The 576716-nt window shown below is 43.6% G+C and overlaps 6 protein-coding genes across 13 annotated transcripts; 4 read left to right on the forward strand and 2 right to left on the reverse strand.

Annotated features, from left to right (window-relative positions):
* The first annotated feature begins 12073 nt into the window (after positions 1–12073).
* ppp1r7 (protein phosphatase 1, regulatory (inhibitor) subunit 7) lies at positions 12074–100695 on the forward strand. 2 transcript variants are annotated; one of them, XM_059950898.1, is made up of 10 exons: positions 12074–12205; positions 14483–14584; positions 79099–79154; positions 80397–80462; positions 83574–83704; positions 84313–84475; positions 92715–92831; positions 93569–93673; positions 96664–96750; positions 100215–100695. In XM_059950898.1, the coding sequence occupies exons 1-10, from the start codon at positions 12169–12171 to the stop codon at positions 100389–100391; spliced, it is 1041 nt and encodes a 346-aa protein (XP_059806881.1). In that variant the 5' UTR covers positions 12074–12168; the 3' UTR covers positions 100392–100695. The 2 variants fall into 2 exon arrangements, with proteins under 2 accessions (XP_059806881.1, XP_059806890.1); XM_059950907.1 differs by having other exon boundaries at positions 12149–12240.
* A 32024-nt stretch (positions 100696–132719) lies between these two features.
* Positions 132720–329250, forward strand: LOC132381492 (anoctamin-7-like). 2 transcript variants are annotated; one of them, XM_059950934.1, is made up of 24 exons: positions 132720–132949; positions 176018–176214; positions 178745–178829; positions 179748–179929; positions 216738–216845; positions 222478–222614; positions 223297–223354; positions 229893–230003; positions 234590–234755; positions 235566–235656; positions 239922–240018; positions 248015–248158; positions 252314–252451; positions 258499–258597; positions 260539–260641; positions 261101–261212; positions 269604–269658; positions 275909–276006; positions 277446–277582; positions 280047–280252; positions 280469–280611; positions 283860–283950; positions 297820–297939; positions 315292–329250. In XM_059950934.1, exons 2-24 carry the CDS (start codon positions 176068–176070, stop codon positions 315406–315408), a joined length of 2745 nt encoding a protein of 914 aa, XP_059806917.1. In that variant the 5' UTR covers positions 132720–132949; positions 176018–176067; the 3' UTR covers positions 315409–329250. The 2 variants fall into 2 exon arrangements, with proteins under 2 accessions (XP_059806917.1, XP_059806926.1); XM_059950943.1 differs by having other exon boundaries at positions 229893–229943.
* On the reverse strand, positions 327480–378914 carry hdlbpa (high density lipoprotein binding protein a). 2 transcript variants are annotated; one of them, XM_059950928.1, is made up of 29 exons: positions 378807–378898; positions 365409–365597; positions 363899–363974; positions 361840–361952; positions 360664–360818; positions 359707–359922; positions 359041–359247; positions 358057–358272; positions 357169–357375; positions 355258–355365; positions 354847–354951; positions 352730–352808; positions 351953–352092; positions 351068–351172; positions 350552–350665; positions 349978–350064; positions 346916–347047; positions 345891–346109; positions 345270–345491; positions 344385–344603; positions 343321–343459; positions 341571–341710; positions 339847–339951; positions 339114–339248; positions 337570–337713; positions 334825–335004; positions 334036–334152; positions 332674–332802; positions 327480–330498 (listed from the first exon to the last, which is right to left on the reverse strand). In XM_059950928.1, exons 4-29 carry the CDS (start codon positions 361913–361915, stop codon positions 330409–330411), a joined length of 3786 nt encoding a protein of 1261 aa, XP_059806911.1. In that variant the 5' UTR covers positions 361916–361952; positions 363899–363974; positions 365409–365597; positions 378807–378898; the 3' UTR covers positions 327480–330408. The 2 variants fall into 2 exon arrangements, with proteins under 2 accessions (XP_059806911.1, XP_059806902.1); XM_059950919.1 differs by lacking the exon at positions 365409–365597 and having other exon boundaries at positions 378807–378914.
* Positions 378915–411781: 32867 nt separating this feature from the next.
* On the forward strand, positions 411782–504042 carry septin2 (septin 2). The gene is made up of 13 exons (XM_059950946.1): positions 411782–411854; positions 420661–420705; positions 446574–446739; positions 449003–449089; positions 467539–467662; positions 468736–468870; positions 474291–474408; positions 481766–481867; positions 483542–483687; positions 485943–486026; positions 496067–496124; positions 498098–498204; positions 499298–504042. The coding sequence occupies exons 2-12, from the start codon at positions 420679–420681 to the stop codon at positions 498194–498196; spliced, it is 1146 nt and encodes a 381-aa protein (XP_059806929.1). The 5' UTR covers positions 411782–411854; positions 420661–420678; the 3' UTR covers positions 498197–498204; positions 499298–504042.
* Positions 504043–513583: 9541 nt separating this feature from the next.
* On the reverse strand, positions 513584–519099 carry cep19 (centrosomal protein 19). 2 transcript variants are annotated; one of them, XM_059951005.1, is made up of 4 exons: positions 518969–519099; positions 518085–518347; positions 515445–515673; positions 513584–514032 (listed from the first exon to the last, which is right to left on the reverse strand). In XM_059951005.1, exons 3-4 carry the CDS (start codon positions 515572–515574, stop codon positions 513668–513670), a joined length of 495 nt encoding a protein of 164 aa, XP_059806988.1. In that variant the 5' UTR covers positions 515575–515673; positions 518085–518347; positions 518969–519099; the 3' UTR covers positions 513584–513667. The 2 variants fall into 2 exon arrangements, with proteins under 2 accessions (XP_059806988.1, XP_059806980.1); XM_059950997.1 differs by lacking the exon at positions 518969–519099 and adding an exon at positions 518450–518587.
* On the forward strand, positions 518444–542464 carry pigx (phosphatidylinositol glycan anchor biosynthesis, class X). 4 transcript variants are annotated; one of them, XM_059950965.1, is made up of 7 exons: positions 518533–518766; positions 519019–519152; positions 526381–526459; positions 528654–528789; positions 534065–534278; positions 537574–537674; positions 538438–542464. In XM_059950965.1, the coding sequence occupies exons 1-7, from the start codon at positions 518684–518686 to the stop codon at positions 538579–538581; spliced, it is 891 nt and encodes a 296-aa protein (XP_059806948.1). In that variant the 5' UTR covers positions 518533–518683; the 3' UTR covers positions 538582–542464. The 4 variants fall into 4 exon arrangements, with proteins under 4 accessions (XP_059806968.1, XP_059806948.1, XP_059806939.1 ...); XM_059950976.1 differs by having other exon boundaries at positions 518658–518869; XM_059950985.1 differs by lacking the exon at positions 519019–519152 and having other exon boundaries at positions 518444–518574.
* The last annotated feature ends 34252 nt before the right edge of the window (positions 542465–576716 follow it).

The following is a 576716-nucleotide window of genomic DNA, read 5'->3' on the forward strand; positions in this document are numbered from 1 at the left end:
CAGTGTCATTGTGGAGGCTGCCAGAGTGAAGCTGTAAACAACGTCAGTCTGCTTAGGATTCCAGCTCCAGATTTCTTCCTCAGGGTTCCCGAAGCCTTTCCCATGGGTGGATATTGCCACAAGGCAGCAGAGGTTTAAAATCAGAGTTTCTTTCTCCTAGGCGACCTGGCATACAGGCCTGACGAGCCCCACCTGCCCAAAGCAACTGGTTTTGAGGCGCCAGTTGTCTGCCTTTGCCCCTTTGTCAGTAGAAACAGTTCTGCCTTGCAGCTAAGCCATATGTGAAGGCCAAGAGTTGGAGTTGGTTGTCAGAGGCTATTAGAGTCACACACGATTTAGAGCACTTTATAGATAGTGGAAGCTTATTCCCAACTACCATGCCTTACATCTGTCCCATATCATAGACTAATATAACATGTTTTGTCAAACTCAGTATGCTGACCACAATACCCACCAGCCTAGTCTCATTAGTCTGTTTGGTCTATATCCCTCTAAACTCCTCCTATCTATGGACTTAACAAAATGCCTTTTAAATGCTATTAATAGAAGAATGAGCTACAATAACTAATTTTCAAAATAAATCAAAATGCTGGAAATAGTCAGCAATTCAGGCCACATTACGGGAAGAGAAACAGAGCTCCAGAATGTGCTTGATAAGGTGGGAAGTAATGGCACAAATTTTAATTGGACAATGGATTGTCTCTCTAATGGTAAATAACAACATCCAAATTAATCAATTTCTACATAAGACTAAACTGAAAATACCAGAAATTCTGTACCAAACGTCTGGCGTTTTTCAGTGTAAACACCACCTGTGTTGGAACTCTCGAGCAAACTTACAACTCATAAGCTCATAGTCAATATATTACTTGGATTTTATCAATTCTCTTCCAACAATAATGAGGTGCAGCAGCGGCTGACAAATTTGCTAAAGTTCCTCAGCACTTACAAGGTTCATCAGGATTTTGTTTGCTGAAGCTGGTCATAGTTAAAAACATAGTTAAAAATTCAATCAGTTCCTTGGACAGGAATGGTTGCAAAGAACAAAATTAAGTATTAATTAATTTACATTATTTTCTATTGTGTTTAATTAAATGGTTTTAATGTAATTTTTATTTTTCTTTATTTTCAGTTGCTCACAGATGGCTTTACATGTTTCTGAATCCCATTCTATTATGCAGCTCTTGTCATTCTATCCAGCCATAATGCCATGTATCATCAGGTACAAGCTCTTCACCTCCCTTTGCAAAAACACCAACTCATTACATGAAAACTGTTGTGGTCTTTAGTTGCATTTTACCTTTTGCTGCTTTCAGGGCTGCAACAAAAGACAGTTTTTCCTCCCTATCAACATCTAAATCAAACTTAACAGCCCTTGAATTCCAATACTCTTCGACATTTTTTGTCCCTATTATTTTCCTCTTTTCCCCAATTACACTGCCTAGCATATTTAGAGTATACTTTTTATTTTATTTTCTCTGATCCTGAATGCTCAGTCCTCACAGGTGCCTCATTTTCATTCACTTCCTTCCATATTTTAATGAATTCTGAAACTAAGTTGTGAGGATAATGGGGTTGCCAGAGTAGCGGATTTTTAACTTTCCTGATGTAGACTGAGACTGCCGTACTGCTGAGGGTTTAGATAGGCTGGAGTGCATTCCTCAGACAAAGTATAGAAGTATAGAGGACAGAACTTGACTAACCCTTGGGAAATAGGGTAGAACAAGTGACTGCAGTGTCAGTAGGGGAGCACTTCGGGATTAGTGACCACAGTTAAAGTTAGTTATGGAAAGGAATACATCTTGTCCACAAGTTAAAGTTCTAAATTGGAGTAAGGCAAATGTTAACAGTAATTTGCAAATGATAATAGGAGTAAGTTATTTATGGGCAAAGGGATGTCTGGCAAGTGAGAGACTTCTAAAAGTGAGATAAGGATTTGAGATCTTGTTTGTGTTAGAGTGAAGGGCAAGTCTGACAGGACTAGGACTTGGATGCTGAGGGATGTTGAAATTCTGGTCAGGAAAAAGAAGGAGCCATGGGTCAGCTACAGTTAGCTAGCGTCAAGGACATGAAAACTTCCAAACTTGAGATTGTTAATGAGGATTTCTTGGGAATAGTCCACATTACAGCAGAGGAAGTGCTGGATATCTTAAAACAGTATGTAGGAAGATAAATCTCTGCATGCAAAAACACTGGGAAGTTAGAAAAGAAACTGCGGAAGCTCTGGCGACTATGATCTATAGTGGCAGCAGAAGTGCTGGAAGACTGGATGGGAGTTAATGTTGTGTTGAAAGTAAAACCATTGGAGTCTTCCTTGTCTGTCACTAGTCAGGGGCTGGAAGACTGGAAGGTGGTAAATATTGTGCCTTTACTTAAGAAGGGCTGCAAAGAAAAACCTGGGAGTTCTCGACCAATAAGCCTGGCATCTGTGGTAGGTAAACTAGGGGAGAGGATTCTGAAGGATAAGATATATACACATCTGGAAAGGCTGGCTGATTGGGGATACTCATCACAGCTTTGTATGTGGTGGTCATGTCTCATGAACTTGATTTGAGTTTTTTTTTGAAAAAGTAATTGATAAGGACAATGAAGAATGAGGGGTAGATGTAGTCTATATGGACTTGAGTAAGACTTGAGCATGGGATCACGGGATAACCAACTGATTGGTCACACAGTTGACTAAAGCTAGGAGACATAGGATGATGGTAAAAGGTTGTTTTTCATACTGGAGGCCTTTGACTACTTGTGTACCCCAGGGGTCAGTGCTTGTCATCTATATCAATGATTTGGATGAGAATGCACTAGGTGTGATTAATAAGTTTACAATTGAGATTAAAATAGGTGGTGTTGTAAATAGTGAAGATGGTTATCAAGATTTTGATCAGCTGGGCAAGTGGAATGGAATGGCAAATAGAGTTTAATCAGGTAAATATGAGGTGTTGCATTCTGTGAAGACAAATCTGGGTAGGACTTCAATCACAAACAAGAGAAAATCTGCAGATGCTGGAAATCCAAGCAATACACAGAAAATGCTGGAGGAACTCTGCAGTATCTATGGAGGAGAGTACAGTTGACAGTTTGGGCCGAGACCCTGCAGACTGAACGGTGATTAGGTTAGGGTTAATGGAGGTTGCCACGGGTGGCTCGATGGGCTGGAAGGACCTCCTCAGCTATGTATCACTGAATAAGTAAATAGGCTGGGGCTTTATTCATTGAAACTAATTAACACAACCAACTCTGACTTATTTAACAAACTCCATCCCATTCTCTCAGTTGCTCTGCCTCTGACACACTTGCTCTAATGATGACACTTTCCTCTCAGGTAACTCTGCAATGGCTTTGTTGTTTGAACAATGGTTTCACCTCTACCCTAATTCACAGAACCCTTGACTGTAGTTCATGTACTTCCTGCAGCGCAGCTCTCAATTCTTCCTCCTAAAAAGAGCTCTCCTGGTCTTCACCTTCCACCCCACAGCCTTTGCATTCATCCTTCACAATTTACAGTAAATCCAAGAAGATTCTACCACCAGGCATAACTTCTGTTTTTCTACCCCATCAGGATGCTCAAGAGACCATTGCCTTCCCCTTTCAGGATTTGAAGAGATTGTATTCTTTGCATCTCACAGATCCAGGTAAAGGGAATGGTCTCTTCAATAAGTGTAGCACTTTTCCATGCAGCCACAGGAGATACAACGCCTGTCATTTCACTACTACCCTTCCCACTATACAGTGATCCAAAGCGTCCTGTCTAGTTTACAGAGTTGCAATCTTGCTGGCTCGCCATCCAACCTTGGATCACCTGGACAAGAGCAATACCTACGTCAGGCTGAAGTTTAGTAATTATATCTCAGTGTTCAAGACCCATCTTATTGATGCACCATCAAAAACTTTTGGAGACGTGAGTTGAGATAGGCTTTTATTAGCTGGAAGAAAGCACCGTCAGCAGCAAGGGACCATCACACAACATCCTGGAGACTGAGAGAGGAGCAGTGCCTCCAATCGCCTTTATACAGGGGTCTGTGGGAGGAGCCACAGGAGCAGTCAGCGGGGGTGAGGTTCCTGTCCAGACAGGTATATGTTCATTCACCCCCCCCCCCTTTGTTTTAAAAGAGAGTCCCCATGGGGCAAAGTTTCTTACAAGTATATTTACAGGTTAAGTCTATCAGATGGTCGAATCTGTCGCTGCGATCTACGTAGCACCGGCTGTGATTGCACAGGTGCCGGTGGTGATTGCACCAGAGATGGTGGTTGTGCTGGTTCCGGCCTGACTTGAGGTGTCAGCTCATTAGGCGTCAGTGATCCCTCATGCATGTGCTTGGCACCTGGTATGGGAGCGTCGTGAGGAGTCTGTGTAGGGCTTGGTGTGCGCGGTGTCAGGTGGGTATATACCTCGGTGGGTACAGGGTTCATAGTTACTGAGGACTGTTCGGGGTAGTGGTCTGCTGCTCCTGCGGGCGCCAGGTCGCAGACGGAGACTGTGTCCTCCCGCCCATCAGGTAAGACCATGTAGGCATACTGGGGGTTCGCATGAAGTAGGTGAACCCTCTCGACCAGCGGGGAGTATTTATTGCTCCTCGCATGTTTCCGGAGCAGCACTGGCCCTGGGGGACATCAGCCAAGCAGGTAGGGTGGTCCCAGTGGCAGACTTCCTGGGAAAAGAAAAACGGTGCTCATGAGGGGTGGCATTGGTGGACGTACATAACAGGGAGCGGATAGAGTGGTGCCTCGGGGAGGACCTCCTGTCATCGAGAGACCGACAACCCCTTTGACTTAAGGGCTAAAAGTGTGGCCTTCCACACTGTGGCATTCTCCCTCTCCACCTGTCCATTTCCCCGGGGATTATAGCTCGTGGTCCTACTAGTAGCAATGCCCCTAGCCAGCAGGTACTGGCGCAGCTTGTCACTCATAAAGGAGGACCCTCTATCACTGTGGATATAGCAGGGATATCCGAACAGAGTGAAGAGCTGGCACAGGGCTTTTATGACGGACGTGGTAGTGGTGTCGGGGCAGGGGATGGCAAAGTGGAACCGCGAGTACTCGTCGATAATGTTGAGAAAGTAGACATTGCGGTCGGTGGAGGGAAAGGGGCCCTTAAAGTCAACACTCAGTCGCTCAAAGAGGCAGGTGGCCTTGATAAGTTGCGCCTTTTCAGGACGGTAGAAGTGCAGTTTGCACTCAGCGCAGACTTGGCAGTCCCTGGTCATCGTCCTGATTTCCTCAAGGGAGTAAGGCAGGTTCCAGGCTTTAACGAGATGGTAAAATCGGGTGACCCCCGGGTGGCAAAGATCTGCATGGAGGGTGTATAGCTGGCCGAGCTGCACGCTGGCACACGCTCCCCAGGATAGGGCATCAGGGGGCTCATTAAGCCTTCCAGGCCGGTACAGGATGTCATAGTTGTAGGTGGAGAGTTCTATTCTCCACCGCAACATTTTATCATTTTTGATTTTGCCCCGCTGTTGGTTGCTGAACATGAATGCAACTGAGCGCTGGTCGGTCAGCAAGGTGAACCTTTTGCTGGCGAGATATTGCCTCCAGTGCCTAATAGCTTCCACTATGGCCTGGGCTTCTTTCTCCACCATGGAGTGCCGAATTTCAGGGCCTTGAAGGGTACGAGAGAAGAATGCTACTGGCCTGCCTGCCTGATTGAGGGTAGCAGCCAGCACAAAGTCAGAGGCATCACTCTGTACTTGGAAGGGAGTGGTCTTGTCCACCGCATGCATCATTGCTTTGACAATGTCCCCTTTAATGCAGCTGAAGGCCGTGCGGGCCTTGGCTGAGAGGGGAAATGTGGTGGACTTGACCAGGGGGCGGGCCTTGTCTGCGTAATGAGGGACCCATTGGACGTAATAGGAAAAGAAGCCCAGGCACCGTCCAAAGGCTCTGAGGGTGGTGGGAAGAGGGAGTTCTAACAGACATACCCAAGGATAGCGAGTCGGGTGGTTCCGAACACTCACTTGTCCCTGTTATAGGTAAGGTTCAGAGCTTTGGCCACTTGGAAAAATTGTTAGAGGTTGGTGTTGTGATCCGACCAGTCATGACCACAGATGGTGATGTTATCCAGATATGGAAATATGGCCTTCAGTTGGCACTGGTCCACCATCCGGTCCATTTCCCTCTGGAAGACAGAGACACCATTCGTGACACCGAGGGGGACGCGCAGGAAGTGATAGAGGCTGCTGCCCGCCTCGAAGGTGGTGTAGAGGCGGTCCTCCGGGCAGATGGGGAGCTGGTGTAAGCGGATTTCAGATCTATGGTCGAGTACACCTTGTACTGAGCTATCTGGTTGACCATATCTGCGATGTGGGGTAGGGGGTACGTGTCAAGCTGCGTGAACCTATTGATGGTCGTGGCTGTAGTCCACGACCATCCTATTTTTCTGCCCGGTTCGAACAACAACCACCTGGGCCCTCCAAGGACTTGTGCTTGGCTCAATGATCCCCTCCCTGAGCAGCTGCTGCACCTCCGACTGAAATGAAGGCCCTGTCCCCCGCACTGTACCTCCTGCTTTTAGTTGCCACAGGTTTACAGTCGGGGACAGGTTGGCGAACAGCGATGGGGGAGGGATCTTGAGGGTGGAGAGGCTGCAAGTGGTGTCAGTAACGCAGCTGTCGGCATGGTGCTGGGTGGGATGTGCGGGTCGGTGTGTGTGTGTGTGTGTGTGTGTGTGTGTGTGGTCACTAGCGAGGTATATGACGAAGTCCCATAAAACTGAGGATTCCTGACAGTGAGTGGTGGGAGGGGCCCATCATACGCCATTGTCACACTTTTCAGGTGGCTCTGGAAGTTGAGCCCCAATGGTACAGGCGCACACAGTTGAGGCATGACCAGTAGCGCAAAGTCCCGATATTCTGTGCCCTGCACCACCAGTGTCACTACACAACCCCCCCAGATGTCTGTGGAATGCGACCCAGAAGCCATGGTGACCCTCTGACTTACCGGCTGTGTCACAAGTCCGCAGCGTTGCACTATGTCCAGGTGAATAAAACTCTCAGTGCTGCCCATGTCAAACAGGCAGCTAGTCCTGTGCTCCTCCACCAGGATGTCCATCATTGACCTTGCAAGCTGGTGTGGGTTTGGTGGAGGGTTACGAAGGCCAGAGTTGAATCGCTGTCTTGGTGCCCGGTAAGCACCCGTGGGTTGGAGGCGGGGTGAGGGGTGCCGACAAAGATGGCGGCCCCCATGCCTCGCACGTGGCGCTGCTCAACCCCACTCGTGGTTAGAGACTTACAGACCTTGGCGAAATGGCCCTTCTTTCCACAGCTGGAGCAGGTAGCTTCTCGGGCCGGACAGCGTTTTCGGGAGTGCTTTTCGTGTCTGCAAAAGAAAAGCTGCGCAGACTTGCGACTGGCAGCAGCAGTGGTCGATTGCAGGGAGTGCACGGACTCGCGAGTGGCAGCAGCTGAGGTCAATTGGCCGGGTGGCGGGGTCTGCGGCGTCCACAGGGCCGGCGGGAGATTGTGTGGCTGGACAGCATCAGCGTTGTGCAGAGCAGCCTCCAGTGTGTTGGCCAGCTCAATCGCCGAGCATAAGGTAAGATCAGAGTTTTCCAGCAGCCGCTGGCGCACGTACGCTGACCTGATCCCCGTAACGAAGACGTCTCATACCAGGAGCTCCGCATGCTGTTCCACCATCAGTCCCCTGCAGTTGCAGGCCCGCACGAGTGTCTGTAGGGCTCGGACAAACTCAGCGCTCGACTCTCCGGCCTGCTGCCACGGCGTTGCTGAGCGATGTCTTGAGTAGACAGTGTTCACCGGCCGCAGGTACTGTGTTTTGAGAGCGTCCAGTGCCCCTTGGTAAGTTGGCAGGTGCCTGATAAGGGAGTATACCTTCAGACTGACTTTGGAGAGGAGGATTTTGTGCATGATAGCAGGCTCAGTCACGGGAATCTCTTCCAGTTATGATTGGAAGCATGCAAGCCAGAGTTCAAAGGCAATAGCTGCTTCTGGGGCTTGAGGATCAATGTCCAATTTTTCCGGACGTAAAATACTTTCCATGTTTTAAAATTCCAGCTAATAAAATTGATGCACCATCAATAACTCTCGGAGACTTGAGTCGAGATAGGCTTTTATTAGCTGGAAGAAAGCACTGTCAGCAGCAAGAGACAATCACACAACATCCTGGAGACTGAGAGAGGAGCAGTGCCTCCAATCGCCTTTATACAGGGGTCTGTGGGAGGAGCCACAGGAGCAGTCAGCGAGTGGGGGGGGGGGTTCCTGTCCAGACAGGCACACGTAGTTCACCACACATACACTCAGTACTAATCAACAAGCTCCAAAACATTGGTCTCTGAACCTCCCTTCGGAATTGGATCGTTGACTTCCTCATCAAGAAATCAAAATCAGTGCAGGTCAGAAATGACATCTCCTCCTCACTGACAATCAACATTAGCATACCTCAAGGATGCATGCTTAGTTCACTGCTCTACACTATAGTTAGAAACAGCTCAAATGTCATCTGTAAATCTGCTGATGACACAACTATTGACAGATTTCAGATGGTGACGAGGAGGTACAGGTGTGAGGTTGATCTGCTGGTTGAGTGGTGTTGTAGCAACAACCTTGCACTCAATGTTGGTAAAACTAAGGAATTGATTGTAGGCTTTAGGAAGGAGAAATCAAAGGAACACATACCAGGCCCCATCAAGGGATCAGCAGTGGAAAGTGGAAAGATGAGTAGTTTCAAATTCCTGGGTGTCAAAATCTCCGTAGATCTATCTTGAATGCAGCATACTGATGCATTACAAAGAAGACATGACATTATTTGGAGTTTGTGGAGACTTGGTATGTCACCAAAGACTCTTGCAAATTTCTGCAGATATACTATGAAGAGAATTCTGACTGGTTGCATCACCGTCTGGTATGGAGGGGGTGACTGCAAGGATCGAAAAAAGCTGCAGAAAGTTGCAAACTCAGTTAGCTCCATCACGGGCACCAACCTCCCCAGCATCGACAGCATCTTCAGAAGGTGATGCCTCACAGAGTTGGCATCCATCATTAAGGATGCCCATTACACAGGACATGCCCTCTCCTCATTGCTACCATAAAGAAAGAGGTACAGGAGCCTGAAGAAGCACTTAATGATTTAGGAACTCTGCCATTAGGTTATGAAGGAGCAATGAACCCATGTACACTAACTCACTTTTTTTTGCTCTCTTTTTGCACTAATTATTTAATTTAGTTTTTTATTCATATATTTCTTATTGTAATTTAAAATAATGTTTATTATTATTTTTCATAATTTACTACTTCTGCTGCAAATTTCATGACATTTGGCACTGATTTTAAACCTGATTCTTACTTTGAATCCCTCTAAGTGAAGCAGTGTTCACTTGTTTCTTTTGGTCTGATGTCCCTCATTCACTGCTCACAATGGTCATCACTATATTGGACAGAATTGATGAATGCAGTCCGTCTGCAAGGCTTATCCTGAATTTGCTATTACCTAGCCCACTTTTTCCCATTCTGACATGTCTGGCTGCTTGCTCTTTCATAACAAGTTTGAGGAATGGCAGCTCATTTTCTTTCTGCAGCCTCCAGGACTCATTATTGCTCTCAACATCTTTAGTTAACTTGTTTTCCTGTTTAGATCGAAACTGGGGAGTAGTAATTAGATTATCCATCTGTAATAATGGCTCAATTTTTCCCTCTCCATTTGCCTGCCTAGCAGAGTCTACATTCCCTACGGTCTGTATTCACAGCTTGAACAGGCCTTCCTTCATATTTTCTCTCTCACAATCTTCACCTCCCAGCTCTCATTTCTTTGTATGTGTTCTCTCTAAATTCCCCAATCAATCTGTCAACCAGATCATGTCATCAACAGGTTATCCCCACAATAACCTTGACAGCACTGGATCAGAGACATTCCAATTATCCCTTTCCCGCATTCTCTCCAGTGTTCGAGTTCCAACAAATGGTTTTCAAATGGAAATGTTAACTTTGTCAATCTACTGATAGTTTCTAACCTGATACTTTCACACATTCAACATCTTAGGAAGAGCTTCTCCCCCTCAGCCGCCAGATTTCTGAACAGACAATAAACTCAACCTCACTATTTTTTTAAATTTAATTACATATCTATTTTTGTATTGTAGTTTATAGGATTTTTAATGTATTGCAATGTACTGCTGCCACAAAAATATTTCGTGACATATGCCAGTGATATTAAATCTGATTTTGGAGTGTTCCTCACATTTTTTGTTTTATTTCAGGTTCGCTGCATCTACATTTTTTTAAAATTAGGGATTAGCTCATTTCAGCAGCATGTTGACACAGATGAGTTGGACAGAAAAGCCTGTTTCTATGCTGTATAATTTTTTGACTCTGACTCCATTTACCCTTGTTGTTCAAGACTACGGCACTTAGCTGGAGATTCCCAGTGGCATACCTTGGACTCGTATCAGTAGAGAGCATGACCTACTTGCTATAGAAAGAGGTCAGTTAGTAAGGATGTGTCGAGGGTTTGAAGGAAGATTCATGAGAAGGTTGTCAAAGCTGAATATTTTAGCTATGTCATGAAATTGGCCAGACTGTGCCATTTGGAAACATGGAGATAAAAGGCAGATTTGACTGAGATATCTAAGCGATGAGGTCAGAGTGAAAAGTAAGGATGCGTTTCTCTATGCAGAGGTATTAACTATTTTAATAAAGTAGTGGAACAGATACAGAATGTTAAATGAGCAGTAGTTACTGCAGTTCACGTTGGCTTTGGGAGGACTCAGCCAAACCAGTGAACCTTGAAAGCCTTTTCTTTTGAGCCTCATAGCACAGAAAATACTGTGAAGATGCAACAAGCCAGTTTGATCACCTCCACAATTTATGTCCTTATTGTGTAAGGAAAGACATTTGTGAAGAATATGAAAATATTTTGGTCCATGGCACCGTGCTGATGAACCGCTGTAGAGCTGGAATATTTGACTTCCAGCAACCAGAGTCATCTCCTATGTGCAAGATATGTAGCTCAATGCCCAAAACCTTTGTGCCCCATCTGCAAGGCGGATGTCAAGTGGAGATTTCCCTCTCCTCTGTCAGCTTCCTTTTCTTGCCACACCTTTAAGCCTGCAATGGAAGAGATTTCAATTTGTTTGTCAGCTTTATTTTCTCTCTTTTTAAACTCTTGTGCTGGAGATTCCAGCTCTTTTGCTAAACGTGGCTGTGTCATTTTCTTAGAACATGCAACACTGAAATATGAAAGGGCTTTAGAAGGCAAAGAGAATGCTGAATTAATTCTGCCAAGTAAAAATAAAGACATTCATATATATCTTATAAGTACATAATGCAAAGAGGACAACAAAGAGAGAAGAATCTGATGTTTGTAAATGAATAATTTCAACAACCTTCATTGGAGGAGGAAGGTACAGCTATTTAGGAGGAAGAGTAAAATGATTGAATACAATGAACATAAAGAGGCAAAGATGTTCCACATAATTAAATATGGATAAATTGTGAAGTGCAAATAAATATATCTAGTATTTTAAGCTAGGGCAGCTTTGAACATAAGAATGACATGCTAGAACTCTTAAAAATATAAAAGATCCAAGGGAATTTTGTCAGAGATATAAATTTTATTTATGACAAGAAATTGGCGAGACTTGTTTGGAACAATGGAGACAAAGAGGTGGTTTACAAAATTATGGCCAATATGACCCTGCAGACTGCCTTCTCCCGATTTCCTGTTTTAATTGGCGGTTCACTGACTGGAGGCAGAAACCTTTGTCACATTTAAAAGAAACATTGATAGGTGTTTCAACAACGATAATCTTTAGGGGCGACGAGATGTGTGCTAGATAAGTCAAAAGAGCCATTTTTGTCTGATTTGGATACAACTTGTCAGAATGGCCTCACTATATAGTTCAGCGATTCTATGATTCTCTCTGAACAACGAATATACAACAAATTTCAATTGTTACATAAATTCAGAAATGAAGTCGAATCAGGATGGAAGTCCATGCCCTGGAAGAATGCGATTTATTGCATCCATTGGGCTTCTCGAAGTGCACTCCGCAGCAAACCCCGGCTCCGTGCACAATACGCAGTGTCTATCCCAGGCAGGACATCGGACCCACCTTCACCTTGTTTTCATTGGTCTAGGCGAACCCCATCTAACATTTCATTGGACAGAATAAACCATCAAGGCGAAGAACACTTCCGGTGTTTAGGGGCGGAGTAAAGAATGGCGGAGAACGGAGCGGAGCAGCAGGCCATGGAGAGTGAGTGATGAGGAGAACGAGGGAGGATGGAATGGGTGAGAGGGAAGGGGGATAAAGACAGAGGGAGCGTTTGTGCAAGATGAATGTGCGAGGTGCTGGACTGAGTATACAGGATGGAAAAAGAGTGGGTGGTGATTGTAGGGAGGGAATAGGTAGTATGAGTTGTGCAGGGACAGTTACTGGATGCATTAGGATTAGCAGGTGAGGTGCTAAGGAGAGGGGTGATGCGACAAAATCGGTACAAAGAAGGGTGCTCAATTTTGATGTTGGTTGACAGCGTTGGGTAAGATGGAGGAATACGGTTTTGAGAGACAATGGTACGAGGGAAGGTGGTGAGAAAGTAGGATTGAGGTGATGGGGGCGTATGTATGGCTGACTGATCCGCAGGGAGATTTGTGGAGTTAGAATGGAAAGCTACTGGTGGGATTCGGGTGAGAGTGTGGTCATTGTCAAAGACATTTTTTATCAAAGTATGTATATGATAACATATACTACCTTAAGATTAATTTTCTTCTAGGCATTTACTGGAAAATACAGACCAGTTGTGAGACCAACAAGACCAGTTGCAACGAGTTCTTGAAAATTAGTTTACAGGTTGTGGAATCAGCTTAGAATTGTGATGAATCAGATTTAATATCACCAAAATATGTTGTGAAGTTTGTTAAACTTTATAGCAACAGTGCAATGAAATACATGATAAATATAGAGGATAAAAATGAGTTACATTAAGTGTATATGTCTTTTAAATAGTTAAGTTAAAATAAGTAATGTAAAACAACAGGAATAATAAGGCAGTCAGGTAGTGTTTGTGGGTTCTCTGTTCAGAAGTTGGATGGCAGAGGGGAAGAAATTGTCCCTGAATTGCTGAATGAAAATATTCACAATGGCTCAGGAGCCCAATAGCTGTAGAGTAATAACTCTTCCTGAACCTGGTGGCGTGGACTTAAAACTCCTATATTCTATCTGGTATGGAGCGATCACTGTACAGCATTGGGAAAAGCTGCAGAGAGTTGTAAACTTAGCCAGCTCCATCACGGGCTAGCCTCCCCAGCATCCAGGACACCTTTTACAGGTGATGCCTCAAGAAAGGGGCATCCATCACCCAGGACGTGCCCTCTTCTCATTGCTACCAACAAGGAGGATGTAGAGGAGCCTGAAAGCACACACTCAGCCTTTCAGGGACAGCTCGTCCCCTCTGCCATCCGATTCCTGAATGAACAGTGAACCCATCAACATTACCTCAGTATTTTCCCTTCACTTTTTGTCCTATTTAGTTTTTTTTGTGAACACTTATTGTAATTTGTAGTTATATATTGCAATGTACATCTACTGCAAAATATAACAAATTTAATGACATGGGCAGTGATATTAAACCTGATTCTGAACCTTCTGCCCAATAGTAGTACTGTAGTAAAAAGAAAGCATGGCCTGGGTAGTGGGAGTCCTCGATGATGGATGCTACCTTCTTGAGGCAGCACTCCTTGTAATGTGCTGAACGGAGGGGAGGGCTTTGATGTGATGAACTGGGCTGCATCCACCGCCTTCTGCAGTCTTTTCCATTCCTGGGCATTGATGTTCCCATACAGGCTGTGATGAAGCCAGTTGGGATACTCTCTGCTGTGCACTTGTAGAAGATGTATTGGTATAGGAAAAGTAGGCGTGAAGCATTGCTGGTGAGAGCTGGTGATCAGGGGGATGCAGGGAAAGCAGAGGTGGGCGTGGAAGGGAGTGACAATGTGGAGGAGAAGAGAATGTGCCCCATTGTTCAGTGGGATGAAGGGTTGAGTGTGAACCTAGAGAGGATTGCTCGTGAGAGCTGAGGAAGTAAGTAGTGGGAGAGTGTGGGTCCAAGGGAGAAAGGGATAGGGTCAATGGGGTGGGTGATTATCAGGGTGTCAGGGACAGCTGGTGAATGGGTGAAGTGTTGGTGAACGTAGGGGCAGTAGGACAAAGATGGAACATTTGAGGTGCAGAGTGATGCCTGAGAAAACATAAGTGCACGTGCCCCAGAATTGTGAAGCTAGATTTGTGACAGTTTGTGCTGTGGGTGCAGGGGTGGAGGTAGTGTGTGCCTTCAGAGGAGCAGAATTGAGTAAGGGTGTTGGGAGGGTATGGAGAACTGAAGAGTGATGGAAGGTTATCAGGAGAGATTGATTTGATTAGGTTGTGGGCATATGAAATAGCTTTTGCCTGAGGTAGAGGGCTAGACGCAGCAGACTAATGAAAGTGTACAGGATGACTTCTAAGTGGATACAGTAATTATGTTGTGTTGGACAGTTGACCGACGAGTGGAATCTGAAGAATCCGGGGATGAAGAGGGCCGCAAAAAAGGAAACATTGTTGAGTTGTCTCAGAATACAAGATTGAGTGGAACTCAAGGTAATCCATCATGTACTGAATTACATTGCCTATTAGTATGTTTTTATTGGAGTGCTTTTGATAGCTATGGATTTTTTTTATTTTCTATCTTTTTTTTGTTCTCAAAACACTTGACCTTTCAGATATGTCCAGACATGGCCTCCTCTACTGCCATGATGAGGCCAAACTCAGGTTGGAGGAGCAACACCTCACATACCGTCTGGGTAGTCTCCAGCCCCTTGGCATGAACACTGAATTCTCCAACTTCCAGTAATTCCCTCCCTTCCCGCATCCCAGTTTCACTCTGCCTTCTCCTCCAGCTGCCTATTACCTTTCTCATGATTCTGCCTTCTTCTACCACCCATAGTGCTTTCCGCTTACATTCCTTCTTCACCTTTCCTGCCTATCCCCTCCCTGCTTCCTTTCCCCACCCCTTGATCTTTCCTCTTATTGGTTTTTCACCTGGCACCCACCAGCCTTCTCCTTCCCACCCTTCCCCCACCTTCTTTATAGGGCCCCTGCCCTTCCCTCTTCAGTCCTGACGAAGGGTCTCAGCCCAAAACGTTGACTGCTCGTTGCCACGGATGCTGCCCGACCTGCTGAGTTCCTCCAGCTTGTACGTGTTACCTGATCATGATGTTTTTTTAAAATGTCAGTTAGTTTCACTTCTATGACAACAAGCAAAGTGCCTTGCTTTTGACTGCTTTCTTCCATCAGCACACCCCTACTCCCCTGAATGCTGTGAACTCAGTTTTGTATTACTGTTACGATATTAGATTAACATTTTGTCAATTCCACCTCCCTGCATGCAGCCTGGCAGTTGTATGTGGGCTTTGTATCCCTGCATTGTTCCTTCAGCATACAACATCAGCATGTTACTCAAGGGCACGTTAATGTCCGCACTGGAAACATGATAAGAGTCCAGCAACCTATGGCATAAATATTGCCCCTCACAATATCATTTGGTGTTAGCCATCATTTGTAGGATCTACAGTGTTCAGTGCCATTGCTGTCAACAAGTAGGATGGCCAAAATTTAATAAGACAGCAAACCAGCAATTATAAACACAAAGTAACAAAATATTTTAAATCATCAAAATATAGTTGAAGGTAAGATAGCTGAAGTACTGTGAATTTTTTGTATAACTTTAATAGAGCTTCAAAATTGTAATGAGGGAGTAAATGCATATTTTTAATGGTCTTATTGATCCTAAATATGTATTTGCATGTCAGAAAATCTTCAATTGCCCTTTGAGCAGCAAATTACAGTATTTCCTGGGGTCCTCCTGCCATCGGATGGATTTGTTTGTGATATCTACGTGTGAATAATCTAGCTTATTTTTATTGTTCCTCCTGTTTTGTCCGTTCAGCTTGTTGCTAGCCGCTGGCAACCACCTAGATTTCTGTGTTTGACTGAAAATGACATACCCTGCTTGCACTAAATGTTGACCTGCAGAGGTGATGATGTGTCTAGCTCTTCACCTTTTCGATAAACTTTGAAATTGCATGTAAAGCCACAGTTGGATAATATCAGCTGAGTGAGATGCTTGGATCTATCCCTGTAAACCAGACAATTTGGGGGAGTGTGGCATGGCTTGTGATACTGGAAGGATGAGTTTGTGGGAGAAAAATTGGGATTGAGTGGCCTTCGGATCGTAATCCCAGTAGGGGTTGTGGTTGAGTGACTGTCAGACAGTAATCCCAGTAAGGGTTGCTGTTCAGTGACTCTCAGAGCGTAATCCCAGTAAGGGTTGCTGTTCAGTGACTCTCAGACAGTAATCCCAGTAAAGGTAGGGGTTGAATGGCCATTGGACAGTAATCCCAGTAAGTGTTGGGGTTGAGTGGCCATTGGACAGTAATCCCAGTAAGGGTTGGGTTTGAGTGGCTCTCAGACAGTAATCCCAGTAAGGGTTGGGTTTGAGTGGCCATTGGACAGGAATCCCAGTAAGGGTTGGGTTTGAGTGGCTCTCAGACAGTAATCCCAGTAAGGGTTGGGTTTGAGTGGCCATTGGACAGTAATCCCAGTAAGGGTTGGGTTTGAGTGGCCTTTGGACAGTAATCTCAGTAAGGGTTGGGTTTGAGTGGCTCTCAGACAGTAATCCCAGTAAGGGTTGGGGTTGAGTGGCCATTGGACAGTAATCCCAGTATGGGTTGGGGTTGAGTGACTTTCAGACAGTAATCCCAGTAAGGGTTGGGTTTGAGTGGCTCTCAGACAGTAATCCCAGTAAGTGTTGGGGTTGAGTGGCCATTGGACAGTAATCCCAGTAAGGGTTGGGTTTGAGTGGCTCTCAGACAGTAATCCCAGTAAGGGTTGGGGTTGAGTGGCCATTGGACAGTAATCCCAGTATGGGTTGGGGTTGAGTGACTTTCAGACAGTAATCCCAGTAAGGGTTGGGTTTGAGTGGCCATTGGACAGTAATCCCAGTAAGGGTTGGGTTTGAGTGGCCTTTGGACAGTAATCTCAGTAAGGGTTGGGTTTGAGTGGCTCTCAGACAGTAATCCCAGTAAGGGTTGGGGTTGAGTGGCCATTGGACAGTAATCCCAGTATGGGTTGGGGTTGAGTGACTTTCAGACAGTAATCCCAGTAAGGGTTGGGTTTGAGTGGCTCTCAGACAGTAATCCCAGTAAGTGTTGGAGTTGAGTGGCCATTGGACAGTAATCCCAGTAAGGGTTGGGTTTGAGTGGCTCTCAGACAGTAATCCCAGTAAGGGTTGGGTTTGAGTGGCCATTGGACAGTAATCCCAGTAAGGGTTGGGTTTGAGTGGCTCTCAGACAGTAATCCCAGTAAGGGTTGGGTTTGAGTGGCCATTGGACAGTAATCCCAGTAAGGGTTGGGTTTGAGTGGCCTTTGGACAGTAATCTCAGTAAGGGTTGGGTTTGAGTGGCTCTCAGACAGTAATCCCAGTAAGGGTTGGGGTTGAGTGGCCATTGGACAGTAATCCCAGTATGGGTTGGGGTTGAGTGACTTTCAGACAGTAATCCCAGTAAGGGTTGGGTTTAAGTGGCTCTCAGACAGTAATCCCAATAAGGGTTGGGTTTGAGTGGCCATTGGGCAGTAATCCCAGAAAGGGTTGGGTTTGAGTGGCCATTGGACAGTAATCCCAGTAAGGGTTGGGGTTGAGTGGCTCTCAGACAGTAATCCCAGTAAGGGTTGGGTTTGAGTGGCCATTGGACAGTAATCCCAGTAAGGCATGGGGTTGAGTGACTCTCAGACAGTAATCCCAGTAAGGGTTGGGTTTGAGTGGCCATTGGGCAGTTATCCCAGAAAGGGTTGAGGTTGAGTGGCCATTGGGCAGTAATCCCAGTAAGGGTTGGGGTTGAGTGGCTCTCAGACAGTAATCCCAGTAAGGGTTGGGTTTGAGTGGCCATTGGACAGTAATCCCAGTAAGGGTTAGGTTTGAGTGGCTCTCAGACAGTAATCCCAGTAAAGGTTGGGGTTGAGTGGCCATTGGACAGTAATACCAGTAAGGGTTGGGTTCAAATGGCCATTGGACAGTAATCCCAGTAAGGTATGGGGTTGAGTGGCCGTTGGACAGTAATCCCAGAAAGGGTTGGGTTCGAGTGGCCATTGGACAGTAATCCCAGTAAGGGTTGGGTTTGAGAGGCCATTGGACAGTAATCCCAGTAAGGCATGGGTTTGAGTGGCCATTGGACAGTAATCCCAGTAAGGCATGGGGTTGAGTGGCCGTTGGACAGTAATCCCAGTAAGGGTTGGGGTTGAGTGACTCTCAGACAGTAATCCCAATAAGGGTTGGGGATGAGTGGCCATTGGGCAGTAATCCCAGTAAGGGTTGGGGTTGAGTGGCTCTCAGACAGTAATCCCAGTAAGGGTTGGGTTTGAGTGGCCATTGGACAGTAATCCCAGTATGGGTTGGGGTTGAGTGACTTTCAGACAGTAATCCCAGTAAGGGTTGCGTTTGAGTGGCTCTCAGACAGTAATCCCAGTAAGGGTTGGGTTTGAGTGGCCATTGGGCAGTATTCCCAGAAAGGGTTGGGTTTGAGTGGCCATTGGACAGTAATCCCAGTAAGGGTTGGGTTTGAGTGGCTCTCAGACAGTAATCCCAGGAAGGGTTGGGTTTGAGTGGCCATTGGACAGTAATCCCAGTAAGGGTTGGGTTTGACTGGCTCTCAGACAGTAATCCCAGGAAGGGTTGGGTTTGAGTGGCCATTGGACTGTAATCCCAGTAAGGATTGGGTTTGACTGGCTCTCAAACAGTAATCCCAGTAAGGGTTGGGTGTGAGTGGCCATTGGACAGTAATCCCAGTAAGGGTTGGGTTTGAGTGGCCATTGGACAGTAATCCCAGTAAGGGTTGGGTTCAAGTGGCCATTGGACAGTAATCCCAGTAAGGCATGGGTTTGAGTGGCCATTGGACAGTAAGCCCAGTAAGGCATGGGGTTGAGTGGCCGTTGGACAGTAATCCTAGTAAGAGTTGGGGTTGAGTGACTCTCGGACAGTAATCCCAGTAAGGGTTGGGGTTGAGTGGCCATTGGACAGTAATCCCAGTAAGGGTTCGGTGTGAGTGGCTCTCAGTAATCCCAGTAAGGGTTGGGTTTGTGTGGCCATTGGGCAATAATCCCAGTAAGGGTTGGGGTTGTGGCCATTGGACAGTAATCCCAGTAAGGGTTGGGGTTGAGTGACTTTCAGACAGTAATCCCAGTAAGGGTTGGGTTTGACTGGCTCTCAGACAGTAATCCCAGTAAGGGTTGGGTTTGAGTGGCCATTGGGCAGTAATCCCAGAAAGGGTTGGGGTTGAGTGGCTCTCAGACAGTAATCCCAGTAAGGGTTGGGTTTGAGTGGCCATTGGGCAGTAATCCCAGTAAGGGTTGGGTATGAGTGGCCATTGGACTGTAATCCCAGTAAGGGTTGGGGTTGAGTGGCCATTGGACAGTAACCCCAGTAAGGGTTGGGTATGAGTGGCTCTCAGACAGTAATCCCAGTAAGGGTTGGGTTTGAGTGGCCATTGGGCAATAATCCCAGTAAGGGTTGGGGTTGTGGCCATTGGACAGTAATCCCAGTAAGGGTTGGGTTTGAGTGGCCATTGGGCAGTAATCCCAGAAAGGGTTGGGGTTGAGTGGCTCTCAGACAGTAATCCCAGTAAGGGTTGGGTTTGAGTGGCCATTGGGCAGTAATCCCAGTAAGGGTTGGGTATGAGTGGCCATTGGACTGTAATCCCAGTAAGGGTTGGGGTTGAGTGGCCATTGGACAGTAACCCCAGTAAGGGTTGGGTATGAGTGGCTCTCAGACAGTAATCCCAGTAAGGGTTGGGTTTGAGTGGCCATTGGGCAATAATCCCAGTAAGGGTTGGGGTTGTGGCCATTGGACAGTAATCCCAGTAAGGGTTGGGGTTGAGTGACTTTCAGACAGTAATCCCAGTAAGGGTTGGGTTTGTCTGGCTCTCAGTCAGTAATCCCAGTAAGGGTTGGGTTTGAGTGGCCATTGGACAGTAATCCCAGTAAGGCATGGGGTTGAGTGGCCGTTGGACAGTAATCCCAGTAAGGGTTGGGTTTGAGTGGCTCTCAGACAGTAATCCCAGTAAGGGTTGGGGTTGAGTGGCTCTCAGACAGTAATCCCAGTAAGGGTTGGGTTTGAGTGGCCATTGGGCAGTAATCCCAGAAAGGGTTGGTGTTGAGTGGCTCTCAGACAGTAATCCCAGTAAGGGTTGGGTTTGAGTGGCCATTGAGCAGTAATCCCAGAAAGGGTGGGGTTTGAGTGGCCATTGGACAGTAATCCCAGAAAGGGTTGGGTTTGAGTGGCCATTGGACAGTAATCCCAGTAAGGGTTGGGTTTGAGTGGCTCTCAGACAGTGATCCCTATAAGGGTTGGGGATGAGTGGCCTTTGGGCAGTAATCCCAGTAAGGGTTGGGGTTGAGTGGCTCTCAGACAGTAATCCCAGTAAGGGTTGGTATTGAGTGGCCATTGGACAGCAATACCAGTAAGGGTTGGGTTCAAATGGCTATTGGACAGTAATCCCAGTAAGGTATGGGGTTGAGTGGCTGTTGGACAGTAATCCCAGAAAGGGTTGGGTTTGAGTGGCCATTGGACAGTAATCCCAGTAAGGGTTGGGTTCGAGTGGCCGTTGGACAGTAATCCCAGAAAGGGTTGGGTTTGACTGGCTCTCAGACAGTAATCCCAGTAAGGGTTGGGTTTGAGTGGCCATTGGGCAATAATCCCAGTAAGGGTTGGGGTTGTGGTAATTGGACAGTAATCCCAGTAAGGGTTGGGGTTGAGTGACTTTCAGACAGTAATCCCAGTAAGGGTTGGGTTTGAGTGGCCATTGGGCAGTAATCCCAGTAAGTGTTGGGGTTGAGTGGCTCTCAGACAGTAATCCCAGTAAGGGTTTGGTTTGAGCGGCCATTGGACAGTAATCCCAGTATGGGTTGGGGTTGAGTGACTTTCAGACAGTAATCCCAGTAAGGGTTGGGTTTGAGTGGCACTCAGACAGTAATCCCAGTAAGGGTTGGGGTTGAGTGGCCATTGGACTGTAATCCCAGTAAGGGTTGGTACTGAGTGGCCATTGGATAGTAATCCCAGAAAGGGTTGGTACTGAGTGGCCATTGGATAGTAATCCCAGTAAGGGTTGTGGTTGAGTGACTCTCAGAGTGTAATCCCGGTAAGGGTCGGTATTGAGTGGCCATTGGACAGTAATACCAGTAAGGGTTGGGTTCAAATGGCCATTGGACAGTAATCCCAGTAAGGTATGGGGTTGAGTGGCTGTTGGACAGTAATCCCAGAAAGGGTTGGGTTTGAGTGGCCATTGGATAGTAATCCCAGTAAGGGTTGGGTTCGAGTGGCCGTTGGACAGTAATCCCAGTAAGGGTTGGGGTTGAGTGACTCTCAGACAGTAATCCCAGTAAGGGTTGGGGTTGAGTGGCTCTCAGACAGTAATCCCAGTAAGGGTTTGGTTTGAGTGGCCATTGGACAGTAATCCCAGTATGGATTGGGGTTGAGTGACTTTCAGACTGTAATCCCAGTAAGGGTTGGGTTTGAGTGGCTCTCAGACAGTAATCCCAGTAAGGGTTGGGTTTGAGTGGCCATTGGGTAGTAATCCCAGTAAGGGTTGGGTTTGAGTGGCTCTCAGACAGTAATCCCAGTAAGGGTTGGGTTTGAGTGGCCATTGGGCAGTAATCCCAGTAAGGGTTGGGTTTGAGTGGCTCTCGGACAGTAATCCCAGTAAGGGTTGGGGTTGAGTGGCCATTGGTTAGTAATCTCAGTAAGTGTTTGGGTTGAGTGGTGATTGGATAGTAATCCCAGTATGGGTTGGGGTTGAGTGGCCATTGGGCAATAATCCCAGTAAGGGTTGGGGTTGTGGCCATTGGACAGTAATCCCAGTAAGGGTTGGGGTTGAGTGACTTTCAGACAGTAATCCCAGTAAGGGTTGTGGTTGAGTGGCTCTCAGACAGTAATCCCAGTAAGGGTTGGTACTGAGTGGCCATTGGATAGTAATCCCAGTAAGGGTTGGGTTTGAGTGGCCATTGGACTGTAATCCCCGTAAGGGTTGGGGTTGAGTGGCCATTGGATAGTAATCCCAGAAAGGGTTGGGTTTGAGTGGCCATTGGACAGTAATCCCAGTAAGGGTTGGGTTTGAGTGGCTCTCAGACAGTAATCCCAGTAAGGGTTGGGTTTGAGTGGCTCTCAGACAGTAATCCCTGTAAGGGTTGGGTTTGAGTGGCCATTGGGCAGTATTCCCAGTAAGGGTTGTGTTTGAGTGGCCATTGGACAGTAATCCCAGTAAGGGTTGGGTTTGAGTGGCCATTGGGCAGTAATCCCAGTAAGGGTTGGGTTTGAGTGGCCATTGGGCAGTAATCCCAGTAAGGGTTGGGTTTGAGTGGCCATTGGATAGTAATCCCAGAAAGGGTTGGGTTTGAGTGGCCATTGGGCAGTAATCCCAGGAAGGGTTGGGGTTGAGTGGCTCTCAGACAGTAATCCCAGTAAGGGTTGGGTTTGAGTGGCCATTGGACAGTAATCCCAGTAAGGGTTGGGTTTGAGTGGCTCTCAGTCAGTAATCCCAGTAAGGGTTGGGTTTGAGTGGCCATTGGACTGTAATCCCAGTAAGGGTTGGGTTTGAGGGGCCATTGGACTGTAATCCCAGTAAGGGTTGGGGTTGAGTGGCCATTGGATAGTAATCCCAGTAAGGGTTGGGGTTGAGTGGCCATTGGACAGTAATCCCAGTAAGGGTTGGGGTTGAGTGGCCATTGGACAGTAATCCCTGTAAAGGTTGGGGTCGAGACTCTCAGACAGTAATCCCAATAAGGGTTGGGGATGAGTGGCCATTGGACAGTAATCCCAGTAAAGGTTGGGGTCGAGTGACTCTCAGACAGTACTCCCAATAAGGGTTGGGGATGAGTGGCCATTGGACAGTAATCCCAGTAAAGGTTGGGGTCGAGTGACTCTCAGACAGTACTCCCAATAAGGGTTGGGGATGAGTGGCCACTGGCAGTAATCCCAGTGAAGGTTGGGGTTGAGTGGCTCTCAGACAGTAATCCCAGTAAGGGTTGGGGTTGAGTGGCCATTGGATAGTAATCTCAGTAAGGGTTTGGGTTGAGTGGTCATTGGACAGTAATCCCAGTAAGGTTTGGAGTTGAGTGGCCATTGGACAGTAATCCCAGTAAGGGTTGGGTTTGAGTGGCCATTGGACAGTAATCCCAGTAAGGTTTGGGTTTGACTGGCTGTCAGACAGTAATCCCAGTAAGGGTTGGGTTTGAGTGGCCATTGGGCAATAATCCCAGTAAGGGTTGGGGTTGTGGCAATTGGACAGTAATCCCAGTAAGGGTTGGGGTTGAGTGACTTTCAGACAGTAATCCCAGTAAGGGTTGGGTTAGAGTGGCCATTGGGCAGTAATCCCAGTAAGGGTTGGGGTTGAGTGGCTCTCAGACAGTAATCCCAGTAAGGGTTTGGTTTGAGCGGCCATTGGACAGTAATCCCAGTATGGGTTGGGGTTGAGTGACTTTCAGACAGTAATCCCAGTAAGGGTTGGGTTTGAGTGGCACTCAGACAGTAATCCCAGTAAGGGTTGGTACTGAGTGGCCATTGGATAGTAATCCCAGTAAGGGTTGGTACTGAGTGGCCATTGGATAGTAATCCCAGAAAGGGTTGGGTTTGAGTGGCCATTGGACAGTAATCCCAGTAAGGGTTGGGTTCGAGTGGCCGTTGGACAGTAATCCCAGTAAGGGTTGGGTTCGAGTGGCCGTTGGACAGTAATCCCAGTAAGGGTTGGGGTTGAGTGACTCTCAGACAGTAATCCCAGTAAGGGTTGGGTTTGAGTGGCCATTGGGCAGTAATCCCAGTAAGGGTTGGGGTTGAGTGGCTCTCAGACAGTAATCCCAGTAAGGGTTTGGTTTGAGTGGCCATTGGACAGTAATCCCAGTATGGATTGGGGTTGAGTGACTTTCAGACAGTAATCCCAGTAAGGGTTGGGTTTGAGTGGCTCTCAGACAGTAATCCCAGTAAGGGTTGGGTTTGAGTGGCCATTGGGTAGTAATCCCAGTAAGTATTGGGTTTGAGTGGCTCTCAGACAGTAATCCCAGTAAGGGTTGGGTTTGAGTGGCCATTGGGCAGTAATCCCAGTAAGGGTTGGGTTTGAGTGGCTCTCAGACAGTAATCCCAGTAAGGGTTGGGTTTGAGTGGCCATTGGACAGTAATCCCAGTAAGGGTTGGGTTTGAGTGGCTCTCGGACAGTAATCCCAGTAAGGGTTGGGGTTGAGTGGCCATTGGTTAGTAATCTCAGTAAGTGTTTGGGTTGAGTGGTGATTGGATAGTAATCCCAGTATGGGTTGGGGTTGAGTGGCCATTGGACAGTAATCCCAGTAAGGGTTGGGTTTGAGTGGCCATTGGGCAATAATCCCAGTAAGGGTTGGGGTTGTGGCCATTGGACAGTAATCCCAGTAAGGGTTGGGGTTGAGTGACTTTCAGACAGTAATCCCAGTAAGGGTTGGGTTTGACTGCCTCTCAGACAGTAATCCCAGTAAGGGTTGGGTTTGAGTGGCCATTGGGCAGTAATCCCAGTAAGGGTTGGGGTTGAGTGGCTCTCAGACAGTAATCCCAGTAAGGGTTGGTACTGAGTGGCCATTGGATAGTAATCCCAGTAAGGGTTGGGGTTGAGTGACTCTCAGACAGTACTCCCAATAAGGGTTGGGGATGAGTGGCCACTGGCAGTAATCCCAGTGAAGGTTGGGGTTGAGTGGCTCTCAGACAGTAATCCCAGAAAGGGTTGGGGTTGAGTGGCCATTGGATAGTAATACCAGTAAGGGTTGGGTTCAAATGGCCATTGGACAGTAATCCCAGTAAGGTATGGGGTTGAGTGGCCGTTGGACAGTAATCCCAGAAAGGGTTGGGTTCAAGTGGCCATTGGACAGTAATCCCAGTAAGGGTTGGGTTTGAGTGGCCATTGGACAGTAATCCCAGTAAGGCATGGGGTTGAGTGGCCGTTGGACAGTAATCTCAGTAAGGGTTTGGGTTGAGTGGTCATTGGACAGTAATCCCAGTAAGGGTTGGGGTTGAGTGACTCTCAGACAGTAATACCAGTAAGGGTTGGGGTTGAGTGTGCATTGGACCGTAATCCCAGTAAGGGTTGAGATTGAGTTGCTCTCAGACATTAATCCCAATAACGGTTGGGTTTGATTGGCCATTGGGCAGTAATCCCAATAAGGGTTGGGGTTGAGTGCCATTGGACAGTAATCCCAGTAAGGGTTGAGATTGAGTGGCTCTCAGACAGTAATCCCAGTAAGGGTTGGGGTTGAGTGGCCATTGGACAGTAATCCCAGTAAAGGTTGGGGTCGAGACTCTCAGACAGTACTCCCAATAAGTGTTGGGGATGAGTGGCCATTGGACAGTAATCCCATTAAAGGTTGGGGTCGAGTGACTCTCAGACAGTACTCCCAATAAGGGTTGGGGATGAGTGGCCATTGGACAGTAATCCCAGTAAGGGTTGGGGTTGAGTGGCCATTGGACAGTAATCCCAGTAAAGGTTGGGGTCGAGACTCTCAGACAGTACTCCCAATAAGGGTTGGGGATGAGTGGCCATTGGACAGTAATCCCAGTAAAGGTTGGGGTTGAGTGGCTCTCAGACAGTAATCCCAGTAAGGGTTGGGTTTGAGTGGCCATTGGGCAGTAATCCCAGAAAGGGTTGGGTATGAGTGGCTCTCAGACAGTAATCCCAGTAAGGGTTGGGTTTGAGTGGCCATTGGACAGTAATCCCGGTAAGGCATGGTGTTGAGTGGCCGTTGGACAGTAATCCCATTAAGGGTTGGGGTTGAGTGACTCTCAGACAGTAATCCCAATAAGGGTTGGGGATGAGTGGCCATTGGGCAGTAATCCCAGTAAGGGTTGGGGTTGAGTGGCTCTCAGACAGTAATCCCAGTAAGGGTTGGGTTTGAGTGGCCATTGAGCAGTAATCCCAGAAAGGGTGGGGTTTGAGTGGCCATTGGACAGTAATCCCAGAAAGGGTTGGGTTTGAGTGGCCATTGGACAGTAATCCCAGTAAGGGTTGGGTTTGAGTGGCTCTCAGACAGTGATCCCTATAAGGGTTGGGGATGAGTGGCCATTGGGCAGTAATCCCAGTAAGGGTTGGGGTTGAGTGGCTCTCAGACAGTAATCCCAGTAAGGGTTGGGTTTGAGTGGCCATTGGACAGTAATCCCAGTAAGGGTTGGGGTTGAGTGACTCTCAGAGTGTAATTCAGGTAAGGGTTGGTATTGAGTGGCCATTGGATAGCAATACCAGTAAGGGTTGGGTTCAAATGGCTATTGGACAGTAATCCCAGTAAGTTATGGGGTTGAGTGGCTGTTGGACAGTAATCCCAGAAAGGGTTGGGTTTGAGTGGCCATTGGACAGTAATCCCAGTAAGGGTTGGGTTCGAGTGGCCGTTGGACAGTAATCCCAGAAAGGGTTGGGTTTGACTGGCTCTCAGACAGTAATCCCAGTAAGGGTTGGGTTTGAGTGGCCATTGGGCAATAATCCCAGTAAGGGTTGGGGTTGTGGCAATTGGACAGTAATCCCAGTAAGGGTTGGGGTTGAGTGACTTTCAGACAGTAATCCCAGTAAGGGTTGGGTTTGAGTGGCCATTGGGCAGTAATCCCAGTAAGGGTTGGGGTTGAGTGGCTCTCAGACAGTAATCCCAGTAAGGGTTTGGTTTGAGCGGCCATTGGACAGTAATCCCAGTATGGTTGGGGTTGAGTGACTTTCAGACAGTAATCCCAGTAAGGGTTGGGTTTGAGTGGCACTCAGACAGTAATCCCAGTAAGGGTTGGGGTTGAGTGGCCATTGGACTGTAATCCCAGTAAGGGTTGGTACTGAGTGGCCATTGGATAGTAATCCCAGAAAGGGTTGGTACTGAGTGGCCATTGGATAGTAATCCCAGTAAGGGTTGGGGTTGAGTGACTCTCAGAGTGTAATCCCGGTAAGGGTCGGTATTGAGTGGCCATTGGACAGTAATACCAGTAAGGGTTGGGTTCAAATGGCCATTGGACAGTAATCCCAGTAAGGTATGGGGTTGAGTGGCTGTTGGACAGTAATCCCAGAAAGGGTTGGGTTTGAGTGGCCATTGGATAGTAATCCCAGTAAGGGTTGGGTTCGAGTGGCCGTTGGACAGTAATCCCAGTAAGGGTTGGGGTTGAGTGACTCTCAGACAGTAATCCCAGTAAGGGTTGGGTTTGAGTGGCCATTGGGCAGTAATCCCAGTAAGGGTTGGGGTTGAGTGGCTCTCAGACAGTAATCCCAGTAAGGGTTTGGTTTGAGTGGCCATTGGACAGTAATCCCAGTATGGATTGGGGTTGAGTGACTTTCAGACAGTAATCCCAGTAAGAGTTGGGTTTGAGTGGCTCTCAGACAGTAATCCCAGTAAGGGTTGGGTTTGAGTGGCCATTGGGTAGTAATCCCAGTAAGGGTTGGGTTTGAGTGGCTCTCAGACAGTAATCCCAGTAAGGGTTGGGTTTGAGTGGCCATTGGGCAGTAATCCCAGTAAGGGTTGGGTTTGAGTGGCTCTCGGACAGTAATCCCAGTAAGGGTTGGGGTTGAGTGGCCATTGGTTAGTAATCTCTGTAAGTGTTTGGGTTGAGTGGTGATTGGATAGTAATCCCAGTATGGGTTGGGGTTGAGTGGCCATTGGACAGTAATCCCAGTAAGGGTTGGGTTTGAGTGGCCATTGGGCAATAATCCCAGTAAGGGTTGGGGTTGTGGCCATTGGACAGTAATCCCAGTAAGGGTTGGGGTTGAGTGACTTTCAGACAGTAATCCCAGTAAGGGTTGGGTTTGACTGCCTCTCAGACAGTAATCCCAGTAAGGGTTGGGTTTGAGTGGCCATTGGGCAGTAATCCCAGTAAGGGTTGGGGTTGAGTGGCTCTCAGACAGTAATCCCAGTAAGGGTTGGTACTGAGTGGCCATTGGATAGTAATCCCAGTAAGGGTTGGGTTTGAGTGGCCATTGGACTGTAATCCCCGTAAGGGTTGGGGTTGAGTGGCCATTGGATAGTAATCCCAGAAAGGGTTGGGTTTGAGTGGCCATTGGACAGTAATCCCAGTAAGGGTTGGGTTTGAGTGGCTCTCAGACAGTAATCCCAGTAAGGGTTGGGGTTGAGTGGCCATTGGATAGTAATCTCAGTAAGTGTTTGGGTTGAGTGGTGATTGGACAGCAATCCCAGTAAGGGTTGGGGTTGAGTGGCCATTGGACAGTAATCCCAGTAAGGGTTGGGTTTGAGTGGCTATTGGGCAATAATCCCAGTAAGGGTTGGGGTTGTGGCCATTGGACAGCAATCACAGTAAGGGTTGGGGTTGAGTGACTTTCAGACAGTAATCCCAGTAAGGGTTGGGGTTGAGTGGCTCTCAGACAGTAATCCCAGTAAGGGTTGGGTTTGAGTGGCCATTGGACAGTAATCCCAGTATGGGTTGGGGTTGAGTGACTTTCAGACAGTAATCCCAGTAAGGGTTGGGTTTGAGTGGCTCTCAGACAGTAATCCCAGTAAGGGTTGGGTTTGAGTGGCCATTGGGCAGTAATCCCAGTAAGGGTTGGGTTTGAGTGGCTCTCAGACAGTAATCCCTGTAAGGGTTGGGTTTGAGTGGCCATTGGGCAGTAATCCCAGTAAGGGTTGTGTTTGAGTGGCCATTGGACAGTAATCCCAGTAAGGGTTGGGTTTGTGTGGCCATTGGGCAATAATCCCAGTAAGGGTTGGGTTTGAGTGGCCATTGGGCAGTAATCCCAGGAAGGGTTGGGGTTGAGTGGCTCTCAGACAGTAATCCCAGTAAGGGTTGGGTTTGAGTGGCCATTGGACAGTAATCCCAGTAAGTGTTGGGTTTGAGTGGCTCTCAGTCAGTAATCCCAGTAAGGGTTGGGTTTGAGTGGCCATTGGACTGTAATCCCAGTAAGGGTTGGGTTTGAGTGGCCATTGGACTGTAATCCCAGTAAGGGTTGGGGTTGAGTGGCCATTGGATAGTAATCCCAGTAAGGGTTGGGGTTGAGTGGCCATTGGACAGTAATCCCAGTAAGGGTTGGGGTTGAGTGGCCATTGGACAGTAATCCCTGTAAAGGTTGGGGTCGAGTGACTCTCAGACAGTACTCCCAATAAGGGTTGGGGATGAGTGGCCATTGGACAGTAATCCCAGAAAGGGTTGGGTTTGAGTGGCCATTGGACAGTAATCCCAGTAAGGGTTGGGTTCGAGTGGCCGTTGGACAGTAATCCCAGTAAGGGTTGGGGTTGAGTGACTCTCAGACAGTAATCCCAGTAAGGGTTGGGTTTGAGTGGCCATTGGGCAGTAATCCCAGTAAGGGTTGGGGTTGAGTGGCTCTCAGACAGTAATCCCAGTAAGGGTTTGGTTTGAGTGGCCATTGGACAGTAATCCCAGTATGGATTGGGGTTGAGTGACTTTCAGACAGTAATCCCAGTAAGGGTTGGGTTTGAGTGGCTCTCAGACAGTAATCCCAGTAAGGGTTGGGGTTGAGTGGCCATTGGGTAGTAATCCCAGTAAGTATTGGGTTTGAGTGGCTCTCAGACAGTAATCCCAGTAAGGGTTGGGTTTGAGTGGCCATTGGGCAGTAATCCCAGTAAGGGTTGGGTTTGAGTGGCTCTCAGACAGTAATCCCAGTAAGGGTTGGGTTTGAGTGGCCATTGGACAGTAATCCCAGTAAGGGTTGGGTTTGAGTGGCTCTCGGACAGTAATCCCAGTAAGGGTTGGGGTTGAGTGGCCATTGGTTAGTAATCTCAGTAAGTGTTTGGGTTGAGTGGTGATTGGATAGTAATCCCAGTATGGGTTGGGGTTGAGTGGCCATTGGACAGTAATCCCAGTAAGGGTTGGGTTTGAGTGGCCATTGGGCAATAATCCCAGTAAGGGTTGGGGTTGTGGCCATTGGACAGTAATCCCAGTAAGGGTTGGGGTTGAGTGACTTTCAGACAGTAATCCCAGTAAGGGTTGGGTTTGACTGCCTCTCAGACAGTAATCCCAGTAAGGGTTGGGTTTGAGTGGCCATTGGGCAGTAATCCCAGTAAGGGTTGGGGTTGAGTGGCTCTCAGACAGTAATCCCAGTAAGGGTTGGTACTGAGTGGCCATTGGATAGTAATCCCAGTAAGGGTTGGGGTTGAGTGACTCTCAGAGTGTAATCCCGGTAAGGGTTGGTATTGAGTGGTTATTGGACAGTAATACCAGTAAGGGTTGGGTTCAAATGGCCATTGGACAGTAATCCCAGTAAGGTATGGGGTTGAGTGGCCGTTGGACAGTAATCCCAGAAAGGGTTGGGTTCAAGTGGCCATTGGACAGTAATCCCAGTAAGGGTTGGGTTTGAGTGGCCATTGGACAGTAATCCCAGTAAGGCATGGGGTTGAGTGGCCGTTGGACAGTAATCTCAGTAAGGGCTTGGGTTGAGTGGTCATTGGACAGTAATCCCAGTAAGGGTTGGGGTTGAGTGACTCTCAGACAGTAATCCCAGTAAGGGTTGGGGTTGAGTGTGCATTGGACAGTAATCCCAGTAAGGGTTGGGGTTGAGTGGCCATTGGACAGTAATCCCAGTAAAGGTTGGGGTCGAGACTCTCAGACAGTACTCCCAATAAGGGTTGGGGATGAGTGGCCATTGGACAGTAATCCCAGTAAAGGTTGGGGTCAAGTGACTCTCAGACAGTACTCCCAATAAGGGTTGGGGATGAGTGGCCATTGGCAGTAATCCCAGTAAAGTTTGGGGTTGAGTGGCTCTCAGACAGTAATCCCAGTAAGGGTTGGGGTTGAGTGGCCATTGGACAGTAATCCCAGTAAGGGTTGGGGTTGTGTGGCCATTGGACAGTAATCCCAGTAAAGGTTGGGGTCGAGACTCTCAGACAGTACTCCCAATAAGGATTGGGGATGAGTGGCCATTGGACAGTAATCCCAGTAAAGGTTGGGGTTGAGTGACTCTCAGACAGTACTCCCAATAAGGGTTGGGGATGAGTGGCCATTGGCAATAATCCCAGTAAGGGTTGGGGTTGAGTGGCCATTGGGCAATAATCCCAGTAAGGGTTGGGGTTGTGGCCATTGGACAGTAATCCCAGTAAGGGTTGGGGTTGAGTGACTTTCAGACAGTAATCCCAGTAAGGGTTGGGTTTGACTGCCTCTCAGACAGTAATCCCAGTAAGGGTTGGGTTTGAGTGGCCATTGGGCAGTAATCCCAGTAAGGGTTGGGGTTGAGTGGCTCTCAGACAGTAATCCCAGTAAGGGTTGGTACTGAGTGGCCATTGGATAGTAATCCCAGTAAGGGTTGGGGTTGAGTGACTCTCAGAGTGTAATCCCGGTAAGGGTTGGTATTGAGTGGTCATTGGACAGTAATACCAGTAAGGGTTGGGTTCAAATGGCCATTGGACAGTAATCCCAGTAAGGTATGGGGTTGAGTGGCCGTTGGACAGTAATCCCAGAAAGGGTTGGGTTCAAGTGGCCATTGGACAGTAATCCCAGTAAGGGTTGGGTTTGAGTGGCCATTGGACAGTAATCCCAGTAAGGCATGGGGTTGAGTGGCCGTTGGACAGTAATCTCAGTAAGGGTTGGGGTTGAGTGGCCATTGGATAGTAATCCCAGTAAGGGTTGGTGTTGAGTGGCCATTGGACAGTAATCCCAGTAAAGGTTGGGGTCGAGTGACTCTCATACAGTAATCCCAATAAGGGTTGAGGATGAGTGGCCATTGGACAGTAATCCCAGTAAAGGTTGGGGTTGAGTGGCTCTCAGACATTAATCACAATAAGGGTTGGGGATGAGTGGCCATTGGACAGTAAACCCAGTAAGGGTTGGTACTGAGTGGCCATTGGATAGTAATCCCAGTAAGGGTTGGTACTGAGTGGCCATTGGATAGTAATCCCAGAAAGGGTTGGGTTTGAGTGGCCATTGGACAGTAATCCCAGTAAGGGTTGGGTTCGAGTGGCCGTTGGACAGTAATCCCAGTAAGGGTTGGGGTTGAGTGACTCTCAGACAGTAATCCCAGTAAGGGTTGGGTTTGAGTGGCCATTGGGCAGTAATCCCAGTAAGGGTTGGGGTTGAGTGGCTCTCAGACAGTAATCCCAGTAAGGGTTTGGTTTGAGTGGCCATTGGACAGTAATCCCAGTATGGATTGGGGTTGAGTGACTTTCAGACAGTAATCCCAGTAAGGGTTGGGTTTGAGTGGCTCTCAGACAGTAATCCCAGTAAGGGTTGGGTTTGAGTGGCCATTGGGTAGTAATCCCAGTAAGTATTGGGTTTGAGTGGCTCTCAGACAGTAATCCCCGTAAGGGTTGGGTTTGAGTGGCCATTGGGCAGTAATCCCAGTAAGGGTTGGGTTTGAGTGGCTCTCAGACAGTAATCCCAGTAAGGGTTGGGTTTGAGTGGCCATTGGACAGTAATCCCAGTAAGGGTTGGGTTTGAGTGGCTCTCGGACAGTAATCCCAGTAAGGGTTGGGGTTGAGTGGCCATTGGTTAGTAATCTCAGTAAGTGTTTGGGTTGAGTGGTGATTGGATAGTAATCCCAGTATGGGTTGGGGTTGAGTGGCCATTGGACAGTAATCCCAGTAAGGGTTGGGTTTGAGTGGCCATTGGGCAATAATCCCAGTAAGGGTTGGGGTTGTGGCCATTGGACAGTAATCCCAGTAAGGGTTGGGGTTGAGTGACTTTCAGACAGTAATCCCAGTAAGGGTTGGGTTTGACTGCCTCTCAGACAGTAATCCCAGTAAGGGTTGGGTTTGAGTGGCCATTGGGCAGTAATCCCAGTAAGGGTTGGGGTTGAGTGGCTCTCAGACAGTAATCCCAGTAAGGGTTGGTACTGAGTGGCCATTGGATAGTAATCCCAGTAAGGGTTGGGGTTGAGTGACTCTCAGAGTGTAATCCCGGTAAGGGTTGGTATTGAGTGGTCATTGGACTGTAATACCAGTAAGGGTTGGGTTCAAATGGCCATTGGACAGTAATCCCAGTAAGGTATGGGGTTGAGTGGCCGTTGGACAGTAATCCCAGAAAGGGTTGGGTTCAAGTGGCCATTGGACAGTAATCCCAGTAAGGGTTGGGTTTGAGTGGCCATTGGACAGTAATCCCAGTAAGGCATGGGGTTGAGTGGCCATTGGATAGTAATCCCAGTAAGGGTTGGTGTTGAGTGGCCATTGGACAGTAATCCCAGTAAAGGTTGGGGTCGAGTGACTCTCATACAGTAATCCCAATAAGGGTTGAGGATGAGTGGCCATTGGACAGTAATCCCAGTAAAGGTTGGGGTTGAGTGGCTCTCAGACATTAATCACAATAAGGGTTGGGGATGAGTGGCCATTGGACAGTAAACCCAGTAAGGGTTGGTACTGAGTGGCCATTGGATAGTAATCCCAGTAAGGGTTGGTACTGAGTGGCCATTGGATAGTAATCCCAGAAAGGGTTGGGTTTGAGTGGCCATTGGACAGTAATCCCAGTAAGGGTTGGGTTCGAGTGGCCGTTGGACAGTAATCCCAGTAAGGGTTGGGGTTGAGTGACTCTCAGACAGTAATCCCAGTAAGGGTTGGGTTTGAGTGGCCATTGGGCAGTAATCCCAGTAAGGGTTGGGGTTGAGTGGCTCTCAGACAGTAATCCCAGTAAGGGTTTGGTTTGAGTGGCCATTGGACAGTAATCCCAGTATGGATTGGGGTTGAGTGACTTTCAGACAGTAATCCCAGTAAGGGTTGGGTTTGAGTGGCTCTCAGACAGTAATCCCAGTAAGGGTTGGGTTTGAGTGGCCATTGGGTAGTAATCCCAGTAAGTATTGGGTTTGAGTGGCTCTCAGACAGTAATCCCCGTAAGGGTTGGGTTTGAGTGGCCATTGGGCAGTAATCCCAGTAAGGGTTGGGTTTGAGTGGCTCTCAGACAGTAATCCCAGTAAGGGTTGGGTTTGAGTGGCCATTGGACAGTAATCCCAGTAAGGGTTGGGTTTGAGTGGCTCTCGGACAGTAATCCCAGTAAGGGTTGGGGTTGAGTGGCCATTGGTTAGTAATCTCAGTAAGTGTTTGGGTTGAGTGGTGATTGGATAGTAATCCCAGTATGGGTTGGGGTTGAGTGGCCATTGGACAGTAATCCCAGTAAGGGTTGGGTTTGAGTGGCCATTGGGCAATAATCCCAGTAAGGGTTGGGGTTGTGGCCATTGGACAGTAATCCCAGTAAGGGTTGGGGTTGAGTGACTTTCAGACAGTAATCCCAGTAAGGGTTGGGTTTGACTGCCTCTCAGACAGTAATCCCAGTAAGGGTTGGGTTTGAGTGGCCATTGGGCAGTAATCCCAGTAAGGGTTGGGGTTGAGTGGCTCTCAGACAGTAATCCCAGTAAGGGTTGGTACTGAGTGGCCATTGGATAGTAATCCCAGTAAGGGTTGGGGTTGAGTGACTCTCAGAGTGTAATCCCGGTAAGGGTTGGTATTGAGTGGTCATTGGACTGTAATACCAGTAAGGGTTGGGTTCAAATGGCCATTGGACAGTAATCCCAGTAAGGTATGGGGTTGAGTGGCCGTTGGACAGTAATCCCAGAAAGGGTTGGGTTCAAGTGGCCATTGGACAGTAATCCCAGTAAGGGTTGGGTTTGAGTGGCCATTGGACAGTAATCCCAGTAAGGCATGGGGTTGAGTGGCCGTTGGATAGTAATCTCAGTAAGGGTTTGGGTTGAGTGGTCATTGGATAGTAATCCCAGTAAGGGTTGGGGTTGAGTGACTCTCAGACAGTAATACCAGTAAGGGTTGGGGTTGAGTGTGCATTGGACCGTAATCCCAGTAAGGGTTGAGATTGAGTTGCTCTCAGACATTAATGCCAATAACGGTTGGGTTTGATTGGCCATTGGGCAGTAATCCCAATAAGGGTTGGGGTTGAGTGCCATTGGACAGTAATCCCAGTAAGGGTTGAGATTGAGTGGCTCTCAGACAGTAATCCCAGTAAGGGTTGGGGTTGAGTGGCCATTGGACAGTAATCCCAGTAAAGGTTGGGGTCGAGACTCTCAGACAGTACTCCCAATAAGGGTTGGGGATGAGTGGCCATTGGACAGTAATCCCAGTAAAGGTTGGGGTCGAGTGACTCTCAGACAGTACTCCCAATAAGGGTTGGGGATGAGTGGCCATTGGCAGTAATCCCAGTAAAGTTTGGGGTTGAGTGGCTCTCAGACAGTAATCCCAGTAAGGGTTGGGGTTGAGTGGCCGTTGGACAGTAATCCCAGTAAGGGTTGGGGTTGAGTGGCCATTGGACAGTAATCCCAGTAAAGGTTGGGGTCGAGACTCTCAGACAGTACTCCCAATAAGGGTTGGGGATGAGTGGCCATTGGACAGTAATCCCAGAAAAGGTTGGGGTTGAGTGGCTCTCAGACAGTAATCCCAGTAAGGGTTGGGTTTGAGTGGCCATTGGGCAGTAATCCCAGAAAGGGTTGGGTATGAGTGGCTCTCAGACAGTAATCCCAGTAAGGGTTGGGTTTGAGTGGCCATTGGACAGTAATCCCGGTAAGGCATGGGGTTGAGTGGCCGTTGGACAGTAATCCCATTAAGGGTTGGGGTTGAGTGACTCTCAGACAGTAATCCCAATAAGGGTTGGGGATGAGTGGCCATTGGGCAGTAATCCCAGTAAGGGTTGGGGTTGAGTGGCTCTCAGACAGTAATCCCAGTAAGGGTTGGGTTTGAGTGGCCATTGAGCAGTAATCCCAGAAAGGTTGGGGTTTGAGTGGCCATTGGACAGTAATCCCAGAAAGGGTTGGGTTTGAGTGGCCATTGGACAGTAATCCCAGTAAGGGTTGGGTTTGAGTGGCTCTCAGACAGTGATCCCTATAAGGGTTGGGGATGAGTGGCCATTGGGCAGTAATCCCAGTAAGGGTTGGGGTTGAGTGGCTCTCAGACAGTAATCCCAGTAAGGGTTGGGTTTGAGTGGCCATTGGACAGTAATCCCAGTAAGGGTTGGGGTTGAGTGACTCTCAGAGTGTAATTCAGGTAAGGGTTGGTATTGAGTGGCCATTGGACAGCAATACCAGTAAGGGTTGGGTTCAAATGGCTATTGGACAGTAATCCCAGTAAGTTATGGGGTTGAGTGGCTGTTGGACAGTAATCCCAGAAAGGGTTGGGTTTGAGTGGCCATTGGACAGTAATCCCAGTAAGGGTTGGGTTCGAGTGGCCGTTGGACAGTAATCCCAGAAAGGGTTGGGTTTGACTGGCTCTCAGACAGTAATCCCAGTAAGGGTTGGGTTTGAGTGGCCATTGGGCAATAATCCCAGTAAGGGTTGGGGTTGTGGCAATTGGACAGTAATCCCAGTAAGGGTTGGGGTTGAGTGACTTTCAGACAGTAATCCCAGTAAGGGTTGGGTTTGAGTGGCCATTGGGCAGTAATCCCAGTAAGGGTTGGGGTTGAGTGGCTCTCAGACAGTAATCCCAGTAAGGGTTTGGTTTGAGCGGCCATTGGACAGTAATCCCAGTATGGGTTGGGGTTGAGTGACTTTCAGACAGTAATCCCAGTAAGGGTTGGGTTTGAGTGGCACTCAGACAGTAATCCCAGTAAGGGTTGGGGTTGAGTGGCCATTGGACTGTAATCCCAGTAAGGGTTGGTACTGAGTGGCCATTGGATAGTAATCCCAGAAAGGGTTGGTACTGAGTGGCCATTGGATAGTAATCCCAGTAAGGGTTGGGGTTGAGTGACTCTCAGAGTGTAATCCCGGTAAGGGTCGGTATTGAGTGGCCATTGGACAGTAATACCAGTAAGGGTTGGGTTCAAATGGCCATTGGACAGTAATCCCAGTAAGGTATGGGGTTGAGTGGCTGTTGGACAGTAATCCCAGAAAGGGTTGGGTTTGAGTGGCCATTGGATAGTAATCCCAGTAAGGGTTGGGTTCGAGTGGCCGTTGGACAGTAATCCCAGTAAGGGTTGGGGTTGAGTGACTCTCAGACAGTAATCCCAGTAAGGGTTGGGTTTGAGTGGCCATTGGGCAGTAATCCCAGTAAGGGTTGGGGTTGAGTGGCACTCAGACAGTAATCCCAGTAAGGGTTTGGTTTGAGTGGCCATTGGACAGTAATCCCAGTATGGATTGGGGTTGAGTGACTTTCAGACAGTAATCCCAGTAAGAGTTGGGTTTGAGTGGCTCTCAGACAGTAATCCCAGTAAGGGTTGGGTTTGAGTGGCCATTGGGTAGTAATCCCAGTAAGGGTTGGGTTTGAGTGGCTCTCAGACAGTAATCCCAGTAAGGGTTGGGTTTGAGTGGCCATTGGGCAGTAATCCCAGTAAGGGTTGGGTTTGAGTGGCTCTCGGACAGTAATCCCACTAAGGGTTGGGGTTGAGTGGCCATTGGTTAGTAATCTCAGTAAGTGTTTGGGTTGAGTGGTGATTGGATAGTAATCCCAGTATGGGTTGGGTTTGAGTGGCCATTGGGCAGTAATCCCAGTAAGGGTTGGGGTTGAGTGGCTCTCAGACAGTAATCCCAGTAAGGGTTGGTACTGAGTGGCCATTGGATAGTAATCCCAGTAAGGGTTGGGTTTGAGTGGCCATTGGACTGTAATCCCCGTAAGGGTTGGGGTTGAGTGGCCATTGGATAGTAATCCCAGAAAGGGTTGGGTTTGAGTGGCCATTGGACAGTAATCCCAGTAAGGGTTGGGTTTGAGTGGCTCTCAGACAGTAATCCCAGTAAGGGTTGGGGTTGAGTGGCCATTGGATAGTAATCTCAGTAAGTGTTTGGGTTGAGTGGTGATTGGACAGCAATCCCAGTAAGGGTTGGGGTTGAGTGGCCATTGGACAGTAATCCCAGTAAGGGTTGGGTTTGAGTGGCTATTGGGCAATAATCCCAGTAAGGGTTGGGGTTGTGGCCATTGGACAGCAATCACAGTAAGGGTTGGGGTTGAGTGACTTTCAGACAGTAATCCCAGTAAGGGTTGGGGTTGAGTGGCTCTCAGACAGTAATCCCAGTAAGGGTTGGGTTTGAGTGGCCATTGGACAGTAATCCCAGTATGGGTTGGGGTTGAGTGACTTTCAGACAGTAATCCCAGTAAGGGTTGGGTTTGAGTGGCTCTCAGACAGTAATCCCAGTAAGGGTTGGGTTTGAGTGGCCAGTGGGCAGTAATCCCAGTAAGGGTTGGGTTTGAGTGGCTCTCAGACAGTAATCCCTGTAAGGGTTGGGTTTGAGTGGCCATTGGGCAGTAATCCCAGTAAGGGTTGTGTTTGAGTGGCCATTGGACAGTAATCCCAGTAAGGGTTGGGTTTGTGTGGCCATTGGGCAATAATCCCAGTAAGGGTTGGGTTTGAGTGGCCATTGGGCAGTAATCCCAGGAAGGGTTGGGGTTGAGTGGCTCTCAGACAGTAATCCCAGTAAGGGTTGGGTTTGAGTGGCCATTGGACAGTAATCCCAGTAAGGGTTGGGTTTGAGTGGCTCTCAGTCAGTAATCCCAGTAAGGGTTGGGTTTGAGTGGCCATTGGACTGTAATCCCAGTAAGGGTTGGGTTTGAGTGGCCATTGGACTGTAATCCCAGTAAGGGTTGGGGTTGAGTGGCCATTGGATAGTAATCCCAGTAAGGGTTGGGGTTGAGTGGCCATTGGACAGTAATCCCAGTAAGGGTTGGGGTTGAGTGGCCATTGGACAGTAATCCCTGTAAAGGTTGGGGTCGAGACTCTCAGACAGTAATCCCAATAAGGGTTGGGGATGAGTGGCCATTGGACAGTAATCCCAGTAAAGGTTGGGGTCGAGTGACTCTCAGACAGTACTCCCAATAAGGGTTGGGGATGAGTGGCCATTGGACAGTAATCCCAGTAAAGGTTGGGGTCGAGTGACTCTCAGACAGTACTCCCAATAAGGGTTGGGGATGAGTGGCCACTGGCAGTAATCCCAGTAAAGGTTGGGGTTGAGTGGCTCTCAGACAGTAATCCCAGTAAGGGTTGGGGTTGAGTGGCCATTGGATAGTAATCTCAGTAAGGGTTTGGGTTGAGTGGTCATTGGACAGTAATCCCAGTAAGGGTTGGAGTTGAGTGGCCATTGGACAGTAATCCCAGTATGGGTTGGGTTTGAGTGGCCATTGGACAGTAATCCCAGTAAGGTTTGGGTTTGACTGGCTCTCAGACAGTAATCCCAGTAAGGGTTGGGTTTGAGTGGCCATTGGGCAATAATCCCAGTAAGGGTTGGGGTTGTGGCAATTGGACAGTAATCCCAGTAAGGGTTGGGGTTGAGTGACTTTCAGACAGTAATCCCAGTAAGGGTTGGGTTTGAGTGGCCATTGGGCAGTAATCCCAGTAAGGGTTGGGGTTGAGTGGCTCTCAGACAGTAATCCCAGTAAGGGTTTGGTTTGAGCGGCCATTGGACAGTAATCCCAGTATGGGTTGGGGTTGAGTGACTTTCAGACAGTAATCCCAGTAAGGGTTGGGTTTGAGTGGCACTCAGACAGTAATCCCAGTAAGGGTTGGTACTGAGTGGCCATTGGATAGTAATCCCAGTAAGGGTTGGTACTGAGTGGCCATTGGATAGTAATCCCAGTAAGGGTTGGGGTTGAGTGACTCTCAGAGTGTAATCCTGGTTAGGGTCGGTATTGAGTGGCCATTGGACAGTAATCCCAGAAAGGGTTGGGTTTGAGTGGCCATTGGACAGTAATCCCAGTAAGGGTTGGGTTCGAGTGGCCGTTGGACAGTAATCCCAGTAAGGGTTGGGGTTGAGTGACTCTCAGACAGTAATCCCAGTAAGGGTTGGGTTTGAGTGGCCATTGGGCAGTAATCCCAGTAAGAGTTGGGGTTGAGTGGCTCTCAGACAGTAATCCCAGTAAGGGTTTGGTTTGAGTGGCCATTGGACAGTAATCCCAGTATGGATTGTGGTTGAGTGACTTTCAGACAGTAATCCCAGTAAGGGTTGGGTTTGAGTGGCTCTCAGACAGTAATCCCAGTAAGGGTTGGGTTTGAGTGGCCATTGGGCAGTAATCCCAGTAAGGGTTGGGTTTGAGTGGCTCTCAGACAGTAATCCCAGTAAGGGTTGGGTTTGAGTGGCCATTGGACAGTAATCCCAGTAAGGGTTGGGTTTGAGTGGCTCTCGGACAGTAATCCCAGTAAGGGTTGGGGTTGAGTGGCCATTGGTTAGTAATCTCAGTAAGTGTTTGGGTTGAGTGGTGATTGGATAGTAATCCCAGTATGGGTTGGGGTTGAGTGGCCATTGGACAGTAATCCCAGTAAGGGTTGGGTTTGAGTGGCCATTGGGCAATAATCCCAGTAAGGGTTGGGGTTGTGGCCATTGGACAGTAATCCCAGTAAGGGTTGGGGTTGAGTGACTTTCAGACAGTAATCCCAGTAAGGGTTGGGTTTGACTGCCTCTCAGACAGTAATCCCAGTAAGGGTTGGGTTTGAGTGGCCATTGGGCAGTAATCCCAGTAAGGGTTGGGGTTGAGTGGCTCTCAGACAGTAATCCCAGTAAGGGTTGGTACTGAGTGGCCATTGGATAGTAATCCCCGTAAGGGTTGGGGTTGAGTGGCTCTCAGAGTGTAATCCCGGTAAGGGTTGGTATTGAGTGGTCATTGGACAGTAATACCAGTAAGGGTTGGGTTCAAATGGCCATTGGACAGTAATCCCAGTAAGGTATGGGGTTAAGTGGCCGTTGGACAGTAATCCCAGAAAGGGTTGGGTTCAAGTGGCCATTGGACAGTAATCCCAGTAAGGGTTGGGTTTGAGTGGCCATTGGACAGTAATCCCAGTAAGGCATGGGGTTGAGTGGCCATTGGACAGTAATCTCAGTAAGGGTTTGGGTTGAGTGGTCATTGGACAGTAATCCCAGTAAGGGTTGGGGTTGAGTGACTCTCAGACAGTAATACCAGTAAGGGTTGGGGTTGAGTGTGCATTGGACCGTAATCCCAGTAAGGGTTGAGATTGAGTTGCTCTCAGACATTAATGCCAATAGCGGTTGGGTTTGATTGGCCATTGGGCAGTAATCCCAATAAGGGTTGGGGTTGAGTGCCATTGGACAGTAATCCCAGTAAGGGTTGAGATTGAGTGGCTCTCAGACAGTAATCCCAGTAAGGGTTGGGGTTGAGTGGCCATTGGACAGTAATCCCAGTAAGGGTTGGGGTTGAGTGGCCATTGGACAGTAATCCCAGTAAAGGTTGGGGTCGAGACTCTCAGACAGTACTCCCAATAAGGGTTGGGGATGAGTGGCCATTGGACAGTAATCCCAGTAAAGGTTGGGGTCAAGTGACTCTCAGACAGTACTCCCAATAAGGGTTGGGGATGAGTGGCCATTGGCAGTAATCCCAGTAAAGTTTGGGGTTGAGTGGCTCTCAGACAGTAATCCTAGTAAGGGTTGGGGTTGAGTGGCCATTGGACAGTAATCCCAGTAAGGGTTGGGGTTGAGTGGCCATTGGACAGTAATCCCAGTAAAGGTTGGGGTCGAGACTCTCAGACAGTACTCCCAATAAGGGTTGGGGATGAGTGGCCATTGGACAGTAATCCCAGTAAAGGTTGGGGTTGAGTGACTCTCAGACAGTACTCCCAATAAGGGTTGGGGATGAGTGGCCATTGGCAATAATCCCAGTAAGGGTTGGGGTTGAGTGGCCATTGGGCAATAATCCCAGTAAGGGTTGGGGTTGTGGCCATTGGACAGTAATCCCAGTAAGGGTTGGGGTTGAGTGACTTTCAGACAGTAATCTCAGTAAGGGTTGGGTTTGACTGCCTCTCAGACAGTAATCCCAGTAAGGGTTGGGTTTGAGTGGCCATTGGGCAGTAATCCCAGTAAGGGTTGGGGTTGAGTGGCTCTCAGACAGTAATCCCAGTAAGGGTTGGTACTGAGTGGCCATTGGATAGTAATCCCAGTAAGGGTTGGGGTTGAGTGACTCTCAGAGTGTAATCCCGGTAAGGGTTGGTATTGAGTGGTCATTGGACAGTAATACCAGTAAGGGTTGGGTTCAAATGGCCATTGGACAGTAATCCCAGTAAGGTATGGGGTTGAGTGGCCGTTGGACAGTAATCCCAGAAAGGGTTGGGTTCAAGTGGCCATTGGACAGTAATCCCAGTAAGGGTTGGGTTTGAGTGGCCATTGGACAGTAATCCCAGTAAGGCATGGGGTTGAGTGGCCGTTGGACAGTAATCTCAGTAAGGGTTGGGGTTGAGTGGCCATTGGATAGTAATCCCAGTAAGGGTTGGTGTTGAGTGGCCATTGGACAGTAATCCCAGTAAAGGTTGGGGTCGAGTGACTCTCATACAGTAATCCCAATAAGGGTTGAGGATGAGTGGCCATTGGACAGTAATCCCAGTAAAGGTTGGGGTTGAGTGGCTCTCAGACATTAATCACAATAAGGGTTGGGGATGAGTGGCCATTGGACAGTAATCCCAGTAAAGGTTGGGGTCGAGTGACTCTCAGACAGTACTCGCAATAAGGGTTGGGGATGAGTGGCCATTGGCAGTAATCCCAGTAAAGGTTGGGGTCGAGTGACTCTCAGACAGTAATCCCAATAAGGGTTGGGGATGAGTGGCCATTGGACAGTAATCCCAGTAAAGGTTGGGGTCGAGTGACTCTCAGACAGTAATCCCAGTAAGGGTTGGGATTTAGTGGCCATTGGACAGTAATCCCAGTAAGGGTTGGGTTTGAGTGGCTCTCAGACAGTAATCCCAGTAAGGGTTGGGTTTGAGTGGCCATTGGGCAGTAATCCCAGTAAGGGTTGGGTTTGAGTGGCCATTGGACAGTAATCCCAGTAAGGGTTGGGTTTGAGTGGCCATTGGGCAGTAATCCCAGTAAGGGTTGGGTTTGAGTGGTCATTGGACAGTAATCCCAGTAAGGGTTGGGGTTGAGTGGCCATTGGACAGTAACCCCAGTAAGGGTTGGGTATGAGTGGCTCTCAGACAGTAATCCCAGTAAGGGCTGTGTTTGAGTGGCCATTGGGCAATAATCCCAGTAAGGGTTGGGGTTGTGGCCATTGGACAGTAATCCCAGTAAGGGTTGGGGTTGAGTGACTTTCAGACAGTAATCCCAGTAAGGGTTGGGTTTGAGTGGCCATTGGACAGTAATCCCAGTAAGGCATGGGGTTGAGTGGCCGTTGGACAGTAATCCCAGTAAGGGTTGGGTTTGAGTGGCTCTCAGACAGTAATCCCAGTAAGGGTTGGGGTTGAGTGGCTCTCAGACAGTAATCCCAGTAAGGGTTGGGTTTGAGTGGCCATTGGGCAGTAATCCCAGAAAGGGTTGGGTATGAGTGGCTCTCAGACAGTAATCCCAGTAAGGGTTGGGTTTGAGTGGCCATTGGACAGTAATCCCCGTAAGGCATGGGGTTGAGTGGCCGTTGGGCAGTAATCCCAGTAAGGGTTGGGGTTGAGTGGCCATTGAGCTGTAATCCCAGAAAGGGTGGGGTTTGAGTGGCCATTGGACAGTAATCCCAGAAAGGGTTGGGTTTGAGTGGCCATTGGACAGTAATCCCAGTAAGGGTTGGGTTTGAGTGGCTCTCAGACAGTGATCCCTATAAGGGTTGGGGATGAGTGGCCATTGGGCAGTAATCCCAGTAAGGGTTGGGGTTGAGTGGCTGTCAGACAGTAATCCCAGTAAGGGTTTGGTTTGAGTGGCCATTGGACAGTAATCCCAGTAAGGGTTGGGGTTGAGTGACTCTCAGACAGTAATCCCAGTAAGGGTTGGTATTGAGTGGCCATTGGACAGTAATCCCAGTAAGGGTTGGGGTTGAGTGGCCATTGGACAGTAATCCTAGTAAGGGTTGGTACTGAGTGGCCATTGGATAGTAATCCCTGTAAGGGTTGGGGTTGAGTGACTCTCAGAGTGTAATCCCGGTAAGGGTTGGTATTGAGTGGTCATTGGACAGTAATACCAGTAAGGGTTGGGTTCAAATGGCCATTGGACAGTAATCCCAGGAAGGTATGGGGTTGAGTGGCCGTTGGACAGTAATCCCAAAAAGGGTTGGGTTCAAGTGGCCATTGGACAGTAATCCCAGTAAGGGTTGGGTTTGAGTGGCCATTGGACAGTAATCCCAGTAAGGCATGGGTTTGAGTGGCCATTGGACAGTAATCTCAGTAAGGCATGGGGTTGAGTGGCCGTTGGACAGTAATCCCAGTAAGGGTTGGGGTTGAGTGACTCTCAGACAGTAATCCCAATAAGGGTTGGGGTTGAGTGGCCGTTGGACAGTAATCCCAGGAAGGGTTATGGTTGAGTGGCTCTCAGACAGTAATCCCAGTAAGGGTTGGGTTTGAGTTGCCATTGGACAGTAATCCCAGTAAGGGTTGGGTTTGAGTGGCTCTCAGTCAGTAATCCCAGTAAGGGTTGGGTTTGAGTGGCCATTGGACTGTAATCCCAGTAAGGATTGGGGTTGAGTGGCCATTGGATAGTAATCCCAGTAAGGGTTGGGGTTGAGTGGCCATTGGAGAGTAATCCCAGTAAGGGTTGGGGTTGAGTGGCCATTGGACAGTAATCCCAGTAAAGGTTGGGGTTAAGTGACTCTCATACAGTAATCCCAATAAGGGTTGAGGATGAGTGGCCATTGGTCAGTAATCCCAGTAAAGGTTGGGGTTGAGTGGCTCTCAGACATCTATCCCAATAAGAGTTGGGGATGAGTGGCCATTGGACAGTAATCCCAGTAAAGGTTGGGGTTGAGTGACTCTCAGACAGTACTCGCAATAAGGGTTGAGGATGAGTGGCCATTGGACAGTAATCCCAGTAAAGGTTGGGGTCGAGTGACTCTCAGACAGTAATCCCAATAAGGGTTGGGGATGAGTGGTCTTTGGACAGTAATCCCAGTAAAGGTTGGGGTCGAGTGACTCTCAGACAGTAATCCCAGTAAGGGTTGGTGTTGAGTGGCCATTGGCAGTAATCCCAGTAAGGGTTGGGATTTAGTGGCCATTGGACAGTAATCCCAGTAAGGGTTGGGATTGAGAGACTCTCAGACAGTAATCCCAGTAAGGGTTGGGGTTGAGTGGCCATTGGACAGTAACCCCAGTAAGGGTTGGGTATGAGTGGCTCTCAGACAGTAATCCCAGTAAGGGTTGGGTTTGAGTGGCCATTGGGCAATAATCCCAGTAAGGGTTGGGGTTGTGGCCATTGGACAGTAATCCCAGTAAGGGTTGGGGTTGAGTGACTTTCAGACAGTAATCCCAGTAAGGGTTGGGTTTGAGTGGCCATTGGACAGTAATCCCAGTAAGGCATGGGGTTGAGTGGCCGTTGGACAGTAATCCCAGTAAGGGTTGGGTTTGAGTGGCTCTCAGACAGTAATCCCAGTAAGGGTTGGGGTTGAGTGGCTCTCAGACAGTAATCCCAGTAAGGGTTGGGTTTGAGTGGCCATTGGGCAGTAATCCCAGAAAGGGTTGGGTATGAGTGGCTCTCAGACAGTAATCCTAGTAAGGGTTGGGTTTGAGTGGCCATTGGACAGTAATCCCGGTAAGGCATGGGGTTGAGTGGCCGTTGGACAGTAATCCCATTAAGGGTTGGGGTTGAGTGACTCTCAGACAGTAATCCCAATAAGGGTTGGGGATGAGTGGCCATTGGGCAGTAATCCCAGTAAGGGTTGGGTTTGAGTGGCTCTCAGACAGTAATCCCAGTAAGGGTTGGGTTTGAGTGGCCATTGAGCAGTAATCCCAGAAAGGGTGGGGTTTGAGTGGCCATTGGACAGTAATCCCAGAAAGGGTTGGGTTTGAGTGGCCATTGGACAGTAATCCCAGTAAGGGTTGGGTTTGAGTGGCTCTCAGACAGTGATCCCTATAAGGGTTGGGGATGAGTGGCCATTGGGCAATAATCCCAGTAAGGGTTGGGGTTGTGGCCATTGGACAATAATCCCAGTAAGGGTTGGGGTTGAGTGACTTTCAGACAGTAATCCCAGTAAGGGTTGGGTTTGAGTGGCCATTGGACAGTAATCCCAGTAAGGCATGGGGTTGAGTGGCCGTTGGACAGTAATCCCAGTAAGGGTTGGGTTTGAGTGGCTCTCAGACAGTAATCCCAGTAAGGGATGGGGTTGAGTGGCTCTCAGACAGTAATCCCAGTAAGGGTTGGGTTTGAGTGGCCATTGGGCAGTAATCCCAGAAAGGGTTGGGTATGAGTGGCTCTCAGACAGTAATCCCAGTAAGGGTTGGGTTTGAGTGGCCATTGGACAGTAATCCCGGTAAGGCATGGGGTTGAGTGGCCGTTGGACAGTAATCCCATTAAGGGTTGGGGTTGAGTGACTCTCAGACAGTAATCCCAATAAGGGTTGGGGATGAGTGGCCATTGGGCAGTAATCCCAGTAAGGGTTGGGGTTGAGTGGCTCTCAGACAGTAATCCCAGTAAGGGTTGGGTTTGAGTGGCCATTGAGCAGTAATCCCAGAAAGGGTGGGGTTTGAGTGGCCATTGGACAGTAATCCCAGAAAGGGTTGGGTTTGAGTGGCCATTGGACAGTAATCCCAGTAAGGGTTGGGTTTGAGTGGCTCTCAGACAGTGATCCCTATAAGGGTTGGGGATGAGTGGCCATTGGGCAGTAATCCCAGTAAGGGTTGGGGTTGAGTGGCTGTCAGACAGTAATCCCAGTAAGGGTTTGGTTTGAGTGGCCATTGGACAGTTATCCCAGTAAGGGTTGGGGTTGAGTGACTCTCAGACAGTAATCCCAGTAAGGGTTGGTATTGAGTGGCCATTGGACAGTAATCCCAGTAAGGGTTGGGGTTGAGTGGCCATTGGACAGTAATCCTAGTAAGGGTTGGTACTGAGTGGCCATTGGATAGTAATCCCTGTAAGGGTTGGGGTTGAGTGACTCTCAGAGTGTAATCCCGGTAAGGGTTGGTATTGAGTGGTCATTGGACAGTAATACCAGTAAGGGTTGGGTTCAAATGGCCATTGGACAGTAATCCCAGGAAGGTATGGGGTTGAGTGGCCGTTGGACAGTAATCCCAAAAAGGGTTGGGTTCAAGTGGCCATTGGACAGTAATCCCAGTAAGGGTTGGGTTTGAGTGGCCATTGGACAGTAATCCCAGTAAGGCATGGGTTTGAGTGGCCATTGGACAGTAATCTCAGTAAGGCATGGGGTTGAGTGGCCGTTGGACAGTAATCCCAGTAAGGGTTGGGGTTGAGTGACTCTCAGACAGTAATCCCAATAAGGGTTGGGGTTGAGTGGCCGTTGGACAGTAATCCCAGTAAAGGTTGGGGTCAAGTGACTCTCATACAGTAATCCCAATAAGGGTTGAGGATGAGTGGCCATTGGTCAGTAATCCCAGTAAAGGTTGGGGTTGAGTGGCTCTCAGACATCTATCCCAATAAGGGTTGGGGATGAGTGGCCATTGGACAGTAATCCCAGTAAAGGTTGGGGTCGAGTGACTCTCAGACAGTACTCGCAATAAGGGTTGAGGATGAGTGGCCATTGGACAGTAATCCCAGTAAAGGTTGGGGTCGAGTGACTCTCAGACAGTAATCCCAATAAGGGTTGGGGATGAGTGGTCTTTGGACAGTAATCCCAGTAAAGGTTGGGGTTGAGTGGCCATTGGATAGTAATCCCAGTAAGGGTTGGGGTTGAGTGGCCATTGGAGAGTAATCCCAGTAAGGGTTGGGGTTGAGTGGCCATTGGACAGTAATCCCAGTAAAGGTTGGGGTCAAGTGACTCTCATACAGTAATCCCAATAAGGGTTGAGGATGAGTGGCCATTGGTCAGTAATCCCAGTAAAGGTTGGGGTTGAGTGGCCGTTGGACAGTAATCCCAGAAAGGGTTGGGTTCAAGTGGCCATTGGACAGTAATCCCAGTAAGGGTTGGGTTTGAGTGGCCATTGGACAGTAATCCCAGTAAGGCATGGGGTTGAGTGGCCATTGGACAGTAATCTCAGTAAGGGTTTGGGTTGAGTGGTCATTGGACAGTAATCCCAGTAAGGGTTGGGGTTGAGTGACTCTCAGACAGTAATACCAGTAAGGGTTGGGGTTGAGTGTGCATTGGACCGTAATCCCAGTAAGGGTTGAGATTGAGTTGCTCTCAGACATTAATGCCAATAGCGGTTGGGTTTGATTGGCCATTGGGCAGTAATCCCAATAAGGGTTGGGGTTGAGTGCCATTGGACAGTAATCCCAGTAAGGGTTGAGATTGAGTGGCTCTCAGACAGTAATCCCAGTAAGGGTTGGGGTTGAGTGGCCATTGGACAGTAATCCCAGTAAGGGTTGGGGTTGAGTGGCCATTGGACAGTAATCCCAGTAAAGGTTGGGGTCGAGACTCTCAGACAGTACTCCCAATAAGGGTTGGGGATGAGTGGCCATTGGACAGTAATCCCAGTAAAGGTTGGGGTCAAGTGACTCTCAGACAGTACTCCCAATAAGGGTTGGGGATGAGTGGCCATTGGCAGTAATCCCAGTAAAGTTTGGGGTTGAGTGGCTCTCAGACAGTAATCCTAGTAAGGGTTGGGGTTGAGTGGCCATTGGACAGTAATCCCAGTAAGGGTTGGGGTTGAGTGGCCATTGGACAGTAATCCCAGTAAAGGTTGGGGTCGAGACTCTCAGACAGTACTCCCAATAAGGGTTGGGGATGAGTGGCCATTGGACAGTAATCCCAGTAAAGGTTGGGGTTGAGTGACTCTCAGACAGTACTCCCAATAAGGGTTGGGGATGAGTGGCCATTGGCAATAATCCCAGTAAGGGTTGGGGTTGAGTGGCCATTGGGCAATAATCCCAGTAAGGGTTGGGGTTGTGGCCATTGGACAGTAATCCCAGTAAGGGTTGGGGTTGAGTGACTTTCAGACAGTAATCTCAGTAAGGGTTGGGTTTGACTGCCTCTCAGACAGTAATCCCAGTAAGGGTTGGGTTTGAGTGGCCATTGGGCAGTAATCCCAGTAAGGGTTGGGGTTGAGTGGCTCTCAGACAGTAATCCCAGTAAGGGTTGGTACTGAGTGGCCATTGGATAGTAATCCCAGTAAGGGTTGGGGTTGAGTGACTCTCAGAGTGTAATCCCGGTAAGGGTTGGTATTGAGTGGTCATTGGACAGTAATACCAGTAAGGGTTGGGTTCAAATGGCCATTGGACAGTAATCCCAGTAAGGTATGGGGTTGAGTGGCCGTTGGACAGTAATCCCAGAAAGGGTTGGGTTCAAGTGGCCCTTGGACAGTAATCCCAGTAAGGGTTGGGTTTGAGTGGCCATTGGACAGTAATCCCAGTAAGGCATGGGGTTGAGTGGCCGTTGGACAGTAATCTCAGTAAGGGTTGGGGTTGAGTGGCCATTGGATAGTAATCCCAGTAAGGGTTGGTGTTGAGTGGCCATTGGACAGTAATCCCAGTAAAGGTTGGGGTCGAGTGACTCTCATACAGTAATCCCAATAAGGGTTGAGGATGAGTGGCCATTGGACAGTAATCCCAGTAAAGGTTGGGGTTGAGTGGCTCTCAGACATTAATCACAATAAGGGTTGGGGATGAGTGGCCATTGGACAGTAATCCCAGTAAAGGTTGGGGTCGAGTGACTCTCAGACAGTACTCGCAATAAGGGTTGGGGATGAGTGGCCATTGGCAGTAATCCCAGTAAAGGTTGGGGTCGAGTGACTCTCAGACAGTAATCCCAATAAGGGTTGGGGATGAGTGGCCATTGGACAGTAATCCCAGTAAAGGTTGGGGTCGAGTGACTCTCAGACAGTAATCCCAGTAAGGGTTGGGATTTAGTGGCCATTGGACAGTAATCCCAGTAAGGGTTGGGTTTGAGTGGCTCTCAGACAGTAATCCCAGTAAGGGTTGGGTTTGAGTGGCCATTGGGCAGTAATCCCAGTAAGGGTTGGGTTTGAGTGGCCATTGGACAGTAATCCCAGTAAGGGTTGGGTTTGAGTGGCCATTGGGCAGTAATCCCAGTAAGGGTTGGGTTTGAGTGGTCATTGGACAGTAATCCCAGTAAGGGTTGGGGTTGAGTGGCCATTGGACAGTAACCCCAGTAAGGGTTGGGTATGAGTGGCTCTCAGACAGTAATCCCAGTAAGGGCTGTGTTTGAGTGGCCATTGGGCAATAATCCCAGTAAGGGTTGGGGTTGTGGCCATTGGACAGTAATCCCAGTAAGGGTTGGGGTTGAGTGACTTTCAGACAGTAATCCCAGTAAGGGTTGGGTTTGAGTGGCCATTGGACAGTAATCCCAGTAAGGCATGGGGTTGAGTGGCCGTTGGACAGTAATCCCAGTAAGGGTTGGGTTTGAGTGGCTCTCAGACAGTAATCCCAGTAAGGGTTGGGGTTGAGTGGCTCTCAGACAGTAATCCCAGTAAGGGTTGGGTTTGAGTGGCCATTGGGCAGTAATCCCAGAAAGGGTTGGGTATGAGTGGCTCTCAGACAGTAATCCCAGTAAGGGTTGGGTTTGAGTGGCCATTGGACAGTAATCCCCGTAAGGCATGGGGTTGAGTGGCCGTTGGACAGTAATCCCATTAAGGGTTGCGGTTGAGTGACTCTCAGACAGTAATCCCAATAAGGGTTGGGGATGAGTGGCCATTGGGCAGTAATCCCAGTAAGGGTTGGGGTTGAGTGGCTCTCAGACAGTAATCCCAGTAAGGGTTGGGTTTGAGTGGCCATTGAGCTGTAATCCCAGAAAGGGTGGGGTTTGAGTGGCCATTGGACAGTAATCCCAGAAAGGGTTGGGTTTGAGTGGCCATTGGACAGTAATCCCAGTAAGGGTTGGGTTTGAGTGGCTCTCAGACAGTGATCCCTATAAGGGTTGGGGATGAGTGGCCATTGGGCAGTAATCCCAGTAAGGGTTGGGGTTGAGTGGCTGTCAGACAGTAATCCCAGTAAGGGTTTGGTTTGAGTGGCCATTGGACAGTAATCCCAGTAAGGGTTGGGGTTGAGTGACTCTCAGACAGTAATCCCAGTAAGGGTTGGTATTGAGTGGCCATTGGACAGTAATCCCAGTAAGGGTTGGGGTTGAGTGGCCATTGGACAGTAATCCTAGTAAGGGTTGGTACTGAGTGGCCATTGGATAGTAATCCCTGTAAGGGTTGGGGTTGAGTGACTCTCAGTCAGTAATCCCAGTAAGGGTTGGGTTTGAGTGGCCATTGGACAGTAATCCCAGTAAGGGTTGGGGTTGAGTGACTCTCAGACAGTAATCCCAATAAGGGTTGGGGTTGAGTGGCCGTTGGACAGTAATCCCAGGAAGGGTTATGGTTGAGTGGCTCTCAGACAGTAATCCCAGTAAGGGTTGGGTTTGAGTTGCCATTGGACAGTAATCCCAGTAAGGGTTGGGTTTGAGTGGCTCTCAGTCAGTAATCCCAGTAAGGGTTGGGTTTGAGTGGCCATTGGACTGTAATCCCAGTAAGGATTGGGGTTGAGTGGCCATTGGATAGTAATCCCAGTAAGGGTTGGGGTTGAGTGGCCATTGGAGAGTAATCCCAGTAAGGGTTGGGGTTGAGTGGCCATTGGACAGTAATCCCAGTAAAGGTTGGGGTTAAGTGACTCTCATACAGTAATCCCAATAAGGGTTGAGGATGAGTGGCCATTGGTCAGTAATCCCAGTAAAGGTTGGGGTTGAGTGGCTCTCAGACATCTATCCCAATAAGAGTTGGGGATGAGTGGCCATTGGACAGTAATCCCAGTAAAGGTTGGGGTTGAGTGACTCTCAGACAGTACTCGCAATAAGGGTTGAGGATGAGTGGCCATTGGACAGTAATCCCAGTAAAGGTTGGGGTCGAGTGACTCTCAGACAGTAATCCCAATAAGGGTTGGGGATGAGTGGTCTTTGGACAGTAATCCCAGTAAAGGTTGGGGTCGAGTGACTCTCAGACAGTAATCCCAGTAAGGGTTGGTGTTGAGTGGCCATTGGCAGTAATCCCAGTAAGGGTTGGGATTTAGTGGCCATTGGACAGTAATCCCAGTAAGGGTTGGGATTGAGAGACTCTCAGACAGTAATCCCAGTAAGGGTTGGGGTTGAGTGGCCATTGGACAGTAATCCCAGTAAGGGTTGGGTGTGAGTGGTCATTGGACAGTAATCCCAGTAAGGGTTGGTGTTGAGTGGCCATTGGACAGTAACCCCAGTAAGGGTTGGGTATGAGTGGCTCTCAGACAGTAATCCCAGTAAGGGTTGGGTTTGAGTGGCCATTGGGCAATAATCCCAGTAAGGGTTGGGGTTGTGGCCATTGGACAGTAATCCCAGTAAGGGTTGGGGTTGAGTGACTTTCAGACAGTAATCCCAGTAAGGGTTGGGTTTGAGTGGCCATTGGACAGTAATCCCAGTAAGGCATGGGGTTGAGTGGCCGTTGGACAGTAATCCCAGTAAGGGTTGGGTTTGAGTGGCTCTCAGACAGTAATCCCAGTAAGGGTTGGGGTTGAGTGGCTCTCAGACAGTAATCCCAGTAAGGGTTGGGTTTGAGTGGCCATTGGGCAGTAATCCCAGAAAGGGTTGGGTATGAGTGGCTCTCAGACAGTAATCCTAGTAAGGGTTGGGTTTGAGTGACCATTGGACAGTAATCCCGGTAAGGCATGGGGTTGAGTGGCCGTTGGACAGTAATCCCATTAAGGGTTGGGGTTGAGTGACTCTCAGACAGTAATCCCAATAAGGGTTGGGGATGAGTGGCCATTGGGCAGTAATCCCAGTAAGGGTTGGGTTTGAGTGGCTCTCAGACAGTAATCCCAGTTATTGTTGGGTTTGAGTGGCCATTGAGCAGTAATCCCAGAAAGGGTGGGGTTTGAGTGGCCATTGGACAGTAATCCCAGAAAGGGTTGGGTTTGAGTGGCCATTGGACAGTAATCCCAGTAAGGGTTGGGTTTGAGTGGCTCTCAGACAGTGATCCCTATAAGGGTTGGGGATGAGTGGCCATTGGGCAATAATCCCAGTAAGGGTTGGGGTTGTGGCCATTGGACAATAATCCCAGTAAGGGTTGGGGTTGAGTGACTTTCAGACAGTAATCCCAGTAAGGGTTGGGTTTGAGTGGCCATTGGACAGTAATCCCAGTAAGGCATGGGGTTGAGTGGCCGTTGGACAGTAATCCCAGTAAGGGTTGGGTTTGAGTGGCTCTCAGACAGTAATCCCAGTAAGGGATGGGGTTGAGTGGCTCTCAGACAGTAATCCCAGTAAGGGTTGGGTTTGAGTGGCCATTGGGCAGTAATCCCAGAAAGGGTTGGGTATGAGTGGCTCTCAGACAGTAATCCCAGTAAGGGTTGGGTTTGAGTGGCCATTGGACAGTAATCCCGGTAAGGCATGGGGTTGAGTGGCCGTTGGACAGTAATCCCATTAAGGGTTGGGGTTGAGTGACTCTCAGACAGTAATCCCAATAAGGGTTGGGGATGAGTGGCCATTGGGCAGTAATCCCAGTAAGGGTTGGGGTTGAGTGGCTCTCAGACAGTAATCCCAGTAAGGGTTGGGTTTGAGTGGCCATTGAGCAGTAATCCCAGAAAGGGTGGGGTTTGAGTGGCCATTGGACAGTAATCCCAGAAAGGGTTGGGTTTGAGTGGCCATTGGACAGTAATCCCAGTAAGGGTTGGGTTTGAGTGGCTCTCAGACAGTGATCCCTATAAGGGTTGGGGATGAGTGGCCATTGGGCAGTAATCCCAGTAAGGGTTGGGGTTGAGTGGCTGTCAGACAGTAATCCCAGTAAGGGTTTGGTTTGAGTGGCCATTGGACAGTTATCCCAGTAAGGGTTGGGGTTGAGTGACTCTCAGACAGTAATCCCAGTAAGGGTTGGTATTGAGTGGCCATTGGACAGTAATCCCAGTAAGGGTTGGGGTTGAGTGGCCATTGGACAGTAATCCTAGTAAGGGTTGGTACTGAGTGGCCATTGGATAGTAATCCCTGTAAGGGTTGGGGTTGAGTGACTCTCAGAGTGTAATCCCGGTAAGGGTTGGTATTGAGTGGTCATTGGACAGTAATACCAGTAAGGGTTGGGTTCAAATGGCCATTGGACAGTAATCCCAGGAAGGTATGGGGTTGAGTGGCCGTTGGACAGTAATCCCAAAAAGGGTTGGGTTCAAGTGGCCATTGGACAGTAATCCCAGTAAGGGTTGGGTTTGAGTGGCCATTGGACAGTAATCCCAGTAAGGCATGGGTTTGAGTGGCCATTGGACAGTAATCTCAGTAAGGCATGGGGTTGAGTGGCCGTTGGACAGTAATCCCAGTAAGGGTTGGGGTTGAGTGACTCTCAGACAGTAATCCCAATAAGGGTTGGGGTTGAGTGGCCGTTGGACAGTAATCCCAGTAAAGGTTGGGGTCAAGTGACTCTCATACAGTAATCCCAATAAGGGTTGAGGATGAGTGGCCATTGGTCAGTAATCCCAGTAAAGGTTGGGGTTGAGTGGCTCTCAGACATCTATCCCAATAAGGGTTGGGGATGAGTGGCCATTGGACAGTAATCCCAGTAAAGGTTGGGGTCGAGTGACTCTCAGACAGTACTCGCAATAAGGGTTGAGGATGAGTGGCCATTGGACAGTAATCCCAGTAAAGGTTGGGGTCGAGTGACTCTCAGACAGTAATCCCAATAAGGGTTGGGGATGAGTGGTCTTTGGACAGTAATCCCAGTAAAGGTTGGGGTTGAGTGGCCATTGGATAGTAATCCCAGTAAGGGTTGGGGTTGAGTGGCCATTGGAGAGTAATCCCAGTAAGGGTTGGGGTTGAGTGGCCATTGGACAGTAATCCCAGTAAAGGTTGGGGTCAAGTGACTCTCATACAGTAATCCCAATAAGGGTTGAGGATGAGTGGCCATTGGTCAGTAATCCCAGTAAAGGTTGGGGTTGAGTGGCTCTCAGACATCTATCCCAATAAGGGTTGGGGATGAGTGGCCATTGGACAGTAATCCCAGTAAAGGTTGGGGTCGAGTGACTCTCAGACAGTACTCGCAATAAGGGTTGAGGATGAGTGGCCATTGGACAGTAATCCCAGTAAAGGTTGGGGTCGAGTGACTCTCAGACAGTAATCCCAATAAGGGTTGGGGATGAGTGGTCTTTGGACAGTAATCCCAGTAAAGGTTGGGGTCGAGTGACTCTCAGACAGTAATCCCAGTAAGGGTTGGTGTTGAGTGGCCATTGGCAGTAATCCCAGTAAGGGTTGGGATTTAGTGGCCATTGGACAGTAATCCCAGTAAGGGTTGGGATTGAGAGACTCTCAGACAGTAATCCCAGTAAGGGTTGGGGTTGAGTGGCCATTGGACAGTAATCCCAGTAAGGGTTGGGTGTGAGTGGCTCTCAGACAGTAATCCCAGTAAGGGTTGGGGTTGAGTGGCCATTGGACAGTAATCCCAGTAAGGGTTGGGTTTGAGTGGCCATTGGACAGTAATCCCAGTAAGGGTTGGGTTTGAGTGGCTCTCAGACAGTAATCCCAGTAAGGGTTGGGTGTGAGTGGGTCTCAGACAGTAATCCCAGTAAGGGTTGGGTTTGAGCGACTCTCAGACAGTAATCCCAGTAAGGGTTGGGTTTGAGTGGCCATTGGACAGTAATCCCAGTAAGGGTTGGGTTTGAGTGGCTCTCAGACAGTAATCCCAGTAAGGGTTGGGTTTGAGCGACTCTCAGACAGTAATCCCAGAAAGGGTTGGGGTTGAGTGGCCATTGGACAGTAATCCCAGTAAGCGTTGGGGTTGAGTGGCTCTCAAACAGTAATCCCAGTAAGGGTTTGGGGTGAGTGGCCATTGTTCAGAAATCCCAGTAATGGTTGAGATTGAGTGGCTTCCAGACTGTAATCCCAGTAAGGGTTGGGTTTGAGTGGGTTGAGAGGAAAGGTCTGCGAGGAAGATAATGTGAAAGGAGCAAGCTGAGACATGGAATGCTGACAGAAATGTTATTGCCAGATTTTGTTGGGGGAATTGTGGACTGAAGAAGGGCAAGTGTAAAGGTAGGACATGCCCCAAGAGGGTTTGAGGATGAAAGTGTGGGAAAGGGCTTGCATGTGTTTGATATGCATACACTTATTATGTATGAGAACCTCTCTGAGTGCACTGTATCATCGCATCAGTACTTGCTCTCTAAATAGATTTGGATTACTTGCTATTGTGCAGAGACAATACTGTGGCTGAACCACAATAAATTAAATAAGCTGCAGTGATTTTCTCTTTCTCAGAACTGGAGTGCACACAAGTCGTCCTTGATCCCAAGATTATGACTAAGAATAATAATTTTGGTAATATGTCCTCTATTATAATGGCTGATAGTATCACTTGAGGTAAGGTGGCGCCAGGATATAAGATGGTTCCATTAAGTGGTGACTGGTTGTGTGCAGTTCCAATTGAAATGTACAAATATTCCCACTTCGTATGGTTACAGTTGAAATCCAGAGTCATGGGTTCTTCAATAAGCAGCATCTTCTTAAATTGTTAAAGTTGTTTAAGAAGTTCTATCGATAATTAAAATAGACAAACCTCGGATGGCAGACTTGAGTCACAAGTGCAGTTCCCTTTAAGAAAACGGAAGCGGGGATGCTGTGCCAGTCTACAGATGTGATTTAAATGCAGAGGCTTGAAACTGTGCACCATGATGCCTACCCTACAATTGCAGGAGTCTTCAATCAGGCCAGCTTGAAGAAATCTCTGAACGACAAATCACCTGTGGAACCAGAGGAGCCAACACACTTGACCACTGGTATACCAACATCAAGAACGCTTGCCATACCATCTAACATCCATACTTTGTAAAGTCTGATCACCCGATTCTAATCGCAGCATATCGGCAAAGATTAAAGACCGAAGCACCTGTGGTGAAGACCAAGAAGGTATGGTCAAGGGAAGTGGAGGAGTGCTTTGATTGGTGGACTGGACAATATTCAGGGATTCATCTTTGCATCTGAATGAATATGCCACATATGTCATTGACTTCATCAAGACCTGTGTGGATGAGTGTCTGCCCTCAAGAACATACTGGACGTACTCAAACCAAAACCCATGGATGAACCTGGGATTTATAGTCTGCTGAGAGCGAGATCCGTGGCAGTCAAGACAAGTGATCCAGAGCCATACAAGAAGTCCAGCTATGGCCTATGGAAAGCTATTTTAAGGGGAAACAAACAATTCTGATTGAAGTTAGTGAGAATTTGATGCACGTTAGCTCTGGCAGGGTTTGCAAGCCAATACTTCCTACAAAGCGAAACCTAACATCATGAAAAGCTGTGATCCTTTACTCCCAGACAAGCTCAACAGCTTTTATGCAGGCTTTAAAAGAAAGAATAAAACTTCATTCATACAGATCTCTGCAGCATCTGGTGACCCTGTGATCTCTGTCTTGGAGGCCAACGTCAAAGCTTCTTTCAAGAGAGTGACCCCTCGCAAGGTGACAAGCGCTGGTGGTGTACCTGGCAGGGTTCTGAAAATCTGTGCCAACCAGCTGACCAGAGTGTTCAGGGCACCTTAAATCTTACATCTGCTTCAAAAGGGCAACAATCATACTCGTGCCCAAGATGTGCAGGGTGAGTTGCCTCAATGACTGGCACCCTATTGCACTCACATCTACTGTGATGAAGTCTTTTGAGAGGTTGGTCATGGCCAGAATCAACTCCTGCCCCAGCAAGTAGGATCCACTGCAATTGCACTGCTGCCTCTACCACCACCATGAGGCCACTCTCAAATTGGAGGAGCAACACTTCATATTTACTTATTGATTGATTGCAGTACAGAATAGACCTATCTGGACCTTTGAGCAGCATCGCCCAGTAATTCTCTGATTTATTCCCAGCCTAATCACAGGACAATTTACAATGACCAATTAACCTATCTGCCTGGATTGCCTACAACCTGATTTGAATTTGTATTTACTTAAATATTGCATCCATCCCACAAAGTGAGGGAGTAAAAAGCTTTGCCTTATGACTCTGTCGCAATGTACAGACATGTGAATTTATAAGTCTAATGGCTTGTAGAAACATGCTGTCCCGTAGCCCATTGGTCCTGGCTTTCATGCTGTGTGCCAGACGGAAACAGTGGAAACCGTTTATGGTTGGGGTGACTGGTGTCTCCGATGATCTTCCAGGCCTTCTTTCTGTACTTGCAGCTGTAAGTGTCCTCAATGGGGGGAAGTTCACATCCACAGATGCACTGGGCTGTCTGTACCACTCTCTGCAGTGCCCAGTGATCAAGGTTGGTGCAGTTCCCGTACCAGGCGGTGATGCAGCCAGTCAGGGTTCTCTCAGTGGTGCCCCTGTAGAAGGTTTTGAGGATTTGGAGGTCCATGCCGAACTTCTTCAGTCACCTGAGGTGGAAGAGACGCTGTTGAATTGAATTGAATGATCTTTATTGTCATTGTACATAGGTACAATGAAACTCTGTTTGGCTTCCTCTCAGGCAATCAAACAAAGCGGTAGATAAAAACAAGACAGTAATAGAAACAGTATTAAATAGATAAGTAGCAGAAAATAAGTTACAGCAGCACCAGAATATCATAGTAATGCACAAAGTGCCATTAGTGCAAGTATTTGAGTCCTTGCGTGTGCTCACAGTTTCAGTCATTGTTCTGTGCGAGTGGTGTGATGGAGGCCACAGCTCTGGGGTAGAAGCTGCTCCTCAGTCTGGCTTTTAGTGTCCTGAACCTTTTGCTGGACAGCAGTGGGTCAAACAGGGAGTGGCCGGGGTGTGTGGTGTCTCTGGTTATGCTGATTGCTTTCCTCCTGAGTCTGCTGGATTAGATAGTGTCCAGTCCTGGGACACCATCCTTCATTTGCCACACACCCGGTGTGTACAGTCCAGGTGAGATCTTCATTGATGTGTATGCAGAAGAACTTGAAACTCTCACCCTCTCAACTGCAGACCCATTGAGCCTTCTCCATTCCTCCTGTAATCCACAAATAGCTCTTTTGTTTTTTGGACGTTGAGGGAAAGGTTGTTATCCTGGCACCATTGTGTCAGGGTGTCAACCTCTCCTCTGTCGGCTGCCTCATCACTGCTAGAAATAAGGCTGATCAAGGTCATGTCATCTGTAAATTTGACCAGCGGGTTGGAGCTGTGTGTGGCAGCGCAGTCATGGGAGTAAAAGGAAGTAGAGGAGGGGACTTGGGACACAACCCTGGGGGCATCTGTGTTGAGGGTCAGAGGGGCAGAGGTGAGGGAACCCAGCCTTACCACCTGTCAGCAATCCGATAGGAAGTCTAGGATCCAGCTGCACAAGTTGGGGTGCAGGCCGAGGTCAAGCATCTTGTCAAGTCTGGGGGGATTTATGGTGTTGAATGCTGAACTGTAGTTCATGAACAGCATTCTAACATACGCATCCCTCTTCTCCAGATGAGTGAATGTGTAGTGCTGTGGCGTCACTAGTAGACCAATTCTGTTGGTAGGCAAATTGTAGGTGGTCCATTGTGGGTAGTAACATGCTGCAGAGGCTTTAACCAGCCTCTCAAGGCATTTGCTTATAATTGAGGTGAGTGTGACAGGGTGCCAATTGTTCAGGCTTGCTGATTTGGTTTTCTTAGGTACAGAGATAAAGATGGACAATTTGAAACAGGAGGAGAGGGAGAGATTAAAGATGTCTGTATCCAGCTATTACTTACACACGCACACATACGCACACGCACACACACACGCACACACACACACACGCACACACACACACACACACACACACACACACACACACCCCACCCTCTCCCCCCCCCCCCCCCCGGATGCCTTCCGGCTGTCTCTTAAAAGACCCTACTGTATCCGCTTCCACCACTCTCGCCAGCAGCCCGTTCCACGCACTCGCCACTCTGCATATGGAAAAAAAACCAAACTTAGCCCTGATATCTCCTCTGTACCTACTACTTCCAAGCACCTTAAAACTGTGCCCTCTCGTGCTAGCCATTTCAGCCCTGGGAAAAAGCCTCTGACTATCCACACGATCAATGCCTCTCATCATCTTATACACCTCTATCAGGTCATCGCTCATCCTCCGTCGCTCCAAGGATGAAAGGCCGAGTTCACTCAACCTATTCTCATAAGGCATGCTCCCCAATCCAGGCAACATCCTTGTAAATCTCCTCTGAACCCTTTCTATGGTTTCCACATCCTTCCTATAGTGAGGTGACCAGAACTGTGCGCAGTACTCCAAGTCCTATATAGCTGCAACATTACCTCTCAGCTCTTAAACTCAGTCCCCGATTGATGAAGTCCAATGCACCATTTGCCTTCTTAACCACATGGTCAACCTGCGCAGTAGCTTTGACTGTCCTATGGACTTGGACTCCAAGATCCCTCTGATCCTCTACACTGCCAAGAGTCTTACCATTAATACTATATTCTGCCATCATATTTGACCTACCAAAATGAACTACCTTACATTGTCTCCATTCAATCTAGGGATTGATTAGCAACAAACTTAAAACCTTGGGACTCTCATGGCCCTCTCGGCTCTTCTTCCTGCCATCCTACCTACCTTGAGGATTTCATTTTGTTCTTCTGTCCCTGTTGATCAGACTTCCAGCACGTTATTTCTGAAAATCCTTTTGTAATTCTTGAGCCACAGTTTCCTTTCTGCCTTAGTTAACAGATCCCTTGAACATACATGTTTCACATATTTCTGATCTTTTCCTAGATGGAACAAAGATAGAGTTTGCTTGGTCCTCACTTTCACCTTCACAATTTCTGCAGTCATTAATGAGCTTCCATCACCAGTCACATGTTCCCCAATCCTCTGCTTTCAACATTCCAAAGTGATTTTACTTTGAGACTTTTATGTCTGAATGGTAAACTTCCATTTAAGATGGCATTACCGAATGTATGCAACAGCTTCCTGGTAGTCAAAAAGCTAAGAAATCTGACTAAAACCATCACTCAAAATACCTTTCCTGAAGTAAATTGTGTTAAATTATCGGTGCAAATAGTGAAGCGGTGAGGGATGTTGAGGTGCGTCCAAGGGATGAATCAGTGCAGATGAAGTTCTAGCACCCATGCAGCTGGCCCAAGAGCAAGGTTGGGTGCTGTAAGGAGAAGTCAAGGCCCAGGCAGAGGAAATTCGATTTCGATGCTCGTACAATTGGCACAGGTGTGAGGTTGGATTGCTTCGAGTGCCGAGCTGACTTGAAGAGCTTGAGAGCAGCTTTGGACTGGACAATGAAATCTGGGTCCAGGGTGAGTCACTGGACAGCATGGCCCAGACTTGGAGCCTTTCGTGGCGGTGGTACCTGGGTCTTAGTGCAGGAGTACAGTGTGCTGTTTAGACAGTTTAAATGCCAGCCCCGAGCAGAGGCAAGAGCTGATTTTGCTGGCTCTCCGGAATCTTCACTCCCCTCTCTAGGGAGCCAGAGTATTTTGCTGTTCTGTTGGGTCAATTTAAACACCACCCCAGATAGACTGAAAAGACAGGGTATTGGTCGGGATGAAAACCAATTTCACTCGCTCTCAGCAGTAGTCGTTCCTTCCTTCATGTGCTGAGGCTATGAAGACTGCCACAGCTGCTGCGCTGCGTGCCCACGTATGATGAACTGATAAGTGAGGCTTTGGGCCTACCCCGGGCTGCTCTGGGGTTCAAATCTGAGGACTCATTATTGGTTCGGCATGCTGCTGTTCACTTCAATTGTTTGCATGACTTGTATTTTTTTTCTTTTGCCTATTGAATTTTGGTCTTCTCCATCTTCCTTCATCCTCTCTGTGACCAAAAACTAATGTCTTGTAACTCTTCCAATTTCCCTCTGTTAACTCCATCTCTGTCCACAAATACTTCCTGACCTATTAATTCCAATATTTTTTGATTTCCATCATTTGCAATTTTAAAAAATCTCAACTTCTCACTTTACAGTTCAGTAAAGCTAACTACAGAGGCATGTGAGTGGAGCTGGCCAAAATTAAGTAGACAAAACCACTAGCAGGGATGACAGAGCAGAAATCAAGAGCATCAAAACACCAAAGTAAATTTGTCAAAGTACACATATGTCACCGTACACAACCCTCAGATTCATTTTCTTGCGGGCGTACTTAATAAATCCATAATAGAATAACCATAATAGAATCAATGAAAAACTGCACCAACTTGGGTGTTCAACAGTGTGCAAAAGTCAACAATTTTTCAAATACAAGAAAGATGAAATAATAATAATAAATAAGCAATAAATATTGAGAACATGAGATGAAGAGTCCTTGAAAGTGAGGCCATAGGTTGTGGGAGCATTTCAATGCTGACACAAGTGAAGTTGAGTAAAGTTATTCCCTTTGGTTCCAGAGCCTGCCTGATAACTGTTCCTGAACCTGGTAGTGAGAATCCTGAGGCTCCAGTTCCTCCTCCTTGATATGGAATCTGTTTTTTGTTGTGTGACTATGTTTTGTGTAGATGCAGTTAGTGGTGGACTGGGCTTTACACTTGATGGACTGGGCCCTATCTACTACTTTTTGTAGGATTTTCTATTCACAAGCATTGGTATTTCCATAATGCAGCCAGTCAATATACTCCCTGCTGCATATGCTGGTCAAAATTTCAGATGTCATGCCAAGTCTCCACAAACTCTTAAGGAACTGGAGGCACTGCCTTGCTTTCATTGTAATTGCATTTGTGTGCTGGGCCCAGGATAGGTCCTTGAGATAACACCGAGGAAGTTTCTGATCCTCTCCACCTTTGTTCCTCCAGTGACAACCTGCTCATGGACCTCTGCTTTCCTCCTCCTGAAATCAATAACAGCTCCTTGGTCTTGCTGACATTAAGAGGTTGTTATTATGACACCTCTCAGCCAGATTTTCAATCTCCCTCCTATATGCTGGTTCATCACCACCTTTGATTCAGCCTACAACAGTGGTGTCGTCAGCAAACGAATATGGCATTGGAGCTGTACTTAGCCACGTGGTCATAAATGTAAAGTGAGTAGAGCAGGTTTGTAAGCACACAGGCTTGTGGTGCACCTGTGCTGATGGAGATTATGGAGGAGATGTTGCTAATCTAAACTTCAAGTGAGGAATTTGAGGATCCAATTTCACAAGGAGGTATTGAGGCCAAGGTCTTGAATTGCTGGAGTTTCTGGGAATAATTTGGAAGACAAAGAACCTGTTCATCCCAAAGAGGAAGAAGCATTCTAAAGGGAATATGAGGCAATTGTGGCTGACAAAGACAGCATAAAAGCAAAAGAGAGGGCATACAATATAGTTAAAATTTGTGTGAAACTATAAGATTGGAAAGCTTTTAAAAATTAACAGAAAACAACTTAAAAGAAAAAAAGCAATAATGAATAAAAGATGAATATAAAAGTGTGGTGGCATCTGTTAGTCTCACGAGACCACGGACCTGCACCTGGAATGGTTTCCAGGGTGCAGGCCTGGGCAAGGTTGTATGGAAGACTGACAGTTGCCCATGCAGCAAGCCTCCCCTCTCCATGACACCAATGTTGTCCAAGGGAAGGGCAAGGACTGATACAACTTGGCACCAGTGTGGTCATAGGAGTTGCCAGAGCGAGGTTGAAGGCAACGTCGGACTGCCTTAGGGACTGCAGCTCCGGGTCTGTACTCAGGGTTTATTCCCGAAGCCTTTCCCTCGAGTGGGTATGGCCGCAAGGCAGCGGAGGTTTGAAATCAGAGTTTTCCCTCCTTATATGGACTGCCTTCCCAGGTTGACAAGCTCCATCTACCCGAAATATAAAGGTAAGCTAGGCATTCATATAAAAGAAAAGACCAGAAGTTTTTTTTTAGATATATAAAGGATAAAAGAGAAGCAAGAGTGAACTTTGGACTGCTGGAGAAGTAGTAATAGAGAGCAAGGGAATAGTGGATGAGTTGAATCATTATTTTGCATCATTCTTCACAGTGGAAGACACCAGCATTGTGCTAGAAATTCAAGAGTGTCAAGGGTCAGAAGTGAGTTTAGTTGCTATTACCAATGTGAATGTCCTTGGGAAGCTGAAAGCTCTGAAGGTCGATAAGTCATCTGGACCAGGTGGACTACACACTCAAGGATTCTGAATGAGGTTGCTATTGGCATTAGAAATGATCTTTCAGAATCACTAGATTCTGGAATATTTCCAGAGGGCTGGAAAATTGCTAATGCTACTCTACTGTTTAAGAGGGAGTAAGGCAAATTATAGGCCAAGTAGCCTGACTGCAGTGGTTGGGGGAAAAAGTTAAAAGTTAAGAGTACATTATTGCGAATGAGGACTGGGGCGGGAGGGAGTACTTGGAGGCACATGATGGTGTAGGGTGAAGTCAGCATGGTTGTGATAAGGGAAATTCGTACCTAACAAATCTGTTGGAATTCTTTGAGGAAATAACAGAATAGACAAAGTAGAGTCAGTGGATGCTTCTTACTTGGATTTTTAGAGATGTTTGACAAGGTGCCATACAGATGCTGCAAAACTAGATAAGACCCCGTGGTATTACAGGATAAGATACTAGCAAGGACAGAAGATTTGCTGACTGGCAGAAGGCACAGAGTGGGGAGAAAAAGAGTTTTTCTGGTTGGCTACTGCTGAATAGTTGTGTTCCACAGTGGTCAGTGTTGGGTTTGCCACTGTTCACTTTTAATGTTGATGAATAGGCTGACAGAAATGATGGCTTTGTGGCCGAGTTCGTAGAGGATGCAAAGGTAGGTGGAGGGGCAGGTAGTGTTGAGGAAGCAGGGAGTCTGCAGAAGGACGTGGACAGATCAGGAGAATGGGCAAAGAAGTGGCAAAATAAATAGTGTAGGGAGGCGCATGGTCATGTACTTTGGTGGAAGGAATAAGGGTGCAGACTGTTTCCTAATCGGAGCGTATTCCGAACTCGGCATTGCAGAGACTTGGGAGTCCGTGTGCAGGATTCTCTAAAGGTTAATTTGTAGGTTGAGTCAGTGGTAAGGAAGAGAATTGCAATGGTAGCTTTCGAGAGGACTAAAATATAAAAGGCAAGGTGAAATGCTGAGGCTTTATAAGGCATTGGTCAAACCACATTTGTAGTAATATGAGTAGTTTTGGGCCTCAAATCTTAGGAAGGATGTGCTGGCATTGGAGAGGGCCCAGAGGATGTTTACAAGAATGATCCTGAAAATTAAAAGGTGAAGTGTGAAGGGCATTTGATAGCTTTGTGCCTCTATTTGCTAAAGTTTAGAAGAATGGGGGTGGGGTTGGAATCTTATTGAAACCTAATGAACATTGATCGTGTGGGCGTGAATAAGCTATTTCCAATAGTGGGAGAGTCTAGGACCAAAGGGCACAGGCTCAGAACTGAAGGACAGAGATGAGGAATTTCTTTAGCCAGAAGTTGGTGGATGTGTGGAATTCATTGCCACAGATGGCTGTGGAGGCCATGTTCATATCAAGCGGAGGTTGATAGGTGCTTGATCGGTAAGGATGTCAAAGGTTATGGGGAGAAGGCAGAATAGGGTTGAGGGGGGAAATAAATCAGCCATGATCAAATGGCGGAGCAGATTAAATAGGCTGATTGGCCTGATCCTGCTCCGATGTCGTATGGTTTTGACTGCAACATTTTGCTACTCTGCCTTCATACCCTTTAAGTTGGTGTTTAAAATGTCTGTCAGTCAGCACAAGGGGTCCACTTCCACACTTCTCTGACTGGAGTATCCAGAGACTTATGGCTCTCTCAGAAGAAATTCTTCCTCATCTGAAATGAAATGGATTAATGCTTATGACATGCGACCTCCAAATTCTGGACACCTCCACGAAGTGAAGCATCCTTTCAGTCTTGTGTTTAAGGTCACTTCTCTTTCTTCCTTACTACATTGAATTAAAATCGCAGAAATCATCTTCATTGACTTTTTCAGCACAACTTCTGATGCAATTATATCCTTAAGTATAGAGATGATTTCTCATTAGCTGTGGTCTTAGCCGGATCTTGTGTGCCTGTGACAAAACTTCCCTGTTTTTTATATTCTACAGAACTAAATGTTGGATAGATTGGAGGACATGTTGGTGCCCAAGACCTGGAAAAATTTGATCAGAACAAGTGCCCAAAAGCTTTTGCAAATTTAACCCTTCAGAAGCTTCAAACCAACCTGGCCATTCTGATCCCATTGCTGATACATGAAGAGATAGCCCTTTGATGAATAATTTTTTTTGTGTGGTTCATAAGCTTGCATTCTGTCCTTCATAAAATTTTATAGTAAAATTAATACTACAAAAAGGTGCAGAGCTGCAACTGCCATTGAGTTGCAACTCAGATTTAGATGTTTAGTTTTTAAAAGTTGTTTAGGTTCTTAAGAATGGTTTGGGCTACAGAGAGGGGATTTAGAGGTCAGATTAGAGTTTTAGGAAAAAAGATTTGGGGACCTCATAGGTCAGGTCAGTGTCTTAAGTCTCCATTCCATGCTCAAAGGACAGTGATGTGGATGTGGAACGTCCATGGTCAGATGTCGGATCAGCAGAGAATGAATGTTTCAATGTACACTTGACAAATAAACTTTAATCTTGAATTTTAATAGGATGGGAGGTAGATAATGAGAAGCTGAAGAAATGTTTTTCCACTGATTTATTAGTATCTTCAGTCAGAGTAATACATAAAACGACAGTGTTGTTGCTGCATACCTCCAGGGACCCAGGTTCAATTCTGTCATTGGACAGTATCAGTGCAGTTTTTGCATTTATTCTGTGCCACTGTGTTTCCTCCATTTGCTTCAGTTTCCTCTTTTAGATGTACTAGCAATAAGTTGGCTAATTAAATAAGCTTTCAGAGCAAATGGCAAAAAAGTATCAAAGGGGCGTTCAAGTACTTCGAGAGGGAGAATGTTGCAAGTGTATTGGGAACAGAGAGGGGGAATGTCACTAATGGCTTTGTTCCCCAGGAGCTGGCGTGGGCCCAACAGCTTTCTGCGTCTTTAGAAGAGATTTGTAAAACAGGTCAGGGCTAGGGTAGAAAAGGTTTAACTATATAGAATTTGCAGCACAAGAACAGATCATTTGACCCAATTTGTTTTGTGTACTATATGCGCTTAATTCAGTCTTCATCTAATCTTTTCACTTGTTACAAATATGGATATTAAGAAGCTGGAGGACATGTATTTTTTCCTCTGATTTGTTAGTATCTTTAGTCAGAGTAATGCATAACACAACAGTTAGTGCTGTTCCTCAGGAAGACAGTATCCATCATTAAGGACCCCCGTCACTCAGCCTTTTTCTTACTGTTACCGTCAGGAAGGAGGTACAGGAGTTTGATGGCACCCACTTGGCGATTCAAGAATGGCTTCTTCCCCTCTGCCTCCTGATTTCTGAATGGACATCGAACCCATGAACACAACCTCACTACTTTAAAAAAAAATTATTTCAGCTTTTGCACTACTTTTAACTATTCTGTATACATACAGGTGACCCCTGTTTTTCAAACATTTGCTTTATGACAGCTTGCTGTTACAAAAGACCTACATTAGTACCTGTTTTCGCTAACCAAAGAGGATTTTCGCTTTTACAAAAAACAGATGGCCGCTTTGTATGTGTGTTTACCCCGAGAAAGACTATCATGACCATGAAGTCTTGTGCGGGTAGTTGTGTGCATATGCATGTATATGCTGATTTTTTTTTCTCCAAATCGATTTTGGCTTGTCGTCTTCCTGATCTGATAAGTGAAACTACACTGCACATTCAATATTTCTACTTTATATAGGCTGTATATTTATCCTATCATTCCTGCTTTTACTATATGGTTGTGTTATTTGCTTTGATTTGGTAGGTTATTTTTTGGGGTCTGGGAATGCTCAAAAATTTTTCCCGTATAAATTAATGGTAATTGCTTCTTCGCTTTATGACATTTCGGCTTACAAAAGGTGGCATAGGAACGCTGTACCTTCGGATAGCAGGGGAAACCTGTATTGTATTTATACTTACAGTAATTTAGTTTTTTTTCTCTGTATTTATCATGTATTGCATTGTACTGCTACCATAAAGTTTACAAATTTCATGGCATATACTGGTGATATTAAACTTGATTCTGAAATACAATATTGCTTTCTATGATAATTGTGTCAACTATTGCAAGTGGAAACAAATGCAAGATCCTTGTCATTCTGTCTGAGATTCTTTAATGAATTATTAGATGCTCTTTCATTTATGATTCCTTGTTTTAGACTTTCCCACAAATGGAAATAACATTTCTAATTTTCAGCAATTTGATAAAACATTTGAAGGAGACTTATCTTGAGGTGTAATCTGTTGTACGAAGGTTGTGCAAGAAAGCTAAATTGGCAGATTACTTTATTAATGTCACATGTAATGAGGTGCAGTAGAAAAATTTGTTTTGTATGGCCAATTGTATGGCCAGGTAATTTCATCCCATCAGCACGTACAGGTTGTTCAAGGGAAAAGCAATAACAGAATATAGAGTAAAATTACAGTTTCAGAGAAAGTGCAGGCAGACAATAATGTGCAATGTAGATTGTGAGGTCAAGCATCTAAATTATCATACAAAGGAACTGTTGAAGAGCCTTATAATGAGGGGTGGGATATACTTTCAGGGTGGAGTTTCAAGATGGCGACGTAAACATCTGCCTTTTAAGCGCTCTTCATTTTTTCAACTATAATCACCCTTTAATCAAATCTTTTCAAACTTAATCATATGAGTTGATACTTTTGATTAACTTTTTTTTTCCTAAAACAATATTTGATTTAATCTTGTCAAACTTAAAATGGCTACAAGCAAGAAATCGTCTAAGGATCCTTTATCTATCGACGCAATTTCTCATCTTCTGGATGCTAAACTTGCAAGTTTGGAAAGCAGGCTAGAAAGTAAATTGGAAAGTAAACTGGCGAGTTTGGAAAACAAGCTTACCACGAAAATATCTGAACTTGAAGGAGTTGTTAGATCGCTTGATACTAAGCTTCAATCGCAGGCATCAGATATTCAGCGGCATGAAGATAAGATCACGACTCTTGAAAAATTAATTTGTGAAAAAGTACGTACAATTGAAGCGCTGGAGAAGAAGGTACATTCGACTGCTAAAACAATAGATCAGTATAAGTTTAAAATTACTGATCTCGAAAACCGATCTCGCAGACAGAATTTGCGAATTATCGGGTTCCCGGAAAAAGTTGAGTCCGGTGATTTAACTGAATTTTTCTCTAAATTATTGTGGGAAATTTTCGGTGGTGAAGGTTTGCATCGACCGCGCTCACAGAGTTGCGAGATTTTTGGCTGCGAGTGGCAAACCATGAGCTGTGATTGTTCGCCTTCATTATCCTCGGGAGAAAGAGCTTTTAATTAGATTAGCTCGTAAAAAAGGTATGATTTCCCACAATAGCAACACATTTCGAATTGTTGAGGATTATTCATTCGAAGTAATGAGAGCGAGAATCGCTTTTAAACTAGTGATGGCAGAGATTCATTCGATTGGACTTAAACAAGCTTTAAGATATCCAGCGAATCTTAGAATTACGTTGAACGACAACAGTCAGCAATTTTTTAACACTCCGGAAGAAGCGAAGAAATTCGTTGAAGAATATCGATCTTCTAGTGCAAGTTGAACTATGTGTTATGCTGAAGATTTTTTGGAGAGAAGATGCCATTTCATTTTAAGTTTTAACCTATGAAGCTGGGTTATAACTTCTTATCCTGATCTACGGGTCTGGTTTCTTTTTTTTTTACTATCATCATCGTTTATAGATGCTCTTTTAATTTTTTATAATATCTTTTTTATTCTTTTTTCTGTTTTGGATACACACGTTTATATTTTGTAATAAGGATTTACTTTTTTTAAGATGTCGTTTCTTCTTCCCATAAGACTTTGCTTTCTGTAAGCATTTATTTGTTTGCCTGCACTTGGAAATGGGACGAATGTTTTGGATTTTTTGGTCTTTATATATTGTAGTGTCTATTAAATCTTTTTTTAATCCTATTTTGATAACTTTTTTTATTAAATTTTTTAATAGATTGCTGAACTTACATTTATATTTTGTAATATGGCTTTTTCAAAATGTCATTTCTTCTTCCCATAAGTCTTTGCTTTTGAAACGTCATTTTTCTTGTATTTGAATATGGAATTTTTTTTAAAGGTATATTACAGTTCCAAATTTTAATGTTTATACTTTTTTTATTAATGATCATTTGTTTTATTATATATTTTTTTCATTCTGATTGATATATATATTCTCTCTTTGCAACCCTATATTTAAATCTGGGTGTTATATAGTTTTTTTTTAATCTTTTTATGGAGCTGCCATCTTGAAATGGGGGTAATATTAGTGTTAGTTTATGCACCTGTCGCTTGGCTTTCTTTCAAGGGGTGGGGGGAGGGGGTAGGGATCTTTTTTCATGCTTTTGCTTTTTATTTTTTTGCTTTTAGTTCATGGGCCGACTTCAAATTATTAATATTGGTGAGGTGTCATGTTCTCCGGTTGCTCCTGTATCATTTCTCCTTCTTCCTGAATTATGGGTTATGTGTTTTTTTTAACCTTTCATGATATATACAATTAATATTAGCATGATGGATAAGTCTATTAATTTTATTTCTTGGAATACTAATGGTTTAAATCATCCGATTAAATGTAAAAAAAATTTAAAGTATTCCATAGACTAAATGCTAATATTATCTTTGTACAGGAGACCCATATTAGGAGGGAGGATAATCAACGCTTTTTTAGATTCTGGAAGGGTCAACAATTTCATTCGAATTGTACTGCCAAAATTAGGGGTGTGTCTATTTTTATAGACCCCTCAATTTCGTTTATACATCATGAAATTATATCTGATCCACAGGGCAGATTTTTGTTGATTACTGGTTCACTTTTTAACCGAAAAGTGGCTTTAGTTAATATTTACGCTCCAAATTTTGACTGCCCTGATTTTTTTAAACGTTTATTTACTGCCCTTCCTAATCTAAATGAATATATGTTGATAATGGGTAGAGATTTCAATTGTTGTTTGAACCCTTTGATGGATAGATCTAAACCTATTCGAACTCTTCCGAATAGATCAGCTTTACTTATTAACTCTTTTATGGTTGATTCGGGAATTACTGAAATATGGCGATTTTTGAACCCTAAAGATAAAGAATTATCGTTTTTTTCACATGTATATCATAGTTATTCTAGAATTGATAATTTTCTTATCGATCTTCGTTTATTAGCAGATGTTATTGATTGTAAATATGATTCTATTGCTATTTCGGATCATGCACCTTTGAAGTTATCTATCAAGATTTCGGACTCTTTCATTAATACTAGATCTTGGAGACTCAACGCTACTTTGCTTCAAGATCCAGAATTTATTACCTTCATAAAACAGCAAATTGACTTATTTTTTTCAACAAACTATACTGAAGAGATTGACAGAGGAATACTTTGGGACTCTTTTAAGGCTTTTATTCGTGGACAAATTATCTCATATTCTGCTGGTAAAAGAAAACAAAGATATTTAGATATAGCTTTATTGGTGGATAAAATTAAAGAAATTGATAAGATTTATTCCGTTACTCCTACCAGGGAACTTTATAAGAAGAGAGTTGAACTGCAAATGGAACATAGCTTACTGTTATCTTCTTCAGTTGAGAATCAATTAATTAAGACCAGGGCTCAATTTTATATCCATAGTGATCGAACTGGTAAATTGTTAGCTAATCAATTAAAAGCTATTTCGACTAAGGGACAGATTATTAAAATTCGTAAACAAGACGGTAATCTGACTACTGATCATAAAGAAATTAATAATACTTTCCAAGATTTTTATAAATCTTTATATCAATCAGAATTTGATGGTGATCTGTCTATGATGGATAATTTTTTTAACAATTTGAATATTCCCAAACTGACAGATGAAGATCGAAGTTTATTTGATGCTCCTATTTCTATGGCTGAGGTAGGAGAGGCTATTTCATCGATGAATTCAGGAAAAGCTCCTGGCCCTGATGGTTATATTATAGAATTTTTTAAAACTTTTTCTTCTTTGCTTTCCCCTTGGCTATGTGAAATCTTTAATGATGCATTTATTAAGAAGAGACTACCCCAGTCTTTTTATGAAGCTACTATTTCTTTAATTCTTAAAAAAGATAAAGATCCTACTTTATGTGCATCTTATCACCCTATATCGTTACTAAATGTAGACTCTAACAAAAATTTTAGCTATTAGGTTAGAAAAGGTACTATCACAGATTATTTCAGGAGATCAAACTGGTTTCATTAGGAACCGATATTCCTTTTTTAATGTTAGAAAATTGATTAATATAATTTACACTTCCTCACCCACAACCCCAGAATGTGTTATTTCATTAGATGCTGAAAAAGCTTTTGATAGAGTTGAATGGACGTACTTATTTAATGCCTTGAAAAATTTTAATTTTAGTTTTAATTTTATATCATGGATTAAATTAATATATTATAAACCTGTTGCTTCTGTTCTTACAAATAATTATAGATCCTCTTTTTTTCAATTATCTCGTGGAACGAGACAAGGTTGTCCCTTAAGTCCTTTATTATTTAATATTGCATTAGAACCTTTAGCCATTGCTATTCGTGAACCCCCTAATATTTTTGGTATTACCCGTAATGAGAAATTATACAAGTTATCGCTCTATGCTGATGACTTGTTGTTATATATTTCTGATCCTGATAATTCTATTCCCGCTATTCTATCCTTGTTGGTTCAATTTGGTAGTTTTTCTGGTTACAAGTTAAATTTGGATAAGAGTGAACTCTTCCCTTTAAATGCACAAACTTTACTGAATGACAGGATACCATTTAAAATTGTTACTGATAATTTTATTTATTTAGGTATAAAAATTACCAAGAAATATAAAGATTTATTCAGATTGAATTTTTTACCTATGCTTCATCAAATTCAACAACTTACTACCAGATGGTCTCCTTTATCCTTATCATTGGTTGGTCGGATCAATGCTGTTAAAATGATGATTTTACCGAAATTTTTATATTTATTTCAAGCCTTACCAACTTTTATTCCTAAGTCTTTTTTTGATAGCATTGATTCAAAAATTTCCTCATTTGTGTGGCAAAATAAAAACCCCAGATTAAGTAAAAGACAGTTACAGAAATCTAAAACAGATGGTGGTTTAGCTTTACCCAATTTTAGATTTTACTATTGGGCGAATAATATTCAGAATTTATTATACTGAAATTAGATTTAGATTTACCATTGTGCCCACAGTGGGTAAATTTAGAATGTAATGATACACAAGGATATTCTCTATTTTCTGTTCTTGGTTCTTCTCTCCCTGTTGATTTAGTTAAACTTAATAAACAGATATCTAACCCTATTGTCAAACATACATTACGAATTTGGTTTCAATTTCGTAAATTTTTTACTCTAAAAAACTTCGTTCTTGATAGCCCTATCTTACTTAATTTTTTCTTTAAACCCTCTTTAACAGATCAAGCTTTTAGTATATGGAAAAGGAAAGGTATAATATGTTTTCGCGATCTTTTTTCTGAATTACCTAAATCTAATTTTTTTAGATATTTACAAATTAGGAACTTTTTGTATAAAGTTTTACCATCCTTTCCTAATTCAACTTTGATAGATTTTTCAGATATGATTTTTACTTTAAATCCCTGTCAGAAGAGATTAGTGGCTCTTATTTATAATATGATTATGAAGATACAACCAGAGATATCAGGTAGAATTAAACAGGAATGGGAAAAAGAACTTCAATACAACATTTCAACGGAAAAATGGGAAAAAATTTTACAAATGGTTAATTCTTCTTCTATATGTGCTAAACATGCTTTAATACAATTTAAGGTTGTACATAGAGCTCATATGTCTAAAGATAAGCTTGCTCGGTTTTATTCTCATGTTAATCCTCAATGTGACAGATGTCATTTAGATGTGGCTTCACTGACCCACATGTTTTGGTCATGTCCTACTTTACATAATTATTGGAAGGACATATTTGCTACCATTTCCTCAATTTGGAATATCGATTTACAACCTCATTTTATCACTGCAATTTTTGGTATACCAAATGAAGATGATAGTCGATTCTCCCCTTCAATTAGACGAATGATTGCCTTTGTAACATTAATGGCCAGGAGATCTATATTACAAAATTGGAAAGAAGTAAATCCTCCTACCACATTTCAGTGGTTCTCTCAAACTATTTCTTGTTTAAGTTTAGAAAAAATTAGAAGTACTATTTTTGATTCATCAATTAAATTTGAAGAAACTTGGGGACCGTTCATTCGACACTTTCATATGAATTAATTTGACTTCTTCCAGACCTTTACTCTTATTATTCTTGTTCTGGTATGGCGTTTCGGAGTTTTTGACACTATCATATACATATAAACTATTATTATTGCCCATGTTAGTTTAGGTTTATTTTTTTTTATTATTTCCTTAAATATACATTTTTTCTTATATTTTATACTTTTTTTTCTTTTGATGATTATTTTTAATCTTTTCATGTATAATCAATATAGATTAGATTGATTATTGTAAGATCCTTTTTTGCTGATAGTTTAATAAGATATTGTTATCTTGTTACTAATTTAATTTCAAATCTATTGTATTCATAACCTATTTAATATAATATGTTATGTTATGTTTTTTTTTAAAAACTAATAAAAAGATTGAAAAAGAAAAGGGATATACTTTCATGCTTCTGTACCTTCTACCTGATGGGAAGGGGAGAAGAGAGAATTTTGGAGTTGGGTGGGTGCCCTTGATTATGTTGGCTGCTTTACAGAGAAATGTACTGAGAAATATTGACAGTGTATGTGGAGGATAAGTGAGATTTCATGATGTGCTGAGTTGTGTCCTCAGCTCTCTATTGCTGTTGGTGGTTTTGACTGATCATTTGCTGTACAAAGCCATAATGCAACCAATGTCAATGGGTACATGAAAAAAGGAATATTTTCTGAAATTTGTAGTGCTATTTTTTAAAAAATTTGTGTGCTTGTAGTTTAGGATTACGTAACAAAGAAATGGCAAAAGAGAAAGTGGCTTGCCAAATGAGCTAATCGGTTAGGTGGCCAGACATTGTAAATGGTAAGTTACACAGTGGGAGAAGAAATGCAGGCATTGAGAACAGTCAGATAGGCATACAAAATGAAAGTGAGCTATTTAGGATGTATAAGCAATAATATACACTGGCTCAATGTGATTCATGATTCTAAGTGCTTCATATAAAAACAAGGTTTCTTTATAGTTTAAAAAATGTTAAAGTGAGCATTGTCTTCTATAAAATGACCCTGGCACATTAGTAATGTAAAACAAGGAAATAATACATCACTTCAGGGAGATATAGCATCCCAGAATTAACTATCAGTTGGGTGTTGAATTTGGGAAAAATTGCACTTGTAAGGGTAGTGGTACTGATAGATTGTTAGAGTTGCCGACGGACAATTCTCCAGATTGTGATGGACTTCGACCCAAGGTCTTACTGATAGTTGGTGTGTGTGCTGTTTTAGTTTTTCACATTTCCCAGATTTAGAGGCAATGTCACTGGATTCAAAAATAGCAAATGCAACACATTTTCAAAAGGAAGGGAGTTAGAAATAGTTGATTACAGCAGAGTTAGCTCAACATCCATCATTGGGGAAATGTTAGAAACTTTTGCAATTTCAGGGCTGTAACAGGCACTTAAAATATCAGAGTCAACATGTATTTGAATATCCAAGGTAATTTGCAGAGTCATTGTGAATTTAAGAATGGGAAATTGTAGTTGACCAATTTTTTTGGAGTTATTTGAAGAATCCACATAGGGTATGATAAAAATAAACCTTTTAATTTCTACAGTAGTTAAATTTCCCATTGGCATCCGATAAGGTGTTGTATCAATGGTTACTGCACAATTTAGAAGGTCATGACAATGGCATGACTGTAAGATCGGCATAAATGGGCTGTCATTTGGCAGGTGGAATGAGTGTTGTACTACAAAGTTCAAAGGTTCATTTATTGTCAAAGTATTTATGTACAATGCAACCTATTGGTTTTCTCCATCAGGGTATAAAAATGTAAAAATATAAGGAACTTACAAAGGGATATAGACACTTTGGGTGTGAAAATATCTAACAAATGTAGTATAATATGGGAAAATGTGAAATGTTCCCTTTTTGGAAGAAAAGCATTGTGTTACATAGTTAATGAGAGGTTACAGAACTCAGACGTAGAGAGATCTTTGACCTAGTGCATGATTAATAAAGGACAGTGTGCAAGTACAGCAAGTAAAGCTATTAGACTGTTATTACTTATGAGAGGAAAATTGAATATGAAGAAAGGAAGCCGATGCTTCAGATATTTAGATCAGTGGTGAGATCACATTCAGAGCACTGGCAAACTGGAAGCAGTTCTGAAAAAGTGAACTGAATTAAGTATCTAAATGGGAATTGTTCTGTCAGAAATGGTTAGACAATCCAGATTTACTTACTGGAGTATGTAAAGTACAGAGACTTGATTGAAAAATGAGATACTGACAATTCTTGACAGGGTAGATGTAGACCATAAGACGTAGAAACAGAATTAGGCTGTTTGGCCCATTGAGTCTGCCCCGCCATTCCATCATGGCTGATTTATTACTCCTCTGAACCCCATTCTCCTGTCATTTCCCTATAGCCTTTGGCACCTTGACTAATCAAACTCTACCTTAAGTATGCCCACTGACTTGTCCTGCACATTTGTCTATGGCAATGAATTCCACAGATTCTCCAGCCTCTGTTGTAAATGGATGTCCCTCTATTCTGAGGCTGTGTGCTCCTTGGTCCTGGACCCCCCCCCCCCCCCCATTCTAGGAAACATTCTCTCCATGTCCACTCTATCTTGTCTTTTCAATATTCAATAGGTTTCAATGAGATTACCCCTCATTCTTCTGAACTGCAGCAAGTACAGGCCTGGAACCATCAAAAACTTCACTTATGTTAACCCTTTCATTCCTGGGTTCATTCCTTGTGCATCTTTTGAACCTCCTTGAATGCCAGGATATTCTTTCTGAGACAAGGCGCCGAAAACTGCTCACAATACACCAAGTAAGGTCTAGTCAATGCCTTTTAAGCCTCGGGCTTACATCTTTGCTTTAGTAATTAGTTGTCTTGAAATGAATGCTAACATTTGCCTTCCTTACCACTGACTCAACCTGCAAGTTAATCTTTTGGGAATCTTGCCCGAGGACTCCCAAGACCCTTTGCACCTCTGATTTTTGAAATTTCTCTCTGTTCATGCCTTATACCTTCTTCAAAAGTGCATGACCATATACTTCCCAACCCAATATTCCATCTGCCACTTCTTAGCTCAATCTCCCAATCCAAGTCCTCCTTCTTCAACTGTACCTCCCCCTCCATGTATCTTTGTATCATATGCAAACATGGCCACAAAGCCATCAACTCCTTCATCCAAATCGTTGATGTATAAATTGAAAAGAAGCAGTCCTAAAACCAACCCCTGCAGCATGCCACTAGTCACCATTAACCAACCAGAAAAGGCCCCCTTTATTTCCACTCTTTGCCTCCTGTCAGTCAGCCAATCTTTTATGCATGCTGGTATCTTTCCTTTAATACCATAGGCTCTTATTTTGTTACATAACCTTATGTGTGGCACCTTGTTAAAGGGCTCTGAAAATCCAAATAAACAACAGACTTTGACTCTCTTTTGTTTACCCTGACTCTTATTTCCACAAAGAAATTTATCTGGCAAGATTTCCCCTTAAGGAAAACCATGCTGACTTTGGCCTATTTTGTCTTGTGCCCCCAGGTAACCTGAAATGCAGAGAGAATGTTTCTTTGTCTGAGAAAATCAAGACTTGTAAGCGGTCGGCTGTTGAATGGATGAGTTGAACATTTTCCGAAAAATGTCTAGTTCCTTTGTAACTCTCCTCCTCAAAGGACAGTGGAATGTTTTTGAAACAGATACTGTAGGTGGGATTAAGAATGTAATGTTACTGTGGGTAGGCTGGAATGTATTAAAATTTCAATCAGATCAGCCATGATCATATTAAATGGCACAATATCCATGAAGAATTGAATGTCCTACTCCTAACTCAATACTTAAGATACTATGAAACAAAATTTGACAAATAGTCTTGTAAGCCAGTACAAGAGGCAAAGAAATTTGATTTTAAAAAAAGAGATGTGCTTTTATTTGTATACAGTTGGCCCTCCTTATTCAACCAGCCGTGGATCGGGAAATCCCGGATGTTCTCTCTCCAGCACTCGTTGCTTGAGCATGTACAGACTATTTTTTCTTGTCATTATTCCCTAAACAATACAGTATAACAACTATTTACATAGCATTTACATTGTATTAGGTATTATAAGTAATTTAGAAATGACTTAAAAGCACAGTCCCCAGGTTATGAATGAGTTCCATTCCTGAGTCCATCTTTAAGTTGGATTTGAAGTTGGAACAGGTACATCCGATATTATTTAGCGTCAGTTAGTCAAGCGTTTTTCTTAGTGTATACAGTGCATATTTTACCTTTCTATGCATATAAAACACTTAAGAAACATATGTATTTCAATCATTTAACCACTGCATTGTTTAGTAATAATTGTAGCTTCCACCGGGGCAGGGCCTTTCGCATTCTCCATAAAAATTATTCTGATCGTTGACCGACTGTAGCCTAACGCTTTTCCAATGACTGATGGCGTTTCACCTCTTTCCGATCGCTTTATTACTTCCACCTTATTTTCAAACGTGATCGTGATTATTTTCGTGAACAGAAACACTGCGGATTTAGAGCTGTGCTGCCGGGTCCTAACGCCAACCACACGGAGACATGTTAAGTGAAGTCCAGGGTTCCACTGGGTCCTAAAGACCACCGCACTGAACCAGGTTAAATAAGGGACTTGAGCATCCACGAATTTTGGTATCTGCGACGGGTCCCGGAACCAATCCCCAGTGGATAAAGAGGGCTGACTGTAATGGAATTTGCTGCTGCCCCTAGCATGTACCAAAACACTTTATTCAATAAAATACTATTGAATATAGTCAATGTTGCATATGCTTGCACTTCTGATGCTCAAGTCATGTTTTTAAAATTGGCATTGTATGAGTGATAGATATAGCTCCCATTCTTTTTGAGTTTGGTGTTTCATCTGGAAGAAGACATCGTACAATGGACACTCCTTCAGTGTCGCACTGCAATGCCACCCTAGATTGGTAGGACGAGAATTTAAAAGCTTAGGCTCTTGATGACTGAAAAGTATGCAAGTCAATATGGCAGTGGTGTTTCTCATTGCAAACGATGGAATGTGGGAGGCTGGCCAGAGATGCAATTGAATGGTCAAGTCTAGAAGATCTAAATTATGGATGAGGATTTCAACAGCAGAGGAGATTTGCCAAGAATTGAAGCCAAGTGGAAGGATCTAAATGATGGAGTAGATAAGTGGTTAGAAGCTCATCTCTTGGCTAAATGTGGGACCAATACGGTGAACATTCTGGTTCAGTACCCTCTCATAAGCTTTATTTGAAGGGGATTTCACTGCCTTTAGGCTTGTATTTCAGAATAGTTATAATAGTAAATATTGATCTGTGTGGTTTAAAATTTTCATATTAATTTCTATTTCAGGAGAACCAAACACTCCAGTTGATATTGACACCATTATTTTAGATCCAGAAGCAGAGGTAAGGGACTTGAAGTTTCAATTTGCCAAGGACCAAAACTAAAAGTTGCAATTGCATACAGTCTCAGAGGTATTAGAGTTTCAGTGTACATAAAATAGAATAAAAATTTTCCTCAGTTCTGATGAACATCAACTGTTTATTGCCTTCCAGCCTGACCCGCTGAGTTCAGCATTTTGTGTGTGTTGTAAATCGTTCTTTATATGTGCAGAAAAGCATTTTAGCTTTGCTTCTGTGGACCTTGATCGTAAAGTTAACTGTTCCCCTCTTAATTTATTTGAACTCTGACAAACTTAACAGCATATGGCCATTTCTGTCCTGTTAAGTCACTTACAGAATCAAATCCCTTGAACCTCATGCTTAAGTTATATCAGTTATGTTATCTTGCTTGTTTTGATGTTTTGTAGAATACATTAACATTTGATCTATCTTCACAAGTTCAATCGTTAGATTGCTATTCCTTTCAAAGTAATATTTTCTGGGTAGGTAGTTTTGGTTCTAACTTGAGCCGTACAAAGCTATCTATGTCTGTAGCAAGAGTCAGTCTCCCAAAGTGAAAAATTGACCTTCTTCAAGCTTAAAGCCCATACTTGAAGATGCCTTGTTCATAAAACTTTGCCCATGACTTTGAAGCAGACTGACAGGCTTTTAGGCTTTAATGTATTGTAAATTCCAAGACCATGTAACTCTTGTCCATTACCTAGAATTACTCTGTTCTGTTCAGTGTGTCAAGTGAACTGATTAAGCAGGGACTTAGCTATTTTTGTCTGCACAAAAATACATCATTAGCTTTTGCACCATGTCCCTTCTCAATACTGCACTACATCTCAAAAGCAATAGTCAGTTATCTAATTAATGTAATTTAGCAATTTATTTCTGTTCAATTAGGATACATTGATACAGGTAATTTTCAAGTATCAGCTGTAAGATAACTGGGTAAGTGATTATTTAAAATGTATAATTTTTTAAAATACTGTAGGTCTTAGAAGTATTTTAGTTTCAAGTATTATTCAGACCACAACTCAAAAATCCAGCTTCATGCCATTTTGAAACCTGATTTGAATGGATTCTGGATTCTGCATTCTGGCCCATTTCAGGCTTTGACCTCTTCTGTTGCCAGACTTGAGTAAAGCATGATTTGAAGTTGGTCTTTATTTTATCTTATGTTTTATGAGTAGTTTGGGATTGGCTTTGATTTATGAACAACGTTGTTCCATTTAATGTATTAATTTTGTGGTTTTCTAGGATGTTGATCTTAACCACTGCAGAATTGGGAAAATAGAAGGATTTGAGGTACTGAAGAAAGTGAAGGTGAGATTAGCTGACGTATTCGTGGAAGTATAGATGTCAATGATTCTTTTGTCATTTGTGTGAATTTTTAACTATCAAGCATCCTGTGGGTGCTGCTTCATGATGCAATGCAAAAGATTCTCATGACTTCTGGTCATAAAATCTCCAAATTGGTGTGCTTGACTTTGATGCCTGTTCTGGGATTATTCTCATCTTTATATTTCCTCCCTCAGCCTTTTTATTCTGGCACCTTCCCCCTTCCTTCTCAGTCCTGAGGAGGGGCCTCGGCCCAAAACATTGACTGACTGACATTTGCACAGATGCTCTCTGACCTGTGGAATTCCTCTAGTGTGGATCTTTATGCTCATGTTTTCTCCCCCATCCAATATCTGCTTCGTGTCTTCCCCCACAGAATTCCATTTGCAGAGCAGCTTTGCCTGTGCGAAATGGTTAGGAATTGGCAGGACAGGAATTGCACCCTGGCTGCGAATAATTTCCTACTGAGGAGTCAGAGGAGCAAATGCCTGTTGCCAGTGATATTTCAACCACAGCTCTCTGAGTCACCTGATCTTTATTTTCTCTGAGGCACTTAGTAAAAAGGTTGAAGTGTTCTTAAATCCATGTTTTTCCTTAAAACATGACCTTAAAATGTGCCATTGCCTTCCAACACTCAGGGTTTTGATCTGTCTGCAAAAAGGAAACAACAGTTCATCTCAGGTTTTATTTAATAAGAAAATTCCCTCTACCTGCACTTTGGAGTTTATTGCCATTTCTTTGTGACCTGATCCATTTCTGTGTATGTGTATTTGTTCCTTTGGGTATGTATTTGAAAATTTTTTTTTTACAAAATTTATTGAGGTTATTCTATAACTGAGTTTCTTGCCTGCTGCAATCTTTCTACAGTGCTGTGTCTTTGACTATTGATAGATTTCTGTAAATCTCTCTGGTTACAATCAAAATTTAACTCTAATGCTGTGTGAGCATTTCACTGAACTGTGCTTTTTAATGTATACCATTGACATCCTTTTTCACTGTGTATATGTTACACATCACTGGTCCAGGAATGGGTTCCAAATTTGGATCTGTTGCTGTCTGCTTTGTTTGAACAGGTCAACGCTCAGGAGTGCTGCTTTAAACCTTGATGGTTCAATAGCCAGAAGCTGAAGTCGGCTCGAGTCCAATAAAAAAAAACACTCTGGAAAATTTTCCACGCAACAAGAATAAGGCGGAAATTTTATGTATAATTCAAGAAACAAATGTCATTCTTTTTGCACCCCAAAATAGATATAGTTACAAGGCCTACCAAACAAAGGTTTATTTAAAAAAATTGTAATTTTAAGTGTTGAACTTGCAATACAATTAAGATATTGTATAGCACATCTTGTGATATCTTTGAGTCATCTTGGAATATTAAAGTTTAATACATCCTTGAAGCTTGACAGAGAATTCTCCAAGTCTTATTGGGTGTTTTTAAATATCCTGAGAAGAAAGCATGGCTTGTCTTGTGCTTTTAAAATGAAGTGTTATTAATAGACATTACTGGCAAGGGAAATGTGCAGCTCAAGATTCCATAATGAATAACAAAGAATTAGTTTAAAGGCATTGTTATTAAAGGTATAGAAAGGCTAAATATCCAAAATGAAATACTGGAAATATTCAACAGGTCGGGCAATATCTGAAAAAGAGAACTGCCAATTGTTCAGATCTTTGGGGGTTAAGATGTCACTATATATTGATAAAAAAACAACTTGGATGTGAAGCAGATAGTTGTAGAATAGACTATCTTCAGGGATTGATAATAACATGAGACTTGGGCATCCTGTATCTTTTGTACACCAAATGTGAAATATGAAAGGAAATGGTTATTATTTGAAGAGGGCACCTATAAGGTACAGAATCTGAAAAACTATTTGCTGCTAATTGAGCTTGATCACTCATATTAAGCATCAATAAAATCTATTCTAGGATACTTGGCCATCAAACTTCCATGCATTCTTGAAATATAATGCCTAGCTTTCTTTGTAATCCATGATTTGCTGTGTGAATGTTACCTTATTTGATGATATGTTGCTCTCATTCTACCCTTCAAGCATTTCAGAAAGATGATACATTGGAAGGCTTTGTACAACATTTTTCTGATGTGTACATTTCCACTGATTCATTTTACTTGCAAAGACCACATCCTTAAAATTAATCACAAGAAGCAATACTGGATGAGTTGCAGAATTGCAAAGATATTCTCTTCAGACTCATCAAAACTGAGAAATCTGCCAATAGAAATATCTTCAGTCTTCCATAGAATGATGATTGGGGTGTTAGCTATTGAAGTTTCTCTGGACAGTTAGAGAGGCAGTGATGGAATAAGGTATGAGAGTTTAGGAGAAAGTTAGCATTCTCAGAAGTGCTTCAGAAAGAAGTGAAAATGCATATATTGCGCAATCAAAGGCAGGCTCATGGAATTTTGGAATGTTTCAATAAACACAGTTTTTACCAATACATTTTTGTGAATCTTAAAAGTTGTTCAGTTGCTGGAAGTCTGGGCTTTAAATCAGAAGTTCACAGGTCCCAAGTCCCACTCTGGAAATTTGACTACAAAAGCTAGGGTGCTACTGACGAAGCATGACATAATTGGAGACACTGTTTAAGATTGAATTATAAACTGAACCCTCTCTACAAGCAGATGGACACAAAAGATACCTTTGCATTGCATTGAAAAATGTGCTGGGAAGTTATTGCCAACTCAACAATGACTCATTCTTGCAAATGCAATCAATATTAGGAAAATAAATGTTCATTATCACGTTGACATTGGCATGTAGGAGATTACTGTGGAGAAGTGGCTGTTTGGTTCCTTCATTACAAAATTGACACCCTTCAATGTATTTCATTAGACTTCGGGATGATTCAAGAGTGTGAGAGGTACAATTAAATACAGAAGTATTGTATTTCTTTTCTGCTGCTCCATCTCTTGCTTTCTATCGATCATGTCATTTGTCTGTTGCATCCAACATTGCACTTTAGTTCGCATGCAGTGGACAGAAGTGATCTCTAGTAGATAATAGTTGTAATTTTGACATTGAACAGTCTAATGTTTGGAATGTCTGAAGTTCCTGGTTTTTCGACTTATTCTAGGTGCTGTGCCTTCGTCAAAATCTTATTAAGACAATTGAGAACCTTGACCAGCTGGTAATGCTTCGAGAACTGGATCTATATGACAATCAAATCAAACAATTAGAAAATCTTCAAGCATTGAAGGACCTTGAGTGAGTACTAGAAAGATTTAGTTAACATTTAGTCCAGTTCTCTGATAAGAATTCAAGAATCACTAATTGTAGGAGTTGCTACTTTGTCATTGATTTGAAAGCCATGAATAGCCGTGTGGGTTGATGACTAATTTCCGTGGTTCATTTTAGGGACAACCACACTAACTCCACATCCTCTTTCTCAGCTGGCAGTAAGCTGTGATATGAATTCAGAAAAATAGTGTTCTGTATCGGTAGTGAGTATTCATCAACATCTATCATTTTGATCAGAATAAGATTTATTATCAGTGACTAGAAAGATGTGAAATTTGTTGTTTTGACTCATTATAATGCAAAGATATAAAATTATTATAAATTACAAAGTTAGATGTGCAAATAATAAGCTGGAGCTCATGGGCCATTCAGAATTGTGGAGGAAAAGAAGCTGTTTCTGAATATTGAATGTGGGTCCTTAGACTCCTGTACTTCCTCTCCCATGGTAGTAATGTGAAGAGGACATGTCCTGGGTGGTGAGGGTCCTTGTGATGGATGACTTCTTGAAGCACTGCCTCTTGCAGACGTCCTCTTCTGAAAACTGAAGTTGCATGGTTCCTTTTATTTCCATGCAGGGTTTTGGATCTCTCCTTCAATATTGTGAGGAAAATTGAGGCTCTTGACTCCCTGATCAGGCTGAAGAAACTCTTCTTTGTGAACAACAAAATTACAAAAATAGAGAACATTAGTCATCTGGATCAGTTAGAAACATTAGAGCTGGGCTCAAATCGCATTCGGGTAAGTCAATGTTGGAATGGTCATTAGCATACTCTAAACCCCTAGTGTTCGAGGGTATTTGATAAAGGTGTGTAAGATCATCACTGGTGTTTAGATGGGGTAGACTGAAGGTGTTTCTCTTAGTACCTAGGACCAGTGGTACACCTACTACTTTGTACTACTTCCTCCCATCCTCCCAGCTTCTTACTGAAACCCTCTGGTTTCCTTGGCTGCGTAAGTCTAGGGAAAACACTCTCCAGTCCCATCAAACTCATGAGACTGAGACAGCTCTTCCGCTCCAAACCCCGGTTTGTGTGGATGCTGTGTAATTTGTGACCCTCTTACAAATTAGTGCCACAAAATAACACTGTATACGATTAAAGGAATTACAGTGCCATGCAAGAGTTTGGGCACCCCGGTCAAAATTTCTGTTACTGTGAATAAGCGAGTAAAAGATGATCTGATTTCCAAAAGGCATAAAGTTAAAGATGACACATTTCTTTAATATTTTAAGTTAGATTACTTTTTTATTTCTATCTTTTACAGTTTCAAAATAACAAAAAAGGAAAAGGGCCTGAAGCAAAAGTTTGGGCACCCTGCATGGTCAATGCTTAGTAACACCCTCTTTGGCAAGTATCACAGCTTGTAAATGCTTTCTGTGGCCAGCTAAGAGTCTTTCAATTCTTGTTTGGGGGATTTTCGCCCATTCTTCCTTGCAAAAAGGCTTTTAGTTCTGTGACATTCTTGGGCAGTTTTGCATTTGGCCATCTTGCATCTTTTGAGGTCTATCCATAGATTTTCGATGATGTTTAGGTTGGGGGACTGTGAGGGTCATGGCAAAACCTTCAGCTTGCGCCTGTTGAGGTAGTCCATTGTGGATTTTGAGATGTTTAGGATCATTATCCTGTTGTAGAAGCCATCCTCTTTTCATCTTCAGCTTTTTTACAGACGGTGTGATGTCTGCTTCCAGAATTTGCTAGTATTTAATTGAATTCATTCTTCCCTCTACCAGTGAAATGTTCTCTATGTCACTGGCTGCAACACAAGCCCAAAGCATGATTGATCCACCCCTGTGATTAACAGTTGGAGAGGTTTTCTTTTCATGAAATTCTGCACCCTTTTTTCTCCAAACATACCTTTGCTCATTGTGGCCAAAAAATTATATTTTAACTTCATCAGTCTACAGGACTTGTTTCCAAAATGCATCAGAATTGTTTAGATGGTCCTTTGCAAACTTCTGACGCTGATTTTTGTGGTGAGGACGCAGGAAAGGTTTTCTTCTGATGACTGTTCTATGAAGGTCATATTTGTGAAGGTGTTGCTGCACAGTAGAACAGTGTACCACCACTCCAGAATCTGCTAAATCTTCCTGGAAGTCTTTTGCAGTCAAATGGGGGTTTTGATTTGCCTTTCTAGCAATCCTATGAGCAGTTCTCTTGGAAAGTTTTCTTGGTCTTCCAGACCTCAACTTGACCTCCACCATTCCTGTTAACTGCCATTTCTTAATTACGTTACAAACTGAGGAAACAGCTACCTGAAAACGCTTTGCTACCTTCTTACAGCCTTCTCTTGCTTTGTGGGCATCATTTATTTTAATTTTCAGAGTGCTAGGCAGCTGCTGATTGTTGGGACAAGGTTTGAGGAGGCAGGGTATTTATAAAGCTTTGAAATTTGCATCATCTGGCCTTTCCTAACAATGACCGTGAACAAGCCATAGCCCTGACAAGCTAATTAAGGTCTGAGACCTTGGTAGAAGTTCTCTGAGAGCTCAAATCTCCTTGGGTGCCTGAACTTCTGCATGGTGCTCCTTTCCTTTTTTCACTCTAAAATTGTACAAAACAAAAACAATACACTAATCTTGCTTAAAATGTTGAAAAGAGTGTTTCATCTTGTTACGTAATCCCGTAACTGGATCACTTACCAGCAAAGATAGAGAGGTCCATTGAAGTCTGATGGTACTATTTTTAAAAGTATTTATTGATAAAGGGGCACAAAAATAAGATTAATGCAAACATACAGATAATATACGTCGTCAATACTAAATCTAAAGCGCAGGTATGATCATAACCAATAAAACGTAACACTATCGTTGTCTAGCGGATAATGTATTGTCCGATGGAAATATAAAAGTCATTAGCTTGTTCAGGCTGCAGCGTTTTGGGTTTAAGAGAGGGAAGTGTTTGAACTTGCCCAAGTCTTTTATGATGCCAATCCATTGAGTCAGGGGAGCGGGTTTCCCCGTTGTTAGCTAAAAAGCCGTTTTCCGTGGTTACAGCCACCAATTCCAGCCACGGAATTGAACGTACGTGGCTTGGTTTCCGATGACCGTCTGCTGTTACGTGGTCGCTTAACGTTTCTTCTGGTGCATCTGAGGGGTTGTTCCTACAGCCTCTCTTTTATTCTGACTCGCAGGGTCGTAGATGTCAGTCAGGTTGGGGGTGATGCAATCTCTCCCTCAACCAGCCCACTTTGCCCGAGGGCATTCACGTAGCAGAGCATCTCAATCCACAAATCTGTCTCCAAGAGACAATGGCCATGTCCTGTAGCTTTACATCGCTATGGGGGGGGGGGGGGGGAGAAACGTGACATCCTGCACGTCTCCCCCTCATGTCTTGGGCCCCCTTCTGACTCAACCCAACAGTGATCTGGCGATTCTCACAAAGGACGGGGCTACGGACATAACATCCCCTTTCTTCAACGTGTTTTTTACCATCAGGAAAAACGAAATAATACCGAGTCTTACAGGGGGTTAGAATCCAACACAACACCAAAGAGTAATACAGTTATACAGTCAATTCAGTATCTAAACAGTTAACGATTTCAGTGTCACTTTCTTTAATATCTTAACATCTTGTATCGTACTAACGTCTTGTAGCATCAGACTTCAATTTAATAACCACCTATTATTTTTTTTTCAGCAACAAAACTGAGGAGGTGTGCTCTTAGCTTACATGCATCTACAAAAGTTTATGTAAATACTAGTCTTTCGGTCGTTTTCAAACTGAACAGGCAGGCTTCCAAGGGGGTTGTCTTTATTATTCACAGGCTTTGTCGAAATCCTGTACAACCGGCTTTGCTATTTAAAAATGGCGTCCTCATTAACTGTCGCCTCTTTTCCGGGGAATTTGAATAAGGTGGCGAGATAAACCCTCGCCCGCCTGTTCCATAGGAATTAATTTATCAACACCATGTCCCAAACTTAGCCCATCTTCTGAATTTCCACCCCCCTCTGTAATTTTACACAGGTGGCTAACCCTCTCGTCAGGCCCCTTCAGACTATGTGGTTTCAGTTCGACTTCCTTGCTCAAGCAGCATTTCAAATTCTGCCCTTTTACACCACACGCTGGAATAACAATAGCGTGGGGGGCCCTGTCATATTCCGGCTTAATCCGTAAGCGATCTGCAGGGCTTAAAATTTCTTCATTGGATTTGGGAACTACAGATTTCCCGTTTCCTTCAATTCCTTCTTATCTCCCCATTCTTAAACTCTGCGTTAACTTTGAACACACCTTCGAGCACAAACACCTGGGAACTCTCACTTCCCACTGTTACCAAGGTTAACCCTTTTTTCACTGAACCAAGTCTATCTGACCCACAAGGACGGCCGTCCCGTTCCACTGAATCAAATACCTCAGACTTTTTCTGAGCTCCGTTACTAGGTTCAGTACCACATGCATCCCCATCTTGGACACACTCAAACGGGACATTGGCCTCTTCCAGGCTTTAAATACCTGTACCCTTTTCAAATTCTAAGTTCTCCCGATCCTCCCAGGTACTCTCTGGGCAACTCCCTTCTGGAGTAAACTCAACCCCGCGGGCTGAAGCAACCTCATCTACCGACCCAGCAGACCTCTTCGAGGTAATGGCATCCTTTTCCTTTAGGACTGCCCTCATTTCATTATCGGGAACACCTTTAGAATTTTCAACTTCTTCAAGCAGTTCTGCCAAACCAGACAGATCATCCTTGTCCAACTCTGGACCTCTTAACCACTCTAGCGGTTCCTCATCTTTATTTCTGGCCTCTAGAACCTTTCTCCTCGCTAAGGGCAGATCTACCTCCGCTTCCTTACCCTCTTTTACTTTACTACTCTTCGTTTTACCACCCTCTAAATCCTCATGGTACAAGGTCGGTAGAAACGTCTCGGCCAAATCAAAACTGGCCGGATTTAAACTGCTCTCGTTCTCAGCTGCCTCTCTCGACAGGCTGCGAGTGATCGCGCATGCGGGGTAGATCTTGGAATCTAGGGGCAGGGCCACAGCACTCACCGGCCGGCTTGTCATCGTCATTGCTGCCCAAACCTTACCACCTGCTAAATCGTTACCGAGAAGGATGTCCGCGTCCTTCCTCGGGAATTCTGATCGCACCCCTATTTCAACTGGTCCAGATACCAGCTCACAATCCATAATGACCTTATGTAAGGACACCATTTCTGTCCCTTTACTTATTCCCTTTACAGCTACCATTCTCGTCTTTCGACCAAGCTCTAGTACCTTACTGCTGATCAACGACAGCTCAGCCCCCGTGTCTCTTCAGATCCATACGGGAACTGGTGTGTCTCCCTCCCTCACAGACACGGTTCCGTGTGACAGACAAGTCTCAGACCCTTCTCGTACTCTGTCTACCCGGGGCTCTCTTGTTGATCTACTGATTACCACGGCACATCCGATAGGGACTGCTGCTTTCCCCTTTCCTGTTTCTTTCCTCGGAGCAAAGCACTGCGATGCAATATGTCCCACTTTTCCACAATTAAAACAGGTCAAGCCTGGAAATCTCTGGCTGTCTGGCCTTTCCCCCTCGACCTTACCTCCAGCTCCCGGCAGGACCTCTGCCTCAGCCGGTGGACTTTCTGGATCGTTCCCACAGTCTCTCTGGGTACCTTTATTCGAGGAAAACTTTGTCTTGTGGGTTAAGGCATATTCATCTGGGAACCTAGCAAATTCTGAGATGGACTTATCCGGCTTCTCATTCAGATACGTCCGGATATCCTCCGAAACACACCCTTTAAATTCCTCAATCAGAATTAACTCCCTGAGACGCCCATAATCTTCTCCCACTCTCTCTGCTGTGCACCACCGGTCCAAGAGCACACCTTTCTCATAGGCAAACTCGGTATGCGTCTGATTCCACCCTTTCTTTAAACTTCTAAACTTTTGTCTATAAGCCTCAGGTGCTAGCTCATTACCCTGGAGAATGGCCGCCTTTACTTAGTCATAACTCTCCTCCTCTCCCTCCTCCATGGCCAACGCCATATATGCCCGCTGTGCCTTCCCCTTTAACACACTCTGTAATAGCGCCACCCACTGACCTCTGGGCCACTTCTGATTCAAGGCCACCTTTTCAAAAAGCAAGAAATAACTATCCACATCCGTCTCCTCGAACGGAGTTACTAGCCTCAACTCTCGACTAACATTGAACCGCTCCTCTCGGTCTGACCCCGGAACTCGTGGCTCTTGCCGTAACTTCTCCATCTCCAAGTCATGTTTCCTCTGTTTCTCTGCCTCCCTCTCCTTCTCAGCTCTCTCTTTCTTAGCTGCTTCCAGCTGTTTTAACCGAAGTTCATGCTCTCTCTCTCTCTCGGCCCTTTCCCTCGCTTGCTCTCTCTCTCTCTCTCTCTCTCTCGGCTGCCTCCAGCTGCTTTAACTTAATTGCATGTTCCAACTTTAATTTCTCCAACTCTAACTGAGCCGTCCCACTAGTGGGTGCCTCTTCAGGGATATTTTCCAATACCTCATCTGTAAACACACTCTTCCCAATATAATACTGAGTTATTGCCCTTCGCACCTACCGCTTTTTCATTGACAACCTCACCCCTGCGAGGTTTAACTCCTTCGCCAATTTTATCAAGTCCGATTTGGAGGCCACCTCCAGTGCCTCCAGAGTCGGGTTTTCTATAAATTCACCCACGTCCATCTTTGCTGGTTTCCCGTCTGGCTACCCGCGTAACCAGATCCAAGTTTTGGACCTACAAGCTCGATTCACTGGCCCTCCAATTTGGTGTCAAATCCCGAGACGAGAACCCCAACTGTTACGTAATCCCGTAACTGGATCACTTACCAGCAAAGATAGAGAGGTCCGTTGAAGTCTGATGGTACTATTTTTAAAAGTATTTATTGATAAAGGGGCACAAAAATAAGATTAATGCAAACATACAGATAATATACGTCGTCAATACTAAATCTAAAGCGCAGGTATGGTCATAACCAATAAAACATAACTATATGTTGTCTAGGGGATAATGTATTGTCCGATGGAAATATAAAAGTCATTAGCTTGTTCAGGCTGCAGCGTTTTGGGTTTAAGAGAGGGAAGTGTTTGAACTTGCCCAAGTCTTTTATGATGCCAATCCATTGAGTCAGGGGAGCGGGTTTCCCCGTTGTTAGCTAAAAAGCCGTTTTCTGTGGTTACAGCCACCAATTCCAGCCACGGAATTGAACGCACGTGGCTTGGTTTCCGATGACCGTCTGCTGTTACGTGGTCGCTTAACGTTTCTTCTGGTGCATCTGAGGGGTTGTTCCTGCAGCCCCTCTTTTATTCTGACTCGCAGGGTCGTAGATGTCAGTCAGGTTGGGGGTGATGCAATCTCTCCCTCAACCAGCCCACTTTGCCCGAGGGCATTCACGTAGCAGAGCATCTCAATCCACAAATCTGTCTCCAAGAGACAATGGCCATGTCCTGTAGCTTTACATCGCTATGGGGGGGGGGGGGAGAAACGTGACATCCTGCACGTCTCCCCCTCATGTCTTGGGCCCCCTTCTGATTCAACCCAACAGTGATCTGGCGATTCTCACAAAGGAGGGGGCAACGGACGTAACAATCTTTAACTTTGACTTTTGGAGATCAGTTCATCTTCTACTCACTTAACTATTCACAGTAACAGAAATTTTGACCGGGGTGCCCAAGCTTTTGCACGCCACTGTATATTTATGAACCTTAACTAAAGGGTTAGTAAAGAAAAACCAATAGAAAAGGACCCATTCTAATTAAACAGTCAAATGTGCATGTAAGTTGGAGCTCATCTTGAACTCCTCTGTCACTCACACACTGGGCCTTGGTCAGCGTGAAAGCACACTCCACCTTCTGAACGTCGCTCACAATCCATCCCAAACAAATGGGTCTCCCACCGGATCGCATGCTACGACCAGTTCTCCCCAGTGTCTTCCCTCTTCATCTCCCCCGAACCAAAAAAAAAAATCCCAAGATCTGCTTGAATGTCCCTCACAAGAAAACCTCCCCCTAATTCTACCATCCTATTTGGATGGCACACTATCTCTTATCTTCAACTGTAACCCAAACAGGCTGACAGCAGAACAGATTGCTCTTACAGAGCTGCTAAAGGAAATACATACAGCATAACAGTAAAAATATGAACCAGGGCATTACATTACTCCGACTTCCTGTATTTTTTTCCAGTCCAGATGAAGGGTCTTGGCCCGAAACATCAACTGTTTATTCCTTTCCATAGATGCTGCCTGACTTGATGAGTTTCTCCAGCATTGTGCGTGTGTTGCTGGATTTCCAGCATCTGCAGATTTTCTTGCGTTTCACCCCCCTCACTCTATGGTTTTTGTAATTACTGTGGAATAGGAAAGATTATCTTCAGTTGATTTGTCCTGTTTTCTCAGGGTCGTGGACCTGCAATAGTAACTTTTTTCCCCTCTACTGCTGCTGCCTGACCTGAATGTTTCTTGTATTTTCTGTTTACATTTCATATTTCCAATATCTGCAACTTTATTTTCATCGGTTGCTTCTAGTCTTTGATCTCTTTCCCTGAAGCTGAAGTAGTAAAATTTAGCATTGTGTTTATTCCTGATCACTGATACCTTGGTCAAAAGGGGTTTTCACACGGTTTTCCTTTTAATGGTCTGGCCATCAATGGCTGTAGTTAAACTAATGAATTAATAGCCTTTCCACAAAAATATTGGATGGTAATTGAAGATTACTGGAGCCTTCTAGTACCATCTCTTAACCTTAATAAGAAATTCTGAGAGATCCTGTTGCATTTCAGTGATTCTTTGAAATCACTGAAAGGAGATTTCCAAAAGCATTGCACCTTCTCTCTGATTGCAGTAAAGTGGTGATCGTGTAAAGTGTACTTTTAAAATTCAGTTACTTGTAGAGTTCTGGATGGAGGGGTTTGTGTGGAACTATAAACGCTTTACCCAAGGATTGAGTATGGCAAGAAAAGGGACAGTATTCATAGTGACATCAATGTGATTGACAAAGAAATTGGTGAGATTTTTAAACATCTTGTTTTGACAGGTTATAGAGAATATGGAAAATCTGAAGAAACTTAACTGTTTATTTTTGGGTAAAAACAAAATCACCAAATTACAGAACTTGGATGGGTTAACGAATCTCACTGTCCTCAGTATACAGGTAACATTGTTCTTAATACTGCAACACAATTCAGTTTGAAGGTCTTTAGTCTAATCTGAGCAGCTAGATAATACTCAGGCTGTGATTGTTATTGGGATTCAACTTGTTATGATTGTGGAGGTGTGGTTGGGTTCTTTTTACTCAATTCTCATAAATTTCAGAACAATTGCTACATTCAGCGGTGCCAGCTCACTCAACCAGTGAAGAAGTTTCCTGGTGTTTGAAAATTTCATTGTTCCATTTACTCAGAATCTTGCTCTGTGGTTGAACACTTCTGATAGCTTATCAAGTGGGGAAGTGAAATAACAGTTTTAAGTTTGTGTTCAAATTTTCTACTGCTGAATAGTGGGTAACCAGATGAAACAAAAGATTTGGATTCATTTATTCATCTCTTGGACATCAAAGCATATAGTGAAATGTGTCATTTGCAGTAACAACCTAAGGATACGCTGGAGGTAGCATGCAAGTGTCGGCAGACAGTCCAGAGCAAGCAGCACGCCCACAATGTTCAGTGGAGCAACACAACCAAGAACAGCAACGAAACAACAGCCCCTTGCTTGACAAAGATTCCAAGGCACCTGAATGGAAAACTAAGCATTTTCATTCGAGAAGCCTCTTGAGTGGTTTACTTGTGTCAGACACAAGCTGACTAGAAATGAAATTTTAGTGGCTGTCCCATTGTACATTTATTGATATAACCATGTTGATGTTTGGTTTTGATGTACCTTTTCCTACAGAGCAATCGGCTGACAAAGATAGAAGGGATGCAAGGCCTGGTCAATTTACAAGAGCTTTACTTGAGTCACAATGGCATCGAGGTGATAGAGGGCTTGGAGAACAATGTGAGTCTTCGCACCAAATTTTCACCATTGGTGTCCCTTTTGAAGTTTGCTTATATCCTCCATCGTGTATGGAACTAAAGTGATTTTACTTCTTGCTAAGAGACATAGTGCAGTGAGTTATAGTTTATTCCATTATACACGTCATTAGAATATGTAATGGTAAATTGTGATGTAAAATGGCAGCCATTGTGTCCACACTGTGTCATTCAATATTGAATATTTTTTCCAATACGATCTACAAAAACAGGAGCTAAGAATGAAGACAGGTAGTAGGACTGACTCACAACTCCAGTGATCTGGGTCCAGTCCTCTGTGTGGAGTTAACTTGTTTCTGTGTGGGGTTCCCGTTAACTTGTTTCTCCCAAGTACTGCATTTTCCTTCAATGTCCAAAAGGTCTGCTGGCTGATAGGTTGTATGTTGCCTAGGTTGTACATGGTTGGGTAGGAGGAGAATCGTGGGGAGAATTGATGGACATGTACAAGACTGATTTACAATGAAGTAAATGGAAACTGAGATGGATGTGATTACTCTTGGACTCGTTGTGAGCTGAATGGTCTCCTGTGGCATAAGGAAATCGGAAAATGGAATATGTGAAAATATAAATTTATTCGCACTAACTTGAATGTTCAATGTACTAAATTTAACATGTAATGTAGATGCTATTGGGACTAGGTTATTAGTTCAATCTGTAATTAATTTAGTTCAGTTGATTGAGTTTTAAGATTTTTTGCAGCGGTGTACCTGGACTTTCAGAAAACCTTTGATAAGGTCCCACATAGGAGATTAGTGGGCAAAATTAGAGCACATGGTGTTGGGGGTAGGATACTAACATGGATAGAAAATTGGTTGGCAGACAGGAAACAGAGAGTAGGGATTAACGGGTTCCTTTCAGAATGGCAGGCAGTGACTAGTGGGGTACTGCGAGGCTCGGTGCTGGGACCGCAGATATTTACAATATACATTAATGATTTAGATGAAGGGATTAAAAGTAACATAAGCAAATTTGTAGATGACACAAAGCTGGGTGGCAGTGTGAAATGTGAGGAGGAGGTTATGAGAATGCAGGGTGACTGGACAGGTTGGGTGAGTAGGCAGATGCATGGCAGATTAAGTTTAATGTGGATAAATTTATCCACATTGGTGGCAAGAACAGGAAGGCAGATTACTACCTGAATGGTGTCAAATTAAGAAAAGGGGAAGTACAACGAGATCTAGGTGTCCTTGTTCATCAGTCACTAAAAGTAAGCATGCAGGTATGGCAGGCAGTGAAGAAAGCTAATGGCATGTTGGCCTTCATAACAAGGGGAGCTGAGTATAGGAGCAAAGATGTCCTTCTGCAGTTGTACAGGGCCCTGGTGAGACCACACCTGGAATATTGTGTGCAGTTTTGGTCTCCAAATTTGAGGAAGGACATTCTTGCTATTGAGGGAGTGCAGCGTAGGTTCACGAGGTTAATTCCCAGGATGGCGGGACTGTCATATGTTGAAAGATTGGAGCGACTGGGCTTGTATACACTGGAATTTAGAAGGATGAGAGGGGATCTGATTGAAACATATAAGATTATCAAGGGAGGCAGGAAACATGTTCCCAACATGTTGGGGGAGTCCAGAACCAGACGCCACAGTTTAAGAATAAGGGGTAGGCCATTTTGAACGGAGTTGAGGATAAACTTTTTCACCCAAAGAGTTGTGAATCTGTGGAATGCTCTGCCTCAGAAGTCAGTGGAAGCAAATTCTCTGGATGCTTTCAAGAAAGAGTTAGATAGAGCTCTTAAAGATAGCAGAGTCAAGGGATATGGGGAGAAAGCAGGAACGGGGTATTGATTGCGGATGATCAGCCATGATCACATTGAATGGCGGTGCAGGCTCGAAGGGCCGAATGGTCTACTCCTGCACTTATTGTCTATTGTCAAAGCAAGAATTTGTGCAAAACACAAAATACTGGAGGAACTTATCAGGTCAGGCAGTGTCTATGAAATGAATAAACAGTTGATGTTTCAGGCCAAGACCTTTCTTCAGAATTTGTGCAATTGTGTACAGAACTCTGGTATTTGAAATTCACTGTAGTACTGTAATTGATCAACCCAGTAATGAGAATTAAAGGAGTGGAATTCTTCTGATTTGGCCCTATAAAACTTATAAGCCTATGCCCTCTGTGATAATTGGGAAAACATGGATTGATTTCATTCCAGTAGAATTCTTGCACATTTGTATAGCTATAACCCTTTTTCCTGACAACAGAAACCCATCATGCAAGGGCATATGGAGTATGTTTCCATATAAGACAATATCTCCAGTAAATTAGTTAGTGGACTTATGAGGAGCAAGATTTATAAGTTTCCTGTACAGCTATCTTGCCAAAGAAATCCTATGTATACTATGCTGAACACTGATAATCTCATCAGACCTATATTAATTCACACTTGGTGAGCATTGTAAGTCGGGTAGTCAACAAACTTTCAAGCACTATGTAGCTATTTAATTCCAAAAAGTAATCTGCCATGAAGTTACCACTATTGGATCACATCCATTAGCAAGATTGAAACCAGGAAGAAGCACTCTTGATACAACGGAAGAGAGAGCATTTTGACTGACTCACTGTGGGTGCAAGCTTAACTGAAACTCAGGTTGTGAAATTAAGCTAGTTACTTTTGGATTGCCACAGTTCTATAGGATGTCATATTGTTTGTTAAATGAGTTGTTATCACAAGGTTCTTTAGTGCACGTTTATTTTTTTTACCTCAGACAAACATGGAATAATCATTACCTTTAAAACATTTTCATGGCATAGTGACACACAGTGTGGTACATATTCGTTACCTTTTTTAAGGTAATGAAAACAACTGGTTTTACTACTTTGTTGTAACACCATCTGCATATTATGCTCTCTGTGAGAACTAATAACCAAGCCCACATTGTGGAATTTGTTAACTTTAGTCTCTGAAGCTCAACTGCTGTTCTTGTTTAATCTTTTATGACCTGCATTTCAGAAAAAATTAACAACGCTGGATATAGCAAACAATCGGGTCAAGAAAATTGAAAATGTCAGTCACCTGACAGAACTTCAGGAGTTCTGGGTAGGTATATTAAAACAAACTTGTAACAACAAATGAGGTCTTCATGGGTATCTGTGCAGTTCATTTTCCAATTCTCGAGGAACTGATCTGTCATTGAAATCAATTTTCAAACAATAGCCCCATTTCAAATGGGGTGAAAAATCAGTTACAATGTTTTTATATATGTATGTGTTCAGTAACTTTGTAAATCAGGCAATGATAGAAACATCCAAGAACAAGTAAAATTAAATTTCTATGGCAAGACAAATATGCTTCATGGAAAATGCAGTTATTGGCGTAGGACACTGATAATTGGTCGGGGTCAACTGTGGATGTTGCGTCCTAGCTGTCTACATTCAGTTCATACGTATGCAGGGCAAATGGGACTCTGAATATTTTTTAAAAAATATCTTGAGGTATTCAGAAAACAGCAACTTGCAATTAACAGTACTAATGCTTAAAATTTAAAAAAAAAGTTGCTTTGTTAAAATATGTTGGATAAATGGACACAATTGTCTGGAGAGGTGATTAAAATACAGAGTCAATTGGAGATCTGCCAAAACATGAATGCTGAAATGGACACTTGTGGTTATAATTCTGATCATCAGGAAAGGCTTTTGAAGAAGACTGGAGCAAACAGGATGAGGCTCAGCAAATGTAGAGTGAAAATAGTGTAGGAGTGCAAACTTACAGGAGGGAATACAAGACTGGAGGAGATCTTTAAGATGAAGAAAGCTATGGAAGTATTTGAAAAGTAATGGTGTTGATCTTACTAAAATGTGTGTGTGTGTTGTTTGGTACACAACAGAATAAATGTCCTGATGGAGGCCATTCCAGGTAAAGAGTCTCAACCTGAGATGTTGACTGTTGATTTACCTCCAAGCATCTATGACCTTATGAGCATCTTGTGTTGCTCCAGATTCCAACATCTATATGGTCTCTTGCATCTCCAGTAAAATTGTCTTTGTTCTGACTATTTTGTAGTATAATCAGAGATTGGAAAGAAGAACTTGTGTTCACTTTCGGGATGAATAAAAACACGGCTAGAACAATTTTAGTAGCAGCAGAGCAGGTCAGAGTTAGTGATGTTGATGTTGCTGCTGGATATTAGCTACTGATTGAACAGGATACCACTATTTCATGGTTAAGTTTAACGTGGCTATTACAGAAGAGTAAGGTCCTGAGGAAGGATCTTCAGGGAAATGATATGATAAGTGTACATTTGGAGATGTTTAACTGTATTTAGTTGGAATAGGAATGGAATGATAGTCTGTCAGATATTAACATTTGAAAGCTGGTACATTAGAGAGCATCAAGTACTGGAAACAAGGCTAAGGCTGGTTAATGCACTAAGAGCACTGTGAAGCTGGGGGTCTGCACCTATGGTCTGCACCAGAGGAACTTGAGCAATGAGTTTTGGTTGCATTGACTGAGTTGGTAGGGAAGGTGCTGAATGATAGGAGAGGATACTGTGATCGAGTGGAAGTAGGGTCTTTAGTGTCTTTCAGACCTTAATCCTTTTTAAGTGACATCATCAACAAATGGACATGAGAAGTCAGATTGAAATGCATGGCTACTGGGAGAACCTGCCTTTTGCAGTGGACAGAGTGAAGGCCTTGACAAAACAAACCCCAATCTGCATTAAGTCTCACCCATGTAGAGAAAGCTGCACTGTGAGCACCCAGCTACCTTCTTCCTCACCTGATGTCACCTATGACGTACCAGCTTGTACACCTTTCCTACCCTCACTTTCTCATTCTGGCTTCTGCCCCTTTCCTTTCCAGTTCTGCTGAAGTATCTCAGTCTGAAATGTCAGCTTACTTATTTACCTCCATAGATGCAGCCTGACCTGCGGTGTTTCTCTAGCGTTTTGTGTGTGTGCTCAAGATTTCCAGCATTTGCAGAATCTCTTCATAAACTTGACATTGCCCCAAAGTCATTCGTAAATTTTCTTCACAAGTATTCCAGTTTTTTAAATTAACATTATGACTTGCATCAGTTATGTGTAGATGAGAGCTCTAGATAACTTTTGCTTGAAAAGGATGTTTTAATTTCTCTGCTGAAAAATTGGCTTTAATTTTTTGACATTGGCCTGACCAATTAAAATAGCTTATCAGCAACAACCCTTTAATGAGTTGCAGAAACCTCTCTGCTCTGCCCTTCTCGTCCTTCCTGTTAATAAACATGTTGAATAATTGTTTTGTGGACCTCCTTGGGGACACTGCCAATCACTTCCTGACAACTTGAGTTCCAGTTCTTCAGTGTCCCATGTTGATCAGCTAATTTCTCAACAAGCTCAATCTTTCTTCAATTCTCTGGTTTCTGAAAATCCCTCAAATACATCTTGAATACTCTTCTGTCCAGTGACCAAACCATTAAAAAAAAATTCAGTCAGATTCGTCAACCATAACTTCTTTTAAATCCGTGCTGGCTGTTACTGATCAGCTGAACACTTTATCCTTGGGTATACACTCCTCTGTTTTCTCAGTGTTGAGATGAGTGCTTTGCATTTTGAGGCTATATGCCCACTCATTTTTGTTGGACACCTGATGTAGATTGGGAGACCGCTTTGCTCCATATGGCAGAACAAACGGGATCTCCCGGTGGTCACCCATTTTAATTCCACGTCCCATTCCCTTTCTGACATGTCAGTCCGTAGCCACATCTACTGCTGCAAAGAAGCCACACTCAGAGTAACACCTCATATTTTGTCTGGGTCGCCTCCAGTCTAATGACATGAATATAGGTTTATTGGACTTCTGGTAATGCCCCCCCTCCCCCCCACCGCATCACCATTCACCAACCCCCTTTCCAGTTTCTCTCTTGCTCTCCCTCCTACATCCTTACTTGCTCATCACCTCCTTCTGGTACTCCTCCTCCTCCTTCCCTTTCTTCCATGATCTTTTGCCCTGTCTTATCAGATTCCCTCTCCTCCATCCCATTACCTCTCACCAACTTCCCAGTTCTTTACTTCAGCCCTCCCCTTTCCCGGTTTCAGCTATGTCTTGCCACCACCTTGCTCTGACTTATATTTTTTTCTAAGGGTCTCGGCCCAAAATGTCAGCTGTTTATTCCTTTCCATAGATGCTGCCCGATCTGTTGAATTCCTCCAGCATTTTGTGTGTTTTGTATTTTGACCAGACACCTTAACCTATCCTGCTTTAAAGCTTTTCACATTTGTGTTTCCTATGATATTTAAATGTAGTGCCTTGTGCAAAATTTCTGACTGATTAGTTTGCATTTTAGGATTTTTTTTCTTCAGTCGCAAATGGACCATGGAACGTGGTTTTAAATGACGGGGAGGTAGTGCCTGAGGATAGGGAGCCATCTGTGGTTCCCATGGCTGCCTTCCATGATAACTTTAAAATCATGAAGGGAACAGGATAAATTCATAATGAATCTTCAGACTATTTTAAAACTAAAATTGTTACCTAAGATTGTTTGCCTGCCTTGTGTTGAAAAGTTCCCATCCCTTGAATTTTCAGATGAATGATAATTTAATTGATCACTGGAGTGACCTCGATGAGCTGAAGAATGCCAAAGATCTACAGACGATCTATCTTGAGGGTAACCCGCTGCAAAAGGACCCACATTATCGACGCAAAGTAATCTTGTCCCTTCCCTCTGTGCGACAGATCGATGCAACCTTTATCCGATTCTGAAACTGGAGCACCTTCTCATTCCTGACTCATTTCAGGAAAGCTCCACATGTTATATTTGACTGATACTCTTAAGGTATTTGATAAAAAGATACTAAGTTATAGCTAAACAATCAAATGCATGATTTTGTTATTGACTCCTTTCTGATAAACAGGCTCCTGTTTTAATTGATTCATCTTGTATGCTGCAGTCTTGCACAGTGTCTCACTTGATCCGTAACGCCATCCTTTGCTTGTGAGGACAAAATGTGTCTGTGTTTGACCTATTCTTTTTGTAAGGAATGAACATTAAAAGTACTGAAATGCATGGACTTTACTAATTGTCTGCAATTCCATAAAAATTAGAGTGGAAGTCCACCCCTCAATGTGATTTTACTGGTTTGTTTTAATGCATTGTGTAATTGTTTCAAATGGGACTTTATTTGAATGCTTTGCAAAATAGACAGAGATTCACACTATAGTAGATTGCCAGTGATGTGCTACCAAGCTACAAAAACTACTGGGACTACATGAGTCATTTCAGAGGATCAATGGACAACACATCCAGACAGAACCCCACAAAGTCCTGTCACATGCATTTGTGAAGATTGATCGACAAACAACTAAGCCGAGAAAGTTCTATGAACATTCCCATTCTCAGTCGTGAATCTAAGTGTAAAAGACCAATCTGAAACGTTGGCTACAATCTCCAGGTGAATTATCCGTCATGTTCTCCTGAAGGATATGCCGTCTGAGAAGTTGCTTTTTGGCAAATTTAATTTGTTGAATATGATGTTAAGAAATGGCTAAGCACTCTAATTATCACAAAGGCTATTGGCCTTGATGACATCCTGGCCATAGTGCTGAAGATCTGTGCTTTAAAGCTAGCTGTCCTGTAACAAAGCCTTTCAGAATATCTACAACATTGGCATCTAATTCAAGAAGTGTAAAACTACCCAGATATATGCTGTTCACAAAACACAGGATAAATTCAATTAACTCTAGCTGATTTTTGCCCAAGTCTACTCTCAGACAAAAGGTAAAGTAGAAGCTTTTCAACAGTATTATGTGGCACTTGCCAATTGTCAAGTGGGTTCTCTCAGCAGCATTTGGTTCCCGATTTCATTAACCCGAGTATGGTCAAGACGACTGTGTTCCAGAGGTGTGCAAGAGTGGTCACCCTTGGAGTGGAGGCAACATTACATCTTGTCACCTTTTGTAATATTGGTGTCATTGAGAACAATGCCTGGTGTATTTAAAACAAAAGAAGATGGTTGTAACACACCCAGAATGCTGGAGAAACTCATCAGGCCAGGCAGCATCTATGGAATCTATGGAGTTTTTGGGCTGAGAGGGTCAACTGTACTCTTTCCCATAGATGCTGCCGGACCTGCTGAGTTCCTCCAGCATTCTGTGTGTGTTGCTTGGATTTCCAGCATCTGCAAATTTTTTCTTGTTTGTGGGAAAATGGTTGTAGTTTTTGGAGTCAATTGGATTAGGCCCTGGGCAATATCTTAAGTGGAACCATCTTCAGATGTTCCATGAATAACCTTTCATCCTTTATAGGGCCAAATTAGATGTTCACTGATCACACAGCATTTAGTTCAATTCCTCAGTTAAGGAAAAATGTATTCCTTTGCAACGAGTCTTCGACAATACTCCTGCAATGTTACCATATGCACACTGTTAAAAACAGGACCAGGGCTTTTTTTCTTTTTTGGAAACACTTCTAAACTTGTATAAGTGAATAGTGTGCAATATCAAGCTTAACACAGTATTTTTCTTCTTCCCACATTAGACATTTCAAGCAAATTATTAAGTGGATGTGATGGGTGACTGCTGCATTTTTACACAAAGGAAAACAAGTACATTACCAGTGTGGCCCTTTTAATCACTTGACCTTGTCCTTTTGACATCTAAGCATTTTATTGACATATAAATTTATTATATTAGACCTTGTAAGTGAGCACGCATGCATATTGAAAAATCAGTGTGCTGTGCAGTGGTTTGGAAATTGGTTCATTTGTTCCAGAGATTTCATTCAGGCTCGTAGATAAGTGGCATGTAACTCGCATCATGCAAGCAAGATATTAACCATCTACTTTGACAGAAAATCTAATTGGTCTCCAGGATTTTCAATTACATGATCATCAAATGTTCTCACCTCTTTCTTTCCTTGCACCACAAATGTCATAATCAATATTCTGTACGTGATGTCATTTCAGTGATGTGGTCAAATTGCTCTGAAAATTAATTGGTTTAGCTGGGGTTGCAGATCTTAAAAATGATGAGAGCAAAGAATTGCAATCAAATATTCTACAGAGGCTGAAAATCTGAAACAAAAACAAGCTGCTGCAAGGCCTGCTGAAGGGTCTTGGCCCCAAACGTCGACTGTACTCTTTTCCATAGATGTTGCCTGGCCTGCTGAGTCCCACCAGTATATTGAGTCTGTGGCTTGGATTTCCAGCATCTGCCAATTTTCTGTCATTTGTCCTGCAAGTATTCAGCAGCTTTGACAGTATCTGAAGAAAGAAACACAGTGATTCTGGTTGAAGCTATTCTGTCAGAAGCGAGAAAGTGAAAGCGCAAGTCTAAGATGGAGAGCGAGAGTGAGATAGGACAAAGAGAACCCCTCTGATGGGGTGAGACCATGCCTGCCATCGCTAGGCTTTTGGAAAAGTTAAATGATTGATGCATTAGTGAGGGGAGGTAAAACAAGGGAGAGCACAAAGGCATGTAAAAGCTGTGAAATGCAAAGCTGTGGGAAATCCTTAAATTGTTAGGCCTTGCAAAGGAGAGGAAAAATTGAGCCGACATTACAGGCAGGTAACTTAGCACAGAACTGGCTAGTGCTGATACAGCAGAGAAAACAAGACACTCTGTTGCATTTGATTGAATCTAGAATGCTAGAGTAAAGACAGAGAGAATCCAGAGGAGTTTCAGGAGGATGATTTGGGAATGAAGGGGTTAACATAGGAGGAGTATTTTTGGCAGCTTTGGGCCTGTAATTGGCCCAAATTCACTGGAATTTAGAAGAATGCAGGGGGATCTCACTGAAACCTACCGAATGTTGAAAGGACCAGATAGGGTAGATGTGGAGAGGGTGTTTCTTATAGAACTATAGAACATTACAGCACAGAAACAGGCCTTTTGGTCTTTCTTGGCTATGCCAAACCATTTTTCTGCCTAGTCCCACTGACCTGCACCTGGACCATATCCCTCCATACCCCTCTCATCCATGTACCTGTCCAAGTTTTTCTTAAATGTTAAAAGTGAGCCCACATTTACCACTTCCATCTGGCAGCTTATTCCACATTCCCACCACTCTCTGTGTGAAGAAGCCCCCCCTAATGTTCCCTTTAAACTTTTCCCCCTTCACTCTTAACCCATGTCTGGTTTTTCTTCTCCCCTAGCCTCAGTGGAAAAAGCCTGCTTGCATTCACCCTATCTATACCCATCATAATTTTATATACCTCTATCAAATCTCCCCTCATTCTTCCACACTCCAGGGAATAAAGTCCTAACCTATTCAACCTTTCTCTGTAACTCAGTTTCTCAAGTCCCGGCAACATCCTTGTAAACCTTCCCTGCACTCTTTCAACCTTATTAATATTCTTCCTGTAATTTGGTGACCAAAACTGCACACAATGAGGGTATGGTGAAGGTATCCAGCACCAGAGGGCACAGCCTCAAAATTGAGGGGCAACCTTTTAGAACAGAGGTAAGGAGGAATTTTTTTTAACCAGAGAGTAGTGAATCTGTGGAATGCTCTTCCATAGAGTGCAGTGGAGGCCAAGTCTCTGTGCGAATATTTAAGGCGGAAGTTGATCCATTTCCTGATCGGTCAGGGCATCAAAGGATGTGGCGAGAAGGCAGGAGTGTGGGGTTGAGTGGGATCCGGGATCAGCCATGATGGAATGGCAGAGCAGACTCAATGGGTTCAATGACCTAATTCTGCTCCTCTGTCTTGTGGTCCTGTGGACTTGATGCTGTTCCTCAAGCGTGCATTGAGTCAGTGCAGATAGATTAGAGTAAGATGGAGAATTGAAGTGGTAGGCAACTCGTAGCTTGGGCCACCCCTGCTACCTGAAATCAGGAGTTCTACGGAGTGGTCAGTCTGTCTGCATCTGGTTTCTCCGATGCAGACCAGACCACAAGGAGCAATACATGTCTTGCTCTAAATCGGTTGAAGTAAATTACTGCTTCTTCTGGAAGGGCTGTTCCTTTTTAAATTGGGGGGGGGGAGGGGAAGCATAAATCTAGAACTTTTGAACTTTTCTAATAAATCAAAACTGAAGTGAAAACAGCAACTATCATATGAATGGGAACGTTTTACTTAGTATGAATCTAAAACAGTCTCAGTCCAATTCTGAGGAAAGCTGGAATGCAGAATATTGCAACAGATTTCCGGAACTCATGAAGACGTATCAATAGAGAATCAACAGGAAAGGAGGTTATTCATCATGGCAGACCCACACTGGCTCTTTCCAAAGGTAGTTAATTTCACAGTACCCTTCTCTGGTCTAAGCATTCTGTTTTCTCTTTCAGGTGTTTCCTTGGTTCCTGTTCAGAAGATCACATTTAAATCTCTACCCATCACCCTTTTTGTGTAACAAGTAGTTTTAGTCTTGCTAATCGCCTTAAGATGTATTAAGAACAAGCAATCTGTTAGAGGAATGACAGATGCTGCTGAGTTCCTCCAGCAGATCGCTTGCTGCTGCATATTCCAGCGTCTGCAGTCTCTTGCCTCTATTTTAAAAGATCTTGTTCTTTGAGATTACGTTGGGCCTCACTGGCAGCAGGGGAGGCAGCACATAGAATGGAATGGTATTGAGAATTATAGTGTCTGTGCAGATGTTCCATAAACCAATTATCCAATCTGCATTTGGCTAGTTCAGTGAAGAGGAAGCCTCCTTGTGAACACCAAGTGCAATATACCAGAGGCACCAGAATGAAACCAACATAACTGAAGCTGAGATGGAGATGAAATATCTAGGGGGAAAGGAATGGTGTCATTAGGTGAGAGGATTTCTGACAAGGTAGCTATGAAAGCCCATGGACTTGAAATAGATATTTTCATTCTATCTTCTGAGATAAAGACTAAAAGATCTAGAATGGAAAGGAAGCGTTAAGAGGTGGAGCATGTGAATGTGAGTGCAGGATGTGTCACTGATGCAGTCATTAATGTATCAAAAAAAAGGTTGGGTGCAGTAGCCTGGAACAAGGAATGGTTCACATGGCTATGCCTTCATTCTGGAGAAAACTAATAGAATCAAAGTCATTGAACACAAAGATGAGTTCTGTATATCAAATTAGTATGTTGATGGAGACAATCAGGCTTCATTCAAGAACAAATGGAAAGTCCTCAGACCTTCCTGAAGTGGGCTGGAGGTTTAAAGGGTTTGAAGGTCTAGAGTATTAGTGATCATCACCATAAAAATGAGAAAGGACTGAACCGGAAAGATAAATAATATTTTCCCATTATCCAGAGGCCCAGAAGTGGGGAGCAATTACTGGAATTTAGAGAATGTTCATGCCATCAGGTTGGAGACTACCAAAACAGGATATGAGGTGTTGTGTCTCCAAACTGTGTCTGGCTTCATCATGGCAGTGGAGGAGGCCGTGAATAGATGTATCAGTGTAGGAACTGGACGTTGAATTAAAATGCCACTATTTAATTTGTAAACCCACTCTCGTCCCAATTTGTCTGCACTTCTACTACCACAGTGAAGCCCACTGTAAACTAGAAGAATGTTTATTGTCTGTGTAGGGATCTTGCAACCCCCTGGATTGAATGTTGAATTTCTAGCCAGGTAAACTTCCTTTCCTGAATCATGCTGATGTCTATTTCTCATCTTATTTATTTAATGTCTTGCTATAGTTAATATTCATCCCTATCACTTGATCTACTCCCATATAGGCTTTTGATTTGCACCTCTCTCCTGTTTCAACAGTACAGGCAGCGAGAGTGGAAATGTTTGGATACTTCCATAGTCAATCAAGCTTGGTGGTACAAGTCAAGTATCCCTTATCTGTATTTCCAAAATCTGAAATCTGATTTTTTTTTGTTTTGAGCATTGACATGACATCACAAATGGAAAATTATACATTGCACTGGGAAGGTTTCCAGGTGAAGTGCAGATCTCTGTGCACCACAGGCAGTTCTGAGAAGTGACCTCACATGTATCAATGAAACATAGAAAACTGCTGTATAAAGCAAAAAAATGAAGATCTCAATCATGTATTGAAAGAGTAGATTCAACTCCATCAGAGTGAATATAAGCTACTTACTGGTCAGCTGATCATGAAACACAAAGATATATCACAACAAACTGAAAGTTGAAGGTAATTGTGAACATCAGCAGGCTGGTTGCAGAAATTTAAGAAAAAGCACAGCATTAAATTTTTGAAGATTGTAGCAATAGAGTCTGCTGATCACGAAGCAGCAGAGAAATTAATTGAGACACAAAATTCTGGAGAAACTCAGCAGGCCAGGCAGCATTTATGGAAAAAAAATACAGTCGATGTCTTGGGCTGAAATGTTGACTGTACTTTTTTACCATAGATGCTCTGCCTGCTGAGTTCCTCCAGTATTTTGTGTGTTGCTCAGATTTCCAGCATCTGCAGATCATCTCTTGTTTGAGAAATTCATTGAGTTTGCCAAGATCATCACTGATGAATATCTAACGCTGAACAGCTGCATTAGTCCATATGTGTGATGAACAAGTGTAAGACAAAGACTGCTTACCAATAGTACATCACTTAAGAGTCTGAAATGATGGTGACCTGAAGCTATCTCATTATATATGCTGTAATTCCTGTTTAATCTGCCTACTGAGGAAGTTGACTGTACAATAGATTGTTTTCTTTGAGACTTATTTCCAGGATGATCTCTACTTCATACAGGCACACCACAACCTCATTCCCCTATCCCACCATTGATCTTCACTGCCCAATGTTCATACGTTTTTCTAATCCTGCCCAAATTCTCAGACAACCACCATCTTCCCTGAAATGTCTGAGATCCTTTCTGTTCTGGAATGCAATTTTTCTCTCCAAATCTCTCCCCTCCTCCTTACTCCCTCGTCTTACTCTACACTCTCCTTCCTCCAGACCTCCAAACCATTGGCTTCCCCTCTGTCATAGACGTTGGGGAACGTCTATGGAGTCTTCCTTCATTTCCCACATAATCTGCTCTCACCCACTCCAGGCAGAACAACAATTCAGCAGATTGTCCTGATAAAGGGTCTTGGCTCAAAATGATTTATTCCTCTCCGTAGATGCTGCCTGACTTGCTGAGTTTCTCATTTTGTGTGTGTGGCTCAATATTTTCAGCATCTGCAGAGTCTCTTGCATTTGTTGAGATCCCTTGCTCCCACCATCTGTCTATGTCTACCGGCTGTACCACTGGTCACATTTTCCCTCCCATTCCCTACTATCTCTCTATGTCTACCGGTTGTACCACCAGTCGCATTTTCCCTCCCATTCCCCACTATCTCTCCAAGTCTACCGGTTGTACCACCAGTCGCATTTTCCCTCCCATTCCCCACTATCTCTCCAAGTCTACCAGTTGTACCACCAGTCGCATTTTCCCTCCCATTCCCCACTATCTCTCCAAGTCTACCGGCTGTACCACCAGTCACATTTTCCCTCCCATTCCCCACTATCTCTCTATGTCTACCGGTTGTACCACCAGTCGCATTTTCCCTCCCATTCCCCACTATCTCTCTATGTCTACCGGCTGTACCACTGGTCACATTTTCCCTCCCATTCCCCACTATCTCTCTATGTCTACCGGTTGTACCACCAGTCGCATTTTCCCTCCCATTCCCCACTATCTCTCTATGTCTACCGGCTGTACCACCAGTCGCATTTTCCCTCCCATTCCACACTATCTCTCTATGTCTACCGGCTGTACCACCAGTCGCATTTTCCCTCCCATTCCCCACTATCTCTCCAAGTCTACCGGCTGTACCACCGGTCACATTTTCCCTCCCATTCCCCACTATCTCCAAGTCTACCGGTTGTACCACCAATCGCATTTTCCCTCCCATTCCCCACTATCTCTCCAAGTCTACCGGCTGTACCACCAGTCGCATTTTCCCTCCCATTCCCCACTATCTCTCCAAGTCTACCGGCTGTACCACCAGTCACATTTTCCCTCCCATTCCCCACTATCTCTCCAAGTCTACCGGCTGTACCACCAGTCACATTTTCCCTCCCATTCCCCAATATCTCTCCAAGACTACCGGCTGTACCACCAGTCACATTTTCCCTCCCATTCCCCACTATCTCTCTATGTCTACCGGCTGTACCACTGGTCACATTTTCCCTCCCATTCCCCACTATCTCTCTATGTCTACCGGTTGTACCACTGGTCACATTTTCCCACCCATTCCCCATTATCTCTCTATGTCTACCGGCTGTACCACTGGTCACATTTTCCCTCCCATTTCCCACTATCTCTCCAAGTCTACCGGTTGTACCACTGGTCACATTTTCCCTCCCATTCCCCACTATCTCTCTATGTCTACCGGTTGTACCACCAGTCACATTTTCCCTCCCATTCCCCACTATCTCTCTATGTCTACCGGCTGTACCACTGGTCACATTTTCCCTCCCATTCCCCATTATCTCTCCAAGTCTACCAGCTGTACCACCAGTCACATTTTCCCTCCCATTCCCCACTATCTCTCCAAGTCTACCGGTTGTACCACCAGTCGCATTTTCCCTCCCATTCCCCACTATCTCTCTATGTCTACCGGTTGTACCACCAGTCACATTTTCCCTCCCATTCCCCACTATCTCTCTAAGTCTACTGGTTGTACCACCAGTCACATTTTCCCTCCCATTCCCCACTATCTCTCCAAGTCTACTGGTTGTACCACCAGTCACATTTTCCCTCCCATTCCCCAATATCTCTCCAAGTCTACCGGCTGTACCACCAGTCGCATTTTCCCTCCCATTCCCCACTATCTCTCCAAGTCTACCGGCTGTACCACTGGTCACATTTTCCCTCCCATTCCCCACTATCTCTCTATGTCTACCGGCTGTACCACTGGTCACATTTTCCCACCCATTCCCCATTATCTCTCTATGTCTACCGGCTGTACCACTGGTCACATTTTCCCTCCCATTCCCCACTATCTCTCTATGTCTACCGGCTGTACCACCAGTCGCATTTTCCCTCCCATTCCCCAATATCTCTCTATGTCTACCGGTTGTACCACCAGTCACATTTTCCCTCCCATTCCCCACTATCTCTCTAAGTCTACCAGCTGTACCACCAGTCACATTTTCCCTCCAATTCCCCACTATCTCTCCAAGTCTACTGGTTGTACCACCAGTCACATTTTCCCTCCCATTCCCCACTATCTCTCCAAGTCTACCTGCTGTACCACTGGTCACATTTTCCCTCCCATTCCCCACTATCTCTCCAAGTCTACCGGCTGTACCACCAGTCACATTTTCCCTCCCAATCCCCACTATCTCTCTATGTCTACCAGTTGTACCACCAGTCGCATTTTCCCTCCCATTCCCCACTATCTCTCTATGTCTACCGGCTGCACCACCAGTCACATTTTCCCTCCCATTCCCCACTATCTCTCCAAGTCTACTGGTTGTACCACCAGTCGCATTTTCCCTCCCATTCCCGACTATCTCTCTATGTCTACCGGTTGTACCACTGGTCACATTTTCCCTCCCATTCCCCACTATCTCTCTATGTCTACCGGTTGTACCACCAGTCGCATTTTCCCTCCCATTCCCCACTATCTCTCTATGTCTACCGGCTGTACCACCAGTCACATTTTCCCTCCCATTCCCCACTATCTCTCCAAGTCTACTGGTTGTACCACTGGTCACATTTTCCCTCCCATTCCCCACTATCTCTCCAAGTCTACCGGCTGTACCACCAGTCGCATTTTCCCTCCCATTCCCCAATATCTCTCCAAGACTACCGGCTGTACCACCAGTCGCATTTTCCCTCCCATTCCCCAATATCTCTCTATGTCTACCGGTTGTACCACCAGTCACATTTTCCCTCCCATTCCCCACTATCTCTCTAAGTCTACCAGCTGTACCACCAGTCACATTTTCCCTCCAATTCCCCACTATCTCTCCAAGTCTACTGGTTGTACCACCAGTCACATTTTCCCTCCCATTCCCCACTATCTCTCCAAGTCTACCTGCTGTACCACTGGTCACATTTTCCCTCCCATTCCCCACTATCTCTCCAAGTCTACCGGCTGTACCACCAGTCACATTTTCCCTCCCATTCCCCACTATCTCTCTATGTCTACCAGTTGTACCACCAGTCGCATTTTCCCTCCCATTCCCCACTATCTCTCTATGTCTACCGGCTGTACCACCAGTCACATTTTCCCTCCCATTCCCCACTATCTCTCCAAGTCTACTGGTTGTACCACTGGTCACATTTTCCCTCCCATTCCCCACTATCTCTCCAAGTCTACCGGCTGTACCACCAGTCGCATTTTCCCTCCCATTCCCCAATATCTCTCCAAGACTACCGGCTGTACCACCAGTCGCATTTTCCCTCCCATTCCCCACTATCTCTCCAAGTCTACCGGCTGTACCACCAGTAGCATTTTCCCTCCCATTCCCCACTATCTCTCTATGTCTACCGGCTGTACCACTGGTCACATTTTCCCTCCTATTCCCCACTATCTCTCTATGTCTACCGGCTGTACCACCAGTCACATTTTCCCTCCCATTCCCCACTATCTCTCCAAGTCTACCGGCTGTACCACCAGTCACATTTTCCCTCCCATTCCCCACTATCTCTCTATGTCTACCGGTTGTACCACCAGTCGCATTTTCCCTCCCATTCCCCACTATCTCTCTATGTCTACCGGCTGTACCACTGGTCACATTTTCCCTCCCATTCCCCACTATCTCTCTATGTCTACCGGCTGTACCACCAGTCACATTTTCCCTCCCATTCCCCACTATCTCTCCAAGTCTACTGGTTGTACCACCAGTCGCATTTTCCCTCCCATTCCCGACTATCTCTCCAAGTCTACTGGTTGTACCACCAGTCACATTTTCCCTCCCATTCCCCACTATCTCTCCAAGTCTATCAGCTGTACCACCAGTCACATTTTCCCTCCAATTCCCGACTATCTCTCCAAGTCTACTGGTTGTACCACCGGTCACATTTTCCCTCCCATTCCCCACTATCTCTCCAAGTCTACTGGTTGTACCACTGGTCACATTTTCCCTCCCATTCCCCACTATCTCTCTATGTCTACCGGTTGTACCACCAGTCGCATTTTCCCTCCCATTCCCCACTATCTCTCCAAGTCTACCGGCTGTACCACCGGTCACATTTTCCCTCCCATTCCCCACTATCTCTCTATGTCTACCAGTTGTACCACCAGTCACATTTTCCCTCCCACTCCCTACTATCTCTCTATGTCTACCGGTTGTACCACCAGTCACATTTTCCCTCCCATTCCCCACTATCTCTCTATGTCTACCGGCTGTACCACCAGTCACATTTTCCCTCCCATTCCCCACTATCTCTCCAAGTCTACCAGCTGTACCACCAGTCACATTTTCCCTCCCATTCCCCACTATCTCTCTATGTCTACCGGTTGTACCACCAGTCACATTTTCCCTCCCATTCCCCACTATCTCTCTATGTCTACCGGCTGTACCACCAGTCACATTTTCCCTCCCATTCCCCACTATCTCTCCAAGTCTACTGGTTGTACCACCAGTCACATTTTCCCTCCCATTCCCCACTATCTCTCCAAGTCTACTGGTTGTACCACCAGTCACATTTTCCCTCCCATTCCCCACTATCTCTCCAAGTCTACTGGTTGTACCACCAGTCACATTTTCCCTCCCATTCCCCAATATCTCTCCAAGTCTACTGGTTGTACCACCAGTCGCATTTTCCCTCCCATTCCCCAATATCTCTCCAAGTCTACCGGCTGTACCACTGGTCACATTTTCCCTCCCATTCCCCACTATCTCTCTATGTCTACCGGCTGTACCACTGGTCACATTTTCCCACCCATTCCCCATTATCTCTCTATGTCTACCGGCTGTACCACTGGTCACATTTTCCCTCCCATTCCCCACTATCTCTCTATGTCTACCGGCTGTACCACTGGTCACATTTTCCCTCCCATTCCCCACTATCTCTCTATGTCTACCGGTTGTACCACCGGTCACATTTTCCCTCCCATTCCCCACTATCTCTCTATGTCTACCGGCTGTACCACTGGTCACATTTTCCTTCCCATTCCCCACTATCTCTCTATGTCTACCGGTTGTACCACCAGTCACATTTTCCCTCCCATTCCCCACTATCTCTCTATGTCTACCGGCTGTACCACCAGTCACATTTTCCCTCCCATTCCCCACTATCTCTCCAAGTCTACCAGCTGTACCACCAGTCACATTTTCCCTCCCATTCCCCACTATCTCTCCAAGTCTACTGGTTGTACCACCAGTCACATTTTCCCTCCCATTCCCCACTATCTCTCTATGTCTACCGGTTGTACCACCAGTCGCATTTTCCCTCCCATTCCCCACTATCTCTCTCTAAGTCTACCGGCTGTACCACCAGTCGCATTTTCCCTCCCATTCCCCAATATCTCTCCAAGTCTACCGGCTGTACCACCAGTCGCATTTTCCCTCCCATTCCCCACTATCTCTCCAAGTCTACCGGCTGTACCACTGGTCACATTTTCCCTCCCATTCCCCACTATCTCTCTATGTCTACCGGCTGTACCACTGGTCACATTTTCCCACCCATTCCCCATTATCTCTCTATGTCTACCGGCTGTACCACTGGTCACATTTTCCCTCCCATTCCCCACTATCTCTCTATGTCTACCGGCTGTACCACTGGTCACATTTTCCCACCCATTCCCCACTATCTCTCTATGTCTACCGGCTGTACCACTGGTCACATTTTCCCTCCCATTCCCCACTATCTCTCTATGTCTACCGGTTGTACCACCAGTCGCATTTTCCCTCCCATTCCCCACTATCTCTCCAAGTCTACCGGCTGTACCACCAGTCACATTTTCCCTCCCATTCCCCACTATCTCTCTATGTCTACCGGTTGTACCACCAGTCGCATTTTCCCTCCCATTCCACACTATCTCTCCAAGTCTACCGGCTGTACCACCAGTCACATTTTCCCTCCCATTCCCCACTATCTCTCTATGTCTACCGGCTGTACCACCAGTCACATTTTCCCTCCCATTCCCCACTATCTCTCCAAGTTTACTGGTTGTACCACCAGTCGCATTTTCCCTCCCATTCCCGACTATCTCTCCATGTCTACCGGCTGTACCACCAGTCACATTTTCCCTCCCATTCCCCACTATCTCTCCAAGTCTACTGGTTGTACCACTGGTCACATTTTCCCTCCCATTCCCCACTATCTCTATATGTGTCTACCGGTTGTACCACCAGTCGCATTTTCCCTCCCATTCCCCACTATCTCTCTATGTCTACCGGTTGTACCACCAGTCGCATTTTCCCTCCCATTCCCCACTATCTCTCTATGTCTACCGGCTGTACCACCAGTCACATTTTCCCTCCCATTCCCCACTATCTCTCCAAGTCTACTGGTTGTACCACTGGTCACATTTTCCCTCCCATTCCCCACTATCTCTCTATGTCTACCGGCTGTACCACCAGTCACATTTTCCCTCCCATTCCCCACTATCTCTCCAAGTCTACTGGTTGTACCACCAGTCACATTTTCCCTCCCATTCCCCACTATCTCTCCAAGTCTACTGGTTGTACCACCAGTCACATTTTCCCTCCCATTCCCCACTATCTCTCCAAGTCTACTGGTTGTACCACCAGTCACATTTTCCCTCCCATTCCCCACTATCTCTCTATGTCTACCGGTTGTACCACCAGTCACATTTTCCCTCCCATTCCCCACTATCTCTCCAAGTCTACCGGCTGTACCACCAGTCACATTTTCCCTCCCATTCCCCACTATCTCTCCAAGTCTACCGGCTGTACCACTGGTCACATTTTCCCTCCCATTCCCCACTATCTCTCCAAGTCTACCGGCTGTACCACTGGTCACATTTTCCCTCCCATTCCCCACTATCTCTCTATGTCTACCGGCTGTACCACTGGTCACATTTTCCCACCCATTCCCCATTATCTCTCTATGTCTACCGGCTGTACCACTGGTCACATTTTCCCTCCCATTCCCCACTATCTCTCTATGTCTACCGGCTGTACCACTGGTCACATTTTCCCTCCCATTCCCCACTATCTCTCCAAGTCTACTGGTTGTACCACCAGTCACATTTTCCCTCCCATTCCCCACTATCTCTCCAAGTCTACTGGTTGTACCACTGGTCACATTTTCCCTCCCATTCCCCACTATCTCTCTATGTGTTTACCGGTTGTACCACCAGTTGCATTTTCCCTCCCATTCCCCACTATCTCTCTATGTCTACCGGCTGTACCACTGGTCACATTTTCCCTCCCATTCCCCACTATCTCTCTATGTCTACCGGTTGTACCACCAGTCACATTTTCCCTCCCATTCCCCACTATCTCTCCAAGTCTACTGGTTGTACCACCAGTCACATTTTCCCTCCCATTCCCCACTATCTCTCCAAGTCTACTGGTTGTACCACCAGTCACATTTTCCCTCCCATTCCCCACTATCTCTCCAAGTCTACTGGTTGTACCACCAGTCACATTTTCCCTCCCATTCCCCACTATCTCTCTATGTCTACCGGTTGTACCACCAGTCACATTTTCCCTCCCATTCCCCAATATCTCTCCAAGTCTACCGGCTGTACCACCAGTCGCATTTTCCCTCCCATTCCCCACTATCTCTCCAAGTCTACCGGCTGTACCACTGGTCACATTTTCCCTCCCATTCCCCACTATCTCTCTATGTCTACCGGCTGAACCACTGGTCACATTTTCCCACCCATTCCCCATTATCTCTCTATGTCTACCGGCTGTACCACTGGTCACATTTTCCCTCCCATTCCCCACTATCTCTCTATGTCTACCGGCTGTACCACTGGTCACATTTTCCCTCCCATTCCCCACTATCTCTCTATGTCTACCGGTTGTACCACCAGTCGCATTTTCCCTCCCATTCCCCACTATCTCTCCAAGTCTACCGGCTGTACCACCGGTCACATTTTCCCTCCCATTCCCCACTATCTCTCTATGTCTACCAGTTGTACCACCAGTCACATTTTCCCTCCCATTCCCCACTATCTCTCTATGTCTACCGGCTGTACCACCAGTCACATTTTCCCTCCCATTCCCCACTATCTCTCCAAGTCTACCAGCTGTACCACCAGTCACATTTTCCCTCCCATTCCCCACTATCTCTCCAAGTCTACTGGTTGTACCACCAGTCACATTTTCCCTCCCATTCCCCACTATCTCTCTATGTCTACCGGTTGTACCACCAGTCGCATTTTCCCTCCCATTCCCCACTATCTCTCTCTAAGTCTACCGGCTGTACCACTGGTCACATTTTCCCTCCCATTCCCCACTATCTCTCTATGTCTACCGGTTGTACCACCAGTCGCATTTTCCCTCCCATTCCCCACTATCTCTCTATGTCTACCGGCTGTACCACCGGTCACATTTTCCCTCCCATTCCCCACTATCTCTCCAAGTCTACTGGTTGTACCACCAGTCACATTTTCCCTCCCATTCCCCACTATCTCTCCAAGTCTACTGGTTGTACCACCAGTCACATTTTCCCTCCCATTCCCCACTATCTCTCCAAGTCTACTGGTTGTACCACCAGTCGCATTTTCCCTCCCATTCCCCACTATCTCTCCAAGTCTACCGGCTGTACCACCAGTCACATTTTCCCTCCCATTCCCCACTATCTCTCTATGTCTACCGGTTGTACCACTGGTCACATTTTCCCTCCCATTCCCCCACTATCTCTCTATGTCTACCGGTTGTACCACCAGTCGCATTTTCCCTCCCATTCCCCACTATCTCTCTATGTCTACCGGCTGTACCACCAGTCACATTTTCCCTCCCATTCCCCACTATCTCTCTATGTCTACCGGCTGTACCACCAGTCACATTTTCCCTCCCATTCCCTACTATCTCTCCAAGTCTACTGGTTGTACCACCAGTCGCATTTTCCCTCCCATTCCCGACTATCTCTCCAAGTCTACTGGTTGTACCACTGGTCACATTTTCCCTCCCATTCCCCACTATCTCTCCAAGTCTACTGGTTGTACCACTGGTCACATTTTCCCTCCCATTCCCCACTATCTCTCCAAGTCTACTGGTTGTACCACTGGTCACATTTTCCCTCCCATTCCCCACTATCTCTCCAAGTCTACTGGTTGTACCACTGGTCACATTTTCCCTCCCATTCCCCATTATCTCTCTATGTCTACCGGTTGTACCACCAGTCACATTTTCCCTCCCATTCCCGACTATCTCTCCAAGTCTACTGGTTGTACCACCGGTCACATTTTCCCTCCCATTCCCCACTATCTCTCCAAGTCTACTGGTTGTACCACTGGTCACATTTTCCCTCCCATTCCCCACTATCTCTCCAAGTCTACCGGCTGTACCACTGGTCACATTTTCCCTCCCATTCCCCACTATCTCTCCAAGTCTACCGGCTGTACCACCGGTCACATTTTCCCTCCCATTCCCCACTATCTCTCTATGTCTACCAGTTGTACCACCAGTCACATTTTCCCTCCCATTCCCCACTATCTCTCTATGTCTACCGGCTGTACCACTGGTCACATTTTCCTTCCCATTCCCCACTATCTCTCTATGTCTACCGGCTGTACCACTGGTCACATTTTCCCTCCCATTCCCCACTATCTCTCCAAGTCTACCGGCTGTACCACCGGTCACATTTTCCCTCCCATTCCCCACTATCTCTCTATGTCTACCGGCTGTACCACTGGTCACATTTTCCCTCCCATTCCCCACTATCTCTCTATGTCTACCGGCTGTACCACTGGTCACATTTTCCCTCCCATTCCCCACTATCTCTCTATGTCTACCGGTTGTACCACCAGTCGCATTTTCCCTCCCATTCCCCACTATCTCTCCAAGTCTACTGGTTGTACCACCAGTCACATTTTCCCTCCCATTCCCCACTATCTCTCTATGTCTACCGGCTGTACCACTGGTCACATTTTCCCTCCCATTCCCCACTATCTCTCTATGTCTACCGGTTGTACCACCAGTCGCATTTTCCCTCCCATTTCCCACTATCTCTCTATGTCTACCGGCTGTACCACCAGTCACATTTTCCCTCCCATTCCCCCACTATCTCTCTATGTCTACCGGCTGTACCACTGGTCACATGTTCCCTCCCATTCCCCACTATCTCTCTATGTCTACCGGTTGTACCACCAGTCGCATTTTCCCTCCCATTCCCCACTATCTCTCCAAGTCTACCAGCTGTACCACCAGTCGCATTTTCCCTCCCATTCCCCACTATCTCTCCAAGTCTACCGGTTGTACCACCAGTCGCATTTTCCCTCCCATTCCCCACTATCTCTCTATGTCTACCGGTTGTACCACCAGTCGCATTTTCCCTCCCATTCCCCACTATCTCTCCAAGTCTACCGGCTGTACCACCAGTCACATTTTCCCTCCCATTCCCCACTATCTCTCTATGTCTACCGGCTGTACCACTGGTCACATTTTCCCTCCCATTCCCCACTATCTCTCTATGTCTACCGGCTGTACCACTGGTCACATTTTCCCTCCCATTCCCCACTATCTCTCCAAGTCTACAGGCTGTACCACCAGTCACATTTTCCCTCCCATTCCCCACCATTACTCCTGCTTTCCACAGGCATTCCTCTGTGATTCCCTGGCCCCATTCCTCTGTGATTCCTGGCCCCATTCCTCTGTGATTCCCTGGCCCCATTCCTCTGTGATTCCCTGGCCCCATTCCTCTGTGATTCCCTGGCCCCATTCCTCTGTGATTCCCTGGCCCCATTCCTCTGTGATTCCCTGGCCCCATTCCTCTGTGATTCCCTGGCCCCATTCCTCTGTGATTCACTGGCCCCATTCCTCTGTGATTCCCTGGCCCCATTCCTCTGTGGCACTTTCTCTTGCAATCATAGGCGATGTAATATCTGTCCCTTCGCCATCATCCAGGGACCTCAGCAGCTTTTCCACGTGAGTTATGGATTCATCTGCACCTCTTCCAACATTTATTGCTCATGATGCAGCCTTCTTTGCACTGGTAAAGCCAAGCATTGACTACCTGACTGTTTTGTGTCACATCTATGCTTTGTCCGCAAAGTCTGTCTGAGCTTCCAACTGCATTTTAATTCTCCTTCCCACTTCCACACTGACCTGTCTGCCCTTTGCCACCTTCATTGCTATGGGGAGGCTAACTGTAAACTGGATGAGCAATGTCTGATATTCCACTTAGAAAGCTTACAACCCAATGGTATCAACATTTGTTTTCAGTTTTGGGTAACCCACACTCCTAATAACCTTTCCTCTTACCCCCACTCACCTGTCGAGCTAAGTTGTTCTCCCTTTGGTCACCTTCCCCATCCTTTCCCCACCTGGTTCATGTACCGATCTCTGTCCCAGTTTTCCCTTGTGATGATATATACTGGCAAACTCTCCTCTTCCCTCTAAGTCCTGATGCAGGGCCTCAACCTAATATGTTGCCACACACCTGCCTCTGCCAGTGCTTTGCTCCAGATTCCAGCATCCATGCATCTGTCTGCTCCGCTGTCTCTGGCTTGCTGCCGCAGATCAATGCTAAACTTCTTGTCTTGGATGTCATCAGCTTTCAGTACAGTAGGTTCTGCCTGTGTTCTTTGATTCAGGAGATCAAGCACTGGGAGTCTGAGGGTGAGGCAAAGAAGGATTGGATATCCAAGAACACAGTGTGTGGCAGAGCAGGAGGATGGGGGAACATGACTGATCAAGGCAATGTTGAGATGACGGGAAAGTCTGAGGCAATCTGCCCAGTGTAGTCCCTTACTGCTTTGATTGCTGTATTCCTGCCGATTCAGCTCCACTCCAGCTGACTCGACAATGTGACCGTAAGTGGTGATCCCAAGAGTGCCTGCCCAGTAAAGTGATGCAAGTCAATACGCTATGTCTACATACTGTACCAGACAACTGGGGAAAAAACAGTTTAGTTTCTCATCTGCCATCTGGACAAAGCCAAAAAGACTGCACAAGTGAAAAATGTACAGGGCCTTTTATATGGGAGTGGAGAGCCTTGGCTGTGGGTCTGCTTCAGCTCAAGGCCAATTGCATGTCGTTCACAGCTGAGGTCAATGTCCTGTAGCATAGATACTGTGCTTTTCTGCAGTTCTGTTGGATTGTATTACTGCAATGGCAGTACCCGGTCCCCTGGTATACTGCTGATTGTGAACCAGTGCAGCTAATCTCCTAATAGCAAAGCTGATATAATGTATATGTGCAGATGATTAAACACTTCCTTTAATTCTTTTCGCTCCTTATGGAGCACAGGGTCTCAACAAAAGTCCTCCACTTTCTGCGATCTCTAACATGTTTTGCAGTCTCCCAAGTTTGGCCGGCGGCTTTCAGTCCATCCAAAAGCCTACGCCTCCAGGTTTGCTTTGGGCGACCTCTTCTTCTCTTCCCTTGTGGGTTCCATTCGAGTGATTGTCGAGTGACATCCGACTGGCTCTTCCTCAAGGTGTGGCTGACCCATCTCCAGTTCCTCCTCCTTATCTGGAATACAATGGGCTCTTGGTTTGCTCCCTTCCATAGGTCTAGGTTTGACACTCTGTCGTACCACTTGAGGCGGAGGATCTGCCGGAGGCATTTGTTGAGAAAGGTCTGGATCTTGCTGCAGTTGGTGTTAGTGATTCTCCATGTTTCGGATCCATATAGCAGGATGGCTTTCACATTGGAGCTGAATATACAGAGCTTAGTTTTGACAGAGATGGCCGTAGATCTCCAAACAGGTCTCAGGGTTGTGAAGGCATGTTGGGCTTTTCTGATCCTTGCTCTGATGTCCTCATCTGTACCTCTTGATTTACTGATTTTGCTTCCGAGGTAGGTGAATTTGTCTACATCTTCAACTATTTGTCCTTCAATCCGTAATGGCTCCTCTTGTTTGTTATTAATGCATAGAACTTTGGTCTTCTCCTGACTGATCTTAAGGCCTACTGGCTGTGAGGTCTCTCCCAAGGAATCTACTTTCTTCTGCATATCTTGAAGCCGGTGTGAGAGAAGAGCAAGATCATCTGCAAATGCCAGGTCTTCCAATTTCCCTGTTAATGTACACTGGATGCCTCTCTCTGAGCCAGCATAGACTGTTCTTGTAGCCCAGTCGAGTACCACAAGAAAAAGTAGAGGTGACAGCAGGCATCCCTGTCTGACTCCAGTAGTGACCAGGAACTCTTCGGACAGTCTCCCATTGTGGATGACCCTGCATGAGAAGCCATCATAAAGCTGCCTGATGATATTCACCATCTCTTTCAGTACGCCATAGTGTTGTAAGATGCTCCACATCAACTTTCTGTCCAGGCTGTCAAATGCCTTCTCAAAATCAATAAAACACACAAATAGTGGAGTTTGCCATTCTATTGTCTGCTCCACAATGACTCTAAGTGTAGCTATCTGGTCAATGCATGATCTCTCTTTCCTGAACCCTGCCTGCTCATCTCTAAGTCTCTAGTCAATGGTTTCTTTCATCTGCTCCAAGATGACCCTGGTGAGAACTTTGCTAGGAATGGACAACAAGGTGATCCCCCTCCACTTGCTACACAGTGAAAGACCTCCAGATTTTGGCAGCTTCACAAGGAGGCCCTTCTTCCAATCTGATGGGATCTCTCCTGTTCTCCATATCAAATTCAGCAGTATATGCAAATGTCCCACCATAACCTCTCCACCCTCTTTCAGTGCTTCTACAGGAACGTTGTCTTCTCCAGCAGCCTTGCCGTTCTTCAGGCTTTTAAGGGCTTTTCAAATTTCTTGCTTGGTGATTTCACCTATATTGATGTTGAGTGGGTCTCCAGGCTCCAGGTCAGGTGGGTTCTGTGGTGGTGGTCTATTCAAAACTTCCCGGAAGTGTTCCTTCCATCTCACCAGCTGATCTTCAACCGAAGTGAGCAGATGGCCTGTCTTGTCTCTAACAGGTCTGTTGAAATTGCTTTTCTTCCCTCTCAAAAGTTTAGTTGTCATGTAGAGTGCCTTGAGGTCCCCTTTACTGACCGCTGTTTCTGCTTGCTCTGCTGTTTCATTGAAGTATGACCTCTTGTCCTTTCTGAGCTGTTTCTACCCCTCCTTGGCCATCACGCTGTACCTGTTGGTGGCGATTTGTTTCTGTTGCTGGGTTCTGGCCTGATTCAACTCCTGTTTGAGCTTTTTCCTCTCCTCCACTTTCTGTCATGTCTCGTCCCTGATCCAAGGTTTATTGTTGACTGGTGGTCTTCCCAGTACTTCGCAGGCTCCTACAGTGGCCTGCTTGAAGGTAGTCCAGGCGTGTTCCACTGTTCTCTCATCTTGTTCCTCTATTTGAAGAACCCCAAAGTGGTTTTGCAAGGCGATGTGGAAATCTTTCTTGTTCTCTTCCGTCTGTAGTTTTCTAACATCAATCTTTATTCGTGTGTTCTGTTGCTTCTTCTTGGCTGACAGTTTCATCTTCAGCTTTGCAACGACCAATATCTGCCAAGATCTGGTCAGATCCAATATCTGCTCCTCTTTTGGCTCTCACATCTTGCAATGAACTTCTCCAGCGCTGGCGGACTATGACGTGATCAATCTGGTTCTCTGTTTGATGGTCAGGCGAGACCCAGGTTATCTTGTGGCAGCATCGGTGGGGAAAGAGGGTACCTCCAATGGTCAGTTCGTTGAAGGCACAGAAGTCGGTAAGGAGTTCTTCATTTTCATTCATATTCCCCAAACCATTCTGGCCCATCTCTCTCTCCTGCCAGTATTATCGCTGCCTACTTTGGCATTCAGATCTCCCATGACGATCAACATATCTTGCTTAGGTACCTTTCCAACTACTGCTTGAAGCTGGGTGTAGAAGAGATGTATGAATTGTTTATGGAGGTTTTGGACAAAAAATTTGATCAACTATAACAATTTTTTAAAGAAGATATAAAGGCTTTTCAAGAGTACATGGTTAAGACGGATTCAGTAATTAACCAGCAACAAGCTCTTATCGCGTCTCTGCAAGAAGATGCTCGGAAGCAAGATTTGACTATTGAAAAACTGCAACAGGATTTAATTTCGACCATTAAGCTGATGGAAGCCCTTAAAGCCAAGAGTGACGATTTTGAGAATCGGTCCAGAAGACAGAACCTACATATACTGGGGCTTCCAGACGGCATAGAAAAAGATGACCCTTCGAAATATTTTGCTCAACTTTTAAAAGAAGCGTTTCCGACGATTTTCCCGAATAACCCTCCTTTATTGGATCGGGCACATAGATTCGGCGTAGATCACCGAGTGCTACAGACAAACCTTCAGTTGTAATTGTCCGGTTCCATTATGTACACGATAAAGAACAACTTATACGTGCAGCTCATTGGGCAAGAATGGTTAAATTCCGAGATTACTGCTTCCGCCTGGTTGAAGACTTTAGTCCTGACCTTTTAAAAAAAAAGGCTTCTTTTTAAACAGTTGATGGCTGAATGTTATGAGAAAAATCTGAAACCTGCGCTCCTATACCCTGCAAAGCTTCGAATATCTCCGTCAAATGCTGCACGCCAGGTTTTCCTTTCAACTTCAGAAACGAGAAATTATCTGGAGAAGAACTTCCGTACTGCTACAGACACCAGTCTCTAATAAATGAACGATCCTGATCGTGTAAGATGGTTCTCGATTTCTTAAACCAGAATTAACCTCTAGTTATTGGTGTGGGTTCATCCTGTACTTTATACTTAAGTTAAAGCGTGTTTTTGTTATATCAATTGTTTTGCCTTATACACTTTAACTATTATACTACGTGCTTGTCCATTAACTTTGTTCCTTCGAAGGTATATTTTTAATTCTTTGTAGGTGAATTTTTTTTGATTAAGATGGTGGTTTTTTGAAAAAGATTTTTGGTTTTGCTTAAGATGGTGTTATTTTTTTCTTTCTTTCGTCTTCTTCCTACAATGCATCACTTATCATAGCTTAAATATTTTTTGTTTTGTCTGGGCAAGAGCCCGATTTATAAGTTTTTTTTTGTGACTATATTCTTATTTTTTTACAACTAACTATACCAGAAATATGGTTTTTATTATAGCGATTTTAATTTTTAAAGTTGGGGTGATTCTTTCATATATATCCTTTATATATGGAGTGTTCTTCCGCTGACATGGGGGTAGAATTAGTCTTATTCCTTCCTTTTTTTAAGTCATATTTTGGCTTTTTCTCTTTTTCTTGGGGGGTGGGGGGGATGGTCTATTTCCCAATTCTATTTTTTTTGCATCAGTTTGTGTTAGTTTTTTCATTTGGGCTGTTTTTGAACTTCAAATATGTCTGTGTTGTCGTCACTTCCGGGTCCTATCTTTACTTTTGTTCCTCTTCCAGGTGCATGAGTTTACAAGTTGGTTAACCCTTTCTATACCAAAGGGTTGATTTTAGAATTATGGCTCAGACCATTAATTTTGTGTCTTGGAATACTAATGGTTTAAATCATCCAATTAAACAAAAGAAGATTTTCAAAGTATTCCAAAGACTTAATGCTCATATCATTTTTGTACAAGAAACTCATGTGAGGAAGGAGGCCAAATTTTGTTTTTTTTTAGATTTTGGCGGGGTCAACAGTATCACGCAAATTCGAACGCTAAAGTAAAAGGAGTTTCAATTTTTATTGACTGCTCTATTCCATTTGTTCAACATGATATTTTTTCGGATCTGACTGGTAGATTTTTGTTAATTATGGGTTAACTTTGTAATAAAAAGGTTGCTTTGGTTAATGTTTATGCTCCAAATGTGGATTGTCCTGACTTTTTTAAGTCCTTATTTACCTCTTTACCCAATCTAAATGAATATAAGTTAATAATGGGTGGTGACTTTAATTGCTGTTTAAATCCTTTGATGGATAAATCTTTATCTATTCAGACTTTACCTAATAAGTCGGCCACTTGTATTAATTCTTTTTTGACTGACAATGGAGTTTTTGATATTTGGAGATTTCGGCATCCTAATGACAAAGAGTTTTCTTTTTTCTCACATGTTTATCACTCATATTTGAGAATTGATTATTTTTTGTAGACTCTTGTTTTATTCCATTGGTAATCGGTTGTAACTATGATATTATAGCTATCTCTGATCATGCTCCATTATTACTTTCTATGAAATTTACGGATCCAGCTTCTAATGCCAGACAATGGCGATTTGACTCTACCTTATTGCAAGACTCGGACTTTATAAAATTTATGAAGGAGCAGATCGACTTCTTTTCAACTAATTCTACAGATGATATCTCCTGCGCAACACTTTGGGACACTTTTAAAGCGTATATACGTGGACAGATTATTTCTTATTCTGTTGGTTGATAAAATTAAAGAGATTGATAAGAAATATTCGATTGCTCCTAGTAAGGAGCTTTACAAACAAAGGGTTGAACTTCAAATGGAACATAGTTTATTACTTACATCCTCGATTGAAAATCAATTAATGAAAACTAAATCTGATTTTTATATTCATAGTGATAAATCTGGTAAACTGTTAGCTAGTCAATTGAAGAATGCTTTGGTTAAACGTCAGATCACTAAGATTGGTCAGCAGAATGGGAATTTGACAGTTAATCATGATGAGATAAATAAGGCATTTCAAGACTTCTATACCTCCCTGTATCAATCTGAATTTCCTCAAGATCATAATACCATGTCTGATTTTCTTGGGAAATTAAATTTTCCAAGATTATCATCTGATGATCTTTCAATATTGGATACTCCTATTACGGATGTAGAAATTAAAGCGGCTATTTCCTCAATGAATTCTGGGATAGCACCGGGTCCAGATGGTTATACAGTTGAATTTTAAAATTTTTTTCCGCTACTCTTTCCCCTCGGTTATGTAAGGTTTTTGAGGAAGCCATTAGATTGGGGAATTTGCCACAATCTTTTTATAGAGCTTCCATTTCTCTAATATTGAAGAAAGATAAAGACCCTACTAATTGTGCTTCCTATAGACCAATATCGTTATTGAATGTAGACTCCAAGATTTTTTCCAAGTTACTGGCATCTAGATTGGAGAAGGTATTACCCAAAATTATTTCAGAAGATCAAACTGGTTTTATTAAAAATCGCTATTCTTTTTTTAACATTAGGAGATTATTGAATATTGTTTATACTCCCTCACATGACACTTCAGAATGCGTGATTTCATTAGATGCGGAGAAAGCATTTGATAGAGTTGAATGGCCTTACTTATTTAATGTGTTGGAGAAGTTTAATTTTAGTCCGATATTCATATCATGGATTAAATTGATTTATCATACTCCAGTAGCCTCAGTGTTTACCAATAATCAAAGATCTCCCTTTTTTGCACCTATTTCGGGGCACTAGTCAAGGATGTCCTCTTAGTCCATTACTATTTAACGTTGCCTTAGAACCTTTGGCAATTGCCATCAGACAATCACAGGATATTTTGGGTATTAATCGTGGGACAGACATTCATAAGTTATCTTTGTATGCAGATGATTTATTACAATTCATTTCTAACCCGGAGAAATCTATCCCAGCAGTTTTATCATTATTGGCTCAATTTAGTGAGTTTTCTGGGTATAAGTTAAATCTTAATAAAAGTGAATTGTTTCCTTTGAATAGACAGGTCCCAATTTATGGAAATTTACCTTTTAAATTAGTTAATGATTCTTTTATTTATTTAGGGATCAAAATCACAAAAAACCATAAAGATTTATTTAGATTTAATTTTTTACCCTTAATTGATCAGATTAAAGGTTTGTTTACTAAGTGGTCACCATTATCTTTATCCCTAATAGGTAGGATTAATGCTATTAAGATGGTTATTTTACCTAAGTTTTTATATATTTTTCAAGCGATACCAATTTTTATTCTGAAATCTTTTTTTACTAATGTTGATTCAAAAATTTCTTCATATATATGGCAGAATAAAAATCCCAGGTTAGGTAAAATATATTTACAGAAGACAAAAAAGGAAGGCGGGTTAGCATTACCTAATTTCAGATTTTATTATTGGGCAGTTAATATTAGATACTTGTTATGCTGGTTGAAAGATTGGGGTGGATCTTTCGGCCCTCGTTGGGTGAGTTTAGAAATTAAATCTGTATCAGCTTATGCTCTGGGTTCTATTTTAGGGACTTCTCTCCCTTTTGCTCTTTCTAAATTGCCGAAATGAATTGACAACCCGATAGTTAAACATACTTTGCGTATATGGTTTCAATTTCAGAGATTTTTTGGGTTGACTCAATTCGTTTTAAATAGTCCTATTGTATCTAATTGTTTTTTCCACCCATTATAGATCAAGCTTATTCGGCTTGGAAAACTAAGGGATTACTAAGATTTTCTGATTTATTTTTGGGCAATTGTTTTATGTCTTTTGAGCAATTATCCAACAAATATAACTTGCCTAGATTTCATTTTTTTAGATATTTCAGATTAGACATTTTTTAAGTTCTGTACTCCCTACATTTCCAAATTTTGTGCCTTCAGATATTTTGGAGAGTTTGTTTCAATTAGACCCTTTTCAAAAAGGGCTTATTTCAAAACTTTATAATATAATTATGAAGATACGTTCAGAACCCCTTTATAAGACCAAAAAGGATTGGGAAAGAGAGCTTAACCTTATTATTTCTAGTGAGAATTGGGATAGAATTATTCAATTAGTTAATACATCATCGATATGTGCCAAACATTCATTAATACAATTTAAGGTTGTACATAGGGCCCATATGTCCAAGGATAAATTAGCTCATTTTTACTCTCATATTAGTCCTATCTGTGATAGTTGTCAGTCTGAAATTGCATCTTTAACTCATATGTTTTGGTCTTGTTAATTTTTGGAAAAATATTGGAAAGATATTTTTGATATTATTTCTGCGGTTTTGAATATTGATTTACAACCTCATCCTATTACCGCAATTTTTGGTTTACCAATGTCAGACTCACTGCATTTATCTTCTTCTGCCCGTCGAATGATTGCATTTCTAACTCTGATGGCTAGAAGATCTATATTGTTGAATTGGAAAGAAATTAATCCTCCCACTGTATTTAATTGGTTCTCTCAAACTATGTTATGTTTAAATTTAGAAAAAATTAGAAGTGGTGTTTTTGAGACTTCTATTAAATTTGAAAAGTTATGGAGACCATTTATTCAACATTTTCATATGATGTAATATGACCCCGTTCCAAGTTCATTTGATTTCCCAGCTTTTAGCTTATGTATGTTGAGAGGGCCAGAAGTGACGGCATTGGTGAATACTTATTCTTGTGAGATATTATAAACAGCCCCCTTTTTTTTCTCTTTTTTTCTTTTTTTTTGCTTCTTTTTTCTTCTATATTAGTTATTAATTAGATTAGATTAGCTAGTTTGGCATTATATATTTTTTAATTTTTTTCTTTCTTTTTTTCTGTTTTTTTAATATCATATATTATGAAATATTTAGACTTACCATGTTCATACATATGTTGTATGGTTTACATCTTGGTAAACTCATTTATATTGTAACTATTGTTTATTTTTTTTTTCATCTGTAATGGAATTTGTATGTTTGTAATTTCTCTATTAATATATCATTTGTATTCTGTCCATATTACTACTAATAATAAAAAGATTTAGAAAGAAAGAAAGAAAGAGATCTTGTTCTTCTTCCTCTGCGTTGTTAGTTGGGGCGTAGCACAGGATAATGGATACCTTCTGGAATCTGGACTCGAACCTGGCTGTGATGATACGGTCGGACACTGGTTCCCATTCTATCAAACTTCTGGCTGCTTCTTTGGACAACATCAGGGCCACACCAGCCTCATGTGGGTCTTCCTTTTTTACTTTGCTGGAATAGAGCAGAGTTTCTCCCGTCTGCAGTTTGGTCTCACCAAAAGTATTCCACCTTGCTTCGCACATGCCCAGGAGTGTGAGGTGGTATCGGTTCATTTCCTTCACTGCCGGTGCACACCTACCGATCTCCCAAAGCGATCCCACATTCCATGTTCCGATTAGGATAGATTTCTTCTGTGAGAGCAGCTTTGGAACCTCCATTATGGTTTTCCTCGGGTGAAGGAGGGTTGTCAGCCCTGCAGCTTCCTGACGGGTTTGGATGCAGCGTGTCATCAGCCTCCTGAATGGGGCCCTGCTTTTCCCGAGATCTGGGTTAGTGGTTGACAATCTGTTGACAGTTTCTGTAACAATTGCTTGTTTTACATGAACGGGTTGTTAGCCCATTGCACAACCCCCAACCTGGAGGACCAGGGGTTTTCTGTCGGGGTCACCTTCCCCTAGGCCAGGGGTCAGCAACCTTTACCACTGAAAGAGCCACTTGGACCCGTTTCCCACAGAAAAGAAAACACTGGGAGCCGCAAAACCCGTTTGACATTTAAAATGAAATAACACTGCATACAACGTTTTTTTTGCCTTTATGCTATGTATAAACAAACTATAATGTGTTGCATTTATGAAATTGATGAACTCCTGCAGAGAAAACGAAATTACATTTCTGCATGCAACAAAAACATTTTGAACTCCGAAAAAAAGACGTTGGGTTGAAAGTTACTTTTAAGTAAAATATTCAATGTCTATTTGAGTCCTTCTTGTATTTATGAAAAACGCCGAACTTAAATTTTCCGCCAGCAGCAAACCAAAAATAACGTCAGCCAGCTGTCATCCTGAAAAATGAAAGGACTATTTCACTGAACAATGAAAAAATATGAATATGAGTAAAATAATAGGCAATTAAAATATTTATCATACTTGGTTAATGGGATTTCTGCTCCTGGACCTCAGCGCACAGCGTCTGCACATCAGGGCTGTATGATGTCACCTTCATCTTTACACAGGATCGCAAGCTGTCATCTGTGAGGTTTTCAATATCACTCCATTTGTGTTTCTGAGCAAGAACGGCCTTCTGACGGGCAACATCTTCAAGGTCTGCTGTCAAGCGTCTAAACTTGGACACCCATATGTCTTTGTCGGCTATGTCGGCCAGTTCCATCTCAAGATCAGGTTGACTCACACCTGCCAATGCAGTCGTATTCAGTAGGGAAGGATCGATGCTTAAGGGAGTGACCGGGAAGGATAATGTGTTTTTTTCCTCTCTGAACTCACAGAAGCGTTTCCCAAACGATGTTTGCATTGCGATGATTGCAGAATGTAAATACTCCGAAATTATCATGTCGTGACCTTGTTTGAACTCTCTCAAATTGGGGAAGTGAGACAAAGTGCCTTTCTGTAAATCTCTGGCAAGCACTGTCAACTTGCGCTCGAATGCCAAAACATCCTCCAACATGTGCAGGGCTGTACGTCCTTTCCCCTGAAGAGCTGTGTTCAGCGTGTTCAGGTGCGCTGTCATGTCTACCATGAAGTGTAGCTTTTCCAGCCACTCTGGCTGTTCCAGCTCAGGAAAGGTGAGCCCTTTGCTGCCCAGGAAAGTTTTCACTTCTTCCAGACACGCGACAAAGCGTTTCAGCACCTTCCGTCTGGACAGCCAGCGATAAAAACACGTTGTAGCGGTGTCAGTAAACTGCAGTCAAAGATAGCTTTATTCGAACTAAACAGCCTTGCTTTTCAGCTTCCCTCAACCCAGCCCCCATGGACGCAGATGCTGCAAAAGACGCGTACTCACAAACCCCCGTAGGCTATCTCCCTTAGCCGGAATGCTGGCTAATTGTGAGCCGTTTTATGATGTGGCAGGAAATGTGTCGCTACACTTAGGTTGTACAAGATCACCATAATTACATTTCAAAAGCTAACAAACTAACATAAAATACATTTTAATTAAATACTGACCAATTATTTCCCAAAGCCACAGGGAGCCGCAGCACAGAGGTGAAAGAGCCACAAATGGCTCGGGAGCCGCAGGTTGCCGACCCCCGCCCTAGGCGATGGTATTTCCATGCTAACGAGCTCCACCTGCCCGGGTTTGAAATCAGAGTTTACCCTCTCCTAGATAGGCTGCCATCCAAGGCTAACGAGTTCTATCTACCCGGGTTTGGAATCGGAGTTCCTTCTCCTAGGCTATGTAGGTTCGCGGCACCTTCTTCCATATTATCCGGTGCACCCCTCACACGAAGGATCCCCCATCCACCACCCAGGGGACGCGCCTCAATGCCGTATAGCCCCAGCGCGAGGAGATGATTAAACACAGACCTCAACTAATATCGAAGCTGATAATAATGTATATGTGCAGACAATTAAACACAGATCTCAACTCCTAGTGTCTAAGAGTGAATGGGAGTGCTCCAGTCTGAAACTGTTCAATACTTTCTGAACAGTGAAGAACTGGTAAAGTGCAAGAGATTAACCACATTAGTAGTATAAAGCGGCTGCAGGAATGAAGAGACAGAAATAGAGGACTATAGTAGTTTATGTCGATAACTCTGAAGTTGGAAAGACTTGCAAATTATCAAGACCATAAGGCTATTCAAGTCTGCTCTCCTATTAGTTCATGGCTGATTTATTTTCCCCCTCAACCCCATTCTCCTGCCTTCTCCCCACAACCTTTGCTGCCCTTACTATCAACAACCTATCAACTCCCACTTGAAATATACCCAATGTCTTGGTCTCCACAGCTGTCTGTGGCAATGAAATATGCAGATTCACCACCCACAAGCTAAAGAAATTAATCCTAGTCTGTCTTCAAGGATGTGCCCTGTAGTCCTGGACTCTCTCATTTTTGAAAACATCCTCTCCATGTCCACTCTATCTCGGCCTTTCAATAGTTGATAGGTATGATCTACCTTTCAACTTTTAAAAAGTGCGTGGAGCTTGTTAGAAACTAATGCCATATTTCACTGGCAGTATTGTGTTTGCCACTGCACAGTACTTTGGGAAGGATGCCAAGGCCTTGAGAAGGGTGTGGAGGAGATGTACTGGAATGGTAACAGGGCCACAGACCAATTATGTGGAGAGAGATGGCAGATGTAATTGTTTTCTGAGAGATTCTGAGGAGATTTGTTTCAGTTCAAGCTGAATAATTTTGATCGGGTAAGTACAGAAAAACTTTCTAGTGATAGAAGAGTAACTAGAGGTCAAGGCAAATGCAGAAGTGGTGTTGTGGGAAATGTTTAATACTCTGAGTTGTTGTGATTTGGGATCCTCTGCCTATGATTCCTATAGAAGAAGCATTTCCATGATGACATTCCGTCTCCTGACCTGCTCCGTTTCCACTACTGGTTGCTTTCATCTCTGTGACGTCACCTGTGTCTTCATCAGCTCACCTGCTATTGAAATCATCACCCATGCCAGAATCAGCAAGTCATGGTGGCTGGCAGTCAGAACAAAGCTATTACAGCTCAGTGTGTATGAGTTCAGAGTTCAATTCCAATGGCAGCTGTAAGGAATATTGTACGTTCTCCCTGTGACCACTGGCTTTCCTCCCACAGTCCAAAAATCTACTCTTAGTAGGTCAATTGGTCAATGAAACTTATCCTGTGTTTAGGCTAGTACTAAATAGGTGGGTTGCTGGGCAGCACACCACGTTTGGCCAGAAGGACCTGTTCTGCACTGTATCTCTAAAAGCTGACACTGCATGTAAAACTCTGCCGTTTGAATCCTGATTTGCACTGTCCTGTTCACATAGAACCTCCAATCAATTTTGGCTCTCCTTCCAGCAATGCCTAATTTTTTTTAAATTCATCTTCTGACCTTCTAATCTCTAATTTCTGTCAGCCCTACAAATGTCCCGCAGTTCAATCATTCTAAAGGTTGATGATTATGGTTCATTCCCTAAATCTTTCTCCCCCCAAGTACCTTCAAGTCCACCGCCACGGCCAAGTTTCTGTTCTACTGTACTGGTATCTTCTGATGCAGCATGGTATTAAATTTTGCACAATGTCAAAGTCTCTAGGCAAATATCATGCTCCTGAATTGAATTTCAATTAGGTAATTTTTTACCCATGTTTTCACCTTGTTCCACTTCCAAGTTTCTCACAGCTTTTGTTTAACAAAGTAGTTCACAGCATCGCCTCTGAACAGTTTAAAGTGCCTCATGTTTTGCTGTGTGCTGCCAGAGGAAATAGTTTCTCAGTATCCACCCCTTCAAGTCACCAAAACACTTCAATTAGATCACAGCTTAATTGTCTGCACTGAGGGTCTGAATTCAGAGTTGCATAGTAACTGGAATATGGAGAAGAAATGGTGATATTGACATTCCTTCAAAGTGTATTACTGCTCTCTCTTCATCCTTTGTCTGTGCAATTAGTGCAACTGTTGTCAGTGATTACACACCAGGAGGGTGCACTGTTGTTGAACAAGAAGAATCCAGTCAGTCCTGTTGATAAACTCTTGCAAACTGACACTTCCTCACAATGTGCATGAGACTCATTTTCAGCCAACTGCTCATCTTGTTAAGCTAACTGCCGATGTTCTCAGTGGGAGGTGGATTCTGAATACCGTGTTAACTTTTGCTCAGCAGGGGAGGAAGCAGCTGTAACTGTTTACAGCAAGAATTTGTCAAGGTAAGATCTTTACTAACATTTCTATCAACAAACATGCCACCTGTGATTCTGAGTTTTAGTAATGTGGTGCAAAATAAAGTTTAAGTGAACTAAAAATTAGTTTGAGCATTTTAAATATTGATACACATACTGAACATTTCACTGGTAATGAGTAAAGTGGTGTTCAGTTTTTATGCGACTAATCTGTACTGCTCCTTGCACCAAACTGAGCAGTCTTGTCTCTAAATGTAGCTCTAAATCTCATAAATTGAACTTTTAGTTGAAACTTAAGTCATTAGTAAATTAAAGTAGGATATGGGCTGGACTGTCTTCAGAAGGTCGAACAAAATATGGATTATTGTATTTGCAGAGTAAATAGAATTAGTGGAGCCATAAACTGTTCCGTGTAGATTGGAGGTGGTTGTAGGAAAATTACAGGGAATGGAGGATATTAAAATGTTACAGCTAAAGAGCTCTGGCTGGTTTGGACGGTGCCTTCTACCAAAACAATGAGCTCCAATACTCAACAGTGGGTGCCTATGTATGTTGGAATATTATTGCATTGTAGTAGGATGGATGCACATAAAATGTTGACCATTTAGTTCCCTCCACGTGACCCACTAGGTTCCCCCAATGTTTTGTTTGTTGCCACTGTAGCAGTTGGTTGTTCAGTTCTATCTAAATATTACTTTCGGGTAGCCCCAAATAAAAGCATCACTGCGAGTCGGTGAGTTGCAGTGGGTGTTGTTCAGATTCACAAAAATTATTCCAGAACTAAAAGGAACTTTAAGTATTGAGGATAGGTTATGGTAAGAATTGTATTCTCTGAAGTGGAAGAGATTATTTTGTGATGTAATCTCTTGATGGAGTTGATTAGGCAAAGTGATAGAGGAGATAACTTCCCCTGATCTTCCTCTGGAAACCAGAGCAAGTAACCGTAACAAAATTAGAGCAGAACCCATCAGAAGTGTCAGAAATGATTTGTTCACACCAAGGCTGGCTGATATTTGTAACTCTACCCCCTACCCCCCCCCCCCCATTGCCCATCTTGCCTTTCAGTAAGGCGGGTGAGGGTTTTGAGGGTGTTAGAACTGTGGAAATGAGGTGTGGAATCCATTTAAATAATTGAACAAGCTTGGCGGATGAATGGCCTACTCGTGTAGCATACTGTTTTTATTGGATCCAGGTCCCAGCATCCCATGTTGCAGAGCTATTGTTTCATCAAAATTTAAAGGCATTGCAGAGTTCTGGCTTCCAGAATGGATGTAAGGAAAACGGACCAAAGAATAGTGGACAGAGATTGAAGAGGCAGCATGACAGACATGGAACCATCTGATACAACAGAAATGTTAAATTGCAGGAGAATCCAGACAGAGAGCCATAGGTATAGGACTGTCACTAATAAAGGCAGATGTTTTTTAAGCTAGCATGGTGGGATTTATGCTTATGTTTTTAAAAATAATGAATCAGAACTGTAAAAGTAGAAAGTACACGAAGCAGTCAATGTGTCAGATAGCAATTGTGATAAGAGAAGCAATTAATGTTTTGTGTCTGAGATCCTACATCGGATCTGGGAAGGAGAGTATCTGGGGAAAGGATGGGGAGAACCATGAGAATATCTGTCATATGGTGAGGGCAGATGAGTTAATTCAGTTCTGCCGAAGAATTTTGGCCTGAAACGTCGACTGTACTTCTTTCCAAGGATGCTGCCTGGCCTGCTGAGCTCCTCCAGCATTTTGTGTGTGTGTGTGTACTCGAATTCCTAGCATCTGCAGATTTTCTCTTCTTTTTGAAAGTTGTGGGACATGTCTAGCAGGCCAGACTATTAAATGGAAAGGAGAGAACTGAGGTAAAATGATCTCAGGCGGAAATTATGCAGACAGAAAGGAGGAGTAAATTATCTAATAATTTGATATTAAATGCAAAATATTGCTGTGTAAAGATGAGGTTATGTAAAAGTATAGGAGGTCACAAATAACAAAAGTCAAAGTGGGATGGAGAATTAAAGTGGAAGGGGAAAATGGAAGTTTAAGATTAGTCCTGCAGTATGAATGCAGCTACATTACTGAGTGATAATCCAACCTGCCTTCGTTTTGCGCTATTTCAAATATTCTGCCCTCTGTTACCAAAAACTAACTTGGTTTTCCTCTTTCCAAGTTCTGAAAAAGTGTCTTGGACCTAAAACTTGAGCTATTTATCTTTCCACAGATGTTACCTGACCTGTTGAGTGTATCTAGCATTTCTGTTTATATTTCTGATATATAACAGTAACATTTAAAAAGAAATTGAACCTTGGCTGCTAATCCAAGAAGTTAACCACTATTACCCTGACCTATTATGTACTATACACCAGTAAGAAATTCAGGTAATGCATGACAGAGGAGTTTAGATAACTGCAAAGAAGAAAGGTAAAGAAGGATATGCAGATTAGGTAGGTTGGATGGGTGATGTTTAACACGTGAGCAGTACCATCTGCCAAATGAGCTGAAAGTTTCTCACTCTGCTCTAAATGTTATATAGTAATTAAAACAATAAATGACTCATGGAAAAAGCCACAACTGTTTCATTGAATATCTAATGTGGTTTACGATAGTTATGAAGAAAAGTTTAAGTAGTGCTTTTTTCTTTTGAATAAAAGAAGATGAAAAAAAAGCTGTAATATGGCTTTTCAGAATTAGACCTTGTGGGTCATTCGACGTGTATTGTAAGAAGTGGCTCTTTAGTAGCAAACTTTACAAGAGAACCATTGATTATTTACATCAGCCAGAGGGAGAACTGTATAGCAACAGGCATTCTATATGGCCACCAGTGTGTTGTAGGTCGCCTCGGCAAATTCTGGACGAAGGTCTCGTGGTAGAGGAATGATGTCTGTTTAATGGATATGCCTAAATAAGTTTCAAATAATGAGGTGCCAATAGGCCCTCCAGACTGTTGTTTAGCACTTTCCCTGGAGAAGATGTCCAGTCTTAGTTAGAAATGACCCCAGCTAAATATCAAAAATCAGGAAAAGGCGTGACTGACTCCAATTTGCAAACCGCTTCTGAGGAATGTATCTTATCACAGAAAAATCTAGGAGCTCTTTTCAGTTCCTGTTGACAATGGATCTATCAATGACTGTGTCTAAAAGCAATGCTTTCTGTCGGCATCAGTTCCTGCTGCAGGATGTTCTTCTCCGCCCATGTCTCAAAGCCTGCATGTTTTTCCTTGTAAAGCTTACTCCTTGCACGCAATCTTATGTTCTGCTGATGTAATGGCCCAGCATATGATGTGCAGTAAATGGATATGATCCAGTAGGTTTTATGTCAATTTCCAAATCCTGCATCTTGTTGGGATTTATGGGGGTTGAAAAGTTCAGGAGGGCATGGCATCCACAGGTCTGACTCCTGTATCTCAACTACTTGAGATCCAATTGTCCTTAACTTTTTCTTCCTGATGTCTCTAAACCTCTGTCTGGTGGTTGATACCACTAACACTATCTGTGGTGAAATATGCTGAAACTGCATAAACTGCATAACTGCAGAAACTGCACTTTTCACTTTTTTTGTCTTCACAAAAGTGCATCAATTCCATCAAAGGAATAGATTTGGCCACCAAAGAGTAGTGGAATTTACCCTTAGAAAGATTGAGTCCAAGTTGAGAATTGAGGGCACAGAAAAATGGCCAGCTGCTCATTTGGCCAATCAGTTTGCTGAACTGGTTTCCGTGTCCAGGTAGGGGTGGCACTGCAATGCCAGAGGAATGTGGAGCTGAGTTTGACGATTGGCCTTTGTGGGACTGAACTTGTCTGATTGGGTCATGACTGCTTGTCTCTTGGGTTGATTAGGAATTGTAGGTTCATCTGCAAAATTCTGAGTGAAGGAAAATGATGGAGATGTTAACAAAATAATTCGACAGTCAGAGAACACTCAGCACAGAAACAGGCCCTTCAGCCCATCTAGTCTGTGCTGATTTGTTATTCTGCCTATTGTCATCAACCTGCACCAGCACAATAGCTCTCCATCCAACCTTCTCTGAAATATTACAGCGAACCTGCATTCACCACTTCTGCCGGTAGCTCATTCCACAATAACAATACCCTCTAACCGAAGAAGATCCCCCTTTCACCCCAAAACTGTGATCTCTAGATCTAGTCTCACCCAACCTGAGGGGGAAAAGCCTGTAAGTATTCCCCCTATCTATACTCTCATAATTTTATATACCTCTATAAGATCTCTCATTCTCCTATGCTTCAGGGAATAAAGTTCTGACCTATTTAACTTTCCCCTATAACTCAGGTTCTCAAGTACAGGCAAATTTTCTCTTTACTCTTTCAATCTTGTTGATACCTTTCCTGTCGGTATGTGACCAGAACTAAACACAATGTTCCACATTCAGCATCGTCATCAGCTTGTACACCTCAGGGTGACATTCCAACTCCTGCACTCGATGGCCTTTATACATCAGATCAATCAGCCATAAGCTCTCTTTATGACCCTATCTACCCATGACACCATGTTCAAGGAATTATGGATCTGTTTTCCCAGATCTCTTTGTTCTACCAAGCACTTCAGTGTAAGTCCTGCTCTAGTTTGTCCTGCCATACTGTAACATCTCCCATTTGTCCGCACTAAATTCCATCAGCTATTTTTCAACCCATTTTTCCAGCTGCTGCTACCTTTGATAGCCCTCCTTGTCCCAAAACTTGCTGTCATCTTCAAATTTGATGATCTAGTTTACTACTTTATCATCTAAATCATTAGTATGCTGTCGATGATAAACAACAGGAGACCCAGCACTGATCCCTGAGGCACATTACTAATCACAGGCCTCCAGTCAAAGGGACAACCATCTATCTTCTCCCACTAGGCCAATGTGGAATCCAATTTACTACTTCATCCTGAATGCCACTTGGACCAGATTCCCATGCAGGACTTTATCATAGACCTCTCTGAGGTCCATGTAGACAACACCCAACACTTTTCCGTCATTAACCTTCTCACAACCTTTTTCAAAAAAGCTCTAAAGGCACAACCTATCATGCACAAAGTCATGCTGACAAAGCCTAATCAGGCCCTACCTAACCTATCCCTTAGAATTCCTTCCAATAATTTACCCATTTTTGATGTCAGTTTCTAGAAGAATTGTACAGCGAAGCAACAGGTCCTTTGGCCTGCCCTGTCTATGCCAACCAATATATCTATCTATACTAATCCCAATTATCGGCACTTGATCCATAGTTTCCTTTGCCTTGGTGATTCCTTTTGAAACGTCTGTCTCCACTACCCTTTCAAGTAGTGCATTTAAGATTCCAATCATTCTTTGAACAAAATCTTCCTATTATTCATTTTAAAATAGTTTTGGAAAAGTTAGGACTTCCCCACATGTTAAAATCCCAAATTGGGACAAAGCTAATTTGGATGACATTAGATATAAATTTGAAAAGCTTGATTGGGCAAGGCTGTTTGCAGATAAAAGGATGTCTGGCAAGTGGGAGGGGGGCTCTTGAAAATTAGATAGCGATAATTCATGTGTAGAGTGAGGGGGAAGACTGGCAGGATTAGAGACCCCTGGTTCACAAGGGATGGCAGAACTCTCATAATGAAAAGGAGGAGGCATATGACAGGAAGAGGCAGCAGAGATCTCAGCTGAGGATATAGGAATGATTTAAGAGAAAAATCTTGGTAGTGTAGTGGCTAGCATAATGTTTTACAGTGCCAGTAATTGGAGTTCAGTTCCCACCGCTGTCTGTAAGGAGTTTGTACATTCTCCCCATGACTGCGTAGGTCCAGCTCCCTCCCATGTTCCAAAGACACACGGGATAGTGAGGATTAATAGGTTGAGACATGCAATTATAATACCCTGGTTTAAAATCATGCTGTATTGTATTAATATAGTTATGCTGTTGTGTATTTTTATTTTGTGCAGATTTTCTCAAAATGGAATGCATTCTTTTAATTACATTATATAATTGGGTGTTTTTTTTTGCTGTTAAAATAGTAATTCATTTGATTAAGTTAAACTTGTGTAAGAGCCAATAGGATTTGTTTTGTTAACATTTCGTCCAATAGGATGTTGCAGAACATTCTAGAGGGACTGAGGGTAGCTATTTTCTGGAGAGTGTGCAGGAGCTTTGAGGGAAGAAGGAGAAAGAAGGAAAATGGAAACTGACAACAAACAGAGCAGAAGAACACAAGCTTATTTGGACAGACAAATACTGCCGTTGGAAAATCCTCTCACAAACTTTGGTCTCACAAAGAATGTGCAGATAACTTTTAGTTAGCTAGTTATCACAGACAGACATACTTTATTGATCTCGAGGGAAATTGGATTTTGTTACAGTCGCACCAACCAAGAATAGTGTAGAAGTATAGCAATATAAAACCATAAATAAATAATAATAAATAAATTATTCCAAGTGGAAATTAGTCCAGGACCAGCCTATTAGCACAGCGTGTCTGACACTCCGAGGGAAGAGTTGTAAAGTTTGATGGCCACAGGTAGGAATGACTTCCTATGATACTCAGTGTTGCATCTCGGTGGAATGAGTCCCTGGCTGAATGTACTCCTGTGCCTAACCAGTACATTATGGAGTGGATGGGAGTCATTGTCCAAGATGGCATGCAACTTGGACAGCATCCTCTTTTCAGACACCACTGTCAGAGTCCAGTTCCACCCCAACAACATCACTGGCCTTACGAATGAGTTTGTTGATTCTGTTGGTGTCTGCTACCCTCAGCCTGCTGCCCCAGCACACAACAGCAAACATGATAGCACTGGCCACCACAGACTTGGTGACCTTGGAGTAAGTTTGATGCTTTGTCCTTGGATGTTTTGTAGATATTTATTAATGTTTCACTTGGACTGTGTCTTCAGATAGAATTGTTCAATACCATGAGAAAGCAAAGCAAAGAAAATCAGATTGATTACGCAATAATGAGCAATGATTATGCCCACACTATAGGCTAATAGATATGTAAAGGTCCTTTTCTTTATTTTGTTTGTTTTAGTTTGAAGTATTTTGTCAATACAATTTCAATTTAAGTTTATACTAGTGTGAGTTAAACTCTTTGCTTCCTGGTGAACTGTAAATTTGCATGGGTGTGTCAGTGTTCATACAGGTAACAGTCCTACTTAAAGGAACATTCAAACTGTATGTTTTCTGTTTACCCTTGCCCTAGTCATGTTTATTTATTGGAAGTGGCCTTTTCATCATTATTCCCCATGCATTGTAGAGTTATGTTACTGTTAGTTTGCATTCACAGTTCTAGTTAACTCATTACGAACCTGTGAGCAGATTATACATTTTGGGGTTCATCTGGGATGGGTGCTTTTATGATCTAATGCTGTATGAATGCTGTACTATGGCTGTATAATAATTGAATAGCCTGCTTATTTGTTCTCAAGCCAGTATTACACTAATGTTTTTGTGCAATTTAAGGTGTGTCATATTTGAGGTACTATGATATGGATGCTGTGGAGATTAAGGCTTGGTATAATAAAAAGAGACTATTCACTCGCAATGCTTGTGAACTGAGAAATGTTTCTGTTGATGTTAGTAATGACACTTTAGTTAAAGTCTTGGATCTAGGAAAAGTTACATTAATTGATCAGTGTATGAATAAATCAGTTGGCTAATATTTTATACTAGTCCAGACCTCCAGTGATGTGACTGAACTCACTCTGCTTGATGTGATGGGGATAGCTGGCGAGGCAGGGACACGGCCAGTTCATGTGTTTAGAGTTGCACAGAATACAACTGCAGATGCTGCCAAGGGTAAAGATTTTCACTTTAAATTGCTTTTTTTCTGAGGAATGAAGGAAAACTGACTAATGTTAAAAATCTACTAAGTCCTCCAGCTGTTGATCTAAATTCTGAGCTTGTTTCTGCTATCCCATCTCTGGTCAAAAAGTGTCAAAATGTACCTGCTGAAATCCAAGGTTATTTTGAGCTGTGAGTGAAATCTGGAGTCAAGCCCACACCCAGTGGAGAAGAAGAATATGAGGCCTGGGCTGAGCATACATCTCATTTACTAGATGAATGACAGTGCTTAGACAATATAAAGAAGCAGATACTGATTGAGAGTTTAAAGAGTCCTGTTGCTGATATGGTAAGTTTCCTAAAGGCAGAAAGTCCTTTATCTACATCAGTAAACTACATGCAGACTCTGGAAAACATTTTTGGCACTTTTGAAAGTTTAGCTGATCTTACGGTGAAGTTCAGACATTCATTTCAAGAAGAAAAGCAGCTTTCTGCCTACCTTCAGGTTAGATAAATTGCTGCATTGTTTATTCTGCAAAGGGGGCATTTGTTGTCTGAGATAAATTGCTTAAGAGTGGAGCGAGTTGTGAGGGGCATATTGCCACAAGACAAGGTTGCTCTACTTATTTGAATAAACACTACAGAAATCTTCGGCTGTCTAATCTAACAGGGTAAGTGATTGTCAGGTAGAGATGTTACCCTCAGAAGTGGCATGCAGATTTCACATGTCGTTCCTGTGGTGGTAGTTTCTAGTCTTCCGGTAAAGAAAAAGGAAAAGAAACTGTTTCCCATATCGGAAAAGTTGACATCAAAATCATTCAACTTTGACTCACCAGTACCAGAGGAATGGGAAGAGTCTAACTGATCAGTTGTTGGAACACAAAGATGCCATTTCTACTGATGAGTTTGATGTTGGTCACTTCGAGAGTAATCACCACGCTATCAGAGTGACAGAGGACTCATCTTTCCAAGACAGGTCTCACTGGTTACAACTAGTGGAGGTTGAAGGTGTTGAGCAGCACCTGCTGAAACTTAAGAAAGCTATTATTATCACTGAGTTGAGGAGTTAGTTGTTGCCTATAGTTGTTGTGAGCAAAAAGAATTGAAAGGTACGAATGTGTGTTGATTATTAAACACTGAACAGACCTACAATCCCAGACCAATATACTGTTTCACGGATTGAGGGAGCTCTGGTCTGCTTAAGTGGAAACAAATGATTGTGTATTGGATCTAAGAAATGGCTAATACCAAATACTAATGAGTGAATCTGGTAAAGGAAAGACAACATTCATTTGTCCTCTTGGATTTTTTTCATTTCAAAAGTTGCCTCAGGGTATATCAGAAGCACCAGCTACTTTCCAACGAGTCATGGAACAGACTGTTGGAATCTGCTTGAAGTACTTAGAAACATAGAAAACCTACAGCACAATACAGGCCCTTTGGTCCACAAAGCTGTGCTGAACATGTCCTTACCTGAGAAATTATCTCAAGTAACCCATAGCCCTCTATTTTTCTGAGCTCCATGTACCTGTCCAGGAATCTCTTAAAAAATCCTATCATATCTGCCTCCACCACCGTCACTGGCAGCCCATTCCACACACTCACCACTCTCTGCATAAAAAAACTTACCCCTGACATCTCCTCTGTACCTACTTCCAAGCACCTTAAAACTGTGCCCTCTCATGCTAGTCATTTCCACCTTGGGAAAAAGCCTCTGACTATCCACATGATCAATGCCTCTCATCATCTTATACACCTCTATCAGGCCACCTCTCATCCTCCGTCACTCCAAGGAGAAAAGACCAAGTATACTCAACCTATTCTCATAAGGCATGCTCCCCAATCCAGGCAACATCTTGGAAATCTCCTCTGCATCCTTCCTACAGTGAGGCGGCCAGAACTGAGCACAGTACTCCAAGTGGAGTCTGACCAGGATCCTATATAACTGCAATATTACCTCTCAGCTCTTAAACTCAATTCCACGATTAATGAAGGCCAATGCACCGTATGCTTTCTTAACCACAGAGTCAACCTGTGCAGCAGCCTTGAGTGTCCTATGGACTCGGACCCCAAGTTCTTTATGATCCTCCAAACTGCCAAGAGTCTTACCATTCTATACTATACTCTGTCATCATATTTGACCTACCAAAATAAACCACCTCACACTTATCTGGGTTGAATTCCATCTGCCACTTCTCAGCCCAGTTTTGCATCCTATCAATGCCCAGCTGTAACCTCTGACAGCCCTCCACACTATCCACAAGACCTCCAACATTTGTGTCATCAGCAAATTTACTAACCCATCCCTCCACTTCTTCATCCAGGTCATTTATAAAAATCACGATGAGTAGGGGTCCCAGAACAGATCCCTGAGGCACTCCACCGGTCACCAACCTCCATGCAGAATAAGACCCATCTACAACCAGTCTTTGCCTTCAGTGGGCAAGCCAGTTTTGGATCCACAAAGCAATATCCTCTTGGATCCTGTTTTTGGATTACTTTCTCAATAAACCTTGCATGGGGTACCTTGTCAAATGCCTTGCTGAAATCCGTATATACTACATCTGGATTTCTTGTGTACTTGGATGATCTCATAGTGTTTGGGTCAACTCTAGAGCAGCATGAGACAAGACTACTGAAGGTGCTGGACTGTATAAAACCTCAAGACATAGGAGCAGAATTAGGCTACCTGGCCCATTGAGTCTGCTCCGGCATTCAATCATGGTTGATTCTTTTTTCTTTTTCTCCTCAACCCCAGTTCCTGGCCTTCTCCCCGTAACCTTTAATGCCATGTGCAATTAAGAACCTATCAATCTCTGCCTTAAGAACACCCAATGACCTGGCCTCCACAGCTGCATGTGGCAACAGATTCCACAAATTCACAGCTCTTTGGCTAATGAAATTTCTCCGCATCTTTGTTTTGAAAGGGCGCCCCTCTATCCTGAGACTGTGCCCTCTTGTCCTTTCCACATCCACTCTGTCTAGGGCTTTCAACATTTGAAAGATTTCAATGAGATCCCCCTCATTCTTCTGAATTCCAGCGAGTTACCCAGATCCATCAAATATTCTTTGTATGATATCCCTTTCATTCCTGGAATCATCCTTGTGAACATTCTCTGGGCCCTCTCCAATGCCAGTACATCTTTTCTAAGATGAGGCAACCAAAAGTTGTTCACAATTCTCAGGGTGAGGCACATCACTGCTCTTGTATTCTAGACCTCTTGAAATGAATGCTAACATGTCACTTGCCTTCCTCACCACCGACTCAACCTACAAGTTAACTTTTAGAGTGTTCTGCACAAGGACACCCAGGTCCTTTTGCATTTCAGATTTTTGAATTTTCTCCGTTTAGGAAATAGTCCACATATTTATTTCTACTACCAAAGTGCATGACCATGCATTTTCCAACATTGTATTTAATTTGCCACTTTCTTGCCCATTCTCCTAATCCGTCCAACCCCTTCTTCATCCTGTCTGTTTCCTCAACACTATCTGCCCCTCCACCAGTCTTCATATCATCTGCAAACTTGGCAGTAAATCATCAATTTCATCATCTAAATCATTTATATACAGCATAAAAAGAAGCGGTCCCAACACCAAACCCTGTGGAACACCACTATTCACTGGCAGCCAACCAGGAAAGGATCCTTTTATTCCCACTTGCTGCCTCCTACCAATCAGCCAATCCTCTAACCATGTTAGCAATTTTCCTGTAATACCATGGGCTCTTAACTTGGTAAGCAGCCTCATGTGTGGCACCTTGTCAAAGGCCTTCTGGAAGTCCAAATATACAACATCCACTGCATCCCCTTTATCTATCCCACTTGTAATCTCCTCAAAGAATTCCAACAGGTTCATCAGGCAGGATTTTCCCTAAAGGAAACAATATTGACTTTGTACTATCTTGTCCTGTGTCACCAAGTACTCCATAACCTCACCCTTAACAAATGATTCTAACACCTTCCCAACCACTAAGGTCAGGCTAACTGGTCTTTAATTTCCTTTCTGCTGCCTTCCTCCTTTCTTAAAGAGTGGAGTGACATTTGCAATTTTCCAGTCTTCTGGCACTATGCCAGAGTCCAATGATTTTTTGAAAGATCATTTCTAATGCTACCTCCTTCAGAACTCTAGGGTGCAGTTCATCTGGTCCGAATGATGTACCTTTAGGTCTTTCAGCTTTTTGAGCACCTTCTCTCTTGCGCGCATTTCTCTTCCTTCACACACTGCAACATCTGGCACACTGCTAGTGTCTTCCACAGTGAAGACTGATACAAAATACTCTAGTTCATCTGCCATCTCCTTGTCCCCTGTCATAATTTCTCCTCATTTTCTAGTGGTCCTATATCCACTCTCATTTCTCTTTTATTTTTAACAACTTGAAATAACTTTTACTTTCCACTTTGATATTATTTGCTAGCTTGCTTTCATATTTCATCGTTTCCTTTCTAATGTTTTTTTTTTTAGCTGCTGTCTGTAGGTTTTTAAAAGCTTCCCAATCGTCAGTCTTCCCTCTAATTTTTGCTTTGTTGTATGCCCTTTCTTTAGCTTTTACAATAACTTTGACTTCCCTTGTCAGCCATGGTTGTACTATTTTACCATTTGAGTATTTCTTCATTTTTGGAATACATTATGTCCTGCACCTTCCTCATTTTTCCCAGAAACTCACACTATTGCTGCTCTGCTGACATCCTTGCCAGTATCACCTTCCAATTTACTTTGGCCAACTCCTCTCTCATGCCACTGTAATTTCCCTTACTCCACTGAAACTCTGCTACATCAGACTTCACGTTCTCCCCATCAAATTGCAAGTCAAACTCATTCATATTGTGATCATTGGTCTCTAAGGGATCTTTTACCTTAAACTCCCTAGTCACCTCCAGTTCACTACATAACACCCAGTCCGGTATAGTTGATGCCCTAGTAGGCTCAACGACAAACTGCTCTAAAATCCCATCCCTTAGGCATTCAACAAACTCGCTCCCTTGAGATCCATTATTTTCCCAATCAACCTGCATATTAAAATCTCCCATGACTACCATAACATTGCCTTTTTGATTTCCTGTTATAACCTGCAGTTCACCTCCCAGTCACTGTTGGGAGGCCTGTATATAAATGCCATTGAAGTTCTTTTACCCTTGCAGTTTCTTTACTCAACCCACAAGGATTCAACATCTTCCAATCCTATGTCACTTTTTTCTACTGATTTGATGCCATTCTTTACCAGTAGAGCCACACCAAGCCCTCTGTCTACCTTTGTATCCCTCCAATATAATGAGTAACCTTGGATATTTAGCTCCCAACTACAACCATCCTTCAGGCATGATTCAGTGATGGCTGCAACATTATACCTGGTAATCTTAAAGCTGAGAGTTTAAAACTGTCACTGGATAAATGCCAGTTCTGTAAAACATCAGTCAACTATGACAGACACATAATCTCTCAGAGGTCCTTCTAAAACAGAGGTAGTAACAACCTGGCCAAGACCCAGGGTTATGAGTACTCTGTGCTCATTCCCTAGATTTTGTGGGTACTACTCCAGGGAAAGCCACCTTTTGAATCAATCCCTGTATGGTTATCTTCCCTCAGTGAAGAAAGGGAGGGAGTCTAATGGAGAAGAAGCCAAGGCTTATCTTGATGCTTTGGAGCCCTTTGGGGAAAGATAGGATTCTAAGTGAGAATAGGCATTTCAAACACTTACAGTTACTGACTGAAGCACCTGTGTTTTCCTTTGCAAACCCCCATTCCCGTATGTATTTCTCAAGAATGCTAGACGTGAAGAGTTAGGCAGTGTTTTCTGTCAAGACCAAGGTGAAAGCCTGAGATCTGTTGCTCTTACTAGCTGGAGTTTGTCACCATATGAATGGAACTATCTTGCTCACAAACTGGAGTTTCTGGCATTGAAAGACAAACTCAGTAACTATCTACATGGTGCCCAGTTCGAGATAAGAACTGACAACAACCCACTAACTTGTATTGTGACCTCAGAAAAGTTGGGTGCCACAGATCATCGCTGGGTGGCGGCGTTATCTGTCTATAATTTCAGCCTTAAATACTGGCTGGGAAGTCAGAACATTGATCAGGACGTGTTATCACAGTGCTCTTATGAGATGCCAGTAAATGATGATGAGAGGGAAGTCATTCCTGTCTCAGGTGTTAAAGCTATGTGCCAGTTTTCCACAGTTGGCAAATCAGAACAATGACTCTGACCCAATAGAGCTGTTGATCATTTAGATGTTTATAGTCATGCAATTCTACAAGTATAATGCTAACTGATCATGCTGAATACGAAGCTGTCTCCTGCCTTGAGCCGCCCTGCTGAATTGCCAGTAGCACAGCAAGATGAGCCTTGTATAGGTGAACTCTGGTCAGCCATTTTCAAGTGAGATTTTTCAAAAGTTGAGAAGACAAAACATACCAGTATAGCGCTACCTATGAGAGAATGGGGAAAACTGGAGTTGAGGAGCAAAGTCTTATACAGGTCTACCTCTCCTCCAAACAGAACAATGTTTTCTGTTGATTTTTGCCTGAGGTCACTTCACGATGCCTCAGGTCATCTGGGATTTGACAAGATATATGGACTAGTCAGAGATAATTTCTATTAGCTACAAATGAAGCCTGAAGTTGAAGATGACTATAAATCATGCATTCATTGTATTCAGAGAAAGATGCACCTTAAAGAGCTGCTCCATTGTCTGACATGCAAAGCAGAGGCCCACCTCACCTCGTGTGTATGGATTAGAGATAGTCAGCATGCCTTTGAGCATGGAGCAATTCGTGTTTCGCAGGTGTGAAGGAGTGCCAAGACGATTGCTGAGAGCAGGGTTGTAATTGTTGCCTGTATGGGCTTTGACAAGGTCCTGCATTGTACGCTGGTCTGGAAAGTTAGATCAAATGAGTGAGTTAGCCAATTAAGTATAAAAATAGCTTGGTATTAGGAGTCAGTGGGTGGGAGTGGAGGATTGTGTTACAGACTAGAAGTTTGTGACCAGTGGTATGCCATAGGGATCAGTGCTGGGTCCACTGTTATTTGGTGTCTATATTAGTGAATTGAATGCTTATTGAATGAGAATGTAGTTGGCATGGTTAGTAATTTTTTACATGACTCCAAAATTGGTGGAATTGTGAACAGTGAAGGAGGTTACTGAACAATTTCTACTTAAACAGGTGAACTAGGCTTGTGGGCCAAGGAATGTCAGATGAAATTAACAATGCCAAGTACAAGAGCAGGACTTGCACAGTAAATGGCAGGGTTCTGGAGAATTGGTATACAGGTTAAAGAAGAAGGTGTTTGACATGCTTGCCTTTATCAGTAAGTGCATTAACTACAAGAGTTGGGGTGATCATTACAACCCAAAGTTCAAAGTACATGTACAAGTTATCCTCTCTGGTTCAAGAACCCAATAGTTGAGGGGTAATAACTATTCCTGAACCTGTTGGTGTGGGTCTGACGCTCCTATACCTTCTTCCTAATGGTCGCAATGAGAAGAGAGTGTGGCCTGGTTGGTGAGGGGGACCTTGAAGATGGATGCTGCTTTCTTGTGACAACACTCCTTGTATATGTGATCAGAGATGGGGAGGGCTTTTATCCATGATGGACTGGGCATCATTTTTGTAGGCTTTTCTGTTCAAGGGCATTGGTGTTTCCATACCAGGCCATGATGCAACCAGTCAGTATACTCTTCACCACACATCTACAGCACTGTGCGAGTCTTAGGCATCCTAGATTTTTTATGTGTGTTCCGATGGCATGGCCTTCGAAGAGCTCTGATCTCAACATCATCGTGGCTGTCTTGGATTACTTGGAGAATCAGATGCAAGCGAGGCAGCCGAAGTCTGCAGAAGAACTGTGGCAAGTTCTCCAAGATGATTGGAACAACCAACCAGCCAATTTTCTTATAAAACTACACTGCAGTAGCAAAGAGAATTGATGCAGATTTAAAGGCAGAGTGGTCACACCAAATTTTGATTTCATTCAGCTTTTTACTGCTTACAGCTCTTTATAGTAATTTTTTTTGATATTGAGAAATTTTCACTATTTTTGAAAGCATCTTTGCTTTACAGAATTTTTTTTACGTGTTTATGGTTACATTACTGTTTTTAAGTTTATCAAAGTTTTAGATGATATGCCAAATCTTTGCAAACTCATAAGAAAGTAGAGCTGCTTCTTTATAATGCCATTTATGTGCTGAACCCTAGACAGATCCTTTGAAATGATAACACCAAGGAATTTAAAGCTGCTGACCATCTCTGCCTCTAATCCCCCAACAGGTTCATGGACCTCTAGTTTCCTCCTCCTGTAATCAATAGTAATGGACAGTGAATTTTTTTGAAAGTGTTGCTTCCTTAGAATTTTATTGTGGTTGAAGCTGAACACAATTTCAGACTACCTACTTGTATCATGTAGGAATTCGGGGAAACAAGTAATTAGCTTTTATTGAATATCATGCATTTAATTGCATAACAGTACTGATGATTTGCCATAGTTCAACTGAATTAAAAATGATGATTTTCATTTGTACTCAGTGCCTGAGGCTTCTTGCTTGTGTTCAACAATAATCAGCCAGCATTGATGGATTCCAGTTGTGATACTGTTTCTCCATGACTGCAATGTCCTGGTGAAAACTTACACCGTGCTTGTCACTCTCAGCACCAAGATTTGCAGGGAAGAAGTCTAAATGGGAATGTAGAAAATGAATCTTTAGTGACATGTTGCACTTCCTGGTTTTGTATACTTGAAACATCAGTCAACCAGCTACATGTAGTTTGGTGCTCTATTGTTTACCAAGAAAAATTTCACCAACATCCATGAATGCCTTCCATGTGATTTTCTCTGGTCCCATGAGTAGTTATTTGAATTGCTCGTCATTGATGCCTTGTTTGATTTGTGGACCAACAAAACACCTGCCTTAATCTTGGCATCAGTTAGTCTGGGAAACACCTGACTCAAATATCGAAATTCTTCATGGATATTTTTGTGCCTGTTGACATCTTTACAGTCTTGAGCCAAGCAACTCTGCTTTTGCCTTTGACAAAACCAGGTGTCTGACCAGGTCATTTAATTCAGATTGAGTTATCAGATGAGGCTTGACATAAAGGGTTCAAAATCTGTATCAGTATCAGTGTCATTTTCCATCCTTGGCTCGTGCACCATAGCATATTCGTCTGCCTCCTCTAGACTCCATGTCTCTATTGGCTTCAATACTGGAAGGCTATCATTATGTGGCACAGGTGTCATGGCTGAAGGGAGATTGGGGTATTCAAAGGATTTCTTGTTTTTAGCAAAGAAACCAGATACACTAGTCAGACAGAAGTAGCAGTCTGTCACATAATCCTGCTCTCGCCATATAATGAATGGCTTTGACTTCCAAGCCCCTCTGAGCCAAGCTCCAAGGTCAACAGCACATGTTGTGTAACAAATGTGAGGATCCCAGGCTTTGTCTTGGTCACCAATTTTACACCCAAAGTAGAGCTCGTAGGCTTTCATAAGAAGAGGAATCAAGAGTCGTAGTCATAAAGAAGTACGGCACAGCAGACCCTTCAGCCCATCTAATCCATGCCAAAAACATTGAAGCTGCCTACACCCATTGACCTGTTCCAGGACCATAGCCCTCCATACCCACACCACCCATGTACCTATCCAAACATCTCAAACGTTGAAATCGAGCTTGCATGCACCACTTGTGCTGGCAGCTCATTCCACATGCTCACAACCCTCTGAGTGAAAAAGTTTCCCCTCATGTTCCCCTTAAACTTTGCACCTTTCATCCTTAACCTATGACCTCGGGTTGTAGTCCCACCCAACCTCAGGGCGAAAAAGCCTGCTTGCATTTACCCTATCTATACCCAACATAATTTTGTATACCTCAATCAAATCTCTCAAGCTTCTACATTCTAAGGAATAATGTCCAAACCTATTCAATCTTTCCTTACAACTCAGGTCCTCAGACCTGGCAACATCCTTGTAAATTTTCTCTGCCCTCTTTCAACCTTATTTACATCCTTCCTCTGTCATGCTCTGTCTTAGAGATTCAAGTGTGTACTCACCACAACTACGATAGAAAATACTATGACTGTAGCAACATTGGCAGCACATTTTGCTGTTACAAATACTCTTGAAAATTTGATTAATTTATTATGAGTATGCACAATATGCTATGCGTGCATCAAGGTGATTGCAAACTGATATACATGTAAATGCAATGCATAGAACAGAAACGTGCATGATGCCTTTCTGAAACCTGTACTGCCATGCAGAATCTGCCCTGCCTGAGCACGCCCAGGCCTGAACGAGATAGAAAACTTCTCAGCTTACATTGTCAGCAGTATTTTAATCAACTTGAATTATGAATTAAAATAACAAATATTGGCAATTAAAAAAAAGGTTAATGATTGGAATATTTCATGGTGATTTTCATGATCAGCAGTCCAAAATCTATAAGATACACCCAAAAGTATTTAGGGAGCAAAATCTTGCTTGTCCAGTGTAATCATCTCCTTGGTCTTGCTGACACTGAGTGCGAGGTCATTGTTGTGACACCACTCAGCCAGGTTTTCAGTCTCCCTCCGATTCTTCACCATGTTAACTTGCCCAATGACAGTGGCGTTGTCAGCAAACTGAATTATGGCATTGGAGCTGTAGGCTCATAGTCATAAGTAATATGTGAGTAGAACGGGGGGCTAAACGCACAGCCTTGTGCTGAACCTCTGCTGATGGAGATTGTGGAGGAGCTGTTGTTGCCAGTCCAAACTGACTGGGGTCTGCAAGAGAGGAAATCGAGGATCCAGTTCCATAAGGATGTATTGAGGCCTACATCTTGGAGGTCATTGATTAGTTTTGAGGGGATGATGGTATGCAGCGCTCTAGTCAATGGGGAGCAGCCTGATGTATGCAAATTTACTGTACTGGTGCTCCAGGGTTGAGTGAAGTGCCAGGGAAATAACAGCTGCTGTTTACCTGTTGTGACAGAAGGCAAATTGAAACGGACCCAAGTCACTTCTCAGTTGGAGTTGATGTGTGTTTCATCACCAACCTCTCAAAACACCTCATCGCAGTGGATGTAAGTGCTCCTGGACGATAATCATTGAGACAGGTTCCCATGTTCTTCCTGAGCACTAGTATAATTGAAGCCTGCTTGAAGCAAGTGGGTACCTCAGACTGCAAAAGCAAGAAGTTAAGGATCTCAGTGAACACTCCAGCCAATTGCTCAGCACAGATCTTCATACTTGGCTAGTTACCCTGCCGGGGCCAGATACTTTCCATGGTTCACCCTCCTGTAATCACAGGGTCATCAGGGGCTATGGGAATTCATGAAGTTGCCTCCTTGTTTTGTCAGTTAAAGCCAGCATAAAAAAGGATTGAGCTCATCTGGGAGTGAAACCTTGTTGTCTCATGTCACTTGGTTTTACTTTGTAGGAGATGATGGTGTTCCAGCCCAGTCACGGCTGTTGAGCATCCTTCTGCAATTCCAATTTGGTCCAGGTTTGCTACTTTGTGTGGAAGGTGGCTTTCTGGTGGTTGTATCTGGATCTCTTGTACCTTACTTGCTCACCAGACTTAAACACCACTGATTCGGCCATCAGCAGATCTCTTGGTTCATCCAGGGCTTCTGGTTGGGGAAGACTGAATGGTTTTGTGGACACACTTGTCCATGACTGTCTTTATGAAGTCTGCGATGACTGTTCATGTTTGTTTCGATCCTCTGAGTCCTTGAACATGGCCCAGTCCAGTGACCCAAAGCAGTCCTGTAACCGCTCCTCTGCCTCCCTTGACCACCTCTTTGTTGTCCTTACTTCCCGAGCCTTGTTCTTTAGCAAGAGGACAGCCAAATAATCAGATTTCCTGAAGTATGGTCTAGGGATGGAAAGGTAGGCATTCCTAATTATAATATAACTGTGGTTGAGTTTGTTGGGACCCTTTGTGCTCCAGGCGGTATTTTGATGATAAATGGGTAGAGATTTCTTTAACTAAGCTTGATGAAGTCCCTGGCAATAATTTGAAGGGCATTGGGTCGGCTGTTTCTTGTTTTGATTATCACTGCACTTAATACTCGTGCTTGCTTAACATTGACCTTTTGATAAAAACGCTGGTTAGGTCATGGGGAAGAACTCTCTTGATAAGTCAAATCATCGGCACTTAATTATTAGATGTTCCAGGTCGGGGGAACAAGAGTGTGACAAGACTGCCACATCGGAACACCATGAGGACTTTATCAGAGTCATGTCCTGAGTGAGCCAAGTCTCTGTGAAACACAGAATGCAGCAATTCCTCATTTCCCTCCAATACAGCAATTTTGTACTTGGGTCCTCAGTCTTTTTCTCTGACAACTATAAATTTGCTAACAAGCTGCTAGATAGAGGAAATTTTACACCAAAGCTTTTTAGTTTGGCTTGAAGTCCTCCCCTCCTCTGTCTTCATCCGCTGGAAGGTGCTCTACCTGCATCCCAGAGAGCCCAGTCTGCCAAGTTCTTCATCAAATCATAAAATTGCTAGTTCATTAAGACAGTTTAAAAGTATGTTATTTAAAGGGAAAATACAGGCTGCAGATTGCAACGATTGTAGTTCAGAAGAGGTATATCTAGAGGTTTTGTGTGCAGCCAGCAAAACGTCCCTATGTTGCCAATGTCATCTTGATCATCAAAATATTGGTAAGACCAGGCATGGGCAAACTACAGCCCGGGGGCCATATGCGGCCCGTTAAGCTTTTTAATCCGGCCCGCAGAACTTGATGAAATTATATTAATAAACCTTGTTAACGTTTTTTCCCCGCAATTCTGGCGTTTTCCCAATAGATGACGCACTCTATATACATTGACCTTTGTTGAGGTGCAGTGTATTACTCCACATTTGCGCTTTACTCTTTGTTCGGCTCGACCTATTTGTGTGAACAGGCGTTCAGCGTCATGAACATCAACAAAGCCAGCCACAGATCCAAGTTAACTGACCAACACCTCAGATCCATCCTGAGAATCGCCACAACAAAACTAAATCCAGACTTTGAAGCGCTGGCTAAAAAGGGAGACCAACAACACTGTTCCCACTGAAATTAAAAATAAGTTTCTTCGTTGTGTTATGTAAAAAATGCATTTGAAAATATTTTTTTCAATAAGCCTTACATGTTACATGTCATTTCTGTTAAGTGATGGACATGAGTCGTGTGCAGGTGCACGTACGTTCTCAAAATAAAAAATGCGCTCCAGATCAAATAACGCGCTCCGCATACTGGCGCGCTGTCACTGTTCTGTCCTTGTGCTGGTCGTTGTTGAGTTTTGGCACAGGGGACAATTGAATAAAAAGGAGCAGGACAAGTAGACCTGCATCTCCTACAGTTTTTGAAATAAAGACAGTCAGGAGGAGAGTGATGATGATAATATCTTGAAGGATAACAGAATTTTCAGTGCTTTAAAATAATAACTGTTACTATTAAAAAAAGCTGTATTTTATTCATTTAATTTTCAGTGTTTTAAAAGTCATTTCAATAAATAGCTAAATACCATGGAACTTCAAAGACAGATATTTTGTTGTAATGCATTTGTTCATTTTCAATTGAAATTAAAGCACATGTTTTCTACATATCCATGATATTTTATTTTCTCTTATGAGGTGTATTACCAAAACACTCCGTCCATCTGCTCCTGGTCCGGCCCCCCTGTCAAATTTTAGAACCCTTTGTGGCCCACAAGTCAAAAAGTTTGCCTTTTTTGACACAGTACAGTACATAGTAAAAACGAATCAACGTTCCTCCAGGACCCTGGTGCTACAACATAAAACTACATTAGACTATGTGAGACAGCACAAGGCACACTAGACACGTAAAACAAAATAAAAACTGCACTAGACCACAGAGCTGCACAGGACTACATAAAGTGCACAAAACAGTGCAGGGCAGTACAATAATTAATAAACAGGACAATAGGCACAGTAGAGGACAAATTACAATATAATAATAAATGATATGGATGTCAGTCCAGACTCTGAGTATTGAAGAGTCTGATGGCTTGGGGGAAGAATCTGTTGCACAGTCTGGTTGTGAGAGCCCGAATGCTTCAGTACCTTTTGCCAGATGGCAGGAGGGAGAAGAGTTTGTGTGAGGGGTGCGAGGGGTCCTTCACAATACTGTTAGCTTTGCGGGCACAGCGTGTGGTGTAAATGCCTGTAATGGCGGGAAGAGAGACCCCGATGATCATCTCAGCTGACCTCACTATCTGCTGCAGGGTCTTGAGAACCGAGATGGTGCAAATCCCGAACCAGGCAGTGATGCAGCTGCTCAGGATGGTCTCAATACATCCCCTGTAGAATGTGATGAGGATGGCGGTTGGGAGATGGACTTTTCTCAGCCTTCACAGAAAATAGAGGCACTGCTGGGCTTTCTTTGCTATGGAGCTGGTGTTGAGGGACCAGGTGAGATTCTCCACTAGGTGAACACCAAGAAATTTGGTGCTCTTAATGATCTACAGCTGATCTATACTTAGTGGCCACTTTAGCATGCACAATGCGATTCTCTGCTATTGTAGCCCATCCACTTCATTTGACGTTTTGTGCTTTCTGCACACCACTAGTGTAATGTGTGGTTATTTGATTTACTTTTGCCTTCATGTCAGCTTGAACCAGTCTGGCCATTCTCCTCTGACCCATCTCATTAACAAGGTGTTTTTGCCCACAGAGCTGCTACTCACTTAATGTGCAAACACGAGGAAATCTGCAGATGCTGGAAATTCAAACAACACACACAAAATGCTGGTGGAACACAGCAGGCCAGGCAGCCTCTATAGGGAGAAGCACTGTCAACGTTTTGGGCCTTCGTCAGGACTAACTGAAGAGAAAGATACTGAGATTTGAAAGTAGTGGGGAGAGGGGGAAATGCAAAATGATAGGAGAAGACCGGAGGGGGTGGGATGAAGCTAAGAGCTGGAAAGGTGATTGGCGAAAGCGATACAGAGCTGGAGAAGAGAAAGGATCATGGGACGGGAGGCCTCGGGAGAAATGGGGGGGGGGGAGCACCAGAGGGAGATGGAGAACAGGCAAACAACTAAATATGTCAGGGATGGGGTAGGAAGGGCAGGAGGGGCACTAACGGAAGTTAGAGAGGTCAATGTTCATGCCATCAGGTTGGAGGCTACCCAGACGGAATATAAGGTGTTGTTCCTCCAACCTGAGTATGGATTCATCTTGACAGTAGAGGAGGCCATGGATAGACATATCAGAATGGGAATGGGATGTGGAACTAAAATGTGTGGCCACTGGGAGATCCAGCTTTCTCTGGCGGACGGAGCGTAGGTGTTCAGCGAAACGGTCTCCCAGTCTGCGTCGGGTCTCACCAATATATAAAAGGCCACACCGGGAGCACCGGACACAGTATACCACACCAGCCAACTCACAGGTGAAGTGTCGCCTCACCTGGAAGGACTGTCTGGGACCCTGAATGGTGGTGAGGGAGGAAGTGTAAGGGCAGGTGTAGCACTTGTTACGCTTACAAGGATAAGTGCCAGGAGGGAGATCGGTGGGAAGGGATGGGGGGGATGAGTGGACAAGGGAGTCGCGTAGGGAGTGATCCCTGCGGAAAGCAGAAAGAGGGGGGAGGGGAAGATGTGCTTGGTAGTGGGATCCCATTGGAGGTGGCGGAAGTTACAGAGAATTATACTTTGGACCTGGAGGCTGGTGAGGTGGTAGGTGAGGACAAGGGGTGGCGGGCAGATGGGGTGAGGGCAGATGTGCGGGAAATGGGAAAGATTGAGAGTAGTGTTTGAGAGTAGAGTTGAAGCCCCTTTGTTTAAAAACGGAAGACATCTCCTTTGTCCTGGAATGAAAAGCCTCATCCTGCGAGCAGATGCGGTGGAGATAGATGAATGATGAGAAGGGGATAGCATTTTTGCAAGAGACAGTGTCCAACTTCCAATCAGCCTCCAACCTGATGGCATGAACATTGACCTCTAACTTTGTTAATGCCCCTCCTCCCCTTCTTACCCCATCCCTGACATATTTAGTTGTTTGCCTGTTCTCCATCTCCCTCTGGTGCTTCCCCACCACCTTTCTTTCTCCCGAGGCCTCCCGTCCCATGATCCTTTCCCCTCTCCAGCTCTGTATCACTTTTGCCAATCACCTTTCCAGCTCTTAGCTTCATCCCACCCCCTCCGGTCTTCTCCTATCATTTCGCATTTCCCCCTCCCCCCTCTATTTTCAAATCTCTTACTATCTTTCCTTTCAGTTAGTCCTGATGAAGGGTCTCGGCCCGAAATGTCGACAGTGCTTCTCCCTATAGAGGCTGCCTGGCCCGCTGTGTTCCACCAGCATTTTGTGTGTGTTGCTCACTTAGTGTGTTTTTTTTTCTAGTTTTTTGCAACATTCTCTGTAAACTGTAGAGATTATTGTGCATGGAAATCGAAGGAGATCAGCAGTTTCTGAGATACTCAAACCACCCCATCTGGCACCAACATGTAAATCACACTTCCCCATTCTGAGGTTTGGTCTGAACAACAACTGAACCTCATGGCTATGTCTATGAGCTTTTATGCATTGAGTTTCTGTCACGTAATTGGCTGATTAGATATTTGCATTAATGAGCAGGTGTACAGGTGTACCTGAGAAAGCAGCTTCTGAGAGTAAATGCCATTATATTCTTTGGCAGTCTTCTACAACACCACCAACCTTTATATTGCCTGTAAACGTACCAACCTACCTGTCCAGTTTGTTATACATATATCACAAACAGCAGAGGTCCTAGTCTAGATTCTTGTGGAACAGCCTCAATCTATTGGCAAGCCAGTTCTGAATCCAAAACCGCTAATTCACTATGGATCCCACACGTTAATCTTCTGGATGAGCCTCCCATGAGGGACCTTCTCAAACACCTTAGTAAAATCCATGTAGACAACATTCATAGCCGTACCTTCATCAGTGATCTTTATCAACACCTCAGAAAAATCAATCAAGTTAGTAAGACATGACTGGCCCCACACAAAGCCATGCTGACCGTCCATAATTAGGCCATGGTTTTCCACATGCTCCTAAATCTTTGACTAAGAATCCTCTCCAGGAACTTGCCCACCACTGATGTGAGACCCGCTGGTTTCCAGGATTATCCCTATTTGTCTTGTCGAATACTGGAACAACATTGGCAACTTACCAGTCCTCCCAGACCTCACCTGCGGTTAGAGACGATGCAGGGATGTTAATAAAGGCCTCAGCAAATCTCATTTCTTGCATCTCTCAATAACCTGGGATGTATCCCAGCAGGCCCTGGGGAATCCTCCACCTTTCTGTTGTTTAAGAGACTCCATACTTCTCCCCTTTTTGTCTCAAATGTCCTAGCATATTAGCATGCTCCACACTGATCTTCCTATCCTCCATATCCTTTTCCTTGATAACTATTGATGCAAACTACTCATTTAGGATTTTACCCACATCCTCTTCATCCAAAAGTGGTTCTACCTGTTTCCTCTTGTTATTTACTCCAATTTGCCAAAGACTTTTCATGACCCTTCCTGGCATTCCTAATTCCGTTCTTGAATTCTTCTCTGGCTTCTTTAAAATCCTTAACTTTGATTTTAGCTTCCTAAGCCTTACATATGACTTTCTTCTTCTTGACTAAATTCAGCTCCTCTCTTGACATCCAAGGTTCCCTTCCACCAATAGTTGGCAAGCTTCCTCCACAGCAAATAGGCAATGCCCCTTGACTGATAGTTAGCAAGTTTCCTTGATAGCAGGAGACATGATGCTTGTTTGGCTGTTCCAGGGCCCCTGGGCAAGATCCATTTGATGATTGTTGGTGAGGTTTGCCTGATGTCAGTACCTCACCATTTATTTTGTTAGCACCCTGATTTTGCTATTACCTGATCAGGATTCTCTGTTGTTACATAGATTTCTCAGCTGGAAGTTGTGGAAATTCCTTTGTCAAGTATTAGCAAAGACATCAATTGTTAGAGGTTGGCAATATTCCACAACTTCCAGCTGGAAGGTACCATCTATACTGGTTAGAGTCAAAGAGCACTACAGCACAGAAACAGGTTTATCAGCCCACCTATTCTGCCTCATCCCATTGACCCATACCCAAACTATAGTCCTCTATGTCTCCCTCATCCACAAAACAGGTCAAACTTCTCTCAAATGTTACAATTGAACCCACATCTACCAGTTCCACATTCATATCACCCTCTGAGTGAAGTTCTTCCTCATGTTCCCTTTAACTATTTTGTCTCTCATCCAAAATCTATGATCTCCAGTTCTAGTATCACGCAGTCTGAAGAGTAAAACCCTGCATGCACACCCCTCATAATTTTGTACACCTCTATACCATATCTCCCCTCATTCTCCTACTTACTCAACCTTTCCCTATAACTTAATTCCTCAACTCCCAACAATACTCTTGTAAATTTTCTGTGTAATCTTTCAATCTTATTGATATATTTCTTGTGGACAGGTGATTAGGACTGCAAACAATACTCCAAATTTGGCTTTTTCAACATCTTATACAACTTCAATGTAACATCCTAACCCCCGGATTCAAAGCTCTCAAAGACTTATCAAGAACAAAAACTATCTACAACGCGATTTACCTGTGACACCACTTTCAAGGAATTATGAATCCATTTTCCTAGATCCCTTTGTTCTAACGCACACTTCAGTGCCCGACCATTCACTGTGCAAGTTCACCTGGTTTGTCCTACTACAGCTCAAATTCTATCTGGTGTTCTTCATCCAGTGTTCCCAGCTGGTCCAGATCCCAATGCAAGCTTTGATAGCCTTTATTACTGTCCACTGCAGATGGCTTGATCTGCAAATTCACTAATCCAGTTTACTATATTAACATCAAAATCATTAATATAAAGGACAAAAACAATGGACTCTGCACCTGTACCTGTGGCTCACCACTAGTCACAGGCCTCCAGTCAGAGAGACAACCATCTACTACCACTGTCTGTCTTCTCCCTATAAGCCAGGGGTTCCCAACCATTTTCTGATCCATGAACCAAACTCTTGAGCAAGGGGTCTCTGGACCCCTGGTTGGGACCCGCAGCTCTAAGCCAATGCTGAATTCAATTTACTACTTCACCCTGATTGCCAAGCGATTGAATCTTTTAGACCAGCCTCCTATGTGGGATATTGTCAAAGGCCTTGCTAAAGTCCATGGACTTCATCTTTACTGGGCATCTCCTCGAAAAACTCTGTAATTATTGATTAGACATTAACAAAGCCATGTTGGCCATCCCAAATCAGACCCTAACTCTCCAATTGCTTATATACTTATAAATTATTCACTCCCCTTCCCCCGGAAGTTTTCATCTTTTATGTTTTACAATATTGAATCACATTTGACTCTTTTGTGTCAAAGTGCAATCAAATTTCTACAAATTGCCTAAAGTTATTACAATTATTAAACAAACTAATTGATCGCGTAATTACTGACCTCCTTCAAGTCAGTATTTAGTAGATGCACCTTTGACAGCAATTACAGCCAATCTGTGTAGATAAGTCTCTATCAGCTTTGCAAATCTGGTACTGCAATTTTTCATCATTCTTCTTTACAAAACTGCTCAAGCTCTGTCAGATCGCATGAGGATCATGAATGAACAGCCTTTTCAAATCCAACCACAAATTCTTAATTGGATTGAGGTCTGGACTCTGACTGGGCCACTCCAGGACATTAACTTTGTTGTTTTTAAGCCATTCTTGTATAGTTTTGGCTTTATGCTTGGGGTCATTGTCAGCTGGAAAACAAATCTTCTCCCAAGTCACAGTTCTCTTGCAGACTGCATCGGGTTTTCCTCCAGGATTTCCCTGTATTTTGCTGCATTTATTTTACCCTCTACCTTCACAACCTTCCAGGGCCTGTTGTAGTGAAGCATCCCCACAGCACGATGCAGCCACCACCGTGCTTCACGGTAGGGATGGTGTGTTTTTAATGATGTGCAGTGTTTGTTTTATGCCAAACGTAACATTTAGTCTCAATCGTGTAAGTTTTTTTTATCAGCAGGGGTTTTCTTTTTGCGGCTGTCCCATCTCCAAGCGGTGAAGCAGTTGTTGTGTGACAAGTCTCTCCCGTCTCCAAGCGGTGAAGCAGTTGTTGTGTGTGCAGTCTCTCCCATCTCCAAGTGGTGAAGCAGTTGTTGTGTGTGCAGTCTCTCCCATCTCCAAGCGGTGAAGCAGTTGTTGTGTGACAAGTCTCTCCCATCTCCAAGCAGTGAAGCAGTTGTTGTGTGACAAGTCTCTCCCATCTCCAAGCGGTGAAGCAGTTGTTGTGTGCAGTCTCTCCCATCTCCAAGCGGTGAAGCAGTTGTTGTGTGTGCAGTCTCTCCCATCTCCAAGCGGTGAAGCAGTTGTTGTGTGTGCAGTCTCTCCCATCTCCAAGCGGTGAAGCAGTTGTTGTGTGTGCAGTCTCTCCCATCTCCAAGCGGTGAAGCAGTTGTTGTGTGTGACAAGTCTCTCCCATCTCCAAGCGGTGAAGCAGTTGTTGTGTGTGCAGTCTCTCCCATCTCCAAGCGGTGAAGCAGTTGTTGTGTGTGCAGTCTCTCCCATCTCCAAGCGGTGAAGCAGTTGTTGTGTGTGCAGTCTCTCCCATCTCCAAGTGGTGAAGCAGTTGTTGTGTGTGCAGTCTCTCCCATCTCCAAGCGGTGAAGCAGTTGTTGTGTGACAAGTCTCTCCCATCTCAGCCACAGAAGCTTGTAACTCCTCCAGAGTTGTCAAAGGTCTCTTGGTGGCCTCCCTCACTAGTCCCCTTCTTGCACAGTCACTCAGTCTTTGCTTTAGGCAGATTTACAGCTGTGCCATATTCTTTCCATTTCTTAATTATTGACTTACCCTTGGAAATGTTCTTGTATCCATCTCCTGACTTGTGCTTTACAATAGCCTTTTCATGGAGTTGCTTGGTGTGTTCTCTTGTCTTCATGGTGTAGTTTTTGTCAGGAAACTGACTCACCAGCAGTTGGACCTTCCAAATCCAGCTGTATTTTTATGACGACCATTTTTATTTATATTTTTATGACTTTGGCTGCACACGGTGATCTTCATTTAACTAATTATGTGACGTCTAAAGCCAACTGGCTGCACCAGTGGTGATTTGGTGCATCATATTAAAGGGAGTGAATACTAATACAATTGATTATTTTGTGTTTTATATTTAGATCACTTTGAAGAGATCCATTTTCACTTTGACATGAAAGAGTCTATTTCTGTTGATCAGTGTCAAAAAAGCAAAATTAAATCCACTGTGATTCAATGTTGTAAAACAATAAAACATGAAAACATCCATGTTTGGGGGGTGGTGGTAAATACTTTTTATCGGCACTGTATCTTGTCTCTTAGAATACTTTTCAAAAATATACCCACTACTGAGATCAGGCACTTTTGCCTATAATTTCCTGGCTTATTCTTGGAGACTTTCTCGAATCTTGAAACAATATTAACTATCTTCTAGTCGTCTGGCACTATCAAAGGGGAGGTGGAAAAGAGTGAAGCATAGCACTACTCATCAGGGAAAATGTCATGGCAGTACTCGGACAGGACAGACTGGAGGACTCACCTACTGAGGTTATAAAGGTGGAACTTGGGAATAAGAGAGGGATAACCACATTAATGGGATAATATTATAAACCTACCAAAAGTCAGCAGGATTTAGAGGAGCAAATTTGAAGAGAGATTGCAGACATTTGCAAGAAAAATAAGTTTTTTTAGTGGGTGATTTTGACTTTGCACGTATTGACTTAACACTTACTTTTCCCACAACCGATCCCAATAGCTGCCCTAGCATTCAGGTTCCTGTCCCTTTACAATTCTAGCTTAAATCTGTCCAGAGCAGCAGGTGTAAACCTTCCTTCAAGGAATTTTGTCCCCCTTCATTTCTGGTGCAAACCATCCTATTTGTACAGGTCCAACCTTTACTGTAAGAGAGCCCAATGATCCAAAACTCTGAAGCCCACTCTCCTTCTCCATCTCCTTAGCTATATGTTAAGCTGTCTTTCTGCTTTAAGCCTCAGTAGCCAATGACATGGACAGATATCCTGTCATCACCATTCTGGAGGTCCTGTCCTTCAACTTAGCGCCTGATGCACCATCAATAATTCTCGGAGATGGGAGGTGAACGATAGGCTTTTACTAGCAGCAAAAGAGACCACGACATCCTTGAGACTGAGGGAGGAGCAGTGCCTCCAATCACCTTTATACAGGGGTCTGTGGGAGGAGCCACAGGAGCAGTAGGCAGAGGGGCGTGTCCAGACAGGTATACACATAGTTTACCCCATTCATCCCCCCCCCCTTTGTTTTAAAAGAGAGTCCCCACGGGGCAAAGTTTCATACAAATATATTTACAGGTTAAGTCTATCAGGCGGTCGAATCTGTTGCTGCGATCTACGTAGCACCGGTGGTGATTGCACTGGTGCCGGAGGTGATTGCACCAGTGACGGTGGTTGTGCTGGCTCTGGCCTGACTTGAGGTGCCAGCCCGTTAGGCATCAGTAATTCCCCATGCGTGTGTGTGGTGCCCGGTATGGGAGTGTCGTGAGGAGTCTGTGTAGGGCTTGGTGTGCGCGGTGTCTCGTGGGTATATACATCGGTGGGTACGGGGTTCATAGTCACTGTGGAGTGTTTGGGGTAGGGGTCTGGTGCTCCTGTAGGCACCAGGTCACGGACGGAGACTGTGTCCGCCCGCCCATCAGGTAAGACCATGTAGGCATACTGGGGGTTCGCATGAAGTAGGTGAACCCTCTCAACCATCGGGGAGTACTTATTGCTCCTCGCATGTTTCCGGAGCAGCACTGGCCCTGGGGACGTCAGCCAAGCTGGTAGGGTGGTCCCAGTGGCAGACTTCCTGGGAAAAGAAAAACGGTGCTCATGAGGGGTGGCATTGGTGGACGTACATAACAGGGAGCGGATAGAGTGGTGCCTCGGGGAGGACCTCCTGCCATCGAGAGACCGGCAACCCCTTTGACCTAAGGGCTAAAAGTGTGGCCTTCCACACTGTGGCATTCTCCCTCTCCATCTGTCCATTTCCCCGGGGATTATAACTCGTGGTCCGACTAGTAGCAATGCCCCTAGCCAGCAGGTACTGGCACAGCTTGTCACTCATAAAGGAGGACCCTCTATTACTGTGGATATAGCAGGGATATCCGAACAGAGTGAAGAGCTGGCGCAGGGCTTTTATGACGGACGTGGCAGTGGTATCGAGGCAGGGGATGGCAAAGGGGAACCGCGAGTACTCGTCAATTAAGTTGAGAAAGTAGACATTGCGGTTGGTGGAGGGAAGGGAGCCCTTAAAGTCAACACTCAGTCGCTCAAAGGGGCAGGTGGCCTTGATAAGTTGCGTCTTTTCAGGACGGTAGAAGTGCAGTTTGCACTCAGCGCAGACTTGGCAGTCCCTGGTCATCGTCCTGATTTCCTCAAGGGAGTAAGGCAGGTTCCGGGCTTTCACGAGATGGTAAAATCGGGTGACCCCCGGGTGGCAAAGATCTGCATGGAGGGCGTATAGCTGGTCGAGCTGTGCTCTGGCACACAATCCCCGGGATAGGGCATCGGGGGCTCATTGAGCCTTCCAGGCTGGTACAGAATATCATAGTTGTAGGTGGAGAGTTCTATTCTCCACCTCAGAATTTTATCATTTTTGATTTTGCCCCGCTGTTGGTTGCTGAACATGAATGCAACTGAGCGCTGGTCGGTCAGCAAGGTGAACCTTTTGCTGGCGAGATATTGCCTCCAGTGCCTAATAGCTTCCACTATGGCCTGGGCTTCTTTCTCCACCGCGGAGTGCTGAATTTCAGGGCCTTGAAGGTTACGAGAGAAGAATGCTACTGGCCTGCCTGCCTGATTGAGGGTAGCAGCCAGCGCGAAATCGGAGGTGTCACTCTCTACTTGGAAGGGAATGGTCTTGTCCACCGCATGCATCGTTGCTTTGGCAATGTCCCCTTTAATGCGGCTGAAGGCCATGCGGGCCTTGGCTGAGAGGGAAAATGCAGTGGACTGGACCAGGGGGCGGGCCTTGTCTGCGTAGTGAGGGACCCATTGGGTGTAATAAGAAAAGAAGTCCAGACACCGTTTGAAGGCTCTGAGGGTGGTGGGAAGAGGGAGTTCTAACAGGGGGCGCATACGGTCGGGGTCAGGGCCAATGACCCCGTTCTCCACGACATACCCAAGGATAGCGAGTCGGGTGGTTCCGAACACACACTTGTCCCTGTTATAGGTAAGGTTAAGAGCTTTGGCCGCTTGGAAAAATCGTTGGAGGTTGGCGTAGTGATCCGACCAGTCATAACCACAGATGGTGATGTTAAACAGATATGGGAACGTGGCCTTCAGTTGGCCCTGGTCCACCATCCGGTCCATTTCCCTCTGGAAGACAGAGACACCATTCATGACACCGAAGGGGATGCACAGGAAGTGATAAAGCCTGCCGCCCGCCTCGAAGGCGGTGTAGGGGCGGTCCTCCGGGCGGATGGGGAGCTGATGGTCAGCGGATTTCAGATCTATGGTCGAGTATACCTTGTACTGAGCTATCTGGTTGACCTGTGGTGAACTATGTGCCTGTCGGGACACGCCCCTGCTGACTGCTCCTGTGGCTCCTCCCACAGGCCCCTGTATAAAGGAGACCTGCGGCCTGACGCTCGGCCTCAGTCTCCAAGACCTTGTATGATAGACACTCACTCCTGGTTCCTTCTTCCAGTCAATAAAAGCCGATATCTCGCCTACGTCTCAGTGTGAGTTATTGATGGTGCATCAATTTTATTGACTGGAAGTTTTAAAACATGGAACCCGTTTTGCGTCCGGACCGGTTGGATTTGGACCCTCAAGACCCTGACGCAGCTCTCGCTTTTGAACACTGGCTTGCATGCTTCCAATCGTACTTGGCGGAGCTTCGTGCGACTGAACCCGCCGTTATGCACAGAATCCTACTCTCGAGGGTCTCCTCCAAAGTTTACTCCTTTATCCAGGACCTGCCGACCTACGATGGGGCACTGGACGCCCTCAAACGACAGTACCTGCGGCCGGTGAACACCGTCTACGAAAGACATCGTTTAGCTACCCGGCAACAGTGGCCTGGCGAATCGTGCGCTGAGTTTCTCCGAGCATTACAGACACTCGTCCGACCTTGCGACTGCAAGACGCTCACGGCAGAACAGCATGCGGAGCTGCTGGTGCGAGACGCTTTTGTGACGGGACTGAGGTCAGTGTACATGCGCCAGCGACTGCTGGAAAATGCCGACCTTACCTTACGCTCGGCGATCGAGACGGCCAACGCTCTGGAAGCTGCTCGGCACAACGCCGGCGCTGTCCAGTCACGCGATTCCCCGCCGGTTCCGTGGACGCCTCAGACCCCACCACCGCCGGCTCCCACGAGCGAATTCGCCAACGCCGCCGCCAGTCGCGATTCCACGCGCTCCCTGACCCAGACCACGGCTGTGGCCCGTCAGAAACTCGTGCTTTGTTATTTCTGTGGCCAAAAGAAACATCCTCGACAACGCTGTCCAGCGCGAGAAGCGACCTGCTCCAGCTGCGGAAAGCGGGGCCACTTTGCCAAGGTCTGTAAGTCTCAACCTCGAGCGGAGTGCAGCGCTGCGGGTGAAACGTGGGGGCCGCCATCTTGCATGCCTGGATGTGAGCGGCCATCTTTGTCGGCGTCAGCACGTCCCGCCCCCGACCCTCCGATGCTTACCGGGTACCCCGGATGTGGACGGCCAACTTTGTCGGTGTCAGCACACCCCGCCCCCGACCCTCCGATGCTTACCGGGTACCCCGGATGTGAGCGGCCATCTTTGTCGACGTCAGCACGTCCCGCCCCCGACCCTCCGATGCTTACCGGGTACCCTGACGGCTCAACTCTGGCCACTGTAACTCTCGACCAAAGCGCCCCACACCCGCTCGCAGGGTCCATGATGGACATCCAGGTGGAGGGGCACTGGGCTGGATGCCTGTTTGACACGGGCAGCACTGGGAGTTTTATTCACCTGGACACAGTGCAACGCTGCGGACTCGCAACGCGGCCGGTCAGTCGGAGGTTCCATTTGGTCTCTGGGTCGCAGTCCACAGACATCCGGGCGGGTTGTGTAGCGACATTGGTGGTGCAAGGCACAAAATATCGGGACTTTGAGCTGCTGGTCATGCCTAATCTGTGCGCACCTGTGCTATTGGGGCTGGACTTCCAGAGCCATCTCGAAAGTGTGACCATGGTATACGACGGGCCCCTCCCACCACTCACTGTCAAGAATCCTCAGTTTTGTGGGACTTCTTCTCATACCCCGCTACTGACCACACACACATCCCATCCAGAACCAGGCCGACAGCTGTGCTACCGACACTTGCAGCCTCTCCACTCTCAAGGTCCCTCCCCCACCGCTGTTCACCAACCTGACCCCCGACTGTAAACCTGTGGCAACCAAAAGCAGGAGGTACAGCGCGGGGGACAGGGCCTTCATTCAGTCAGAGGTGCAGCGGCTACTCAGGGAGGGGATCATTGAGCCAAGCTCAAGCCCTTGGAGGGCCCAGGTAGTTGTTGTTCGGACTGGGCAGAAAGATAGGATGGTGGTGGACTATAGTCAAACCATCAATAGGTTTACGCAGCTTGACGCATACCCCCTACCCCGCATCGCGGATATGGTCAACCAGATTGCTCAGTATAAGGTGTACTCGACAATAGATCTGAAATCCGCTTATCACCAGCTCCCCATCTGCCCAGAGGACCGCCCCTACACCGCCTTCGAGGCGGGTGGCAGGCTCTATCACTTCTTGCGCGTCCCTTTCGGTGTCACGAAAGGTGTCTCTGTCTTCCAGAGGGAAATGGACTGGATGGTGGACCAGTACCAACTGCAGGCCACATTTCCCTATCTGGATAACATCACCATCTGTGGTCACGACAGGCCAGATCACGACGCCAACCTCCAACGATTTCTCCAAGTGGCCGCAGCTCTGAACCTTACTTATAACAGGGACAAGTGTGTTTTTGGTACCACCCGCCTTGCTATACTTGGGTATGTCGTGGAAAACGGGGTTATTGGGCCTGATCCCGAACGTATGCGCCCCCTGTTAGAGCTCCCTCTTCCCACCACTCTCAAGGCCCTCAGACGGTGCCTGGGTTTTTTTTCCTATTACGCCCAATGGGTCCCCCATTACGCAGACAAGGCTCGCCCCCTGGTCAAGTCTACCTCGTTTCCCCTCTCTGCTGAGGCCTGCGCGGCCTTCAACTGCATTAAAGCGGACATTGCCAAAGCTACGATGCATGCCGTGGACGAGACCGCTCCCTTCCAAGTGGAGTGTGATGCCTCCGATTTTGCTCTGGCTGCTACCCTCAATCAGGAAGGCAGACCAGTAGCATTCTTTTCTCGCACCCTCCAAGGCTCCGAAATTCGGCACTCCGCGGTGGAGAAAGAAGCCCAGGCCATAGTGGAGGCTGTTAGGCACTGGAGGCACTATCTTGCTGGCAAAAGGTTCACCTTGCTGACCGACCAGTGCTCGGTTGCGTTCCTGTTCAGCAACCAACAGCGGGGCAAGATCAAAAATGATAAGATTTTGCGGTGGAGGATAGAACTCTCCACCTACACCTATGATATCCTGTACCGGCCTGGCAGACTCAATGAGCCCCCTGATGCCCTATCTCGGGGAACATGTGCTAGCACACAGCTCGACCAGCTGTACGCCCTTCATGCACAACTTTGCCATCCGGGGGTCACCCGATTTTACCATTTTGTGAAAGCTCGGAACCTGCCGTACTCCCTGGAGGACATCAGGACGATGACCAGGGACTGCCAAATTTGCGCCGAGTGCAAACCGCACTTCTACCGTCCTGACACGGCGCAACTTGTCAAGGCCACCCGCCCTTTTGAACGCCTGAGTGTTGACTTTAAGGGCCCCCTTCCCTCCACTGACCGCAATGTCTATTTTCTCAGTGTTATAGACGAGTTCTCACGGTTCCCCTTTGCCATCCCCTGCCCCGACACCACTGCCACGTCCGTCATAAAAGCCCTGCGCCAGCTCTTCACTCTGTTCGGGTATCCCTGCTATATCCACAGTGATAGAGGGTCCTCCTTTATGAGTGAGGAGCTGCGCCAATACCTGCTGGCTAGGGGCATTGCTACCAGTCGGACCACGAGTTATAATCCCCGGGGTAATGGCCAGGTGGAGCGGGAGAATGCCACAGTGTGGAAGGCCACACTTTTAGCCCTTAAGTCAAAAGGGTTGCCGGTCTCTCGATGGCAGGAGGTCCTCCCTGAGGCACTGCACTCTATCCGCTCTCTGTTATGTACGTCCACCAATGCCACCCCTCACGAACGCCTATTCTCTTTTCCCAGGAAGTCTGTCACTGGGACCACCCTACCAGTTTGGCTGACGTCCCCGGGGCCAGTGCTGCTCCGGAAGCATGTGAGGAGCAATAAATACTCCCCGCTGGTGGAGAGGGTTCACCTTCTACATGCGAACCCCCAGTATGCTTACGTGGTCTTACCTGATGGGCGGGAGGACACGGTCTCCATCCGCGACCTGGCACCCGCAGGTGCAGCAGACCACTACCCTGAAGGCTCTCCGGTGACTGTGAACCCTGCACCAGAGTTGACACCGTGCTCACCAGGCCCTACACAGACTCCTCACGACACTTGTATACCGGGCGATTCGTACGCATTTATACCAGGCGCCTCGCACATGCATGAGGGATCACCGGCGCCTAGTGGGCAAGAACACGCGCAACCCCCGTCCCCTGTGCAATCACCGATGTTGCCGGCATCTATGTGGTCACAGCCGGTGCTACGTAGATCGCAGCGACAGATTCGACCGCCTGATCGGCTTGACTTGTAAGAACCTTCGCCACATGAGGACTTTTTCAAACGAAGGGGGGGGTGAATGTGGTGAACTATGTGCCTGTCGGGACACGCCCCTGCTGACTGCTCCTGTGGCTCCTCCCACAAGCCCCTGTATAAAGGAGACCTGCGGCCTGACGCTCGGCCTCAGTCTCCAAGACCTTGTATGATAGACACTCACTCCTGGTTCCTTCTTCCAGTCAATAAAAGCCGATATCTCGCCTACGTCTCAGTGTGAGTTATTGATGGTGCATCATGACCATATCCACGATGCGGGGTAGGGGGTACGCGTCAAGCTGCGTGAACCTATTGATGGTCTGGCTATAGTCCACGACCATCCTATTTTTCTGCCCGGTCTGAACAATGACCACCTGGGCCCTCCAAGGACTTGTGCCTGGCTCAATGATCCCCTCCATGAGCAGCCGCTGCACCTCTGACTGAATGAAGGCCCTGTCCCCCACGCTGTACTTCCTGCTTTTAATTGCCACAGGTTTACAGTCGGGGGTCATGTTGGCGAACAGCGGTGGGGGAGGGATTTTGAGGGTGGAGATGCTGCAAGTGGTGTCCGTAGTGTGGTTGTTGGTATGGTGTTGGGTGGGATGTGCGGGTCGGTGTGTGTGCATGGTCAGTAGCGGGATATGTGACGAAGTCCCACAAAACTGAGGGTTTCTGACAGTGAGTGGTGGGAGGGGCCCGTCATACTCCATTGTCACACTTTTCAGGTGGCTCTGGAAGTTGAGCCCCAATAGCACAGGGGCACACAGGTGAGGCATGACCAGTAACGCAAAGTCCTGATATTCTGTGCCCTGCGCCACCAGTGTCACTACACAACCCCCCACCCCCCAAGATGTCCATGGAATGCGACCCAGAAGCCATGGTGACCCTCTGGCTTACCGGCTGTGTCACGAGTCCGCAGCGTTGCACCGTGTCCGGGTGAGTAAAACTCTCAGTGCTGCCCGTGTCAAACAGGCAGCTAGTCCTGTGCCCCTCCACCAGGATGTCCATCACTGACCTTGCGAGCTGGTGTGGAGCACTTTGGCCGAGGGTCACAGAGGCCAGAGTTGAATCGCTGTCTTTGTGCCCGGTAAGCACCCGTGGGTCAGAGGCAGGGCAAGGCGGCGCCGACAAAGATGGCCGCCCCAATGCCTCGCACGCGGCGGGCAGGCAAGATGGCAGCAACGAAGATGACAACCCCCATGCCTCGCATGTGGCACTGTTCGACCCCGCTTGTGGTTTGGACTTACAGGCCTTGGCGAAGTGGCCCTTCTTTCCGCACCTGGAGCAGGTAGCTTCTCAGGCCGGGCAGCGTTTTCGGGGATGCTTTTCGAGTCCGCAGAAATAACACCGCGTGGTCAACTCACCAGCGAGTTGTGGGGACTTCACGGACTCGCTACTGGCAGCAGCCGAGGTTGATTCGCCGGCGGGTTGCGGGGTTTGCAGCGTCCATGGGGCCGGTGGGAGATCACGTGCCTGGACAGCGTCAGCGTTGTGCAGAGCGGCCTCCAGTATATTGGCCAGCTTGATCGCCGAATGTAAGGTAAGATCGGTGTGTTCCAGCAGCCGCTGGTGCACGTACACTGACCTGATCTCCATAACAAAGGCGTCTCGTACCAGGAGCTCCGCATGCTGTTCCGTCGTCAGTCCCTTGCAGTCGCAGGCCCGCACGAGTGTCTGTCGGGCTCGGACAAACTCAGTGCTCGACTCTCCGGCCCGCTGCCACCGTGTCACTAAGCGATGTCTTGTGTAGACGGTGTTCACTGGCCTCCGGTATTGTCTTTTGAGGGCATCCATCGCACCCTGGTAGTCTGTTTGGTCTCTGATCATGGAGTAGACCCTTGCACTGACCCTGGAGAGGAGAACCCTGTGCTTTGTGGCAGGATCGGATACCTGAATCTCCTCCAGGTACGATTCGAAGCGTGCTAGCCAGAGTTTGAAAGCGTCGCTGGCTTCCTGGGATTGAGGGTCGAGATCCAATCTGTCAGGTCGTAAAATGCTCTCCATGTTTTAAAATTGCTGCTAATAAAATTGATGCACCATTAATAACTCTCGGAGACGGGAGGTGAACGATAGGCTTTTATTAGCAGCAAAAGGGAGTACGGCATCTCGGAGACTGAGGGAGGAGCAGTGCCTCCAATCACCTTTATACAGGGTCTGTGGGAGGAGCCACAGGAGCAGTCAGCAGGGGGCGTGTCCAGACAGGTATATGTAGTTCACCACAGTGCCTAACTCTTTCTTTTTTTTGTAATTTATTTTTTTTAATTGAAGTTCATCATCAAACAAACATTTCCATAAGATGTATTTCGGACATTGTACACATATATCATATAATCGTATATATCACAAATCTTCACAAAGTATTTATCTGAGATATACACTTATGGAAAAGAGTGGAAAGAAAAACCGAGCAAAAGGAAAGAACTAATTACAAGTAGGGAGTGATCTTTTTTTTACAACAGGTTCATTGATTTGTGAGAATAAAATCAGGCCTATGAGGCATTATGTAGTTAAACCATTTTTCCCCAGTATGAATCGAATTGTTCCAGTTTATGGTTAACAGATGCTGTTATCTTCTCCATTTTGTAAATGTCCATTGTAATTTTCATCCATGTATTTACAGTTGGGCTCTCCTGTGATAACCATTTCCTAGTAAGAGTCTTTTTGACAGCCACTAACAGTATATTCATTAAATATTTAACTCCTTTCAATCATTCTTGAGGTATATATCCAAAATATATGGTCTTACTCTCTAAGGGTATTTCACATTTAAAGATGTCTTGTAGGGCATTGTGTATCCCCCTCCAATAGTTTTTGATAACAGGACAGTCCCAAAAAATATGATAATGATTTGCATTTTGATTTCCACAATTTCTCCAGCAAACAGGGAGGTTACTATCATAATGGGATTTCTGAGAGGGTGTAATAAAATTTCTTATCAAGTTTTTCCAACCAAACTCCCTCCATTTCTGTGAACTGGTACACTTCCATTGATATCTCCATATTGTTGTCCATTCTTCCTCAGATATAATTATCCCTCCTTCCTTCTCCCATTTTGTTTTAATGTATGAAGTCGAATGTGTTTTAAGATTTGACAACCCCTTATACATGCTTGAAATGATTCTACTACCATTATCTGAATTATATGCTTTTCTAAAGAGCTCTATCAAACATGTACTTGCCTTGGTTACATTTTTAAGCGTCTTATTAACATATTGTTGCATCTGCAAATACTGATAAAAATCTTGTTTTTCTAATAAGTATTTTTCTTTAAGCATTTCAAAGCTGAACAGTGTTCCTTCTTTCATTATGTTGCAAAGAACTGTTATTCCTTTAGCTGTCCAGTCCTTAAATCTAGCATCCAATTTATTTGGTGTAATATGCACACCATTTAAGAATTGCAATATCTCCCTCTAGATTATATTCTTTTATAGTAGTTTTCCATATTTTAAGAGTCAATTTCACCCCTGGGTTATCAATAGTATTTATGTACCTTTGCAGGTTGTTATCAGCCAAAATTGCCTGTATAGGGATGGGAAGTACCCGCTCCTCAATGTTTTTCCATTGAGCGTCATATGATGGGTTACACCAACATATCACAGCTCTCAATTGTGCTGCAAAATAATAATCTCTAAGAGAAGGTAGGCCCCATCCCCCCTTTTCCTTTGCTAATTGCAAAGTTTTGAGACGAACTCTAGGCCTTTTACCCTGCCAAATATACCTTGATAGCATCTTGTTCCATTCATTGAATTGATTTTGATTAATCTCTATTAGTAGGGTCTGAAAGAGATATTACAGTCTGGGCAGTATATTCATTTTAATAGACTCAATCCTTGAACTGAGACTGAAAAAAGGAATCAGGTTCCATCTTGCCACATCTTCCTTAAATTTTTTATATAAAGGCTGACAATTACATTCTGATAATTTTGCCAAATCTTTTGGTATAATGATGCCCAAATATTTGAAAGACTCTGTGTGCCATGCCCAGGGGTATCGACTTTCAATTTCTCTTGGTGGGCTATAGTAATATGAAAGTAATTGGGTTTTATCTATGTTGATCTTGTATCCTGATAATTGACCATATTGTTCAAAGGATTGCATCAATTTAGGCAAAGAGTATGTTGGCTGCCCTAGATAGATCAAGATGTCATCCGCATAACAAGCCAATTTATGCTCTGCTTTAATAGTAATTCCCCTGATATCTTCATTCTGTCTGATGTGTTGAGCTAATGGTTCCAGATATAACGCGAAGAGTAGTGGTGACCATGCACAACCCTGTCTCGTGACCCTTTCTAGGGTAAGACTATTTGATAAATATCCATTGATTTTAATCCTAGCAGTAGGATTGTCATATAATGTCTATATAGTTTTAATAATTGTGTCTTGGTGATGTGAACCAGTACAAGAAACACAGATATAAACAACAAGACCTCAGCTTATAGGCACAAAATAAACAACACAAGGGCCTAGGCACAAGCCAAAAATCAGCCACATCAGGAGGATTCAGACGCTAGTGAATAAAGGTAAGTTTTGAGCTTAGACTTAAAAGAGTTAATGGAGGGGGCAGATCTGATAGGGAGGGGAATGCTGTTCCACAGTCTAGGGGCTGCAACAGCAAAGGCACGGTCACCCCGAACTTACATTTAGATAACGGGACAGCCAGAAGCCCCAAGTCAACCGTCCTGAGGGACCTGGGAGTAGAATAAGGGGTTAGAAGCTCTGTGATATAGGAGGGGGCCAGCCCATTTTGGGCTTTATAAATGAACAGGAGAACCTTAAACTCAATTCTAAACTATACTGGTAGCCAGTGGAGAGAGGCCAGGATTGGATTAATATGGTCCCTCTTCTGGGCACCTGTCAGGATCCTGGCTGTGGCATTCTGGACCATTTGCAGGTGGGACAGGGAAAAGAATGGGACCTAGGATGGAACCTGTGGGACGCCACTGGAGAAGCTACAGACAGACATACTTTATTGATCCCAAGGGAAATAGGGGCCTAGCTGGGGAAGAGGAAGATTTGCCTATGTTGATGGAGAAGCTTCTATTTTTGAGGAAGGATGTGAACTAGTTCAAGGCAGTACCATCAACACCAACCCCGTACTGGAGGCGGTCTATTCAAATGGCATGATCCACAGTATTGAATGCTGTGCTGAGGTCAAGAAGAATTAGAATGGCAGAGTCGGTAAAGAGGAGCAGGTCATCGTACACTTTCAGCAGGGCAAACTCTGTGCTATGATAAGCCTTAAAACCTGACTGAAATCTTTCCAAGATGTTGTTTTGGTGTAGGTAAGGCAGCAATTGACTGAGAATAACCTTTTCGAGAACCTTTGACAGGAATGGAAGTTTAGAAGTAGGTCTGTAGTTATTAGGTAAGGTAGGGTAGGGTCCAAGTTGTTTTTTTCTCAGCAGGGGCTGGACCACGGCACACTTGAAGCAGGTTGGAACGGTACCAGTGGCCAGGGAGCTGTTGGTAACAGAGAGGATGCTGGGACTGGCTATGTCAAAGACATCCTTCAAGAGGGCAGCGGGGATAATGTCAAGGGGGCAGATTGCAGGTTTCATGGTGGACACAATCTTTGTAAGGGAGGGTAGCGTGATGGGTTGGAACAGTCCAGTGAGACAGCTGGGTCATGGATGGGGTGGGGGGGGGGGGGGGAATGCTCATTCTAATGTCTTCAACTTTGCTAATGAAGAATTTAAAAAATTCTTCACAGCAGGGGACACATCAAAACTAATACTGGGGGCAGGACAGATGATGGAATTTATAGTACTCAATAAGACCTTGGGATTATGAGAGTTGTTAGAAATTAAGTCAGAAAAGTATTTTGCTCTTGCAGCCTTAACTGCCTCTTGATATTTGTGAAGATTGTTTCTAAAAATTTCAAAGGAAATTTGAAGCTTATCACACTTCCACTTTAGTTCAGATATTCTGCACTTCCTCCTCAGGGCACTCACTGGTGGTGTCGTTAAGCCAGGGCAGACCTTTAGGCTAAGGGTTTTTGAATTTAAGGGGAGCAACAGTATTCAGAATAGAAGAGCAGGTGGTATTAAATAAGAAAGTGAGTTCCTCAGTACTGAGATGGGGAGGAGCAACCTCAATGGTGCAGGTATTAGGAGCAGCTATGAGAGCCTCAGAGAACTTATTGGCAGTCAAAGAGTTAATGTAACGAGAGCAACGTACAGGAAGATGAAATTTAGTAGGGGAAGAAGGCAGAGATGCATCAAACATAACAGCAGTATGATCTGACAGACAAGCATCAATCGTTTCCACATTGCAGACTGGAAAAACAGACAATAAGACCAGGTCAAAAGAGATGAAGATATATACTTAAAATATCATCTGAAGCAGATAGATAAAGTTTAATTTTGTTGTGTGTACAAGTGTAAGTAACTGCATTTAAATGTGTTAACCTGTACATAATTGTCTAATGTGTGAAAGTTATAAATGTGTGTGTGAGTTAAGTGTGTTAAGTACATCTTTGAGAAAATCTATTGCTTAATTCGTTGGTATGTCTCCCTGTGTTAAGACCAGAGAGAAGAGAAGAACTCCATGACCACAAAGAAATCTCTTTATAATTGATATTTATTTTGTTCCCAACAGGGCCATTGCCAGGTATAAATTTCTAAAAGTTATCTGAATTCTAAAACACTATGTTGAAGCAGGGAGGCAAGAAGGAGGGTGATACCATGAATCTCATCACACCCGATGAGCTGAAGTTTGAGAATTACGGTAGTTTGGACAATGACTATGATGATGAGGACGATGCTGAAGATGAAACCTTTGTGGAATTGCAGGAGGTGAGCAACATTTATTCTAATTTATCTCCATTCAGACACCGGTTGTCCTTGATAGATGTATTTTTAGTTTATCATTGAGCCCTGGAATATATTGCAGAGAATGAACGTAGTACAGTAGAGCAGGCACTTTGTCTCAAGATGTCTGTGCCAAATGCAATGTTGCATTAAACTAAATCTCTTCTACTTGTACCTGTCCATATTCTTCCATTCCCTGTGTATACATGTGTTTCTTAAACACCACTAAAATATCTGTTTCCACTACTGCACTTGGCAGTGTGTTCCAAGCACGTACCACTTACTGTGTTTTAAAAAAAAACAGGAAAACATGTCCTGCACATCACTAAATTTTTCTCCTCTTGCTTTAAACACAAGTCCTGTAGTACTTGACATTCCTACCCTGGGCAAAAGACCCTGACTATTAACCCTAGCTCTGTCTCTTATAATTTAATAAACTTTTTATTAGGTCACCTCTCAGCTTCTGACACTGTAGAAAAAACAACCTGAATCCTCTAGCTCATACCCTTTAATCCATGCAGCATCCTGAAAAAAACTATTTTTGCACCTTTCCAAAACCTCAACATCCTTCCTTTAGTAAGGTGACACACAATACTCCAATTGTGGCTTAACTACATTTTATATAGCTGTAGCAATAATTATATTTGTTTCTGACTATGGATTTGTTGCATTATCTGTGTCATCAAAAAGTAGATTTGAACTGTAATTAGGACTTCTTTGTCTCAAACTTCTCTGGTATATATCTGCGAGTTGGCTTGTTTAGCCAATGCTCACTGAATACTTTCAGATAAACTCCATGTGTGAGACTTGACAATGAGTCTTCTCACATAGAGGGTTCTAGAGCAGAAACTTATTTTCATCCTAGCTTTCAACTGTGGGATATTAGACTTAGCAGACTGGGTTCATTTTCCTTGGAATGGGAGGTGATTGAGGGCTGAACTAATAAAAATGTACAAAATTATGAAAGGCACGGACAGAGTAGATTGTAGGAAACCTTTACCCATGGTGGAGGGCTCCAAAACTAGAGGGCATAGATTTGTGATCAAGGCTCAGAGTTTTAGAGGGATCTGGGTGAGGTTTTATTTACTCAGAGGGTGGTTGAGATCTGGAACACATTGTCTGAGTAAGTAGTTAAAGCAGGTGCAACCACAGCGCTTAAGAAGTATCTAGATAAGTGATTGCTGAAACACAGAAGGTGATGAGTGAAGTGTTGGTGAATGGAATTGATGGATGGCATTGATATGGTGGGCTGAAACCCAGAGTATGCTGTCTCTCCTCCGAACTGAAACATTTAATCCCAGGCAATGTCCTGGTGAATCTCTTCCACACCAACTCCAGTTTATTCATGTCCTTTGTACTGTTTCATGATCAAAAATAGATGTGGCCTATTGAATGTTTTGTAAACTTTGCCATAACCTTGCTCCTGTTATATTCTTAACCTGACTAATAAGGATACTACCCCACATGCTTTCTTCACAGTCTTATCTACCTGTGCTACCACCTTCAATAATCCTTGTTTTAGTACACAAAATGACTCTGTTCTTCAATGCTCACTAGTACCCTACCATTCTTTTTTATTATCCCCTCCTTAATAGATTTGACGTTGTCTGGAAAAACTCGGTAGAAAATCATGCTAATATTAATACAATTACCCACCTAGATTCTAGTCACCAGCAGCATTCATAGGAACTGGTGTTGGAAATGTAACTCTTCACTATATATTAGTCATATATGTTGGCAGGATGTTTTGTAAATGTTTTAAATTAATGTGTGTAATTGATGCTCTCCTTTTTTCATCAGTTGTACATTTGGATTAATAGCTGGCAAATTATGTTTAATTTATTTAAGTGGATTCCAAACATGCTCAGTGTTAAGAAAATGTTAAAAAGGCAACATGAGATTGAGAAGTTCTGGCTCAAAGATATGAGTAACTATGTAGAGTGAAAAGCAAGTAGGGTATTTGTTTATAGGAGAATTTATAAGGAAGGGTAAACTTTAAAAAAAATGTCCTTTGTCAGGTCTTAGTTGGAAAGCTATGCCCAGTTGGTGTCCTTAAGTAGGCTGTCACAGGTTTAGACTTTGGGAAGGTTGACGAGGAGCCTGCCAAACTATTATATTACGGTATGTGAAGCCTCTTATTTATCAAGATGAGCTATAAGACTGGGATTCTTCCTTTCTCAAAAAACAAACCAGGAGGCAATCTCACCAGTCCCATTGCATGTCTTACTAAATCTGTAAGTGACATCTTGTATGTCAGCTCTCATTCCTTGTTCTTCTGAACTACTTGTGCTTTTTGATACAGCTTATCTCCTCCAATACTCATTCTCCAGGCAAGGCTATTCTTATTCTTATTTGTCTGATCATAACCAAAGAATAAACTCTAACAGCTTTACTCCCACACCGGTACTGTTGCACTTTACACTCTGCGGTCCATGAAGAAATAGTGCACTGACTATAAGGTAGTTCCTTGTGGTATTGCACTGGTAATATACTGAACTTTCACTCCTCTGTATAGGTCGACATTGAACATAAAGTAACTACATCAAGTGTAAAGGAAGAAGAGAAAATTAACTTTTTCCATGATGGGAAGACCAGAGTTGGTAAGTTTTATGTCTCCATCTACATCATGTTCACTTTGTCAGAACATCATTTCGTTTTCTGCTATTTTATTTTACAGCAATTTTGAAGAATAAAATGTGAACTTGATTTGTTCTGCATTGTTTCCACATGGATTCAGTGCTTGTACTTGCATATGTGTAGCTTGTCCATCAAATGCTCTCAGATAAAGTATTACAGCCAAGAGCAAATGAAACTTTCTGCCATTCTGCAGCAAGATGATTCGTAATTGTATTCTCAGATAAATATTCCATAGTTTTACTTTCAAAACTGTGGGCTCAGCACGATTGAGAGTTAGTGTCAAATGTCGTCAATTTTATGTGATGAGCTGCTGACTGTCCCAAAATATATGACTTGTAGCCTTAAGAGAGATGAGTCTTATCTCTCTTAAGATAACTAGGAAAGTTGTTTCCATTGGTAGGTGAGACTAGGACTAGGGGACATTGCCTCAAGATTCAGGGGAGAAGATTTAGGACGGAGATGAGGAGAAAGTGTTTTTCCCAGAGAGTGGAGAATCTGTGGAATTCTCTGCCCAGGGAAGCAGTTGAGGCTTCTTCACTAAACGTAATTAAGATACAGTTAGATAGGTTTTTACACACTAGGGGAATTAAGGGTTATGCGGAAAAGGCAGGTAGATGGAGCTGAGTTTATGGACAGATCAGCCATGATCTTATTGAATGGCGGGGCAGGCTCGATGGGCCAGATGGCCTTCTCCTGCTCCTATTTCTTATGTTCTTATGTTCTAACTATATAACCCGTCAGAGTTAACTCTGCACTTAGCATCCCAGCTATTAAATAACACCCATATTTCTTGAGTATTCACTTGCAAAGACTTGAAAAACAGATCCTGATCCATCCCAGAGAACAAATGCATTAATACTATTCAGTTTTGTTGTATACAGATTTTGTCCTTGTTTGGGAAGAGGAATTACCAAAGCAGTATGAAAAACCAAGAGCTGAAACTACGAGAAGCAGCAGTAAAAAGGCCTGGGAGTCAAAATTTACAAAACAGAAGGAGCAGATCACAAAATGGAGAAAGAAGTTTGTGAAGAACCTTGAGAAGAGTGGCCTGGTCATGGAAACGGTAGGTTGGGGAAACAAAGAGTCTGATGATGTGGATGTGTGGCCATGGGGGTTGGCGCAGCAAGGCGTCAGTGTCAAAGCAGTTGAGTGAGTGAGCTAGATAGAGTGTTTCAGAGGAGTGGGTGAGAGGCGTATATTTTAGGAGGAAGTATATACTAAAAAATAGTTTGAGGATCTTCCAAAATGGAGGGCTGTGTTTGCAGAGTCTGTGTTGGGCAAATAGGTTGAAGGCTGTATGTGTTAGGGAAGTATTTGTGTTTGAGAATGTATGGGGATCTCGGTAGGAATGTCAGGGAAAATAAAATCAGATTAATGTAGAATTAGTATAAACGTAACCGGGTGGTCAATCAGCTTAGATGGGCTGAAGGGCCTACTTCACTGTCATATGACCATGTGATTCTAATACAACAAGTATCTATGATTCTGAGAGGACATGACAGAGTAAGAGATGAAAAATTCATCTCCCTGGTTTAGAACTGAAAAGAGGCTAGCAGTTTCAGAAACAAAGATAATCCACTTAAATTGGAAGTGAGGAGGTATTTCTCATCTCAGGAATCATGAAACTTTGGAATTTTCTACCCAAGACAGCTGTGGCTGCTGAGATATTGAACATATTCAAGGCCCAATAGTGAGTTAAGGCTGTGGGAAAAGGCAGAGAAGTGGTGCTGAGCCCAAAGCAGATCTCATTGGCTAGTGGAGCAGGCTTGAAAAGTCACATGGCTTCCTGCTCCTTTTCCATAAATTCATTTTTAAAAAAATGAGCTTTGTCCACATCCACGCTGAGATGTTTAAGAGTTGGGAGGTTATGTTGCAACGTTATAAAATACTGGGTTAGCAACACTTGCAGGATTACACATAGTTCTCATTGCCACACTGTAGACTTGTGCCAGAGATTGTCCTCCAGGATTGGAGGATTTTAATTAAGGGCAGATTGGATAGGCTGGGCTTTTTTTCCCTAGAGCAGAGGACCCGAGGAGAGGCTTGATAGAGCCAAATAGATAAGGAACCAAACTGATTTGATGACATTTTAATGTAGATTGTGCTTGTGCCCACGAGGGGAAAAGCAATTCTGGATTGGGTGTTGTGTAATGAACCAGATTTGATTAGTGAGCTTAAGGTAAAGGAATCCTTAGGAGACATTGATCATAATATTGTAGAATTCACCCTGCAGTTTGAAAAGGGAGAAGATAAAGTCAGATATATCAATATTACAATGGAGTGAAGAGAATTACAGAGTCATGAAAGAAGAGTTTCCAAAGTTGATCAGAAGGGGACACTAGCAGGGATGACAGCAGAACAGCAATGGCTGGAAATTCTGGAGATAAATTGGAAGGTGCAGGATAGATAGATCCCAAAACTGAAGGGAAGTCAAAGTCAGCATAAAAGGAAAAGAGAGGGCATATAATATAACAAAAATTGGTGGGAAGTTAGATGATTGGGAAGCTTTGGATAACAATAGAAGGCAACTGAAAAAGCCATAAGGAGAAAGAAGATGAAATATACAGGTATGCTAGCCAATAATATAAGATACCAAAGGTTATTACAGATATATAAATAGTAAAAGAGAGGTGAAAGTGGATAACAGACTGCTGGAAAATATGACTGGAGAGGTAGTAATGGGGAATAAAGTAATGGCAGATAAATTTAATATGTATTTTACATCATTCTTCACTGTGGAAGACACTAGAAGTATGCCAGAAATTTAAAAGTGTCATGGAGCAAAAATGAATGTAGTTGGTACTTGGAAGAGGAAAGTTCTGAAGGTTGAAGTTCGTCACCAGGACCAGACAGACTACACCCAGGATTCTGAAAGAGGTAGCTGAAGAGATTGTGGAAGAATTACTAGTGATCTTTCAAGAACAACCAGATTCTTGAATGGTTCTGAAGTATTGGAAAATTACAATTGTCACTCCACTCTTTAAGAAAGGAGGGAGGAAGAAGAAAGGAGATTAATGGCCAATTACAACTTCATTATTGACTTCTTGACTTCATTGTTTAGGAAGATGTTGGAATCCATTTTTAAGGATGAGGCTTCAGGGTATTTAGAGGCACATGATAAAAGTCTGTATAGTTTTCTTAAGGGGAAATCTTGTCTGACAAAATCTGTTGGAACTCTTTGAGGAAATGGCAGGCAAGTCGGTGGACATTGGCCTTTAATAAGATGTTGCATATGAGGCTGCCTAAAAGATAAGAGCCCATGGTATTACAGGAAAGGTACTAGCTTGGAAAGATCATTGACTGATTGGCAGAAAGCAAAGAGTGGGAATAAAGGGGACCTTTTCTGGTTGGCTGCCAGTGATTAGTTGTGTTCCACAAGGTTCAGCATTGGGGCTGCTTCTTTTCATATTATATGTCAATGATTTGGATGACAGACTTGATGGCTTTGTTGCCAAGTTTGCAAACATAAAAGACAGGTGGAGGGGCAGGACTTGTACAGTTTTGGAGAATGGGCAAAGAAGTAGCAGATGGAATGTAGTGTAGGAAATGTGTGGTCATACACTTGTGCAGAAGGAATAAAGGCGTAAACTATTTCCTAAACGGGGAGAAAATTCAAAAATCAAAGGTGCAAAGGTGCTTCAGTATCCTTAGGCAGGATTCTGAAAAGGTTAATTTCTAGGCTGAGGTGGTGGTAAGGGAGGAAAATGCATTCTTGGCACTCATTTCGAAAGGACTAGAATATAACAGCAAACATGTAATGCTGAGGCTTTATAAAGCATTAGTCAGACAGCATTTGGAATATTGTGAGCAGTTTTTGGGTGCCTTACCTCAGAAAAAATGTGCTGGCTTTGGAGAGAGTCCAGAGGAACTTCACAAGAATGATTCCGGGAATAAAAGGGTTGACATTATGAAGAGCCTTTGATGGCTGTGGACCTGTACTCACTGGAGTTTAGAAGAATGGTTGAGGAGGGGTGATCTCATTGAAACCTATTGAATATTGAAAGACCTTGCAGGGGATGTGGAGAACATTTCCTATAGTGGGCAAGACTCGGACCAGAGGGCACAGACTCAGAACAGAGGGATATCCAACCTGCCTCAATGATTGTCATCCAGTAGCATTTCCATCCACTGTGATGAAGTACTTTGAGAGGCTAGTGATGAAACATATCAGCTCCTGACTGTGAAGTGAGTTGGATGCACTCCAATTTTCCTACCGTAATAACAAGGCAACAGCAGATGCCATTTCACTGGCTGTTCACTCAACTCTGGAAGATCTGAGCAGTGAAGGTGCAGACATCAGGATGTTCTTTATCAACTATAGTTCAGAATTCTAAGCCATCATCCCATCAAAACTAAACAAAATGCTTCAAAAGTGTGCTCAATACTCCTTCTGCAGTTGGATCCTGGATTTCTTCACTTGCAGACCCCAGTCAGTCCAGATTGGCAACAACATCTCCTCTAGAATCTGCATCAACACAGGTGAACCACACTTAGCCTCCCGCTCCACTTGCCTTAAATTTATGACTGCGAGGCTAAACCCAGCTCCAATGCCATATACAGTCGGCTAAATTAGCATACAGGAGGCAGATTGAAAATCTGGCTGATTGGGTCCACAACACCAACCTCTCACTCAGTGTCAGCAAGACCAAGGAGCTGATTATTGACTTCAGGAGGAGGAAACCAGAGGTCCATGGGCCAGTCCTCATCAGAGGTGGAGAGGGTTAGGGTTTTAATTCCTTGATGCTATCGTTTCAGAAGTTTTGTCCCAGGCCCAGTTGCATGTTCAATTATGAAAAAAGCATTAGCACCATCTCGACTTCCTTAGGAGTTTGCAGAGATTTAGCATGACATCTAAAACTTTGACAAAGTTCAATAGATGTGTGGTAGAGAGCATATTGACTGGCTGTATCACTGCCTGGGATGGAAACATCAATACCCTTGAATGGAAAATCATATAAAAAGTAGTGGATCTGGCTCCGAATATCACAGGTGAAGCTGTCCCAACCATTGAGCTCATCTACATGGAGCTTTGTCACAGGAAAGCAGTATCAATCATCTGGGACCCCCACCACCCAGGACATGCTCTCATCTTGCTGCTGCCATCTGGAGCTTCGGGACTCACACCACCAGGTTCAGGAACAGTTACCACTCAGCCATCAGGATCTTGATCCAAAGAGGATAATTTCACTCACTCCATCACTAAGTTCTTCCCACAACCTGTTAAAGGACTCTTCATCTCATGTTCTCGATATTTATTACTTATTCATGTATTTACTTTATTTTGTAATTGCACCGTCTGTGGTCTTTTGTACATCAGTTGTTAGTCCATCCTGTTGGCAGAAATCTATAGTATTTCTTATATTTACTGTGAATGCTTGCAAGAAAATTAATCACCATATATGATGACATAAAAGTACTTTGATAATAAATTTAGTTTGAATTTAATGAAGATTGTGAAAGGCATAGATAGTCACAAGCTTTGCGACTGGTTATCAAATCTATCCATAATATGCTTTTGCCTTCACTGATTGCAACATTTCAACAGTGTACCCGACAGAAGGTCATGGGGAAAAGACAAGGGGGAGGAGCAGCAGAGAGAGACGATGGGCAGGCAGGGGGATTGGACAACCCCAACACCCCCTTCACCATTTCTTTTCCCTCTCTTGCCAAATCTCCTTTCCTCCCTCTGGTGCTCCTCCCCTTTTCTTTCTTCCATGTCCTTCTGTACTCTCCTATCAGATTCTTCCTTCTCCAGCCCTGTATGTCTTTCACCAGTCAACTTCCCAGCCCTTTACGTCACCCCTCTCCCCTTCCCGGTTTCACCCTTCACCTTGTGTGATGCACCATCGATAACTCTTGGAGACATGAGGCGTGATATAGGCTTTTATTTGATGGAAGAGAGCAGTCAGCAGCAAGAGATCCCCACACGACATCCTGGAGACTGAGGGAGGAGCAGTGCCTCCAATCGCCTTTATACAGGGGTCTGTGGGAGGAGCCACAGGAGCAGTCAGCAGAGGGTGTGTCCAGACAGGTATATGTAGTTCACCACATTGTGTTTCTCCCTCCCCTCCCCCCACCTTCTAATCTACTCCTCATCTTTTTTCACCAGTCCTGATGAAGGGTTTCGGCCCAAAATGTCAACTGTACTCTTTTCCATAGATGTTGCCTGGCCTGTTGAGTTCCTCCAGCATTTTGTGTGAGTTGCTTTTACAGACAAATGCAAGGATTCTTGAATGTGATAACACAGGTAGGTAAGTTGATGAGAAAGGCATATGGGATTCTTAGCCAGGACAAAGAATATAGAGCAGAGAGGCTTTGATCCAACTTTATCAGACATTGTATAGGCCACAGCTGAAGCACTGCCTGCAATGGAGTGGGTGCAGAGGATGTTTACCCAGATGTTGATTTGGATGAAATGCTTCATTTAAGACAGTGAGACTTAGGAGCAGAAATAGGCCATTTGGTTCATTTGATCTTCTCCGTCATTCAATCATGGCTGCTCTATTATCTCTCTCTACCCCATTCACCCAGAGTCATCAAATGCTCCTCATACATTAATCTTTTCTTCCTTAAGGTCATTCCTATGAACGTCCTCTGGACACTCTCCAATGAAATCAACACTTCTCTTTTAGACACAGGGCCCAAAACTGTTCACAATACCCCAGTGTGGTGTGACTAATGCCTTATAAAGCTTTGGCATTACATCCTTTCTTTTTATATTCTAGTCCTCTCAAAATGAATAATCTAATACTGCATTTGCCTTCCTTTTCACTGATTCACCCTGCAAGTTAGTCTTTAGGGAATGCTGTACAAGGAGACCCAAGTCCCTTTACACCTCCAGATCTTAGAAAACAGTCTACACCTTTCTTCTCTCTACCAAAGTTCATGATCATACATTTCCCTACACTATATTCTATCTTTCACTTTTTCGCTCATTCCCCTAATCTGTCTAAATCCACCTGCAGACTCCTTGTTTTCTCAAACTACCGGCCTTTCCACTGATCTTTGTACCGTCTGCAAACTTGGCCACAAAACCATCCATTCCGTCATCCATGTCATTGACATATGATGTGATCCCAACACTAATCTCTGTGGAACACCTGTAGTCGCAGGTAGTCAATCAGAAAAGACCCATGCCTCCTGCCAGTAAGGCCAATCTTCTACCTATGCTAGTATCTTTCCCATGACACTGTGGGCTCTTATCTTGTTTAATAGCCTCATGTGTGGTGCATTGTCAAAACCCTTCAGAAATCCAAGTAAGCAAGATCTGCTGACTCTCCTTTCTCTCTCCTGTCTGGTATTCAAAGAATTCCACCAGATTAAACAGGGGAGATTTTCCCCTTAAGGAAACCATGCTGACTTTGGCCTGCTTAAACATGTGATTCCAAGTAACTCAACCTTATCCTTAATAATTGACGCCAGCATCTTCCCATCACTGAAGTCAAGCAAACTGGCCTACAAATACTGGCTATTGCTTCTGTCCCTTAAAGAGTGGAGCAACATCTGTGATTTTCTAGTTCCCCAGAACCATTCCAGAATCTAGTGATTTTTGAAAGATCTCTACTAATGCTTCCAAAATATTTCAGAACTCTGGGGTGTAGTTCTATCTGGTCCAGGAGACTTATCTAAGTTTCAGCTCTTTCAGGCTCACAAGCACTTTCTCTTTGTAGTAGTAACTACACTCACTCAGCACTGCCCCTCAACACTCTCGAATTCTGACATACTGCTGGTGCCTTCCACAACAGTGAAGGCTGATACAAAATACTTATTGAATTCATCTGCCATTACTTTATCCTCCTCCCCCCCCCTCCATTTCTACCTCTACAGCATTATGTTCCAGTGGACCAATATCCACTCTAGTCTCTCTTTTACTCTTTATATTCTAAATCTGAAAAAAATAGTTGGTATCCTCTTTTATATTATTGGCTAGTTACCATCATATTTTGTCTCTTCTCTCCTTATTGCTTTTTAAATTGACGTCTGTTGGTTTTTAAAAGCTTCCCACTAAATGTTGCTGTTTTGTGTGCCCTCTCATTTGTTTCCATGCTGCCTTTGACTTCCCTTGTTATCCATGGCTGTCTCATCCTCTCTTTAAAACACCGCTACTTCTTCTTTGGGATGTGCCTTCTAAATTTCACCCTGAAACTCCAGTCATTTTTGTCCTGCCATTATCCCCTTCCAATCACCTTTGTCCAGCTCTACTTTCATGTCTCTAGTTCCCTTTACTCCATTGTAATACTGATAAACGGGATTTTGGCTATCCCCTCTCAATCTGCAGAATAAACCCTATCATGTTATCATTACTGCCTCCTAGGGTTTCCTATTGCTTAAGCTCTCTAATCAAATCTGATTCATTACACAACACCATTCCAGAATTGCCTTTTCCCTAGTGGGTTCAACCACAAATAACCATATAACAATTACAGCATGGAAACAGGCCATCTCAGCCCTTCTAGTTCATGCTGAATGCTTACTCTCACCTAGTCCCACTGACCTGCACTCAGCCCATAACCCTCCATTCCTTTCCTGTCCATATACTTATCCAATTTTTTTTTTAATGACAAAATCGAACCTGCCTCTACCACTTCTACTGGAAGCTCATTCCAGACAGCTACCACTCTCTGAGTAAACAAGTTCCCCCTCGTGTTACCCCTAAACTTTTGCCCCTTAACTCTCAACTCGTGTCCTCTTGTTTGAATCTCCCCTACTCTCAATGGAAAAAGACTATCCACTTCAACTCTATCTATCCCCCTCATATTTTTAAATACCTCTATCAAGTCCCCCCTCAACATTCTATGCTCCAAGGAATAAAGACCTAACTTGTTCAACCTTTCTCTGTAACTTAGGTGCTGGAACCCAGGTAACATTCTAGTAAATCTCCTCTGTACTCTCTCTATTTTGTTGACATCTTTCCTATAATTCGGTGACCAGAACTGTACACAATACTCCAAATTTGGCCTTACCAATGACTTGTACAATTTTAATATTACATCCCAACTCCTATACTCAATGCTCTGATTTATAAAGGCCAGCATACCAAAAGCTTTCTTCACCACCCTATCCACATGAGATTCCACCTTCAGGGAACTATGCACCATTATTCCTAGATCACTCTGTTCTACTGCATTCCTCAATGCCCTACCATTTACCATATATGTCCTATTTTGATTAGTCCTACCAAAATGTAGCACCTCACACTTATCAGCCTTAAACTCCATCTGCCATCTTTCAGCCCACTCTTCCAACTGGCCTAAATTTCTCTGCAAGCTTTGAAAACCTACTTTATTATCCACAATGCCTCCTATCTTAGTATCATCAGCATACTTACTAATCCAATTTACCACCCCATCATCCAGATCATTAACGTATATGACAAACAACATTGGACCCAGGGACCCAGTACAGATCCCTGAGGCACACCACTAGTCACCGGCCTCCAACCTGACAAACGGTTATCCAACACTACTCTCTGGCATCTCCCATCCAGCCACTGTTGAATCCATCTTACTACTTCAATATTAATACCTAACGATTGAACCTTCCTAACTAACCTTACGTGTGGAACCTTGTCAAAGGCCTTACTGAAGTCCATATAGACAACATCCACTGCTTTACCCTCATCAACTTTCCTAGTAACCTCTTCAAAAAATTCAATAAGATTTGTCAAACATGACCTTCCACACTCAAATCCATGTTGACTGCTCCTAATCAGACCCTGTCTATCCAGATAATTATATATACCATCTCTAAGAAGGCTTTCTATTAATTTACCCACCACTGATGTCAAACTGACAAGCCTATAATTGCTAGGTTTACTCTTAGAACCCTTTTTAAACATTGGAACCACATGAACAATATGCCAAACTTGCAATACGTTAATACAAGCTCCTCTTTAAAAAAACCTATCTCATAGGCATTTTACACATTCCTTCTGTTGGGATCCAGCACCAACTTGATTTTGCCAATCTAACTGCATACTCAGTGCCAGAGACCTGGTCTCAGAAGCTTTCAATGCACTTTTCTTACGATTGCGTCTATGAGCTTGGCCCAGAGCAAATAGTGCAGTCAGTTCTCACCTATTTGGGCAACAATGAAGTATTAGGTTGTTCTCCCTCACAGTATACTTGTCACTGAGGGGAACAACCACAGGAGTACTCTGCATTACCTGCCTGCTCTCTCGACATTAACAAGTGTCTAGATGAAGTGTGCACAGCATGTGGTGGGAAGTGATACCTGTACTTGCTCTCTCTGTACTTACTTGCATCTCACTCAGTAGTTAGTTGCCTTGCAACCCCAGTTCTGCGTTCAAGTGCTTTATCTATGGAAAGGTCAAAGTCAAGTTTATTGTCATATGAGCAAGTACATACATGCAGAGGGACATTGAAAAACCCATTTGCAGCATTGTGGGCGTACGGCATCATAAAAGCAGCAATCACAAGAAAAACACAAAATATGCACAATTTTTGACAAGAAGCCACAATGAGAACAAATGTACATTTTAGAGCAAAGTGGAAATAGTCAGTGATGAGGGGTGGGACTTCAGAATTCCATACCGCCTGCCCAGTGGTGGCTGTGAAAAGACCCAGTTAATGGGGAACTTTGCTGACAGATGATACCTTCTTGAGGCAGCACTTCCTGTAGATACTAACAGTGTCGTGGAGTGATGTGCCCGAGTTGTGTTGGGCAGAGGCCACTTTTCTCTCTGGCTTCCCATGTCCTCGTGCATTTGAATTGCCTTACCAGACCATGATGCAAATAGACAGAATACTTCCAACAGTACACCTGCAGAATTTTGTAGAGTGTTCAATGACAAACCAGATGCCTCACCCTCCTGAGTAGGTAAGGACGTCAATGCACTTTTCTTACGATTGCGTCTATGAGCTTGGCCCAGGGCAAATAGTGCAGTCAGTTCTCACCTATTTGAGCAACAATGAAGTATAACAATCAGCTAGTCTAAGAGAAACTTGCAGAATTATTTGCAGTTTAATTAAAGTGTAGGAAAGCTGGTCAGAGAGTTGGTAATTGGGAAGCATCTCTGTAAGATTATCACATCAGCCAGTTATGTATTAAAATCTAGAAATGCAGTGGGTTGTTAGAATATGAAATAGCATACCAGCTTTTACCAAGTATTGCAAGGGCGTATCTGTTTAGTCGTTTCATCAGATAATGTTCCATCATTAACCTTTTCATTCAGATACATTTCCCTCCCATTGCACGTTGACAGCAGCTGTATAGATCCCTGAACACCGGACATGGAACATCTAGCTGTCAAACGTCATCCCTTTTCTCTCTCGAGGGACTTTTTACCTGCGTACATCCTGCATCAGGCAAATGTCAGGCAGGCACTGGAGGAGCTGAGCATCACCGAACAATCCATCCTGATACCTTCCCTACGTTGCAGGGGATTTCAACCAGGAAGAGGCCTCTGGACAACTACCACCAACATATCACCTGTGGAACCAGAGGCACCAACACTTGCCCACTGCTAGATCAACATCATGTCTTCCCATGCCCACACTTTGGAAAGTCCAATCACTTCTACTCCCAGAGCCCAAAGTCTGCAGCACCAGTGGTGAGGTCCAAGAAGGTATGGTCCAGGGAGTTAGAGGAGCTCTTACAGGACTGTTTTGAGTTGATAGACTGGATAATATTCAAGGATCTTCGAAACTGAATGAATATGCCACAGTTGCTACCGACTTCATGTCGACCGGTGTGGATGAGCGTGTGTCTTCGAAAGCGTCCCAGACAAAGCTGTGGATGAACCAGGAGATTTGTAGTCTACTGAGGGCTAGATCTGCGGCATTCAAGAGCAGTAATCCAGAACAACACAAAAGTCCAGGTACAACCTCTGTCAAAACACACACAAAATGCTGGTGGAACACAGCAGGCCAGGCAGCATCTATAGGAAGAAGCGCTGTCGACGTTTCGGGCCGAGACCCTTCATCAGGACTAACTGAAAGAATAGATAGTAAGATAGTCCTAACGAAGGATCTCTGCCCGAAACGTCGACTGTACTTCCTATAGATGCTGCCTGGCTTGCTGCGTTCCACCAGCATTTTGTGTGTGTTGCTTGCATTTCCAGCATTTGCAGATTTCCTCATGTTTGGCATTTTTAAAAACAACCTATGGTAGGCTATTTTAAGAATGAGAAAACAATTCTGATTGAAGTTTGAGACCGAATCGGATCAGGCAGGGTTTGCAGGTCACCACTTGCTATAAGGTGAAATATGACATCATGAATGGCAGTGATGCTTCACTCCCAAATGAGTTCAACACTTCTTACGCATGCTTTGAAAGGGAGAATAAAACTACACCAGTGTGAATCTCTGCAACATCTGGTGATGTGTGATCTCAGTCTTGGAGGCAGACGTCAGAACATCGTTGAAGAAGGTAAGCCCTCAAAGCATATCAGGCCCCAATAGTATACCTGACAGGGCTCTGAAAGCCTGTGCTCTCCAACTAGTAGGAGACTTCAAGGACACTCTCTCACTGTGTCCTTTCAGTACCTCAGACAGAGGTTCCCACCTGCTTCAAATGGGCAACAATAATACCAGTGCCTCAGAAGAGTTGCCTCAATGACGAACACCCTCACATCTACCATGATGAAATGCCTTCAGAGGTCAGCCGTGGCTACAATCATCTCCTGCCCGAGCAAGGACCTTAACCTGCTGCAACTTGCCTATCACCACGGCAGATCAATCTCACCAGCTCTCCACTCGGCCTTGGATCACCTGGACAGCAGCAATACTTATGTCAGGCTTATGCTTATTGATTACAGCTCAGTGTTCAAAACAATCATATCCTCAGTTCTATCAACAAACAAAACCTGAACCTCTGTACCTCCCTCCGCAACTGGATCCCTGACTTCCTCACTCAGAGACCAAGCCTGCGTAGAACGGATATAACAACTCCACTTTGCTGTTGATCAGTGCTAGCGTACCTCAAGGATGCATGCTTAGCCTACCACTCTGCTCTCAAACAACTCAAATTGTATCCACAAATTTGCCAAAGACACAAACATTGTTAGCAGAATTTCAGATGGCGGTGAGGAGGTGTACTGACGTGGGGTAGATCGGCCGGTTCCGATGGCGGTGAGGAGGTGTACGGACGTGGGGTAGATCGGCCGGTTCAGATGGCGGTGAGGAGGAGTACGGACGTGGAGTAGATCGGCCGGTTCCGATGACGGTGAGGAGGTTTTCGGACGTGGGGTAGATCGGCCGGTTCAGATGGCGGTGAGGAGGTGTACGGACGTGGGGTAGATCGGCCGGTTCCGATGGCGGTGAGGAGGTGTACGGACGTGGGGTAGATCGGCCGGTTCAGATGACGGTGAGGAGGTGTACGGACGTGGGGTAGATCGGCCGGTTCCGATGACGGTGAGGAGGTGTACGGACGTGGGGTAGATTGGCCGGTTCAGATGACGGTGAGGAGGTGTACGGACGTGGGGTAGATCGGCCGGTTCCGATGGCGGTGAGGAGGAGTACGGACGTGGGGTAGATCGGCCGGTTCCGATGGCGGTGAGGAGGAGTACGGTCGTGGGGTAGATCGGCCGGTTCCGATGACGGTGAGGAGGTGTACGGACGTGGGGTAGATCGGCCGGTTCCGATGACGGTGAGGAGGAGTACGGACGTGGGGTAGATCGGCCGGTTCAGATGACGGTGAGGAGGAGTACGGACGTGGGGTAGATCGGCCGGTTCCGATGGTGGTGAGGAGTACCGACGTGGGGTAGATCGGCCGGTTCAGATGGCGGTGAGGAGGTGTACGGACGTGGGGTAGATCGGCCGGTTCAGATGACGGTGAGGAGTACGGACGTGGGGTAGATCGGCCGGTTCCGATGACGGTGAGGAGGTGTACGGACGTGGGGTAGATCGGCCGGTTCCGATGGCGGTGAGGAGGTGTACGGACGTGGGGTAGATCGGCCGGTTCAGATGACGGTGAGGAGTACGGACGTGGGGTAGATCGGCCGGTTCCGATGACGGTGAGGAGGTTTACGGACGTGGGGTAGATCGGCCGGTTGCGATGGCGGTGAGGAGGTTTACGGACGTGGGGTAGATCGGCCGGTTCAGATGGCGGTGAGGAGGTGTACGGACGTGGGGTAGATCGGCCGGTTCCGATGGCGGTGAGGAGGTGTACGGACGTGGGGTAGATCGGCCGGTTCCGATGACGGTGAGGAGGTTTACGGACGTGGGGTAGATCGGCCGGTTCCGATGGCGGTGAGGAGGTGTACGGACGTGGGGTAGATCGGCCGGTTCCGATGACGGTGAGGAGGTGTACGGACGTGGGGTAGATCGGCCGGTTCAGATGGCGGTGAGGAGGAGTACGGACGTGGGGTAGATCGGCCGGTTCCGATGGCGGTGAGGAGGTGTACGGACGTGGGGTAGATCGGCCGGTTCCGATGACGGTGAGGAGGTGTACGGACGTGGGGTAGATCGGCCGGTTCAGATGACGGTGAGGAGGAGTACGGACGTGGGGTAGATCGGCCGGTTCCGATGACGGTGAGGAGGTGTACGGACGTGGGGTAGATCGGCCGGTTCAGATGACGGTGAGGAGGAGTACGGACGTGGGGTAGATCGGCCGGTTCCGATGGCGGTGAGGAGGAGTACGGACGTGGGGTAGATCGGCCGGTTCAGATGACGGTGAGGAGGTTTACGGACGTGGGGTAGATCGGCCGGTTCAGATGACGGTGAGGAGGAGTACGGACGTGGGGTAGATCGGCCGGTTCAGATGACGGTGAGGAGGTGTACGGACGTGGGGTAGATCGGCCGGTTCAGATGACGGTGAGGAGTACGGACGTGGGGTAGATCGGCCGGTTCAGATGACGGTGAGGAGGTGTACGGACTTGGGGTAGATCGGCCGGTTCCGATGGCGGTGAGGAGGAGTACGGACGTGGGGTAGATCGGCCGGTTCAGATGACGGTGAGGAGGAGTACGGACGTGGGGTAGATCGGCCGGTTCAGATGACGGTGAGGAGGTGTACGGACGTGGGGTAGATCGGCCGGTTCAGATGACGGTGAGGAGTACGGACGTGGGGTAGATCGGCCGGTTCCGATGGCGGTGAGGAGGAGTACGGACGTGGGGTAGATCAGCCGGTTCCGATGGTGGTGAGGAGGTGTACGGACGTGGGGTAGATCGGCCGGTTCCGATGACGGTGAGGAGGAGTACGGACGTGGGGTAGATCGGCCGGTTCCGATGACGGTGAGGAGGAGTACGGACGTGGGGTAGATCGGCCGGTTCCGATGACGGTGAGGAGGTGTACGGATGTGGGGTAGATCGGCCGGTTCAGATGGCGGTGAGGAGGTGTACGGACGTGGGGTAGATCGGCCGGTTCAGATGGCGGTGAGGAGGAGTACGGACGTGGGGTAGATCGGCCGGTTCAGATGGCGGTGAGGAGGTGTACGGACGTGGGGTAGATCGGCCGGTTCAGATGACGGTGAGGAGGAGTACGGACGTGGGGTAGATCGGCCGGTTCCGATAGCGGTGAGGAGGTGTACGGACGTGGGGTAGATCGGCCGGTTCAGATGGCGGTGAGGAGGTGTACGGACGTGGGGTAGATCGGCCGGTTCAGATGGCGGTGAGGAGGTGTACGGACGTGGGGTAGATCGGCCGGTTCAGATGACGGTGTGGAGGAGTACGGACGTGGGGTAGATCGGCCGGTTCAGATGACGGTGAGGAGGAGTACGGACGTGGGGTAGATCGGCCGGTTCAGATGACGGTGTGGAGGAGTACGGACGTGGGGTAGATCGGCCGGTTCAGATGACGGTGAGGAGGTGTACGGACGTGGGGTAGATCGGCCGGTTCAGATGGCGGTGAGGAGGTGTACGGACGTGGGGTAGATCGGCCGGTTCAGATGGCGGTGAGGAGGTGTACGGACGTGGGGTAGATCGGCCGGTTCAGATGACGGTGAGGAGTACGGACGTGGGGTAGATCGGCCGGTTCAGATGACGGTGAGGAGTACGGACGTGGGGTAGATCGGCCGGTTCCGTTGGCGGTGAGGAGGTGTACGGACGTGGGGTAGATCGGCCGGTTCAGATGGCGGTGAGGAGGTGTACGGACGTGGGGTAGATCGGCCGGTTCCGATGACGGTGAGGAGTACGGACGTGGGGTAGATCGGCCGGTTCAGATGACGGTGAGGAGTACGGACGTGGGGTAGATCGGCCGGTTCCGATGACGGTGAGGAGGTGTACGGACGTGGGGTAGATCGGCCGGTTCCGATGGCGGTGAGGAGGTGTACGGACGTGGGGTAGATCGGCCAGTTCCGATGACGGTGAGGAGTACGGACGTGGGGTAGATCGGCCGGTTCAGATGACGGTGAGGAGTACGGACGTGGGGTAGATCGGCCGGTTCCGATGACGGTGAGGAGGTGTACGGACGTGGGGTAGATCGGCCGGTTCAGATGGCGGTGAGGTGTACGGACGTGGGGTAGATCGGCCGGTTCAGATGGCGGTGAGGAGTACGGACGTGGGGTAGATCGGCCGGTTCCGATGGCGGTGAGGAGGAGTACGGACGTGGGGTAGATCGGCCGGTTCAGATGACGGTGAGGAGTACGGACGTGGGGTAGATCGGCCGGTTCAGATGACGGTGAGGAGGTTTACGGACGTGGGGTAGATCGGCCGGTTCAGATGACGGTGAGGAGGTTTACGGACGTGGGGTAGATCGGCCGGTTCAGATGACGGTGAGGAGGTGTACGGACGTGGGGTAGATCGGACGGTTCCGATGGCGGTGAGGAGGAGTACGGACGTGGGGTAGATCGGCCGGTTCAGATGACGGTGAGGAGGTTTACGGACGTGGGGTAGATCGGCCGGTTCCTATGACGGTGAGGAGGTGTACGGACGTGGGGTAGATCGGCCGGTTCAGATGACGGTGAGGAGGTGTACGGATGTGGGGTAGATCGGCCGGTTCAGATGACGGTGAGGAGGTGTACGGACGTGGGGTAGATCGGCCGGTTCCGATGGCGGTGAGGAGGAGTACGGACGTGGGGTAGATCGGCCGGTTCAGATGACGGTGAGGAGGTGTACGGACGTGGGGTAGATCGGCCGGTTCAGATGACGGTGAGGAGGTGTACGGACGTGGGGTAGATCGGCCGGTTCCGATGGCGGTGAGGAGGAGTACGGACGTGGGGTAGATCGGCCGGTTCAGATGACGGTGAGGAGTACGGACGTGGGGTAGATCGGCCGGTTCCGATGACGGTGAGGAGTACGGACGTGGGGTAGATCGGCCGGTTCAGATGACGGTGAGGAGTACGGACGTGGGGTAGATCGGCCGGTTCCGATGGCGGTGAGGAGGAGTACGGACGTGGGGTAGATCGGCCGGTTCAGATGACGGTGAGGAGGTGTACGGACGTGGGGTAGATCGGCCGGTTCAGATGACGGTGAGGAGGAGTACGGACGTGGGGTAGATCGGCCGGTTCCGATGGCGGTGAGGAGGAGTACGGACGTGGGGTAGATCGGCCGGTTCCGATGACGGTGAGGAGGTGTACGGACGTGGGGTAGATCGGCCGGTTCAGATGGCGGTGAGGAGGTGTACGGACGTGGGGTAGATCGGCCGGTTCCGATGGCGGTGAGGAGGTGTACGGACGTGGGGTAGATCGGCCGGTTCCGATGACGGTGAGGAGTACGGACGTGGGGTAGATCGGCCGGTTCAGATGACGGTGAGGAGGTGTACGGACGTGGGGTAGATCGGCCGGTTCAGATGACGGTGAGGAGGTGTACGGACGTGGGGTAGATCGGCCGGTTCCGATGGCGGTGAGGAGGAGTACGGACGTGGGGTAGATCGGCCGGTTCAGATGACGGTGAGGAGGAGTACGGACGTGGGGTAGATCGGCCGGTTCCGATGGCGGTGAGGAGGTGTACGGACGTGGGGTAGATCGGCCGGTTCAGATGACGGTGAGGAGGTGTACGGACGTGGGTTAGATCGGCGGGTTCCGATGACGGTGAGGAGGTGTACGGACGTGGGGTAGATCGGCCGGTTCAGATGGCGGTGAGGAGGTGTACGGACGTGGGGTAGATCGGCCGGTTCCGATGGCGGTGAGGAGGAGTACGGACGTGGGGTAGATCGGCCGGTTCAGATGACGGTGAGGAGGAGTACGGACGTGGGGTAGATCGGCCGGTTCAGATGACGGTGAGGAGGAGTACGGACGTGGGGTAGATCGGCCGGTTCAGATGGCGGTGAGGAGGTGTACGGACGTGGGGTAGATCGGCCGGTTCCGATGGCGGTGAGGAGGAGTACGGACGTGGGGTAGATCGGCCGGTTCAGATGACGGTGAGGAGGAGTACGGACGTGGGGTAGATCGGCCGGTTCCGATGACGGTGAGGAGGTTTACGGACGTGGGGTAGATCGGCCGGTTCAGATGGCGGTGAGGAGGAGTACGGACGTGGGGTAGATCGGCCGGTTCCGATGACGGTGAGGAGGTGTACGGACGTGGGGTAGATCGGCCGGTTCCGATGACGGTGAGGAGGAGTACGGACGTGGGGTAGATCGGCCGGTTCAGATGGCGGTGAGGAGGTGTACGGACGTGGGGTAGATCGGCCGGTTCAGATGGCGGTGAGGAGGAGTACGGACGTGGGGTAGATCGGCCGGTTCCGATGACGGTGAGGAGGTGTACGGACGTGGGGTAGATCGGCCGGTTCAGATGACGGTGAGGAGGAGTACGGACGTGGGGTAGATCGGCCGGTTCCGATGACGGTGAGGAGGTGTACGGACGTGGGGTAGATCGGCCGGTTCCGATGACGGTGAGGAGGTGTACGGACGTGGGGTAGATCGGCCGGTTCCGATGACGGTGAGGAGGAGTACGGACGTGGGGTAGATCGGCCGGTTCCGATGACGGTGAGGAGGTTTACGGACGTGGGGTAGATCGGCCGGTTCAGATGGCGGTGAGGAGGTGTACGGACGTGGGGTAGATCGGCCGGTTCAGATGACGGTGAGGAGGTGTACGGACGTGGGGTAGATCGGCCGGTTCCGATGACGGTGAGGAGGTGTACGGACGTGGGGTAGATCGGCCGGTTCCGATGACAGTGAGGAGGAGTACGGACGTGGGGTAGATCGGCCGGTTCCGATGGCGGTGAGGAGGTGTACGGACGTGGGGTAGATCGGCCGGTTCCGATGACAGTGAGGAGGAGTACGGACGTGGGGTAGATCGGCCGGTTCAGATGGCGGTGAGGAGGTGTACGGACGTGGGGTAGATCGGCCGGTTCAGATGGCGGTGAGGAGGTGTACGGACGTGGGGTAGATCGGCCGGTTCAGATGGCGGTGAGGAGGTGTACGGACGTGGGGTAGATCGGCCGGTTCAGATGACGGTGAGGAGGTGTACGGACGTGGGGTAGATCGGCCGGTTCCGATGACGGTGAGGAGGTTTACGGACGTGGGGTAGATCGGCCAGTTCAGATGGCGGTGAGGAGGAGTACGGACGTGGGGTAGATCGGCCGGTTCCGATGGCGGTGAGGAGGTGTACGGACGTGGGGTAGATCGGCCGGTTCCGATGGCGGTGAGGAGGAGTACGGACGTGGGGTAGATCGGCCGGTTCAGATGACGGTGAGGAGTACGGACGTGGGGTAGATCGGCCGGTTCAGATGGCGGTGAGGAGGTGTACGGACGTGGGGTAGATCGGCCGGTTCCGATGACGGTGAGGAGTACGGACGTGGGGTAGATCGGCCGGTTCAGATGGCGGTGAGGAGGTTTACGGACGTGGGGTAGATTGGCCGGTTCAGATGACGGTGAGGAGGTTTACGGACGTGGGGTAGATCGGCCGGTTCAGATGTCGGTGAGGAGGTGTACGGACGTGGGGTAGATCGGTCGGTTCAGATGACGGTGAGGAGGTGTACGGACGTGGGGTAGATCGGCCGGTTCCGATGACGGTGAGGAGGAGTACGGACGTGGGGTAGATCGGCCGGTTCCGATGGCGGTGAGGAGGTGTACGGATGTGGGGTAGATCGGCCGGTTCAGATGACGGTGAGGAGTACGGACGTGGGGTAGATCGGCCGGTTCCGATGGCGGTGAGGAGGTGTACGGATGTGGGGTAGATCGGCCGGTTCCGATGACGGTGAGGAGGTGTACGGACGTGGGGTAGATCGGCCGGTTCAGATGACGGTGAGGAGGAGTACGGACGTGGGGTAGATCGGCCGGTTCCGATGGCGGTGAGGAGGTGTACGGACGTGGGGTAGATCGGCCGGTTCAGATGGCGGTGAGGAGGTGTACGGACGTGGGGTAGATCGGCCGGTTCAGATGGCGGTGAGGAGGTGTACGGACGTGGGGTAGATCGGCCGGTTCAGATGACGGTGAGGAGTACGGACGTGGGGTAGATCGGCCGGTTCCGATGGCGGTGAGGAGTATTACGGACGTGGGGTAGATCGGCCGGTTCCGATGACGGTGAGGAGGAGTACGGACGTGGGGTAGATCGGCCGGTTCCGATGACGGTGAGGAGGAGTACGGACGTGGGGTAGATCGGCCGGTTCAGATGACGGTGAGGAGGTGTACGGACGTGGGGTAGATCGGCCGGTTCCGATGACGGTGAGGAGGTTTTCGGACGTGGGGTAGATCGGCCGGTTCAGTTGGCGGTGAGGAGGAGTACGGACGTGGGGTAGATCGGCCGGTTCCGATGGCGGTGAGGAGGTGTACGGACGTGGGGTAGATCGGCCGGTTCCGATGACGGTGAGGAGGTTTACGGACGTGGGTAGATCGGCCGGTTCAGATGGCGGTGAGGAGGTTTACGGACGTGGGGTAGATCGGCCGGTTCCGATGACGGTGAGGAGGTTTACGGACGTGGGGTAGATCGGCCGGTTCCGATGGCGGTGAGGAGGTGTACGGACGTGGGGTAGATCGGCCGGTTCAGATGACGGTGAGGCGGTTTACGGACGTGGGGTAGATCGGCCGGTTCCGATGACGGTGAGGAGGAGTACGGACGTGGGGTAGATCGGCCGGTTCAGATGACGGTGAGGAGGAGTACGGACGTGGGGTAGATCGGCCGGTTCAGATGACGGTGAGGAGGAGTACGGACGTGGGGTAGATCGGCCGGTTCCGATGACGGTGAGGAGGTTTACGGACGTGGGGTAGATCGGCCGGTTCAGATGACGGTGAGGAGGTGTACGGACGTGGGGTAGATCGGCCGGTTCAGATGACGGTGAGGAGGTGTACGGACGTGGGGTAGATCGGCCGGTTCCGATGACGGTGAGGAGGAGTACGGACGTGGGGTAGATCGGCCGGTTCCGATGACGGTGAGGAGGTGTACGGACGTGGGGTAGATCGGCCGGTTCCGATGACGGTGAGGAGTACGGACGTGGGGTAGATCGGCCGGTTCCGATGGCGGTGAGGTGGTGTACGGACGTGGGGTAGATCGGCCGGTTCCGATGGCGGTGAGGAGGTGTACGGACGTGGGGTAGATCGGCCGGTTCCGATGGCGGTGAGGAGGAGTACGGACGTGGGGTAGATCGGCCGGTTCCGATGACGGTGAGGAGGTGTACGGACGTGGGGTAGATCGGCCGGTTCAGATGGCGGTGAGGAGGTGTACGGACGTGGGGTAGATCGGCCGGTTCAGATGACGGTGAGGAGTACGGACGTGGGGTAGATCGGCCGGTTCAGATGACGGTGAGGAGGAGTACGGACGTGGGGTAGATCGGCCGGTTCAGATGACGGTGAGGAGGAGTACGGACGTGGGGTAGATCGGCCGGTTCAGATGGCGGTGAGGAGGTGTACGGACGTGGGGTAGATCGGCCGGTTCAGATGATGGTGAGGAGGAGTACGGACGTGGGGTAGATCGGCCGGTTCAGATGACGGTGAGGAGGAGTACGGACGTGGGGTAGATCGGCCGGTTCAGATGACGGTGAGGAGGAGTACGGACGTGGGGTAGATCGGCCGGTTCCGATGGCGGTGAGGAGGTGTACGGACGTGGGGTAGATCGGCCGGTTCCGATGGCGGTGAGGAGGTGTACGGACGTGGGGTAGATCGGCCGGTTCCGATGACGGTGAGGAGGTGTACGGACGTGGGGTAGATCGGCCGGTTCAGATGACGGTGAGGAGTACGGACGTGGGGTAGATCGGCCGGTTCAGATGGCGGTGAGGAGGAGTACGGACGTGGGGTAGATCGGCCGGTTCCGATGGCGGTGAGGTGGTGTACGGACGTGGGGTAGATCGGCCGGTTCCGATGGCGGTGAGGAGGTGTACGGACGTGGGGTAGATCGGCTGGTTCCGATGGCGGTGAGGAGGAGTACGGACGTGGGGTAGATCGGCCGGTTCCGATGACGGTGAGGAGGTGTACGGACGTGGGGTAGATCGGCCGGTTCAGATGGCGGTGAGGAGGTGTACGGACGTGGGGTAGATCGGCCGGTTCAGATGACGGTGAGGAGTACGGACGTGGGGTAGATCGGCCGGTTCAGATGACGGTGAGGAGGTGTACGGACGTGGGGTAGATCGGCCGGTTCAGATGACGGTGAGGAGGAGTACGGACGTGGGGTAGATCGGCCGGTTCAGATGACGGTGAGGAGGAGTACGGACGTGGGGTAGATCGGCCGGTTCCGATGACGGTGAGGAGGTTTACGGACGTGCGGTAGATCGGCCGGTTCCGATGGCGGTGAGGAGGTGTACGGACGTGGGGTAGATCGGCCGGTTCAGATGGCGGTGAGGAGGTGTACGGACGTGGGGTAGATCGGCCGGTTCCGATGACGGTGAGGAGGAGTACGGACGTGGGGTAGATCGGCCGGTTCAGATGGCGGTGAGGAGGTGTACGGACGTGGGGTAGATCGGCCGGTTCAGATGACGGTGAGGAGGTGTACGGACGTGGGGTAGATCGGCCGGTTCAGATGGCGGTGAGGAGGAGTACGGACGTGGGGTAGATCGGCCGGTTCCGATGGCGGTGAGGAGGTGTACGGACGTGGGGTAGATCGGCCGGTTCCGATGACGGTGAGGAGGTTTACGGACGTGGGGTAGATCGGCCGGTTCAGATGGCGGTGAGGAGGTTTACGGACGTGGGGTAGATCGGCCGGTTCCGATGACGGTGAGGAGGTTTACGGACGTGGGGTAGATCGGCCGGTTCAGATGACGGTGAGGAGGTTTACGGACGTGGGGTAGATCGGCCGGTTCCGATGACGGTGAGGAGGAGTACGGACGTGGGGTAGATCGGCCGGTTCAGATGACGGTGAGGAGGAGTACGGACGTGGGGTAGATCGGCCGGTTCCGATGACGGTGAGGAGGTTTACGGACGTGGGGTAGATCGGCCGGTTCAGATGACGGTGAGGAGGTGTACGGACGTGGGGTAGATCGGCCGGTACAGATGACGGTGAGGAGTACGGACGTGGGGTAATTCGGCCGGTTCCGATGACGGTGAGGAGGTGTACGGACGTGGGGTAGATCGGCCGGTTCCGATGACGGTGAGGAGGAGTACGGACGTGGGGTATATCGGCCGGTTCAGATGGCGGTGAGGAGGTGTACGGACGTGGGGTAGATCGGCCGGTTCCGATGACGGTGAGGAGGTGTACGGACGTGGGATAGATCGGCCGGTTCCGATGACGGTGAGGAGGAGTACGGACGTGGGGTATATCGGCCGGTTCAGATGGCGGTGAGGAGGTGTACGGACGTGGGGTAGATCGGCCGGTTCCGATGACGGTGAGGAGGAGTACGGACGTGGGGTAGATCGGCCGGTTCCGATAGCGGTGAGGAGGAGTACGGACGTGGGGTAGATCGGCCGGTTCCGATGGCGGTGAGGAGGAGTACGGACGTGGGGTAGATCGGCCGGTTCAGATGACGGTGAGGAGGAGTACGGACGTGGGATAGATCGGCCGGTTCAGATGACGGTGAGGAGGAGTACGGACGTGGGGTAGATCGGCCGGTTCAGATGACGGTGAGGAGGTGTACGGACGTGGGGTAGATCGGCCGGTTCCGATGACGGTGAGGAGGAGTACGGACGTGGGGTAGATCGGCCGGTTCCGATGACGGTGAGGAGGTGTACTGACGTGGGGTAGATCGGCCGGTTCCGATGACGGTGAGGAGTACGGACGTGGGGTAGATCGGCCGGTTCCGATGGCGGTGAGGTGGTGTACGGACGTGGGGTAGATCGGCTGGTTCCGATGGCGGTGAGGAGGTGTACGGACGTGGGGTAGATCGGCCGGTTCCGATGGCGGTGAGGAGGAGTACGGACGTGGGGTAGATCGGCCGGTTCCGATGGCGGTGAGGAGGAGTACGGACGTGGGGTAGATCGGCCGGTTCCGATGGCGGTGAGGAGGAGTACGGACGTGGGGTAGATCGGCCGGTTCCGATGACGGTGAGGAGGTGTACGGACGGGGGGTAGATCGGCCGGTTCAGATGGCGGTGAGGAGGTGTACGGACGTGGGGTAGATCGGCCGGTTCAGATGACGGTGAGGAGGTGTACGGACGTGGGGTAGATCGGCCGGTTCAGATGGCGGTGAGGAGTACGGACGTGGGGTAGATCGGCCGGTTCAGATGACGGTGAGGAGTACGGACGTGGGGTAGATCGGCCGGTTCAGATGACGGTGAGGAGGAGTACGGACGTGGGGTAGATCGGCCGGTTCAGATGACGGTGAGGAGGAGTACGGACGTGGGGTAGATCGGCCGGTTCAGATGACGGTGAGGAGGAGTACGGACGTGGGGTAGATCGGCCGGTTCCGATGACGGTGAGGAGGAGTACGGACGTGGGGTAGATCGGCCGGTTCAGATGACGGTGAGGAGGAGTACGGACGTGGGGTAGATCGGCCGGTTCAGATGACGGTGAGGAGGAGTACGGACGTGGGGTAGATCGGCCGGTTCCGATGACGGTGAGGAGGTTTACGGACGTGGGGTAGATCGGCCGGTTCCGATGACGGTGAGGAGGTGTACGGACGTGGGGTAGATCGGCCGGTTCAGATGACGGTGAGGAGGAGTACGGACGTGGGGTAGATCGGCCGGTTCAGATGGCGGTGAGGAGGTGTACGGACGTGGGGTAGATCGGCCGGTTCAGATGACGTTGAGGAGGAGTACGGACGTGGGGTAGATCGGCCGGTTCAGATGACGGTGAGGAGGAGTACGGACGTGGGGTAGATCGGCCGGTTCAGATGACGGTGAGGAGGAGTACGGACGTGGGGTAGATCGGCCGGTTCAGATGGCGGTGAGGAGGTGTACGGACGTGGGGTAGATCGGCCGGTTCAGATGACGGTGAGGAGGTGTACGGACGTGGGGTAGATCGGCCGGTTCCGATGGCGGTGAGGTGGTGTACGGACGTGGGGTAGATCGGCTGGTTCCGATGGCGGTGAGGAGGAGTACGGACGTGGGGTAGATCGGCCGGTTCCGATGACGGTGAGGAGGTGTACGGACGTGGGGTAGATCGGCCGGTTCAGATGACGGTGAGGAGGTGTACGGACGTGGGGTAGATCGGCCGGTTCAGATGACGGTGAGGAGGAGTACGGACGTGGGGTAGATCGGCCGGTTCAGATGGCGGTGAGGAGGTGTACGGACGTGGGGTAGATCGGCCGTTTCCAGTGACGGTGAGGAGGTGTACGGACGTGGGGTAGATCGGCTGGTTCAGATGGCGGTGAGGAGGTGTACGGACGTGGGGTAGATCGGCCGGTTCAGATGGCGGTGAGGAGGTGTACGGACGTGGGGTAGATCGGCCGGTTCCAATGGCGGTGAGGAGGTGTACGGACGTGGGGTAGATCGGCCGGTTCCGATGGCGGTGAGGAGGTGTACGGACGTGGGGTAGATCGGCCGGTTCCGATGGCGGTGAGGAGGTGTACGGACGTGGAGTAGATCGGCCGGTTCCGATGACGGTGAGGAGGTGTACGGACGTGGGGTAGATCGGCCGGTTCAGATGACGGTGAGGAGGAGTACGGACGTGGGGTAGATCGGCCGGTTCAGATGACGGTGAGGAGGTGTACGGACGTGGGGTAGATCGGCCGGTTCAGATGACGGTGAGGAGGAGTACGGACGTGGGGTAGATCGGCCGGTTCAGATGACGGTGAGGAGGTGTACGGACGTGGGGTAGATCGGCCGGTTCCGATGACGGTGAGGAGTACGGACGTGGGGTAGATCGGCCGGTTCCGATGGCGGTGAGGAGGTGTACGGACGTGGGGTAGATCGGCCGGTTCAGATGACGGTGAGGAGTACGGACGTGGGGTAGATCGGCCGGTTCCGATGGCGGTGAGGAGGTGTACGGACGTGGGGTAGATCGGCCGGTTCCGATGGCGGTGAGGAGGAGTACGGACGTGGGGTAGATCGGCCGGTTCCGATGACGGTGAGGAGGAGTACGGACGTGGGGTAGATCGGCCGGTTCCGATGACGGTGAGGAGGAGTACGGACGTGGGGTAGATCGGCCGGTTCCGATGACGGTGAGGAGGTGTACGGGCGTGGGGTAGATCGGCCGGTTCAGATGACGGTGAGGAGTACGGACGTGGGGTAGATCGGCCGGTTCAGATGACGGTGAGGAGGTGTACGGACGTGGGGTAGATCGGCCGGTTCCGATGACGGTGAGGAGGTGTACGGACGTGGGGTAGATCGGCCGGTTCAGATGGCGGTGAGGAGGTGTACGGACGTGGGTAGATCGGCCGGTTCAGATGACGGTGAGGAGTACGGACGTGGGGTAGATCGGCTTGTTCAGATGACGGTGAGGAGTACGGACGTGGGGTAGATCGGCCGGTTCAGATGACGGTGAGGAGTACGGACGTGGGGTAGATCGGCCGGTTCCGATGACGGTGAGGAGGTGTACGGACGTGGGGTAGATCGGCCGGTTCCGATGGCGGTGAGGAGGTGTACGGACGTGGGGTAGATCGGCCGGTTCAGATGGCGGTGAGGAGGAGTACGGACGTGGGGTAGATCGGCCGGTTCCGATGGCGGTGAGGAGGTGTACGGACGTGGGGTAGATCGGCCGGTTCCGATGGCGGTGAGGAGGTGTACGGACGTGGGGTAGATCGGCCGGTTCAGATGACGGTGAGGAGGTGTACGGACGTGGGGTAGATCGGCCGGTTCCGATGACGGTGAGGAGGTGTACGGACGTGGGGTAGATCGGCCGGTTCAGATGGTGGTGAGGAGGTTTACGGACGTGGGGTAGATCGGCCGGTTCAGATGACGGTGAGGAGGTGTACGGACGTGGGGTGGATCGGCCGGTTCCGATGACGGTGAGGAGGTGTACTGACGTGGGGTGGATCGGCCGGTTCCGATGACGGTGAGGAGGTGTACGGACGTGGGGTGGATCGGCCGGTTCAGATGGCGGTGAGGAGGAGTACGGATGTGGGGTAGATCGGCCGGTTCAGATGGCGGTGAGGAGGTGTACGGACGTGGGGTAGATCGGCCGGTTCAGATGACGGTGAGGAGGAGTACGGACGTGGGGTAGATCGGCCGGTTCCGATGGCGGTGAGGAGGTGTACGGACGTGGGGCAGATCGGCCGGTTCCGATGACGGTGAGGAGGTGTACGGACGTGGGGTAGATCGGCCGGTTCCGATGGCGGTGAGGAGGTGTACGGACGTGGGGTGGATCGGCCGGTTCCGATGACGGTGAGGAGGTTTACGGACGTGGTGTAGATCGGCCGGTTCAGATGACGGTGAGGAGGTGTACGGACGTGGGGTAGATCGGCCGGTTCCGATGGCGGTGAGGAGGTGTACGGATGTGGGGTAGATCGGCCGGTTCAGATGACGGTGAGGAGGTGTGCGGACGTGGGGTAGATCGGCTGGTTCCGATGGCGGTGAGGAGGTGTACGGACGTGGGGTAGATCGGCCGGTTCAGATGGCGGTGAGGAGGTTTACGGACGTGGGGTAGATCGGCCGGTTCCGATGACGGTGAGGAGGTGTACGGACGTGGGGTAGATCGGCCGGTTCCGATGGCGGTGAGGAGGTGTACGGACGTGGGGTGGATCGGCCGGTTCCGATGACGGTGAGGAGGTGTACGGACGTGGGGTAGATCGGCCGGTTCCGATGACGGTGAGGAGGTGTACGGACGTGGGGTAGATCGGCCGGTTCAGATGACGGTGAGGAGGTGTACGGACGTGGGGTAGATCGGCCGGTTCAGATGACGGTGAGGAGGAGTACGGACGTGGGGTAGATCGGCCGGTTCAGATGGCGGTGAGGAGGTGTACGGACGTGGGGTAGATCGGCCGGTTCCGATGGCGGTGAGGAGGTGTACGGACGTGGGGTAGATCGGCCGGTTCAGATGACGGTGAGGAGGAGTACGGACGTGGGGTAGATCGGCCGGTTCAGATGACGGTGAGGAGGTGTACGGACGTGGGGTAGATCGGCCGGTTCAGATGACGGTGAGGAGGAGTACGGACGTGGGGTAGATCGGCCAGTTCAGATGGCGGTGAGGAGGTGTACGGACGTGGGGTAGATCGGCCGGTTCAGATGGCGGTGAGGAGGAGTACGGACGTGGGGTAGATCGGCCGGTTCCGATGGCGGTGAGGAGGAGTACGGACGTGGGGTAGATCGGCCGGTTCCGATGGCGGTGAGGAGGTGTACGGACGTGGGGTAGATCGGCCGGTTCAGATGACGGTGAGGAGGAGTACGGACGTGGGGTAGATCGGCCGGTTCCGATGGCGGTGAGGAGGAGTACGGACGTGGGGTAGATCGGCCGGTTCCGATGACGGTGAGGAGGTGTACGGACGGGGGGTAGATCGGCCGGTTCAGATGGCGGTGAGGAGGTGTACGGACGTGGGGTAGATCGGCCGGTTCAGATGACGGTGAGGAGGTGTACGGACGTGGGGTAGATCGGCCGGTTCAGATGGCGGTGAGGAGTACGGACGTGGGGTATATCGGCCGGTTCAGATGACGGTGAGGAGTACGGACGTGGGGTAGATCGGCCGGTTCAGATGACGGTGAGGAGGAGTACGGACGTGGGGTAGATCGGCCGGTTCAGATGACGGTGAGGAGGAGTACGGACGTGGGGTAGATCGGCCGGTTCAGATGACGGTGAGGAGGAGTACGGACGTGGTGTAGATCGGCCGGTTCCGATGACGGTGAGGAGGAGTACGGACGTGGGGTAGATCGGCCGGTTCAGATGACGGTGAGGAGGAGTACGGACGTGGGGTAGATCGGCCGGTTCAGATGACGGTGAGGAGGAGTACGGACGTGGGGTAGATCGGCCGGTTCCGATGACGGTGAGGAGGTTTACGGACGTGGGGTAGATCGGCCGGTTCCGATGACGGTGAGGAGGTGTACGGACGTGGGGTAGATCGGCCGGTTCAGATGACGGTGAGGAGGAGTACGGACGTGGGGTAGATCGGCCGGTTCAGATGGCGGTGAGGAGGTGTACGGACGTGGGGTAGATCGGCCGGTTCAGATGACGTTGAGGAGGAGTACGGACGTGGGGTAGATCGGCCGGTTCAGATGACGGTGAGGAGGAGTACGGACGTGGGGTAGATCGGCCGGTTCAGATGACGGTGAGGAGGAGTACGGACGTGGGGTAGATCGGCCGGTTCAGATGGCGGTGAGGAGGTGTACGGACGTGGGGTAGATCGGCCGGTTCAGATGACGGTGAGGAGGTGTACGGACGTGGGGTAGATCGGCCGGTTCCGATGGCGGTGAGGTGGTGTACGGACGTGGGGTAGATCGGCTGGTTCCGATGGCGGTGAGGAGGAGTACGGACGTGGGGTAGATCGGCCGGTTCCGATGACGGTGAGGAGGTGTACGGACGTGGGGTAGATCGGCCGGTTCAGATGACGGTGAGGAGGTGTACGGACGTGGGGTAGATCGGCCGGTTCAGATGACGGTGAGGAGGAGTACGGACGTGGGGTAGATCGGCCGGTTCAGATGGCGGTGAGGAGGTGTACGGACGTGGGGTAGATCGGCCGTTTCCAGTGACGGTGAGGAGGTGTACGGACGTGGGGTAGATCGGCTGGTTCAGATGGCGGTGAGGAGGTGTACGGACGTGGGGTAGATCGGCCGGTTCAGATGGCGGTGAGGAGGTGTACGGACGTGGGGTAGATCGGCCGGTTCCAATGGCGGTGAGGAGGTGTACGGACGTGGGGTAGATCGGCCGGTTCCGATGGCGGTGAGGAGGTGTACGGACGTGGGGTAGATCGGCCGGTTCCGATGGCGGTGAGGAGGTGTACGGACGTGGAGTAGATCGGCCGGTTCCGATGACGGTGAGGAGGTGTACGGACGTGGGGTAGATCGGCCGGTTCAGATGACGGTGAGGAGGAGTACGGACGTGGGGTAGATCGGCCGGTTCAGATGACGGTGAGGAGGTGTACGGACGTGGGGTAGATCGGCCGGTTCAGATGACGGTGAGGAGGAGTACGGACGTGGGGTAGATCGGCCGGTTCAGATGACGGTGAGGAGGTGTACGGACGTGGGGTAGATCGGCCGGTTCCGATGACGGTGAGGAGTACGGACGTGGGGTAGATCGGCCGGTTCCGATGGCGGTGAGGAGGTGTACGGACGTGGGGTAGATCGGCCGGTTCAGATGACGGTGAGGAGTACGGACGTGGGGTAGATCGGCCGGTTCCGATGGCGGTGAGGAGGTGTACGGACGTGGGGTAGATCGGCCGGTTCCGATGGCGGTGAGGAGGAGTACGGACGTGGGGTAGATCGGCCGGTTCCGATGACGGTGAGGAGGAGTACGGACGTGGGGTAGATCGGCCGGTTCCGATGACGGTGAGGAGGAGTACGGACGTGGGGTAGATCGGCCGGTTCCGATGACGGTGAGGAGGTGTACGGACGTGGGGTAGATCGGCCGGTTCAGATGACGGTGAGGAGTACGGACGTGGGGTAGATCGGCCGGTTCAGATGACGGTGAGGAGGTGTACGGACGTGGGGTAGATCGGCCGGTTCCGATGACGGTGAGGAGGTGTACGGACGTGGGGTAGATCGGCCGGTTCAGATGGCGGTGAGGAGGTGTACGGACGTGGGGTAGATCGGCCGGTTCAGATGACGGTGAGGAGTACGGACGTGGGGTAGATCGGCTGGTTCAGATGACGGTGAGGAGTACGGACGTGGGGTAGATCGGCCGGTTCAGATGACGGTGAGGAGTACGGACGTGGGGTAGATCGGCCGGTTCCGATGACGGTGAGGAGGTGTACGGACGTGGGGTAGATCGGCCGGTTCCGATGACGGTGAGGAGGTGTACGGACGTGGGGTAGATCGGCCGGTTCAGATGACGGTGAGGAGGTGTACGGACGTGGGGTAGATCGGCCGGTTCAGATGGCGGTGAGGAGGAGTACGGACGTGGGGTAGATCGGCCGGTTCCGATGGCGGTGAGGAGGTGTACGGACGTGGGGTAGATCGGCCGGTTCCGATGGCGGTGAGGAGGTGTACGGACGTGGGGTAGATCGGCCGGTTCAGATGACGGTGAGGAGGTGTACGGACGTGGGGTAGATCGGCCGGTTCCGATGACGGTGAGGAGGTGTACGGACGTGGGGTAGATCGGCCGGTTCAGATGGTGGTGAGGAGGTTTACGGACGTGGGGTAGATCGGCCGGTTCAGATGACGGTGAGGAGGTGTACGGACGTGGGGTGGATCGGCCGGTTCCGATGACGGTGAGGAGGTGTACTGACGTGGGGTGGATCGGCCGGTTCCGATGACGGTGAGGAGGTGTACGGACGTGGGGTGGATCGGCCGGTTCAGATGGCGGTGAGGAGGAGTACGGATGTGGGGTAGATCGGCCGGTTCAGATGGCGGTGAGGAGGTGTACGGACGTGGGGTAGATCGGCCGGTTCAGATGACGGTGAGGAGGAGTACGGACGTGGGGTAGATCGGCCGGTTCCGATGACGGTGAGGAGGTGTACGGACGTGGGGTAGATCGGCCGGTTCCGATGGCGGTGAGGAGGTGTACGGACGTGGGGTGGATCGGCCGGTTCCGATGACGGTGAGGAGGTGTACGGACGTGGGGTAGATCGGCCGGTTCCGATGACGGTGAGGAGGTGTACGGACGTGGGGTAGATCGGCCGGTTCAGATGACGGTGAGGAGGTGTACGGACGTGGGGTAGATCGGCCGGTTCAGATGACGGTGAGGAGGAGTACGGACGTGGGGTAGATCGGCCGGTTCAGATGGCGGTGAGGAGGTGTACGGACGTGGGGTAGATCGGCCGGTTCCGATGGCGGTGAGGAGGTGTACGGACGTCGGGTAGATCGGCCGGTTCAGATGACGGTGAGGAGGAGTACGGACGTGGGGTAGATCGGCCGGTTCAGATGACGGTGAGGAGGTGTACGGACGTGGGGTAGATCGGCCGGTTCAGATGACGGTGAGGAGGAGTACGGACGTGGGGTAGATCGGCCAGTTCAGATGGCGGTGAGGAGGTGTACGGACGTGGGGTAGATCGGCCGGTTCAGATGGCGGTGAGGAGGAGTACGGACGTGGGGTAGATCGGCCGGTTCCGATGGCGGTGAGGAGGAGTACGGACGTGGGGTAGATCGGCCGGTTCCGATGGCGGTGAGGAGGTGTACGGACGTGGGGTAGATCGGCCGGTTCAGATGACGGTGAGGAGGAGTACGGACGTGGGGTAGATCGGCCGGTTCCGATGGCGGTGAGGAGGAGTACGGACGTGGGGTAGATCGGCCGGTTCAGATGACGGTGAGGAGGTGTACGGACGTGGGGTAGATCGGCCGGTTCCGATGGCGGTGAGGAGGTGTACGGACGTGGGGTAGATCGGCCGGTTCCGATGGCGGTGAGGAGTACGGACGTGGGGTAGATCGGCCGGTTCCGATGACGGTGAGGAGGTGTACGGACGTGGGGTAGATCGGCCGGTTCAGATGACGGTGAGGAGGTGTACGGACGTGGGGTAGATCGGCCGGTTCAGATGGCGGTGAGGAGGTGTACGGACGTGGGGTAGATCGGCCGGTTCCGATGGCGGTGAGGAGGAGTACGGACGTGGGGTAGATCGGCCGGTTCAGATGACGGTGAGGAGGAGTACGGACGTGGGGTAGATCGGCCGGTTCCGATGACGGTGAGGAGGAGTACGGACGTGGGGTAGATCGGCTGGTTCCGATGACGGTGAGGAGGTGTACGGACGTGGGGTAGATCGGCCGGTTCAGATGGCGGTGAGGAGGAGTACGGACGTGGGGTAGATCGGCCGGTTCCGATGACGGTGAGGAGGTGTACGGACGTGGGGTGGATCGGCCGGTTTGCAGCAACAGCCTTGCAGTTAACATCAGTAAAATCAAGGAAGTAATGGTGGACTTCAGGAAGGGGAAGTTGAGGGAACACACACCAGATCTCCTTAAAGAGATCAGCCGTGGAAAGGGTATGCTGTTTGAAGTCTTGAGATCTCTGAAGATCTATCCTCGGGCCAGCATATTGCTGTAATTATAAGGAAGGTTCTAGGTACATTTATTATCAAATTATGTATAAAGCATACAGCTCTGGGATTCATCTTCTCCAAACTGTCATGAAACATAGAAAGCCATTCAACATCAAACCTCCCCCATGCTCAAAAAATACCAAATTGTACAAACTGCACAAGAACATCAAACACCGCCCATGCACAAAAACAAACAAATCGCACAAACGGTAACAAAACATCAACACCCCCGGGCAATAAAGCAAAAAAATTGCGCAAACTGCAACAAGAAAGAATGGGCAGAAACACAATATAAAAAATACAATCTATAAATCACAGACCCAGAACATTGGTATCATCTTCCTACAGCATCGAGGGGGGGAGAGAGAGAGAGAGACTGTTTGAACGCTGGAGCCTTCCCTCAGGAGTAGTGAGTGAGTGGAGAGGAAGAGACCATCACACACAGACACCTTTCTCCGGCAGCAGCGAGCGAGATAGCACTGAACATTCACTTGCCTTAATGGTTCAGTCTTCCGAGATGCTTTACTCAGTGAGAAATGGAGTCAATCATGGGCTTGCACCCTGTCTCTGAGCTTCTTGGCCTCGAGGCCACTCGCCTCCTGGAATCTTCTCAGAGACAGCAAAGCACCAGGTTGCTCAGTGGATGTTCAACCTGTAGATCACAGGCCCTAACAGTACCAGAAACACATTTAAAATAGAAAGAAAGAACTGAAGGAAAATGTTTTGTGGACTATCTGGAAGATGTTGCCTGAGGTAGCGTTATTCGATTGCACTATCTTGACCAGAAGCATGGCAGGCTGTTTCATGAGGAGTCTGAGGAGACTTGGTATGTCATCAAAGGCACTCATAAGTTTCTACCGATGTACCACGGAGAGCATTCTAACTGGTTGCATCACCATCTGGTATGGAGGGGCCACTGCACAGGGTCAGAAAAAGTGACAGAAAGTTGTAATCTTTGCCAGCCCTATCATGGTCACTAGCCTCCCCAGCATCAAAACACCTTCAAAAGGCAAAATCTCTAAAAAGGTGCATCCACCATACCCACCACATGCCCTCCTCTTATTGCTACAGGAGGTACGGGAGCCTGAAGACACACACACAATGTTTCAGGAGCAATTTCTTGCCCTCTGCCATCAGATTTCTGAATGGACAATGAACCCATGAACACTGTCTCAGTATTTTCCCCTGTTTGCACTACTTACTTAATATAATGTTTTAATCTATAGTTAATATAATTTATAGTGTATTTTATTATTTTGTATTTTAATATACTGCTGCTGTAAAACAGCAAATTGCACAGCATATGCTGATTCTGAACACGGTGCGAGCAAGTGCTAAGTGAGAGAATGCTCACGCCCGGTGCAGGCCTTGCTAGAAAGAGATATTTACATATCTGTACCATGTTGCTCAGGACAAGTTACTTACATACATGGAAAACTGAAATGTATCTTCCTACGAATGACAACATAGATGTCTCTTCAGAAAGAGAAAAGATTCTCTGTTCATTTAATCTGTGGCTAAATAAACACAGTAAAACCCAGCCACCCACAGAAAAAGTTTGATGTTGGATAAACTTTGTTACCTTACTTAAGTTTTCACATGGCCTGCTTTGATGAAGCAGGGAGCAACAACAACTTATTTATGCCAATGTCCCTGGTTGATGTCACAGGATGCTTTTCACCAATCCAAGTATATGATCAAATTTTTGGTCAGAGAGGCACTGGGCCAGCTGGTGTAGCTGTTACCTCATGGTATCAAAGTCTTAAATCCAATGCTGATCTCCAGTTCTGTCTGTATGGAATTTGCATTTCTTCTCTGCAACAGAGTGTTTCCTCTGGGCGTTCCTGCATCCCAAGGTGTGTCGATTGATAGATTAATTAGCTGCTGTATATTGCTGATAGTGTGTCGGTGAGTGGAGGAATCTGGATGTAGTTAATGCAAATGTAGGGAGAATAAAAAATGAGATGAGTGTAAATGGGTTTGGGTTTGGTGGGCCAATTGTCCTGTTCCCATGCAGGATGACTTTGAAGAATGATTTTAAAGGTATATAGGAAGTTACGGAGGTGAAGAGCTTTAGGGAAAGGTTTCCAAAGCTAAGGAACTGGCTAATTGAAAGTGCTTATTTTCCATATTTCCTAATAATATGCAAGGCCATTCAGTCCACCAAATATGCTAGCCTACTTATCCTCCCATCAATCCAACCCCTGACTCTGGGATTGCTTTGACTCAGTGGACTGAGCCACATTCACGGATTGATCAGAGGACCTGAATGAAGATGAAGATGCAATGGTTATCACAGAAAGACAGTCATGGACGAATGTGTCCCACAGAATCATGCAGTCTTCCCCAACCTGAAGCCCTCGATGAGCCAAGAGATTCACAGACTGTTGAGGGCTAGATCAGTGGCGTTCAGGAATGATAACCCGGGGAAGTACAAGAGGTCCAGGTATGACCTCTGGAAAGCCACCTCACATATGAAGTGGCAATTCTGGGCTAAACTGGAATCACAGAAGGGTGCTCGGCAGTAGTGACAGGGCTTGAAAACCGTCGTTTCCTACAAAGCAACCTAAATGACCAAGTTTCGCTCCCAGATGAGCTCAATGCTCTTATGCTCACTTCAACAGATGAAACATGGAGTCACCCTCACAAACTCTCATGGCTCCCAACAACACCCTGTGATTTCAGTCTCTGGGCTGACTTTGAGAGCATCCTTTAAGATCGTGAGTCAACAGGAAGAATCCAGCCCAGACGGATAGGCTGACTACTGAAGACATGCTAATCAACTGGGCGGAGTGATTACCGATACCTTCAACCTCTTGCTTTGCCATTCTGCTTTAAGCAGGATTCACTCACACTGGTGACCAAGGTGAACGTGGTCACCTGCCTCAGTGTCTATCGTCCAGTGGTGCTAACGTCCACTGTGACAAAGTACTTTGAGAGGCTGGTCATAAAACATATCGACTCCTGCCCGAGGAGTGACTTGGATCCACTCCAATTTGCCTATCATCGCAACAGGTCGAAGGCAGATGCCATTTCAATGGCTCTTCACTCAGCCCTGGAACGTGAAAGATGTGGTTGCATTGGAGACGACACAGAGGTGATTCACTAGAATGTTGACATCGCTGTTGCCTGGTCTGGAGGGCTTTGACTTGGGGAGACTTTGGGTAGGCTATGTTTGTTTTCCCTGGAGTGATGATGGCTGAGGTCTGACCTTGTAGAGGTATATTGCAGTGTGAAATCAGATTAGCAGATTCAGTGAGTGGAAACAGAAGATATTCACTATCAGTGAATAGGTGAACTATTTATTTACAGGACAAGGCAGACATTGAACATTCAGTAAACACTTTAAAATACTTGTCCGAAGTTTGTGCCCAGACCCTCTACTGCAGCACACCTCTACTGTTTCCACGGCACCAGATGACACCACTCACCCCCCCACCCCCCAGTCCGTGGTGATCACAGAGAGCGGAGAGAGAATGCATGGTTTCTGTGTGCTAGGTTTAAACTGTTACATTGCCAGCTAAACAGCATTTAGTAGGAGTGCTAGTCCCTAGCTAGCACAGGGGAATGGCTTTCAATGAACAGGTAAGGTGGACACTTACTACACCATATATACAACTATCAAAGGCATAGATCATGTAGATAGTCAATTGATTTCGACAATAAGGCTATCAAAAACAAGTGGGCATTGGTTTAAGGTGGGAGGAGGGAGATTTAAAGGAGACTTGAGGGGAATTTTTTTTTGTATAGAAAATGGTTGCTTTCTGGAGCACAGTGCCAGGGAATGTGGTGGAATCTGCACTTGAGTGACACGTCATTGAAGGACACTGTCCTAACATAGGTAAGTGGGATCACTGCTGCTCAACTCATTACAACTCATTGACCCTGAGGGTCAGCCCTGCTTCAGCCATATTTAAAAGGCAAAATCGTTTCTGAATCAATGGATATTCCAGTGATCCTGAGCGAGCAGTAAAGCTTCCAGACCCATCTATACTTGAAACCTTTGAAGGTTAATTTTATTAACAACAGATCCTCCTGAACTTTCCCTCTGTTAATCTTTACTCCACATGCATGCATCTTACGTTAATTACTCACAGTGGTTGTTGCCTCAGTCATTTGCACCAGCATTTTAAAAAACGCAACAGCTATTTGCAAAGGGAAAACATTAAGCAGATAAAGGGAGAGAGGATGTAATTAAGCAAAGAGACTTCCTAAAGATGGGTTGATTGGCCTCTTTCTGTGCTATAATCCGTTGGTTGCAGATTACTATTGACTTTAGTGGAAGCTAAATTAGGGAAGACATTAGAGTCATTACCAACACTATTATCTTTTTTACTTATTCCTCTAAGTCAAGATCTAATTTAATAACTTTTACGTTTTTGGCCATATGTAGCTAACGTGAGTTGGGAGTGTAAAGTATTGATTACTCGCAAATATCACATTTTGCTGTGATCACCCTCCATGATATAGCAAAATGTCACAAGGCTTCATCAAGTTTTATCCTGAGGTGCAGTGAACAAAGCAGAACAAAACTGGTTTCAGGGAATGGCAAAAGAGAAGGAAATTCCAGGTGGTTGAAGGTATAGTTCTTAGTGATGGAGCAAAGGAAATCAGGGATGGGTTGGCAGACTGCAGTGATTTTCGGAGGTCATCTGGTCATTTCTTTTATCTCTTGTCTGTAGTTCGAGAGGCAGAGTGAGCACAGTGTGACCCACTACATCTTGCTGAATGCTCCATGGGAAGTGCTGTGCTATCATGCAGAGAATTTATGCCTGCGCATTCCATTGCAGGTAAGTGATTCATTGGAGGGCAGGCATGGGGTTCGGTCAGATCTTTTAAATCTTTCTTTAATAGTTCCATTCTCTGCTCCAGGTGGTAAACTGACTTTGCTGGTCACTGCCTTGAGCAAAGTAACCCCTCCTCCACCACCCACCCTCACCCACTTGTTCAGTTACCAGGACACAAAATGGAAAATTAAAAGGGTGGAGAAAAGAGGCTGATACATAATGAAAGATTCAGTGGGTGTGCTGGAGCTTTGTTTGGTGAAGGGTGAATTTTGTGCAGATGTAAGAGGCATTGATCAATGTGAATTGTTCCCCCACCACTTTCTCTCAATCTGGCAACCCTGAAGCACACATTGCAACACCACCCAGGCAATCTGTTGACCGGGCATTGTCCAAAGCTTTGAAGTCCAAAATCATGATTTTGGACTGCTCATGTACCCTCTCTCCCAAGACCCAGCCACAGAGGCGGATGGTCCAGATCCTGCAAGTTCAGGACCTTTTTCGTCAGATGGCTGGGTGATGCTTTTAATCGCTATGGTATAAATGAGTGGAGGTTTTGAATTGAGTGGTGTCACCTTGATGCATTGTTGTATCAGACTCTGCCGTCTGCCGAGGTTGCCTGACCTTAGTAAAGGATTTCCTGTGCACAGGCTACGTTGGTAACAAGTATGGATGTTGCTTGTGAGGGAAATGGAGTGGTCTAGTGAGCTGGGTACTCTAACTAGGAGCAGATACGTGTGAAGTACATTGGAAGCTGAATCAGAGCAAGCAGTTCCGTGGACTGTGTTGAGTTGTTTCTCTAGGTGGATAACTTCAGTGACATCCTGGGAGGGCAAGGAGCCAGCAATCCAAGGGACGAGAGAGGGTATGTTGCTGCTGAGATGGACATCAGCCATCGAGGTCCTGATTCACAGGTCACAGAGAGTTCTGAGCACATCCCCGTCAGAGGTTGTTGGGAGCATTCAAGTGAAGCGAGTTGGTATGTTGAATGTGAGAATGTGGGGTAGCTTTGAGTGCACAGAGGTCATCATGGTTCATGGCCCAGTCATGTGAGCATTGTAAATGGGTTCAGCACGAGGTGGTAAGTGCATAGGTCATATGGGCAGCGTTAGGGATTATTGTGAAGTTATGTAATTATGTGACTAGAGCAGATATTAATTCAAGTAAGAACCAGCCTTAAGTTCTTAATGTAAATGACAAGCAGTAATTAGTCTGAAGTTAAAAGGTTAGCTTTGCAAGCAGCATAGTCTGCAGAGTACAAGCTGCTGGCCCATAGCAAGGGGCTGGCTACACAGAGATATAGTTTGCAAAGTAAAGTGACATGTGATGTATGCATCAGCCAGAACTTACGACTATGGGGTTATGTCACCCCTAAATTGCAGGAGGCAAATCGCTGGGTGAGTGAAGGAATGGGATGATGAATAGGCAGTTAGCACAGAGCACCCTTGTGGCCATTCACAACCATAATAAATACACCATTTTGGCCACTGTTGTGGGGGGGTGACCTCCCAGGGAAATGCCACAGAGACCAGGTTACCAGCACTGAGCATGGGTCCATGGTGCAGAAGGTAAAGACGAGGACGAGGGAAGTGGTAATGATATTCAGAGAAGCAGTCAGGAGATTCTGTGGAAGTGAGCGGGACACCTGGATGGTATGCTGTGTCCCAAATGCCAGGGTCAGGGACAGGGACTTCTCAGATCGTCTCCGCAGCATTTTGGGGGCGGGGGAGCAGCCAGATGTCTTGGTACATATTGGTAGCAATAACATAGGAAGGAAAAGCAAAGAGCTCCTGAAAAGAGCATTTAGAAAACTAGACAGAAAGCTGAGAAGCAGGACCTCCAGGGTAGTAATTTCTGCCATGTGCCAGTGAGGGTTCAAACAGGATGTTTCACCAGATAAATACATAGCTGAGAAACCTGTGCAGGGGGCAGAGCTTCAGGTTCTTGGATCATTGGGATCTCTTCTGGGGGAGGCATGACCTGTACAAAAGGGATGAGTTGCTCCTGAACCCGAGGGGGACCAATATTCTTGAGGGCAGGTTTGCAGGAGCTATTGGGGAGAGCTTAAACTAATTTGGCAGAGGAAGGGAGGGGACTCACGATAGGATGGATGGTGAAAAGGTAATGAAAGTATGCAGTTGGACTGTAAGGAAAGAGCAGGCAGATGATGGGACTTAACTGCAGACAGCAGGGTGAGTATCAGTGCATTAGGGTGCAGAATCAAAAAGGGTGGCAAATACAGTGCTCAAAGTGTGATATCTCAATGCACAGAGCATAAGAAATAAGGTGGATATTCTTTTGCCCTTTTACAGATTGTCGGGTAAGGTGTTGTGGCCTTCACTGAATCATGGCTGAAGGATGGTTGTAGTTGGGAGCTAAACATCCAAGGTTACTCATTGTATCAGAGGGATAGGAAGGTAGGCAGAGGGGGTGATGTGGCTCTACTGGTAAAGAATGGCATCAAATCAGTAGAAAGATGTGACGTAGGATCGGAAGATGTTGAATCCTTGTGTAAAGAAACTGCAAGGGTAAAAGGACCCTGATGGGAGTTATATACAGGTCTCCCAACAGTGACTGGGATGTGGGCCACAGATTACAACGGGAAATAGAAAAGATGTGTCAAAAGGACGATGCTATGATTGTCATGGGAGATTTCAACATGCAAGTCGGTTGGGAAAATCAGGTTGGTAATGGATCTCAAGAGAGTGAGTTTGTTGAATGCCTACGAGATGGCTTTTTAGAGCAGTTTGTCACGGAGCCTTCTAGGGGATCAGCTGTACTGGATTGGGTGTTATGTAATGAACGGGAGGTGATTAGGGAGCTTATGGTAAAAGAACCCTTAGCAGACAGTGAACACAATATGATTTTGTATGTGTTGTATATTTGGACTTTCAGAAGGCCTTTGACAAGCTGCCACACATGAGGCTGCTTAGCAAGTTAAGAGCCCACGGTATTACAGGAAAGTTACTACATGGTTAGAGCATTGGCTGATTGGTAGGAGGCAGTGATTAGGAATAAAAGGGTCATTTTCTGGTTGGCTGCCAGTGACTAGTGGTGTTCCGCAGGGTTCGGTGTTGGGACTGCTTTTTATGCTGTATATCAATGAAGCCAAAATTTTCAGATGATACTAATATTGGTAGAGGAGCAGGTAGTGTTGAGGAAATAGGTAGGCTGCAGGACTTGGACAGATTAGGAGAATGGGCAAGAAAGTGGCAAATGAAGTACAATCTTGGAAAATGCACAATTGTGTGCTTTGGTAGGAGAAGTAGATGAACAGACTATCCAAAAATCTGAGATGCAAAAGGACTTGGGAGTCCTTGTGCAGAATGCTCTAAAGGTTATCTTGCAAGTTGAGTCATGGTGAAAAAGGCAAATGCAATATTAACAATAATTTCAAGAGGTCTGGAATACAAGAACATGGATGTGTTGCTGAGGCTTTATAAGGCACTGGTGCGGCTTCACCTTGAGTATTGTGAACAGTTTTGGGCTCTTTATCTAAGAAAAAATGTGTTGGCAATGGAGAGGGTTCAGATGAGGTTCACAAGGATGATTCCAGGAATGAAAGGGTTATCATACGAGAAACGTTTGACAGCTTTGGGTTTGTACTCACTGGAATTCAGAAGGATAGGGGGAGAGGGATCTCATTGAAACCTTCCGAACGTTGAAAAGCCTGGACAGAGTCGATACGGAAAGGATGTGTCTGGGATCTCCCCAGAAGCTTTTAGAGCATGTTCAAAGTTTGAACCTTCAGAGCTGTCTTCTGCTGTAGATATGCAGGTCAAAGGAAGCATTGTAAGTCCAAAATATTGGAATAATGTCATAGTATTTATTGAAATTGTATTAAACTATAAAAATGTGATGTACATTGACTTTGGGAGACTTTACAGAGAGCGTCTCCAGGCAATCGTGAATCAAGGCCCTTTATCACCAGCTTTCGAGTCTCTCCAGTGACTCAAATCACAGTCACAGCAAGCAAATAAAAAAATGGAAACATTGCTCTGAACGCTGAGGGAGATGCTGAGATTCAGAACACTCATTCAACATGGCCCAGTATTACCATTGCAATAGGAAGGGGCATATTCCACAGTCCCAAAGAAGCTAGCGCCAGATAAAGAAGGTGACTCCCATATGCAGTATCTTGGAAATATCCATGGACCCACTTGGATACTGTGCAAAAAGTGGAGTCACATGATAGAGAAGATGATATGGGAATTTATTGCACATGTGAATAGAACATAGTTGTTCTGCAATAGGACAGGATGGATATATGGAATGTTTCCACCATCTGCAGAGAGCCAGACCTAGGCAGATTTATACACCTTTGGGGAGACTCCTTGAAAGTCATGGACAATTGACTGCTGGATCTCCGACAGGGACTTTCAAGTTCCCAGTTTAAGTCCTGAGGCATGAGATATATCAGTGATCATGGTGGATTTAATGCACAGATTGAGGTACTGTGGTTTTGAAAAGGCCACTCACTGCAAGGAAGCAGAAGTCACTCAGACCCTGGACGACAGTAACTCTTACTGATCGAGTGAGCTGAGAGACAGGTGTAATTCTACAGCCAGCAGACACTAGCTGAGCAGATTTACAGGGATCTGTTCAGCAAGTTGCTGGCAGGAAACGGAGAGTCAGTGGTTGCAATGAAGCTATGAAAACAAGTGATACGATCAGTGGAAACAGGCCCTTTGGCTACCAAGTCCACGCTGACCATCAGCCATCCATTTATAATAATCCTATATTACTTCTATTTCATTCTCCCCATTCCCAGTGACTCATTTGAAATTCTACCACTCTATGGGACATTAACCTACCAGCCCACGTGTCTTTGGGCTGTGAGAGGGAACTGGAGAGCCCTGGGAGGCCCATGCGTTCACCGGAACTCCACAGCGACTGAAGTCTTGGTTAAAGCCAGGTCTTTGGCATTCTGAGACAGCGCCGTTGCACCCTCTTAACTTGGGGTCATCAGTGCACTCGGATATGTAGCTTTCTATTCATTCAGTCAAGGCATTCACAAATTTATCCTTAGGCTGAGGAGTCAGAACAGATGACCATAGCCCCAGCAGAGGAATGTAATGGATGGGGAGTAAACAAAGGTCAAATACAGAAAGATGCAGGCACAAGGGCCACAGTTTGAGACACTGCTACTCGAACATTGATCTGCACATTTGCTTCTAAGAGAGTATGTTGGAAAGGCAGAGAGAGACAAATGCATAAAGACAGTAAACTCAAAGGACAACGGGAAGATGTGAATTTTTAATACAGGTAAACAGCCCTGTGTTCCTAAACTAAATGGGTTGAATTGCCTAGTTGGGCTTGGAGGCAGGGACTGCAATTTCTGGGCTAAGCTGCCTGGTTCTGAATCAGACTGCAAGTTCCTAGCTATGGTTTTACTTGTTATCCTGAATGCGAAACTAAAAGTACGCTTCAGTAGCAGAGGTGCTGTGGCTTGTAAGAAATCGGGTGCACAAAATGCTGGCCTGTCTCGGATGGCAGCAATAATCATCTGATGAGCTTCACCAACCAAGCAATCAGAATCAGACTGCCTAGATACCCTGGCTGAACCATTTGAACTGGGCCCACGTTCAAGTCGTTGAAAAGGCCTTGGGTTTAATGGCTGTTATGTTATCTCTTTCAGTTATCAGAAAATTGTAGCTCCAATTGGTCACAGGAACTCCTATCAAAGCTGAACATCTACAATATCATGTACCAAGATGTTCCTAACACTCCACCAGAATATTACACCTGCCAGTTTAGACTCTCCAAATTGGAAAGGTTGGTATTGTGTTGCCTATGGGATGGATGTCATGAACTTGGAAAAGGTACAGAAAAGATTCACAATGAAATTTACCAGGACAGGACACAGATTGGATATGCTGAGAGACTAAAATTAGAAGAGATAGACTTGAGGTGAGAGGGGGAAATTTAAAAGGAACCTGTGAGGAAGCCTTTTTTTTCTCTCATGGAAGGCTGTGGGTATGTGCAATGAGTTGACGGTGGAAGCTGTAGAGATGAGTCCAATTACAATAGAAAAGGGAATGTGGGACAAACACAGATACTGTAAATGAGACTAGCTGGGTCAGGCATCTTGTTTAGCATGGACATGGGCCCAAAGGGATTGTTTTCCATACTATACTGAAAAAATTCTGGGATTCTATTACCCAGCCCTTGGGATCCTTTGAAAAAATCCACCTCCTTAACCAAGTTAATGGCCAACTGTGTGAATGCCTCCTTATAGGATGTGTGAAATCTCACTCCTCATCCTTCTCAGCACTAAATGGAACTACAGAAATTGGGTATTTGTGTAGTGTGATTGTACCATCGGTTAATCTCATTATTGTTTGTGGTGTGATACTGCTGCTCCTGGATTATTTTTGGGATTGTTCACCTGAGCAGGTTTTCTATCTTTGGAAATCAGAAATAAATGTCTGCATTCAAAAGCTTATTTTCTGTGCAGGTACTTAAATAGAAACAATCAAGAAGACTTCTTCTCTAACACACAAAGACATGAAATAGTAAGTATTGAAGCCTCAGCGACATTTCCAGCCTGAAGCGAGACTCCATACTTTGGCCACTGGCTTTGCAAGTTTGGCAAGTTCCCACCTATATTTCTTTGAACCTTCCTCCATCTGATTATGAAAAATATTTTCCTGGGATCAAGGTTGCTATGTAATATAAGAATATTGAATTTCTGTCAGCAGGAGTCACTCTGCTTGGTTAAGCCGATCATAAAATTTAAATTAAAAATAAAAATATAAAATGCTGGAAGATCACACTATCTGTGCAGAGAGGATAAAGGAAGCAGGTCAAAGACCCCTCATCAGAGTTGGGGGAAAGTGAGAGTTAGGACAAGGCATGGGAAATTGCTAGCTGGACAGAAAGTAGCAATTCAAATAGCAGAAAATGGCAAGTGAGTTTTCAAGAGGATCTATGATCTTTACAATCCTTATAAATGATTTACATTTTGGCAAATTGGTTTATTATTCTCACATGTACTGAGGAACAGTAGGAAAAAAATCTGTTTTGCATGCTATCCATGCAGATCATTTCATCGTATTGGTACATTGATGCAATACTGTACAAGTGAAAAATTATAACAGAATGCAGAATCTGGATCAAAGGATGCAAAAATTCAGTACAGGCCCTTTGGCTCACAATGCTGTATTGACTTTTTAACCTACTCAACCATCAATCCAACCCTTTCCTCTCACAAAGCCCTCCATTTTTCTTTCATCCATGCACCCATCTGAGAGACTCTTAAATGTCCCTAATGCTTCTGCTTCTACCAGCACCCTGACAGTGCACTCAGTGCACTTTCAACTCTTTCTAAAACAACTTGAGGATTCCCCTTATAATTCCCTCCAATCACCTGAAAAGTTTGTCCTCTTGTATTAACCATTGCTGTCCTGGGGAAAAGATGCTGGCTGTCTACCCCATCTATGGTTCTTATCATTTTATACACCTCCATCAAGTCAACTCTAATCTTTCTTAACTCCAAAGAAGGGGAAATCAGCTCCAGCTTGCTCAGTTCTCTAATCCAGGCACCATCCTCGTAAATCTCCTCTGCACCCTCTCAAAATATTCCAGAACTGAACACAGTATTCCAGATACTGTCTAACCAGAGTTTTATATTGCAACATTAGCTTGCAACTCTTGAACTTGATCACACAACTAACAAAGGCCAACACACAATACACCACCTTAACCACATCATCAACTTGCGCAGCAAACCTGAGGGATCTACCAGCATGAACCACAAGATCCTCTGTTCTTCCGCACTGCCGAGAATCCTGCCATGATTTCTGCCTTCAGGTATGACATAACAAATTATATAATTTTGTGCTTCTGTGAATTTAACTACATTTGCAACATTTTAGTCCAGCTCTGCATCCTGTTAATGTCCCATTGTAACCTTCTAAGTTCCCAACAACATCACCAATCTTCATGTCATCCGCAAACTTACTAAACCATCCCTCCAGTTCCTCATTCAAATCTTCTATAAAAGTACAAAGAGCGGGGTCCCAGAACAAATCCCTGTGGAACACCGCTAGTCACTGATCTCTATTCAGAATATGCTCACCTATTCCCAACCTCTGCCTTCTGTGGGCAAGCCAATTCTGGACCCACACAGACCAGTTTCCCAGGATCCCATGTCTCCTGACTTTCTGAATGAGTGTACCATGGGAGCATTTGCTGAATATGGTGTTACAGTTACATAGCAGGCAGGCAAGAAGGTGTAAAGCTACAGGCATGTCAGGAGTTCGTCGGATTATAGAAGTCCAACTTATCATATAAGATTTGATTGGATTTTGGTGTTGTTTACAAAATTTCACACTCCAGCGATAACAAAAGGAGAGCTTGACAAAAAGGGAAGATGATCATGGGGATAAAACCATAGTAACCCTGGCCTCATCCTATCAGGCTCTCATATCCAGCCCTCAGTCATCCCCTCTGCAGCATAAAGTTCCCTTGCTGGTTCTCTTTCCCAGTTCTATTGAAAGCTCTTTAGCCTTAAAAATTAACTCTGTTTCTTGCTTCACAGCCATTGCCTCAACTGTTGAGTGTTTCCAGCATTTCATATTTTTATTCCTAATTTAAACCAGCTGCTTTTTAAAAAAAAAATTCCACTTCGAGTGAAAGAGCTTGGATACAGGCCCTTTGGCCCAAAAGGTCAATGCTAACCAAAGTGCCATCTAGCTGGTCCCAATTTCCTCCATTTGACCCTCTGAGCCCCGCCTTTCCATGTACCTAACCAAGTGCATCATAAATATTATTATTCTACATGCCTCCAAAACTCCTCTGGAAGCGTATAATATATACTCATCACCCCCAGAATGAAAATGTTGCCCCTAAATCACCTAACTCTTTTTCCCTTTCACCATAAGCCTATGTCCCCTAGTTTGGATTCCCTAGTCTAGTCCAGCCAGCCTCTCCCGGTAACTCAGGCCCACTAATCCTGGCAACATTTTAGTAACTCTTTTTTGCACTCTTTCCAGTTTAATCTCATCCTTCATATAATTATGACCAAAATTGTATGCAGCTCTCCAATGACTTATGCAGCTGTAACATGATGTCCCAAAGCCTAGAATCGACGTCACGCCCCAAAGCCCAGAATCGATGTCACGCCCCAAAGCCTAGCATCGACATCACGTCCCAAAGCCTAGAATCGACATCTTGCTCCAAAGCCTGGAATCGACATCTTGCCCCAAAGCCTAGAATCGACATCAGGCCCCAAAGCCTAGAATCGACGTCACATCCCAAAGCCTAGAATCGACGTCACATCCCAAAGCCTAGAATCGACATCACACACCAAAGCCTAGAATCGCCATCTTGCCCCAAAGCCTAGAATCGACATCACGTCCCAAAGTCTAGAATTGACATCTTGCCCCAAAGCCCAGAATCGACATCACGTCCCAAAGCCTAGAATCGACGTCACGTCCCAAAGCCCAGAATCGAGATCACGTCCCAAAGCCTAGAATCAACATCACGTCCCAAAGCCCAGAATCGACATCTCGCCCCAAAGCCCAGAATCGACATCTCGCCCCAAAGCCCAGAATCGACATCTCGCCCCAAAGCCCAGAATCGACATCTTGCCACAAAGACCAGAATCGAGGTCAAGTTCCAAAGCCTAGAATAGACATCACGTCCCAAAGTCTAGAAGCGACATCACGTCCTAAAGTCTAGAATCGACGTCACGTCCCAAAGCCCAGAATCAACATCAGGTCCCAAAGCCTAGCATCGACATCACGTCCCAAAGTCTAGAAGCGACATCACGTCCCAAAGTCTAGAATCAACTTCACGCCGCAAAGCCTAGAATCAACATCACGTCCCAAAGCCTAGAATCGAAATCACGTCCCAAAGCCTAGAATCGACATCACGCCCCAAAGCCTAGAATCGACATCTTGCCCCAAAGCCTAGAATCGACGTCACATCCCAAAGCCTAGAATCGACGTCACGTCCCAAAGCCTAGAATCGACATCACGTCCCAAAGCCTAGAATCGACATCACGTCCCAAAGTCTAGAACCGACATCACGTCCCAAAGTCTAGAATCGACGTCACATCCCAAAGCCTAGAACCGACATCACGTCCCAAAGCCCAGAATCGACATCACGTCCCAAAGCCCAGAATCGACATCACGCCCCAAAGCGTAGAATCGACATCTTGCCCCACAGCCTAGAATCGACATCTTGCCCCAAAGCCTAGATTCGACATCTTGCCCCAAAGCCTAGAATCGACATCTTGCCCCAAAGCCCAGGATCGACATCACGTACCAAAGCCCAGAATCAACATCACGTCCCAAAGCCTAGAATCGACATCACGTCCCAAATCCTAGAATTGACATCTTGCCCCAAAGCCCAGAATCGAGGTCACGTCCCAAAGCCTAGAATCAACATCACATCCCAAAGCCTAGAATTGTCATCAGGCCCCAAAGCCCAGATTCGACATCGCGCCCCAAAGCCCAGAATCAACATCACGTCCCAAAGCCTAGCATCGACATCACGTCCCAAAGTCTAGAAGTGACATCACGTCCCAAAGCCCAGAATCGACATCACGTCCCAAAGTCTAGAAGTGACATCACGTCCCAAAGTCTAGAATCGACGTCATGTCCCAAAGCCTAGAATCGACATCACGTCCGAAAGACTAGAATCGACATCTTGCCCCATAGCCTAGAATCGACATCTCGCCCCAAAGCCCAGAATCGACATCTTGCCCCAAAGACCAGAATCGAGGCCACGTCCCAAAGCCCAGAATCAACATCATGTCCCAAAGCCCAGAATCGCCATCACGTCCCAAAGCCTAGAATCGTCATCAAGCCCCAAAGCCTAGAACCAACATCTTGCCCCAAAGCCTAGAATCGACATCACGTCCCAAAGCCTAGAATCGTCATCAAGCCCCAAAGCCTAGAATCGACATCTTGCCCCAAAGCCTAGAATCGACATCACATCCCAAAGCCTAGAATCGACATCTTGCCCCAAAGCCTAGAATCGACATCACATCCCAAAGCCTAGAATCGACATCTTGCCCCAAAACCTAGAATCGACATCATGTCCCAATGCCTAGAATCGACGTCATGTCCCAAAGCCTAGAATCGACATCATGTCCCAATGCCTAGAATCGACGTCATGTCCCAAAGCCTAGAATCGACATCTTGCCCCAAAGCCTAGAATCGACATCACTTCCGAAAGCCTAGAATCGACGTCACATCCCAAAGCCTAGAATTGACATCTTGCCCCAAAGCCTAGAATCGACGTCACATCCCAAAGCCTAGAATCGACATCTTGCCCCATACCCTAGAATCGACATCACGTCCCAATGCCTAGAACCAACATCTTGCCCCAAAGCCTAGAATCGACATCTTGCCCCAAAGCCTAGAATCGACATCACGTCCCAAAGCCTAGAATCGTCATCAAGCCCCAAAGCCTAGAATCGACATCTTGCCCCAAAGCCTAGAATCAACGTCACATCCCAAAGCCTGGAATCGACATCATGTCCCAATGCCTAGAATCGACATCACGTCCCAAAGCCTAGAATCGACATCTTGCCCCAAAGCCTAGAATCGACATCACGTCCCAAAGCCTAGAATCGTCATCAAGCCCCAAAGCCTAGAATCGACATCTTGCCCCAAAGCCTAGAATCGACATCACATCCCAAAGCCTAGAATCGACATCTTGCCCCAAAGCCTAGAATCGACGTCACATCCCAAAGCCTAGAATCGACATCTTGCCCCATACCCTAGAATCGACATCATGTCCCAATGCCTAGAATCGACATCTTGCCCCAAAGCCTAGAATCGACATCATGTCCCAATGCCTAGAATCGACATCACGTCCCAAAGCCTAGAATCGACATCATGTCCCAATGCCTAGAATCGACATCACGTCCCAAAGTCTAGAATTGACATCTTGCCCCAAAGCCTAGAATCGACGTCACATCCCAAAGCCTAGAATCGACATCTTGCCCCAAAGCCTAGAATCGACGTCACATCCCAAAGCCTAGAATCGACGTCACATCCCAAAGCCTAGAACCGACGTCACGTCCCAAAGCCCAGAATCAACATCATGTCGCAAAGTCTAGAATCGACATCACGTCCCAAAGCCTAGAATCGACATCACGTCCCAAAGCCTAGAATCGACATCACGTCCCAAAGCCTAGAATCGACATCACGTCCCAAAGCCTAGAATCGACATCTTGCCCCAAAGCCTAGAATCGACGTCACGTCCCAAAGCCTAGAATTGACATCTTGCCCCAAAGCCTAGAATCGACATCACGTCCCAAAGCCTAGAATTGACATCTTGCCCCAAAGCCTAGAATCGACGTCACGTCCCAAAGCCTAGAATTGACATCTTGCCCCAAAGCCTAGAATCGACATCTTGCCCCAAAGCCTAGAATCGACGTCACGTCCCAAAGCCCAGAATCAACTTCACGCCCCAAAGCCTAGAATCGACATCACATCCCAAAGCCCAGAATCGACATCTTGCCCCAAAGCCTAGAATCGGTGCCCTGACTGAACAGGGGCTGTATACTGAATGACCTTTGCACCCCCGTCTACCTGTGTCACCATCTTCAATGAACTGTGTATTTATACATCTAAGTACCTGTGTTCCATTACGGTTTATAAGTTGTTTTGTAATACTTCACACTTAGTGATACTAAAATCCATTTGCCACTCCTTGACCCACTTCCCCTGTCATCTGTAATAATCTTCTTCACTTTCAACACCACCTCCTAATTTCATGTCATCTGCATGCTTACTGATCAAACCTTGTGCATTCACATCCATATCATTTATATAAGGAGATAAAGATTCCTGACCCTGAACACTGCAGTATACCTCTAGTCACTGGCCTCATTTCTGAGAAACAACCTTAATGTGAATATCAAACTTACAATATGAATCTAAATATTAAATGTTACTTAAATTTGACATTTTATATGTCTGATTCTTAATAACTGTGGCAATGAACCTTCCCTCAATTTAACATTTAGTTGTCCTTTGTAGGTTGTGATGTCTTTATAGATTCTGATGTTTGCCTCACTTTTCTCTTTGACAGGTTTATCAGATATTAGAAAAGACTGTTTATGGAGTTCAGCGGAAGTCCCAGGTTGGTATTGAAAACCTCCTAAGTGAACAAGTGTTTTCAGCTGCATTCCCCCTTCATGATGTAAGTACTAAACTTTGTTCACATACCAAAACTCACAACCTCAGTAAAGTTTTCTGATGCAAGTTAGCTGAGTTAAAACTGGGAATGTGATGCACCATCAATAACTCCTGGAGACGGCAGGCGAACGATAAGCTGCAAGAGACCACGATTAGCAGCAAGAGACCACCACACAACATCCTGGAGACTGAGGGAGGAGCAGTGCCTCCAATCACCTTTATACAGGGGTCTGTGGGAGGAGCCACAGGAGCAGTCAGTGGGGGGGGGGGGGGGGGCGTGTCCAGACAGATATAGGTAGTTCACCACAGAATGCAGAAGTCAAAACAAGGACTACAACAGTACTGCAACGCTGAGTACAAAGATCAAAATAATTCCAATGAAGTTAAGTGAGAGGTCTTGCATTTTGAGACTACGCTGAGTCTAAGTATAGAAGAAGAAAGAAAGTTGTAAGTATCGAGGCAAGAAGATGCAATTAAAAATGTCAGTGCAGGTTAGTACAGAAATAAAAAGAGATTCATTTCAGGTGGAAAGAGTTAAACATGGAAAAATTGCGCTTAGACTTGAATAGAATAATTCTTAGACCGCCCTCAAGTACTACAATGTCAGGTGATACCAGAGCAGGCTGGGTGGCTCACAGTGAGACAGTTATAGCTGCTGGAAGGTTTTAGTGGTCAGCTGGACAAAAGAAAGTGGTCAATTGTATGGAGTCTGGAAGGAAATGTGATCGTGGGTGCGGTGAACTACATACACCTGTCTGGACACGCCCCTCTGCTGACTGCTCCTGTGGCTCCTCCCACAGACCCCTGTATAAAGGCGATTGGAGGCACTGCTCCTCCCTCAGTCTCCAGGATGTTGTGGTCACGTTTGCAGTTAATAATAGCCTATCTTTTGCCTCCCGTCTCCGAGAGTTATTGATGGTGCATCAGTGGGGAGGGCAGATGCCCAATAATTTGGAAACTGGAGTACAGAAGAGCTGTGGGACTGTGGGTGCACATTGACTGCTCAAGGGTGCAAGTGATTTAATTATCCTCGCACTACAGTCACATCATTACCTTTGCCAATTTAATCCATTTGTCTGGATTGTGTAGGCCAATTGCACACCAGTTTGTTCTACTAACCTATACCAGCTTGTACTGACCTGTTGCAACATGTATTGGCCTTGGTGTCTTGTACTGACTTCTACTTACCCTTACCATCTGTGCCAACTTGTTTTGGGCTGTATAGCCGTAATTTATAATCCTCAGTGCTGTACTGGCCCGCGCAGGCCCGAATCCGGCTGCTCTGATTTAATATTCACTAGGACAGCAGCTACAGGAGGCAGCTAGAAATGTGCAGGAGACATTGGTCAGAGCTTGAGGTTTAAGAGCCGAGAGAGCACACTGGGTCTTCATAGCTGTGGAGTTGCGTTCCATTCACAACACACAGAATGACGACATTAAAAAGGTACAGAGATGATTTAGAAGGGTGCTTTCCGGTTCGGGTTATCCCATTTTAAAAAGAGAACATGTTGGAAATGCTTAGCAGGTCAGGCAGCATCTCTGAAGGCATGAAACAGGGTCATTTTTTTGTCACTGATCCTTCAGACCCAACCAGTTAGCTGAGTTTCTGCTTGGCAAAGGGAATCCATCTGCAGTGATGAGTTGGGGAAGGGAGGAGAGTGAACGAGGACAGGAGAAAGAAAAATAGAAAGAATAAAATCATCAGAATAATGGGGGGGGGAAGGAGAGAGGGTTAAAAAGACAGAGGGTGTGCATTGAAAGTGAGAGGGGGTAGGTTCAAAGTGGATGTGAGGGGTAAGTTTTTAATCAGAGAGTGGTAGATGCCTGGTTTGGTGATGAGGCAAATACATTAGAGGCTTTTCTGAGATGTTTAGATAGGCAAATGAATATTAGGAAAATGGAGGGATGTGGACAATGTGTAGGTAGGCAGGATTAGTTTTGTTATTTACTTTTTAGCTGGTTCTGCACAGCATTGTTGGACAAAGGTCCTCTTCCTGTGCTGTACTCCTCTATGTCTCTGTCTATGCTGGAGAAACCAAGGAATGACCGAGAGCAAAAAAGGAGAAGTGACTGGATTTGGGTATGGCTTCTGGAAGGTTAACATTTATTCTGGGGTATATTTTACCAGCTGGAGCCTTGCTTGGTGGAAGGGAATTGAATGAAGCAGTCTTGAGATCCTTTGTGTCCCTGCTAATTTTCCACTCTTTGAAGTGAATGGTGAGAAATTGATCATGAGTTGTAGTCTGTGTGGGGGCAGGGCAGAAAGCCTGTCATGAGCAGAATGGCTGGAGACTTCTGTCAAGGCGATGGAAACAAGAACAACTTGATGGAAGAGCTTGGGAAGGATATGGCTGATAAACTCTAATCAGTGCCAGTGCTTGGGAAGATGTTGGAGTTCATTGTTAAGGATAAGGTTTCGGGATACTTGAGGATTCATATGATAAAGTAGGCCAAAGTCAACATGGTTTCCTTAAAGGAAAATTTTGCCTGACAAATCGTTGGAATTCTTTGAGGAAGTAACATTCAGGAGAGTCAGTGTTTTTTGAGAATGCCTTTTACAAGCTGCCACATGTGAGGCTGCTAAACAAGGTAAGAACCCGTAATATTACAGGTAGTACACGAGCATGGATAGAAGGTTGGCTGACTGGCACGAGGCAAAGAGTGGGAATAAGGGGGACTTTTTCGGTTTGGCTGTCGGTGACTAGTGGTGTTCCACAGGGGTTTTGTGCTAGGACTTACACAATTGATGGCTTTATTGCCAAATTTGCATACAATACAAATATAGGTGGAAGGACAGGTAGTGTTGAGGAAACAAGAACTCTGCAGCGAGACTTGGACAGATTGGGAGAATGGACAAAAATACTGCAGATGCAATATAGTATAAGGAAGTCTATAGTTGTATGCATTGGTAGAAAGAATAAAGGCAAAGACTGTTTTCTAAATGGGGAGAAAATTCAGAAATCAGAGGTTCAAAGGGACTTAGGAGTCCTCATCAAGTCAAGTCAAGTCAAGTCAAGTCACTTCTATTGTCATTTCGACCATAACTGCTGGTACAGTGCATAGTAAAAATGAGACAATGTTTTTCAGGACCATGGTGTTACATGACACAGTACAAAAACTAGACTGAACTACGTAAAAAAAACAACACAGAGAAAGCTACACTAGACTACAGACCTACACTGGACTGCATAAAGTGCACAAAGACAGTGCAGGCATTACAATAAATAATGAACAGGACAGTAGGGCAAGGTGTCAGTCCAGGCTTCGGGTATTGAGGAGTCTGATAGCTTGGGGGAAGAAACTGTTACAGAGTCTGGTCGTGAGAGCCTGAATGCTTTGGAGCCTTTTCCCAGACGGCAGGAGGGAGAAGAGATTGTATGAGGGGTGCATGGGGTCCTTCATAATGCTGTTTCCTTTGCGGATGCAGCGTGTAGTGTAAATGTCCGTGATGGCAGGAAGAGAGACCCCGATGATCTTCTTAGCTGACCTCACTATCCGCTGCAGGGTCTTGCGATCCGAGATGGTGCAATTTCCGAACCAGGCAGTGATGCAGCTACTCAGGATGCTCTCAATACAACCCCTGTAGAATGTGATGAGGATGGGGGGGTGGGAGATTGACTTTCCTCAGCCTTCACAGAAAGTAGAGATGCTGCTGGGCTTTCTTTGCTATGGGACCCACCATGAGACCCACCAAGGTCGTGTCATCGGTGAACTTGATGATGTGGTTCGAGCTGTGTGTTGCAGCACAGTTGTGGGTCAGCAGAGTGAACAGCAGTGGACTGAGCACACAGCCCTGGGGAGCCCCCGTGCTCAGTTTGATGGTGTTGGAGATGCTGCTCCCGATTCGGACTGACTGCGATCTCCCAGCTGAGATCCAGTTGCAGAAGGAGGTGTTCAGGCCCAGTAGGCTTAGCTTTCCAATCAGTTTCTGAGGGATGATTGTGTTGAATGCTGAACTCAAGTCTATGAACAGCATCTGAACGTATCATGCAGGATATCCTAAAGATTAACTTGCAAGTTGAGTTGTTGGTAAGGAAGGCAAATGTTCTGAAGTCATTTTGAATTAATTTTGAAAGGACTAGAATCACTAGACTACAAAAACAAGGACATAATGCTGAGGTTTAATAAGGCATTGGTCGGAGTATTGTAAGCAATTTTGAGCCCCTTGTCTAAGAAAAGGTGTGCTGGCATGGGAGAGAGTCTATAGGAGGTTCCTGAGAATGGTCCCAGAAATGAAAGGGTTACCTTATGAGGGTCTGAAAGCTCTGGGCCTGTATTTGTTGGAGGGTGAGGAGGGATCTCATTGAAACCTATCGAATATTAAAAGGCCTAGGTAGAGTGGATGTTGAGAGTTGGGGAGTCTTAGGCAGTTGTGGAGGCCACATCATTGGGTATATTTAAAGCAGAGGTTGATAAGTAAAGGTGTCAAAGGTTATGTGGAGAAGGCAGGAGAGTGAGGTTGAGAGGAATAATGTCAACCACAGAGGGATAATGGTGGAGCAGACTTGATGGGTCAAATGGCCTAATTCTGCTTCTATATCGTATAGTCCACAGGTATCACACTAAGACTTGTGACTGGCTTTTCCACAGGGTCCATATGAATCCCCAACGAAGGACCTATGTCCTGAGAACCTCAGCAACCGCCAGATACTGTACAAATACTGGGCTTGTTGGAGCAAGTGGTGCAAATACCAGCTGCTGGACCACATCCGCAAATACTTCGGAGAGAAGATTGCCTTTTACTTTGCATGGATTGGTAGGAATCTCTCGGGATATCTTGGCTTGCCCTCTCTCAATCATCTCAACTGGAAGAAAGGAGACATGATCTGGACCCCATCACTAATTCCTCTCAGCAGCTCACACCCTCAAATATCCAGCCAATTTAGTTTATTCCCATCCCATCTGCCTCCCAGCTTTTTCTCTGCAACAAACGTCACCGTTATTTACACTAATCCAGGTCCCTTTAGCTGCCTTAACTAAGCAGCTTCTGGGTAGGTTGAATATATTTCCTCTTGTGGCTGTCAAACCATAGGTGTTTCACTTGTTAGAGCTGAGCTAGTTCATTCTAATTATGGAGCTACAGTTGGTGTTAAGGGGGAGCTTTTGAACTAATGTTATGACGGTCCTGAGTTTTCCATTATACCCGTCTTACCGAATGAACCCTCCTGTTGGTCCTGAAGGACCCTACGTATACATCCAGTCTGTCCCGTTACGGTGTATTTATTCATTTATTGAGATACAGAGTGGAGTAGGCCCTTCGGCCCTTCTAGCCGTGCCACCCAGCAACCCCCTGGTTTAATCGTAATCATAGGACAATTTGCAATCACCAATCAACCTACCAACCGGTCTGTCTTTGGACTGTGGGTGGAGACAGGAGCACCTAGAGGAAACCCACATGGTCACGGGGCGGACGTACAAACTCCTTACAGGCTTCCCAGTTATTTGTTGGGCCTATCCTATTTGATCTGAATGTCCATTATCTTTCTCCACTTTGCCTCAAAGACTCAAATATTTTTCTCCCATTTGCTCTCTTGGTACTGACGTGTTAACCTGTTTTCCTCTCCAGGGTTTTACACAGGGTGGCTGTTGCCGGCAGCAGTTGTTGGAACCCTTGTTCTCCTTGCTGGGTTCTTCATGTTGATAGACGACATTCCCTCGTAAGTACTCTACTAAATCAGTAAAGTGAGGAATCAAACATCCTGGGGTCTAAATCAAAGAACATTTAAATGCAGCCACAGGACCTGCATGGGTTATGGACACCCTGTGTTTGGGAGACTGGTGGGATGGATGTGGTTTTGGTTTTGATTTCTGGTTGCTGGGGGCTGCAGGCATCTTCTGCTGGATGGGAATGGGGCAGTTCTATGGTCCTTCTCTTCCTCAGGAGCTGCAACAGTCAGGGATAATTATGGTGGTACAGCCTGATTACTGTTACATTGGAAAGAGGTACAGTCTAAACATGCTCACAATGACTATACATTGTTTATAGACACACAATATAATTATAATAGCATTATAGTTAAATGAGAATGGTTTGAATATGTATACTACATGGCCACACAGTCTATACATGCCTTATAGATTGCATATAGACACAGTAAGCCATACACACACTGTATAGTAATGCAGATTAAACAGAGGCGTAGTGTGTTCTTGTTAGGCATTCCTTATGATCTAGAATGATTTGCTTCCACTCTATCTCTGTGGGGTTTGAAGTAACTGGTAAAGTTAATGTGGGACCTGCAGCCTCTGCTGCAGGTAGGTTAGGCTTTGGTAAATAAGATGGTGGGTGGGAAATTTCTCTTCACTGCCGTTGCTGGGTCCCTGTGTGCTCTCATTGTTGAGATTCTATCATGTGATCTGATTCTCCACTTTGATCAGTTGTGGGTCAAGTTTTGGTGAAAATGTAATAATAGATGAATAAGCTTTCCTCGGGCTTCCAGCCGTGTACAGGTATCAATTTTAACTGCCATTTTGATGAGAAATTCCGCCATCTTTAAACCTTTGAAATGTTGTTTAAAATTGATATCTGTACCCAGCTGGAAGCCCGCTAAGAATGTAACCATCAGATACGGCGGGAAAGCACGAGATCCTTTTTTAAAATGTAACAGTAGGTTTTGAGATCATTCTTAAAGCATTTCCACTGTCCTCTAGGCAACTGTAATTCCATTATATACTGCAGAATCTGAATTTGTATATCACAGTGAATTTGTGGTAGGGGCAGCATAAATATTATTTGCTTTGTGTCACTGTGGTCACATGAAGTCAAATTTATCACGTACATAAGTACTGTGAGGTACTACACAATTAAAACATATGCAATAGCATCACAGGCAAGTAGAACACAACATATAAATTATACATAAAATTATAACATACAGTGGAAAAAAGAAACTTCAAAAGCCTTTCTTTTAATCCTTAATGCAAACAAAAGAGAAAGCCACCATCAAAGACAAGTCACTGGTCTATTACTATTTAAGGTTAAGGAGGGTTATGGACTGGGTGCAGGTCAATGGGACTAGTGGAATAAAGTTTCGGCACAGACTAGAAGGGCTGAATGGCCTGTTTTCTGTACTATAGTGTTCTATGGTTCTAAATATGTTCGGCATAATCAGGGGATGGTTAGACTATTCAGTTCTGTAGCCTGAGAGGGTCAAGTTGTAGAGATTGTTATTTATTTTGTAACCTCTCTGCAGTTCAAAGAGCGTTACAGTAGACAGTGCCCACAGTTGGAATGGCATCATAATGAACAGAACTCCAATCTTGTGTCTGGAAGTACAACTTGTAAACAATAGTTCAAAGGCAGGGCCAACCCATGAAGGTGTGTGGTCTGACAAAAGGGATAAAATGACTGTTGTTAAGTAACAACATTGAGTGATTGCCCATGAATTCCTGTGTGACCCAGGAGCATACAGTTTCCTTTCATATTTCATACAACATGGAAAAAGGCCATTTAGCCTATTGAATCTCAGAACAACACTCTCACTCTTTCTTCACTTCTAAGTAATCTATTCCCTTCAACTCCTGCCAGCTTCTTCCAGTCACCTACACACCAGGGGCAACTTACAGCTGGTAATTAGGCTACTGACCGACACATCGTCGGCATATGAGAGGAAACTGAAGCACCAATAACAAGCTAATTTATCAACTTACCACTCGGAAGAAGCCCACACAGATACTGGAACAATGTGCAATTCTCCTGTGAGTCTGGTTCAGCAGCTTGAACACTGTGAATCTAGACTAGCAAAAAAAGAAACGTGTTCCAGGACACTGTACGTAGGCAAACAACAGTGCAGAGGTGGCACAAGGACACAGCCTTTGAAACCCGGGGACTCTGGACAGGCATATGGCAGGAGTATATTTTATACCTGGGATAATCTCTTGTAGTCTGGGAACACAGGATCTGTGCATATACAGTCCTACAACACTGAATCTGTATCACAGGGAGCAGAAGCTTTATACCTGTAACTCTATGAACCACATCATTGCCTTTAAATCTGGATGATATTTCCCATTCATGTGACATTGTATGCAAAACTTAAATGGTTCTGAACGAGTATAAATGCTCTCAGGTTCCAGAGGTGATCTTTTCATTTATGCCTTTAAATGGCATCTAACCAAGTTACCTTCTCAACTTGTCAGCCTCAAGTGCTGTTATAAAGTAAACTTTCATACTTCAAAACCGGTTGGTGTCATTACAGTGCAAGCTTCCCCATTGGAAGTGATTGTGGCTGGAATGGGTTTCTGCTCATCCAGCCACAGTTAATCAGTGCAAGCTTTCCAAGACTGAACCAGCTGAAGGTTCTAGAATGGTTTTGGAGGACCAGAAAATCACAAATGTCACTCCACTGTTTCAGAAAAGATAGGAATTATAGGCCAGTTAGCCTGATTTCAGTAGTTGGGAAGATGTTGGAGTCCATTATTAAGGATGAGGTTTTACGATACTTGGAGTACATGATAATTAGGACAAAATTAGCATGGTTTCCGGAAGGGACAAATCTGTTGGAATGCTTTGAGGAAATAACAGGCAGAAGAGACTAAGTAGAGTCAGTGGATATTGTTCACTTGGATTTTCAGAAGGTCTTTGACAAGGTGCCGTACACGAGGCTGTTAAACAAGATAAGAAGCCGTGGTATTACTGAAAAAAAAACTAGCTTAGACAGAAGATTGACTGACTGGCCAGAAGCAAAGAATGAGAATAAAGGGGGCCTTTTCTGGTTAGCTGCTGGTAACTAATGGGTCAGTGTTGGGACCGCTTCTTTTCATGTTATACATGTCAATGATGTGGATAACGGAATTGATGGCTTTGTAGCCAAATTTGTGGACAATATGAAGATAGGTAAAGGTAGTGTTGAGCAAGCAGGAAGTCTTAGACATAGGAGAAAGGGAAAAGAAGTGTCAGATGGAACACAGTGTCGCGAAGAGAGTGCTCAGGCACTTTGGTAGAAGGAATAAAGCAGTAGACTATTTTCAGAAATCAGAGGTGCAAAAGGACTTGGGAGACCTTGTTCAGGATTCCCTAAAGGTTAACTTGCAGGTTGAGTCAGTGGTGAGGAAGGCAAATGCAATGTTAGCATTCTGTTTGAGAGGACCAGAATATAAAAGCAAGGATGTGATGCTGAGGCTTTATAAAGCACTGGTCAGAGCAGATTTGGAATACTGTGAGCAGTTTTTGACCCCTTATCAAAGAAAGGATGTGCTGGTATTGAAGAGGGTCCAGAGGAAGTTGGTGAGAATATTCTCGGTCTGAAAGGGTAAACATAAGAGAAGTGTTTGATAGCTCTGGGGCAGTACTCACCAGAATTTAGAAGGCGATCTCATTGAAGCCTATTGAATACGAATGGCCCAGATAGAGTGGAATAGAAAGATGTTTCCTTTAGAGCAAAGATGAGGAGCATTTTCTTTAGCTGGAAGGTGATGAATATATGCCACATATGGCTATGGAGGCTAAATCATGGGGTATATTTAAAGCAGACTTTGATGGGTTCTTAACTAGTGAGGATGTCAAAGGTCATTGAGAGAAGGCAGAAAATGGGGTTGAAAGGGATGGTAAATCAGCTGTGATTGAATGGCTGGGCAGACGATGGGGTGAATGGCCTAATTCTGCTCTCATATCTTGTGGTCTTAAGATGTAGGATCTTTTTGCATTTAGTAAAACAATTAAGTTGTACTCTCCACAAAACCTGCCTCCAACTTCTTATCCATGAGAAACCTCAGATGAAGTAGAGCAGGCAGAAAAGTTGACTCCAAAATCCAGTAGGCTCTTCAAAGCATATTGCTGCAAAAGATTTAGACAACTTCTACAGTTGGTCAAATGTCAGTAGCCGTTTTGGTAGACCTTAAGGTAATGTTTTGTTTCCGGATACGTGGCACTTGATTTGGACTTTATTTTGAGGTTCTGCTTCATCTCTGTGTTCACACCTAGAAAAGAAATCTGTGAAGAAGGATCCAACTATACCATGTGTCCACTCTGTAAGTTCTGCACATCCTGGAAGCTCTCCAGCATCTGCACGACCTTTAAGGTAATCCCAGCTCTTCATTCTAAAGCTTATTTAAGTCACCCAAACACCTATACATTCCCTGCTGTAGGATGGTGACACAGAAAACGTCTTGGGCAGTAACTGTGAGAGTGACTAATGCAAGAGCAAAGACTACACACAGAGTTAATTATACAGACATCACTATTCCATTACTAGTATGGCATTCAATACAGATATATTTAAAAGAAACCAGACACGTGGAAGATAAAGAAAGCTTAATAAAATAGAAAATGGATAAAATCCTTGGAAAGCATGATCCAGAACCTCAGATGTCTTAGTTAGCTGTGGTCAGTGTCAATGAAATCCTGAGGCAACCTGAAAGGATATTGGAGAGAGAACTGGACGTGGTGTAGTTTGACTGTAATCTTAGACAGAATAAGCTGGAGCTCTTTTCTGCTAAGTACTGCATGCTGACTAAATCAAAGAACCGAGACCTCAACAGTTTTTACCCTAGACAGATCAACATGGCAAAGCTTTAGGAAGGTTAGGAAGGTGAACTTGTGGCTTGCTTGAAGGGGTGTTGAAGGAAAATTTTTTCCTCTTTTGGGACAATAGGAGCTGGACAAATGGGGGAAAAATACTAAATTAGGAAGAGCTCCATCTGAAATAATCGGGATCTGCATTCTGTAAGAAAACAGGGTGAGCACAGGTGTAATCGTTCTGAAACAAGTGAAGAGAAGAGGTGAATGACAGACAAAAGGAAATCCAAAAGAAGTGACAAAACTGAACCAAGAATCAGAACTGGGGAATCAAGTAAAACATTAGAGTAGAGTATTCAAGATTCCAAATTATTTAATGTCATTTCTTGTACACAAATGTAGGGAGAATTGAATAATTGTTACTCCAGACCAATGCAGCACAAAATAAAGCACACAGGGGAAAGGACACAGTAATAATAAAAACACACACAATAAATATAAATATTTTGATTGTATGTCCACAAAGTGATGCCTGATGTGACTGATGGGAATCAATAAAGTAGTGGTGGAGGTGTTGATCAGTCTTGCTGCTTGGGAAAAGTAACTCTGTATGTATGTCCTTGATGACCTGTAGGCTGGTGCCAGTGATGCATTGGGTAGTTTTGTCTACCTGTCACATGTCCTTCCTTTCTGCCATAGTGCCAATTCCGTACCAACTAGTTCTTTATCCAAATTGTATGTGAGGAATGAAAGACAAATTCAACAGAAAGCGAAGCAGACTTCACTGCAAGATCGGGCATAAATACCAGACTCTGTGATCTGCAGGAAGGGTTCGGAAAACAGTGCAGTGAAGGAAATCATATGAACAGTGAATGGATATAATGAAAGGAAAGCTAACGGCTCAGAGATTATAAATCAAATTAAGAAATTAGAAAGAACTGAAGACTACTGGGATTCATGTAACTGTAAATAGGTTGAATGGTGGCTGTTCCTATGACATTCTGTCTAAAGCGCGTTGGACACTACAGCAGTTTGAGAAAAGCAGACAAGCTCATGGAGGAAAGGTAAAGAATGCTTGAAGTGTGATCAGAAGGCTTTACTTCCACAGTGTGTTTCAGCTGCAACAAGGGAGCAAACCAGATTAGAGTTAAGTGGCAGGTAATGATCTAGATTGAGTTTGCAATGGCCAGTTAACCTATCAACCCATGTTTCTGGTGGGAGGAAAGGGGACCACCAAAAATGACAAAGTTTAGAAAGGGATAAGAATTTAACATTCAGTAACATGGAGACAAAATAGAAAATGGCGACAAATACAGGATGGAGGTGTTCTATTTAAATGCAACACTTCACCCGCAAATCTGCTGGGGTCATCTATTGCGTTCAGTGCTCCTGATGCAGCCTCCTCTATACTGGTGAAACCCACGGTAAATTGGAGGACCGCTTCATTGAACATCTCCATTCCATTCGCCAAAAGCAGAGTTTCCAGGTGGCCAAACATTTTAATTCTAATTCCCAATCTTGTTCCAACATTTCGGTCCATGGCCTTCTCTTGTGCAAAACTGAGGTCACCCTCAGTGTGGAGCAGCAACACCTCATATCCTATCTAGGTAGCTTCCAACCTGACTGGATGAATACAGATTTCTCCAGGTTAAAAAAAAGTCCTTCTCCCTCCCCTCTTGTTCCCACTCTGGCCACTTACCTCTTCTCACCTGCCTATCACCTCCACCCGTGTCCACCCTCCTTCCCCTTTTCCTATAGCCCACTCTCCTCTCCCATCAGATTCCTTCCTCTCCAGCACTTTACCTCTCCCAACCACTTGGCTTCACCAGTCACCTTCGATCTACCCTCCTTCCCCTCCTGCTACCTTTTTATTCTGGTGTCTTTTCCCTTCCCTGGAGAAGGCTCTCGGCCTGAAACGTCAACTGTTCACTCATTTCCATAGATGCTGCCTGACTGGTTGAGTTCCTCCAGCATTTTGTGTGCACTGCTTTGGATTTTCAGCATCTACAGAATTTTTCTTGTTTGTGAAATACTGTATAGTAGATGATCTTGCAGCACAGTTAGAAATTGGCAGGTATAATGCTGTGGGCATCAGAGTCGTGGCTGAAAGGGGATCACAGTTTGGAGCTCAACATCCAAGGATACACGTTGCATCAAAAAGACAGGCAGGTGGGCAGAGGGGTCGGGGTGGTTCTGTTGCTAATAAATCAAATCCTTAGAAAGAGATGACATAGGATCGGAAGGTCCAGAGTCATTGTGGTTAGAGTTAAGAAACTACAAGGATAAAAACACAGTAGCCAAGATATGATGTACAAATTACAAAGAGAGACAGAAAACAAATGTAAAAAGGGCAATGTTATGATGGTCATGAAGATTTCAATATGCAAGACAAATGGGAAAATCAGGTTGGTGCTGTATCTCAAGAGAAGGAATCTGTAGAATGCCCCCAAGGTGGCTTTTTAAAACGGCTTGAGGTTAAGCCCTCTAGGGAAAAGGCAATTCTGGGTTGGGTATTGTGTAATGAGCCAGATTTGATTAGGGATCTCAAGGTAAAGAAACCGTGAGGAGGCAGTGATCCTGATGATAGAGTTCACCCTGCAGTTTGAGAAGGAGAAGCTGAAGTCAGATGTATCGGTATTACAGTGGGGTAAAGGGAACCACAGGGGCATGAGAGAGGAGTTGGCCAAAGTTGATTGGAATGAGACACTAGCGGGAATGACAGCGGAGCAGCAATGGCTAGAGTTTCTGGGGATAATTTGGAATGTGCAGGATCGTTTCATCCCAAAAAAAAGCATTGTAAAGAGAGGGTGACACAATCGTGGCCGACAAGGGAAGTCATCAAAACAAAAGAGAGAGTATACCATATAGCAATAATTAGTGGGAAGCTTTTAAAACCAGCAGGAAGCAACTTAAAAAGCCATAAGGAGAGAAAAGATGGAATACAAAGGTAACCAAGCCAATAATATCAAAGAAGGTACCAAAGGTCTTTTTTCACATATATAAATGGGGAAAAAGAGGTGAGAGTGGAGATCGGACTGTTGGAAAATGACACTGGAGAGGTCATAATGGGGAAAAAGAAATGGGAGATAAGCTCAATTTTGCACCAGTCATCACAGTGGAACTCACCTGCAGCATGCCAGAAGTTAACATAATGGGGTGGTTGCTGTTACTAAGGAGAAGGTGCTTGGAAAGCTGAAAGGTGAGTAGATAAGCCACCTGGACCAGTTAGACTATACCCCTGCATTCTGAAAGAGGTAGTTTAAGAGATTGTGAAAACATTAGTAATGGTCTTTCGAGAATCACTAGATTATGGAATGGTTCTGGAAGACTGGAAAGTTGTAGCTGTTGCTTCACTCTAAGGAGGTGGGGAAGCAATAAGACAGGAAATTATAGGCCAATTCACCCAACTTCAATGCTTGGCAAGGTGTTAGTGTCAGAATCAGGTGTAATATCACTGACATATATCATGAAATTTGTTGTTTTGCAGCAGTATGTTGCAATAAATAATAAAAACTGTAAATTACCTTAAAGATATATGTATCTATATATGTATGTGTGTATATGTATGTATGCCACTCTCCCAGTCCAGGTGTCACAGCTCCAAGTGCTGCTATTACTCTGGCTTTAACTTTCCACATACTTTCTAAGTACTCTTTAAAGCTCTGTCATTCTCCACTACCCTATCGGGTGTTTCCCATTTGGACTTGGGAGTGTTCAATCCATACTCAGTGCAGATGTTCCTGTACACAATTCCTGCAACTTGTTTGTGCCGTTCAGTGTGTGCTGTCCCGGCCTGCATCTTGCACCCTGCTACCATGTGCTGGATGGTTTCAGCAGATTCTTTACACAGTCTGCATCTCGGGTCTTGTCAGGTGTGATTCTATCGCTCTTGTGCTCACTGCCTGTTCTGTGTGATCATGAGCAGAGCCTCTGTGCTGTCCCTCACTCCTGCCATTACCAGCCATTGGAAGGACTTCCTTATGTCATCCAGCTCTAATATCTGACAATATCCTGCCAGCTGAGCTGTGCCTAGCCTCATGCCATCTATAAATATGCTGATGCCGGATCTTTTGTTGGCAGAATTTCGGATGGTGATGAGAAGGTGTACAGGAGCGACATAAATCAGCTAGTTGAGTGGTGTCAAGACCAAAGAATTGACATTGGACTTCTGAAAGAGTAAGGGTAGTGTCCATTACTAAAAAGGGGTTTTCATTGTACTCGGAGGCATATGAAAAAACACAGGCCAAACTCAGCATGGTTTCCTTAAAGGAAAATTTTGTCTGACAAATTGATTGGAAATTTTTGAGGAAATAGCAAACAAGATAGATAAAGGAGAGTCAGTGGATGTTGTTTACTTGGATTTTCATTTTTGACAAGGTGCTGCACATGAGGCTGCTAAGCAAGATAAGAGCCTATGGGATTAGAGGAAAGATGCTAACATGGATAGAAAATGTCTGTCTGGCAGAGAAAGGAGTGGGATTAAAGGAGGCCTTTTCTGGTTGGTTGGCTGCCAGTACCTAGAGGTGTTCCACATGGTTTGAAATTGGGGCCATTTCTTTTCATGTTAAATGTCAATGATCTGGAAGAGTGAAACTGATGGATTTGTGGCCAAGTTTGTGGATGACGCTAAGATAGGTGGTAGGGGTAGGTAGGTAGTGTTGAGGAAGCAGTGCGTCTGCAGAAGGACTTAGACAGATGAGGAGAATGGGCAAAGGAGTGGCAGATGGAATACAGTGTTGGGAAGTGTTTGGTTTTGCACTTTAGTTGAGGGAAGAAAGACATAGACTATTTTTGAAATGGGGAGCGAATTCAGTGCCTAAGGACTTGGGAATCCTAGTGCATGTTCCCTGAAGGTTAGCTTGCAGATTGAGCTGGTTATTAGGAAGGCAAATGCAATATTAGCAAGGATTACAAGAAGACAAGAATATAAAAGCAAGGGGGTAATGCTGAGGCGCTGGTCAGAACCCATCTGCGATATTGTGAACAGCTTATCTAACAAAAGACGTGCTGGCATTGGAGAGAGTCCAGAGGATGTCCAGAAGAATGATCCCAGGATTGAAAGAGTTAACATGTCAGAAGTGTTTGATAACTCTGGGTCTGTACTCACTGCAGTTCAGAAGAATGAGGGATGATCTCATTGAATCCTGTTAAATATTAAAAAGCCTAGATAGAGTGGACACAAATCAAATGTTTCAAGTAGTGGGAGTGCCTAAGACCAGAGGGCACAGCCTCAGAACACAAGGAATTCCAAGAATGGAGATGAAAAATATCTTAAGCCAGGGGTGGTGAATTTGTGGAATTCATTGCCATGGGCAGCGCTGGAAGGTAAGTCATTGGGTATATGTAGCGAAGAGGCTGATAGGTTCTTGATTAGTAAAGTTTTGGGGAGAAGGTAGGAGAATGGGCTTGATAAGGGTAATAAATGAGACTCAATGGACCAAATAGCCTAATTCTGCTCCCATGTCATATGGTCTTATGGCCACCCAGGCAATTATTCCAAATATTATAATTCAACGATTACATTTAACTAAAACATTCAGCTGATTGTAATCATTATAAGCTTAAGTTTAATATAATATTTGAAAAGGAGAAATGCTAAATTTAATTGAGGTAGGGCTGACTTAACCAGAATAAGGCAGGAGCGAGCAATCTATATGAAGTGAATTAGTTCATGAGCAAAACACCAGGCAGTCAGTGTGTCAAAGAAAAGATGAATAACCTCTTAACAGGCAAAATCCACTGGTCAGGAAAGAAATAGAACTTCTGGACAAATTAAAAGCTAAAGAACAGAATAACAGTTTAAAAGAATCTTTCCGAACTCCTGCTAATTGTGAGAGATACAATGATCAACATGTTGACTGAATTGTGTCACAAAAGAGATTGAAACAAAGGTGCATAAAAGGATGGTTTTTTTTAACTTTGTGCAGCTGGTAGAGCTGTTACCTCAACTTTGGACATCCCGGTTTGATCCTGTCTCCAAGGGCTGTCTGCCTAGATTTGTATGTTCTCCCTGTGTTAATTGACCACTGATAATTGTAGGTGAGTGGTTTCTCACTTAACGCCCTTTACAATGGTGAAATGGAAATGATTTGGTCCTGGAGACCTGTCAATCCTTAATTTCTTCATCTTTGTTATTTTGCTCATGTTTGTATTGGCAAATTGCTTTCCCTAATTGACAGAGTGTGTGTTACTGACACTAGGTGACACTTGCGAGTAACCAGGAATTGGTGTGCAGAGTATACAGCAAAATTCTCATTCACCTGCTGTCACTAGCAAAGATTGGGCTACTCTGAGTGTTTCCACCTTGTGTAGATTCACATGAAGCAAGACCCGGTGTTAATTGAAACACAGGAACAGGAGAAGGCCTTTCAGTCCTCTAGTTCCTTCCACCATTCCTTCAGATAATGGCCGATCTGCACATTAACTCTAATTTATCCAACTTTGTTTTGTATTTCTTAAATGCAAAATTTCGTAATTTCCTAAAAAAAATATTATTCTCGCATTAAAATTTTTGGTATGCCTCCAGTGCCAAATAGGGCTTTCAACTTCTTTTACCCTATGTATGAAGAAATGCAATTGTGAATAACCTCAACTAAATATCAAAAATTGAAAAGTAGCTGCAGAGACAAAAATTCTGAAAAAAATGCTGCAGACGCTCAGCAGGTTAGGCAGCATCTGTGAAAAGAGAAATAGAGTTAATGTTTCATGTTCTATGAGCAGCCCTGGCAACATCCTATCAGAGATAGTCCCTTTCTCCCAGCCAACCTTCTGCAACTTAAAACTCTCTTTCCCCTTTCTGATAAAAGGTTTTTGAGCTGGAAAGGTAACTCCATTTCTCCTCCCACACAAGCTGCCTGAATTGCTGCCTGTGTTTCACTCAACTCTAATATTAACTCTATGCCACACAAAATAGTGTTATCCCATGTTCTGCCTCAAATCCTTCAGTGACATTAATCTACACTGCACTGACATTAATCAATCATAAATCACCCCCCCCAACTGTCTACACTGCAGTGATACTAATCAATCATAAATCACCCCCCCAACTGTCTACACTGCAGTGATACTAATCAATCATAAATCACCCCCCCAACTGTCTACACTGCACTGACATTAATCAATCATAAATCACCCCCCCAACTGTCTACACTGCAGTGATACTAATCAATCATAAATCACCCCCCCAACTGTCTACACTGCAGTGATACTAATCAATCATAAATCACCCCCCCAACTGTCTACACTGCACTGACATTAATCAATCATAAATCACCCCCACAACTGTGTACACTTCAAGGTAAACATGAGGAAATCTGCAGATGCTGGAAATTCAAGCAACACACACAAAATGCTGGTGTTACGCAGCAGGTCAGGCAGCACCTGTAGGGAGAAGTGCTGGGGTCTCGGACTGAAACGTCAACAGCGCTTCTCCCTATAGATGCTGCCTGACCTCCTGCATTCTGTCAGCACTTCGTGCGTGTTGCTTACACTTCAAGGTATGAGTTTTTGTTTCTACAGATCTGTGTTGTTGACCACTGATGTGTCTTCCATTTCTCCAGCTGGGTCAACTCTTTGACAACGGGGGCACAGTATTCTTCAGTATCTTCATGTCACTATGGGCAGTAATGTTCCTCGAGTACTGGAAGAGGAAAAGTGCAGTTCTGGCCTATAAATGGGAATGTTTCGACTTCGAGGAAACTGAGGTAAAATGGCAAGATTCAAACCATTAAAACAGATCAAAGTTTATCCAGTGATTGCTGCTCCTAATATGACAGCCAAACCCCATCTCTAAGTCAGAAGGTTCCAAATTTGCTCCACAGACTTGCTCCAGGGACAACCCAATGCAGTGCTGAAGGAATGCTGCAATACTTGAGTTAGTTTCCTTCAGATCACTCTGAAGATGAGGTGAACACAAAGGATCCAAATAGATTACTCCAAGAAGGTTCAAGGATTTCTCCACAAAGCAGGTTTTCTCTTCAGTGTCATAGAAACACAGAGAATGTAAAGGAGAACACCATTAGATTCATCGCATCCGTTCTGGCTGAAAAAGGGCTTTCCAGCACTGGGTCAGTGGCCCCATAGGACACCGCTTTCCAAACACTCTTTAAATCTATTGTGGTCATCATTTTAAGCAGTGGGCTCCAGACACTAACCATTCACAGGGTGGAAAAACCCCTTCATCATTTCCCCTCCAGTCCTTCGACCAATTACTTTAAATCTTTGCCTCTGATTTTGACATTTCAGATGCAGAGAAATAGCCCTTCTCATTTAGTTTATCTTGGTCCCTCATAACTTTGTACAACTTGATTAAATTTCTCCTCAATCCCTTCTGTTCAAGCAAAAACAAACCTAGCTTATGTAATCTTCACTCATAGATACAATCCAGTCCTGGCTATGTTCTGGTAAATTTCTTCTCCACCCCATTCAATACATCACATTGTTTCTTTGTTGTGGTGGCCGGGTCTGAAGCTGTGCTCTGGTCAGCACCATGTATAATTCTAGCTAAATCTCTGCTCTTTTATGGCGTATGCTGTGGTTTGATAAGTGCCTTTTTAACTATCTAATTGATCCATCCTTTCATCCTTTAAGAGCACACACCATATAAATGCAGAGGTTTGTGCATACGATATCCTTCCATTTTGCCTTGTTGCTCCTCCTCGGTCTGATTTCTTTACATATCAACATTAAATTCCATTTGTCACCCTTTTTTGCCAAACAACCTGTTAGGGAAATTAATATGCTAAGGAAATTCGATTAATGTTGATCACAAGTAAATTAGACACGGACTTCGAAGTAAAGAGATCTTTATTCACAATATCATGGGGAGTGGAACCTCTAACAGCAGGTTTTAAACTCCAAATAATACAGTGAGCACCACTCCTTTTATACATTACAATTCAATTGCAAAAACAAAGGCTGTTCGATTAACCTTGTGAATTGGAAAAGATAAGCAAAGTTCACACGCAGTTCTCTTGAGATAAACTGTACCTATAGCAACAGCCAAAAATTAAAAATTCAGTCCAGTGTACAACTTTGTATTAACAAATGGTTTGTCTCTTACCCTTGAGTCTAATTCTTTCAAGATAAGCATCTGCAAGTATTTATTCTGAGTCGTCTCTGCTGAAAGCCAAGGCTATATCTATAACAAGCTAAGCTGCAAACTGGTTTCCATACTCAAAGCCAATATTAAACCTTTATCTATCAAAATCTTTAACTCTACACAACCAGACCATCTATACTGACATACTGAAAGTGAAGTTCAGAGTTTTCCTCATAGTCAACCACAAGGACAGTTCTAGTATCGGCTGCATTATGCTTCTTTATTCAGGTCGTTAATCATTAATATATTCAACAAAATAAAGGACCAAGTACTGAGCCCTCTGCAATTCTAGGGTAAAAACCTTCAAGTCACTAGCGTACCATCAACCGTTATCCTTCACTTCCTGCTGCTAAACCAGAGTTAGATCCGATTTGAAACCCCTCCACATAGGACTTGTCTAAGTCTTTGATGAATTCCACATCGACTATACCAACCAGATGGTCCTTTATCAACCCTTCATGTAACTATCTCACTCACAGCCTTCCCTTAACAAATCCATACCTTCCTAAATAAAAGTTTATGCTGCCTGTCTGAAATGATTCTATTTAATTAGCTCCTTCAATATCTCATGATCTCACTCAGAGGCTTGCACATGTATTTGAAGATGACTGTACCTACCAGACTCCATCTGCGCTTTCAGACTGAGGTGTGCATAAAGCATTTAGATTGCAGTAACTTACAGATGGACTGTGGTTTCCATAACAGTTTTATTCGACCAGTCAAGGTTGTTAGCCCTGAGCTGAAACCCCCAAACCTGGAGGATTGATGGACCACTCCAAGTCTAGCATGGGGGACCCTACCAAGAGCCAAAGCTCAAAGCCCTGACTCAGCAGCTTAGCTCTCTGGGTCAATGAAGCACGCAGGCCTCCGAACTGTGACAAGGCTGTGGTCCTCTTGGAGGGAAAGACTAACTGGCCCGCAGTTATTTGGTTCATCCTTTCCTTCCTTTTTAAGCAATGGCAGTAGATCAAGTCCCTACAATTTCTTTGCCTTTTCGTTTTAACAGCTTGGGATATGATTCACGTCCTTGGGGAACTGTTAACTTTTAAAGATGATAAATTCCTTAATATATCTTTTTTCACTGCCTTACTCTATGCAAGATCTCACACACTTACCACCTACATCATAATCTTATCCACACAACAAGCAATCTGCTGGAGGAACTCAGTGGGGATGAGTGGAGAGATTGTTTAAGTTTTGGATCAAACCCTGCATCAGGATAAGAGTGGAGAGGCAAGATGGCCTGCATAAAGAGGTCAATCAGCGTGGTAAACAAGGGTTCCGGTGGACTGAAGAGGGGTGTAAGATGACAGGCAGGTTGTACCTGGCAGGGGAAGAGAGCTGAGCTGGAGCTGGAAGACTGAACCAGGTAGATTGAGGCAAAGAGAGAGAGGGAAAAGAACAAATGCAGCAAGGTTGGTTGGGGAAGGGAGTGTGAAGATTGGGGATGAGCAGGGACACTAAGCGCTCCCCGAGCTGGATTCAGATCTGTGAAGGAAGTGTGAATGGGAAATATCAGAGGAGAAAGGAGAGATGAATGGCTGTTGGAATCAAAAGGAGGTGGGGGAACAGGAAAACCTGTGTGTGAAGTGGGCCGATGGAACCAGGAGGGGGAATGGCACAAAACTGAGTGGAGGGGGAGGGGGACATAAATGTGAGGATCAGAGGATTAGAAGAAGAAGTAGGGGGGGAGGAGAGGGGGAAAGAAAGTAAAAGCTGGAGGAAATTCACCTGAAATGGGGAAAACTCACTGTTCTTGCTGTTGGGTTGTAGACTACCCAAGCAGAGGACAAGGTGTTGCTCTTCCAGGTTGAGAGTAGAAAAGGCCAAGAATGGGTGGGTCATTGCAGGAATGGGAAGGGGAGCTCAGGGCGGCCACTGCTGACTGAGTGTAGGTGTCACACACATCTTCTCCAGCCTCATTGGTTGTATTTGGTGTTGCCTCTACATCAGCAAGACCCAGCACAGACCTGTTCATGCTGTCTCTCTCTTTCTTGTATACTGACATTGGAGAGGATTCAGAGAAGATTCACGAGAATGATCCCAGGAAGGAAAGGGATACCGTATGAGGAACGTCTGGCAGCTCTTGGGCTGTATTCCCTGGAGTTAAGGAGAATGAGGGGGGATCTCTTAGAAATATTCCGAATGTTAAAAGCCCTGAAGAGGTTAGATATGTTATTTCCCATGGTAGGGGATTCTAGGACAAGAGGGCACGACTTCAGGATTGAAGGACATCCATTTAGAACTGAGATGTGGAGAAATTACTTCAGTCAGAGGGTGGTGAATCTGTGGAATTTGTTGCCACGAGCGGCTGTAGAGGCCAAGTCATTGGGTGTATTTAAGGCAGAGGTAGATAGGTTCTTGATTAGCCAGGGCATCAAAGGGTATGAGGTAAAGGCAGGGGAGTGGGGATGACTGGAGAATTAGATCAGCCCATGATTGAATGGCGGAGCAGACTCAATGGGCCAAATGGCCTACTTCTGCTCCTATACCAAATTTTCCTTTTAATTTCAAACCCATATTTTCAATACTCTACCTGCCTATTTTCAGCATTCCTCTCTGGATTTAAACAGATTTTTCCATCCAAGGGGCTCCAGATTTGGCAGCACTGCCTCATTTTGTTTTGCAATATTTACATTGCTTTTTCTGGGATCTTGCTTTTGGGAGTTGGGCACTCTTGTCTCTTAGGGATCAGTTATTTATTTCATGTCACATTGATGTCACCTTCAATCAGACTGTTTAATTTTTTTCCTTTCAGGAACGCCCGAGGCCTGAGTTTACAGTCTTGGCTCCCATGACTGTAAAGAATCCAATAACAGGGAAAGAGGAACCCTACTTTCCAAAGGGAAACCAGCTCAGACGTATCTTCACAAGCTCTATGTTGATTCTGCTCCTGGTAAGAATTATGTTTTGTAACTCCAAAACATAAAACTGATCAAAACAAAAACAAGGAGGCAAGAATGAATGTGCCCACATTGTTCTTTTAGTGAGGTGGGCAAATATGATGAATATCATTCACAAAATTTTACATATAACCCATAATGAATTATGTAAATGAGAAAGAATGCTTACCCAAACAATATATTTGCAATATTGCTCAAATATTACTGAAATATTAAATACACAACACTTCTCCATGCTTAGCTATAAACTCCCATCTCAGGTTTTGGGACCTCCTCTGTGGTGGTTGTAGGAATCGACTCCAGAACTGCAGGAAGTGGTTCTGACAGCTTTGGCCTCCTTTCTTCTCCAACAAATGACTCTGCTCTCCTCAACTGATCAATGTGTCATCTCCAGATCACATCAGACACAATCCTCACTGTGTAGGAGAGTGGTCCAGTTCTGTCCCAGGTACCCACTGAAGTTACTATTTCCTTTACTGTTTGGAAAGCCACCTCACTCTGCTTTGTCCATTGCCATTTCTTCCCGATCTGTAGTAAGGAGTTCAAGTGGTGGAACACAGTACCCATGTTTGGCACAAACCTGTTATAGTAATCGACAACTTCAAAAATGTCCACAACTGTGACATACCTCTTGCCTAGGGGTATCCACCACTGCCTGAATTTTCTCAGAACATGTCTGCAAATCTTGGGCATCAATGGTGTGACCACAGTTAGTGATGCTTGGTCTGAAGAATTCACACTTACTGCATCATTCTCTGAGCCCATAATCTTCTAATCTTTTTAACACTGTGTTAAGAATTTGGAGAAGTTCCTTGTCACCCACACTGGTAACAACAACGTCAACACTGAATGCTTGGACAGCCTTGCAGCACTCGGTCTGTAACTTCCTGCCAGAGTGCAGGTGTAGATGCTACACCAAAAATAAGCCTATTATAGCAATAAATTATTTGTGAGTGATTATAGTGAGAAACACATTGAAAGTTTCTTCCATCTCCACCTGTAGGTAGGCCTCAGCTAAGTCCACTTTGCTGAAGTGTTTTCATCGGAAAAGGTTTGCAAAGATATCCTCTGTCCTGTGTAGAGAGTATTGATCTGCTGGGTTGATGGTGATCTTAAATCACCACAGATCCTGACAGATCCATTCTTCTTGGCCACTGGGCTCCACCACTTTGGAATGAATTCTTTCAATCTCCATACAATCTACCTCACTACCTACTTTATCATGGATGGTATAAGGAACCGGACAGGTTTTGCAAAGCTTTGGAGTGGTATTTTTCATGTAACACTATTTTACCCTTGATACGTTTGAGTTTTCCAATACCATCCTTGAACATTGCTGTGGCATCATCCAGTAACTTTCTTAATTCATTTTCAATTGGCTCTATTGCAGGGGATGTGGCAAATAAATGGTAGATGGATCTTCAATCAGGTTGTAGTTGTCTCACTTACTCAAGTCTGTCCCCACAGTGCTGGCCCTCCTGTTTTATCACATACAAGCCCAGTGTGACTTGTTGGCTTTTGTATTTCACGTTACAGATTGTATTCCCACAGGAGTTACCTTTTCTCCAATATAAGTTCTTAGTTGGATACCTGCAGGCTTCAGTTCAATATCTTTGAAATGCTGTTCAAACTCATTTTGTGGAATGACTGAAACAGACGAGTCAGTGTCTAATTCCATTTTAATTAATTTGCTAATCACATCTGGCATAAACCATATTGTTTGTCTCTTATTAGTTTTCACATTGTAAGTCTCAAGGCTGTTCAGTCCTGTGACACTCCCATCACTATCAGATTTTTCATCAACGGCATGCAGATTGGTGCTCTTTTAGAAACTTCAATCTGGCTTTTTAGCTTTTTCTCTTCTCTGTGCAGTCCATTTATTTTTGTTTGCCAAATATGCTTGTTGCAAATGTCCTACCTTATTGCATTTTCCACCAGCTTCACTTTAAATCCTGCAATGGCCTGGTGTATGTGAGACTCTGCCACAAAGTAGCTCTATTTGCTTAGCCAGGTCAGTTTCAGTTTAGGTGTTACAATTTTGTTCACACTCACTTTTATTCCTAACCAATTGCGTTTTCTGTCTGCTGTTTCCATTGATAGAGCAATTTCAACTGCTTTTTTAAATGTGAATTGTACTTCAGTTAGGATCCATTTTTGAACGCTTTGTTGTAAGATTCCACAAACTAAACAATCTCTTAGTGCATAATTGAGTCCATCACTGAACTCGCAATTCTCAGACAACTTCTTCAATTAAGCCACATACTTTGAAATGGACTCTCCTTCCTCTTGATTCTGCTTATGAAACCTAAAGAATTCTACAATCAACAATGGTTTCTGTTCTAAATGCTCCTGCATTACCTTTGTGATACAGCAAAGCTCATTTTGGCTGGTTTGGTTGGAGCAGTCAAACTTCTAAGCAAATGGTATGCTTTTCAGCCTAATGCACTCAGCAAGACTGGCACTTGTTTTTCATTGGCTATTTCATTTGCTTCTAAATGTTGTTCAATATACAAAATTCAGTTACCTTTTGTGCAATCAATGCATCGATCTTTCCAATGTAGCCAGCCGTTTCTGCTTTTTGCATTTATTATTATTATTATTGCTCTGTAGTCATTGTTTATAAACCTGTGAATTCATTTGTTTGCTGCTTTTTTTAAACTTGACCATGTTTGTCTTCTCTTGTGAAGAAAAAAATTGTATCATTTTGTTTTATCGACCATTCTTCTCTTGGAAGAAAGTTTTTTTTTAACTTGAACATCTCACTGCACTTCAACAGGTAGGTGGTCATCTCGGGTTTGTTTTAAACCTTGCTTGTCACCACTGTTATGTTTTGTAACTCCAAAACATAAAACTAATCAAAAGAAAACATGGATCCAGGAATAAATGTGCCTACTTCGTTCTTTTAGTGAGGCACACAAATATGATGTGATGGCATAATGACGTATGTTATTCACATACTTTTACATTTAACATGTATGAATTATGTATATTACAAAAATGCTTAATTAAACAATATAATTACAGTATTACTCAAATATTACTGAAATATTAAATATACAATAGCAAGGTGTCAACCTCTTCCTTTCTGTCCATAGTGTAACCATGTCTTTTGTGCTTCTTTCCCATCCTGGAGTAGTCACTCTACTGACTCTCTGCTTGCACAGTGGGTCAGTTACTGGGCTAGGAATTCAGAGACATGAATTTCCAGCACTTTCAGCTGATTCATCAGTAACATTTCTTCTACCTTAAGACCAGAATCAGAGATATTCACTGATGGTTAAACAACATTCAATTCCACACACAATTCTTTGGCAAGTGAAGCGTGCAGAAAGGCAACACTCAAATGTGAGCTGATAAGTGCCAAGTAACTTTAACAATCATTCAACTGTCATGAAATGGCCATCTACCCTTAAGATTCAATGGCATAACCAGCATAAAGTCCTTACCATCAACATGCTAGGGTCACCATTGATCAGAACTTCAACTGGACCTGCTACACAAAACTTTTTATTATGTCCAGTTCTCATTGAGATACTACAGGAAGGCTGTGGTGGCATAGAGAGCGTGCACTAGAGATTCACTAAGATGTTCCTGGAATGGAGGTCTGTAGTTATAAGGTGAGAGGGGTATGCTGTAGGAGGCTGAGAGGTGACCTTTAGAGGGGTTTAGAAAATTATGAAGGGTGTGGATAGGGTAAATGGTAAGAATCTGTTTTCCAGGATAAGGTGAGGGGCAATATTTAAAGGAGATCTGTTTTTCGCACAGAGGTTGCGGTTATATGGGAAAAGTTGCAAGGTGTATATTTTCAAAGGAGTTTAGATAGGAAAGGTGTTGAGAAATATGGGCCTATTTTGACCAAATGAGATTGGCATAAATAGAGATAAATGGATGAGGTGGCCTGAAAGGGCCTGTTTTTGTGATTCTGTGATTCTTTGACAGACTCTCCAGGATTAAGATGACTTGTTACCACTGTGGAGTTCATACTGATGAACTCAGTATAAGGCATCAAACAAGATTTTTGAAGAGCTCAGCAAGTCAGGCTGCATCTTTGGAAAGAAATGAAGAAATTACATTTCAGATCAAGGCCCTTCATCTACACAGAAAGATAGAGGACAGATAGTTGGTATAAAAGGGACAGAGAAAGAGCTGTCCGATGACAGGTGAGGAGGGGTGATAGGGTGGTGGAGGGCAGAATGGAAATAGTGACAGAAAGTGAGAAGTGATAAGTTGAGGTAACATGGGGCTTTCTCCATTTATGCAGAGCTTCTATGCACTCTTGATGTGTGGACTCACACCCCTTAATTCCATCCCATAGGCTGCTTCAGTGCTCTGTCCAGAGATTCCCAAAACTTCATGGAGGCATTGCACTTTTCCCTAAGAGGCCTGAAGCATATCTTCGGAACTTTTTCTCTTTCTGTGAGAGGATGCATTTGACGATTATTACATGTGCAAACGTAATCGACTAAATTAAGACCCTGCTGGGGGAAGTTAATTCTGGAAAAGACACCAAAGTTGCTTTTCTTATTTCTGTAGAATCTTTGTGATTTTGAAGGTTTTTGTAGAGATTGTGTTCATGGTAGCTTTGAAGTGATCACCGTATGTAGTTCAGAGCTCAGATGTATATAGCAGGGCAGGAATCACTAATAGCAAGTAAATCAGGTTTTGTGCTTGTTCTAAGATCTTGAGCTTCAGGTACCTTCTACCTCAGTCAACCAAAGGTTTTGCTAGCAACATAAGTGGTGTGACAGTGAATCTCCCTGATTCCCCAAAGCCTTCTCACCGTCCACAAGCCATAAATAAGGAATGTGATGGAATACTCTCCACTTACCTGAATCAGTCTAGCTCCAACAATGCTCAAGATTTGGCAATGTCCAGGCCAATAATGATGGGAACCCACCAGAAGCTGGGAGGTGGCAAGGAACCGAAGGTGAAGCTGCAGGTTCTTCCACTGATGTGGAGGGGCATTGATAGCCAGTGGGGTGGGTAGTTAGTCTGCTTCTTTACTCTCAAGGCTCTCAATGCAATGCCACATGCTTCTTCACCATTCCTGACCAACCCACTTGCTTGACAATTCATCTCCACCCACTGTAATTATTCCTTCTACCATGTAGTGTGACTGTGTATTGCTCACCTAGGCTGCTCTGACACCACCCTTTATTGCTTTGAAAGAGAAGGGCATTGGCTGAATTGACTCCTCATCATCTCTAAGGTGCACATGATCCTGATCTAGAAATACATTCCCATTTTTTCTTTGAAGGGGTATCTTCACCAGGACAGCAACACCTCAGAGAGCTAGCGCACAGCCACCTTGTGACAGGCAGTAAGGGATGGGCCTTGTCCATGGCACCCAGATCCAAAAAAAATTACATAAATGTTACTCAACAATTTAGGAACAACATCTTCCCCTCTACTATCAGATTTCTGAGCAGTCCATGAACACTACCTCGTTTTTTCCCCTTTTTAACACTATTTTTGTAATTTATAGATTTTTGTATTGCTGCTGCAGAACAACAAAATTCACATCATGTGTACTGTAAATTGTAACTCCAGAGATTAATCAAAAGAAAAACACAGGAGCCGGTATAACGTATTTACTTAGTTTTTACTCTTAGTGAGGTTCTCTCATGTGACACGGTGACATAATGATGTATGCCATTCACATACTTTTTATGTATAACACATAATGAATGATGTAAATCAAGCAATATATTTACAATATTCCTCAGATATTACTGATATGTTGAATACAATACATCGGTGATAATAAATCGGATTCTGATTCTGCCTATGATCTATCTGCACTCAGAAGTTGTAGGCCCCCACCTCCCCAGAGTTAACTAGCTATCCCATTGCCTTTCCAGTTGGTTCAAAGTCATTGTGCAGTGCTGTGAGGTAAGTACCGTACCACTGGACAGCTGGGAGAGAAAGAGAGGAAGTCTTTAGTTCCACAAATAGTTAAAAACTGTATTAGCAGTGTCCAATAACAAGGAATAGATGTCATCGGGCTACCGTTCACTAACTTTGAGTTTCTTTCTTTTAGATTATAGTGGTGCTGATCTTCTTGGTTTCCATCATTGTCTACCGGACTATCATTAGTATTCTGATGTACGAGTCTGGAAACACCATCATCATGGCAACAGTGAGTACTTCCATGCCAAAGGAGGCCAATTGACCAACACCTTCATGCTAGCTCTAGCAGAGAAATTCTATTAGTCCCATTTTCCTGTGAGTTATTCTCTGTCACATAATCACCAAGAGCCTCTCGGTTCCTCTTGCACTAGCAGCAAATTACAGCAGCTAATTAACCCACCAGCTCATCTTTGGGATGTGGGAAGAAACCTGAGTACCCAGGGAAACCCATGCCATCGCAAGGAGAATGTGCGAGCTCCACACAGACACCACTGGTGGGGGGCTTACACCATGAAGCAGCAGCTCCACCAAGTCACTCTGGATTGTTTCTCAATGACAGCAAACGAGCTTTGTCTTTCTGCAAGTAAGCATCTTATCATCCTCAGGATGACTCCAATAACCGTACAACCATTCGAGTGTTTGTTCAGCACTCTTAGACTGCAGTGTCCCACAAAGGTGAATGAGATATTGGATAATGTTTCACATGCTGAGATGGGACAAATGCCTACCAGTAAATCTGTAGTTCTGTGCTGAGACTGGCACTTGGTCTGAGAGAGTAGTCAAGGGGAGTATGTTACTATCTTATCTGAAACCCCAGTCTTCGTGGGATCTGACCCAATAACTTCTGAATAAAGGCAGGAGTACCTATTGACTGCAAATTTCCACTGCTAAACTGAACTGAGCAAGAAAGGCACAGATTAAACCTCTGGACTGTCTTGATAGGTTCATCCCAAACCAGGTTGGCTTTTGGAGTTGGGGGGCGGGTAAGGAGGGCCCAGATGGTCCTGGTGTCCAATGGGCCCTGGCAGATGTTAGAGTGCAGGTAGGGGAAATGGCCATAACTATAATGGAAAGAGACGGTCAGAGTCGATCAGAGGCAGTGGAGAACTGGAGCCAAGAGCCAATGACTCTGTGGCAAGCAGAGCCAAGGACCAATCCATAGGAAAGGCAAAACCAATTACAGGCAAGAAGAGAACCAGACCCACAGGCCTTTTTGGTATGAGGAAGGCAAAGCTGAGGGCCAACTGAAGCAGAGGAAGAGAAATAGGCCTCCAGAGGAGTCAGAGTCAAGAGCCAGGTCTGTGCTGAGGGACAAAGTCAATTGGAAGTGAGGGCATTGACCCAGAATCCCAGGAAGCAATAGGGGTTCCCAGACCACTTGGAGAAGACACAGAATAATTTCATATTATTGTGGTCACTGTGTGGCTGCTGGTATGGCAAATGTGCTTAGAGCGAATAATTTTTAAATAGCATCAGTTGCATGTACTTGTGTTCAATAAGCAGTGATTTTTGCCACTAATAGTCGGTGAGAAGTGAGCAGTAAGACCATCCAGAACTGCTTTGCCCACTGCTGTTCAAGCATTCAGGCTTGGAGATGCCAGAAATAGCCAGTAGTGAAAATGAAGCAATTTCAATACTTTAACAAGTTAAGAGCTACAAAGAATTTGAAGATATCAACAATCATCAATAGCATCGTTTGAAGGCAGACTATTATCCACATGGTGTGTCTGTGCTGATTTTGTTCATTTATAGTCTGTCAAACCAGCATAGCAACTCGCTGAATTCCTCCGATAACTGTTACAAACTAATACACAGTTTTATAGTGCTGCAGTACAATTGGTAGCATTCTAATTTATTCTGTATTTCATTTAAAGTCATAATTTTTTACTCAGTTTGTCTTTTTTTTACACCTTTTTAACTATTTCCATGAAACTGGCTAATTGGGGCAGCTGCTTAGTTGAGCCAAAATGTACAGGTCCAGATGCGTCCCAATTAACTAGAATCCATTGTATGTATATATGTGTAAGTGTGTGTACACACACACACACACAATTTTTAAAATAATTGACCCATTTGAAATAAATATTCCTTTGTAGTCGAACAAAAGCATAATAAATAGTATATACTCATAGCTTTTTGAAAAATTTCATTTGTATTCTTTTCTCTCCAGGCCTCAAGGATTGCAAGTATAACTGGATCAATCATCAACCTGCTTGTCATTCTCCTCTTAGCTCGAGTATATACACAGCTAGCTCATTACTTAACCAAATGGGGTAAGATTAATTTGATGCACACAATTCATCATGATAGCAGTAAGAACCTCACTATGAATTCCCTGGCTCAGTCAGATGATCTCATTGCTATAAAGCCCAGCTGCTGTCCAGGGTCATTTCCACCCCACACTCTGGATCAGGTGTAAACTGACTGATGTTACACTCATAACTAGAGCACAAGATTCCTGATGAATTAGCCGATTCAGTTTCCAGGCTTCCTGCTGATTTCTTTGTTCCACCAAGACAGCCTTTTTGGTTTTTGCTAATCATCTTCCATGGAATCAAGTCAACAACTGTGAAAAAGAAAGCCTAGCAGAGCAAGTTGGATGTCAGTGATAGCCAGAGGATTGTTTTGGTCTATCTATGGTGTAGGAAGGCTTTGTACAGAATAGTTAGAGTCAAGGTTCAGAGGGAATGATGAGAGGGAAATAAGTGCGTTCTCTGTTCCATTTGTTTCAGAAATGCATAGGACTCAGAGCAAGTACGAAGATGCCTTTGTCTTCAAGGTGTTTGTTTTTCAGTTTGTCAATTTCTACTCCTCGCCCATCTACATTGCTTTCTTCAAGGGCCGGTAAGTAGAACTGACTTCATTAAAGTTTAAAAAATACTTTCCTCTCTAAATCTTGCCAGCTCTCTGGAATAAAAATGAGGGGCACAGATAAGGTGAATGGTCGTGACCTTATCCAGTGCAGGGGAGTCCAAAGCTAGAGGACGTAGGTTTAAAGCAACAAGTTTAGGGGCAACTTTTTACACACAGAGGGTGATATGTATATGGGATGAAGTGCTAGAGGAAGCAGTTGAAGCAGGTTCACTTATGACAATTTAATGACACTTATTACTGGTAAGTGGATAGCAAAAGTTTCGCAGGATATGGGACGAGGCAGGCGAATGGCACGGTCTGAGGTAGTCTACTTGGCCCGCATGGTTGAGTTGAGCCAAAGGGCCTGTTTCCGTGCTGTCCACTCTGTAACTGTTTCCAGCGAGGAACCCAGCAGAGTCCTCTCAAAGGAGACATTTCATCCTGTTGAAAGGGTGCTATGTGACCAGAGAGAAGTGGCCTTCTCTAAAAGAAGCTTGACCAATACCACAACCCAACAACTTATGTTCATAGCAAAAACAGTTGCCCTAAATTAGATCTGCTTAAAGAGAAGGTAGGATCAAATGGACAGGTATGCCAATAGGGTAGGATCATACGATCATTTTCTGCACAGTGCTAGATTAGCCAGCCTATCGTGTCTTTTCCTGCTAGGAAGAAGCTGTCGAGGAAAATCCCATTTTATAGCTCTTTTCAGCTTGGTCTTACTTAAAGGCTTCTGCCTCCTTTCCATCAACAAGTGCGAGACATGCTCTGGAGACCACCTTTTCAGCGACTGCCCAGCGGTCTGGCTGCAGGCTTGTGCAGTCTGTAAAAACAATTCTAGAACCTTTGCGAAATCTGGCCCATCTCTGCACTTTATATTCCATGTATCAGATTACGTCTGGACCAAAGTCTGACTGCTAGTTTGGATCATTACAACTCTACTCCAATTCATGCTTGTATTTAGTGGGACTCATTCCATCATTCAAATCTCTTACTTTTAGACCTGTAGCAATTTCATGAAACTTTCACTGAATGACTTACTGTATAAGAGAAAAGAGACCTAAGGACTTCGAGATTGGAAGACAGAATGAAACACCACAGAAGGAATCCTCCTCACTAACTTTCATACCAACTACTGGAAGGCTCATAAAGGAAAGGTTGGACCGGCCAGCTACGTACAATATATACTGAAGTGCAAAGATGGAGAGAGTTCTTGGTAAGACCTTGAAGGATCTTGACACATGGGTGTAGAGGATGTTTCCTCTGATGGGAATGTAGGGTAACATAATTGGGAGAAATGTACATGTTTCACAACCACCATCAATAAGTTGAGGTTTCACTTTAAGAGGGTAGTCTGACGTGATGACATTATTATGTAGAAGGTTTTTGGCATATTTTTGTGGTGTAGGAGTTCAATAAAACGTGTTACGGGTCTTGTTAAACATAAAACGCCTCAGTTCATTTTATTTGTGGAAAACTGCATTGGTGACCTCAATGCTCTCGGATGATTCTGGAAATTCTGGACATTGAACATGTTGGCCAAGGCAGTCACTTTGAAACTGCTGGAGTTGGGAGAGCAAAATGCTGCCGCTTGGTTCCTACAAGCTGAGGCCTAGTTCGTCCTGTGAGAAACCACCAACAACACCAAATATTTTTGTGTGGTAGCGTTGCTCAGCAACTCCAGGGCTGCTTGAACACCCGCCTGAACATGATAAATACCGATCGCTGAAAACTCCCCTCGTACAGACACTTGGGTTATCGGAGTCTGAGTGTGCCGAGCCGTTGCTCTCCTCATCCGATATCAGCGATGATAAGCTGTCAGACAACATGCCCTCTTTCCTGGGAAATCACCATCCTCGTTTTATTTTTAAAGAACTCTTCATGCAGCAAATGCCTGATCAAGTTTGCATAGTGCTCACTAATACACCCATGCTGGACTATAGGGAGCTTGTTAAAATGGCCACACTCAGCCAGGCAGTGGTGCATCATTCCTTCTCCTTTCCCTGCCTCAATAAGACCAGTCAGCGAGGCTCCCAACGTGAGAGCTGTCAGCTTGTGGATGCCAGGGACTTTGGGTTGTTTCCCTGTTGAGTTTACTCAACCGCTGGGCAAGTTCCCAGACCTCATCAAGCCCATATTCTCCACAACAGTCACAAATCATGGGGTTGAGCACCATATTACCACAACTGGCCCACCAGTCCACGCCTGTGTAAGTAGAATGAATCCAGAAAAGCTGGCAACCGCAAAGCCTGAGTTTTCCAATAAGGAAAGACTCGGAATAGTGTGCTGGTCGAATAGCCCCTGGGCTTCACTCCTCCGTTTGGTCCCCAAGTGTGATAGTGGCTTTTCAGAGTCAGGTTTATTATCACCAGCACGTGTCGTGAGACTTGTTAACTTAGCAGCAGCAGTTCAATGCCATACATAATATAGAGAAAGAAAAAAAAGTAAAATCAATTACAGTAAGTATATATGTATACTAAATATTTAAAGTTTAAATAGTGCAAAATAGAAATAATACATATTTTAAAAAGTGAGGTAGTTTGCATAGGTCAATGTCCATTTAGGAATCGGATGGCAGAGGGGAAGAAGCTGTTCCTGAATCACTGAGCATGTGCCTTCAGACTCCTGTGCCTCCTACGTGACGTTAGCAATGAGAAGAGGGCATGTCCTGGGTGATGGGCGTCTTTGATAATGGACGCTGCCTTTCTGAGTCACTGCTCTGGTTGCAGCCCATGTGATACCGATACCCTAATGAGGCCACCAGCCCGGATTGTTACTAGTCCCACACATTCAGGACTTATCAGCACATTTAGCCGGAAAGTTAACTTTTTCCAAAGTGGATCTTGTTAGGGACTGCTATCAGATGCCTGTGTGCTCGGAGAACATTCCCAAAATGGCTGTGATAGCCCCGAGTGGCCTCTTTGGATTTCTGAACATGCTGCTTGGACTGAAAAATGCAGCAAAATGCATCAATGGCTGATGGACTCTGTATTGAAAGATTTAGATCTTCCTTTTGTTTACCTGGATGACGCACTTGTTGCCAGTGCATCCAAATCCGAACATGTATGTCATCCCTGCACACTTCTCCAGCACTTAATCCTACACAGCTTGATTATTAACCCTGCTAAATGCCATTTTGGGTTGTCAACCATTAACGTTCTCAACCATCACATCTCCGCAGAAGATGTTGAACGGTTCCCATCAAAAGCAGCCACTATTATGGGTTTCCCTCTGCCCCGCTCCACTAAAAGAATTGCAGGCCTTTTTAGGCATGGTGAATTTCTGTCTCTGTCACATTCCACGAGCTTCTGAGCTTATGCTACCTGTGTATAGTGCACTTAAAGGCAATACCCCTGATCAAGTGCTTGACCGGGCAGTGGACATGGCCAGGGCATTTGATGATACCAAACAAGCTCTTTCTAATGCGACCCTACTGGCCCACCCACTCCCACTCCCCAACACACCCATAGCCTTTACTACTGACATTTCAGACTATGCTGTGGGTGTTGGTCAGAAGCGTGAGGGCAGCCGCTCACCACCATCCCCCCGAGAGGAAGTACAGTTTGACTGCGAGCTTCCCAGTCTCTATCTGGCTGTCCGCCATTTTGTTTTCTTCAAGAGGGTTACCATTTCGTAGCATTCGTTGACTACAAACCCCTCGTGCACATGATGGCCTAAAAATCTGACACTTGCTCTGCACGGCAGCAGCCCCATGTTGCCTACATATCACAGTTCACAACGGATTTACAAAATTTCAAGGGGAAAGTAATGCCATGGTGATTGTCTCTCGTGGCCAGCCGGTGAAGTCATACACATCGGGGTTGACTATGCCAGCCTGGCAGCCGATCAAGCTACTGACCCGGGCCAGAAAGCCTCACTGAAACTGGTTGCACTGAAGTTCTCTTGGCACGGCCTCAGAAAGGACCTGTGTGATTGGACTGCAGCCTGTGTGGAGTGCCAGTGGGCAAGAATTAACTAATGTCAGGCACCACTGGCAACTTTTGAGGTCTTGAGCGGCGGTTTGACCATGTCAATGTGGACCTGGTTGATCCTCTTCTCCCCCTCCCATGGTTTCATGTACCTCCTTACCATGGTGGACTGTACCCCCAGGTGGCCAGCGGACATCCCTCTAGCATCGATGATGGCTACAGGTGTGGCTTGGTCGTTCAGCAGCACTTGGGTTGCTTGGACTGGCTCTCCATCTGATATTTCCTCTGACCGTGGTCCCCAATTCATTTCAGACCTCTGGGCTGTGATGACCCAGAACCTCAGTGTTAGGCTACATCACACCACTGCGCATCACCCACAGTCCAATGGCCAATGCAAGCGGTTTGACTGCTCCTTAAAGACTGCTCTGAGGGCTTCCCTGACTGATGAGTGTTGGCATGATCATCTCCCATGGGTGCTGCTGGGGCTCAGAACCACTCCAAAGGAGAAACTGAAGTGTTTGCGGCTGAGATGGTGTATGGGCAGCCGTTACTAATGCAAAGGGATTTCATTCTAAACGCCATGACTGCCTGATTGGCCCCTCAACAGTGTTCTTTAGTAAGTTCAATTCCTTTTCACCTATTCCTTCCTCCCATCACGGCGTAGAGCAAACTTGGGTCCCTGTTGACCTACATTCCACCTCGTTTGTTTTCATCTGCCATGACACACACAACATGCCCTTAGGCCCCCTTACAATGGCCCATTCAATGTTTTGGAATCCGGAGAAAAGCCTTTTATCATAGATAATATGTTCAGGTTAACACCTCTGTTGGTAGATCGCCTTAAACCGGTCCACCAAGGTTTGGGGTATTCTGCTGCCATACCCCCAGCATCACAACATGACCATGAGCGTGTTAACGCATGTCTGGAGGATCCAGGGATGCCTGAGGTTCCTCCACCTATGGAACACTGGACCTGAGCTGGCGGCTCATCCGAGCTCCAGACAGGCTCTCTCTCTAAGGCAGAATCTTGGGGAGCTAGCCTGTGTAGGGTAACGTAATTGGAAAAATGTACATAACTCACAGCACTGAGTGGCGGTTTCATTTTAAGGGCCTGGTCTGATGTGATGACGTTATTACATAAAGGGTTTTTGGTGCACTTTCACTATGTAGGATTTGGATTTCAATAAAATGTGTTTTGGGTTTTGTTAAACATAAAATGCCTCAGTCCATTTTACTTACAGAAACCTATAGGAGAATCCAGAACTGGGGTCATTATTTAAAAAGCACCCATTTAAAATGATGTGATTAAATATTTTTTCTCAAATGGTCATAAATCTTCATGGGGTGGTGGAAAGGAGTCTGAATCGTTTTAAAGCAGAAGTTTTATGCAGGTTTATTCTCATATGCACAGCTACACCTGTGCTCAGGTGTGTTAAAACAACGCCGCAGCATCATAGGCATATAATATCAACTGAACAGCATTCACAAACAAGCTATACAGAATCTTACAGGGAAGAACACAATTAGTACAAAGCAACAAAACAAAATTTGTTTTAGTGCAAAGTGGTCTAGTATTGTTAAACTGTAATGGTCAGATATGTGCCAGTTAGTTCAAGCACCATTGGTTTGGGAAACGGTTAAAGGGGAGTAGCAGTTCTTACACCTGGTGGTGTGCTAGTTCCAGTTTCTGTGCTCCCAGACCAATGGTAGCTGTGAAAAGAGGGCATGGCCTGGCATTTTGATGATGGATGTTGTGTTCTAGAGGCAGTGCCCCCTGTAGTGGAGAGGTGTGTGCTTGTGGCGTATTGGGCTGAGTTCACTACACGATGAGCAATGGGGTGAAAAGTTGCTGGGGATAAGGGAATGCATAATTATGGCTATCAAATCCACCATGATTTCATTGAGAGGTGAAGCAAGCTCAAAAGACTGAGCATCCTATTTGTATGTTCACTCTGTACAGTAAACTCCAAGCCCCTACTCAGGGTCTGTAGCTCTAATTCTTTTATCGTGATTGTTTTCTGAAGGTTACAATTGAACCCGCTTTGGCCCATTCCTTTAGGTCGTGCAATCCGGTTCACAATAACTTGCTGTGCAAGCAAATCAAATCTTAATGAGTTTTGTGATTGCCACAATTCAGTGGCAAAAAAACACGAACTGCTAGAGCAACTCAGCAGCTCAGGAGCGTTTGCGAAGGGAAGTGAGCAGTCAATGTCTCAGGCGGAGACTTTTCAATTGGACTGAAAGATAGAGGGGAGCTAGCCAGCATAAAAAGGAGAGAGGAAGGGGTGGGGTAGGAGCTGGCAAATGATAGGTAGATCGAGGAGAGGAGAGTGGAAACACTGACCGAGATTGGGAGATGAGAGGTGATGCTAACAAAGGACTGGACAAGATGGAATCTGATAGGAAAAGGAGGAATATAGAATTAATTGAGGGGGGTGGGGAGCTGGTTGTGAGCAGTGGCGGTGGGGGGGGAAGGGAAAGAAATAAAGTGACAGGGAGCTGGCTAGGGAGGGTTGGAAAGAAGGCTTTGGGTGTAAGAAGACCTGTATAGACCAGACGGAGAACAAAAGGGACAGGGGGGCAGCGGGCTACCTGAAATGGAGAATTCAGTGCTCTTCTTGCATTGGATGCAGGGGTGGCAAAATCTAAATGCACCAAACTGAGGTGGAGCAAACCTGAAATGAAAGCTGAGGCTGTTGGACACACTCAGCAGGCTGGACAACAGCAGTATGGGCTGGGAGTGCAATAAGTATTCTGGTGCAAGGACATTGACCTGAAATGTTGCCTCTATTTCCTCTTTCTTGCTACTTGGTGGCAAGATCGAAATAGTTCCTTAGGAATTTTATTTGTCATCCTTGTAGTCATCAAGTCATGCAGCACAGAAACAGGCCCTTTATCCCTTGAGTTAATGATTTTCAGAAGGCATTCGATAAGGTGCCTCATAGGAGATTGGTGAGTAAAATCAGAGCTCATGGCATTGGGGGCAGGGTTTCAACATGGATAGAAAACTGGTTGGCAGATAGAAAGCAAAGGGTAGCAGTGAATGGGTGTTTCTCGGACTGGCTGGAGGTGACTAGTGGGGTACCACAGGGCTCTGTATTGGGACCACAGCTCTTTAGGATTTATGTCAATGATTTAGATGAGGGCATTGAAAACTATATCAGCAGGTTTGCTGATGATACTAAACTGGGCGGCAGTGTGACATGCGAAGAGGACGTTAGGAGAATACAGGGAGACTTGGATAGGCTGGGTGAGTGGGCAGATGTTATTCAATGTGAATAAATGTGAAGTTATCCACTTTGGAAGCAGGAACAAGAGGGCAGAGTATTGTCTGAACGGTGTAGAGTTAGGTAAGGGAGAAATGCAAAGAGACCTAGGAGTCCTAGTTCATCAGTCAATGAAGGTGAATGAGCAAGTGCAACAGGCAGTGAAGAGGGCAAATGGAATGTTGGCCTTTATTACAAGGGGAATTGAGTACAAGAGCAAGGATGTCCTTTTGCATTTGTACAGGGCCCTGGTGAGACCACACCTGGAATATTGTGTACAGTTTTGGTCTCCAGGTTTAAGGAAGGACATTCTGGCAATTGAGGAAGTGCAGCGTAGATTCACTAGGTTGATTCCTGGGATGGCAGGGCTGTCTTACGCAGAGAGATTGGAGAGATTGGGCTTGTACACACTGGAATTGAGGAGATTGAGAGGGGATCTGATTGAAACGTTTAAGATAATTAAAGGATTTGATAGGATTGAGGCAGGAAATATGTTCCAGATGTTGGGAGAGTCCAGTACCAGAGGGCATGGATTGAGAATAAGAGGTCAGTTATTTAAAACAGAGTTGAGGAAAAACTTCTTCTCCCAGAGAGTTGTGGAGGTGTGGAATGCACTGCCTCGGAAGACGGTGGAGGCCAATTCTCTGGATGTTTTCAAGAAGGAGCTAGATAGATATCTGATGGATAGGGGAATCAAGGGATATGGGGACAAGGCAGGGACTGGGTATTGATAGTGAATGATCAGCCATGATCTCAGAATGGCGGTGCAGACTCGAGGGGCTGAATGGTCTACTTCTGCACCTATTGTCTATTGACCATCATTTATGAGAGTCCTATACCAATCCCATTTTTGTTCTCCCCACATTCCCATTAACCCCTCTCTCCCAGATTCTACCACACACCTACACACTTTCGGGCAACTTACAATAATGTACCAACCTGCACGTCTCTGGAATATAGGGAGATGGGGGAGTGGAACACCGTTAAGAAACACACACAATGTGAAAACTCCACAGAGACAGCACTGGAGGTCAGCGTGACCCCTGATCTCTGACATGCTGAGGCAGAGGCTGCATTCGTTGTACCATTGTACCAGGATCTCTCTGAAGCTCTGATTCACAGGATAGTTTACATTTGCTTCATGTTGTTGAAACGTTAAACTTATTTCCATTTTTTCTGTTCCTTAGGTTTGTTGGTTATCCTGGAAACTATGAATCACTGTTTGGAATCAGGAATGAAGCAGTGGGTATCAGATTATAACAAAATGTGTTAATTACAGGATGCATTCAGATTTTTAGCCAGCAGTGTAAATGTGAGCTAAGCATTACTGAAGTCAGCATTATTTGAGCCAGACCCCAATGCTGGTCTTTGTAGAGAGTGAGATCGAGGATGTATTAGGAGGCAGGGTAGGGCAAAACTCGTACTCAGACCTTTTATCTTTAAGTGAGGTCTTAAGAAGGGGAAGTACTTGTATACTACAGCAGTCCCAAAGCAGCCTATTGGCATCCTAACGTACCCATTTCATCCTGATGGGAGGCATTGATACTTAGATGTCCTTGTGCTTCTCTTCAGATGATAGGCTCCACACACAAATGCTGGAGGAACTCAACAGGCCGGGCAACATCTGTGAAAAAGAGTACAGTTGACGTATCAGGTCAAAACCCTTCATCAGGACTGGAGAAAGAGAGATGAGGAGTCAGAGTAAGAAGGTGGGAGGAGGGCAGACAGGAGCACGAGGTGATGGGTGAAACTGGGTGAGGATGAGGTAAAGAGCTGGGAAGTTGACTGGTGAAAGTGATACAGGGCTTGCAAAAGGGGGAGTCTGATAGGAGAGGACAGAAGGCCATGGAAGAAAGAAAAGGGGGAAGAACATCAGAGGGCGGTGATGGGCAGGTAAGGAGATGAGGTGAGAGAGGGGAAAGGGGATAGGGAATGGTGAAGGGGCAGGGGGCTATTACCGGAAGTTTGAAAAATCGAGGCCTCCCAGACGGAATATAAGGTGCTGCTCCTCCAACCTGAGTGTAGCCTCAATGCGACAGTAGGGGAGGCCTTGGACTGACATGTCGGAATGGGAATGGGAAGTGGAATTAAAATGGGTTACCACAGGGAGATCCCTCTTTTTCTGGTAGGTGCTCGGTGAAGGGGTCTCCCAATCTATATCAGGTCTCACTGATGTAGAGGAGGCCACACTGAGAGCACCTGATACAACAGACGACCCCAAACAGACTCACTGGTGAAGCGTTGACTCGCCTGGAAGGACTGTTTGCGGCCCTGAATGGTATTGAAGGAGGGGGTGTAAGGGCAAGGGTAAGTGTCGGGGGATATCAGTGGGGAGGGACAAATAGATAAGAGAGTTGTGGACCCCTGTGGATCCCTGCAGAGATCAGAAAGTGGGGTGGGGTAGGGAAAGATGTATTTGGTGGTGGGATCCCATTGGAGATGGCAGAAGTTATGGAGAATTATGTGCTGGATGCGAGCTTAACTACTGATGTCTATTATAATCCCACTATCTCTCACAGCTACATAGATTATACCTCTTTCCACCCTGTTACTTGTAAAAATCCCCTTCTCTCAATTCCTCCGTCTGTGTCGCATCTGCTCTCAGGATGAGGCTTTTCATTCTAGAACTAGGGCGATGTCCTCCTTCTTCAAAGAGAGAGGCTTCCTTTCCTCCACCATCAACGCTGCCCTCACCCACATCTCTTCCATTTCACGCACACCTGTCCTCACCCCATCCTCCTGTCACCCCTCCAGGGTCTTCACCTACTGCCCACCAGCCTCCACGTCCAGCACATAATTCTCTGTAACTTCCGCCACCTCCAGCAGGATCCCACCACCACACACATCTTTCCCCAATCCCTCTCTCTCTGTTCTCTGCAGGGATCACTCCTTACATGACTCCCTTGTCCATTCGTCCCTCCCCACTGATCTCCCTCCTGGCACTTATCCTTGCAAGCAGAACAAGTGCTACATCTGCCCCTACACCTCCTACCTCACCACCATTCAGGGCCCCAAACAGTCCTTCCAGGTGAGGCGACGTGTCACCTGTCAGTCTGTTGGGGTCATATCCTGCTCCTGCTGGGGCCGCCTTATATCACTGAGGCCCAGTGTAGATTGGGAGATCGTTTCGCCAAATGCCCACGCTCCATCCATTAGGAAAAAATGGGATCTCCCTCCTGTCATAATGAGGCCACACTCAGGTTGGAGGAGCAACACCTTGTATTCCATCTGGGTAGCCTCCAACCTGATGGCTTGAACATTGATTTCTGGAACTTCCAGTAATGCCCACCCCCTCTCCTTCACCATTCCCCATTTCCTTTTCCCTCTCTCACCATATCTCCTTGCCCGCCCATCACCTCCCTCTGATCCTCCTCCCCCTTTTCTTTCTTCCATGTCCTTCTGTCCTCTCCTATCAGATTCCTCCTTCTCCAGCCCTGTATCTCTTTTACCAATCAACTTCCCAGCTCTTTACTTCACCCCTCTTCCCCTTCCCCTTGGTTTCACATATCACCTTGTGTTTCTTCCTCCCCTTCCCCCACCTTCTAACTCTGACTCCTCATCTTTATTTCTGCTGTCCTGCTGAAGGGTCTCGGCCCAAAACGTTGACTATACTCTTTTCCATAGATGCTGCCTGGCCTGCTGAGTTACGCCAGCATTCTGTGTGTGTGTGTTGCTCGGATTTCCAGCATCTGCAGATTTTCTCTGGTTTGAGAAGGTAGGTTCCTGTTGAGAATGGTGTGGTGCAGCTTCTTATCTCCACGTTTAGGTTTGCACATCTGTTGTTTGAGAACTGATGAGATTCCCTGGACTGAACAATATAATGCTTTTATTCTGGGATTTGGGATGAACAATTCCTCCCCTACCAAATTACACTCTGGAAAGGGTGCCCCATTAAAAGGGAATCTTATTTTACTTTAGTACTTACTGTAAGTCCTCTACCCATTGCTTCTGTTGCAGAGATACACAAAACTTGTTTTTCCTGTGCTATTTTCTTTGGAAGCATCTTTTTCTGGTACAATCTGAGAACCATCTAATATTTAAAACTCTATCCAAACCACTATTCTTTGTTTCCTAAAATTGTTTCGCAGTGTTGGTAAAAATCCATCAATCACAACCTTGTAAGTATTAGTGATCCCTTTGAAATTCACATCTACAAGTATAAAGTTAGCAATCATGACCCACCCATTACATTGGCAACTCAAACAGACAAACCATTAGGCCAAGCCACTTACAAGCGTGACCCTAACAAGAGCTCTCAAGGCCATGGGTAGAGGCTGGATAGGCATAATCCATGCGCACAAAATGTGTATATATAAAAAAAAATTGAACTTGCATTTGAGAGTTACACCCGTTGGGCCTGTATGAGGTTTGGATTTGAGCTATTGGGTTCCCCTTCCGCTGCTGGCCATGTGTTTGGTTCAGAAGGGTCGGCTGAAACGTTCAGGTGGTTACTGTCACAGGTGCATTCTCTGTGCCAGATGTTAGATGAAGATACGCAAATGCACTCAGAGGTCAAGCCCCTCATCAAGTGTTCTGTTGGACTCAGATCTGTCCTTGCCTTTCACAAATACAAGTACTCAGGCATTCCGGTTTACACTAAATATGCTTTTACTTCAACCCATCAAACTCATTCTTCCATAACTCACTCACTTGAATATTTCTAAACAAAAAACCATTCAACTCTCAACCATTTATTGATTTAATACTGATTGGATTACACCAGTATTTATCATGGTTAGAATGTGTGTGCTTTACATGACTGGCTGACACATTCCACTGTCTTTCACCCTCAGAGGACAGCTGATTTTGAGATAATGCTTTAGGATCACTTTCTAGCATTTGTAGACTGGAGACTAAAGATATCCTGCAGGTGTTGGAAACGCACACTGAAGGAACTCAGCAAGTTGGTCAGTATCTCTGGAAGAAACAAACAGTTGACACTTTGGGGTGAGGCTCTTCATGAGGAGTTGAGGGGAAAAGGGCAGAAGCCAGAATAAGAAGATAGTGGGAGGGGGAGGGGCATGAGCTGGCAGGTTAAAGAAACCAGGCAAGGCAGAAGGTTAGGTTGGTGGGTGATGAAGAGGGGATGAAAGGGAGTAAAGTGAGAAGTTAGATGATAGGTGGAAAATGCAAAAGGCTGAAAGGAAGGAGAGGACAGTAGACCATGGAATAAAGGGAAGGAGGTGTGTGTCCAGAGGGAGGTGATAGACAAGTCATCATGACAGTGGAAGGGAAGAGAAGAGTTGAGGGGGCCACAGGAAGAAAGGAAAACCAGAGGAGTGGTTTTTGGAAGCTAGGCAAAACTACACTACCACAGTGAGGTTGGAGACTACCACAGCAGAATCTAAGGTGTTGCTCCTCCAACCTGTGTATGACCTCAGTGTGGCAATCGAGGGTGTCATGGATGGCTGTGTCAGTGTGGGAATGGGAAGATGAATTGAAATGAGTAGACACCGGGAGATCCTGGCTGTTGCAGTGATCTGTGCTGGTCTCACCGATGTGGAGGAGGCCACACCCGGAACACTGCATGCAAAAATAGCGCCAAAAGGTTTGCAGGTGAAGCACTGCCTCACCTGGAAGATCAGTTTAGGGCCTGAATGGTGGTGAGGGAGGAGGTGTAGGGGCACCTTCTCCCTCATACTAAGTACCTATCAGCTATCACCACCTGGCTTCTAACATCACCATTCACTTTCATTTCCCCTTTCCCCACCCACTAGCTTTCATATTTGTCCACTAACCTGGACTTGCATATCACTTCTCAGCTTGTGCTCCTCTCTCTCCCACCTGTTCATTTTGCCTTCTGCCCTCTTCCTTTCTGGTTCTGATGAAGGGTCTCGGCTCAAAATGTCAATTGTTAGTTTCTCTCCATAGATGAATTGCAAGTAGATGTTCTCCTCTCTTCATTTCCATTGTGATAGATATTGCTCGATTTGCTCTGCGCCCTCCCTCTCATAGATTATGTATGTTGCTTCTGTAAGATGTTTTTGCTCTTCTGGATATGTCATTCAATGTAGATCCTGTGGAAACACTCAGCAGGCCAGTCAGTGTTTGTGGAGGGAGAAATGGAGTATTAACCTGCCTTCAGAAAGTTATTGACTTCCTAAGGATGCTGCTCCATCTGCTTATTTTTCCAGCATTTATTGTTTTATTCCAATATATATTATAGCTAATGAATTTACTTTAAATGTTCTAGTGTTAAGGATAAAGGGCAGTCAGTCTGTGCACAACAAGCTCCCACAAGCAGTAATGTGATTAGGACCACATGCTTGGACCAAACTCCATTTAAAGTCTAGATTTTTATCAGTTTTTCATATTCTTTCAACATTAAAAGCTAAGGTTAGACCATTTTCTTTCTATTCCTCTGTAATGATGTTCACTTTTTTGTAGAAATAATTGATGCCCATCTTAGAATATTATTCACCTGTACAAAATCACACACCAGAGACAAAAACGTCACTTGGCACTTTGTAGCAGCGCTGCAAATTAAATCCTATCAAAGTGCTCTTTCTCCACTAGTTTCTCCCTTTCAAGTTGTTGTCTAATTTCCATGGTTACTTCCACTGACACATCCTGCCAATGATCGAGCTTCTGTTAACGTCTTGTAAAACAGGTGCATTATGATTCGGGCAATCTGCTATCCAATTGTTTAGAAATCCCATTAGTAATTTACGTAACATCTGCAAAAAAAAGTTTATAAAGGTGTTAGTTGGAATTACATCCTGTCCAGTAAAGCTGCTAGTCTGGCATCATCAAAGTCGATGCTGAATTCATCAACATCATCATTATGTGCCATGTCCCATGACGTGGACGATCATGACCCTGATTGTTCTTGGCAAATTTGGAAACAGTTTGCCATTGCCACCTTCTGGGCAGAGTCTTTACAAGATGGACAACCCCAGAGATTGTCTTCCTGGCGTCAGTGGTCACATAACCAGGACTTGTGATGTGCACCAGCTGCTCATACGACCATCCACCAGGTGCTCCCATGGCTTCATGTGACCCCGATCAGGGGCTAAGCAGCTGCTACACCTTGCCCAAGGGTGACTTGCAGGCTAGCAGAGGGAAGGGGCATCTTATACCTCCTTTGGTAGAGACGTGTCTCCACCCCGCCACCCAAATGCTGCATTAATAGAGTTTTACAGCATATGGTACGATTTGACTGTCCCATTTTCCTAGAGCATTCAACATAGTTCATTGATTGGAACAAACCCTGGGAGAAAAGCAGGAAATGCTGGAAACGTTCAGCAGGTCAAGCAGCATCCCAGGAGAAACAGTTAACATTTCAGGTCAGAAATCTGTAATATTTACTCTATTTCTCTGCCCATATGTGCTGCCTAAGCTACTGTCACTTTTTAATTCCAAAGTTCCAGCACCTGCAACCTTGTTTTGTTTTTGAAGCCTATGAATACAAGTAAATCTCTTAATGATCCTCTCCTCTGCTGTTGATTGACGCATAACGCAATAGAGATAATCAGTGTCTCTGTTTTCCCAGTGTGGAGCTGGTGGCTGTCTGATTGAATTGGCTCAGGAATTACTTATTATCATGGTTGGAAAGCAACTCATTAATAACATTCAGGAGTTTGTTATCCCGTGAGTATCTACTAAAAGGTAAAGCACCAGGTAAAGGTGACACTGTGAATGTGAATATTAATGAATTTAATTGATGTACATTCACTGAAGTTCACGGTTGTTTCCAGTGATGAACACAATTCAATACCTGTGAGCTGGCCCTGCTCTGATCCTTCTCTATGTAACTGATGTCCCTGGGCAGGGGCCAGATCTATTGTTCCTCCTGATTTGCCCACACTTCAGTGTGTCTGCCCCTCCGTATGCCACTCAGAGATACAGCATGGAAACGAGGCCTTTGGTCCACTGTGACCACGGCAACTGTAAGCCAACATTAATTCCAATTTGTTTAATGATTCCCACATAATAATCAATCCTCCCATCCCTTCCCCTCCCCATCCAGATTTTACTCATTTACTGTGACGATTTAACCCACTGACCAGATCCCCCCGCAATGTCAAAGCCAATTCTAGGTGCATTGTTCAAAATTCAAAGTAAATTTTATTATCGAAGTACATATACTGTATGTCACATACACAACACGGAGATTCATTTTCTTGTGGGCATATTTAATAAATCTATAGAATAGAATCATTGCAAGACCATCCAACTTGGGTACCCAACCAGAGTGCAGAAGAAAACAACCTCAAATACAAACAGCAGAAATAAAAATAAATAAATAAGCAATAAATATCGAGAACATGACATGCAGTGTTCTTGAAAGTGAAACCATAGGTTGTGGGAACATTTCAATGTGGGGCAAGTGAAATTAAGTGAAGTTATCCCTTTGGTTCAAAAACCTGATGGTTCAAGGGTAGTAACTATTCCCGAGCCTTGTGATGAGAGTCCTGAGGCACTTGTACCTTCTTCCTGATGGCAGCAGTGAGAAGAGAGCATGTCCTGGGAGGTGGGGATCCCTGATGATGGATGCTGCTTTCCTGTGACAGCATCTCATGAGGATGTGCTCAATGGTTGAGAGAGCTTTACTTGTGATGGACTGGGCCATATCCACTACATTTTGTAGGACTTTCCATTCAAGGACATTGGTGTTTCCATACCGGGCTGTGATGCAGCCAGTTGATATACTCTCCGCTGCACATCTATAGAAGTTGGTCACAGGTTTTGATGTCATTCTAGATCTCCACAAACTGTTGAGGAAGTAAAGGTGCTGCCATGCTTTCATCGTAATTGCACTTACATGCCGGGCCCAGGACAGGTCCTCCATATAGTAACAGCTAGATTTAAAGTTGATGAGTCTCCCCTCCTCTGATCCTCCGACGAGGACTGGCTCTTTTGATGAGAAGTGATGAGCCTCCACTCCAGCTTCCTGAGAGGCAGTTACAAAATCAAGGCAACCCAATGCATCTGAGAGATGGGTGTTCTGGTGTGAATGACTTCATTGGTCAGACTTTAAACTACTTGGCTTTCATTTACCTGTTTGCTTTGTTCAAATTACTGAACAGGAAGTTGAAACGTTGGTGGCAGAAGCAGAAATTGAAGAGCATGGTCAACAATGAGGCCACTCCGGTGCCTCAGCCCTGGGAGAGGGACTATGAGTTGCTGGAATGTGAAGGACTCTTTGATGAGTATCTTGAGATGGGTAAGTACCACACTGTGCCTCAAGTGGCATCAGTGCATGAGCTGTGAACCCGTCCCATATGAGGCTTTGAAGATGGATTGCAGAGGGCTCTCTTCCTCTCTCATGTAATTATGATTGATACATTGTAGTAATTCACATTTTATTTGAGATGATGAGTACTTTTAAGTTCCTCTGCTTGTTTGACACCAACTTCATTTCCAAGGGGATTGTTAGGGGATGTGGATCATTAAAGGCCAATGGGACTAGCATAGAGAGAAGACTGGTTGAATGGCAGTGGGAATAAAGGTAACCTTTTCTGTTTGGCTGCCAGTGACTATTGGTGCTGTGCAGAAGTCGGTTTTGGGGCCATTTCTTTATACATCATATGTCAGTAATCTGGATGGTGGACTTGCTGAGACGAGTTACTGTAATTGAATTTTTACAAACCTCTGTACAAACCCTTGGTGTTACTCCGAACTGCTGGGAAGTGCAGACCTTTCTAAGCAGCACAGAAAAAAAAAGAACGATACCATAGTACCACTGTCAACTACAAAGCACAACAATGTAAATATTATCACAAGGTTGACAGATGGCCCAGTTTAATGAGATCAAGTTGTAATCATAGACTTCAAATGTAAATGTAAATCTATTTTTATGACTACTTGCCTGGAAGATGGTGCTGGGTGAAAATTAAAGACATACAAAGTTAAATACATTTGCACCTATTTCCATACGACACTGCACTGTTCCTGATATTTTACTGGGCTCTTCTGACCACAGTTCACCCTTGCACTGGTGACAACTTTTGTATGCTAGCCCTGCATCTGGTAGTCTTAGTTATTATTACTAGACAGTTTCTGACAGTATTTGAGCACAGCAGGTAAGATGTAGGACGTGCTTCAAAGCATATCTGTTGCTGAGTGATGGTGACTGTACCAGGCTTTCCCAGGGCTGATCCTTTTGAAGGGACACGCTTTCTGTGCTCCAACTTTCCCACTCTGCCGCATCACACTCAGGAATTTGCTGCTGGGCCACACAGATATTTCTGTGTTCAGGGAATTCATTATGATAGCTGCTCCGTTAGTGGCCAAGCTGGCAGCTTTTTGATTTGCATCTTTTGCCCCAGGCTTTCTGCAGTCTTGCAGGGAAGAGTTGTGGGAGAGCTCATATTTGCAAAAGCCTTTTCCTCAAGGGTGCAGCGAGGATCTCTCATCCTTTCTTGAGCTTTTAGTGTGTGTGCCTGTGAGTCTGCGTTTGGTTGTATTCCTGCCTGTGTGCTTGTCCTCAGCCTGAAATATTAACTTTTTACTCTCCACAGTTGCTGTCTGATATGTGTATTTCCAGCACCTGCGGTTATTTCATTTTCATTAGAGCTTTTGTATTTGATGTTTACGTCAAGGATTTTGCACTTTAGTGCTTCTTCATCACAAAATACTTTGCGACTCCTGAACTGCTGTATACGTATAAAAAGGTAGCAGTTATCCTAATATGTTCAATATGTTCAATGGGAGTTCCTATGCTGTGATGACTGTTAAGTACATGTACCGGTAACTTGTTTTAGTGATGTTGGTCGGGAAGTAATTGTTGGCCAGGTTGAAACTGTTTTGTCTTTCAAAATAATATTGCGGAAAGTTCTGCGGTGCTTCAAGACTTAAAGATAACTTTATTTCTTGTGTTTTCTGTATTACTTGGAGTAATGGTGAGGTAGAGCTATTATTAGAGAATGTGATAGATTAGAGTGGCAGTGGGGATCAGCTACTGAGTGTAACTAAACCATTTCTTGATTGGTATTGGTCTGTTACCTATGGAGTAAGTTACCCCAGATCATCCTACAGAGAAAATGATGGCAGTTATAGCTCTTCGTAAATTCAGTTAAAGTGTTGGTGCCTCTGGCAACACCCGTGTGGGTAGTTTGCTAAGTAGTAGGGTTGGAATTGCAGGTTTCTGATCAGTTCTGTGTGATACTCCCAGCCCTTTGCCTTTAAATCAATAAATAAGCAATAATTTCTTGTTGCACAATGCACTGAGATACAGCTTTTAATGCAGACATTAACACCTCGAGGTAGTGCTGAATGAAGCTGAAGCAGAATGCAGAACATGTGCTGAAGTTACAAAAGGGGGGCTATGCAGCTGACAAACCTTGACTGGCATTTCAATGTATGGTCTAGGGGGCAGACCCATTGGTTTAATCCTGTGAACGTGCAGTATTGCTGCCTCATGTGGGCGAGGAAGATTGCAGAACAGTCTGAAGGAGCTCTGTGGCCATCACTGACTTCTCAGATTAACTGGTAATTTATTTTACGAGCTGTGTGAGTGAGTTTGAAATGGGAAGAGTGGCCCTGCTTTGTCCCATCACTGGGAAGCATTTTCAGGCATTCTGAGTAACTCAGAACACTGTACTTAGACTAGTTTCTTTGATATCCAGCCAGGCACATGTCGATAGCAATCTCTTCTGATGGTTTCTGTGTTATTCTTCATCCTGCAGTGCTTCAGTTTGGGTTCATCACCATCTTCGTGGCTGCCTGCCCACTGGCCCCTTTATTTGCCCTTCTCAATAACTGGATAGAAATCCGCCTGGATGCCAACAAGTTTGTTTGCGAGTACCGACGGCCGGTTGTGAAGAAAGCGCAAGGGATTGGAATCTGGTTTGACATCCTGGAGGCCATCACCAAGATAGCTGTGATAAGTAATGTAAGCACACTGGCTTTACCTTGTCCTTAAAGAATGGATTCTGGTCTCCACACTGTACGAAAAATGTGATTGCACAGCATTGCATTCAGGTTTTGCTGTTAGTTGCTGCTGTGCGGAGACAGTTCACTGTGTAATATAAATAAGCTGTTCATTTGGTGTAACTGTACTGAGATTGTATCAGTGCGGTGAGTTATGTGTGTCATCTTCTCTCAACAGGCCTTCCTGATAGCATTCACATCAGATTTTTTGCCTCGTCTCTTCTATCGTTACACTTATCAGATTGATCTAACTGGTTACGTTAACTTCACCTTGGCATACTCACCTCCCAACTTCATCCTTCAGAACCATACCATGTGCAGGTAAGGCATGATTAGGGGGAAAATGTAATGAGGGATCAAGTCAATGAGTTTTCAGGAGTTCTCCAGGAAAGACATGGTACTCTTCATCCACTGAAACCTGTGCCTTCCAAAACAGGATTAAAAATCTGGCCCTTTTTCAAATAGGGCACCTTATTTTGTAAGGCTGGAATAGAGAGAGGGAAGGGATGTATCCTGAAGGGTAAGATTGAATGGGTAAAGTGGAAGTTTCTGTAGGGATTAAGACTATAATTTACAAGGTTAAATAGATTTTTGGTACTTTAGATCTTTGGATCTTTAGCTGATCTTGTTCTGCGAGAGGTGACTAAGTGGTTGAATAGAGGTCATAATGAAAGATAGACAGAGATTAAATGGGTCAGTAGAGACTTATTGGATGAGTCAAGACCAGTTCAGAAGAATGTGGACAGGGGCTATTGGATTTGATTAGACTGATATGTTGGTGTAACCCATCATATGACGCTCAATGGAAAAACATTGAGGAGCGGTTACTTCCCATCCCCATACAGGCAATTTTGGCTGATAACAACCTGCAAAGGTACATAAATACTACTGATAACCCAGGGGTGAAATTGACTCTTAAAATATAGAAAACTACTATAAAAGAATATAATCTAGAGGGAGATATTGCAATTCTTAAATAGTGTGCACATGACTCAGATTTTACACCAAATAAATTGGATGCTAGATTTAAGGACTGGGCAGCTAAAGGAATAACAATTCTTTGAAGCATAATGAAAGAAGGAACACTGTTCAGTTTTGAAATGCTTAAAGAGAAATACTTATCAGAAAAACAAGATTTTTATCAGTATTTGCAGATGCGACAATATGTTAATAGGATGGTTAAAAATGTAACCAAGGCAAGTACATGTTTGATAGAGCTATTTAGAAAAGCATATAATTCAGATAACAGTAGTACGATCATTTCAAGCATGTATAAGGGGTTGTCAAATCTTAAAACATATTCGACTTCATACATTAAAACAAAATGGGAGAAGGAAGGAGGGATAATTATATCTGAGGAAGAATGGACAACAATATGGAGGTATCAATGGAAGTGTACCAGTTCACAGAAATGGAGGGAGTTTGGATGGAAAAACCTGGTAAGATATTTTATTACACCCTCTCAGAAATCCCATTATGATAGTAACCTCCCTGTTTGCTGGAGAAATTGTGGAAATCAAAATGCAAATCATTATCATATTTTTTGGGATTGCCCTGTTATCAAAGACTATTGGAGGGGGATACACAATGCCCTACAAAACATCTTTAAATGTGAGTAAGACCATATATTTTGGAAATATACCTCAAGAATGGTTGAAAAGAGTTAAATATTTAATGAATATACTGTTGGTGGCTGGTAAAAAGACTCTTACTAGGAAATGGTTATCACAGGAGAGCCCAACTTTAAATACATGGATGGAAATTACAAAGGACATCTACAAAATGGAGAAGATAACAGCATCTGTTAACCATAAGCTGGAACAATTTGATTCATACTGGGAAAAATGGTTTAACTACATAATGCCTCATAGGTCTGATTTTATTCTCACAAATCAATGAATCTGTTGTAAAAAAAAAATCACTCCCTACTTGTACATAGTTCTTTCCTTTTGCTTGTTTTTTCTTTCCACTCTTTTCTATAAGTATATACCTCAGATAAATACTTTGTGGAGATTTGTGATATATATGATTATATGATATATATGTACAATGTCTGAAATACATCTTATGGAAATGTTTGATGATGAACTTCAATAAAAAAAATAAATTAGAAAAAAAAAGGATTTGATTAGACGGGTAGGTGGTGACACTGATATAGTGGTCAACAATGGGACAAAGAAATTAAATGGGCCTCTCTACTGCATGAAAGTGGGAGGAGATTAAACACCTGAGCTGGAATCCACAATCTGGTAGAGTGTACAAGAGCCAGGCAAGGTCATCTTGTAAAGACTGTTCATCCCTCTCTTTCTTAGATATATGACCAAAGTGCTCCAGATTCACAGATGCTGGCCGTCTCCGTGTGCCTTATCCTGCAAATCCAGTTATTTTAATGTCAGCCTTTAGAGCTATATTACAAAGCAATATTAATAGGTTATGACTCAGGAAATCTGTGGCAGCACAGGTAGATATGAGGTCATTTAGTTGAGATGGAAAATGCTTTAAACTAAAATCTTCCAGAATGGTACAAAGCCTCAAGGAGACTGAGAATGAATAGAAACATAATTAATTAGTAATGCAAGGTACAGAACATAATCAAAAAGCCTGCTGGAATTTTGGTCATTGTAGCTCTAGTGAATTAAAGTTATGCTACATCTTTTACAAGTTTCTAGTTAGATGCACCACCTAGTTTGATGGTTCTGGACAATGCACTTAAGAAGGATATTGGCCTTGAGGAAAGGTGGGTTAGAATGATACCAGAAATGATGTATAAAGAAAGGTTCTGCAAACTAAATCCAGGATTCATGGAATTCAGCAAGTTATGCATAAAAACTTTAAGAAATTAAGGAAAATTAATAGGGTTAAAGGACAGGAAACTATTTTAGTTTGAGAGTGTAGCTTGAAAATTAAAATCAGCTTTACTGGAGAAGTTAGAAAATGTTTCTATGTGCTGAGAGCAGTGGGAATTTGAAACCCATTCCCAAGTTCTGTGAAAAATTGATTTAAAATCTCTGAGATTTTTCGGAACTGAAATTGTTGAGAAGTATGTGGTTGGTAGGATTGAGCCTCTAGTTTGAAGTGTGGGGTGTTCTGTAGGGGCTGTTGGGAAGGTTTTAAATAACTTAGCATGTGAACCTTATTAGGAAATTCAGGGAGCTGAAAAACAAAGCAGGTTGGACGTATGGTTTGTTCCACGGGCTTCTGTGCCTGAGTGATTCGCGTGCTCGTCTTCAGTGACCCTTCTTCACCCACTCTCTCAAACAGTGCATTGCAGATACTCACCACTGTGGGTGAAGAGGGTGTCCTCTGGTGAGCTGATGGGAACGTACTTCTGGGTTGAAGGAATAAATGTGAAACTTGCGGAGTTTTAATTTTATTTTTTAATCAATTCATCATCCAAAAACAATAACTCCAGGTGGAACTAGAGGCCATCACTTGTGAGGTTGGGTCCAAGGAACGTACACAATTTACACCCTTGTCTAAGAATGTGTGAACACGGTAACGATATGGTTAGTTTATTACCTGAACTAAGTCACTTTTTAATGTAAGTGTATGTGTTTACTGATTTGTAGGTACAGAGAGTTCAGGGATACCAATGGCCACCTGACCCTGACATATTGGAACCTGATGGCTGTTCGTTTTGGCTTTGTAATTGTGTTTGAGGTGAGTCACGAGGAGACAAAGCACTAAAAGCCCCCAATTACAATGCACCGACAATCATTCGTATGTTCTCCAAGCCAAAAGAGTTATTAGCATAACAAAAACCTTTTTTCATTTTCTTTAAAAATGTTAAATTTACATAAATATTGGACAAAATGGAAAAAGATGTTTGATGGGGAAGGATTATGAGGGCGATGAGGCATAGTTTATGTGTAACAAGGGTTGGCAGCTGTCACTTAGGGTCACCTGTGGAGTTTAATGAAATTTGGAGATAAGCTAATATACTAACTAACGATGTAATAAAATCTTTTGACATCACTGTTGCAATTAAAATGTCTCCAGCTAACTTCCAGATAAAGATCCTGCATTTCATCCATCCGTGAGATACAAGCCCTTGAATGCAGGACTATTACAGAGTGCAATCCCTGTGCAGACCAGTCAATTGTTGAGTAAGATCAAACCACAAGTCAGAGGAGAAGTATGAAGATGTTTGGTCCATTGAGTTTGCTCCCCATTCCCTCAAGGCTGACTTATTATCACTCTCAACCCCGCTCTTCTGCCTTCTCCCAGTAAACTTTGACACCCTGGCTAATCAACAACCTAGCAACCTCTGCTTTAAATATACTGCACCCAATGACTTTGCCTCCACAGTCATTGTGGCAACGAATTCCACAGACTCATCACTCTCTGGCTATAGAATTCCTCCTCATCTCTGTCCTAAGCGGTCGTCCTTCTAGCCTGTGGCCATTACCTCTGGTCCTAGACTCCCCCACTATAGGAAACATCCTCTCCAGGTCCCCTCTAACTAGTCCTTTCAATATTCACAAAATGCTGGTGGAACGCAGCAGGCCAGGCAGCATCTATAGGAAGAAGCACAGTTGACGTTTCGGACCGAGATCCTTCGTCCTTAGTCCTTAGTCCTGACAAAGGGTCTCGGCCCGAAACGTCAACTGTGTTTCTTCCTATAGATGCTGCCTGGCCTGTTGCATTCTACCAGCATCTCATGTGTATTGCTTGAATTTCCAGCATCTGCAGATTTCCTCATGTTTACCTTTCAATATTCGATAGGTTTCAATGAGAGCCCCCTTCATTCTCTAAACTCCAGTGAGTACAGGCCCTGAGCCACCAAATGCTCCTCATGCGTTAACTCTTTCATTCCCAGGATCATTCTCATGAACCTTCTCTGGATCTTCTCCAATGCTTTCTTAGATAAGGGGCCTAAACTGACCACAATGCTCCAAGTACAGCCTGACCAATGGCTTATAAAGCCTCAGCTTTAGAACATCCTCACTTTCATATACTAGTCCTCTTGAAGTGAATACTAGCATTAAATTTGCCTTCCTTACCACCGATTCAAGCTGCAAATTAATCTTTAGATAATCCTGCATGAGAACTCTTTGCACTTAGATTTCTGAATTCTCTCTCTATTTATAAAATTGTCTATGCCTTTATTCTTTCTGCCAAAGTGTGCAACCAAACACCTTCCTACACCGTATTCCATCAGCCACATCTTTACCCATTCTCCTAATTTGTCTGTATTTCTGCAGACTCCCTGCTTCCTTAACAGTAGCTGCCCCCCCCATCTACCTTTGTATCGTCTGCAAACTTAGCCACAAAGCCGTCAATTCCATCATCCAGATTACTGACATATAACGTGAAAAGAAATGGGCCCAAAACCAACCCCTGCAGAGCACCAATAGTCACTGGCAGCCAAACAGAAAAGGTTCCCAGTCTATGTCTCCTGCCATTCAACCAATCTCCTCTCCACGCTAGGACCATTGGCCTCTAATGATCCCATCATAATTATCAAAACCCAACCAAGAAACATGCTCTTGAGTATGGGAGATGTATCTTAGCCTCACACTGATGCTCCCTCATAAGGAACAAAGTGAGATAATTCAGCTCCCCATGACTATTTCACCTTGCCGAATCTGTATCTTAATTCCATTTACACAACTTTATTCCCTCTCCCTCCAGGCCCAATAAACAAACCCTGTTGATTTCACTCAAAAAAACCTTTCAGTTGACCCCAAGTATCTGGTTCCAGATACTTCATGCCTACTTCCAACAGGGCAGCTCTAACACTGTATCAGCATCCGCCATGAGAATCCACAGCATATCCTCTCTGCAACTGGAAATTAAAATTTCAGGGAAATTGCAACAAGCCAACAGATCACATAAGAGATACACTAACCCCAATTACCAAGGCTTTTCCCAGACAATTTCCTTTTTTTCAAATCCGTTACCTAAACTTTTCATCTCGATGAACACGCCCAACCTGATCTTCCCAGTAATAATCCTGAAACAGCCACGAATTCTTCCACCCAGCCATCTTTGTGAGCAAATTTAAACCAGTCATCCCACTGAGTGACTCTCGTGACCCAATCTTCCCAGTAACATTCCTGACTGCTGTTCCCAAACCAATTATCCCAGTAAGTGACAGTCCTGATCCAGATCCTCCAGCTTCCTTCCACATCCCAAGCATGGGTTCATTACTTAGTGTGATTGGAACAAAGGGAAATTGGCAGAAGTGAGTGTGCAAGTTGCAGGGGTAGAGAAATATGGAGAGGGGGTTGCAGCTGATAGGGTTGCTCGGCAGAAGCTGGCATGGACCTGACAGGCTGAGATAACCCTCTTCCATTCTATAATAACCAAGTCCCAATCATTCCAGCAATCATTAACCCCATCCCAATGAAGATTCCTAATCTGTTTACTGTAGTAGTATCATATCCCAGTCATTCCAATGACCCACTTCCATCCAAGTATCACAGGACTAGTCCCAATCCAATCTTGACCCAGTGATCCCAAAGCAACATTCCTAATTCCCAAAAAAATGTCCAATCATTCCAGCAGAGCATTCCCAACCCAATCATTCCAGTATCCTTGCTGACCCGATCTTCCCAGTGAGGGATGCGCCTGATCCATCTGTCCCATTCCTGATCTGATTGTCCCAGTGAGGGATGCGCCTGATCCATCTGTCCCATTCCTGATCTGATTGTCCCAGTGAGGGATGCACCTGATCCATCTGTCCCATTCCTGATCTGATTGTCCCAGTGAGGGATGCACCTGATCCATCTGTCCCATTCCTGATCTGATTGTCCCAGTGAGGGATGCACCTGATCCATCTGTCCCATTCCTGATCTGATTGTCCCAGTGAGGGATGCGCCTGATCCACCTGTCCCATTCCTGATCTGATTGTCCCAGTGAGGGATGCGCCTGATCCATCTGTCCCATTCCTGATCTGATTGTCCCAGTGAGCAGCACTCCTGATGAGCAAGGCAGTTGATCAAATCATTCAATTAATTGCAGCAAAAATCCCGCAACTTTCCTGAGCCAACTATCCCAGTAAGTGCACACATAAAATACTGGAGTAGTTCAGCAGGCCAGGCCATAAAAGGGAGTGCAGTCAACATTTGGGGTCGAGACCCTTCCTCAGTCCTGCCGAAGGGTTTCGGCCCAAAACGTCAACTGTACTTTTCCATCGACACTGTCATAGATGATGTTTCTGACAGTGTTATTCCTCTTTGGTCATCACAGCGAGCATCCCTCCAAGCCTGAGTATCTCCTGAGCCAATTATCCCATTGGAACACTTTGAGGTCAGGATGTTCATGCAGAGAATTGAGGGTGCTGACATCCGTGACGGTGGTCAGGATGGGAACACGTTAGTTGTAGATAAAAGAGCTTTCCAAAGTCCTGCAAAATGCAAAGCCCAAAAGTAGCTAGGTTCTTGGAGGGAAATCATGCTCCATCTCAGCTACCCTGTAAGTTGAAATGATTGTAAGACAGTAAGCTAAAATTAAAGAGATTGATAAGAAATATTCGATTGCTCCTAGTAAGGAGCTTTACAAACAAAGGGTTGAACTTCAAATGGAACATAGTTTACATCCTCGATTGAAAATCAATTAATGAAAACTAAATCTGATTTTTATATACATAGTGATAAATCTGGTAAACTGTTAGCTAGTCAATTGAAGAATGCTTTGGTTAAACGTCAGATCACTAAGATTGGTCAGCAGAATGGGAATTTGACAGTTAATCATGATGAGATAAATAAGGCATTTCAAGACTTCTATACCTCCCTGTATCAATCTGAATTTCCTCAAGATCATAATACCATGTCTGATTTTCTTGGGAAATTAAATTTTCCAAGATTATCATCTGATGATCTTTCAATATTGGATACTCCTATTACGGATGTAGAAATTAAAGCGGCTATTTCCTCAATGAATTCTGGGAAAGCACCGGGTCCAGATGGTTATACAGTTGAATTTTAAAAATTTTTTTCCGCTACTCTTTCCCCTTGGTTAGGTAAGGTTTTTGAGGAAGCCATTAGATTGGAGAATTTGCCACAATCTTTTTATAGAGCTTCCATTTCTCTAATATTGAAGAAAGATAAAGACCCTACTAACTGTGCTTCCTATAGACCTATATCTTTATTGAATGAACACTCCAAGATTTTTTCCAAGTTACTGGCAACTAGATTGGAGAAGGTATTACCCAAAATTATTTCAGATGATCAAACTGGTTTTATTAAAAATCGCTATTCTTTTTTTAACATTAGGAGATTGTTGAATATTGTTTATACTCCCTCACATGACACTTCAGAATGCGTGATTTCATTAGATGCAGAGAAAGCATTTGATAGAGTTGAATGGCCTTACTTATTTAATGTGTTGGAGAAGTTTAATTTTAGTCCGATATTTATATCATGGATTAAATTGATTTATCATACTCCAGTAGCCTCAGTGTTTACCAATAATCAAAGATCTCCCTTTTTTCGCCTATTTCAGGGCACTAGACAAGGATGTCCTCTTAGTCCATTACTATTTAACGTTGCCTTAGAACCTTTGGCAATTGCCATCAGACAATCACAGGATATTTTGGGTATTAATCGTGGGACAGATATTCATAAGTTATCTTTGTATGCAGATGATTTATTACTATTCATTTCTAACCCGGAGAAATCCATCCCAGCAGTTTTATCATTATTGGCTCAATTTAGTGAGTTTTCTGGGTATAAGTTAAATCTTAATAAAAGTGAATTGTTTCCTTTGAATAAACGGGTCCCAATTTATGGAAATTTACCTTTTAAATTAGTTAATGATTCTTTTACTTATTTAGGGATCGAAATCACAAAAAAACCATAAAGATTTATTTAGATTTAATTTTTTACCCTTAATTGATCAGATTAAAGGTTTGTTTACTAAGTGGTCACCTTTATCTTTATCCCTAATAGGTAGGATTAATGCTATTAAGATGGTTATTTTACCTAAGTTTTTATATATTTTTCAAGCGATACCAATTGTTATCCCGAAATCTTTTTTTTACTAATGTTGACTCTAAAATTTCTTCATATATATGGCAGAATAAAAATCCCAGGTTAGGTTAAATATATTTACAGAAGACAAAAAAGGAAGGCGGGTTAGCATTACCTAATTTCAGATTTTACTATTGGGCAGTTAATATTAGATATTTGTTATGTTGGTTGAAAGTTGGGGGTGGATCTTTCGGCCCTTGTTGGGTGAGTTTAGAAACTAAATCGGTATCAGCTTATGCTCTGGGTTCTATTTTAGGGACTTCTCTCCCTTTTGCTCTTTTGTGGCGACCCATTTCCTGGCACATCCGAACCGGCTCACAATTAGCCAGCATTCCGGCTAAGGGAGATAGCCTACGGGGGTTTGCGAGCACAGAGCTTTGGGGGGCAGGTTGAGGGAGGCTTAAAAGTGAGGCTGAGGATTTCGAATAAAGTTTTTTTCCCTCGACTGCAGTTACCGACTCCGTGTCGTAATTTTAGTGCTGCATGTAGCACACCGCTACGATTGGTGACCCCGACGGTCCAAACGATTTTTGGACCAGAAATGACCGACTCTGTTCATGCGGTTTCATTGAAACTGCCGGGTTTCTGGACACAGCGACCGAACCTATGGTTCCAGCAAGCCGAAGCCCAATTCCACGTTCGCCAGATCACCTCAGAAGACACCCGCTACTACTATGTGGTGAGCTCCCTCGACCAGGACACAGCGTCCCAGGTCGCGGAGTTCGTACAGTCGCCCCCGGCAGACGGCAAGTACACGGAATTCAAAGCCCTGCTCCTCAGGACTTTCGGACTTTCACGGCACGAGCGGGCTGCCCGTTTACTGCACCTGAATGGCTTGGGCGACAGACCTCCATCGGCTTTAATGAATGAGATGTTGTCTCTGGCCGACAGACACACACCCTGCCTCATGTTTGAGCAAGCATTCCTGGAGCAGCTGCCCGAGGACATACGCCTGCTGCTGTCTGACGCGGATTTCCGTGACCCCCGGAAGGTGGCAGCCCGGGCGGTCTTGCTGTGGGACGTCCATCGCACAGATCTCCCAGCCACGCTCCCAGCAGCAAACCAGTCCAGGCCCGGCCGCAGAGCCCGCCAACCCCCGGCCCAATGAACACTGGTGCTTCTACCACCAGCGGTGGGGCGCAGAAGCCCGCCGTTGTCGCCCGCCCTGCCAGTTCCCGGGAAACGCCAGGGCCAGCCGCCGCTGATGGCTACGGCGGCTGGCCATCGGGATAGCCTCCTGTATGTGTGGGACAGAAGGTCGGGACGCCGGTTTTTGGTCGACACTGGTGCCGAGATCAGCTCCGACGACTTACGACACCCGTAGCAGGGCACCGGGCCCCCCCCTGAGGACCATGAACGACAGCACAGTAAGGACCTATGGCACCCGTCAGGTGCAGCTACAGTTTGGCTCCAGCCAGTTCACGTGGGACTTTACACTGGCCGCCGTAGCCCAACCGCTTCTGGGTGCGGATTTTTTGTGGGCTCACAGCCTACTGGTCGACCTGCCCAGGAAGAGGCTGGTCCACGCCGAGACCTCTCAGACGTTCTCCCTGGGTGCAGCCCAGTTGCCAGCCCCTCACCTCGACTCCATCACTCTGTCCAACAACAACTTCACCAGGGTCCTGGCGGATTTCCCATCGGTTCTGGCACCGCAGTTCACAGCAGCCATGCCCAGGCACGGCGTACAGCACCACATCCCGACCCAGGGACCACCCCTCCACGCCCGTGCTCGGCGGCTTCCCCCGGACAAGCTCCGACTGGCGAAGGAGGAGTTCAAGAGGATGGAGGAATTGGGGATCATCTGGCGGTCCGACAGCCCATGGGCCTCCCCCCTGCACATGGTGCCCAAAGCGACGGGGGGCTGGAGACCGTGCGGCGACTACCGCAGGCTGAACGAGGCTACCACACCGGACCGCTACCCTGTGCCGCACATTCAGGACTTTGCAGCAAACCTGCACGGCGCACGGATCTTCTCCAAGGTAGATCTCGTCCGAGGGTACCATCAAATCCCGATGCATCTTGACGACGTCCCCAAAACGGCTCTCATCACCCCGTTTGGCCTTTTCGAGTTCCTCCGCATGCCGTTCGGCCTGAAGAATGCCGCACAGACGTTCCAGCAGTTAATGGACGCGGTGGGACAGGACCCGGACTTCGCGTTCATCTATTTGGACGACATCCTCATAGCCAGCAGCAGTCGTCAGGAGCATCTGTCCCACCTCCGTCAACTCTGCGCCCGACTGAGTGAGTACGGTCTTACAATCAACCCCGCCAAATGCCAGTTCGGACTCGATACCATTGACTTCCTGGGCCACAGGATTACTAAAGACGGGGCAACCCCTCTGCCCACTAAGGTAGATGCGGTCCGCCTCTTCCCCCGACCCACCACGATCAAAGGCCTTCAGGAACTCGTAGGTATGGTCAATTTCTACCACCGCTTCCTCCCTTCAGCTGCCCGGATCATGCGCCCCCTGTTCGCCCTGATGTCGGGTCCGAGCAAGGACATTACCTGGGACGAGGAGTCCGCCGCCGCTTTCGTTCAAACGAAGGAAGTTTTGGCGGACGCCGCAATGCTAGTACATCCCAGAATGGACGCCCCTACCGCCCTCACAGTGGACGCATCTAACACGGCAGTCGGTGGGGTGCTGGAGCAACTCATCGCAGGTCGCTGGCAACCCCTGGCGTTTTTCAGCAAACACCTGCGGCCACCCGAGCTCAAGTACAGTGCTTTCGACCGGGAACTGTTGGCGCTCTACCTGGCAATCCGGCATTTCAGGTACTTCCTAGAAGGTCGGCCCTTCACCGCGTTCACGGACCATAAACTGCTTACCTTTGCGTTTACGAAAGCGTCCGACCCCTGGTCGTCCCGCCAGCAGCGCCACCTGTCCTACATCTCTGAATACACGACGGATGTCCAGCACGTCTTGGGTAAGGACAATGTCATGGCGGATGCGCTCTCTCGCCCTACCGTTCATGCCCTTTCCCAAGGGGTAGACTTTGAGGCACTGGCAGAGGCACAGCAGGCGGATGAGGAGATTCCGAGTTACAGAACCGCAGTCTCCGGTTTGCAGCTCCAGGACCTACCCTGTAGGCCCGGGTGAGAGGACCCTACTCTGTGACGTCGCCACCGGCCAGCCCCGTCCCGTCGTCCCGACAGCCTGGCAGCGCCATGTTTTCGACTCCATTCATAACTTGGCGCATCCCTCCATCCGGACAACTGTCCGGATGGTTTCCAGCAGCTTCGTTTGGCATGGACTCCGCAAACAGGTCAGTGAATGGGCCAAAATGTGCATGCACTGCCAGACGGCCAAGGTGCAGCGGCACACCGAAGCCCCACCGCAGCAGTTCCATCCCGCCCACCGGCGTTTCGACCACATTCATGTGGATATTGTGGGCCTCCTGCCAGTGTCGCGCGGAGCGCAGCAACTCCTGACTATCGTGGACTGGTTCACAAGATGGCCAGAGGCGGTCCCGCTCACCGACACCACCTCCGAAACTTGCGCCCGAGCCCTGATCACCACCTGGATATCTCGCTTTGGTGTACCGGCCCACATTACCTCCGACAGAGGTGCCCAGTTCACCTCCAGCCTGTGGTCAGCTATGGCCAGCCTTTTGGGGACTCAGCTGCACCACACCACTGCCTACCACCCACAGTCGAACTGGCTAGTGGAGCGTTTCCACCGTCACCTGAAGTCGGCCCTCATGGCCCGCCTGCGAGGAGCCAACTGGGCGGACGAGCTTACCTGGGTCCTACTCGGCATCCGCACAGCGCCCAAGGATGACCTACACGCCTCGTCGGCCGAGCTGGTATACGGCACGCCCCTGGTCGTCCCCGGGGAGTTCCTACCAGCCCCATGGGGGCAAGAGAAAGATCCCGCAGCAGTCCTGGGCAGACTACGCGAGAAGCTCGGTAACCTGGCCCCCATACCCACTTCACAGCACGGGCGGAACCCGACCTGCGTACCCAAAGACCTGCAGAACTGTAAGTTTGTGTTTGTACGAAGGGGCGGGCATCGGCCACCGCTACGGCGGCCATACGAGGGGCCGCTTATGGTGCTTCAGAACAACGGGTCCACGTTCGTGCTGGACGTTGGGGGGAAAGAGGAGGTTTTCACCGTGGACCGACTCAAACCGGCCCATGTGGACCTGGTGCAACCGGCCGAGTTTCCGGCACCTCGGCGCAGAGGCCGACCTCCCAAGCAGGTTCCGGCCCAGACTGTGGACATTGGGGGGTGTATCGCCGGTTCTTCGGGGGGGCGACCCATTTCCTGGCACATCTGAACCGGCTCACAATTAGCCAGCATTCCGGCTAAGGGAGATAGCCTACGGGGGTTTGCGAGCACAGAGCTTTGGAGCCTTTGCGCCACAGGGGGCAGGTTGAGGGAGGCTTAAAAGTGAGGCTGAGGATTTCGAATAAAGTTTTTTTCCTTCGACTGCAGTTACCGACTCTGTGTTGTAATTTTAGCGCTGCATGTAGCACACCGCTACACTTTCTAAATTGCCGAAATGAATTGACAACCCGATAGTTAAACATACTTTGCGTATATGGTTTCAATTTCGGAGATTTTTTGGGTTGACTCAATTCGTTTTAAATAGTCCTATTGTATCTAATTGTTTTTTCCATCCTTCCATTATAGATCAAGCTTATTCAGCTTGGAAAACTAAGGGATTACTAAGATTTTCTGATTTATTTTTAGACAATTGTTTCATGTCTTTTGAGCAATTATCCAACAAATATAACTTGCCTAGATTTCATTTTTTTTAGATATTTACAGATTAGACATTTTTTAAGCTCTGTACTCCCTATGTTTCCAAATTTTGTGCCTTCAGATATTTTGGAGAGTTTATTTGAATTAGACCCTTTTCAAAAAGGGCTTATTTCAAAACTTTATAATATAATTATGAAGATACGTTCAGAGCCTCTTTATAAGACTAAAAAGGATTGGGAAAGAGAGCTTAACCTTATTATTTCTAGTGAGAATTGGGATAGAATTCTTCAATTAGTTAATACATCATCGATATGTGCCAAACATTCATTAATACAATTTAAGGTCGTACATAGGGCCCATATGTCCAAGGATAAATTAGCTCATTTTTACTCTCATATTAGTCCTATTTGTGATAGACGTCAATCTGAAATTGCATCTTTAACTCATATGTTTTGGTCTTGTTCATTTTTGGAGAAATATTGGAAAGATATTTTTGATATTATTTCTGCGGTTTTGAATATTGATTTACAACCCATCCTATTACCGCAATTTTTGGTTTACCAATGTTAGATTCACAGCATTTATCTTCTTCTGCCCATCAAATGATTGCATTTCTAACTCTGATGGCTAGAAGATCTATATTGTTGAATTGGAAAGAAATTAATCCTCCCACTGTATTTAATTGGTTCTCTCAAACTATGTTATGTTTAAATTTAGAAAAAATTAGAAGTGGTACTTTTGAGATTCTATTAAATTTGAAAAGTTATGGAGACCATTTATTCAACATTTTCATATGATGTAATATGACCCTGTTCCAAGTTCATTTGATTTCCCAGCTTTTAGCTTATGTATGTTGAGAGGACCAGAAGTGATGGCATTGATGAATACTTATTTTTGTGAGATATTATAAACAGCCCACTTTTTTTTTCTCTCTCTCTCTTTTTTGCTTCTTTTTTCTTCTATATTAGTTATTAGTTATTAGATTAGTAGATTAGCTAGTTTTGCATTATATATTTTTTTATTTTTTTCTTTCATTTTTCTGTTTTTTTATATCATATATTATGAAATATTTAGACTTACCATGTTCATACATATATTTTATGGCTTATGTCTTGGTAAACTCATTTATATTGTAACTATTATGTATGCTTTTTTTCATATGTAATGGAATTTGTATGTTGGTAATTTCTTTATCAATATATCATTTGTATTCTGTTCATATTACTAATAATAATAAAAAGATTTAGAAAGAAAAGAAAGACAGTAAGCAAAGAAGGAATTGTCCTGAACAGAAGGTGGAAAGGTTGCTTATTATTATTTTCGAATAAAAATGACTGGTACTTAAAATTCATCTTCATTTACCCAGAATGGAATGGTTGCCATGTGTAGTAATGTTGGGCAGGCTGGCTTGGATTTGCTAGGGTTTAGAAGAATGAGACAGAATTGAAACAAACAGAATTCTGAAGGATTTTGACAAGGTGCATTTGGAAATGTTGTTTCCTCTTGTAGAATCATCCAGAATTAGAAGTGACCATTGAAAAAATAAGTGGTTTCCCATCGAAAGCAGAGAAAAGGCAGATTTTTATTAGAGTTGAGAGGGAGATGGAATTGACTTTATTACTAACATCCTTCATATGCATGAGGAGTAAAAATCTTTACATTACATCTCCGTCTAAATGTGCAAGATGCAAATTATAGTAATTTATAATAAATAGTACATACAACAGGATCGTCAGTATAACATAGAAATACTGTTGTGTCAGCATGAGTTAACCATTCTGATGGCCTGGTGGAAGAAGCTGTCCCGGAGCCTTTCGGTCCTGACTTTTATGCTGCTGTACCGTTTCCCGGATGGTAGCAGCTGGAACAGTTTGTGGTTGGGGTGACTCGGGTCCCCAATGATCCTTCGGGTCCTTTTTACACACCTGTCTTTGCAAATGTCCTGAATAGTGGGAAGTTCACGTCTACAGATGCACTGGGCTGTCTGCGCCACTCTCTGCAATATCCTGCGATTGAGGGAGGTACAGTTCCCATACCAGACAGTGATGCAGCCAGTCAGGATGCTCTCAATCATTCCCCTATAGAAAGAATTAGGGGGTCCATACCAAACTTCTTCAACCGTCTGAGGTGAAAGAGGTGCTGTTGTGCTTTTTTCACCACACAGCCGGTATGTACAGACCACATGAGGTCCTTGGTGATGTGTTTGCTGAGGAACTTAAACCTGTTCACCCTCTCAACCCCAGATCCATTGATGTCACTAGGGGTTAGCCTGTCTCCATTCCTCCTGTAGTCCACAGCCAGCTCCTTTGTTTTTGTGACATTGAGGGAGAGGTCGTTTTCTTGACTCCACAGTGTCAGGGTGATGACTTCTCTGTGGGCTGCCTCATTATTATTTGAGGTTAGGCCAATCAATGTAGTATCAGCAGCGAAGTTAATCAGCAGATTGGAACAGTGGGTGGTGACACAGTCAAGGGTATACAGAGAGTAAAGGAGGGGTGTTAGGACACTTACCTGAGGATCAGAGGGGCAGAGGTGAGGGAGCCCACTCTTACCATGTGCCAGCAATCTGACAGTAAGTCCAGGATCCAGCCTCACAAGGCAGGGTGAAGGCCGAGGTCTCTGAACTTCTTGTCAAGCCTGGAGGGAATTATGGTGTTGAATGCTGAACTGTAGTTCAAGAACAGCATTCTCACATAAACGTCCTTCTTCTCCAGATGTGTAAGGACAGTGTGTAGAACAGTGGTTATTGCATCATCTGTCGACCAGTTGTGTCGGTAGGCGAATTGTGGGGGGTCCGGTGTGGGTGGTAGCATGCTGCAGACATACTTGACCAGCCTCTGAAAGCGTTTGCCTATTATTAAGGTGAGTGCAACAGGAGGCCAGTCGTTCAGACGTGTTGCTTTGGTCTTTTTTGGTACAGGGACAATGGTGGATAACTTGAAGCAGGAGGGCACTCTACACTGGGAGAGGGAGAGATTAAAAATGTCTGTAAACACTCCTGCCAGTTGTTCCACGCACATCTGAGTACCCGCCCTGGGATGCCGCCCGGTCCCGCAGACTTGCGACTGTCCACTCGTTGGAAACTCCTGCCTCAGAGATGACCAAGTTGCTGGTTGCATCATCTGCAGGTCTCCTCAGCTGCTCAGTGTTGGTGACATCGAATCGAGCGTCACAAAAATTTAGCTGTAAGATGTAAAATGAACATGGGAACCCCAATCACAGGATTAGAAAACTGGAACACAACACACATAATTCAAACACTGCACAAAGATTAATTGGAATTTGAAAATCATCACAGAAATAGAAGTTGTGTGACAGGAATTCAATAAGAGTTTTAAGGTGAGGAATGTTGCGTGATGTGGAGATTGAAGGGTTCTAGATAGAGGCAATGCAGAAATTTTGGGAGTGAGATTGAATGTTTGATTAAGATAGAAAGAATGCACCGATGTGCAGGAGTGAAGCAGAGTAGGTGATCTGCCATTGCCCTAACAAGCTAAAAGGATGCAGGAGGTTTAAACTTCAAGATATGAGGTCGCATTGGAATTGGTATATTATTGTTATATGTGCTGACATATCGTGAAAACCTTTGTTTGTGTACCACCCGTGCAGTTCATGTCATACATAGGGCAATTGTCATCGAAAAGAAAACAGAATGCCAAATACAGAGAAAATGCAATGGAGGCAGACAAATAAAGTGAAGGTAGTTGGTGTGATGTATTGCATTGCTGTCAGTGACAATTAAAGGCATGGAGAGCTGAATGCACGCTTCAGCAACACTTACCTCTTTTGGTTGCTACACAAAGACACTTCTCTGTATCTTCACTCCCTCATCTCTGTCCTTCCTGCAGCACGTGGTGTTCTTCATTGCACGAATGATCGATTTGCTAGTCCCAGATGTGCCTGAGTCGGTAGAAATAAAGATGAAGCGGGAACAGTACATGGCAAAGCAAGCCCTGGCTGACAACCAGGTAATTCTATCAAGGAACCAATTACTTTGTAGCAGAAAAAATGAACTGTGAGAAACTGCAAGCATGAGATTGTGGTGAGAGCTACTTGTGGAGATTTTTTTTTAATAAGTGAGTGGAACCTGTCAGGACATCCTGTTTCGGCTATTAGGCATCTGGCAAAGGCCAATGAAAAAGAAGAGCTATTATGTGAGTGGGTCAGGGTTAGAATGGGGAGCTGAGGCCTTGGCACAAGAGGTTTTGGCAAGAAGAGGCAGAAACTAAGGTAAGTTTCTTTCCTTAAAGCAGTGGGAAGGACAGTCAAATCAATGGACGGTTCATCTTGTAGGATATGGGAAGATAGGGAGACATCCGGTATCACTGATGACTACCCCTGCAAGAAGTGAACCAGTTGCAGCATCTTGCAGACCACATTAGGGAACTGGAGCTGGAACTGAATGACCTTTGGGCTCATTTGGAAGTCAGAGTGGTTGATTTCTAAGAGGTGCGTTAATAGGTAGGTTGGTGCACCTGAGGTGCAGCATATAGGTAACAGGGTGACTGTCAGGAGAGAGTAAAGGGATGGACAGTCAGGGCAGGGTAGGCCTTTTGCCACTGCCCTCAACAATAAATATATTGTTCTGGATACTACCAGGGTGTGGAATGACCCAGCAGAGGAAAACCACAGCAGTCAGGTCTCTGGCACTGAATCTGGCTCTGTGACTTCGAAGGGAAAGAGAGTGAGGAGGCGGGCAGAGGTGATAGGGGATTCATTGGGAACAGTCAGGAGATTCTGTGGATGAGAACAAGATTTCCGGATGGTATCTTGCCTTCCAGATGCAGGGGTCAGGGACATGTCAGATTGAGTCCATAGTTTAAGAGGAAGGGTGAGCAGCCTGAGGTCATGACCTATGTCAGCAGCAGAAAAGCACCAACTTAATTCAGTGACCAATTCATTCGGTACGGTAGGCACCTAATTAACTGACCACTGAGTGTATAAGGGTGGAACTGACGAATGAGAAAAGGACTATCATGCTAGTGGGATTATATAATACCAATAGTCTTTGGCATTTAAAGGAGCAAATTTGTAGAGAGAGATAGCAGGCAGTTGCAAGAAAAATAAGCTTGTAGTGTTAGGTGATTTTAACTTTCCACAACATTGACTGAGGTTCCCACCCTGTAAGAGGACTGGGTGGAAAAGAGTTTGCCAAATGTGTTCAGGAAAGTTTCCTTAACATATTGAGAGTAGAGGTTGCACATTCCTGTTAGAATTGAATGTAAGGCTAATAGGTTTAGGGAGCCTAGGTTTTTGACAGATATTGAGGTCTGGTTAAGGAGGAGGAGGTGCATAGCATTTATTATATAGGCAGCAGATGTCTGCGTAGATTTTAGCAAGGCCTTTGATGCATGGGAAGCTGGTCCAGAAGCTTGGCATTCAAGGGAAGCCAGAGAGTGGTCGCAGATGGTTGAATCTGAGACTAGTGGTGTGCCACAGTGATCGGTGCTGTTTGTCGTCTATATCAACAATCTGGACCAGCAAATTTGTGGATAATAGAAAGATTGTGGAAGCCGACAGCAAGAACGCCAATCAAAGTTTGCTGTAGGATCTGGTCCAGCTTGACAAGTGGGCTGGAAAATAGCAGATGAAATTTAATGCAGACAAGTGTGAGGTGTTGCACTTTAGGAGGACAAACCAGGGTAGGTTTGTATGGTGAATGATCGGGCACTCGGGAAAGTGATAGGACAAAGGGATCATGGAATACAGATCCATAATCCCTGAATGCAATGTCACAGGTAGATAGGGTCATAAGGAGAGCTTTTGACACATTGACCTCCATGAATGAGAGTCTTGCGTACAGGAGTTGGGATATTATAGAGAGAGATTAGTTAGATTAGGATCTTTATTCTCCGGGTCATAGGAGAATTTAATGGGGTTAAATAGAGTTGATAGAGACAAAATTAAGATGGGTATAGATTGGTTAAATGCATGCAAGATGAGGTTGTGTGAGACTAGAACTAGAGATCAAAGGTTAAGGGTGAAAGGAGAAATATTTAAGGGGAAGCTGAAGTGGAACTTCACTCAGAACATGGTGCAGGTGTCAGTGCAACCAGGTGGTTTGGGTTCAACTGCAACATATAACGGTTTGGATAGGTACATGAATGAGAGAGGTATGGAGCTATGGCCCAGACGTGGGTCGATATGAGTAGGCAGAGTAACAGTTTTGGCACAAACTAAATGGGCCAAAGGGCCTGTTTCTGTGCTGTAGTGCTCTATGACTCCTGAAGAACTCACTGAATCAGGCAGCATCTGAGTGTGTGTCAACGTTTTGGGCTCCTTGTCAATGTCATAATGCAAGGTTGTCAGGTAGTCAGTGAATCCCAGTTTGAATCATGTAAAATTCTGATGGGCTATCTGCTGGTTTATAACTTCAGAAATATTATATTCCATCAAATAGACAATAATTCTTTGCCTGACCCCATAAATTTCCTGAATTCCAATGGAAACAAACAGGTGAAGTGGCTCTGACTCTGGGAATTATAGACCTGCTCCAGATATTCTTTCAAGTCCAATAGCATCAAACTTTCCTGTAAGCATGTGTGCCACATAATTTGGGCATTTTGTTGAATTGGCTAAAATTCAACCCAAACTAACTGTGAATAGAATAAGAAGAGTGTAAAAATTGTAATTTCATGCATTCCTCTCTGAATGTTTCTCCCACGTTCCAATAGGTGGTGTCATTGAGCAAAATATAGAGATTAATTCTATGTACAGTATATGTCAGTGAGTCCCTGGTTAAGAGTGGAGCTTCCTGATCAAAGAGGAAGTGACGGCAACGCTTCATACTTAAAGGGGGAGACACAGATTATCCCACTTAGGAGGAGGGGTAAGAGTCTCCCTGCTTAGAGGAACAGAGGGGGGAGCTCCCTGATAAATTATTGAGAGACGGAGAGAATTCCTGCTTAAAGAAGAGGAAAGGGTTCAAAAGTTCAAAGTAAATTTATATGTCACCATACACAGCAGTAAGATTCATTTTCTTGTAGGCATAATCAATAAATCCATGAATAGAATAATAACCATAACAGAATCAGCGGAAGACTGCACCAACTTGGGTGTTGAGCCAGTGTGAGAAAGACAGCAAAAAGTGTACTGACACAAAAAGAAAGTAGTAATAATAAGTAAATAAGTATTGAGTGTATGAGACAAAGAGTCCTTAAAAGTGACTCCATAGTTTGTAGGAACATTTCAATGATGAGACAAGTGAAACTGAGTGAAGTTATCCCCTTCGGTTCAAGAGCCTGATGACTGAGGGGTGTCAGATCTGGTGATTTTCGATTTGCAGGTTCTTTTAGAAGTCCAAGAATTAGTTGCAAACTTGTGGATTTGCTATATTGTTTATTTAAAGTTTAAACAAAGAACAGGCACAAAGCATATGACACTAAAGGAAAGAACTTGGAACAAAGACAAAGACGTAATCAACCATGGTGAATTTTGCAGAGACAGACACTTCTATACCAAGCTAAGGCAAATTCCTAGGATAAGTGAAGGGCCTATTAGAAGACACGCAGGCATGTTTAACAACTAACCAATGAAAAATGACAGATGATAAACTTATATACCTTTGCCACCAGTAGGTGGAGTCTAACACCACATATTGTGAAAATACAATTTAAAAATGCAAATTATTAGTAAAGCTACAATTTTGGTCTTGTTACAACTTATTAATTCAACTAATACCTTATTAAAAGCATAAAAACTGATGCCAACAATTCCTCTTTGATCCTAAATCACACATTTAGAATAATTACCTCTGAAAATTCAGAGGCAGAAAAAACTTGAAATATCTACATTACAGAGTAATAAAAAGCTAGTTCAGTTGTACAATATTGAAGAATATATACAGTATATGTTCTAAGCATTTATTGCATTACATCATAATTGGATACATCTGGCATGCTCATACAAATTTGGATTATTATATTTTGGTGATGATCATCTTCAAAATAAACATTAAAAATGTAGATTATGATCGTGCATATTATATATTGAAATTTAGTACTGAGTAACCCCAGCTCCCAAGACTGAAATGAATCTAGCTAAAGAAATCCCATGATTCAGTTTGCTGTAGTTTAGTAGCTACTTTATAAATGTGGTCAGCCACTAGTTATGTCTGGGACGACAATGTTCCAGAGATTGACTGTCCTCTGGGTGACAGAATGGCCAATTAGTTGAGCTTTTGCCTCTCATCTCTAGCAACCCAGGTTCCAAGTTTGCATGTACTCCCTGTGACCACAGGGCTTCCCTCAGGGGCTCCGCTTTCCTCCTGCTTTCTGAAGACACTATGATTCAATGAGACTTCCATCATTCTTCTGAACTCCAGAGCCGTCAAACACTTCATTCCCAGGATCATTCTGTGAACTTTCTCTGGACTCTATCCAATGCTAGCTCATTCTTTCTTTGATAAGGGTCCCAATAACCAAAGTCACCTTTATTTCCTCTCTTTGCCTCCTGCCAGTCAGCCAATTTTCTGTCCATGCTTGGATCTTTCCTGTGATACCCTGGGCTCTTATCTTGTTTGGCAGCCTCATGTGTGGGACTTTGTCAAAGGCCTTCTGAAAATCCAAGTAAGCAAAAACCACTGGCTCTCCTTTGTCTAGCCTGTCTGTTATTTCAAACAGATTTGTGAGGAAGTTTTCTCCTAAAGGAAACAATGCTAACTCCAACTCAAGTTAGAGGAACAACACCTTATATACCGGCTGGGTAGCCTCCAACCTGATGGCATGAACATTGACTTCTCTAACTTCCGTTAATTCCCCTCCTCCCCTTCTTACCCCATCCCTGATATATTTAGTTTTTTCCCCTCTCTGCCCATCACTCTGCCTGTTCTCCATCTCCCTCTGGTGCTCCCCTCCCCTTTTCTTTCTCCCTAGGCCTCCCATCCCATGATCCTTTCCCGTCTCCAGCTCTGTATCCCTTTTGCCAATCACCTTTCCAGCTCTTAGCTTCATCCCACCCCCTCCGGTCTTCTCCTATCATTTCGCATTTTCCCCTTCCCCTCCTACTTTCAAATCTCTTGCTATCATTCCTTTCAGTTAGTCCTGACGAAGGGTCTCGGCCCAAAATGTTGACAGTGCTTCTCCTTATAGATGCTGCCTGGCCTGCTGCGTTCCACCAGCATTTTGTGTGTGTTGCTTGAATTTCCAGCATCTGCAGATTTCCTCATGAATGCTAACTTCATCCTATTTTATCGTGTGCTTCCATGTACCCATAAGCTCATCCTTAATAATGGACTCTACCATCTTACCAACCACTGAAATCAGGATAACTTTTGCTTCTCTATCTTAAAGAGCGTTGTGACATTTGCAATTGTCCAGTCCTCCAGAACCATTCCAGACTCTAGTGATTCTTAAAAGTTCACTACTAATGCCTCCACCATCTCCACCGTATTTTGAATTCCACCAGGTGGTGGAATTATTGGGAACAGTGGAAGAATAGGTTCAAAGGAAAATTAGCGAGGAAAAAGATTGCCATGTGGGCTGGCACAGTCTTGATGGGTTGAATGGCAAGCATGTCATAAAGAAATATAGAACAGTTTGTAATATATGGACAATTTCATCCACATCTCAGTTATAATTACCCACTTATCTGTCTCCACTCATTCAAGACTCTCCCATCAGTGAAAACATCTCAACATTTACCCTGAGGGAGATATGTGCCCTTAAGGACATTTTCAACCTCTCACTGATATGGTCGGAAGTTATCACCTGTTTCAAAAGAGCAGCAATGATACCAGTGCCCAAGAAGAGTAGTGTGGGTTGCTTTAATGACTATCATCCAGCAGCACCCACGTCTACAGTGATGAAATGCTTTGAGATGCTGGTCACGGCCACAATTAACTCCTGCCCCAGCAAGGACCTGGACCCACTGCAATTTGCCTTTTGCCACATAATTTCAATGGCTCTTTGCATGGCCCTGCATCGCCTGGACAATACAAACTAGACATTGCTGTTCATTGACTATAGCTCAGCATTTAACACCATCATTCCCACAGTCTTGATCAATAAGCTACAGATCCTGGGCCTCTGTACCTCCCTCTGCAACTGAATCCTTGACTTCCTAACCAGAAGACCACTATCTATGTGGATTAGTAATAATATCTCCCTCTCACTGACGATCAACATTAACGCACCTCAGAGATATGTGCTTAGCCCACTGACCTACTCTCTCTATACCCGTGACTGTGTGACTAGGCATAGCTCAAATGCCATCTATAAATTTGCTGATGATACAACCATTGTTGGTCAAAACACAGATGGAGATGAGAAAGCGTACAGGAGCAAGATATACAAGCTAGTTGAGTGGTGTCACAGCAACAACCTTGCACTCAATGACCAAAGAGCTGATTGTGGATTTCAGGAAGGATAAGATGAGGGAATAAGAACCAATCCGTAGAGTCGAGAGAATGATCAGTTTCAAGTTCCTGGCTGTCAGGATCTAACCTGATCCCTACGTATTGATACAGCTATAAAGAAGACAAGACAGTGGCTATACCCCACTCGGAGTTTGAGGAGATTTGGTTTGGCACCTAAAACACTCAAACGTACAGATGTAACATGGAGAGCATTCTGACAGGTTCATCACTGTCTGGTAGTATGGGGGGGTGGGGGGGGGCTACTGCACAAGATCAACAGAAGCAACAGGAAGTTGTAAAATTATTCAGCTCCACCTTGGATACTAGCTTCCGTAGTGTTCATGACAGCTTCAAAGAATGGTGCATCAGAACGGCAGTGTCCATTATTAAGGACACCATTACCCAGGACATGCCCTCTTCTCATTGTTACCATCAGGAAGGAGGTACAGAAGCCTGAAGGCAAACACTCAGCGATTCAGGAATAACTTCTTCCCCTCTGCCGTCCGATTCCTGAATGGACATTGAACCCATGAACACTACCTCACTTTTTTTTAGAATATTATTTCTGTTTTAGCACTATTCTTAAGTTCTACTTGGAGTGCTACTCCTAGAGGTTTCATTATATGACTTCTGTGCATTTTTCTTGTTCCATCTATTTTTATACCTAATGATGAGAAAAAGAATATTTTTTTACTTTGCTTTTCTGATTTTTATATCTCCTGCATCATAAGGAAATTAATAAATTCCTGGAACATGTACAACACACTGGAGGAACTCAGCAAGTCGGGCAGCATCCATAGAAACGAACAGTCAACGTTTCGGGCCGTGACCCCCTGACAGGACTGAAGAGGGAAGGGCAGGGGCCCTATAAAGAAGGTGGGAGGGTGGGAAGGAGAAGGCCAGTAGGTGCCAGGTCAAAAACCAATAAGAGGAAAGATCAAAGGGTGGAGGGGAGGGGAAGCAGGGAGGGGATAGGCAGGAAAGGTGAAGAAGGAATGTAGGGGAAAGCACTATGGGTAGTAGAAGAAGGCGGAATCATGAGAGAGGTGATAGGCAGCTGGAGGAAGAGGCAGAGTGAAACTGGGATGGGTGAAGGGAGAGGGAGGGAATTACCGGAAGTTGGAGAATTCAGTGTTCATGCCAAGGGACTGGAGACTACCCAGACGGTATATGAGGTGTTGCTCCTCTAACCTAAGTTTGGCCTCATGGCAGTAGAGGAGGCCGTGTATGGCCATATCCGAATGGGAATGTGAAGCAGAGTTGAAGTCGGTGGCAACCGGGAGATCCTGTCTGTTGTGGTGGACGGAGCGGAGGTGCTCGACGAAGTGGTCCCCCAATCTGTTCTAGGACATCTCAAATGTCCTCTTTCTTTAAGAATTGTGGTTTCCCCTCTGCCGTCATCACTGATGCCCTCACCTGCATCTCCTCCATTTCCTGCACTTCAGCACTCATCCCATCCTCCTGTCACCACAACAGGGACCGAGTTCCCCTTTTCCCTTTGTTTCCCTCCCTGTTTCCCCTCCCCCACCCCTTGATCTTTCCTCTGATACATACCAGCCTTCTCCTTCCCACTCTCCCCCCACCCCTGCCCCCTCCCTCTTCAGTCCTGTCGAAGGGTCTCGGCCCAAAACATTGACTGTTTGTTTCCACGGATGCTGCCCGACCTGCTGAGTTACTCCAGTGTGCTGTGCGAGTTGCTTTGACCCCAGCATCTGCGGAGTATTTTGTGTTTAATAAATTCCTGGAGCCTGCAGGATACGCCTAAGGAACTGGTAACCCTGTCTAAGAAGCAAATTTCTGCAGTTAATATCTGCCTGGTTTGCAGGGAAGCATTCAAACAGATGCACACTGGACTGGTGAAAACAAAACACCCTCACCTTTATTGTGCGTCTCCAGAGTTGGTTCTAATCCCTTCCAGCGCCACAAAGCCTCGTTCATCTGCCTTTCTCTATTTCTAACCTTGTGTCTGCCTTCAAATGTAATCACATAATTTCTGGTATCCATACCTTCAATTCTTTCCCAACACCTCACCACCTCTTTATCTCTTATTTAAGACGCTCCTTAAACATTACAATAGACAATAGGTGCAGAAGTAGACCATTCGGCCCTTCGAATCTGCACCACCATTCAGGAAGCAAAATATGCTTGAAATGTAAATGAAAAGCAAATTGCTGGTTTAGGTGCAAGGCATCGTTAACAGAGTTAATACACAAACTCCCACAGCCCCCAACAACCCTGTGATTTCAGTCTCTGAGGCTGACATGAGAGCATCTTTCAGGAGGGTGAACCCTGGCCAGGATAGGGTTCATGGCTGGATACTGAAGACCTGAGCTGATCATCTGGCTGGACGGTACACTGATATCTTTAACCTCTTGCTTCAGCAGTCTGAGATACCCACCTGCTACAAGCAGGCTTCAATTATACTGGTGGTAACCTGCCTGAAAGACTATTGTCCAGTAGTACTTACATCCACTGTGCTTGGGATGTTGTTTATGAAACAAATCAACTCCTGCCTAAGGAGTGACTTGGATCAGTTTCAGTTTGCCTACTGTCACAACACGTCCACAGTAGATGCCATTTCATTGGCTCTTCACTCGATCCTGGAACATTGGACGCAAAGATCCATGGGACCCATCAGGATGCTCTTCATTGACTACAGCTATGCATTCATTATTATCTCTTCAAAACTAATTAATAAACTCCAAGATCTAGGCCTCAATACCTCCTTGTGCAATTGGATCCTCGATTTCCTCCTTTGCAGACCCCAGTTAGTTTGGATTGGCTACAACATCTCCTCTACAATCTCCATCAGCACAGATACACCTCAAGGATGTGTGCCTAGCCCCCTGATCTACTCGCTTTACACTTATCTCTGTGTGTCATAGCATAGCTCCAGTGTCGTATTCAGGTTTGCTGATGTCACTGGCTGAAGGAAAGGTGGTGACGAATCAATGTATGGGAGAGAGATTGAGAGTCTAGCTGAGTTGTGCCACAACAACAGCCTCTCACTCATTGTCGGTAAGACTTAGAAACTGCAAGAAGATGAAGCCAGAGGTTCATGAGCCAGTTCTCATCAGGGAAATCAGAGGTGGAGAGGGTCAGCAACTTTAACTTCATTTCAGAGGACCTGTCCTAGGTCCCACACATAAGTGCCATCACAAAGAAGGCACAACAGCACCTCTATTTACTTAGAAGTTTGTGAAGCTTTGGCATGTTATTGTCACTGACAAGCTTCTATAGATGTGTAATGGAGAGAATACTGACTGGTTACATCACAGCCTGGTATTGAAATACCAATGCCCTTAAACAGAAAAGCCCATTTTAAAAAAGTGGATACAACCCAGTCCATGGCAGGTGAAGCACTCCCCTCCACTGAGCACATCCACATGAGGCAGTGTCCCAGGAGGTCCCATTGAGGACCTTCACCACCAATGTCATGTTCCCTTCTTGCTCTTGCCATTAGGAAGGAGGTACAAGAGCCTTAGCACCCACACCATCAAATTCAGGGACAGTCATTACCCCTTGGCTGTCAGGCTCCTGAACCAGAGGGAATAACAGCACTCAATTTCACTCAATCCCAGCACTGAACTGTTCCTAGAACCCATGGACTCAGTTTCAAGGACTCTCATTCTCACCCTCTCTATATTTTTTGCTTATTTATTGTTTTGATTCATTTTTTTGTATTTGCACAGTTTGTTGTCTTTGCATGTGTTATTTTTTCCTATTTGTTTTGTATTTTTTTTCATTGATTCTATGGTATTTCTTTGTACCTACGGTGAATGCCCACAAGAAAATAGTACCTTAGGGTTGTCTATAGTGACATATCTGTACTCTGCAGTTTTTGAACTTTCAGGTCAACAAGATTTTTGTTTTTTCTTTTCCCCTTGCTTTCAACTTTTGTTTGGTAACTGTCCTGCACAAGTGCCTTGGGAATATTTAGTGTTGAATGCATGGGCCAGAATTAATGTTAGCTGACAACAGTTTCCCTTATGGTATCTTCACAACTGCATGCCACTGCTGTGTATGTGACCTTCTGTCAGGGTTTGTACACCCTTAGCCTTTGGATGAAAAATGTGCTCACAAGGCACTGAGAGTTTGTTGCAGTTTACAGTTCAAATACAAAACTCTATTTAAGAGTCTGTTCTACAGCAGAGGCAAGCAGGCAGCTTGATACCTTCCGAGATCTCCCACTCTGTGTGAGGAGATGTCTCAGTACGTATGAACACAACAGATGGGAACCGAGTGGAGAGGGCACTGTTGCAAAGCCGAGGGTATAGTTGAAGACTTACAACATATAGAAAGGCAGAGGGAACTGCAGGGATAATTCCAGAGAGAAACAGGTAGGGGCAGAAGGAAGCAAAGGGTGCAGGTGTTATGTTTGTAACTACAAAATATGAAACTAATTCAAAGAAAAAAAAGAGCTGAGAGATGTTACAAAGTTCATGTTTACTTTAAATGAGGCAAGTACATTTCGCATGGTAACATCACGACATATGCAATTCACTTATTTTTACATATAACCCATAATGAGTGATTAAACAATGCTTAATTAAACAATAAATTTACAATACTACTCAAACATTACTTAAATATTAAATACACAACACTCCTCTCTGCTTAACTATAAACTCCAACTCAATATAGAATGCATCTCAACTCAGTATACTATATAATACAACTAGTATATACAGACATCCACAGAACAGCACATTTTAAATTGTCCCATTGAGGCCTAAAGATTTAATCACTGTGGAGGATTCCTTACTCTTGTGGAATAGCATCTTTCCTGACAAGGGAGGTCACTCTGCTTGGCAGATGTCTGTGAAAGCAGTCTCAGGTTTAGAGCCTCCGTGATGGTTGTAGGAGTTGATTCTGATATTATAGAAAGTTTTCTGACAGCTCTGGACACATTTCTTCTCCTTCCTTTTTCTTCTTCTAGTTTGTGCATCTGAATCTCGGGAAGGTGAACTGATCACTGGAGTATTTTCTTATTAATCCTTCTATTGGTCCCTTTGCGATCTGGTTTCTCCTCTTGGTTTCCTCATCCACAACATCCTCTGACAAATCTCCATTCACTCCTTTCTTTTTGTCTTTCTATTTGTCCAGCTGGGCTTTGGTCTTTGCATCCACTTTTACAAGCAGCTTTTTGTCTCCCACTTGAAGGTCCCTCAATAATCTTAACGCAGAGTAGGTTCTAGTTCTTTATATTCATGAAAGCCCAACACTTGCAACTTCCCTGCAATTTCTTGAATCTCTTCCAGCTTAAATCTAAGCTGTATTTCACAAGTAGCTGCCTGATAAACATATCAGAAGCTTTTTTCCCAGATATGTTGCCTGCAAAAATCTGGGCAGCATTTCCTTGGTCCAATATCCTTTCCAACCAGAGGCACGGAGGTTGGCACCAACTCCTGTTTGTCCTCTGTTGGGCAACGGTTCATGGTGCACAGCATGGGGACAGTGTGGCATCATCCACAACCTTTCTTAATTTGCTTATGGTTGACTACTGCAGGGATGTGACATGTAAATGATGGATGGAAGTCCAATGAAGTCATAGTTGTCCTCCTGTTTTTACCATATACAGGCCCAATGTGGTTTGTTGGTTGTTCAATTTCACTGTTATGAATGTCATTCCCACACGAATTATCTTTTCTCCAGTATCTTTTCTCATTTTGTGGACTGACTGAAACAGCTGACCTGTGTCCAATTCCATTTTAATTAATTTACCTTTCACCATGGGATAATCCATATTGCATGTCTATTGTTAATTTACACATTGGAAATCTCAAGACTATGCAGTCCTGTGCCATTCTCATCATTATCAGGTTTTTCGTAAACCTGACACATTAGATTCTCCATTCTTCTGTAGATTAGAGCTTGTTTTGAAACTGCAGTTGAAATTGGAGCTTTTTCTCTTCCCTGTGCAGTCCATTTATTTTTGTCTGCCCAATATGCTATTGTTTGTCCATTTTTTAATGTTTTCTTGTAAGATCCTGCAAACTAAACAATCTCTTGGTGCCCATCAAGACAATCTCTTCAACTCAGCCACGTACACTGGAATGAACTACCCTTCCTTTTGATTTTGCTTATGAAACCTAAAACATTCTGCATTCAACAATGGTTTTGGTTCTAAACGTTCCTGCATTACTTTAACTATATTAGCAAAGCTCATTTTGGTTGGTGTAGTTGAAACAGTTAAACTTCAAAGCCAACTGTATGCCTTTAAATCCAATTCATCAGCAAAACTGGCACTCATTTCTCATTGGCTACTCCATTTGCTTCAAGATACTGTTCAATTAGCTCAGTATACATGAACCATCTATCTGTTGTGCAATTGAACACATCTATCTTTCCAAAGTAGCCACCCATTTCTGCTCTTTATTTATGAATATTACCTGGTACTTGCTATTTATGAGCCCATGAGGTGCACATGTATCAATTCACTTATTCTTATATAACCCACAATGAATTATTTAAATAAACAAGAATGCTTAATCAAACAAAATGTATGTAATATTACTCAAATACTACTGCAATATTAACTACACAGCAGTGGAAATTGCCAGGAAGCAAGGTGATTGCAATTTTCTTTGTAGGATACCCTCTGGCTATAAATTTGGACTAAGCTTTCATTCCTGTTTTTGAACTTTTGAACTAGCTTTGTGCAAAAGGGCAGAAATGGGCTGAAGACTAATGTTGAGGGAAAGGGGCAAAGGGGATAACCTAACAGGCAAAGAGCAATACAGCATGGAAACTCGTGCACACCAACCAAGATGCTCATCTAAGCTAGTCCTGTTTGCTCTCATTTGACCCTGTCCCTCTGAACCCTTCCTAACACAAGATGGGGAAGGGAAGTAGAGAGACCAAACAGAAAATACTAATGCAGCTGACTTCTCCCTCAGACAGACAAAGATTTCTGAACCAGCTCCAATAAGAGAGTATGGATTGAGAGAAGAGGATGGGAAGGGGTGGTCAGAGCAGTTTCCGCTCGCCAGGAACATCTCGGTATGAAAGAATTTGTCCAGAGACAGTTGAACAGGCATGTGAGCTAGTGATTACAGGGAGTGGAGGAGTTAGCTATAACACAACGAAGAGTCACAAAGCATGGAACTATGCCCCTCTTCCCAGCTAGACTATGCCAAGTACCATATCCCTCTAAACTGTTGCTATCTGTCCAAGTGCCTTTTTAATGTTATCATTATATCTCCCTTACCATTTCACTATCCTCTGTGTGGAGAAGTTGCCCTTCAGGTTCCTACTAATTCTATCCCTCTCACCTTAAATCCATGTCCTCTAGTTTTTGACCCTCTTACTCTGGGGAAAAAAAGACTGTGTATTTACCCTAACTATCCTGTTCATGATTGTATATAAGATCATTTCTCAGTCTACAACAATCCAAGCCAATGAAGTCTAGCTTCTTCACTAATTAAATTTTCTACATTGTATCCTGCAATGAAATCAGAAGAACATAGAGATTAAGTAGATTCCAGAGGTAAAAACAAGTTTAAAAAGTAACTTAACTTCACATAGTTTGATTTGTTATATTAGCTAGCTTGTGAGAAGGGATGGTGGTGGCAAAATGCTAGCTTATCAGTCAGATGAGGAGGAGGAAGAAGAGCTAGTAGGGTACTGGAAAAGTTGAAGGTGTCAGTGACCACTCAGTCTTTATTATCAAAATTCAAATGAAGTTTATTTGTCATTCAAACCATACATGGATACAACTGAATGAGGCAGTGTTTCTCTCGGGCTAAGGTACATAAACGTACACGCGCAATTAAAATAACAAGGAAGGGGTGAAAAAAGAACAGTCACATAAGAAAAAAAACTATGTACTTGTTCAAGGACGACTGCAAAGCAACATTTTTCCTTACCGTTGTAGATGGCCTGTAAACACAACAGACCATCTTTCTGAACCTTGTGAACTTGCTGTCTGGCAGTACACCTCCCCAGGGCTACGCTTTTCACTGCAAAGGTCATATCTAGATTTGACTTTCCAAAATGCAATACCTTGCACATCCAAATCAAACTCCATTTACCATTTTTCAACCCACTTAGCCAGCTGATGAAGGTCTTCCTGTAAATTTTTGGTACCCACCTTCTTTGCCCAGTATATCACCTATTTCAGTGTTACCTGCAAATTTATTAACCATGTGTGCATTGAAAAAGGATCTAGTGCTTTCCCAGCGTATATGACGAATAGACTTCTCAGGCTTCCAGCTGGGTGCAGGTATCGATTATAACCAACAATCAATAATAATTGATACTTGTATCCGGCCGGAAGCCCGAGGAGAATTTATTTTCGGGTGCGTTCTTATCCAAATCATCGATACTGATGACAGACAACAATAGGCCCAGCACTGACCCCTGATCCTCCAATCTGAGAAACAATCTCCCACCATTACCCTCTGCTTCTCCCATCAAGCCAATTAACCAGCTTTCCCAGGATTCCATACTAACCGTCCTCCAGAGCAGCCGACCATGTGGAACCTTATTAGAGGCCTTACTGAAGCCCAGAGAGACCACATGTACTGGCCTCCCTCATCATATTTCTTTAACACCTCATCAAAAAATACAATTTGGTTCAATGATGTGATCTCCCATGAATAAGTCCACACTGGCTACTCCTAACCAGCTCCTGTCTTTCCAGATGTATGTACATATATCTTGTATCACAGAATCCTCTTAGTAACTTACCTACCACAGATGTTAGATTTACTAGCCTATAGTAACCAGGTTTTCTTTGCGCCCTTCTTAACTAAAGACACAATGTTCAGTGGCCTTCATGAAGGAAACACCTCAGCCAGGGCTCCCATGATTTCTTCTCTAGCCTCCCACAATTTCCTGGATAAACCTGGTTAGGCTCTGCAGTTTTGTCAAAATTTGTACCTTTTAACACATCCGGTATCACTTCTACTGTAATACAGACTATCCCCAAGACCTCCCCATTTACTTTTTCCAAGTTTCAAAATCTTCACATCTTTCTCCACTGTAAAAATCGAGTAGAAATATTCATCAAGGACCTCGTCTATCTCCTGGCGCTCCATACAGAGGTCTCCCCTTTGGTCTCTGAGGGACTGAGAGGAAAATTGGATCAGCCAAGATGAAATGGCAGAGTAGACTTGATGGGCCAAAAGGCTTAATTCTGCTCCTATATCTTATGGTCTTATGGGCCCTTTTCCCCTTAATATACCATAAAATCTCATTGGCGTTCCCTTAACCTTCTCTGCCAAAGTCACCTCGTGCCCTCTTATTGTCCTGATTTTCTCCTCCTCCTGCATCCTATACACTTCTCCAGGGATTTGCTTATTCCCAGCTGCCTTTGCCTGATCAATGCCTCCTCCTTCCTGGACAGAGCCTCAATATCCCTCATCATTTGGGTTTCCCTCCTCCCACCAACATTGTACTTTGCTCTAACAGGAATGTGCATACCTTGAGCTTTATGTCACTTTTAAAAGTGTTCCACCTGCCTGTGGTCCCTTTGCCCACAATCAATCTACTCCTGCTCATACTGTCAAAATTCACTTTGCCCCAATTTAAAACTTGAACCCATGAACCAGTTCTGTGCCTTTCCATAGCTATTTTAAATCGAATAGAGCTATGGTCTTTGATGCTCTCTGTTAAAATCCCCTACGAGGGCAATTCTGTACATTTATTCTTCTATTTCCCTTTAACTGTTGGAGCCTATAGTACATCCCCTTCTTATTTGACAGCTCCAGCCATGAAGTCGCACTGGACAATCCTTCATTGGTTTCATCTCTGACACCCCTTAATCAAAAATGCAACACACATTCCTCTCTTCTCTCAGTCTCTGTGCCAGCTGCCAGTCCTATTACTCCCTTAGCCCCGTTTCCATCATGGCTATAACGTCTCAGTCCCATGTAACTACCAGTCCCAAGTTCATCCACCTTACCTTGCATTGAATTAAATGCAATTTAATCCAACAGACTTTTCTCACTCCCTGCTGAGAAACTAGACAGGTGCCCAGGGAGACAGGGACATCAAAAAGTCATACACAAAGTGAAGATCATGTTAAAGATGAGAATTTGGGGTGGGGAGGGGTTACAGGCAGGAGAGCAGACAGAGATGCTAGAAGATTAGTAGTGTGATCAGATGGTCCACAGGAGAGCATGAATCAATCCACAGTAGGAACAGCAAAGGAAATTGAAGGGCTGAGAAGATATTGAAGTAAAAGGGTAAGTGCAGAGGAGGGAAAAGAATGCAGGGTTTGAAAGGAAAACATAAGAGATGGAAATTGTTTGGGTGCAGAGTGGCAGATATTAATTAGACTCTGGAACTACATTACAGTGTCATATGTTGAAACTGATCTTTCAGCTAACTGTCCACACTGCTCATCAACCATTCATCCTATATTCTGCTCATTTCATTCTCCCCTTATATTCATCAAATTACTCCAGATTCTACCACTTGCCTACACACCAGGGTCAATTTACAACCCTCACGCTTTTGGAATGTGGGAGGAAACTGGTGCATCTGGAGGAAAATCTCACAGTCACAGGGAGAACATGCAAACTCCACAGAAACAGCACCTGAAGTCAGGATCAAACCCAGACCTCAAGAGCTTTGAGACAGTGGCTTCAACATCACTCTGCAGTTTCCAGTATTGTTTTTCTGAACCGTGGTACAAGTGGCTTTAAAAGTCAGGAGAATAGTAATAAAAGTATCTGGTGATTTTCAAGTTCCTTAAGCACATTATTAGCTGCTTTAAGCACTTTACTATATTGGAAGATTGAGCAAAAAGGTCTGACTGGATGGAGTGGTGAAACATCAAGGTAGGTATCATATGTGACTGGCCCTGTGGTTTCTATTAAGAACAATTTGTACAACTGATTCAGAAAATTTGCTAAGTATGTACATTGGGCTGCATGTGCATGTACACTCACACAGCCCAACCCATTGCATAGACACACGCCTGGTTGCACAATCTGACTGTTTCTCTGTGTTTTCTCAGACTCTCATGAAACACGTGGAAAGTCCAGCTGGATTTTGCAAGCCAAGCCCACAAGAGAGTGGAATTGACACAAACCTACACGATTTGCCTCCTATCCCAGAGGATAAACAGCTTTAGTCCCCAAATCTCTTCTTCATCCAATTCGAAGGCAAATCACTGTGGATTTTAGAATTCTAAAATAAAACCAAAGGATAATGCAATAGTCAACTGGTCATGTGGCATCTGTGGAGAGAGACAAAAGAGTTAAGGACTTCATGATCATCTTCAGAACCGGAATGAAGTTTTAAGGTGCAGAAAATGGAAGATGAGGAATGTGGGGGTGGAAGACTGGAGCGATTAAAAGATAAAAGTTGACACAGTGAAGTAACGGTGACACTGCTTTATAAGAGTATATGTGATTGGGCCCCAGGCCTGGGGAGAGGTGGGGGAAATGAGTTTTAAAAAAAGGAGCCTTTTCATGTTTCATTGGAGGGATTGTATGGTCAGTGGCTCAATAGGGGTTAAAGAAGAACAGGTGAATGTCCAATAGGACTTTCCTCTATGGAATACTGATGTGGAGGGAGGAGAGATGATGCTTGGAAGTAGGATCATAGAGGAGGTACAGGAAAGGGCAGAGGAAGATGAAGGTTTTGTGTTTTTATTATGGTGGGGTGAAATGTGGCCAGTATTGGACACTGGGGTTGATAACAATAGACACTAGGTGCTGGAGTAGGCCATTCGGCCCTTCTAGTCAGCACTGCCATTCATTGTGATCATGGCTGATCATACATAATCAGTACCCCGTTCCTGCCCTCTCCCCATATCCCTTGACCCCGCTATCTATAAGAGCTCTATCTAACTCTCTCTTGAAAGCATCCAGAGACTTGGCCTCCACTGCCTTCTGGGGCAGAGCATTCCACATATCCACCACTCTGGGTGAAAAAGTTTTTCCGCATCTCTGTTCTAAATGGCCTACCCCTTATTCTTAAACTGTGGCCTCTCGTTCTGGACTCACCCATCAGCAGGAACATGCTTCCTGCCTCCAGCGTGTCCAATCCCTTAATAATCTTATATGTTTCAATCAGATCCCCTCTCATCCTTCTAAATTCCACCTCCCGCATGAACATGAATAGTTTCCGTTGGAGACAACCCCACTTTGAAGTTGTTAAGATGTCACTGTATATTCAGAGCTCAATTATTTATTTTAAATATTTTAATGGAATTATTGGAAGAATCAATTTGAAACTTTGCTCAGAATAAGCTCCTGGATAATGAGACAGTTACATAATGAAGCCATCATCAAGTCTGCTCCGCTATTTCATCATGGCTGATCTCTTTCCCTCTCAGGCCCAATCTCCTGCCTTCCTCCCCATATCCCTTCATGCCCCGACTAGTCAAGAATCTATCAATCATGCTTTAAAGATGCCCAATGTCTTGGCCTCCATAGCCACTTGTTGCGACGTATTTCACAGATTCTCCACTCTCTGGCTAAAGAAATTCCTCCTTATCTCCACTCCAAAAGGACATCCCTCAATTCTGAGGCTGTGCCCTCTGGTCTTAGACTCCCCTACCAAAGGAAATATCCTCTCCACATCCACTCTGTTATGCCATTTCAACATTGGATAGGTTTTAATGAGATCCACACTTCATTCTTCTGAATTCTGGTGAGTAGTAGAGGCCCAGAGCCATCAAATAAATACTCCTCATATGATAAGCTTTTCAATCCTGGAATCATTTTCATGAACTTCCTTTGAACCCTCTCCAGTTTCAGCACATCCTTTCCTAGATAAGGGGCCAAAACTGTTCACCAAGTGAACAGGACCACAAAGGTAGTAATCTCGGGGTTACTGCCTGTGCCATGTGACAGTGAGTATAGGAATAGAGTGAGGTAGAGGATAAATGCATAGCTGACGGATTGAAGCAGGGGGCAGGGATTCCGATTTCTGGATCATTAGGACCACTTTTGGGGCAGGTGTGACCTGTACAAAAAGGACAGGTTGCACGTGAATCCCAGGGGACCAATATCCTGGTGTGGAGGTTTGCTTAGGGTATTGGGGGGAGTTTAAACTAGGATTGCTGGGGGTTGGGAACCAAACTAAAGAGACAGAGAAAGAGGCAGTTGGCTCACAATTAGAGAAAGCTTGGAGACAGTGCGAGAGGGAGGATAGGCAGGTGATAGAGAAGGGACGCGCTCAGACCAATGGTTTCAGATGTGTCCATTTTAATGAAAGGAGTATTATAGAAACATAGAAAACCTACAGCACAATACAGGCCCTTCGGCCCACAAAGTTGTGCTGATCACATTCCTACCTTAGAAATTACTAGGCTTACTTATAGCCCTCTATTTTTCTAAGCTCCATGTACCTACCTAAAAGCCTCTTAAAAGACCCGATCGTATCCACCTCCACCATCATTGCCAGCAGCCCATTCCACACACTCACCACTCTCTGAGTAAAAAACTTACTCCTGACATCTCCTCTGTACCTACTCTCCAGCACCTTAAACTTGTGTCCTCTTGTGGCAACCATTTCAGCCCTGGGGAAAAAGCCTCTGACTATCCACACGATCAATGCCTCTCATTATCTTGTACACCTCTATCAGGTCACCTCTTATCCTCCTTCGCTCCAAGGAGAAAAGGCCGAATTCACTCAACCAATTCTCATAAGGCATGTTCCCCAATCCAGGCAACATCCTTGTAAATCTCCTCTGCACCCTTTCTATGGCTTCCACATCCTTCCTGTAGTGAGGCGACCAGAACTGAGCACAGTACTCCAAGTGGGGACTGACCAGGGCAATATATAGCTGCAAAACTACCTCTCTGCTGTTAAATTCAATTCCACGATAGATGAAGGCCTTCTTTCCATACACCTCCTTAACCACAGAGTCAACCAGCATAGCTGCTTTGAGTGTCCTATGGACTCAGACCCCAAGATCCCGCTGATTCTCCGCACTGCCTAGAGTCTTACCATTAAAACTATATTCTGCCATCATGTTTGACCTACCAAAATGAACCACTTCACACTTATCTGGGTTGAACTCCATCTGCCACTTCTCAGCCCGGTTTTGCATCCTATCAATGTCCCGCTGTAACCCCTGTCAGCCCTCCACACTATCCACAACACATCCAACCTTCGTGTCATCAAACTTATTAACCCATCCCTTTACTTCCTCATTCAGGCCATTTATAAAAATCACAAGGAGTAAGGGTCCCAGAACAGATCCCTGAGGCATTCCACTGGTGACCGACCTCCATGCAGAATATGACCCACCTACAACCACTCTTTGTCTTCTGTGGGCAAGCCAGTTCTGGACCAACAAAACAATATCCCCTTGGATCCCAAGCCTCCTTACTTTCTCAATAAGCCTTGCATGGGGTACCTTATCAAATGCCTTGCTAAAATCCATATACACTACATCTACTGCTCTTCCTTCATCAATGTGTTTAGTCACATCCTCAAAAAATTCTATCAGGCTCATAAGGCACGACGTGCCCTTGACAATACCTCTCCAAATGTTCATAAATCCTGCCTCTCAGGATCTTCTCCATCAGCTTACCAACCACTGAAGTAAGACTTTCTACTCTCTTTCTTGAATATAGGAACAACATCTTCAACCCTCCAATTCTCAGGAACCTCTCCCATCCCCATTGATGATGCAAAGATCATTGCCAGAGGCTCAGCAATCTCCTACCTCGCCTCCCACAGTAGCCTGGGGTATATTTTGTCTGGTCCCGGCGACTTACCCAACTTGATGCTTTCCAAAAGCTCCAGCACATCCTCTTTCTTAATATCTACATGCTCAAGCTTTTCAGTCTGCTGCAAGTCATCACTACAATCACTAAGATCCTTTTCCATAGTGAATACTGAAGTATTCATTAAGTACCTCTGCTATTTCCTCCGGTTCCATATGCACTTTTCCACTGTCACATTTGATAGGTCCTATTCTTTCACGTCTTATCCACTTGCGCTTCACATACTTGTAAAATGCTTTGGGGTTTTCCTTAATTCCTTCAAAGCCTTCTCATGGCCCCTTCTGGCCCTCCTAATTTCCTTCTCAAGCTTCTTCCGAGTATAACCATATAACAATTACATCTCGGCCCTTCTAGTCTGTGCCGAACACTTACTCTCACCTTGTCCCACCTACCCACACTCAGCCCATAACCCTCCATTCCTTTCCTGTCCATATACCTATCCAATTTTTTTTTTAAATGACAAAATCGAACCTGCCTCTACCACTTCTACTGGAAGCTCGTTCCACGCAGCTACCACACAATATCTCCATGACGTCCACCTTTTCTGCAGCCGTGACACTATCTCTGATCAATAATGCCACGCCCCCACCTTTTTTGCCTCCTTTCTGAACCATCTAAAACCCGGCACTTGAAGTAACCATTCCTGTCCCTGAGCCATCCAAGTCTCTGTAATGGCCACCACATCATATTTCCAAGTACTGATCTATGCTGTAAGCTCATCCACTTTGCATTAAAATAGACATATCTCAAGCCTTCAGTCTGAGGAAGGTTTCTTGATACAATACATAGATAAGCTTACAAGTGGAGAGGCTGTACTTGATCTGATATTGGGAAATGAACCTGGTTAGGTGTCAGATCTCTCAGTTGGAGAGCATTTTGGAGATAGTGATCACAATGCTATCTCCTTTACCATAGCATTGGAGAGAGATAGGAACAGACAAGTTAGGAAAGTGTTTAATTGGAGTAAGGGGAAATATGAGGCTATTAGGCAGGAACTTGGAAACATAAATTGGGAATGTATGTTCTCAGGGAAATGTACAGCAGACATGTAGCAAATGTTCAGGGGATATTTGCATGGAGTTCTACATAGGTACGTTCCAATGGGACAGGGAAAGGATGGTAGGGTACAGGAACCATGGTGTACAAAGGCTTTTGTAAATCTAGTCAAGAAGAAAAGAAGAGCTTATGAAAGGCTCAAAAAATTAGGTAATAATAGAGATCTAGAAAATTATAAGGCTTGCAGGAAGGAGCTTAAGAAAAAAATCAAGAGAGCCAGAAGGCGCCATGAGAAGGCCTTGGTGGACAGGATTAAGGAAAACCCCAAGGCATACTACAAACATGTGAAGAGCAAGAGGATAAGACATAAGACAATGGGACCAACCAAGTGTGGCAATGGAAAGATGTGTATGGAACCAGAGGAGATAGTATTGGTTTTCAGATGAGTACTTTGCTTCAGTATTCACTACAGAAAAGGAACTTGGCGATTGTAGGAATGACTTACAACATACTGAAAAGCTTCAGCATATAGATATTAAGAAAGAGGATGTGCTGGAGCTTTTGGAAAGCGACAAGTTGGATAAGTCACGGGGATTGGACAGGATGTTCCCCAGGCTACTGTGGGAGGTGAGGGAGGAGATCGCTGGGCCTCTGGCGATGATTTTTGCATCATCAATGAGGATGGGAGAGGTTTCTGAGGATTGGAGGGTTGCCGATGTTGTTCCATTATTCAAGAAAGGGAGTAGAGATAGCCCAGGAAATTATAGCCCAATCAGTCTTACCTCAGTGGTTGGTAAGTTGATGGAGAAGATCCTGAGAGGCAGGATTTATGAACATTTGGAGAGGCATAATATGATTAGGAGTAGTCAGCATGGCTTTGTGAAAGGCAGGTCATGCCTTACGAGCCTGATTGAATTTTTTTGAGGGATCTGTTCTAGGACCACTACTCTTCGTGATTTTTATAAATGACCTGGATGAGGAAGTGGAGGGATGGGTTAGTAAATTTTCTGATGACACAAAGGTTGGGGGTGTTGTGGATAGTGTGGAGGGTTGTCAGATTACAGCAGGACATTGATAGGATGCAAAACTGGGCTGAGAAGTGGCAGATGGAGTTCAACCCAGATAAGTGAGGTGGTTCATTTGGTAGGTCAAATATGATGGCAGAATATTGTATTAATGGCAAGACCCTTGGCAGTGTGGAGGATCAGAGGAATTTTGGGGTCCGAGTCCATAGGACACTCAAAGCTGCTACACTGGTTGACTCTGGTTAAGGCCGCATGTGGTGCATTGGCCTCCATCAATTATGGGATTGAGTTTGAGAGCTGAGAGGTAATGTTGCAGCTATATAGGACCCTGGTCAGATCCCACTTCAGTTCTGGTTGACTCAATATAAGAAGGATGTGAAACCCATTGAAAGGGTGCAGAGGAGATTTATAAGGATGATGCCTGGATTGGGGAGCATGTCTTATGAGAGTAGGTGGAGTGAACTCAGCCTTTTCTCCTTGGAGCAACGGAGGATGAGAGGTGACCTGATAGAGGTGTATAAGATGATGAGAGGCATTGATCATGTGGATAGCTAGAGGATTCTTCCCAGGGCTGAAATGGCGAGCATGAGAGGGCACAGTTTTAAGGTGCTTCGAAGTAGGTACAGAGGAGATGTCATTGGTAAGATGTTTTTTAAAAAACGCAGAGAGTGGTGAGTGCGTGGAATGGGCTGCCGGTGACGGTGGTGGAGGCAGATACAATAGGGTCTTTTAAGAGACTCCTGGATAGGTACATGGAGCTCAAAAAAATAGAGGGCTATGGGTAGCCCTAGATAATTTCTAAGGTAAGGACATGTTCGGCAGAGCTCTGTGGGACGAAGGGCCTGTATTGTGCTGTAGGTTTACATTTTGTAAATGAGCCTCACTTGTGCCTTATAAAGTCTCAATATTACATCCCTGCTTTTATAATCTAGTCCTCTCGAAATTAATGTTAACATTGTATTTACCTTCCTCACCACTGACTTAACCTGCAAATTAACCTTCAGCATAATCTATACGTGGACTCCCTTTTCCCTTTTCATGGCAGATTTTTGAATTTTCTCTTCATTTAGGAAATAGTCAATGTTTTTATTTCTTCTACAAAAGTGCATGACCAAACACTTCCCGACACTGTATTCCATCTGGCACTTCTTTACTCATTCTCCTGATTTGTCCAATTCTCTCTGCTTCCTCAGAACAACTTGCCCCTCCACCTGTCTTCATATCATCTACCAATATGGCCACAAAACCATCTATTTTATCATCTAAATCATTGACGTATAATGTAAAAAGAAGTGGTCGCAACAGAGACCCCTGTGGAACACCACTAGTCACCTGCAGCCAATCCGACAAGGCTCTCTTTATTCCAACACTTTGCCACCTGCTAATCAGCTGATGCTCTACCCATGCCAGCGTTTTCCTGTATTTTCCTGCTCATAGCTTGTCTAATGCATTCTGAAAGTCCAGCTGCACATCAACCAATTCTTCTTTGTCTATCCTGCTTGTTATTTCTTCAAGAAATTCCAACAGATTTGTCAGGCATGATTTTCCTTTGAGAAAACTAAGCGGACTTATTTTATTTTATCATGTTCCTCCAAATACCCCAAAGCCACATCCTTGACAAATCAACTCCAACAGCTTCTCTACCATTGGGGTCAGACCAACTATAATTTCCTTTCTTTCACCTCTCTCCTTTCTTAAAGAGTGCAGTGACATTTGCAACTTTCCAGTCCTCCAGAACCATGCCAGAATCCACTGATTCTTAAAAGATCATTATGAATGCCTCCACAATCTCTTCAGCCACCTCCATCAGAAGCCTAGTGTATAGACCATCTGATTCAGGTGATTTATCTATCTTCAGACCTTTGTTTCCCAAACACATTCTACCTGGTAATGGCAAATTCACACACTTATACCCCCCCGACACTTTCAAACTTCCAGCATATTGCTAGTCTTCCACAGATGCAAAATACTTATTCAGTTTGTCCACCATTTCCTTGTCCCCCTTTCCTACCCCTCCAGCATTTTTCCAGCAGTCTGATTATCTAATGTCACCTCTTTTACTCTTTATGTATCTGAAGAAACTTTTTGTATCTCCTTTAATATCATTGGCCAACTTACCCTGGTATTCCTTCTCTTCCGTCTTTATAATTAAGTTGCCTTCTGTTGGTTTTTAAAAGTTTCCAAATCCTCTAACTTCCCACTAACTTTTGCTCTATAATATGCCACTTTGCTTTTATGTTAACTTTGACTTCATGAGTCAGTGTTGCAATACTGTTTAGAATACTTCAACTTCTTTGGGATGTAACTATCTTGCACTTTCAGAATTGCTTCCAGAAATTCCAGCCATTGCTGCACTGCCATCATCCCTGCTGGTGTTCCCTTCTGATCAATTTTTGCTAGCTCTTCTTTCATGCCTCTGTAGTTCCTTTACTCTACTGTAATACTGATTGAGCTTCTCCTCAAATTGCATATGATCACTGGCCTCCAAGGGTTCCTTTAACTTAAGCTCTCAAATCAATTCCAGTTCATTGCACAAAATCCAATCCAGAATAGCTGATCCCCTAGTGGACCCCCATCAGGTTCTTTTCACCCTTAAAGTTTCTTAGCCCTACCCACAATGATTCTACACCTTCTAATCCCATGTCACCTGAATAATGGAGCGAATGCCACCACAGGTCCCATCGTGGAGGTCTGAAAGTCAACTATTGAATACCTGTCATCCCCACTTGCCCAGCTACTGTTCATCATTTGATCAAACTCAATTTTCAGAAAATCTTTCTTGGAAGCTACAATCTGCAGAGGTATGAGCTGATACTTCACCGTTCTGTAGAAGCCTGCAACACCAGTAATGGAGAGCTGGATTGTAAAATGGACTTACATACAACTGGAACACCTAGGGAGAGTGAAGTGTGCATAACAGACAAGCAATGATCTGACCCAGAACAAATCATGACATTCCTCTTACCAATCAACTTTCTTTAGCCCAAGGCATAAAACAAAAATTGTGAAAAATTCTGTCTTTAATATCTAATTTTGACGTTTTTCAGCAATAGATTTTCATTGTAATAGAATGCAGATGCAAAACATAGCTGCAAACAGATTTTGCTACCTGGTGCTATTAATAAATAGCTTTTGTGTTACAAGAAAAGAACGCTTATTTAGTTATTAATTAGTGGATGTATTTATTCATTTCATGAACTATCCAAGTAAAGAGCTGCTGATTTGTGGAGCCAGAGTAGGAACTGTAGCACCAGCCCACATTTCATCAGCAGGTATAGTTCAGGCTCTGGATTGCCCAGGAGCTATAACCTTCATTAACCAAAAACTAAAACTGTTATTCTTGTGCTATGACTGAAAGGCACAGATGAAATGTTATTCATTATGATTCAAGAAATCTCAAGTGTTTATTTACAATTAAATTCCAATAAAGTTAGGACTTCAGTAGAGCTGCAGTGGTAGACTCTTCAAGATATTGAATGTTATTCTATTGATGCCCACCACGCACACACACACACTGCATTCAACTTTTCTTTAAATGTTCTGCAGTGGAATAATTTTCTTTTTTGTACCAGGGAACCAAGAAGACAGAGGATAAGGTGGAAACCAGGGCTCGAGTGGGTGTAGCACTGCAGAAACAGCTGTATGTCAAACCACAAGGATTAGATTGCAAGTTAACAGGTTGGGGGAGTCGTTGGGGTCAAGGGAGAAAGGTGAAATGTTTAAGAGGAACATACGGGGGAAACTTCATCACTCAGAGGGTGGTGAGTGTTGAACAAGCTGCCAGAAGAAGTGGTAGATGTGGTTCAATTTCAATATTTAAGAGAAATTTGGATAGGTACATAGTTGGCAGGGATATGGTGGAATATGGTCTAGGTGCAGGTTCATAGGACAGCAGAATAATAGGTCAGCATGGATATTTGGGCTAAAGAGCCCATTTCTTCACTGTAGTACTCTGAAAACCTAACAGTGCTCCATTCTGGGCACTATAGAGGGCAGAGATTTACCCGAATGCTGCCTGGACTCGAGAGCATGTCCTATGGGGATAAGACGAATAAGCTAGGGGTTTTCTCTTTCAAGGAAGATGATAGTTGATTTGATAGAGGTATACACGAGGTATTGGTCAAGTGGATAGTCCGACTTCCCCAGGGCAGAAAATAGCTAAAACCAGGGGGCATAATTGTAAAGTAATTTGGATTCAAAGCCAGAGCTAGGATTCCACCCCCCACACAAACAGAGTGGCGAGTGCCCTGCCCGGTGGGGTGGAAGAGAAAAGAGGAGAGGGTGGTAGTAGATTATATCAGGGCATTTAAGAAACTTAGATGGGTACATGGAAGGATGGAGGGCTACGTAGGAGAGGTTAGATTGTTAGGCCAGCACGACGTTGCCAGCCAAACACTACTGTGCTGCAATATTCTGTGTTCTATGCACAGACAACATGGTTTCTGTGAAACCATATTCTACATTGCCTCCCAATTCCTACAGATGTGTGAATTAGCAGGTTAATGGCCACTGTGAACATTGGTGAGCGGTAGGATGCTGATGAGAATGGATTAGTTACCTGGTTGGTTGGTGGTTTACACTGACTTGGTAGGATAAAACAGAGGCCATTTTCAAGCGATATAGAAGTCCATGATTTTAACTAATGACTTCTGTTTGAAAACCTGTCCAAACTTATTGGACTGTCAATGCTTGGTCTGCTTAAATTTCCTGCTGCGGAGGTGAGAGTGTTTTATCCATCCACAGATATTTAAAACTATGATCAGAATTGGACATCATAGGCAAGTTTTCATGTCCTAACAGGATAAACTGCAGAAATTTACAATTGCTGTCCCACCTAATTAAAGTGCCATGAATATCTGACTGCAAGATACTACCAGTGAATGGGCTCAACAGGAGCACGCCTTAAATGTACCTTTGTATTTTCTACAGCCCATGGTCCTCTCCTCCCACATCCACTAAACAACCTCCAGGTGTTCCTAAAACTGTCACCTATCTGCAGCAGAACTAGACCCGACAGACAGTACAAAGATGCAGTGTGAAATCTGCCCTTCCAACAACCCCCAATTTAATCCTGGCCTATTCACAATAACCAATTAACCTACTAACCTGCATATCTTTGGACTGTGGGAGGAAACCGACACGGCCACAGGGAGAATGTACTCTCTTTACAGGCAGCGGTGGGAATTGAACCTGGGTCACCTGTGCTGAAAAGCATTGTGCTAACCACTGTGCTCGAGCGCAAACCTAGATACGATTATCATTTTCCCTCAACATAAAAAGACCCCCCAGATTTTGCTGTGTGCATGTTTTTTTTAATCTTTTATCTTGGAGAAATAGCCCTGGCCATGACAGTATCAGACATGTACTAAACCTGTTACAGACCAGCACCTCAGCTGAACTATATTGTTTCCCAGGCTCTCCTCACCACTCACCTTGTTTTCAATGATCAACACACTAACACAATCCCAACACATCACAGCTGATCACTAGTCTCAGCTCCATCTTACAGCACCTTCCCACAATCTTTTGATGTATTAAAATCTATTGTTTATATTTAATGTGTTGGCACATGGCCAAGTAGTTAAGGCATTCGTCTAGTTATCTGAAGGTTGCTGGTTCGAGCCTTGGTTGAGGCTTGCGTGTGTGTCCTTGAGCCAGGCACACATTGCTCTGCGACGACACCGGTGCCAAGCTGTATGGGTCCTAATGCCCTTCCCTTGAACAACATTGGTGGCGTGGAGAGGGGAGACTTGCAGCTGGGGCAACTGCCGGTCAGGCTTGCGCCCTTCCAAGGTGCAAATCCATGGTCTATCAAGACTAACGGAATAATAAATTCCTAGAGATTCATTATCTGTTCCAATTGTCTACCCCTATTCTACACTCAAGTCAGAGAAAACCACATTCCAGCAAAAATCACATCAAGTCCTATTACTTTCAATGAGATCTCCCATTCCCGAACTCTAGGGAACACAAACCCACTCTCCTCACAAGACAAAACTTGCTAGCTCTGGAGAGAGCCCAGTCAATCTGCCTGCAATCCTTCCAAACTTAGGAGGCCAAATCTCTACAATACACCAGGTGAGGCAAAACCCATAGTCACTGAAAATTGAAATTTAAAAAAAAAATCAGAAAATGCAGAAGAATTCAGGGCAGGTGGTATCCGTTGAATAAAAAAGTTGCAATTTCTGATTTAAGACCTTTCATCATTTACAAAGGGTAGAAGTCAGGAGGGCCTGCTGAATCATTGGTGTTGGCATCAACCTTGCATCCCGATTACAACATGGCCTGTCTCCCTTCTAGTAACTGGCCTATTCAAAAGACATTGGTGGATAAACATTGGTCGATTGCCAAGGCAGAACTTAACTGGATGAATGACAGTTCAAAACACATTTCACATATAGGAAGCCTTAGCGTAGACAAACAAAATACTTCAAAAGTACTAGTTATTCAATTTTTTTTATTTTGGATTTATAAAATTCCAGTGTCATCCATATCTCCTGTACATTTGCATATCTCCATTCAGAGTTAAGGCCAATGGGTCTTACATGGAAACTGCTTGTTCTTTGTATTGCATCAACATGGAAGACTTGAACAAGTGGGAGCAGTGAAAACAGGCCCGTTTCTCAAATCCTTCATATCAACAAGACAGGGATCAAGAGAGGGGAAGAAATGGGGCAATGGAACATCAATTGTTTGAACAAATGGACAAAGCAAAAATAGACACAGCAGCAAATGCTTGGACATAGACTGAAAGTACACCAAATCCACATTGTGCTGTCAGGCTGACAGTACTGGCTGAGTTGTATTCCAGAGAACATGGCACCAAATACACAACCTGGCATTTAAAATCCCATGTTTGAAAAGGGGCAGTCTTTACCATTGTTCTCAGCCTGTGCCAGGGAATTACACAGAAGCCCTGAGAAGATTAGCATGTTTCAAAGGAAAACAACACTTTCCTTTAACCCTAGGTAGTAGAAATGAAAAAAACAGATCTACAAATTTGAAATCTAACAAGATTTGCACTTGCACAACTAAGGAATCTGTAAGCATAGTCTCACCTTAGGTTCAATGTGCCAGTAAAGAGATCTTGACAAAAGACTGGGGGGAGGGTGGGGAAGAGCAGCAAGTTTCTATACAAAAGGAACCACTAAACTAATACATTACTTTCGGTGATACCAATTACTGCCTTGCCTCCAGGCAGAATCAGACAATGGGCCGCAGCAAAACAGAGGCTGAATTTTCCTCTCCCAGCATTATGACAGGAATGTTTTACAAACTAGAAAACTTTCAATTAAAACAACAACCAGGAAATTAGCACACTCCAAAAGAGGACACTTCCAAAAATCTACAGATTTGGAAGCAATATTCAGAACCAAATAGTTAATCACAAGAGCAACTCCAAGGCAGGATTTCTCTTGAGGGTGACATGGTGAACAGTAGCCTGAAAACAGTCTAATAACAAAACCGGTTCAACTCTCCCGGCTGAAAGTCCTGATGCAAAAGCCTCCGTCACAGTGAAACTAGATGCTGGGAGCTGGGAATCAATTATAATTGAGAGAAATATATTAAAAAATACGGATGACCTAATTTCCAATACCTTAGTGTTTTAAGTTCTCTTAAACCTCATTTTAGATATCAGCAAGTTCAGTTTCTTAACTGACCCCACATGAAAACTATACCCACCCTTGTTCATGGAACAAGGACCCCAGTCAACAAGTCCATCTTTAATGTTGATGGACAAATCCCCTAAGCTATGAAATATCCATTGCACAACCTGTGGTTTTCTCTCCCCTCCCTAACAGCATACCCAACCAAACTGTGATTCAGTTTGGTAAACCCTTTTCCATGGCAGACCAGCCAGTGTTAACCAGACTGCACAAGTTACAATGAATAAAACTCCAGCGCAGGTGATCCACCAACTTGACAGTGTTGGCTTTGAATCTGTAGTGTTGTGGAAAGGAGTGAGGGAGGAAATTCCCCGTTTTTGTTAACCAAATTGGGCCATCCACACCTGCATGAGGAAACCAATTCAACTTTAGATGCAGCATCTCTTTTGTGATATTGTTGTATCCAAATGCAAGTGGCAGACCTGGTCTATTCTGCTGCGAGAATGCACATTTACCTTCCCCAAAGTCTTTTGAAAAATTAAGCTGACCGGCCCAAAGTCAACATACGAGCTATGTATAATATTTACACACAAACACAGAAGTGTAATAATTTTGTGTCTTTTCTATACATGAAAACCGTACAGAAATACTAAGCCAAGCAAGGGAGGCAAAAACATGTTCATTCTAATTTGTTGTGTTTACTTCACAGAACCTAATTTTTTTATACAAGGAAGATCTACATTACAAGGAGCAAACTTGGGGAGAGAACCCAACCCTCCAGAATAGATATCTGAGGATTCACCCTTCGTGTTAGTTCAATCATGACTCCAGCTTTGAACGATTTGCAAACAGCAAGTTAACTGAGTCTTTGGCAGTGGGATAGTTGAAGTGATTTAATTTGGCTTTTTCTTTCCTGATCATTTTTTAAATTCCCTTTCAGGACTCTTCTGCTTCTAACCCTCAAGTCCCATTTAACACTGTGCTCATGAGTTTATTCAACCCATCAAATTTTTGGACAAAGCAATATCACAGTGTGGATAACAGCCTTCCCCCAAGGATGAGAGGAAGCCACAAAGAGATCATGAACTTCAAAAGTGGTCTTGTAAAAGTTGCTTTAGGATATCTGATAGATTGGTATAGAGAAGGCCAATACAGGTTTTGGGTTTTAACCATTATTTCTGAGTACTACATTGTTAGAACTACAGGCACATCCCAAGCACAGGTGTAACAACAGACTTGAGGCTCCAAAGCCACAGGCAGTGAAGAATTAAAGTGACTGCACTCCAAGGGAAACTGCAAAGGCAGGGGAAAGGATGCTGGCTCTAGGGGCAAAGGAGACTACAACCCACCCAGCCTTTGCTTCAAATCCCTGCAAAATGTCAATTCAACTCAAATAAAGTGGGGAGCAAGATGTATGCCGAGTGCAGAGATGCAGTTGAGGCTGCTGAGTGTGAGAAACCACATCGAAAGTCAGCACCAGGCAGTTCCAATCCAGTTGTGCGTGTCAGGGCATGTGGAATGCTGTTGGGGGGGGGGGGGGGAATGAGCCACCATTACACAAATATAAATGAGGCTCACAGGTCTGACCTTTAATCATGCTACTTGTGTTTTTTTTGGAAAACGTGTGACACAGGAAGTAGTTCTGGCTATATTAATTACTTGCTAGGCTGCTGAATTGGAATTAAACAGGAAGCACATCTTGGTAGCCCAGCTGTATGGAGTTGGGAAGAGGGGGGAGAGAAAACAACTTCCTCCCAACTCAGAATCTTTTCGGTCCCCATGGTGAAGTCTTTGGAGCAACCGGAGCACCAAAACTTGGAAAATCTTCAGAGCTACTCATATCTGGAGCCTAGAGAGGGGAATACAAGTGACATAGTAAATTTTCAAAAAAACTGAACAACATTTCCACTAACAAAGCTAATGATATGAGTTCAGAGTACAGACATCTCCTTGGACAAGACATACTGAACCCTTCATTTCAAAGGCTTAGATTTTCTGCCCTGCTTTAAAACCTGGCTCAGATGAAGATGAGAGGTGACATTGAAGATGAGAGGTGACATTGTATGCTGTGGAACTGAGCAGAAGATCTGAGTTTATTGGAAGCACTGCAGTTAACCCAGCTCCAGAGCAGGTATTCAGCCTGGCTCCTGCTTCTGACTGTGACATGTGGCTTCCAAGGTGGGTGCTAATGTGCAGGATTGACAGGTGGAGTGAGATGCCTGCAAGCCACAAAAACCTCCTGCAGACCGGCAAAGTGTAGGTCTGGGACAGGAAGGGAACCGAGGAAGAACGTTCGCACTTGGACACAAACAGGATGTACTTCATGTCAGAGTTGTACAGCAAAGAAACAGGCCCTTCAGCCTAAGCTAACCAAGATGCCCCATCCTTTCTCCTCCTTGACCCCTTACTTATCTAACCAAGATTCCCCCATAATTTGTGGCAACTTTCTTTACAGTCCATTTGCAAATTTACTAACCGTGCCTTGTACATTCTTATCTGCATTGTTGATACAGATGGCAGGAATGAGTCCAACATCAAACCCTGAGACACACCACTAGACACAGGCCACCAGCCCGTGAAACAAACTTCTACCTCTGCTTTCTACCTCAAATTAATTGTGTATTCTTATTAGCCAGCTCTCCCTGGATCCCATGTGTTACGAATGTGCCACAACTCTGAGGGGCGGAAGGGTACAAAGTCGCCCCCTCCTTTTTGAGAATTGCAAGATCGCTATTAATTCGGGTCTGGGACCCAGGAAATGAGAGAGAGACACGCAGAATCTTCAAGGTTTGGAATGTGTCCTGGCCTCAGCGAAACAAAAACCCCTGATAACGGCTATTGTCTCTTGGAGATAGAATTGTGTACTGAGTACTGTACTATTCATTGAAGCCCTCAGGGGACGACCAGAGTGGGCTGGTTGATACCTGATTGATATCTGAGACCCCGTGAGTAAGGATAAAAGAGGGTCTGGGGAACAACCCCTTTAGACGCGCCAGGAGAAACGCTAGAAATCCCGTGACAGTGTTTAATAGCGACAGCCGGTGGGGGGCTCGTGTGCGTCCTTCCCTTGCCTGGGAATTGGGGCCTTACCATGGAAGAACGGCTTTAGCTAAAGGAGAGGCCACAAGTGAACGGCCACATCAACAAGACTCCAACGGATCGAAATCATAAAAGGAATTGGCAAGTTTCTAAAAATCTCTCTCGACTCCAACCAAAGGCTGCAGCCTGCATGAACTGAGTGACTTTTATATTTCCATCGGACAATACATTATCCCCTAGACAACGATAGAGCTTATTTCTTATTGATTATTATTATACCCGCACTTTTAGATTTAGTATTGACGATGTATAGTATCTGTAGGTTTGCATTGATATTATTTTTGTGTATTTTTACTAATAAATACTGTTAAAAATAGTACCATCAGACTTCAAAGGACCTCTCTAACTTTGCTAGTAAGTGACCCAGTTACGGGGTACGTAACACATGCGATCTAACCTTCCAGAGCAGCCTACCAAGTGGAACCTTCAAACGAAGCCCTTATAAACTAACAGTCCAATAATTTTCTGTTGTGTGAACAGATTTGTCGTGCTTGAACTAACATGCAGACAAGAGTATCACAAATGAAGAGTCAAAAGAAAAAAATTATAGAAAGCACCCCCTAGAAAGTTATTGAAATTTTTTCTGCGGGTGTCGAATCTCGACATTCATCTGTCCCAGAAGGATTGTGGAGCCTAGATTACTTTGAAGCAGGTACTTTAGAAAAAGGACCACAGAGCAGCAGCAGAAGAGTGAAGGACTAGGTCAGTTCAGTATTGATCACATTGAAAGGAAGGACAGGTTTGAGGGGCAAAATGATTCTTTCAAGGCAGCACTCCCAGGTTAGAGGTCAACCACAGAATAACGCGCCATCAGAGAGTGTGCACCAAGGCTGACGCTACACTCCCCTCAAGCTCCCCCATGAGGCCATCCTCCTACACGGACCAACTGGACCACGATCACAAAAGAGCTGCCAACGTTCTTTACCTTTTCCGTGCTGCTAGTCCATGGGGCATCTCTGACCACAAAGCCCCTAGAGGAGGTCTTTGGTTCATCCACGCGAGATGCTGGCTTCATATAAGCCTGCAACGCCTCATTCTCAACTACATCTGACATCTGTGGAGACAGAACATTTCAGAAGTCAAAACCTGCAGATGCCAGAAACACACAAGAAATGAAGGAAAGTGCTGGAAATATTTAATGGTTAATCCTGCTTCCCTTTTAGCTTGATCTACCTAGTGTTTACAATATTTTTTGTTTCCCTTTAAGAACATAGCAAGTGAACAGCTGAATGGCAAATCCCTTCAATCAGACAGCAACTGCTGACTGACTGACGTTGGTTAAAAAATTTTAAAAAGCAGCCTTACAAATAATACTAGAACTTAACAACTTAATCCACTTAGCATGGCTCGGGGCTGCAGCAAGACTGCTTTCCACTTGCCTTATCCCATTGACACAGACCTCAATTTAGCAGGCAATCTATATAATTCATAACCAGTCCACTTATCCTTGAGCTATTGGATTTACAAAGTTATTTTAATATGGCAAAAATGTCCCATAGAAACATTTCATACAAGCAGATACAAGCAAAATTTGACACTGAACAATGTCATTAGGTGCTCAGTCAAGAAAGGTCTAAACGGAGGGAATCATTATACAACATATTACAGCATAGTACAGGCCCTTCAGCCCATAATGTGATGCTGACCTTTTAACCTATTCAAGATCAATTTAACCCTTCCCTCCTACAACCCCTCCTTTTCTCCATCATCCATAAATGTTCCGAATTCATCTTCCTCTACCACTACCCCTGGCAGGATGTTCCACTCACCCACCAGTTTGTGTACAAAAACTTACATCTGACATCTTAAAATCGTGTCTCCTCAAATTAACCATTTCCACCCTGGGGAAAAGTCTGAATACCCACTCAATCCAAGCCTCTTACCACCTTATACACCTCTTTTAAGTCACCTCTCATTCTCCTTCACTCCAAAGAGAAAACCCTCAGCTTGCCCAACCTATCCTCATAGGATGCACTCTCTAATCCAGGCAGCATGCTGGTAAACCTCTCTAAGGTGTCCACATTCTTCTCATTATGAATTGAATACAATATTCCAAGTACGATCTAAATATTATCTCATGGCTTTTTAAACAAGCCTTTAACTGTTTCAGTCTAAATTTTGAGTATTTGGAATTTCCTTCAAGCTTGGGACGCAAAACAGTTAAAGACTTGTTCTAGGATCTAGGCACTAAGTCTGGCTTCTATACCTTAGAAGAGTAATTAAAACCTCCACTGTTTACAAAAAAAGAGGGTACTGTGTGTATTCATAGACTGACAAGTGCTCTTACATATTCCTCCTCCAGATTTAAGAGATGGTCAATAGCCTCATCCACGTTCTCAGGAAGACCAGTCACAGTGACACGGTCCAGGTCCTCTGCCCCAGACTGAGGGAAACGGATGTCAACCTGCAGAAGTACATGACATTTACTTACAAAGTTCAGGCAGGAACAATCCTGGTGAAGCTGCAAGTGAAGTTTAAAGGGCAAAGAGCATTCGTACAGAATGAAACCAAGTTTTAAGCAGATAGAGATTCTGCTGCCAGTTTCCCAATGGTCTATTTCCCTCAAGGGCCCATTTTAACATCCATCCAATTTGTAAATTTCCTGATCTTCATTCAATACCCCTCTTCCCCAACTATCCCATTATTCTATTACTGCATTGTACAAGAACACCCACCTTCCCAGGGGTCTTCAACTGGGTGCCTGTGATCTCAGAGTAACACCAAGCTAGATCATCAATTGTTAACATGACCAGTCCAGGTTTGGGTAACTTGGAAATTAATTTTCAGCTAAACCTAGAGGTACTCAATATTTAAAAGGCAACTAGTTTATTTTAGTACATGAGCTCAATAATTTTAAATGAAAATTTGTGTTGTAATGTACTGGTAGAAAATGATCAACACTAGTTTCTTACCCGCTATTCTAGGACCTATTTTATTTTCTCACAATACCTGGTTCAAAGCAGGTTCTGCTTGGCGCTCCCGTGCTTTCATTCTTGATCTCTCAGGCACCCCCTCACTACTGCCCTTTACTCTGGCACGAAAGCATCGGATGTTGGACACAGAAAGAGCATCTCACCTTGTAGTCCTCCATGATCTTGCGGATGGCTTTCCCACGAGCACCAATAATACGAGCGTGAACTTTGTGGTTGAGAGTAATATCCTCAGAAATCATTTCCTCCAGCTCACAAACTATTTTCATGATGGCTTCCTTTGCAGCTGCTGCGTTTTTCTCGTAGCCAGTGATCGTTATCTGATCCTGAAGCAGAGGAATGGATCCAGGTTAGATGGAATAGACTGGCTTTGTTTGTGCATTGCCACAAAGCAGGTTGCCTTGGCTAACACTATCACCACAAAGGTTTCTGACAGAGGGTACCTTCAGAGAGCTGTAGTACCCAACCTCAGCAAGAGAATAGACAATAGGTGCAGGAGTAGGCCATTCGGCCCTTCTAGCCAGCACCGCCATTCACTGTGATCATGGCTGATCATACACAATCAGTACCCCATTCCTGCCTTCTCCCCATATCCCTTGACCCCGCTATCTATAAGAGCTCTATCTAACTCTCTCTTGAATGCATCCAGAGACTTGGCCTCCACTGCCTTCTGGGGCACAGCATTCCACATATCCACCACTCTCTGCGTGAAAAAGTTTTTCCGCATCTCTGTTCTAAATGGCCTACCCCTTATTCTTAAACTGTGGCCTCTCGTTCTGGACTCACCCATTAGCGGGAACATGCTTCCTGCCTCCAGTGTGTCGAATCCCTTAATAATCTTATATGTCTCAATCAGATCCCCTCTCATCCTTCTAAATTCCAGTGTATACGAGCCCAATCGCTCCAATCTTTTAACATATAACAGTCCCACCATTCCGGGAATTAACCTTGTGAACCTACGCTGCACTCCCTCAAAAGCAAGAATGTCTTTCCTCAAATTTGGAGACCAAAACTGCACACAATACTCCAGGTGGGGTCTCACCAGGGCCCTGTACAGCTGCTGAAGGACCTCTTTACTCCTATACTCAATTCCTCTTGTTATAAAGGCCAGCATGCCATTAGCTTTCTTCACTGCTTGCTGTACCTGCATGCTTGCTTTCATTGACTGATGTACAATAACACCTAGATCTCGTTGTACTTCCCCTTTTCCTAACTTGACTCCATTTAGATAGTAATCTGCCTTCCTGTTCTTGCCACCAAAGTGGATAACCTCACATTTATCCACATTAAACTGCATCTGCCATACATTTGCCCACTCACCCAACCTGTCCAAGTCACCCTGCATTCTCATAACATCTTCCTGACATTTGACACTGCCACCCAGCTTTGTGTCATCAGCAAATTTGCTAATGTTACTTTTAATCCCTTCATCTAAATCATTAATGTATATTGTAAACAGCTGCAGTCCCAGCACCGAACCTTGCGGTACCCCACTGGTCAGCCTGCCATTCCAAAAGGGACCCGTTAATCACTACTCTTCATTTCCTGTCAGCCAGCCAATTTTCAATCTATGTCAGTACTCTGCCCCCAATACCATGTGCCCTAATTTTGCCCACTAATCTCCTCTGTGGGACTTTATCAAAAGCTTTCTGGAAGTCCAGGTACACTACATCCACTGGCTCTCCCTTGTCCATTTTCATAGTTACATCCTCAAAAAACTCCAGAAGATTAGTCAAGCATGATTTTCCCTTCATAAATCCATACTGACTTGGACTGATTCTTCTACTGCTATCCAAATGTGTCATAATTTCATCTTTTATAATTGACTCTAGCATCTTTCCCACCACTGACATCAGGCTAACCGGTCTATAATTCCGTTTTCTCTCTCCCTCCTTTCTTGAAAAGTGGGACAACATTAGCCACCCTCCAATCCACAGGAACTGATCCTGAATCTATAGAACATTGGAAAATGATTACCAATGCCTCCACGATTTCTAGAGCCACCTCTTTAAGTACCCTGGGATGCAGACCATCAGGTCCCGGGGACTTATCAGCCTTCAGACTCAGTGTATCTAATACCGTTTCTTGCCCAATATAAATTTCCTTCAGTTCATCCTTTACCCTAGTTCCTTTGACCACTATTACATCTGGGAGATGTTTGTGTCTTCCCTAGTGAAGACAGATCCAAAGTACTTGTTCAACTCATCTGCCATTTTCCTTGTTCCCCATAATAAATTCACCCGTTTCTGTCTTCAATGGTCCAATTTTGGTCTTAACTATTTTTTTTTGCTAATCACATACCTGAAGAAGCTACCTAAAGAAGAAAAACTACATGTGCTAGCAAAAACGAAGCAGAAAATACTGGAAATACTAAGCAGGTTAAAAGCAACTGTGGGAAGAGGAAGTTAACATTTAGGTCAAACACACCTTGTGACTACCAGACTACCAAAAGCTAAGGCATTACCAGCATTGTATTTTTGCACTAAAACAGGCAGAAATGGGCCATCACACTCTGTCCCACATTAATATCAAAGAAAAAATTAGTATGTAGGTTCAAAACAACACATCAACCCCATATACATGGTACACAAATCTCCAACCTTGGGTGTATGCTTCCATTTCTTTCTTCATTTACTGACCCAACTTCTTCAAATGCACACAGTTGGCCTCCAGTCCAGGAAAATGTCACCCATCATCCGAGTGGCAACACTTACCTCAAGGTAAAAGACCACGATGTTCTGCACACCAGCTCTACTTCACCATTCAAACATAGCGGATCCCATTCTCCTATCTTTGACCTTTAACCCCCCCCCACCAATCCAAAAACCTGCCTGCCTAAAATACACGTATTGACTTGAAGGTACTAATTTAGGATCAGGAAGACCCTGTACCTGATTTTCATCATTCTTGTCAGGGAACTGCACATTCACATCATGATCAATGCGAATCTGGGTAATAACCGCACCCTTCCTTCCGATAATCTTTGGGTGATAGCGTGGGTCCACAGAGATTGTCAACTTGAAACTCCTCAGAGCCTTTGAGGGTGGTAAGAGAGAAAGGAGAACAAGTCAGGCAAACTTACAACTTAAGTGACACTGGACGCCCACAGAACCAGCTCATCTCCATCTCCACACGCCAACTTCAATCCGGGACCAGCATCTACAACTGCCATTTCAAAGAGCAGCCAACTGTTTGAGGAAGTGTGTGCACCTCCGATCAGGAGGTAGTAATTTTCCTCAATTTACTAGGAACAAGCCTAATGATACCCATACAGACAAACTATCCATTTAAAAATGATAGGGCCTGGAGTAACTATACCACAAAGTTAGTTTTATTAAGATGCCACGCACTTGGATGCAACGGTCACTCTGGACCCAAAGGTGTATTTGTTCATCTTATATGCCTTTTAAAAAAAATAATATAAACAGTACAAGTCACTGCTAGATACCAAGAACATCATGGAGTGCAGGACTATCCCATCAGCGAGCTGCTCGGTGGTGATGGAGCTGAACTTTGTGGACTTCCTGTGTACTATTATGCCATGTTGGTGTGAGTGATTGTCTTGGATGTTTTTATTGGGATTGCAAGACCCTGTTGGACATTGCAGTATATTGCAAGTCCGGTTCAACTGGGGGAGGGGGAGCTGCATTGCCTCGACTGCAGGAAGGACCAGGCTGAAGCTACGGTCTCAGCTGTTGGAGCCGCCCAGGAGAGGAGACACTGAGCTGATGTGGAAGAGCCCCTAGAGCATGCTGGAATCCGTACTGGGTTGGGGGGTTGGCCTGTCCTGTTCGTGCTGCCCTCTGGTGTTCACTCAGTGGACGAACAAGCTGGACCAGGACTATAGTCATGACACTCAGGGACTTGGGCTATATTATTTGATCTTTTTTCCCTTTATAACTGTATATTTTTTTAAAATAGTAACCATGTGCTATTTGTACTGTGTGCTGTTGGTAATGTATGTTGCACCTGGTCCCAGAGGAATGCTGTTTCGTTTGGTTGTATTCATGTACGGTTGAATGATAATTAAACTTTGAACTTAAGTGTACATCAACTTTCAATGCCCTGAATAAGTTCTGCTTGAACTACTTCAACCCCAGTATCAAAGATAAACTGAATCTTAATAGTTCCTGCCTCAGTCAAGTACAATTCACAGCCACAAAATTCTCAGGTCATCTCCAAAACACTGCTCACGTTAGTTTTACAAACCTACTGTTTCAGTGAAATCTCAGGATAATCAAGATCCTATTGAAGTTGTCACAATTCACCCCACCATTGTAATCTATAACAAACCATGCCAGGTTATCTGGATTACATGAAAGGCACTAGTTTAGGCTGGACAATGGCAACTTTAGATGATGCTAGTTTACTCTGGACGATCTCTAATTCAGACATCCTGAAGTGGATCAATTGCCTGGCATTCAAACCAGCTTACCCGATCCTCCTGCTCCATCTGTAGCTCCTTCACCCGGTCACTTAGCCCCTCTCGAGCTCGTTCCAAGTGAGAAGCCAGCCCAGTGATTTTAATTATATCAGACTGGTCCTCAGGAGGAGGAACAGCAATGTTCACCTGAATTTAAAGAAAAAAAGTTGACAAATTTAACCAAAAAAGTCTGCTCACTGAACTTAAAAATGGAGGGGGCATTTCGTTTAGTGCAATGGAGGTGCTATCAGTTCATTCTAAACAAAGATTGACTGATCTCGGGGAGAAGCTACCACTGCCAATATAAAAATACAAGATAATAGCAGTCATTAATACCAATGACGACCAGATCTTCTTGAACTATTTCAAAATAAGTTAACAATTGGCCCTTTGTATGTAGGTGGTGAAATCAAAGGTGACGAGAATGAGGAAAAAATATTTTTTTTTAAAAAGGATGTATTAATGAAGATGGCTGACACAGGCCTTACAGCCTACTGAACCTGTATCTCTACAACTTGTGCAAGCTACTGCAGAGAGGCATTGGCTTGGAAGGGAGCAACTAGAGAAAATGGGATGTTTTGAACTACCACAGCAAGCAGTAAGGAAACAAGTGGCTGGCAGAGCACTCATGAGGGAGAACAAATGTAGGGTGGGGCAGCTTTATTAGTAATTACTCTGCAAGAAGTAACAGGGTACTCATGGATCAGAGGAGACCAAAACTGGATATGAAACTTCACATTCTTACCTCATACTCCTCCATCATCTTGCGTATGCCACTTCCCTTTTGACCAATGATGTAACGATGCAAATCAAAGGGCACCTCTACTTCGATAGTGACAGGAACCAGTGCCTAAAATAATCAAAGGAGAGCCTCAAGCCTGAAGTCTACAGCTAGAAATTGCTATTGGTGTCAACAGAAAAATGCACATTCACTGTTTCTAAAACACATAACTTTTCCAAAAATACACCTGATTCTACAAGTGGATCACCTCTGGTTTCAAATGCACTTCAACTTTGCTTCAAGCTAAAACCAATTTGGATCAAAGAGGACTGGGCAGAACAATAGCACTGGCTCACAGCTCCAACACGTTCAATCCTCATCTCAGATCTTTACAAGTTTGCACATTTTCCCTTTTCCTTGTGACTGATTTCCTTCAAGGTGATCTGCTCTCCTCCCACATCCCGCAAGCATGCGGGTTGGTAGGTTAATTGGCTGTTAATCTGCTCCTTTTGGGTAGGTAAGTGGTAGAAACTGTTGATAAGAATATTGGGGGGGGGGGGGGATAAAAGATTAAAGTGTGAGTCTGAGGCTACATCCATACTAGACTGGATAATTTTGAAAACGCCGGTTTCGCGTAAAAATGATAGGTGTCCACACTATGCGTTTTTAAAAATATCTCCATCCACATTGAAATGGAGATTTCATTAAATCGCCTCCAAATGTGCATGCGCAGGACACATCTACCAAAAACAAGCAACATGCTTGGTGTTGAATCTCTCTGTGAAAGAGAGTGCGTGTTTGTTCAGTTACAGACAAGAAAAACTTAAATGACGGATAGCTGTTGGCTCTCGCGCAGGAAGATTTAAAAGTAGAAAACAAGTTCTGAAGCATACGGAGGCAACCGACAGGGAGTTCACGGACTGTATGACCCGGCTGACGATGAACATTGAAAAACTGACCAACTCTGTTCCATTAATAAAGCACCTTGTTAAATGTGTAAAACATGTCTGCATCAGTGTTATCTTGCATTTCCACACAATGTTACATTAGGCTGTTACGTATCTATTGTCAGAGAAGAACTTGCATAAAAAGGTAAGCCACCTTCATACGAGCAAGGACAGAAAACAGGGCAAAGTGAGTACAGTATACTTATTTATTCAGTAAGTTATGGGTCAAAGTATTTGGTGAGTACATTTCTAACTCTTCCGGCTTCAGTCTTGTTGCCGTCTGCTCTGAAATTGTTAGGTTGCGTTCAGGAAAACAATGAAATGGCGCACTGTCGTCTGACAGCGTTTTCAAAAATACCCACCCTGGAAAGCGTTTCCGAAAAGCCCCGGTTTCAGGGGACGAAAACGCCATTTTGTGTGGACGGAGGGTAAAAACGAAGAGAAAAAGCTTCGGTTACAGATTTATCCGGCGTAGTGTGGATGATTGACCATCAGCACAGGCTGAAGGATCATTTATATTCTGTACTGTATGAACAGGCTCATTCACCCATATTGATGGGATCGAGAGAAGAAAAGTGGAATTGGTGCAAATGGATGCTTGGTGGTTAGCACAAATTTAGAGTGGGCCAAAGATCTCTGTTTGTGCTGCACAGCTTGTTAAATCTATGAATTGGGTCCTTCAACCACTAATTCTGATCCCTCTTTCACACGCAGACCTGATGTTTTCTTATGGTTTAATGCTATCATTGTAGCTCACATCACATCCCCCCACCCCCCCCCCCCCTTTCCTTCCCAACTTACCAGCAAAGCATCTCTGGCTGCCTCACACCGTTCCTTCCGCCCAGAAATTAGAATGATGTCGTTTTTCCGGGGCACAGAGGGAGTAAGCTCTTTAACTTCACCATCAGTCTCTCCATTCTCATGAACTTGCTGCTCAGCTACTGTGAGGAAGGAGAAAGAAGAATGTCTGTCAAAGACATGTGAGCTACCCTGGGAAGATGATCAGGTAGGTGCTTAAACAGAGCCACTTGGACAGTTGGCCAAAGTTTTGGCTTTGAGGCAACTTGAAGGGTTTCAATGCAAAGTATTTCATTGGTTACTATCACGACAGAAGTGAGAAGAGGACGCACAAAGACAATTATCTGGAGGATCACAAGATCCCAGATGGGTTGAACTTAAAGAGTGGGCAAGGTTACAGAAAATAGTATAAACACTTCAATTTTTAAAGTACCAGGAACAAGTATGCTGTCGATAGGTGAAGATGACTTTGTTTTACATGAATAGATTTCAGTGAATGGAGAGGAGAAGAAGGAAATGTAGGAGTAGTGGTAAACAAAAGTAAACTGAATGCTCTTTAGCAATATGACAGCCACCAAGTTATAACAAGTAGTACCCACCTTCCAAGATCTACTCCTAAGAACTGCATTTCACTGCAAGCAGAACTGGAGGATTGTTACCCCACCTCACTTGTGTTTTAAAAATTACAGATCCAAGATGAAAAAAGCTCAGTACTACCAAGGGTCCTCCAAAATAATACATGCATTATGGACAACTAGCCCTCAACATACCTTCACATGTCCAATTTTGGAAAACAAGGTCTGAAACAATTTGTTAAATAGAACCCAATGGTTACAAAGCTCTGCAGGTTTGTATTAAACTTCCCATCTGTAGAGGAAATGCACGAGCCAACTGTTAATACTAATGTGTCAAAAGCCATACAATGTGCAGAACATGAGAGCTGGACATCAAGGGCATGTCACTGAGCAGGTTGTGACAAAACTAATTTACTCATTATGGGGCATTTATGTTTGAAAGTATTAGCTTGTCTTGGTCTTCAAGGACTTATTTTTGTGCTATTTTGTAAGAATGTCCAATCTTGGCACCAATATTTCTTCTCCACTATACAAACACCAGGCATACTAGCTAAGGGGAGTACGAAATATAGGGCATCCCAAGTTACAAACGGGTTCTATTTTTTTTTATATAAAAATACCTCCCCAAGATGACTTTGTCCATGTTGGAAATACACAAAAGATACTTGACATAGTAACTGTACCCCCAAAGTACTGAAATGAAAGGCAAAAGATAAAAGAGCAATTACAAAAAGTGAGAGACCGGAACTAGTTCTGCTGTTCATAGGAATGAATGTACTTACACACAGACTTTTCAGTTTACAATTTGGGCAGCTTATTCATCCACAAGTCAGACAAGTTGGACTGAATGGGACTTGTTATTCACTTTTAAAGCTAGAAATCTTCAATTACCAGGAAAACTCTAATAATCTGTCAACCACCTATACAGCAACTCCAACTGTTTGCCTTCCTTTAAACTCAACAAGGCCTCATTTCACCATGACACTTTAATCTCACTGGGAAGTTATAATACTGTGAGGCATCGACAAGAGTGAAATCAAAGTGTGTTGGTACATGAATTGGAACAACATACCTGCATGTCTCTCATCACAGTTCAAGGTGTGCCAGAGTCAGATTTGTGGCAAGATGCTTGTTAAGGTTAAATGCGGTTCTGTTAATTATTATTGCCCACAACATACCTGGGGTCTCCTCACGTTCGGGGAATTTAATCTGCACATTGTGGTCCTTGGTAATCTGCTGCACCTTCAACCCTTTGGCACCCATCACCACCCGGTGGAACTTCTGTGGAATTACGCACTCAACGGTTACCTGAGCTTCCTACATTAAAACAAGTACAAGTCACCCAGAGAAAATACATTCTTTAAACAATGTCAGCACTAATAAAAACCCTAAGGGGAGGTATTGGAGGCAGGTGAATTTCTGGAAAAGGTGAGATGGATAACATCTGAAAGGCTGGTGTACCAGAGGGTGATGGGAGCCACTAGATCAGCCATTTTCTTCTTCTCATGTAATGAAGCAAAGAAAGATGGGAAGCCAAAAGAAAAAGATTTGAGAAGAGGTTTGGAAGTCACAGAACTACCAAAACAGGCACTGAGTCATAATCAGCCACTTTATTAAGAGTGGCTGTGTGTATGAATGAAACGCACAGGCTGAGATGGTGCTTGGTCTGAGGACCAGCACAAGGACATTGCTAAGCTTTTAATTGCATGGGTCCCCAATGACAGATTTCTAGTCAGTTATATTCATTAGAGGAAAAAAAAACATTGATAATGAAATGAATCAGGTTGGTCTCATGCTTGACCACCACAACACACACTGATAAAAATCAGATCTGAAGCAGCTATATATCACACAGCTGCAAAACTAAATGCCCAGCAAACCGATGTGGTTTTGCCGATTTGCATTCTGGGAAAGCACCCTTGAGTTGTACTGAGTAACTTCCCGTTCATCTGGAGTCTCCAGAAAATGATGACTTGATGGCTCTATAAACCAAGTATTCAACACAGCAGAGAGGGTCAGTTTTTCTTAACACACATATTGAGTTACTGTAGAGGAAGATCCTCTCCTGTTCAATTCCAAAACATCTCTTAATAAAGTCTACAGCATGGTCTGAGCGTCTAAACAATGTGCTATCTACCAATTTCATGTACTCCGCTCAGGTACCAAATGATTACATTGCTACGGAAGAGGATATTGCACAAATCTACAGCCAGGACTAGAATAATGTTCAATTGCCTCATACCAGATCTTCAATAATCTCCTGCATGCGTTTCTTGGCGGCCTCGACACAATCTTTGGCCCCCTTCAGTGTCACTTTGTCACTCTGGGTCCCAGTACGAGGAAAGCTGACCATCACACCACCATACTCATCCGCAATATCCCGCAAAACCTGCCCACGGCGAATCACAAAATACCGGTGGTGTTTGGGGTCAACAATCATTTCGTCTTCTACAACTTCTTCCTGAAAAAGGAAACAATAGTGAGGAGCCTCGGCTCCCATGACCAACAGACAGGCCAAATTTTGCTGCAATCTGCGACAAGCTTAAGAAGCAGTAAATTTCAGTTTTGAAATGCGCATTACAAAAACAGGTGAAAAAACGGACAAAACATTTACATCACTCCAGACTGTAGATAAACTCAACATAGTCTTGCATTCAATCAGTATTTGAACAATGCAGACAAGTCAAAGCTGTTCAGCTTTGTTAAGGCACTGAAGCTTCCTTCACATTATTCTTACAAGGCTTCTCCGTACTCTGCACTTTCCCTTTTCTCACAGGGTGGGAGGTTCTCCCTTTCCAATGCCCAAGCAGGCTCACTCAATAGCTCAGTGGCGTCAACCCAGCATTTTGTAGACCGAGAGTCAAGAGCTCAGTAGCCCCAGATTTAATATTAAAATTGGCTTCAGCAATCGTGGGCTAATCCATGGAATCAAAATCTCATCTGAGAAGGTGGCGGAAGAACAGGCCCTAGCAGAGATGGTCCATAACCCAGCTTCCACAGTCAAGTATCACAACCAGAAAATGATCACTTTGATTGACTGTTGTTTTCATCCTAAAAGACACCAGCTCACTCATGTACATGTCACTGAATGAAACTGCAATTATTTATATAAGGCAACAAACCGTACCAGGCTTTTAATGAGAACTTCCAGTTCCTTTTGAGCATCTTTGACAGCTTCCTCAGTCCCAACAATAGTGATTAGCTCTTGCTCCTTGTCATCTGCCATAGGGAATATGATCCGAGCTCCTGTGTTATCCCGCACCTTACGGATGTTGGCTCCACCCCGTCCAATTAGAAACTTGTGGTACTCTGGCTTGGCTCGCAGCTCACAGGTATAGTTCTTGATTTGCTGTGCATAAGATGCATAAAGTTAGAAGAGTGTGCTAAATGTTGACCCGAGAGCAAAAAAAAACAGGAGGAGCAGGAAGAGAGCGCTTCAAAGTGTGTGGAATAAATTAATGGGAGCAGTTTGCTCCCTCTTACTTAGCATATAATGATGAGATAGGATCAAGTTTAACATCTCATCTAAAGGTCAACAGATATAACCAAGTACAGTCCTGCATTCGCAACCAAGTTTGAGGGGCCAAAGTTCAAGTGGTATTTAGCAGACAACCTTCTGTCTGAGCACTGGATGGGAACTGCTGCTCCTTGCAGGAGGGGGAGCACAAAACTCACAAGATTTTTCTCCCTTTGAGAACACACTTCAGTAGCCAGATCTACAAAAAGGCTCCAACAGTCACTGAGTTACCTTCTCCTCAGCCAGGTGAATGAGCTGCTTCTTGGCCTTGTCAACCTCCTCGGTAGGGCCTCTGATGGTTACTGTGTCACTCCCTGAACCTTCAGTGGGAAAGTGGATGTGTACACCTCCACACTCCTCCATGATGGAGCGGACAAAACGGCCCTTTGCACCAATCAGGGAATTGTGGAGTTTAGCCGGAATGCAAACTTCAACTTCAGTGATGTTCGCCTGGAAGGAGAAATACCCATTAACAAAATAGGGGAAAACCTGATGGGTTGAATTCTTCTGCAAACAGGGATGTTAATGCTGCAGAGTGAATTTCATAGCCAATAATTGCCAGCATTCTAATCGAGGAGTCTTGCCACTTAGTCACCTTGGAATACTTCATTGCTCATTGACCTTGGTGGAGCAACTTATCTTTCAAAACACGTGAACAATTTCTACAGCTGGTCTGAGGTAGAATTTACGTGTGGGAATGCAAGGAAAATTCTGAAGAGCCATTAGTTCTGTGCTCATCAAAAGAACCAGTGTCCAACCTGGTACTTATAAAGTCTCCTGACCATGGACTTCAATATGGAGTTGGCACATTCTCTCTGTGGCAACTTGGGTCGGCAAGTTGATTAGCTACTGCAAATTGCCCAAGTACGTGGAGAACATTTACATGAATTGTGGTGGGGATTTGGAGAAAAAGGAAAGGGAAAGAATAAAAAGGATGCTTGATGGCCAGGACAAACAGAACTGAAAAGCTAGTTCCTATGCTGTACAACATCAACTTCTATTACAACAATAGCTTGAATATAATTTTTCCTCCAAGTTGGAAAGTAGTACAATATTTTCTGATCTTTCAACTCCATCCCTTCCAACAGCCCAAGTAAAATGACAAAATGAATAGTGGACAGGAACCTACTGCTTCAAACAGCTTAGTAAAATTTGATGCTATAGGGCAGCAGAAGTCATGAAAATTATACAGGAAGAGTATCTAAAACTCCTCTCCAAGAACCTTAATTTGCAGACTAACTGGAAGTGACCCCTACCAGTTCCTTCTGGATAGCCAGAATCCTGGAACGAGCTGCTTCACAATTGGATTTCTTTCCTGTGATAATGATCATCTCAGAGTTGCTGTTCTCTGCTGGCAGATCAATCTTTGTAGTAGTTTCTTCACGAATCTGGAAATAATTCAAGGAAAAGAATATGTAATACGCTGACAGATGCCATCGTCATTTTGAGTTGGTGATATGAAAGTTAGTAGCTGTTATCATGGATGGGGGTGGGGGGGGGCGTCACAAATTATAATTAGCTAAAAGTCCGTCTTTACCAGATACTTAAACACTTTCATAAAAATAAATCCAGAGAAAAAGATTTGCAGCCCCAATTCCTTGAAACCTTTGATATATGGATTATACACGAATGTTAAGATTTTTTTTAATTTCACTTGTTGCCAAGGCAGAGATGTTAATAATTCTTACTTCCAAAAGACAGTAATAGGAAATATCTGGCTCTAGACCCACCAAAAAGGAACATTACTCAACAATAAGCCTTCAACCAATGCAAGAACTCATCCTTCTCTGCAAATGAATCACATTGTGTGACACTGAACACTACTGAAGATCTCTTTTCTTGGACTGTTGAAAATCAGTCACTTAAGTACTTTTCAAGTAAGTGTGAAGAGGTGGAAATCTATAGAATATTAAACTGGAAAGAGAATTAAGAAGCAGCTTATGTAAATGGTACTTGCATGGGCTACAAAACCATTGATCCTTTCATATGCCAAACTACCCCAGATCTGTCTGTCAGGATAAGAGACAATGAACTTACAGTCTGATTCGAGGGTCTGAGGTGGCTGACAAAGCCAATATTGGACCCACAAGCACCTTCTTCCATAGAGCAGAAGGTGTAGGACAACAGGATGGGTGGGTGGGTAGCAAGATGGTAGGCTTCTTTTACTGCTTAAACTGGACTTTATATTTCCCACCTGGACTAGAAATTCCTTCACTCCGCTCATGAGCCAGTTCTTCACAAGCCACCCCACCTCCAGCCTCCAAGGAGACTTAAGAATATCTAACTCCTTCTCCTCAGTCCACCTGGGTAATCGCTACATGACCAAGCTTAGTTTTGGGGAAATCTGAGATACTGGACATGTAAACAAAGAGCTGCCACAACCAAGTGGAATCAGGATATTAAATGGCAAAGAACATCAGTGTGGGTAGTTACATTTGTTAGTCCATTCAGAAAATAGCAAAGGCAGAGATGACAGATACAGTAAATTACAAATCAGCAGACAAGTGAAGTGGGGGTGGAGAGGAAGCTAGACAATTCAATTAAAAGGCAAAAATCATCACTCCAATCAAGAATGCTATACAAATATGAAATAATTAGTTACAAAATGTTCACTTTGTCAGCAGCAGCCTCCAAAAGACAAATGAGGATATCCAAAACATGGCCACATATCCAAAAACAGTAGCAATAATATTCTTCTCCACTAAGGTTATAACTGAAGTAGCCCAGGGAAATGAACTGAATAATAACAAAAATATTTCACTGAAGCACCAGACACAGAAGGCTAATATTGTACTCAACTTCGGGAAATCTTAATATTTCTGTCTGCTGTGTCACCATCAAGAACTTTGCCAAACAAATCCAAAATAGGATGTACATCAGGAAAGGATAGCATAAATCAAATATTTATTCCATACCAGCACCACAAACATTGCCTGTTCAAACCCATGTCTCTTCTCTTCCCACACAAGAGATGCAACTTTTACCCCTTTACCTCCATTTCCATCATCCTATGGCCCATATACCCCAGCCAGAACAAATGACAATCTACTTGCACTGTCGAAAGCCAAGTTCATTAACTTCTAAATATCAGGTCACTTCCAATGCTCTCTTATGCATTTGCAAACAGATCAATGTCAAAAGAAAAAAGGTCGGGGGGGGGGGGACAAGCTGGCAGGTGATAAGTAGACCAGGTGAGTGGAGAAGTTGGTGGGTAGGAGAGGGTCATTTCTTCCCCTCTCCATCTGATTCCTGAATGGACATAGAACACAAACACATACACACACACTGTAATTGATTTATTTTTCTATAATATCATGTACTGCATTGTACTGCTGCCACTAAGTTAACAAACTTAACATATGCCAGTGATGCCAAACCAAATTCTGATGTGAGATGTTGGGAGGTAGAAGACACACCTCCTAGTTTTTCGTATAATACCCCTCGTCCATTCACCTTCCCACTCACCTGGTTAACTATCACCTGCTAGCTTGTACTTCGCCTTACTCTGGTTTCTGCCACCTTCTTTCCAGTCCAGACGAAGGGTCGCAGCCCAAAACGCCGACTGTCCATTTCCCTGCAAAGATGCTGCCTGACCTGCCGAGTTCCTCCAGCATTTCTGAGCTGCTAATGCTGATGAGAGTGTGAGAAAAGTTGGCTTCTGGTAGCTACAGCAAGCATTTCTACCGTGCAACTGGTCATTAACCAGGCTTCATAAGCATAGCATCAACTGCACTGTCATAATGACAGAATAATCCAAACACAAATCTTGGATTTTTCTATCATGTCTAATTAGGTACACTGTCCACTCACCAGGGCCTTTATCTAGCAATAACAACACAGTGGAAAGATTCCATAGGAATGTTGCGAAGAAAACAGACATGGAATCTTTGTGCTAAAAATTCAAGTACTACATACACAGGAATCTGACAAGGAAAAAGCAAATTGATTTACTAGTTACAGAATGCTCAAAATGACATTGAACTAAATGTATAGGCAGTGACTGAGGCTCTCAAGTATCAATGCAATACCTGCAGTTATGCTGATAGAGTGGTAATACAGTATGGAAACAGACCCTTTGGCCTAACGTCCACTTGTGGGATATTCTGCTTTCAATATACTTGGTCTACAATTCCCTCTATTTCTAACGTTTTGAATGAATAAAAGGGTGTGGGTATGAAATAAGTTAATGAGAACAATCCCAATGTTCATCATTAGGTAATATATTTAATCAGCTCTTCCTGGCCATGCATATTGTTCTAAGAGCAGTGAATACCCAACTTAGAAAATCAGTAAATAAGCAATGTCAGCAAGTTCATACCTTCTTGATGTTTGCTCCTCCCTTCCCAATGATGTTTTTGTGGAACTGCTTGAAAATAGGCACAGAGACTGAATAACTATTTTCCACCTAAATTGAAAGGCAAATACAAATCACAGTGTTAATATGAAGGTATTGCCCTACTGCTCCCAACCCACAATTTTAACTAACAATACACCTGTAGCTTCCCCTCAACATAAATGAAAGTACTTAATTTTAAAAGCCACAGCATCCAATAGTATACAACTAGGAACAGCCAGAGTTCTATTTTTTTTTAACTGCCAGTCACAAGATTGATGGCTCAGTTACTTTCCTGCAATATTTGTAGATCTACAGCAAATACATTGTGATTAGTCATCTACTTCAGCACACAATTCTGATGAAGTAATGAAAAAAAATCATACTATACTCACCCACCTTTATCCCAACCCAAGAACTGCAGAACAGAATGTCCATTTCAATATCTAACTTTGTGCAAACCCAAGTTTTATCACTGCACTTTGCATTACAGAAATGGCATCATTTCCTACATGTTCTTCTTACTCTTAAAACTCATTTGGTTCAAGCCAGCACTTACAAGTTCAGCTACAATTTTGTTCAGAAACTTGGCACACTTCTCCACTTCATTTTTGGGACCACGCAGCTGCACTATATCACTCTTTTGATTCGGATCTGGGAAATTAATTATGACCTGAAAGAGTTTGGGATACATACAGTTCAAGTTAAAAGTTTGTCATCTGACTGCAATTACATGCACAACCAAATAAAACAGCGTTCCTCCGGACCACAGTGCATCCACATAACACACACAAACCAAAATATTATACCAAAAGTTAAAAATATAATTCAAAATTCATGTAGCAAAGCGCAGCACAGGCAAACAGTTTGCTGTCCCAGTGACAAGACCTCTGTGGTAACAGGGTTTTCATTAGTCTCCTGGCGCGAGGGAAGAAGCTGTTCCCCCATTCTGCCAGCCCTAGCCCTGATGCTTCTGTACCTCCACAGTTAACATAGGAATTTTAACAAGAGGAATGGAAGTGGACACGTCATGAGAGAGGAAAAAAAAGAAAAAGCTACTGCCAGCATTGATTACTTCAGGGAACTTGTCGCGGATCTCCTTGACCTTCTCCCCCTTCTGGCCAATGATTGTACGGTGGAAACGATGCTCGATGATCAAATCCTTGGTGCGCTCATTTTCCTGTGGATCAATAAAGCAATCAGAAATCAATTGCTGCATTCAACTGTACTTAAAGCTGGAAGAAAAAAAACCTAGTTACATGATTGGCACTTGCCAATGTAGATTTGATGGCTGCTCCGAGCTGGAGCTGTAAAATAAAATGGATTCTATGTTCCCCATCCCAAATCAAGAGTTCAAATGATTTCTTGTTCCAACTATATGGGAGCTAGCATAAGAAATCAACATTTTAATGCTTTACCCATACTGACCAAAATAGAGGCAACTTTAGTTACCTTGTAGGAATCTAGAACATGCAAAGTGTACCAGGAATTCCCAATTCTCAGTAAGCACAATCTTTCAAGTTATTTTAAAAACTATTTGTGTACAGTCACACTCATCTTAACTGCATTCAAACCTCTCAACAATTTCTCCAGTCAGTTAAGGCACAGAGGCTTTCAGAATTTGATCTAGTCAAGTTTTAAATGCAAGAGCTCTTAGCCAGGTGAATAAAAATGCATCTTTAATAGCCTTAGCAACTCTATAGATCTGCAAAATAATTTCTTTAAAGCCAGAGCTCTGTCCAAATAATGCATGCATGCACATCAACCACCATTAGAAGAGGGTGGGTTAGATGCAATTTACCATCATGCAACATTTCACATATAGGAAGCTTGCAACTTTGTTTTATCAGAACTCGATGCTGAAAAAAAGAGCCACCATTAACCACATGGAGCCAGCAGAACCGAGATTATACTTTTAATAGTCAGTCCGAAGCACATCTTTTCATTCTCCACTGCTCACCATTCTGGATGCAAGTTCCAACAGCTCTTTCTTAGCATCTTGAACCCCCTGTGGATCACCTTCAATTCGGATCAAGTTGCTTTTCTCATTATCAGGAGGGATTCGCACCAAGACCTTATACTGATCCTTGATGCGATTTACTTGAAAAGAAAGCCCAAAGAAAACAATTACAGAGTGTAGGTCCACATAATAGCAGTTTGCTTAAAGCTCAGGTCTTATTTAGTGTTTTAATGAGAGGTAATAACTTATTGTCAGACTGAAATTCTCCTTCAGTTTTCTCAGACCTGGTTTTCAGTTGTGAGGAGAACACACACCAGGAATTGCAATCAGACACCGGCATTCAAATATTGTAAAGCCAGGGGCAAGCAGTTCATTGTTTATCCAACCTGCCACGTCAAGTCTGCATATTTTCTCTTCTGTACAGGTCGCAGTTCCAGTGCAGTTTTCCCCCTTGCTGATTTATCCTCTACACCAAAAACACAAAATTTCTTCAGGCTACTTGCTTTTACAAATTTCTAGACTATCACTTCAGGTCAGACATGCCAGTCTGTCTAGCTTTCCCTCCCCCACCCATTTTCTCTCACATACACCTGTGGATCAAGAGGAAATCTCACCAGATGTGGAGGAATACAACTCCTTAACATAACTGAAGCACAAAGTGCCAATTAGAGATAATGATAATTTAAGACAATCCACTAAACACTTCCTGATATTCATTTTCATCTATTTTAATTTAATTTGAACAAGAATTGTTCACTTTTGCTTCTGGATACTTACTGTTTGCTCCATTCTTTCCAATTAGATGACGGTGAAATTTGGGATCAATTGTCAACTCAGTGTAGTCCATACGATTAACCTGAAATTTATAATAAGCCAAATATTAAGACAATGGGGTTGTGCTAATTGGCCTGGATCAATCCAGACACCCATGTCTTTCAGTAATTTGCATCATTGTAGGCAAGTTCAGAGAAATTTGCAAATTGTTTGTCCTGGCCAAGTCATTTAACCATTCAGGTGTCTCCTACCATAGATTTGCAATTTAAAGGAAGCATTGTCTTACTTCAATATGCTGGGTTGACAATGTCATTGTAATTATTGAAACATCTAACGGCATATAAAAAAATGTGATGTACTTTTGAGTTTGAGAGACTCTACCATGAGTCTCTCCAAAAGAATGCATGTTTGTTATGAGAATAAAGACTTCTTTAGTGTCTCTCCGGTGATTTCAATCAGTCCCAACACTGGCATTGGAGAGAGTCCAGAAGTGGTTCATGAGAATTATTCCAGAGTTAACATATGAGGAGCATTCCATGGCTCTGGGCCTATATTCACTGGACTTTAGAATGGATGGTCAGGGGTGTGAAGGATGTCATTGAAATCTATTGAATACTGAAAGGCCTACATAGAGTTGACATGGAGAGAATGTTTCATATTGTGGGGAGTCTAGGGCTAGAGAGCACAGCCTCAGAATACAAGGACATCTCTTTAGAGCAGAGATGAGGAATTTCATTAGCCAGAGGGTGGTGAATCTGTGGAATTCATTGCCCTGGACACCGTAGAGGCCTCGTCATTGGGTATATTTAAAGCAGATGTTAATGATTTGCAAGGGCATTAGAAGGTTAGAGAAGGCAGGAGAATGGGGTTGATAGGGAAAATGGATCAGCCACGATGAAATGGTGGAGAAAACTAAATGGGCTGAATGGCCTAATTCCGTCCCATGTCATACAACATTAAATGCAATTGTATCGCAAGCTACAAAATTAAAGCCATAAAAGCACATCTACAGACTTGTCCACACTGCAAAACCTCATGCAACATTCGTTAACCCAACAAGTCAGTAAAGTCACCCTACCATCCTAAACTTATTCTTCAGGTGTTACTGCAGAAGCAGATATATCCACTCCTGAAGTCATAGATGAATTGAAAGATGTTAGGGCAGAGGACTGAAAGTTAGGGCAATGTCTGAGTGTCAAGACAATTTGGCTTAGCCACCAATAGTCAGTTCTCTAGATTCGAGTTAACTTCCACTAGGGCTGTTTAATGATACACTTGGGCAAATGTTGCAAGCAGCCAATTTCCTGATTCTTTGTCATGTGTAGAGACAAGTCCCTATGGAACCAAAGTGGAGTAATAGTGAACAAGTGCACTTGGCAACACCAAAGACATTTTCCACCACAAGCCCAATTGAGAGTAGGCAGACATGGGTAACTCTATTTGACCAATTACCATCTTTTTGCAGTTGGGAGCTTCCATTTTATTGGACAAGAGCAATTCTGTAACCAAATTAAACTAGCTTGTCTAGTGATACAAATAGCAGAGGCTACACTATTGTCAGGGGTACTTCATGCTTTCAGCACAGAGGCACTTCTTGATCAAGTGCAATTAATTAAGCTATTAGAAGACCAATTTCTGGTAAAGAGTCCAGAATGGATCATTCACTCAGCAGTGCCGTCTAATCAGGACAGCACCTGCTTGAGCCTAGCCTCTACACGTGGTTCGAAATGACAGTGCAGCCTTTTGGTCTATAAAGGTCTATGATCTTTGTTAGCAAAGCATGACCACAATACAGACCTTTGTATTGATCATTTGCTGTGGGATTTTTCCATTACCTCAGTTTGACATATGCCTCTGGTTCAACCTTCTGATAACTATCTAATCAATACATTTGCAATGGTTACCAGTATTTCATAAATCCCTTGAACTCTAAATGAGCACAGTGATTCGACTGTCTTTCTCCAAAATGATTACTCTTTAAAATATAGGCCATAAAATACAATTTTAAAAACCATAAATATGCAAATATCAGTTATTAAGACTCCCCAGTAACCAATATATAAAAGCTTGCTCAAAAGATACTCAGTAAATTTCAAAGCTGTTTTTAATCCAATACTCACCAGGTCCTGCACAACAATTTCAATTTGCTGTTGGACTTGCTGCACCTCCTTGGTTGGGCCTTCCAGACAAATCTTATCCTCACCATCAGTGAATTCAATATATACCTGCACCAGGATTGACAATGAAAACACAGAATAAAATGAATCTTCAGTGAAAACAACCCATTTGAGAAACCTCCTCTATGTACAAGAACAAAAGTCACATTCATCTTCCAGTTCAGGGAATGGAAAACACACAACTACTCACTTTGAACATTGAGGTACAGAAGCTGCAATATTCCAAAGTCAATGTAAAAAGTGAAATGAATTTTATAATATACAAAAGATTAGAACAAAGTACCCATTAAACATATGCAACCAAGTGAATATTGGCAATTATACAAATTCCTGGCATAGTCACGCTTTCTGTACCTTTGGCATTTGCTGTGTGATGCGACTCAGGTTCTGACCTTTCTTCCCAATTATGAAGCGATGCAGCCAAGACGGGGCAGAAACACTCGCTACCGTAAAACTATTTGCCTTAAAAAAAAAGAGAAAATATCAGCCATCTCATCATACACAGTAGCTTTGTGTCTGAACCCTTTCAGTTTTGTTAAGTACTGAAATAATAATGCAGTTTTTCATATAGACGTCATTGGAACTTGGGACCGATACTTCTACACTATTAAAATTTGTCCAATATCAAAAAAACAGAAGTCAAAGCACACATTATGGAAAAAAGCTAAGGTGGTCATAAAGAATGGGACTCCTGTGGCACAGCCTTCACCGTCAGATTACTAAAAAAATTGATACCACCATAAACCACTTTGACCGAGAGCATCCCATCCCCAGGCACAGAAATCCAGAGAGGCTTGATATTTGAACACAGAGTACATTGAGTTTAAGTTGATAAGGTACAGTCGGACAGAAAAGGAACAGCGAATGAAATAATATGCAAATGGCACAATAGATCTTCAGTACTGCAAGAGGCAGCCATCAAAATTGACAAGGTGAAAGATCAGAGCTAATTGGTGTCGGATGTTGATTATTTTAGAGCTTGTCAGATCGTCTCAAAGAGGGAAATTTTCTGCACTTTCCTCCTCTTCCATCAGAAAAACAGAGAGGAGATCATTTCTGGAAATACCTTGTGCAGAAGGAACAAGTTAATCTTACATAGCCCAAAGTGAACATACTGTCACTGGTTAGGTCTCTGATTCTCCTCCCTTCCCAAATCCACAGCACAAGGAAAGATTGCTGTTTGACCAAGTAACCAATTCCACCCCCCAAAAGAATTGTGCATCCCTCCCCCCCCCCCCCCCCCCCACTCCTGCTCTCCCAAGGAAAACCTGCTCAAGAAAACATCTAGATAACAAGTGTTAGGTTTTGAGAGTTCAGAAAATGGTGGGAAGCGCTGTCTACTTCAAAATTAGTAAAATGGTTTATTATTGTCATATGTACCAAGGTACAGTGAACAATTTTATTTTGTATGCCATCCATTTCATCATAGTACAATGAGATAGAATACAGGAAAACACTAACAGAATGCAGAAAGTGCAGTGCAGACAAACAAGATGCAGAGCTATGACCAGGTAGATTGTGAGGCCAACAGTCCACTTTATAATACAGAAAATGTTCAACAATTTGAAAGCAGCGGGACAGAAGTTGTCAGAGCCTGATGGTATGTGTATCAGGCTTTTGTAAATTCTGTCCGATGGGAGAGGGTAGAAGAGTGAATGAGCTGGGGTGGGGGGGGGCAGCTTTACTGAAGCAGTGAGAAGTGCGCGCAGTGTTTATGGAGGGGAGGCTGCTTTCTGTGGTGCAGATCGACAGAATAACAGGATGAATGCTGGGTGATGGGCAGTCATTAGCAGAAAACTGCTGCCAACCCTTTACCAAGAAAAGCAAACAAGGACTACAGGTGAGCAGACAGCTTTTAGGGTGGATTTGAGCAATCATTAAAAAGACCAGCCACTCAAATGTTTGTTGACATGGGAAACAATTTGTTTAGAAGATTGGAAACATCCATTTTAATCATTAGTCAGAGCCATGGAGCACTATAGAACAGAAGCAGGCATTTCCACCCATCTAGTCTGTGCCAGAAGGTGTATTCTACAAGACCATTTAATGAAATGTCAGCGTTAACTTCTACCTACAAGAGAACATAGAAACGTACTAGTATTCAACCCAAGTTATACTGGATCATATTTAAGAGCTACCAATGAAAGCAAGATGCTCCAGAGTGTTATTTGATTTGAAAAGCTGTTTAAATAAAATGTCAAGATGGACAAATTTCTATCTTTATGAAATGTAGTCTGAAGATCATCTCAACTGTAATTTGCTTACTTTAGCATAGACTTCGGTGAGAGCCTGTCCAAGTTTATCAGGCTCGCCACGAAGGATGACAGTTTCAGAGTTGCTATCAGAGGGTGGGATTTCGACCGATACTCCAGTCCGTTCCAAGATCTCCTGCAATGAGTTGCCTTTGGGTCCAATAACATACTTGTGTTGTGATTTTTTCACCTCCACTGCAATTGTTGTGGTTTTGCTTTTCTGAAAGAAAATAATAGATTTAAGCTTATCCCACCAAGAACCTCTCAGTATATTCTTGTGCAACAAAAACACAACTTAATCTTAGAATGCAACAAGTTGCCCGATTTCAGCTGTGATGAACCGAACATCACCTCTGTCTAGTGTTGGTGGGGAAAAAGGATGTGTTTATTGGGGAATCGGAAGTGTAAAAGACAATTAGAGATGAAGTAGCTAAATTAAAACTCGTGCCAATTAAATTGTGTTTGGGTAGAGCAGAAAGCAAACATCACTGTCCTGGAATCTTTTGGAAGGTCAAGCAACACAAGCTGGAGGGAAGTGACAAAGCACATTAAGTCAGTTAAAAATGGCCAGGCTTGCTCAGCATTTCCAGAAATCTGTGTTCATTATAGGAATAGCCTTCATGATGTGCAACATAGTATTGGTTAACGTCATTGCTATACACACTCGCGTTCCAATCTTCATATCAAAAGAAATATTTCATTGTTTTAAACTTTCCATTTAAATCCCCTCTCACCACATCCATTCTCCATGGAGCATGAGAGAATATGAAGGGCAGTCTCTGTTGCATTACACCAAGTCAGGTCACAACCTTGACCAGCACGTCCCACAGAAGTGCCAAGTCAACTTTGAGCAAGGAAAGCTTTGTCAGGCAGTATGCATCTCATGATAGACCCTTTTTACCTTATCCTCATAGATCCTCTTGATGCGGTTAACAGCTTGTGCAACCTGTTCTTTCTCTCCGGTGATGACAATCTCATTTTTCATAACACTTGGTGGTGGGATATTGATTCGAGTCCCAGTCTCCTGCATCAGCTCCCCAGCAGTCTTATTATAGGGTCCGGCAATAAACGGGTGATATACTTTCTCAATGTTGATCCTTTCGACTGCACGCTTATCCTGTAGGAAACGGAGAGTTCAGCAGCAAAACCAGGGCTAAAAGCAGCAGCTTTTTCCAGAATTGGACTCTGTTAAAAGGAGTCAGTACTAACACTACTCTGAATCACCTATTTATAGACTCAATGGAATGGGACCTGGCAATGGAAAGACTTCCTCTCCCCCACCCACCCCCAATCAAAGAACTTATCTATCCTTTGGTGGTGCTGAGAAGGAGAACTGTATCATATAAAGCTCTTAGCTACAAGTTTCTGAGAAAGTGACAGGCTACTGAGAAAGGAGATGTCTTTAGACAAGCCTCTACAGCAACCTTTCCACACGTCCGTTTCAAACGGACTGCCTTCTTTCTATACTGAAGGACATGGTGCTACAAACTACTACCACCATGAGCAACCACTGCAGGTTTGATAGAAAGAAAATTGAAATAAATTGGGTTTAAAATCTAAAGAGACAAATTTAAAGAGACACAGATGGAATTTGCAAGTGGACAAAATGCCCATAGATGCAATTTAAATCAAAAGAAACAATTCATATAGGAATGAAAATAGAGAAGAGGTTTCACCAAGTGCCATTTAATTGCATCAGACACATTGTCAGTGGCAGAGGGCACAGAATATGATTGCCCCATGACCATGGCTGCAGAAAGTGATGCCAAAAGATATAGAAGGACAGCATCTCAGATTTGCCAAGCAGCCCTATTCCAAGGTATACACTGACCCAGCTCCTGGGACAACATCCAAAAACCAGTTACAGAAAGTCTTCTGTGTGTACCTGTTCAGCAGAAATCAGCAAGATTTCATGGCGTGCCTTCTCAATGCCTTCTTTTGTGCCAGTTATTTTAATCTGGTTGCTGGGATCATCAGGACGAGGAATCTGGATCTTAGTTGCTGTTTTTAGTTCCAACTCCTGCAGTTTCTCACCACTTTTTCCAATCACAAAACGATGATGTTCTTTGGGGATGGTGACTGTTGCTGAGGCCTGAAGCAGTGGACAATCAGTCAATCAAATACTGTTAACCAGCCAAAAAACAACAACCTAGCAGTGACACCAAAAATCCAAGTATCAAGTAAAATATCTAAATGATAAACCATTTTTAAATAATCAGATTCCATGAACAAAGATTTGTGATAGCAATAAACTAGAAATTGAAAATTGAACAGCCTAGTCCTTTTTATAAGTGTGACAGGAATTCTACATACAAAAAATGAGTTCATTTACAGATCTAGGCTGTCACATTTGATGAACGCATATTAACAGTTATCCACTCTTGTTCTACTCAAGGAATGTTTACACTTGTACAGCATACTCAGACCAGATCCCTTAAAAATAACAAAAATGCAACATCTCTCCCCTTCCATCTGTACCAGGCCAAGTTTTGTTTCTCTCTAAGAGCTTGGAAATTCCCTCTTGGTCCTCTGCAGTCCACAAACTGCCTACCTGAGTCTGCAGCTTAGCAACAATCTCCTTCCTTGCTTTCATGACAGCTTCAAGCTTTCCAGAAACCATGATGGAAAGACCTTGGTCCTTGGCCAATGAGAGTTCGATGTGCGCACCCGTCTTCTGCATGATATCCAGACAGATCTTAGCCTGGTCTCCTTCTCCAAATTGGTTCATTTCTTTGTACTTGCGTTCTTCCAATGGCACATGAAAAACCTGGTACAAAACAAAAACTTAAAAATGTTAAAACAAAAAAAAGTCAAAACATCAACTGTCATTTCTCTCTGCGGATGCTGCCTGACCGACTGAGTTTATTTTCACCCTATTGCGCGAGCGCCAGATAAACAGCACCTGCAGTCACGCATCTACAAAAAGCTAATCCCCTTGTTACTTTTTTAAAAAAATATATACGCTCACAATTCTCTTGGATTTCTGACTACTATTCAAACAAATTTAATCATTTAATTACCAACATTCTCTTGCAAGTTATTGAACCAATGTTTTCTTCCAATGGCATTGCTATTATCATCACTACCCCCAGCCTCTGTGTACTTGGTTAAATCATCTGCTGAATGCTTCTAACATTTTTCTTTATTATAGTAACTCTTGAGCAGAGACAAAGACAAATGCTGGAAATATTAAGCAAGTCAAGCAGCATCTGTGGAGAGATAACAGGGTTATCATTTCATCCCCACCACGATCCTGCAATGCAGATCTGAATCCAACCTGCGCTATAGGGAAAAGAGAAGATTATGTTTGAGCAAATACTCATTATCAGTTCAGCAAAATATTCACAACTCAAACAAGGTTTTAACACAGGAAGTGTGAATGGAACCATTATTACTCCCATTCAATTTCCAATGCAAAAATCAGTTCTCTACACATTACTACTTGCTACCTCCACTCAGGAAATCTTACACTTCATTCCGTACACAAGTCAAATGCAACCAGCCATACCTGGGTGATAAGAGAAGATTTGAGTGGTCGGATTTTGGTCCATGCTCCAGATGGTTCTGCTGTAGTCTCTACAGAAGTAGCTTTTTCAGGGAGAGGGGGAAATGCTTCCTTGTAAGTTGGTACCAAATCAGTCTCATCCTCAGAGCCAACATTTGCTATAGGCAAAGAAGAATTTTGTGTGGTCAAATTCAGTTAAAAATAACTTTAAAACTGCATGTTCATTTTATACCATTGCAATTTTTTTTTTGAAAAGTAATACCATAATTGACATTTTAATCCAAAAATACATATACAATGGACTCTTGCTTATTGGTTCAGGCAATAGATGGGCTGAGGAACAGTAACATTAAAAAGGCAGAAATAAGTGAAAAATATAGCAGCAGAACCAATAGCAGCTTGATGTCAAAACAGGCCTGGAAATACTTGTTTCATTTATTAGCTACTCAGAGTCTAGTGGAAGTCTGTCAGCTTATTTACAACATACTACAACAAGACAATGCAAACACAAACACAATTACTGTTCACGCTTTAGACAAGGTTTCTTGCCAGCTCTAGTTTATGTATCAGCTGAAGCCATGAAGCAAGCTCCTGGCCCGCTATTAATTTCACCCAAAAGGAGTGTAGCCTGGAGCCAGACAACTTCATTCTTCCTAGGTACACTCAGGAGCCAAGTTCTCTCCTTCCAGAGGCGGGAGAAAAACATTGATGTTTATTTGGAAACTGAACTAGACAATGGCTCAAGTCCAGAAATATGTTACAACCCAAATGCTCAATTATTTTTGTATTTAAAATATTGCAAGTGGCAGTAGCTTCATTTACTAGACAAGAGATCTCCCATTCCTCTCTTAAGTACAAAGAAATATGGACACCCACCATGTATTCATTACAGCTAAGAGGATAAAGTTTGAATAATTGAAACTATTCGGTTACCCTGATTCCAAACTAATACATATCAAGAGGGCTAGCAGGTTCCAAAGACATCGTCTTATGGCTTGTAAGAAAAAAAATTGGAGAAGTTGGATAAAAGATGGTCAACAGGCAATCGTCCCTACTTGTGAGAAGTAAACCAGGTTGAAACAACTTCCCTCCCTCAAGATCAAAAAGTCTCAGTACAGATGAAAAGCAAGGAAATTGGCAACCCTTCATACTAAAAAATAAACACAGCTGTTCACTGACCTTGAACCTGTTGTTCATCAAGGCCACTTCTGTGCTCAGCAAAGCTTTCAGGTGTCAATACAGCTACAGAGCTCATTGTCGAAATCCCACGTACACGAGGTCCGGGTATGCCACTGCAAAGGATGGGAGTATTAGCACAGTTTTCGCCAAACCAAGAAATAGGAAGTAAGTGAGGGTAGTTTACCACCCCCCCCACCTCTGCCATTTAATTAGGTCATAGCTGACCCATCCTTTGTCTGAACACCACTCCCCACTTTCAGCAATCCCAAACTCCTTCCAGTTTAGGAAAGATCTGTCAATATCCACCTGGAGATATAGGCAACCCCAAGTTTAAGTCATGAAACTTCACTCTCAGGCAAACTACAGAAAAAAAGCACAATGAGGCCGAGACCCTTCATCAGGTCTGGGGGGGGGGGGGGGGGAAGAAAAAGAGGAAGAAGTACAAAGTGCTAGCTGAAAAATGAAACTGGGAGGGGGGGCAGTGAAGTAAGAGCTGGGAAGTTTATTGGTGAAAGAGATAAGGACTGGATATTGGAGAGGGTAGACCATGGAAGGAAGGGAAGGAGGAGGAGCACCAGAGGGTGGTGAGAAGAGAGACAGAGAGAACAGTTACCAGAAGTTCACAAATTTAATGCTCATGCCATCAGGTTGGAGGCTGCCCAGACAGAATACTCCTCCAACCCATGTATGGCCTCATTGCTGCAGTAGAGGCAGCCATGGACTGACCTGACAGAATGGGAAGTGGAATTAAAGTGTGGGCTTGCCAGTATTCAACAACTCCACAGTTCCAAGAGGAGATTTGCAAATTTCTGGGACTTTGAGAGGCATTCATCATTCTAGTCTTAAATAGGTGATACCTTATTCTGAAACACAATTCCTAAAAGTCACAGTATGGGAAACATCCTCCCAGTACCCAACTCAGAAATCGTTTCAAAATGGTTGCCTCTTATTCCTCTTTAGGAGTGAATACATGATTCACACCCACCCAGATCCTGTGCTCCCTTATTGCTTAATTATGTGGAAAGAAAAATTCACTCATCTACCTGGTTCCCCTTTAAACTCGGGCAAAACGTGAAACTGTCCTACTAGGGTCAACATCTAGAAAATCCGGGCATTACACCAGTATTGGATTCCAGCACACTCAATCCATGAAATAATGTTAAGTAGCTTGTTGAAACACCCCAAAATCTAAGTAGCAGTGCTAATTAAAATTATTAAAATAAGACCAGTTAACAACAATGGCAAAAAAATTAACATGGAATCTTTGTTATACCACAGTTATGCAGATAGCTCAAAACCTGTTGCAAAAGAGGATTTAGAGACATTACAAAAGAAAAGCCCTATACTAGGGTGGGAGAATCAACTCATTAGTTTTTCCTAATGAAGAGGCCAAGAGATGACCTAAGAGGTACCTTCAAACTGCAGAGTAAATGTGGAGAAGACACTTCCTCCAAAGGTAGGAATCATTAATGAGAAACTCAAATTACAAATTGGAATTTGGTGGCAACAACTTTAACTAAATCTGAGCTCACTAGAAGGTAGTAAAGAAAATAGTAGAGAATAGTGCAAGAACAATTCAAAGCCAGACAAAAAGGGCAAAAGCTGATGGAATGCAAAACACAGGAAAAGTAGTGTTCCTGTGCTGTAAATGTTTATATAAGGCTTCCCTTATCCTTGTCTAGCCTCAATCTCCAGCAGGCTTTGATAGTACTGTACCTTGCTCCAGCACAAAACTTAAGACAAGATGATTTTCAGCATGTATTGGATTGCTTAGAGATCACACACCAAGTAGGGTCTACTGTGATAATTTGAAGGAACCCAAGCTCTAGGCACTGAAGCTAATGCGCCTAAAACTACTAACTTAAAAACACCAGTGACGGCTGCTACTCTTTTCCCTCCCACTACGATGTAGCAGTCCCTTTGGCTAACTGAGGGAGTGCTCATTCAAGAGTTTACAGTTGTGTGGCACAAGTGAGCCGGGGGGGGGGGGGGGTGGAAGATGGGACAGCAGGGCACTGTATCTCAATAAATAGATAAAATCATTGCAGACAATACTCACCAGCTAAATGGTCAGTTGCCAGAAAGTCCGTCCTGTAGGTGGAAGCCTGCCCACGTCAGCCTGCCAGCTTTTTAATCTGCAGAAGTGATGGGAATAGTCAACTAAGAGCATGTTGGTTAACAGACAACTTGAACTGTTACATCCAGGAGCATATCGTGTAAGGGATCAAGCTACCTTCCCCTCACCTCAGATGGCCCACACCAGCTAACCCATCTATATTTACACACTAAACATTGAAGCAGTTATAGCCTAGTTACCAAAATGTGGTTCACAGTTCACTGCAGAGAATTGTCCCTCTGCAGTTTTCTATGCTTTATATGGAGTAGGCACCAGAACCACAGTTAACATCGAGGCTAGTGAGAGTACTTGCCATTTGAGAGTTAACAGAAAATGCAAGTAGGGATATGTTAGCATCTAGAGATGGAGGGGTGCTTAAGAAATATAGGTCGAATACCCTTTATCTAAAATCTGAAAACATTCGAAATCTGGATCATTTTTTAAAGCACTGACAAATACGGAATTCTACAAGGTGCTGGGAAAGTTCCCAGACGATGCACAGGTCTCTCTGCACCACACACAGTTCCGAGAAGTGACCTCACACATGTAATGAAAAATAGAAAAAAACACTGCATAAAGCAATAAAAATGAAGTTCCTGATCGTCTATCATCAGCTGAGTGAACATATGCTGCTACATGGTACGCTGATCATGAAACAAGCTAAGATCTATCACGATAGACTGAAAATTAAGGTAACTGAATATTCAGCAGGCTGCTTGCCTCTGCTGATTATGAAGTAGGAGAGAAATTCATGAGTTTGCGAAGATCATCGCTGATGAAATTCTAACACCAGAACAAACCTACAATGCTGATTGTTCTTATACCTTACGTAAAACCCAAAGTAAAATACAACTACTGTAACCTTTTAATCAAAACACGGCATTGCAGGTATTCTGCCAGTGCTGTTTCTTGTTACCCTGTATCCAGTTTCGTTACACGGTGTGCAATATTTTAAAAAAGCTGTTAAGTACATGTCTGATGAATAACTGTACGACAAAAACTGATTACTGGTATCACACAAATTCAGAGTTGAAAATGTGATCCAAAACTATCTCATTATATATTCCCAAATACTTCTGGTCTTGAGCATTTCAGATAAGGGGTTCTTAACCTGTATTTGTAATCCTCAATTATATAACACAATTTCACTCACAATGAAACAAAATTTCTAGTTTAACAGGTCACAGCAATAGTACTAAAATAAAAATGGTACTTTTAGGAATTAGTGCACCACACGCAAAATGCTGGAACTCAGATCAGGCAGCACCTATTGAAATGAATAAACAGTCGATGTTTCAGACCTAGGAAGGAAGGGAGAAGACACTAAAGAGGTGGTGGGGAGGGGAAGAAGGATTAGCTAGGAAATGATAGGTGACACCAGGTGGGTAGGATAGGTAAAGAGCTGGAGAAGCAAGGATGTAGAGAGGCCCAGGTTTAGGAGCTTGTTGATTACTACTGAGTATAATGTTGAACGCCGAGCTGTAATCAATAAACAGCAGCCTGACGTAGATACTGCTACTGTCCAGATGATCCAAGGCAGAGTCGAGAGCCAGTGAGATTGCATCAGCTGTAGACGTACTTATCGTGGCAAAAGGCAAACTGCAGAAGGTCCAGGAGAGCGTGGGGAGACGCGAGGGGAAATCTTAGAAAACAATACATAACCAATTATTTTACGAATACAGGCTACCACCAAACTCACCAGGGTCCCAGTTCCCACACACCCTCCCAGCTCACTGCAACTTTTAATACTGTGCATGACATCTTAGAAACTGTAAAATGAATGCATATGTAATACTTCAACAAGAGCATAATTAACAGTTACAAATGTGGAAAACATCCGATTAAATGCAAATGTTCACATAGAGATTTAGAGGGAGGTTAGGAGATAGATGGCAAAATTGGATATGACAATTTTCTGCCTGCACAATTGCCAATTTGCTTCTATAGAAGGGACTGCAAGAATAAAACTGTGTTAAAGATTTTGTTTTGAAGCACACATGCCTAGTTTAAACAGAAGCATTTAGCTCACATGTATTGAATCAGAGAGCCAATGCTCTGGACTATGGGATGTATTATTCAAATATCTAGGTTAAGTTGCAAGATTGTATAATGAAACCAATTTACAACACTGGCCAGGTTTGTATTTTTGTAATACTTTATTATACAAGTCAGGAACAGCAGATCAGACTGCTCAGTGGAAGGGCAGAGATGCAAGAGTGAGCAAGGACCACAGAATACAGCATCTGCCAAAAGTAAAATCTGTTGCTTTGCCAAGAGGTAGTTTTCGGGACCAACCCCTCCATGCCCAAACATCCACACCCACAAGATGGTGCTAAACATGGGATCCCAGATTCTCGCAGGCAAAACATAGTGCGGATAAACAAGCCGAAAATCAGGTGAGGGGGTAGAAACAGAATGGATTTGAAACCTGCTTCAATTGAGGGAATGCAAATCAAGTCAATTTTAAGCCAATCTCCGAAAAAAAATGAAACATGAAGGAATTTGCATAACTAAAATAAACATTGAAACTACAGCAAGCAGCAGCTGGTAAAGTCACAAGTAGTGACACATATACATCTGTGATAAACTGAGCTACAGGCGAGAAATAAATTGGTACAACACAATATGGCAACAGACAGGAACAGGAATTCCACAGAAAATTGACATGCACGGACAACAGCTTTTTCTCAAATTTAAAATATTCACACTTGTTTCTTATTAGCATTATGCCAAACTTCTACTGACTAATAAACACTCAGCAGTGTGGCCATTTTACACTGCTGTTAGTGAGAGATCACGTTACTCACAACCCGTGCTGAATAATACTGAACAATTACTTTAAATATACTAAACCTAAAAAGAAATACCATTTATTTTTCATTACTCATGAGATCACCATTACTTACTGGTTGAGATGATATATTCAGGTGGAGAAGCAGCAATCTATATTAACCCCTGCCTCAGGGATTAAGAGACAAGCCACCCTCCAACTCAACACCCAAGGAGGAACACCAAAAGAAATCAAGACAAGGTAGCTAGCTGCAAGAAATTGGTCAATAGGTCATGTGGAATGGGAAGCAACAAGTATTCGCAGTCCCTCTGGAAATGAACTAAAACATTAACTTTTTCTCATTCCACAAATACTGGGCCTGAACTGTTGACCATTTTCCTGCTTTTAGATTAGAGTTCCAGCACCTAATTTGAATTAATAACCAAACCCAGGTGATTGAGGTAGAAAACCAAGTGATATATTCATTTGAACACATTTTAATAAGTGAAAAATGGCAGGTACACTTTTACAACTTATACACCCCCACAAACAATAGATCCAATAAAGAAGTCCTGTAGCATTGAATAATTACTGAAGGGTCCTGATTCAAACTGTGAAGGAAGAGGCCAGGGCCAGTTCAGGAACAGCAAGACCCTGAGTCATTGCAGGAACTGAAAGATGAGACACCGCAATGCTATCAAAGTGTGCAGTTACTCAGTAAGAATGAAACAGCCACTTTCAGTGTTTCTAAACAGCCGTTCTAATGTTAAATGTCAACGTGGCAGCCACCTACTATTTCAATAAACCACTTATACCACCCCACCAGAGCTACAAAACTCACCCATAAACAGTACAAGGAATAAGGGAAGATTTAAAATGTATGACAAAATAAGTTGGATCTTAAATACAGTTGAAAATCAAAAGTAGAGCTTGCTCAAACATTATTTTATGTTACCTTATCTGTTAGGTAAAGCACTGCAAGTTCTCAGCTTCTGCCATCTCACCTGAGCAATTCTACCTCCCCCTTCTGTATATAAGCTCTTAAATACCCTCATTTTCCCACATTCTAGTTGGCGTGAATCTTGCCACAATTTCAGGGATAACAGGGTAGCGCAGTGGTTAGCACAATGCTTTACAGTATCAGTGACTTGGGTTCAATTCCTGCTACTGCCTGTAATGAGTTTGTACATTCTCCCTCTTCTAGGTGCTTCAGTCCCCCCCCCCCGCCACCCCACAGTCCAAAGTTGTAATGGTAGATAAGTTAACTGATCACTGTAAATTGTCCTATGATCAGGCCAAGTTTAAACTGGGGGGCTGCTGTGTTATGCGGCTCGAAAGGGCCAACTGTACTGTATGTCAATAAACATACAAAAAGCTGAGCTGAAATTTGAGGCAACACTCAACAGGTCAACTGTAGTACTTCAAGTGCCACAGTGACCAAAGCCATCAACTGGACTAAAGCAACTTCCAACATCTACAGTTCAACTTCTCCGAGACTTCAGGAAGTCATTTGAAAAAGGGAGGCTTCAAAGAAGTTCTTAGAACCAATCTGCTAGAAGAGACGACTTTGGGAAAATGGTGCCTGATAATCCAACCTCTTCTCTGGCCATTAATTGAAAGACATTTTGAAGGAGAGCCCTTCCTTCATAGCAAACTGAAGAGATTGTACACCAGCTTCTGTATCATACAGCTTAATATACAGACACAGCAGGATCTCATGTGGTCTGCTTGATCAACTAACTGGTCATAACTTTGCTTGAAAACAACAAGGTTCGTAATACATGGCTGTTCTTCATAGCAAATCAATAAGGTTGTTCAAACATTAAGTGACCAAGCATTTAAAACCAAGATGCATTGAATTTCCCCACTACAGCCCCTTTTGGAGGGCAGCAAATCTTTGGGATTCTCTAACCCACAGAGGGTCTAGGTGATCACATTATTAAAAGTGCAAGTAGCAATTTTTTGAAGGGGGGAGGATAATTAAATAAGGAAATTAAGAGCAATGGGAGTGAAGAGGTAAGACATGGGGATAGATAATCCGTAATGATATTGAGTGTGGAGCAGGCTTGAGGAGACCAGTGAAAGTAGTCTACTGTGCTCCTCTACCACCCCCCCCCCCCATGTCCTTGCAATGCAAAATAAAATTGCACTTCTACTCCTCAAAAATATCCCTTCTCAGTGGGGTGGATCTATTCACCCATATTCCTAATCAGCAAATCAAGCAACAGCAGAGGCCTTTGGTGCTTAATATTCAGTTGAAAAATAGATTAAAAAAATGGTGTTTTATGTCAAGAATTCACACTACACCTTCAAGAAGTGGAAATAAAATACAGTGGATTCCTTTCAATTGGGTCGCATCAGGACCAGTATGTTTTTGCCCAATTAAGTGACTGCACCAATTTTCCAAAGTTTCATAGAAATAGTTAAAAAGGTCTGAAAAACTTTAATTCACTAATACTTTCTGTATTTAAAAGGAAATACAGAATTAGAACACTACCAATACCCCAACAGTACTACAAAACTATATTTGTTCCCAACACATATCGAAGGATCTGGTGTGCACTGTCATGTTCTTTTGATTGATTGTAAATGAACAAAATCAGTCAGACACCTCGTTCAGATAATGGACTGCCGTCATACATTACTTCTGACGATTGCATCATCTGAGTTTTCATTTGCATTCTAACATTCAAGGTGATTGTCTATACCTACAAATTCTTTGCCATTCCTAACTTTAAGTACTGAAAATAATTTCATTTTCACTTCTGGCCGTCTTTAGCATCTCAAAGCCCCAATTCTTGAAACCAGAGAGCAGAAGAGCCCTGAATTGTCTTACTACTTGCTTCTTGCCAATCATCACTGACAAAATAAATTGTTGCTTTTTCAAACACAAACCACACAGAACCGACACCATTTAGAAACTCAAAGAGAAAAAAAATCTGCAGATACAGTACTGTAAATCCAAGACACACAGACACAAAATGCTGGAGGAACTCAGCAGGCCAGGCAGCATCTATGGAAAAGAGTACAGTCAGCAATTCGGGCTCAAACCCTTCGCCAGGACTGGAGGGAAAAAGATGAGGAGTAGATTTAAAATGTGGGGAGGGGAGAGAGAAACACAAGGTGATTGGTGAAACCGGGAAGGGGGGGAGGGGAAGAGAGATGAAGTAAAAAGCTGGGAAGTTGATCAGTGAAAAGAGTTAAAAGCTGGAGAAGGGGGAAATCTGTTAGGAGAGAACAGAAGGCCATGGCCATGGGTGGGGGGGGGGGGGGGGGGGAAGAGTGGTAGGTGAGGTGAGAAACATCTGTCCTGATGAAGGGTCTCACCTCGTAACGTCGACTATTTACTCTTTTCCACAGATGCTGGTTGTTCTGCTGAATTTCTCCAGCATTTTGCGTGTTACTTGGATTTTCCACATCAGTAGATTTTCTCATTTTTGTATTTTCATGGTTAGCATCGTTCTTTAAAAGTTGACCTAAATAAGTGGCTGTCCCGATTAACCAGAATCAACAGTATTTCAAGCATCTTTCCATGAATTATACCCATTCTCCCAAGATGGTGAATGAAGTAATTGCAGTTCTAATGCATCGAGCCTACTGCTCCACGAGGAGTAACTGCTATTTAAGGAGGCAGGTTTGAAATGAATTTCAATTGATTGAGGAAAAACTGTATTTGGAAAGAGAAACCCTTCAATTTGAATTGCAGGATTTTAAACTAGTAGGAATAATTTCCCATCCAGTACTTCAAACAATGAAAAATTCCATTCTAAAGGAATATTCAAGTAGCAACTTGAATCTTCAATCCATCAAAGTATTAAAGGAAATAGCTTACCCAACACCAGAGGCAATCCCATGATTAATTTTAAAAAGGAAAAAAAATGTAAGATAAAAATTTAACTAACAGCCGTGCTCAAAAAGATTATATGTGCAAGTCCTACATCAGAGATCATGCACTAAACCCACCTTGACATGCAATGCCCCTTTCAGAAGATATTTTCTCCCCCCAGAATAAAGGAAAAGAAACCATCAAATAGAGACAAACCTCCCATGGGACCATTTGAAATAAAACATTTTCTACCCTCAACTAACATCTGGCCGTTATCACATTTAACTAATTTAATTGATATTATTTCAAAACACAAAGCAAGAGATACTGTTAGATGTTCCTGAAGTCACACAGCTCAGAACCGGACCCTTCAATCCTACCTCTGCACCCCCTCCCCACATCCACCCCTAACACCATCTGTATTCATGCAGTCATGAGGTCTACAGGGACTTCCAGAAACCTGTAGGCAAGGTGCCACATACAGGCTCAATCAAATTGAAACAGATGAGGCAAAGGAGATATTGATAGCATGGACAAAGACGACCAAGTTTAAATAAAACAGGGTAACACTTAATGGCAAACACGAGGAAATCTGCAGACGCTGGAAATTCAAGCAACACACACAAAATGCTGGTGGAACACAGTGGGCCAGGCAGCATCTATAGGGAGAAGTGCTGTCAGGACGAAGGGTCTCGGCCCGAAATGTCGACAGCACTTCTTATAGATGCTGCCTGGCCTGCTGTGTTCCACCAGCATTTTGTGTGTAACACTGAATGGTCGTTTTGATTAGCACTAGCAAAACAAATATTTGAACACTCGAGATTGGTATTGGAGGATAAAGATCTATATTCATTATTTGGATCCTGGAGTGCAAACCACAATTCCAAAAATCAGCAAAAAAACAAACTTGATAGCACAGGTTGAGTACCCCTCCAAAATCTATCCAAACCCTTGTGACGTGATGGGAAAACCCACAAGGTGTTGGAAAGGTTCCCAGGCAATGCGCAGATCTCTGCACACCATAGGCAGTTCCTCACATATGTAATGAACAGAAGTAATTGAAACATAGAACAAAAATGCACAAAAAAATGTTTGCAAAGATCATTGCTGGCGAAAAGTCTAACCAGAACAAGTCTACAATGCTGTTTGTTTTTACACCTTACATGAAATCTAGAACGGAAGTAAAATACAAATTCCGTAAGACATCGGAAAAGAATTAGGTTATTTGGCCCATCAAGTCTGTTCTAGCATTCCATCATGGCTCATCCATTCCCCTCTTAACCCCATTGTCGTACTGTCTCCCCATAACATTCACATCCTGCCTTAATCAACCTTCGCCTTAAATACAGACAATGACTTGGCCTCCAATACCAAAGTGGTAATGAATCCCAGATTCACCATTTTCTGGCTAAGGAAATTCCTCTTCATCTACACTCAAAATGAATGTCACTCTATTCTGAGGCCCATGCTCTCTTGGTCCTAGACTCACCCACCATAGGTTTTAACAAGATACACCCCTCATTTTTCCAAATCCCAGAGCCAACAATTGCTCCTCATATGATAACCCTTTCATTCCTGTAATCATTCTTCTGAACCTCCTGAGACCTTCTCCAATGAACCCTGAACTGTTTTATAAATAACGGCCCAAATACGCTCACAATTCTCCAAGTAAAGCCTCATTAGTGCCTTATACAGATTAGGCATTGCATTCAAGTTCTCTCAAAATGAATGCCAGCATTGTACTTGCCTTCCTTACCACTGATTCAACCTACAAATTAACTTCTAGGGAATACTGCATGAGCACACCCAATTGCACCTCAGATTTTTGAATGATCATCTCGTTTAGAAAATAGTATACACTTTTATTCCTTCTACTAAAGTGGATAACCGTACATTTCTCAACACTGTATTCCATCTGCCAATACATTGCCCATTATCAAAAATCTGTCAACACTACCTGCCTCTCCACCCATCTTCATATCGTCCACAAACTTGGTTGTCATCAAAATCATTGACATAGAAAGTAAAAATGAAGAGGTCCCAACACAGACCCAGGCACAGCACAATTAATTACTGACAGCCAATCAGAAAAATCTCCCTTTATTTCCGCTCCTTGCCTCCTGCCAATCAGCTAATTATCCATGCTACTGTCTCTCCTGTAATACCATGGGTTCATAGCTTGTTAAGCACCCGCATGCATGACATCATGTCAAAGGCCTTCTGAAAATCCAAGTCCACAACATCCACCAATTCTCCTTTGTCTATCCTGTTTATTATCTCCTCAAAGAATTCCAACAGATTTGTCAGACAAGATTTTCCATTAAGGAAACCATGCTAACTTCGGCCTTTTTACTGTGCCTCCAAATATTCTGAAACCACAGCTTCTCTCCTGTTGCAATTTGTATTCCACATTCTGGCTACTATTTGGAGGCCTGTATGCAACTCCCATCAGGGAACTTTTACCCTTAGTTTCTACCTACAAGGATTCTACATCTTCCAAACCTCTGTCAGCTCTAAGAATTTGATTTCATGTTTTAACCAGAGCCATGCCACCCCCTCTGCCTACCTGCCTGTTCTTTTGATACAATGTACATCCTTAAAGATATTCAGCTCCCAATTATAATCCTCTTTCAGCCATGACTCAGTGATGCCCACGATGTCATACCTGCTAATCTCTAAGATCACCTACCTTATTCCATATACTGTGTACATTCAAATGTAACACCTTCAGTCCTGTATCCAATCACCCTTTTCAACACTGCAACTCATCCTACGACTGCCATTTTGCCCTATTATCTATCTGCCTACCCTTCCCGGCAGTCTTGCTACACACTGCCTCTGCTTGAAACCCAACAGCCCTATCACTCTGGTTCCCATCCCGGACAAATTAGCCAAAACCACCCCAACACCTCTAACAGAACCCACCTGCAAGGATATCAATCCCCTTCAAGTTCAGGTGTAACCTGTCACTTTCGTACAGGTCATAGCTTCCCCAGAAGAGATCCCAATCATCCAGAACTATGAAGCCCTGGCCACCCACACCAGTGTCTCCACAGCATCCATAGAATCTCATTTCTTCTCTAACTGTGGAATCCCTTATCACTATTGCAGTCCTCTTCTTCCCCACTAGCTTTCTGGGCCAAAGTACCATAGACCTGGTCACTGCAGCTGCCCTCTCCTCAACCCCCTAGTAAGTCATCCCCCTCAACAGCACCCAAACAATACACTTCTTATTGAGGGGCAAAGCCACAGGGGTAGCTTTGGACTGCACTGGCTGTCCATTTCCCTTCCCTCTCCTGACAGTCACCCTGTTACCTGCTCCGGCAACTCAGGGAGGAATAACTACCTCCCTGTAGCTCCTGCCTGTCATCTCCTCGGTTTTCCATGAGGTGCAGGTCATTGAGCTGAAGCTCCAGTTCCTAAACACGTTCTCTAAGGAGCTGCAGCTCAATGCACCTGGTGCAGATGTGGTTATCCGGGAGGCTGGAGGTCTCCCAGAATTCCAGCAATTCACAACAGAGTCCTCAGTGCTCTAATTAAGCACTAACGGACAAGAAAATGAGAAACTAAGTAGACACTCACCTTGCCCAATCCTCCCCTCTAACCTGGAATCACTCCAAAAAAAAGGCCACTCTGCTTGTCGTCATCTTATTTTTATTTGTTCTTGCTAATGAATCATGACTGTGCCACTGTAAAATTCCTGCAAAAACTTCTTAAAAAAATGTGAGGCTTCTTCCACCAATTCGATAGTGAAGCTTAAAAAAAAGTGTACTGTAACGTTTTAACCAAAACTGGGCATTATAGGGGAGATGGAACGCCTGCCATTGTTTGTTAGTGTTCAACAGCTGATTCAGGTATTTGGTTGAAACTGTATTTGTTACCCTACACACACTGTATTTTCATGGTGTGTAATAAGATTTCACTGTTAAGTACATAACTGTGATGAACAAGGGTATATCAAAGACTGCTTACGGTAGCACAAATTCAGAGTTGCGAATGATGGAGACCACAAGCTATCTCATTATACATCCCAAAACCTGAAACACTTCCGGCCCCAAGCATTTTGAATAAGGGATAGTCAACCTATACTATGGGCTGTAAAGGGTTAATGATGAATTGTAGGAGGATACAAGCTGGTAGAATGGCTAGCGGCATGCCGAGAACTACAAAGCCAGGCGTTGCAGGAGGTACAGGGAACTCTGCAGGTACGGATACACAACCTAATGCAAATGGGAGGGCACATTAAGCAAGCAATTCACAAGTCATACAAATCTGAGCTCAAGTATCACAGCATAAAGTAGAGAATGCATACTGAACTTCCACAAGCTGCTTAATATCAAATGTTAAGCTTCACATGTAGGAAGAAAGTAAAGGAATTAGAAGGTTCCAGAAAAGATTCATGGGGAAAAAAAAATGTCAAGTTGAGGCTGTTCTCCTCGGAGTGGGGAATACAAAGTGAGGGCAGGCTGTTCTCTTCATGTAGTTTGAAAATGTTACAGCAGGTTCCACTGGTGCAGAAGCTCAAGTGCATGAAATTACAGAAGAATTGGAGACTCAGCCAGTTCCATCACGGACACAACACAACCCTCCCCACCAAAGAGGGCATCGTGAGGCAGTGTCACAGGAAGACTACATCCATCATCCAGGACGTGGCCTCTTCCTGTTACTAACATCAAGTGGTACCCACTCTCAACATGTCTGCTCCCCTCTGCCATCAGACTTCTGAACAGTCCAAACAATACCCTGTTATTCATCTTTGCACTAATTATTTTGCAACTTAAAGCAGTTTTTAAATCTTGCACTGTACTGTTGCTGCAAAACAAATTTCACAATAATTTCACAATTTAGTGATAATAAACCTGATTCTGAGACAACCAATGTCTATTAAAGAAAACAGTAAATAAGGCATTAATTCTTACTGATAAATCAAATCACACAAACGGTAGACAAGAGCAGACTGGCAGATTACTCAAGCACCATTTTGAAATACCAAAGAAAAGCTGCAATTTGACAATAGGTAAAATCATCGAGCAACTACAATTACTCATTTTTTAAAAACCAGTTAAGTAAATCAAAAATGCTCTCCCACCATTTCAAGTTTATTTTATCATGATACAACTTGCAATAGGCTCTTCAAGCCACACTCCCCAATGATCCCGATTTAATCCTAGACTAGTTGCAGAACAATTAACCTACTAACTTGTACGCCTTTGGACTGTGAGAGGAAACACACCCGGTCACAGGAAGAATGTACAAAGTCCTTACAGGCAGCGACAGGAATTGAACCCAGGTCACCGGTACTGTAAAGCTTTGTGCTAACCACTACGCTATCATGCCACCTACACAGAAAGGAAAAGAAAAATGTCTGGGAGCAATCACAAAAGCTGCAGTTCTTTTAGGTGTAGCTAGTACCATCGTGACCTGGGTTCAATCCTGACCCAGGGTGCTATCTATTCTTTTGGACATAAATTGCCCATAGCATGCAGCTAAGCAGTAGAATCTGGGGAAAAGTTGATGGGAACGTGGAGAGAACAGGTTGCATGGAAAACTAACAGGAGAATGTGTTTGCTCTGTGAGCAGACGTGGACAGCCCAAGTTGGAAAGAAATGTTAAAAGAACTGTTAACACTGAGCACAACGGCCAACTTTAAAATTCTGATCAAAGTGAAGTGTTTGTATGCACAAAAATAAATTCAAGAACTGAGGTGCTTTTTCCTCCAGGGGGAAAAAACATGTTAGCCCCCTTTTACATTCCCTACTCGTTTGCCCCACTACTAGGGGTCATACCTTTGCCGAAAATTAATTCCAAATTCGTTCCCCTGACTATGGTAACTTAAGCCCAATCACTACTCAAGACGTTGGCGCATTTCATGCGTTAAGGAAAGCTAGTGAGAGAAATATTATATGGAAGTAGATAAAACAGATGGCAAAATGCATTGTGGGTATGTACACAAGAGCTTTAATCTGAAAATATCCTAGCCTGCCAAAGGAATGTTTCGTTGTACATCTCAAAAAGAAAAACAGCTAGATTTTTCTGAGTATAAGGGGATTATGGGAACAGGCAAGTTGAGCCTAGACCAAGAACGGATTAGCTATGATCTATGGAACGGCACAGCTGACTCAAGAGTGAATGGCCTTTTAGTGTTCTCACATTCACACAACGTGGAACTTGGTACCACACAATTAAGGCAAACAGCAGGCGGGGGGAGGGGATGGGGAAAATATGAAAGCACTTAGAAATAAATTGGAAGACGTTTATTCGCAACACAAATAGTGACAGACTGGAGAATAGGCTGCTTCTGCACTACAAGTACAATGTTCAAACTATTTCTTATTACAAAACAATGGAAAAATGCAAAACAGTTCAATAAATTTCAGCTCTGTAATCTTACAGTTCGGATACTACTTCATTAAGAATGAATTCGTTTCGCAATGAAAATTGGCCAAATTAATAAGACTCATGTCAAAAGAAATTGTGTGAAATTGTAAAATGTTATTTCAGAGAATTCCAGCCACTTTGCATTGATCAGGGGTTTACTTTTATTCAGATACAGGGGGAACAGGTCCTGCTGGCCCAGTGAGCTGCACTACCCAGATGTCTAACACTAGCCTAAATCAGAGGAAAATTGACAATGACCGGTACATCGTTAGACTCATGAGGAAACCTTCATAGTTCACGGAGTGAACGTACGAACTCCTTACAGATGGCACCGGGATTGAACTCCGAAGCTCAAGCTGTAATAAGATCACACTAATCTCAATGCTACCGTGGCACTCTGCAACAAAATGGAATCTAGGTACGTTAGCAGACAAAGAAATGGGTGAGTAAAAAACAAGTTAAAGACCATGCACACTTGTGTGTAACCAGAATGACTGATTTAGAAACGCAGTTAACGTGTATAAAAATAAACAAGCTTACAGGAATCGATCAACTTAAGTTTCATGGCACACAGCACCAACACAAGTGATTAAATATACCATCTCAGAACAAATACTTCAAAAAGGTACAAGTGGGGGTGAATTTTACTCTTAAAAATCATTCATCTATTTTCATACTGGCTGGAAAGGTACATCAGCTGATCCACATGTATATACCATGAAAGATTAATTCTTGCGTGATGTATACATGTGGCAGATTATGGTGCCACACATACAATCTTTTGGCGACGAACTGAATTCAGATCATAAAAATGCTAGGAGCAATCACTGGGTAACGACAACTGAGGGGAAAGCGAAAAAATGAATTGACATGAAAGTTAATGAACATTTACTGTACGATAATGATATATTGTAAAAACAAATCAGTAAACTGGTCTGTACTCCAATTCCGCAATCCTGGCACTTTGAATTAACATCTTCACGTAATCATATAACTCAGAAGAGAAAAAAAAATATCAGCACCTAATGCCAGTATGGGAAAACTTGCAAGCCAAGAACAGATTGCCCTTTCAGAGCCCATCCCATAAACTGCTTCAGAAAGTGACAACGTCACCAGACAAGCCGATAAACGGCTGAAACAACCAAAAAATAATAATATGGGAAAAATCTGGAAAAAAAATTGGAGAAGACAATTGTAAAACTGTAAAACCGGGCAAGGGCTTTAAATGCAGATTGCAGAAATCTCAGGCATATTCACCCCAGACCTGTTCTGAATTATTCCACGTAGCAAAATTCATTGCATAATCACTTTTGTTTCAGTAGAAAAAACAAACACCAGTACTTCTAAATATTTCAATTACTGAAGATCTCAATGATCATAAGTCGGGCAAAAAAGGGGGGGGGCTTCAAATCAGGTCACTCTGTCACTAGGATTTTTTTGGGGGGAGGGGGAACAGAAAAAGAAAAAAGAAAACTTTAAGGCGAAAAAAACTTTGGAAAAACTTCGCAGAGTTTGTGCGCCTGCGCAGTGCTGACACGTAGCTCTTATCCCAGCGGCTCTCGCGCAGCGGAAAAAAAATGAGTAGCGGCACGGGGTGGCGGGGAGCGCGGCTGCTGGCTGCCGGCCGCCGGCCGCCTCACACCGGGTCGCCGCACCACACAAGCCGCCACACTCCGGCCCCGCTCCCAACCCGACCCCAGGCCCGGCCAGCCTGCAGCCGGCGCTGCCGCAAGCCAAGAATAGGCAGGCGCTCAATGGCAGGCCCCGGGATCCAGCTGCTCACCGACAGCCGGCTGGCTCAGGCGGGACTGCGGGGCGGTGACACCCGGTCACCGTGGCCGAGTCCGAGAGCCAGGCCGGCCTCCGCCGGTACTCACCAGGTTGTGATGTCCTCACAGCCCTCTCGGATAGAGAAGCTCCTGAACTCCAGAGTGAGGGGAACCGCAGGGCGGCCGCTTATAGCCGGGCCTGTGTCCCAATCACAGGGCGAGACGTCAGAGTGGGGGCGTGAGGGTGGGAAGAGGCAGAGGGAGGGAATAGGAGATGGATGAGGGGTGTGAAAAGGAGTGGGGTAGGAGGGTTATGGAGAATAAAGAGGAGGGAAAGAAATCATGAGGGAAGAAAGAAGGGGAATGAACTCCCCGTTCAGAAAGTGGGGAGGGAGGAAGAAAGGGGGAAGGGGAATGAGGGAGGGAGGGACAGTGGGGAAGGGGAATTGTGGAATGAGAGGCTGGAATCAGTGCAAGGAAGAGATGGGAATGAGCCACCAAGATGATCGGAAATGGGGGATGAAGGTGGCATTGTGAAGGGATGGGGAATGGTGAGTTGAATGGAGCAGGAGAATAAGGGAGGTGGAAGGATGGGGAGGAAGGGGAATGGGGCAGAGGATGGGGTGGTGGCGGGATGCAGGAATTGGGGGTTGGGGAATTGAGGGGATGGGGAGGTGGAGGAATTGAGAGGCTAGGGAGGTCAGGGTTTGGGGGGATGGGGAAGATGAAGGGGTAGGATGGGGTTGTGGAAGGGTAGGGCTGAGGGGGAATGAGGAAGGATGGGAGTGAGGTGAGGAGAAAGGATGGGGTGAGGGGAGAGGATGCAAGGGTAATGGGGAAAGGATGGGTGGGGGAGGGAGAAAGATAGTGGTGAGGGGTATGATGGGGTGAGGGATGAGGGGGGAAGGATGGGGAACAGGGTGAAGGGGTAGGGTAGGTTTGAGTGGAAGGGTAGGGGTGAAGGGGAAGGACAGGAGGAGGGGGATAGGAGTAGAGATGAGGGAAAAGGAGAGTGAAGTGAGGATGGGAGTGTGAGGAGGTGTGATGGGGTCAGGGGAGTGATTGGGAGCTGAGAGTGGGGGATCGAGGGTGAATGCGAGGCAGAGTGATTGGGGCTGGGGGGATTTGGGGTGTTGTGTAGGATATGGATGAAGTGGAAGGGTGGGAGTGTCATGGGGAAGAATGGGGGTGAAAGGGAGGGGAGGGATTCGGTGAGGGAGAGAAGGATGGGGTGAGGGGGAAGGTTGGGGTTGAGTGGAAGGGAAGGGGTGAGGGGAAGAGGGTGAAGGGGTAGTGTGGGGTTGAGTGGAAGGGTAGGGGTGAGAGGGAGAAGGATGGGAATGTGAGGGGGAAGGACGAGAGAGAGGGTGAAGGATGGGAGTAAGAGAAGGGAAAGGATGGGAGTGAGGTGGAAGGATGGGTATGGGAGAATGAGAAAAGTAGAGCAAAGGAGAGGGATGATGGAGATAGGAGTGGGGTCAGGAGAACACGGAGAATGCAGGGAGTGAATGGGGAGAGGAGGGAGGGAATGGTAGAGGGAGACTGAGAGGAGGGGAGTGGGATAATGGGGAGACAGAGTGGTTGGAATGGGGAAAGTAGAAGATGGAGAGGGAGAATGTAGAGGGAGAATGTGGAAGGAGGAAGGATGGAGAGAATAGAGAAAGGAGAGTGGAACAGATAGAATGGGGAAAGGAGAGAGGAATGGAGAGAATAGGAAAAGGAGAGTGGAACGGAGATAATGGTGAAAGGAGAGGAATTGAGAGAATGAGAAGAGAGGAACAGGGAAAATAGGGAACGTAGAGAGAAATGGAGAGAATGGGGAAAGCAGAGGAACAGAGAGAATAGGAAAAGGAGAGTGGAACAGAAAATGGGGAGAGGAGAATGGATTGGAGGGAATGGGGAAAGGAGAGAGGAACAGAGAATGGGGATAGGAGAGTGGAAATGAGAGAATTGGGAAGGGAGAGAGGAATGGAGAAAATAGGGAAAGGACAGAGGAATGGAGAAAGTAGAGGAATGTAGAGAAAGGGGTAAGAAGAGGGGAATATTGAGAATGGGGAAGGAAAGAGGAATGGGGAAAATAGAGGAGTGGACAGAATGGGAAAAGGAGAGTGGAATGGAGAGAATGGGGAAACAAGTGAGGAATGGAGTGAATGGGGATAGGAGAGTGGAAACGAAAGGAATGGAGAAAATGAGTAGTCAGAGGAATACAGAGAATGGAGAAAGAGGAAAGGAGAGAATGGGGAAAGGGGAGGAATGGAGAGAATGGGGAAAGGAACAAGGAATGAAGAGAATGAGGAAGGAGAGAGGAATGGAGAGAATGGGGAAAGGAGCAGAATGGAGAAAATAGAGGAAGAGAGAGAATGGAGGTAGGAGAGTGGAAATGAGAGAATTGGGAAGGGAGAGAGGAATGAAGAAAATAGGGAAAGGACAGAGGAATGGAGAAAGTAATGTAGAGAATGGGGTAAGGAGAGGGGAATATTGAGAATGGGGAAGGAAAGAGGAATGGAGAGAATTGGGAAGGAGAGGAGTGGCGAGAATGGGGAAAACGGAATGGAGTGAATGGTGAAAATAGAGGAGAGGACAGAATGGGAAAAGGAGAGTGGAATGGAGAGAATGGGGAAAAAAGCGAGGAATGGAGTGAATGGGGAAAGGAGAGGAATGGAGAGAATGGGGAAAAAAGCGAGGAATGGAGTGAATGGGGAAAGGAGAGGAATGGAGAGAATGGGGATAGGAGAGTGGAAACGAGAGAATTGGGAAGGGAGAGAGGAATGGAGAAAATGAGTTAAGGTCAGAGGAATGGAGAAAGGAGAGGAATGTAGAGAATGGGTAAGGAGAGAGGAATGGAGATAAGAGGGAAAGGAGAGGAATTGAGAGAATGGGGAAAGGAGAGGAATGGAGAAAATGGCGAAGGAGAGGAATGGAGAGAATGGGGAAAATAGAGAGGAAGAGAGAATGGGGAAAGGAGATGAATGGAGAGAATGTGGATAGGAGAGTGGAAGGGGGAGAGGAATGAAGAAAATGGGGAAGTGACAGAAGAATAGAGAGGATGGAGAAAGGAGAGGAATGGAGCAAATGGAGAAGGAGAGAGGAATGGAGAGAATGGGGGATGGAGAGGAACAGAGAGAATGGGGTAAGGAGTGGAATGGGGAGAATCCAGAAAGTAGAGCAACAGAGAGAATGGGGAAAGTAGTGGGAAATGAGAGTGGGGTTGGAGAAGTGGAAGAGGAGGAAGGGGAATTAGGGTAATAAAAATTAGGTAGTTGAGAGGAGAGGGGCGATGGGCAAAATAGATGGGGTGTCTAAAGTAAAGTGAGAAATTGAGGGGTTGAAGGGGTGATGGAATGGGAAAGAGGTAAGGGTTTGAAGAGTAATGTGGAGGGGGAGGTCAGTGGGTGATTGCGGGTAAGAGGGAGGGGAATAGGGAACGGGACTGTGGAAACAGGAAGGGGAGAGTGGGAAGAGAGGAGAAATTGGAGTGGGGAGGAAAGGGTGAATGGAGAAAGTGGAAGGGGTGAAGGAGGTCTTTTGGGAAAGAGGAGGGGAAGGGAGACTGTATGTAGTGGGAAAGCGGAGAGGCGGATGTGGGTAATGGAGAAGAGGCTGGGAGCGTGGGAATCAGAGAGGGGGCAGAAAGAGGGAGATTGGAAATTGGTGGGTAAAGGGGAAGTGGAGAATGGTGGGAAGAGAGAAGGGTGTGAAGGGAAGAATGGACCCTATCGTGAGGTGAAAGTGGAGTTATGGGAATGGGATGTGGGGGGTGTGAGACTTGGAGATATGGAGAAGGGAGTTGGGGGAGGGGATGTGATGAAGACAATAGGAAGGGGCATTGGGGAGGGGAGGAAGAGGGCATGTGTTTAGAGTGGGTGTGAGTGGCTTGAGTCAGGAAAGAAGTGGAGGGGTTTTATGGGAAGTGGCAAAGGAGGGTGGGGGAAGGTGATGACCATGGGAAAGAGTGTGATTGGGGGAAGTTGGAAAGGGGTTGAGGAGGGATGGGATTGATGGTGAGGACTAGGAGGAAAGGAATGAGGGCTGGAGATGGAAATAGGAGTGATGAAATAATGGAGGGGAAGAAATGAGGGAAGGTCAGGGTGGATGAGAGTGAGAAGAGGGAGTAGAACGAGAAATGAGAAGGAGGGAGTGGAAATAATTAAGAATGAGTAGCAAGGGAAAAGATGGATACTAGACTGATAAAGAAATGGGTAAGATGGTGAGATGGAGGAAGAGGAAGGAAAGACTGATGGGATAGAGGGAAGTGGAGAAATGCTGGAGGGAGAGGAAAAGGAGCAATGGAGGGAGAAGGGAAAGGTGGTGTGGCCTACAGAGGGGAGTGGAAATGGGAAGAAAGGGGTGGGAAAAGGGAGAGCAGGAGACTCGTCCACCATCTTACATATTTAGACACTCCATCATGGAAAACTGCACTGCAGTTACTGGCCTACGTTGTTCCAGCTACACTTTACTAACATCCAGGAAGAAGTACTTGGGCAAAAAGATGCACAGCAACATCTTGACCAGAAAGTTGCCTCCAAGTTGTACATAATATTTTTTCCAATAATTTCTGAAATATAGTTGTTGAAAAAGTGAGAACATAATGCCCATTTCAATTATCATATCTTTAAGGTTGGTGGTCTAGGTTTTAGACTTGTTGCAATGTTTGTTTCTCTCTAGTCCTGAGATTCCACATTCTAACTCCTATCCCACAAGTTCTTGACATTGAATCAAACAGCGCAGAAACAAGACCTGTAGTCTAACTGGTCCAGACGAACCACGATGTCCATCTAAGCTACTATACTCCCATTTGCCGGTGTTTGGCCTATGTCCTTCTCAACCTTTCCTACCTATGTAACCGTCCAACCGTCTTTTAACAGTTATATCACCTAAATCTACCACTTCCTCTGGCAGCTCATCCCATGAATGTACCATCTTTTGTTTTTTTTAAAAAAACACTTGCCCCTCAAGTTTCAGTTAAATCTTTGCCTTCCTACCTTAAACCTGTGTCCTCTATTTCTTGATTCCCTAGCCCTGGGAAAAAGACTGAGTGCATTCATCTTACTTACACCCCAAATTATTTCATACAAGACTAACCAGTCAGCAAGGATAAAAGTCCTAGCCTGTCCAAATTCTCCCTATATATTAGTTCCTGCTTCCTGACAACATATCTTTCCTGGATTTTTTCTCACATAACATCTTTCTGACAGCAGGTAACCAATTGCAACATAATTTTAATACTCAATGCAGCGACTGATGAGGCCAGTATGCCAAAAGCCTTCTTCACCACCCTGTCTCCCAGGGAACTATGTTACTGAACTCAAAAGTCTTTCTGTTCTACAACACTCGTCAGGGCCCTGCTGTTTACTCTAAAAATCCTACCTTAACTTTCCAAAATGCAATACCTCATATAACTGAGTTAAACTCCATTTGCCATTCCTAGCCCATGTATTCAGTTGATCAAGATCCTACTGAAATTCTTGATAACCTTCACTGTCAACAATATTTTAGTGTGATCTGCTAATTTCTAACTGTGTCTTTTACATTCTCATCCAAATCATTGATTTAGATGACAAACAACAAAAGGCCCAGCACAGACTTCCAAGAAGCCATCTTCCACCAACACACTCAGCTCCCTGCCTTCAAGCCAAATGGTTAGTTCTCTCTGGATTGCATATGATCTAACCTACCATGTTAAACTTTGTCAAAGGCTTTATTGAAGTCCTTATAGATCACACCTGCTACCCTGCCCTCATCAATCTTCTAGGTAAATTCATCGATTCAGTTTGTAGGACAGGATCTCCCACACACAAAGCAATGCCATAAGTTCATGAGATAATCGATATGTTGAATTAAAAATGTTAACGCTGATTCTGTTAAAAGTAATGATGATTGATAAAGTTTATGTTTTTTGTTATTTAAAGAGTTGTGGATAGTTTGTGTTGAAGTGTATTTAAAGCCAGTCGATGGCGTAGGTAAATTCTGACTGTATGTTGCACTTTAATGTAATATAGTTGTTGTAGTTTTACTTTTGCAAGTATTTATGATGTAAATGTGATGTCAAGAAGGAAACAAATACTGTATATATTTTGTATCATTTTATCAACAGTTTTCACCATACGTTAATGTGGAAGAGTGAACAGTAAACGGGTAATCTTACTGGGACCGCCTCATTGACTAATTTATGCTTGGTGTTTAGTTCAGAGTTCTTTTACACCTGTGCAAGAACACTACACCCTGAATTTCTAATGCAGGTACATTTTATCCCTTAGAGTCCTTTCCAGTAACTTACCTACTTTCGATGTTAAACTTACTGGTCTATTATTTCTAGGTTTTTGTTTGCAGTTCTTCTTAAATAAAGGCACAGCATTCACTACCCTCTCATCTTCCAGCATCTGACTAGCAATGATGCAAACACTGTGGAACCATTTTGACAAGGAGAACTACAGTGGTTTATGATTGGAATTCTCCACAACCTTCGTAAGAGTAATTAGTCAAGGGCTACAAATGCTAGCCTACCCAGTGAATATCCTAATGTTTTAATATTTTTGGGATGTGGGCTGAATAAGCTGCTTCTATACCATCAAGTATTTCTGATCCTACCGTGAAGTTGAAATGATTGGTGGGAACTCGTCTGAATAATATCAGTTCCAGCAACAATCTAACATTCATGATCTCTTTGACAAAGCAGTCCATACTGATTGGCAAAACATGACCTTGACCACTTGATTTGCATTATGTCCTGCAAATCACCTCATCTTGACTCTAATATGCATTGCTGATTGTTCATAAAGTACATGAGACTATTTAATAGCACTATAAGAGAAACAGCTATTACAGCAACTCTGGAAGCTGCCTTACCAACTGTAACATAATTTAAATTGATATAAAATCCTGGTCTTTTTAACAACGGAAACCTGAATCAGTTTCTTCTTGCAAGGTAATGCATTGTACTACAAAAAGAAAAAAAAATCTGTTTAAGAGAGTGAATGAGACTGATCAAGTTCCAGTGTTCCATATTCTAAGCTTCCATTCATTCATTTATCCATACCACCAGCTGCAAAAAGGACAATGCACAAAATTCATCTGGGTTCAAAATTTTCACAGGAATTCCTTCCACAGTACAGTTGAAAGGTCATTGTTCTGGTGCATTCATTTGGTCTTTGAAAATATTGTTTCATAAACAGAACAAGTGGAGATTTAATCATTCGCTTGAAGTATATGATAAAGACAAATTCAAATTTGGACAAAACTGTGCATTGGAGCAGTACTTAGCCACACAATCATAAGTATAAAGTGAGTAGAGCAGAGGGCTAGGTACATGGCGTTGTGATGCACCTGTGCTGATATTCAGGGTGGAGGAAATGTTGCCAATCCACATTAACTGGCATCTGCCAATGAAGGAATCAAGGATCCAGTTGAAGGCCTGGGTCTTGGAGCCTAAGAGGAGATTCAAGGTGATCATGATGTGGAGTGCTGAGCTGCAACCAATGAATAGCATTCTGATGTATGCATCTTCATTATCCAGCTGTTCCAGAGTTGAGTGAAAACTATAAAATGGCATCTCCCTTGTCCTATTGTGATGGTAGACAAATTGGAATGGACCTATGAGGGGTGATTGATAAGTTTGTGGCCTAAGGTAGAAGGAGTCAATTTTAGAAAACCTAGCACATTTAATTTTCCTACATTTACCCACTTAGTCCAGTGATTGTGGAGCATACAGATCCCCTCTTTGTAGAAGTCGGAGTCTAGGACCACCGGAAGGGGGGTGATTGATAAGTTCATGGCCTAAGGTGGAAGGAGATGAGTCATTAACATCAAACTTCCTGCATTTTCATTCAGAATTGAACTGCACATAACAGTAGCTGTATAACCCATCTCCTCCTACCTTAGGCCATGAACTATTCAATCACCCCTCGTAGATCACTCCTCTGGTATGAGCTCATGACCAACATCTCGAACCAGTTCATTGAGGTGGACGTTTTCTGGACAATAGTAATTGAGGTAGGTTACCACGTTCTTCTTGGGCACTGATATGATTGAAGCGGGTGGGTACATCAGACTGCTGTAGAGAGAGGTTGAAGATGACCATAAACACTAGACAGTTGATTAGCACAGTTCTTCAGTACTCAGCCAGGTATGTCTTCTGGGACAGATGTTTTCCATAGATTCACCTTCCTGAAGAAGGCTTTCATGTCAGCCTCGAGATCACATGGTCATCGGGGGCTATAAGGATTTATGATTGTGCCTCCATGTTCTGTCGGTCAAAACGAGCATAATATAGATTGAGCTCATCTGGGAGGGAAACCCCACTGCCATTTATGTTGCTTGGTTTTGGTTTGTAGGAGATGATGGCATTCAAGTCCTGCCACAGTTGTCAAGCACCCCCCCCCCCCCCCCGTGGTTCGAGATTAGTCTGGAATTGTCACTTTGCACATGAGATTGCTTTCCAGAGGTCATACCTAGACTTTTAGTAATTTCCCAGATTACCTGTCCCAAAAGCCAAGAACCTTGCCCTCAGCAGATTGCAAATCTCAGCCAGGGCTTTTGGATGGTGAAGACTGAATGATTACGTGGGGACACTCTTGTCCACATATGTCTTTATAAAGTAATTTAATTTAACTTCTTGCTTAATTAATTTCTATTTAATTTAACTATAATGTAATTTACCTATACAGCCTCAGTAACATAACCCCTTCCAACCTCTGAAAAGATGTGTTACTTATTTATTCTTTTTATTCCATCCACGTCAAACCAACAATGTTTCCTGGATTATAAACTGCTACCTCTTTCAAACCACCAGATGGCAATAATTCATTCCCTTTTAATTTGTAATTTCATTTGATTCTAAGTTTCTCACATATTTTGGACCCATCTTCGACTCTTTGTTCAAAGTGATCTGCCACCAATCAGAAACTTGGGTGAAGGAAAGAAAGATGGAGTTTAATCTAAGCAAGTATGAGGTGTTGCATTTTGGGAGGTCAAATGCAAGATGGAAGTATACAGTAAATGGCAGGAGCTCCAGGAGCATTGATGTACACATCTTGGGGATGCAAGTCCATAGCTCAGGACTGATGAAGGGTCTCTGTCTGAAATGCCAGTTATTTCTCTCCACAGACGTCACTATATATGCCTATCAATTTAATCATCCTTCCCACTCCCACTGTGAACTCTCTGTCTGTCTATGGCAATTGTTATAACAAAGCATAAAGTAAATTTGACTAATAGCAGCTCATCTTCCACCTGAGAACATTACAGCCTTCTGGACTGGACTTTGAACATTGAGCTTTAGATGCTGCATGACCTGCTGAGTTCTTCCAACACTTTGCGTGTGTTCTACTCATGACTCTGTGGTCGACTTTCTGTTGCCTACCAATATAATTCTCCATCTCATGCCCATTGTGACCTCTCTGTCAAATTTACTTTATGCTTTGTTGTAAGAGTGTGGGGGATTCCTGCACTCTTACAATAAAGCACAAAGTAAATTTGAGGAACAGCATTTCATCTTCCATCAGACTGCATTATGGCCTTTTTGACGAGATATTGAATTCACCAAATACAAATAATTTGTTTTCTCTGTTTGTATTTCAAATAGACAATACTGTCACCAGTCATCCATCAGGTTTGCACTCTCCCATCTAATATAACCTGACATTCTTGCAATACACCACATCTGCACAGCACAGCTTTTTTATTCCTTTATGTTCTCTCTCTCTAGGTGCCTTCATCTCACAATTTTTAGGTCTACAGCATATTGTGTTTTCACACACCGTACACATACACTGCCCCTTATTAATCAGTCAGTCCAACATCCTTTCTGCAAATTAAAACTTGTTTTCTTTCTTTCCCTGAATCAGACAAAGGTTCTTCAACTTGAAGTGTTAATGATCTTTCTCTTCCTACAGTGGCTTCCTGACCAGCTGATTGTTATAATTTCAGACTTCTAAAAACTGCAGTTTTTAAAAATTGATTTCCATTCAGTCCATAAAGCCCAGCTCCTTCAGTGTAATAAATTATTCAGGAAGTGAAACATTCCGGAACTGACAATTACACCAAAATTAAACAAGCTCAATGAAATCAAAACTTCAAAACAAACAACAACTTTGGAGTTAATTATCTGTTTGACCCAAGAGCTTCCATTATTAATCTACATGAATAAAGTAGTGGATCAATCATGAAGAATATTTTTCCCATTTGACCATAAGACATAGGGGCAGAATTAGGCCACTTGGCCCATCGAGTCTGCTCCACCATTAAATGTTGGTTGATCGTTTTCTCCCCTCCTCAGCCCCACTCCCTCTTCCTATAACCTTTGATGCCATGTCCAATCAAGAACCTATCAAGCTCTGCCTTAAATACACCCAACAACCTGGCCTCTACAGCTGCCTGTGGTAACAAATTCCACAAATTCACCACTGTCTGGCTAAAGAAATTTCCCTACATCTCTGTTTTAAATAGACACCCCTCTATCCTGAGGCTGTGCCCTCTTGTCCTAAACTCCCCCACCATGGGAAATATCTTTTCCAGATCTACTTTGTCTAGACCTTTCAACATTCAAAAGGTTTCAATAAGATCCCCCTTCATCCTTCTAAATTCCAGGAAGTACAGACCCAGGGCCATCAAACGTTCCTCATATGATAACCTGGAATCATCCTTGTGAACCTCCTCTGGAACCCCTCCAATGCCAGCACACCTTTTCTTAGATGAGGAGCCCAAAACTGTTCACAGTACTCAAGGTGATGCCTCACCAGTGCCTTATGAAGCCGCAACATCACATCCCTGCTCTTGTATTCAAGACCTCTTGAAATGAATGCCAACATTGCACTTACCTTCCTCACTGCTGACTCAAATTGCAAGTTAACCTTCAGAGTGTTCTGCACAAGGACTCCCAAGTCCCTTTACACCTCAGATTTTTGTATTCCCCCGTTTAGAAAATGGTTTGCACATTTAGTTTTACTACCAAAGTGCATGACCATGCATTTTCCAAGATTGTATTTCATTTGCCACTTTCTTGCCCATTCTCCTAATCTTTCTAACTCATTCTGCAGCCTACCTGCTTCCTCAACTCTACCTGCCCCTCTACCAATCTTTGTATCATCTGCAAACTTGGCAACAAAGACATCTATTCCATCAACTAAATAATTTATACACAACATAAAAAGAAATTCACTCTATTTATAATTGGGATTTATAGATGATGGGATTGTTACGAACCCCGTAACTGGGTCACTTACCAGCAAAGATAGAGAGGTCCGTTGAAGTCTGATGGTACTATTTTTAACAGTATTTATTGGTAAAAATACACAAAAATAATATCAATGCAAACATACAGATAATATACATCGTCAATACTAAATCTAAAAGTGCGGGTATAATAATAATAAGAAATAAGCTCTATCGTTGTCTAGGGGATAATGTATTGTCCGATGGAAATATAAAAGTCACTCAGTTCATGCAGGCTGCAGCCTTTGGGGACTGCTGGGTTGCAATGGTTGGAGAGAGAGATTTGGAGAAAAACTTGCCGGCTTTCCTTTTATGATTTCGATCCGTTGGAGTCTCGTTGGTGTGGCCGTTCACTTGTGGCCTCTCCTTTAGCTAAGCCGTTCTTCCGTGGTGAGCCTGCTACCCTGGCAAGGGAAGGACGCACACGAGCCCCCCACCGGCTGTCGCTAGTAAACACTGTCACGGGATTTCTAGCGTTTCTCCCAGTGCGTCTAAAGGGGTTGTTCCCCAGACCCTCTTTTATCCTTACTCACGGGGTCTCAGATATCAATCAGGTTGGGATGATGCAATCCCTCAACCAGCCCACTCTGGTCGTCCCCTGAGGAGCTTCAATGAATAGTACAGTACTCAATACACAATACCGTCTCCAAGAGACAATAGCCGTTATCAGGGGTTTTTGTTTCGCTGAGGCCAGGACACATTCCAAACCTTGTGGATTCTGCGTGTGTCTCTCTCTTTCTCATTTCCTGGATCCCAGACCCGAATTAATAGCGATCTTGCGATTCTCAAAAAGGAGGGGGCGACTTTGTACCCTTCGGCCCCTCAGAGTTGCAGCACATTCATAACACCCCCTTCCTTCTAAGATTTTTACCACCGGTAAAAATTAATTAATACAGAGTCTTACAGGATTTCAGAGTCTAACACAATACATAAGAGTTTTTTTTCACTACAGAGTAATACAGTTATACATTCAATTCAGCATCTAAACAGTTAGCAATTACATTGTCACTTCCTTTAATATCTTAATATCTTGTACCTTAATAAATTCTTGTAGCATCAGATTCCAATTTAATAACCACCTATTTTTATTCCTTTTCTTCAGCAAACAAAAACTAAAGAGTTGTGATCTTAGCTTATATGTATATTACAAAAGTTCATGCAAATACTAATCTTTATTTTACTTTCAAACTTAACAGTCAATCTTCCATGGGGTTGTCTTTATTATTCACATGCTTTGTCGAAATTCCTTAAACCCGGATCCTGTTATTTAAAGTGGCATCCCGTCAACCCTCGCCCCTTTTCCAGTCAACTCCCACGTGGTTAACTTGTATACTAGTGTGGAATAGGTTTTTGCATGTTCCTTTCATAGGAGTTATTTTATCAACAATGTGTTCCAAACTTAGACCATTTTCCGAATTTCCACACAATTCTTTAATTTTAAGCAAGTTGTTAGTTTATCTTCAGGACCCTTCATGCTATTAGTTTAAAGTTTAAACTCTGCAAGCGATCACTCTTGGTCCAAACAGCATTTTAAATTCTGCCTCTTCACAGCACTCTCTTGAATAACAATAGTGTGTGGGGCACCTATACATTCCAAATCAACCTGTAATTGATTCGCAGGCACCATGTTACCAAGCCATTGTCCCTGTAGCCTGGTGACTGTTTCTGACATCAATCCAGACTTTAAATTTTCTTCATTCAATTTAGGAACTACACTTTTCCCTTTTCCGTCAATAATAATATTCACCTCACCACCTTTTATCTCCTCACTAACTTTTAACACACCTTTGAAACAAACAAGTGGGAATTCTCACTTCCCACTAGTACCAAGGTTAACCCTTTCTTCACTGAACCAAGTCCATCTGACCCACAAGGACTGCACTCCTTTTCAACTGAATCAAAGACTTTTTCTGAGCTCCATTAATAGGTTCAGTACCACGTGCATCCACATCTTGAACACACTCAAATGGGACATCTGCCTCTTCCAGGCTTTCAATAGCCGTACCCTTTTCAAATTCTAAGTTCCCCTGATTCTCCCAGTTACTCTCTGGGCAACTCCCTTCCGGAGTAAACTCAACCCCGCAGGCTGAAACAACCTCATTTGCCAACCCAGCAGACTTCTTCAAGGTAATGGCATCCTTTTCATCTAGGACTGCCCTCATTTCATTATCGGGAACACCTTTAAAATTTTCAACTTCTTCAAACGGTTCTGGCAAACTAGACAGATCATCCATGTCCAACCCTGGACCTTTTAACAGCCTTATCTGTTTCTCATCTTTACTTCATGCCTCTATAAATTTCCTCCTGGCTAAGGGCAGGTCTACCTCCTCTCCCTTACTCTCTTTCATTTTCCTATTCTACGTTTTACCACCCTCTAACCCTCTTGGTACAGGGTCGGTAAAAACGTCTCGGCCAAATCGATACTGGCCAGATTTAAACTGGTCTCGGTCTCGGCTGCCTTTCTTGACATGCTGTGAGTGGTCGCGCATGCGGGAGAGATCTTGGAATCTAGGGGTGGGTCCTCAACACTTACAGGCTGGCTCATCAGCTCCATGGCCCACCAAACGTCACCACCAGCTAAATCATTACCCAGAAGGAGGTCTAAGTCAGCTCTCGGGAATTCTGATCGCACCCCTATTTCAATTGGTCCAGATACCAACTCACGATTTATTATGATCCTATGCAAGGGCACTGCTTCTGTCCCTTTTCCTATGCCTCTCAAAGCTACCTCTCCAGTCTTGCGACCAAAACCTAGAACCATACTGCAAATCTATGACAGCTCAGCTCCCGTGTCTCTCCAGATCTGCATTGGAACTGGTGTGTCTCCCTTTCTCACAGACACGGTTCCTTCTGAAATACATTTCTCAGACCCCTCTCGTATTCTGTCTACCTGAGGCTTTCTCGTCGATTTACTGATCACCACAACACATCCTGTCGGGACTGCTGCTCTCCCTTTTCCTGTCTCCTTCCTTGGAGCAAGGCACTTAGATGCAATATGACCCACCTTTCCACAATTAAAACAGGTCAAGTCAGGAACTCTCCTGCCGTCTTGCCTTTCCTCCTCCTTAATTTTACCACTAGCTCCTGGCTGAATCTCTGCCTCAGCTGGCGGGCTTTCTCTATCGTTCCCACGGTCTCTCTGGTAACTTTTATTCAAGGAAAACTTTGTCTTGTGGATTAGGGCATATTCATCTGCGAACCTAGCAAATTCAGATAGGGACTTATTTGGCTTCTCATTCAAATACATCCGGATATCATCCAAAACACAACCTTTAAATTCCTCAATCAGAATTAACTCCCTGAGATGCCAAAAATCCTCTTCTACCATTTCTGCTGCACACCAATGATCCAAGAGCACACCCTTCTCATAGGCAAACTCTGCATACGTCTGATTCCACCCTTTCTTTTAATTTCTGAACTTTTGTCTACATGCTTCAGGTACCAATTCATAGGTCCGAAGAATGGCCTCCTTTACTTTCTCATAATTCTCAGACTCCTCCTCCTCCATGGACAATGCCGCATATGCCCATTGTGCCTTCCCTTTTAACACACTTTGTAACAATGCCACCCACCGATCTTTGGGCCACTTCTGACTCACTGCCACCTTTTCAAAATGCAAGAAATAACTATCAACATCCGTCTCCTCAAACGGAGGTACTAACCTAAACTCCCGACTAACATTGAAACGCTCCTCTCGGTCTGACCCTTGAGCTCTTCGCTCTTGCCTTAACTCCTCCATGTCCAAGTCATGTTACCTCTGTTTCTCCTTCTCCTCATACTCCCTCTCCTTCTTGGCTCTCTCCTTCTCTTTTTCGGCCCTTTCCTTCTCTTTTTCAGCTGCTTCCAGCTGTTTTAACTGAATTTCATGCTCCCTTTGTTTCTCAGCTCTTTCCTGCTCCTTCTTCACCTCCATCTCCTTTAGCTGGAGCGCATGCTCCCTTTGCTTGTTGGCCCTTTCTTTTTCCTTCTCAGCTGCTTCCAGCTGCTTTACCATTGTCATGTTCCAACCTTAATTTCTCCAACTCTAACTGAGCTGTCCCACTAGCTGGTGCCTTTTCAGGGATATTTTCCAATACCTCAGTCGAAAACACATTCTTCACAATATATACTGAGTTATGGCCCTCTGCACCTCCCGTTTTTACATCGACAACCTCACCTCTGCGAGATTTAAGTCCTTATGCAATATTTATCAAGTCCGACTTTGTGGCAGCCTCTAGCGCCTCCAGAGTAGGGTTTTCTATAAATTCGTCAACGTCCATCTTTGCTGGTTTCCCGTCTGGTTACCTGTGCAACCAGACCCATGTTTGGACTTAAAAGCCCGATTCACTGGCCCTCCAATTTGGTATCAAATCTCGAGATGAGGCCCCCACTTTGTTACGAACCCCGTAACTGGGTCACTTACCAGCAAAGATAGAGAGGTCCATTTAAGTCTGATGATACTATTTTTAACAGTATTTATTGGTAAAAATACACAAAAATAATATCAATGCAAACATACAGATAATATACATCGTCAATACTAAATCTAAAAGTGCGGGTATAATAATAATCAATAAGAAATAAGCTCTATCGCTGTCTAGGGGATAATGTATTGTCCAATGGAAATATAAAAGTCACAGTTCATGCAGGCTGCAGCCTTTGTGGACCGCTGGGTTGCAATGGTTGGAGAGAGAGATTTGGAGAAAAACTTGCCGGCTTTCCTTTTATGATTTCGATCCATCGGAGTCTTGTTGGTGTGGCCGTTCACTTGTGGCCTCTCCTTTAGCTAAGCCGTTCTTCCGTGGTGAGCCTGCCAATCCCAGGCAAGGGAGGACACACACGAGCCCCCATTGGCTGTCGCTATTAAACGCTGTCACAGGATTTCTAGCATTCCTCCTGGTGCGTCTAAAGGGGTTGTTCCGCAGACCCTCCTTTATCCTTACTCACGGGGTCTCAGATATCAATCAAGTTGGGATGATGCAATCCCTCAACCAGCCCACTCTGGTCATCCCTTGAGGGGCTTCAATGAATAGTACAGTACTCAATACACAATTCCGTCTCCAAGAGACAATAGCCGTTATCAATGGTTCCGTTTTCACTGAGGCCAGGACACATTCCAAACCTTGTGGATTCTGCATGTCTCTCTCTCCTTTCCTGGGTCCCAGACCCGAATTAATAGCGATCTTGCGATTCTCAAAAAGGAGGGGGCGACTTTGTACCCTTCGGCTCCTCAGAGTTGCAGCACATTCGTAACAGGATAAAAAGACATGTAACACACACAAAATGCTAGAGATAGGGTTTTGACCTGAAATGTTGACTGTTTATTCTTTTCCATAAATTGCTGCCTGACCAGCTGAGTTCCTTCAGCATTTTGTGTGTGTTACACTGGAATTCCAGTATCCGCAGAATCTCTTGTGTTTAGAAAAGCATGTCCAGAATTTACCAATGATATAAAGGAATGCAGCATTGTAAGCAATGTAGATTTTTAAAAAAGTTATCAGAATCGCCTTGTTGCCAATATGTGATACATACCAGAATTGGTTGTGGTTCGGTGCCAAACGTAAAACACAGGACAATACCATAATCCTGATGACTACAACTGTGAGAAGTGCATCCAGCTGCAGCTTCTAATAATCAGCATTAAGGATTTGGAGCTGGACCTCGATGAACTCTGGGTCATTCAGGAGGCTGAAGGGGTGATAGATTGGACATTTTGAGAGGTAGTTACACCCAAGGTGCAGGATATGGGAAACTGGATGACATTTAGGAAGGGGAAAGAGGTTAAGGAACCAGTGCAGAGTACCTGTGTGGCCACCCACTCAACAACAGGTATACCACTTTGGCTCACAAACAAGAGAAAAGCTGCAGATGCTGGAAACCCAAGCAACACATACAAAATGCCGGAGGAACTCAGCAGGTCAGGCAGCATTGATGGAAAAAAGTACAGTCGACATTTCAGGCTGAAACCCTTCAGCAGGACTAGAGAAAAAAAGACGAGGTACAGATTTAAAAGCTGGGGAAGGAGAGAGAGAGAAACACAAGATGATAGATGAAACTGGGAAGGGGGAAGGGTGAAGTAAAGAGCTGGGAAATTGATTGATGAATGAGCTACAGGGCTGGAGAAGGGGAATCTGATAGGAGAGGACAGAAGGCCATGAGGAAAGAAAAGAGGGAGGAGCACCAGAGAGAGGCAATGGGCAGGCAAGGAGATATGGTGAGAGAGGGAAAGGGGGATGGGGAATGGTGAAGGAGAGTGAGGGTGGTTATTATCGGAAGTTCAAGAAATGGATGCTCGTGCCATCAGGTTGGAGTACAAGGTTTTGGTCATTGTGACAGTAGAGGAGGACATGGATTAACACATTGGAATTGGAATGGGAAGTGCGAAACAGTCTCCCAATCTGCATCGGGTCTCACCAATACACAGGAGGCCACACCAGAAGCATCAGACACAGTATATGACCCCAACAGACTCACTACCAGCCACGGCACTAAACAGTCCTTCCAGGCGTTGCCTCACCTGGAAGGACTTTTTAGGGCCCTGGGTGGTAGTGAGGGAGGAGGTTTAGGAGCAGGTGAAGCACCTGTACCATTTACAAGGATTAGTACCAGGAGGGAAATCAGTGGGGAGGGATGAATGGACAAAGGAGTCACATAGGGAGCGATCTCTGTGGAAAGCAGAAAGTGGGGAGCAGGAAAAGATGTGCTTGGTGGTGGGATCCTGCTGGAGATTGCAGGAGTTCTGGAGAAATATGCGCTGGACGTGGAGACTGGTGGGATGGTAGGTGAGGGCAAGAGCAACCTTATACCTGGTAGGGTGGCAGGAGGATGGAGTAAGATCAGATGTATGTGAGATGGAAGGGTTGTGATTGAGGGCAGTCCCTTTCTTTGAAAAAGAAGGTTATCTCCTTCTTTCTAGAAAGAAAAGTTTCATTCTGAGAGCAGGTGCAGTGGAGACGGTGGAATTGAGCGAAGAGGATGGCGTTTTTACAAGTTAATGGGTGGGAAGAGGTCTAGTTCAGGTAGCTGTGAGATTTCGTGGGTATATAATAAACCACTTTGGATACCGTTGGGTGGGATAACCTACTACAGGAAAGGTACAGTAGTTCGGGTCTCTGCCTCTGTCACTCAGAGGCAAGGGGGGGAAAGTGGTGCACTATGGTGTTAGGGGAAAGGACATGAGGTTCAGTGGGCAAGATTGAGATTCCCGGATGGTATGTTGCCTCTCGGGTGCCAGGGTCTGGAACATCTCAGATTGAGTCCTCAGCATTCTTAAGTGGGAGGGTGAACAGTCAGAGGTAGTGGTCCATGTAGGTACCAATGACGTGGGTAGGATGAGTGACGAGGTTCTGCACAGGGAGTTTGGTGCTAAGTTAAAGGGCAGGAGCTCCAGGGTTGTGATCTCAGAATTTCTACCTGTGCCCCATGCTAGTGAAGCCAGAACTAGGAAGGTTATACAGTTTAATATGTGGTTAAGGAGTTGGTGTATGAGTGAAAGCATAAGATTTTTAGATCATTTTAGAACTGTACAGAAGGGACAGTTGCACTTGAACTAGAGGGAGGAACTAATATCCTAGCAGGAAGGTTTGTTAGTGCTCCATGGTGGGGTTTAAACTAGAGTTGCAAGGGAATGGGAACCAGAGTGCCAGAACAATCAGTGGGGAGGTTGTGGAGACAGATGTTGGTAAGACCCCAGACAAAGCCAGGAATCAAAAGGTTGAACATGGTGTGACTAGAGTCCTGAGCTGTGTATATTTCAATGCAAGAAGGGAAGGCAGATGAACTCAGGGCAGAGATCAACACCTGGAATTATGACACTGTAGCCATTAATGAGACATGGTTGCAGGAGGGGCAGGACTAGCAGCTCATTATTCTGGGGTTCTGTTGTTTTAGACATAACAGAGAAAGGGGGATTAAAGGAGCAAGGGTGGCATAACTAGTCAGGGAAAATGTCACAACAGTGCTCCATTAGAACAGACTGGAGAACTCAACTAGTGTGGAACTGAGAAATAAGAAAGGTATGACCATTTTAATGGGGCTATATTACAGACTATCCAATAATCAGAGGGATTTAGAGGAACAAATTTTTTTAAAAAATCTCAGAATGTTGCAAGAAACATAAGTTTGTTATAGTAGGTGATTTTAACTTTCCAAATTCCCATACTGTAAAATAACTAAATTGGATAGATTTTGTCAAATGTATTCAGGGAAGTTTCCTTTATCAGTACATAGAAGTTTCAATGAGAGAGTGTGTGATACCGGATCTGCTATTATGGGCATGAGACAAGGCAGGTGACAGAAGTTTGTGTAAGGGAACACTTTGCATCCAGTGACCACAATGCCATTAGTTTCAAAGTAAATATGCAAAATGATAGGTCTGGTCTGAGGTTTGAGATTCTAACTTGGAGAAAGGCCAATTTTGATGGTATCAGAAATTATCTAGGAAGTGTAGATTGGGATAGGCTGTTTTCTGGCAAAGGTGTACTTGCTAAGTGGGAGGCCTTCAAAATTGAAATTTTGAGAGTACAAATCTTGTATGTGTCTGTCAGAATAAAAGGTAAAGATAACAAATGTAGGAAACCTTGGTTTTCAAGAGATATTGAAGCCCTGGTTAAGAGAAAAAAGGAGGTGCATAGCAGGTATAGGCAAGTAAGAACAAAGGAAATGTTTATGGAGTATAAGAAATGCAAGAGAACACTTAAGAAATCAGGAAGGCTGAAAGAACATGTAATGCACTGTAAGGATTCACTGCTAATGTAATGGCTTCTTTGTAATGTTTCACTGCCAAGGCTAATGTAATGGCTTCTCTGTACTGTTCACTGGTGAGGTAACGGTTTCTCTGTAGCAGCAATATCTGGGTTATGGCTGGAGAGAACAGGACTATAGTATGCATGTTAGCCAATCGGAGATTGTTGCTTTGTCTTGTGTATCTGGAAGGATGTTGTTTCTGTGGCTTTTTTGTCAAGGAGAGATGAAGAGGGAAGACACGTGTGGAGAGAGCTGGTAGACCACCGGACAGAGTGGACTGGGATCTGAGGGTCCGAAGGTCGGCAATGTTTGGAGGAGACTAATGGTGGAAGAATGACTACTGAATGAGCTGCAATGTGAACTTTTGACTTTTCCTTGAATTGGGCCCTTTTTTATTTTTTATTACTAACCCTATATTCAGAAAAAGATTCATAAAGTTCAATCATTTAATTGCATATGGTGTACTGTCTGATATTTTGCGTTGTGGGTTCATAACTGGGCAGTACATTATACAACATCCACACAAATGTGATTTCTCAGTGTGGCGGAGCCAAAGGCTGTTTCCCCTAGACAAACATGAGCTGAGCGTGCCTGAGGGTTACAAACACATTAAGTTGCTCTAGCAGACAGAGTGAAGGAGAATGCTCAGGGATTCTGCAGATACGTTAAGAGCAAAAGGTTTTCAAGGGACAAAATTGGTCCTCTGGAAGACCAGAATGGTAATCCATGTATGGAGTCAAAAACGATGGGGAAGGTCTTAAATGTATTTTTTCCATTTGTATTTTCCCATGACACACAGTCTATAGGGGAGAGGTAAAGTGGCATCAACTTCATGGACCCCGTACAGATTACAGAGGAGGTGGCGTTTGCAGTCCTGAGGCAAATCAGTGTGAATAAATCCCCAAGGCCTGACAAGATGTTCCTTTGGACCCTATGGGAGGCAAGTGCAGAAAATGCTGGGGCCCTAGCAGAGATACTTAAATCATCCTTAGTGAGAGGGGACATATCAGAGGATTGGAGGATAGCCAATTTGTTCCAACAAATCTGCAGCAAGGTTATGCAGTACTGTGAGCATGAATGGCCTAGCTGTTCCAAAAGGAGCTCACAAACGAAAGACACACATTCACTGTTCTTGATGGTTTGCTACTAAAGAGCCCCAGACTCTTCAGTCCTGCTTCCATGCACAGCAGAATCACCAGTCAAATCCACCATGGACATCAAGGCATCGAAAAATGTTGCCTCAGAGAAGGCAATCGGAGTGGTGGCCTGGTCTGAGTACACAGCTGGGAGATTTATGTAAAGCAATGTGAAGCATGCAGACAACTCCACAAAAATCAGCTGAACCTCTCTGTTCCACAGAACTTCCAGACTTTCCATGGGTGGAAAAGAGACAAATATCTTCTCACTGTGGTTTACTCCTCACAGAATGTTCAGCTGTCCAAGATGTCCTCTACATCCTCAGCAGCAGTTATACTGCACCTGAAATCTGTATTTGCTCCCCATGGAATACCAGAGACACTTGTGTCAGACAGCAGTCCCGAATTCAGCTCCTCAGAAATCCAAGCCTTTGACTAGGGACTATGTTCCTACATCAGACAAATAGTCCGTGGTACCCACAGGCAAATGGAGAAGTGGAAAGAGCAGTGGAAACTCTTAAGTTTCCTGCTGAAGGCTAAAGACCCCCAACAAAGCACTGCAAGCTTATTATTCCACACCTCTTGTAGATGGCTACAGTCCATCAGAGCGGTCAATGGGCTGGAGACTGAGAACAAGCCTGCCTATTCTGCCTTCCCATCTCCAACCTCACTGTGTGAGAAAACGAGGGGCATGCATGATCTCAGACACAGAGCAAAATCTCTGTTGCCAGTCAGGAGTGGTGAAGCTGTTTGGGTTTCAGACCAATCGACCAAAGGAACTATTGTCTGGCAGCACCCCCCACGATTGTTTGTGATCAGAACATCACAAGGTGAGACCAGGCGGAACAGACGTGTGCTCGAGGGCCTTTAATGCCCACGAAAGGCAGAGGAAGAAATAGAATAGCCTGACCTTTATGACCTGGACCAGTTTCCTGAGGTGAACCCACTTGTTCAAGAACCTCAATCTGCTCCAACACTTCCAGGAACCTACACCAGATATGTTTGTTTATCTGTCTTACCACAGAGACATACTCCACAGTCTAAAAGCTGAGGACAAATGACTAAAGAGCCAAAATAATCCTTTCACTTTGCTGGAGTATTCAGGTAGTCTACCCTGACTTCCATTAGACTTAGTGTTTTTAAGTTCTAATGTTGAAAAAATTTACAAAATGAATCCATTCTAAAAAAAAAGGAATTGGTAAAAAAAGGAGGAAAACAAAGAGAGAGCAAGAGATCATTAAAATAAAGGACAGAGCAGAGGTACTTAATGAGTACTTTGCTCACTACAGAAAAGGATCTTGGCGATTGTAGGGATGATTTCCAGCAGACCGAAAAGCTTGAGCATGTAGGTATTAAGAAAGACGATGTGCTGGAGCTTTTGGAAAGCTTCAAGTTGGATAAATCACTGGGAGTTGGGTAAGTCTCTGGGACCGGATGAGATGTACACCAGGCTACTGTGGGAGGAGAGGGAAGAGATTGCTGAGCCTCTGGCGATGATCTTTGCATCATCAATGAGAATGGGAGAGGTTCCAGAGAATGGGAAGGTTGCAGATGTTGTTCCTATATTCAAGAAAGGGAGTAGAGGTAGCCCAGAAAAATTACAGACCAGAGAGTCTTACTTCAGTGTTGGTATGTTGATGGAGAAGATCCAAAGAGGCAGGATTTATGAACATTTGGAGAGGCATAATATGATTAGGAATAGTCAGCATGGCTCTGTCAAAGACAAGTTGTGTCTTACAAGCCTGATTGAATTTTTTGAGGATGTGACTAAACACATTGATGTAGGAAGAGCAGTAGATGTAGTGCATATGGATTTCAGCAAGGCATTTGACAAGGTACCCCATGCAAGGCTTATTAAGAAAGTAAGGAGGCATGGGATCCAAGGGGACATTGATTTGAGGATCCAGAACTGGCTTGCCCACAGAAGGCAAAGACTGGTTGTAGATGGGTTATATTCTGCATGGAGGTCGGTTACCAGTGGTGTGCCTTAGGAATCTGTTGTGGGACCCTACTCTTTGTGATTTTTATAAATGACCTGGATGAAGAAGTGGAGGGATGGGTTAGTAAATTTGCTGATGGCACAAAGGTTGGGGGAGTTGTGGGTAGTGCAGAGGGCTGTCAGAGGTTACAGCAACACATTGATAGGATACAAAACTGGGCTAAGAAATGGCAGATGAAGTTCAACCCAGATAAGTGTGAAGTGGTTCATTTTGGTAGGTCAAACATGATGGCAGAATATAGTGTTAATGGTAAGACTCTTGGTAGTGTGGAGGATCAGAGGGATCTTGGGGTCCGAGTCCATAGGACACTCAAAGCTGCGCAGTTTGACTCTGTGGTTAAGAAAGCATAAGATCTTCATTAATCGTGGAATTGAATTTAGGAGCCAAGGGGTAATGTTGCAGATATACGGGACCCTGGTCAGACCCCACTTGGAGTACTCTGCTCAGTTCTGGTTGCCTCACCACAGGAAGGATGTGGAAACCATAGAAAGGGTGTAGAGGAGATTTATAAGGATTCTGTCTGGATTAGGGAGCATGCCTTATGAGAATAGGTTGAGTGAACTCGGCCTTTTTTCCTTGGAGTGACGTAGGATGAGAGGTGACCTGATAGAGGTGTATAAGATGATGAGAGACATTGATCATGTGATAGTCAGGAGCTTTTTCCCAGGGCTGAAATGGTTGCCACAAGAGAACACAGGTTTAGGGTGCAAACACGAGGAAACCTGCAGATGCTGGAAATTCAAACAACACACACAAAATGCTGGTGGAACACAGCAGGCCAGGCAGCATCCATAGGGAGAAGCGCTGTCAACGTTTTGGGGAGAAGGTTCTCAGCCCAAAACGTCGACAGCGCTTCTCCCTATAGATGCTGCCTGGCCTGCTGTGTTCCACCAGCATTTTGTGTGTGACAGGTTTAAAGTGCTGGAAAGTAGGTACAGAGGAGACGTCAGGAGTAAGTTTTTTATGTAGAGAGTGGTGAGTGCGTGGAATGGGCTGCCAGCGACGGTGGTGGAGGTGGATATGATAGGGTCTTTTAAGAGACTCCTGGACAGGTACATGGAGCTTAGAAAAATAGAGGGCTATGGGTAACCCTAGGTCAGGGGTCGGCAACCCGCGGCTCCAGAGCCGCATGCGTCTCTTTCATCTCTGTGCTGCGGCTCCCTGTGGCTTTGGAAAATAAATGATGAGTATTTAATTAAAATGTATTTTATGTTAGTTTGTTAGTTTTTGAAATGTAATTCTAAATTTGAAGATTATGGTGATCTTGTACAATCTAAATAAAAAGTGTTTTTTGTCGCTATTAATATACGTCACCACTGCCAATGCCTGACACCCACCAGTGCGCGATTTCTTTAATTTTTCAATCCAAGGTAGGCTAACTATGGAGAATTCTAAAAAAAGAAAAGTGACTGAAGAAAATAGAATGTTCAATGATACGTGGACAGATTCATTTGCTTTCACTGCTGACGAGACTGGTTTACCGGTATGCTTAATATGCAATGAGAAACTAGCAAACAACAAAAAGTCAAATGTCGCAAGACATTTCCAGAATAAACACGCAGCCTTTGCTCAAAAATATCCGGATGGAGATGAGAGAAAATATGGTTTGCTGCTGGTGGACAATTTAAGTTCGGTGTTTTTCATAAATACAAGAAGGACTCAAATAGACTTTTACTTAAAAGTAACCTTCAACCCAACGTCTTTTTTTCGGAGTTCAAAATGTTTTTGTTGCATGCGGAAATGTAATTTCGTTTTCTCTGCAGGAGTTCATCGATTTCATAAATGCAACACATTATAGTTTGTTTATACATAGCATAAAGGCAAAAAAACGTTGTATGCAGTGTTATTTCATTTTAAATGTCAAATGGGTTTTGTGACTCCCAGTGTTTTCTTTTCTGTGGGAAACGGGTCCAAATGGCTCTTTCAGTGGTAAAGGTTGCCGACCCCTGCCCTAGGTAATTTCTAAGGTAAGGACCTGTTCAGCACAGCTTTGTGTGCTGAAGGGCTTGCATTGTGCTGTAGGTTTTTTATGTTTTTATGTAAAGAGAAAGACAGTTATAACATTGGCACTTCTATTTTATACAAAGAGAGTGAGAGACCTGAAAGAAGCAAATAAAAAGATAGTTACAATGTTGGTAATTCTTTCTTATACTTATGTAAGGAGCATAAGTTACATGCTATGGATAAAGTGAACTGAATCGCACAATTTCAGTGACTATAATTGCAATGCAGTTCTATAGGTAAGAAATACATACCTAGTTTTTTTTCTCAAGAAGGGGAGATGTTGTGATAGTTAATCGTGTTATTCCTATGTCACTCGGTTAGCCACTCCCACGTGAGAGGAGCGTTATCAATGAAGTTCAGTTGAATATCCTGCATGCTGCCATGCTGGTGTGTGCTCTGCACTATCCCAACACAACAGATACCAGCTGTGCCACTGTAGTGCCCAAGCAAACCAGGTAGCCCATGCATATGGATAATTACAGTAGTATTTTCAGGTGCAAAACAGAAGAAAATCACGCCAATTGAATAATGCCATTTACAGCAGATCTAGAGGGCTAGAACCACAAGTTTTACTAGAATAGTACCTGTTCTGATAGTATGATAAATACAATAAATGTTCGACTTAGATTAGTACAATATAATTTTTACATCAATTATATATAACACCACAGAAAATAAATAGATTAAATTCAAATATGTCTGACCAATGTTTTCGATGTAATCAAGAAATTGGTACTTTTTTACATTCTACTTGGTCTTGTTTTAAAATTCAATCATTTTGGATAAATCTAAGACTTTTATTGGAACAAATTACTGGAGTACAACTCCCACATAGTCCAATATTATTTTTATTAGGAGACATTGAAGGGACAATACCGAAACTTAAATTGAATAAGTATCAGAAAAAAATTATAAAAATTGCATTGGCAGTAGCCAAAAAAGTTATCGCAGTTACTTGGAAATCTGATTTATATTTAACTATGGATCATTGGAATAATGAAATATATAGTTGTATTCCACTTGAAAAAATCACATACAATCTAAGAAATGAATATGATATATTTTTTGAAAATTTGGCTCCCATACCTACAAAAGATAGGATTAAATATATAGGTCCTTTGAAGATAAAATTATAAAGTAATTGGGGAAAGTAAAAATAAATATTAAAATTATTTTGAACTCCATGGAGCATGTGGGGATCCTCCGATATCCAGGCAATCTTTCTCTTCTTTCTTTCTTTTTTCTCTTTCTTTAGACAAGGGTTAAGGGGAGGGGAGAGGGTTAACATTATTTTTCTCTTTCTTACTATTTTATAATTACATTTATTCTTTGTAATTTTCTAAAAAATTAATAAATAAATAAATATTTAAAAAATAGAATAGTACCTGTAATCTAAAACTATGAGGTGATATTTCACAATCTAATGTTATGCAGCTGGTAATTGGATCAAAGTTACTAGTGATTAACAAGTATTGATATGATAAGCAAAATTAAACTTTTGAATTGATTTTATTACTTATATCCTTCATATACATGAGGATTTAAAATCTATGTTACATCTCTATCTAAATGAGCAATGTGCAACTTATAGTAATTTATAATAAATAGTATTTACAACAGGATGGCCAACACAACATAGAAATACAATTGTGTCAGCATGAGTTAGGCAGTCTAATGGCCTGGTGGAAGAAGCTGACCTGGAGCCTGCTGGTCCTGGCTTTTACGCTGCATTACTGTTTCTGGGATGGGAGCCACTGGAACAGTTTGTGGTTGGGGTGACTTGGGTCCCCAATGATCCTTTGGGCCCTTTTCACACACCTGTCTTTGTAAGTGTCCTGAATCATAAAAATTAGGGATAGTATCAATTCCAAAGAAGAAACATACAAATTAGTCAGTAAAAGCAGCACACCTGAGGACTGGGAGAAAGGACTGGACTTTGTCCAGCAAGAGGAGGACAAAGGACTTAATTAGGAAATGGAAAAAAAGATTATGAGAGAAAGCTGGCAGGGAACATAAAAACTGACTGTATAAGCTTTTAAAGATATGTGAAAAGAAAAAGATTGGTTAAGACAAATGTAGGTCCCTTACAGTCAGAAACAGGTGAATTGATCATAGGGAACAAAGACATGGCAGACCAATTGAATAACTACTTTGGTTCTGTCTTCACTAAGGAGGACATAAATAATCTTCTGGAAATAGTAGGAGACCGAGGGTCCAGTGAGATGGAGGAACTGAGGGAAATACATGTTAGTAGGGAAGTGGTGTTAGGTAAATTGAAGGGATTAAAGGCAGATAAATTCCCAGGGCCAGATGGTCTGCATCCCAGAGTGCTTAAGGAAGTAGCCCAAGAAATAGTGGATGCATTAGTGATAATTTTTCAAAACTCCTTAGATTCTGGATTAGTTCCTGAGGATTGGAGGGTGGCTAATGTAACCCCACTTTTTAAAAAAGGAGGGAGAGAGAAACTGGGGAATTATAGACCGGTTAGCCTGACATCGGTGGTGGGGAAAATTCTAGGGTTGGTTATCAAAGATGTGATAACAGCACATTTGGAAAGATGTGAAATCATTGGACAAAGTCAGCATGGATTTGTGAAAGGAAAATCATGTCTGATGAATCTTATAGAATTTTTTGAAGATGTAACTAGTAGAGTGGATAGGGGAGAACCAGTGGATGTGGTATATTTAGATTTTCAAAAGACTTTTGACAAGGTCTCACACAGGAGATTAGTGTGCAACTTAAAGCACACGGTATTGGGGGTATGGTATTGATGTGGACAGAGAATTGATTGGCAAACAGGAAGCAAAGAGTGGGAGTAAACGGGACCTTTTCAGAATGGCAGGCAGTGACTAGTGGGGTACAGCAAGGCTCAGTGCTGGGGCCTCAGTTGTTTACAATATATATTAATGATTTAGATGAGGGAATTAAATGCAGCATCTCCAAGTTTGTGGATGACACGAAGCTGGGCGGCAGTGTTAGTCATGAGGAGGATGCTAAGAGGATGCAGGGTGACTTGGATAGGTTAGGTGAGTGGGCAAATTCATGGCAGATGCAATTTAATGTGGATAAATGTGAGGTTATCCACTTTGATTGCAAGAACAGGAAAACAGGTTATTATCTGAATGGTGGCCGATTAGGAAAAGGGGAGGTGCAACGAGACCTGGGTGTCATTGTACACCAGTCATTGAAGGTGGGCATGCAGGTACAGCAGGCGGTGAAAAGGGCGAATGGTATGTTGCCATTCATAGCAAGAGGATTGAGTACAGGGGCAGGGAGGTTCTACTGCAGTTGTACAAGGCCTTGGTGAGACCACAGTTGGAGTATTGTGTGCAGTTGTGGTCCCCTAATCTGAGGAAAGACATTCTTGCCATAGAGGGAGTACAAAGAAGGTTCACCAGATCGATTCCTGGGATGGCAGGACTTTCTTTCTTTCTTTCTTTTTCAATCTTTTTATTGAGTTTCATATAAGTATAAAAAAAAACATAACATAATAATGAATAGGTTATGAATACAATAGACTTGAAACTACATTAATAATAAGATAATAATATCCTATTAAACATCAACAAAAAAAAGTACATTAATCAATCAAGACTATATAATTATATATGAAAAAAACCAAAAATAATCGTCAAAAGAAAAAGAAAAAAAATTTGAAAATATATAAAAGAGAATATATATTGAAAAAAAACACTAAACTAAACTAACATGGGCAATAATAACAGTTTATAAGTATATGATAGTGTCAAAGAACTCCGGAACTCCATACCTGAACAAGAATAAGCAGAGAGAAGGTCTGGAAAAGGCCAAATTAATTCATATGAAAATGTCGAATGAACGGTCCCCAAGTTTCTTCAAATTTAATTGATGAGTCAAAAATAGTGCTTCTAATTTTTTCCAAACTCAGATAAGAAATAGTTTGAAAAAGCCACTGAGACGTGGTAGGAGGATTTACTTCTTTCCAATTTTGTAATATAGACCTTCTGGCCATTAATGTTACAAAAGCAATCATTCGTCTGATTGAAGGAGAAAACTGATTACCATCCTCATTTGGTATACCAAAAATTGCAGTAATAAAATGAGGTTGTAAATCGATATTCCAAATTGAGGAAATGGCAACAAATATGTCCTTCCAATAGTTATGTAAAGTGGGACATGACCAAAACATGTGGGTCAATGAAGCCACTTCTGAATGACATCTGTCACATTGAGGGTTAATATAAGAATAGAATCGAGCAAGCTTATCTTTAGACATATAAGCTCTATGTACAATTTTAAATTGTATTAAAGCATGTTTAGCACATATAGAAGAAGAATTAACCATTTGTAAAATTTTTTCCCATTTATCTGTTGATATATTGTATCGAAGTTCTTTTTCCCATTGTTGTTTAATTCTATCAGATATTTCTGGTTGTATCTTCATAATCATATTATAAATAAAAGCTACTAATCCCTTCTGACAAGGATTTAAGGTAAAAATCAAATCTGAGAAATCCATTGAAGTTGAATTGGGAAAAGATGGTAGAACTTTATGTAAAAAGTTTCTGATTTGTAAATATCTGAAAAAATTAGATTTAGGTAATTTAAATTTATTGGAAAGTTGGTCAAAAGACATCAAAGTACCTTCAAAAAAAAAGATCACGAAAACATTTTATACCTTTCCTTTTCCATATGCTAAAAGCTTGATCTATCAAGGAAGGTTTGAAAAAAAAATTAAATAAAATAGGGCTATCAAGAACAAAGTTTTTCAGAGTAAAAAATTTACGAAATTGAAACCAAATTCGTAATGTATGTTTGATAACAGGATTAGATATCTGTTTATTGAATTTAACTAAATCAGCAGGAAGAAAAGAACCAAGAACGGAGAATAGAGAATATCCCTTTACCTCATTGCATTCCAAATTTACCCACTGTGGACACAATGGTGAGTCCAAATCTAATTTCCAATACGTTAGGTTACGAATATTATTCGCCCAATAGTAAAATCTAAAGTTAGGTAAGGCTAAACCACCATCTTTTTTAGATTTTTGTAATTGCCTTTTACTTAACCTGGGGTTTTTATTTTGCCACACAAATGAGGAAATTTTTGAATCAATGTTGTCAAAAAAAGATTTAGGAATAAAAATTGGTAAGGCTTGAAATAAATATAAACATTTCGGTAAAATCATCACTTTAATAGCATTAATCCGACCAACTAATGATAGGAATAAGGGAGACCATCTTGTGGTAAGGTGTTGAATTTGATGAAGCATAGGTAAAAAATTCAGTCTAAATAAATCTTTATATTTCTTGGTAATTTTTATACCTAAATAGATAAAGTTATCAGTAACAACTTTAAATGGAATCCTGTCATTCAATAAAGTTTGCGCGTTTAAGGGGAATAATTCACTCTTATCTAAGTTTAATTTATAACCAGAAAAACTACCAAATTGAGCCAACAAGGATAAAATAGCAGGAATAGACCTGTCAGGATCAGAAATATATAACAGCAAGTCATCAGCATAAAGTGATAATTTGTATAACTTCTCATTACGGGTAATACCAAAAATATTAGGAGATTCACGAATAGCAATGGCTAAAGGTTCTAATGCAATATTAAATAATAAAGGACTTAAAGGACAACCTTGTCTCGTACCACGAGATAATTGAAAAAAAGGGGATCTATAATTATTTGTAAGAACAGAAGCAACAGGTTTATAATATATTAATTTAATCCATGATATAAAATTAGGACTAAAATTAAAATTTCTCAATGCATTAAATATGTCCATTCAACTCTATCAAAAGCTTTTTCAGCATCTGATGAGATAACACATTCTGGGACTGTGGGTGATGAAGTATAAATTATATTAATCAATTTTCTAACATTAAAAAAAGAATACCGATTCCTAATGAAACCAGTTTGATCTTCTGAAATAATCTGTGATAGTACCTTTTCTAATCTAATGGCTAAAATTTTTGTAAGAATCTTAGAATCTACATTTAATAATGATATAGGGGGATAAGATGTACATGAAGTAGGATCTTTATCTTTTTTAAGAATTAGAGAGATAGTAGCTTCATAGAAAGATTGAGGTAATCTCTTCTTAGCAAACGCATCATTAAAGATTTCACATAACCAAGGGGAAAGCAAAGAAGAAAAAGTTTTGAAAAATTCTACAATATAACCATCAGGGCCAAGAGCTTTCCCTGAAATCATTGATGAGATAGCCTCACCTATTTCGGCCATAGAGATAGGAGCATCAAACAAGCTACGATCTTCACCTATCAGTTTAGGAATATTCAAATTATTAAAAAAATTATCCATCATGGACAGGTCACCATCAAATTCTGATTGATATAAAGATTTAGGCAGAACTTTCATATGAAGAAAGACTGGATTGACTGGGCTTATACTCGCTGGAATTTAGAAGATTGAGGGGGGAATCTTATTGAAACGTATAAAATTCTGAAGGGATTTCACAGGCTAGATGCAGGAAGATTGTTTCCAATGTTGGGGGAGTCCAGAACAAGGGGTCACAGTTTAAGGATAAAGGGGAAGCCTTTTATGACAGAGATGAGGAAAAACTTCTTCACACAGAGAGTGGTGAATGTGTGGAATTCTCTGTCACAGGAAACAGTTGAGGCCAGTTCATTGGCTATATTTAAGAGGGAGTTAGATATGGCCCTTGTGGCTAAAGGGATCAGGGGGTATGGAGAGAAAGTAGGTACAGGGTTCTGAATCCATCTTGGAGGCACTCCACAAACTCCCTTTCTTGGGGTCCAGTACCAACCTAATTTTCCCAGTCTACCTGCATGTTGAAGTCCCCCAGTACAACCGTAGCATTACTTTTGCGACATGCTAATTTTAACTCTTGATTCAACCTGCACCCTATATCCAGGCTACTATTTGGCGGCCTGTTGATAACTCCCATTAGGGTCTTTTTGCCCTTACAATTTCTCAGTTCTATCCATACTGACTCTACATCTCCTGATTCTATGTCACCCCCTGCAAGGGACTGAATTTCATTCCTACCAACAGAGCCACCCCACCCTCTATCCCCACCTGTTTGTCCTTTCGATAGGATGTATACCATTGAATATTAATTTCCCAGCCCTGGTCCTCTTGCAGCCATGTTTCTGTTATTCCTACAACATCGTACTTGCCAATTTCCAACTGAGCCTCAAGCTCATCCACTTTATTTTTTATACTTCATGCATTCATATATAATACTTTTAATCCATTACTCCCCTCACCTCTCACACTGACACTTCCTATTGCACTTGGCCAAACTCTCTGATCCCTTCCTGTGCTTTCTGCCAATAAAGAATCAATTTGTTAATGATGACCACTAATCTACTAGATTACTGTAAAACTGTGTGTTATTCACTGATGTCCTTCAGTGAAGGAAATCCACTGTCCTTGCCTGGTTTGTTTATAAATGATTGTATACCCACTAATCTGGTTTATTCTTAAATACCTTGTGAGGTGACTTGCCAGCTGAACAAACCACTCAGTTCAAAGGAAACTAGCGGTGGATAATAATAAATAATGACCTTGTTTAGGAATGAGTAATAAGATAGATGAAAAACAAATAATAAAAGCGTCACCTGTTGTATTATCATAGGTCCCCACCCTAATTTTTCCCATTGCCCTTCAAGCCAGTTTCATGAATATCCTCACGGGTGATGTGTAATTTTGGAAAGGACAGAATGTGACCATGGATTTCTGCTCTTCTGTTTAACTAAATATCCATGCGTAGCTGAAAGAAAATCAAGAAAATGCGAGAAATACTCAGCCAATCGTGCAGCGTCTTTGAAGAGACAGGTTGGAGACAGATAAGACGGGAATCTGGAAAACAAAGCTTTCGATTTAAAAACCCAAGTTCAAGCATTGAACTGGAATGTTTTGTTTCACTCTCCACAAGCGCTGCCTGACCACTGTATCGCAGGTCAGGCGAGGAGACTGGTGCAACAACCTCGCCTGGCTCTTTAAACAGGCCCCGCCCCTTGGGGCGCGGCTCTAGTCTCGCGAGAGTCGGTGGAGCGCGGGAGGAGGAGGGCGCAGCGAGAGGACGGTCGGCCGCTGATTCTGCTGTCCGGAGGTACATCTGCTCTTACCTGGTCTCCAGCGCTGCTGGGAGGTGGGAGGGTGGCTGTCTTCCTTCTTAGGCCGCTGTATTAGGAACGTGGATGCACACCGGCCGGGAGTTTGCGCCTGGATTTGCCGACAGGGATGGCCGCTTTCTTTCTGGTGGCTGAATTGCGGAATGGCCGTAGAGGAAGGGGAAGAGGTGTGGGGTGGACCCAGGCACGAAGGAGAGACGTGATGGACCGAGAACTGTAGGAGTGCTGGGGTCAAAGGGACTGAGATGACGGGGAAATGTAAGGTGGGAGGATAGAGAAAGAGATGGGGGAAGGGTGGGTGGGGAGAGATGTAGGAGAAAGGTTAACGTCTATAAAGTGAAAGGCTTGTGGATAGTGGGGGGGGGGGGGGGGATTATTTCCCCTAAGCATGCCAATGGAAATTTTATATGTATATAATACTGAAACATGGACTAAATTACTTTCTTGTGTAAAGAGTAGTTTGTATATATTTTTAGCATTCAGATAATCGACAGTACAGTTTAGAGATGCCGTAACCATTGTTGTATAATTGCAATGTTGTGTATAATACTGTTGTCTTCCGTCTGTTGGATTGCTGCCTGTCATATATGAGGGCACAGGGATCTTCAATTGTAGTTAAGATCCATAAGCTTTGTCAAATTATAACCTTTGTTCTTTCCCTTACATTTTGAGTCACTTTGAATTCAAATGTTTGTACCAATGTTTTAAAGGCAGTTTTTGTGGTATGACTGAGACCTAATTTTGTTGGTTACAAGTGATCTTTGTCTAATTGTTGCTAGTTGTAGCATTTTGGTGTTGGTACAAAGTTCCCTTAAATTTCTCCAGCCCTAACAATGTACAATAATCTAGATACTAGAAGAATGGTGTCCATTGAAGATCTAAACTATATTTTGGTAGAACTGATTGGTAGCTCAACAATGAATCCTCGTATTGTATTTGTAAAATGTAACAAGGGATTGATGACAGTTGTATGTGGAATAAGTCGTATTTTCAGATCAGTGCCTTAGTTTCAAGTGAAGTCATGTCTTAGAGAATTTTGTTCCTAGTTTCCTTCTACCTAGTTGCCATTCTCAAATCACCTTCTGACAAGCAAACAGGATATCTTGTAGACAGTGTAGTAGTTAGAATTATAAAGAACACATTTAGAAGTAGATGGTTGCCTCTCTGACTGGAGGCTTCTGACTAGTGGTATGCCACAAGGATTGATGTTGGGTTAGTTGTTTATGATCTAAATCATAAATATATATGACAATGTGATAAACTAGGTTTGCAAGCTCGTGGATGACACCAAGCTTAGGGGCTTAGTGGACAATGAAGAAGCCTATCAAAGCTTGCCATGGGATCTGGACCAGCTGGAAAAATGGGCTGAAAAGGGCAGATGAAATTTAATGTGGATAAATGGAGGAGTTGAGCTTTGCAAGGTCAAAGCAGAATAGGACTTGCACAGTGAACAGCAGGTCACCAAAGAGTGTGGTAGAACAGATGCATCTGAGAATACAGATCATTGTTTCCTTGAAAGTAGCATCACAGGTGGTAAAGAAAAGGCATGCTGGCCTTTTTCCACTGAGGTTGGGTGAGATTAGAACAAGAGGTCATGGGTTAAGGGTGAAAGGTGAAATGTAAGGGGAACCACTGGTGATGTGAGTGTGGAATGAGCTGCCCGAGGAAGTGGTGGATACAGGTTCAAATGCAACATTTAAGAGAAGTTTGGATAGGTAAATGGATGGGAGGGGTATGGAGAGTTATGGTCCAGGTAGGAGTCGATGCACAAGGCAGAATAATAGATCGGCACAGTCTAGGTGTGCCAACGGACTTGTTTCAGTGCTATAGTACTCTGACCCAATGACTATTAGGGAGAGTTCAGTTCATACTATCAGTTTGACTTCATTGCAGCTCTAAATTAGCCAAATATCTGTCCATCTTTATGCATTACAAGGGATATCTTAGTCTATATTTAACCATTTAAGACATTTTCTTTGCTTTCTGTGAAGGGCTTTGGAGTTTCCTTCAATGAGGCATGAAGATTTTACTGAACAGGTTTTAATTTACTCCATTTGATCCCAAAAGATTGACTTTTTGCACCTAGCTGAATTTGCTAAATTGCAGTAACTTGTTTTTATCCTGGTTTTGACTGTTAATCTCATAGGAAGTTAGAAACCTCAATGACACAGTCTTAAACCAACAGTAGATGGAACCTGGTGAAAGTAATCACCAACCATTGAACTTTTAAACATGATGACAGTTAAGCTATTTTTATTTGTTCTGTATGTAGTGTAGCCTAGTGTAAACTTGGTTTGTGGAATTTGCATACTGCATCCACTAGGTAACGAGTAATCCTTGGGAGAAAAATATCTAGAACTGGTGCAAGTACTAAAGAATGCACTTGACTCCCATCTTAATGAGTTAATTAAGCAGGAGTTTGTCAGTGTTGTTGGGAAATCTGAGCCTTCAGAATCAGATAAAATTCTGGGACTAACTTTGTTTCCCTTTCACTTGAATTGACAACCTTACTGTGATATCATTCATTGTGTGAATACTGTATTCCTGAATAAAGGGGAGCAGAGTTGCCTTGTTCAATGAAGGAAAAGAAATGAGATTTTGCAGTTCAGGCAATGTCTTGGACCCTCCTGATTTAGAGTTGTTGCAATCAAAAATGCTGAACTTAGTCATAATATACTCTCCATCATTCAGTTTTATTTGAGTGATTTCTCCTTTTCTTCCTCAGCATCTTGTAATGTTTAGTTTAATTATTTTAGTTAAAATTTGATGAAGCTTTATGCCTCATCTCAGAAAATTATTCTTGATATGTCAATCAAATCTATTGGTTGTAAAGCGGGCTATTTCACCACTTCATTGCACACCTGTATTATGGTCCACAACATACATATAGCTTGGCATAGTCAACATACACTGGCCACTTTATTAGGTAAACCTGTATTTGTTCCTGCAAGTGGCCAATGTGTGACATCGGTCTGTTTAACTCCTCCCTCACCTCCATTCAGCTTCATTCAGGGCCCCAAACAGTCCTTTCCAGTGAGGCAACACTTGATCTGTGAATCTGCTGGGGTTGTCTTTTATCTGGTGATCCTGATGCTGCAGCCTCTACATTGGTGAGACCCATTGTAGATTGGGAGGTTGCTTTGTAAAGTACCTCCACACAATCTACTAAAACTGGAACTTCCTGGTGGGCTATTATGGTTCACTCTCCTATTGTATCAGATTCCTTCCTCTCCAGCTGTTTGCCTTTCCAACCCACCTGGCTTCACTTATCACCTTCTACCTATTCTTTTTCCCCTCCTCCAACCTTTTTATTCTGGCATATTCTCCCTTCCATTCCAGTCCTGAAGAAGGGTTTTGGCCTGAAACGTCAACTGTTCATTCACTTCCATGGATGCTGCTTCATCTGCTGCGTTCCCTCAGAATTTTGTATGCATTGCTTTGGATTTCCGGTATCTGCAGAATTTCTTGTGTTTATGAACCTGTAGATCTCCTGGTTTACGCAAATGTCTTATCAGCCAATCATGCAACAGTAACTTGATGCATAAAAGGATGCAGACATTGTCAAGAGATTTAGTTGTTGTACAGACAAAACATCAGAATGAGGAAGAATTGTGATCGAAGTGATTGTGGAATGTTTGCTGGTACAGGATGGGGTGGTTTGAGTATCTCGGCAGCTGCTGATCTGGAATTTTTATGCACAGCAATCACCAGAGTTTCAGAGAATGGTGTGGAAAAAGCTATCTCGTGTGGCAGTTCTGTGGGTGAATACACCTTGTTAATGAGAGGTCAGAGGAAAATGGTTAGAGTGCTTCAAGGTAACAGGAAGGTGACAGTAGCTCAGATAACCATGCATTGCAACAGTGGTATGCAGAAGTGTATCTCTGAATGTACAGCATATCGAACCTTGAAGTGGTTGGGCTACAGCAGCAGAACACACCGGGTTCCACGGCATTACCTCGTAAATTGGCCACTGAACATAGCAATGCATTCCTTGCCTCATTATGCCCAAGCCAGCAGTGATGCTATCTTTGTTAGTTCCATTTGCATGCATTAGGTCAATGGCTCTCCTTGGTACTTTCCTACCCATCTTCAGCTGCCGTTTGTAAGGAGTCTATACCTACTCCCTGTGACTGTGTGGATTTCATTTGAGTGCTTGGTTTCCTCCCACAGTCCATGATTAGGAGGTTGATTGCTCATTGTTAAGTTGCTAGTGTTAAGTAGGTGCGTTGCTGGCCAGCATAGCTTGCTGAGCCGGAAGGACATATTCAATGTGTTATCTCTAAATAAGTAAATGCCCAACCAAACAAGCCATAATCTGAGCATCCCAGACTTGCATTGTGAAAGAGTTTGCTAAGATATTAGGGGTCACTTACTAGCTTCAGGCATAAGGCTTTGATGACGAGCCAATCAATAATGCGCTTGTATGTTTTCAATATACACAACTGAGGAAAATAAACTGCGCAAGAGGAGAATGAAGAAAATGAACATCACTCCACTAGGTGGGGGCAAAATTGCACTCAATTTGTTTTATTGCTCTGTGATTCAGTTAACTATGACCAAATTTAGCACCTCAAATTGCTCACACAGCCATTCCATTCCAGTACAATGTTCTCTGTACACAGTTTTGAAAAGCCTTTAATTTTTATTTATTTAGCATCTTCCAGTTTGTGCTGGACATAACACTGTAACAATCCCTGAGCAATAGCTGATATCACATAAATACTGAATGTTTGTACTGCCATTACACATACTGAAGTGGTTGGCATATTCTGTAATGTATGAGATTCAAGGCTGATCCAGTGTAGAGTAGGTCATCCATTTATCTAGCTCAACTTTTGGTGTAACCACCTGTCTCTAATACTCTGTGCCTCCTGTATGGTCCTCAGTGGGTCCATCTGCTGCATTAACTCATCTATGCATTTGGAGAGGAGCTGCAGCTGACACACCTGCTGCAGAAAAAAATCATCAGGGATACCTTAACACGCCCTGATCTCAATTGGTACATGTGAGCTCGATTTCAACATTGAAGAGAAGTTTGGATAGGTACATAGATTGTAGGAGTATGGAGCGCAATGGTCCTGGTGCAGGGCGATGAGAGTAGGCAGTTTAAATGGTTTTGGTATGGAATAGATGGGCTGAAGGGCCTGTTTCTATGCTGTGCTTCCCTATGATTCTGACTCCAATGTGATCTAGTATCTGTGGTCATTAATATGAGAAATTCTGCAGATGCTGGAAATCCAAAGCAACTCACACAAAAAGTTGAACTCAGCAGGTCAGGCAGCATCCATGGAAAAGAATGAACAATTGACGTTACAGACTGAGACCCTTCTTCAGGACTGAAAAGGAAGGGGAAAGCACCAGAATAAAAAGGTAGGAGGAGGAGAAGTAGGCTAGCTAGAATGTGGTAGGTGAAGCCAGGAGGGTGGGAAAGGTAAGGGGCTGGAGAGGAAGGAAATTGATATGTAAGTGTACTTCTAGTGAATGACTTGAAGTGAGGGGGTCAATTCTCTCATCCTGTATTTCATCCTTTGCAGTCTTTCAACTTCTACTTCTAACTGGCATTGTCCTTACTTGATTTCTGAGTACTGTATCTCTGTCCCATCATTCACACTAAGCTTTTTTAAAAACATGTTGGAGTTCACTTTATAATCTCAAATTATTTTCCAACTTTTATTTTGTATAGCTCCATTTATAATAATGTTTTGTCTTTTGGGGGTATGAGTGGGGAAAAAGATTCAATGAGTGGCTTGTGGGTTCATTGGATCAGAATTGTTTAGATTGGCTTCTTGTAATTATTTAACTGTCCTAAGACAGCTTTGGAATTCTCTCAAATCCTTCTATTTTACTTTTATCCCCTATTATTTTTTTTCTTATTTGGTGTTTCTTTGAGCATTTGGGAAATCAGAGATCATTTACTGTGTTTTCACTTCAGACTCTCTGTGGCTGGGGAGAACAATTAATCTTCTAGTGTTTAGCTCTGGGCTGTTGGTCACTAGATAATGCATGTTGCATTTCATTCTGTATGATACGACTTTGTTTCCAACACTTTGCAGAAAGCTAAATGCAAGCACGTGTATAACCCAGGCACTGAGTATAGAGTCAGAGCCATACTCTCCATCACCAGCTTTGCTGAATGGTTGACGCATCTGTATTCCATAAACTAGCATGAATTACATTGGGGGTTTTGTTGCATAGGATAATAAAGCCTTTACAGAAGTGTCTGCAGACTTTGAAGTGATATATTCCAACTCAAATGTCTATAGAGCTGACTTGAATTGTAAATTGAAGAACTGTACTTGAATTCACAAATGCCATAATTTTCTGGTGTTACGCCTGTGCCCCAACTCTGAGGGGCCGAAGGGTACAAAGTAGCCCCTTCCTTTTTGAGAATCGCAAGATCGCTATTAATTCAGGTCAGGAGACCCAGGAAATGAGAGAAAGACATGCAGAATCCACAAGGGGTTTGGAATGTCCTGGCCCCTCAGCGATACAAAGCCACGGGAAACAGCCATTGTCTCTTGGAGACGGAATTATGTACTGAGTACTGTACTATTTATTTGAAGCCCTCAGGGAATGACCAGAGTGGGCTGTGTTGAGGGATTGCATCATTCCAACCTGATTGACATCTGAGACCCCGTGAGTAAGGATAAAAGAGGGTCTGGGGAACAACCCCTTTAGACGCACCAGGAGAAACGCCTGAAATCCCATGACGGCGTTTAATAGCGACAGCCGGTGGGGCCCGCGTGCGTCCTTTCCCGTTGCCTGGGATTGGCGGGACTGACCACGGAAGAACGGCTTAGCTAAAAGGAAAAGGACACCAATGACATTTCGAAGGTTCGACATCATAAAAAAGAAAACTCTGGCAAGTTCCAAAATCTCTCTCTCGACTCCAACCAAAGGCTGCATCCTGAATGAACTAAGTGACTTTTATATTTCCATCGGACAATACATTATCCCCTAGACAACGATAGAGCTATTTCTTATTGATTATTATTATTATACCTGCACCTTTTGATCTAGTATTGATGACGTATAGTATCCGTATGTTTGCATTGATATTATTTTTGTGTATTTTTAACCAATAAATACTGTTAAAATAGTACCATCAGACTTCAACGGACCTCTCTATCTTTGCTGGTAAGTTACCTAGTTACGGGGTACGTAACACTGGTGATTTGTGTTTACTTTGCTTTTGCCTTGAATGCAATGAAGGAATGAGTGAATGTACTGCTGTTCCTGGTTTTTCATGGTATTGGTCTGTTTGAAATAGTCAGATAGTCAGATAGTGCGTTTTTGCTAGTGGTTGCTATGACCTGAAGAGATAGTTGTGGTTATTAGACTACATGGAAGTTAATAGACCCTTGTCAACTTGTGCTGAAGCTCAATAGTTTCTCAGCTTAATCTGAAATTAAATGGGAGGTCACAGAGGTGGTTTATATTTTTGAATTCCCCATTAAGAAGTCAAATAACCTTTTCTCAATTATCAGACGCATATTTTTGTACTTACTGAACCTGAAATGATTTGATTTGTGGCATCATTGTTTGAATATTTACTTCTGATTTTTTTGGCAGTTACAGTAGGAACTGTTATTGCACGTGGTCTTGTTTGCAAGCAAATGTAGTTCTTTACATAATTGCAACTTGTTATTTTTCAACATTTGTTATTTCATAAACTGTCCTTTTACGATGTTCATTGAAGGCTTTGGGTACCGTTTTTTTTAAAAAAAAGTATATAAGTGCAGATCAGTACAGCTTGGACATGTGTTCACCTGAATAAAAAAAATGACCGAGTTCCAGATGCAAGTTGATATTCGCACAAATTATATAAAATAGCCAGTAAGCGTTATTATAATATTCTTTCCTTTAAATGCATGTGTACATTATTCTTCCACTTCTTTAGTCCAGGAGTTGCTCTCTTGTGAAGGTGAATTCTGAGTTTGTAGTTCTTAATGTTGGGTAGTTCTGTAAGCTGCTTATAGATGTAAGGATTTTTTTTCCCAGCTGAACTTGTTTAATGGAAATGTGGTTAAAGATTATTGTATTATATCAGAAGTAAATGAGGTAAATACAAGTATGATGTCCTGGACCCTTGATCTCTTCTGCAGAAAAAAATCATAGGGAAAGCTAATTGTAAAATTATTACTATGGACACATATTCGGCAATTTGTGAAACCCCAAAGAATGAAACTTCAATCATTTCAGAGAAGTTTAAGTAGAAAGCGTTTAAATCAATAATATATTCAGTTGTCAAATACAAAAGTGAATAGATAATGGCATTCTGAGAAGACAATACCCTCAACTATGCACGGATGACTTCCCGATTGGAGCCAAAACGTCTGTAAACATTTTTACAAGCTTGGTGATCAACCGGACTTCCAGGTTAAGCATTGAGCTAAACAGGATTTGAAACTGTCTATCATCAAAACAGTATAGAGAGGTTATTTTCATTATAGAAAGGTTATTGTCATTTAACCTATTGTGAATATGGATAAGGCCTCACCAACTTACTCCAATGTAGTTCTGATTTGAAATGTCATCAAATATCTAAAGTTGTCTCATTTCACAGCAATAGTAACTTATTAGTTGTGAGAAAATTCCTATCAGAGCATTCCTACCATGGCAGTTGAAACATTTTTATTGGATCTGAATCATATATCACAGAAATGGGCCCCTGTCCTCACCTTGCTAATCATGATGATTTAGATCCATTACAACAAACCAAGACAATGTTTGCTGTTTGTTCAAGTTTTGCTGGTACCTTCAGTATATTTTTATTTTTTTCAGGTGAGAATTATTTGTACAATGTCACAGTCTTCAGACAAGTTCAAGGTAAGTACATTTGAACAAAAGACCACATTCCATTTCACGTTCTCTAATTGGTGTACAAAGTATGTGCCCTCAGGGTGAATTTAGTTATTCGTAAGTGATAATACAAGGAAGATACTGGTCAATTTAGTTGGAGGTGGCCATATTTATTGCATCATCTTCTGATGTGCAGTAATAAATAGCTCTTGCACCTGTGTATGGTTGGGGGAGAAGGGGATGCAGTCAGTGGAAAGATGATTGAATGTGGCCCTAATTTGAGGTTTTTGTCTGTGTCCAAAGATAGATGGAGGCAGTGCTGCTTCAAAAATAGAAGTGGATGGGTTGATAACTTGTTAAAGGCGTAAGTGCGAAAGTGTGGTTGACTGAGTAGATTGTAATTGTTGCTGCATTTGGATTTGAACTGTATAGAGGTGAATTTGGAAAAATTTTTGCTTGTGACAAAAGAATTATTTCATCTTTAGTCAACAAACTGCTTTTGACTAACAAGCAGGTAGTCTAAAGATGCTTTAGAGACATAATGAGCAGAGAAATGTATGCTGAACCAAAGGGAGTTGGAAAGCTTATCAATGATAAGGTCATAGAATTTATGAAAGCTTAAAATTATAAGGCTATCTAGCATGTTGGATTAATGCTGATTTTGAGGGAATCTGTTCAATTAGTCCTTGCTCAACCTCAACTTTCTCCATGGTTCTGTAACTTTTGTTTGCTGAATTCAGTTTGAAAAGCTTCCGGGATGCATTCAGTTGGCATTTTCTTTCCGGGTGATTCTAATGTTGCCTCATATTAGATTTGAGGGAGCAGAGTCAGGAAATGTGGGATTCCATTCCATAGTAGATACTCAATTATTAATGGCAAGGAGAAAAGGTTGTTTAAGAGGTTAAAGGAACAAAGGATTATCAGCCCCTACACTCTGTCTGCCAGAAGAATGTGATCTCCCAGTGGCCACCCATTTCAATTCCACTTCCCATTCCCATTCCGATAGCTCAATCCATGACTTCTACTGTCACGATGAGGCCATACTCAGGTTGGAGGAACAACTTCCCAGCTCTTCATCCTTCCCCCCTCTGAGTTTCACCATTCAATTTGTGTTTTTCTCTCTCCCCTCCCCCACCTTTTAAGTCTGTTCTTTTTTTGTCCAGTCCTGCTAAAGAGTTCTAGCCTGAAACGTCGACTGTACTTTTTTCCATCTATGCTGCCTGGCCTGCTGAGTTCCTCCAGCACTTTGTTTGGATTTCCAGCATCTGCAGATTTTACTCTTGTTTGTGAAAAGGATTGTCAGGCTGGGAATGTTCGAGGGCAGACGAGAAGACTATGTGGTTATTTGAAATCTAGAAAGGAGGATACATAGCTGATTTGACTAAGTGAAAGGTAGAAAAGCAGAGATAAACAATTGCTGGGGAAGTGGTCTTGACAGATTCAGTAAGAGATTGGAAACCAATTTGCCCATCTGAGCAGTAAGTCATGAATCTGTAGTGTGGCAGTCAAAGGCTTTGCATTCAGAATTTTGCAATGTTTGGTTGGAGGTGGTTATATTTCATTCATGAGAAAAGGTTGGAGAAGCTGAGTTAACATGAAGGTTTTGATAGAAGTATTTGGAGCTGGGTACAATTGATGTTGAACCCAATCTGTGTGATGATATGTGGATTGGATACAGAAGTTGAGGATGAAACCTTGTGGTGGGGGGGAGGGGGGTGTATTATCAAAGGCAGTGAATGGCGAGGAATGACAATTTAGGATTTTTTTTTGAACAGGAGAGATGTTCAAAAACATCTGAGTTATCTCAGAAGCTTCAGATACAGGGACAGAATTAGGCCATCATGAATACCCTGTCATTCAATTATAGCTGATTTATTGTTCTTCTTGACCCCGTACTTTTGCCTTCTTTCCGTAACTTTTGACACTTATTATTAAATCAAGAACTTGTCAACCTCTGCTTTATACCCAATAACTTGGCCTCCATAACCATCTGTGGCAGTAAGTTTCTCAGATTCGCCATCCTCAGGCTGAAGAAATTCCTCCTCATCTGTTCTAAAGGGGCATTCTTGTAATCTGAGGCTGTGTCCTCTAGTCCTAGACTCTCCCAGCATTGGAAACATCCTCGGCATATCCATTCTATCTCAGCCTTTCAATAATCGATAGGTTTCAATAAGATTTCTTCTCTTCCCCCCACCTCTAAACTAGAGAGTAAGGTCCAGAGTCCCCAAATGCTCCTCACGTGTTAACCTTTTTATTCCTGTGGCTGATCCCTAAGGCAGATTAGTCCCTTAAGCTCCTTCATAGCTACCTTATAACTTAAGAGCCTTGTCTAAACCTTAAGTATGCTTATGACGATGGCTATGTTTCATTAAGAGCTTGAGAAGATTTGGTTTGTCACTTAAAACAAGTTACAGGGTTTTAAACAACACACAAAATGCTGGTAGAACACAGAATGCTGGTTCTACCAGCATTTTGTGTGTATTGTTTGAATTTCCAGCATCTGCAGATTTCCTCGTGTTTACAGGGTTTTAAGATTAGTTAGTTCCATCATGGGTACTAGCCTCTAGTATCCAAGACATCTCCATGAGCAATGCCTCCATCACTCAGGAAGTGCCCTTTTCTCAATGTTACCACCAGGAGGGAGGTAAAAAAGGCTGAAGGCACACATTCAGCAATTCAGGAACAGCTTCTTTCCCTCTGCCATCCGATTTCTAAATGGACAGTACCTCACTACATTTTTCTGTGCACTACTTATTAATTTAACTATTTAATAGACATATATATACATAATGTAGTTCAGATTTTTTCTATATTTAGCAAGTATTCCATTGTACTGCTGCTACAAAGTTAAAAAATTTCACAACATATGCTGGTAATATTGAATCTGATTCTTCCTGCTGACTAGATGTTCCACTTTTTTTTGTCAACCATGGCTCATTCACTCTACCATCCTTTCCTTTGCTCAATGGGACAAACATATGCAGAATTCCATGTAAGTGTTCCCTAAGTGACTCCCACATTTCCATTGTACATCATAATTCACTCTTCCCATTTAAATGTTGTTTCTTACTGTCTGCTCTTATCCATGTCCAAGGTTATTTTAGAGGTCAGAAAGTTGTGGTCACTGTCTCCAAAATGTTCACCACTAAGAGACATGTCACTTGGCCAGGTTCATTGCCCTAGTACTAGATCCAGTAGGGCCCCTCTTCTTGTCAACCTGTTCACACATTGTGTTAGGAATCCTTTCTGGACACACGTAACGAATTCTGCCCCATCTAAAATTTTGCACTAAGGAGGTGCCAATGAATATTAGGGAAGTTGAAGTCATTCATGACAGTAACCTTTTTTTGGCAACTTTTCAAAATCTGCCTCCTGATCTGCTCTTCATTGTCTCTGCTGCTGTTGTGGCTCTATAGAATAAATGCAATAGTGTTTGTTCCCTTCCTGTTTCTGACTTCCACCTTCGCTACTCTCTTAGCACCTCTGATTTCTGAATTGGCTTTCCATTTAGAAAATAGTCTATACCTTTATTCTGTCTAAGAAGGGCATGACCCTATCCATGCTCTTATCTTGTTAAACAGCCTTAAGCACCTTGTCAAAGTCCTTCTGAAAGCCTAATTACACATCCTCTGACATCCCTTTGTCTATCTTTGATATTTCCTCGAAGAATTCCAACAGAATTGTCAGGCAAGATTTTCCCTAAAGGAAACCATGTTAAGCCTATTTATCATGTGCCTTGAAGTACCACAAAATCACCAGCTTAATGGACACAAGTATCTTGCCTACCACTAATTGGCCAATAATTTCCTTATGGGGACTGAGGACACAACTTTTGTGGAGCACCAGGGTGTAGAGTAATTATGGTGGAAATGTTGCTTCCTTTCCTTACTGTTGGTCAGAAAGTTGAGGATGCAGTTGCAGAGGGTGTTGTTGACTCCCAGGTTTCAGAATTTGGTGATGAGCTTGCTTGGAGTTATAGTCCCAAAAGGTGGAGTCAGTAAATAGTCTAAAGTAGGTAGAAACAGAAAACCTACAGCGCAATGCAGGCCTTTCGGCCCACAAAGCTGTGCCAAAAAATGGCCTTACCTGAGGAATTACCTAGGGTTGCCCATAGCCCTCTATTTTCCTGAGTTCCATGTACCTGCCCAGGAGTCCCTTAAAAGACCCTCCACCACCATCGCCGGCAGCCCATTCCACACACTTACCTCTCTGCATAAAAAAAAAACTTACCCCTGACACCACCTGTTGTACCTCCTTCCAAGCACCTTAAGACTGTGCCCTCTTGTGCTAGCCATTTCAGCCCTGGGCAAAAGCCTCTGACTAGCCACACGATCAATGCCTCTCATCATCTTATACACCTCTATCAGGTCATTGCTCATCCTCTGTCGCTCCAAGGAGAAAAGGCCAGGTTCACTCAACCTATTCTCATAAGGCATGCTCCCCAATCCAGGCAACATCCTTGTAAATCTCCTCTGTACCCTTTCTGTGGTTTCCACATCCTTCCAATAGTGCGGTGACCAAAAATGAGCACAGTACTCCAAGTGGAGTCTGACCAGGGTCCTATATAGCTGCAACATTACCTCTCACTTCCTAAACTTAATCCCACGATCGATGAAGGCCAATGCACTGTATGCTTTCTTAACCACAGAGTCAAATTGCACAGCAGCTTTGAGTGTCCTATGGACTCGGACCCCAAGATCCCTCTGATCCTCCACACTGTCAAGAGTCTTAACATTAATACTATATTCTGTCATGACCTGCCTTTCACAAAGCCATGCTAACTGTTCTTAATTATATTGTGCCTCTCCAAATGTTCATAAGCCCTGCCTCTCAGAATCTTCTCAATCAACTTACCAACCACTGAAGTAAGACTCATTGGTCTATAATTTCCTGCGCTATCTCTACTCCCTTTCTTGAATAATTGAACAGCTTCCACAACCCTCCAATTCTCAGGAACCTCTCCCATCCCCATTGATGATGCAAAGATCATCGCCAGAGCTCAGCAATTTCCTTCCTCGCCTCCCACAGTAGCCTGGGATACATCTCGTCTGATCCCTGTGACTTATCCAACTTAATGTTTTCCAAAAGCTCCAGCACATTCTCTTTCTTAATATCTGTATGCTCAAACTTTTCAGTCTGCTGTAAGTCATCCTTGCAATCGCCAAGATATTTTTCTGTACTGAATACTGAAGCAAAGTACTCATTAAGTACCTCTGCTATCTCCTCCTGTTCCATACTTACTTTTCCACTGTCACACTTGATTGGTCCTATTCTCTCACATCTTATCCTCTTGTTCTTCACATACTTGTAGAATGCCTTGGGGTTTTCCTTAATCCTGTCCGCAGGGCCTTTGCATGGCCCCTTCTGGCTCTCTTAATTTCTTTCTTGAGTTCCTTCCTGCTAGCCTTATAATCTTCTAGTTCTCTATCATTACCTAGCTTTTGAATCTTTTGTGAGCTCTTCTTTTCTTTTTGACTTGATTTACAACAGCCTTTGTATACCAAAGTTCCTGCACGTTACCATAACTTCCCTGTCTCATTGGAATATACCTATGCAGAACTCCACACAGTATCCCGTGAACCTTTGCCACATTTCTTCCGTACGTCTTCCTGAGAACATCTGTTTCCAATTTATGCTTCTAAGTTCCTGCCTGATAGTCTCATATTTCCCCTTACTCTAATTAAACGCTTTCCGTACTTGTCTGTTCATATCCTTCTCCAATGGTGTGGTAAAGGAGATAGAGTTGTGATCACTATCTCCAAATTGCTCTCCCACTGAAAGATATGACACCTGACCAGGTTCATTTCCCAATACCAGATCAAATACAGCCTCTCTTCTTGTAGGCTTATCTATGTAGAGTCAAGAAACCTTCTTGAACACACCTAACAAACTTCACCCCATCTAAACCCCTCGCTGTAGAGACATGCCAGTTGATATTTGGGAAATTAAAATCTCCCACCACAACAGCCCTGTTATTATTACACCTTTCCAGGATCTGTCTCCCTATCTGCTCCTTGATGACCCTGCTACTGTTGGGTGGTCTATAAAAGAACAGCCAGTAGAGTCTTTGACCCCTTTCTGTTCTTAACTTCCACCCACAGAGACTCCGTAGACAATCGCTCCATGTCTTCCTCCTTCTGTACGTTCGTGACACACTCTCCGATCAACGGTGCCAAGCCCCCACCTCTTAAAGAAACATAGAAAATAGGTGCAAGAGTAGGCCATTCGGCCCTTCGAGTCTGCACCACCATTCAGTATGATCATGGCTGATCATCCAACTCAGAACCCTGTACCTGCTTTCTCTCCATACCCCCTGATCCCTTTAGCCACAAGGGCCATATCTAACTTCCTCAAATATAGCCAATGAACCGGCCTCAACTGTTTCCTGTGGCAGAGAATTCCACAGATTCACCACTCTCTGTGTGAAGAAGTTTTTCCTCATCTCGGTCCTAAAAGGCTTCCCCTTTATCCTTAAACTGTGACCCCTCATTCTGGACTTCCCCAACATCGGAAACAATCTTCCTGCATCTAGCCTGTCCAATCCCTTTAGAATTTTATACGTTTCGATAAGATCCCCCCTCAATCTTCTAAATTCTAGTGAGTATAAGCCTAGTCGATCCAGTCTTTCTTCATATGAAAGTCCTGCCATCCCAGGAATCAATCTGGTGAACCTTCTCTGTACTCCCTCTATGGCAAGAATGTCTTTCCTCAGATTAGGGGACCAAAACTGCACACAATACTCTAGGTGCGGTCTCACCAAGGCCTTGTACAACTGCAGTAGAACTTCCCTGTTCCTGTACTCAAATCCTTTTGCTATGAATGTCAACATACCATTTGCCTTTTTCACCGCCTGCTGTACCTGCATGCCCACCTTCAATGACTGGTGTACAATGACACCCAGGTCTCGTTGCACCTCCCCTCTTCCTAATCGGCCACCGTTCAGATAATAATCTGTTTTCCTGTTCTTGCAACTAAAGTGGATAACCTCACATTTATCCACATTAAATTGCATCTGCCATGAATTTGCCCACTCACTTAACCTATCCAAGTCACCCTGCATCCTCTTAGCATCTTCCTCATAGCTAACACCGCCGCCCAGCTTCGTGTCATCCGCAAACTCGGAGATGCTGCATTTAATTCCCTCGTCTAAATCATTAATATATATTGTAAACAACTGGGGTCCCAGCACTGAGCCTTGCTGTACCCCACTAGTCACTGCCTGCTATTCTGAAAAGGTCCCGTTTACTCCCACTCTTTGCTTCCTGTCTGCCAACCAATTCTCTATCCACATCAATACCATACCCCCAATACCGTGTGCTTTAAGTTGCACACTAATCTCCTGTGTGAGACCTTGTCAAAACCTTTTGAAAATCTAAATATACTACATCCACTGGCTCTCCCCATCCACTCTACTAGTTACATCTTCAAAAAATTCTATAAGATTCGTCAGACACGATTTTCCTTTCACAAATCCATGCTGACTTTGTCCAATGATTTCACCTCTTTACAAATGTGCTGTTATTACATCTTTGATAACTGACTCTAGCATTTTCCCCACCACCGATGTCAGACTCACTGGTCTATAATTCCTCAGTTTTTCTCTCCCTCCTTTTTTAAAAAGTGAAGTTACATTAGCCACCCTCCAATACTCTGGAACTAATCCAGAATCTAAGGAGTTTTGAAAAATTATCACTAATGCATCCACTATTTCTTGGGCTACTTCCTTAAGCACTCTGGGATGCAGACCATCTGGCCCTGGGGATTTATCTGCCTTTAATTCCTTCAATTTACCTAACAGCACTTCCCTATTAACATGTATTTACCTCAGTTCTTCCATTTCACTAGACCCTTGGTCCCTTACTATTTCGGGAAGATTATTTATGTCCTCCTTAGTGAGGGCAGAACCAAAGTAGTTATTCAATTGGTCTGCCATGTCTTTGTTCCCTATGATCAATTCACCTGTTTCTGACTGTAAGGGACCTACATTTGTCTTGACCAATGTTTTTCTTTTCACATATCTATAAAAGCTTTTACAGTCAGTTTTTATGTTCCCTGCCAGCTTTGTCTCATAATCTTTTTTCCCTTTCCTAATTAAGCCCTTTGGCCTCCTCTGCATGTCTCTGAATTTCTCCCAGTCCTCAGGTGTGCTGCTTTTTATTGCTAATTTATATGTTTCTTCTTTGGACTTGATACTATCCCTAATTTCCCTTGTCAGCCATGGGTGCACTACCTTCCCTGGTTTATTCTTTTGCCAAACTGGGATGAACAATTGTTGTAGTTCATCCATGCAATCTTTAAATGCTTGCCATTGCATATCCACCGTCAACCTTTTAAGTGTCATTTGCCAGTCTATCTTAGCTAATTCACGTCTCATACCTTCAAAGTTACCCTTCTTTAAGTTCAGAACCTTTGTTTTTGAATTAACTATGTCACTCTCCATCTTAATGAAGAATTCCACCATATTATGGTCACTCTTACCCAAGGGGCCTCGCATGACAAGATTGCTAACTAACCCTTCCTCATTGCTCAATACCCAATCTAGAATGGCCTGCCCTTGTCATGGTTCCTTGAAATACCCAGAAGACGCAGAAGATTCTTTGAGAAGTTTAAGCCTTTATTTGCAAACAAAAGCTGAGACAATTAATGAGTGTGTCACTAATTGTCCGCCGAACCCTAGTTCACAGTATTCTTTATAGTAATTTCTTACCTTAGTCGAATTAGCGTACCCTGTCTCCTATCTCAGTTACGTTAGCATACCCTATCCGCTTGCAACGCTTATCACCAGCACATTAGCTTCTCCATTCGCCACCAATATTTCTGCACAGTGTCCCCCTTCCTGGCTTTGACTGGTCCCCATACCATCACACCACTCCACGATCCCGTTCTCCACCGTTATCTCTATGTTGCTTACTTTCACTGTTAGCTACATTCTCAAGGCATTGATGTGTTCATTAGTACAGAGACAATACAGAGATTTCATTCTCCTAAATTGGATACATACATAGCAAATAGCAAACACAAAGCTGGTTACATAGCAAACAAAGCAGCTTTATTCTCCAATACCCTCTAGTTAGTTCCTTGACATGTTGGTTCAGAAAACCATCCCGCATACATTCCAAGAAATCCTCTTCCTCAGCACCCTTACCAATTTGGTTCACCCAATCTATATGTAGATTGAAAACACCCATTATAACTACTGTTCCTTTATTGTATGCATTTCTAATTTCCAGTTTTATGCCATCCCCAACCTCACTACTACTGTTAGGTGGCCTGTACACAACTCCCACCAGCGTTTTCTGCCCCTTAGTGTTATGCAGCTCTACCCATATCAATTCCACATCCTCCAGGCTAATGTCCTTCCTTTCTATTGCATTAATCTCCTCTCTAACCAGCAATGCTACCCCACCTCCTTTTCTTTCCTGTCTATTCCTCCTGAATATTGAATATCCCTGGATGTTGAGCTCCCATCCTTGGTCACCCTGGAGCCATGTCTCTGTGATCCCAACTATATCATATTCATTAATAACTATCTGCACATTCAATTCATCCACCTTGTTACGAATGCTCCTCGTATTGACACACAAAGCCTTCGGGCTTGTTTTCACAACACTCTTAGCCCTTATACAATTATGTTGAAAAGTGGCCCTTTTAGCTTTTTGCCCTGGATTTACCTGCCTGCCACTTTTACTTTTCACCTTACTACTTTTTGCTTCTACCCTCATTTTACACCCCTCTGTCTCTCTGCACTTGTTCCCATTCCCCTGCCACATTGGTTTAAATCCTCCTGAACAGCAGTAGCAAACTAGGACATTGGTTCCAGTCCAGCCCAGGTGCAGACCGTCCTGTTTATACCAGTCCCACCTCCCCCAGAACTGGTTCCAATGCCGCAGAAATTTGAATCCCTCCCCCTTGCACCAGTTTTCAAGCCACGTATTCATCTGAAATATCCTCCTATTTCTACTCTGACTAGCAAGTGGCACTGGTAGTAATCCAGAGATTATTACCTTTGTGGTCCTACTTTTTAGTTTATCTCCTAACTCCCTAAATTCATCTTGTAGGACCTCATCCCGTTTTTTTTACCTATATTGTTGGTACCTATGTGCATCACGACCACTGGCTGTTCACCCTCCCATTTCAGAATGTCCTGCAGCCGCTCAGAGACATCCTTGACCCTTGCACCAGGGAGACAACATACCATCTTGGAGTCTCGTTTGCAGCTGCAGAAACACCTATCTATTCCCCTTACAATTGAATCCCCTATCACTATAGCTCTCCCACTCCTTTTCCTTCCCTTCTGTGCAGCAGAGCCACCCATGGTGCAATGAACTCGGCTGCTGCTGCCTTCCCCTGATGAGACAGGGGAAGCCTTTTGCCTCTCTCCCTGTCCTTTCAGAAACATCTAAAGCCTGGCACTCGAAGTAACCATTCCTGCCCCTGAGCCATCCAAGTCTCTGTAATGGCCACAACATCATTGCTCCAAGCACAGATCCACGTTCTAAACTCATCCAATTTTTTTCATAATACTCCTTGCGTTAAAATAGACACATTTCAAACCATCAGCTGAACGTGTCCCTTCTCTATCACCTTGCCTGTCCTCCCTCTCGCACTGTCTCCAAGCTTTCTCTAATTGTGAGCCAACCGCCTCTTCCTCTGTCTGTTTAGTTTAGTTCCCACCCCCAGCAATCCTAGTTTAAACTCTCCCCAATACCCCAAGCAAGCCTCCCCACCAGTATATTGTTCCTTCTAGGATTCAAGTGCAACCGGACCCTTTTGTACAGGTCACTCCTGCCCCAAAAGGGGTCCCAATGATCCAGAAATCTGAATCCCTGCCCCCTGCTCCAATCTCTCAGCTATGCATTTATCCTCCATCTTATTCTATTCCTATTCTCACTGTCATGTGGCACAGGCAGTGATCCCAAGATTACTACCTTTGTGGTCCTGCTTCTCAACTTCTTTCATAACTCCCTGTAGTCTGCTTTCAGGATCTCCTCCCTTTTCCTGCCTATGTCATTGGTATCAATATGTACCACGACCTCTGGCTGTTCTCCTACCCACTTGGTGAAATCTTGGGCGCAATCAGAATCATCCCGGACCCTGGCACCTGGGAGGTAAACTACCATCCGTATTTCTTTCCTGCATCCACAGCAGCTCCTGTCTGACCCCCTTATAGAGTCCCCTATCATTGCTGCCATTCTCTTCCTTTCCCTACTCTTTTGAGCCACAGGGCCAGACACTGTGCTGGGGTGCAGTCACTGTTGCTTCCCCCCATCTAAGCTGTCTTCACCCCCCCCCCCCAAACAGTTCTTAAGCAGGAGTACTTATTGTCAAGGGGTGCAGCCATAGGGGTGCTCTCTAGCCTCTGACGCCTGCCCTGTCTTCTCCTGAATATTACCCACTTATATGTCTCCCCAAGCCCTGGTGTGACTACCTGCCTATAGCTCCTCTATCACCACCTCACTCTCCCTGACCGGACAAAGGTCATGAAACTGCATCTCCAGTTCCCTTACACTGTCCCTAAGAAGCTGCAGCTCGACGCACCTGGCGCAAGTGTGGCAGTCTGAGAGGCTGGGAGACTCCCGGACATCCCACATCTGACACCAAGCACAGAAAACCGAAAACCGGCTTTACTTCCAGATGTTCCAGAGAGGTGGTATCTGCTGTCAACCTGATTTTGTGGTAGATGAATTACAGTGGCTCAGCATTGTCTGGGAGGCTGAAGTTGTGCCCTGTCCCTCAAAACACTTCATGATGGTGGATGTCAGGGCCATTAGTCTGTACCAGTGGCACATGATCTTGCTTTTTTAATTCTTGTTTTCTGGATGTTCTGATAACCTCTTTTATCCCAAAGAGTACTGGGAGGTTAATTGGCTACTGTAAATTTTCCCTTTAATTGGGTAAGTGGCAGAAATCTAAAGGACATTGATTAAACTGGAATCATTTGCAAGGCTGCAGGGAAGTGAGGGGAATAAGACTGATAAGATTGCTCTGTTAGGAATTGGCATTGATCCCAAAGGTTCCATAGTCTACTGTTTTGCATTAAGTAAATAACATTATCATGGACAATTTCAATGAGGACTCTTTGTGAGGGAAAAGAACATTTCTTCAAAACCACCATACCAGCTATCATGGTGACTATGTAGAAAAGCTGTGATTACCTGTTGGAAATAGGAAGCGGAGGAGCTCAAAGGCTGAAGGGAGATTGGTGATAAAGCAAAGATGTAAATACAGGATGAGTGTAATGGAATCTTGACATTTGTTAATATGAACATGTCCGATACAGAAATTGAGTAAGTCAGTGGGTGGAAAGTAGAGTAAAGGTTTTTGAAGTTTGAGATACTTAGAGCAAAGTGAACTGTTAATTGGAGGTTACCATAGGTTGCAGATTGTTTACTTTGATAAACTACCCTTGGGATTTTGGTATTGCTGGACTATTAGATTTTGCTTATAATGCCCCAACATTTTTCTTTCAAACTTTTATATTTTACCCAATATTATAAATTTTGCAGTGAACCTGCCAAGTTTAAAAGGAATGATGAATATACCAAGACCTCAACTTATTCACATTCCTGACCTTTGGTCTTCTGGATCTTATTTGTTGCTCCAGGTACAGAATCAGCCCATAATCTGGACTCCAGCCACACTTCAGACCCTCTAGCTCTAGCTTAGTGGTCACCAATCAACCACAAATCAATTAGTTACACACATGCGCACCATGGCAAAAAGACTGGAAGTAAAACCTCACAACGCGGAAGTAGAAATAATGTATGAATACCAGGGGTCCCCACCCTTTTTTGCACCGCGGACCAGTTTAATATTGACAATATTCTTGTGGACCGGCCGACGGGGGGGGCACGCGGGGGTGTTAAACACGACCGGAATATAGCGATATTCGAAGCAGGTTCCTTATGTCCAGTCTATTCTGCAATTTAGTTTTCGTGGCTCTCAGCTGCTGTCCCGTTTGCTCAGGTTTTTTTCCGCTGAAAAAACTCAACGGGTTTGTCTTTAAGTGCAGGGTGCTTGGACTCAGGGTACCGAAGCAGTTCTGAGGGCTTCATTGCCTCATTAGGCAACCTCCAGGCCTGAACTCCAGCCTCCGCCCGCCTGCCGCCAGACGCCTTGGTCAGGTGCGGCTGGTCGTGGGTGGGGTGAGAGGACAAGGTCAGGGCCGGAGGCCCCTGTGCCGGGGCTGCAGCGGTTGCAGTCCAGAGAGAGTGACCGACCGACTGAGTGAGGAGTGCGACAGGGCGCACCCGTGCCCCTTGTAGGATCTATCGGCCGACAAAAGTTTGCTTCAGTAGATCCCAACGAGGTAGCTGTTCTGTTACTTATGAAACCCTGAGCCCGAATTAGGTCGTCTGCAAATATTTTAGCACCGGATTGCCCACGAACATTTGGTGTGCTAAACAGGTTTAGAGGCGGCGCCCATCTGTCCGTGCTCCAAGCCAGTAACAACGGTACTTCCCACTGGCCGCGCGAGGGTGTCACTGCATTTAGGCAACTGATGACCTCACATGCATTTAAGTTCAACAGTGGGTATGACAGGGAATGAGGAAAGGTGCAGCTGACTCATATCGTTTCCTCGTGGCCTGGTTGTTGAGGACCACTGAAGTACACTGTGTAGTCAAGTGCGTGGCGGTGGAGCTACATGCATTCGCACTGGGCAGAAAAGAACGGAACTAAAACCCCGCAACCCGGAAACAATCTCTCAATGGTATTTGTGTATTTCTTTTTCTATTTTTTTTGGATCTACTAGGTAAGTCTCAAAGATCGACCAGTCGATCGCGATTGACAGGTTGGAGACCACTACTCTAGCTACACACCATTTTGTACTCATTTGTACTCATTAACAAAAGAGCCAGTTGCCATACATTAGGACATTAATCTGCATGCCAGATTATTGGAATTTTAATATATCTAACTAAGTGAGAATTGTATCAGGTGTGTGAAATCTATTACCAACAGTGACTTTCAAGAAATGCATACTATTCTGTCATAGGTTTTCAGTTTTTAACACAATGGTTTGCTTACGACAGAAGGGTCAACTACAGAAAGAATGTGTTTCTGTTTGAAGTTGTTTCTGTGTTATGTGAAATCTCTAATAAGTACAGTTAAAACTTTGCAGGCCATCTACAAGTTCAGCCAAACCCACATCAAGACTGTGAGTTCAAGTTAGGATTTGATGGGAAAGGGGGAAAATGTTGCATTGGGGAAGACAATCAAATAATTGAGCTCTGCATAAGATAAAAAAATTTGTAGTTGAAGTGGAGCTTCTGTTCATTCCAGTGTTTTAAAAAGAACATTGGACTTATTTTCAAAGTGGGAAAAAAAATGGCTGGAGTTGCTTAGTACTGTCATGCAAGGGTATTTATTTGATGCTTCAGAATCATCCTCGCAAAGTTAGCGAAAGTAAAATTGCCAGGATTTACAAAAAGATAGCTACGGGAAAATACAACTATAGTTACGTGCTATTTTGTCCAGTATAAACTCCTGGCAGTTGATGTGCCCCTCCCCCCTCCATTTTCAGGCTAGAGAGACAGCTGCATTGCCTGTGCTGTAAAGGGCCATTTAGCTGGCTGAGGTAAATTGATTAAGGTCAGAGCAAATTGTGGAGGTTCTGCTGTCATGCGACATGATTGCTTTAAGCATCCGATGTCTCCCTCCCTTGTTTGTTGAGCAGATCAGAGAAGAAAGAGGAGGAAAATACAATGGAGGAGCGGGAGGCCTCCATCAGCAGGGCAAAGTCCTCAGTACTTCAGTTGCTGAAGCAACTCCAGATGCACACACATAGGGTTTTGCGGGATGTAGTGAAAAACCTGCAAGCGGAGGTATCTTAGTCGATGTTGTCTAGTGCTGCCACCAAGCATGACAAATCTGATGGGAAACTGGACGTACTAAGCCAAGGGCTGCTGCTGACAACGATCTCTTGACGAGGGAAGTGACTGGACGGACATTTCAAGCGGGATTGCGAAGGACAGGAAAACCTTTGGAAAGTAACCAAACAGTTGCTTAAACAGCAAAGAAGTCTGGGAAACTTTGGAGAGACCCAATAAGGGGATGGCCTGGCGTCTTAGAGAGAACTCATTCCAATCAATGTATCAAGGGAAGAACTAAAGTGTAAGATCCTATTCCTGAAAGTTTAGTGGGACCAAGCATACAGATTGAGGGTACTTATGTATTTATGCTAGAACCATACTTGACACAGGTTCTCAGGTTATTGTACAGATCTTTTTACAACTGGTATTTGACACATTTACCATTGAAGCCACTCCGTGCCCTGGAAATTTGGAGCCTTTGTACTGATGATTATCTGTATGATGGCTGTTTATTGTTGAAGCTGGAGTTTTTGGAAACAGATGTTGGAGAAGCTGAGACCTGCTGGTTAATGTTGGTCTGTCCATATCCAGTTGAAAAAGGTGAGGCTTCCATTATTGTGGGAACAAATACTCTCATTGTGAGAAAGCTCATTGGGACATGCAAGGAAAGAAAACCTTATCCATTCAGCCTGTGTTCAGAGCTGCTTTTGAGAAGGTGCAAGTTCCTCCTAAGCAGGAGGCCCTGGTGGAGATTATGACATCAGTGGACCAATTTGAGTGATAAGTGAACTGTAAAGGTCCATTGTAGCAGGAAGATTGGATCTAATGCAATAACCAGCACTCAAAGGACTTCATTATTGTTGAGGTCATTGCCACTGTATGGTAGTCGTTGAAGTAAGTTATTGTCACCCTCTTGGACTCTGGGATGATGGTGGCCGCCTTGAAGTCTTTGAGGACAATTCCAGAGTGGTGTTGAAGACTTCTGAGCAATTGACCTATGTTATCAAGCTTAATGTGGGTTGATTCTGGCTATGATTTTCCTCGCATCAGCTGTGGCAAAAGAGAGAATTCCTGCTCCATGGGGGAAGTGGGGCCTTACTCTCTGCCATGTCGTCCTGTGCATGAAACTGAGCATAAAAGACTTTCAGCTTATTGGGAAGAGAGGCGTCACTGTTGACACGCAGGGTGTATTTGCAGTGTATTTAAGTTACTATAGTTGAAGTCACCAGCAGCAATAAAGACACTATTGGGGTGTGTCGTTTGCAAGTCAGTATCAGCACCGCAGAGCTCGTAGTGCTTCTCTAGTAGTAGCATGGGGGGGGGGGGGGCGGTGTGGAATGCATAAAAGCACAATCACAAAAGTAATGGACTCCCTCGGTAAATAGAACTCCACTAGGGGTGTACAGTGGATTGGCACTGCTGAATTGTTAACAGATAAATACACCTAAACTGCGGGTCTTGCTGGAAGTAGTGAGAATTTTGTTGGCTTAAAAAGAGATGAAACCTTGTAGCTGGATAGCTACCTCAGGAGTGGTATTTTGGAGCTACAGTTTCTGCACAACAGTTCTTCATCTCAGCAACACACAAAATGTTGGAGAAACTTGTGCTGATTCAGATTTGGTTGCAGGTATTCTGGTTTATTTCTAGCAATCAAGTGTTTGAAAGCAGAATTGATGGGAGGACTAGTCTGTAGGGCCTTTAATCTTACACAAATACTAGTGCACTCTCTGTGCTTCTGTTTCCCTGTGCATTGCTTCCAGCACCATCTTCCTTGGGTGGCTGTATATGATATTGTACCCAGCAAGCGGCTCATCTGCTATCCAACAATTCGCTAGTGAGGTAGACTTGCAGTACTTGGTGTTCTTAATATCCAGTTGGTCTTGCTATCATATGAAAGATGTAAAGGATGAGCAATTACACTGTTAGTTGGAACCAGATAGCCACTACAACTAGACGCCCTGCAATCTTGTTATCAATAACCTGCAAATTAACCTTTAGGGAATCCTGCACTAGAACGCTCAAATCCCTTTGCATTTGTGATTTTGCTTCCTGCTTAGAAAATAGTCTGCGCTTTTATTCTTCCTGCCAGAGTGATTGATCATACACTTCACTATATTGTATTCTGTCTGCCTCTTCTCCTATCCTTCTGTAGACTCTTTACTTCCTCAACACTGTCTACCCCTTCACCTATTTTTGTAACATCCACAAAGCCACCAATTCCATCAACAACTCATTTTAACCGTTGCTTTGCTGCAAATTCCATTGTTCTTCGCTGCCTTTACCTGTTATGCACCACCTCCTTGTTTTTAACCAGCACCTCAATATTTCTTGAAAACCTAGGTTCCCTAAATTTGTTAGCCATGTTTTACATTCTAGCAGGAATATGTAAATTCTGTTCTCTGTTGATCAAAACAGCAAGAGGAATATTTGCTATTGAAAATTTTCAGCTTCATTGATACAGACTGAGAAATAGTTTTCTTTTTGGTTTCATGCTGTTAGTAACTCTTGTGGGGGAAAAAATCTCAGGAGCAGCAGACAGAATAGATCAGGCCAACTCAGAGAATTGTTTTTGACTAAAGGGTTTTATGACATGATATAATGGAGAGCCCAGACACCTAAAGTGGAGTACTGAGACTCTGCTCAACAATGGATTATTTATACCCCAGGTGAATGTGACAAAAAAACACTTAAATTTGAAAAAGGAGGGAACTTTAACTACAACTCGTTAGAATAGTGAAGTTGCTCTACATGTCCTTGAGCGGTTATACATTTTCTTAAGTTTCTTAACCGAGCTGAGTAACTGGATGTCAACCAAGATCCTGAGATCAGAATTCTGTTTAATATCACTGGTATATGTAGTGAAATTTGATATGCAGCAGCAGCAGTATGTTGCAATACATGATTTAAAAATGTAAAAACATGGCCAGGGTGATGGGGTCCCTAATGATGGATGCCACCTATTTGATGCACGGTTCCTTAAATACTGGATGCTTTGGAGGCTACTGCCCATGATGGAGCTGACTGAGTTTACAACTTTCTGCAGCTCTTCAATCCCCTCCCATACCGTGTGGTGATGCAGCCAGTTAGAATGCTCTCCACGGTACAGCTGTAGAAATTTGCAGGTGTCTTTGGTGACATACCACATCTCCTCCAAACTCCTAATGAATGTAGACAGTTTTGTGCCTTCTTTGTAACTGCATTGATATGTTGGGATAGATCCTCGGAGATGTTGATACCCAGAAACTTGAAACGGCTCACCCTTTCCACTTCTGACCCATCTGAGGACTGGTGCGTACCCTTGTCTTGCCCTTTCTGAAGTCCACAATCAATTCTTTGGTCAGTGCAAGTTGTTGCTGCTACACCTCTTAATAAGCTGATCTGACTCGCTCCTCCTTCTCATTCTTGTCACCATCTGACTGACATTCTACCAACAATAATTGTGTCAGCAAACTTATAAATCCTTTTTTGTTCTGATTTATTTTGTCTATTCTTTACTGTACCAAAGTTTGTTCTAATTTATCACCATACCCAATAGTTCAGATGTTGCTTAATAATCCACCCCTTTAGTTGGTCTTTCAAAAAGTAATTTAATTAATTTTGCTGATTTGCTGTTATTAATTTTTACAAGTTATCTCAAAAGCTTTTTATTGATATCAACTAATTTAGGGGATTGCTGGCTGACAGTACAAAGTTTATGTGAATGTTTTTAAAGAACAGTTTTAATTAAACATTCCTCAGAGTGAATAAAGATAAAAATAGAAATGAACAGAACATAATGAAGGTATTTAAGTTGAGCAGCATCAGTGAGTAAAAGGCAGTTAACTTTTATGGCATATGCCCTTGCATTAGAACTTCAACACTTTGCAATGTATCAACGTAAAATACTTCGGTGAAAAGAAATTGGGCAGGAGCTCGGGGGAGAGAAAAAACAAAGGAGGAATGTGAAATTAAGCAGGGGGAGACATGGGAAAGGGATAGTAAAGTTAGAAAAAAAAATCAGTAACTAAAAGGGAATAGCAGAATGAGGAAAGAAATGACATTTTATTCAGCATCCATAGGACGCTCAAAGCAGCTGCACCGGTTGACTGTGTTGTTAAGAAGGCATACGGTGTATTGGCCTTCATCAATCGTGGGATTGAGTTTAAGAGCCGAGAGGTAATGTTGCAGCTATATAGGACCCTGGTCAGACCCCACTGGGAGTACTGTGCTCAGTTCTGGTTGCTTCACTACAGGAAGGATATGGAAGCCAAAGAAAGGGTGGGGTGCAGAGGAGATTTACAAGGATGTTGCCTGGATTCGGGATCATGCCTTATTAAAACAGGTTGAGTGAACTCGGCCTTTTCTCCTAGGAGTGAAGGAGGATGAGAGGTGACCTGATAGAGGTGTACAAGATGATGAGAGGAATCGATCGTGTAGATAGTCTGAGGCTTTTTCCCAGGGCTGAAATGGTTGCCACAAGAGGACACAGGTTTAAGCTGCTGGGGAGTAGGTACAGAGGAAATGTCAGGGATAGGTTTTTTTTTAACTCAGAGAGTGGTGAGTGCGTGGAATGGGCTGCTGGGAACAGTGGTGGAGGCGGACACGATAAGGTCTTTTAAGAGACTTTTGGATAGGTACATGGAGCTTAGAAATTACTAGGTTCACCCATAGCCCTCAGTTTTTCTGAGGTAGGGACATGTTCGGCACAACTTTGTGGGTCGAAGGGCCTGTATTGTGCTGTAGGGTTTCTAAGTTTCTATCACAATATATCAAACATATTAGCATAACTTATTGTTAACTTATTATTACTCATTTTGGTTTCCTTCCAAAACCCCTCATGACAACTTTGATCTAAGTACACATGTAGGATTGGAATAACCAGGGGAAAGTTGAGATTAGTTTCTGCAAGTGATTTCCTTATTTGCAGATCCCAGTCATTTTGGAATGGCAACAACATCTCCGCAATCACCACAGCTGCAGCACTCAAGGCAATGTGCTTGGCCCCTTCCTCTGCTCACATTATACTTATGACTATGAGGTTAAGTGCAGCTCCAGTGGAATATTTAAGTTTGCCGACAACATCACTGTCATTGGCCAAGTCAAAGGTAGTGATGAATCAGCATTTAGAGGGAAATGGAAAATCTGGCTGAGTGGTACCACAACAGAACCTCTCTCAATGTCAACAAAGCCAAAGAGTTGATCATTAATTCTAGGAAGAGCAAATCAGAAGTCCATGAGCTGGTCCTCATCAGGGGATCTGAGGTGGAGCAAGTCAGTAACTTTAGTACTTTAAATTCCTTGGTATTATCATTTCAGAAGATTTGTCCTGGGTCTAGCATGTAAGAGGGCAAAGCAGTGCCCCTGCTTTCTTAGAAGTTTGCAAAGATTCGACATATCATCTAAACCCAGAATAACCTTTAAAATGGCACCAGCAAACAGTGTGAGCAGTGGCCTTCATAGTAGAACATGATTCTACAGCGAAGCTGCATGCGATTGGAACCTGTGTAATTTACATTTTGGTGTGTTTTTGGACCAATTGCTGTCTCCAGGGGAGTTTGGTGAGGTTTGGTGTGGAATGTGCAGGCTGGAGAAGGGGCACGAGTCCATGATTAATTCCATTGCTTCTCTTCAATTAAGACATTCAGGATGTGAGCCCATGATCGACTCCATTGCTTCTCTCCATTTGAGACATCAAGCAAGGTTGAAGTGGGCAAAGACAACAGTGGAGCATAGGCGGGTGTTCGGTGACCTCCGTCTGCGTTTAACCAGTCTTCCTCTACTTGTTAGCTGCTGTTGGAGGAATGTACAGGAATTTTGGGATCCACGTTGCAAGGATTGATCTGAAATGCTGTGGACTTGTTTTTGGAACTTTAGGGTGTATGTTGCATGTGTCCCTGGATTCTGGTTACTTTTTGCTGTTTTTGAGCAGTTTGATCAGGGTGATTGATGCAATCTGGGTGCTTAAATGAAGGTTGTTTTGCCCTGTGGCCTGCAGTGGGCTTGCAGCACAACACTAAACTGAACACCACTGGATTCCTGGGTTGACATCAATATTCTATGTGTTTTCAATTTGTTCTTTTTTGCGTTGGGTGTTAGATGTTTTCTTGAACCGGTTCTATGGTGTTTCTTTGCTTCATGGCTGCCTGCAGGGAGATGAATCTCAGTTGTATTCTGTATACAAACTTAATAATACGAGGGGTGATTAATAAATTCATGGCCTAAGGTAGAAGGAGTCAATTTTAGAAATCCTAGCACATTTATTTTTTTCAACATAGTCCCCTCCTGCATTTACACACTTAGTCCAGTGGTCGTGGAGCATACAGATCTTGGACCTCCAGAAGATGTCCACAGCAGGGGTGATTGATAAATTTGTGACCTAAGGTAAAAGGTTATGAGTTTCTGCATAATCACTCAAAGATTTGAGCTGCATGTGCATGTGACGAGAGCTGTATAGTTCATTTCCTTCTACCTTTGGCCACGAACTCATTAATCACCCCTGCTGTGAACACTTTATGGAGGTCCAAGATCCATATGCTCCACGGCCGCTGGACTAAGTGTGTAAATGTAGGAAAATGTTGAAAAATAAATATGCTAGGTTTTCTAAAATTGACCTCTTCCACCTTAGGCCACAAACATATCAATCACCCCTCATAAATGTACCTTGAACCTGTTGAACTTTGCCAAATCGTTATTGATGCACGGTGGAGAGTATATGGACTGATTGCATAATGGCCTGATATGGAAATACCAATGCCAAAAAAAACAGAACAGCCATCAGGAAGAAGGTACCGGAGCCTTGGGTCTTGCACCACTAGGTTCAGGAATAGTTACTACCCCTCAACTATCAGGCTCCTGAACAAGAGTGGATAACTTCACTCACTTCAAAACTGAACTGATACTACAGCAAACACAAGGAAATCTACAGATTCTGGAAATTCGAACAACACACACAAAATGCTGGTAAAACACAGCAGGCCAGGCAGCAGATGGACTCACTTTCAAGTACTCTATAACTCGTGCTCCAATGTTGATTATTTATTTATTTGTTTTGTATTTTGTTTGTGTGTCAGTCTTTGTGTAATTTTTCATTGATTCTATTGTTTCTTTGTATTTACTGTGAATGCCAGCAAAAAAAAACAAATCTCCAGTTCGTTCATATATATGTTGACATATGTACTTCGATTAAATTTACTTTGAACTTGAAGTTAATTTTCAAAAGAAGGCCACATTTAATTCAATGTGGCATCAAAGAATCCAGAATTTTTTTTTAAATTGGAGTGTTTTTCCATTTCAAACATATTACCTTGATATTCAGCAGCAGTACCATTATCTCACTAAATGTAGCACCCTGGGTATCACTGGTTGAAGGTCACTAAAAATGGCCCTCAATCACTGATTTAAAAATTGCCACTATAAAGTGCAGTAGCTAACCCTTTAAAGTGCTTCCTTTACAAAGGTGAAATTAGATTATGATTGACACCATCTAGGATGGCATTTTCCATTGAATTTGCTGTTCACTCTTGATCACTGATGAACTGGTTGCAGTGTCGAGGTGCAATGCAGAACCTCACTCAGCAGATTAATTTCAACACCACCACTTGGACTGCAATTCTGGAGGGTAATACAAATGTGGAAACACAGTCATTTAAGGTTCCATGACATTCTGGCATAATTCCTCCTTTCTGGATTATTGCTTGGAATTTGCTGCTGAATACTCCTGATACCATCATCACAAGGCCTACAAAGATTTGAGAAAATTTGCCACTTTATCTTGGGTTTAATAGAAAAGCCTGTAAATGTTATCTGCCAGCTCTATCACTATACCATAGTATAACAGAATTAGCAGGAAATGAACATCCCATAAATCCATCCCAGTTTGCTATTCAAAAGCCTCTTAACACAGCATCACTTTCAGCTTTCTATTCCTTTGAACTCTATGAGCTAGTACATCTTCTCTAAAAGCCTTCATGCTCCTTTTATCGTGCCAATTCTTAGCAAGTTTCATTCTTTTAACAATCCTGTATAAAGATGTTTCTCCAAAATTCATTGTACATTTTTTCATAATCATTTGCTTATGGTTCCTTGCTCCAGCCTTATCCCTCTTACCTGCCAACAGCGAGCAATTTTATAAACCGGTGTCATAAGAACAACATAAGAACATAAGAAATAGGAGTAGGCCATCCAGCCAATTGAGCCTGCCCCGCCCTTCAATAAGATCATGGCTGATCTGTCTGTAAACTCAGCTCCATCTACCTGCCTTTTCCCCGTAACCCTTAATTCCCCTGCTATGTAAACATCTGTCTAACTGTATCTTAAATATATTTAGTGAAGAAGCCTCAACTGCTTCCCTGGGTAGAGAATTCCACAGATCCACCACTCTCTGGGAAAACCACTTTCTCCTCATCTCTGTCCTAAATCTTCTCTCCTGAATCTTGAGGCAAAGTCCCCTAGTTCTAGTCTGACCTACCAATTGAAACAACTTTCCTACTTCTATCTTATCTATCTCTTTCAAAATTTTGTATGTTTCTATAAAATCCCCTCTCATTCTTCTGAACTCCAGAGAGTATAGTCCCAGGCAACTCAATCTCTCCTCATAGGTTAACCCCTTCGTCTCTGAAATCAACCTGGTGAACCACCTCTGCACTGCCTCCAAAGCCAGTATATCCTTCCTCAAGTACGGAGACCAGAACTGCACACAGTACTCCAGGTACGGCCTTACCAGTACTCTGTATAGTTGCAGCATGACCTCCCTGCTCTTGAATTCAATTCTTCTAGCAATGAAGGCTAACATTCCATTTGCCTTCTTAATAACTTGTTGTACCTGCAAGCCAACTATTTGCAGTTCATGCACAAGCAATCCCACAACAACATGCTGCAATCTTTCACCATTTAAATAATAATCTGCTCTTCTGTTATTTCTTCCAAAGTGGATTATCTAGCATTTACCAACGTATTCCATCTGCCAGACCTTGACCCACTCACTTAACCTATCTATGTCCCTCTGCAGACTCTCCACGTCCTCTGTACAATTTGCTTTTCAACTCAGTTTAGTATCATCAGCAAATTTTGCTACGCTGTACTCAGTCTCCTCTTCCAAATCATCAATGTAAATGGTAAACAGCTGCGGGCCCAGCACCAACCCCTACAGCATCCCACTCACCACCGACTGCCAACCGGAGAAACACCATTTATACCAACTCTCTGCCTTCTATTGGTTAACCAATCCACAGTCCATGCCAATACACTTCCAGTGACTCCATGCCTTCGTATCTTATTTATAAGTCTCTTGTGCAGTACCTTATCAAGCGCCTTCTGGAAATCCAAGTGTACGGCATCCACCTGTTCCCCTCTTTCCACCGCACTCATTATGGCCTCAAAGAACATGGCAAGTTTGTCAAACAGAACTTGCCCTTTCTGAATCCATGCTGCGTCTGTCTAATGGAGCCACTCCTTTCTAAATGTTTCGCTATTTCTTCCTTAATGACAGCTTCAAGCATTTTCCCGACTACAGATGTTAAGCTGATTGGCCTATAGTTGCCCTTCTTTTGCCGACATCCATTTTTAAAAAGTCATGTGACATTTGCTGTTTTTCAATCCACCAGGACCTGCCCAGAGTCTAGAGAATTTTGGTAAATCATTACCAATTCATCTACTATAACCTCTGCCAATTCCCTCAGCACCCTGGGATGCATCCCATCAGGACCAGGGGACTTGTCTACCTTCAGGCCCTCTGGTTTGCTCATCACTGTCTCTTTAGTGGCAGTGATTTTATCGAGGTTCTCACCTCTCATTTCGTCCATAACTTCATTCTTTGGCACAGTCCTCCACTGTGAAGACACAACATAGTCGTTCAATGCGTCAGTGATTTCCTTATCACCCAGCATCAATTTCCCTTTCTCATCTTCCAAGGGACCTGTGTTGACTTTAGCCACCCTCTTCCACTTTATATATTTATAAAAACTTTTGCTATCTGTTTTTATATTTTGTGCAAATTTACTTTCATACTCTATCTTCCCTTTCCTTGTTTAGTTGTTCTTTGTTGCTTTTAAAGTTTTCTCAATCCTCCAGTCTCCCAGTACTCTGCGACTTTATACACATGAGCTTTTATTCTGATACCATATTTTATTTCCTTAGTTATCCAAGGCTGGCTCTCCCCACACTTACTGTCCTTACTTTTGACTGGAATATACTTTTGTTGAGCACTGTGAAAAATCTCTTTGAAAGTATTCCACTGTTCCTCAGCTGTCCTATCAAATAGCCTGTGCTCCCAATCCACATTAGCCAACTTCTCCCTCATCCTGTTGTAGTCTCCCTTGTTCACGCATAATACACTAATTTGAGATCTATTTCCTCCTCCATCTGTATGTGAAATTCAGTCATACTCTGATCACTCTTTCCAAGAAGATCCCTGACTACAAGATCACTAATCTTACCTGTCTCATTACACAGGACTAGATCTAAGGTAGCATTTCCCTTGTAGGTTCACTAACATGCTGCTCAAGAAAGCCATCATGGATGCATTCTATGAAGTCCTCCTCAAGACTTCCTTGACCAACCTGACTCACCCAATCTATGTGGAAGTTAAAATCCCCCATGTCATGACAGATCTCGACACTGCAATTCAAATAGACAGTAGTTACCAGAAGTATTGGAAGGATGTTACAACAGAGCAAATTCTGTGTTCATGAGATGCATATAGATACAAGTCTTCGGCTGTTCTAGATCTGCATAAATATATCTGAACCTATTTATGTCAAAAAATGCTGGTTACTGCCAGAACTAGAACTTAGATCAATATGCATGGGCCACTGTAGGTATTTTATATTGGTCTTACATTTTTTGAGGACATAGGACATCACTTTAACCAATTTCATGAAGAATCAATGTTTTTCAATCAAATTTTCACCATTTAGACCTTCAACTCAAGAGAAGGGAGGGCCATCAATGTCAGCCATGTGTATGTGGTTTTGAGAACTGCCAACTTGTAGAGACCATGGGAAAAGGGTTGGGTGCATAACTAAATGATTTTTGGATTTTCTTTGAATATTCAAAGATCATTGAAAGAATTGACTTTATAATTTAAGCTGATTTACTTTCTTCTAGATGTTGCAACAGCAACAGCTACTACAGCAACAACAAGCACAGCAGCAGCAGCAAGCTCAGTTCACAAATCCTGAAACTCCTGGGTATGTGGGATTTGCAAATCTTCCAAACCAAGTACATCGCAAGTCTGTGAAGAAAGGATTTGAATTCACACTCATGGTAGTTGGTAAGTGTTACTGAAAATGTACAGGTGTCATCTCTCCCCCCCCCTTTACAAAGATAGAGCATTCCTATGAAACCTTTCTTAAGCTGAAATGGCGTAAAGCAAAAAACTATTAATTTAAATGGGAAAAATTTCCGTAGAAGTGGAAATTCTCTTTGTAATGAGAAAACTAGGTTACTAATGTAGGTCTTTTGTAAAAACAAAGTGGCGTAAAGCGAACATTCAAAAAGCGGGGGACACTTGTACTCAAAGAAATAAAAAATGTTTTAACTCATTGCATGCTGGGTTTGTGCGTGTACAGAGCTGAAAGTTTTTCTAGCTAAGGCTCATGTATTGTAATACAGGCCCTCCCTAGTTTATGCAGGCCCACCTTTTGTACAGCTAGTATATGCAGTTGAGCAGGTGAGAGATGGGTGATATGACCTCAAAGCTCAAAGTAAATTTATTTTCAAAGTACATACTGTATATGTCACCATAAACAACTCTGGGCTGCAGAGTTCTTGCGGACATAATAAATACATAAAATAATAACCATAACAGAATCAATGAAAGACCGCACCAATTTAGGTGTTCAACCAATGTGCAAAGGACAATAAGGTTCAAAGGTTGAATTTAATGTCAGAGAAATGTTTGCAATATACATCCTGTAATGTACTTCGCAAACATCCAAACATCACCAGAGAAGTGCCCCAAAGAATGAAAGACAGTTAAACGTGAAAACCCCAAAGTCCCCCCTCCAGTTCCCCCTTCCCATGCGTAAGTGGCAGTAAGCAACAATCCCACAGATGGTTATGGAGGCCAAGTTATTGGGTATAAAGCAGAGGTTGACAAGTTCTTATAATAAGAGTGTCAAAAATTACGGAAAGAAGGCAAAAGAAGACCAATAAATCTGCTATAATTGAATGACAGGGTATCCATGATGGCCTAATTCTGTCCCTGTATCTGAAGCTTTTGAGGTAACTCAGATGTTTTTGAACATCTCTCCTGTTCAAAAAAAAATCCTAAATTGACATTCCTCGCCATTCACTGCCTTTGGTCTTCCCCACCTGAACCCCAATTTGTGTGAGTGCTGTGTAGCTTACTGCTCCCAAGCAATCACCTGTCAGCAGGAAATTACAGAATTTACACTGCATACAATTACAAAGAAAGTACATTTAACAATGTTAACTTAATCAAACAGTTATTAAAGAAACAAAAGGGCCCATCATAATTGAACAGTCAAATGTGCAAGTAAGTTGGAGCTCAATTTGAAGTTGTCTTTAACGTACACTGGGCCCTCAGTCTGTATGAAAGTGTGTACCACCTTCCGAATGTCATTCGAAATCCATCTCAAACAAACAGGCTCTCCCACAGAGTACTGGTCCTTCCTCCTTGAAGCCATTCATCTGCACAAAGCACCTTGTACAACACAGATGGCATCCTCAGCCATCTTCCCTCCTGTCCTCTCCCAGCTGCCGTCAAAAAAAAACCCTCTATCCACACTGGTGTCCATCACAAACTCTTCTCTGCCCAGAGTTCTCTAGAACCTTCTCCCATTTCCACTATCCCGATTAGCTGACACCACATTCCTAAATTGAACAACGAAGCTCCTTATCTCAGCTCAAACCCAAACAGGCCGATAGCAAAACAGACTGCTCTTACAGAACTGCTATAATGAAGTGTTACATGTGCTCGTTTTTTAAATGGGTTCTTTTAGGTTTGTTTTAAGGCTTCCTATTAAGAGAGGAAACTCAAGGTTGTATAACATATACATACTTTGATAACATACTTTGAATTTAATGCTGGAGATTTGCACCTTCAGTTAAGTCATGACTAATCTCCTTATTTTCTTGTAGCATTCTGCGAGAAGTTTGCAGACCCTTATCCATCCTTGTATGTTGTAGCCTCAAAGTGTTGGTTCAAACTGAAAACACTTTCTTTTCTGCAGTGGTTGCTTTCAGCCCTTTGATTAGAAGCATATGTTTCAGTTAGTGTTTCTAACTTCTTCCTAAAGGATATTACCATAACACTGAGTCTCAAAATTAGCCATCTTGATAGCTCAGGGCAAATCTGACAAATGATGTTCTGTTATGGATAGTTTTGATTTGGGGTTGAGCATCATGGAATGCAATTTAATGTGGAACTTTATAGCTACCTTGTGGTATATTTTATTTCTTTCATCTTTGATATAACTCTGGAAGCATTTAAAGTTGTGAATGTGAGGAAAAGTTGAAAGAATATTTGTATGAAAACCTGACAGTGTATTTTGATGTAATTTTCTACACAGGTGAGTCTGGTCTGGGAAAGTCAACACTCATTAACAGCCTATTTCTGACTGACCTCTACCCAGAAAGAATTATTCCAGGAGCTGCAGGTAAGTTACACATAATTCTATTTACAATTTTACTTTAATCAATATTAGTGTGATATACACACAGAGGACACTTTATTAGATACAAGAGTGGAACTTGATGTGGTCTTCTGGTGTTGTAGCATATCCACTTCAAGGTTTGACACGTTGTGCATCCACAGCTGCTCTTCTGCATACCACTGTTTACCTGCGTGGTTATTACCTTCCTGTCAGCTTAAATCAGTCTCGCCATTCTCCTGTGACCTCTCTCATTAACAAAGCATTTTCACCTACAAAACCATGTTTGTTGGACATTTTTGTTTCACTTACCATTCTCTGTAAACTCTAGAGACTATCCCAAGAAAATCCCAAGAGATTGGCAGTTTTTGAGGTACTCAAACCACCACGCTTGGCACCAACAATCATAGTCACTTAGATTGCATTTCTTTCCCATTTTGATGTTTGTTCTGAACAACTGACCTCTTGACCATGTCTGCATGCTTTAATGCATTGTTGTTGCTGCATGATTAGGTATGCTGAATGATTAGGCTGATTAGGTATTAGCAGTAACAAGCAGATGTACCTAATAAAATGGCCACTGAGTACAAGTTACTAATAACCCAGAAACTGGAGTTCAAATCAATCATGGTAGCTGTGGAGTTGTAAATTTGAATTAATAGTCTGCTATTTAACAATGGAATAACAGATAATAGTTGTAGAATCCACTCTTCACTAAAGTTCTTTTTGAGAGGAACTTAATGTACTTAGTTGAATGCTATGGGCATGTAGTCACTGTGCTAGACTTCCAGCTGTGTTCTGAAATAGCCTGGAAATTCTTTTTTTTTGTAATGTAGCAAGATAATTGTGAAAGAATGCTCACTAATTGTCATTCTGCTGTTATACTGAGTGTGTGTACTTGTTGAGATGGATCTTTAGAGCAGTTTGTCGTTGAGCCTACTAGGCGATCAGCTATATTGGATTTGCTATTATGTAATAAATCGGAGGTAATTGGGGAACTTAGGTAAAAGAACCCTTAGGCAGTGATCACAATAAGATTGAGTTCAACTTGAAATTTGATAGGGAGAAGGTGAAGTCTGACATAGCAGTATTTCAGTGGAGTAAAGAAAATTACAGTGGTATGAGAGAGGAATTGGCCAAAGTAAATTGGAAGGAAATGCTAGCAGGGATGACAGCAGAGCAGCAATGGCATGAGTTTCTGGTAAAAATGAGGAAGGTGCAGGATAGATGTATTCCGAAGTCAAAGGAATACTCATGGCAAAATAGTGAAACCATGGCTGACAAGGGAAGTCAAAGCTAATGTAAAAGCAAAAGAGAGAACACAACAAAGCAAAAATTAGTGGGAAGACAGAGGATTGTGAAGCTTTAAAACCCTACAGAGAGCAATTAAAAGAGTCATTAGGAGGGGAAAAGATGAAATGTGAAAACAAGCTAACAAAACAATATCATGGTGGATACCAAATGATTTTTCAAGCATATTTAAAACAAAGATGAGAGTAGATATAAGACCGCTAGGAAACGAGGCCAGAGAAATAATAACTGGAGACAAGGAGATGGCAGATGAACTAAATGAGTATTTTGCATCAGTTTTCACTGTGGAAGACACTAGGAGTGTGCCAGATGTTGAAGGGTGTGAGGGAAGAGAAGTGAGTGCAGTTACTATTACAAGGGAGAAGGTGTTCAAAAGGTTAAAGGTACACAGGTCACCCATACCAGGTGAACTGCCCACTAAGGTTCTGAAAGAAATAATGGTAGAGATTGTGGAGGTATTAATAATGATCTTTAAAAAATCATGGACTCTGGCATGGTGCCAGAGGACTGGAAAATTGCAAATGTCACTCCACTTTTGAAAAAAGGAGGAAGGCAGCAGAAAGGAAATTATAGACAAGTTAACCTGACCTCAGTGTTAGATGTTAGAATCAGTTGTCAAGGATGAGGTGATGGAGTACTTGGTGACATAAAACAAGATAGGACAAAATCAACATGGTTTCCTTAAGGGGAAAACTTGCCTGACGAATCTGATGGAATTCTTTGAGATTACATGTAGGATAGATAAAGGAGATGCAGTGGATATTATATATTTGGATTTTCAGAAAATCTTTGACAAGATGCTGCATGAGGCTGCTTAGTAAATTTGGAGCCCATGGTATTAAAGGAAAGCTAGAGCATTGGCTGATGGGTAAGAGGGAGCGAGTGGAAATAAAAGGATATTTTTCTGGTTGGTTGCCAGTGACTAGTGGTGTTCCGTGGGGATCGGGATATTTTTATGTTGTATATCAATTGAGATGGAATAGGTGGCTTTATTGGCAAGTTTGCAGATGATACGAAGATTGGTGGAGGGGCAGGCAGTGTTGAGGAAGTGGGTAGGCTGCAGGAGAACTGGGACGGATTAGGAGAATGGGCAGGAAAGTGGCAAATGAAATACAATGTTTGAAAATGCATGGTAGTAAATGCACTTTGGTAGTAGAAATAAATTTGCAGACTATTTTCTAAACGGGGGGGGGGGGGGGTGAAGAATACAAAAATCAGAGATGCAAAGGGGCCTGGGAGTCCTTGTGCAGAACACCCTAAAGGTTAACTTGCAGGTTTAATCAATGTTGAGGAAGGCAAATACCATGTCAGCATTCATTTCAAGAGGTCTAACATACAAGAGCAGGGATGTGATACTGAGGCTTTATAAGGCACTGGTGAGGCTTCATCTTGAGTATTGTGAACAGTTTTGGGCTCCTCATCGAAGAAAAGCTGTGCTGACATTGGAGAGGGTTCAGAGGAGGTTCACAAGGATGATTCCAGGAATGAAAGGGTTATCTATACAAGGAGCATTTGATAATTATGGGTCTGTACTCACTGGAATTTAGAAGGATGAGTGGGGATCTCATTGAAACCTTTCAAATGTTGAAAGACCTAGACAGACCCAGATGTGGAAAGGATGTTTCCCATGGTGGGAGAGCCTAGGACAAGAGGGCACAGGCTCAGGATAGAGGGGCGCCCATTCAAAAAGAGGTGCAGAGAAATTTCTTTAGCCAAAGGGTGGTAAATTTGTTGCCACATGAAGCTGTGGAGGCCAGGTCATAAGGTGTATTTAAAGCAGAGATTGATAGGTTCTTGATTGGACATGACGTCAAAGGTTACGAGAAGGCCAGGAATTGGGGTTAAGGAGGAGAAGAAAAAATAAAGGGCTAGAGTGGCACCCCTTTAAAACAGGGGTGGAGAAAAATTTCTTCCAAACGTTTCAAAGGTACATTTAATGTCAGAGAAATGTATACAATATACATCCTGAAATGCTTTTTCTTTGCAAACATCCACAAAAACAGGAGTGCCCCCGCAGTTCAATGTTAGAACTCCATAGGACCCCCCCCCACCAACGCGTAAGCAGCAGCAAAGCAACGATCTCCCCCTCCCACCAGCAAAGAATCTCCCCCTCCCACCATCGGCACCTGCCACCGAGCACTCAAGCGTACAGCAAAAATACATTTGCAGTACCCTAAAGACTACTCATTCACCCTGTATTCGACATAGCACAGGCTTATTCTCTCAGGTGTATATAAGGCAAAGCTTGGTAGGTTCTTGATTGGACACAGCATCAAAGGTTATGGGGAGAAGGTCAGAGATTGCGGCTGAGGAGGGGAAAGCCATGATTGAATGGTGGAGCAGATTCGACGGGCCAAATGACCTAATTCTGCTCCTATGTCTTATGGTCTTGCAGAATTGATTTTATACATGATGGAATTGAATTCAGGATGGAGCATAGTTCTAATTTTGTTGCCTCGTTTTTAATCTCCTCTGAAATGACATGGTCCTTCTCTCACAGGCCACTGTCTAAAATGGCAGTGCAGGAGCAGGTGAAAATGTGTCTTTCATCTATATCCCTTCCTGAAGGGATAAAATATGTGGAGATGAAGTGCTGTGTAGCATAACATGGTTTGATTCTGACTTGATTTTGTTCATTTGGCTGCTGTGGTCCAAGAATTTCTCAGTATTTTAGCCTTAATGCATGGAAGCTTCGTTTTACAAGCTGTCAAGTCATGAGGATTTAAACAGCCTGGTCACTGAAAAGGTGAAGGATTGAGGGCAGGAAAGATGGTATGCCAAATCAAATTGAAAAGAAGGATGGGCTAATAAATATAGAAGGGATGAAATGTGTTTATTTCAGCACGAGGAGTATTTAGGGTAAAGAGGATCAATTTGGAGCCTGGGTGTACAAGGGATAACACTAGCTGTGTAATGTTAATGGGTTTTGTTGTTTTAAACATGATAGGAGGGTAGAAGAGGTGGAGGAGTTGCAGTACTGATGAGGGAGAATGTTACACAGATTCTCAGAAGGGTGTATCCACAGGCAGTTTGTATGGTGCTCAGAAGTAGGGTTGGTACAATAATGCTGCTGGGATGACACTATAGGCCTCCCCAGTAACTACGGAGAGGTGAAGGAACAAAGTTCAAAGTGCATACATGTCACCACATACAACCCTGAGTTTCATCTGCATGGACTTTAAGGCATTTGATAAGGCTTCATCATAGTTGATTCAAAAGATAAAGATCATGGGATACAGAGTGAATTGCAAGTTTGTCTTCAGAACTGGCCTTGCTATAGAAGTCAAGCGAATAGAGGGTAGAAGGCTGTTATTCTGGCTGGGGTACAAGAACGCTTGTTGAGGCTCTTCTGACTTGAATGAAAATATAGTTGGGTGGATTAGCAAGTTTGCTGATGACACCAAGATTTGTGAAATCATGGACAATAAAGGACTGTCGAAGAATACAGTGGGATGTACATCTATTACAGCTATGGGCAAAGAATTGCAGATGGAGTCGAGTGGTGTTGTAATGTCAAACCTTGCAGTCAATATTAGTAAGACCAAAGAGCTGATTGTAGACTTCAGAAAGGGTAGAATGAAGGAACACAAACCAATCTTCATAGAGGGATCAGAAGTGGAGAGAGTGAGCAATTTCAAGTTCTCTGTGTCAATATCTCTGAGGACCTAACCTGCCACAACATATTGATGCAGCTAAAAAGAAGGCAAGACAGTTTTATATTTCACTAGGAGGTTGACAAGATTTAGTTTGTCACCTAAACACTCAGACTTCTACATATGTACCATGGAGAGCATTCTGACTGGCTGCATCACTGTCTGGTATGGGGGGGGGGGGGTTACTGCATAAGATAGAGAGTTGTAAAATTAGTCAGCTCCAACATGGGTACTAGCCTCAAGTATCCAAGTCATCTTCAAGGAATAGTGCCTTAGGAAGGTGGCATTCATCATTAAGAACCCACACCACCCAGGAAATGCCCTCTTCTCATTGTTACCGTCAGGATGTACAGGAGTCTGAAGGCATACATTCAGTGATTCAGGAACAGCTTCTTCTCCTTTGCCATTCAATTTCTGAATGAACATTGAACCCATGAACACTACCTCACTACTTTTTCTCCTTTTTTTGTGCGCTGCTTAATTTAACTATTATCAAATTTCACGACATATGCTGATGATATTAAACCTGATTCTGATTAATCAGGGCAAGTGTGAGAAGTTGCATGTTGAGAGGTAAAATACAAGGACAAAGTATACGGTTATTAGTAAGCCATTTAATAGCATTGTAGTGCAAAGCAATCTTTGGATGCAAGTCTATGTACAAGTGGATAAGATGGTAAAAAAGACAGATGGCATGCTAGGTAGGACCACACTTGGAGTATTGTTCTGTTTGCCCCATTATAAAGAGGGTGTGGATATTGTAAAAAGGCTGCAGAAGAGGTTTGCCAAGATGCTGCCTGGATTAGAGGGTTTAAGCTCTACGGAAAGGCTGGACAGACTTGGAGCATACCTAGAGTGTTGGAGGCTGAGGAGAGATATGATGGAGATTTTTTAAAATTCAGAGGCATAGATAGGGTAGACGTTGATTTTTTTTCCCAAGGGTAGCAATGTCCAACTCCAGATGATATGCTTTTAAGGTTGGGAGGGGGAGCTTAGTCGATGTGAATGCAATTTTTAAAAATTATGGATAGAGTATCAGGTGTCTGAAATAGGTTGCCTGGGCAGTTGTGGAAGCAGGCAGCTTGGTTGAGCTTGAAGCTTTTGGATAGATGCATGTATGTGAATGGAATAGAGAGATATAGATGATGTATACAGTGGTGCTAGAAGGTTTGTGAGCCCTGCAGAATTTTCTCTATTTTGCATAAATAGGACCTAAAATGTGATCAGATCTTCACGCATGTCTTAAAACTAGATAAAGAGAAGCCAATTAAATAAATAACACAAAAACATTATATTTAATTTAATTATTGAGAAAAATGATCCAATATTACATCTATTTGTTGGAAAGAGCATGTGACCCTTTGCTTTCAGTAACCGGTGCGACCGCCTTGTACAGCAATAACTTCAACCAAACATTTCTGGTAACTTATGAGTCCTGCACATCGACTTAGAGGAATTTTAGGCCATTCTTTCTTACAAAACTGCTTCAACTCTGATATGTTGGTGAGCTTCCTTGCAGGAATGCTTGCTTCAGGTCCTTCCACAACATTTCTATAGGATTAAGGTCAGGACTTTGACTCAGCCATTCCAAAGCATAAATTTTCTTCTTGTAAAGCATACTGTTGTAAGAAATGTAGAAAGCCTACTGCAGAATACAGGCCCTTCGGCCCACAAAGTAGTGCCGAACACGTCCCTACCTTAGAAATTACTAAGCTTACCTATAGCCCTCTGTTTTACTAAGCTCCATGTACCTATCTAAAAGCCTCTTAAAAGATCCTGTCGTATCTGCTTCCACCACAGTTGCTGGCAGCCATTCCACACACTCACCACTCTCTGAGGGAAAAAAAACTTACCCCTGACATCTCCTCTGTACCTACTCCCCAGCACCTTAAGCCTGTGTCCTCTTGTGGCAACCATTTCTGCCCTGGGAAAAAGCCTCTGACTATCCACATGATCAATGCCTCTCATCATCTTGTACACGTCTATCAGGTCACCTCTCATCCTCCTTCGCTCCAAGGAGAAAAGGCCGAGTTCACTTAACCTTTTCTCATAAGGCATGCTCCCCAATCCAGGCAATATCCTTGTAAATCTCCTCTACACCCTTTCTATGGCTTCCACATCCTTCCTGTAGTGAGGTGACCAGAACTGAGCACAGTACTCCAAGTGGAGTCTGAACAGGGTCCTATATAGCTGCAACATTACCTCTCATCTCCTAATTTCAATTCCACAATTAATGAAAGCCAATATACCATATGCCTTCTTAACTACAGAGTCAAACTATGCAGCTGCTTTGAGCATCCTATGGACTCAGACCCCAAGATCCCTCTGACCCTCCACACTGCCAAGAGTCTTACCATAATACTATATTCTGCCATCATATTTGACCTACCAAAATGAACCACTTTCACACTTATCTAGGTTGAACTCATCTGCCACTTCTCTGCCCAGTTTTGCATCCTATCAGTGTCCCACTGTAACCTCTGAAAGCCTTCTACACTATCCAGAACACCTCCAACCTTTGTGTCATCAGCAAATTTACTAACCCATCCCTCCACTTCCTCATCCAGGTCATTTATAAAAATCACGAAGAGTAAGGGTCCCAGAGCAAATCCCTGAGGCACCACCGGTCACTGACCTCCATGCAGAATATGACCCGTCTACAACCACTCTTTGCCTTTTGTGGGCAAGCCAGTTCTGGATCCACAAAGCGATGTCCCCTTGGATCCCATGCCTCCTTGCTTTTTCAATGAGCCTTGCGTAGGGTACTTTAGCAAATGCCTTGCTGAAATCCATATATACTACATCTACTGCTCTTCCTTCATCGCTGTTTAGTCTTGTCCTCAAAAATTCAATCAAGCTCGTAAGGCTCGATCTGCCCTTGACAAAGCCATGCTGACTACTCCTAATCTTATTATACCTCTCTAAATGTTCATAAGTCCTGCCTTTCAGGATCTTCTTCATCAACTTAACAACCACTGAGGTAAGACTCACTGGTCTATAATTTCCTGGGCTATCTCTACTCCCTTTCTTGAATAATGGAACAGCATCCACAACCCTCCAATCCTCTGGAACCTCTCCTGTCCCCACTGATGATGAAAAGACCATCACCAGAGGCTCAGCAATCTCCTCCCTCGCCTCCCACAGTAGCCTGGGGTACATTATCATCCAGTCCCGGCAACTTATCCAACTTGGGCCCATATGTCCAAGGATAAATTAGCTCATTTTTACTCTCATATAAGTCCTATTTGTGATAGATGTCATTCTGAAATTGCGTCTTTAACTCACATGTTTTGGTCGTGTTCATTTTTGGAGAAATATTGGAAAGATATTTTTGATATTATTTCTGCGGTTTTGAATATTGATTTACAACCTCATCCTATTACCGCAATTTTTGGTTTACCAATGTTAGATTCACAGCATTTATCTTCTTCAGCCCGTCGAATGATTGCATTTCTAACTCTGATGGCTAGAAGATCTATATTGTTGAATTGGAAAGAAATTGATCCTCCCACTGTATTTAATTGGTTCTCTCAAACTATGTTATGTTTAAATTTAGAAAAAATTAGAAGTGGTACTTTTGAGACTTCTATTAAATTTGAAAAGTTATGGAGACCATTTATTCAACATTTTCATATGATGTAATATGACCCTGTGCCAAGTACATTTGATTTCCTAGCTTTTAGCTTATGTATTTTGAGAGGACCGGAAGTGACGGCATTGATGAATACTTATTTTTGTGAGATATTATAAACAGCCCACTTTTTTTTTCTCCTTCTCTTTTGTTTGTTTTTCTTTCTTTTATATTACTTATTAGTTATAGTTATTAGATTAGATTAGTTAGTTTTGCATTATATAAATTTTTTTTTGTTTTTTTTTCTTTCTTTTTTCTGTTTTTTTTATATTATACATTATGAAATATTTAGATTTACTATGTCCATACATATATCTTATGGCTTATGTCTTGGTAAACTCATTTATATTGTAACTATTATGTATGTTTTTTTTTCATATGTAATGGAATGTGTATGTTGGTAATTTCTTTATCAATATATCATCTGTATTCTGTCCATATTACTAATATTAATAAAAAGATTTAGAAAGAACTTATCCAACTTGATGCTTTCCAAGAGCTCCAGCACATCCTCTCTTAATATCTACATGCTCAAGCTTTTCAGTCTGCTGCAAATCAGCACTACAATCAGCAAGATCCTTTTCCATAGTAAATACTGAAGTATTCATTAAGTACTTCTGCTATTTCCTCCAGTTCCATACACACTGTCCCACTGTCACACTTGATAGGTCCTATTCTTTCATGTCTTATCCTCTTGTTCTTCACATACTTGTAGAATGCCTTGGGGTTTTCCTTAATCCTGCCCGCCAAGTCTTTCTCATGGTCCCTTCTGGCTCTCCTAATTTCCTTTTTAAGCTCCTTCCTGTTAACCTTATAATCTTCTAGATCTCTAACATTACCTAGTTCCCTGAATCTCTTGTAAGCTTTTTTATTGACTAGATTTATTACAGCCTTTGTACACCAGGGTTCTTGTACCCTACCATAACTTCCCTGTCTCATTGGAACGTACCCATGCAGAACTCCACACAAATACCCCTTGAACATTTGCCAATTTCTTCCATACTTTTCCCTGAGAAAATATGTTCTAAATTTAAGCTTCCAATTTCCTGCCTGATAGCCTCATAATTCCCCTTACTCCAATTAAACGCTTATCTAACTTGTCTGTTCCTATTTCTCTCCAGTGCTATTGTAAAGGAGATTGAATTATGATCACTATCTCCAAAATGCTCTCCCACTGAGAGATCTGACACCTGACCAGGTTCATTTCCCAATACCAAATCAAGTACAGCCTCTCCTCTTGTAGGCTTATCTACATATTGTGTCAAGAAACCTTCCTGAATACACCTAACAAGCTCCACCCATTCTAAACCCCTTGCTCTAGGGAGATGCCAGTCAATATTTGGGAAATTAAAATCTACCATCACAACAACTCTACCATTACATCTTTCCAGGATCTGTTTCCCTACCTGCTCCTCGATATCCCTGTTACTATTGGGCGGCCTATAAAAAACACCCAGTAAAGTTATTGACCCATTCCTGTTCCTAACCTCTACCCACAGAGACTCCGTAGACAATCCCTCCATGACGTCCACCTTGTGCCACGCCCCCACCTCTTTTGCGTCCCTCCCTGTCCTTTCTGAAACATCTAAAACCCGGCACTTGAAGTAACCATTCCTGTCCCTGAGCCATCAAAGTCTCTGTAATGGCCACAACATCATAGCTCCAAGTACGGATCCACGCTCTAAGCTTATCTGCTTTGTTCACAATACTCCTTGTGTTAAAATAGACACATCTCAAACCGTCTGTCTGAGCGCATCCCTTCTCTATCACCTGCCTATCCTTACTCTCACAGTCTCCAAGCTTTCTCTATTTGTGAGCCAACTGCCTCTTCCCTAGTCTCTTCAGTTCCCCCCAACAATTCTAGTTTAAGCTCTCCCCAGTCGCCTTAGCAAACCTCCCCGCCAGGATATTGGTCCCCCTGGTATTCAAGTGCAACCTGTCCTTTTTGTACAGGTCACACCTGCCCCAAAAGAGGTCCCAATGATCCAGAAATCAGAATCCTGCCCCCTGCTCCAATCCCTCAGCCACATATTTATCCTCCACCTCTTTCTATTCCTATACTCACTGTCACGTGGCACAGACAGTAATCCCGAGATTATTGCCTTTGCAGTCCTGCTTCTCAACTTCCTTCCTAACTCCCTGTAGTCTGTTTTCAGGACCTCTTCCCTTTTCCAATATGTACCACGATCTCTGGCTTGCTCCCTCCCACTGCGGGATATCATGGATGCGATCTGAAACATCCCAAACAATCTCTTAGTGTACCATTTAAATGGCTGTGGTATGTTCTTCAGATGTTGCAGAATTGGGAGACCTAGAGCATCCCAGGGAGCTACATCTGCATGAAGTGCACCCAGGTGCAGCTCCTTAAAGACCATGTTAGGGATCTGGAGCAGCAACAGGAGAACCTTCGGCTTGTACGGGAGAATGAGGAGATAATTGATCAAAGTTACAGGGAAGTAGTCACCCCGAGGTTGTAGGAGGCAAGTAGCTGGATGACTGTCAGGAGAAATGGAAATAGGCAGATAGAACAAACACCCCTGTGGCATTCCCCTCAAAAACAAGTATAGCACTATGGCTATTTTTGTGGGGGATGGCTTCATGGGAGAATGCCATGGTGACTGGGTTATAGGCACTGAGCATGGGTCCATGAGGCAGAAGGGAAAGAGAGAAGAGAGTGGTGGTGATAGGGGACTCAAATAGTGAGGGGAACAGACAGGAGATTCTGGGTACGTGAACAGGACACCCAGATAGCATGTTGTCTATTTAGAGAGCTAGGTAGAAAGCTGAGTATCAGGACCTCCGGGGTAGTAATTTCTGGATTGCTGCCTGTGCCAAGTGCCATGAGGACAGAAACAGGATGATTTGACAGATAAATACGTGGCTGAGAAGCTGGTGCAGGGGGCATGGTTTCAAGTTCCTGAATGATTGGGATCTCTTCTGGGGCAGGTATGACCTGTTCAAAAGTGACGGGTTGCACCTGAACCCGAGGGAGACCAATATTCTCACCGTCAGGCTTGTTAAAGCTGTTGGGGAGGGTTTAAACTAATTTGGCAGGGGTGTGGGAACCGGGGTGAAAGGACTCAGGATAGGACAGATAGTTTAAAAAAAAGTAAGATAGCATGCAGTCAGACTGTCAGGAGGGGCAGGCAGGATGCAGAATCAGAAAGAATAGCAAATGCGATACTCAAGGTGTATGTAAATATGTGTAGTATAAGAAATAAGGTGGATGATCTTGTTGCACTATTACAGGTTGCAAGATATGATGTTGTGGCCATCACTGAATCGTGACTGAAGGAAATTGTAGTTGGGAGCTCAATGTCCAAGGTTACATGTTGTATCAGAGGGATAGGAAGGTAGGCAGAGGGGGTGGTGTGGCTGTACTGGTAAAGAATGGCATCAAATCAGTAGAAAGATGTGACGTAGGATCAGAAGATGTTGAATCCTTGTGGATTGAGTTAAGAAACTGCAAGGGTTATCTGCAATGGCAGTTATATACAGGTATCCCAACAGTGACTGGGTGGTGGACCACAGATTGTAAAAGGAAATAGAAAGGGTGAGTCAAAAGAGCAATGTTATGGTAGCCATGAGAGATTTTAACATGCAGGTCAATTGGGAAAATCAGGTTTGTAATGGATCTCAAGAGTGAGTTTGTTGAATGCCTAAGAGATGGCTTTTTAGAGCAGTTTGTCTTTTGAACCTACTAGGGGATCAGCTATACTGGATTGGGTGTTATGTAATGAACTGGAGGTGATTAGGGAGCTTATGGTAAAAGGACTTTTAGGAACCAATATCATTCAGTTCAACTTGAAATTTGATGGGGAGAAAGTAAAGTCTGATGTAGCAGTATTTCAGTGGAGTAAGGGAAATTACAGTGGTATGAGAGAGGAGTTGACCAAAGTAAATTGGAAGGAGCTGCTGGCAGGGATATCAACAGAGTAACACTGGCGTGCATTTCAGGGAAAAATGAGGAAGGTGCAGGACGTGTGTATTCCAAAAATGAGGAAAGACTCAAATGGGAATATAGTACAACCATGGCTGATAAGAGAAGTCAAAGCATTGTAAAAGCAAAATAAAGGACATGCAACAAAGCAAAAATTAGTGGGAAGATGGAGGATTGGGAACTTTTTAAAACCTACAGAGAGCATCTAACAAAAATAGAAGGGAAAAGATGAAATATTAAAGTAAGCTAGCAAATAATATCATAGTGGATATAGGAAAATGAGGCAGGAGAAATAATGAGGGGGGGGGCAAAGAGATGGCAAATGAACTAAATGAGTGTTTAGCATCAGTCTTCACTGTGGAAAACACCAGCAGTGTGACAGATTTTGTAGTATGTGAAGGAAGAGAAATGGGTGCAGTTACTATTACAAGAGAGAAGGTACTCAAAAAGCTGAAAGGCCTGCTACGTCACCTGGACCAGGTGGACTGCACCCTAGGATTCTGAAAGGAGTAGCATTGGAGATTGTAGTGCCATTAGAAATGATCTTTCAAAAATCATTGGACTCTGGCATAGTACCAGAGGACTAGAAAATTGCAAATGTCACTCCACTTTTTAAGAAAGGAGGAAGGAAGCAGAATGGAAATTATAGACCAGTTTCACTGACCTCAGTGGTTGGGAAGATGTTAGAATCAATTGTCAAGGATGGAGTACTTGGTGAAACAGGACAAGATACCAGAAAGTCAGCATGGTTTCCTTAAGGGAGAATCCTGCCTGACAAACCTGTTGGAATTTGAGGAGATTACAAGTAGGATAGATGAAGGAATGCAGTGGACGTTGTATATTTTGGACTTTCAGAAGGCTGCTTACCAAGTTAAGAGCCCATAGTATTACAGGAAAGTTATTAACATAGTTAGAGCATTGGTTGATTGGTAGGAGGAAGCAAGTGGGAATAAATGGATCCTTTTCTGGTTGGCTATCGGTGACCTAGAGTTGTTCTACCAGGGTCTGTGTTGGGACCACTTCTTCATATGCAGTATGTCAATGATTTAGATGATGGAATAGATGGCTTTGATACCAAGTTTGCAGATGATACAAAGATTGGTGGAGGGGCAGGCAGTGTTGAGGAAACAGGCTGAAGAAGGAGTTAGATTTGGAGAATGGGCAAGAAAGTGGCAAATGAAATACAATGTTGAAAAATGAATGGTCATGCACTTTGGTAGTAGAAGTAAATGTGCAGACTATTTTCTAAGTGGGGAGAAAAACCTGAGATGCATAGGGACTTGGGAGTCCTTGTGCAGAACACCTTAAAGGTTAACTTGCAGGTTTAGTCAATGGTGAGGAATGCAAATGCGTAGATGTGGAAAGGATGCTTCCCATGGCGGGAGAATCTAAAACAAGAGGTACATCCTAGGGATAGAGGGGCACACTTTCAAAAAGGGTGGTAAATTTGTGTAATTGTTGCCACATGCAGCTATGGAGACCAGGTCATTGGATGTATTTAAGGCAGAGATTGATACACTCTTGATTGAACATGGCATCAAAGGTTATAGGGAGAAGGCCAGGAACTGGGGTTGAGGAGGAGCAGAAAAAAGGATCAGCTATGATTCTGCACCTATGTTTTGTGGTCTTATGGTCTTATTATCAATTAGCACGATGTCATGAGTTGAATAGCCTGTCCAGTGCTAAGAAGGGTATCTATGATCAAAGATCGAGTAAACTGAGATTTCCTTTGCAGAAGAGAAAATGTGGGAATGGTTTAACTGGGGTGTACAAATTTGAGATCCTGGAGTATTTGGAAAGGACTAGTTCCTTTTTGGAGAGGGAACAAAGTTCATGGGCATAACATTTAAAATAATTGCCAAAATTATTAGAAGGGAAGTGAAGGTTCTTTTTCACCCAAAAGGGAGTGGGGTTTTTGAGCTTTTTGCCTGAAATGGAAGCAGAAGTCCTCATGATATCTCAACAGGTACTCTATATATTTGAGTCATGACCTGCAGCACTGAAAAGGCAGGAGAGGCCCTTTTTAAAAACAACAGTACATTTACAATAGGGAACATTTCTGAATCTTGTGCGATGTACAGGCTATTGCAGGTGGATCAGGCATTGTGCACTTCAGGGGGTTGTCTCCTTTGCTGATTTCATTCAGCAAGTATGAGGGAGAGGCGAACTGTGTTCTCCAGCCAATGGAGGGTCCTCCAGGTGAAGCGCTCTGTACAAAAAATGGATATGGGTGTGTTCAGAGTATTCTGCATAGCTACTGATGCCATTTAGGGAGGTACTGAACTAAGCAGCAACCCAAACCCTCTTAAAGGAGAAGGAAGAAAGAAATTGTCACCTGGAACAAATATTATTGAAGATATTTGGTAAAAATCCAAATACAGGTTTTTTGTATCAATAAGTGATAGGACCTTGGAGTTTTGTAAAACAGATGCCTTTCTCTGAAAGTGGAGTCACAAGTAGACAGTAATAAAGGAAGCTTTGGCACCATGGCCTTCAAAGGGCGTTGTATATAGAATTTGGGGGGGGGGGTGTTTATGTTGCAGTTGTACAAGTTACTGGTGATACTTGGAGTATTGTGTTCAATTTTGGTCGCCTTGTTATAGGAAATGTTATTCAATTGGAAAGTGTAGATACAGACTTAAAAGGATTTTGCCAGGACTGCAGGGACAGAGTTATAGGGAAAGATTGGGCAGGGTAGAGCTTTATTCATAGGAGACTAAGGGTTGATCTTGTGTGGTGTATAAAATAATAATGGGCCATGATGGGGGTGAATTCACTCTCCCATTGTTAGCAAATCAAATGGAGTATATAGGTTTAATGGGGGGGTTAAAGATTTAAAGGGAACGAGGGGTAACTGTTTTATTCACATAGAGGGTGAAGTGTATATGAAATGAGATGCCTTAGAAAGTGGTTGCGAGCATTTGATCGTATAGAGTGGAACTACCTTTTTGCAGTTTTAGAAAAATTTGACTTGGTCAAAGTTTTATCTCTTGGATCAAATTGCTGTATTTGTGTCCTACTGCCTCTGTTTTAACTAATTTTCAGAAATCCCAGTTATTTAACCTCAAACGTGGCACCCGTCAGGGATACCCTTTAAGTCCCTTTCTCTTTGATTTGGCTATGGAACCTCTGGCGATAGCATTTCGAAATTGTCCTGAATTGACTGGGATTTGGAGAGGGGGTGTTGAGCATAAAGTTTCTCCTTATGCTGATGACTTATTACTTTTTCTTTCAAATCGGTGTACATCCTTACCCCCAATGTTTTCACTTCTTGACCAGTTTAGCCAGCTCTCTGGCTATAAACTTAATTTACATAAGAGTGAACTTTTCCCAATTAATAAAGAAGCATAAGAATTAACATTTCGTGATCTCCCTTTTAAAGTAGTCCATAATCAATTTACCTATCTTGGGATTACAGTCACAAGGAAGTTTAAAGATCTCTGTCGTGAAAATTTTGCCAATCTTGCATAAAACATAAAACAGAGTCTGGTACATTGGTCACCTCTATCTATGTCTTTGGTAGGTCGTATTAATGTTGTTAAAATGCATGTTCTCCCTAAACTTTTATACTTATTTCAATCAATCCCAATTTTTATTCCTAAATCTTTTTTTGATTCCTTGGACTCTATTATTTGTCATATCTGTGGAAGAATAAGCACTCTAGAATTAATAAAGTCTATCTCCAAAAACCTAAAAAAGAGGGTGGCATGTCTTTACCTAACTTTCGTTTATATTATTGGGCAGCCAATATACGTTGTGCTACCTTTTGGTCTTTTTTCCATGGCCAACCCGAGTGCCCTAATTGGGTGGCAATGGAGTTGAGCTCCACTAAAGAACTATCTATCTCTGCACTTCTTGGCTATGTACTCCCTAGTAGTTTGTCCAGATTAATAGTTAATCCTCTTGTTAGACACACTTTGCGTATTTGGGCTTAGTTTAGGAAATTTTATGGTTTCCATGGTTTTTCCGTTTCCAGCCCTGTCGTACATAATCACCTTTTTCTACCCACTACGTATGACTCAGCATTCCATGATTGGTATAGGAAGGGCATTAGACATTTTGAAGATCTTTTTATTGATAATCGCTTCGCTTCTTTCCAACAGCACTCTGCTAAGTTCAATCTGCCCAATGCTTATTTTTTTAGGTATCTCCAAATTAGACACTTTATTGTTCCTTTAATTCCTAACTTCCCTGAAATGCCTGAGAAAAATGTTATGGACTTTTTTCTTTCCATTAATCCACTAGGTAAAGGTTTAATATCAAGTATTCAAGATAAATTGGCAGCCTTACGACGTGCCCCTGTGGCTAAAATTAAAATGGCATGGGAGCAGGATTTAAATACCTCCTTATCTGATGAGACTTGGGACTCGATTCTCAAATCGGTTAATACAACCTCTCCTTGTGCTCGCCATTGCCTCTTACAGTTTAAGATTGTTCATAGAGCCCATATGTCTAAATCTAAACTATCTCGATTTTACCCTAACATCAGTCTGCTTTGTGATAAATGCAAAAGGGGTGAGGCCTCTCTCATTCATATGTACTGGTTTTGTCCTAGCTTGGAGAAATTTTGGAAAGATGTCTTTATAACGTTATCGTATATTCTGAATCACCACCTAGAACCAAACCCTTTAATTGCTCTGTTCGGTTTCTGGGGTGAGACAGATTTACGTCTGAGTTCGTCTAAGTGTTGAATATTATCATTTGCCTCTCTCCTGGCTAGGCGTTTAATCCTTCTTAGATGGAGAAATGTTGCCCCGCCCACGCATGCTCAATGGCTTAATGATATTATGGCCTGCTTGGACCTTGAAAAAATTCATTATTCAATTCTTAATTCGGACTTAAAGTTCCATAAGGTCTGGGGACCTTTTATTGCGTACTTTCATAACCTTCCTCCTAACTAAGGTTCTTTTTTGGTCTCTTGCTTTCAGCTCCTTTTTCTTTTGGTAGTAGGCATTAATATCTTCTGTTGCTAAGTGTATTCACAGTTTGGGGGTTTGATTGTCCTGATTTATATTCTCTATATTGTGTTGTGGGTGGTCTGGAGTTTCCTTTTTTTGTTTTGTGTTGTGGGGCTTGGGGAGGACACTAATTTTACTTGTCTTCAATTTGGGTGCTTTTTCAATTATCTTTCTCTGTATCAGATTGTTATTGTATGCTTATTTTTGCACTGTATCAATGTCCTTCATTTTGATCTGGGGTTTTTTTTATCTGTAGTTATGTAGAAAATGTATTAAAAAAAACTAATAAAAAAAAAATGCTGGTGGAACGCAGCAGGCCAGGTATCATCGATAGGGAGAAGCTCAGTCAACGTCTTGGGCCGAGACCCTTTGTCAGGTCTACTTAAATTCACTACTTTATTATTTCCTGTCAGTCACCTTATATACAGCCAGTGTCACTTTATGGACAAACAATCTATGTATATCTTATGTATTTATTTTTATTGTGTTTTTATTATTATTGTGATCTTTATCTTTTTTGTGTTGTGTTGAATGTGGAATAACAATTACTTCATTTTTCCTTAAATTTGTTTGCAGGAAATGACATTAAACAATCTTGAATCTTGAAAATAAATGTACAATATACTGTTATATATAAAAGAAAGAAAGTGGTTGCGGTAGGCAGGGAGACAACTTTTAAATGACAAACAAGTATATGGATAGGAAAGATTTAGCAGAATTTAAGGAAAACACAGGCAAAAGGTCTAGCTTGGATTGGTATTTTTATTGGCATACAACAGATGGGCCAAAAGGCCTTTCCCTTGCTGTGTGACTATAAACTTCCCAAGTTTCAGATTACATAGTTTTAATAAAGCTAAATCTGAAATACTTCGAAGGAGTGAATATTACTTATGTGATTAAACCCCAAATTATCTTGCAAATGAAACTCCTGCCTTATTTGGAAGTACTTGTCTATATTTCAGAGAAAATTGAAAGAACTGTCCAAATTGAGGCTTCTACTGTAGAGATTGAAGAACGTGGAGTAAAGCTGCGTCTGACTGTGGTTGACACACCAGGATATGGAGATGCCATAAATAGTCAGGACTGGTAAGTTATTGGTAAATTACAATAATAAAATTTAGTTGGAATGTGTTTGCACCTCAGTTTCAACAAATATTGCTGGTTTAAGTTTTAAATTGTAGTGTTTCTTTTTAATATAGCTGTGTCAAATGTCATGATTTTGCAGGAGCATCAGCTATTGCGCATTATCTGAAAATGGTACATCTTGTATGATTTCATCTTTAATTGCATCCTTGTATTTATCACATCTGCCTGTTCAGATATGGCCTGTTTAAATGACAAATGAAATGCAATGATAATGAGTCCTTTAATACATTGGATTTTAATTTTCTACAGCATATTAGTGCAGTAGATCCAATATGTTGGAAGAAATATCAGAAGACAGCCATAGTTATTTAAGCGTAGTAGAAAATGTCTCTGTTTTAATTTCTTTAATACAGAATATGCTGTCAACCAGTTATTTAAAGTATACAGTATCACTCAAATTGGATTGAGGGAGAAGGCTTCTGATCGATCTCTCTCTCTCTCTCCCCCTCACCAGAAGCAGCAGTTGCACATTGTATGCTGTGTCCCTGTTTTGTTTTATTTGTGTCCTGCCTCCAGCTGACTACAGTGTTGTGCTGATATAACAGAAGAGATAAATCAATTGGATTGAAGAGTCTTAGACCAGTCATTTACAACTGCTCTTGCAGAGGTTATCACACCAAAATCTTAAGGAAGTGGACAGAATGTGGTTAGAAATTTAGTTAGAACACATTTTACTGTTTCGTTTTCTTCGGTGTTCTGTACATCTCGTAACTTTTGGGTATATTAATGTATTTTATTTTATATAAATTCTGTGTTCTTTGGCATGTTTGCCTCCCTGGGTAGCCAGATTTTGGTTGTACTGGCAATTGATGACACTGCAGTGATCAAGGGTTATGTCTGTTAATAATTTGAGGATTACGGGTGTAGAAATTATTTGACACCACATCTGCTTGGTGCGTTGCTCTTAAGAAATAGTGTGATATTCTACAAATTTGCTAGCTGCCTGTTAGATTTGGGCTGAGATTTTACATGTATACCAGACTGGTATGTTGATTGATTTTTCTCTTTCTCAGCTTTAAGACAATTATTTCTTATGTCGATGAGCAGTTTGAACGCTATCTACATGATGAAAGTGGATTGAACAGACGTCATATTGTTGATAACCGGGTCCACTGCTGCTTTTATTTCATCTCGCCTTTTGGCCATGGGTAAGCTTAATTATAGATTTAGGGCAGCAATTGTCGGACAGTTTTTGAAGTACTGAAGAGAAATGAATTGTGGCATTGTGAATGATTAAAACCATTGTTTCCTAAACTATAAAACTGGATATTTGAAAGTGCTGTGATCTCAAGTGGACAAAACGGAGATAAAGCTGTGGTGTTCACTGAACAAAGTGAAGGTCTGCCTTTTAGAAGTAGCTTTGCCACACATGTTGCTACATGCATTTGTTAGTTATGTGGACAGGATGGTTCACAGGTTTTCATCTAATGCTTTAAGATTGTGCAGGTATAGAGTGAATGTATGGCCATCAAATAATAAAAGTAAATTGGTGTCAGGTAGTACAGGAATCTCCATAATATATCTATATAACTGGTGTTCAGTTTGAATGCAGATGAGAAATGTATTCCTCTGGGGAATGTAGTCAGGCTAAAATAATATAACAGATAGTCTGGCTGTGTAAGGTGGAGATGGAATGATGAAAGGAGTCAGGACTGTTCTATAATTTTAAGTAGGGGGAGGGACACTTCTGTGGTTATAGAAATTGTGTTGTGCTCCTGTTCTCCTCAAAGCCTTCCCTGACAAACCAACGACTCCTGCAGCAAATTCTGAGGAGTTAGTGTAAACAGAAGTTGAGAGATTGAGCAGAGATTTCCATCGATGATCTAAGAAGAAATGAAAGTCCTCTAGATAAATAGAATTTACAGAACCAGGAAAGTTGTTAAAACTGTAACCTTGGAATTTACGAACTTGTACTTGCTGGCAATTGCAACCAGTAGTAGAATAGTCGTAGAGATGAATTTGCAGATGAAGAGAGGGTGGGGGTGGGATCTTAAATTTCCAAGATATTGGGACTGCTTCTGGAGGAAGTATATTAGCTATACAGGTTGCACCTCAACAAATGTGTTACCGTTTTCTGCTGGAGGACAATTAAACTCATTTGGCATGGGAAAAATAATATCCAGAATGTGGCATGCCACTAAAGCATTAAATTGGATCTCCCCAAGAGGCAAAGATTGAAAATTTCGCATCTGTGTACATGAGACTCATGATACCTAAGATTGGTGAATTTCTAGCATAAATAGCCACAAAGGGTAATGATGTGATGGTGAGAGAGCTGACTCAAAATAGTGCGATTGGATTTGAAATGCAAAAGAAAGCCAGGGAGTGCAGCAGCATTGATTGAGAAAAAATACTGCAGTGGTGGAGATGGAGGATATGTTTGATCAAGAACAGAATCAATATAACCAGAGTCAATAAGGATGACATCAGGATCGGATTTATTATCTCTGATATACATATATATATATATAAATAAAACTATTTGTGCCACATTTGCAGAGACATTAAATTACCACAGTTTACAAAATAAAAGTGCAAAAAAGAATAATAAGATAATGTTCATGGACCATTCAAAAATCTGATGCTGGAGGGAAGAAGCTGTTTCTGAATTGTTGGGTGTGGGTCTGCAGGCTCCTGTGCTACCTGTAATGGTGCAAAGGAGAAGAGGGCATGTCCTGGATGGTGCGGGTCCTCAAAGGTGCATACTGCTGCCTTACCGTGTCCTCTGGTGGGGAGGGTTGTGCCAATGAAGGAACAGACGGAGTCTGCAAATGTCTGCAGTCTCTTCAGGCTGTGATGCAACCAGTTAGGATGCTCTCCACTGTATATCTGTAGAAATTTCCTAGCGTCTTTATTAGCATGTTGAATATCCTCAAACTCCTAATGACATAGTTGCTCGCCTGCGCTCTTAATGATTTTATTAATGTTTTAGACTCAGGGCAAAACCTCAGATGCTGACACCCAGGATCTTGAAGGTGTTCACCCTTACCATCACTGATGCCTTAGTGAGGATTGATTCCAACTTCCCTTCTTGAAGTTACAACAATTCCTTGATCTTAATGATGTTGAGTATAAAGTTGTTATTCTGACTCAACTCAACCAGCTATCCTCTTTCACTCCTGTATGCTGCCTCATCACCATCTGATTTTTGTTACAACAGTGGGGTCATCTGTGAATTTGTAAATAGGGCTTGAGCTGTACCTGGCCACACAGTCATGAGTAGTGCAGTGGGTTAAGCACGCATCCTTGAGGTGCACCTCTGTTGGTTGTCAGTGAGAAGGTGTTATTTATCACTGATCTGCATTGACTGTGGTCTCCTGATGAGAAAGTCAAGGATCCAGTTGTGGAGGAGGTACAGAGCCTCAATGAGGGGATGATGGTATTGCATGCTGAGCTATACTTGATAGACAGCAACCTAGTGTATGTTTTGCTGTCATTTTGGTGCTCTAAAACCTAGTGGAGAGACAGTTATGGCTGATTTATATGTCTGCATAGTAGCCTATGCCGAAGCCTTCAAAAGTGGCCTGCGCCGTTGTGAACATTTATACCTGTGCATTGGTGTGTCTGCGTCACTCTGCAGTTCACTGCCAAAACGCTAGTTGGCGGTGGGGTTTCTATGCCACTGTGTAGTGTTTCTTAGTGTGCTTTCAAACAATGGCGACAATGGCATCATGTTGGAGTTGGAGCTAATAAATGTTGAACAAGGGTTACTTTTATTGAAATTACTGCAACGCAGAAAAGAGAGAAGACGTCGCAGGAGATGGTATGTACGACCATTAAATGGATTGAGGTTAGAAGGAAGGTGAATTTTCTGTGCTTGTCAGGCCACAGAGACATGGACGAGGAAATGCATTTCAAATATTTTCAGATGTCGGCTGGTAGATTTGACGATTTGGTTCATCGCCTCCAACCATTTATTTTGCATCAGTGTACGCACGGTATGCCTATAGACAGGAGGAAACGCGATGCTACCAAGCGGACCAATCACAGTTGTTGCGGTTTGCGTTGCCGCAACGTGCAGTTGCATTTTTGGAGAGGTGCATGTCAGGCTATGGAATAGGGTACAGTGTAGGTTATGCGGCTATGCGGTGCATACAGTGTTCATTTGAAGCAGAAGTATAAATCAGCCTTTAGATTGCATGTGCTATAAAACTGTTGTGGCGGTAGGCCTTGCTCAGGCAGAAGTTAATTCTAGCCATAACCAACCTCACTTCATTACAATAGATGAGTACCATAGATCGATAGTTATTCAGGCAGTTCACCCTCCAGTTCTTGATGTATATATTTTTATGAGTTACCAGCTGCTGGGAAGGATATAAAGAAATAAGTATGCAGGAAACAGGAATGATAGGGGAAATGATTTGAACCATTATAATATCAGGTAGAGTACCATCTACCTTATATGATGTCTATAAATTAGATGATGTTCTAGCTTGCATTAAAATAGTTGAAATCATTTCCTGTATTCTGCCAGAATACAGAATGCAGGGAGTATTTTTTTGAATTGTACAATAGGACTGTATCAGCGTGTTTACAGTGCAATAAGTAAGCATTGCTGCACTTGGCACTGGGGAATGTGGAAGACAAATAAAGTGACAGTGGGGCATTTAATGTTTCAGACTTCTTAAAAATTCTTTTTCAAAGATATCTAGAGTGTTTTAAAAAGTGTAATTGCAGTTTGCAAATTGAGTTGAAAATAGGTTTGCCTGGAATAAGCAGAAATCTGAGATTGGCAGGCCATATTGTGGATGGCCTTTTTCAGTCATACAGCAATAAAAATACCCTTCAGCCCATGTTCTTGCCTACCATGAAGTCGTGTACTGTTCCAGATTTCAACTATCCTCTGAATCAGAATGTTCTTCCTTAAATCCACTTAATAAAAGATTAGGTCCTTTATCTTTTAATTAGCTCTGCTGTGGGGAAACGTTTACCCTAAAGGTAAAAGTTTTCCCACTATCTACTACGTCCCTCATAATCCCTCATTCTTCATTGTAAAGTAAATAAACCCTGCCTAATCTGTGTCTCAAAACTGAGATTTTTCATCCTGGTGAATCTTTTCTGTGCCCTATCAAGTGCAATCATAGCTTTGGTGTGGCATCTAGATGCACAGAGTGGATTGTTCAGTTATAATCTAGCTGTAATCCCACTAGCAGAAAAAGTAGGGTTGTCAAAGCTGGTAGTATCAAAGAGCAGGATGAAGCAAAAAAGGGAAATGAGGGCACAGGGTGATGAGAACCAACACAGGAAAATAAGTTATTAAGGCATATAAATAAAAGGTAGCATGAAGAGGTGTGTTGGTTCCAAAGAAATGATATAATACAGAGGCAGAGGACATGACAGGTATTAGGTTTGTACCAAGGAAGGTGATAGAAAAATTGTATTAAAAAGAAATCACTGACACATTCTCTGCTTAAAATTGATAGAGACACTAGAATAACTGGTAGAACTTAGGATAAATTAAATAACCAGGACTAGATGAGAGCACCTTGAAGATCTGGAAGATGACAAAAAAATGATGATCCCGGAAACTCTTGATTAGTCAATTCAACCTCTCAGTTTGGAAGCTTCTGGAATCTATTATCAGAGACAAAATAACTCATTTATCTAAGTCTGAATTTTAAAAAGAATATTAATGTGAACTGTTTATAACTAATTTTGTATTTGAATAATGATAGGAATGAAAAACAGTTTGATAATGTATAATATCAATAAGTTTGAAACCATGGAACGAAAGAGATGGTGGTCTCATGGAAAACAAATATTGGGTATAATGAGGATGCAGCAAAAGAAAACCTGATATAATTGTGCACAAGTGTTAGCAGCTGCGAGGAAGGTTGATAAGGTGACCCTGAGCCCTATAAATATTCACATAAACACAACCTTGTTTTTGTACTTTGGCAAAATAGTCCTTGCTGTGGCTGCAAGCAGAATACTGCATTCAGTTCTGGGCACTGCCACATAAACACTGTTAGAAGATCCTAAAAGAATTACTACCAGAATGGAGCAGAGGATCTGGGACTACACTTGCATGAATAGTGAAGGTTGGGATTGTTCTTCAGTCAGGGAATATTGATCATTTAATAGTGTTTAAAATCGTGAAGTAGGTAGATTGAGTGGGGAATAAAGAAAAACTTTCCAATACATGCTGAAAGCTGCAGCGGTGAAGTGATAGGCAAAAGAGCTGCCACATTGAAGGAATCTTTCATAAAAGCAAGTTTTAAACATTTGAAGTGTTAAACACTGCCTTGAACGATGGTGATAACAGATTTTGTCAGGATTTTGTAAAGGTAATTGAAAGAGAAAACATTTTGGGCTGGGGTAAAAAGAAGGGAGATAGGATAGAGGGCATTGCCCTCAGATGAGGGGGTATAACAGCCTGAAAGACCTCGTATGTGATCAGTCTAACTTGCCAAGCTAAAATTATTTTTCTGTTTTTATTTCTCCACTTCCTTTTTCTGCTCTCGTTCATTTCAATAAACGACAAAAGCAATTCAGACTAAGTCATAGTGCTTATAAATATCCTTATGAGTAATTATGTTGTCTGTTTCATTTTTTTCCTAATTTTTAGACTGAAGCCTCTGGATGTGGAGTTCATGAAGGCTATACACAATAAAGTAAATGTTGTTCCTGTCATCGCCAAGGCAGACACCCTTACACTGAAGGAAAGAGAGAGACTCAAAAGAAGGGTATGCATAGTAATCAGTGTGTAATGTTCTCTACGAAATTAGAGGATCATATTTTGAAGCTTTGTATTTCAAGTTAAAACTTGAGCTCTGGCACATGGTGACTCACAGTGGTTTGCTTTCCCCACTAATTGCTGCTCCATGTACCTCATTCTCTCATTTGTAACTTTCCTTAGACACTGTAGAGTTCAGTCAGAAGCTATGACTGAATCTCAGATGGACTGATCTTGCAGTTTTTGCTTCAATGTATAGCTTGTTATTGGTCAGTCCAGAGAGTGGGGGAGTTGCGTGAATTGGGTCAGTCTAGAGTAGTGGTCACCAACCTTTTTAAACCCAAGATCCACTACCTCGGCCTTAGTGAAAGGCGAGATCAACTCCAAATTGATTAGTCACACGCATGCGCGCTGGGGCAGAAAAGACCGAAAGTAAAACCCCGCAACCCGGAAGTAGAAATAATGCATAAGCACCAGGGGTACCCACCCTTTTTTGCACTGTGGGCCAGTTTAATATTGACAATATCCTTGTGGACCAGCTGACGGGGGTGGAGGGTGTGTTAAACATGATCTTCGTGGCTCTCGGCACTTAGCTGCTGTCCCGCCCTGCTCACGTTTTTTTCCACTGATAAAACTCAACGGTTCGTCTTTAAGTGCAGGATGCTTGGACTCAAGGTACTGAAGCAGTTTTGAGGGCTTCATTGCCACATTAGACAGCCTCCAGGCCCGAACTCCATCCTCTGCCCGCCCGCCGCCAGACGCCCTGGCCAGGTGCGGCTGGTCATGGATGGGGTGAGAGAACAAGGTCTGGGCCAGAGGTCCCCGTACCGGGGCCACGGTGGTTGCAGTCTGGACAGAGCGACTGACCGAGCGAGGAGAGCGAGAGGCCCACGCCCACCCCCCTTGTAGGATCTATCGACTGACAAAAGTTTGTTTCAGCAGATCGCAGCGAGGTAGCTGCTCTGATACTTACGAAACCTTGAGCCCGAATTAGGTCGTCTGCGAATATTTTAGCACTGGATTCCCCACAAACATTGTGTTCTAAACACAGAGGCGATGCCCATCTGTCCGCGCTCCGGGACAGCAGCATCGGCACTTCCCGCTGGCTGCGCTCCGGGCCAGTAGCATCGGCTCTTCGCGCCGGCCGCACGTTTAGGCGACAGATGACCTCGCATGGGTTCAAGTTCAACAGTGGCTGTGACAGGGAATTAGGAAAAGTGCAACTCACTCACATTGTAGCGCATGCACATTGGGCAGAAAGAACGGGACGAAAACCTCGCAACCCAGAAACAATCTCTCAACAGTATTTGTGTATTTCTTTTTCTTTTTTTTTTCAGGATCTACAGGCAAAGTTTCAAAGATCAACCAGTCGATTGAGATCGACGGGTTGGCGACCACTAGTCTAGAGAATGGGAGAGTTGAATTAGGAACTTTATATTTAAAAAAAAGTTAGTTCTGGAGTGAATGTAATGAAGGTTGAGCAGTTTTCCATTCATTCCATAGATTAATTCCAGTAGGGAGATTGTTGAAGTGCAATATTGCATTGAGTTTGTAAGTTAAATAGCCTGCTTGATCTTGATCTGCACTGAGAATAGCCTGCATGCCATCAGGTAGTGTATACAGAATGGAGACTAATTTTTGAGGGCAGCCAAATTGAGAAGCTTCTCCACAGTCCGTTTGGGGTAAGGGTCAAAGAAACTGTTCAAAAAGGTGTGGTGTTGTGGTTCAAAAAACCCCTGAACTTCAGCTATAATGAAGGCAGTATCCATCCCATTCTAGGTGGTTGCGAAGCCTGCACTCAATGAATTATATCGTTAATCTCACTGTTAGGTGCCATTAACTCTCCTAAGCTCCTCCTCTTTGGGTTTGTTGACCTGTATGTTCGAGGACTGGGCGTCAAGCCACAGTGTCGCAGGGGTTGGGGCAACGGAACTCTTTTATTCAGAGAATGTGTTTTTGTGTGTGATTGTCAGTAATGTATTTTAGTACCTTGACCCCATCGTAATGCTGACTCATTTGCCTGTATTCATGTATGGTTGAATAACAAAGTGATGAGCAATGAACTTTTAAACATTGTACCTCAGAGATGAGCAATGTGATTTGCGGAAGTTTATTCCACTTTTGCTCAATATTTTACAACACTTTTTGGAATTGAAATGCTGTCTTACAAAGCTACGGTCACTAGTAGTAATCAAAAATAGTGTTTAGAGTGAATGGGTCCGGGAGCAGCTATGCAGAAAGAATTAACGTTTCAGGACAGTGTGCTCATCAAGCTGAATTGAATTGACTTTTCTTACATCCTTCACATATGTGAGTAAAAATCTACATTGTGTCGCTGTCTGAATGTGCAATTTATAATAATTTCTAATAAATAGTATGTACAACAGGGCAGTCAATATAGCATCGAAATACAATTGTATTAGCGTAAATTAGTCAGTTTCATGGCCTGGTGGAAGAAGCTGTCCCAGAGCCTGTTGGTCCTGGCTTTAATGCTGCTGAAACATTAACTTTGCATAGATGCTGCCTTTAGGAGTTTGAATATTATAAGCATTTTGTATGTTTTTAAATTTTCAGGTTTTGGTTTTTTGATTGAAAGTTCTTGTAGCTTTGTATGCCTGTGATGTAGTTGTGGTGGTCAGTTATCACTGAGTTATCAGTTATCACTTGTATTCAGAAAGAAAGAGAGCAAGCTACAGCCTAGCATTTGCCTTTAAAGAAATATTCAAAAGTTATTATTAACTATATTATGGAAGAACAAAAAATGCCAACAATGGATTGTGAAAAGGAAATTAACAAATTTATTGTTCTTTAAAGTGATTGCTCTTGATAAAAGTGAATCAGTACATGTTGCACATTGAGAATTCCAAAAGGAATTTGATGTAAAATATCAAATTGTTATTGTGGAAATAAAAGCTTGTTGTGTAAGAAGTATCATTAGCATGGACAGAGCACTGGCTGGCTAACAGGAAAGAGTAAGAAGGCGTAATTGAATCTTTTCCTGTTTGGTAAAATGTAACTAATGGTGTGCCAGAGGTGTTGATGAGGGGGCCTATTTGATTTGTATGAATGTCTTAATGGTGTGCTTGCTAAATTTAATAATGATGCAAAGATGGGTAAGAAATTCTGAATGAACAGAAGTAGGATGCAGGGGGATTTACTGTAGATAAATGGGCAAAGATCTGTAAAATAAAATATGAGATTGTCCATTTTGACAGGCAAAATGAAACTTTATTTAAAAAGTGCAGTGGTTTGAATTCTGGTTTGCAGAGTTCTATTTCCCATATTTTGTTCACAAACAATGAGTTCCCTAGGAAAGTAACTTGTACTATCGAGTACCCATTTTAAAATGTGAATTAAAATTATAATATTCAATCATCTGGAAAAATCTGCTGGTCCAGCACCACCAAAATCTTGAGGTAGCAAATCATCGGAGTTTTACTGAAAGTTGTGGACAAATAGAACTCAGATGTGGTAGGGTCTGTAGGTACTAGAGGATGAATTTTGAAAAGCCATTGTTTGGGCATAAGTGTTAACAGGAATGCTAATAAAATGTAATTGTTTATTGCTGTGAAATTGTTTATAAAAGTAGTGAGATTGCATGACATAAACTATTGGTCAGATTGCATTTGAGCAAAGTGATTTGCGTACAAGTCCCCTTTGGGAAAGGATGTTGTGGCATCAGAAGCAGTTCAGAGAACAATTGAGACTAATATCTGCTATTGAGGAAAAGTTGGACATCTTGTATTCACTGGCTTAGGAAAGTGGGAAGGGACTTAATTGGAACAAATTCCTGAGGATGGAGATGAATTTTTATGATTCATCTAAAACACAAAGCAACATTTTTGAGCAATGGTGAGTCACTGTAATTCCCTTCCAGTAAGGGTTGGAAGAGGTAAATAAATGAGGGATGTAAGGTTACCCAAATGTTAGAGGTAGAATGGGAAAGAGACTAGAGAGGCTAAGTATTACAGGCTTCTGTCACTAGAGGTTCTCTGAGCTATGTAATCATGCAGTTGTATGTTGTAGCACAGAATCTCTGCGTTTTTCATTTTCTGAGCCTCTGCTGTTTTCCACTCTAATTATAAGAGCTGAATTATAAACACTTTCAAATAGCTGTGTCCCTCTTACCATTTCCCGCAGTCATTTATGAAGTTTATATTCCTTTCAAGGTGAACCAAAACATTTAACTTGCAATGAAATCTTGCAATACCTTGTACATAGTTGCTCCCAAAAACAGCAATGAAATAATGACCAGGTAATCTTTGTTGGTGTTGGCGGGATAAATGTTGGCCAGGACATTATGAATAACTTACCTAATCTTTGAATGAGTATCAAGGGTCCCTTTAATTTGCTGAAGTTTTGTTTTACTTTTTTTAAACCAAAGACACCATGCCAATAATGCAGCAATCTTTAAATTTATGCCTTATGTATTTAAGTCTTTGGACTTGCTTTCTGACCTGGTGGTGGTGGGGTGGGTGTGTGTGTGTGCGTGTGGGTGTGTGTGTGCGCGTGCGTGCGCGCGTGCTTTTAACATGTACCTAATCACCGTTACCTCTACATTTCATTGAGTAAGAATAGATGAGGCACTAATTGACTTTTTGTGTTACAATACACAAGCCATTTTATGCCTTGTTGGGTGGATGTCAGTTTTGCAATTAATTCTGCTTCAATCCACATAAACTACTAAGTACGTTTAAAGAAGGTTGTGGTCTTTGGTCTAAAACGTGTGGGAACTGAAGTGGCTTACTGCTTGTATCTTGCCTCCGGTTTCCTTTGTAATTGAAGACTGTTACTTAAAATATTAACATCAAAAGTTACTTGCAGTAGTGTTGCTAGAAACCAATTGTGGATTTGTTGCTGTTGTAATCAGAGTTCATATTAATCATAGGTTAATCTTAGTAATTTGTGGTAATTACTGATACATTCTACAAGATGGTTTGCAATTTGCCATGCTACATTGAACTTGACTTAATTTGATCTTTGTGGCTTCTGAAGAGTTGTACCTTAACTTTATAGCTCTTTGTGATAATGTTATTAACAACCACATTGATTATTGTAGACAAACATTTAATTTAGATTACTTGCAAAAATCAGAGGTTTTAAAGAAAAGTAAATGAGGGAGAAATGAACAGAAAAATGTAACAAAATGAGAAGAGAACAGAAATGTAAACAGTCTTTAGTTGGCTGTTTTGTGCTGTTAAATTCTCTGTACTCTGTTTAACTGTTAATAGTTAGCTAATATCCTTCATTGGTTAGACAGCAATATTTTTAAAATCTGCTTTTTTATTGTAAAATCAATTACACATGACCTTCCTCTACCAATTTCAGGATCCTGTTCGAATTTAGTGGAGATAAAGCTCCTCTTTCTATTATCTGACTTCCCCTGACATCTGCCCTCTAGCAGAGAAACTTTCATACATGACTTTAATAAATCAGGACTTTTTCATCCCAAACAGAACTATTTATACATTCAAAATTTGGTTGCTTGTATCCTATCCTGACTGTCCTGCTATGGCCATTACTTGTATCCCTTTCTGTAGTCTAGCCCCAACAAATTACATGTAAAATTTATTACAGTTTGCTTTTCAGCCTTTTAAGATTAGATTTTAAAGTTTAGCATTGTCACATCTACATGGAAACATGCAGTGTAATGATATTTGCATCCAACCAGTGAGGTTTGTGCTGGGGGGCCCACAAGTGTTGCCACTCCTCCGGCACTAATACAGCATGAAAATAACTCATAACATTACTGTATGTCTTTAGAGTGTGGGAGGAAACTGGAACACCTGGAGGAGACCCATGTGGGGAGAATGTACAAACTCCTTACAGGTAGCAGCAGGGACTGAACCAGTTGGCTCTGTAAAGCATTGTGCTAACTGCTATGCTACCATACGATATCTTCGTAAAATTTCCATCCAAGTTTTGTGGTCCTTAAATTCTATCTTCCTGCACACTGCTTCAATTTTACATAGAATTATCCAGCATCTGCAGCAATGAAGAAAAGCCATTTGGCCCAGCCAATCCGTGGTGTATCAAACATTTCTCTCAAGTCCATCACCAGATTCTTCCTCTTGTTTCCTTACCATGCTTTCTAAATAGCTATCAAATCACCATTGTGATAAAGGAGCTTTTTACTACCACTCAACAAGGATTCTATCTATAACTTTGATTTTACTCATCTACACCAGAGCAATTTTCAGCAGCATGCAAATACATATGTCTTTGGGGTGGAAAGAAAACCAGTGGCAAATAAACACTTCTCGGGCTCCCAAGTAGGTAAAGGTATTGATTTTAATCGACATTTCAATGACAAACTCTGCCATTTTCATCAGGGATGATGCCTGGGCAAGTCTGGTTTAGTCTAGTGGTATTTATACTCTCATCGTCCGTCTCTCCTGATTGGTTAGTCCTCATCCAATCAGGTTTCCCCTGTCCCAACTTGTTTACAATTGAATTCTAGTTCTTAGTTGGAGCAGACCTTTGTCTTTGTTAAGATTCTTTCCCTCTAGTGTTATTTCAATGGCTCTCTTCACCAGGCAGTCCCAAAAGCCATTAGCGCTGCACACTAGTTTTGTGCCGTCAGAGACAATCTGATGTCCATTGTGATTCTCCAGTAACCGAAATGGCAGAAACACACTGCTCCGCATTCACAGGGAATTCTGTAAACATCAGCCAACCTGAGCCCCATGTCATCTTTGGCCTGCATAAAAGCTGTGATTTGAGCTTCCCTATTGGTTTGTGAAAGGTATTAATCTGGTATTTCCTCAGGATCTTGGCAATCCTTCCAGAAACATAGGGAAGACAGGCGGTTGCAACGGGTTCCTCATTGTTAGGTTTTGTGGTTTGGCCCTTTGGGTGGATCTGAGGAGAAACAAAAGCAGTCATGGGAAGAATGTGAAAATTCCACACTTCATCAAGACTGAACTTGGGTTGCTAGAGTTGTGAGGCTGCACTACTGTACCACTCACAAATTATATCAGTTTATACCTTGCTACTCATTGGTGGAACCAAGTGGTAGAAATCTGCTGGGAATATAACTGCAGGTCAATCAGCCCTTCAATTTAAAATTAAATTGTTTTGTTTTACTGTGCTTGCATGTCACATGTACATTATAGTTAAGCAAGTGTGCTGAAGTAATGTTCTGAGAAAGAATATTGCTGTTCATCCTTATCTTCCTGTAGCATTCTGAAATTACAATTATGAATGCATGAAATTATTGGGCATGCCAATGTCCACACCTTAAAAATTAATAATTCAATTTTCTATCTCCTCAATCCTGTGAATTTGATTTTAGCTTTACTTGTCTGATTTGACTTGTCAGATATCTTGTCTGATTTCACTGCATCCCATTTATCATTTTTTTAAAGATCCTTGATGAGATTGAGGAACACGGTATTAGGATTTACCACCTGCCTGATGCAGAATCTGATGAAGATGAAGATTTCAAGGAACAAACGCGAGTTCTTAAGGTACTTAAAAGCAAAAATGTTTAAACTTGTGGATGTTAATTCAAAAGTCTTGATTATTTTTCATTTGGTGGCTTTTGGAAACTTTTAGATGATTGTTTGCAATCCACTCAGATGTATATGCTCTTGATGCATAACTTGTTCTTTTATTTTGGTTTAATCCTTGGCTTCTGTCAGCATTTTATATAGGCCAAATTGCATTATACTGATGCCAGGTGGTGTTGCTTTGCATTTGCACTGAAGTTAGGAGTTACACAAACGCAGTCAAGATCAGTTCAAATCCTGTAGCAACACAGTCTGCTTTTCTCCAGAGTTAACTATTTCAAAGGAAGTGAAAATGGTTTTCTTGAACTTTGATTTTTTTTTTGGACTAATTGAGTTTTGGTAGTCAATCCTTTAGCAATTATTTTTGCTTTGTTTGAGACCAATTATCTTCCATTTTTATTGGAAGTTTTTTTAGTCAACCTTGAAGCTGGAGTTGAAATTGAGACTTGTATGTCGTTTGCTGTAGTAATTAAGACTGGTCTGTTTGATCTGTGTTTCATGAACCTTGATCAAAACTGATGAGTTGGAGATTAAATTTTAAGATGCAGAGAGGTTCAGGTGCGTCGTGAGATGGGGAACATGTGGAAGGCTGGGGATGTAATATGATGAAAGTATGGTACAGGCTAAGAAAAGGTGGTAAAGAGGTTAATAAGGAAAAGGGTCATGAGTCTTTTATTGCAGAGAGGTGAAGAGCATGCAAGTGACATGGCATTAAGAATGGAACATTATTCAGGAAACAAGTTTTAGTCAAAAATCTTAACTGAGCCATGGGAAACAAACTATTGATTGTGGGAAAAGGAAAATGAGAAGGAAATACTGCTAGAGAGCTGAGAGGAACTTCAGGTTTAGCGTTAGTAAATAGAAGTTTTTAAAAACTTCAGATGCTAGAAATGTGAAATATAAACTGAAAATTGTTTTAGTAACTGGTCAAGCAGCTTATGTGAAAACTAACGTTTCAAATTGAAGCCTTACACCTGAGTAGCAAAACAAGTTAGTTTTAGGTTGCAAAGAAGATGGGATGAGGGATGAATAGAACAACGGAATTGACTGTGAGAGGATGGGCCTTCCAGAAACTATCGAATTCTGCAACTTTATGTAATTTGCTCTTTGTTTGAGAAATGGTCATCCATCTATGATACTAGGTCAGTTTTTTTTAGTCCATTAGTACAGCATGACCTGCTGGACATTTCCCACACCCTCTGTTTACAGTACATCACATCTGTTTATGTTACCACCTTGTAACTGACCCCATTAATTCTGTTGATATGAGGATCTGGTCTCACCTTATCACATATGTGGGCAAGGATTACTTCATCTTGTGTGAAAGCAGAGAAGATAGTCGCATCTTAGATACCATGTGATCATTTGTTCTTTGTTTAGTCTTTAAGTAACGAATTACATAGGTTTGTAACTATTATCCTCTGCAAAAGGTGTTTGAGATTATATTTGATCTTCAGGACTTTTTCACTGCAAGTTACACAGTGTATTTTTAACAGTGTCTGTTTCTCAGATTTTTAATTGATTTTTTTCTGTTTCTTGTTAGAAGCTGTGGAAATTTTTATTTTTATTCTAGCTGAATTAGCCACAACAGCTGCACTAATGTTGGACTGATATTCTCTTTTGTAAACTTAGACCAGTATCCCTTTTGCTGTTGTTGGATCAAATCAGTTGATTGAGGCAAAAGGTAAAAAGGTCCGAGGACGTTTGTATCCATGGGGAGTGGTGGAAGTGGAGAACCCAGAGCACAACGACTTTCTGAAGCTGAGAACAATGTTAATGTAGGTGTCCTGTTTGCATACATCAAAAAAATGTCAATCCTGAAATCCCAAGTTAAATAGTAAGAAAGCAGGCAGCTATGAAGTGCCTTGTTTTTAAATGTGTTCAAATATTTCTGCTGAGTTCTTTGAGAATTGTTTCTTTGGATTTTAATGCTAGTAGATTTGCAAACGTGCTTCTATGTTAGAATTCAACATTTGTAAGAGTTGAGTATTTTTACCTGTTTTTTTTCCACAGCTGTGATGGTCAAATATGCCTGCCCATTGCCATAGATCATAAAGAGGCATGAACTAATTAAATTGCATACAAGTCCACCTGCTTCTTTTAACAAGCAAATGTACATTTCCAAGTGCAAGTGTGTGGGTGGTATTCTGAAAACAAAATCCTAGATGTTTTTATTCCTTTTTTTCCCCTTAACCATAGCATCTGATACCAGTCACCACCTGTGAACTATTTCAGCATTGTTCATAGAGTCATACAGCACAGAAATAGGTCCTGTCACATTGATACCAACCAACAAGGACCCATTACACTAATCCCATCTTAATCTTCTCATAATAATTATTATTTATAGAACACTTTTCATACACACGATTGTGAGAGCCGTGTCCCTTTATGAAGGTGTGGACTTTAAAAACTCAGACCGCAGATTGCAATAGCACTTTCAGGGCAAAGGTGTTTATTGTGTGCCAAAAAGGTCGAAAACTTTTTCAACAATTGCAAAAATGCTTATAGTGGAAAAAATGGCAAATTAGCAAAGACAACAAAAGAGAAAAATAGAGAGATATATACTATCAGACCTTTAGAACTATAACTCCAAAACTTCAGTCTGAAAGTAATACACCTTCCCCACGCTTCTTCTCTCTTCACTTGCCAAAAGAGAACTGTAAACGGCAATTTTCTCATGCTAGGAGAAAAGGGATAGTCCATTCTTTGGAATGGTGGGACATTGTTACCATAAGGCTAAACAATTACACAAAACCAAAATACAGGAATTCGCATCCTCCTTCACAGTCACAAATATACTCACAATAAGATGACAATGACATTGCACAACAAAACCAATCAACAAATAACCATTTTCAGAAGCTGGTATTCTTTCCCATACCCCAGAGTTAACACTTCCACTGAGCCCACCTGGACCATGTGCAGCATGGCCTCAGCACTGTCAGACAGGACAAGGAGAATTACAAGGCTACTGATGGGGAGGCGGTGGGGGAGAGCACAAAATTACATGTGGCAGACCTGCTCTGTCACAATGATGTTCAAAGTGCTTTATAATTGGATAAAGTGCAAATATGAAAATAAGAGAGATATTAATTAATACAAAGGCACACGAGTGAATCTACAGATGCTGGAAATAAATAAAAACACAAAATGCTGGCAGAACTCAGCAGGCCAGACAGCATCTATGGGAGGAGGTAGTAATGACATTTCGGGCCGAAACCCTTCATCAGGGTTTCGGGTTTCGGCCCGAAACGTCATTACTACCTCCTCCCATAGGTGCTGCCTGGCCTGCTGAGTTCTGCCAGCATTTTGTGTTTTTATTTTTTATATATTAGTTAATAGCAGGGTTAAATAGGTTTTGAGTTGGCATTTAAAATGTTAACTGAGTCTGCATCCCTTATAGTTTTAGGTATTGAATTCCACAGTTTAGGACTATAGTGCAAAAAAAAAGCGCACCTGCCAATTATCTTTTGAGGGAGGTTGTTCCAATTAAATTTCAGATTCTATCACTCACCTGCACAATGCAACAGTCTACAGTGACCAGTAGGAATGATGTTGGGATGTAGGAAGAAATTAGAGCACCAAGAGGAAATCCACATTGTCACAAGGAGAACATGCAGACTCTATGTAGACAACACCTGAGGTCAGGATCAAATCTGTAACTGTGAGGTAGCACCTTTCTAGTTGCACCAGTTGTGCAGCTTTGTCTTGGAATTGACCTTCATGTTTTTCAAGTCTGTGCCTCAAAACAATGACAGGTGCATTTACTTTGTGTAACTGCTACTTCTGCCAGGGCTGTCTAAGCATTATCATGGAATTGTGGTGTGCACTTGTTGAGTGTCAGCAACCACTTGCAACTATTCAGTTGGAGCTGTGGTGTGATATTTTTCTGTTTCAGTTCACTATGGTTAAGTTCTAATGCCATTCTGTTTATCACATGGGGTTTAGCAGATAAATATTTATAATATTGATTCTGAGATTTCCACGAAATATTGTACTGATTTTCCCATTTTGTCCTTGAACTGTTTAGAACACACATGCAGGATCTTCAGGAGGTGACCCAGGATCTTCACTATGAAAGCTTCCGCTCAGAACGTCTCAAGCAGGGTGGCAGGTTGTCTTCACATGGTTACATTCTCCCTCTGTCTCCTTCGTACGTATCTGTCATCTATCTTCTTGACCATCTCACCCTCAGAAAACATTTTTACAGAATTATCTGGTATACCACAACCTGCACTCAATGTGTGAAGGGAGGGAATGCAGATGTTCCTGGGACACCCCTTCACTCAACTTATTCCTGATGGTGTCCAGATTCATTCAGATGGAGTCAGGTTTAGGTAAAAGCTATGAATGTAATCTTTACCTTGGGTTCGTTGCTTTTGTATAGATCAGTCCAGAATGAGCCAAATTTATCTGATCAGCAACCTGGAAATTATCTTGCGGGTAGGTTAAGGTAAATTGGGTTTGTCAGGAGTTGCATGGCTTGAAGGATCAGAAAGGTCTCATGCTGTACTGCTAAATAAGTTAGTAATATATTACAAATAAATAAATAGTGCGAGAAAAGAGTAACATCGTGAGGTAGTATTCATGCGTTCAGAGACCATTCAGAAATCTGGCTTAACGGACGAAGTTGTTGTAGATGATCAACTTCCAGTGGAACTTTTAGTTCGGATGGATGTTCATCAGCCTGAAGTGTTCACTGCTACTTTCTGTATTGTTTCTGCCAGACTTGCTGAATGTTTCTGGAATTTTCTATTTTTGTTGCCAGCTTACTAGCACCCTGTATTTACACTAGTGGAGAATTAAATATAGCTTCAAGTAGTGGAGCAGAAAAATATGAATATACAATTAGCTGTAAATCTGCTTCAGCAGGAAAAAAAATCCCAGTAGATTGCCTTTAAAATGTAAGTGATTGTATGCCTTTGAAGCCATTTCTGGTGAAGTGGAACTCCGTTTTGATGCTGTTCATGAGCATAGCTCATATATAAAAGATTGTAAGTTGAATAGAGGACCATTGAGCTCCCTCTCATAACAGTATAAAAGCCTAAATAAGCTGAATAAGAGTTTATTTGTCATATACACCTGGAAAGCACTCAGTCCTCCTTCAAAATAGAAGCTTGTTAACAGGAATGCATGGATTTTAAATCCAATAAAACAAATTTTGTGAAAATAATTTCCTGGATGATCCTGGATTTTGTACAGTGTGAGACACGCATTGGGGGAGAGTTGTGGTATCCAGTAACAAATTGGTGAAAACTTGAGGAGTTGGGAATGGCCTTTTTTCTTTTGCTCTGCTTCCTGCTATCCTTAAAATCTCTTCAGCATTGTGCTGGAATTGGGAACGTCTGGGACACACTACTATAGAAATCTAACCAATGCTGTGCCTAATGAATTGGATTTTGTATTGCAAAGCTAAATTAAGTTGTCATGAATGTTTCAAAAACTGCATGTTAGTTTAGTATGATATTTTAATATTTATCCCTTCCCCGTCTTGAGCAGCACAGTTCCAGAAGTGAAGGTATATGGATTAATTAAGCTGTGAGATCTCCATGCTGATTTGGTAGGAGTAATTTTGAAATTCCTTGAATTCCGAATACGTTCAAACTTGCATTTAAAATTGTGCACCTTTGGCTGATATGGAACACATTTGTATTATGTTGTTTCCAGGGATGGGAAAAGGTGGCAATACAGTAAGTGTAACTAAAGTGCAACTGAGCGCTTGCAATATGCTGATAGATGTCAAAGGACTAGGAGACTTCGGGGTGTGTGGCCACAGATCTTGAGCAGCAGGATCAATCATTAAGGAGGGTAAAGGCATACTTTATTAGCTGAGCTTTAGAAAGGAACAGGTTATGCTAGAGCAAAGTGAAGATCCAAAGTACACTTATTATCAAAGTACTTATACAGAATGCAACTCTGATGTCTTTTAGGCAGCCACAAAACAAAGAAACACCATGGAAACCCCTAATGCCCATGGAAATACTTAATGTACACCTGATGTACAGTTTTGGGCTCCTCATCTTAGAAAAGATGTGCTGGCATTGGAGGGGGTCCAGAGGAGGTTCACAAGGATGATTTCAGGAATGAAAGAGTTATCATACGAGGAATGTTTGATGGCTCTGGGTCTGTACTCACTGGAATTTAGAAGGATGAGGGGGGATTTCATTGAAACCTTTCAAATGTTGAAAAGCCTAGACAGGCTAGATGTGGAAAAGATGTTTCCCATGTTGGGAGAGTCTAGGACAAGAGGGCATATCCTTAAGACATCCATTCAAAACAGATGCAGAGAAATTTCTTTTGCCAGAGGGTGGTGAATTTGTGAAATTTGTTGCCAAGCGCAACTGTGGAGCCAGGTTGTTGGGTGTATTTAAGGTAGAGATTGATAGGTTATTGATTGGACATGGCATCAAAGGTTCCGGGGAGAATGCCAGGAAATGGGGTTGAGGAGGAGTTTAAAAAAAAGGATCAGCCATGATTGAATGCTGGAGCAGACTTGATGGGCCAAATGGCCTAATTCTGCTCGTACAACACGCTGGAGGAACTCAGCAGAACGGGCAGCATCTGTGGAAATGAGCAGTCAATGTTTCGGGCCGAGACCCTTTGTCAGGACTGAAGGAGGAGGGGGCAGGAGCCCTATAAGGAAGGTGGGGGGAGGGTGGGAAGGAGAAGGCTGGTAGGTGCCAGGTAGTCTTCTACTACCCATAGTGCTTTCCCTTTACATTCCTCCTTCACCTTTCCTGCCTATCCCCACCATGCTTCCCTCCCTCACCCCTTGATCTTTCCTCTGATTGATTTTTCACCTGGCACCTACCAGCCTTCTCCTGAGGCAGAGTGAGTTGGAGACAGTTCCTTTGGACTTTACACACCAGGTTTAAAAAGCAACTGGAGCCTTTCGGAACTTTTCAGATGATTGCAATCAGTGATCCCTTGGGCATTTGGCAGGGGCCAATAAAAAGAAGCAAAGTGTAAGTGGAGTGACCATTGTTGGAGTGCTTAGGCTTGGATGAGAACAAGCACAAGCTAGAAGTTCAGCTTGAGAAGTTAGACGTATAACCAGTGTAGGTAGGATGGTAGTTCAGGAAGTGAAATGCTCCTCCAGTGAGATGCTGGATTTCAAGGTACATAACAGAGTCCCTGGTGACTGCATTTGCTGTAAGTGCATGCATTTTCAGCTTCTGACTGACAAAGTCAAGGAGCTAGACTGGATGTACTCAGGATCATCCGGGAGAAGTGAAAACCTCATAGATGAGATTTTTACTGAGGTGGTCAAACCCAGTGTGCAGGCTTCAGATGGCAGCTGGGTGACCACCAGGAAAAATAAATGGAATAAGCAGTCAGTGCAGAGTTTCCCTGTGGCTATTCTCCTCAGCAACGATTATACCCTTTTGGATACTGTTAGGAGGGATGACCTATCAGGGCACAGCAGCAGCAGCTGGACCTGTGGCACTGTGGCCAGCTTGGAGGCTCACCAGGGAAGAGTAAACTCTGGTGGAACAATAGTGATGAAACTTGATAGGGGTGTGGACAGGAGGTTCTGTACCCTTGAAACAGAAGCCAGGATTGGGTATTGCCTCCCAGATGTTAGAGTCCATGATGTCTGAATGGCTGCAGAAAATTGTCGAGAGAGTGTGAACAACCAGATACGCATTGGTACCTGCACAGTGAGTACTGGGAGTTTGGGAAGAGGCTGACGAGCAGTACCTCCAATGCTGTTGGATTGGATGATAGAGGATTGGTCACCCAGCTACTATCTGCAGTTACTCTCAGTCAGGGTAGGAAGAGGATGATAGTAACATTAATGAGTGGCTGAGGAAGTGGTGCAGGGGACAGAGTTTCAGATTTCAGTATCATTGGGGTTCTCTTCTGAGGAAGGTGTAACATATACAAAAAGGGCAGGTTACTGCTGAAGCTAAAGGAAACCAGGAAGGCAGGTTTATTAGAGCTGTTGAGGGTTTAAACTAATCTGGCACAGGGGTAGGAACCAGTGGCAGGGCTGAGGATGGGGCATTTGGTATACAAGTTGATGCATTTCATCATGAGACTGAGGAAAGACTGGCAGATGGTGGGGCATAATTGCAATCAGTGGGATGAGTTGCAGTGTAAAAGGGGGAATAAATCAAAAAGGGTGATGTATACAGGACTGAAGGTGTTATATTTGAATGTATACAATATACAGAATAAGGTAGATTATTTTGTAACGCAGTTAGAGATTGGTAGGTATGTTGCAGGCATCACTGAGTCATGGCTAAAACAAGATCATAGTGGGGAGCTTAAAATCCAAGGGTACACATTGTGTTGAAAGAGGGGTTGGCAGAGGCGTTAGTATGGCTCTTTTTTAAAAAAAAGAGAAATCAAATCCTTAGGAAGAAATGAAATGGGATCAGAAGATGTAGATTCCTTGTGGATAGAGTTGAGAAACTGCAAGGGTAAGAAGACCCTGATGGGAGTTGAATGCAGGCCTCCGAACAGGATTATATCCAAAAGTGTGGTATAAATTATAACGGAAGATAGAAAAGGCATGTAAGAAGGGCAATGTTACAATAGTCATGAGGGAGCAAGCAGAGGGCACGACCTACTCTCACTAGTATCAGTTCATGAAGACAAAGGATACAATTTCAACTTGACTCAAGCAAGAACAAGTGAAGAACAAGAATTTTTGGAAGCTTGTTTCTCTCCATAAGGATCCAACAGTAAACACATCGACATAGATCCTGTATAGGAACCCTTACAGAGAAAAGAGAAATAACAAAGTTGGCAATCAATGAATTGTCAGTGATCTCGGGATCTCGACAACGAAGCAAACACTTCCAATGGACCTCTCTTGAATCTAACCAATCAGAATCTTTTACTGCTAAACTGTTCAGTGTTTTGAACTGACCAACTAGATCACTGTCTAATCCATATCCTTTTGGACTCCGGAGTGTATAAGCCAGCATTCTGAGGAGACAATGCCCTAAACTGCACACTGATTGGAGCCGAAATATCTGCAAATATTTTGCCAAGCTCGGTGATAAACCAAATTTCCAAAAAGTCATGAGGGAATTCAATATGTAGGTAGATTGGGAAAATTGGATTGGTGCTGGATCCCAAGAGGGGGAGTTCATAGAATGTCTACAAGATAGCTTCTTAGAGCAGCTTGTGGTTGAGGCCATTAGGGGAAAGGCAATTCTGGGCTGGATGTTGTGTTATAAACTCATGTTGATTAGGGAGCTTCAGGGAAAGGAACCCTTAGGAGGCAGTGATCATAATGATAGAATTCACTCTGCAGTTTGAGAGGGAGAAGATGAAGTCAGATGGGTCATTATTGCAATGGAGTAAAGGGAATTAGAGAGCATGAGAGAGGAGCTGGCCGAAGTTGTTTGGAAAGGGCCACTAGCAGGGATGACAGCAGAGCAGCAATGGCTGGAGTTTCTGGTGGCAATTTGGAAGGTGCAGGATAGATACATCTCAAAGCTGAAGTAGTATTCTGTAAGGAGGATAAGGTAACCATGGCTAACGAGGGAAGTAGAGGACGGTATAAAAGCAAAAGAGAGAGCATAAGTTACTGGCAGTTAGAGAAATGGGAAGCTTTTAAAAACAAACAGAAGGCAACTAAAAAAGCCGTAAGTAAAGAGGATGATATATGAAGGTAAGCAAGCTAGTAATATAAGAGGACACCAAATGTTTTTTTCAGATATATGCAGAGTAAAAGAGAGGTAATGGTGAATATTGGACTGCTGGAAAATGATGCTGGTGAGCTAGTAGTGGGGGACAGTGAACTGAAATATTTTGCATCAGTCTTCACTGTGGAAGGCACAAGCAGCATGGCAGAAATTCAAGTGTCGGGGGCAGAAGTAGATGTAGTTGCTATTGCTAAGAAGGTGCTTGGGAAGCTGAAAGGTCTCAAAGTAAATGAGTCAACTGGACCAGATGGAATACACCCCGGGGTTCTGAAAGAGATGGCTGAAGAGATTATGGAGGTATTAGTAAAGATCTTTCAAGAATCTCTAAATTCTGGAATGGTTCCAGAGGAGTGGAAATTTGGAAATGTCACTCCATCCTTTCAGAAGGGAAGGAGGCAGAAGAAAGGAAATTATAGGCCAGTAAGCCTGACTTCAGTGGTTGGGAAGATTTTGGAGTCATTATTAAGGGTAAGGTTTTGGCGTCCTTGGAAGCACATGATAAAATAGGCCAGAATCAGCATGGTCTCCTTAAGGAGAAATCTTGCCTGACAAAACTTTTGGAATTCTTTGAGGGGTAAAACAGGCATGATAGGCAAAGGATAGTAAGTGGCTGTTGTATACTTGGATTTTCAGAAGGCCTTTGACAATGTCGCACATGAGGCTAGTTAAAAAGATAAGAGCCCTTGGTATTACAGCAAAGATATTAACATGGATAGAAAATTTTCTGACTAGCAGGAAGCAAAGAGTGGGAAGAAAGGGGGCCTATTCTGGATGGTTGCCAGTGACTAGTTATGCTCCGCAGAGGTCGGTATTGGGACTGCTTTTCACATTATATGTCAATGATTTGGATGACTGAATTGGTGGCTTTATGGGCAAGTCTGCGGACAATAAATAGTAGTTGGAGGAGCAGGTAGTGTTGAGGCTGTCTGCAAAAGAACTTAGATCGGGAAAATGGGCAAAATAGTGGCAATGGAATATAGTGTAAGGAAGTGTATTGACGTACTTTGGTAGAAAAAAATAAAGGTGTAGGTTGTTTTCTAAGTGGGAAACAAATTAAATCAAAGATTCAAAGGGTCTTGGAATCCTTGTGCAGGATTCCTTAAAGATTAACTTGCAGGTTAAGTTGGTGGTAAGAAAGGCAAGTGCAATGTTAGTATTAATTTTAAGAGGACTAGAATATAAGAGCAAAGAGGCTTTATAAGGCATTCGTCAGGCTGCACTTGGAGTACTGTGTGCAGTTTTGGGTCTCAGAAAAAATGTGCTGGCATTGGAGAGGATCCAGAGGAGGTTCACAAGAATTTTCCAGGAATGAAAAGGTTAACACAGAAGTGTTTGCTGGCTCTGGGCCTCTACTAGTTGGAGTTTTGAAGAATGAGGGGGGCCTCATTGAAACCTATCAGATATTGAAAGGCCTAGATAGAGTGGGCATTGAGAGGCTGTTTCCTGTGGTGATGAAGTCTAGTACCAAAGATCACAGCCCGAGTGCAGGGACATGTCTATTTAGAACAGATGAGGAAGAATTTCTTTAGATTGAGGGTGGTGAATCTGGAATTTATTGCCGTAGGTGGCTGTGGAGGCCACATCATTGAGTAGATTTAAAGTGGAGGTCGATAGGTTCTTGATTAGTCAGGGCATCAGAGGTTACGGGTAGAAGGCAGGAGAATAGGATTGAGAGGGATAATAAATCAAGCATGATAGAATGGGGGAGCAGACTAGATGAGCTGAATGGCCTATTTGTGCTCCTACAGTGGCATGCAAAAGCTTGGGCACCCCGGTCAAAATTTCTGTTACTGTGAATAGCTAAGTGAGTAAAAGATGACCTGATTTCCAAAAGGCTTAAAGTTAAAGATGACACATTTCTTTAATAATTTAAGCAAGATTACTTTTTTATTTCCATCTTTTACAGTTTCAAAATAACAAAAAAGGAAAAGGGCCTGAAGCAAAAGTTTGGGCACCCTGCATGGTCAGTACTTAGTAACACACCCTTTGGCAAGTATCACAACTTGTAAACACTTTCTGTAGCCAGCTGAGAGTCTTTCAATTCTTGTTTGGGGGATTTTCGCCCATTCTTCCTTGCAAAAGGCTTCTAGTTCTGTGAGATTCTTGGGCCGACTTGCATGCAGTGCTCTTTTGAGGTCTATCCAGATTTTCGATATTGTTTAGGTTGGGGGACTGTGAGGGTCATGGCAAAACCTTCAGCTTGCCCATCTTGAGGTAGTCCATTGTGGATTTTGAGGTGTGTTTAGGATTGTTATCCTGTTGTAGAAGCCATCCTCTTTTCATCTTCAGCTTTTTTACAGACGGTGTGATGTTTACTTCCATAATTTGCTGGTATTTAATTGAATTCATTCTTCTCTCTACCGGTGAAATGTTCCTCATGCAATTGGCTGCAACACAAGCCTAAAGCATGATCAATCCACCCCCGTGCTGAACAGTTGGAGAGGTATTCTTTTCATGAAATTCTGCATTCTTTTTTCTCCAAACATACCTTTGCTCATTGCAGCCAAGAAGTTCTACTTTAACTTCATCAGTCTACAGGACTTGTTTCCAAAATGCATTAGGCTTGTTTAGCTGTTCCTTTGCAAGCTTCTGGTGCTGAATTTTGTGATGAGGACGCAGGAAAGGTTTTTTTCTGGTGACTCTTCCATGAAGGCCATATTTGTGCAGGTTTCGCTGCACAGTAGAACAGTACACCACCACTCCAGAATCTGCTAAATCTTCCTGAAGGTCTTTTGCAGTCAAACAGGGGCTTTGATTTTCCTTTCTAGCAATCCTACAGCAGTTCTCTAGTAAAGTTTTCTTGGTCTTCCAGACCTCAACTTGACCTCCACTGTTCCTGTTAACTGCCATTTCTTAATTACATTATGAACTGAGGAAATGGCTACCTGAAAATGCTTTGCTAGCTTCTTATCGCTTTCTCCTGCTTTGTGGGCATCATTTATTTTAATTTTCAGAGTGCTAAGCAGCTGCTTAGAGGAGCCCATGGCTGCTGATTGTTGGGACAAGGTTTGAGGAGTCAGGGGATTTATAAAGCTTTGAAATTTGCATCACCTGGCCTTTCCTAACAATGACTGTGAACAAGCCATAGCCCTAACAAGCTAATTAAGGTCTGAGACTTGGTAAAAGTTATCTGAGAGCTCAGATCTCTCAGGGTGCCCAAACTTTTGCATGGTGCTCCTTCCCTTTTTTTCCACTCTAAAATCGTACAAAACAAAAATAATACACTAATCTTGCTTAAAATGTTGAAAAGTGTTTCATCTTCAACTTTATGACTTTTGGAGATCAGTTCATCTTCTACTCATTTAACTATTGACAGTAACAGAAATTTTGCCGGGGGTGCCCAGACGTAGTTCTATTGCTCTGGAGATGGAAGTACAGTCTGACAGGATCAGATTGTATTCCCACTATTTTCTTATCACTTTATACTTTCATACTTTTTTCATTCTCCTTTCTTTTTATGTGAATTTATTTGTTTCCATATTTTATCAATGATTTGTGTTTTTTGTCATTCAATCAATGTGTTTGAAGGTATAGCATATAGCCAAATTGTGGGATATATCCACATAATTCAGTAGGAGTTGTTCAGAGCTGTCAACTACAGTGTCAGATATTTGCACTCATGTCAGCAAAATTGGATTTGTTTCCTAAGTTTAGATATCATGCTGTATAAATATTGCTGCATTTGGCTAGCTGGAGATGCCATTACCAAGAGGCAATGTTGAAACGTGATTTCTATGGGATTTCCCATTTCTAAGTAAAGTTGTTGTTGTTTTGGTGCAGATTGCTCAATTCCTAAGGGATAATTTACATTATATTTACTTAACCATTATTACTATATGGAGCAGGTTCCAAACATGGGTTTTTAAAAAATCGCTTTTTGAAGTATTGGATTTAATATTGTCCTTCAATATAGCATTTAATCATTAAGTTCACACCTTGAATAATCCAACAAATATGCAATTATTCTGTCTGAAGCTCACTGAAAACAATTGTAGATGCTTTGAGAAGAGTTGCCCTCTGATCGCTGAAGATTAATGTAATTAAGAGAGAAAGAGTTTCCCTACTTGCCTAAAAGCATTGTGATGATGTGCAGATGTGCAGATGTGAAACCTGTAATTATTAACTCTTGGCAAACTCATTTGGATTTCAGAGTCATTGGGATATCTCATGCTGCCCTTTTTTTTTAAAAAAAGTTAAGATGGGGTTGGACTGCCAGTATTTTGAAAACCAGTGATGGTCTGGTTTGCTTTTAACTTTATATACGTTTTTGGTTCTGTCGTTCTACCCATCATGATTGGCTTATTAAAGTTAACATGAAGTTCTGAAACAAAGTGCAACAATTGTCCAGAAGGGGGCAATGTTAATTAAGTTTTTTATTGGAAGGTAGTAGCTCGAGGATCATGTTGCTGTACCATCAGTGCTGGATCCTGATCCAAATAGAGGTTTGTGATGTGGAATAGATCTGTGTGTTTAAAACTCTACTGTTTCTCAGGAAAGGGGAAGAACAACCTCAGGATAAGGACCAAATCCTACTGGAAAAGGAGGCTGAGGTAGGATGTGCAACCAAACAGAATTTTTTGTACTTTCCTTTTGTTCTTATAAATCACTTTGCTTTTCCTTGAGCAAGTTGTAGGTTCTCAGGAATTACTAATATCCAGACACAGTGACGTTATTAAGGAAACTGATCAGCGTTGCAGCATTTTAATACTATCAGCTTAGTGTCCTATTCTTTTCTTAACAAGTCTGAGTGTATTAGGGGTGTAGTTGCCTTTGAGCAATTGAAAATAATTCCAGTTTAAATTAATAGACCAGGCAATGCTTTATTCAACCTGCTGTTCAGAATTGCTAATAATGATTGTAGTCTCAACATACCTGCAAAGGGAGTAAGTGGTGGAATCCTCTGCACCCACACTCCTACCTTGGGACATTGTCCAGAAACAAACTTGTAATTAGAAACATTAAAGAAGAGTAAGGAAGATAGCTTGCCAGGTTTGAAATAGCTTTTATTTCAAGCCTGCAAGAATAGAATTCCAAAAACCCAAAATAAAAGGAAAATGCAGGCATACTGACAGGTCACCCAGCATCAGAGATACAGTTAATCTTCCAGCATTGAAACTCTTCATCAAAAGGGATTTGAATCCCTATTGAAATAATTTGGATCTGGAACTGCACCAGATTCTGATCTCATGGCGTCCAGTGACTGAGGGAAGTGACATAGTGCTTAGGACAGTACAGCCAGAATGTTATGCCAAACCAATTAAATTGGTATCAAATGGCTAAATAAACTAATCCCTTCTGCCTACGTGTGCCTGCATTTGCCTCCACCACCACCTCACCACTTTGTGCTTTTAAAAAAAAACGTCCCTCACATCTTCGTTAATTACCCCCCCCCCCCCCCACCTTAAGTGTATGCCCTCTGGTATTAGAATTTCTGCCCTGGGGAAAAAAGTTTCTATCTGTCTACTTTCCTAAGCCTCTCATAATCCTCTATCAGAGCTCTCCTCAGCTTCTACCACTCCAGAGAAAACAATCTTAAGTTTGTCCAACCTCTTGTTACCTTCCCGCTATTTAATGCCCCAGACAGTCCTTCCAGGTGAGGTAATGCCTTGCCTGCAAAACTGTTGGGGTTGTCTGTTGTATCCGTTGCTCCTGATGTGGCTTCCTCTACACTGGTAAGACCTAACGTAAACTGGAGGACTACTTTGTCCCCCACCTAATTCCATCTGCCAAAAGTGGTATTTTCCTGGTGGTCAACCATTTTAATTCCTATCCCCATTACCATTCTGACATGTTGGTCTATGGCTGCCTCATGCGCCGTGATCATGCCACTCTTGGGGTGGAGGAGCAACACCTCATGTTCCGTCTAGATAGACTACAACCTGATTTTTTTATTGATGTACCACAGGAAACATCCTATCTGGCTTGATATGATAACTGCTCTGCTCAAGACTGTAAGCAAACAAAAGAGAGTTGTGGACTCGGCTCAGTACATCACAGAAACTTGTCCCCCTCAATATACTCTGTCTATACTCGCTGCATCAGTAAAGCAATCAGCATAATCAAAACGCCCATCTACCCGGATATTTTTTTCCCCTTTCCCATTGGGCATAAGATACAAAAGCCTGGAAGCGTGTACCACTGGGCTGAAGGACAGCTTCTACCCTGCTGTTGTAATAATATTGAATAGTTCCCTAGTACAGATAAAATGGACTGTTGTCCTAAATCATTATGATCATGTGCCAGTGGATGCACTTGCACTGCACCTTCTCTGTACCTGTTGCATTTTATTCAACGTTCACTTATTGTTTTACCTTTTATTACCTCAGTGCAAGATGGTTTTCACTGTACATGACTATAATAAACCAATTCAAAGTCCCAACAGGAGTCTTCCTAAGTGACCTTTTGTCACCTGTTTTGGTTTCCTATCATCTCACTGGAAGGTGGCACTAACTACATAACTATGATGTGCATTTTGGAAAATTTTCACAGCTGAAGTGATAACCTGTTTACTTCTCTCTATAAGTTACGCCGCATGCAACAGATGATTGCCCAGATGCAGGCTCAAATGCAGATGCAAATGCAGAAACCAGGTGGAGAAGGAGACTCCAGTCAGCATGCCTAAACTGAAGAGTGAGTACCAATGTGTGAAAGCTATAAGCTGATGCAGGAGGATTGACCATGGTATAGTTCATGCTGTAAGTACGTCATGTAGGTATGGAAACTGCAGGTCGAAACAGCTTTTAACCTGAGAGTGTATTGAACCAATGGGATGGTAATTCTTGGTGCAAAGTATTGTGTGGGACAGCATGGTAAATTGTTAAAAGATTAAAGGGAATGTGGGAATAGAATAGCAAATCTTGTGAAGGAATGGAGAATTGGATATTTTTGTAGCCCCTTACAATCATTGGTTTGGAGGCATTTCCTTTCTTACACACCTGTGGTTTTGAAAAAGTGGAGCTAGGATTCCTTCTAAAATATTTCTATGTATTAAATACTTTTGAGTTGGGGCTGCTGGTTGCGTGGCATAGTGGGGAAACTCAACAGAGCAGTGGTAAAAGAATAAATGCACAGTAAACAAAGACATTGCCATTGGTTTAAGCTCTAATTAGGATCTAAGCTACAGAAAGCTATGTAAGAAAATAAGACAAAGGCACAGATGCCTCATGTTATGTAGCAACAATGTGTTTTGAAACAGATGTGAAAAAAATGTGATGAATTTCAGGGAATTGACTGAAAGTAAAAGTGCCACTAGAATGGCTTCGGTTTACAAATTTAAGCATAGGCCAGTAACTAGATCTGTCACCTTTCAAGTTCGCAGGGATGTGAGGGAGAATGTTGGAGTGATGCTTCCTCAAGATGAACAGTGTGGAACTCAGGTCACACCCTTAGCCCTTTGGAACCCACATGAGCAGAAAATTCTCCAACCAGTTAATATTTGAGTTTTCTGCTCTGAATGGTTGTCAATCTTTGGTCATTGAGGTCATTCAAAACAAATCAAGATTTCTAGATAAGGGGATTGAGGGATTTGGAGACTGAAATGGAAGATCAGTCCATAATCTCTATGAATAGTGGAGCAATTTTGAAAGGCCAGTGGCCCACTCCTGTTCCTAATTGTTTAATTTGGTGGAAGTTATGTTGATTTAAAAAAAATATAGATGTATAATCTTAGACTTGTACCCTTGAATCTGCACTATTTCTAAAATGCAATTTTATCATGTTACAGGCAAATAATGAGAAGTTCCACCGCCTTGAAGCAGTGGTGAAGGAGGATTTGAAGTCTAGAGAATGTGGTCCTGGTAGCATGTGGTGGCAGCTGATTCAAGTGCTTATAGTTCACATTGCAGTGTTGTAACCTTATTTCTGCAATTTTTTTGAAGTTATTCTCACTTTTTATTATATATTATAATTTTAGCATTGTCCACATTTCTTGATGATTTTATACCAATGTATCTTTCATAAAGTTAAAGCTTTCCACAGCTTGGTAAAAGTATTTACAACACAGTTTAAGGGTGTAAAAGCCACTAGTATTGGAACATTTTTGATTATAAAGGAATTATAATCAATACTGTTGGTACAACTAGCTGCTTTCATAAGTTTGGGAGGACTAAACCAAGATTTGATGCCAGTCCATATATAACAGTAGATGCTGGTTATGTCAAAATTGGTTGAAAGCTTCACTGTTTAACTGTTCTTGTCTAATTTGTCACTAAAGGTAGCTTGGAACCTTTTAAATTGTGGAGGTAGAGCACAATAGTTTTACCTTCTAACCATGCTGCAGGTCGCTGTATGCTTTTTAAGAGGAAAAAAATGACCTTGATGTTATATTGTCCCTCATCTTTACTTGGAACAGAAAATCCTCAGAGGTATGATAGGTTAATTAAAGGCCAATTTGGTGCCTTTTAGATCAGTGCTCATGAATTGCTGCTACTTTGTTCTGAAGCATATACTGTCTATATGAGCCTGATTTGGAGGCTTTAGGCCATGATTCAGTTAGGCAGGCAATGGTTTAAGCATATCTCCATGTTCGGTCTTAATTTATTTCATCTTGATATTGCAGTTCTGCAGTTTCTTTTTTTTAAACTTTATTAGAGGTTATTGTGCTGTAATGATGTGGAGAATAAGGACAGAAGCTGCATCTCTACAATTAGCATGCTAAAACTACAGTCAATGTGTAGTCTTAAAATGTAAGTAAGTCATTTGAGAACTTTAAATATGTTTTTGGTAATACTTAAATTAAATTTTAATAACTGAAGATTGTCTGCATGATCCTGTAATCCGGAGGAATAATTTTGCTATTAATTTTCTCGCTGGTACATTTTTCAATCTAATTCCTTCCAGCGATGTTTTCACAGTGAAGCAATTGTTTTCCAAGTGGTGGTGTTATAACTTTCAGAGCTGGGCAGCAACACTGTCATAGTATTGTCAGTACAGTTACAATTTAATTCCGTTTTCGCATTGTTTCTGGAAATGATATACTTCTGATCCCATTGTGCAGTACAGCTTCAACCATTTCTTTTGTAGCTTCATTATATTAAGAATTTGTCCATGAAATATCATTTTTTTTAATCACTTGATGAAACAAAGTATATGTACCATCTTCAAGTACGATAAGCATGACCATTGTTCACTACTGTGGAACTGCTCCTGTTATGATTTGTAGAAGAGTATATCTTTGCAACAAAACTAGTATAGAGTCATGGAGTAATATAACATGGAAACAAGCCTTTCAGTCCAACTGATCCGTGCTGACCCACAGCCTCCTTCCTGCTAGTCCTAGTTGCCTGCATTTGGCCCACAGCCCTCTGAGTTCTTCCCTTCAAATGCCTCTTAAATATTGCAGTTGTACCTGCCTCAGCCACTAGTAGCTGTTGATTGATCCTGTCAGCCAGCTCTGAGTGATTCTGGGATGATCTTCATTCTGGGATGTTTTCATTGTAGGATTAAAAGATATTGGTCAGCATCAAAATATCAGACCTTAAAGTGGTCTTTTCTACTTTTCAACTAGAAATTGTTACTTTCAAAATAATTCATTGGCATTTCAGAATTAACATAGTGCATATTATTCAACTGATGTATTTTGGTGATCAGTGACAGGTTCTTGCCTGAGGGTGCTCGATAGCTGTTGGTTTCTTTATTTGCAGACTGGGTGTATTTGGATGTGTTCACAACTTATTATCTACAGATTCAGATGCTTCAAATACATTGATGTCTGAATGATTGCAGTATTTAGCAGATGAGAGTATTAGACTTTTGAAGCTTGGAGGTTTTTTCAGTGCTAATTCCTGAATGCTGGAAAGTACATGAATTGTAAATCATGAATTTGGAAGAAATTTGTCTGAATCTCTTTATAAAGTGTACCTCCTGAATTCATTCCACTGAAATAGATTGGGAATTAAGGGAATAAACTTGCTTTTCAGTTTTGTTGAATTGTGGGTTATGCAGGGTTTAGACATACGTCCATACTAAAATATTTGGGACTTTTATATCACCAGATTTGTAGAAATTTACATTAGGAAAGTAATATTTGCTACAATATCCATGCATGAGGAAAAAGCTATTTTAGGCTGATTTTATTTTGTGCCTATAGTTTTAGGGTACTTCATGTGCTCATTCAGTTTTTTAAAGTATTATGAGGATTTTTCAGTCACTATCCAACTTTGACTTCAAACTTTGAAAATTCCTTTCTAATTCTACCAATTTACTAGAATTTTACACCACAGTATTTGAATGGTTTTGTCAGAGGCAGTAGGTTTTCCCTTATCCTTGTTCAGGGCTTTTAGAATTTAATCTTGATTGAAGTTTCTTTATGCAGTCTTTTGTAATAATTAAAATTGTTTAGCTCTGGCATGTGCTGTTTGTTTTCCCATGATCATCAACATGATACTATGGTGCAAATATAGTGACTAGAATTACACTCTGTATTCCGAGCTGTCTAGTGTTTTATACAGTTACAGCATAACTTTCCCTCATAATACATGCTTCAGGCAGTGGGTACTGTATGTCTTAATTACCTAACTTGGTACTTCTGGAGATCTGTTGACATACTCTAAATTCCTTTGTTCCTCGATGGTGGACAGCATACTTTTAATTTGCATTCACAAGTGCATTGTAAATCTTGATGTTAAGCTAGATTTATTAATTGAGTAACCAGAAGTGCTAAAAGATGAAATTCCAAGGATTGATCAGATTGGATGCTTCCCACTTTGTTGGAATGGTTAAATACTCCTGTACGAAGAGCACTAGGAGGTGGGAGGGCAACAGTTCAGATCCACAAATTTGATGATTAACAGTTGATGCCTACCACTCAGGAGTCTAAGGTATGGATAGGTGTCACAGTGGAAACTTAGCTTAAAGAAGTTCATGTTGCCATGTTTGAAATCTAGCGAAGCGTGTGCAGTGAGGAGTCTGTTACTGTAAGAAATATATTTATCCTTTTGATGGTGCATTATCAGATCTTTGACAAATGAGTTGTCTTGGCAAGTCAAATAAATGTTAAAAAAACAGCATTATAAATCTACTATCTCTTTTGAATTCCACACACTTAAAAATGCAGTCCTATATGTTTAAGTCCATAAGGTTTATTAAATTTTACTTTTATATTTGTGTAATCCTTTTTGTTTAACCAGCTAATTGCATAGCTGCTTGAAAACCAAACTGTACTGTAAATGAAATAAATACAAAAAATGCTGGACATGCAGGTCCAGCATCTAATGAAAGAGAAAACAGTAATGCTTCAGATCTGGGACCTTTCAACAGAAAAGAGTCCCAGACCTGAAATTGTAAAAAATTATTATCAAGATATTCTGACTGAGAATTTGGTTAAATTAGGAAGTCAACTGCAGCTTGTACCAACATCTGACATGCTGTAAACTTGATAAGATGCTTACAGTTGCAGAAGTAGCCAAATTGTATTGGTTGAGCAGAGGAAGGAGGAATTTACCACAACCTTCCCTATTACTCTAAGACTGGCATAGATCTAGAAACTCAACTATTTTTGTACAGTATTTGAAAAGTATTAAATAGGTGAAGATGTACCTATTCACATTTCACAATTCACATTTCAAAGTGTCATCTTTGGATATCAGTCTCCATATAGCACCCAGTCTATGCACATTTCTCAATCAACGGTTGAAATCAATTTTATTGAAGCTTTTAATGTGTATTGGTGTGGAACACACTGCCTTAGAAAGTCGACCTTTCTTTTTGGTGCCATAAGTTAATGTGTAACTTGTGAAACAAGATGAACCTTCATACTTTGTTGCCTGGCTCTTATGCTATTTCAGATTGTTTTGTCCTTTAATTTTAGGTATGAGGGATTGGGATTAAAATCCTGTGTAGTAGTATACAGATGACCCTTGTGCTACAGGGAGGTTGCATTCTTTGAAAATGGTTTCCATAACTTGAAGCAGCACCATCTGTCTGCTCATGTATTAAGAAATGAGTTAATAAATTATTTATTTACTTTGTCATAAACTCTATTAATGAATTGTGCTCAAATTTCTGATAGTGATTTCTGAATCCAGTAAGGGCAAATTTATGTAACCCAGATGGCTGTAACTTGTGGGTTGCCCGTACCAGCTAAATATTTAAAAAAGGGAAGGCCTGGATACAATATTTCTGTAATAATAGAAGTTACTTCCATTTAATGTGGAGGCGGTTCATGTGGAGAGTGTGTGTTTTCTGACAACTTTTTTGTACTTTCATGCTGATGTACTTGTGACCCGTTTATAAAGCTTTTATACTGCCGTAATACTGATGAGACTGTTATTTTTGTTTTTTAAAATGTAAAATTTTAGGCATTTTTGAACTGTTAACCATTTCAGTATTACCTAGTTACCATGTTGGAATTCTCTGGAATGTTTTTGGTGATCCAGGATTCTGTCAGTGCTCTGACATATGGATCAGGAAATCTATTGACGTAATGGAAGATGAAGCAGCAATAATAAAACATAGGCTTGTATAACTGTTCAGTTGTAACAATTTTATTTCTTGTACGTTCTTCACTAAAATATCATAAACTTGTATATCAAGTAAATCTGTTTTTACTTTTATGTAACATACTATGGGTGAAATAATTATGACAAATGAATACCCCAAAGGTGATTTACAAAAAAAAGCTAAAATTATCTTCTCCTCCAATTGTTCAGGCTTTCTAGATAGTGTGCACAATATTGTCTGATTAAACCTTGCTATTCATAAGAACATAAGAGATAGGAGCAGGAGTAGGCCAATCGGCCCCTCAAGCCTGCTCCGCCATTCAACAAGATCATGGCTGATCCAATCTTAACTCTAGTTTTCACCGAATCCCACAAGGCAACAGTGCCAACCAACAGGGCACCATGCCACCCGTTTTATTTTATTATTCATCCCACCCAAACCCATGTAATCACCCGGGGGAAAAAAAAACGATTTGCCAATTGAGCAGAAAAAATCTGGAAAATTCCTCTCTCCGACCCATCCAGGCTATCGAAAACTGGTCCAGGGGATCACATGGCTGATCTAAACCTAGCCTCATGTCCACTTACCTGCTCGCTCACCGTATCCCCTAATGCCATTTTTATCCAGGAAAATGTCTATCTCTGTTTTGAATTTATTGAGTGTAGTAGCTTCCACAGCTCTCTGGGGCAGTAAATTCCACAGCCCCACTACCCTCTGAGTGAAGAAATTTCTCCTCATCTCAGTCCTGGAACGGCATCCCCTTATTTTAAGATTATGCCCCCTAGTCCTAGTTTCACCCATCATTGGGAACATTCTCCCCGCATCCACCCGATCAAGCCCCTTCACAAACTTATATGTTTCAATAAGATCACCTCTCATTCTTCGGAACTCCAATGAGTAGAGTCCCAATCTACTCAACCTCTCATCATACATCAACCCACCCATCCCCGGAATTAACCTAGTGAACCTTCTCTGCACTGCCTTGAGAGCCAGTGTGTCCTTTCTTAAATATGGACACCAGAACTGCATGCAGTACTCCAGGCGTGGTCTCACTAATACCCGGTACAACTGCAGTAAGACCTCCCTGTTCTTATACTCCATCCCCCTAGCAATAAAAGCCAGCATTCCATTGGCCTTCTTGACCACCTGCTGCACTTGCATACTAACTTCTTGTGTTCCCTGCACCAGGACCCCCAGATCCCTTTGCACAGAAGCACTTTCCAGTTTCTCTCCATTTAGATAATAACTTGCACTATTATTTTTCCTGCCAAAGTGCAAGACCTCACACTTGTCAGTATTATATTTCATCTGCCAAATGTCTGCCCAATCACTCAGCCTATCTATGTTCCCCTGCAGGGTTTCAATGTCCTCCGCACTCATTACACTCCCTCCCATCTTTGTGTCATCAGCAAACTTCGATACATTGCACTTAGTCCCTTTCTCCAAATCATTAATATAGATTGCAAAGAGTTGAGGTCCCAACACCGACCCCTGAGGAACACCACTAATCACCAACTGCCAGTCTGAGAATAAACCATTTATGCCAACTCTCCGTTTTCTGTTAGAAAGCCAATCCTCCACCCATGCCAGAATATTATCCCCAATCCCATGATTTTTTACTTTAAGTAATAAACTTTGGTGTGGCACCTTGTCAAATACCTTTTGGAAGTCCAAATACACCACATCCACTGGTTCCCCTTTATCTAGCCTATATATTATGTCCTCAAAGAACTCCCAACAAATTTGTCAAACATGACTTCCCTTTTGTAAAGCCATGCTGACTTTGTCCTATTAAGCTATGTTTATCCAAATGCCCTGTTACTGTTTCCTTAATTATCGATTCCAACATTTTGCCAACCACAGATGTTAGGCTAACTGGCCTATAATTCCCAGCCTTCTGTCTATTGCCCTTTTTAAATAAAGGAGTTACATTAGCATTTTTCCAATCTGCCGGGACCATTGCCGAGTCCAGCGAGTTTTGAAAAATTATCAAATGCATCCACAATCCCGACCGCCACTTCCCTTAAGACGCTAGGATGCAAGCCATCTGGTCCAGGGGATTTATCCACCTTCAGTCCCATTAATTTATCAAGTACCATTTCCTTGGTGATTTGAATCGTAGTTAGCTTCTCTCTTCCCCCCTCCCCCCCCGAGCCCCCGTTTATCCAGTGTTGGGATATTTTGAGTGTCCTCTACTGTAAAAACTGATACAAAATATTTGTTCAGCGTTTCCGCCATCTCCATGTCCCCTACCATTAATTTCCCGGTCTCATCTTCTAGGGGACCAACATTTACTTTAGCCACCATTTTTCTTTTTATGTAACTATAAAAACTCTTACTATCTGCTTTTATGTTTTTCGCCAATTTACTTTCATAATCTATCTTCCCCTTCTTAATCAATCTTTTTGTTATTTGCTGCCGATCTTTAAAAGCTTCTCGATCTTCAATCTTCCCACTAGATTTAGCTACCTTATATAACTTTCTTTTTAGTCGTATACTTTGCTTTATTTCTTTACTTAGCCACGGATAACTATTTTTTCTTTTACACCCTTTTTTCTTCAGTGGAATATATTTTTCTTGATAGTTGTAAAATAACTCCTTAAATATACACCACTGATCAAGTACCGATCTACCCTTTAATCTATTTTCCCAATTCATCTTAAGCAATTCCACTCTCATACCATCATAGTCTCCCTTATTTAAGCTCAGTACACTTGTTTGAGATCCAACCCTCTCATCCTCTAATTGAATATGGAATTCGACCATGTTATGGTCAATCATTCCAAGGGGATCCTTTACTAGGACATTTTTGTATTAGTCCTGTCTCATTACACAGGACCAGATCTAAGACTGCTTGCCCCCCTTGTCGGCTCAGTAACGTATTGTTCAAGGAACCCATCCCGAATACACTCAATAAACTCTTCTTCAAGGCTGCCGTGTCCGACTTGATTAGTCCAGTCAATATGAAAGTTAAAATCCGCCATAATTAAGCTGTTCCCTTATTACAAGACCCAACTATTTCCTGATTTATGCTCCGACCAACTGAGTTACAGCTGTTTGGAGGTCTATAGACTACTCCCACCACTGCTTTTTTCCCTTCACTATTTCTTATTTCTACCCAAATTGTTTCGTTATCCCGATCCTTTGAGCCAATATCATTTCGCTTTATTGCAGTGATTTCTTGCTTTATTAATATAGCCACCCCACCTCCTTTTCCTTCTTACCTGTCTTTCCTAATTGTCGAATACCCTTGTATGTTTAATTCCCAGTCCTGGTCACCCTGCAGCCATGTTTCCGTAATTGCCACAATATCATATCCATACGTAATTATTTGTACCGCCAACTCATCAATTTTATTCCTAATACTACGTGCATTCAAATAAAGGACTTTCAAATATGTTTGACACTTATTTCCTACATTTTCCTTTTGTACAACTTTACGCTTATCTCCGTACATTCTTTCCCCTCCTGACACACTCTTTTTATTCCTCCACTTTTACCTACATCCATTACCTTCTCCATTGACTTTTTAATTATCTGCTCTCTAGAATCCTCCCCCCCCCCCCCCACTAGTTAGTTTAAAGACCTCTCTGCAGCCCTAGTTATATGATTCGCCAGGACACTAACCCCAGCCCGGTTCAGGGTGAAGCCCGTCCCTCCGGAACATTTCTCTCTGGTGCCAGTGTCCCAAGAAGCAAAACCCACTTCTCCAACACCAGTCTTTGAGCCACGCGTTTAACTCCCTAATTTTATTTAACCTAGCCAAATTTGCTCGTGGCTCAGGTAATAATCCAGAGATTATTACCCTTGAGGTTCTGTTTTTTAATTTGACCCCTAGCTGCTCATATTCCTGCAACAGAACCTTCTTCCTTGTCCTATCTATGTCATTAGTACCGACGTGTACTAAGACAACTGGATCCTCGCCCTCCCACTGCAAGTTTCTCTGCAGCCCAGAAGAGATGTCCTCAACCCTGGCACCAGGCAGGCAACATAGCCTTCGGGACTCTCGCTCTCGGTTGCAGAGAACCCTATCTATCCCCCTGACGATACTGTCCCCTATTACTACAACATTTCTATTGACTCCCCCCTCTGGAATGGCCCCCCACTCCATGGTGCTATGGGCAGGTTGCTCATCCTCCCCACATTCCCCGCTCCTGCCCTCACAGGGAGTTAAAGCCTCGAATCTGTTGGACAAGAGCAAGGCCTGCATCTCCTCCAGCCCTACCTCCTGGATTCCCCTACTTTCCACACTCATAGCCACACCATCCTGTGTTTGACTGCAATCTACATTAGTTAATCTATTCGGTGTGGCTATCTCCTGGTACATAGAGTCCAGGTAACTCTCCCCCTCCCTGATGTGTCGCAGTGTCTGAAGCTCGGACTGCAGCTCATCAATATGAAGCTGGAGTTCCTCGAGCAACAAACACTTGCTGCAAATGTAGTCGCCGTGTCCCTCAATGGGGTCTACCGGTTCCCACATCTCGCAGCAGTAACACATCACCTGCTCCATGCTATATAGTTAATTTAATGTACTAGTATTAGTTATGCAAGAACCCTTTGCCACAATACAGCTAACTATCACACTATTTAACAATACTTTTAAAGTTATAAGTGTAAAAGGAAGCAGGACTACTTACCAAGACTTACCAAGCAACTAGCTGTGAGAGCTCTGCAGCTCCGGTCTTCCTCGCCTCAGCCGGTTCTGCCGAAGCCCGTTGAGCCAAAGCCCTTAGGTCTCCACTCTACTCCCGGCACACTCCACTGCCTGCAACGACATATATTCATATGTCCACTCCTATCTGAAAAGGTCAAGCTTTTCGTACCCAGCGGGATAAACCTTGCCACTCCTTCCCCTACCCCCAGCTGCTTCTTCCCATTTCCATTCCAGTCCTGAGGAAGGATCTCGGTCTGAAATGTTGATTGTTCATTCCTTTCCGTAGATACTGCCTGACCTGCAGAGTTCTTCCAGCACTCTGCGCTTAACTCTGCATTTCCAGCATCTGCAGTATTCATGCACCAATGATAGTTCCTCAACTCTTGCCACTTGCCAGACATTAGGTGCTATTCTAATAGCTGAAAATAGCCCTTTTAATGAATGGGTAAATTATATTTGGATAAATTGATGTTGGAATATTGGGATTTCTGAAAGGCATTTGCTAAGATGCCATGTAAGAGTTTCAGGACAAGGTGGCATTGAGGTGTACCTGTTTTATAAGGTGACACTTTAAAACAGGTACAAGTTCCACTTGGTTACAACAGGTTTACATTCTATAACCTACGTAATGCAAACAATTCACAAGTTCCCACAGGGCAAGAGAGTCTTACAGTTCTGCAGCTACCAGAAAATCCATCTCGGTGGTTTCCTGAACAATTGTTTGTATAATTTGGTTGTACATCAAGTCAGGTGTTCATAACCTGGGGAAGACCTATACACATTTGCTTACTAACAAAATAATCAGTGACTGGGTCATTTTCAGATTGGCAAGTTATCAGTGTAAGATTAATAGTCAATGAATCTGAGAACTAAAAATCACAAAGGCAAATTCAGTACTGAACTTAATTTGGGGTTGAAACTGAAGTTGTTATTCGGTGATCTCTTGGGATCACTTCCTCCCGTACTGTATGGTTTCTGGAAAATGCAAATTAAGGATATGATTTTTTAAATGATTTGGCTATTCAAGAAAATCAGGTTTGACAATATCACTTGGAAGGACAACTTGTTTATAGTGGCAGTGAAGATCTCAGCTTTCTTATATAAGGCTAATATAAGGCTTTCTTATATAAGGCTAATTTCTGTGGGTTCAGATTTTCATTTGACAGGCTATTTACTCTTGGAGCAGTCCTCTCAATCTTATTCTCACGCTTAATTTTCCTGTCATCTACAACCACATTAATTAATACTGTGCTGATTCTCACACCAATCTATAGGTAAGTTAGTCACCAATTAGCTTAATCACCTGCATATCTTTGGGAGTGCAGTAAACCAGAGTATCGAAGGGAGACCTATGCAGTATTGGAGTCTGCAATCTTCACGCAGATGGTCAGAATCCACTTTGTTATTGGACCTATGAGGCAGATCACTAGGTAGAATACCATATGCCATTTATCTGTAGAATCAAGCGATAATGCCAGAAGATGGAATTGAAGTGCAAATTATCTGTAGTCTACCTGACTGGTGGAACAAACTTGAGGGAAGATTGCTCTTCTATTTCTGAGAGTACAATGGCAATAGTTATGTTGGATGAATGACAGAGACACCATAAGAAAATGTAATAAAAGCAACTCAGCTCATCAAAACCTGTTCCCCAATTGTAAGTCACACAGTTCCTCTTCATAGCATGTGGAGAAGGCACTTTCTAAAAGTAACTCATGCATCAACATCAGTTTAGAAATGCACAGTCTGTTAGGATGGGTTCCAGGATTAACCATGAGCTGGAGCAAGAAATAGTGGAGAGAGAGAAACTCAGATTGAGCTTTTGTAAAGCCGTGACTCAATAAATTTTTGCCTTCCTTTTGATAGGAACCTTATGAAGGTTAGGAAGTTTCTGTAATGTGGGCACTGTTCCACTAGCTTCTTGCTAAAGGATTTTCAAAAGCCCATCCAATTTTCCACCACAAATAAAAAACATACCCAATCTTTACATGCGGGGTACTTTGAAGTATTGCAAATTGGAAAAAAACTATTGCAATTGTAAAAACATGCATTTCAAGCAACTTACAAGATGAAACCTCTTTACCCAATGAGAGGTAACTTGTTGATGGTGAGGACAATATGAGTGAGGTTGATGTTCTGGAGCATGTTGATATTAAGGGAGAGGAGGTGTTGGAGATGTTAAAATTCATTAGGACAGATAAGTCCCCAGGGCCTGATGGAATATTCCCCAGGCTGCTCCATGAGGCGAGGGAAGGGATTTCTGAGCCTCTGGTTAGGTCTTTATGTCCTCGTTGTCCCCAGGAATGATACCGGAGGATTGGAGGGAGGCGAATGTTGTCCTTTTGTTCAAAAAAGATGGTAGGGATAGTCTGGGTAGTAATAGACCAATGAGCCTTGCGTCTGATGGGAAAGTGAAAAGATTCTTAGAGATAAGATCTACAGGCATTTAGAAAATCATTGTCTGATCAGGGACAGTCAGCATGGCTTTGTGAAGGGCAGATCGTGTCTACCAAACCTGATAGAGTTATTTGAGGAAGTGACCAGGCATATAGATGAGGGTAGTGCAGTGAATGTGATCTACATAGATTTTAGTAAGGCACTTGACAAGGTTCCACACTTTAGGCTTATTCAGAAAGTCAGAAGGCATGGGATCCAGGGAAGTTTGGCCAGGTGGATTCAGAATTGTCTTGTCTGCATAAAGCAGAGGGTCGTGGTGGAGGGAGTACATTTGGATTGGAGGGTTGTGACTAGTGGTGTTCCACAAGGATCAGTTCTGGGACCTCTACTTTGTGATTTTTATTAACGACCTGGATGTGGGGGTAGAAGGGTAGGTTGGCAAGTTTACAGACAGCACAAAGGTTAGTGGTGGTGTGGATAGTGTAGAGGATTGTCAAAGATTGCAGAGAGACATTAATAGGATGCAGAAGTGGGCTGAGAAGTGGCAGATGGAGTTCAACCCGGAGAAGTTTGTGGTGGTACACTTTGGAAGGACAAACTCCAAGGCAGAGTACAAAGTAAATGGCAGTATACTTGGTAGTGTGGAGGAGCAGAGGGATCTGGGAGTACATGTCCACAGATTCCTGAAAGCTGCTTCAACAGGTAGATAGGGTAGTTAAGAAAGCTTATGGGGTGTTAGCTTTCTAAGTCGGGGGATAGTGTTTAAGAGTTGCGAGGTAATGATACAGCTCTATAAAACTCTGGTTAGGCCACACTTTGGAGTACTGTGTCCAGTTCTGGTCGCCTCACTATAGGAAGGATGTGGAAGCATTGGAAAGGGTACAGAGGAGATTTACCAGGATGCTACCTGGTTTAGAGAGTATGCACTATGATCAGAGATTAAGGGAGCTAGGGCTTTACTCTCTGGAGAGGAGGAGGATGAGAGGAGACATGATAGAGGTATACAAGGTATCAAGAGGAATAGATAGAGTGGACAGCCAGTGCCTTTTCCTCAGGGCACCACTCCGCAATACAAGAGGACATGCCTTTAAGGTAAGGGATGGGAAGTTCAAGGGGGATATTAGAGGAAGGTTTTTTTACTCAGTAATTGGTGTGTGGAATGCACTGCCTGAGTCAGTGGTGGAGGCAGATACACTAGTGAAATTTAAGAGTACTAGACAGGTATATGATGGAATTTAAGGTGGGGGGGGGTTAAATGAAAGGCAGGGTTTAAGGGTCGGCACAACACTGTGGGCCATAGGGCCTGTACTGTGCTGTATTACGTTATATTACTGTCTCCCAATGAAACCTAAATTTGAAAACTGCGAAGGACTCATTTATGAATAAATATTTTGACACTAGTTATTTGATATAGTATTCTTGTGATATCTCCATAACATTCCTTTTTCATTCCCTAGCATTAAGATAATCAGTAATGTTCACAATGAAACTTCTCAAATTAGCAATGGCAAACCCATGACATGCATGCCTAAGATGACATGTAGTGCCACCCTTCAATTTATACCCATTTTTTTTTAATTACACAAAATGATTATCTTTACTATCAAATGAAGCAGAGAATGATTTTTTTTAAAACACCTGAGAGTAGTGAGATGTTTTCTAAGAAAATGTCTCCTGGCAGCTTGGTGTCAGCTAGATGATAATGAGAATATGTGACATTGGATGGTACATTTAGAAATCCTCTCAGAAGCGGTGCACACATTAGTACTTGGATAGTAAACAGTTAGGCTAACTGACCTTGGCTTTACTCTGCTTATATAGTTTTTGTTGTTTGTGACTGAACAGTGATAACAGTAAATACTATGTAGATTACCACCTCCATGATAATCATGTCAGCCATTATTTTCAGTGATGAACTTGGTCAAGTCTAATTATAGGAGACTTGCTTATCAAACCAGTGCTATATACACAGCTCCCAAGTAAACGCCAGAAAATATGTGATCATTAGTTCAGGAACAAATCTCTCATTGAGAGTGAAGTATAATTATCTTCCTTTCCCTCATTTTTTATGAATGTGCACCAAAACTTATAATTTCCTGTTGGCATTTGTTACATTTAGAGGTACAATGACAATATTTAGAAATCATGCTATTTTTCAATTCTTTAAAAGATTAATATTAATCATTTTGAACAGGCTTCCTAAAATGCTTCATTTATTTCAATCTGTTCTTGTTATACTTTATTAATAATAAAACACTGAATACACGTAAATAAGCAACAGGATTCACGATTTTTCCTCTTTAAAGACCATAATTATTGTAACTGATTATTCAGTGATCATCTGTGCTCAAAACTACCATGGCATACAAGAACATTTTTTTGAAGATTATTTTCAAATTGTGCGTAAACACTTAAAGATTTTCTACCTCTGGCCCAAATATGCTATTCAACATTTGCTGTTTATTTTAAAGTGATGACATCATGCTCTGATTGGCTGAATGGAATTCCATGTAAATTGCATCAGTTTGAACATTTATAACTTTATTATGTTCATCTCTGGATTATTACATGACTCTCACACTGACAATTTTTAAAAATGATCAATCAAATCTCTCCATCTTGCTCTTCATCATCCCAGCCACATGACTCGATTTGGTCATCCTGTGGAAAGTCAACTTCCAGGTCATAAACAAATTCTGGGTCACTGGGTTTTCGCTGGTTCTTTTCAAACAGTTCATCCATTATTTTTTTCTTTTTTGCCAATTCATTGTCATCAAGTTTATTGAGGTCCTCCTCTGGGTTAATAGAGTTCGTCCTCATGAATGCCTCCAAACTTTTTTCAAGACTCAGCCCATTCAGGCTATCCCTCAGTAGGTGTAACAATTTCTGCAGCTGCTGTTGTGACACTCCATTTAGATATACTTGGTGTCGAGGGTTATTCTTAATCTCTTCTGCGGCTCGGTAGCAATCTATTAAATATTTTTAAAAGGAAAACTATATATTACATTCCGTGTTTATATTCAAATCTTTCTTTCATTGTATTAATAAGTTTAAATATTGTTGACTCAACAGGAGTTTAGAATAATGCACCACACACAAAATGCTGGAGGTGCTCAGCAGGCCAGGCAGCATCTATGGACAGACATTCTGGGCCAAAACATCGACTATATTTTTCTAGAGCAAACACAAGGAAATCTGCAGATGCTGGAATTCAAACAACAACACACATAAAATGCTGGTGGAACACAGCAGGCCAGGCAGCATCTATAGGGAGAAGTGCTGTCGACATTTTGGGGAGAAGGGTCTCAGCCCGAAACGTCGACTGTATTTCTCCCTATAGATGCTGCCTGGCCTGTTGTGTTCCACCAGCATTTTGTGTGTTGCTCAGATTTCCAGCACCTGCAGATTTTCTCTTGTTTAGAATAATGCAGCAAGAAAAAAAATAACAGGTTATCCAATATCAGTACAGTCAGCATGATTTCAACATGATCAGTCGGCCTTATTGTGCTACAGCCCTTGACCTCATACTTTCTTTGAATATGGTTTAATGCTGAAGAGTAGAACTTCAAAAAAGAGGATTAACATGCTAATAGAAGCAGCTTTGGTCATAACTCAAAAGAAAATCTGATTTTTCAGAACTATGCACCAGGTCAAAACAGCAAATTTTGTACCATTTCACTTTATAGGTTCCAGTAGAACAAATGATATTTTTCCATGTCTAGTTTCTCTATTATTATAAATTACTCCTTGTGCAAATTCTGTGCCACTAGGATACACATCAAGATTTTTGACATGGTATTTCATACATTCCACTTTATTTTCCATTTACATAAAAAAGGCAGATGAACACATTTATTTCTTACTTATATGTGATCCAGTTTGCAAAACCCTTTTACTCCAGCTTTCAGTTAATTTTGCTTTAAATAGTTTTAACCTGATTTCCCTTACCTTCAGTTTTATGTCATTTGCACTACATGAGTACAAGGAAATAGAAGGGATCTACTAATTTGTTGAATACAGGCCATCAACATTCTTGCACCAATATATTCTATTGGATTAAATCAAATAGTTTGTTATGGAGTTGATTCTTTGTGTTACCTTGTATTAACATAATTGCCTCCCATAAATTTATACCTATGGCAAATGTGTAACACACTTGATTAAATGTTGATATTTATATTTTAATCAAGATAATCTCCAAGTTGTAGAGTAAATCTTTATTAAAATCATCTAACAAGTAACAAGTAGGAAGTTTTTCCACCCACATCCAATACTTCACAACATCCTATCTTCAGCACTGTAGAACCAGTCAATAATTTAGCATCTATCCCATTTCTACAATGTTGAATGGGCTAGCTATGATTAAATATAATGTCCTCACCTGAAAATCTGGAGAAATTTCGAATAGGTATCAGTCTTTGCCGAGTCTTCTTAGTACTTTCATCTTCATAGATTAAAACAATAGTAGGTGGCTTAAATTTAATACCACACTTTCTTGGAATATAGGTCATTTTGTTTCAGCTGCAGAACTCAAAACCCATAGAGAGTCAGTGGTGTTATGACAATCAGTCATACCTCCGAAGGTCCCCAGGTATCTTCAGGATGAATTTCTACATTTTGAAAAGGATTGATGAATAATTTATAAGTATCCTTTTTGGGGGAAAATAATAAATTCAAATCATGATACTGTCTTCTGAAACTTTATAATGGCAGGTAATGGTGGCAATACTGAATGTAGATATTACATCTCAAATGACCTGTATTGTTTCAGGGTGAATGGCTGGGGAACAATTGGCAACCTCAATTGCCAATATGATCATATGGAACTCTGTGCAGAGCATGTCCAAAAGGAACTTGGCAAGTCCTCAAGACTGAGCTTGATTTTTTTTGTTCACATTGGTTGGCCATCAAACGCTGGTTAATTTTCCACATTCCTGACATGGTGAGCTAAATAATACTGTTCCACTGCTTCTGTGGCTGACAGCAGATAGATCTTCTGAACTGTGTGTAACATTCACTTTCAAGTGCTGGGAAAGCTCATCCCAGTTCAATTGGATCTGGATTTCCTCACTTGCAGACCCCAGTCAGTTTGCATTGAGAAAAACATCTCCACAATCTCCATCAGTACAGAAGCACCACAGAGATATGTGCTTAGACCCCTGCTCTGGTTGCTTTACACCTATGACTGTGTGGCTAAGCACAGCTCCAACACCATATACAAGTTTGCTGATGACACCACTGTTCTGGACTGTATCAAAGGGGGTGAAGAATCAGCCAACAATTGCAAGATTGAAAAATTGACTGAGTGGTGTAATAACAACAATCTCTCACTCAATGTCAATAAGACCAATGAACTGATTGTAGACTTCAGGAGAGGGAAACCAGAGGTCCATGCACCAGTACTCATCGGAGGATCAGAGGTGGACAAGGTCAGTAACTTTAAATTAACTTCAAGCCTCATCACAACACTCAGATTGGAGGAGCGACATCTTATACTCCATCTGGGTAGTCTCCAGGGATGCCCCTCTATCCTGAGGCTGTACTCTCTTGTCCTAGACTCTCCCACCATAGGAAATATTCTTTCCACATCTAATCTGTCTAGGCCTTTCAACATTCAAAAGGTTTCAATGAGATCCCCTCTCATCCTTCTAAATTCCAGTAAGTACAGACCCAGAATTATCAAACCTTCCTCGTATGATAACCCTTTCATTTACAGAATCACTGACTCAACCTGCAAGTTAACCTTTAGGGTGTTCTGCACGAGGACTTCCAAGTCCTTTTACATCTCAGATTTTTGTATTCCCCACCATTTAGAAAATAGTCTGCACATTTATTTTCTTTGGTAAAAGTGCATGACCATGCATTTTCCATTACTGAATTTCATTTGCCACTTTCTTGCCCATCCTCCTAAGTCCTGCAGCCTACTTGTTTCCTTAACACTACCTGCCCCCCACCAATCTTCATATCACCTGCAAACTTAGCAACAAAGCTGTCTATTCCATCATCTAAATCATTTATATACAACACAAAAAGAAGCAGTCGCAACACTGACCCCTGCAGAACAACACGAGTCACTGGCAGTCAATCGGGAAAAGCTCCTTTATTCCCACTCATTGCCTCCTACCAATCAGCCAATGCTCTAACCATGTAGTAACTTTCCCGTAATACTATGGGCTCTTAACTTAGTAAGCAGCCTCATGTGTGGCACCTTGTCAAAGGCCTTCTGAAAGTCCAAATATACAACATCCACTGCATCCTCTTTATCTATACTACCTGCAATCTCCTGACAGAATTCCAACAGGTTCATCAGGCAAGACTTTCCCTTCGGGCTGACTTTGCCCTAAGTTGTTCTGTGTCATCAAGTATACCATCACCTCATCCTTAACAACTGACTCCAAAATCTTCCCAAGCACTGAGGTAAGGCTAAATGGTCTATAATTTCCTTTATATTGCCTTCTCCTTTCTTAAAGAGTGGAGTGACATATAATGCCCCCTTTCACCATTCCCCTCTCACTTTATGCTATCTTCTTACTTGCCCATTGCCTCCCCGATACTCTTCTCCCTTTTCTTTCTTTCATGGCCTTATGTGCTATCAGATCCTCCCCCTCCCCCCATCCCTGTAGCTGTTGCACTAATCAATTGCCCAGCTCTTTACTTCACCCCTCCCGATTTCACCTACCACTTTATGTTTCTTCCTCCCCTCTCCCCAACCCACCCCATCTTGACTCCTCATTTATTTTTCTCCAGTCCTGCTGAAGGGTCTCGGCCCGAAACATCTTCTGTTTGCTCCTCTCCATAAATGCTGCCTGGCCTGTCGAGTTTCTCCAGCATTTTGTGTGTGTTGTTCAAACAATATAAACGCCCCATAACTGCGAATGTCTGAATAAACTCGTAGCACTGTTTACATTTCACTATGATTGTTACAATTAATCAAACATTAGCATTATCAAACTAGTTAATCAGCAGTTTTTAAAAAAATACTAATTGCTCAAACAGCAGTTAGTTTGCTTAAGATACAAACCGCCAGCAGTCTGAAATAGGCCTCATTCCCTTGACAACCCGGCCTATCTTTCTGGGACGTTTTATTTATTTAGCGATATAGGCCCTTCGAGCCGCGCCGCACCGCTCCCCGACAACGCCGATTTCACCCTAGCCTAGGCGGCAGGTCTCTGGCCTTTAACCGGAGAAATCCCACGCATTTCATGGTGGCGCCGGGATTGAACTCGGAACCCCGACGCCCCGACCTGGGAAAACACCGCGCTATCGGGGCGCTTAATAAGATGCCTGAAAAATAAACAACACGAAAACGTCGATATAATTATTTTCGATGAATTATGAAGTCTTCTGATGAATTGAGATGATTATATTTTCGCCTTGGAGCCAGACCTGAATTGCAAGTCTAGATTGGATTTTCACAGGCCGAGGCTGCCGAGGACGCTGTGCTCTGATGGGCGGGCTGCGTGTGCTCTTCCTGCTGCTGTCCGCCCGTGTTTGTGCGGGCGTCGCTCAGGGTAAGGATGGGCAAAGGGTCCGGCCCCGGATGGTGGTCGGGAGGGGAGGACGCTGTGCTCTTCCTGCTGCTGTCCGCCCGTGTTTGTGCGGGCGTCGCTCAGGGTAAGGATGGGCAAAGGGTCCGGCCCCGGATGGTGGTCGGGAGGGGAGGACGCTGTGCTCTTCCTGCTGCTGTCCGCCCGTCGCTCAGGGTAAGGATGGGCAAAGGGTCCGGCCCCGGATGGTGGTCGGGAGGGGAGGACGCTGTGCTCTTCCTGCTGCTGTCCGCCCGTGTTTGTGCGGGCGTCGCTCAGGGTAAGGATGGGCAAAGGGTCCGGCCCCGGATGGTGGTCGGGAGGGGAGGACGCTGCGGGGTGAGCCGGTGCAGAATAATTCCATCACGGCTGATTTTACCTCAACCTCATTTATCCATGGCGAACCTGTCCGTCTCTGTCTTCACACAGCTCTGTAATAATGATTCACCAACCTCTCCTCATCTCACTTCGAAAGGGACGTCCCTTTAGAGGCTGTGCCCTGGGATCCCCTACGAACGGAGGCATCCTCCCACGTCTACTCGAGCCAGGCCTTTCAGTATTCGGTAAATACGAAGTCAGCCGTTTTGGAAGGACAAGTAAAAGATCAGATTATTATTTAAATGGTGATAGATCGTGAGTGTTTGTGTCTAAATGATAAAAGGAAGGTTTGCAGCTGTAACAGGTTATTAAGAAGGCACGTACAAACAAGCTGGATGAACTCAGCAAGTCTGGCAGCATCCGTTGAAAGGAGCAGTCAACGTTTCGGGCCAAGACCGTTCGCTTTGACCGCTCCTTTCAAGGGACACTGCCCGGCCTGCTGAGTTCATCCAGCTTGTTTGTACGTGTTTATTTGACCACAGCATCTGCAGTGTACTTTGTGGTTATTAAGAAGGCAAATGGGATGTTGGCCTTCATTGCTGGAGGGAATGAATTTAAGAGCAGGAAGGTTACCCTGGCATTGTACAAGTACTGGTGAGGCTGCACCTGGAGGACTGTGTTTAGTTCTTGTTTCCCTACTTGAGGAAAGATATACTGCCATTGGAGATGATGCGGTTCTCTAGTTTCTGGATATCTGGTTTGGGGTGGTGGAGGGGGGGGGGTTCAAGATTGTTTAAGGTTAAAGATTGTTTAATGTAATTTCCAGTACGCAAGTGTAAAGGAGAACAGAATAATTGAGCAAACATGAGGAAATCTGCAGATGCTGGAAATTCAAACAACACACACAAAATGCTGGTGGAACACAGCAGGCCAGGCAGCATCTATAAGGAGAAGCACTGTCGACGTTTCGGGCCGAGCCCCTTCGTCAGGATAATTGAATCAGGTTTAATATCACAAGCGTGTGTCATGAAAACAATACAATAGGTAATAATAAAAACTGTGATTTATAATAAGTATATATAAATGTATGTAAAACATTTAAATTAAATATGTAGTGCAAAAAGAGTAGTGCAGTGGTGTCCACAGGTTCAATGTCCATTCAGAAATCAGACAGCGAAGGGGAAGAAGCTGTTCCTGAATCGTTGAGTGTGCGCTTTCAGACTCCTTTACCTCCTTGCTGCTGGTAGCTTTGAGAAGGCAGCATGTACTGAGTGGTGGGGCCTTTAACGATGGATGCTGCTTTCTTGAGGCACTGCCCTTGATGGAATCAGTTGAATCAACAGCCTTCTGCAGTCTCTTGTGATCCTGTGCATTGGAGACTCCATACCAGCCAGTGATGCAACCAGTCAGGATAACCTCCACAGTACATCTGTAGAAGTTTGTGAGTGTCTTTGGTGACATACCAAATCTCCTCAAACTCCTAATGAACTCTAGCCACTGTCGTACCTTCTGTGTAACTGCATCAACATGTTGGGCACAGGATAGATCCTCAGGGGTGTTGACACCCAGGAACTTGAAATTGCTCACTCTTTCCACTTCTGATCCCTCTGTGAGGACTGGTGTGTTCCCTTGTCTTACCCTTATAGAAATATATAAAATTATGAAAAGAAAAGATAAAATAGAGGAAAGAAAGTTGTATCCACTAGTAAGTGAGGCTAAACTAGGGCACTTAGCCTCAAGATCTAGGGAATAGATTTAGGATGGAGATGAAAAGAAATTGCTTTTCCCAGAGCATAGTGAATCTGTGGAATTCTTTTCCCAGGCAGCAATGGAGGCTACCTCATTAAATAGATTTAAGACACTGTTAGATAGATTTTTGAAAAGTAAGAGAATTAAAGGTTATGGGGGAAAGACAGGTAGGTGATCAGAGTCCCCAGCCAGGTCAGCCATTATCTTATTAAATGGTAGGGCATACTCTATAAGCCAAAAAGCTATTCCTGCTCTTGTTTCTTATGTTTCAATAAAATTTCCCCTACCTGAATCTTTTTGCAATATATTGTCATGTCTGAAGACATCAAAGGCTCCTCATATATTAAGCCTTTAGGATCTCTTGTGGACCTTCTCTGGACCCTCTCCATGGCCAGTACATACTTATAGACAATAGGTGCAGAAGTAGACCATTCGGCCCTTCAAGCCTGCACTGCCATTTTGAGATCATGGCTGATCATCTACTATCAATACCCGGTTCTTGCCTTGTCCCCATATCCCTTGTTTCTCCTATCCATAAGATACCTATCTAGCTTCTTCTTGAAAGCATCCTGAGAATTGGCCTCCACTACCTTCCGAGGCAGTGCATTCCAGACCCCCCACAACCCTCTGGGAGAAGAAGTTTTTCCTTAACTCTGTCCTAAATGACCTACTACCCCTTATTCTCAAACCATGCCCTCTGGTACTGGACTCTCCCAGCATCTGGAACATATTTCCTGTCTCTATCTTGTCCAATCCCTTAATAATCTTATATGTTTCAATCAGATCCCCTCTCAATCTCCTTAATTCCAGCGTGTACAAGCCCAATCTCTCTAACCTCTCTGCGTAAGACAGTCCAGACATCCCAGGAATTAACCTCGTGAATCTACGCTGCACTTCCTCTACAGCCAGGATGTCCTTCCTTAACCCTGGAGACCAAAACTGTACACAATATTCCAGGTGTGGTCTCACCAGGGCTCTGTACAAATGCAAGAGGATTTCCTTGCTCTTGTACTCAATTCCCTTTGTAATAAAGGCCAACATTCCATTAGCCTTCTTCACTGCTTGCTGCACTTGCTCATTCACCTTCAGTGACTGATGAACAAGGACTCCTAGATCTCTTTGTATTTCTCCCTTACCTAACTCTACACTGTTCAGATAATAATCTGCCTTCCTGTTCTTACTCCCAAAGTGGATAACCTCACACTTATTCACATTAAACATCATCTGCCCACTCACCCAGCCTATCCAAGTCACCCTGAATTCTCCTAACATCCTCATCACATGTCACACTGCCACCCAGCTTAGTATCATCAACAAATTTGCTGATGTTATTCTCAATGCCTTCATCTAAATCGTTGACGTAAATTGTAAACAGCTGTGGTCCCAATACCACAGCCTGTGGCACCCCACTACACCACCTGCCATTCCGAGAAACACCGATTCACTGCTACCCTTTGCTTTCTATCTGCCAACCAGTTTTCTATCCATGTCAATGTCTTCCCCCTGATGCCCTGAGCTTTGATTTTACCCACCAATCTCCTATGTGGGACCTTATCAAATGCCTTCTGCTAATACAGAGCCCAAATTGCTTACAGTTTTTTTTGTCATGGATATATATGCAATGAAAACAAACAAGGCAAGCATAAATTATTATCAATGTAAAATTGCATAATTTGATATTAAATTAACCTGCCAACTGTAATAAAGTTGCACATAGATCTCTCTGTTTGATGTTCTTAAAACAATTTTGTCAGTATACTTTTTGTCCAAGTATACAATATTTGTTTTGGAATTTACTGTTGAGTCTGGCTCCATCAGCTTTCTAATAAGTTTGTTTTTAAAACAATATTCTATGTTGCTTTGGTTCAAAGTTCAAAAGTTCAAAGTCAATTTATTATCAAGGTACATTTATGTCACCATATACAACCATGAGATTTGTTATCTTGTAGGCATCATCAGTGAATCCAATAACCATAATAGAATCAGTCGAAGTTTGCAAAACACACCAAAATGTGCAAGTATAAAAAATAGATAAGCAATAAATATTAAGAACATGAGATAAACTGTACTTGAAAGTGAGACAGTGGAGAAGGCCATAGGTGCTGCCTGGCCTGCTGAGTTCCTCCAGCATTTTGTGTGTGTTGTTCCATAGGTTGTGAGAACAGCTCAGTGAAGTTATTCCCTCTGGTTCAAGAGCATGATTGTTGAGGGGTAATAACTTCCCTGAACCTGATGATGTGAGTCTCGAGGCTCCTGCACCTTACTGATAGCAATGGTGAGAAGAAAGCACAACCTGACTGGTGGGGGTCAATTGGCACATTGTTCGTCTAACCTCTATATTAGATAAGCATAAATTTCCTCCAAATAAATAGTTATGAAACCAAGATATTATCTTGAGTTTCCATCAGAATCTTTGTTATCAAATCACTATCTCCATTCCTACGTCTCTAAAAGTCAACAAGGTTGCTTGCAACCCTGTTGTCACTTATTTTTGGACCACATATCTGTACTACATTGAGTGTATATTTTCACCTTTATTAGCATTAATGCACTTTGCTCCTTCCTCAGCTTCTTTATTGCTGAAGCACTTCATTCAATCTAGACCTTTGTTACTTCTGGTCTGATGGTGTGGATTTAAGAGAGGGTGGATTTTTTTTATTTGAGTGGTGACTACTAGATTGTCACAATGTGGGAGCTCATTGACAACTTCAGTGGTTAGGATAACGCTGGGGAGTTAGAAGAACTATTAATAAAGGAAAAATATAGGATTGGTGTTGCTTTCAAAAGTTAAGAACAATTTTATGACAACAAAATAATAGGACAAGCCATCAACAGTAATATCAAGCAGCATTTAGTCATAAATATGTTACATACCCATGGGTATCTTGTGCCTGTCACATGACCATGATGTAATTGAGGCTATGCTGGGCATGAGGTAATGGTCTTGTGATGGTGGAGTGATGTCATTTTCCCACCAGTGAAAGGTCATGTGATAGTTTTTTTCCAACAGGGTATAAAAGGAGAACCCCTCCCTGTGACGCGGGGCAGTTCGTGGTTGAATTCATTCAGTGACTCTGTTTTGCTGCATATTCAATGTTATGACGCAGTTTTCGTTTTAAAGTGGAGTTTTACTTTCTGCCTTAAATCTCAAAGGTTATTGCCGGTAGTTTTGCTACAATACTGCCAGTTCAGTTCAGTCCAGTGGAGAATGAAAATTTATTGAAGTTCAGGAAGCTGAAAAATTTAGGAAAGTTGGTGTTGTCGGCTGTCAAGCAGGTTCGACCTTTATTTAATCTTCGTACGAGGAATTAGAAACTTGTGTCCATGATAACTCCTGCTTTGTCAAAAAAAGAGCAGGAAGAGTTGGATGCAGAGTTTCATCAAGGAAAGGTCAGTGCCTTTAAGCCATTTTATTTCCTTCAATCGTAAATCCTTCGGCAAAGCATACTTCGGCTGGGATCAGCAGTAACGTCGCGAAAGAGGACTCAATTACTTCAAGGAAAGTCTCTCCCTTAACTGACTGTAAATCATTTTGGACTTTTTGCAATACTACTTTAAAGAACTGTTTTCGCATTATCGCTTTAAGAGCTGTTCGAGCTGCCGTATAGCAGCCGACTTCCGGTTAAGTTAGTCGTTTGTTTACTTTTGGGGTTTTTTTTAGCAGTGTTTAATAAATGTTTTATTTGTTATAAAAAACCTGTCTCAATTATATATTCATTTTTGCTGGATCATAACAAATAGACTTCACACCCTTAGTAAAACTTAAACCAGGCAGAATTTGTCCAAGTGTGACCTCCAGGGTCAGTGAAAATGAAGAAGGAATACTCTCTACTAACTGAATTCATAAATGAAGTTCCTCAGAGAAGGAAACAAGACTTGAAAATGTTGCAGGATATGATGAACAGTCAGGCAAGGGTTAATAAGTGGCAAAGCAATATTCACACCACTTCTGACAAGTGAGTCTAACCACCAGCCTGCGAGTTCAGAGCCTCATGTTAATATGCTTCCAAAAGCCAACACCTGCTTCCAATGTAGTGTTCCTTTACAAGGATGTCAGCCTGGATCCTGTTTCATTAGTGGAGAACAGCTTTTTCAGCTTTAGAGACAGGCCTCCTATGCATTAAGCCTCAACTGGCATCTTGAAAAAGTTGATTGCTGCAAAATGATTTGGGATATCTGAGGCTGTGACAAGCACCATAGAAGTGCATCACTTACTGCTCTCCTTTTCATGCTGATTTTTAGAATTTTGTTTGTCTTTTAACATTTTTCTAAAACCATCTTGTCACCCATTCTGATGTTCACTGCATATCTGGTATCCTTTCCCTTGATGTCTGGGTTTATAATGGTAATTTATAAAGATTACTGGAATCTAGTAGTGTAATTTTGGGAAGCTTTAGAAAAATTAAAAGGAGAGGGAGTGTTGACTGCAAACTGCTAGAAATTAAGATACCTTGTGCCTAGACAAGGGTAACAAACTTGAGCACCTGCCAAAATTTTGTTGGCATTAATATTACCCACAATAAAAGATACAAAGATAGATAATGATTATTTTTACTGGCAGGTGAAGCAACAAATCATTTTTTACTACCAGAGAGCGTTGAGGTGTTGTCACGGGAAATGTCTCATGCCGGCTAGACATCACCTAGGTGGTTGCGAGAGCACGTGATGTCATTTTGAAATCCTTGTAGACCTGGTGTACACATCAGTATTTGGGTCAGTTGGCTTTGGCTTCGCTCTGCTTATATTTGTGAGTGAGCAGTGGATTTTCAGTGATACTAATGGTAAATGCACTATGTAGTTCAATGGTTCCATTTAATATCAGAGAATGTATTCAGTATACAATGTGAAATTTTTATTCTTTGCAGACATTCATGAAACAGAAGAAAACTCCAGAGTGAATGACAGAAAAATGTTAGAGCCCCAAAGCCCCCCACCCTCTCGCATACACAAGCAGCAGTAAAGCATTAACCCACCCCACCCCATTTATTCCAGCAGGAAGCATCAGTGCCCACTACCCACCAAGCAAGCAACAGCAAAGAGCCCATGATCTGCAGTCCATAACCCAGCACTTTGAGATGCCACAGGCTCTCTCTCTCTCATTATGCCTCCGTGCAAATTTTTTGTCATATATATATTTCATTTATATCAGTAAAACTATGATATTTAAGTTTGTCAACAAGATACTTTTAAATTGTGGTTATTCTTTCAAGTTTGCTCAGAATGTCAGATACACCAGCAAAGAACTCTCATATGCACCCAAGCTTATAATTTCACTTTTACATTTCTTATGAGGTATAACAATACTATTTAGAAATGATGTTATTTTTCAATTGTCTTTTTAAAAGAATATTAATAATCTTTGGACAAGTATTTTTAAATGCTGCATTTATTTCAACCTGTCTCTGTTTTACTCTTATTAACAGTAAAACAATGAATGTGTGTAAATAGGCAACAGGGCTCATCCTTTACCCTTAAAAGTTAATTATTATTGTCACTAATTCATTAATCTTCGATAATCTCTACTCAAAATTAACATGACAAACAAACTTAGATTATCAGCAATTTGGCATATTATTTCTCAAAAAGGTTCTCCACCCTTGGCCTAGAATATGCTAAATTTTAAAGTCATGTCTTGCTTATTATCATACTGAAGCAAGGATTGGATGCTTGATTGTAGGGTAATAATTAAATCGTATTATCATGTATATGCTGTCGTTTATACAGATGGTGACCCCTTGTACTCCGAACCCTGGCTACAATCAGTGAGTCTGAACAGGAGTATTGTCAAGAATGGGTTTCATCGGTAAGGATTGTAAGGATGTAGATATTGTTAAACGTCTGCTGTACAGCTAATGTGTGCTCACATGGCATGTTTTGATCACATTTATGCTTGTAAAACTGAAAAATTATTTTGGGTAATCAAACATAATTTCAAGGCCTATAACTCTAAAGAGGGATATACCTCAGTTTCTCAATAGAATAAGCCAATGAGTTTTACAGTTTGATGTGAAATAAGACTTGTTTGATTGAATCCCAAAGCCCCTTTCCCCCCCACACAAGCAGCAGCAAAGCATCAACTTTCATCCCGCTTCCCGCACTCACACATACTTCAGCAAAAAGCATCAGCACCCACCACCCACTAAGCAAGCAATAGCAAAGCCCCCAAAGAGCGACTATGATCTGTAGCACACCAAAAACGAATCATTCACCCTGGCACAGGCTCGCTCGCTCCCTAATAAAGCTGGGACACCGAGGAAGGAACTCACATGGAGAACATACACTGAGTTACCATTTTCTATGAGATGATGGACTTCCTGTGGATACCACCCAGACTTTCCTCTTTGTGTCTGATACAAACACACTCTTTCTAGCCTGGAATATGAATGATTAAACAATATGTTCAATAAAGCCATGAAAAGTACAATTGTGTGTTATTAGTTTAGGCAGATTGTGTTTGTCTATCACTGTGACTTAGATGAAGACCAGACCGCATTGTATGAGTAATTAATGCAGAAAGCCAGATAATTGCAAAGGGTTCACAAACTTTTCCTTGCAGCTGACTGGTTCAACATGTACACATGCACATGGATACATCTGTGATGGAGTCCTAGGAAAGCTCCATGATATACAGTTAGCCAATTAGTAGGTTACAAAAATCGCATTTACAAACTCCACACTGACAACAATGGAGTTCAGGATCAAACCCAGATTGCTGGAGCTGTGTTCCATTATACCACCCATTATACCTGTGAATAAATGTGAAGTTATCCACTTTGGAAGCAGGAACAAGAGGGCAGAGTATTGTCTGAACGGTGTAGAGTTAGGTAAGGGAGAAATGCAAAGAGACCTAGGAGTCCTAGTTCACCAGTCAATGAAGGTGAATGAGCAAGTGCAACAGGCAGTGAAGAGGGCAAATGGCCTTTGTTACAAGGGGAATTGAGTACAAGAGCAAGGATGTCCTTTTGCATTTGTACAGGGCCCTGGTGAGACCACACCTGGAATATTGTGTACAGTTTTGGTCTCCAGGTTTAAGGAAGGACATTCTGGCAATTGAGGAAGTGCAGCGCAGATTCACTAGGTTGATTACTGGGATGGCAGGGCTGTCTTACGCAGAGAGATTGGAGAGATTGGGCTTGTACACGCTGGAATTGAGGAGATTGAGAGGGGATCTGATTGAAACGTTTAAGATAATTAAAGGATTTGATAGGATTGAGGCAGGAAATATGTTCCAGATGTTGGGAGAGTCCAGTACCAGAGGGCATGGATTGAGAATAAGAGGTCAGTTATTTAAAACAGAGTTGAGGAAGAGCTTCTTCTCCCAGAGAGTTGTGGAGGTGTGGAATGCACTGCCTCGGAAGATGGTGGAGGCCAATTCTCTGGATGCTTTCAAGAAGGAGCTAGATAGATATCTGATGGATAGGGAAATCAAGGGATATGGGGACAAGGCAGGGACTGGGTATTGATAGTGAATGATCAGCCATGATCTCAGAATGGCGGTGCAGACTCAAGGGGCCGAATGGTCTACTTCTGCACCTATTGTCTATTGTCCTTCAGGACCTCCTGACACCTCGAAAGTTGTTCTATAACTCTGTTTTTTTAGTGGGCTTTGCACTAGTATTTGTAGTTGACTAAAATTTACTTGACATTGGATCCAGCATACCTTTTAAGCAGTGGATAAAAGGGCCAAAGGATGTTTTGGAATGTAAGTTCTCACAGGAAAGAGCACCTTAATAACAACCTCCTCAGCTCAAAAGCCATCCTAAAACACTTTTCACCTTCATGTAATTGTTTAGCCTACATGTATGAGACTTGATTAATAAAAAGTAACACTTTCAAAGTTCACACTCGCTTTTAATATGCACTGAGCTAAAAAAAAGATGGAACAAGAAGTAGAACATAAAAAAGTTTGATGCACTATTCTTATGTTTAATAAGAATAGGGGCATGTGTTGATGAATAGTTAAGTCTTACTAAAAGTGTTTGAATTCTTGTTTATAGGGAGCTACTGATAGACGTTAAGCTTAATGAAGGTGCTCACCGTGACTGCTGCATTATGATTAAGGAGCAATTGCCCCAAGGACTTTATGTAGATCCATATGAGCTTGCATCACTGCATGAACATAGCAATGCAAAGGTATGAGAAATGTAATCTTTCTGTTAGTACTAAGGGCATAAGTAGTTATTTTTGTACATGTTACCCTTATGATAGAGAGTGGAGTATATTAACAATACAGTTTATTGTTATGTGCAGCATTATTATAGTGTATGTAAAACAAAACTATTGTCATCTTTGTGAAAGACCAGGCTTTGCATATGCAAATTTATTACCACAGTTCCATCAAAAAATAATAGGTTTCAACAAAGTAGCTTACAATTGATATGAAAATATGATAGCATTTATGTTCAAATATTTTCAATTACCTTTGCAAAAGTTGCCTTTGGCTTGCAAATGTGCAGTGGAGCACTTCACAAGGCAATTTTGCAGCTATTAAAATATCCTGAATGCTTGATATTAGAGAAAGGAATATGTAAAATGCTATAAATTCCCAGCAGGTCAGCCAGCATCTGAGGAAAGAGAAACACTGGTAATGGGTGAGGTTAGTGAAAGTTAAAACAACACTGTTTGGCTTTGGTGCATACGGGTTAGTAGGTAAGTACACATGGCTGTAATTCGCCAGTGTTGGAAAACAGTTTCCATGCCGCATCTCTAAATAAATTAAATGCATGAATATATTCATGTAAGAGTTCAAATGTAATTGGCACCTAGTCAAACTGTGCAATAGAAAAGTGAAATGAGAAAAATGATTACTGCTAGTGGATGTCCTGATTGATAAGTGGTACTGTTTACTTTGACAGCATTAATACCAGTTTCTTTCCAACTTGTCCCTCAGGATTGAGTATGAATAGCTTCCACTGCTGTTCTATGGGTTCTGAGGTGACTGGACTGGCAGGCTGAGAGGATGTGTTGTTTGGTAATGTGTGAGGTGGTGTGGTTCTTCTACCAGTTCCGCATAGTTTTCATGTGCTTTTATGGAAAATGAAACATAGAACAAAATGGCACAGTAACAGGCCTTTCAGCCCATCGTGACTGTGCTGACCATGATGCTAGTACATGTATCTCTCTAAATTCTTCCTAAATATTGCTGTTGTATCTCTTTTCATCACATCCCCTGATAGAGTTTTCAAAGCACTTACTACTCTCTATAAAAAAAAAGCCTGCCTCACAAATCTCTTTTATACATTCCCCTAACCTTAAAACACTACCCTCTATATTTGACATTTCCACCCATGAGAAACATTCTGATCGCCCACCTTGTCTATACCACTCATAATTTTGTAATCATCTCCCCTCATCCTCCAGTGCTCCAGACAAAACAACCCAACTTTCCCTAACTTCTGCTTATTGCTAGTATTGTCTAATCTAAGCTGGAGAATTCCTTCTTGCACCCTGTCCAAAGCCTCCATTTCCTTCCTGTAATGGGGCAACCAGAATTGCAGACAATACTTCAGATGCAGTGAAGTTGTCTGACCTCATCTATTCTAATCCTGTTTTCCCATGTTAAAGCCAATCACTTTTCCATAATACATTCTGGAAGCTATGAGCATCAGCAGGCCTTTCAGCCCTTCAAGTTCATCTTTTACTTCAATGCCATCTTTCCACCCTTTCTCCCACACCCTGTACCTAGAAATTTCTCACTAAATATAACCTGCAATTTGCCTTCACTGGTGTCTGGAGGCGTAATTCCATGTCGAATTCATAGAATAATACAGTACAAAAATAGGCCCCTCAGTCCAAACTGTCCATGCTAATGAAGATGCCCTCCAAAGCTAGTCCCATTTACCTGCAGTTGAAGAAACTTCAGCTCATCTCACTTCGAACCAGTTACCCTGTATTCTCTGCCAGGGAAGTATCTGCCACCTCACCCCCTCCCCATGCATCCAGCCTGTCAGGTCCTGTCAGAATTTTAAGATTGTGCAGCATAAAAACAGGCCCTTCAGCCCAACACATTGATGCTATCCAAGTTGACCACCTGAGCTGCCCCAGTGCACATCCCTTCAAGTCCTTCCCACCCACAACTTGAGTTTCTCTATGCCTATCCAATACTCCTTCTCTACCTTGAGTCAGTAGGAATGTTGTACTTTTTCAAGGAGGCTTTGGGAACATTTGTTTTTTTTATATATAAATTTTTTAATTAGTTTTTCAAAACATTTTACAAATTAAAAACCACAAATCCCAATGAGGAACATTAAAACAGTGCAAAATTAAGCATACAATAACAATATGCTACAAAGGAAGAGAATTTAGCAAAAAAAAAGCACCTAAATTAAAGACAAGTAAGCTTAGTGTCCTCCCCAAACCCCACAACACAAGAAAAAACAACAGCAACTCCAGACCAACCACAACACAATATAGAGAGTATAAGTCAGGACAGCCAAACTCCCAGACTGTGAATACACTCAGCAACAGAGGGTAAGAATGCCTTCTACCAGAAAAAAAAAGGAGCTGAAAGCAAGGGACCGAAAAGAAAAAAAAACCCTAGTCAAGAGGAAGGTTATGAAAGTACTCGATAAAAGGTCCCCAGACCTTATGGAACTTTAGATCCGAGTTGAGAACTGAATAATTAATTTTTTCAAGGTCCAAACAGGCCATAATGTTGTTAAGCCATTGAGCATGAGTGGGCGGGGCAACATCTCTCCATCTGAGGAGGATCAAGTGTCTAGCCAGGAGAGAGGCAAAGGATAATATTCGGCATTTGGTCAGACCCAGACATAAATCTGTCTCGCCCCAAAAACCGAACAGAGCAATTAAGGGGTTTGGTTCTAGGTTCTGATTCAGAATACACGATAACGTAGTGAAGACATCTTTCCAGAATTTCTCCAAGCTAGGACAGAAGCAGTACATATGGATGAGAGAGGCCACGCCCCTCTTGCATTTATCACAGAGCGGACTAACGCTAGGGTAGAATCGAGATAGTTTAGATTTAGACAAATGGGCTCTATGAACAATCTTAAACTGTAAAAGGCAGTGGCGAGCACAAAGAGAGGTTGAGTTAACCGATTTGAGAACTGAATCCCAGCTCTCCTCAGATAAGGAGATATTTAAATCCTGCTCCCAGGCCATTTTGATTTTATCCATGGGGGCCCATCGTAAGGCTGCTAGTTTATCTCGGATGATTGATATTAAGCCTTTACCTAGTGGATTCATGGAAAGAAATAGGTACATAGCATTTTTCTCAGGCATTTCAGGAAAGTTAGGAATTAAAGGAGCAATAAAGTGTCGGATTTGGAGATATCTGAAAAAATGAGCATTGGGCAGATTGAACTTAACAGAGAGCTGCTGAAAAGAAACGAAGCGATTATCAATGAAAAGATCTTCAAAATGTCTAATGCCCTTCCTATACCAAACCTGGAATGCTGAATCGTATGTAGTAGGTAAAAAAAGGTGATTACGAGCAATAGGGCTGGAAACAGAAAACCCCTGGAAACCATAGCATTTCCTGATCTGAGCCCATATACACAAAGTGTGTCTAACAAGAGAATTAGCTATTGATCTGGGCAAGACTACTAGGGAGTGCAGAGCCAAGAAGTGCAGAGATAGATAATTCTTTAGTGGAGCTCAGCTCCATCGCCACCCAGTTAGGGCACTCGGGTTGGCCATGGAAGAAAGACCAGAAGGTAGCACGACGTATATTAGCTGCCCAATAATATAAACGAAAGTTAGGTAAAGCCATGCCACCCTCTTTTTTAGGTTTTTGGAGATGGATTTTATTAATTCTAGAGTGCTTATTCTGCCACAGATATGACAAAATAATAGAGTCTAAGGAATCAAAGATTTAGGAATAAAAATTGGGATAGATTGAAATAGGTATAAAAATTTGGGGAGAACATACATTTTAACAATATTAATACGACCTACCAAAGACATAGATAGAGGTGACCATTGTACCAGACTCTGTTTTATAGCATATGAAAGATTGGCAAAGTTTTCACGAAAGAGATCTTTAAACTTCCTTGTGACTGTAATTCCAAGATAAGTAAATTGATTATGGACTACTTTAAAAGGGAGATCATGAAATGTTAGTTCTTGTGCTTTTTTATTAATTGGGAGAAGTTCACTCTTATGTAAATTAAGTTTATAGCCAGAGATCTGGCTAAACTGGTCAAGAAGTGAAAACATTAGAGGTAAGGATGTAGATGGATTTGAGAGAAAGAGTAATAAGTCATCAGCATAGAGAGAAACTTTATGCTCAACACCCCCTCTCCAAATCCCAGTCAATTCAGGGCATTTTCGAAATGCTATCGCCAGAGGTTCCATAGCCAAATCAAAGAGAAAGGGACTTAAGGGGCATCCCTGGCGGGTGCCACGTTTGAGATTAAATACTTGGGATTTCTGAAAATTGGTTAAAACAGAGGCAGTAGGACACAGAGGCAATTGGATCCAAGAGATGAAACTTTGGCCAAGGTCAAATTTTTCTAAAACTGCAAAAAGGTAGTTCCACTCTATACGATCAAATGCTTTCTCCGCATCGAGGGAAATAACACATTCAGGAATCCCAGTTGGAGGTGAGTATAAGATATTAAATAAACGCTGAATGTTAAAAAAAGGGAAACGGTTTTTAATAAAGCCTGTTTGGTCATCAGAGATAATGGAGGGAATGACGGTTTCTAATCTATGAGCCAAAACTTTAGCTAAGATCTTTACATCAACATTGAGCAGAGAGATCGGCCTATACGAGGAACACTCTGTTGGGTCTTTGCCCTTTTTTAAAAGAAGAATAATAGATGCCTCACTGAAAGAGGGTGGCAATTTGCCGTAATTAAACGAGTCAGATAATACTGAAAGTAACTGAGGAGAAAGAAGAGAAGAGAATGATTTATAAAATTCTACAGGGAACCCATCGGGTCCAGGAGATTTGGCTTTGGGAACATTTGTGAATCTTTTCTCCTGAGCACCTGCCAAGCTCACAGCTGGGAATGGATTGCCTGTTTCGAGAGTCTGGTGTTGAGATGCAAGCCATCTGGACTGCCCATTCAAGCCAACAAAGTATAACTGCAACCTCAGTGCTTAGTATTTTGGCCTGGAAAAGGCTGTAATGTAGGTTTGTCAATCCTGTGGATTTGAATTATTTTGCAGAGCTGTCATTAGTGGTATTTTTCCAGCTTTGAGTGAGCAGAATCTAGGAAAACAAGCTATGAGATTTGGACTAGGTTTGAGATCCTGATCTTCACACATCCTTTTTGCTTATTCAGCGGAAGTGCTATATGATAGATGTATATACATACATATATATATATACACACACACACATAAACTGGTTGCACTATCTTTCGAGCAATATTCACTTGGATGTTAAACAGCAACATTTGCTATTGTTTCTAGTTATTAATGTTTTGTGATTGCTGTGCAGGTATTTGTTCAGAAGGAGATCGATATTGAAGCTCCAGCATACCTATCACCTGTGCACACAGTTATCATCTACCTCAATCCTGACCCTAGCAACCCTGGACATTTTGTCGGCACAGTCCCAGTGCACATACGGTACCATCGACCAACTGCTACAGAGGAAACCAACACACTGGTCATCCTTACGCATCCACACTTGATGATTCACTGCCAAAGAGGTAGCAAATAAACAAGGATGAATGTTGTTAGGTTTTTTTTCCCTTTGAAATATCTGTGAGCTTGATGTTAAATTACTGATCAATTGAGAGGCACTAGTACAAGCCCCATTTAGAGCATTTAAAATCAGCTACTAGATGGTGACTACTAAACTACAAAATTATTTTCAAACCCAACTGATCTACTAAGGTCCTTTTAGGACAGAAACTCTCCTGTCCCTGCTCTTCCCAGCCCGTTAACTACAGAGCTGCAGAAGTGATGTTGACTCACATCTGCCTTCAGTTGAGCTAGCAGTCTCTCAGTTAAAGGGTAGTTTGGGATGAGTACTGAACGTACCTATATTGCGAATGAATAAATTCCTTTCTATCCTCTCACTATGTCTTACACCACTCCCAGTAATTTAGACTTGATTCTAAAATAACCAGTTATTATTCATCCCAGGTGTTTAGCTAGCTTACTTGGCTGTGGCAATAACAGTTAAGCTGTATCTATATCTAGCATCTGTATGTGCTTCCTACATTTCATTTTCCATCAAGGTCACTAGATTGTTTTCCATCCTGACATAGTTGTGCTGAGGTCGTCATTGCTGTTGAAGTTCAAGTCAGTTAATGAAGAACTAGCAGCAGCTCCAATGTATAATTCTATGTTACTGGGGTCTCTATAGCTAGTGAAAACATACATGGAGAATTATAGTGAATTGGATCAGACAACGAGATAGCAGATATGTCCGACTTCCAAGAAACCCACCCTTTAAGAGCTTGCAAGCTCTATCACAATGACTTGCCTTTGGCTGGTGTCAGTTGTTGTCAGTTCAAATGAATCTCTTATGATCAGTAATTATGACGTTATCAAACTGACTGAGTAAGTCAATTGGGTCATACTAAGGAATCATGAACTAGAAAAAGCAAAACATTTTTTAGTTAGTTTTAACGAGTGTGAAATGAAGAATGTATATGAGAATAAATTAGTTATAAAAGTTCTAGAATTATAGTATGTATAAAATCATTATTATCCTATTTCTAAAATAATTGTTTGATGGAAACAATATATAAAACAAGCTTTATGAATCCAGAGAATTGCTAATAATGTCTTCTTTTTAAACTTAGAATGAAAACATTGCTGGAAAGTAATTTATTACACATCCCTGAATGTATGATCTTTCTTTGTTCTGGGGCTTTTCAAACCATTCCCTCATGTTTTTATTCTGTAGATTAATGTCTACATGCATGATTTCATGTCCTGAAATAAGAAATCTGCTGCCAATTTCAACCCTTTTCTCACCTATTCCTTGGTTTTTCTTTCCCTATATGCATGATAAGCCTATTCAACTCCCTTAGCTACCTTGATCACATTTCTTTCTATTCTGCCTGCTATAAATATTCTGTTCCATTTTTGCAATTGTTCCAAAACATTTACATCTGATTTGATGAAGCATCTACATACCAGAACTTCTGAAGGATCTCAGCCCAAAACATCCACAGTTTAGTCCTCTCCATAGGTGCTGCCTAACCTGCTGAGTTTTGCTAGCATATTATGTGTGTTGCTCAGAATCCCTTGTGTTTATGATACAAGTTCCACACCAAGGATTTCCTTCATTGCAGTTTTCAGGAGCTTCGACCATGTACATTCCACTTCTAGCATCACTGCACTTGCTCAGTGCCCTTCATTCTTCCACCATGCTTGCCTCCAACTACTGTGGATCATCCTTATGATTTTCTTGGAGATACAAGAGAGTGCAGATGCTAGAATCTGGAGAAGAAAGCAAGATGCTGGAGGAACTCATTGAGTCAGGTAGTGCAGTTCAAATGAAGGATCTGAACGCGAAACATTGACTTTCTATTGCAGACCAATTAAAGGGTCTTGGTCCAAGAAGTTGGCTTACAATTGCGTCCAGATGCAGAGTCTAAACCTGAAATATCAACCATCCATTTTCCTCCACAGATGCTGCCTGACCCACTGTTTCCTTCAGGATCTTGTTCTTTACTCATTATTTTCCTGATCACCCTAATAATTTTTATCACCACCAGTAAAATGCTGTAACCAAATATGTTCTGTGTTTCTTTTTCAACTTTCCAAAGGACAATTCTGTCCAGGACATACTCCTCAGCCCCAAATTTCACTTGTTAAATACCTTTTAGTGCAAGTACAGGAGATTCAACACCTGCTCTTTCTACCTCTGTTAGAAACAATGATTGACTGATTCTTTCACTGTTCCAGTTTTGATGCAGGTTCTTGGCCCAAAACGTTGATATTCCATTACCCTGTTGAATTCCTGCAGCAGTTTGTATTTTGCTTCAGATTCCAACATCTGCAGCCTCTTGTCTTTTCAGTTATTTATTATAAGGTATGGTACACTGTATCACACTAATGATGTGATTTCATCTGCACTGAGTGTGAGCAACTGCATATTGCACAGCGGCTTTATACAGTGACACCATTCCGTCTATAAACATGACCCTGATCTTGCTGTCCTGTCACTTTAATCCTCTTTTCTGCTCCCGCTTTGTTGATTCTGAATTCCACCTTTTAGCCCAAATCTTCCACTTATTTATGCATTTTTCTTTGTTTTACTGAAGTATTACTCCTGCCACTTAAATATCCTCTGCAAATTCCAACACTATTCTCTCTTGGTCCCTGTCAAAATATTTGAAGCATTGGTAAACTGCAGTGGCCCAAAGACATGACTACCATTTCTAACCACACAGTAAAACTGTTCTTTCATCATTCTGTTCTGCCACCTAGTATGTGTTCATTCCATTGCTACACCATTCTTGTAATTTATCTTTGTTTAATGATTAATTAAGTACTCTGTCAGCATCTTTCTTAACATCCATTGGATTTTGTTTATTTTTAGTTTATATAATGTCCTCAAAGTTTGCTATGTTTATCAACAGCAGATAAATCCATGCTGGCCACTTCCAACCATCTCTGAATCTCAAGTGTGTGGGGAATTTTATTCTTAGTACCAAAATTTCCATACCATTAATGTTAAGCAAACTAGGCTGTAATTATCCAGGTAAACTTGGTTTCTATTGGTCATTCTCCCTTTCCTTCAAAAGACTCCTGAAACTTCTAGAAATTTAAATTTACTTGTGATACCTAAAGTCTCTAAAACTCTGGAACATAATCTTCTTTTATCCTTTTCTTTACACATAATATAAAATCATGCACATTGGTCTTAGCTACTTGAATATTTATCTTCCCCAAGATGTACACTTTGGTCAGAAAGTATATAAGATACTATTTAATAATTCATTGATTTTGTGCCTTCTGTGTGTCCTCTCTTGTTTCTCACAGATAATCCAGTACAGGTAAGATGGAACCTTAGTGTGTCTGAAGATCGCTGCTCAGTGAGCAACCCCAGTGCCTATCAGTGGGTGAATATTACCTATCAGAATGTAAGTTGACAGTTTCTTTAACGTTACTTAATTAATCCCATTAGGTGAATCTGTAATCTCTTTGAGAATGCATTTTCTATTTGTCCTCTGCAGAATGGAAATGTTGACAGTTCTTTATGGCAAGTGTAGTGTAATCAATAACATTACTTAAAAACAGAAAAAAATCAAATTCTGAATTTAATTACTTAGAATTATGTGGAACGGGAAGTTTTGTTTGTCTAGCACATCTCTGCATGGTATTCCTTCATTCAGACCTTTTGGCCCCTGTATTCCCTAGATTCTTGAAACACATTACTGTGAAGTTACTTGTTCACACTTGTACTTCTTAATACTTATGGATAAATGCCAGTCGTGGTGATAGTCTAAAATGTGGTTGCCTTGTCTCATGGTGTTGATATTATATAACTTGAGTCAGAAATGATTGTCTAACCCCAGAATTACAGGTCTCAACTTAAACACCATGAACATCACACATTGGATTTACTGAAATTTCTATATGATTTTCTGATTTCTGCTCCCATAAATAATGCTCCTTATTGGGGAATTCTAATTTGGAGATTTAGTTTTGTATAATAAATGTTTTTATGTCCATAGTTTACTGTTGCTTCTGAAACATGCAGATATTCATAAGTGCTTGCACCACAGGAAAATAGTGATGCTTGAGATTTGTGAGAATCGAGGTGCAGTAGAATGATGTGATTGCTGCCTGTTAACAAACTTCCTTGTTGAGGTGACTGTATCTCATGATTCTGACTCTTCGCAGGTTGTAGAAATCTTAACACTCGAGGTTCCTGTTGGGCAGAAGAAGCATGCGTTGGTTGTGACAGCTGCGACATTACTGTCTACCGTTCTGTGCTGCAGTCTACTTTTGAGAGTTGTATGGATGCATGGCCAGTTTGAATCCTAATTTTAAAACAATGAGAAACTGTTAAAAGGTGCAGTTGCCAATCTTTTTGGAATGGACTACTACCATGGATTTGGCCATGGATTTAATGGTTGCCATGGATATCGTGATTTTGAAGATTTCAGAAATCTTCATGGCTTTTTTGAAATCACAGTTTTACATAATTTGAACAAGCCTGGTGTAATGGGCTGGATTAATCAGACCCAAACTGTTTGAGTTTCCAGGAGATGTGGTAACAAGCGTACAAGCAGAACTAAGTAACTTAAGACTAATTTGTTATCATAAAATAAAAGCACAAGTAAACCAGACAAAATACTACATGGCAGAGATTTCTGGGCTCACAGTTCTTGGTCACCACTTGATTGTTGCTGCTGTCGGGGGAACTCCGAATTCTGATTGATGAAACCAGCCTTTGGTCGCAGGCAGCAACACGATCCCAGTTCCCGTGAAAGTTCAAAGAAAATCCAACACAGTCTATCCACAAGCTTCAGAAGTGGAGAGATAAACACTTTGTTCTCCTCCGTTAGCACAGCATTAAGCATAACCCCATAAATCAGTCATTTTAACTCCTCCTTATCTAGTAACAGAAAACATTACTTGAGTTTACAAAGTACTTTAATGTTTACATATAAGCAATAAGCCTGAAGAAAGACATTCTATTAACAAACATTCTTAGTGTTTCTCATTAACAGACATTCTACAGAAATTAACGTGCTATAAGATCATAAAGAGCTAGGGTCATCTGACCTGACAGACATTCATTTAACATTTACAAATCACATATGCTACACCTGACTGCTTAACTTTGCAAGGCCTGTTTACAATATAACACTGTTGTTTTGATTATTGACTGCTGCTTCCACTGAATAAGACTTCACAATGGACATGTAGCATCATTGGATTGTATGTATAACATTACATTAGTTCTTTATATGCAATCATGCTTACAGTGGTGTGTTTTTCCACTGGTTCTTGGTGTCTTTATTCTCAATTTTCCCATGATTTGGGACAAAAATATCATGACCACTCAGGCCAAACTAATTGTGGCAAAATTCCTGGACTGTAAACTGAGTTTTCGTTTTGAGTATTTATACACTTTTGAATATTGTGGCTGAATCTACTTTCACTTTTATCTTGGACTGAGTATTCATGTATTTTTCTCATGCTTTTCAAAATACCCTTGTTCTTGTGTGGTGGAAAATGAAATAATATACCTATGCTAACCACAAACTCCCTCAAGTTCGGCACCACATTTTGTGGGAAAACAGTGGGTGTCTGAATACAAGAAGCGAGTTAGCCTGGAAATATTCTTATAAACTTTGCACGTACTGTATATGTGGGCTTTTATCTCCAATACTTGTGGAGTCCTTAAAATTTCTCAGATTTTCCTCAGTAAGCCATTCTGGTATCATTCAATTGAGGGGGGGAGGTTACAATTTTAAGGTCAGGATGACATTTAATAGCTGTCAACACATTACATTGTGCATTTCACAACATATGTTAGAATCACCGACATGTGTCGTGGAATTTGTCATTATGCAGCAGCAGTACATTGCAATATATAATAAAAACTATGAAAAAATATATAGTTAATTTAAGTAAGTAATGCAAAAAAAAGTAGTGAGATAGTGTTCATGGGTTCAATGTCTGTTCCGAAATGGAATGGCAGAGGGGAAGAAGCTGTTCCTGAATCATTGAGTGTGTGCCTTCAGGCTCCTGTACCTCCTTCCTGATGATAGCAATGAGAAGAGGGCATGTCCTGGGTGATGTGGTTCTTAATGATGGATGCTGCCTTTTTGGGGCATTGCTCCTTGAAAATATTCTGGATGCTGGAGAGGTTTTTGCCCATGATGGAGCAGACTGGGTGTACAATGTTTTGCAGCTTATTTCGAACCTGTGCAGTGCCCCACCTCATACCATACCAGAGGGTGATGCAGCCAGTTAGAATGCTCTCCATGGTACATCTGTAGAGTGTCTTCGGTGACATACTAAATCTCCTCAAACTCCTATTGAAATATAGCTGCTGTTATGCCTTCTTTGTAACTGCACTGATATGTTGGGTCCAGGATAGATCCTCAGAAATGTTGACACCCAGGAGTTTAAAATTGCTTCCTGTTTCCACTTCTGATCCCTCTATGAGAACTGGTGTGTGTTCCCTCTTCTTACCCTTTCTGAAGTCTACAATAAATTCTTTGGTCTTACTGGCACTGAGTGCAAGATTGTTGCTGTGACACCACTCAACCAGCTGAACTATCTCACTCCTGTATGGCTTTTTGACACCATTTGAATTTCTGCCAACAATAGATGGCATTTGAGTGTGCCTAGTCACACAGTCATGTGTAGAGAAAGTAGAGCAGTGGGCTAAGCACACATCCTGAGCTGGGTCAGTGTTGATTATCAGTGAGGTGGAGATATTATTTCCAATTGACACAAGCTGTGGTCTTCTGGCGAGGAAGTTGAGGATCCAGTTGCAAAGGGATTTGCAAGCATGATTTACAGAGGTCTGGGATTTGGAGCTTTTTGATCAGAACTGTAGGAGTGATTGTGTTAAGCACTGAACTGTAGTCAATAAACAGCAGCCTGATATGAATTAGTACTGTCCAGGTGATCCAAAGCTTGTGAAGAACCAATGATATTGCATCCACTGTAGACCCATTATGGCGAAAGGCAAATAGCAGTGCGTCCAGGTCCTTGTTGAGGCAGGAGTTGATTCTAGCCATGACCAACCTCCCAAAGCACTTCATCACCATAGATGTGAGAGCTACTGGGTGGAAGCTCACCCTGCTGTTCTTGGGCACTTGTATGAGTGTTGCCCTTTTGAAATAGGTGGGGACTTCCAACTATAGCAAAGAGGGATTGAAAATGTCTTTGAACATATCCACTAGTTGGATGGCACAGGTTTTCAAAGCCCTACCAGGTACACCATCAGGGCCTGTCACCTTGTGAACATTCATCCTCTTGAAAGATGTTCTGACGTGACCTCCAAAACAGAGATCACAGGGTCACCAAATGCTGCAGGTATCCTTATTGCTGTAGTTTTATTCTCCCTTTGAAAATGTGCAGAAAAGGTATTAAGCTCAACTGGGAGTGAAGCATCACTGCCATTCATGATGTTAGATTTCACTTTGTTGGGACTAATGGACTGAAACCCCTGCCACAGTTGACATGCTTCCAATTCAGCCTCTAACTTTAATCAGAATTGTTCCTTTGGTCTTAAGATAGCCCACCATAAGTTGTACCTGGCCGCCTTGTATAGTCCTGGATCACCACACTTGAATGCCACAGATCTCATCCTCAGCAGCTATGAATCTCCTGGTTTATCCATGGCTTTTGATTCATGTATGTAAGCGTAGGCACACCCACGTACACACAGGTTTTAATGAAGTCAGTGACAAATTTGGCATATTCATTTAGACCCGAAGACCTGAATCCAGTCCTGTCCACTGACTCAAACATAAACATCCCTTAGAATACCTTGTTATAATTTACCTGTACATAAATTATTGTAAGTATTCTAAGTGACTGGATATATATTCGGTGTCGTGTGGAGAATGGCTTATTTACTGGTTGAAAGCTGCATCCACCGTGTCAGTCATTAACTGGCCCGTTTAAAAGTTGCCATCGCCGTTTCCCATTGGTTGGTTTGCGTACCAGGGCATTGGAGTCCTGTTTCAGGCATGGTCTCTTTCCTTTAGTTCCTGGAGCGCACTTCACACTGAGGTCGAAACCAGTGCTGAAGAACTATTGGGAAAGCATGGTTTAGACTTAAAGGTCTTAGCTAAATATCTCTTTGTTGAATATTTAGTTTTGGAATCTGTGTAACTCAGAGGAGCATGGATGTTTGGTGGAATCTTTTACTGTTTGTAAATAAATGATTTTTCATAGTCATTGTCTTCTGTCTCACTCACTAAACCTGGGAACCTGATTCCATGTTACATTTGGCACTGCAAGCAGAGTTTGTCCGCTTGAGAAGATGAATATCTTAGAAGATCATGTAAGAGAGAGGACCCCTGTATGAGCAATGCCAAGTCCTGAGTGGACCAACAAGAGTGCAGGATTTGGGAGTCTCACTGATGGGTTATGGGATGCTTGTAGATTGGTCAGACCAGTTAGATTCCCTGGGGTATGCATACATAGCACATTGGGATTTCCCAGGAGAAAGGGTAACATAGAAACGTAGAAAACTTACAGCACAATACAGACCCTTCGGTCCACAAAGCTGTGCCGAACATGTTCTTATCTTAGAAGTTACCTAGGGTTACCCATAGCCCTCTATTTTTCTAAGCTCCATGTACCTATCCAAAAGTCTCTTAAAAGACCCTATCGTATCCACCTCCACCAATGTCATCGGCAGCCCATTCCACGCACTCACCACTCTCTGAGGGAAAAAAACTTACCCCTGACATCTCCTCTGTACCTTCTTCCAAGCAGCTTAAAACTGTGCCCTCTCGTGCTAGCCATCTCAGCCCTGGGAAAAAGCCTCTGACTATCCACACAATCAATGCCTCTCATCATCTTATACAGCTCTATTAAGTCACTTCTCATCCTCCATCACTCCAAGGAGAAAAGGCCGAGTTCACTCAACCTATTCTCATAAGGCATGCGCCCCAATCGAGGCAACATCCTTGTAAATCTCCTCTGCACCCTTTCTATGGCTTCCACATCCTTCCTGTAGTGAGGCAACCAGAACTGAGCACAGTATTCCAAGTGGGGTCTGACCAGGGTCCTATATAGCTGCAACATTACCTCTCGGCTCCTAAATTCAATCCCTCTGATCCTCCGCACGAGTCTTACCGTTAATACTATATTCTGCCATCATATTTAACTGGAGGGATACTTCCTGGCTGTTACCAGCCATCGTGGTACCAGCACAAGACAATCATGGACCTTAAGAATGAAGTGGAGGTGCTGAATCGGCACTGTTCCACCATGGGGGAAGCTTTGTGGTTGTCCCAGAGTTAGAAGACAAAAGTACAGAGATAGCCTGTTGGTTAATGAAGGTACAGCAATTGGAGGTTGCCGGTGGGCTAATTGGCAACTGGATTCTGTTGCCTTGATGTTGCAGGATGATGATTGCACTGAGAGATGGGAATGTCTGGCTGGATGGGGAATAGTGGACTCCTGGGATTATCCCTCAAAATGACCGGTCTCTCTCCTGCGTACCCAAAACAGTGCGGAGCAGGCCAGTGATCGAGCAGCCCCATACCCACCATAGGGGTGGGGGGCCCATCGGTCTGTGGCCTCTTCCTCCCAGGAGGATTGGGAATGTGTGGGGAGTGGGACAATAGGCCCCTTTGAAACAACAGAAATCAGGACTTTCTCTGCTAAAGAACTGGCAAGATTAGAGGATAGGTACAGACAGAAGCCTGGAGAGTCTCTGGCCACATGATTGTTGAGGTATGGGATGAGGGGGTTACTGGAGTGAGCCTATCTAATAGAGAGATTGATGTTTGAGGGAGCCTATCATCCCAGCACGCGATTGATGATGCTCTGGGGAAGCTGCTCGTTTCGCCTAAACACAATGCATCATTATGGGATACAGTGACAGCAATGGTGAGGCTCAGATACCTTTCCCTCCAGATGGGATTTAAAGCCCCGAGTGGAATGGAGCACAGTAGAGGGAGGTACTAAAGTCCTTTGCCAGTGGGCTCCTATTACAGAATTATACAGCGATAGTGATAGCGCACCAGAGGGTGGTGAACTAATCTCTGCCATGATAGGGCATTTGGCTATGTCAGCAGCTCCGCACTTGAAAGGAGTAGTGCTGTTGTTAATAGGACCGGCAGTCCTGTTAATGCAGCCATTCAGTCACTGCAGGGGTTGGAGTGTGTAGAGGAAGGTGCATGTAGCCAGGTACGGAATGGGAAATGGGGGATCCTGCGTGATCTGTAAGGAAATGCTTCTGTTGTTGCTCAAAGCTGAGGTCCCGAAGGAGCAAGTAAATGGGGTTCCCACTCCCACATCGAGAGGGGAGACCAACAGCTCGCTGTTTCCATGTTACAATCTGCCACGTCGCTTGTCCAAATTCCCCTGAATCAAGGACCACCAAACTGTTACTCTTCATCGAGAGAGGGAGAGAGAGAGATCACTCGAGTGCAGAGGCCTTCTTTTGACAGCAGCAGTTCAACACAATACATAATATAGAAGAGACAATAAATACATATGTAAATCAATTACAGTATACGTATATTGGATAGATTAAACATCATGCAAAAACGGTAATAATACATACTTAAAAAGTGAGGTAGTGTTCGTGGGTTCAATGTCCAATTAGGAATCGGATGGCAGAGGGGAAGAAGCTGTTCCTGAATCGCTGAGTTGGTGCCTTCAGGCTTCTGTACCTCCTTCCTGATGGTAACAGTGAGAAATGTACATGCCCTGGGTGCTGGAGGTCCTTAATAATGGACGCTGCCTTTCTGCAACACCGGTCCCTAAAGATGTCCTGGGTACTTTGTAGGCTAGTACCCAAGATGGAGTTGACTAGATTTACAACCTTCTGCAGCTTCTTTCGATCCTGTGCAGTAGCCCCTCCCCCATACCAGACAGTGAAGCAGCCTGTCAGAATGCTCTCCGCGGTACAACCATAGACATTTTTCAGTGTTTTTGTTGACACATCAAATCTCTTCAAACTCCTAATGAAGGATAGTCACTGTCTTGCTTTCCTTATGACTACATCAATATATTGGGACCAGGTTAGATCCTCAGATCTTTGCACCCAGGAACTTGAAGCTGCTCAGTCACTCCACTTCTGATCCCTCTATGAGGATTGGTATATGTTCTTCCGCCTTACCCTTCCGGAAGTCCACAATCAGCTCTTTCATCTTACTGATGCTGAGTGGCAGGTTGTTGCTGTGACACCACTCCACTAGTTGGCATATCTCACTCCTGTCCGCCCTCTCATCTCCATCTGAGATTCTACCAACAATGGTTGTATCATCAGCAAATTTCTGGATGGTATTTGAGCTATGCCTAGCCACACAGTCATATGTATATAGACAGTAGAGCAGTGGGCTAAGCACACACCCCTGAGGTGCGCCAGTGTTGATCATCACCGAGGAAGATATGTTATCATCAATCCACACTGATTGTGGTCTTCCAGTTAGGAAGTCAAGGATCCAATTACGGAAGGAGGTACAGAGGCCCAGGTTCTGTAACTTCTCAATCAGGGTTGTGGGAATGATGGTGTTGAATGCTGAGCTATAGTCGATGAACAGCATCCTGGCATGGGTGTTTGTGTTGTCCAGGTGGTCTAAAGCTGTGTGGAGAGCCATTGAGATTGCATCTGCTGTAGACCTATTGTGGTGATAGGCAAATTGCAGTGGGTCCAGGTCCTTGCTGAGGTAAGAGTTCAGTCTAGTCATGACCAACCTCTCAAAGCATTTCATCACTGTCGATGTGAGTGCTACTGGATGATAGTCATTAAGGCAGTCCAGAATATTCTTCTTAGGCACTGGTATAATTGTTGCAATTTTGAAGCAATTGGGAACTTCCACCCGTAGCAGTGAGAAGTTGAAAATGTCCTTGAATACTCCCACCAGTTGGTTGGCACAGGTATTCAGAGCCTTACCAGATTCTCCATCGGGACCTTCCGCCTTACAAGGGTTCAGTCTCTTTAAAGACAGTCTAACCTCGGCCTCTGAGACGGATATCACAGGGTCATCAGGTGCAGCAGGGATCTTCACAGCTGTAGTTATAGGTAGATTTAATGTGAGAGAAATTTATACAATATACATCCAGAAATTCTTTTTCTTTGCAAACATCCATGAAAACAGGAGTGCCCCAAAGATTGAATGACAGTTAAATGTTAGAACCCCACACACAAGCAGCATCAATGAACCCCCTCCCCCACCCGCACAAAAAAAGCATCAGCACCCCCAACCAAGCACTCGAGCGTGCAGCAAAACATCAATAAGACACAGACTTGCAGTACCCCAAAGACTACTTGTTCACCTGGTAATTCGACATACCACAGGCTCTCTCTCTCTCCCTAATAATGGAAAAAGAGGTGTCCTCTGTCAAAGTGTGCATAGGAAGTGTTGAGTTCATCTGGTAGCGAAGCCTCACTGCCATTCATGCTATTCAGTTTCACCCTGTAGGAAGGAATGTCTTGCAAACTCTGCCAGAGTTGTTGTACATCTGATATCACTTTCAATCTCATTCAAAATTGTCTCTTTGCCCTTGGAGTAGCAAGTCATACCTGGTTTTCTGGTACAGACCTGGGTCACCAGCCTTAAATGCCACAGATGTATGCGTTCCTGTGCTTCCCTAGTTCAGACGTTTTTGGTCCTCATTGCTGGTGCTGCAGTCTTCAGTCTCTGCCTGTACTCAGGGAGTAGAAGTACAGTCAGGTGATCAGGCTTCCCGAAGTGAGGGCATGGAATAGCACGGTAGGCATTCTTGATGGTTGGTGTAGCAATGGTCCACTGTGTTGTTTCCTCTGGTATTGCAAGTGATCTGTTGATGGTAATTGCTTAGAGATTCTTTTTTTCTGACTGGCGTGGTTAAAATCCCCCAAAACAGTGGTGCACTGTGTCATGCATGTTGATCCTATTGCTCAGATTATCTAAAGCCTGATTGACATTGGCCTGAGGTGGAATGTATAAAAGTCACAATAAGTTACAATAAATAAATAACTAAATAAATTGTGCAAAAGCAGGTTAGTGAGGTAACACACACAACGTGCGGGATGAGCTCAGCAGGTCTGGCAGTACCTATGGCAATGACTAAACGGTCGGGAGTTTGATAGCACTGGGGAAGAAGCCTGGATGTTCTGGCTTTCAAATTGTAAGCTGTAAGATGGCGTCAGAGGGCAACTTAGAACCATAGAACCATAGAACATTACAGCAGAGAAACAGGCCTTTTGGCCCTTCTTGGCTGTGCCAAACCATTTTTCAGCCTAGTCCCACAGACCTGCACCCAGTCCATATCCCTCCATACACCTCTCATCCATGTACCTGTCCACGTTTTTCTTAAATGTTAAAAGTGAGCCCGCCTTTACCACTTCATCTGGCAGCTCATTCCACACTCCCACCACTCTCTGTGTGAAGAAGCCCCCCCCATGTTCCCTTTAAACTTTTCCCCCTTCACCCTTAACTCATGTCCTCTGGTTTTTTCTCCCCTAGCCTCAGTGGAAAAAGCCTGCTTTCATTCTCTCTATCTATACCCATCAAAATTTTTTATACATCTATCAAATTTTCCCTCATTCTTCTACGCTCCAGGGAATGAAGTTCTAACCTATTCAACCTTTTTCTGTAACTCAGTTTTTCAAGTCCCGACAACATCCTTGTAAACCTTCTCTGCACTCTTTCAACCTTATTTATATCAGTCCTGTAATTAGGTGACCAAAACTGCACACAATACTCCAAATTCGGCCTCACCAATACCTTATACAACCTCACCATAGCATTCCAACTCTTATACTCAATACTTTGATTTATAAGGGCCAATGTACCAAAAGCTCTCTTTACTACCCTATCTACCTGTGATGCCACTTTTAGGGAATTATGTATCTGTATTCCCAGATCCCTCTGTTCTACTGCACTCCTCAGTGTCCTACCATTTACCTCTTATGTTCTACCTTGGTTTGTCCTTCCAAAGTGCAATACCTCACACTTGTCTGTATTAAACTCCATCTGCCATTTTTCAGCCCATTTTCCCAGCTGATCTGAATCCCTCTGCAAGCTTTGAAAATCTTCCTCACTGTCCACTACACCTCCAATCTTTGTATCATCAGCAAATTTACTGATCCTATTTACCACATTATCATCCAGATCATTGATATAGATGACAAATAACAATGGACCCAGCACTGATCCCTGTGGCACACCACTAGTCACAGTTCTCCACTCAGAGAAGCAATCCTCCACTACCACTCTCTGGCTTCTTCCATTAAGCCAATGTCTAATCCAATTTGCTACCTCACCATGTATACCTAGTGACTGAATCTTCCTAACTAACCTCCCATGCGGGACCTTGTCAAAGGCCTTACTGAAGTCCATGTATACAACATCCACTGCCTTCCCTTCATCAACTTTCCTGGTAACCTCCTCAAAAAACTCTAATAGATTTGTTAAACATGACCTACCACGCCCAAAGCCATGTTGACTCTCCCTAATAAGTCCCTGTTTGGTTCTAGGTGCTGATTCAGAATACACGATAAGGTAGTGAAGACATCTTTCCAGAATTTCTCCAAGCCAGGACAGAACCAGTACATATGGATGAGAGAGGCCACGCCCCTCTTGCATTTATCACAGAGCGGACTAACGCTAGGGTAGAATCGAGATAGTTTAGATTTGGACAAATGGGCTCTATGAACAATCTTAAACTGTAAAAGGCAGTGGCGAGCACAAAGAGAGGTTGAGTTAACCGATTTGAGAACTGAATCCCAGCTCTCCTCAGATAAGGAGATATTTAAATCCTGCTCCCAGGCCATTTTGATTTTATCCATGGGGGCCCGTCGTAAGGCTGCTAGTTTATCTCGGATGATTGATATTAAGCCTTTACCTAGTGGATTAATGGAAAGAAATAGGTCCATAGCATTTTTCGCAGGCATTTCAGGAAAGTTAGGAATTAAAGGAGCAATAAAGTGTCGGATTTGGAGATATCTGAAAAAATGAGCATTGGGCAGATTGAACTTAACAGAGAGCTGCTGAAAAGAAGCGAAGCGATTATCAATGAAAAGATCTTCAAGATGTCTAATGCCCTTCCTATACCAAACCTGGAATGCTGAATCGTATGTAGTAGGTAAAAAAAGGTGATTATGAGCAATAGGGCTGGAAACGGAAAACCCCTGGAAACCATAGCATTTCCTGATCTGAGCCCATATACGCAAAGTGTGTCTAACAAGAGGATTAGCTATTGATCTGGGCAGACTACTAGGGAGTGCAGAGCCAAGAAGTGCAGAGATAGATAATTCTCAGCTCCATCGCCACCCAGTTAGGGCACTCGGGTTGGCCTTGGAAGAAAGACCAGAAGGTAGCACGACGTATATTAGCTGCCCAATAATATAAACGAAAGTTAGGTAAAGCCATGCCACCCTCTTTTTTAGATTTTTGGAGATGGATTTTATTAATTCTAGAGTGCTTATTCTGCCACAGATATGACAAAATAATAGAGTCTAAGGAATCAAAATAAGATTTAGGAATAAAAATTGGGATAGATTGAAATAGGTATAAAAATTTGGGGAGAACATACATTTTAACAATATTAATACGACCTACCAAAGACATAGATAGAGGTGACCATTGTACCAGACTCTGTTTTATAGCATATGAAAGATTGGCAAAGTTTTCACAAAAGAGATCTTTAAACTTCCTTGTGACTGTAATTCCAAGATAAGTAAATTGATTATGGACTACTTTAAAAGGGAGATTATGAAATGTTAGTTCTTGTGCTTCTTTATTAATTGGGAGAAGTTCACTCTTATGTAAATTAAGTTTATAGCCAGAGATCTGGCTAAACTGGTCAAGAAGTGAAAACATTAGAGGTAAGGATGTAGATGGATTTGAGAGAAAGAGTAATAAATCATCAGCATAGAGAGAAACTTTATGCTCAACACCCCCTCTCCAAATCCCAGTCAATTCAGGGCAATTTCGAAATGCTATCGCCAGAGGTTCCATAGCCAAATCAAAGAGAAAGGGACTTAAGGGGCATCCCTGGCGGGTGCCACGTTTGAGATTAAATACTTGGGATTTCTGAAAATTGGTTAAAACAGAGGCAGTGGGACACAGAGGCAATTGGATCCAAGAGATGAAACTTTGGCCGTCAAATTTTTCTAAAACTGCAAAAAGGTAGTTCCACTCTATACGATCAAATGCTTTCTCCGCATCGAGGGAAATAACACATTCAGGAATCCCAGTTGGAGGTGAGTATAAGATATTAAATAAACGCCGAATGTTAAAAAAAGGGAAACGGTTTTTAATAAAGCCTGTTTGGTCATCAGAGATAATGGAGGGAATGACGGTTTCTAATCTATGAGCCAAAACTTTAGCTAAGATCTTTACATCAACATTGAGCAGAGAGATCGGCCTATACGAGGAACACTCTGTTGGGTCTTTGCCCTTTTTTAAAAGAAGAATAATAGATGCCTCACTGAAAGAGGGTGGCAATTTGCCGTAATTAAACGAGTCAGATAATACTGAAAGTAACTGAGGAGAAAGAAGAGAAGAGAATGATTTATAAAATTCTACAGGGAACCCATCGGGTCCAGGAGATTTGGCTTTGGGAACATTTGTGAATCTTTTCTCCTAAGCACCTGCCAAGCTCACAGCTGGGAATGGATTGCCTGTTTCGAGAATCCAGGAGATTTCCCTGAGGACAGTGCAGAAATTGCAGTAGATATTTCTTCTAATGACATAGGCGCATTAAGTTGGGCTTTGAAATCAGATGAAAGTGAGGGGATATTCAGATTCTGTAAAAATTGATCAACAGAGATATTGTCATTCAGAGATTCAGAGGAATAAAGCCAAGAATAAAAATTTTTTAATGCATCATTAATTTCTAAATGATCCGATGTAAGGTCTCCGTTCTCCTTCCGGATCTTTGTAATATGTTGTTTGGCTTTGGAATGCCTCAGCTGATTGGCAAGAAATTTACCAGACTTATCCCCATGAATGTAAAAGCGACTCTTGCTTTCGAGAAGTTGGCGTTCAACAGGTTGAGTGGACAGAAGGTTAAATTTAGTTTGGAGTTCAACACGCTTCTTGTATAATTCAGGGTTCTTAGTTTGGGCATATATTTGATATATTTAATCTGGTTAATGAGGGCTAATCGATCTGCATGGGATCTTCTGTTGAGATTTGCTGTGTAAGAGATTATTTGCCCCCTCAGATATGCTTTCATGGCATCCCAGACAATCTGGGATGGAACTTCAGGTGATGTATTAGTGTTAAAATAAAAGGTTATCTGATCCTTAATAAATTTTTTTAAATCATCATCCGATAGTAAAGTTGAATCAAACCGCCAGTGTTTATTCCTCTGAGGGAGACCAGGCAAATTCAGAGAGAGAGTAATTGGGGCATGGTCAGAGATCAGTATACTCTGATAGTCACAAGAGTGGGCAAATGGAATAAGTTGGTTATCGAGTAAGAAATAATCAATTCTAGTGAAGGTATGGTGAACATGTGAGAAAAAAGAATAATTCTCTCCGTAGGATGGAGGAAACAACATATATCAGAGATACCATAATTAGAGAGAAACGATTGGATAGCTAAGGCAGATTTAGTAGGTGGTCTAGTAACAGAGGACGATCGATCCAAATTGGGATCTAACCAACAATTAAAGTCACCACCCAGTATAAGAGAGTATGAGTTTAAGTCTGGTAGTGAGGAAAAAAACCGTTCAAAAAAATTAACATCATCAAAATTGGGGGCATACAGGTTTGCTAGTGCAACTTTAGTGTTACATAGTTTGCCAGAAACAATAATAAAACGGCCATTTATATCAGATATTTTATTATGGAGTTCAAAAGGAATATTTGAGGTAATAAGAATGGAGACTCCCCTAGCTTTAGCGGTAAAGGATGAATGAAAATGCTGACCCGCCCACTTTGACAAAAGCCGGGAGTTATCAGAACAACGAATATGAGTTTCTTGAAGGAAAGCAATGTCAGCTTTGAGTTGTTTAATATGTGAGAATACTTTCCTCCTTTTAACAGGGTGATTCAATCCCTTTACATTCCAGCTCACGAATTTAAGTGCACTAGCCATTATCGATTACTAATACATAAAAGGCAGAAGGCATATAAAAAGTCAAGCAGTACAATAGCAGTCTGGGAGCAGAGATGTAAACATAGATTCGTAAAATCAACACATATACATGTCCTGAGCAATAAAGAGATATAATATATACAGTGAGTGATGTTGGAACTAGAAAACCCACCCCATCCACACAACCCAAAACTAGACGGCTACCAAAACAAGTAGCTAGCTCTACCAAAAAAATTAACCCAAATACAACTTCCAGATCTGTGTCATTAACAGCAGTTCTGTGTAAATACTATAATAAATAGTAACTAATTTATGCACTAAAAACATAACTACAGATTAGAACACCTTCTGCAGGAATATAAAACTTAATACAAAGAAAATCGGAAGAGGACCAAAACCAACCTGCCAGCGAAAAAATTATAGAAGAATAAAGTAAGAGAAAGGAAAAAAAAGGATTAAAAAAAGGAGAGGAAGGGGAAAATTATAAATTCAAGACGAGTATTTATCAACCATTTACAGAGAAGAGAGAAAAAAATTCAGAAATTAGAAAAAAGGGATGAAGAAAAGAAAAACGTATAATAAAATAAATAAATATAAAAAGAAGGAAAAATAGATCGGCAATTAAACTGTGAACCAACAAACAGGAAGGCCTTCACTGAAGACGTCAAACCTCCAAAACAAGTTAAAGTCAGTTGTAGAACTCTGTAGATAAAGTTGTACAACAATAAAAGATAGATTTCACACACACCAAATCCAGGGAGAGATTGTCAACAGCCCTTAGAGTTTCGATGAATAATGTCTGAATGATTCAAGTAAAGTCTGAGTCCAGAAAACGTAATTTTACTACGAGAAGTACTTATCCACCATTTTAGGCGGTCTGATCGGGTTCCGAAGATGGCTGGATAGCCGGAAGACTTGCCACAAATGCTTCAGCTTCCTTGGCTGACTTAAACCATTTGTATTTCCCAGTGTTAAGTTTGATTCGTAGATCAGCAGGGGACCGAAGAGAGGGTTTAAAACCATAATCAAAAAGCACTTTCATTGCGCCTTTAAACTCAGCGCGCATCTTTAAGGTCTGGGGTGCAAAATCTTCCACAAAGCGAATGGTTGTATCCTGGAAAATAAAAGAACCTCTGTGACGTGCCTCTACGATCAGACAGTGTTTTACCTGGTATTGATGGAAGCACAAGATTACTGGTGCCTCTATCACGTCTGAAACATCGGAACCCTGGAACATTGAGCTGCCCGTCCTGCCCCTCCTGCAGTCAAGTTTTTCACTAATGTTTATAATGTCGTAATTCCATGTGTCAGCTCATCAGCCTTCCCCACAATACTCCTCGCATTGAAAGAGACACACCTCAGAAAATTATTACCACCACACACAACCCTTCTATTAGTGACTTTGCATGAACCTTTAACATCATTTATTTTCACTCCCACTCCACTACCTGCTCTGGCACTCTGGTTCCCATCCCCCTACAAATCTAGTTTAAACCCTCCCCAAGAGCACCAACAAACCTCCCCGCAAGTATATAGCTCCAGTTGTAGTTCAGGTGTAACCCGTCTCTCTTGTACAGGTCCCACCTGCCCCAGAAGTGGTCCCAATGATCTAGAAATCTGAAACCCTGCCCCTACACCAGTTTCTCAGCCACGTGTTCATCTGCCAGAGCATCCTACTCTTACCCTCACTGGCACGTGGCACAGGCAGCAATCCGGAGATTACTACCCTCGAGGTCCTGTTTTTCAACTTCCTACCAAGCTCTCTGTACTCACTCTTCAGGACCTCCTGACTCTTTCTACCTGTGTCATTGGTACCGATGTGTACCATGAGACCTGGCTGATCACCCTCCCATTTCAGAATGCTGTGAACACAATCAGAGACATCCCTGCCTGGGAGGCAACAAACGATCCGGGAGTCTCTGTCACAACCACAGAATCTCCTGTCTGTACCCCTGACTATGGAGTCCCCTATCACTACCGCTCTCCTCTTCTTCCTCCCTCCCTTCTGCACTGCAGAACCAGACTCAGTGCCAGAGATCCAGCTGCCGCAGTTTGTCCCAGGTAAACCATCCCCCCAACAGTATCCAAATCGGTATACCTGTTCTGGAGGGGAATGGCCACAGGGGAACCCTGCACTACCTGCCCTTTCCCCTTCCCTGGCCTGACAGTAACCCAATTACCTGTGCCCTGTTCCTTTGGCGTAACTGCCTCCCTGAAACTACTATCTATAAAGTCTTAATTCGCCTGAATGATCCGGAGGTCATCCAACTCCTGCTCCAGCTCCCTAACACGGTTTGTTAGGAGCTGCAGCTGGATGCACTGGACGTCATTCCCACATCCTGCAAGAGGAGCATTCCAACATCCTGCCTGGCATTCTCTCTAACCTAAATGAACAAAACAAGACTTTCCGGAACCTACCCTCGCCTCTGCCTGTTCACGCCGTAGCCTGTTGAGCCAAAGCCGTCCCACGCTGCTCCCTCTCGCTCCACTGTATATGGTAGTCTGCGTCACGTACCTGCACAGACCAACCTCTATTCCCCAAGCAATGTGAAAAAAAGACTTCTCTCTGAGATTCCTTTACTCCTTCATTCTCAGCCTCTTGCTTCTTTCAGTTCCTCTCCAAACTCCTCTCTTTCTCCTTTTCAGGGTGGCTGGGTTCCTCTCAGAGCCTGGGATCTGCGGCTCCACATAAACTGCGGTTCTTCATGGTGGTGGGCCCCTGCTCCTGGAACTTGTCGACCGGCCATTTTCAATATCTCCAGATGCAGCCAGGAAGACGTGTGCCTTCAGGGTGTGGCCCTGCCCAGCCCCCTGTGGATGTGATTCCTCACTGCTTTGTGCCATCTGGTGATCAGAACATTGAGACAGCAGGTGCAGCTATCGGAGGCCCCTGTGCTCAAGTGATCGCTCGCTCTCTCTCTCTCTCTCTCTCTCTCACACACACACACACACTCGCTATCTCTCTCATGCTTTCTCTCTCTCTCACACACTATCTCTCTCACGTTTTCTCTCTCTCTCTCTCTCTCACACACACACTCTCTATCTCTCTCACGCTTTCTCTCTCTCTCTCATACACACACACTCTATCTCATGTTTCTCTCTCTCTCTCTCTCTCTCACACACACACTCTATCTCTCACGTTTTTCTCTCTCTCACACACACACTCTAACTCTCACGCTTTCTCTCTCTCTCTCTCTATTACACACTCGCTTTCTCTCTCTCTCTCACACACACACTCTCTATCTCTTTCACACACACTCTCTATCTCTCTCACGCTTTCTCTCTCTCTCACACACACACACTCTCTATCTCTCTCACGCTTTCCCTCTCTCTCTCTCTCTCACACACACACACTCTCTATCTCTCTCACACTTTCCCTCTCTCTCTTTCAAACACACTCTCTATCTCTCTCAAGCTTTCTCTCTCTCACACACACACACTCTATCTCTCTCACTCTTTCCCTCTCTCTCACACACACACACTCTCTCTCTCTCACACACTCTCTATCTCTCTCACACACACACACGCACTCAATCTATCCCTCTCACACTTTCTCTCTCTCTCTCCCACACACACATGAACTCTCTCTATCTCTCTCATACATTCCCTCTCTCTCTCTCTCATACAAACACTCTCTATCTCTCTCACGCTTTCCCTCTCTCTCTCACACACACACTATCTCTTTCACACACACTCTCTATCTCTCTCACACTTTCTCCCTCTCCAACACACACATGCACTCTCTCTATCTCTCTCACACGTTCCCTCTCTCTCTCTCTCATACACACACTCTCTGTCTCTCTCACGCTTTCTCTCTCTCTCACACACACACTCTATCTCTCTCACTCTTTCCCTCTCTCTCACACACACTCTCTCTCTCACACACATTCTCTCTCTCACACACACTCTCTATCTCTCTCACACACACACACGCACTCAATCTATCTCTCTCACGCTTTCTCTCTCTCTCACACACACTCTCTCTATCTCTTTCACACACACTCTCTATCTCTCTCACTCTTTCTCTCTCTCTCTCTCACACACACACACTCTCTATCTCTCTCACACATTCCCTCTCTCTCTCTCTCACACACACTCTCTATCTCTCACACGCTTGCTCTCTCTCTCACACACACTCTCTCTCTCACACACACTCTCTCTCTCACACACACTCTCTCCCTCTCACACACACACTCTCTATCTCTCTCTCGCTTTCCCTCTCTCTCTCACACACACACGCACGCTCTCTCACGCTTTCTCTCTCTCTCTCGCACACACATTCTCTATCTCTCTCACTCTTCCCCTCTCTCTCTTTCACACACACTCTCTATCTCTCTCACGCTTTCCCTCTCTCTCTCTCTCTCACACACACACACTCTCTATCTCTCTCACACACACTCTCTCTATCTCTTTCACACACACTCTCTATCTCTCTCACGCTTTCTCTCTCTCTCATACACACACACTCTATCTCATGTTTCTCTCTCTCTCTCTCTCTCACACACACACTCTATCTCTCACGTTTTTCTCTCTCTCACACACACACTCTAACTCTCTCACGCTTTCTCTCTCTCTCTATTACACATTCGCTTTCTCTCTCTCTCTCACACACACACTCTCTATCTCTCTCACGCTTTCCCTCTCTCTCTCTCTCACACACACTCTCTATCTCTTTCACACACACTCTCTATCTCTCTCACGCTTTCTCTCTCTCTCACACACACACACTCTCTATCTCTCTCACGCTTTCCCTCTCTCTCCTTCTCTCACACACACACACTCTCTATCTCTCTCACACACACTCTCTCTATCTCTTTCACACACACTCTCTATCTCTCTCACGCTTTTTCTCTCTTTCTCTCTCACACACACTCTATCTCTCTTACTCTTCCCCTCTCTCTCTTTCACACACACTATCTCTCTCACGCTTTCTCTCTCTCTCACACACACTCTCTCTATCTCTCACGCTTTCTCTCTCTCTCACACACACACACCCTCTATCTCTCACGTTTTTCTCTCTCTCACACACACACTCTATCTCTCTCAAGCTTTCTATCTCTCTCTCACACACACTCTCTCTCTCGCGCTTTCTCTATCTCTCTCACACACACACTCTCTATCTCTCTCACGCTTTCCCTCTCTCTCTCTCTCTCTCACACACACTCTCTATCTCTTTCACACACACTCTCTATCTCTCTCACGCTTTCTCTCTCTCTCACACACACACTCTCTATCTCTCTCACGCTTTCCCTCTCTCTCTCTCTCTCACACACACACACTCTCTATCTCTCTCACGCTTTCCCTCTCTCCCTCACACACACAATCTCTCCCTCACACACACAATCTCTCTCTCACACACACACTCTCTCTCTCTCACACACACACTCTCTATCTCTCACATGCTTTCCCTCTCTATCTCTCTCATGTTTTCTCTCTCTCTCTCACACACACTCTCTATCTCTCTCACACATTCCCTCTCTCTCTCACACACACACTCTCTATCTCTCACATGCTTTCCCTCTCTATCTCTCTCTCTCACACACACACTATCTCTCTCACGCTTTTTCTCTCTCTCTCAATCTCACACACACACTCTCTATCTCTCTCACACATTCCCTCTCTCTCTCTTTCCCGATCTATCTCACACACACACTCTATCCCTCTCACACTTTCTCTCTCTCTCTCTCTCACACGCACACACTCTCTATCTCTCTCACGCTTTCCCTCTCTCCCTCACACACACAATCTCTCTCACACACACACACTCTCTATCTCTCTCACACATTCCCTCTCTCTCTCTCACACACACACACTCTCTATCTCTCTCACACATTCCCTCTCTCTCTCTCTCACACACACTCTATCTCTCACACGCTTTCCCTCTCTATCTCTCTCACACTTTCTCTCTCTCTCTCTCTCTCTCTCACACAGACACACTCTCTCTCTCTCACACATTCCCTCTCTCTTCCTCACACACACTCTCTATCTCTCACATGCTTTCCCTGTCTATCTCTCCCACTCTTTCTCTCTCTCTCTCTCTCTCACACACAATCCCTCTCTCTTCCTCACACACACTCTCTATCTCTCACATGCTTTCCCTCTCTATCTCTCCCACTCTTTCTCTCTCTCTCTCTCTCTCTCTCTCTCTCTCACAGACACACTCTCTCTCTCTCACACATTCCCTCTCTCTTCCTCACACACACTCTCTATCTCTCACATGCTTTCCCTGTCTATCTCTCTCACTCTTTCTCTCTCTCTCTCTCTCTCACACACACACACTCTCTATCTCTCTCACACATTCCCTCTCTCTCTCTCTCTCACACACTCTATCTCTCACACGCTTTCCCTCTCTATCTCTCTCACACTTTCTCTCTCTCTCTCTCTCTCACACACAATCCCTCTCTCTTCCTCACACACACTCTCTATCTCTCACATGCTTTCCCTCTCTATCTCTCCCACTCTTTCTCTCTCTCTCTCTCTCTCTCTCTCTCTCTCTCTCTCACAGACACACTCTCTATCTCTCCACATTCCCTCTCTCTTCCTCACACACACTCTCTATCTCTCACATGCTTTCCCTCTCTATCTCTCACTCTTTCTCTCTCTCTCTCTCACACACACACACTCTCTATCTCTCTCACACATTCCCTCTCTCTCTCTCTCACACACACTCTCTATCTCTCACACGCTTGCTCTCTCTCTCACACACACTCTCTCTCTCACACACACTCTCTCCCTCTCACACACACACTCTCTATCTCTCTCTCGCTTTCCCTCTCTCTCTCACACACACACGCACGCTCTCTCACGCTTTCTCTCTCTCTCTCGCACACACATTCTCTATCTCTCTCACTCTTCCCCTCTCTCTCTTTCACACACACTCTCTATCTCTCTCACGCTTTCTCTCTCTCACACACACACTCTCTCTATCTCTCATGCTTTCTCTCTCTCTCTCACACACACACACTCTCTATCTCTCACATTTTTCTCTCTCGCACACCCACTCTATCTCTCTCACGCTTTCTCTCTCTCTCTCACACACACTCCCTATCTCTTGCGCTTTCTCTCTCTCTCTCACACACACACTCTCTATCTCTCTCACACTTTCCCTCTCTCTCTTTCACACACACTCTCTATCTCTCTCATGCTTTCTCTCTCTCCCACACACACATGAACTCTCTCTATCTCTCACACACATTCCCTCTCTCTCTCTTTCCCGCTCTATCTCACACACACACTCTCTCCCTCTCATGCTTTCTCTCTCTCTCTCTCTCTCACACACACACTCTCTCTCTCATGCTTTCCCTCTCTCACACACACACACTCTCTATCTGTCTCACACATTCCCTCTCTCTCTCTCCCTCTCACACACTCTTTCTCTCACACGCTTTCCCTCTCTATCTCTCTCACACTTTCACTCTCTCTCTCTCACACAGACACACTCTCTATCTCTCTCACACTTTCACTCTCTCTCTCACACAGACACACTCTCTCTCTCTCTCACACATTCCCTCTCTCTTCCTCACACACACTCTCTATCTCTCACATGCTTTCCCTCTCTATCTCTCTCACTCTTTCTCTCTCTCTCTCTCTCTCACACACACATTCTCTATCTCTCTCACACATTCCCTCTCTCTTCCTCACACACACTCTCTATCTCTCACATGCTTTCCCTCTCTATCTCTCTCACTCTTTCTCTCTCTCTCCCTCTCTCTCACACACACACACTCTCTATCTCTCTCACACATTCCCTCTCTCTCTCTCACACACACTCTCTATCTCTCACACGCTTTCCCTCTCTATCTCTCTCACGCTTTCTCTCTCTCTCTCTCACACACACACACAGTCTATCTCTCTCACGCTTTTTCTCTCTCTCTCTCTCTCTCACACACACTATCTCTCTCATGCTTTCTCTCTCTCTCTCACACACACATTCTCTATCTCTCTCACCCTATCCCTTTCTCTCTCTCGCACACACACTCTCTATCTCTTTCACACATTCTCTCTATCTCTCTCACGCTTTCCCTCTCTCTCACACACACACGCACTCTCTCTCACGCTTTCTCTCTCTCTCTCTCGCACACACATTCTCTATCTCTCTCACACACACACTCTCTATCTCTTTCACAAACACTCTCTATCTCTCTCACGCTTTTTCTCTTTTTCTCTCTGACACACTCTATCTCTCTCACTCTTCCCCTCTCTCTCTTTCACACACACTCTCTATCTCTCTCACGCTTTCTCTCTCTCACACACACACTCTCTCTATCTCTCATGCTTTCTCTCTCTCTCACACACACACACTCTCTATCTCTCACGTTTTTCTCTCTCTCACACACCCACTCTATCTCTCTCACGCTTTCTCTCTCTCTCTCACACACACACACTCCCTATCTCTCTCGCGCTTTCACTCTCTCTCTCTCTCACACACAATCTCTATCTCTTTCACACACACTCTCTATCTCTCTCACGCTTTCTCTCTCTCTCACACACACACACACTCTCTATCTTTCTCATGCTTTCCCTCTCTCTCTCTCATACACACACACACTCTCTATCACTCTCACACTTTCCCTCTCTCTCTTTCACACACACTCTCTATCTCTCTCAAGCTTCTCTCTCTCTCACACACACACTCTATCTCTCTCACTCTTTCCCTCTCTCTCACACACACACTCTCTCTCACACACTCTCTATCTCTCTCTCACACACACTCTCTCTCACACACTCTCTATCTCTCTCTCACACACACACACACACGCACTCAATCTATCCCTCTCATGCTTTCTCTCTCTCTCCCACACACACATGAACTCTCTCTATCTCTCTCACACATTCCCTCTCTCTCTCTCTCACACACACTCTATCTCTCACACGCTTTCCCTCTCTATCTCTCTCACACTTTCTCTCTCTCTCTCTCTCTCTCACACACACACACACTCTCTATCTCTCTCACGCTTTCCCTCTCTCCCTCACATACACAATCTCTCTCACACACACTCTCTCCCTCTCACACACACACTCTCTATCTCTCTCTCGCTTTCCCTCTCTCTCTCACACACACACGCACGCTCTCTCACGCTTTCTCTCTCTCTCTCGCACACACATTCTCTATCTCTCTCACTCTTCCCCTCTCTCTCTTTCACACACACTCTCTATCTCTCTCACGCTTTCTCTCTCTCACACACACACTCTCTCTATCTCTCATGCTTTCTCTCTCTCTCTCACACACACACACTCTCTATCTCTCACATTTTTCTCTCTCGCACACCCACTCTATCTCTCTCACGCTTTCTCTCTCTCTCTCACACACACTCCCTATCTCTTGCGCTTTCTCTCTCTCTCTCACACACACACTCTCTATCTCTCTCACACTTTCCCTCTCTCTCTTTCACACACACTCTCTATCTCTCTCATGCTTTCTCTCTCTCCCACACACACATGAACTCTCTCTATCTCTCACACACATTCCCTCTCTCTCTCTTTCCCGCTCTATCTCACACACACACTCTCTCCCTCTCATGCTTTCTCTCTCTCTCTCTCTCTCACACACACACTCTCTCTCTCATGCTTTCCCTCTCTCACACACACACACTCTCTATCTGTCTCACACATTCCCTCTCTCTCTCTCCCTCTCACACACTCTTTCTCTCACACGCTTTCCCTCTCTATCTCTCTCACACTTTCACTCTCTCTCTCTCACACAGACACACTCTCTATCTCTCTCACACTTTCACTCTCTCTCTCACACAGACACACTCTCTCTCTCTCTCACACATTCCCTCTCTCTTCCTCACACACACTCTCTATCTCTCACATGCTTTCCCTCTCTATCTCTCTCACTCTTTCTCTCTCTCTCTCTCTCTCACACACACATTCTCTATCTCTCTCACACATTCCCTCTCTCTTCCTCACACACACTCTCTATCTCTCACATGCTTTCCCTCTCTATCTCTCTCACTCTTTCTCTCTCTCTCCCTCTCTCTCACACACACACACTCTCTATCTCTCTCACACATTCCCTCTCTCTCTCTCACACACACTCTCTATCTCTCACACGCTTTCCCTCTCTATCTCTCTCACGCTTTCTCTCTCTCTCTCTCACACACACACACAGTCTATCTCTCTCACGCTTTTTCTCTCTCTCTCTCTCTCTCACACACACTATCTCTCTCATGCTTTCTCTCTCTCTCTCACACACACATTCTCTATCTCTCTCACCCTATCCCTTTCTCTCTCTCGCACACACACTCTCTATCTCTTTCACACATTCTCTCTATCTCTCTCACGCTTTCCCTCTCTCTCACACACACACGCACTCTCTCTCACGCTTTCTCTCTCTCTCTCTCGCACACACATTCTCTATCTCTCTCACACACACACTCTCTATCTCTTTCACAAACACTCTCTATCTCTCTCACGCTTTTTCTCTTTTTCTCTCTGACACACTCTATCTCTCTCACTCTTCCCCTCTCTCTCTTTCACACACACTCTCTATCTCTCTCACGCTTTCTCTCTCTCACACACACACTCTCTCTATCTCTCATGCTTTCTCTCTCTCTCACACACACACACTCTCTATCTCTCACGTTTTTCTCTCTCTCACACACCCACTCTATCTCTCTCACGCTTTCTCTCTCTCTCTCACACACACACACTCCCTATCTCTCTCGCGCTTTCACTCTCTCTCTCTCTCACACACAATCTCTATCTCTTTCACACACACTCTCTATCTCTCTCACGCTTTCTCTCTCTCTCACACACACACACACTCTCTATCTTTCTCATGCTTTCCCTCTCTCTCTCTCATACACACACACACTCTCTATCACTCTCACACTTTCCCTCTCTCTCTTTCACACACACTCTCTATCTCTCTCAAGCTTCTCTCTCTCTCACACACACACTCTATCTCTCTCACTCTTTCCCTCTCTCTCACACACACACTCTCTCTCACACACTCTCTATCTCTCTCTCACACACACTCTCTCTCACACACTCTCTATCTCTCTCTCACACACACACACACACGCACTCAATCTATCCCTCTCATGCTTTCTCTCTCTCTCCCACACACACATGAACTCTCTCTATCTCTCTCACACATTCCCTCTCTCTCTCTCTCACACACACTCTATCTCTCACACGCTTTCCCTCTCTATCTCTCTCACACTTTCTCTCTCTCTCTCTCTCTCTCACACACACACACACTCTCTATCTCTCTCACGCTTTCCCTCTCTCCCTCACATACACAATCTCTCTCACACACACACACTCTCTCTCTCATGCTTTTCCTCTCTCACACACACACTCTCTATCTCTCTCACACATTCCCTCTCTCTCTCACACACTCTATCTCTCACACGCTTTCCCTCTCTATCTCTCTCACACTTTCTCTCTCTCTCTCACAGACACACTCTCTATCTCTCTCACACATTCCCTCTCTCTTCCTCACACACACTCTCTATCTCTCACATGCTTTCCCTCTCTATCTCTCTCACTTTCTCTCTCTCTCTCTCACACACACACTCTCTATCTCTCACACGCTTTCCCTCTCTATCTCTCTCACACTTTCTCTCTCTCTCTCTCACACACATTCTCTATCTCTCACACACACTCTCTCTCTCATGCTTTTCCTCTCTCACAGACACACTCTCTATCTCTCCCACACATTCCCTCTCTCTTCCTCACACACACTCTCTATCTCTCACATGCTTTCCCTCTCTATCTCTCTCACTCTTTCTCTCTCTCTCTCTCACACACACACTCCCTATCTCTCTCGCGCTTTCACTCTCTCTCTCTCTCACACACAATCTCTATCTCTTTCACACACACTCTCTATCTCTCTCACGCTTCTCTCTCTCACACACACACACTCTCTATCTTTCTCACGCTTTCCCTCACTCTCTCTCTCACACACACACACACTCTCTATCACTCTCACACTTTCCCTCTCTCTCTTTCACACACACTCTCTATCTCTCTCAAGCTTCTCTCTCGCTCACACACACACTCTATCTCTCTCACTCTTTCCCTCTCTCTCACACACACACTCTCACACACTCTCTCTCTCTCTCTCTCTCTCACACACACACTCTCTCTCTCATGCTTTCCCTTTCTCACACACACACACTCTCTATCTGTCTCACACATTCCCTCTCTCTCTCTCCCTCTCACACACTCTATCTCTCACACGCTTTCCCTCTCTATCTCTCTCACACTTTCACTCTCTCTCTCTCACACAGACACACTCTCTATCTCTCTCACACTTTCACTCTCTCTCTCACACAGACACACTCTCTATCTCTCTCACACATTCCCTCTCTCTTCCTCACACACTCTCTATCTCTCACATGCTTTCCCTCTCTATCTCTCTCACTCTTTCTCTCTCTCTCTCTCTCTCTCTCTCTCTCTCACACACACACTCTCTATCTCTCTCACACATTCCCTCTCTCTTCCTCACACACACTCTCTATCTCTCACATGCTTTCCCTCTCTATCTCTCTCACTCTTTCTCTCTCTCTCCCTCTCTCTCACACACACACACACTCTCTATCTCTCTCACACATTCCCTCTCTCTCTCTCACACACACTCTCTATCTCTCACACGCTTTCCCTGTCTATCTCTCTCACACTTTCTCTCTCTCTCTCTCACACACGCACACACAGTCTATCTCTCTCACGCTTTCCCTCTCTCTCACACACACACACGCACTCTCTCTCACGCTTTCTCTCTCTCTCTCGCACACACATTCTCTATCTCTCTCTCACACACAATCTCTATCTCTTTCACACACACTCTCTATCTCTCTCATGCTTTCTCTCTCTCTCACACACACACACTCTCTATCTTTCTCATGCTTCCCTCTCTCTCTCTCTCACACACACACACACACTCTCTATCACTCTCACACTTTCCCTCTCTCTCTTTCACACACACTCTCTATCTCTCTCAAGCTTCTCTCTCTCTCACACACACACTCTATCTCTCTCACTCTTTCCCTCTCTCTCTCACACACACTCTCTCTCACACACTCTCTATCTCTCTCTCACACACACACTCTCTCTCACACACTCTCTATCTCTCTCTCACACACACACACACACACACACACACACACTCAATCTATCCCTCTCATGCTTTCTCTCTCTCTCTCCCACACACACATGAACTCTCTCTATCTCTCTCACACATTCCCACTCTCTCTCTTTCCCGCTCTATCTCACGCACACACTCTATCCCTCTCACGCTTTCTCTCTCTCTCTCACACACACACACACTCTCTATCTCTCTCACGCTTTCCCTCTCTCCCTCACATACACAATCTCTCTCACACACACACACTCTCTCTCACATGCTTTCCCTCTCTATCTCTCTCACTTTCTCTCTCTCTCTCTCACACACACACTCTCTATCTCTCACACGCTTTCCCTCTCTATCTCTCTCATGCTTTCTCTCTCTCTCTCACACACATTCTCTATCTCTCACACACACTCTCTCTCTCATGCTTTTCCTCTCTCTCACACACACTCTCTATCTCTCTCACACATTCCCTCTCTCTCTCTCTCACACACACTCTATCTCTCACATGCTTTCCCTCTCTATCTCTCTCACACTTTCTCTCTCTCTCTCTCTCACAGACACACTCTCTATCTCTCCCACACATTCCCTCTCTCTTCCTCACACACACTCTCTATCTCTCACATGCTTTCCCTCTCAATCTCTCTCACTCTTTCTCTCTCTCTCTCTCACACACACACTCCCTATCTCTCTCGCGCTTTCACTCTCTCTCTCTCTCACACACAATCTCTATCTCTTTCACACACACTCTCTATCTCTCTCACGCTTTCTCTCTCTCTCACACACACACACACTCTCTATCTTTCTCATGCTTTCCCTCTCTCTCTCTCATACACACACACACTCTCTATCTCTCTCAAGCTTCTCTCTCTCTCTCACACACACACTCTATCTCTCTCACTCTTTCCCTCTCTCTCACACACACACTCTCTCTCACACACTCTCTATCACTTTCTCACACACACACACACGCACTCAATCTATCCCTCTCATGCTTTCTCTCTCTCTCTCCCACACACACATGAACTCTCTCTATCTCTCTCACACATTCCCACTCTCTCTCTTTCCCGCTCTATCTCACACACACACTCTATCCCTCTCACGCTTTCTCTCTCTCTCTCTCTCACACACACACACTCTCTATCTCTCTCACGCTTTCCCTCTCTCCCTCACATACACAATCTCTCTCACAATCACACACTCTCTCTCTCATGCTTTTCCTCTCTCACACACACACTCTCTATCTCTCTCACACATTCCCTCTCTCTCTCTCTCTCACACACACTCTATCTCTCACACGCTTTCCCTCTCTATCTCTCTCACACTTTCTCTCTCTCTCTCACAGACACACTCTCTATCTCTCTCACACATTCCCTCTCTCTTCCTCACACACACTCTCTATCTCTCACATGCTTTCCCTCTCTATCTCTCTCACTCTTTCTCTCTCTCTCACACACACACTCTCTATCTCTCACATGCTTTCCCTCTCTATCTCTCTCACGCTTTCTCTCTCTCTCTCACACACATTCTCTATCACTCACACACACTCTCTCTCTCATGCTTTTCCTCTCTCACACACACTCTCTATCTCTCTCACACATTCCCTCTCTCTCTCTCTCACACACTCTATCTCTCACACGCTTTCCCTCTCTATCTCTCTCACACTCTCTCTCTCTCTCTCTCTCTCTCACAGACACACTCTCTATCTCTCTCACACATTCCCTCTCTCTTCCTCACACACACTCTCTATCTCTCACATGCTTTCCCTCTCTATCTCTCTCACTTTCTCTCTCTCTCTCTCACACACACACTCTCTATCTCTCACACGCTTTCCCTCTCTATCTCTCTCACACTTTCTCTCTCTCTCTCTCTCACACACACTCTCTATCTCTCACGCTTTCTCTCTCTCACACACACACTCTCTCTATCTCTCATGCTTTCTCTCTCTCTCACACACACACACTCTCTATCTCTCACGTTTTTCTCTCTCTCACACACCCACTCTATCTCTCTCACGCTTTCTCTCTCTCTCTCACACACACTCCCTATCTCTCTCGCGCTTTCACTCTCTCTCTCTCTCACACACAATCTCTATCTCTTTCACACACACTCTCTATCTCTCTCACGCTTTCTCTCTCTCTCTCACACACACACACTCTCTATCTTTCTCATGCTTTCCCTCTCTCTCTCTCATACACACACACACTCTCTATCACTCTCACACTTTCCCTCTCTCTCTTTCACACACACTCTCTATCTCTCTCAAGCTTCTCTCTCTCTCACACACACACTCTATCTCTCTCACTCTTTCCCTCTCTCTCACACACACACTCTCTCTCACACACTCTCTATCTCTCTCTCACACACACTCTCTCACACACTCTCTATCTCTCTCTCACATTCCCTCTCTCTCTCTCTCACACACTATCTCTCACACGCTTTCCCTCTCTATCTCTCTCACACTTTCTCTCTCTCTCTCTCTCACAGACACACTCTCTATCTCTCCCACACATTCCCTCTCTCTTCCTCACACACACTCTCTATCTCTCACATGTTTCCCTCTCTATCTCTCTCACTCTTTCCTCTCTCTCTCTCACACACACACACTCTCTATCTCTCTCACACATTCCCTCTCTCTCTCTCTCACACACACTCTATCTCTCACACGCTTTCCCTCTCTATCTCTCTCACACTTTCTCTCTCTCTCTCTCTCTCACACAGACACACTCTCTTCCTCACACACACTCTCTATCTCTCACATGCTTTCCCTGTCTATCTCTCCCACTCTTTCTCTCTCTCTCTCTCTCTCACACACAATCCCTCTCTCTTCCTCACACACACTCTCTATCTCTCACATGCTTTCCCTCTCTATCTCTCCCACTCTTTCTCTCTCTCTCTCTCTCTCTCTCTCTCACAGACACACTCTCTCTCTCTCACACATTCCCTCTCTCTTCCTCACACACACTCTCTATCTCTCACATGCTTTCCCTGTCTATCTCTCTCACTCTTTCTCTCTCTCTCTCTCTCTCTCTCTCTCACACACACACACTCTCTATCTCTCTCACACATTCCCTCTCTCTCTCTCTCTCACACACTCTATCTCTCACACGCTTTCCCTCTCTATCTCTCTCACACTTTCTCTCTCTCTCTCTCTCTCACACACAATCCCTCTCTCTTCCTCACACACACTCTCTATCTCTCACATGCTTTCCCTCTCTATCTCTCCCACTCTTTCTCTCTCTCTCTCTCTCCTCTCTCTCTCTCTCTCTCTCTCTCTCTCTCTCTCTCTCTCTCTCTCTCACAGACACACTCTCTATCTCTCCACATTCCCTCTCTCTTCCTCACACACACTCTCTATCTCTCACATGCTTTCCCTCTCTATCTCTCACTCTTTCTCTCTCTCTCTCTCACACACACACACTCTCTATCTCTCTCACACATTCCCTCTCTCTCTCTTCTCACACACACTCTCTCTCTCACACACACTCTCTCCCTCTCACACACACACTCTCTATCTCTCTCTCGCTTTCCCTCTCTCTCTCACACACACACGCACGCTCTCTCACGCTTTCTCTCTCTCTCTCGCACACACATTCTCTATCTCTCTCACTCTTCCCCTCTCTCTCTTTCACACACACTCTCTATCTCTCTCACGCTTTCTCTCTCTCACACACACACTCTCTCTATCTCTCATGCTTTCTCTCTCTCTCTCACACACACACACTCTCTATCTCTCACATTTTTCTCTCTCGCACACCCACTCTATCTCTCTCACGCTTTCTCTCTCTCTCTCACACACACTCCCTATCTCTTGCGCTTTCTCTCTCTCTCTCACACACACCCTCTCTATCTCTCTCACACTTTCCCTCTCTCTCTTTCACACACACTCTCTATCTCTCTCATGCTTTCTCTCTCTCCCACACACACATGAACTCTCTCTATCTCTCACACACATTCCCTCTCTCTCTCTTTCCCGCTCTATCTCACACACACACTCTCTCCCTCTCATGCTTTCTCTCTCTCTCTCTCTCTCACACACACACTCTCTCTCTCATGCTTTCACTCTCTCACACACACACACTCTCCATCTGTCTCACACATTCCCTCTCTCTCTCTCCCTCTCACACACTCTTTCTCTCACACGCTTTCCCTCTCTATCTCTCTCACACTTTCACTCTCTCTCTCTCACACAGACACACTCTCTATCTCTCTCACACTTTCACTCTCTCTCTCACACAGACACACTCTCTCTCTCTCTCACACATTCCCTCTCTCTTCCTCACACACACTCTCTATCTCTCACATGCTTTCCCTCTCTATCTCTCTCACTCTTTCTCTCTCTCTCTCTCTCTCACACACACATTCTCTATCTCTCTCACACATTCCCTCTCTCTTCCTCACACACACTCTCTATCTCTCACATGCTTTCCCTCTCTATCTCTCTCACTCTTTCTCTCTCTCTCCCTCTCTCTCACACACACACACTCTCTATCTCTCTCACACATTCCCTCTCTCTCTCTCACACCACACTCTCTATCTCTCACACGCTTTCCCTGTCTATCTCTCTCACGCTTTCTCTCTCTCTCTCTCACACACACACACACAGTCTATCTCTCTCACGCTTTTTCTCTCTCTCTCTCTCTCTCACACACACTATCTCTCTCATGCTTTCTCTCTCTCTCTCACACACACATTCTCTATCTCTCTCACCCTATCCCTTTCTCTCTCTCGCACACACACTCTCTATCTCTTTCACACATTCTCTCTATCTCTCTCACGCTTTCCCTCTCTCTCACACACACACGCACTCTCTCTCACGCTTTCTCTCTCTCTCTCTCGCACACACATTCTCTATCTCTCTCACACACACACTCTCTATCTCTTTCACAAACACTCTCTATCTCTCTCACGCTTTTTCTCTTTTTCTCTCTGACACACTCTATCTCTCTCACTCTTCCCCTCTCTCTCTTTCACACACACTCTCTATCTCTCTCACGCTTTCTCTCTCTCACACACACACTCTCTCTATCTCTCATGCTTTCTCTCTCTCTCACACACACACACTCTCTATCTCTCACGTTTTTCTCTCTCTCACACACCCACTCTATCTCTCTCACGCTTTCTCTCTCTCTCTCACACACACACACTCCCTATCTCTCTCGCGCTTTCACTCTCTCTCTCTCTCACACACAATCTCTATCTCTTTCACACACACTCTCTATCTCTCTCACGCTTTCTCTCTCTCTCACACACACACACACTCTCTATCTTTCTCATGCTTTCCCTCTCTCTCTCTCATACACACACACACTCTCTATCACTCTCACACTTTCCCTCTCTCTCTTTCACACACACTCTCTATCTCTCTCAAGCTTCTCTCTCTCTCACACACACACTCTATCTCTCTCACTCTTTCCCTCTCTCTCACACACACACTCTCTCTCACACACTCTCTATCTCTCTCTCACACACACTCTCTCTCACACACTCTCTATCTCTCTCTCACACACACACACACGCACTCAATCTATCCCTCTCATGCTTTCTCTCTCTCTCCCACACACACATGAACTCTCTCTATCTCTCTCACACATTCCCTCTCTCTCTCTCTCACACACACTCTATCTCTCACACGCTTTCCCCTCTCTATCTCTCTCACACTTTCTCTCTCTCTCTCTCTCTCTCACACACACACACACTCTCTATCTCTCTCACGCTTTCCCTCTCTCCCTCACATACACAATCTCTCTCACACACACACACTCTCTCTCTCATGCTTTTCCTCTCTCACACACACACTCTCTATCTCTCTCACACATTCCCTCTCTCTCTCACACACTCTATCTCTCACACGCTTTCCCTCTCTATCTCTCTCACACTTTCTCTCTCTCTCTCTCACACACATTCTCTATCTCTCACACACACTCTCTCTCTCATGCTTTTCCTCTCTCACAGACACACTCTCTATCTCTCCCACACATTCCCTCTCTCTTCCTCACACACACTCTCTATCTCTCACATGCTTTCCCTCTCTATCTCTCTCACTCTTTCTCTCTCTCTCTCTCACACACACACTCCCTATCTCTCTCGCGCTTTCACTCTCTCTCTCTCTCACACACAATCTCTATCTCTTTCACACACACTCTCTATCTCTCTCACGCTTTCTCTCTCTCACACACACACACTCTCTATCTTTCTCACGCTTTCCCTCACTCTCTCTCTCTCACACACACACACACTCTCTATCACTCTCACACTTTCCCTCTCTCTCTTTCACACACACTCTCTATCTCTCTCAAGCTTCTCTCTCGCTCACACACACACTCTATCTCTCTCACTCTTTCCCTCTCTCTCACACACACACTCTCTCTCACACACTCTCTCTCTCTCTCTCTCACACACACACTCTCTCTCTCATGCTTTCCCTTTCTCACACACACACACTCTCTATCTGTCTCACACATTCCCTCTCTCTCTCTCCCTCTCACACACTCTATCTCTCACACGCTTTCCCTCTCTATCTCTCTCACACTTTCACTCTCTCTCTCTCACACAGACACACTCTCTATCTCTCTCACACTTTCACTCTCTCTCTCACACAGACACACTCTCTATCTCTCTCACACATTCCCTCTCTCTTCCTCACACACACTCTCTATCTCTCACATGCTTTCCCTCTCTATCTCTCTCACTCTTTCTCTCTCTCTCTCTCTCTCTCTCTCACACACACACTCTCTATCTCTCTCACACATTCCCTCTCTCTTCCTCACACACACTCTCTATCTCTCACATGCTTTCCCTCTCTATCTCTCTCACTTTCTCTCTCTCTCCCTCTCTCTCACACACACACACTCTCTATCTCTCTCACACATTCCCTCTCTCTCTCTCACACACACTCTCTATCTCTCACACGCTTTCCCTGTCTATCTCTCTCACGCTTTCTCTCTCTCTCTCTCACACACGCACACACAGTCTATCTCTCTCACGCTTTCCCTCTCTCTCACACACACACGCACTCTCTCTCACGCTTTCTCTCTCTCTCTCGCACACACATTCTCTATCTCTCTCTCACACACAATCTCTATCTCTTTCACACACACTCTCTATCTCTCTCATGCTTTCTCTCTCTCTCACACACACACACTCTCTATCTTTCTCATGCTTTCCCTCTCTCTCTCTCTCACACACACACACACACTCTCTATCACTCTCACACTTTCCCTCTCTCTCTTTCACACACACTCTCTATCTCTCTCAAGCTTCTCTCTCTCTCACACACACACTCTATCTCTCTCACTCTTTCCCTCTCTCTCTCACACACACTCTCTCTCACACACTCTCTATCTCTCTCTCACACACACACTCTCTCTCACACACTCTCTATCTCTCTCTCACACACACACACACACACACACACACACTCAATCTATCCCTCTCATGCTTTCTCTCTCTCTCTCCCACACACACATGAACTCTCTCTATCTCTCTCACACATTCCCACTCTCTCTCTTTCCCGCTCTATCTCACGCACACACTCTATCCCTCTCACGCTTTCTCTCTCTCTCTCACACACACACACACTCTCTATCTCTCTCACGCTTTCCCTCTCTCCCTCACATACACAATCTCTCTCACACACACACACTCTCTCTCACATGCTTTCCCTCTCTATCTCTCTCACTTTCTCTCTCTCTCTCTCACACACACACTCTCTATCTCTCACACGCTTTCCCTCTCTATCTCTCTCATGCTTCTCTCTCTCTCTCTCACACACATTCTCTATCTCTCACACACACTCTCTCTCTCATGCTTTTCCTCTCTCTCACACACACTCTCTATCTCTCTCACACATTCCCTCTCTCTCTCTCACACACACTCTATCTCTCACATGCTTTCCCTCTCTATCTCTCTCACACTTTCTCTCTCTCTCTCTCTCACAGACACACTCTCTATCTCTCCCACACATTCCCTCTCTCTTCCTCACACACACTCTCTATCTCTCACATGCTTTCCCTCTCTATCTCTCTCACTCTTTCTCTCTCTCTCTCTCACACACCACACTCCCTATCTCTCTCGCGCTTTCACTCTCTCTCACACACACACACACTCTCTATCTTTCTCATGCTTTCCCTCTCTCTCTCTCTCACACACACACACTCTCTATCACTCTCACACTTTCCCTCTCTCTCTTTCACACACACTCTCTATCTCTCTCAAGCTTCTCTCTCTCTCACACACACACTCTATCTCTCTCACTCTTTCCCTCTCTCTCACACACACACTCTCTCTCACACACTCTCTATCACTTTCTCACACACACACACACGCACTCAATCTATCCCTCTCATGCTTTCTCTCTCTCTCCCACACACACATGAACTCTCTCTATCTCTCTCACACATTCCCACTCTCTCTCTTTCCCGCTCTATCTCACACACACACTCTATCCCTCTCACGCTTTCTCTCTCTCTCTCTCACACACACACACTCTCTATCTCTCTCACGCTTTCCCTCTCTCCCTCACATACACAATCTCTCTCACAATCACCACACTCTCTCCTCTCATGCTTTTCCTCTCTCACACACACACTCTCTATCTCTCTCACACATTCCCTCTCTCTCTCTCTCTCTCACACACACTCTATCTCTCACACGCTTTCCCTCTCTATCTCTCTCACACTTTCTCTCTCTCTCTCACAGACACACTCTCTATCTCTCTCACACATTCCCTCTCTCTTCCTCACACACACTCTCTATCTCTCACATGCTTTCCCTCTCTATCTCTCTCACTCTTTCTCTCTCTCTCTCACACACACACTCTCTATCTCTCACATGCTTTCCCTCTCTATCTCTCTCACGCTTTCTCTCTCTCTCTCACACACATTCTCTATCACTCACACACACTCTCTCTCTCATGCTTTTCCTCTCTCACACACACTCTCTATCTCTCTCACACATTCCCTCTCTCTCTCTCGTCACACACTCTATCTCTCACACGCTTTCCCTCTCTATCTCTCTCACACTCTCTCTCTCTCTCTCTCTCTCTCTCACAGACACACTCTCTATCTCTCTCACACATTCCCTCTCTCTTCCTCACACACACTCTCTGTCTCTCACATGCTTTCCCTCTCTATCTCTCTCACTTTCTCTCTCTCTCTCTCACACACACACTCTCTATCTCTCACACGCTTTCCCTCTCTATCTCTCTCACACTTTCTCTCTCTCTCTCTCTCACACACACTCTCTATCTCTCACGCTTTCTCTCTCTCACACACACACTCTCTCTATCTCTCATGCTTTCTCTCTCTCTCACACACACACACTCTCTATCTCTCACGTTTTTCTCTCTCTCACACACCCACTCTATCTCTCTCACGCTTTCTCTCTCTCTCTCACACACACTCCCTATCTCTCTCGCGCTTTCACTCTCTCTCTCTCTCACACACAATCTCTATCTCTTTCACACACACTCTCTATCTCTCTCACGCTTTCTCTCTCTCTCACACACACACACACTCTCTATCTTTCTCATGCTTTCCCTCTCTCTCTCTCATACACACACACACTCTCTATCACTCTCACACTTTCCCTCTCTCTCTTTCACACACACTCTCTATCTCTCTCAAGCTTCTCTCTCTCTCACCACACACTCTATCTCTCTCACTCTTTCCCTCTCTCTCACACACACACTCTCTCTCACACACTCTCTATCTCTCTCTCACACACACTCTCTCACACACTCTCTATCTCTCTCTCACACACACACACACACACACTCAATCTATCCCTCTCATGCTTTCTCTCTCTCTCCCACACACACATGAACTCTCTCTATCTCTCTCACACATTCCCTCTCTATCTCTCTCACACTTTCTCTCTCTCTCTCTCTCTCTCTCACACACACACACACACTCTCTATCTCTCTCACGCTTTCCCTCTCTCCCTCACATACACAATCTCTCTCACACACACACACTCTCTCTCTCATGCTTTTCCTCTCTCACACACACACTCTCTATCTCTCTCACACATTCCCTCTCTCTCTCACACACTATCTCTCACACGCTTTCCCTCTCTATCTCTCTCACACTTTCTCTCTCTCTCTCACAGACACACTCTCTATCTCTCTCACACATTCCCTCTCTCTTCCTCACACACACTCTCTATCTCTCACATGCTTTCCCTCTCTATCTCTCTCACTTTCTCTCTCTCTCTCACACACACACTCTCTATCTCTCACACGCTTTCCCTCTCTATCTCTCTCACACTTTCTCTCTCTCTCTCTCACACACATTCTCTATCTCTCACACACACTCTCTCTCTCATGCTTTTCCTCTCTCACACACACACTCTCTATCTCTCTCACACATTCCCTCTCTCTCTCTCTCACACACTCTATCTCTCACACGCTTTCCCTCTCTATCTCTCTCACACTTTCTCTCTCTCTCTCTCTCTCACAGACACACTCTCTATCTCTCCCACACATTCCCTCTCTCTTCCTAACACACACTCTCTATCTCTCACATGCTTTCCCTCTCTATCTCTCTCACTCTTTCTCTCTCTCTCTCTCACACACACACTCCCTATCTCTCTCACGCTTTCACTCTCTCTCTCTCTCACACACAATCTCTATCTCTTTCACACACACTCTCTATCTCTCTCACGCTTTCTCTCTCTCACACACACACACTCTCTATCTTTCTCACGCCTTCCCTCACTCTCTCTCTCACACACACACACACTCTCTATCACTCTCACACTTTCCCTCTCTCTCTTTCACACACACTCTCTATCTCTCTCAAGCTTCTCTCTCGCTCACACACACACTCTATCTCTCTCACTCTTTCCCTCTCTCTCACACACACACTCTCTCTCACACACTCTCTATCTCTCTCTCTCACACACACTCTCTCCCTCTCATGCTTTCTCTCTCTCTCTCTCTCACACACACACTCTCTCTCTCATGCTTTCCCTTTCTCACACACACACACTCTCTATCTGTCTCACACATTCCCTCTCTCTCTCTCCCTCTCACACACTCTATCTCTCACACGCTTTCCCTCTCTATCTCTCTCACACTTTCACTCTCTCTCTCTCACACAGACACACTCTCTATCTCTCTCACACTTTCACTCTCTCTCTCACACAGACACACTCTCTATCTCTCTCACACATTCCCTCTCTCTTCCTCACACACACTCTCTATCTCTCACATGCTTTCCCTCTCTATCTCTCTCACTCTTTCTCTCTCTCTCTCTCTCTCTCACACACACACTCTCTATCTCTCTCACACATTCCCTCTCTCTTCCTCACACACACTCTCTATCTCTCACATGCTTTCCCTCTCTATCTCT

This window comes from Hypanus sabinus, chromosome 2 (assembly GCF_030144855.1).
Source record: "Hypanus sabinus isolate sHypSab1 chromosome 2, sHypSab1.hap1, whole genome shotgun sequence".
Taxonomy (NCBI): Eukaryota; Metazoa; Chordata; class Chondrichthyes; order Myliobatiformes; family Dasyatidae; genus Hypanus; species Hypanus sabinus.

Excerpts from the sequence above, each read along its gene's own strand:
- cep19 (XM_059951005.1), bottom strand. The coding sequence starts at position 515,574 with ATGACCTATATTCCAAGAAAGTGTGGTATTAAATTTAAGCCACCTACT. Across the intron at positions 514,033-515,444 it reads AAATTTCTCCAGATTTTCAG|ATTGCTACCGAGCCGCAGAA; the intron begins GTGAGGACATTA and ends AATATTTAATAG.
- septin2 (XM_059950946.1), top strand. The coding sequence starts at position 420,679 with ATGTCACAGTCTTCAGACAAGTTCAAG. Across the intron at positions 420,706-446,573 it reads AGTCTTCAGACAAGTTCAAG|ATGTTGCAACAGCAACAGCT; the intron begins GTAAGTACATTT and ends ACTTTCTTCTAG. Across the intron at positions 496,125-498,097 it reads TACTGGAAAAGGAGGCTGAG|TTACGCCGCATGCAACAGAT; the intron begins GTAGGATGTGCA and ends TCTCTCTATAAG.
- LOC132381492 (XM_059950934.1), top strand. The coding sequence starts at position 176,068 with ATGTTGAAGCAGGGAGGCAAGAAGGAGGGTGATACCATGAATCTCATC. Across the intron at positions 223,355-229,892 it reads ACACACAAAGACATGAAATA|GTTTATCAGATATTAGAAAA; the intron begins GTAAGTATTGAA and ends TCTCTTTGACAG. Across the intron at positions 248,159-252,313 it reads TCGACTTCGAGGAAACTGAG|GAACGCCCGAGGCCTGAGTT; the intron begins GTAAAATGGCAA and ends TTTTCCTTTCAG.
- pigx (XM_059950956.1), top strand. The coding sequence starts at position 518,581 with ATGGGCAAAGGGTCCGGCCCCGGATGGTGGTCGGGAGGGGAGGACGCT. Across the intron at positions 518,870-526,380 it reads TTGTGCGGGCGTCGCTCAGG|ATGGTGACCCCTTGTACTCC; the intron begins GTAAGGATGGGC and ends TCGTTTATACAG. Across the intron at positions 534,279-537,573 it reads GATGATTCACTGCCAAAGAG|ATAATCCAGTACAGGTAAGA; the intron begins GTAGCAAATAAA and ends TGTTTCTCACAG.
- hdlbpa (XM_059950919.1), bottom strand. The coding sequence starts at position 361,915 with ATGAGCTCTGTAGCTGTATTGACACCTGAAAGCTTTGCTGAGCACAGA. Across the intron at positions 359,923-360,663 it reads AATCTTCTCTTATCACCCAG|GTTTTTCATGTGCCATTGGA; the intron begins GTATGGCTGGTT and ends GTTTTGTACCAG. Across the intron at positions 352,809-354,846 it reads AAATTGTTGTGCAGGACCTG|GTTAATCGTATGGACTACAC; the intron begins GTGAGTATTGGA and ends TATAAATTTCAG.
- ppp1r7 (XM_059950898.1), top strand. The coding sequence starts at position 12,169 with ATGGCGGAGAACGGAGCGGAGCAGCAGGCCATGGAGA. Across the intron at positions 80,463-83,573 it reads AGGTACTGAAGAAAGTGAAG|GTGCTGTGCCTTCGTCAAAA; the intron begins GTGAGATTAGCT and ends GACTTATTCTAG. Across the intron at positions 92,832-93,568 it reads TCACTGTCCTCAGTATACAG|AGCAATCGGCTGACAAAGAT; the intron begins GTAACATTGTTC and ends CTTTTCCTACAG.